General features: G+C 39.9%; 5 protein-coding genes, 1 long non-coding RNA gene and 2 other non-coding genes across 24 annotated transcripts; 3 read left to right on the top strand and 5 right to left on the bottom strand.

Annotated features, from left to right (window-relative positions):
* The first annotated feature begins 122,132 nt into the window (after positions 1-122,132).
* Positions 122,133-231,167, top strand: LNX1 (ligand of numb-protein X 1). Of its 3 annotated transcripts, none has more exons than XM_089525230.1 (11): positions 122,133-122,193; positions 147,084-147,580; positions 183,635-183,876; positions 185,622-185,777; positions 191,643-191,845; positions 195,353-195,724; positions 202,115-202,249; positions 210,913-211,093; positions 216,206-216,437; positions 226,256-226,414; positions 229,715-231,167. In XM_089525230.1, exons 2-11 carry the CDS (start codon positions 147,171-147,173, stop codon positions 229,848-229,850), a joined length of 2,226 nt encoding a protein of 741 aa, XP_089381356.1. In that variant the 5' UTR covers positions 122,133-122,193; positions 147,084-147,170; the 3' UTR covers positions 229,851-231,167. The 3 variants fall into 3 exon arrangements, with proteins under 3 accessions (XP_089381356.1, XP_089381357.1, XP_089381359.1); XM_089525231.1 differs by lacking the exon at positions 122,133-122,193 and adding an exon at positions 139,099-139,159; XM_089525233.1 differs by lacking the exons at positions 122,133-122,193; positions 147,084-147,580 and adding an exon at positions 150,881-151,367.
* FIP1L1 (factor interacting with PAPOLA and CPSF1) lies at positions 229,711-279,706 on the bottom strand. Of its 8 annotated transcripts, XM_089525234.1 has the most exons (19): positions 277,527-277,663; positions 275,826-275,865; positions 273,799-273,859; positions 271,233-271,336; positions 270,502-270,563; positions 269,276-269,383; positions 267,571-267,701; positions 267,212-267,280; positions 264,039-264,148; positions 259,835-259,942; positions 254,961-255,054; positions 252,038-252,194; positions 247,581-247,607; positions 247,124-247,178; positions 243,849-243,904; positions 238,500-238,713; positions 232,691-232,828; positions 231,314-231,464; positions 229,711-229,796 (listed from the first exon to the last, which is right to left on the bottom strand). In XM_089525234.1, exons 1-18 carry the CDS (start codon positions 277,606-277,608, stop codon positions 231,314-231,316), a joined length of 1,767 nt encoding a protein of 588 aa, XP_089381360.1. In that variant the 5' UTR covers positions 277,609-277,663; the 3' UTR covers positions 229,711-229,796. The 8 variants fall into 8 exon arrangements, with proteins under 8 accessions (XP_089381360.1, XP_089381363.1, XP_089381367.1 ...); XM_089525237.1 differs by lacking the exons at positions 229,711-229,796; positions 277,527-277,663 and adding an exon at positions 279,623-279,706 and having other exon boundaries at positions 231,143-231,464; XM_089525241.1 differs by lacking the exon at positions 229,711-229,796 and having other exon boundaries at positions 231,143-231,464; positions 277,527-277,703.
* A 4,815-nt stretch (positions 279,707-284,521) lies between these two features.
* Positions 284,522-437,170, top strand: SCFD2 (sec1 family domain containing 2). 4 transcript variants are annotated; one of them, XR_016281295.1, is made up of 10 exons: positions 284,522-286,071; positions 288,492-288,660; positions 307,458-307,585; positions 319,462-319,637; positions 340,718-340,967; positions 412,140-412,285; positions 417,036-417,170; positions 430,407-430,526; positions 433,783-436,855; positions 437,092-437,170. XR_016281295.1 is itself a non-coding variant. In XM_089525227.1 (9 exons), exons 1-9 carry the CDS (start codon positions 285,225-285,227, stop codon positions 433,873-433,875), a joined length of 2,064 nt encoding a protein of 687 aa, XP_089381353.1. In that variant the 5' UTR covers positions 284,522-285,224; the 3' UTR covers positions 433,876-436,904. The 4 variants fall into 4 exon arrangements, 2 of the variants coding, with proteins under 2 accessions (XP_089381353.1, XP_089381354.1); XR_016281296.1 differs by lacking the exon at positions 430,407-430,526; XM_089525227.1 differs by lacking the exon at positions 437,092-437,170 and having other exon boundaries at positions 433,783-436,904.
* RASL11B (RAS like family 11 member B) lies at positions 437,122-443,828 on the bottom strand. The gene is made up of 4 exons (XM_089525229.1): positions 443,502-443,828; positions 441,575-441,631; positions 439,833-439,909; positions 437,122-438,877 (listed from the first exon to the last, which is right to left on the bottom strand). The coding sequence occupies exons 1-4, from the start codon at positions 443,761-443,763 to the stop codon at positions 438,410-438,412; spliced, it is 864 nt and encodes a 287-aa protein (XP_089381355.1). The 5' UTR covers positions 443,764-443,828; the 3' UTR covers positions 437,122-438,409.
* Positions 443,829-504,785: 60,957 nt separating this feature from the next.
* On the bottom strand, positions 504,786-512,108 carry LOC149312723 (uncharacterized). Of its 5 annotated transcripts, none has more exons than XR_016281292.1 (3): positions 512,051-512,108; positions 509,984-510,062; positions 504,786-506,699 (listed from the first exon to the last, which is right to left on the bottom strand). It is a non-coding gene; the product is annotated as an uncharacterized LOC149312723 (long non-coding RNA). The 5 variants fall into 5 exon arrangements; XR_016281290.1 differs by lacking the exon at positions 512,051-512,108 and adding an exon at positions 511,350-512,040; XR_016281294.1 differs by lacking the exon at positions 512,051-512,108 and adding an exon at positions 511,350-512,040 and having other exon boundaries at positions 509,984-510,057.
* On the bottom strand, positions 509,186-509,303 carry LOC149312725 (small nucleolar RNA SNORA26). Its single transcript, XR_016281554.1, has one exon. It is a non-coding gene; the product is annotated as a small nucleolar RNA SNORA26 (small nucleolar RNA).
* On the bottom strand, positions 511,067-511,189 carry LOC149312724 (small nucleolar RNA SNORA26). Its single transcript, XR_016281555.1, has one exon. It is a non-coding gene; the product is annotated as a small nucleolar RNA SNORA26 (small nucleolar RNA).
* A 14,179-nt stretch (positions 512,109-526,287) lies between the features above and the next one.
* On the top strand, positions 526,288-558,428 carry USP46 (ubiquitin specific peptidase 46). Its single transcript, XM_089525226.1, has 9 exons — positions 526,288-526,654; positions 545,050-545,130; positions 547,131-547,344; positions 548,783-549,012; positions 551,194-551,270; positions 554,997-555,080; positions 555,681-555,878; positions 556,417-556,495; positions 558,012-558,428. The coding sequence occupies exons 1-9, from the start codon at positions 526,619-526,621 to the stop codon at positions 558,111-558,113; spliced, it is 1,101 nt and encodes a 366-aa protein (XP_089381352.1). The 5' UTR covers positions 526,288-526,618; the 3' UTR covers positions 558,114-558,428.
* The last annotated feature ends 18,288 nt before the right edge of the window (positions 558,429-576,716 follow it).

The following is a 576,716-nucleotide window of genomic DNA, read 5'->3' as shown; positions in this document are numbered from 1 at the left end:
GCAGTTCTTAAGAGTCTCTGCAAATTCTATCAGAACCTATTCCTCCATAATGTCAGGTGCAGCTATGTTGGATGTATTTCTTATTAATTATATTATTGTATCTTTTCATCCATGTCCTTAGTGTACTGTATGTCTCCTCTATCCTTTTAGATTATTTTACCATATTATATTGGGAAGACCATCTGAAGTGTGCCTATTGTGTGCAATTTCTTAGCTGCTGCATAAATTCTTATTTTTACAGATGTCCCAGAAGAGCCAACAATAACACAAGAATTTAAGCCATTTTGCATGTCATAGCTCATCTATCAGAGATTGTGAGGGGGAAAAGATCACAATGTGCACTCACTGCTCAGCTCCAGACTGTTTCCATCACTTGCCAGTTTCCTCGCCTTCTGCCAAGCTGGACACACATAGGCTTAAACCCTCTTATTTATTCTAACCAGAACAGACCCTGGGTGCCTAGTTCTGACCTTAGAGTGAACAACTCACAGTGGAGGCTAATGCACTGGGCAGCCCAGTTGGATGCCTGTCTTGAGAGCTGCTTTGACACAGAATACAATAGATTCTGGATCTTCCCAGAAGATTCAGAGCAGCAGATAACTTATTTTAAACTGTTAAGTGCCAGATGCTGTTTGGACTACTGACACTAGAACAGAAGTTTGGACTGTGCATTGTTCAAACAGGACGACACCAGTACCTGTGTGTGTTTGGCCCATGCAGACAAGGCCATAGCTACTTTTCATACTCTTCCTTCTACCCTACTATTGTGTATAGAATCCCTTCAGCAACTAGACATGGAAGGGTCCACTTTGCATCATGTGAATGTAATTTTCCCATAAATTGGAGCTGCATGTTATGTCCATGTTAGATTATAATTAGGGGTTGTTTTGTGTGTGTGTGTGTGTGTTTTAATCAGTGTTTGTTTCCTACCCCCACCCCTGAAAATGCATGTTTATGTCATGCAAATTATGACTCAACTGTTGCTTGGCCGACTGCAGAGTCTTGTTTTTATTTAGTCTAAATAAACGTAGGATTTTTTTAGCCCAAAGCTTCAACCTACAAACCATTTTTGAAACAGTACTCCTTTGTTTAATGGGGCTGGGAAAAGAATATTTTGCAATTAAAGCTTTTCATATTTTCTTGAATTTTTTCCTGAATTTTAAAAACAGTTCTAGGGGAAAGAAAATTAAACCCACACAGATCCACACACAAGTCTAGCCCACACACTGTATGATTGTCCCACAGTACTTACAAGATGGATAATCATGTGCAGCAAGATTGTATAGCATCAATAAAAAAGGGGCATGCACTGGAGTACCAATTTCTCAAACAATTGGTACTATCAAAACTGATACGAAAACCTAAGGAGGTTATCACACTGCCCTTTTTTGTCCTTCCCTCCTGACCTAGGCACAGTATGAAAACTTTTAAGCACGGATTTTATTGCACACCTCTATGCCCAGGCCAGAGGCATCTCATACCTGATCATGGCATCCTGTACCCAATCTGGACTTCTTCCCTACTTTGCAAAGAACTGGACAATCCCATTCTTTCAAAAAGTGCCAGAGAAGTCCAGATTAGGTATGGGATTCCATGCTCAGGTATGGGTGCCTCTGGCTTGCATGCACAGAGGCGTGCTATAAAATCTATGCTTAAAAGTTTGCATCCCGTGCCTAGGTTGGGAGGGGAGGACAGAAAAGGGCAGTGTGATAATCTCATATGTTTATGGGGGAACTTGTTTAGTCTGAGGACACATAGGGGAGTCTCTTCATACTACCAGTAGTTGTATCAGTACCATGTTTCTGCTCCAAAACTAAACAGCCCTTTAAACAAAACCTCTGGCATTCGGTACAAAAGAGTGCAGCAGTCAGATTCTCTAAAAAACAGATAACCCAGATGATCTCACAGTTCTTTAACAAATCAATCTAAATGCTGAAGGTCAAATAAAAATCCATTACAAGCTGACCATAGGATCATGGAAGTCAATGTAATTCTTCTCCCACAGGGCAGGATATAGACAATCAGATGCCAGGTCCCTTTAGGTCAAGCGCATGGCTTTGCACATCCATTATTCACTCTGTATAGGGCAACCACTTGTAAACATGGGGGCAGAGGATGACATTTAGTGAAATTACTCTAAAATGGGAAGCAATCTTGAAATGAATGTAAAACCAAGAAACCAGGAAGCAATAGCCCTCCCTTAAAAATAATCTCAGAACATATTTGCTTGCATCTTACTTGAATAAATAAATAAACAGCACTAGTGTGTGTGTGTGTGTGTGTGTTGGGCTCTTTGCCAGTTAAAGAATTTGTATTTGATTAAATACTTACCATTTATCCAGTTAAATGATTAACTGGTTATATAGATTTGGATACTAGGTCAAACCACAATTTGAGTGCACTTTTTGAGGTATTTGAAATATGAAAACTTTCCATTTGATATGCAAATAAATCTACTAATATTTTCTAAGAAAGAAAGGCCAGCTATGAAATTTTCTGTTTCTGCATATCACCTTGCAGTGGAGACAAGATGATGCCATTGCACTAAGGATCATAAAATCATTTTTAGAAGCTAGAACCCAAAGTCTTGAAATTTTATTTTGCTTTCATTGATCAAAACTGGTTCCTAGCAATTAATCATTAGTGCTTCAATGGAATAATTTATAGGCTGGACTTTGCAAGTCTACTGAGAATACACTATAAATGCTCCTTTGGGTGACCTGCATTTTTCTATGCTGAAATATGTTGTGTTGATTTTATATATAGACTATAACATATAGCTGGGATTTCTCAGAAGAGCCATGGGGAATTAAGCACCTGAATCCTTCAGATTTTTACAAAGCTCCATCGGTATGTACATTAAATAGCATTACTTTTTAAGACCATTTTGGCCACTTCCTGATAAGACGTGATCTCCCCCCTGTTCCTTTTCAGACAGTATGGATATGAAACCACAATTGTGCAATGAAATACATTCCTTTTTTGTAAAACTATGCTAGAGTACACCAACAGTGATTCTTTATGGTCAGCGAATGGACCAAATCAACAAGCTGGAATCATTGCCTTTTTAGGTCAGATTTTACTTGACCAGGTTGCTGAAAATTAAGCAGCCAATGGCTCCTATAGAAGTCAGTGGAATAATCATATATTTTGGTGGCAATATGTGGAATTCAAAAAGTACACTCTTACCCACAAATATAGAACAATGGGCTCTTCACATTTGCTGCGGTTAAGAGTTCAGGACCCCCATGAAAGTGGAAAAACTGTAAATAAAAAAAAAACATTTTTTTTTACCAGAGAGAACATCTCTCTAGGAAGCTTTAGATTCGCCAGTGCTAGTTCTGGCAGATGCTGGCTATAGTGTTGCCATGAAGGAACTAGAGATTCCTAGAGAGAACATATTCATCAAATCTGTGAATAATAAAACCCCCAAAAATCCAAGCTGCAAATGTGGAGGGTCAACCATACTTGGAAGTAGTGCTCAGTAGCTTATCCTTAGTGTTGTATTCTTGCAGCCAGACTTTTTGAAAGAAGCTCTACTAGTGGGACTTACTTCCAAAAGTGCAATACTGTACTCGGTAATGAACTAAAATTCTATGGATCTTTACTGAAGATCAAATTACATTGAATCCAGCTATCCTGAATTTGGGAATAAAAATGGATAAAACCAGACTTAAATTTTGGCTACAATCCAGCCAAAACTGAGCAAGTGTTCAGTTTCCCTGTTATCCTCATGGGTGTTTCATAAATAAATATCCTCAATATACACATACTGAACTACACCCCATTGTTTGAATTTTAAACTTATTGCATTAAGGAAATATTTTTCTTGGAACACCCCTAAATTTGTTTCTAAGATTTTTGTGCCTAAAATATCCTTGCTAATGCAGAGGCAATATTTTCATTGAAAGTTTATGGCAGTGAGTGAAATCTTCCTCTTAAAATGTTATTAACAACATAACTCCAAGCCTAGCAGGGGTGCTTCAATTAGAAAACAGAATTTGGGAAAACTATTACTATATCAATTCACTCAGCACAATGTGTGAATCACAAAGGCAAAAGTGGCCCACCAACTGCCAGGAAGGATGGCCTGCCAGTCACCTGACTATGCCCTGACTGTGATGTTCCAGACAAGCTTCAGATGTCATATCACTGTGATCCTGTCACTGAGTTATTGAGTTTGATGAACCACAAGCCATTCAAGGATGTCCCCAGTTTTCACTGATCTGTAATGCAATCTTTCCCAAAATCAGGTTTCCCAGTGCCCATCATTCCCAACCACTGGCCATGTGAATACTGGGAGATTCTTAAAGTCCAGGAAATATATTTTAAATTCCATTAGCAAAACAAAAGCTACTGCCTTTGAGATTCAGTTTATCTCGAATCCTTTGTGAAGATACAAGCTGCTTTGTGAGAAGGCTAGAAGGAGCCTGCCTGCTTGCCTGCCTGAATACCCCTCTGTACCATCTGAACTGAGGACAACAACCACAACTCAGGCATATAACTAACATTGTCATTTCCCCCCTTTTTTCTGTATGATTTTTTTTATACCTTGCCTGATGAAAGAGCCAGTGGAGTTTCGAAAACTTGCAATGTGTATATTGTGCATTTTGGCCGATCCAATAAAGGTATCACTGGGGCTGTACAAACAACAGCCGGACTGGGGCTGCGGCAAACGCATGCCATGGCCCCAATCCAGTCTTTCCAGGGCGTGAAAAGGAGCCACAAAAAGCAAATCCTTTTTGCACCCTGGAAAGGGTGTGATAGCTGCGGCGTCACAACTATACAACACTCCCTTTGGGGCTGCGTCGTATAACCCATGCTTTCACCAAATAACTCAGGGCAGATTGCATGTGGTTTCCAGGTGGTTTCCACTTATGCATTTCATGGGGCCAAGTTTCCTTAGTTTTATCAAGAGAACTTTGAGCATCTTCAAATCTCTTCACCGGGATATCATCACAGTTTCAGAGGGAAAACCCTTTTGCTTTGTGAGAATATTGGATATTGATGGGAAGCCCTGCTTACACAGCTGCAAGTAGCAGAAAGAGAGCACAACTTGGCAGGCTACCCTTTGCTCTTTGGAACCGAAAAAAGTTTACAACCTAGCCAAAATTGACTGTGGGTTGCCTGTGCCACAGACTGACCTCCCGAAGACCCACCTCAGAGCCTTGTATTTACTCTAACTAAATCTGTGACCCCAGGTTTTATCCCTCTTTGGTTTTGACTTGAAATCTGCTGGGAATTGTTGGCCATGTCTGCCTCACAAATCTTTTTTAGCAGCAATATGGGCTCCAAAGACTGTAACAGCTCAGTTGATTTGTTGCTGACTTCCACATCTGGCTACTAATTCTATTTAGTACAGCTCAACACATACATATACACTTCTGTTATCATTTCTACATGTTTTAATCCTTTCAAATTTAAATGCAAGCACTTCTAATCGTAAATATTTTTCCATATTATTGGCAGTATAGGGAGGTATTCCCCCCCCCCCCCCAGGTGATATCCAATGTGTTTCAAACGTTCAACATTCTGAAATGATTCATTTCAGACTTTGTCATTTCTGGTAATATTCTTAGATTAGTAGGGAATATATGTGTGTGTATATATATAATGCCCTTAAAGATATTCAAAATAAAAGTTTAAATAATTGAAATAAGCATTCTTCCAAAGTGGGACCTGCAACAGCACGCATTGTGGAGATCTCTGGTTTAGGGTTTCCATTCCATTTCCCCTTCTTGATGGTTTTCTGCTTCCAACTCTACTCACTCCAGTTTCTTCAGAGGGGGTTTGCCATTACCCTCCTCTGAGGCTGAGAGAATGTGCCTTGCCCAAGGTCACCTAATGGGTTTTTATGCTCGAGGGAGGAATCGAACCCTGATCACCAGAGTCGTAGTCCATTATTCAAACCACTACACCATGCTAGTAGCTCTCCCTTCTTGAGTGTGGATACTGCCTTTTTTCCCAATGCAAATATCCACATTCCCACCTGAACTTCAGAAATAGCTGGAATCACTAAAATGCAGGCATGCTACTATGGTTTTTAAAAACCTGTCACACTTCTGGGTCATTTAAGAAGAATCAGTTTCTTGTGAAACAACTCAGGTAATAAATGTGCTCTGGGTGTATTTAGAAAAGGGAATTTCTTACCAACTATCATGATGCACTGATGTTTCAAAAGCTAAAGGCACAACAACAACAACAACCTTTATTTCTGAGGATGAATACTTGAGGATGAATACTTAATGTACTGAGGAATTTCTTGAGGATGAATACTTAATGTACTGAGGAATGGAGACTGTATAAGGCCTGCAGTGACGCTTATAGTAGACTCTGGTTAACAGCATAATGTGTAGGTATAATGTATAAAATATGTGTATTTAAGGATATGTGGCATGAGTTATATGCATGTACATTCATATAATCAACTCTCTGCCATTTGAAATGGTTTGCAGGTCATACAAATCACATTTGCACAAAGCCTACCTCACATTTTTATACTGTAAGCACCAAGAAACAGATTCACTCATTATACTGCTCTGAAGAAATCAAATGTTGGGAATCTTTGGCCCTCCAGATATTTTGAACTACAACTCCCATAATGTCTGAAGTTTCTGAGATTTGCTCCAAAACATCAGGAGGGTCAACATTTCTCCAACCCTTCTGTAAACAAAATGAGTTTTTAAATGGCATCTAGATGTACCCCCTCTTTCCCTCTCAACATCTAAAGTGAGACTCAGTTATCAGACAAAACACAACTACAGGCACATCTGAGAAGATGATCTGAGTAAAGACTATTCTTCCAGGGCAAAGGGAAGCATATTTTCTTCATTATCTTCAAGCAGGCACCGCTGTAGCGATATTGATAAAGCATAATATCATTTCAATTTAGCCAGTTTTTAATTGATTCAGTGGTAATCAACCAAACTACCTTTAATGAGGTGACAGCCCTAATTTAAGTAGATAGAGTCTAAATCTGGTGTTGTTCTACCAAGACAAATTTAAGCTTAAGAAAACTGGCTGATGTGAAAACCTTATACTCAATAGGATTGTGTTTCATTTGTAAGTCCAAAAACAGACGCAGCCAGTTAAATTGATTAAGGTCTGCCAGGGGGGTGGGAATTCTCTTAACACATCCAGCCAGAGTTCCCCGAGGGCTCATCAGCTGCCTTAGAACAATCCTGTTTGCCTTCTCTTCTTGAGTATGTAATATACTTACTAAACCATTTGTCTTTCCTTTGTTTCTTAATGATTATTTCAAAATTGGCTTGGGCAGATTGGGATCTAAGTTATACTAATTTAATATATCAACACAGCTTTAAGCAGAGTATTTCCTAGAAGAAGGAAGAGGAGGAGAAGGAACCAGCCCTCAACCTTACATCCCCTCCTTCTCACTGGAAAGAAAAGCCATTGGGCTGCAGCACGATGAGACAACAACACAACAAACATATAGTGAACTAGGGGTAGTTGTGTGGCTTAAAAGGTTGCTAGAAAATACTTTGCCTCCTAAAGGACACTTTTGCCTTCTCTCTAAGAAACTGGTGGACATTCAAGACAGTCTTTCTAGTGGCAACAAGAGAACTGATAATTCTTCCTTGTGCCTGAAAGTTTTTTAAAAGTACCATTAAGATGAATTATGTTGCAGGAAGGAGGATGGAAGTCGGAGGAAGGTCTGCATAATCCAGTGAGTCAATGCATCATGCAGGGGAATTGTGCCTTTCCAGCACTGAAGACTTCAGACAAAGCTAAAAGGAAGTAAACGATTTTTGAAGGAGATACTGTTGAAGCTAAGGAATTGGTTGAGAAAAGTTCTGAAATCATTGTTTCCAACTTTGACTCTTTATAGAATAATTCCACAATAAAGTCCTGCACTGGCATTTCATAGAACTTCTTTGTTATATTGTTGTTGGCTTTTAAAAATATTTTGAATTTAAATTGTGAGTTGCTTGCAATATGTACTGTATTTTGTGGTGTATAAGACTACTTTTTAACCCAGGAAAATCTCAAAAGTGGGGGGTTGTCTTATACGTTGGGTGCCATCTTAGAGGGCAGGTGCTGAAACTTCCGAGCCGGACTGGAGAATCTGCAGTTGCCACATATGTAATTGAAGGGCGGAGCAAGATGCAGGTGTCCAGGATGCCCAGGGTATGGAAAAAAGAGCCGCGTTTGCAATACCGCTCTTGGAGACAGGGAAGGCTGGGCAGGCAGGGAGAGCTGACCAATTCAAGCAGGATTTGTATACAACAAGTTTTCCTGCTAAGTACCTGCATGTCATAAGCATTTGAATTAAAATTACCATATTGAAATCAAATCTGATGTTTTTTAAATTTTTATTTGGTCTGCGTTGGAAGAGGGGTAGTCTTATACGGTGAGTATATCCCAAATTCTATATTTTAACTGGAAAAGTTGGGGGTCGTCTTATACGCCCAGTCGTCTTATACGCCGGAAAATACGGTATTTAGGTTTGGCCCCATAAAACCCAGAAGGAGGTACACTAGCTGAGGCTTCAAGGATCTGGAGCCCAACATATGCTGCTCAAAAGTATAGCAAGAAACCTCAGAGGCTTCTCTGACATTTCTGGCTATAATATAAATAAATTAAAAAAAGAACAAAATGGATGGAAATTCACAATAGAAATTTCATTATGAGGAATTTACCATTTTGTCTCCTCCTTAATATATAAATGAAAAGTCTATTATTCTATTATCTTATTCAGGAGGGAAAGGACCCAATTTTAATCCCTTCTCCAGCTCTCATTCTGTCTTTCTGAACTAGTAAGAACAGCACACTTGTTTAGGCTTTCCTCACCCACTGTGCTAAACCATCATTCATAGGCATAGTTAATGATTGGTGTCCCTGGGAATTGTAGTCCAACAACATCTGGGCATTCAAGGTTGGGGACCACTGTTCTAGTTCTGTTCTAGTTCAGTTGTTGCAAACATACAAGAGGGCCACAAAGTCCCTTACTTTGTGGCCCTCTTGTATGTCTACAAGCAGTGATTCAGTCCTCTACATGGCAAGAGTGTTCACCACATATTTACACCCCAGTAGTTGCAAGGGTATGGTGTGAAATCAAATGAAAGAGTTGGAAACATACATGGGCATATGAGGGGACCCTGATTAGTTTATGTTTTCTGGCACACAGCTACGACTTTGTGACTACGATCTGACACCCCAAGTCACGATCCAAGTAGTCCTATTCTAAGACACAGCTTCTCTAAATCATTCACTGAGACAAACAGTGCCAATGATCAAATCAGCTATAATTCTTAAATATTACTCATATAAATGATGGGCAAACATTGCAATGGGTGAGCAGCTAACTCTCATGAGCTCCTTCTTTCCCTACCATGAGTAGTTGCAAGCGGCCATTTGCAGAATTAACTTTTAGTCAGAGAACCCAGAATGAAAAAAGGTGAAGAAGTAGGAGCAAGCTATGAAGAAGAAACAAAAGGGGATGGTTGCAGCAGTGTGTGAAGGTCACCCCATCCAACAAATAAACTCTGTTATAAACTCTGTTATAAAGGCCAAGATTAAAGTGACAAGTGTGTTTCCTACTCATTCATTTCTAGGGCTTCAAGCCTTCCTCTGTTCCTATCAAAGCCAATAAATACATCTGTAATAAATTCCACAGGAGTGCTTCATTCCCACTACCTTTTAAATTGGATCATGAATTGGTTTGAACCGGTTCAAAGGGCCCTGGTTTCCACTTACATCCGAATTGCTGAAGCGATTCTGAGAGGGAAGCCATGCACTATTCCCATTGAACCTGTGTCTTCTTGACATTGATTTTTCTGCTTCTTTTTTTTATAAATCGAATCTGTGCAAGTGAGAACCACATGCGGATTGGAATCAATTTAAACATCCCATTTGGCCAAGTGGAACTGAATCATTTTTAATCAATTCATTCATGAATGGGAACTACAAGTGGATTATTTTAGAGGGAAAAATATGATCAGGGCAAATGTAGTGGGAACCATGCTTCGCTGTCAAATCAATCCATCGATTTGAATCGCACACTGATTTATTTGTAAGTGGGAATGGGGTTAGTCTGTTATAGCATATACAAAAAGAGGGCCTTGTGACACCTTAATGACTAACAGATTTATTTTGACTAAATTCTTCTGGACTGCAACCCACTTCATCATCACTTGATGAAGGAGATGCAGGTCCATGAAGAACATGTTCCTCTATAAATCTTTTGATTATCAAGATATAACAATCCTTTTTCTTTCCCGCCCCCTGCAATTGTGACAATTTTGTGTCTTCTTATATTTAGTGTGTAAAAACACCAATAAAATTTTAATAAAAACACCATGGTCTTTTTTAAAAAATGTGCATCTTGATTTTTTCCCTACGTTTTACTCAGAGAGGCTTAAATATCCTTAGAGGCTCTGTCTGACAAGAGATTCTTACTTCTGAAATATCTTTTGCATGCTTTTCATTTGGAATGAAATTCAGTCAACAATGACTAGAGAGTGTAGGGTTTTGTTTTTTTCAGGCCAATGCTAAGCCTAAACACTTCCATGGAAATTCTGTGGGATTCACTTTTATTTATTTAATTCACTGCCTCAGCGTTGATTGACCATGCAAAATCATGCAGATCATAACACTGACCTGTGTGTTAAAATGAAAGTAATGGTGTGTCACCCTGACAAGGAGCAAGCCCACCTTGAGAGCACTGACACAGCAGCCACCCCACTAATTCACTCCTGGACAAGGGAAGATGTGGTTTATATTAGTGACCTGCAGAGGGTTCGTGCCCTCTGTTCCATGGAATGGCATTGTGATTAATGGTTTATTTACATCACTGACATGCAGGCTGTCAGAAGCCTTCATCAGCCTTTGATGTAAAACACGCTAAAAGGCTCTCAGTCATCCTTATCAGCTTCACAGGAGAAGAACAGCAAGGAAAAGATGGGTTGCTTTGGTTAACATACTGGCACTGACACTCTTGTCTCCTTAAAATGTTGTGTAAAAAAGCTATCCAGAAACATACTTATTCCTAATTTCAGTGGTAAAAATGTATGGTTGAAAGGTCTTTCACTATAGTTGTACGATTGGAAACGGATGTTATGTTGATGCCTTTGGAACTGGATCCTGAGATCTTTGCATTAAAGCAATCCTGGAGTACAGAAGATCCCCCAGTCTCCTGTTCCCATGGACCATCTCAGAAATGCTCTTTTGCTGAGGCCCCAAACAGGATGAACCACAGGACCAAGGCCTGTATCCAGGAATATCTCCTTAGGCACATTTTTGGATACTGATGGCTCTTAGAATTTCCTTCAAATTCTGGCATGTGGCTTCTACTCCTTGCCAGTTCCAGAAACAGGCATGTTCCAACATTGCTAGAGTGGGAGTCATGGAACTAGAGCTATCTCTCTGGGTTCGGAACTTTTCCAGGGAGAACAATCCAAGATCCTTTGTCTTTCTGCAACAGTATTTGAGTCTTCAGTAGGTGTCCTCAGAGCAATGGTGAAGCAATGTTTAGTTTAAAGTGTTTTAAATATGGTGTTAGCCACTTTGAGTCCCATTATAGGAGAAAGGTGGGATAAAGATGAATGAATGAATGAATGAACACTCTTTTGACCTGAATCATATGTTCCTCACTGCTCTTTGCCTGCCCATCACTGGACTCATCTGTTTCAGGTATTGTACCCCTAAATACCCTAAAGACACCAGGTCCTGTCTGATCATGGAAGCTAAGCAGGCTCAGCACTTGGATGGAAGACCACTAATGAATATCTGAGGAAGGAACTGGCAAAACCACCTCTGAGTATTCCTTGCCTAAGAAAACCCTATGAACTTAATGAGGTCGCTATAAATTGATAGGCAACTTGAAGGCAGGCACAGAGAGAGAGAGAGAGAGAGAGAGAGAGAGAGAGAGAGAGAGAGAGAGAGAAAGGTATTGTCTCCAGTTTTACCAACTGTAAGGCTGCAACAACAGGCCTTCAGTGGCTTTATCCTGCAGCAGAATGTGATCAGAAAGGGAACAGAAGAGAATCTTGCTTGGAATCAGTTATTAAATGAGACTTAAAAGAAAAATCCAAGGTTTGCATACAGCCATGCCTCAGTAGTTAGTATTACATGTTCTGAAATCATACTTTATATAAATAAAGGTTAATAATAATAATAATAATAATAATAATAATAATAATAATACTCTGGGGGAAAGTGTTTTTAAAATACCACCACTCTTTTTCTACTGGTCCTGTTCTGATGCATATGTGAGGGCTGAGGAAGTTTGCAGAAAGACAGGGTACAGGGACCGTTTCACAGACTACAGACAGACAGGCAGAGTTGGGCCCGCTGAACTGGAAAGTATGTGTGCACTGAGAAGAAGCAGGAAGGGTGAAGGCAAAGGCCTGGTTAGATTAGATTCTTGCTATATATGATTGTGGTTGTACTGGGAGACACCTGGGTTTTAACTCTGTGAAGAACCAAAGAGGATGGGAAGGGAATGCTGAATGAATGTTGCTGCACAGAGATAGACTTCATTCCATTTAGGAAAAGTTTTCATAGAACATGAGGATTGAGGTGAGATTTGATGGAAAAAACGTATGTCTCCATGCCTGCAGGTCATAAGGACAGCAAAGCAGAGAGGTGGCCGAAGCATTGGATGCACAAGAAGATTTTAGAATGCTTGAGGTTAGCAGAAAATTAATACACAGCACAATCCTACATATATCTACTCAGAAGTTAAGCCACTGAATTCTGGGGGATTTACCTCTAGGTAGGACAGAGGATTGAGATCTGATTGAGAAATCCCCCCTGGACTTCTCTGTGTCCCACCAGTGAGGTCAATATATTGTGTTGGGGCATGGGAGAGGGTCTTCTCAGCGATGGCATCCCAACTGTAGTATGTTCCCCTTCCCCTTAGAGGACTGATTGGCAGCAGTACTCATTTCTTTTAGGTACCAAATCAAAGCTTGGCTGTTCATCAAGTCCTTTGAGCCTCATCCCAAATTATTTATTTATTTACATTATTTTTATTGTTTTAACTGGTTCACTTGTTTTAATGTTATTGGTAACCTGGCTTGAGATTATAAACACACACACACACACACACACACACAGGGTGGGGTTTAAATAAATAAATACATACATGGATTGCCGTCATGCTCTCTTTTAAGATAATCTCTTCTGCTCTTTTAAAACAGTTACTGTTCAAATAAATCAAAGTTACTAAGGCTAAGAAACAGTTCAAAAAAAACTCTCCTGCAGTGGATTAAAAAAAAAGATTTGGGCCTAATTTTGTATTAAGGCTGTTCAAAAAGTAATTACTAGAAGAAATTCCCATCTCTGCAACCAAACGTTTAATGAAATAATCAGATTGGGTTAAATTTCCAAGTGTAAAATTCTAAATGCTTAGGGTTGGTTAATGTTTCAGTCTGAGGTTCAGCTTCAGTGGTTATTCTCAGGAACATAAAAATGCCTTTCATGAGTCAGACTGATGGCCCACAGAGCTTACAAGCTTCATCCAGATGCAGCTGAGGAGACACACAGAAGCAGCCAAAGCAACAAGGGGGAGTTGCATCCCTTTTGAAAAGGTGGACTGAAGGGTTGCACAAAGCACACAACAGGATTGAGATGAATCAGTGTGTCTCCTATGCAGATATAGCTGAAAACCACAAAGAAGTGTATGTGTAGTATTGGAGGACAGATTTCCCTCCTCTTTCCACCAACAGATGAGGAAATGTAGTGTGGAGAGTGAGTCATGTTCTGCAATGTCTGTTGCTGTATGTGGTTTCTGAATGATCTCCCTTGGAGAGCAAAGGTTGGGGTATAGCTTAAAAAATAAACATCTTTCCCAAATGATCCAATGGTTAAGTGCAGTGATTTCTCTATCGAGATTCAAACATTCATGGTCATAGTGTGATGAGTGCAGCAGCAAATGGTGGTGTATGCATGTGTCCTACCTAGACTATCCTTTATGTGTTCTGACTTCAACTGACCTTCCTTCCAATTGTAGACTAGGGAGTTTATCAGACAAGGGAAATTGGAAGTATAATCCAATGGCAATCTGAACGCAATCATGGGGTTTAACATTATTGCGTGATAACCCACTACACGCAAATTCGGGCAATGGGAAGTCAGTTTGAACACAATCATGGGGTTTCACGTTATTGCATGATAGACTGCCACATGCAAATTCGGACAATGGCATGCTATTTTCGGGCAATGGGCAGCCAGTTTGAACGCAATGCGCATTCACGTAAATGCACTAAACTAGCAACTTTAAGTGAATGCGTTCTGGCCCCATTTGATAAACTCCTGAGACATTTAGGTCTGATGATCTCCCCTTTTTCCTCTCCAGAGTTGGAACCTCTCTTATTAGAAGGAAGCTTGTTAGAAGTTAGAAGGAAACTTCTATCCTAGAAGTTGTGGGTCAAGGAAGGTTCCCTACATTTTTTCCTTAGTTAGACTATACTATGGATTCTACACTATATTTCCTACAGTGAATAGTTGCTTTTGTATTTTGGCATACAAAAAAATGTAGTTAAGCTCAGAGAGATCAGATTTCGAGCTTCTCTAAAACACAAAACATAAACATAAACATATGCATTGACAATAACTGAGAGAAAGAAGTTGGTAGATTAGATTTACAAAATCTCTTTGGATGCTGATCCAGACTGACATGACCATATATTTGAATTCTAGAGGGAGGGAGGGATGCATATTACATGCATACACACTCTCATTATCTGGTGTGAAAGTTCTCTGCAGCAAACATAATAATAATAATAATAATAATAATAATAATAATAATAATTTGTTTTATTTATATACCGCTATTCCAAAGATCATAGCGGTGAACAGCAAGTAAGCTAATTAGCAGGTAAGCTAATTTGCCCCCAACAGTCTGGGTACTCATTTTAGTGACCTCGGAAGGATGCAAGCCTGAGTCGAGCTTGGGCCCTTTTGCTGGTCTTGAACTCACAACCTTGTGGTTTTGAGTGAATGGCTGCAGTACAGGCATTTAACCACTGAGCCACCAGGGCTCCATAATACCTTTACATTATTTCAGTGTAAAAAAAAGTGTGTCCATTCCCTTCAATAGAACACCTCATTTACAGAGTACTGCATTAGGTTGATTTGTCCACTTACACACCACCACAATGAGAGGAAGAAATATCACCAAAAATAATGAATATGCTAATTTTATAAATGCATATTTGGAAATAATATCTATAATTCAAACAGAAATATAGTCCTCTCAGCATAGTGGAGGATACTCTAGCTGGATGACCTATGTATCTGCCCAATCCACTATCCATGCGATGTCAAGGCTCCTGGTCTCCCACCTAATGGTTCTTGATCTTGAGCCATACTTGGACTTCACAGAGGTCTATTTTCTGTAAAACGTGAAGGATCTGCAGCCACCCTATCATTTCATCCTGTGAAGAGTTCCCATTTGTTCTAATGAGGCTGATGCAGGAAATGTCCCACTGGATCATGCGTAAATATTTTAATTTGCAGCAGCTGGTCTTGCATTCCTTCTAAAATGGATTTTCCCTCCTTTCCAAGTACTGGAACTGACTAATCCTCCATTTCCTGGCTTGAGGTGGAATTCTGTTGTGACTAGTCCCCAAAATGGTTCATTATGCTTCAGGTCACTTATGAAACCGGCAACCTTTTGTTGCAACTGCTTTGCTAGATGTTTTTGTTGGGTTGACATTTCCCCCTTTTAGTTGAGAATAGCTGCTCTGACTATTTGTTGCTTTCATCAAACAACAGTTATTCAATTCTGATTTTTCTTAAAGAGTTTTGTAATATGAAAGATGGCTAAGATATTCTCAACCTCATTCCAGACCCCACTCCAATCCACACTTTCCAGTTAATCCTCACACTCAAACAGTCTTCACCAACCTGACACCTTCCAAATGTGTTGGACTGGAACTGCCACTATGCCCACTCATAGCAGCCATTCTAGGGAAGAATGATGGGGAATGTGGTCCAACACATACAGAAAGGTACCAGGTTGAGGAAGACTGTACTAGAACTTAGAATTACTCATTTAAACTGGTTGGCAATACTGTAGATTCAGAGTGGACAAAATGGGAAGCACTTCTTCACATAGCACAAGTGCCAATCATTCGTGGTCAGGTGGAGTAATACATTCGCTTCCAGGCGCAATACAAGGTGTTGGTAATTACCTATAAAGCCCTAAATGGCTTGGGCCCAGGTTACTTGGAGGACCGCCTCTCCCCATATAATCCGCCCCGCACACTCAGGTCAGCCGGGAAGAATTTGCTGAGGGTGCCAACTGCAAGATATGCGTCGACCTTGCAAAGGGCCTTTTCCATCTCGGCCCCACAAAACTGGAACACCCTTCCCGATGAGCTCCGCTCCATCACCTCCCTGGATCTCTTTAAAAAGAGACTCAAGACCTTCTTGTTCTGTCAAGCTTTCCCCCATGTGCCTTGATATGTGTGGTTTCCCTCATGATATGTATCTTGTACCATTGATTATCAACTCAGCTGGCTTTGATATGGTTTTTATGGTTTTAAATTGCGATTGAATTTTTATTGTCAAGTTTTAATGTTATGTATAGATTGTGTTGTTATTTTTGATTATTCTATTTTGTATTCTTTGTTGTGCACCGCTTTGATCAGTTTTGGAAAAGCGGTATATATAAATAAATATTATTATTATTATTATTATTATTATTATTATTATTTTGAAATGGACATTAATTCAGGAAGCCCAACTATGTGCATATATACAGTACATGATGTGAAAGTTTGGCGTTAGTGTTAGTTAATTTGTAAACTTGGTGCCTGAACAGATGAAAATAAAGCTGCTTCGGGTCACTTTGGAGGTATGCTGTTTAAATGATGCATGCGTTCTAAGTGGCTGGAAGCCATGCCAAAGCCATGCTCCAGTCCTAAGGACTGGAGTGCAGCTTTGGCACAGCTTCTGGCTTCTTAAGATGTGTGTATCATTTAAACAGTATACCTCCAAAGTGACCTGAAGCAGCTTTATTTTGGCCTGTCTGTTCAGGCCCATAGTTTCATAAATTGTATATTATATTCACTTTTGAATAAAAGCTTGTTTTTGTTTTGTTTTGTTTTTTAAAAAGGGGGTAACTCACTAAGAGAAGAGGTGGTGATGATTACTAGCTCACATATTCTTTTTAAAAAGAGATTTTGGGACCAGCTCTAGAGAGGGCTAAGTTTGCCATTTTCTTTGGCCATAAGATTGGTAAAGGCCTTACAGCCCCAAGCTTGACTTCCTTTCTTATTTTGCATAAACCTCAAAATATCAGAGGGAATGTGTTTAGTTTGCATGCCCTGTGTCCTGCAGCTAATGGTGGTCCATGAGCCTCCAATATTCTTTTCCTTTTCCTTTCCATTTTATTACACACAACACATTGCCACTCTGACTCCAGACTTCCAATCCAAACAGAGTCCCCAGACTGAGATATGTCACAAAAAATCTTCTTTGCTTGTTCTTGGCTCACAAGGATGCCTCTAGTGCTAGGTTTAAGGAGGGGTGTTTAGCATTATCAGAAAGAGAGCACCAGTGCCTCTTCAAACTCCAGATCGCATGGGGTACAGATGTGGCAGTCAATGTGGAGTCATAGTGCTAACCCAGTATTTGTGTTAATGTGAAAGGGCCCCAGCACATTTGATCTGTCCCTGTGAATGGAAACAAAATTCTCACCCATTCCCACTCGTGACACATTCAGCAAGTCAGCAGGCTGTGATTCACACTACAGGATGCTCCTTTCAATCAGACATCCCTATGTTTGCATAAGAACTGGCTAATATGCAGAGAATAAACCTTTATAGTGAGTGTCAGTGTGGTGTAGTGGTTTGAGCACTGGACTATGACTGTGGAGACCAGGGTTCAAATCCCCATCCAGCCATGGAAACCTACTGGGTGGCCTTGCAGAAGACACTTTTAGCCTCAGAGGAAGACTCTCTTAACAAATTCTGCTAAGAAAACCTTGTGATAGGTTCACCATAACTCAGTAATGACTCAGAGGTACACAACAACACCTTTCTAGTATAGGCCAAGTCAAGTGCTAGAAACTCACCTATACTTCTGGCTGCTGCTTCTAAAATCTTCTTACTCCTGAATCTGTGACCACAAGCTATCTCCCAAAATGTGTATTTATTTAAAGGACTTTGATCTTCTGGAAAGTGTTGAAATTTGGCAGTGTTTATTGGTGAATGGGAGAGCTGATGGATGTCTGAAAAGTGTCTGCCACATGTCTTCTGTATCTCAGGCAAATGGATAAACATCCATTGCTTTCTTTAAAAAGAAGACTATGCAGGAGCAATTCGCATGAGGGCCCCTACATGGATCAAAAGGTCTTTCCCCTTCACTGATAATCTCCCAGCCTTAAAGAGCAATAAATGTTCTGATTCAGTTAACAGCACATGCTCCATTTTCAGCCTAAATTCACACACACACACACACACACTTCTATATTCTGTTATTGTATCAAGTTATACGCAATATATATATAAAAAGAAACAGTTCTGTATTCTCTCATAATGTCAATGTTTTATTTGCTTCCCTGCCTCCGCCAATACTTGCTATGGAATCCTGGGATTTGTGGTTTGGGGAGGGGAACTCAAATAATCACATTAACACAAATAATTTTCTAATACAGTAGTTCTCAAACTTTGGTCCTCTAGATCTTTTGAACTGCAGCTTCTGGAAGCCACAGCCAGCTTGGCAAGTCAGGGTTTTTAGGAACTGGAGTCCAAAACATCTGGAGGACCAAAAATTGAGTCTACTCCCTGAACTACAGCATTAAGTTGTCTGGCAAAGAATTATTATTGTCTCCCAGAACTACAAATCCTAGGAGTCCATAGGATGGGATCAAAGTGCTCTAAATATAGTGTGGAAACATTCATGTTCTCTAGTTCAGGTACCTATCAGGCACTGCTCTGCCTTGCAGAGTTTGTTTGTTGTTGTGTGCCTTCAAGTCATTTCTGACGTATGGCAACCTAAGGCAAACGTATCATGGGGTTTTCTTGGCAAGATTTGTTCAGAAGAGGCTTGCCACTGTCTTGTTAATCCATCATTAAATATATTTACATCCCACATTTTCTTCAGTGAGCTCATGACAATGTACACAGCTGTTCTCCTCATCCCTTTATCTTCTCAGCAACTCTTTCAGGGAAGTCAAACTGAATTTTATGATTATTTGAACCCCAATCTCTCAAATCTCAGCCCAGTACTGTAACCATTACACTGCAGTGGCTGTCTTTAGCTCTCCCTTGACTTTTATAATAATATAGCATGAGGTTTTCTGAAGCTTATTGGTTTGAGCTGCACTCTTCTTGACTGTTTATTTATTTTCCAAGAGCCTATATAGTCATTATATTACATTAATTGGAATACCCTCTGTTTTATGTGTAGCTTACGTATGTTCTAGTAAGGGTAGCTCACATGTTCATCACTTGCTCATTGCTCATATTTAATATATTGCATGATATTTTATTGCATTATGGTTTTTTATTTTTGCATTTTAAAAATTGTCACTCTAATATTGTATCATTGTATTTTCCCTTTTTATTGTTGTCTCCCCCTCCCCTGCCAGTTTGCATGGGCTTGATCTAAAAAGATGTTTTAAAATATTTAAATGATTAACTGATGATGACTTCGAAAGGAAAGGTTGAAAAGGAAAAAGAAAAAGCAATCTAGTAGCACCTTTAACACTAACTGATATAATTTCTTCAGACGTAGGTTGAAACAGACAAAAGCTTATGATAAAAATAAATCATAAAATTAGTCTTAAATTCCTTCTTCCACATTTTCCTTTTATATTGAAACAGACTAATATGACTAGCTCTTTGAAAATATCAAGCAGTCTATGTATGTTAATAAATGAATACACACATGAACTCTCACACTAAGTTTTCAATCACATTCCCTCAAACACAATACTTCTCAGGTTTTACATATTTGGCTCTCTGTCATTCAAAGGTGAAAAATCAAACAACAGTAAAACATGAACTTCAAAATGACCTCTTGCCATTTTTTCTTGGCTTCTGTTGATATTTGGCTTTTTCTTCTTTTTTGCAATAAACATAATGGCCACAGCTTGAAAAAGTTACTTTAAATTCCAGAACTCCTCCCCAGCCAATATGGTTGGATGGTGGATTGCAGGAGCGCCAAAAAAAAGTAACTTTCCCGAGCTCATCTATTTCCAGATGTGCAATACAGCTTGGCCACTTCTCTCTCTCTCAAAGTTCATTGCTCACAGCAGCCAGGAACACTCACTCAGAACATATGGGAAAAGGCACCACATGTCTGACCTTCTGCTAAGAGAAAGGAGTCCTTGAAGATCTCTGCAGTGTATATTTTACATAGAAACCAGTGCTAAGTATACAAACTGAAACCACATTGTTTGGCTGGGCTCAGGGTGGCTGTAACCCATGACAGTCCAGAAGACAGAGCAAATAAATAAATAAATAAATAAATAAATAAATAAATAAATAAATAAATGACAGCCAAGAGGGAAATGCCACATATCTTTTGCATAGCAGTTTTTAATTAATTGTCAGAAGCCAGATCTTTTCCAGAAAGCCAAAAGAGCGGGAGGAAGTGGGAAGGGGAATTTCTCTAGCAAAATATTTCAAAATACATACTCATTCTTTCTCAATCAGTTCTAGTGACATGCCATGTTTTTAGCCCTTCCGATTGTCATTTTAATACACACACACACCCCTAAAATTTACACTGAGAAGACTGGAAGCCCCAAAATAACAATGCAAGAAAAAAAACACTATACAACAGGTTTTTGAGGGGGATTTAAGTTCTACTACTCTTCTTGCAGGGTTGAAAGTGGAGGGTTGAAAAGGCAGGGAGAATTGCATGAGCTGGTCTACTTGACACTGTCATTCATTGAATCAGTTGTCATATATAAGAGCAATCAAGTTGACACTGTTAATGCCCATCTCATAAAGCTTGTCGCCATCATATGCAACAATGGTGGATGTAGCACTGGTGAAGTACTAGCAGCCAAGTCTACCATGTGAGAAGAATATAGGATAGGGTGAGTTATGGTTGAAGCGAAAGGGGCATACTGTGGACAGCATTATTTCTGGCCCAGTGTTTGCCCAGTAACTTCAGCAAAAGTTTAAGAAGATGCTGAGGCACACTACAATGAGGGGAAAACCACAACACCCTGTGAGAAACTCAGATTGTGATGTACTAAGAGGCTAATTCTCATATGGAAAATGTAGTGCATTTTCCAAATGCAGCAAGATTAAGACTATTATTAACCACAAGCAACCAAGGAGGCTGCAGATGTTGCTGGATTTGAGCTTTCCAGAATCCTTCATTATTCGCCAGGCTGACTGGGGCGTCTGGGATCTGAAGTTCTACAACATCTGGAGCCTCCCTCCCTCCCAGTTGAGAACTACTAACCACAGAGATAATATGGAGTAATAAATGAATGATTTCTTCACATACAGCACCAAAGTATGTGTGTATGAGTGTATTGCAGCCTGGGTCCCTGGCTGTATACAGGCATGCAGGTGCTATAAAGATTCATATTTGTGACATAGGATTTTATCACACGAGCCTCGGTCTCACCTCAATCTTACTGCAATCACATTATTGAAAGAGAACAAAAACACATCTGTTTTGGGGATATTATTATTATACCTCTTTTCAATACTGTGACAGGGTTTTCTGTGCCATCGACGGCCCCTGTGAGCTCTCTTTCTTATTCCCCCTTAACTCTGCCTCCCTGCCCTATGCCCCACCTAATATACATTTCTTTTTTATTATTATTTGTATTTGTAATGCAATTCTGTCTGCCAAAGTAAAAATAAGAGTTTCTCCTTGTGAAAAAAGTGTCATTTCTTCTTTTGTATGGAGGTGGGTGGGTGAAGAAGCAGGATACATTGGAAACTGTAATTCAGGGAGGTGGACTACACTTCTCTAGCAGAGAATTTAAACTACCTGACCACAGATCCCAACGTTCCATAGGATGGGGTCATGAAAGTTGATGTGGTATCAAACTGCCTATCACTGTGAGATATAGATGCATCTCTGCTCTGGCAAAATCCCCTGTATTGGGTTGACCATTTGAAATGACATGGAAGAAACATCCCATTAGCAACTGCAGCCTTACGAGTCCCAGATGTTCAACAAGCATGGGACAAGCTCACCAACAAGGAGGTTGGTTTCAGAATCATGAGACCTGAAACTAAATATGCTTACTCTCTGTTGGTTTTTGGTTTTCTGAGGCTTCAGTCATATACCGCAAACATGGTTTTACATCACCAAAGTTAGTCAGTGCAGATTATACAAGTCTGATGCAGACTGTATGTGTGGATGTTTAAAAACCCTCTCAGTACGTAACAGAACACCATAGTATTGTCTTCCCAAGTCATTATTTGCATCAGCACTGAGCAACCCCATGAATTTCACAGGGTTTTCTCAGGCAAGGAACACTCAGAGGATGTTTTGCTAGTTCCTTCCTCTGAAATATAGCCTTCAGCACCTGGTATTTGTTTGCAGTCTTCCCTCCAAATACTAACCAGAGCTGACCTGGCTTAGCTTCCAAGATGAGATGGGATCTTGTGCCTTTAGGGCGTCTATGGTATTTAGGCTGCCAGCACCATAGCTGGGTAATTTAGCTGATAATTTTAGAATTTGGAATAGACAGTATTACAAGGCACCTCCTCTGTAGGTAGAAAGAAGTGTAACCTTTTAATTATTCTAGAATGTGATACATGGGAAGGGGATTGCGTATTCTGCTGAGAAGGGCCCTGGACTTTTGCCTTGAAAGTCCTGCCCTGATGGCACCACTCACCTGCCCAGTGTGAGAAGTTGAGGCCACTGTGTTGTTTTTGTCTCTTAAGCAATAAACAATGTTTCTGAAGGTGTATCACTATATCTATATCTATATGCAAGTTGTATGTAAATCTGTTTCTTCTTTTACCTGGGGTGGGAATGCATAAGCAGCCACTCTAGAAGAGACTAAACCAGGGAATGTGCTGTGCCAGTAAACCCACATGGTGCCTGGTGGGGTCATGAATCCACCTCAGATTATAGTCCAAACCTTGAAGGAGCTATCCAAGGTGATGAAACTATTGGGGATAGGGTTCAGTCCATTGAATACTTCAATTCAAGTTTAGCCTAAAGTTCCATTAAACTTTAGCCTAAAAGTTTAGACTTCAGTGGCTCATTCTGAAATCGGGCTAGAGCTTGAACCAATCTTCTAAATGTAAAAGGTTAGGTTACAGTAGGATATTGCTCTCATTTTGTTGTCCCTTCCTTCCTTCCTTCCTTCCTTCCTTCCTTCCTTCCTTCCTTCCTTCCTTTTTTTTAAATTTATTTTTTAGATTTATAAATGTAAGGCTGTTGTTAGTGGAAGCAACAAGTACAGAATCAAACTGTGAAGGTCCAGTGGATTTCCTGTACATGATTGATCTGGTCATGGTGACACATGCCCTGGTTACATCCTATTAGGATTACTGTAAAGACCTCTACATGGGGCTGGCTATAGAGAGTATTTAGAAACTTCAATTGGTACAGAGGGCTGCAACTAGAGTGAGGAGTGGGATGGGTTACAGAGATTGTACAACTCAGCTGCTCCAACCATTCCACTGGTTGCCACTCTGCTCCCAAGTAGTGGTATCACTTGGTGGTGGTAGTGGTGGTGCGGACCACACCGGGTGACTCCCTGGAGGTGAGTGTTACCTAGTGGGGTAGTACACCCTGAAGGGAGCAGTTAGATGCCTTCCGGATCCTGCATAGCCATGGCCATGTGGGACTCGGAAGGCGGGGGCTGATGAGAGGGCTGAGTGCACCCCCACCTTGCTGCCATGGTGCCATTCTACATGCCATGGCAGCAGGGTGGAGGGAGTGGCCTTTGGGCCCCAGCCCCAGAGGTCCTGCCCCAGAAGCCATGCCTCTCCACACTGGGTGACACCTCAGGCAGGGACGCCACTGCTGGTTATGCAATATAAAACCTTACACTGTTAGAGATCCAGGCTGACAGACCATATTTGAGCCTGCTGGCCCCTGAGATTCACAAGAGGTGCCCTTCTCTCAATCCCACTGTCTTCACAGGTACAATGGTGGGAACACAAGAGAGGGCCTTTTCAATGATTTCCTATACACTTTGAAACTTGTTTCCTTGTGTAGGCTAGAATGGCCCTCTCCTTGCTGTCCTCCCATCAGCATCTGAATACTTTTTGTTTGTTTGTTTAGAATTGAAGGATTTTAACAGAGTTGTAAGTGCTGTATTGTTTTAAATTATATTATGTCACTTTTTAGAGTATAAATTTTGATATAGTTAATTAATAGTTTAATTTGATTTTCATTTTAATTCTTTGTAATTTTTAATTGTAATTTTTAAAAAATGTATAAGCCATCTTGAGTCCCAGTCTTGGAAAAAGTCTGGATGATGAGGATGAGGATATCAGAAATTTCAGTTTGATGAAACAGTGGAAGTAGACAGTTCAGTAACAAAGTTACAAAACAGATACACAAATGAGATCACTATTGGACAGTAGGTAAGAACTACTGGCATTTGTGGAGCAGTCTGGGAACTATGTGGCCTTCCAGATGCTGTTGCATTGCAGGTTATAGCAGTCTTTAGCAGCCTAGCCAAAGCTGAAGAAAGCTGGGATTTGCAGGCCAACAACATGGGGGGCACCCAATTCCCACTGATGCTACGGAGAGACTGCCACTGATACAGGGAACAGAAAAAGAGCAAAGCACATGCAGTGCTAAGTTTTTATTTCCCTGAACGGCATCTTATGAAACATTTGGGCAGCTGAAATATTTGCTCTTAAAGAATCTTTCAACAGTTGTCAATTGGAGGGAAACCTGTTTTCTGTAGGAAACTGGGTCCTTAAATAAGTATTGAAATAAAAAATTAGTGGGTGCGTCCACACTGTAGAAATAATGTAGTTTGACACCACTTTAACTGCCATGCCTCCATCCTACAGAATCCTGGGATTTGTAGTTTTGTGAGGCACCAGCACTCTTTGGCAGAGGAGGTTAAAACCTTGTTAAATTACAAGTCCCAGGTTTCATAGGATGGAGCTATAGCAGTTAAAGTGGTGTCAAAGTGCATTATTTCTACTGGGTAGTTTGTTAAGTTGGCTAATGCTAAAACTACTATTGATGTTTCCAGATGAAGCTTTCGTTGTATTACAGTAAATACATAGATTTGGGGGAAATTTCATTTTAAGTTTGTCTCTAGTCTCATTGCATTTCCCATCATAACTTCCTGCAATTTTCATCCATTCATTCATGCCACATTTTAACATGTTACAATAGGAGTTTTTAGGAGGCAAGAGGTAACACTATCAAAAGTGCATACCAAATTATGCGCCCCCCCTCGCTATTTTACTACAGCTCCCTTCTCTTGTTTCCTAAAGTCTATGAAGCCATAAATAAAAAATTTGGACATTTCTCCAAAAGAGAATGAATAGCAGAGCTGGCTCTATTTTTATATTGGAAGGGGGTGCGGGTGGGTTTCTTCATAATAAATTTGATTGCTTTCTTCTAAGCTCTGTTACAATTCTGGTTCAAGGTTGCCACTTAACCTTCTGGGTATTTATATATTCTTCTTCAAAAATGCTTTGACTGTGGAAAAAAGGACTCACAGAAAGCCGTTTATGGCATCATGTGGTTCCTTTTCTAACAATGTGTAACTCAAATGTGTCAAACACTGAAACATTTGTGACCCCGTTTTAATCTGATCTCTTCATTGTCGTGCAAAGTTTTGAACTGGAAAAATTTAAAAAGTAGGAGGGAAATTGGACATTGCCAACCATTAACTGAATCCACATTTTTATGCAAATGGAAAGAACATTCATAATAAAATCCACCCATCTCAAATCCAGAGTAGCACAATCCCAGAATTAGTCTAATATGATATTTCTGAACATGAACCTTAGCTCCACGCAGCAGAATCCTACCTGGCCAAGGGCCAGGCAAACTGACAGGAGAATAGCTGGAGCTGTACTGAATTCAATCCCTTCCTAGTTAAGAAAATTACTTAGGACTATTCTTGCCTTGGCCTAACTCTGTCGCAAAATTATAGCTGTGCTCCTGGGTTGGAGGTGGTTTGCAGTGGGCACAATGTGGCTTTTCCGTCACCCTTAAGCACCCAATTCACCAGTTCAGAGCAAGCATAGCAGTCTGGCCAGCAGAGACTTCCATTGGTAAGTCTACAAGGTTAGCTGAGAGAAATACATTTCTGCCAGCTAACCTTGTAGACTTACCAATTAACCTTGTAGACTTACCAAATACATTTCTGCCAGCAGGTGGGCATTTACTTCAGGTAAGATTGCACTGTTAACTGTGTAGATGTAACAGAGCCAAAATATCTTAAAGGCAAATACCTTAAAGATCCCGTCTGATTTTGGAAGCTAAGCAGTCTCAGCCCTGGTTATTACTTGGATGAGAGATTGCCAACAAATGCCAGGAGAAAATGCAAAGAACATTCATAATAAAATCCACCTACCAGAAATACAGAATAGTATATATAGAAATATAGTATGCTATATTTCAGAGTAAGGAACTGGCAAAACCACCTCTGAGTATTCCTTGCCTAAGAAAACCCTATGAAATTCATGGGATTGTCGTAAGCCGACAGGCAATCTGAATGCGCGCGCGCGCACACACACACACAAGTCCTGCAGTCCTGTTGCTGAGCTATAAGCAGACGTGAAGATAACAGGCGGTCTGGCATCTTGCAGCATTATCTCAGAGGGCTTTTAAAAACAAATGTTTTTTGCATTTGTACTTCCACTTCCACCTATAACTGAGCAGAACATTCAGCAGGACTATTTAGTCATTATGAAAATGGGCTACATTCCAAATTGCACAGTAAATTCAACACACACATACACACGCAGCTGCAGTTGGTTGGAATGCCTGGTCAGTGTCTAGCTCGCTTTGTAGAGTCTGTATGTGGCGTCTTCACTGCAGTGTGTGATAACAAGATAACCACAAGAGCTGAGGTCACTCACATCTGCCTTTTGGACTGTCAAATACTGTGATTGATGAAACAAGAGAATTTATAATGGTGAATGGTAAGAAGCAGCCACATTAGGTCCTAGTTGCCCTGTTCTATTCATTTTTCAAATACTCTTGTCCAGATTCAGTATGGTATCCATACTGATTGTGGAGAACTCTTGAAGTCATTAACATTTCACTGGAATAAGCAGGTAGTGATTACTATTTGAGCATCACTGTACATGGCTAGGTTCACAGGACCTATGGAAATGCTGCAACATTTTGTAGTAAACTAAAGGTATACCTCAGTTAACAAAGTCAAAATGTGCTCTGGGCATTATTTATATGAAATAAAAGTTGGTACCAGAGCCATAAATAACATGGAAATAACAGGGATGGGTTCCCACACTGCAAAAAAGAAGAGCAGTTCAACATGTCTCAGCAAACCTTTCATTCAAAACTAACACTATGAACATTGGAAATGAAACAACCAGGTCAACATAAGTAAACAAAAACGTTTTGAACCTTGTAGAAAATACTTTAAGACTTCTTCCAAAATCGAGGGATAACTTTTTCTCAATATTCTTATGATTTCTATCTGGGTGGACACATTTATACATTTATGTGTTTTTAATATGCTGGGGGTAATTTTATCTGCTCGCTCTCTCTATCTCTCTCTCTCTCTCTCTCTGTTCACATATGTGCAGTAAGGGATTCCAGAGGCAGATACTATTTATCTTGCCTATTTTAGGCAAGCACACATAGCTATAGTAGGATCAGCTAGAATCCCACTCTTTCCCAGCTTAAGCTTTGTCCACTGCATTTACTGGAGACATGTTTCTGCAACCCAACACTGAAGGACTGTCTGTCTCCCAGTGTCAATGTTGGCATTTTCTTTTAACCTTCTAGGGGAGGAAGAAAAGGGGACTGAGTGGAGAACAAGTCCTCACAAAAAGGAACTTTACTATCATAAGCTTTATTACCTGAGATAATGCAATTTGTCTTTCTACATCTCCCTGCATGTTTAATATATTACTCCAGTAATGTATGAAAGTACATTGATTTGGGCCCAATAAGAAAAAGCCATAGCATTTTCCCTCCCCTTTGCTCACTTCTTTGTGCTCCCAACTGTTTCTTATGGCAAGCCATTCTTTCTGGAAGCTTAAAAGTACTATATCCTATGCCTATGGACCTTCCAAAAGCATACTTGAAAAACTAGGCATAACAATTTTGGGATGAATAATCACAGTCAACACCACATAGCTCCGTGTTAAAGCCAAGTCAAATTTGTCTAGGTACAGACATTTTGGGATGTAATAACAAACAGCTTCATTTATATACCGCTTCATACTGAACTAGCAGTGTCTAAGCCAGTTTACATTGGACATAAGCCAGGAACTGAAACAGTACAGCCCTCAAGTTGTTGCTGCTGAACTGCAACTCTCAGCAGCCCTATCCATCCAATGGGAACGAGTGCTGGAAGTTGCAGTCCAGCATCTGAAAGACTACATGATTGAAACTTCTGACAAATGGCATGATCAGCAAAGAGTGGAAAAATTGTCTGGTTACTCAAGTAAAGCAATTAGAACATACTGAGATTTTATGAGACTGCAAGGCTATCACCTGGCCACAGCTAACCCATTAGTAGAAAACATCTGAGGAACTAGGCTCAAGTCTGCGAAAGCTCATGCTACCAACTTCTATCTTTCAGTTAGACTGAAAGGTACTGCAAGATCCTTTTGCACACCATTAGAAGAAAGGTGACTGCTGATGGCTCTTGTGACTTCTTATGTAATGCAGGTCTCAAGAGGTGCTCCATCAATGCAACCCTGATTTGAAAACCTTGGTAACTTTAAACCTACCATGGATCCATTTAAGGCCAACCAAAGGCATATGGGTGCCTGAGACAAGACAGTGTTCTTCTCTCTGTTCCATGCACAGAAGCTGAGCAGCCTGGCAGTTGAATCTTACTTCAGCACTGGCAACTGGGTAGAGTCCTCTGACACCAGGCCACTTTAAGGGGTGACAGACAGACTTTGAGGCATACAGAACTCTGAGAGAGGTGAATGGTAGGAAGCTACTGATGAGGAACAGCTGGAAGTCTACCATGACTGCTCCCAGTATTTGCTCCCTGGGGTATTTTTCTCTCTCACTTAATGGTAAGGCCAGGCCTAGATTCATGTCTTGACATAATTCCTTTCTTTCCTGCATAGCAAAGTACAGGCACAGAAGACCTAATTTACATAAGGGGGAAAAGTAAGTACAGTAGCAGCAGCCTGCTTACACGGTAGTGATTTTTACTCTTAAAGCACACAATAAAAAATTATTCTGTGTTGAAATAAGATATCTTTAAAGTGGATATCCTATTCCACCACTCCCATGTATTTATGTTAGGCCAGTGCACACAGAGGAGGCTTTCAAAAAGGCAAAAAGCCATATTTCTTAGTAAAGAGGAAATAATAGCTTTGTATTCACTGTCTCGTTTATTATAAACAAAAAGATACAGAGGACATAGAAGAGGCGCAGATATGATTCTGCAGCATCTTAGCCTTCTCTAAAATGGTGGTGAAAATGTTCTCTTGGAGTACCTAGAGTAGCTCCCATAAATATTTGACTTATACTGATACCACTAATAAATCTGTTTGGAATGCTGCTGTACTGTTTATACAGAAGAGAGTGATGGGACTTTGCTTGTCCAAATAGTTTTAAGGAAAAGGGTTCCTGCTTTTAGCACCTTACATAAATATTTGCAGTACCTTTATACATTCAACATAATCTTGACTGTGTTTAAAAAGATATTTACGACTTCCTAAAATCTCCATACCCAAATGTTCTCTCCATTATTTCCTTGAGGTTACAGAGCAATTTGAATGATGATTGGGACACCTCTTTTGATGCCTCTGTGGTCCTGTGCGTGCTACCGTCATTTGATTTCCTGTCATTTCAACTTCACTTGAATTGAAACTAAGCAGGCACATCCATCTGATGGATGAATATAAAACATATTCCACATAGGAATCTCAGTGTTTTACCCAAGATGAGCAAGTCATAGAACAAATGGTATGCATGTGGTCATTCTAGGAGTTGTTGCTGTAAAATCCCACGAAGAGAGTACACCAATAAAAAGTTGATTTGATGTCCATCTTTTGAGATGGATGGAAACTCCATATCCCCTGTGGTAGGGCTATATAGAGCCTTGGTACAGCACATAAATTGATTGCAGATGGTTTCAGACTAAATCCCACAGTCTCCAGACAGATCTGGCAAAGACTGTGGTCTGAAACCTTGGAGGCTGCTGACCTTGCCCTCCAGATGTTGGACTTCAATTCCTAGAAGCCCCCCTCCCAGCATTACCAATTGTCAGAGATTTGGGAAGTTGAGCCTGAAAACATTTAGAGGTTGTATCCGCCAACATTTCACAGATGAAAACTAAGGCGCATTACAGGGCGCCCAAGAAGGGCGCTCTGCCACCGCCACCGTTTGCTACGTCCGGGAACCACAGCGGCCAAACCACGCGGTTCCCAGGCGCAGCAAGAAAGAAGAGCTGAAATGGCGCTTCTTTCTGCGACCTGGAAGTGGCGCCGCGAGGCGCTAGTCGCGCACTCATGGCGTCACTACCGCTGTGCAATGTCCGGATGCTATGTGTCTGCGATGTCAAAATGGAGGCCCCCGTGTGGACGGGCACCGCCATTTTGTACAGACTCCGTCCGTATTGGGGTTGAGGGGCGTCCGGAAGGGACGCCCCTTCTCAACCCTAACATGCCCCTTCCTAACCCTAGCACGCCCTTTGGCACATCTGTAAAGCGCCCAAGACACCTGTGGCCAAGCAACATTAAGGCCAATATGGCAGAAGTTATTAGTGGGGAACACAAAAGCTAGGAGAGGCTGCAGCAGTTTGCTTTTGCCTAAATCTACATGCAAGGTGCTGCTCCCTCCTGTTCTCTCACCCTGCTGAGTTGAGAACAAAGTAATTTTGCATTTTCAACTAAATTTGCATTAATTGAAATAAGCTGAGGATGAAAGATGAAAATGAGAGGAGGTGAGAGAAACTGGGACATTTTTAAAGCAGCTGAAAAAGTGGAGTGGCAGAGGATTAACTGGGACTGTTCTTGCTAAATTGGCTCAGTTGGTTCTTGAAAAAGTATAGCAATAGCAGCTTCATTTATATACTTCTTCATACCACACTAAGCTGTCTCTAAGCGATTTACAACTGTAAGCTAATTGCCCCCAACAAGCTGGGTACTCATTTTAGCAACCTTGGAAGGATGGCAGGCTGAGGTGTTGCTGAACCCCTGGCTAGGATTGAACTCACAACCTTGTGGTTTGTGAGTGACTGTAGTACTGGTGTTTAATCACTGCGCCACCAGGGCTCAATAATAATAATAATAATAATAATAATAATAATAATAATAATAGTTTATTTTTACCCCGCTTTTCCAATGTGATCAAAGCGGCATACAGAATATCAATAAAATACATTACAATCCATAAAACACAGTATTAAAAAGAACAATACTCAGCCAGCTGAGTGGGGGAATCCAAAAACATTACAAGAGTCGTGCCAGGTGGAGGGCGAAAACCATATGATCAACAGTCATGGGGGGAAAGCTTGGGAAAAGAAGAAGGTCTTAAGATTCTTCTTAAAAAGATCCAAAGAAGTGGTGGAGTGGAGCTCATCAGGGAGATTGTTCCATATTCTTGGGGCCAAGATGGAGAAGGCCCGCTGTGAGGTCCTCGCATAACGTGCATTTGCGACCTCCAGCAAATTTTTCTCTGCCAACTTGAGTGTGTGGGGCAGATTATATGGGGAGAGGCGGTCCTCCAAGTACCCTGGGCCCAAGCCATTTAGGGCTTTATAGGTAATAACCAACACCTTGTATTGAGCCCGGAAGCAAACAGGCAACCAATGAAGTTCTTTCAAGATAGGTGTTATATGGTCTGACCTAGAACCTCCAGCGACCAATCTAGCTGCCATATTTTGCACTAATTGAAGCTTCCGGGTTTGGTACAAGGATTGCCCCATGTAGAGCACATTGCAGAAGTCCAATCGAGAGGTTACCAGAGCATGTACTACAGTTTCAAGGTCCCTCCGGTCCAGATAGGGGCGCAGTTGGAGTATCAGCTGAAGTTGATAACAAGCGCTCCTGACCATCGCATCCACCTGAGATGACAGGTGGAGTGACGAGTCCAAGAGCACACCCAAACTGCGAACTGAGTCCTTTAAGGGGAGCGTGACCCCATTCATGACAGGGTGGCAAATCTCACTACCCAGACCTGGGGAACCTATCACCAGTACTTCCGTTTTCTCTGGATTCAGACTGAGTTTGTTTTCCCTCATCCAGCCCATTACCGACTCCAAGCAGGCATCCAGAGGAGAGATGCCATCCCTAGTCACTGCATCGGTCGGAGACACAGAGAAGTAGATCTGGGTGTCATCAGCGTACTGATAACACCGCACCCCGTGTCTCCGGATGATCTCTCCCAGCAGTTTCATGTAAATGTTAAATAGCATGGGGGACAGAATAGCTCCTTGAGGGACACCAGATGTAAGCCCCCTCTTATCGGAGCACACGGCCCACAGCTGCAACTTCTGGAGTCTGCCCGAGAGGTAGGAATGGAACCACTGGAGCGCAGTGCCCCCGATACCCAACTCCCTCAGGCATTCCAGAAGGATACCATGGTCAATGGTATCGAAAGCCGCTGAGATGTCCAAAAGCACTAACAGGGACACGCTTCCCCTATCCATGCTCAGACGGAGATCATCGACTAAGGCGACTATGGCAGTCTCAACTCCATAGCCCGCCTGGAAGCTGGTTTGAAATGGGTCTAGAAAATCCATTTCATCCAAAATCTCTTGGAGTTGGAAGGCAACCGCCCTCTCGATCACCTTACCCAAAAAAGGCAGCAGCGAGACTGGCCGATAGTTATTATAAATCAGGGGGTCTAAGGAGGGTTTTTTAAGCAGAGGTTTTACAACTGCTAATTTCAATTGTGATGGAAATTGTCCCTCTCTTAGAGATGTATTGATTATGCGGTGCAGCATAGATGTCACCGCCGTCCCCCCCTGAGCTGCCAGCCATGAGGGGCAGGAATTGAGAGAGCATGTTGTCTTCCTGACACTTCCAAGAATCTTGTCCACATCCTCGGTACTCACAAACTCGAAATGATCCAGTTTAATGGAGTCCACGGAAGCTCCGGACACCTCTCTTATAGGATCTGAAAAAACACTGGCGTCAAGATCAGCCCTTATCCGAGAGATTTTATCCGTGAAGAAATTGTTAAATTTGTCACAGCAGGCTTTGGATAGTCCTATGCTCTCACTTGAATATATGCATTGCTAAGCCACACCCACCAAAGCCATGCACTCAAATCACTCAGTGGATCCTGAAGTCAACCCTTTGATGTGGAGCATGTTTGCTACAACCATGTTCAGCTGAACATCATTACAGAGAACACATTATTGGAAATCCAGCCTTATCAGTATGAGAGGTCTGTAACCATGTTCAACCAAGTATAGTTACAAAGCCCTCTAGAGCAGCAGATCTCAACCTGTGGGTCGTGACCTCTTTGGGGGTCGAACAACCCTTTCACAGGGGACACCTAAGACCATAGGAAAATATATATTTACATCAGAAAACACAAATAGTATTATGGCTGTGGATCACAACAACATGATGGTGGTGTATTAAAGGGTCGTGGCATTAGGAAGGTTGAACACCACTGCTCTAGAGGTTTCATCTTGTCCAGAGGTTTTGCATTTCTTTTCTCATTCTTCTCCCAGATCCATCATACACTCCCTTCCTTTTCTTCCCCTGGGATAAGACTTGAGACTTCATGACTGCAGCCTTTGCAAGAGGAGAGAGAGGAAGAAAATCAAAGGAAGTTGGCAGGACAAGGTGGATACAAAGTACTCTACCTTTGCTATCAATGTTTCAATTTATATTGCTTCATATTAAAAAAAATCTGAAATTTATGGACTATTTTACCATTTGGGAGTTCTGAATCTTGATCTCTTTAGTATCACTGCTTCCTTTACTTTTGCTAGCACTTCTGAGTTTCAGTCACTACTAAGTGTCACATGTATTTGTACAGCATCCACACGTAACTGTCAATGGAGGAATGTGTACAAATTTCATGCAGAATTTTGTTCACATTGATGAAGAAGAGATAATTAATAAATGCCAAATGTGGTGGACAAGATGAAGAAGACAACTGGCTTTGCAACCAAAGTCCCAGAGGCCTGTGGCTGGCAAGAACTGGAAGCAGAACACTGGCTTAGATGAAACCTAGGTCAGATCTTACAGGGTTCACTTTTATTTTCCTCCATGTCTGGTACAAGAACAAGCATCTGAACCCAAATGCCCAGCTTTCAGCAAAAAATGTGTTTCAGATGGATGTGTTTCTGTTCCCACCTTAGAGCCGCTTCTTGTGCAGCATATTTTCTACAGGAACATGATTCCTATAAAGCAGGTGTGATTAAAGTGTGGCCATGGGATCCCACAAAAATGATTTTGTGGCCCACGGCACCTCCAGAATCATTTTCTGGCCAAAAAAAAGAGGGTGACCTGTTGCTCCTGGAAGATTCCAGGTCCAATAATTTAGTTTTTAAGGAACCTGGGTTATTTCATAGGCATTCACTCGGTGCAGTTTGGAGGGGTGTGTGTGTGTGCGTGTGTGTGTGCAAACCCCCCACTTGACCCAGTGTTTTTGACACCAGGTGAACTAGCGAGGTCCTGGGGTATAAAAGTCACCCCTGGACCTACGACAGTTGCTTCCTCTTGTCATAATGGGAATAATACATTGTGTAAGGCTTTTGTGTGTGTGAGAGAGTGTGTATGCTAAGTTTATGGACTGGGCAGGTGCAGAGCACCAACTTGTTAACTTTGACCGTCCAGATCTTTCAGATTTTAACTCAAAAAGTCCCAGCTAGCATGAGTCTCATGGATTCTGGCCTAAAATTTCTGCAGGGACAAAAGTTGAGAACCGCTGATGTCCGTCCCTTACACTAGTGTGAAAGTTAAAGCTATTAGTAAGTGGGCTCCAAATTCATAGCCTTATTCTCAGGAGGCAAATATAAAACAGTTATTATTCCTCCTCCTTCTCATCTTTACCTCACTGAAAGCAACAGGAGCAGTACAGTGGGCCCTTGGTAGCTGGGGTTTGAGTCCAGGCTCCCACTGATACCAAAATCTGTGGATGTTTAAGTCCCATTATATACAACAGCTCACTGAAATGGTATTTCTTGTGATTGTTATGTGCCTTCAAATCATTTCTGATTTATGGTGACTCCGTCTTGTATCACAGGGTTTTCTGGGGATGTGTACTGGAGAGTATGTGATTCATCCAAAGTGCCCCAGTGAGTTCCTTATATAACATTGTGAAATTAAGGTAAAAACATTTTTATTTCAATATTTTCAAACCGTAGATAGCTAAATCTGTGGATGAAGAAACCATGGACACAGAGGGCTGACTGCAATATTCCTGTACACCTTTTCCCTCAGCAATTATCCTTTGAAACTCAGAAAATTCTACCCCCTCCCAAAACTGACCTATTTTTGCCTAGCCCCATCCACCATGATTTCACTCCCCCAAATCTTCAAATTGTTCATGGTGATGCTCAATTTGATATACAGTACACCAATATAAGAAGTTGTGTGATCAGAGCTTAGAAAAGTTTTGTTTGGGCTACAGCTCCCAGAATCCTCCAGATGGGTCCAAATCAGCCATACTGACTTCAGCATTCTAGGAAATGGAGGATCAAGAATAACTTTTCCAAGCTCTGGCCAGCCTTATACCATATTATACCATAGGCAGAGAGGACTTGTTGTAGGCTCACTATCAGAACCTTTGATTAGGGATACTAAGAACTGGATCTGAGGGCAGCTCCCAGAGAGAGAAATGGATTGACTGATAGTCTCAGAAGACCTTAAATGCAAACTAGGGTCTACAACTTCCTGGATAGTCAGCTATACTGCCTGGATAGTCAGCGATGGGACATTATTAAGCAAAATCAATACAGCCCTGAATACATCTCTTTACATACTATCCCTCACACATCTTTATGTACTATCTTTTATATAGTTGAGATATATTTGAAGGATGACTGCAAAATGCTGTCTTATTCATAGGGTATGATTTCTAACGGCACTGTTGACACCTGTTTGGAAATATTGGAAATAGCCTATTTCTGTGAAACCAAGCAATGGATGAGTGGTCTACTAGAATAGGCTGTGAGGCAGAACACAAGTAGATGAATAAGGTAAGCATTTAAGAAACCTGTTTCTTGGGAAATACAAAGTGGCTGATTTTGCTCTTTGTATTTTCAGTAATACTGTCTTAAATATTTTTTAATGTATTAAGTATTTTTTGTTTGTTTCTCCCTGCTCTTCTTTTTCTTGTCCCCCTTTCCTTCATTTTCTTTATCTTGATCAAGTTCACTCCCATTTCAAAGGGGAGAGGTGAGGAAATAGAGTAGTTTCAGGTAGACAGACAGATTGATACTTATTTTTGTACTGCTGGAAAAGATGGTAGAATTGGAGGTGGGATTTGTTCAGTTTATTCTACTTGCTAAACCCAAAATGATGTACTGTAGGGGTGGGACTCAGGTGGACTTTCAGATATTGCTGAAGTGCAACTCCCAGCAGCTCCAGCAAGCATAGCTAATGGTGGGGGATGCTGAGAGGTGTAATACAACATAATTTCCAAGGGCCACATTATTCTCACCTCTGATGCAGTGGGTAAAGGGTTGAGCCAAATTAAAATACTCACAGAGAGTCAGTGTAGTGTAGTGTAGTGGTTTGAGTGTCAGAATAGGACTCCGGAACATCAAGGTTTAAATACCTGTTCAGCCATGGACACCTTCTTTTCTCTTTTGGGAGTCTTGTTTTTTAATTTTCTGGGAATTATTAGTGGAGCAGGGGAATGCATTTTGGACATGCTCAGAGGCACTCTAAATTTTTAAAAAATTCCTGCAGTGTTCCATATGGAATTCAGCTAAATGTTCAAAACTGAGACATTGTTCTTAGCTGTTGTTAAGCAGTGCTTTGACCTGTATTGTCAGCTCTAACATTACACAGCTGGAATCAAGCTAAACTGTGATTCTCATGAGGTAGTCTCTTATCTTATTTCTGTCTGCACCAATAATAGAACTTCTATTCCTTAAAACCTATCAAACCCTCTGAGAGAAAATGAAAGTAGAAGAGAGAAGGGGGAATGAGAAGAAGGAGCCTTCGTGAGACCTTATGCATTTGTGTTGACTGGATCTTCCAGCAGGAACATCTTTTCTTTTTTAAAATAGCATCTCATCTGGATACAGACTACATCTTGTCCACCTGATTGATGATTTCCTGAATCTTATGTTGCAAAGCAATCTGGGGAGCAGTGGTTCCTCTGGAGACACAGCCAAAATGTTTCATTATTCTTATATGGGGTGATGTAAGAATCTTTCTCTGAAACTGCAGTCTGTTGCCCAGTGGGTTAACGTTTTTATGGCTGTTTTTCTTAGATCATTTTTCCACAGTCTGTGCATCACAAGTTATCCAGGTGCAGAGATTTCTTTCTGTTGTTGCTGTGGTTGTCCCTCTGGACAAATGGTCTTGTTAGAACTGTTTACCCACTGGGGATGCTATTGACTGAATCTTTTGTATATAGTGCAGCCTCTCCCCTATGGAGACGGCACCACAGAGAAGAAACCGTAGGCTAAACAAGCATTCATTTCCATTGTTAATTTGGCGGATTTCCATGGTCGCATCTGTTCTCCTCTGCACTTTATGGCCATGATACAGTTTCAAGCCCACATGTATGATAGTGATCTGGATGAACTCATTCTATCAGGCTTTCATCTAGGACAAACTGTAGAGCTCATCGAACTCCCCTGCGTGACCCAACACTTAGAAATGCGTCACTGGCTTGCAGCTATATTTGAATACATCTTTTAAAATAATAATGTGAATCTTTTTTAAACCAGTAAATCAGAGGTGGGAATCATGTAGCCCTCCAGATGTTGCTGGACTGCAGCATCTCACAGCCACAGCCAGCATGAGGGATGCTGGGAGCTGTAGTTTAATAACATTTGGAGGGCCATATAATTCCCATCCCTCCAGGAGATCAGATGCTTTGGGCTGCCAACTCCCAGAAGCCTCTGACAGCACAGGCAATAGGAAACAATTATGGGATCTGGAGTTTAAAACCGCTGGAGAATCAGTAGTTCTTCACTCTGCAATAGATTTTGGTGAACTGGCCTATATAGGCCTGCTTTTCAGAATATCTGCCAGCACCCAATGTAAAATTTCAGGACACGTTTCACATTTCCATATTGGAATATAATTCATGATCCTTTTCTTCTACATAGATCTATTCTTGGTTCTCCAGGTATTTTCTACTTCAACTCCCAGAAGCCCAGCTAGCTTGACCAAGAGTCAGAAGTTCTGGGAGCTGAAGTCCCAGATATCTGGAGCTGAAAACGTTTAGAAATGTCTGATTTCTAAGTCATAGAGTGGCCCAATTTTTATTGGTTAGTGAGAACCAGAATAGGCCTATGGACTGAAGGGCCAACACATTTCCTGGACATGTCCTGTAAGTGGAGAACAGTAAGGCAATTGACATTTGGAGGACAGCCATGTGGAGGAGACATCATATAGGTAAAGGCCGCCCAGTATTTGTAGGGCCCCCGTCCTACATTTCCAGGACCTGACCTAAATTTCCAGGAAACATCCCACCTTGCCACAATAGAGTATAATCCATTATTGTGTTCCTCTCCATAGATCTTTCCTTGGTTCTCCAGGTGTTTTCAACTCACAGTAGCCCCTGCTAACTTGGCCAAGAGTCAGTAGTTCTGGGAGTTGAAGTCCCAAACATCTGGAGGTCCAAAGTTTGGGAATGGCTGACTTCTAAGTCTTAGAGTGCCCCAACTCTTATTGCTTAGTTGGAACCAGAATGGGGCTATGGACTCAGAGGCCAACACATTTCCTGGACATATCCTACTTTGGCAGGACATACAGTATCATAGAATTGTTGGACCTATCCTACATTGCCAGGACATGGCCTACATTTTCATGTCATAATCTAGATTTCCAGGAAATATCCCAGATTTATACAGCAGAGTAGAATGAATCACTGCTTTTCAGCATTGTTCTTTGGAGGACTAAATTTCTAGGGATGCATAGGGACAGTCCTATGGAAGACAATCCTGGTTTGTAGGAAAATCAATAGTAGGTCAATCTAGATTTGTAGATTGTGGAGGACACATCCTACAGGTGGAGGCCACCCTAAATTTGTACCGCTCCCATCCCAAATTACCAGGACCCCACCAACTTTCCAGGACACCTCCCACATTGTCATAGTAGAATATAATTCTTCATTGTTTTTCCGGGTTTTAAATCCCGTTTCTGCATGTGATTTGGGCACTTTGCTTCCTGTGTAATAAACTCCCTAGCCTTCTTCTGATTTCTTCACTATAGAAATTGTCCTTTACCTATCTTCTTTCTGTGTTTGAGATGGAAGGTTATCTTGAGGTCACATCATCTACAGTCAGGAAATGGAATTAAGATTAATGTGGATATTCCTGTAAGAATCCTCTTTCCATTTCCATATCACTGGGACTGGTGTGTATGATGAGCAAAAACAGAGTCATCACAAGCTTTATAGATTTTATGTCTCTTTACAAATAAATTGTCTTGTGGGGAAACATTTTGCTATTCCAGAAACATTCATATTCAAGCAGTGGGGGAAAGATATTTTAAAATTGAATTTGACACAACCTTTGCTAACCAGACCTCTGTTAACAAGATCTTTGGTGTAAGCTGAGTTGACATTATTTGTTTAAATAGAATAAAAATCTGTCTGCAAGTGATTATAGACCTGCAAGGCGAGAAAGGATGTATTAGTTTTGATTGCTACAAATAATAATCCAAATCGCAGTAATTTGAAGATCAGTAAGACAAAGGTCTTTATTAAATTATTGTGCAGCTGGTTTATATTGTGCATTTGGCCAAGTTTCTTGATGGGCCTCTTTCACTTTATAATCTGTTTTCCTGTTTGTGAGTCACATTGTAGCAAGAAAGTAAAAAAGCTCTCTCAGTCAGGCATTAGTAAAATTTCTAGAAACTTGAAATGGGGTTGAGGAAGTGAGAAAGTTACTTGGTATTTTAGGTTTAATGGCTTTTCTAATTATGTCACATTCAAGGTATTTTGTGTTTAAGGGTTAAATATGTAGTATCAGTTAATTCAAAACACAGTTCATCTGTCTTGGTTGCTTCTTTTTGTATGAACAATGAAGAGCAGATTTCAAGTTTGAAACCATTTATATAATGCATTTTCAATCATCCTCGAGGCAATTTACAATAAAGCCATACTGGATAAATTGTAAAAATTGTTTCCTTATTAAAATGCCCTAACATGAGAGCCATCATGATAGTGCTTTGAGCATTGGACTACAACTCTGGACATCAGAGTTCAATTCACCACTTGGCCATGGAAAGCCACTGGTGACCTGAAGCAGGTCACACACTCTCAGCCCCAGAAAACCCCATGATGAGGTCACCATAAGTCAGAAACAACTTGAAGACACACAACAACAACAACAACAACAACAACATTTGTTCAGTGTATGTGGTTAAACATTATGGAATTCTCTATTTAATATGTCAGAAGCATTCAATCATGTTTGAAGAATTAGAGTATGGGATGGGATGGCCACAGAGGCCCTTTCACACTATACCATTACATCCCTATGATTCCACCTTAAATGCTATAACAACATCTGATGGAATTCTGGGGCTTGTAGTTTGATGAGGTACTAGACCTCTATGGCTGAGAATTCCAAATTACCCTCCATGAACAATTCTCCATCCACAATCCTGTTGACCAGCATAACTATGCAATTGTAGGTGGCAATAGCAGTGTGAATGACAGTGGGAATAAAATGGCTCTGTGTACTTTAGTATGTTTCCAAGCTCTGGGGTGGAGTGCCATCTTGTCCTTTGCCTCAGGCAGCAAAATAACTTGGGCTAGCTAGGTTTGCTTGCTAGGTAAAGCAATATGACCGAGGGAAAGGAGAATGTTTGAAAAGAACCATAAGCAGACTGGACTGTTATGAATATGTTATGAACTGTTATGTTCCTTTGGGTTATTCACAAGTACTTACTCACTGTAAACAAAGAACATTGTCAGGGCTTAAAAGTCAAAGCAATCAACCTTCTCTACAGTATCTTAGGTAGGGTGTGCAAAGCATGTTATTGTGGCACATGAAACATGCAGTCACATGTTTCCCCAGAACTTGGAAAAGTTACTTTACTTGACTGCAACCCCCTAAATACTCTTCTCATCAGCATGGCCAGATTCTGGGGATGTGGTCCAATTTTCCTGAAGAGGGTCAGCAACCCTTTCTGTAGTGTCAGAGCCAACAATAAGAAGTCTCTAGCATAGCTAAATGACAGAAGAGTATGATTCACTCTTGTGACCAATATTGTCACAACCCTAGTTTTTCAGTTCCCGCAGAAGTTTTATTTTTGACTAGACTGCTGGATCATGAAGTAAAAGCAAGACTAATATTTTGAAAGGTTCTGCCTTGCAAGTCAAAACATGGTACTTCTCAAGGTGTCTTTAATTATAAGCCCTGATGCTGGAGATTGTGGACATTTCACACTAGATAGGACTGTCAACAGAAAAGAGGTATATGCCTGCAGAAAATGCCTGAGGGTATTTCCCTTTTGGCCTGAAGCTGTCAATCTTTTTCTCCAAGGCTAGGCTTAGTAACACCTGTAAGGCCGACAGGGATGAAATTAAGCATCATATGGGAGAACCAGCTGGTCTCTAGCCAGGCTGCTACGCAGATGGCACCCCGACCTTTACAGTCAATGTGTATATATATTTCAGCCAATCAGTTAAGCAAAAGGTTTGAAATTTATCCTTAGGTTCTCCGATTTCCCCCCCTCCTGCTGTTTGTTCAGAAGGCTCACACATATTGTAACAATTTACTGTGTTAAAGGGGGGGGGGGAGATAAGGCTTGATTGTAAGGGTAGAGGCCAATGCTGAATGATGCTAAACTGGAACATTTGTTGATCACAATTGTACGTGTCCTTCACTAACCAGAACTAGAAAGATGAGAGTTTGTGTTGGGAATCGGGATTTCCTCTGGACTAAAGCAAGAGGAGGTTTGGCTCAAGATTTTTTTGCTGCTGTCAGAAAAGGAATCTTCCATTTTAGGCAGAGAAACTAGTGGGACTTGCAGTTGAATCTTGAATTTCAACACTGGCACTGTGCTAACATTCTGCACCATACATGAGGACAGCAGTCTAGTTTAGAGAGAGCAAGATGAGCTGTGTAGCACACATAGCTCTGTCCTCCCAGGGAAGAAATGGTTGGGGGCTTAGGAGAAATGGTGGCTTCCATAACAATGGAGTAGTGAATTCATTCTGGATTTTAATCCTAACTTGAGAGGAGCAATCCAAAATGCTGATCACTAACCCTAAAACAGGTATAGCTCCTTAAATATCTCCTTCAAACTTCAGAGCAAAGTCCAGTGTGGATTCACCATCTCATTGACATGGAATCTGCCAGCCCACCCTTCTGGATGTGTTGTCTAAAATTATTGTGCCTAATGGTAGGTCCAGCCCTGGACAAGATAATTTCAGCTTTCCAGAAAGGGAGAACAGCTTTTCATCTTTTCAGTATCTGTAAAACTGGTCAAGACTTTCTCCTGTTTTTTAATGACTATAGTATGCCTGAATACAGAGATGTAAAGTGAAGTACCCTGTAACACTTCAGAAGACATTTGGGCACAATCTTCAGGTTATCCATGAGAGAAAGGTGTACTGAAGCAAAAAAGTGAAAGGTTGACCATAAGGACAAAGTCAGACAGAACCATGCTAGAGCCTGCATGGTGTAGTGGTTTGAGTGCTGGTCTAGGATTTTGGGGACAAGAATTTAAATCCCAATTTGGCCATAGAAACCTACTACGTGACCTTGGACAAATCACACTTTCTCAGCCTCAGAGGAAGGCAAAGGCAAATCACCTTTGAAGAAATCTTACCAAGAAAATAAGTCGAGAACGACTTGGAGGCACACAAGAGCAACAACACAAGAAAAAGTATTCTAAATCATGCAAAGTATTTAAGCTTTTTGGAATCTCAAGAGAAAGCAGATTAAACATCATCAGAGCATTGACTAATTGACACTACTAGTAACAATAACAGTAACAATCTCAAATGTAAGGGAAAAGTTCAACATGAATAATTTTTCCTTGGTGCTTGGTAGTTTACTTAGTAATTTTCATTATGGTTTAAAGACTGCTGTTTCATGATTAGCTAATTTATCTCCAGTATTCTCTTATGATTTCCTGTACGTTTTTGCATGCTTTTCATAGGAAAATTTTCCAAAACAGCAGCAAATGGTAAGGTTTTGTTTTGGTGCAAATTGCTAAGATTGAATGCTGGACATCTGGAGATAGACCTGCTGTCTTCAGTTCACAATGCCTCCATTCTTGAACCCAACAATGGACAAGATTCTCATTCAGTTTCTTATCCTAGTATCTCATCATCTTCTGCAAGGCGTTCTGAAATGGCCTTCTCAGAAAACAGTGTTTCCTTTACATGGTCAGCCATGAAGTGATATTGCTTAAGCAAGAAAGTTCAAAGCAGAGACATCAACTGATATTCACTGTGTATAACCTCTGCTTATTCCAGAAACTCAACCTACACTTCCCCTAACATTTCATATTAAAAACCTCACCAGCCATTCCTGACAACTGCAGAAAAGAAACTGGGATTGTCAGCCTGCTAATTTGGTGCAAATTAATCCCACTGACCATACTGGTCCTTCTGGATTACAGAGGAGATGCTAGTGGTTTGATGTTCTTCAACTCACATTGATTGTTCTGTAGCCCATATGGAAGGACAAAAACTGTGAGATTTCTCAGTTCATCAAGGCACACCAGGTGGAAAATGCAGTCCCCAAAGACTTGCATAACAGCTATGTCCAGACAAATTTCCTATAAAGGCAATAGGCCAATGAATATTTTACTTTACTTTAGATACTTTACTTTAAATTTCACTTTAGCGTCACTTTAATTGAGGCTGATCTAGTGCAATATGAAAATACTTCATGCTCAATAAGTGCAGCAGACCTCTTTGTCCTGATCCTAGCAATAACTCAACAAGTTTTCAGAGTGAATCCCAAGACTTCATTTAGCCTTGTTTAGAAACCCATCTGTGTAAATGAAAGGAGAACTCTAATGCTTTCTACAGAAGCAGTCAAACTTGGCCAAATTTATACAGCAGAATTGAGCCATATACGATAGGACAGACATGGGCAAGACATTGAATGTGAAAATTATCTTTTAGATCAATAGCTACTAATGTTTCATGGATTTCTATGATCTCTGAGATAATCATCAAAGTTTGGACATAACATGTTACAAACAATGATGTTACCAGCAGTGCATTACATTTTATGGTAACAAGGCCATAACAGTGACCTTGTCTGCATTGTAAAATTAATACTAACATCAACATGAACATTTACATATTATTTCAAAATGTGTCACAAGGCTTCTATGTTTTAAAGTTTTTTTAAAGGAAATGTTAATAAGCAGTTAACTAAATGCAGTGATGTAGACTTGACTCAATTGACTCAGACTCAAGTTGGACTCAAGTTGGTATAGTGACTCGACTTGGATTAAATGATGCACTGATTCGACTTGACTCATGACTTGTATATTTTAGTGACCAACTTGCTAGTATCATTCACTTTAAGCAGCAGACAAGACCTGCTCCCAGAATTCAGGATACGTTTCCCAGTGGGGAAACACTAAATGCATTAGGCAACAGGTTTGAGGCAGAAAGTTCTTTCTTTTCAAAATCTTTAGAAGCCTTCTCTAAACCCTGCCTCAAGCCCATTTCCTAATAGGATACACATTCCACCTCCTGTTTTTGGTTAAAGTTGGCTCCTAAAGTTGACTTGAAAGTATCTTGCAAGGACCTGAGACTTGACTTGAGACTTGAAGGTAGAGACTTGAGACTTGGAGTAAAAGACACTGCCAACATGTTATTGCTAGAACTGTGTAATAATAAAGTTGGCTTGTACAGTCTGCCCTCGCCATATGCAGGGGATCCATTTTGCCCTCCCCCTGCGTAAGGCAAATTGATTTCAATGGTGGCGCGCTCCCACTCCATTGTGTCGCTTGCCGCTTGTCATCCACGGAAGCTTAAATCCATGTATGGTGAGGGTGCGTCTGGTGAAGGCGCACTGTAATAAATTTAAAATGTCATGACTAAGCTTAGTATTTTAGTTATTTTCAGTGGCCTAAATCCAACTGCTAGTCCCAATTGCAACAGCCATTGCATCAAAGGCTGAACAGTAGGTCAACACTTACATGAATACCATTCCTTCAATGGATCTACTTTAGTTGGGACATACAATTGCATTTAGATCACTGTTTGCAAGTGGGTTATTCCAGGTCTCAGGAAACTAGCTCTTGAACATTAAAGATAGGGGTGTTAAAATCATGCTATATTTCCCAGTGCTTGTGTATTTATGCTTAATCTAGCCATGAAAACCAAGGGAACTTTCAAGTGCTGGACATTATTGCATTATTCTACTACAGTTTACAGTGAAATCCTATGCATTTCTACTCAGACCTGAATGTAATGAGATTTACTCCTGAGTAAATGTGTTTAGACATTGCAGCCTTTACTTTTTAAGTAAAGCAAAGGGTCAACATCTCTCTACTAAGTTCCCAAAAATCTGAAAAGTTTTTAGAAACACCAACCAGCATCCTGTTGGGCAGCTGCAAATAGTTTAGGGGCTACATAGGGACCATGAATGTCTCCCAAGCTCCACTTACCAGTAAGCAGACACTGGGATTGATGGGGGTCCATTTCCCTGTCAATCAAGAAGTGGCTATCTGATGTTTCCCCATAGATCCCAGCAGATGCTTCTCAGTAAGTGAGATGGGCAAAATCCACTATGTAGCAGCACAGTTACAGTGCTACATAGTCCATAATTGTCATGCAGGCTTCAGTCAAACAGTTCCAATGAAGTGCTTACTGGAATGGAGAATCTCTGGCTTCAGTATGACCATTAGTTGGACATTATGGGATTTCTAGTCCAACAGCATCCAGAGGGGCCTCATTCTCAAAGATCTACCACACAGAAATACATGACTGAAGAGCCACATAAAGCATCTTTCACACCTCTCAACTTTTCTTAATTGCCACATCTGCTGAAGCTCTTCTCAGTGTGGCCATTGTTTGAAGCTGGCTCTTCAAACATTTGGGAAGCAGGGAAGAGCCTTGAACACAACTTTAAGCAGCTGTTTGCAGAATAAGGATATGATTACTACTTTTCAAGCAGCAATTTTTGCTCAGGTATAGATACCGAGGTAATAGGCTGTGCCAGATTTCTTACCTCTCTCTTCAAAGTATAATCACAAGCATCTGTCCCTTCTTTCATTCAGGAATAAATGGTCCAACTGGCAAAGTTACAGACATGTTGGATATACAGGGAAATAGGTTGGCTACAGAGCCAAGGAGTACTCTGTACTTCTTTGTATGAATCAAGAAGACAAAGCCAGATACCTTAATATAAAATGCATGTTTCCTAAAATGGAGAAAGCATATCTGAAGCATATGGTAACATGTGGCCTAACCTTAAGAATGCTGCAGTACATCTATACAACTTACTTGGAGTGGCCCTTTGTTTGAAAGGGAGACTGTAGTTCTGCTTACACAGAATATCATATAGGAAGAACTCAATGAAAATATGGTGCATTTATCAGAACATCTATACAGAGCCTACAAATATATTAAGATATCTGGGGATATAAGTGGATCTTTGATTATATCCTACTGCTGCCTACAGCAAACATGGGGGTTTCCACCCTTTATATAAGGGATTCACCTTCTATCCCACCACTCCATACAAGTTTTCAACTCAAGCAATCACACCAATGCCATTCTTATGAGGATTTATATTACCTTTATCCCTGACAGAATACCACCTTTCCACCTTCAATGCAGCCATCACAGACACCTTGTCTGAATCCAGTCTTAGAATGATAACAACTCCGGAGGCCAAAAGTGTATAAAAAACAAAGAAGTTAAAACATAAAATAGCAAATTATTTATATATACATTTTGAAACACCATACTCTCTCCTCTCAATTGAAATAAGACCCTTAACAATTACACAACTCTCAAACCTCTTTCTCTTACTCCAACCCTTCTCAAACACATTTCTCCCTGCACTTTCCTCAAGCTCCAAGTTCTGCTGATCCACATAGACCATTCACCAACTGCCTTGTGCAAATCTCCTCAAACATCCCACCTATCAGTATCCATTCTCTCCCCCTTCCCAAACAGCTACTATACTTACTTCATACTCACACAAGAAATCCAACAACATTTTTACATACAAACCCATGACATCATATGCGCACCTACACCTTCCTTCTTCAGAGAGGTGGATGTTGCAAGGAGAAGCATGTTGGGGTTGGCAGACAACCACTAGAAATTATTTGCCACTATGGCCAAGTCAACAGGAGGGGAGGTTGGAAGCTATTTGGCTAGTTTAGAGTCACCCACAAGTGAGAAAAGTCAATATTCCCAGTCACACACACCCCACTTGCTGAAGAGGAAAAAGATGAAAACCTCTTTCTCCTCTCAAGGGTACTTATTGTGTCTGTGCCCCTTCTTTAATTTCTGAACCACAACTAGACATGGTCTGAAGTTCTCAAGGTTAGTCCAAGAAATACTGCTGCATAGGAAAGATGGTACCACTTTCCCACTTGATGCACAGAACTGAGCAGACTAGTATTTCAGCACTGGCAATGGGATGGCATCCTCCATTAGAGTTGATGCAGTGTGGTAGTTAAGGGGTCCAAGTTGTGTATGTGTGTGTGGTATGTACAGTTCCCTCTTCAGAGGAGAACAGCTGGAGAATTCATAAGGAAGAACAGCTGGGAAGCTGTCACCTCTGTTCTCCCAACGCCTGCTGTACAAGCCACACCATAACTATAGGTCTGGCCCTGCTATGTGAAAGCAAAAGAAAACTGGGAGAGAAGGAGTGAGAAACTAGAGAACATGTCTGGAGGAGCAGGATTTCCCCTGTCATTGGTACATTGCCTCCTTCCCCATCAGTTACTACATTTTGCATTAAAAAACCCCATCACTTTTCACCTTGAAATAGGCTATGCAAGCAGACATCCAAATGGCTGTGACTGACCCTAAGCCAAGCATAGTACAATTCAAAGCTCACTGAAACATCATGACCGCCCTAAAACAAAGTACAGTGAAATCCTCTGCATTGCCATTCCTTCAAAAATACGTTCTCTCTCAGCTCCAGATTTCTCTCCCACTTCATGAAATTGCCAAAGTACTTTGGGCTAGATTGGAAAACACACATTATGTATTCTATCACAATGGCGATTGGCTGGCAAGAACAGATTGTATGCGGTAGTTGTTTTGTGACTTGGACATCTGGTAACACAGCTTCAGGTAGAAGGCTGTGCCAAGTTTCTTCTTACATCTCCACAGTCTCATCCTTTTACAGAGAGCCTAATCAGAAACATCTGTCTTCCCTTTCATTCAGAAATAAATGGTCCAACTGGCAAAGCAGCAGCAGAGAGGTAACAAAAAGATCAACGGAGAAAAATAGGCTGGGGGTTACGGAGCCAGGAGGTGCTTCAGGCATCAGTAAATTTGTCAAGAAGACAAAGCACTTACCATTTATTTACTAGCAACAAGTATAAACATTTTGCTATATGAGCGTGTACCTCAACAGGAATCATGGCTGTTTGTATTGCACCCCTGTGATACAGCACATAAAAGTTAACTTCCTATTTGCACGCAGTGCTTACCACATTGAATGTTTAGGGATAACCATGGACTGCTCAAATTCCTTCATATGACTGAATACAAGCAATATGACTGTTTGGAGAAAGGCTACCATGGTCTGGGATGGGGAATAAGTACATATGGTAATGATCATGGGGAAAGGGGGCAGCCGCAATCAGGGGAAATGGCCAGCGTCTCCTGTGTACTATGCTAGTCTTCCTCCATATGGATATATCCATACTGCATAAGTAAAGTAGTTTGGCACCCTTGATTCACACACACATCTATTAGGACCATTTTGTAATTTTTTTAAATATGAAACTAACATACTTCATACTATCATATCAGAACTGTGCCTTCTTACTACCTTCTTACTAGGACATCTTTTCATACTAGATACAGTTCAGGTAACTTGGAAATTAGGTTTGTAGTAGCATTTCAAACACAATGCTTGGAAAAGCTACTTTTTAAACTATAACTCCCAGCCATCCTGGCCACTGGTTGGGGGATTTCCAGTCTAGACCACCTCCATTTACCTGCCTTCCCCCCCCCTCCAATTCTTTTTCTCCTCTTTTCTCCACCCTCCTTTCTATCCTATTTGAACCATGCTATAAACTTCCTACAAATCTCCTGCCTAGTTTAACTGTTATTTTATACTATTGTTTTAATGTCCTTCTGGTTTAATCTCCTTTTAGTATTACTGCATTTTTATACTGGGGGGGGGGGGGGGGGGAATAGGGTTTTTTTTTTTTAGTATTTTTAACTGTATCTTGTTTTATTGTTGTAATCCACTTGGATTCCAAGTGATTAAGCAGATTATTATTATTATTATTATTATTATTATTATTCTAAGAATTGTAGCCAAGAAAGTACCTTCCTCAAGCTCTGCTTAAAAGCAAGTGCTCTGATTTAATTGGTTCCTTAAGTGCAGTGGTCTTCCATTATTTTGAGAGCTGTATGCACTCTGATTGTCAAGAGGTTTGCTTAAGAATCTGATCTTGGAATGTAAATTGTTAGGAATGTAGTCTTCAGTGCCAGCAGAGGTTTGATAAGCAATATGTTCTAGGCAGTGGCTTTCATGATGCTGCCAATGCATTGTTGGCTTTTAACTGCAAAACTAATGTATCATACAGAACATAGGAGCCTAAACAATTTGTAGAAGCAAGACTTTGCACTGATCTGCCTCTCCTTCCAACCTGCCAGGAGTTCAAACAAATTAACATGCAGATATATTAAATTCATAGTTAAAACAAAATTTCAGCAAAATCTAAACCTAGAATACCACCTGATTGTGAACCCTTGAAATATCTGACAAAATGACTTTTTAAAAAAAGTTGCAACATTAAAAAAAATCTCAAAATGTTCAAATTATGAAATGGTCTTCCTTACAAAAATAATAATTCCACAGTTCCTGTAGCACCACCACCTTCACTCAAAATATCCAGATGGTTGCAAAACAAGAACATCCTGGCACCATTAGAACATGCATTTTTTGAACTTCTTAATGTAGAACTGATTTATCATCTTACATCCAATAAAATTATTTAGATGCATTTATATCTTGATCTCTTTAAGGTGGATTGTTGTCATGGCATTCTCAACATGATGTGTAAACAGACACCTGCCCATCTACATATCTGAAAGAAAGCAAACATTCATCAGCATTTAGATTTGGCTTTCTATCAAGTTTCAACTGGGTGATTTAAAAAAACAAGTGTGTGATTGGAGATTGCCAAAGAAATGAACATCAGAGGATGTAACACAGGTACAGAATGAGCAGCTTTTGCTTTGTTAAATCAAATCCATGCCAGCCAAAATTATATACTAGGTTTCTTCAGTTTACAATTAGAGAAATTTAAGTATATGCTTAAGAGAACAATTCTATGCATACCCTTTTGGGATTAAGTCCCAATGAGTTCATTTGTGGAAGTATGCATCGGACAGAGTTATATGGGAAAAAAGCTTATGGATGTCTACTCAGACGTAAGCCTCATTGAAGACAGTGGGACTTACTTCCAAGTAAACATGCATGAGCACTCACCATTCAATATGTACTTTAACTTTTCCAGAGTAAATAAAGAAGAAAGAGTGACCTTGGATGACATCTCTAGTGAAAAGATATTTCCAAGAGAGCCCTATACAAAAGTGTCTCTCAGGGGGATCAGCAATTTTTTCTTCTAATCTGCCAGGAACTGGAATTATATATGTGCTCATTGGCTATAACATATTTTTCTTTCTTGGAAATTCACTGCAAGCTGACAGCCTATGGCTTGCAGACCAGTTCAGGCACCACCACAGTCAGTAACATGGTTTTACAATATGTAGGTTCAAGCAGGAATTCAGTCACTGAATTATATTTAACATATAAAAAGGAGGCAATTTTGGTTTGCATTTGGGTGGGTATTAAATAGCATTATACTTAACATGAAGTGATATATTTGCATTAATTAAACAGATCAATAGATGCATATCTGATGAATTGATAGATAATAATATACAGTACTAGGGCAAATGGTTCTCAGTGATATCCAGTATCTTAAAGAAAAAAATAGAGTCTGTAAACTGCTCAAGTAATATTGGTGTGCTTTGGGCTATTAGATTTTGAGGGAAACATAAAATCCCTGCGGATCTTTTGGGTTAAACATCTTGTCCAAATTTTAGAATTCAAAACGTTGCTGTTTCTGCTTCCTTCTGCTCCTCCTCCTCCTCCACAATCCACATAGTTTTAGGAAACTATGAATCATGAGCCATTAAAGTGTGATGACAGAGTGTTAAAAAGTGTGTAAAATGTTCAGAAACTCTAGGTGGCTAATAAACATCCCTAGATTTAGTATATTTTCAATTTTACCCATTCACAAGTATAGTGTTCTGAGAGTTCCAGTTCTGAACAGAGATTGGAAAAACTTACCTTTTAGACAATATGTCCTAGAATTCCCCAACCAGTATGGAAAATTCTGAGAGTTGTAACACTCCCCCACCCCATGTTTCCAAGCTCTGGTTCAAATTTAACACTCCTGGTTGACAAATCTAGTGTGCAGATTGGAAGTGTCATTTTTCTTTGCCTTCTGTGTGTCCTTACTTTCTTGGTTTGCTATCATTCCACTTAAAGTGTTATGTCCAAATCAAAGGTGGGTTACAGACCGCCCGTTTGGGGAGGCCTGAACCCGCCCCTTTCCCTGGTATATCAGGGCCTCAGCTGCCAGATCGGCAGCCTCCGAGGCCCTGATCCGCCGCTTTGCAGGCTGCAGGGAAGTGGCAAAAGGCCGCTTCCCCACAGCCTGGAAAGGGGTGTCCTTGGGGCTTCAAGCCCCAAGGACACCCTGCGACGGTGGGGAGGAGGCTGTGCCCAGCGGTGGGGAGGAGGCTGCGCCCAGTGACGCAAAGCAGGAAGGAGTTCTGAAACGGAGCTCCTTCCGGGGTCGCGCAAAGGGCATCATAGGTGCCGTGGCGTGGCCCCAATACGTCACAACCGCGCCACCTCATTTGTAGGTGGCGCGGTCGTGATGTATTGATGGCGGCGGCCATGTGGAACGGAAGCACCGCCCCTTCCTAACCCTAGTATGCGCTCCGCGTGTACTATATGGCCCGTTTGTAACGGGCCAAAGCAACTTATGATTACAGTTTTACTCAGATCGCGAGAAATCATGGTTTGCAAGCCCACTTCAAACTGACATGGATCCTGGAAGGAAAAAAAAGAGATAAATTGTGATCCTGAGAGCAACTGCACTCCGGTTTAATGCACCATTTCATTCCATTTAAAAGGTTCCTTTTCCTGAAAACTTGTAAAAGTTTTTTGTCTAAATAGCCCACTAAATAATCATAATTGTCTCACAACTAGATTATTATTGCCTTTGCTGACCTCATCTGTATAAGGAGAAAATATATGAAATATGAGTCATATCCTCTCTTTTTTTGGCAGAGCTCATTTGCAGTCTACATTTAAATGCTTGTTTCTATTTATGCAATACATTTTAGCCACCTTTTTGGCTAGTAATGCATTCTTTTCTAATCAGCTTTTGTAAAGATAATTAGATCTTTTATTACAACATCTGATATCTTCTTCTTGGCTAACTGGTCTGTAGAGTTTCCTTCTCCCAGAGAGCCAGTTTTAAATGGTTCCAAGGGGAAAAGGTTTTCCTCTCCTAGCTCCTCTGGATTTTTGTTGTTCTGCTAGTGGGGATCCACCACTGGTTCGTACCCTGTCTCAGGAAATGTAAATAATGATATTGATAAGGAAAACTTGGTATGAAAATTGGTGAACTGGTGCTGAGAATATATTTTGATCTAACATAAACATACAGTACAAATTTCTATTTAGAGTGGTGAAAAATGTAGAGAACTGAAATATGACTAAAATTAAACCTTTTCTTACTAATCTTAGTGGAAATTTTAAATGATGCTGACTTATAGATGATGAATATTATTAGCATGTTATAATTTCAGCTGAGATCCTGTGCTGGTGAGATGTAGCATAAATGTACACCCATGGAGTTATGCCCCAGTTGCACTCATCACCTTCTTGCCAAACTGCAGTACTGCACAATCAAAACTGCATTGCACATTGATGTGTGATACACAAAGCACAGCCATGTGTAACCATGCACAAGTGCAACATGTAATGTCCAAGAGGTCCAATGGCACTCCATGTGCAACTTTACTTTTGCAACCTACAACTGAATGCAGGTGTTATGCATCAGCCAAAAGAATACAACTGCATGTGTAAGTTCATTCATGCAAACGTAAACAGGATGCCACATTTCATGTTATAAATTCATTATTTATTTTTTTTAGATTGTAAGCCTGAGGGCAGGGAAATGTCTAATTAACAAATTGTAAGCTGCTTTGCTAGCCTTGGCTGAAAATAAATATAAATTATTATTATTATTATTATTATTATTATTATTATTAATTTCATTTTTATGTTGCCTTTCTCCCAGAATGCGACCCAAGGTAGCCTCCAAAAAGTCTCCAAAGAGAATAAGTTAAAATGCCTTAATAGAAATTTAAATGCAATTAAAATTTCTCCCATTATATAATACATTATTTACAAGCCATACAAAAGAAAAACAAAACACAGATCTCCATAAAAACCTCCCCTTCTTACTTGTTAAAAGCCTGCTTAAATGTCTTTGCCTGCCACTGAAAGGAAAGCAGGGAGAAGACCAGCCTAGCCTTCCACAGAAGAAAGTTCAGATGGTGGGAGCAGCCACTGAGAAGGCTCTCCCCCCCTTTTTTTGTGATGGTGGCTGGATCAAGAGAAAGGCTTTCCTTGAAGATCTTAGAACTCTGGCAGGTTTGTATGGGGAGATTGTTTAAGACTATCAGAGGCATTTTCTTTCCGGTTAGTATTTCCCAGAAACTAACAAAAGTTCCGTTTACAAATATTGTATAGCAGCTCCTCATTACAATCAAGAATCTTCTTGAAAAGGGTACTTCCCTGAAAGGTCAAAATAAAAGAGTATAAATTAAATTCTCTTAATAAAAAGTTTCAGAAAATTCAGGTAGTCACAGATCTATCAGGCTGTATTTCCTAGAATGGGGTGGGCAATGCTATTTGGAGATGGTAGACATTTGGAAGCTGCCAGGTGGGACTCACTGTGACAAATTGGCACACCCACAACTCTCCCCTTTTGCATTGTTAGACTTGCTTTTTCCATTATCAAGATCCAATCTTGATCTCCAAAGATGCCTTGATCTTCCAGACAGCAAGGCTCCTGATCGATACTCAGTGCACAGCTGCTTCATTAGGTGGAGCAGGACAAGGAACATTGTCCTCTGTGCATCCGTTATTTTTCAAACTGGTTTTGTGTGACCCAGATCATAATCTATCGCAGCTGCAGAACATGGTTTGGAGACAGAGTTCATGACTGGGTGGGGTCACTTGGTAGCTGGCCAAGAGGCTTGAATACAAGTGGGTGGATGCAATAATATTTACACTTAGAGCAACCCTTTAAAAATGTACTACATTTGCCTAATTCCCTCAGGTTCAAATGGAAAATACAAATGGTTCCCATTGCCAAGAGCTTCTCACTCTACTTTTTCAGTTACTCCTTCCTGTCAAACATTTCTGCTGCAGCCGAAAAAAATTCCATCGCAGTTATTCATGTTGAGCTGTAACAGACAGGAAAACATCCTACTGATTTCAGATGGGTCACTTAAGGAACTGTTGCACAACATGACTATGGGGGAGGGAGAAAGGACACGGCCTTTACTGGTAATAGACCAAAGATATCAAGATGCCAAAGAAGTGTTCAGTTTGTCTTCTGAAACCACTGGCTATTATCCGTGATTTAGTAATCTTTGAAGTGCTGAGGGTGATGAAGCATCTGCATGAGGTAAGTTCAGCTTAAGACCTTTTGCTGCCTGAAGATAAGGTAATGCCTCTTCCCCGTTCAGAAGTTGGCAAGATGTCTATTAGTATCAGATTTCAAAATTGTCAAAACTTGGATAGTGTCCCCCATCGCACCTGAGGCAACACACTAGTTCAATAGGTTCAGAACAGGCTGTTGAAATACACAGTTCTGTCCTCCAGGAGAACTTGCTGAAGAAGTCCATCAGGAACAGCAGTTGCTTCTCCCTAACACTTGCTGCTCTGAGGCAATGGCATACCCCTGTCTAGTAGTAGGACCAGCTCTGAGCTTACCTGTCTTCCTGACAGAAGGTTTTCTAAGTCATTCAAAGGAGCCTCTTACTGCTATCAAGGATTACCTACTGCAATCTAAAAAGTTCTTGCCTGTTATTGACTGAACTGGTCACATCCAAAAAGAGAGACAGCCAAAAAAAAAGTCCTAAGAAAGGATTGGAGCAGTAAAACAAAGCAGAAAAGGAGTTTATCACACTGGGGCTAATTTCAGCATTAAAGAGAGATTAAAGTGCATTTAAAGCAAATAAAGCAAAAATGGTGAATAATTGCACAGATGATAATCACACACAGTTGCACAAATAAAGTGATATTGGAAATGCATTGTTGCTGAAATCCCAAAAGTAAAAAGATGTATGCTAATGCTTCTTTGTGACTACTTTAATGGTGGGTTTTGTGCGATGTCATGTGAAATCATTTCACGTAATTATGTGATTTTTCCGGGATATTCACGGGATAAACTCCCAATTTCCTTCATGTGATAAACGCCAAAGAAAGGCTAGATGAGGAGTTAATAAAAGGGAGAAAAATGGATTGCGGAGAGATGCACTGTGATTCGGCAAAGCAGATGTGATACTCCCTGGCCCCATTTAGTCTCCATCAGGGGGACAATGAAAGTCTCACTGTGGCCAGGAAATACAAAAATTGCATTTCCAGTTTTGGCTGGGGCTTCCTTGTCAGTAGGATGTGGAATCTGTGCTTAATTGTAGTATGGAAATAACTAAGGTAAAGAGGGCCGCTCCAAGGTGTTTAACTCTGTTCCCAAATTAGGGTTTCCTTTTAAAGTTTGAACAAAAACCCAAAGCAATGTACTTCCCCTAACTTTGACTCTTCAATATGCTAGAAATCTTGTCAGGGTCAAAAAAAAACCCCACAACTAATTCAATATATATTTTTAAAATCCAAGTGCATGAGAATTAATAGAATTTGGTATCAGTTGAAACTTTGTACAATATTGCATTCCAGATCTCAAGCTATTCTTACAATTCCATTGGCATGAAGTTCTTGAAGACTGACACCACTACTGACTGATGAAAGAAGCTAGATGCTCATTATGGGTACTTCATGGAGGAGGTATGGATCTATCTGTACCTTACCATAAATAGTCATCTCTGAGTCATATACTGAAGTGTTTTGTCTGTCCATGACCCTGATCAGCTGCTCCTATCACTATGAAAATACATGAATGAACAAGAGAAACAAAGCAATCAGATGTTATCATTGTTTAGCTTTTAAAAATTCTTCTATGGTTTTTAAAAAATAATAATATGCTGTTTGCCATTTTAAAGTAGGACACACATGAATATGTTCCCCATATTAATCTATAAAAGCCATAGTTCAAAGATTAAAATAAATATAAAGACTCAGTTCTTATATTTAAAGTCAGCAGATCTCTTAATGCATGGAATAGATGCTTCAAACTTGGCACCATTTATTTTTTTAAAAATGAATTCATCTTTTTAATCACATCATTAGAAAAAAAATAAGACTATGAATTTCGGTCTAGTATTTCAAGACAGTTGATCATCCAGGAAACAGATTTTTGTATTTTTTTTTCTGGAATAAGAAAGTGTGGTTAGCCACATGTTAGAAGATTGCAGCCACCATTGAATTTAGCAAGGACTGTTGGAAGTTCTGATCCAACAACATCTGAAAAGCCACATCTTCTCCACCAAAGTTTTATTACCAAAAGCATATTCATGCAATATGGGGCAGTATTCTTCAAAAATGACAATTTCAGTTATTAAATGCGTGGTTGGTATCCTGTCAGTGACTTAAGCAGGCATTAAGTCCAACTTACATGCATGTACATCTGTTTTGGGTTATTGCAAAGGTCTGAATTCTTGGTTGACTTCATACAATGACCAAACTTTCACTCATCCCACCTTTTAGCTGCTGCATCCCTGCTCCCAAAATAATTTCCTGGCTGATGGAGAAAGACAAAGCAACCAGAATCTACAACAACATGGCATCCTCCAGGCCTCCAAGGGGTCCTCTAGAGGTCCCAGAGGATGACATCAGTACTGCAAATCCAACTATAGGGACATTGCTGGATGCTTCTCTGCTGCTCTCCCCAGCCAGTAAATTCATGCTGTGAGGAAGACTACAGTAGCTAAAAGGTAGATTTGCAGGGTTTGAGGAGACATTGTTTGTAGTTCTGCATGTGCAGTTTTTTACAATCCATCTCCTAATCCAGGATCCTGGCTGTATATTAGCTACTAAATTTATATCAAGTTTTTGTTTGTTGCTCTGTAACTTCAAGTCATCTCTGACATTCATTACATATATATAAAGACTTTCTGTCCACTCTACCCAAGCTGAAAATGGAAATAATGCATTTATTTAATAGAAAAACAGTCACATAAAACAAAGAGCAAAACAACATAAAGGAGAATATTACAGCATGCTTCCTATTTAACAGCAAATGAACTTGCAGTGTTCTTCATATTTCTTCATATATGCCGGTAAAGTATCTTACCATGGATAGTTTCCTTGACAGAGGTATATTTCTGGAAATTAGCACACTCTTTTTAAAGCGTCTTATCCCCGATGGGGTAGAGGCACATTTAAATTTACAAACGCGTTTTATCATATTCACTGTGACTGGTTGAATTCAGCCCCTATACAGCCTGGATGCTAGCCAGGCTTATTCTGCAGCTTTTCAAAAATGGGATTTTCCCATTCTTGAAAAGCCACAGAATAAGTCCAGCTGGCATCAAGGCTGTATAGGGGCTGCATTCAACCAGTCACAGTGAATATGATAAAGCCTTTTGTCTAGCAAAGGATCCAAAATTTAATTTAAATCACCACCAATAATCAGGGTCAACAAGGTTACTAAAACAATTATGAAACATTTCTGGTAAATCACTAATAGCCCCATAAGTATTAATCAAAATGATTAGCAAAAATGATAGACGTATGGCTGTGTCCTTCAACTATGGCTCCTCCCTCTGGTATCTCCCCTCTCTCCATTTCCCTGCCTTTATTCAGATTGATTTATGGTTCTCTAACTATAGAGACAGATACTTGTGGTAGAATAATTGCAGACTGTGGTACATTTAAACACTCTGATACCTGTTTGTTCATTGCTAGCAGTAACAATAGCCCCATATCTACTAGCCCAATTTTGACACTGCAGTCTGGCAGTATGGCAATAAAATGCTCAGGGCATGGGAAATGAGTGATATGAAGGTGTCATGGGTGAGAAAGGCCATAGCCTGCATACTGTGAGCATAGGTTGGACAAAGGGTTGCTCCATGCCCAGTGATCTGCCACAGGAGGAACTGATTCCATCAGCCTGAACTGTAGTCTTTTCACACTATACAGCTATAGGACTATGATTACATTTTACCTGCCATGGCTGCTTCCTGTGTAACCATGCAGTTTGGTGACACCAGAATTCTCTGGCTGAGAATTCTGAATGCTACTCCCTAAACTGCAGATCCCAGGATTCCATAGGATGGAACCATGTTAAAGTGAAATCATAGCAATAGCAAATACATTTCTATATCGCTTATCAGTGCACTTAAGCATTCCTGAAGTAGTTTACAATGTGTAAGCTAATCGCCCCCAACAAGATGGGCACTCATTTTAGCGATGTTGGAAGGATGCCAGGCTGTCGAGCCTGAGCCCTTGGCTGGTATTGAACTCACAACCTTGCGAGTGAGTAGCTGCAGTACAGGCATTTAACCATTGCACCACCAGAGCTCCCAAGAGAAGCCCTGGTGGCTCAGTGGTTAAATGCCTGTACTGCAGCTACTCACACACAAACTGCAAGGTTGCGAGTTCAATCCTTCCGAGGTTGCTAAAATGAGTACTCAGATTGTTGGGGGCAATTAGCTTACATTTTGTAAACTGCTTAGGGAGTGCTTAAGTGCACTGATAAGCGGTATAGAAATATACTTGCTATTGCTACTGCTATAAATCATAGTGCTATAATTAGGCCCATGATCATGTGAATATGATTTTTGAACTAAGGATTTCAAGCAGTCCTGAAGGTATTTCCCCACCAGTGCATTAAGGTTTTGTTTGTTTGTTTGTTTTTTAAAAAAAAGCAAAGACCTGAAATATTTCCTGAAAGCGTAGTTTAGTCTTGATTTGGGGAGGTAATGAAGTGTTCTGCATTTTTATCATGTTGTGGTGGATTGCAGAAAAACCATCCCCCAAGATGGATTTGCTTGTAAGATATGTGTGTGAAATTTTAAAACCATTTGTATGTCTCATTATTCTTATTGCTGTCCTGTTACTGGAAGGCCTTGCCATAGGTGTAGCATAATGCAATATTCTTCCTAAACTGGGAAGGTATCTGCTCTTATGAATGCCCACCACTACCTAGACAGCTGGGTAAATCTAAACCTATCAAGGAGAGTGACATAAGCCAACCAACCCTTCAGGTCTATATACTGCCCCACATTCATTGTCACCATTCCCTCTTCTGGATGGCCTGATTGGCCATTCCTTCCAGGATGCATCCCAGCAGGACTAAACATGTTGCTCTTTTTTCCCATCATTATTGCTTCCAGAGCTTTGAAATTCTGGGATTTCTGGCTGGGTTTCTGGGAGCATTCATCTAAAAAAAAATTACTTTTCCAAATTCTTCAACTCATCTCTCCTTTATATCAGGCCTGGAGCCTGGATAAAGTTATACCATCGATAGGGCATGAACATCAATTGTATGTTGTTGTTGTCGTCGTCATTGTTGTGTGCCTTCAAGTCATTTCTGATTTATGATGACCATAAGGACATAGGTTATTGTTTTTTTGACAAGTTTCTTCCGAGAAGAGAGAGTTTGCCATTGCCATCAATCCTCTGAGGCTGAGAGGGTGATTTGCCTAAGGTCACCCCAGTGGGTTTCTATGGCCAAGCCAAGATTTACACCCTGGTCTCCAAAGTCATAGTCCAACACTCAAACCATTATACCATGTTGGCTCTCTACGAATTGTATAGATATGTCATAAATGAGCCTACCCTCCAAATGTCCTGATTAGACAACAAGTCTGAATTGATCCTCTGTTTAGCACTTTTAAAATATCTCACTTTCTTTCTTTCTCCCTTTACCTTCAGCATGCTTCCATTGGTGCAAATTTAGGAGATTATCGCACTCTAAAAAAAGTGACTTACCCCTGCCAGGATACAGTCACGTTATGGGTTGCTATTGGAAATTATAGCACTCAAAAACGTCGCCACTGCCTCTGGGCAATTGCATCGTGAATCCCAGCCACTCCTAGCCTGTTGCTTTTCAAAGACGGCCAGCTCCCATTTTGGCAAAGCAGTGGGCTAAGAGCGGCTGGGACCCAGGATGTAATCACCTGGTGGCAAAGGCAGCATTTTTTAGTGTGATCATTCCCAATAGCAACCTGTAACATGATTGTATCCCTGCAGGGGTAAGTCCCTTTTTTTAGAGTGTGATAATCTCCTAAATTCAAAATGCAAAAATACTTTGCATTCATTTCTCTCAGAGAGAGGAGATAACAGGGTGTAGAATATTGCCCTTACTGGTAGGCTCAGGCAAAAGCAAACTGCTATGGCCTCTCTCATAGCTTGTGTCTTCATCCTCATTAATAACTTTTGCTATCTTGGCCACATTCTGATATTATTTGGCCAGAGGTGTCCCAGTTTGAACCTATGAAATGTTAGAGGGTATATTAATGTGCTCCTTTACCATGTCGCCCACATGTAGTCCATTCTGGTCTCTCCTCTGATGCTGTATCTGATGCTGTTGCAGAATTAATGCAGTTTGGCACCACTTTAAATGCCATGGCTCAATGCTATGGAATCCTAAGATTTGTAGCTTGTCATAGTACCAGGTATCTCTGAGAAGGCCAAGTATTTTTGCAAAACTACAAATCCCAGAATTCCATAGCATTCAGCCATGACAGTTAAAGTAGTTTCAAACTGCATTATTTCCGCAGTGCAGATTTGCCCTGAGTCAACTATCCTCCAGCATAAATTTGCAGAGCAGTGGCAACACACAGTGGTATGTTCTGCCACTGTCTCAAAAGTCTCCCAACTGTGTATCTGTCACGCAGAAGTAGGTCTGGTGTTCTGCTCAGGTAACAGGGTTTTCACCCAAATTTATAGCTCTTGAATTGACAAATTTTAAGGATAGGATTGTATCCTTAATCCCAATTTACACCTTTGTCTTTTTGTTCGGTTAAATGTTAAAGGGCTGTGTCTGTGTTTTTGAACCTTTCTTATTTTTGTACATCCAGCACTACTCTTCCTTTTTTTCCTTTCCTTTTCCTGTTCTCACATGTGTATTTTACTTAGCAACCCAACTCCCTGTGAAAATTCACTCACTAGAAAATTCTCCTTGTTCACCATAAAAATATTTTAAAAAAGAAAGAAAGAAAGAAAGAAAGAAAGAAAGAAAGAAAGTCCCCTCTGGCTGTTAGAAATGTTTGCCCATGCATAATTGGAGCACAAACGACTTTTTAATGACCTGTTTTGCTACCCATGTGCTAGGTCAGCTGAATTTTTGTTCTCTTCTCCCCCTCCTATACTTGTACATGTCTTACTGAGTTAAGAGTCCACATTCTAATAGTGATGTTGAAATAAAAAGCAACTCTGTAGATACAGTAGCTGCAAGATACAGAGCTTTAGTTAAGCTTGCTAAAACCAAGGAAATTTGATTTCCAATAGTAAGCTTTAAGTGCTGTAACTCCAATCTATGGAATCCCAGAATTTGTAGTTTTGCAAGGTCTTTAGTCTTCTCTGCTAAAGTGCTGGTGCCTCACAAAACTACAAATCCCAGGATTCTGTAGGATGGAGCCATAGCAGTTAAAAGTGGTTTTAAACTACATTATTCTTACAGTGTAGATGCACATACAGCCACAATTATGTTTCTAGAAGTGAAAGAAGTCTAGCTGATGAATTGGCCAGCTCAGAACACATTCTTCTTGGTTCCTTTGTGGCCATACACAAAAAGAAACTTTTCACAGCTAAGCCTATTTATTATTTCAAAGCTGTCACACACAATACTTTTGTGAATCCAAATTAATTCTGAGAAAATTATGAAATCACTAATAATAATACTAATACTGATGACAACAACAATAATATTGATTTCTTACCTGCCTCTCCCCATGGATGGAGGCAGGGACTAACAGACCAACAAATATACATCAGTTAAGAACACAACATCAGTTAATCATAGAATCATAGGATCATAGAGTTGGAAGAGACCACAAGGGCCATCCAGTCCAACCCCCTGCCATGCAGGAAATCCAAATCAAAGCATCCCCAACAGATGGCCATCCAGCCTCTGCTTAAAGACCTCCAAGGAAGGAGACTCCATGCATCAATTAAAAGTTAAAACATGCATCAATTAAAAGAACAAACAAGACACATACATATTTAAACAATTTACATTTAAAATTTGTTTTAAATTTATAATTTTAAAAATCCCCTGGATAGGCCTGTCAGCAGAGGTGATGCAACAACAGCAATGATCAAAGACCATTTTTGGGTCACAAAGGTGCAAAGAGGAAGAGATTAGGTAGTTTTGCTCATGGCTTGGAAATGTTACCTTTTAAAGGCTACAATTTCCAGAATCTTCCTGCTAGCCTAGCTACCATGAAAGTACCTTTTCTAAGCTATTACTTTGTATGAGCACCACAGCTTTGAATGAATGAACATAGTTACTGGCCTACCCTTATGGATATCTGGGGTATGAGCATGTGTACTTACTTAGAAGAAATGCTCTAAATGCAATAGAGTGTATTGTTGCCACATCAAGACTATCCCAGGCCCTGAGACTTCAGCATCATGGTGATGTTACAATGCTAATTATGGGCCCTTACAGACAGGCCAAAATAAAGCTGCTTTGGGTAACTTTGGAGGTATGCTGTTCAAATGATGCATGTGTCGTAAGAGGCCAGAAGCTGTGCCAAAGCTGTGGTCCAGTGCTTAGGACTGGAGTGTGGGTTTGGCATGGCTTCTGGCCTCTTAGGACACATGCAACATTTAAACAGCATACTTCCAAAGTGAAAATGTGGCTGGTGCTTAAAGTATCATGCATAATATAGGGCCCGTACAAACAGGCCAAAATAAAGCTGCTTCGGATCACTTAAGTGTTCTGGTGCCAACAGTCTGGATGACATGCGGCCAGTTCAGCACCCTTAAAACATTTTTCAGATCTTCCTGGAAGCATGTTTTGGAATTTATTGACAGGTCTTCCCCATTAATTAAAAGGGATGTCCTAAAAGCAAAGCAGCAATGAAATGGTGACAATGTCATGCAATAAGTATTACCAAAGGAGCTATTCTCTAGCTTTAATAGCAGATTCTCTAATATTCTCTAGCTTTAATAGCAGATTTAAAGTCTCATATGATAAACTATCACGTATGTATTTACAGAAGCAGTGACATGAAAATAGAAGTACAGTGCCTTGGCTGAAAAGGAAGTTTCTTTCTCCATCTCATTCAGTGTATCACTTTAATGATACAAGCAGAGCCTGGAAAGTTACTTTTTATAGTTGGTTTCATTACTTTTTTAAAAAAATATTCAATGCTACAAGTCACTGCCCTGTGATACAAAACACTTCACTCCCATCAACCACACTAACTTAGCACCCACAATAGAGCATGTTCACACAGTTACAGTTACAGTTCTAACACCATGCAGTTACACTGTTGATACTAGGAAATCAATTAATTACATCCAGTTATTTTTAACAAGCTACTTTCAAGGTTTGATGTCTTTCATGCCCTCTCTTTCTGTGAAAATAACTGGGGAAGTCAAAGAGAATACTCAATATCCACATCACCTCAAACTATAATTCCAATTTTAAAAAGGTACAATGCAGGGATGTTAATTTTTGGCACTTCAGATATTATTGGACTTCAACTCTCATAGCCCCTTACTATCAGCCATGCTTGCTGAGTCTTCTGGGACTTGAAGTGCAAAAGATTAAGAAAGCCAGTGGGTCTCTAACACTACTATAACCCTTGCCCTTACGCTGATATATATTTTAAATATAAATGGATAGACTCATTATTCTGAAAGAAACCCATTCCCCAAAAATTCTTGATTGAATATGCCTTTTATTACTTGTCACCAAGGAGCTCTATAAACAGAATTTTGCAAAAATTTAGCCATTCCAAATTGCTAATACAGGAAAATATGGGAATATTTTATTTAATCAATCTGTTTCCCAGTGGCAGCAAGTTCAATTCATCCCATCTAAGGCTGGCTTTTTTTCCTACTGGAAACTACAATGGAGTCACATAGTTGAGATGTGATTTTTTTTATTTCCAGAGGCACACGCGAGGAATCAAGAAAGGGGGCAGAAAGAAAGGATGAAGTTTGCCTTTAATAGTGGAAAGAGGAAATTTTGGCAGAAGCTCCTTGTCAGGAAGAGGTGAGAAAGGCTGCATCTGCTGAAATTCCCTTTCACCACAGTGCTAAATATATAGAAATCCTGTCCTCTTTTTCTTTTCTTTTTAAAATGTGGGTACCCTCAAGGGAACAGGAAGAAGCAATCTGCTTATGCTGACTCAGTGCTTTGGTATCCATCAAGCTGAGTTCCTTTGCCTTCTCTGGATCAATCTTGGCATCCCACACATAAGACAGCTGCAACCACACTACATAGTTGTCCCCACAGAGTGCATCTTATTACTGAATCTCAGCATTATAACTAGACATGATAGTAACTTGGCCCATGTTCTAGGTCACAGATTGCAGAGAATTAGGTAAAAAGTTGGAGATGGGGGAGGGCAGTTGCATGCAGACAAGGCAAGGGAAGGCATTAAATGAGGCATTGAAATGTATGCTTCTCCAGGTGTTGTTGGACTATCATTGCCATCATTCCTAGCCAATGCAGCCAACATTTAGAGAAATGCACATTCCCCATCCCTCCATTAACTCCTTTTCCCACTCGTTCTGTCTTTCTTCCCCCAGCCATCCCAAACTGCCTCTTCCCTGCTGCAACAAAAAAACCATAACCACTTTTCTCATGTAAATTCTGGTCTTGGAGCTGATCAAGGAAAAAAACAGATAGAAGTAAGATGGCCAGGAGAGCTGAAAGGTAAAATAAGGCTCCATTTATTTCTTATGCAGAAGAGGCCATTTTAGCAGGTGCTGCTTCTCAGGCAAGGAGCACTCACTGAAATTCCTTTCTACACCATCGTTAAAAAGACAGGAGCCCTCTCCCTTATTTCACCTAGCAACCCAAGAGTACACATTCTGGCACAGTCTCATTTACAACCCTTCTTAATATGAAATCATATCCCCCCCAGTATGGCAACCTAAGTTATTTTTCCACCACTACCGATTATACCAGAGTTTGGCAATGTTGCTGTTTTAAATTACAGAACTCTTTCATGCCACACAGTTATAGCACTATAGCACAGTGACAATGTGGCAGTTAAAGTGGATCCATAATGCTATAACTAATACTATGGATCAACTTTAACTGTCATGGGAGATTATCAGACGGAGGGGAAAAGCCTGGAGTAAAAGGCATACTCCCGGTAAAGTCACGCGATCGTGCTGAAGATTTTCAGACACACCACGCTTATCCAGGATTTAACCCATGAAGATCCAGGAAAGATCCAGCAACAAACCATTCACAGGGAAGTCCCATGAATGGTTTGTTGCTGGAGCATTCCTGAATCTTCATGGGTTAAGTCTTGGATAAGTGCAACGTCATCTGAAAATCTTCAGCGCAACTGCATGACTTTGCCAGGAATATGCTTTTTTCTTTCCTGATTTTCCTCCTGTCTGGTAATCTCCATTGTTTCAGCCTATGGTATTTTAGGATTCGTAGTTTGGAGAAGAGTATTATGGAATCTGAGCCAGCCACCTCTAACTACAAACCCCAAGATTACTTAGGATGCAGTTAAGATAGTATTATAGTACTATAGTTGTATAATGTGAAAGGACCACCCAGAATATCTTACATAACTGGGTTTTTGTTTTGTTTTGTTTGTTTTTGGCCAAGCTTGGGGTTAGATCATCTGTGCATTTCCTTTCCAAAACTTCTAACACATAGCATGGAAATCCAAAAAGGTAATGTCAAGAATTCATAAAGACGGTGATGAATGTGTAACCATCTTAGTTATATAGCTATGTAGTGTCTTCTATACCAGCCTTTTGCTGTCCCCACTTACTGGGCAGCAGCTGCAACAGGGGTCTGTTCATTTGTTGATTTGGAAGCAGCTAACTTATGTTGTCAACAGCTCTCATCAGCAATCTCCTGTGCAACAGCCCAAGGCAGGTTCCTTGTTGCAATTTCCCCTTGTACCGGAGACTGTTCATGCGAGGGTTGGGTGGGAAAATCAGTCATCTGCTTCCTGATTCACCGGGGAATAAACACCTATGGATTACAGCTGCTGCTGCCCAGTAAGTGGGAATTGGGAGACTTTCGTGCTCCATATATATCCTAAACTGGGGAACATGTGGGGATTATAAATGTAAACCAGTCAAGAATGTGTGACTTTACATTATGGATTCATAACTGCCTTATTGAATTCTGACCCATCTTGCCAAGTGGTGGGTTATACACATTGTGAATATCATTTCTGAAAAGCCCTATAAGCAAACAAACAAGTTTATTGAATAGCCCGAGGGCTGTTTCAAAATACTCAAAATGTAGTAATACAAGCAATGTCACACACAAACACACACACACACACACACACACATAAAATGTTAATATAGTGCACTAAGTGCAATAAACCACAATATAATATATATACGTATGAATAACCTAAACATGCACAGCACAAAAGCCCTATACATTCCTGATAGAATATCTATTCTTGTTTCAACATTGTGCAAATTTGGTTTAATTTGCCTTATTTGCACCCCCTTTACTTTCCTGTGAAGCTGAGAGAAACATTTAAAACAGATTTAAGGGGAACAGGAAACATCAGGTAAACCACACATCTTACTTATTATCACTTCAGGAGAGAGCGAGTGCATGAAAAGTAGGTCAGGGCTCATGTTTCCTCAGTAGATGTGCAGAAAAGGAAATTTTAGAAAGCCTCCGCTTTTTGTCCTCGCCATTGCATGGCTGATCGCACCTTGCCAAAATTCAGTGTCTTTTTCTATTCACCTGTTATAGGCACAAAGAAGAGAAAGGTCTTATTCATTGCCTCTGATCCTTTTATCTGGGAAATTACAGTTCAACTACTCTGATCTTTTGCTTGTTTAGGACAGAGGCTTTCTTGCAGAAAGGTAACTTTGGCAAGACTGGAAGTCAAATTTAGAGCACCCAGACCTTCCATGGGCCAAACCAGGCCTAGACGTTTTAAAAAAATCAAACCCAAAAGCAAAGCAGCATCAACACTTGTTGGAAGTGATTAGTGGGAGATGGAAGCCTAAATAATGCCTGTTCTTTGTTTTCATCTCTCTCTATCTTTCTTTGCTCTATGTGTTCAAGCTTTTTGCTTCCTTACATGTTGAATAAAGCAAAAGGCATCACCCTTTTTCAAGAAGTTAGTTACTCTGAGCTCCAATTCAATATGGCTAGTAGCTTACCCCATGCTTGATAGCTAGCCTTTTCAGGGCTCTTGTAACAGGTCTACTTCTCTTATTTGTCTTCTTTGCTATCCCAAGATGGATTTCCTGAAATAAACATTATTTTCTTTCTTTATTTTACCTTACAAGAGTACCCTGACCAATTACTCCTATTTCTACCACTATCTCATATTGCACTTTGCTTAATAAAGATATCTAATATTCCTACATCCAGATATCTATTCCCATTCTTTATTTTTAACATTTGAAAGTTGGGTCCCTGTAACCCACCCAAAGCAAAAAACACTGTTCCAGGAGGCCTCCAGGAAGAAGGAGGGCAATTTGAAGTGGATTTTTTTTTTTTTACCATAATGGGGTCAATTGTTGCATGAACTTCAGCTAACTCAGTCTGGCAGAGACAATCTCAATTAAGACTTTATCACATGAAGCCTGTAACCTGTCATTATCATGTTAGTCTAGGAAATGCAAACATACAGAGTTGGGACAGTCATTATCCACACTTCTTCCCAATTGCCATGGTGCTGTTTCTGTCCTAGTCTCAGCCTTTCTCATGCTGCCCTTCATAAACTGCCTTATCTATGCCCTTACCAGCATGCCTTCCCATTTGTTTTTATTTTATTTTTAGCACAACTATGTCATATGGCAATCAATTAAGTAAGAAAAGAAAAGAAAGAAAAGAAAGGAGGGTGGGAGGAAGAGATAGCTCAATTGAGAATAGGGGGGTGGGGAGAGGAGGGGAGGAGCAGAATCACACCTACTTGCACCAGATGACACATACATCAACACAGGAAAAGCAGTGCAACTGGGAAGCATTGCTGGGTTTTGCCAATCAATGAGAAGGAGTTTTCTGGCAGGAGATGGACTACAGATCAGCTACTGGACAGACCCAGTGTCATGTGATAAGGTACAGCCACAGACACTACTATCCTACACTAATTTCAAGAATGTGACTTGCCCAAGGTCACCCAGTGTGTTTCCATGGCTGAGCAGAGATCTGAACCCTGGTTTCCAGAGGTGTAATCCAATGCTCAAACATCATGCTGGCTCTCGCCCTTCCCAGTAGGCTCAGCCAAAGCAAATTGCTGCAGTGGCTCCTAGCTTGTCTCTTCTTCCACATTAATAACTTTCTCCATCTTGACCACATTCTGATGTTACTTGGCTACATATGTCCTGGTTTTAATCTGTGAAATGTTGGATGTATGTGGATGTTTGCTGGCCTGCATGCAGCACACAGTTTGCACTTTGTCCTTCCCTGTTGTAATAACTGTGATAGATGGGTAGTAAATAGAGTACAGGTGGGCATCAGACCTCACCTCCAAATGTGGCACAACTTTTTCAGAGCCAAGGTGAGTCTGACTTCATTAAAACATAAATGATGGGGGAGAGTAAAGTGAGACACTTTTCCATCCAAAACCAGATGATATGTTCCAATATTTTCTGCAGTTGAAGACAAATCAACTAAAAGAAAATACAATTCATCAAAAGCCTTGTGTGTTACATTATAACTCATACATTAAAAAAATCCACAAGTACATGGAACCAGAGCTTGGAAAAATTACCATACTTTTTTGGACTGCAACCCCAGAATCCTTCAGCTAGCATGGTCAGATAAATTTCCCAGGCTCTGCCAGCAACCTAAGATAAAGCAGCCAGGTAGTCATATAATACCCCCCCCCCCGGGTTATGCGCTAAAATCCTTCTGTATTAGAACAGGGGTTGTTGCTAAAATGTCTGTAAGATGCTATGGACAAGACATGGGCTTAGGCTATATCTTTGCTGTGTTAAATTATGCACCTTATACTGTTGTGCTTGGCTTGGAGATCAGTATCATTACTGTGAGCACTTTTTAAAAAAAGGTTCAGAGCAATCTAAGGCATCACCTTTCTAGAGTAAGATCCCTAGAACTCAGTGGCACTTACTTCCAGTAAGTGGATATATGATTCTCACATCTTTATCCCACACGAAGGGCTGTTCGACAGTGGAACAAACTCCCTCAGAGTGTAGTGGAGTCTCCTTCCTTAGAGGTTTTCAAACAGAGGCTGGATGGCCATCTGTCAGTGGGGATGCTTTGATGGAGAGTTCCTGCATGGCAGGATGGGGTTGGACTGGATGGCCATTGCGGTCTCTTCCAACTCTATGATTCTATGATTCTATGAGCTCCATTTAACTATTTATTACATTTATTTAGTTAATATCCCATTTCTCTCACAATATGGAACCCAAAGCAGCTTACAATATGAGTTAAGACAAAACAGATAAAACAATATATAGCACAAAACATGATTATTGTTGTTGTTTTTTTAAAAAAAACATTAACAATCTCTCATATCTTCATCCCACCTGTTTAGCAGCTTGAAAAGCACCAAGAGAGTAATAATACAAAAATGTAGTTGAAATACAAAAGATGAAAACCAACGTTCTCCATTTAGAATTGGTAGACTGTTTTATTGGAAAGCATATGATATATTCTTGACTGGGCAAGATCTGATTAAACCATTTATTGTAATGACCGATTAATTGATGGATTGATGGACTGACCAATTAATTAATACAGGTCTTTCATAAACACATGTTCCTTGGGTGGTTCATAATAAAAAAAAAACCTCATAAGATTAAAATATAGTCAATATATAACAATGGAAATACAACACATCAAAAATATTTCTAGCAGAAGAAAAATAAAACCAATTAGCGATGCAGCTTGTTATTGGTCTTAAAAAGCAAGTTGTTTTAAAAAGTCTTTTAGAACTAAAAAAAACTTTTCACCTAATGCCACAAAGACCATAAAGGATGCATACAGCGAATCTCTTTGAAACTAAATTAAAAGTGATGTAAAAGAATTTTCTCGGAGCTGAGATTGACAACAAAAGTATCTGTTTCTCACATCCCAAGCTTCACTGCAAGGCATGAATCTTGCCACCTTGGAAGTCTGCAAGGCTTGAGCATGATGCCTTTTGGAAAAATAATAATTTAATAGATTTCTTGTTTACAACCATAGGTCCTCCAAATATAAATCAGGAATGGGAGTCATATGGCCCTCCAGATGCTGTTTTACTGCACATCTCAGCAGTCCTATCCAGCACACCAGCAGTCCAACTGTATTCTTTGTTGGGTGCCATGCATAAAATCCTTCTTCCCCTTGCTGTCTCCAGCATCAAGGTAATTTAACCATATGTTGAAAGAGGCTGGAATGAAACTGAGAAGCTTTTGGAGGTATTCAGATTATATGGAGTATTTGTCCTTTCAACATTCATTCTGTTGTTTAGATGCTTCTGGTGCTGGCATGAGGAGAAGAGGAACCACAAATGGGAACAATGCCCCCTTAATTTGCATCCTGATCTGCATTTTAGGCAGTGGGAATGCCACCATAATATGGGGTCCCTATCTCATGTTGGGCTGTGTCCCCCCTTGTGAAAAAGTGGGCGATGCAACCTATGAACAGAATCCTCCTAAATAAATAAATGCTTCGACTGTTGCTACAATCTCCTGTGTAAGGTTGATCCTTCTGTTGCCTACATCCCCTCTCCATGAGTCATTCAATACAGATGAGAGAAATATACAAACCTCAGTAGCTAAAACCTATTGGAGAACTGTAACATATTTCTGAGGTCTAAATATAAACCTGCAAACTTCAAACTAACAGGTTCACCCTGTTCTGCTATTTGTAATTCTCAAAGTGAGCATTTAGGTACTGCAGTATTTTAATATCCCATCAGCATAATCTGCTTTTAAAGTTCTCTGGATCTGAAGAAGAGTGAGTTCTTTTGCATTGGTGGTATCTGCTTTCTACATTCTAAACAGATTGATGAAATGAATCAATTCTCAGCTAACACAAGAAATTCATATTGGACATCCTGCCCCAGGAACTCTTTCTATTTTCTATTACTATTGTATTAATTTTACTAGCAGCTGCAGCAATGCCAAAATAGCCCTCCTTCACCCCATTGAACTTTGATGTCAGTTTAATATTAAAAGGGAAGTCTGGTCATGTAGCCACTGAGGGCACGCCAATGTGAGGACAATAGCCTGGAAGTGCTAGTTCACTGAGGAGCTGTACAGACCACCCCCAAGGGATGGCCTGTAGCTGTCCCTTTTAGAATGTCACTATTTTGTGGTTTTGGGGTGTTACTGTACTTTGCTTTATGGCCAACAAGAGCCGGTGTGGTGTAGTGGTTTGAGTGTTGGACTACGATTCTGGAGACCAGGGTTCAATTCCCTCTCAGCTATATGACCTTGGGCAAGTCATACTCTCTCAGCCTCAGGGGAAGGCAATAGCAAACCCTACTGAAGAAACTTGCCAAGAAAACCCAGTGCCAGAAACAACTCTTAAAGATACCTCCCTGAAAAAAAATCACACTCTCTCAGCCTCCAACAACAACAGTGGCAAACCTCTGCTGATGAAACTTGCCAAGAAAAGCCAGGGAGAGTGTGCCACAAATGACTTCAAGGCACAAAGCACCCACCCCCGCCCAAGTCTTGAACAAGGAGGAGAAGGGAATGGCGTCCCCCGGGACCATGCCGTATGTGAGGGTTGGGGTTCTCTCAGAACTGCCACATACTGCCCCTCCTTGTCTCAGATTGGTTTTCCATGGAAGAACTGGGCTGCAGCAAGGAGCTGGGCTGGCTGCATGAGCCTCCCTGACCCTCCTTCCTTTGACAGCTGCATGCCCAGCAACAGGCCTTGGTGTTTCACAGACAGGATGTATGCCATGCGTTTGCCAATTTGAGGCTAGACTCTGGCTTTTAAAGTGTTACCTTAAGCCTTCTATTGAATACAATTTTGAGTGCCATCTTTGGACCCTTGCATTTTGGGTAATGCTAGAAAACTAGCATTATGTCACTGATGGCCAACAAGCAGTATTAAGCAAAAAAAGAAAGTGCCCATGTTCTACAAAATGCAAACCTCAGGTTGCTTAGGAGGACACAGCTGTAGTAGTTAAAATGGAAATACAGTGGGCCATTGTTATATGCTGGGATTTGGTTCCAGGACCCCCTGTGGATAACAAAATCTGTGGATGCTCAGGTCCCATTAAATACAATAGAAAAGGAAAATGGTGTCTCTTATGTAAAATGGAAAATCAAGGCTTGCTATTTAAAATTTATACTTTTTTTAATATTTTCAAAAAAACCCAAAAACCTATGGATGCTTGAATCCATGAATAAAAAAATCCGTGGATAAGGAGGGCCGACTGTATAGTGCTATAATTCTATATTGGGTAAGGAATCAAGTGAATCAAGTACTACACTGAAGGTACAGATGAGTAACCACCATCCAAGAATGTGCAATTTCCTCTGCAGTGGCTACCTGCAGTTACACATATGTCAACTGAATGTGTGTGTTAACTGTCTAATTAAAAATTAATACCTGTAAGCCACTCTGATAGCCTTTAGGGCTGAAGGGCAGAGTATAAATACCATAAATAATTAATAACAACAACAACAACAACAACAACAACAACAACACAAAAAATAAAACTGCATGCCTAAGGGAACTTTAGACGTAAATAAAACATCAGCAGGATGCCAGTCCTTGATCTATAGATTGCTTTTTGATCTATATCTACAGATTTTGAATGTATAGAATTCGTGAATGGCAAGTTCTAGCGCTCTTCTTTGTGCTTAAACATGACTACCTGGATGAAGCTCATTTCCATACAACTCTGTACTGGAGGGCTCATTGCAAGTGATTGTGTGCAAGAGGAAAATGGTCAGAGAGAAGTGTTACACTATGTATAAACCAATTGGATTTAATGTTGTTTAGAACTAGATGCAGTGTTCATGGGGATGGGGATTTTCTAAACTGCTGTTCTTTTAATGAAATGGACAGTCAAGCGCTTGCATCCTTAAGAGTCAAGTAAATCTCACAATCTTGTTTCAGCCTTTCTTTGGGGACTCTTAAACCTAGTGATTACTTTTTATTTTAGTGTGATTGATGGGGTAGGAAGAATTATATTTATAGCATAAATGAAATAATCTCACTTGATGTCTGGATGGGATTTACATTTCTACAGTGGTTAAGTACAGCGTTTATACAGCAACACTGTTATCTCATCCTTTTTATTGTGACAGCAAGGCAAGTAAAGCTTGAGCAGTTCAATATCCCATTTTATTTGTTTGAGAATTATGTATAAACAGAATATAAAGTGTCCCAAATGATTTGTCTTATGGACAACATTTTGTACTTTTATAAAAGCATCACACATAAGTCATTTGTGGTCTCCCTGTGATCATTTTTTTAATATTGTGGCATGTGGTAGCGTACGTGAGAACAGTAAATCTCCAAGTCCACTTCAAGGGTAGACTCCTTTCCTAGGCTACAGGATCTTGGCGAGGCAGTTCTAGAGCCCTACCCTATTCCAAAAGGGTGGCAAAGTGTACACCAAAATTATTATAATGTCCCCCTGCTGTCTGCCAAGTGAAAGCCTATTTACTGACACCACCCATAACAAATTGTCCAAGTCGCCCAGATACAGCGTGGGCCAGGTTAAAAGAAACCAGGTAAGGGGGAGAAAATTCCTACCTGGCTCTGAAGCAACCAGCCAGGCTGAGATTGCACTGGGTGGGACGGTCGGCCATGAACTGCACTGAGTGGGATAGTGTGCTGGACCTAGAACGGAGTATGTAGAGAGGTGGTTAGACCATTTATCGCCTCTAGCTCTCCTCCCCCCCAACAACAGCTTCCTAGACATATTATGCCCTATGCAAAGGTCTCTGGTCTCCATCCCTGGAGGCCATCAATGATGGCACCTCCACCACAGCAGCATGTACTGCATGGGTCCAGGACTTCATTCATTCATACATATAAGAATCATGACATTTGAAGAGAAACATAATTTCAATTGACAAAGTGAGACATGTCATATTTATGGCAAGGGTCCATTGAGGTTGATCCACTGCCAAAACAGCTTCTGTCAGTAAACCTGGGAGAAGGTAATTTCAACTTCCCCTGTGAATCCTCAAAAGCAGGGGGCTGGGAAAAGTTACCATAATGCACAGAGGTCTGCAGAGCAGAGGAAAGGAAAGAAAACTGTAGTAGTCTCACCTACACTCCCATGGTCTTGCATACATGAAGAGTCAGGAGATGACCAAAGTCTTGGGAATTCACACCAAGCTACTGAGCTGTTGGCAAACTCTTTGATTCAAATACCCATGCCTAATTTTTCTTAAGGATGTTTTTATATGCACACTTATTTCGGAATAAACCTACACTGAATGTAGGTTTTGTCAAATAACAATGCATGGGATTGGGCTATTTGTTTGTTCTTTATTCTGTATTGTAATTAATTGCCTTTTCAGAGAGCTTCCAATGAAGTGATATGGTAACCTTCAAAATATGTGAATCATGTTCAGGGTACCTAGTCTAGTCACTAAGGCAATATGTTCATCCTGCTGTGGAAATGCTAATTGGGACTGCATGAGTCATGTGAGAATAATGCTGCAATAACCTCAATTTAAATGTTAACAATTTAACTGGCAATTTACATTTTAAGGTTCCTAATGACCAAGAAGCCACCTGCATGCAAAGGGAGAGATCTTTGTTTCTGCTTTTTGGTCAGTGAACACTCATTAAGAAATGACCTGCTCCCAGTTTCTATGACACCCCTGAGGCTATTTCAAAGAAATCATGCTATAAAATGCAGAGTTGTTCTGAAAAACTGCCTAGGGATAGAAAAGTTGCATTTCTCTGGGGAGCTCATGAATGGCCTGCATTGAGTTTAGTGTTAAACAGTGTGTTTAGTGTTTACTATGCTTTTCCATTAGTTATGGTACTGCCTTTTCTTCTTCTCTTGATGTTCAGATTTAGCTTTTCATAGTGTTGCTTCCATAGCTTTCTCTCTCCTGCCTGCTTTTTAATGAATGGAAATAAGCAAATAGTTAGCTATTTGAGGCTATTGTGGAGAAACCTACTGGGAGATAATGGACTAGTCACACTCTCTCAGTTTCAGAGGAAGACAATTGGCAAATATTCTCAGAATAATAAATCTTGCCCCCCCCCCCAAAAAAAAACCCACTGTAGGATAGGGTCACCATACATTGGAGTTGACTGGAAGACACATAACAACAGTAACAACAATGCAGAGATCATGCACTTCTAAAATTTCAGCCTCCAGGTGGAGAGAACAGCATTTTTGAATTCTTACCCAGTTTTGTTTATGAAAATACACAATTCTCCTTAACCTGTTTTAACAAGAAAATTACACCATTTCCATCTTTCCTTGCAATATTCGACAATTGGGTTCCATTCTTGTTCCATCTTTTCTGGAGATTTTCCATTTACCGCATTGGATAATTTATCAATTTCAGTCATGTCTAGGAGCTTTAACAGCCATTCATCTGCTGCTGAAATATGCTCTGTTTTCCACTTTTGCACAATAAGCATTCTTGCTGCAGAAACCATGTATATGATTTTTCTCCAATATTTTCTTGCAGGTGCATACATTATTTTATTCATCATATTGAAATTTCCAGTATCCTTTCCAATTTTATATTCAACAATGTTTGAATGTTAGAATGAACGCTTTTCCAGAACTTCCTTATATGTGGGCAATTCCACCATACATGGTACCAAGTTCCAATGATTCAAACACCGGTTTTCAGAGTCATAGTCCAATGCTCAAACCTCTACACCACATTGGCTCTCTTCTTTTATACCCTGCCTTTTTCTCAGACTGGAATGCAAGGACTCAATTTAGAAGATATCAAACCAGTCATCATGAATTAAAAGGAATAACAAAGATGACAAGGTATTGGGCCTGTGGTGGATCTTTAGTGACTGCCAATGTGAAACTTTGGCATCTTTGCTGACGATTAAGACCTTATGAGGGGAAAACATCATATCTAGGGATGCCAGTGAAATCAACCACAAAATTGGCTGGTACTAAATTTTTCCTGGTATGAAAGGGTGGCATCTTTGCAATTCCAGACTGTCTTGTCTCAGTGGGACTTGTATGGAAGAAAAAACCCTTGGAAAGAGCATTCTGAGGACAAAAAAGTGGATGAGAACTCCTGACTTACTAAAATACATGCAGGGCACATTATTTTTGATCTGTCCAATACTAATCATATCTAATAAGATACAGACAATAGAAGCTATAACAGGCTCAAAAAGAAAGTGAAAATTTAATATTGTTGGAACGCTTGGAAGCATATGCTGAAAATATGAGCTGATCTGTCATGCATCAAAATGTGCAAAAACTGTGTAAAGGTAGGATCTGTTTTATTTCTCTCTAAATATGCCTTGCATAAATTCATTCAAGTGATGATACTGATGTAAAAAATGGAAAGGGAGGAATCTGTTCCCACTTCTAATCAATATGTTACAAAGGGTTCTACACATATAAAGCGACTGCTTCTCCTCACTGCTATTTCTCTGGGATATATTTAGCTAATTATTCCATTTCTTATCTTCCAGGTATGACTTAGCTGGAGACTACAGATGGAATAAATATTTCAGGGGAGGAGAGATTAAATGGTGAAAAAACTGGACTGATGAGAATTTTTGCAGTTTGGGACTTATTCTGCACAAAAATTGTGCATAGTTGTTTTGTGCAGAAAACAGTATTTTCTGTGCAGAAATATTATTTCCTGTGCAGAAAAAGCTGTTTCTTAAGCAGAAAATGTAATCTGGGATTTATTCAGTGCAGAATTTGCACATGATTTATTTGCAATGAAAATATATTTTTTTCTGTGTAGTAAACAACCTTTTCTATGCAGAAAATATCTGTGTAGGAATACTATTTTCTGTGCAAGAAATGCTGTTTCCTACCCAGAAAATGATTAATTCTGTGCAAAACAACAATATGTGAATTTTGCACAGAATAAGTCCCACACTGGAAACAAGCTTCAAAAACTGCATGGTTTTAGAAGACTTTATTGAAGCTGGAAGAAAAATGCTAGAAGTACTTGTTACTTTCTTGAGGAAGAAAATAAGTGATGAATTATATCCCTACTGGAGACATATTGAACCTTTGCTCTATCACATTGGCTGGCTCTCATGGAGATAAAAGGACCTGAGAAAAGATTTATGAAAGAAGTCCTAAATAGTCTGTGCTTAAGAGTGGCAGACAGGATTTTTCCTATCACAATAGAATTGCCTGAAACTACCCAGGGATCTAGGACATTTATTTATCAAAACATATTTCTCTCACCCTTTTTATAGTATTTCAGGGCAGCACACAACTAAAACACTCCCAGATTCAAACCATAAATAATTATTAAAAGAGAAAAGCATATTAAATAAAACAACACTTAAAACCACTTTAAAGGCTACAACATTTGAAAGCCATATACAGGTCAAGTCTCCTTTATCCAAAATGCTTGGGACCAAAAGCATTTTCGATTTTGGAATTTTTTCAGATTTTGGAATATTTGCACGCACACAATGATATATCTTGGAGATGGGACCCAGGTCTAAACATGAAATTTATTTAGTTTCATATATACCTTATTCACATAGCTGAAGGTAATTTTATATACAATATTTTAAATAATTTTGTGCATGAAACAAAGTTTGTGTACATAGAACCATCAGAAAGCATATGTGTCACTGTCTCATCCACTCATGTGCACAATTTTGGATTTTGGAATATTTTGGAATTTGGCATTCCAGATAAGGGAGGCTCAGCCTGTACACATGCACTTTGATATAAATTAGTTCCCAATGGTATTAATAAAGAGCCATGTTTTAGCTTGGTGCTAGAAAGAAAGCAATATTGGTGCCGGTCAGAAATCCAAAGGGAGAACATTCCACAATCAGGGTGCCAAAACTGTGAAGGCCTTCCCCCATATCCTACTACTATGTATTGCTCCATTGATGGTCCACAGACACATGGGCTTGTTGATTATCTGGACAGGAGGTTTTGTATGTTTGTCAGCATTTCTAGGTTAAAATAAGGCAAAGTTATCACATTAAAGTTACAGGCTATCAGCCCTTTCACCATTTTTGATGGCTATTTACCTCGCCTTCTCCTGGTCACCTCTCCCACATATCGCAGAGGCACTATTTACCATAATTCCCTCCTCATCCATTCAGCCTTTGGAGTGAGCAGAGTTATTTTTAAGTTCCTCGCCATCATTTTCCTTTGCTTTATTCTTTATATCCATTGATACATGCCCCTATATTTTACCCTCAACTTATCCATGGTTCATATCAAAATCAACAAATCTGGCCCTCAAACCTGCCCTCAGTTTATATGTGAGGTCAATTTAGAGTTGAATATATAGTACAAGCCTCAGTTGAGACTTGAAAAACTGCTCAAAATCTGACCATCCAATTCTAAATTCTACCAATGATGTGTGTTTGTGTGCGTGCATGCATGCACACAATCTGAATCCTATCTGTTTTTCTTTGACACAACCATGGGAATTATTGATTGATTGATACATTTTATATCCCACATCACCAATGGAAATGCTCTAATGGAAACCATGGCAAAAAATATATGCTTTTATTACCTCTATTATTTTGAAGCACATACACATAATACTGTTAGGCTATTAGGCTTCCTATCCAAATCAGACAGATGTTCTTCATTTATGTCTCTTGAAGCAATTGTACAGTTTTGCGTGCTATTTTATTACAACCAACATTTACATATGGGCCTTTTCTCCCCTCTTGACTGCCAAAGAGGGAAAACTGTCTTAACAATATCCTTCACCCTTAGAGCATATTTCTCTATCAAATCTGTCCTTATGAAGCATCTTGTTTTGAAACATTTGTGTTGTGCTAATTACAGTAAATAGGCCCTGAAGTGGAAAACTTGAATGATTTTTAATTGTTGAGCTGTTTTTCATGACTCCCCACTTAAATGCATCCACATTAAGTAAAAATTTCCTTTCCGCTTTTACTTTTTCACTTCACCTCTTTGTCTAGAATGCATACTTTTTTGAAGACAGTCTCCCTCCGTGCTTCTGTTGATTATGCTGGTACTAGTTTCTGTAAAAACAGAATTAATTAAAAGAAATTAGTTATTTATTATTAGTAGTAGTAGTAGTGGTTTATTATTATTTCACTATTGAAAATTCAACTAATTATAGTATCTAGTTGTTCATGGCATATGTTCATAATCTGAAAAGGAGCCAGTTACAAACAACCTATACCTTTCAAGATATAAAATACTTTCATCCCTTAATCTCAAAGGTACCGGATTCCTTACATCTTTTTTTGCCAAAACAGGGTAACTTGACTATGTCTTCCAAGCTATGTAAAGTCCGGATGGACCCTAGCTAGCAGGATGAGAGAAGTAATGTTTCTGTTCTCCACCCCTTAACTCACCCAGGTTTTTCTTTCCTTTAACAAATTCCTACTAGCCAAAGAGAAGCTGGCAGAGATTATTGACAGATTTAAGTGAATTGAATGGGAGCCAAGAGAGCTTTAGATCCTTTGAATCCACAGACATTCCTAAATCCTCTTCGAGTCTCTTTTTCTTTCTCTCCACAGTGAAAATTGGAACTTGTAGCACCTTGAAGACTAAGGCGGGATACAGATGGGCAGGGGAAGACGTCTTGGAGGTGTATTCTGCTGAATACGGAGCCTCCAGACCACCCGCCCTGGGGGCGTGGCTCAGGTGATGGGGCTTCCACATGGGGGGGCAGTGAAGACGCCTCACCTGGGGCTGTTTCTGACCCGCAGTTTCCATACCGCCGCCTTGGAGGACGCTGCAAAGAGAGAGGCAGCTTCTGCACGGGTGGCCAAAAACGGGGCTTTTTCTTTTCTTTTGCTGGCTGGCGGATGCGCAGCTGCGCAGCTGCGGCGCTCAGCAGCAGCGGCAGAAAGCTTATGTGCACATTTAAAGCGCCCAAGCCCCTTTAAAACTTTTTCCCCCGCCCTGCCCAAGAACAATAGTGGTCTCCTGCCAGCTGGTGATCAGCTGGTGTTGGCATCCTTGTCCGCTTGCACGTTGGTAGTGTCACCAGCATCATGGATGCCTCCTCTCCTTTGGTCCCCGTGCTCTTGCTGAATCTGCAATGCACAGCCACAGCTGTCGCCGCTGCCACCGCTGTCCCCCTGCCATCCCCCATCACCTCCCTTGTACATATGTAAATATTTAAAGTTTTAGGGGTTTTTTATTGTTAGGTGAAACTGGCGCAGGAATGTGTGTAGGGGTTCACTTTAAATTCCAAACTTTCCCCAATTCTAGCAGCGCATGCGTACATGTTGCTCTAGGGTTAGGTTTAGGGTTAGGGTTACGAACATTAAAATAGAGTGCAGCTGTGCTGCAGCTTCCACATCTGCATGGCATCTGACGCTCTAATTAGAGCCTCGGTGCAAACTGCGCATGTTCCAGGACCCCGACTCATTATGCGACGCAGCTGACTCGGAGCTTTTAAATGGGCAACTTAAATTAGCAGCGTAACAATTCTGGCGTACCGGTGCAGCAGCTTACAGACGGAGCTGCGCAGCTGCGCAGCATACAGAAAAGAAGCAGGGAAAAGCAGCACCTTTTTAATGCCGCTTCTTCCTGCTTGGGGCGTGCTTGGCGGCGTGTTCATGGCGGCATTCAGGTAAGGGCCGTCTGAAGGCTATACCTTCATGACGTCATGAGCACACCCCTTTTTGCCCGTCTGTATCCTGCCCAACTCTGCGAAAGATGTTTTAGCACAAGCTTTATAGACTTGATCTACTTCCTCAGATGCATGGAGTGAACTGATGTCCATAAAGAACCTTTATAATCAGAATGCATGAATAGCCATTGAAACAAACAAACAAACAAACAAAAACTTGTGGATATGGTGATGAGGTGACATGTTCAGTTGTAACTATGATTGGTGAGAGACAAAGGGAGGAGGAAAGATATTGCCTAAGGCCAGGGTGGCTAGATGACCATATGATTGGTGGAGGGAATTTTTGAATGTGTGTATTCAGGCTGGGAACCAGAAAGGAGAGAAGTTAAAACACATCACATTTCAAAACTTCCTGCACCATCAGGGACATAGTGGGGGGGGGGGTCTGGACCCCCCCTCCATTAGATACAATGAATGGTGTGTGCCGCCACACCGCCACGCTCAAGCCCCAATATAATGGTGGCACTTAGTCTAGACCCCTCCCCTTCCCAAAATCCTGGCTACATCCCTGCCACCATCCATAAGGCCATCTACCCAACCTTGGCCTTAGGCAATATCTTTCCTTCTGCCTGTGTCCTCCAACTATCAGTCTTAAAAACTGAACTTATCACCTCATCACCATACTAATAAGATTTGAATTTCTATGGCTAGTCATACATTCTGACTATAAAGTTCATTCCTGGGCACTTCAAGTATCTGGGGCAGCAAGCCAAGTCTAAGAAAGTTTATGCTATTACATCCTATGCAGAGTTAGGCTCAAGATCCCTTTGCCTAATGATATTCCAGACTAACATGACTATAGTCTCTGAATTGTACCTCTATAGGTTAAGATGTTTCTGTGAGGGTTGGATCTCCTCCAGTGATATTTATTTCTATGTAGACATGTGTTTTATTGATCTCCTCCAAAATATTTCAGTTTAAAGACTTTTGGCTAGTGGCAACATTTAGAAAATACCTGTGCACGCGAGTGAGCGCATACACACACATCACATGGCACATTCTTTAGGGTGTTATTTTTAGTAAGAATCTATAACTGGCTTTATTGACTAGTTTCATTAAACCAATGCAGGCTTTTTAGACTGAATGTATAACTTCATGAAGAATGGAACTCATGATATTTTTGGATCAGTATTTGTCATCTTTTATTTCGATCCTTCTCCCTTTAATTCCATCTCCAATTTTAAATACTCCAATCCATTTTATAGAAAATTAAGTTTTAATTGGGAAATCACTAGCCAATATGATATCATCTCCAGCATTATTCTGTGGTGGCCACTGCCCTGAAATTTAAATAGTAAGCTCCTGAAATCTATGGCATGCGCTAGAAGCCAGTGGCAAATTACTGATGCATCTGTTCAGTTAGATTGCTGTTGTTGCAAAACATCATCTGATGTGTGCTGCTACAAGGTTTTCTGCCTTAAAAGAATATGGGTGAATAGGTATTTGAGAAATTGCAGTTATTGCTTCTAGTTTTGAGTGATGTTCCATCAAGCTGCTCCTAAAATCTATCCATCAGTCCATCAACAGCCCAAACAGTTTCTGAATCAGTAGCCTAACACTAGGTGCAAACAGTTGCAAAGAATTTTAAAACAAATATTCCATTTGTATATTTCAAGATCATTTGTATATTTCAAAACAAAGAGAAAATAGAAATAGTAAAATAATTCTCATACTTGGGATCAAACACTGATAGGAATGAGACTGCAGCCAGCAAATCAAAAGAAGATTAAGAAAAGGGGATGAAAGAACTAGAAAAGATTCTAAAATGCAAAAGTACACAATGAAGCACAACATTTAGGATCTTACAAGCTATTGTATTCTCTATTATCATGTATGGATGTGAGAGCTGAACAGTTAAGAAAGAAGATAGGCAGAAAATCAATTCATTCAAGATATGGTGTTGGAGAAGAGCACTGAGGATTCCACGGACAGCCAAAAGGACAAACAAATGGGTCCTAGAGCAGATTAAGCAGAAAATGTCCATGGAAACCAAAATGACAAAACTGAGGCTGTTGTACTTTGGTCACATCATGAGAAGGTACGATTCATTGGAAAAAACAATAATGCTAGGAAAGGTGAAGGGAAGCAGAAAGAGGGAAAGGCTGTATGCTAGATGGGTGAACTGTATTAAGGAGGTCATGCATTAGGGTTTACAGGAATGAAGCAGTGCAGTGGAGGACAGAGGGTCTTGGAGATGTCTCATCTACAGGGTTGCCATGGGTCAAAAAACAACAAAATTTAAAAATACTTTAAAAGGGCCATGAAAGCCCAGCCAAGGTCTTTCTCTCCTATAAATAATAAATGTAATGCTACTGCTTTCAAGCACTTTCTGATGTATTTTGTTTTAATGTTTACTCCTGCTAGTAGATTTCAAACAGCTAAGAGCATTTTTATGGGCCCATAAATTTTTGGAGAGAACACACACAAGAAAATTATGCTATATGCTTTAATTTTCTTGCTAAATTCATAAAAGTCTTCATTCCTAGCAAAGCCACATCAGTAGTTAACATGCAAGAAATCATCACCGTCAGATGGAAGTTTATTGCTCACTTGTAGTTCAGAGCAATGAGTGGTTTAAAAAAAAACATTTTTGATTTCCATATTTAAGGCTGTTGCTTCCCAAAGCTCTAGAGCTAGGGAGACTATATTAGACATGGATTTATGGGTCTAGTAATTAAAGAGGAAAAATGATTTTGTTTGTTATGATTATAGCAGACTTCTAACTTAGGATGTTTCCATTGATTCAGTGGGTCTTCTCCAATTGGGCCTACTTATGGTATTTAGGCCAAAAAGTCAACCAATGTTAACTTGGAACATCTTTTATTTCCTGAATTAAAGGCTGACCCCATTTATGCCATCCTTTCCATCTTTTTCAAAAACAACAACAGTATTTACTTCAATTTTGACCTCTTTTTTTTTGTATACTTGTGTGTGTTGTTTGCAAGTTAATGTGTGTATGGATATATCTCTGTGTGTTGTATGGTGATTATGTGTATGTTAAAAAGGGGTGTTTTAGCAAGTCTATATGTGTTTTATGTAGTCTGGCGGGGGTGTTAAAAACCAAAAACGTTCAATTGGTCAAACTACAAAGCCCAGAATTCCATAGGATCAAGCCATGTTAGTTAAAGCAGTGACAAACTGTATTTTTTCTGAAATGTAGATGAGCACTGATGAGATGAGAAGCAGCCTAAAGGGACAACACTTCCTCAGTTATAAAGAGGACAGTACCAGCATTTCTCCCTTATTGTGGCTGTGAGAAGGAATTACTAGTTTAATCTATTTCAAAGCTTTCTAGACTGTTCTTCATCATAACAGACTTCAAAGCAGTATATAGCAATAAAAATACAAGAGAAAGAAGGAGAAGTAAAACAGAATTGTACATATATTTTGTTGAGGTGTTACACTGGCATAACTCATTGTCCAAGTTTATGTATCCACTACACAAGCAGTTCCCCAGCAGTGCAATGGCTTGCGTCTCTTCCTGTTGATGCTTGTACACCTTTGCTCCCCACCAGGGACGTAGCCAAGGGGGGGTTCTTGGGGTCCGGACCCCCCCTCCCATTAGAAAAATGAATGGTGCGTGCTGCTGTGTCGCTGCGCCCAAGCCCCATTATAATGGTGGCACTTAGTATGGACCCCCCCCTTCCTAAAATTCTGGCTACGTCCCTGTCCCCACCATGAAATATGTCCTCAATCCTTATCCCATTCCCAAGCATTTACACCTGAGGAATATTAAGTACCAAGAGTGCTGAATAAGATTTAGGTCATGCTACAAGTGTGCTACAAGATCCTGTCTGATCTTGGAAGCTAAGCAGGGTCATTTTAGTTAGTACCTGGATGGGAGATTGCTAATGAATACCAGGTGCTGTAGGCTGTATTACAGAGGAAGATACTGGCAAAACTACCTCTGAGTATCCTTTACCTATGAAGGTACATACACACACATACACATCAAAATAAACCAGAAGTTAAAATATAAACACAGACATATCTCAGGTAACAAAGCCTCTGACAGTGAAGCCCTTTTTTACAAAGGTTTTTTATGCACACCCAGACCTACTTTTCCTCTTCCTCTGCTATCTAGCTGGGTGTTTTGTTGTTGTTGTTGTTGTTTTATTTTGTTTTGTTTGGAGCAACAGCATTGGGAGTTTGGTGAAGAAGAGCTAGAGGAATGTTCACTTTTAGTGACAGGTGCAAGAGATTGTCTGCAGCAAACAATGAAATAAAGCTTGAGCTGGGAAAGAACAGAATTCTGCCCTGTCCAATCCTACTGTGTGCTTGGCTACAACAAGCAAGGTAAACTGCAGCTGTCTCCAGAAACCTATCAAGCATGAACTAGAATCTAGAAGTATGGCCATGAAAATTGACCTTATGAAAAGAAGAGGCTGGTGGAAGAGAAAGTTATCTCAGTATGCATTGTGAAGCTTTCATGAGGTATCTAGAGTATTCAAAATACTTTTGTTTACTTAAGCAGGGCTCATCTGACCTGTTTGTTTCATCTCACATATGCATATTGTTAGCTTTGGATGAAAGGTTTGCTGAAAAGTTTTGAACTGTAAGGACGTATCCCTATTCTTTCCCTGAAATTTCTGCCTCTGGTACCAAATTTTCTGTTAAAGAAATAATGCCCAGAAACACATCTACTTTGTTAAGTGACATACACCTGTATATGAAATGCAAAAATTTAACCTTGCATCAGAGTCTTTGGTTTAACTCAGTACCTTTTTTTTCTTTTGGTATTACTATAGCAAGGGCTGGATTTCTAGATAGTATATTGGCAACCTCAGATCGTTTTGCTATTTCACTAATAAGTGCTGACAAAGACGTAATTGGTCAAAATGAATCCAGATACAGCAGCATTACTATTAATGTATCAATGCAATGTAGTGATTGTTTGTATTTTAGCTTTTGCCACCATTTCCCCCAAATAAATAAAGAGAAAGTGAGTTGTGGTGTGTGTTTGTATATGTATTTCTGATTATATTTACTCGTTCCTTGTTTTTCTTGTATTGTTATATTGAGAGAATCACAGTAGTTTGAACTGTTTTTGTTTCTGAAAAGTGCAATAGAATAAAAATGATACATCATCCTTCAGACGGCAGAAAACCAGGAGACAATGAAACCATACATCTACAGTCAGCAAAGAAAACATACATAAAATACGTGGCAATTAAGAAGAACCTGGCACCAAAAGAACTGTAACACCAACACATTCTTTTATGAGAGTGTTTCAGAGTTTGGGTGCCACCACATAAAAGACTCTGCTGACAAAACATACACCACGAGTTGATGGTCCTTAGAAAAGGGCCTCATTCAAAGATCTCAGTATAATAGTATATAAATGTTCTGGTAGAAGATTCCATACTGGAGGGATGAGGGTTCAGAGAATGGGTAGAATTGTTGAAAATGTAGAAGATTTTGGGTGGCTGAGAGTGGTAGAACTGGGAAAGGTAAAGTCACTATGTGAGACCCAGTGTGGTATAGTGGTTTCACCATTGGATTACAAACCTGGAGATAAGGGTTTGATTCCTCACTCAGCCATGGAAACCGACTGGATGACACACTCTCAGCCTCAGAAAACTCCATTATACGGTTGCCATAAGTTGGAAACAACTTGAAGGCACACAGCGAAAAACAACAACAAGGCTGTGGGAATATAACAGGAAAAACAGCTAAAGTTATAAATGGGTGGAACAGGGGAGGAGAGAGACTTGCACACTTCTGCCATGGAGGGGAATTTTCAGGTTAATAATCCAATCAGATAAGGAGTAAAGAGGGAATAGGAGAATGAACAACTGTGAATGCCTGGAAGTATGGCAATTGGAAAGCTTAACAAGACAAGATGGATAAAGGGATAATTTATCCTTTATGGAGAAATATAAAATTTGAAATCCAAGGTCTTAAATTTTACAGCAGAACGCATGCTGTTGCATAGCTTCTTGAATTTCTTCTGGTCACTTCACGAGAAGCACTGCTGAAGGACATAAGAGGAAGTTTCAGCCATCTGTCTTCCACTGGAGAAATAATCACTGTGACCTAGGAAGTCCAAGGACTTAGGGGAATAAAGAGCCAACACTAAAAGACTCCTGATGGGCTCAGGCTGTTGACAGCTCTTGATAACATAGTAAGGAAAATGTCATTATGCTGGAACATCCTAATGACTTTTACAGTCAAATCCCAAGCAACCTTGAAATTTTATCCAAACAATACTGAAGTGTAACTACAGCAGCTTTTCGGGAATGCTGTAAATAAGATGACTATAATACTGGACTGAAATGCAGTACTGTCAGAGACTGGAGATGTGGGGCTTGAAATAAAATTTCAGGAACCATGTTTTCTTCAGTTCCTAACAAGGTCTTATTGTCATCAGATTAGAGATTTTCTTTGTTTTGAACTGCAAAGAGCACCGTCAAGAAGCTAGGGCTGTGCCTACCATCTGGCAGCATGAGGGGGCCCATTCCCTCCAACATTTCACAGATGAAGAAGGGGAGATGTGTGGCCAAGTATGGTGAAAATAGCAAGAGTTATTAATGAGGAAGATTACACCAGGGAGAGAGATGCAGCCGTTTGCTTCGCCAAAGCCTACTGGTAAGGTTAAGATTCTATCTCTTCCTCTCTTCTCCATATTGTTTGTTGAATGCAAACCGCTTTTGCACTTTGGACCAGGTTTGCAGCAACAGAAGTAAGTTTAAGACAAAGGGAGAAAGTGGGAGGAGGAGAGAGGAACTAAGACGTTTTAAAGTAGCTGGAAAAGTGGAAGAAGCAAAGGATCAATCAGGACTGCCAAATTACAACTATTGGAGTGTATGACAGCCACATAGCAGACGTCATAAAAAGGCTGTATAGTTTTACATTTATTATTGGTCAGTCTTTGCTACCACCAGAAGGAACAAACACTTGTGGTCTGTCTCATATAATAATTTAATAATTTGTTTTATTTATATACCGCTATTCCAAAGATCATAGCGGTGAACAGCAAGTAAGCTAATTTGCCCCCAACAGTCTGGGTACTCATTTTAGCGACCTCGGAAGGATGCAAGCCTGAGTCGAGCTTGGGCCCTTTTGCTGGTCTTAAACTCGCAACCTTGTGGTTTTGAGTGAATGGCTGCAGTACAGGCATTTAACCACTGCGCCACCAGGGCTCCCTGAATATGCCCAGAAAGGCTGAGCAGCCTTGACACCTATTAGCTTGACTTGATTTGACTTGAGGTGTACAGTTTATTTCTCTGCTTCAGGCAGTAAAGTAACATGTGCCAGGCCTGCAGGCATTTTTTTTTCTTTCTGAGCAGTGGCAAGAAGAGAAGGAAAGTTCAACTTCTCTTCCTTATGCCATCTTATACTTCTGAGTGGGGTTGCCAGTTCAAAATCATCCTAGGCCCTGAGATTTTGAGGCCAGAACCTGGAATGTAGAGATGGCCTCCAGTTATGTCATTGAGCATTATGCATTAAATACTAACCAAAGTTACCCATAGTTTGTCGTTCAGATATACACATGCCATATTTTCCTGTTTAGAAATTAATTTAAAAAGGCTGTTACCAGATCATGTTGAAATGAGGAGTTTTGCTTTCTCATTTAGGTTGCATCCACACTGCAGAAATAATCCGGTTCGACACCACTTTAACTACATGGCTCAGTGTTATGGAATTCTGTAAATTGTAGTTTTCTGAGCCATTGAACTTTCTCTGTCAGAGAGCTGCAGTGCCACAACAAACTACAAATCCCAGATTTCCACACCACTGAGCAATGGTAGCTACAATGGTGTCAAACTGAATTATTTCTGCAGTGTGGGTGCAGCCTTACTTTTGGGGACAGGATAAAGAACACTGTCTGATATTTGCTTATAGAAATGTATTTCATACCTTTACCTCTCTCGATTTGGCAGGAACAGCCTGTCATCCCACTTTTTCACCTGCTTTTAAAATGTCCCAGTTCCTCCCTCTTCTTCCCACTTTCCCAGTTTATCCTCAACTTACTTCAATCATTGCAAAATGAGTTCAAGTGGTGAACTAGTTTGTACTCCATTAACTCAGCAGGGGAGAGAAGAAAGGTGGGATCTTGCTCTTCCCTGCAGGATTAGGCCAAAGCAAACTGCTGCAGCCTCTCCTAACTTGTGTGTTCTTCCTCATTAATTATTTTTGTCACTTTGACTGCACTCTGATGTTGCTTGACCACACATGTCCTGGTTTACATCTGTGAAATGTTGCAAGCTACAATATTTTCCTTCATTGTGCTCTGGCTGTGTATTTCCAAATAAACCAGTATTACAAATGTAGACAGATCTTGTAGCACCTTTGAAACTGACTAGGGAAGATGCTGCTGCTCAGCGGAAGATGACCCTTCCATTGAGCAGCAGCATCTTTCCTGGTTAGTCTCAAAGATCTTTCTACATGCTGATTCTACAGACTAGCACAACTGTATCTTTGAATTCTACCAATATTACAAAGTCAGTATACAATGTCAGTATTACAAAGACACCAAAAACTCTCATCCAAGTTAAGCAAAATCATAGCATCTAACCTGGAGAGCTTCTCACCGCTAGCTGAGAAATGCAGAATGTGTCACCATATGACAGTATTCTTCCTGTTTTTCTTAGGAGCTTGGCCTTTGGGGCATTTGATATAAAAAGAAGCATATTCCTCTGAAAGGGCCCAATGTGTAAAGCCTGGCATGTCAACTGCCTCTGCATTTAGTCATGTATTTTAATTAGCTTGGCAAACTTTGCGATATCCAGAATTCCACTAAGTCATTCTTTAGGATGATTCACTTCAGTCAGCACTTGCAAAATATAAATGGAAAAGAAAACATGAGACACTCAAATGGCATGGCATCTTGAAGAAAGCAGAGGAAAACAAATAAACAGGAAACTATTATTTATATAAGTGTTTGATCTTTCTAGGCACACACAGGCCATGCCATCTAAGAGAGCAAGCCTCAGGCCTTTATTAGACAGATTTTTCATGAGTAACAGATCTGGTTCTTGAACTGACTCACCATGAAGCCTTTCGCAAATCATACCTTTTGTGACTGCTTGTCCAGTCCATGAAAGCATGTGTCCTCATCTTCAGTAATACAGAGTGAAATAAGATATAACAGACAAGTTGATGAGAAGTATCTGCACATTGCACAGTCTGAGCACTGTGATCCTACTTGAATTGCTATGGAATCCTGTGATTTGTAGTTTGGTAAGGTAATTCTCTTTCAGCGAATTCTAATGAGCAGTTCGGGGATTGGACTATAGGCCAGGATTGTTGTGAGGATTACAGAGTTAATACAAAATATTTTGTTGGGGATTAGTATAAGGATACGTACTTCCAAAGTTAATCAGACAAGTACTCATAATTATCTTTCCAGTCATACTTTGCAGATTTATATCCCACCTTTCACTCAGGGCAGTACGGAAGGTAATTTACAAAAAGTTAAAACAAAGTACACTAAACTCTTAATAATACAGACTTTGAAAAGCCAATTAAATAAAAAAATCTATTTAAAACTGTTAAAACCATTTAAATACATTTAAATCATAGCAGAAAAATTAAAAGCTCAGCACATGCCATTAAAAGACCACTCTGTCACAATGAGTTAAGAGCCAAAGGCTTACCTAATTGGAAAAGCCTTTTCCAATTAGGTAAACCTTTGCCTTCCAGTGGAAAGAGAGCAGAGAGGGGGGCAGTTGAACTTCTCATGAGTGGGAGTTACACAGCTCAGGAGCAGCCACTGAGAAGGCTCTCTGTCTTCCATATCTTCAGCAAATGTGCTCTGTGATAGTGATGGAACTGAGAGAAAGCCAGCCTTTCCCAGAGACCATCACACTCAGACAGACTCGTAAAGGGAGATACAGGAAGCTCTCCTTGGCTGTATCCACACTGCAGAAAAAAAATCCAGTTTGATACCACTTTAACTGCCATGGCTCAATGCTATGGAATCTGGGGAATTGTAGTTTGTTGTGGCACCAGAACTCTCTGACAGAGAAGGCTAAATGTCTCACAGAACTACAGTTCCTAGAATTCCATAGCATTGAGCCATGGCAATTAAATTGGTGTCAAACTGGATTAATTCTTCAGTGCGGATGTAACCTTTGGCTCAATGTCTATTTGGTATCAAGCATACCTCTTTTAACTTCCCCAGGAATTTGAATCATGTTTAAAAACAACAACAACAATGTTTTAGCACAGTCACCTTTATTCTCTGCTTTGATTTTATTTCAGATGTTTTTGAGTTTAATCTAATTGTACTTTAATTAATGCTTCATTTTATCTAGTGGCATCCTTAGTGCTTTGCTCTTGCTCTTTTGCTTGTTACTGTAGATCCAGAAAACCTTTTTTTTTAAAAAAAAAATTAGGTTGGCTTATAAATAACCACTGGCATGTTGTTGGGGCTTTACATCTTCATAAACGGACTTATGTCTGTGGGAATTAGAATTTGGCGGTTGCATAATGTCTGTATCTAGTAGAGAGATGCTGTTACATTACTATGTAGCAGAGCCAGCAAAATGCCCAATGTGCAGTAGTGTAAAATGTGCGTCAGTGCACATTTATTCATTTATTTCATTTTTATGCTGCCATTCTTCAAAAAAGAGATCCAAGGAAGCCCGAAAGATAAAAACACTTTAAAACCAATTTAAAAACAATGTTCATCTTGTACCGATGTGCGTTATGCATTGCACACTGGTGTGGATTGTACATTTGTGTGGATTGCATATTGGGCACTCTTGCCAGTGTGTGTCTTGTTGTGTGTCTTCAAGTTGTTTCCTACTTATGCCAACTCTATCACAGGGTTTTCTTGGCAAGATTTGTTCAGAGGTTTGCCATTGCCTTTTTCTGTCACTTGCCCAAGGTGGGTTTCATGGCCAAGCAGGAAATAAACTCCTGGTCTCCAGTGTTGTAGTCTAGCACTTAAACCACTACACCACATTGGCTCTTACATTTATAAGGCTTAAATAAACTTACTGGGTAAGCCTGGCCCAGTCACGCTCTCCTCCAGTCACACCTACCTCACAGGCTTGTTGTGAGGATACAGTTGAAAACAAGAACTCATTGAAGAAAAAGTGAAATAATGTAATAAATAAATATTATTTTATCTGTCTGTTGTGTTTGGAGTAGAAAAAGCCTTAATATCAAAAGAGTGCAAGGGAAAGATGTCTAAGAGTTACAACAGTGAAAAGCCAACATAGCCTGACATGCTGAAAACAACATGGAAAAACCACATTCTGACCTCTTCCAAATATGTCACAAAATCTGGATGGTGTCGTCTGAAAGTCTGAGACAAAATCTTGTTTTGGCATGTGTGACTGCATCTTAAACCATTTGAGTTAATTGATTTTATTCCCACTGCTACAACCAAGCTTGCCTGTTCTGAATTACTTTACAGTTATTATCCAGGGTTTCACATATGGACTGAAAATAAGAAAATGAACTCTTTGCCTCATGCTTTTTCTCATTATTTCAAGCTGCATCATAAAATAAGTATATTTCAGACCTGGAATTCCACACTCCAATCTGCATTGGATATAATATAAACATACAAAATGCTTAGAATATATTATGCACAGTTACATTGCGCATTAGGGCTGTGCAAAGGTTTACACCTATGTCAGTGTAGAACTCAATTTTGCAATTTGGCTGCTGCCTCAGTTTGACCCAGATCAACTTGGACCTGATCTGGAGCCCAAATATGAACTAAATTTCAGAAATTCAGCCCTTCTCTTGACATGCCCTGGGAAACTAAAGCCACATTGCCACGCTGTGGGAACAGACTGCCTGTTTTTCTCTTGCTTATTTTTGATATCCAGATCTCCAATTTTGGATTGTACTGTTTCACTCTGGAAGTGAACTGAGTGAATTTGATCCACTCTGCACCTAATACAAACTGGGCCACACTCGCCCAATTTGGTTCAGGATTTGGCTGAATCAATTGCAGAACCTGATTATGAGAAACATCCATGCATTTGATAAATGTGGGCTTTAGACTGCAAAAGCCAGTCTCTAAGATTTCACCAATGGCGTAACTACTGTATTTGACACATGGTGTGTATAATTTTCAATATGTCCCCTCCTCATGCACTGAGCAAGGTCTGCACTTATATTTGGCCATGGTGTTGTTGTTTTTCTCTGGAGGCTCCAGAATATTTTTACGAAAGCAAGAAGACCCTCAGTTTTACATCAGAATGTAAAAATCCATTTCCTGCAAAGTATGACTGGAAAGATCATTATGAACACTTGTCTGATAACTTTGGAAGTGCATATTCTTATACTAATCCCCAACAAAATATTTTGTATTAACTCTGCAATCCTCACAACAATCCTGGCCTGTACATGGTAAGCCAGCATCATGCCTGAATTCGAAAATGAGTGGTAGAGGTGTGGTCATGTGATGCTTGAAGTGATAGCTTACTTAAGGTCACCTTACACTCAAATGTGAATTATGGAATTTCCAGGTTGAACACAACATGTTACTCCCAGTCTGTTGACAGGCAACAATTTTTTTCATACAGTCTAAAAGGTCAGTTATACAATGGCGTGGTGTACATGCTCATTTGTTTTGTCTCACTGTGATCTCTGCTTAGAGACATTTTGCAAAGTTTTAAATAAATATGCCACTGCAAAAATTTGCCAGACCTGTGCAACTCAAGATAATAATGGGGTAACACCTTTGGATTTCTCCCTGGCCTTGTTGGGAGTTATTTCGGTTGCAGAGCTCCATTTTCTACCTTGTTGAGTAACATTCTCCTTGTTTCCTGACTTCTTTCTATATTTCCTTTCACTCCACAGGAGAATTCAGAAGCCACCTTCCCACCTATCCTGCAGAACACATGGGCCTGTTACAGACTGCCAAAATAAAGCTGCTTCGGGTCTCTTTGGAGGTATGCTATTTAAATGATGCATGGGTCCTAAGAGTCCGCAGGTCGCGCCAAAGCCACACTCCATTCCTAAGCACTGGAGTGCAGCTTTGGTGCAGCTTCCGGATTCGTAGGGTGCATGCATCATTTAAACAGCATACCTCCAAAGAGTCCCGAAGCAGCTTTATTTTGGCAGTCTGTAACAGGCCTTAGTCTTCTATCCCTACTAACAACAAAACCAAGTACAAAACCAAACCCTATTGTAATTAGCCTCCTGCAAGGTATGTCTTATGCTGCCTTCCCTTGGAATTGTAATCACACAAAATATCTTCTAGGCTCTGAGTAATATGCCCAGTGGCCCCAACATGTGTTCTTGGAGTTCACAACTCACGCTGGGATTTTACCAAGGACTGATTACAGGAACCACAAGCTCATATCTTGATGTAGCCTCTGCAGTTAGCGTGAACATGGTGACTCAAAGAAAGCTCTTCCCAAAGGTCTCAGGAAAGTTCTGAGCCTGCTGGCAGCTATCAGCAGCTTCTATCACACAACGGTTCCAAAAGGTAATCGTCTGAGCACTGCCATTTGTTTGAATTCAAACTTCACCAACTTCTTTCACCAGCATAACATCTATAGAATATTTACGGGATTTTGCTATTTATGATTTTGTGGCAGCATATGAATTGGCAATTGCCCCATCCTAATTCTTTGAATCTTAGGATCAAAGCATTCATCTCTTTATCTGTAGGTACCTAGATTGAATGGGTCTGTTGATCACATAGATTTGCCATCTATCAAAGATGGGATGGAGATGCTCATGCTTCTAGAAAACAGGTTTTTGTAGTTGTTTTTTAAGCCAGCACTAAGTTGGGTCATTGAGTTCTGCACTATCCCACACGCATTGGAATGATGATGATCCAGTTCAAGTTCTGGAGTTGAAACTTCCTCTTTTGGGTGTAGGCACAAAAATAAAGTCCCGAGACTTCCTTTTCCCCCTTGATCTTTCTTATATGGGTGTTAACATAACTAAAAATGTGTTTCTTAAAAAATGTAGAGATATGTTGAGTCAAACCAAAATAACTTGATTTCTGTCAGGGGTGTTGAGTATCTCTTCCCAGTTACCAGGAAAGGTGAATTAAGAAAATATGCCCAACCCAAATCCCCACCTTCTATAATTGCCTATATTTTGTTTTTCAGTTTCTCTCAGTTTTCATCAGAGCTGATCATATAATGCTGTTGCCAATCTTCTGATTGACACTGTGGAATTACCAGAGGCATCTTGTGACATCCTTATGTCAAATGAGAGGCTGTTTTGCAAAGCTCTTTTTGCTTATCATAGCAAATCACTTCATTACATTTTGATTAGGTTTCCCAGTCATTAACACTCTAGCATTGTGTACCAAAATACATCTGGATTGCAAAAAGAGTTTCGAACAACAAAATTGTTGTGTATCATAAAAACCCAGATAAACTCATACCTTGTGTGAAAACTCTTATCATAGGTGGCTTTCAGCAGCAATAGGCAAAAGGTAAATCTGGATCTGTTGGTAGATCTTTCAGAGTGATTTGCATATTATATATGAAAAACAAACTCTTCCAATTCTTGGTACCAGCAACAAACCATTTCTGTCTCTTCTCCCTAATTCATAGGGTGGAAATGAAGAACACTTGGAGTAAGCAAAAAGGACATTTGCAGGCAACTGTAGGGATAGGCAGCTGGTGTAGCACTGGAAGCCACTATTCAGATTGGCCAAGTGCTTGAGCCATGTACTTTGGTTATGGTTCTAAGGGTTTTTCTTTAGTTAAAAATACTTAAAATTAGGAATACGCACACACAAGTATACCTTGGATAATGAAGTAAATTTGTTTCTGGGCTCTGTTTCTTTAACAGAAAATTTAGTATCAGAGGCAGAAATAAAATGGAAATGTTAAAGTTAGACTCTTAACCAGAATCAATTAATAAAATAACAGTTCAACATTCTTCTGCAATTTTTTTTAAATTTAAAACTAACAAGGTGTAGGTGACAAATGAAACAACCAGGCCAGGTAAACCTGGCATAAGACCACTTGAAAACTTTGTCCAAATACATTCAGGGATTCTTTTATATTTTTTTAATTTTCTACTAGCGTCCACTTTTCTTATGATTTCTATCTTGGTGTCAAACTTATTGAACTATTTTTTAACATGTATTTTTTAACATTGTTTGTCCAGTTCTCCTTCACCATCTTCCCAATGCTGATGCTGCTAAAAAAAAAATTCCAGAAGAAAAGTGGAGCTGGGAAGGCATAAAAACACTCTACCAAGCATGTAACTATCAAAAAAAGAGACAAGATTAGTCTCACATGACTTGTTTTTGAGAAACCCATGTTGACTTTTAATGATCATGACATTCCTTTCTAAACACTTATAGTGTTTTGTGATGTCCTGCCAGGACTATTTGAATCTCCCCCTACATTTCCTTTCATATTGGTTCAGGCCATAGAATATTTTAGTGTAGGAAAATTCATTGTATTAGTTGTGGGAGGAGCTGTAGGATCCCCTGCATTTTTCCAGGTTTGGTTTGCCCTTTCCCAGCATGCTCTGATTTAGCTAGAGGCTTTTTAGTTTGGAGCAGTCTTTGCTGTGAGCTGACAGAGAGCTGTCTTTTGGTGGCAAACAGGCCCAGGCAGCCGGAAAGGGCATTTCTTACACGTTAGCCGAATCAGTTACCAGGTACAAGTTAGCCAATTCAGTTACCAAGAATGTTAGCCATTTTAGTTACCAGGATCAAGTTAGCCAAATTAGTTACCAGCATCAAAGAAGACAAAGAGACCAGGAGCTGAAAGACCCTGCACCAGCTCCATTGAGAGAGGAGATCAAACCAAGATGACACCCTGAAGATTGCTGAGAGTCTGTAAAGTATCTTTGATTTCAAATTATCTAGAGCTGGGGAGGAGAAAACTCTTTATTTTTGTTCTTTAAATTAAACTTCCCCCTTTTTGAACTTTACATTCAGCACACCCAAACCTGCCACCACCTTTAGTTGGGTATGTCTTCACATGTTTAATGATCATTCTATTCTATGATTGTTCCTGGGATTGATGTCAGGCTACCTAGGTGGTAACTGTTTCGGTCCTCTTTCCCCCCTTTTTTTGAAAATGGGAGAAACATTTGTCCTCTTCCAGTCTGCTGGGACTTCTCCAGTTCTCCAGGAATTATCAAAGATTATTGCTTCTGCCAGTTCTTTTAATGCTCTTGGATGAAGTTAATCTGATTCTAAAGACTTCATTTAGAATAGCCAAGTATTCCTGTACTACCTCTTTACATATTCTGTACTTTATTTTCCCTACTTCATCATCTGATTCATTTGCCCCAGGTTGAGGACCGTTTTTCCTTTTGGAAGAAGACTGAAGCAAAGAAGGTGTTCAGTAGTTCTTCCTTTTCATGACCCCCTGTTAGCATTTTCCCATCATCTCTATATAGTGGCCCCACCATTTCCTTGTTCTTTCTTTTGCTATGGACATAACCAAAAAAGTCCTTTTTATTATTTTAACCTCACTAGCAAGCCTGAGCTCATTCTGTGATTTAACTTTTCTGATTTTCTTCCTATAGGTGCTGGCTATTTGTTTTAATTCCTCATTGGTGATTCCACCACCTTTCCTATTTTTTGCACATGTTTTGTGAAAGTTCTTTAGATATCAATCTTGATTTCTTTTGTCACCTCCTATTTTTTGTCTTTGTTGGAACTGTTTGAAATTGTGCCTTCAGTATCTCATGTTGAATAATCTCCTATTCATCATAAACTCCTTTCTTCTTTAGTATTTCTGACCAAGGTATCACACCCAGTTTACCGAAATCAGCTTTCATAAAGTCATGAATGTATGTCTGATTATGGCTTCCCCTTTCCACTTTAATAAACTCCAGGTGAACATGATCATTCCCACCTAAAGATCCCTCCATTTCCACCCCATTAACCAGGTCATCACTGTTGGTTAGAACTGGATCTAAACTTGCCAGTTCCCTTGTTGCCTCTTCCACCTTCTAGAAAATGAAATTGGATGCAAAGTAAGTGAGGAGTTTATTGGCCATTACATTTTTGGCAGAATTTGAGTTCCAACACATAATAGGATAGTTGAAACATAAGCCTGAGGGCAGGGAACCGTCCAATTAAAAAGATTGTATGTACAGCGCTGTGTAAATTTACAGTGCTTTATAAATAAAGGTTAATAATAATAATAATAATAAACCTCCCATTACTACAGCTATCCTTTCTGCGTGTTTGGTCATATGTTCCAGGAAGGATCATCAAAGTTCTCAGTTTGGCTTGGGGTTCTGCAGGTGATCTCCACAATGACACCCCTGTTGTTCCTCTCCCTCTTATTTTTTTATCCAGATGCTCAGATCCATGTCTTAAAACCTGGCTTCCAGAATTTAAGTTATGGATCTCTCCACAGGGTAAACATTCTTGACATAGAATGCTGCTTCTCTTCTCCTGTTTGGTCTGTTTCTTTGAAACAGTCCCTCCATTATCACATTCCAATCGTGAGACCCATCCCACCAGTGATGACTATTATATCATATTTGCTGTGCTTTGCTTTGCGATGCTAAGAGTTCAGGTGCATCTTGTTTATTTCTGATGCTCTGTGCATTAGTGTAGAGACATCTAAGATCATTCCCCTAGATGCTTAATTAAGTTTTGTTTTGCGCCCACTGTAAGGTTGTTGTACTATTCATCCTTTAGGTTATTATTTCCTGCACCTGATGAACTCATGCCCTCAAGAATACTGTCTCCCTCCATCACATAACTCAGTTTAAAACCCTCATGATCAGATTTGTGAGACTCTTAGTAAAACATTCCTACCAACTACGGTGAGGTGCAACCTATCACTTGCCAGAGGTCCATCTTCATGAAATTGCAGACCATGGTCCAAGAAGGCAAATTGTTCTCAGTGATACCAACTCTAGAGCCAGTGCTTTAGTAGATCTAGATAAATTTAATCCAAATCCAAGTTACTCATAAGTAACATTCCAAGAACAGTATACAGCTGGCCCATTATTATAATATATCTGCCAACATTTCACAGATGAAAACCAGAATGTACATGGCCACACAACCACAGAATGAAGTCAAAATGATAACATTATTAGTGCAAAAGAATAAACAAACTAGGAGAGGATGCAGCAGTTTCATTTTGCCAGAGCCTACTGGAAAAGACAAGATTCTGTCATTTCATGTCCTGTTAAATGCAAACCAGTTTTGCACTCTGAACTCATCTTGCAATAACTGACATAAGGGGAAGAGAAAGGGGGAAAGTGGGATGAGGAGAGAGAAACTCAGACATTTTAAAGCAGCTGAAAAAATTAGAACTGTCCCTGCCAAATCATGATAGTTGGAAGGCATGCTATGATGCATTTAGGATGAAAGGAGGACTGTAGCATGTGTTCTGTGAAGCAGATGAGATATTAAAATTCATTTGTTTCTCTAGCTCAATATCATTTGTGTTGATTAGAAACAGTACTCCAGGGTTTCAAGCAGGAGGCCTTCCCAAAACTTCCTAGAGACAGGACCAACCCTACCATTAGGCAAAACAGTTAACTCAGGCTGCAGAATCGTGGCAGAATCACCACTCCTGTCCTCGTGAATTCTGGCTGTTCTTCTCTGTTGGAAACAAAGCCGAGTACGCTGCACATTATATCCTAAGTCCTCCATACTAATCTGCTACTTTAGTTATGATAGAGAAGTAAGTATCAATTGCCACTCTAGTTGGCTTTTGTATTTGAAAGTGGGTGCCATCTTGTCCTTTGCCTCAAGTATCAACAATTTTTAGTTTGGCTCTGTGTCCAAATGCTGGGACTGAGCTTGGATATTGGTGAATGTGATGTTTGTACTGTACTACCAAGCTACACCCCTTTAAAAAAAAACAGTATGCATCAGGAGTTAACACTGACCTATGCTGCAGCCTTGATCATTCATTTATGCATGCATACATTTCCCTAAGCCCTAGCAGTTTCAGGCCCTCTTCACATACCCTGGAAAAGAGAAAGCTGTCTTGTATTTAGACTTGTTGGTTTACCTAGCTTAGTACTTAAATTGTACTGATTATGGTGATTTACCCAAGTTCTCTCAAGCAGATGGCTTCTCCAGACCTACTATCCAACATCTTTTTCACTAGAAAGGGCCTGGGGCACTTCCTACATGCAAAATCCTTCAACCAGATGGTAAATGAAACAAAGCCAAAATAGAATAAAATAAAATCCTGACACAGCAGTGCTCTCTTTTTTTAAGAGAGATGTCATTATCAGAGAGACTTTGTGTATTTTTAAGCCTTATTTTTGTGCATTTCTGTAAAAGTGCAACATTTCAAATTGCAATCAATGTCTTGTTGCGTGGACTATTAAAATATAGTAGCATTTGATGGGTTGTGCACATCTTTTTGACTAGTCTTTTTGTGCTGAATGTCTGTCTATGTGCTCAGCTATAGAAGGGGAAAAACATGATCGTTCTGCAGAGACATTTTGTGCTAATGGTGGAAAACACAACTACAAGGCACTTTCTGTTTAGCTCTCATGCTGGAAGCAAACTCTTATCAGGGGGTTGACTTGGGGTCTACTCAACACGCTTTCATGCTGAGAAGGCCTATCTCCACAAAATCTCATCATGAGCATTTTTTCACATCCCTATCATACAATGAAGTCCCATGAATATTAGCAAGCACACTAGTATTTTGCAACTAAGCTTCTATTCCATAACTGCTTTCATTTTAGTTTAGGCTGCTGTCAAAACATGAGAAACCTGAGGAAACTGCTTTATGATTTATTTGTTTGTGTATTTATTTAGCCCCACTGTCTCACATCCATAGCAATGTCCACTAATACTGTGGGTTTTAGGTGTTTTTAATCTCAAAAAGATGTTTTACTTGCTTGTAATTGGTAAAAAGACTGTGGTATAATTCTTCAGACTGCCACATAAAAGAAAACACATTCCTTCTCCCATACAAACAACTAAAGAATTACGAAGAAATGTCAGACATTTCCTTGTTTTCACATTTGCAGTATTATGTGGGAGCAAACTGGTTTAACTAAAGATTCTGCAGACTGGGCACTGTGAGAAGGTGTACTTGAAATGTTATTTTTGGGATGTTCCCACAAAACGAAAATGAGAAAATCAAGTTTGTTTAATCTTTTATATAGTTTTATTTTCATTAGTGTTTCAACATCGTTTTGCTCATAAAGGGATCTCAAATTGTTGGGTTTTGTAAAAAAATTCAGATCCACATCTTGTTGGAGTTTAAGATACGCAAATCCCTTTTTGATCACTCTGATTCTTCCAGTGATGTAATGGCACCAGGGATCAAAGGGTGAAAGTGTCAGGATGTTCTGATCAACAGGAATGATAATGTAATCTGCCAGCTTCTCAAGCTTCCTTGGTTTCCCTGAATTTGCGTGCCCACATCACAGTAGCTAGTGTTTTAGTGTGTGTTCAATAGATCGTTCTAACATCAGTATATTATTATGATCTAGCTTGCTAATGTGTGCAAGTCAAGACAAACCTATCACAGGGTTTTCTTGGCAATATTTGTCCAGTGCCTTTACTTTCCTCTGATGAGGAGAGAGTACTACTTGCCCAGGGTCACCCAGTGGGTTTCCATGGGCCAACAGGTCTTCAAATCCTGGTCTCCAATGCTCAAACCACTTCACCATGCTGGTTCTTTTGTATTATCTAGCTAGAGAGATGAAAACTCTCTACATTTTAATATTTTCCTTGGAGGCGTGGCTACGACGTCTCTCATCATTATAAACACATCTCTCCATAAATTGCATATCCAAGAATTCCAAAGGAGTGTAGAGTAAAACCCTGAGCAGATGCACCCCCTAATGATATGGAAGCCACTAGCCATCACTGGTCACCTGAGAAATAACATGTCATGCCTCTAATGAAGCCAACCAGAGCTTATGCCACAACAAAACTAAATTCCCATGGCCACAGGAATGAATCCACAAGATCTCCCCCTTGGAGATGTTCAGCAACGTTTGATGAAGCATCAAACTTGGAGGGGGAGAGCTGATACTGATTTTCATTCCTGACCCCTCTCAGCCACTGTGAAACTTTCTGTAGTGGCCTCTCCCACAGCTAAATCTGTGAACTCAGAGTAAGGCAAAAAGAAAAAAGAAAAGAAAGAAATTTTAATGTGGCATTGGATGGGGCAAAAGAGGATTCATGTGACACACTATACATATTATAGCACTGGTTAACATCCCAGCCTCATGAGGGTGCTCTTTATTACATCTTCTTTCTGGTTCTTACTTTCCAAGAATCATTCACTCATCTTGGCTTTAGACAACATCCTTCCTCCTGCCTGGTCCCCCCCAACAAACATAGTTAAAACTGAACTTGTCGCATCATGTCTACCCTCACCAAGTTTTACATTTCTGCTTATATAGGTCTCTCCCTGCACTTTCCACACACACACACACACACACACGCATCTGAGGAAGTAGACTGAAGCTTACAAAAGCTCATGCTACCAACTTCTCTCTTTCAGTTAAGACTCCAAGAAGTTGCTACAAAGTCCCTTTGCATACTGATCTTCCAGATTAACACATCTTTGTGAATTACTTCAGCTCACTGAATTCAGTTGGAGCTTCTGGATAGATATGCATAGTTTTGTGCTAGTCTTTGTACTGAACAACCAGTCTGTAGAAATGAAAAAAGAAAAGAAAACTATGTTCTTTTTAAGATGGCACTTTGGAAATAGGTGTGTTGTTCTTTTGGTCTGCAAAATAACAATCTCTCCATAAGTCACTTTTTAAAAAAGAACTGCTCTGGTTGCTTTTTTTTTTTAACTTGCTCCCTTAGGGATAACCATTATGTTTCTGCTGTTAAAGAAGGATGCTTTTTGTCTAAATGGTCACCTCTAGCACTGAACAAACAAGGAGAATCAATAGCCTCTTTCATGCATTTTATCTCTTAAGGACCAAGGCAACCTCTTACAACTTTTCCTATTGCTGTCTTTTCTACTGCCTGTCTTCATAACATGACAAATGATTCTTTACTATACATAACTAGTCTTGTCACAACAGATGAAATCTCTACCCAGAATGGTCTTTGCAGAAATGTCACTAGAGGCAATGGCTATTTTTTTTGCAGGGGGGGGGAGAGAACCCACTTTTTGGTGGTAGTGGTGGTGGAATCTTTCAAACCAAGATTTTGAAACACGAATTCTGTAACAATTCCATATGCATTTAAAAGCAGCAGAGACCACAGTATGCTGGCACTGCAAATTCTTTCCTCAAAGGAAGTGTATTTGCCAGGGGCCAGTTCTTACCAAGCCACTGACTGTTTACGAGGCTGAGATATACTTCAGAATGTCCTCTAAAAGCTACTGCATTAGTGTAATCCAGAATAATCTCCTTACCTAGTGGAACAGCCAGGTTTGACAGAGTATTGCAGTGCATGCTTGAACTGGAAGATAGGAAGGGGGGCTCATATTGTACTCAGTGGTGTGGAAAATACACTCTGGACATACTCAGAGATATTTGGACAGCCTAAAGCCGAAATAGCAGAAGCAACAACAGAAGAAGTGGTAACGGTCATAGCTCCCCATCTTAATGTAAGAGATTATACCTAGAACTATGAGCCAGTTTCATTTGTCCTTGTCTCATTTATCCTTGACAAGTTAAGACTGATTTATGAGAATGTAATTCAGATTACATTAGAAGGCAGTTATGGTGTACTATTAGTATTTATGGCAAAAACTGAGGTTTATAACCATAGTGTTAGTTTATTTAAAGGACCGTATCCCTGTACGAGCCTACCTGTGTTTTGAAATCTTCTGGGAAGGCAGTTTTGTCTGTCCCACCACCCTCACAGGTACATCTGGTGGGAAGACAGGAGACAGCCTTCTTGGTGGCTGCTCTCAGCCTCTGCAACTCCAGATTAGAGTGGTACTGTCCTTGCTATCTTTCCACAGGCAAGTGAAGACCCTTTTCTTTCAGCTGGGCTTTGAGGCCTGAGTGTTCAGGAAGAAAGGGCCTTTCATGTGCTGTGTTGTTTATATTACTTGTTCTTCTTTCTAATGGTTTCTTTTAAACTGATTTTAATTTGATTATATTTTTAAAATAAATATATACAAAGCTGTATCTGTTTTAAATTTTGTAAGCCACCTTACAACTGGGAAAAAGATAGAATGATGACAATATAAACATCTTAACCATCCAATCAATACGTTTAACTGTGCCATCAGTAAATATCATTCACACAATAGTCACTTTCTGTGATGATTTCACCATTAACTCAGTGAATAAGATTACTGTGGGCCCCTGGTATCCACTGAGGTTTGGCTCCAGGACCCTTTGTGGATACCAAAATCCAGCATTTCACAGATGAAAACTAGGACATGTGTGGCCAAGCAACACCAGAGTGTAGACAAGATGGCAAAAACAAGAAAACACAAACTAGGAGAGGCTGCAGCAGTATGCTTTTGCCAGGGCCTCCTGGGAAGAGCAAAATTCCGTCCCTCCTTTTCTCTTCTGCTGAATTAACTTTGAACTCACTGTGAATCAGTGGAAGTAAGCTAGAGATAAAGTGGGAGAACTGGAGAAGAAGAGAGAAATTGGAACATTTTAAAAGTAACTGGAAAAGTGTGATGACAGAGGATTAGTCAGGACTGTTCCTGCCAAAATGGGGCAATTGGAAGGTATGTGCTACACTTCCCACCCAGCTTGTAGATCCAGGTCTAAATCAAATCCCTAATCCCAAGAAGAATGGACCCAAGGATTTAAATAAGCATGGACATGCCAAGTTCCGACTTATTCATTGAGTCTACTTTCACAAATGGAGCAATTGGATTTAAGTCCAGTTCTTATTTCCATTTGGTAAATTACTAATGTATTTCCTAAGCAGTCCAATATATTTAAAACTCTTTTTATTTTAGCTAATTTAAGCAATATTCAAAAACATTTTAAGCTTATGGTATATTGTTATTGTCCATCTGTTTGGGTATAGATTTTTGGTGCTTTTAATTTGAACATTTTGTATCAAATAGGGCATTTGATGTCTCTCCAAAAGCTTTTCTTCATTGTATTTTACTTGAGATTTAAACATCATATTACTTTGGCACCAGTCTCAGGCATTGGACCCTTCATTTCCCCCTCTTTTTCTTGGTGTTTAGCTGTAGTTTTATTATATTTTGATTTAGGAGTCATATGGAAAACAGAGAGCATTTAATTAGTCTCATTGCTTTACCATTGATGTATTTTGGATGAGCTCCGAAAAACTGAGACCCCCACCCTCAAGCCATGCACAGGGTTTCCCCAATTTTCCCATGTTAAGTACATCCACATGTACATCTAAAGATCTTTGTGAGTACCAATCACAAGAGTGTATCCTTACATTTAATCCAAAGAAGTGTCATATTATGTTTCAGTCTTGCATGTTTCATGTGATCAGACAGAGCATTGGAATGGTGCCATCCTCCATGGCTATTGTAGCCTGTGGTTCTTTAAACGTTGGCTGCTTTCTTTATTCATACACCCCAATCTCCTTCCCAGTTAGGGAACCTTGGGTACCACCCCTTAATTCAAATATGATGCCAAGATGAGAAAAGTTATTTTCCCTTTCCTCTCTATAAGGAATACTATAAACAAATACTGTACTGTACATTTCCCCTTAACAGTACCTCTCCTCCACTGCTGAGGCCACTATCATGCCTTCCTCTGATTTTCTTCTGGAAGTTGACTGAAATCAATCTCCTATATTTACAGATTTGTTTTTGTTTAAAGCACTTTTGATTACATGGTGTTGTTGATAATTTAATGACAACGCAGGGCATCTCCAGTTAATTGTTCCAATGGCAATGCAATTTAGTGAAACAAAGATGAAAGGAAAAAAACAAAAGGTGGGGGGACTCAGCCTGATTGGGAATAGTAAGGGGAAGAGGAGGTTGACCCCATGTGACTGCTCAATTTTGGAACTGCCATGGGAGGAACTTGTCACATCTGAGCATTAATGGCAAAGCAGCTCAATTGGGAATTTATTGATGGGTTTTCCCTGCAAATGAAAAGGGTGTGCTTTGTCCACTCATTGAAGACACAGCAGTGATGAGCTGGAGAAGACATTGTGGAATAAGTATGATATTTTCTGTGTACAAGTTGAACAGGTAGGATGATAGAATTGCCTGAGCCTTTGGCCAGTTAGGTGTCATTCTGTTTCTCCATATTCTATTCTAACAGTAACTTAGGACCCTTGTCCTAAGTACAGATTTCTCAGCATGACTGTCAAATGTAGTCCCATGGCTTTAAGAGCGTTTTATAGCCTTTCATAATCTATGGTGTCAAAGGCTTTGCTATAATCTATAAAGTGCATGCTGATTTTCTTATGGAATTCCTTAGTGGAACTCCATCGTATGTTTCCAGTGAGGTCCCTGGTGCCTCTTCCTTTTCTGAACTCCGCTTGCACCTCTGGGCTTTCTCTCCCCATATATGATTGGAGTCTGTGTTGCATAATTTTGAGCATAATTTTGCTTGCATGAGAAATTATAGTAGCTGCAGTCTTGTGTGTCTCCTGTTTTGTGGATTGGGATGTATATTAATCATTTCCAGTCACTTTTTTCCATATTTGTTGGGATATTTTAGTTATCACTAGAGTTGATTCTGTCTCTGTGGACTGTAGCAATTCTGTTGGAATATCTTCTGTTCCTGGTGACTTTTTCTTCCCCTTATTGCAGCTCCTACCTTCCTCTCTATGATTTGGGATTTATCTTCATATGGTTCTTCATTCCATGCATCATTCATTTTTTCTTCTTTTTTATACAGCTCTTCTATGTATTGCTTCCATTATCTTTTTTTTCTCTTGATCTTGTAAAATGTTCCCCTTCTGATCATAGAGCATCCCTGCCCTTGGTCTGAACTTTCTTTTGAGCTCCCTGATCTTGAGGAAGAGGTCACACATTCTTCTTTTTCTGTTGTTGTCTTCTATTTCTCTGCATTGGTCATTATAATAGTGTTCTATATCCTTGTGCACTAGTCATTGTACTCTTAAATTTATGCTTCTGATTTTGTTCTCATCTCCCTTTTCTTTTGTTTCTATTCTTTCCTTTACTGCTTGAAGCATTTCCTCTGTTATCCACTGTGTCTTCTCTTTATTTTTGGCCATTGTTAGTGTCTTTCTGCATTCTTCCTTGACTATGTGATGAAGCAGTCAGGTAGCTAAGAGTGGCCTCTGGCCACTCCAGCCATAATTAGGCCACAATTGGTCTGGGACGGCAGCAACCACACAGCCTGCTCTTAAAGCAGGCCATCACCACAGTCCCAAACACACTGCCAGCAGACTTGCCACTCCTTTTTCCAGTGGCTTTGGACCACCTTTGGCATTCATTGAGCTGCTTCTGGCTGCTTCAGGGGTGTAGGTCATCTGAATGACACACTCCGAAGTGGCCAGAAGCCTCTCCTTTTGGCCTGTTTTGGGCCTATGTCCTTGGCTTCTGACCATAGGTGATCTGGTTTCCAGTTGATTATGATTAATAGCGCATTTCTATTTCTTACATTATACGTAAACTCTATTGGTTTATTGTTTAGATCATATGTTCATTTAGGTCACTCACCCATAGTATTGCTATGTTTATGTGTTCCATTTCAATTTTTTTTATTTCTAACTTTCCATAGGCCATGCTTCTCATGTTCCCCTTCCTATAATAATTGATGCTTCAAACAATGTTTGCATTGTTGAACATCTCTGCTGCTTGTCTTCTCATCTTTTGAAGTTTTCTGTGCTCTTGATCATCTATCTATTGTGATTTCCCACTGTTATTCCTCCCTATCTCTCAGTTTGTGATTTAGTCCTATCTTTTGTTTCTGTTAGTGCTATCTCATCACAGTTTAGGGATATATAACTATGCCTGGATCCAATTCTATATACAATTGCATTGATATAGTGACTGAGGGAGAACATCCAAACCACCTATTTGGGGGTTCTCTTTTCTAATTCTTTGCACAGCTGTTTTTCATTTCAGTAGTGCAATATGGAGATAATAATAGCCTACTTTACAAGATTTCAGAACAATTACTGAGACTATGTACATGAAATGCTTTGAATGTTTAAAATGTTCTATATAAATACTGAGTGCTAAATTCTTTTAGGTCCTTCCAAGCTGGGGTTCTGAACAGAATTCATCTATTAGGACTAGACTCTCAGTTTTAGTACTCTAGGAAATAACATGAGGAGAAAGAAGAGTATATTTCCAAAAATGTCAGAGTTCTAGTACACATAGGTTATGATCTTGGTATTTGGGTGGCCCAAGGAAATACTTGTGGATGGATGTATGCATTTACTTTTGAGATTTATATCTCCATCACTTGGCTTCAAATGTATTCTCGGAGATGCACAGAGAATGGAGGAAAAGTGTTTTGTTTATAGATGCTCTTTATTATATATTGATAAAAACCACTTACAGAACATTTGAGATAAAACTGGGAAAGTATACATTAACTATGCTTAGGACATTTTAAGCTAAAATGTTGTTCATACATATTATACATTTCTCTCATTTGCATGCTGCTGTGTTTTAAGATATTTTTTCTTGAGTTATTTTTCTGAGTTATTTTTTGTTTACAGTTGACATTCTCTCCCTCATTCCCCTTCTCTTGTTTTTCTTAACTGTATCCTGTTGTAATAGTCCCTTTGGAAGGTCTTTTATAGAGTATTTTTACACAGATTTTGAAAACTTCCTTCCTGGCCCTTGCATCCTCTCTTCAGATGTCAACATTAGAGATAATGCTCTTTTGCTAAACTTCAGTGGGAGATGAGGGGAGAAGCATGGGATTTTACAGCTTCCACACATTTCAAAGCCAACTTGCTTTATCTGTGGTGTATATAAAACCTTGTAAGTGTCACAGACAATACCTTACTGTTAGAACACTAAACTGATATTTTCAGATCCATTTTCTCAACTGAAAGCTGGACAATTTTTTTCAATGAGTTCTGAGAATACAACCAACAAGATTTAAATGACAATGTAGAATGTATATCCCTTCAAACCTAATTGCATTTGCTGTGAAGTCAGTTGTGTAAACACTTGATTTTCACCAATTTCTACTGAGTCTTCTTTATTATCATTCAGGACTTATAATCAAAGACACATGAAACGGGCCTTGGTAATATTGCAAGGGCAGCCCTTGGTGGTGTAACTTAGTATGAAACCTTAGGTGTCCACCACAGTTGCACAGAGTAACTCAAATTAAAAAAACACCAAGTCTAACAAATGGGGAAATATATATTCACACACTTGCCAAGACATTGCTCTTGCCCTGAGATTTCTCCCTCTGAGGACTGGAGAAGACAATCCAGGTTTAATGACAGCCCTAATCACTAGATTAGATCTAGTTACTAATATATACTTCTAAGATGAAAAACTGCTGATTTGTCCAGAGATTCTGGGAGTGAATTGGCTTATCCTTGCTCAGACCACACAGAAATCATTGCAGTTTGCTGCAGTTTATTCCTATTTAACAAGGTCATTTGTACTGTTTATTTGGACACTTTGCAACTAACTTCCTGTGGCCTGGATCTAAGGAATTTTTTCAGGTGTCCCAGTAGGCTTGGGTTTACGACTTTGTTTTTAAAGACAACCCTCTCCATATCAGAGATTGTTTTTAAAAGTTACCTTTCCTTTAAAATCGATCTTCTGAGTGGCACCAATTTGGGGGGGAGAGATGCTACTTAAAAATATTAAACCCATTGGACTCTTAGACTTGTGTGCCTGCATTGTTCTTTGGCTTGCAGCCAGTTTGTCAAAACATCACTGCATACATGGATGAGTTTTGGTTAAGTAGTTCTCAACACTGAACTTTGAAGAGAGAAAGTTCACTTTCACTCAGAAGATCAGTTTTAAAGGAAAGGTGACTTTTAAAAACAGTTTCTGATATGGAGAGGGTTGTAATTGTCATTGAACTGATTATGTAACCTGCTTCCTTTTTCTCATTTACCTAATTAATATTCTGGGAACAAATATTAATCCCTTAACATGCAAATGTTTTCACATAACAAGTAAATAGAAACAGGGTTTTTTTACACCTCATCTTTCTAACTTGCAACAGGCAAAACTGATACAAAATTTATTTCATAATATGGATGCAGTTTTATTCATTAAATCAGGGCCTGGACTGCTTACATTCCATTCAGTTGATCACAACTCTGCATCCAGGTAGACTGATAACTTGCTTGCTATGCTATAGTGCAGTGATGCCGAACCTTTTAGAGACCGAGTGCCGAAACTCAAAGGTGTTCCCACACCAGAATTTCCTTCTGGGGGCATTACTTCAGCCTTCTTGGGGTGGGATTTCTGGGGGCAGGATTTTCCCTGAGATAGGTGAAGGCCTGGGAGGGCAGGGGGAAGAGGGGGAATAGGCGCACTCCAGAGAAGCAGCTAAAGGCACTGGAGAGTGGGAGAAGAGGAGGAACAGACATGTGCCTGTTCCTACTCTTCCCTCACCCTCCTGTCTCTCTGAGTGCCCTCAGAAAAGGTTTCACGTGCCAGGGAGGGCATGTGTGCCATAGGTTCACCACCATCGCTATAGTGATTCACTTTGTGGCACAGATCAAAAATTGCCAATATCAAAAGTTAGAGTAAAGCTAAAGATGAACATTAAACCAGCCATTATACCAAAGTATAACCTGAAGAATATCCCCATAGAATGAGAAGCTAATGTAAATAATAGATTTCCACTATTAAGCATAAGAAATATGAAAGTGCATGGTACAGTATTCTCTGTCTTTTCTTAGAGGTGTAACATAATATTCCCTTCTCAAAAATGGAGCTTAGAGAGATACTGTTATCCTACAATCAGAGTGGCCCACTTGTGGCTCTCCAGGTGTTGTTGAATTGCAGCTCCTATCATCCCCCCCATAGGCTGTATTCATTAGGCTTTGCGAGAACTGCAGTGCAACAACAATAGCAGGCCCACAACTTCATGCCCCTTGCTTTAAACACTGAACAATCAGGGGGGAAAAAACATTAGCAAATGTTCAGTTTCAACCCAAATTATTTATTGGGCTGAAAATAAAGCATAGGAGATTGTGCTGAAAAGAAATTGCTTTCATTGGTTCAGTTCTCCTTTGATGGGTTGTTATTTTCTCCCCCTTCTTCCTCAGCTACCTCATAGAGTTTGAAAACCATCAGTACTCCAGCTGTGTGATTATATTTTATCATATGTGAATCTCTTACTGGTATTTGTGGATTAGCCTAGCTAATCTTCAGAAATACTCTCCCTTTTCAAGTGCTCTGTTCATATTTAATATGTTGGAGTTTTTCTTACAGAAGAGCAGACCACTTGGAGGCTGATATCTCTGTGTCTTAATTCATATCCATCTCATTCTTATGCTCTAGTTATAATTGGCTAAATGGCCTTGGAACCAGGCTTGGATGGATGCCATAAATTCTTACCCTAGGCCTTCAGTTTGCCTCCCTGGAAGGACAAATTTGGCCTATATCTGAGAAGAATGTAGCTGATTGCAGAGAACTCACTATATTTTGATCAGTCACAATCTGAAACATATTTAGGACTGTTATTGTTGTGTGCCTTCAAGTCCTATCCGACTTACATAACCCAAAGGCAAATCTACCCTCGGATTTTCTTGGCAAGATGTGTTCAGAGGGAGTTTGCCATTGTCTGGCTCTGAGGCTGAAAGAGTGCAAATTGCCTACGCCCAACAAGTGGGTTTCCTTGGACAAGGGGGATTTGAATTCTGGTCTCTAGAGTCATCACCCAATGCTCAAACCACTATACCACACTGGCTCTCATATCTAGGTAGCTACAGATAAAGAGGTCCACTAGTTTGCTGAGGATTCTATCCAGCAAGGTACTCAACACAGTGGCTCATCCAACACTGTTTCACTGCATAAAAATCACATATTGGCTGCAGTTTCAATGCGTGTACTACAGAAGTGCACAGATGTACAGCTGAGTAAAGCATGCAAAAGGCTCATGTTGCAGGTTTCTCCGAGGGAGATAAAGCACCAAGTCCTGGCTTGACTTTAGACTATGCAGGAGCTAAGTATGGTACCCTCCTATCTTGCAAGAATATAATTGCATATTTCACATGGGAGTTTTCCTCTTAGAAAGCACCCAATTTTAACTTACCACATGAAGAAGCACTGGTTCAGATGGTAACTTGTAATATTAGGTGTGGTATAGACACATCCCTCTGCATATCTGGAAGCTGGCCTTATCTATGGATTTCTGCTTATGCCTTCCAGTTGTTTCTGACTCATGGTGACCCTAAGGCCAACCTATCATGGGGGTTTCTTGGCAAGTTTCTTCAGAAGGGGGTTGCCATTGCCATTCTCTGATGCTGAAAGAGTGTCACTTGCCCAAAGTTGTCCAGTGGGTTTCTATGGTCAAGCCAGTATTTGAACCCTGTTCTCCAGAGTCAGTGCTCAAAACCACTATGCTGGCTCCTATCTATGGATGGCCCTACTAAAAGGCAAAGCAAGGCAACTATCTCAGCCAGCAGATGCTGTGAGGCAATAATCATAGAATCATAGAATCGTAGAGTTGGAAGAGACCACTAGGGCCATCCAGTCCAACCCCCTGCCATGCAGGGAATCCAAATCAAAGCATCCCCGACAGATGGCCATCCAGTCTCTGTTTAAAGACCTCCAAGGAAGGAGACTCTATCACCTTCTGAGGAAGTGCATTCCACTGTCGAACATCCCTTACTGTCAGGAAGTTCCTCCTAATGTTCAGGTGGAATCTCTTTTCCTGTAGCTTGCATCCATTGTTCCGGGTCCTGTTCTCTGGAGCAGCAGAAAACAAGCTTGCTCCCTCTTCAATATGACATCCTTTCAAATATTTAAACAGGGCTATCATATCACCTCTTAACCTTCTTTTCTCCAGGCTAAACATCCCCAGCTCCCTAAGTCGTTCCTCATAGGGCATGGTTTCTAGACCCTTCAGTATTTTTGTCGCCCTCCTTTGGACGCGCTCCAGTTTCTCAATGTCCTTTCTGAATTGTGGCGCCCAGAACTGGACACAATATTCTAGGTGGGGCCTGACCAAAGCAGAATACAGTGGCACTATTACTTCTCTTGATCTAGGCAGCCCCCAAGCTGTTTCAATCACCCAAGGCCTCTGCTGGAGGACAAAGCTATTAATGTCACTCTGCCTTAGGTACTGAAGTATGATTCACCTACTTGTCCAGTCGGTTTCTGTTTGTAGAAAGAATGGGGGGGCACTGTCTTGTTCTATGATACTGGCAGCAAAGGGTCTTGGGCTGTGAAACTCACTGCTTTGGTAGAAGAAACAAAGAGGGGAGCCCAACACAGGAGGCATTCCAAACTAACAATCCTGCCTGCTCCAACCCTCTGATACAACTGGGTACAGGTGTATTTCAGTAGATGTGTCCCTGGGCTTTACTGCATTAACACAAAATGTGGTACTGGAAAGAGAAATAACATGGAAAGTACAAGGATATGTTGCTACACTGCAAAAGAGAAGAGCAGTTTCAGCAAAAAAAAATTTCAAAACTTACATTATGCCCATGTGAAATGAAACAACCAGATCAGGCAAGCCTTGCATAAGTAAACAATTTTTTAAAAAATATATATTCTAGAGACCACTGTTCTTTTAATACTTCCACTTTTTTTATGATTTCCATTTTGGTGGCAAAATTTATAGGCCTATGTTTTTTCAACATGCCTGGGTAGCTGGTGAGGCAGGTTAATTTCCCCCTTTTTTACTGTTTTGTTCTTCACACATGCTCAGGAAAGGGCCTGTTGTACATAAGCACACACAGCTTACGCACACATACATACACACAGTAGGATCACCTTTAGTAGAATCCATTTTCCCCCCAGGTCACATTTTATTGTATTGTTTGCTGGAGACAGGTTGTGGCAGCCCAGCAATGACAGTCTGTCTTTCTCCAGCCTTCTTTCATCCTCCTCCCAATGTTAATGCTGCAAAAAAAAAATCTTCTACCTGGGGGTTGTTCCCACTTAAGATTTGAAACGATTTAAAATACAACGTTTTTAATAAAATCGATTCAAAATAACACTGTTCTTATCCCGCTATCCGAATCGCTTTGTTCATCGTTCCCATCTGGTTATTTAAATCGAAGTTTTTACCTGCAAGCGTTCCTACTTGGCATGAAATCGGTGTTTAAATAAAGCGATTCTTCTCCTCCATACCTTATTTGGAGCTGTCAATCAATAGTACATCAGAATGATGTAACGTTAATCCGGAATATTTGGAAGCGATTTATCTTTTGGCATCGTTTCCATTTCATTGACTATTTGTGAATTTAGCAAATTTAGGAAAGCGAATTTAGGAAACCCAAGCTCTTTCCAGAGGAACTATGGGATAGGTTTTGCATGACAGCATCCCCTCTTGATGTCTCCCAAAAGACAGCCAGGGAGAATCCCTTCAGAGAGCCCAGAGATCAATGAAGGAGGCTTCTGGCAAAGCGAATTTAAGAAACCCAAGCTCTTTCCAAAGGAACTATGGGATAGGTTTTCCATGACAGCATCCCCTCTTCATGTCTCCCAAAAGACAGCCAGGGAGAATCCCTTCAGAGAGCCCAGAGATCAATGGGGGAGGCTTCTGGCAAAGCGAATTTAAGAAACCCAAGCTCTTTCCAGAGGAACTATGGGATAGGTTTTGCATGACAGCATCCCCTCTTCATGTCTCCCAAGACAGCCAGGGAGAATCCCTTCAGAGAGCCCAGAGATCAATGAAGGAGGCTGCTGGAAAAGCAGGGAGGGAGCACTCTTCCCAAAGATTCTCTTTCCAGGGTTGGAGGAGAAGGCAGATTCCATTTGAGAAAGGGAGGGAGAAAGGCTCTATCCCCCTCCCCCCCCATTGATCAGAGCCCTTCCTTGCCTGGGCGAGATCAGATGCCTCCTCGCGAGGAGCCTTCCCTTCCCTGTCTGGGCGAGATCAGAGCCCAAGCGGGCAGGGAATGCCTCTTGGAGAGGAGCCTTCCCTTCCTGCCTCTCCTCCGTTAGAAATGGGCTCTCCCCACACAGAGGGGAGGTTGCAATCCACCTCTTATTGAAAGACCACAGCGGACAAAGGGGTGAGGGAAGCAAAAATGGCCACAGCCACGACGGATGGGGACAGAAAGGGCAACTCCCCCAAGGCCAGCCCCATCGCAGTCTGCTCCTCCCATCCATCTAACACGATTCAAAGGCTGTCGTTCCTATTTAAATACTCCGGTTCCTAACTCGAATCAAGGGAAAAACGTAGGTCGGACCCTAGTGTTTTTTTAACACGCGTTAAATGAGGAAAATTCGATTTAAATTTTTATCCCGCTCTACGATTCGATTTGTAGGGGGGACGATTGCGGGTTGCTCTAGAACCGTTCTAGGTTTAAATCGGATCCTAATAGGAACGCCACTCCTTGGATTCGATTCAGAACGCGGGGTTTCACCTAGTGGGAACAACCCCCTAGACAGAAGACAAGAAAGGGTAGGCTGGGGAGTCTTGCAAAACGACTTTGTAAAAAGGAGCTTCTTTGTCAGAGGCTGTTTAACTGACGTATGCCTGTACTTTAGAGACTGCATCCACAATACAAAAATAATCCAGTTTGACACCAGTTCAGCTGCCATGTGTCAATACTACAGAATTTTGGGAATTATAGTTCTGTGAGAAATTTAGCCTTCTCTGTTAAGAGAGCAAACTACAGTTCTCCAGATTCCATAGCATTGAGCCAGGGCAGTTAAAGTAGTGTCACACTGGATTATTTCTGCAGTGAGGATTCAGTCTGAGAATATCAGCGGCAACACAAAAACCTGCAATCCTCTATCTGCATTAGAACCCTTTGGAATTATGCCTTTCCTGGAGTTGGAGGAGGATTTCAATTCTAGGCTCCATCAATAGAAGTATAGTGTCTAGATTGAGGGAAGTAATAGTATCACTCTATTCTGCTTTGGTCAGACCTCACCTAGAATACAATGTCCAGATCTGGGCATCACAATTCAAAAAGGATGTTGACAAGCTGGAGTGTGTCCAGAGGAGTTCTCACACATATATTGTGTGGAGAGTGTCCAAAGGAGTTCTCACACATATATTGGAAGTTAGGACTGATAGATGTTTATATGAGTTTTACTGGCTTTAATGGAACACATAATGACCCTCTCTATGTAAGATAATGATCCTACGCAAATAATTACATTATTGGTATGCTATCTATGAATTTCCCTCACCACTAATGGACATTGTTATTTTGTGTTCCATTAAAGCCAGTACAACTCATACATACATACAGCCATCAGCCATAAACTCCAATATATGTGTAAGAACCATATCATCTAGCCTTGCTGAGTCACCAGAATCCAAACTTCTCTTCCTACTGTGGCCAATTTGATGCCTGTGGGAGTAGTATTCATAGTCTTATTGAGCTGTATTTACCCTAAAGGCACCAGATCCCATCTGATTTTTGAAGCTAAGCAGGATCAGCCCTGGTTACTAGATCTGCTACAGTGACACATGCCTTGGTTACATCCTGTTTGGACTACTGTAATACACTTTACATGGGGCTGCCTTTGGAAACTGTTTGGAAACTCCAGCAGGTTCAAAATACCACAGCTAGAATGCTGACTGAGGCCAGTTATAAGGAGCATATAACTTCCTCGTTGAAACAGCTCCACTGACTACCGGTTCATTTCTAGGCATAATTCAAAGTACTGGTCATGACCTATAAGCCCTGTATGACTTAGGTGAAGACTATTTGAGAGACCGGATCTGCCCATACCAACCTGCTAGTGTCTAAGATCTTCAGGAGAAGGCTTTCTTTCTATCACAGCCTTGTTTGGTGAGGACACGAGAGAGCCTTTTCAGTGGCTGCTCCCACCTTCTGGAATAGCCCTCCATGGGAGGCTAGGCTGGCCCCTCCTTTTGCCAGTAGGCAAAAATGTTTTTTTTTTTCAGGCAGACATTTTAAAATTAGTGACAGGGTGACTTTTATATGGTGTGTGTGTTTTAGTCATGTTTTTCACTTTTGTATGTTTTTATGTTAATTTTATACTGTTTTAACTAGATTATTTTAATTGATTTTAATATTTTGTTTCCTCCATCCTTATCCCATTCCCAAGCATTTACATCTGACGGATGTTATCTGCCAGTGGCACTGAATAAGACTTAGGTCATGCTACAAATAAAGGCACCAGATCCTGTCTGATCTTGGAAGCTAAGCAGGACCAGTCCTGGTTAGTACTTGGATGGGAGACTGTCAGTAAAAACCGGGTGCTGTAGGCTGTATTTCAGAGGAAGGAAATGGCAAAACCACCTCTGAGTATTCCTTGCCTAAGAATACCCAGTGAAATTTCGGGGCTGCCAAAAGTTAACAGGTGTATGCATGTGCGCACGCGCGCACACACACACAGAGTCTTATCAACAATAATTGAGCACATGACTATGAGCATAAAACCAGAATGGCTTATGTGTTTATCTTAGTGTAATTCATTATTTGAGCATATGTACACATTATCTAAGTTTAAAAAAATGCCAGACCTTCATATATGCCATGCTTCTGTCTATACACAGAGAGAGATGCACACATCTTGCCACATGAGAAATTATGCCATATGTGCCCAGATGCAATTATAGCATTAATTAGCAAAATTAGTGGTTAAGCTCTCAGGAGGGCATGACACTGTACAGCTAAGCTTTCTAACAATTCTGTGTTAAACAGTAATAGAGACTCCCACAACACTTAAAAATGAACAAATGCATTATGGTCTAATATTTAATGGGCCAGCATTATAAAATGCAGGAAGTGGCCACCTAAGTTGTTAGGGATATGCCCTAGGACTAGGAAAAAAGGAAGTTGCTGTTGATGCTGTTGCAAGCTGAGGCTAAAAGGCCAAATTATTAAAGAGCATTTGGTATGTCAGTAGCTCACTGGTATACAGAATCTGACAACATTAATAGAAAAGAAAATCCAGTCAGCATGGGTGTGACTCAGTTCTGTAGCAACCGGTGATGAAAAGACATTGTAAGATCAGTCATAGACATCAGTAATAAACACCCAAAAAGGGACAATTACTTTGTGTAGTAAGGAAGTCACTCCCAGGACTTGCTGAGTCCAAGTTCCACACCATGTGGAATTAATTGTACTTTCCATAGTACTGTTACACACCCTCTGCTCTCTCTTATGTTGCTCGACCTTTTGGCCTGACATTGCAAAAAATCTTCTCCTCCACTTCCCTGAATCCAATGAAGTGTGTGTGTATGTACAGAGAGAGATAAAAAGAGACTTGCCTATCTAGGTGACTGCTGCATGCATTGAGTTTTTATATAGTCTTTAATGCACCACAAGTTTTGTTGTTATTTTTCCTAACCCAGCTGTTCTCTCTAGAATTTGTCAAACAGGGCTTCCTTTGCCTTAGAAAGGCACTGTGCTTCTCTTTCAGGTAGCTGTGGCGATCAGTAAGGTCACTGCAATTATTGTTTTGCTTGTGACTCATATAGTTGGTGGACCAGTTTTTCTTCCAGAGCAAGCAGTCTTTCAGAACAAAAGAGAGATTTTTGTTTCAGTGAGGTGCCAGTTGTGTGACACTTGCTTAAAAGTTGTTCTACTTTGTAGATTCTCTTCACATTCACCTTTGGCACCTGTCTGGAACAGATCTGTTATTCTCCATGTTGATTCAGATTGCATGTTGACACCTAGTCTTTTAGGCTGCTAGCTAAGCTCTTGCTTGCTAATAGTCAGGGATGATTAACTAATCTTTCTTTAGCAGGAGCAACTTTCTGAAGCTGTTTTCTTGAATAATTTGCAAACTGAGGAGTTATTCAGATGGTGAAAATAATACCGGTAGAATGTGGGTTGACTCTTTGGAGTTTATTGCACACAGCCATTTTTGCCCAATCTGGACACAGGCCAGGATCGGGCTGGAATGGGGGAAAATGAGTGTTATCGCACATGAAATTGCTGATGTGCTGCTGGCTGACCATCACCCCTCCCTGAGCTGGCTGATTTTGAAGAACTGAAAGCTTCCATACTACCAAAATCAGTGGGATAAGCGTGGCTCAGGGCGGGTAGTGATCAGCTGGCAGCGCAGCAGTAATTTCATGTATGATAACACCCATTTTTCCCTGTCGCAGCCCGATCTCATCCCATGTCCAGGTCGGGCAAAAACTGTGTGTGTGATAATCTTATTTGTTGTTCACAGGCATTGGGGGGGGGGGGGGGGTTGGCAAAAAAAAAAGCCACTTAACCTGGGTATTTTATCAAGTTTTTCTAAAAGATTCACATTGTCAGCTGTGTGAATAACTGACACGGACAGACCTGGGATGAACTGGAATAAAGCTGCATGTCTTGAACATGCTCCACTCCAAATACATTTGCATCATCGACTCCATGTTCATTTGAGTGCTGCTGCCACATTTGAGCAACCGAACTTGCAGAGATCCACATAGTTGCTGTTCCATAGTGTAAACAACAAAACTGGAATGCATTAGTGAGATTATTCAGATAGTCATGCTTAAAAAAAATGTCTGAATAGGGCCAGAGATGCAAAGCCAGCCAATGTTCTGCCAGCAAGTGAGTGTGACACAAAAAGTATGTACAGGCATGCCTTACATTACAAAACCTCTAACAGTGAAGCTGTTTTTACAATGTCTTTTTACACCCACCAGTCCCTGTTTTGCTTCCCAATCCTCTGCTTAGCTGAAAGTTTGTTGTTGTTGTTGTTGTTGTTGTTGTTTTTAACAACACTGACATTTGGAGGACAGTAGGAGAGCAGGAAAAACATAGACTTTTTGGTGTTGGATTGCAGCAGTGTGTCTGTAGTAAACAATTCAATAGAACATGAGCTGGGGGAAAATTCTGTATCAGCCTAAAACAGGCAAGGTATACTGTCCCCAAAATATCATACAGTGAACAGCAAAACAGAGTGGGAAAAGGGAAAGCAGATAAGCCTGCCTCACTAGCTACCCCCAGCATGTTAAAAAACAAAAAACAAAACATAGATATGTGTGGCCACAAAAATGGAAATCATATGAAAAGTGGATGACTTTTGGAAGAAGTTTTCAAGTGGTCTCATGCAAAGCTTACTCAACCTGGTTGTTTCATTTCATATGTGTTAGTTTTTAATAAGAATTTTACTGAAGCATGTTGAACTACTCTTCTTCTTATTGTAGTACAGGAACCTAACCTTATCCTTTCCATTTTATTTCTGATACCAAATTTTCATCTTGTTAGTTTTGGGTATAATGTTTGCTGAGACATGATGAACTTCTTTCTCTCTGTTTGTGCGTAATGACCTGCCTCTCATATTTCCATGTTATTTCTGACTTCCAGTACCAAATTTTCTGTAAAAAGAAAGTGCCCAGGAACACATATTTTGAATTTGGACACCGCTGTCATTTGGGCCGACTGATAAACCACAGCTAATAACTTAATAAACAAGACATGGAAACTTATTGGACCCATTTTTCCCCTTTATGGGCACGGGAGGGGCTGCTTGGGGCTGCACGAGTCTGAGAAAAAGATGCATTTTACCGCACCTCAAAGTGTCCTCAAAATAGCCTGATTTTGATGCCTGGCACCAAGCCGTTCCCATTCAGGACTGAGGCGCGTCCTTTCCTTCTTCAGAGAGGGTTTGTCATTGCCATCATCTGAAGCTGAGAGTGTGTGACTTGCCTAAGGTCATCCAGTGGGTTTTTATGCTCAAGCAAGGAATCTCCAGAGTCATAGCCCAATGTTCAAACCACTACACCATGCAAGCTCCATTCTACTCTCTTCACTGGAAAAGCTTTACAAAGTTACTTCTGGGGGCTACTGTCTCCAGAATCCCACATCTCTGCGGCCTGAAAAGGGGTGTCCTTGGGGCTTCATGCCCCAAGGACACCCCAACAGCGGCGGGGAGAGAGAGAAAGAGGCTGAGACGGTGTGACTTGTCCAAAGTTATCCAGTATGTTTCGACGACTTTGCAGGGATTCAAGCCCTGGTCTTCCAGAGTCCTAGGCCAGCATTCAAACCATTACATCTATAGCAAGTTCTTGTTTTAAACATGGGGGAGAGACAGGCCTTGCTCTTTAAAATCTAACGTATCTTCAGGATCACATAGTAAAGACAGATAAAAAATAAGATGGAAGATATGAGTGCTGATCAAAAGGAATAGTAATGGATACTATACACAGAAAATAATTATGTAAGAAAAAGAAGGAATTTAAGATATAATACATAAACTAAAGGATGACTGGCAGAATGGTATTCTGGCATTTGATACTAAAATGGGTAGAAAGGAATTGTTTGAAGGAAGAGTATAATGAAAAACTGTGTTAATGATACACAGTTATCACAAATAAAAGGAATGACTGTAACATAAAAAAGGGGGAATGTGACACACAAGGTTTCAAATACAGACGAAAAAGATATAATCTAGCTCAACTTTGAAGAACATACCAACAAGAATATATTATGGATTGCAATGGTGAGGGGCAGGGGGAGGGAATTATAAATATTGTAAAATACTTAATGATTGAGTGATACAGGATGACAACCCTTGTGGGGTTTGCATTTTACAAAATATAATTATTATTTAAAAAGGGAAAGCTTTCTCCCAGGCATGGCATGGCTTTTATCTGAACACTGTACACAGTCAAGAACAGACAGCATACTTGCCTGGGAGATACCTGGCTGTCGGGTGCGGCTGCTTTAAATCACTCAGGTGTTTGCAGCAAAGTTTGTCTTTCCAGCCACGTGTGATGTCATGTATTTCCTTGTGTGGACCAGCCAATTAAAGTTTTCTTTCTGCAGGTATGAGATTTGGAGTTCAACCGCCCTGTTGTCAGGCTGAACATCTGTTAAAGAAGACTCATTTCTTTTAATTTGCCCCCCTTCATAGCACCGGATGACCCTGTAAAAGAATGAATTTAAGATCTAGCAGCTTACACTGATAACAAAGGTGAGTTTAGCTGTTTTGTTCCACCTTTCATTTCCCCCTCCCTAGTTTCAGGCTAGTAGCAAGAAGTTAATCTTAACCTGAGAGGAATGGCAGCAAACAAGTGTTCGTATGTTTTTAGAAAGAGCAGGATAATGGACTAGCTTTTATAGTTTTGAAGGGAAACTGTGGTCTAGCTGGAGCAAACTTTGATTACTTCATACATTTGCACTTAGGTCTCTCACTGTGCATTTTAGTGTGGGGAAAGCGTGCACTAGGCTGTTTCCAATATTTGATTCAAAGATTTATTATGGGTGGAATCCTATGTTCACTGGCTGGAAACCAGTCCTGTGGACTTCATAGTGACATCCTTCCAAGTAAAAATGCAAAGGTTCATACACATTATGAAGATGGCAGCTTTGCCCTGATTGTGCTGCACAAGTGAAAAGTGAGTGATTTAAAACTTGCCCTTGAAACACAGGTGGGATAACAGAGACAGTTTCTGTACGGATTAGTTTATATCCTCATTTTTTTCTAAATGCTAATTAAGCAGCATTTTTCAGAACACTGGTTCTAATTGCTTTGTTTTCTGTTGGCTGGCATAAATTATAGAGTGAGACCTCATCAATACCTTTAACACAAAATTCCTTGCTGTAAAATCCCCCACACACACACACACAATCTGCTACCTCTCATTATTGCAAATCTGTTGATAAAACAAGAACAAGGCTTGACCTGTGATAAGCAGTTCACATTTCTTTGCACAGGATTTGCCTTGATTGTATAGATCTTGTGTTCAGTACACACACACACACTTTACAACAATGCTATGAGTATTTTTCCCAGTAGTCAGTCCCACTGGATTTAATGAGGTTTAAGATGTTTAAGATTGCACCCTGAGGCTATTTGCTCATTGGTTTGAGTGCTTGGTCACACAGTTTTATGCCATGCAGTGGCTGAAATCAGTTCTTTAACTCGTAGCTGCAAAAGGAATGGAACAATCTGTATAACTTCTGACCCAGAAAGTTGGATGAATCTCACCGTCACATCATACACTCCAACTGTTCTGATTTGACAGGGGCAGTTCCAATTAATCTTCTGTTGTCCTGGTTTTCCAGCTGCTTTTGAAATGTCCCAGTTTCTCTCTCTTCTTCCCACTTTCCCCCTTTGTCCTCAGTTTACTTCAGTTGTTTGCAAACTGAGTTCAAACTGAAAAGGTAGTGTGTATTCAGTTAACTTAGCAGAAGAGTGAGGAGGAGAGGCAGAATCTTGCTCAAGCAAGAGCAAATTGTTGCAGCCTTTCCCAGGATGTGTGTTCCTCCTCAATCATTTTTGCCGTCTTGACCACATTCTTGATACTGCTTAGCGATCCATGTCCTGGTTTTCATCCGTTAAATATTGGAGGATATGCCATATAGAATACCCAGCAAGGGTGACATTTTAGCACCAGTTTTGATGATTTCCTGGGATTGCAAGGACTGTGTGGAGATGGTGTCAAGCACTTTACAAGCATCAGTACATGGCCAGGGGATTGGTTTTGTTTGCTGGGTCATGAGATGTGCAGTAAACTAGATCTGAAATGACAAGGCTTCATGATGGAATTGTCTAAAACATTTGTAGACATCATAGTCTGTTGGACATCTTGTATAAAAAGGAGTCTTTTTTTCTTGGCATGTGAATTAGGGCAGTTGTTTTATTTACCTTTGCTTGTGACCAGTACATTACTAATTTGATATGTAGAATTCAAATAGCTGTGTTAGTCCAGATCAGTATGCAAAGGGATCTTGTAACACGTTTGAAACTAAATAGGAGAAAGAAGTTAACAGCAAAAGCTTTTGTAAACTGATATATGAAGACAGAATTTCATATACTCCAACTGTCCAGATTTAGGAGGGACAATTATAATTAATTCTTTATAATCCCACTTTTTCATCTGCTAGTTTCTTTTTTTCCCCTCCCACTTTCTCCCTTCATCCCAGTTTACTTCAGTTGGTGCAAACTGAGTTCAAAGGGCAAAAGTAGTTTTTACTTGCTTGGGGCAGAGGAGAGGTGGAGGCAGAGAACTGCCATTCCCATTAGGCTTAGGCAGTGGCATCACTAGGGTTGAGTGCAGTAACTCATGGTGTCCTCAGTAAAAAATGTTTTACTAATGTTACTCATAAATCATAATTCCTATATATCACTGAACACAAACAATTAGTAAAATTAAAATTATACCTTTAAATTACAATACCATATGTACCACCCAAATGTATTTACATGTACATAATTTCATGTGGTAAAAGTTAAAATTTGGGAAGAGGTGATTTTTTTCAAACGAAAATTTTAAAATATTTTTTAAAATTTAAAATTCAAATTTTTTTAAACCCAGAGGCCTCCTTTCTCCTCCCAATGAGCCTTCTTCCAGTCACACTATTTCTTCTGCTGAGCTCCAGCATAAACCTCTTTGGTGTCAGTTATGTCCATAATGTATAGAAGAGTTAAGAATGTGATCTTTTAATTATTCAGTATTTTATTGATCCACCAGAAGTTTCTCAGATTTTTCTTTTCTTTTCTTTTCTTTTCTTTTTTGGTTAACTTTCCAAAAGTATAAGTAGGAGTGAAGATGCATGTCTATGAGATATTGTTCTCTTGTGTGTAAAACTATTTTACGATCCCTTGTGCCAGCTCATTTTATTCCTAGGTCTTCTATTGTTCACTCTTCCCCTATCATTGGTACTTTATTTTTTGGAGAACATTTCTGGATTTAATGCATCTAGGCGTTAACTGCTACAGAGCTTTATGAGTTATATAGCACTGAGTTGAGAAAAGGAATGTTCCTGGCTTTAAAAATTGTGTGTTTATCAAGAAAGAAAATGAATATACTATGTGAGAACTCTCCAATACTCCCCACAGAATAATATTTTCTTTTTGTGAGAAATTCAAATAAAATGCACAGACAGGATAAAAGATTAGATTCATTATATTGGGTTGGAAAATGTATTATTGAGCAGAACATAAAATCACATAATAAATCAAAAGAATTTGTCTAGACAAGAAATAAAATTTAAAAAAGCTTCCAAAACTATGCATGGTGTCCAAACTATCAATTCTGATGGCTGGCCTTTTGACCCTTGCTTAGGCATGACTCTTATCATTTTAAATAAGTCCAATTTGAGCCAAGTTCCCCAAAGTGAGACATTCACTCCATTAATAAACTGGATATTGCAAGCTAAAGTGCAGCTTTGGATGCAAAAGAGAACTGAAGCAGTGCTGGTATAAGATTTCAGTATTTCTATAAAGATATAAGGTCATAAAGATGATGGAAAACAGCTGTTTATCAAGACCTTTAAGAGAAGGATGGGAACTGGTGCAAAAACAGATCTAGGAAAGTGTTTTCAAATCGTAAGGAGATTCCAGAAAAGAAATGTCTTTTGCTGGAAGGCTATGGAACAGATTGATAACAAATATTTTAATTGTCCTCAGTCTATTCCATGCATATCCAAATGCAAAATATGTGTGAACCTCCACAAATGGGAGAAGAAGCATTTGGAAGACAAACGATAAAGTTTATTTAAGCTTGTTAACTATCTTAAGCTATCCGCCAGCCCCATTTTAAAAACATATAACATGAATTACATGAAAACAGCATTTTCTCACCAGAAAATATTATTGCAAAGAAAAATTATTTTCTAGGCAGAAATTGCTGTGTTCTGCTCAACAAATGTGTGAACTTTGCATGGACTAATTCCCCAATTCCAATTTTTTTCTGCACGGAAGACAAAATATTTCTTTTTTCTGAGCAAGCAAAAAACAAAACAAAAAACAAACATACAAATTTTGCACAGAACATGTCAAAAACTGCACATAGGGCCAGAATAGATGGCCCTAGAGGAACGGATTGATGCCGCCCCTCTGCTTGCCAGATTGGGGCCGCAGCAACCATATGCTGCAGCCCCAATCCGGCGTTTTTCCAGCCCAAAAAGAAGCAGTAAAATGCTGCTCCTTTTTGGGGTAGAAAAGGGGAGGCTTTTCCACTACTGCACCAGCTTTTTGGTGCTCTTGTGGTGTGCTGCATATAAACATCATGCTGCCGGACCACCGCAATGCTACCTGCTGTGTGGTCAGGCAGGTGGTGTGATGCCAGCTTGGGGTCAGTATCGAAGTGTGCATCATCTAAACGCCACATCACCACACCGCCCCCGAGCCGGAGTATTGTGCTGGGCTGTTTTTCCTGAAAGTCTTCAAAAACTACACTTTTTAAAGACTTTTTTGCAGTGGGAAGAAAATCAGTACAATTCCTTGTGGTTCTTTTACAAACTAAATAAGAATTATATCCCTATATTCCGTAAAGCAAAAATGAGATCTTAGAATTGCGACTGAAAAGGATACAGCAAACAAAAATTTCTTCGTTGTCTCTACTGCCTCTGAAGAGGGAACTCAAAATTATATGAATTCACAGCACAATGTAGTGGGGGGATTTAATATTTCCCTTCCCTGAGGGGATCCTAGGCAGTGTTTTCTATCTATTATTTTTGTGGGGGGTATCCCTACTGGTGCAAAGAGGTGAATATCTCTTCAAAGCATTTTGCTTTCTGGTGAGGAATTTGCCTCAGGATTGCAGCAGGGAAGGGTTAAATTCTACCCTAGTGTGCAGTTTTTGAAAAACCTGAATTTCTGATGAAAAAACAGGTTTAGGAAGCTTGCAGTGCTTGGGCCAAATACAGAGTTTGATTGCACATACATATTCACATTTTACGATGGTCCTACTCAGACTTAATAGGGTGTGTGTGTGTGTGTGTGTGTGTAAGAGGGTCAGAGTCAAGCCTGCTCTGTTCAGTTGTGAAGTCTGAAAGGCATTTCTATTCGTATTTGCTTGAAATGAAATAGAAGTCCACATACAACTGAGAACCCTACTTTTTAATGGTTGTGGTTTCTCGAAAAGTTCCGGTTGCTTTCAAGCAAACATCTTGCCTCCAAGAGCACATGACTGCACTCAACACTGGGAGGTTGGAGACTTTAGAAAGTAAAGCAAAAGGACACTGAGACTGGAGGAAGTGAATTACACAGCTCTGTTGCTAGATATATTAATTTATCTGCTATATCATGGCTTTCTTTGGAAGCATGTGAGAGATACAGAGAGGACACAGCAGAAAAACAAAAACAATTGTGTGTGTGAAAGAGAGAGGGGGAGAACACAGCAGAGGAGAAAAACAAAAACAATTGAAGATTTGGGATTGGGGAACAATTATAGAAGAATCCGAAGAGCCAGCACTGTCATGTGATCATATGGCCAGCATGATGGCACAGAACGCTGTTTACCTTCCCACCAGGATTATCCGCTTGCATTTACATGCTTTTGAACTGCTAGGTTGGCAGGAGCTGGGATTAATGATGGGAGCTCACCCCATCATGTGGCACCCGGGCCTCGAACTGCAACCTGCCAATCTTGCAATCAACAAAATCAGCATCTTAGCCACCTGAGCCAGCACTTGGACAATTAAATAGAAAGTTTCTTTACATATACTTCACATATACATCCAACTTCCTTATCTCTGTCTGTCTGTCTGTCTGTCTGTCTGTCTCTCCTCACATACTTCTGCTATCCACCCAATTCTTGCTTCAATAGGTCAGGGTTTAGTTGAATTATTACCATTTTTCTTAGGTGACAAGGAGGAGGAGATGAGTTTTTAGGGCTTGGCCACAGAAGACCAACAAGACCAGGCAGTCTAAGTTGATGCTTTATCTTGTTTTCTTTATCAGGTATATCAGTCCCTGAACATCTCTGATTCCCTCCTGAACCTTTGGCGGGGTACAAACCGCCGCTTTGCGGCGGTCTGCCGCCGCCGCCGGTAGATCCGTGGGGGAGCCGGAGCCTTCAGACGGCACGGCTCCTGCGCGGACCGAAAAAGAAGCTCCAAAATGGAGCTTCTTTTTCAGTCGCGTTTGTGACGTAGCGAGGCGCCAGGGGCGCACTCGCTACGTCATAAAGGCTGTGACACGTACGGACGCTCAGCGTCCGATACGTAAAGATGGCGGTGCCCATGTGGAAGGGGCGCCGCCATCTTGTACGTATAGGATACGTACTAGGGTTAGGGGGGTGCGGAAGCACCGCCCCTTCCTAACCCTAGTACGTATCCTATAAGTACTAAATGGCGGTATGTATCCCGCCTTTGCTGGATACATTTCATATGTATCATCTGGAACACGGGCAAGCAATAACATTAATAAGTACAAAAATCATTTTATTTCATTAACACTGAAGTACAAGGTTAAGAGATGTAAACCAAAAAGTCTTAAGGTAAAGATAGATTTTAGATACCTGATTTTTAAAAGTGATTTCTAACTCCAGTTCTTGGGAAATCTTTGGCCATTCAGATGTTTTAGACTACAGTTTGTAATCCTTTACCACAGATTGTGCTAGCTAGGACTTCTGAGAGTTGAAGTCCAAAGTATCTGGAGAGCCAAAATATTGAAAAATATAGTTGTATTAGGGGCTATACAGACTGAATCAGGGCCGCGGCAACCTTAGCCACAGCCCTGAACCGACCTTTGGAGGGTGCAAAAAGGAGCCGCAAATAGCAGCTTCTTTTTGTGCCCTCCAAAGGGCGCTGTATGGCACCCCTTCAGCACTGTGTCAACTGGATGCAGCGTCATGATGCTGCATTCTATCTGGAGTGGCATGCAGCATCATTGGCGCCCTGGGGTAGAGTCAGGGCATGCATCATCAGGACACTGTGCCCTGACTCCACCCACAGGCCAGCCTTTCGGGCCGGTCTGTATAGGGCCTTAGTTACATTTATGTCTTTCCTTTCCTCCAGTGCACTTAAGACAGTGTACATGACTCTTTTCCTTCCCAGTTAATTTTTTCCACTTTATCCTTCCATGCTGAGGCAAAGTGACTCACCAAAATCACCTGGCCGGATTCTGTGGTTCAGTAGGAAATTTCATGTGGATCTCCCAAGTCCCAGTATTAATGTTGTGGCCACTGCATCACAATGGCTTTTGATACCTGAGAACCTCAAAAATGTTATGTAAATAAACTGTGCAATAAGTGTGGATTGGTCTCATTGTTTAAATAGTCTTCCCCATGCCACTTCAGAACATTTATCAGCAGTAGCTGACTGTGATGTGGAAAGGAAGCTTTTTACATAATAGAACTGATCCATCTAATAGGTTGCACTCCATGAGTTTTTGTCATACAGAGGCCATTTCAAATGAAATGTGTCATTCCAGTATAATCATTTAGGTTTCAGAATCAGATTTCTATATTCTCTGAGCTTTCCGGCATTTTGTTGTGTTGTTATTGTGTTCCTGCAAATCATTTCTGACTTATGGTGTCCCTAAGGTGAACCTATCATGGAGTTTTCTTGGAAAGATTTCTTCAGAGTTTGCCATTACCTCTGAAGCTGAGACCATGTAACTTGGCTAAGGAATACTCCTGCAATTATCAGGTCACCCAGCATTCCCCCATTATCTTCTTATTACAAAGGCCACACATCCTTTTGAAAGAGAAAATGTAGGCCTGGCTAGATAAGTAAACAAAGCAAATTATACCCAACATTGATTGCAATATAAATTAAATATAGCTCAGTCTAACCAAACTTTTGCCTTTCCTTTCCACCAAGATTTTTGCTTACCCTAGTAGTCTAGAACTTTGTCATTTTGAATTACAGCTGCAGTGTGTGTTGGGGAGGGATGCAAAATAAAAATTTCCATAACCAGCTGGTGCCATCAACATCTTGTATGTCCTACCACATGATCTATGTGATAGCATATTTAAGAGTATGAGGACAATTTTGCCATCTTGGCATTGCATTTATTCATCAGTTTATTGTAGGTGATCACATTTTTATTCTGTCTACTTTTCTAAAAGTGCTCAAAACAGCTAACAAGCATCTGTAGAAATAAAACCATTAAAACCATCATAATAGTCCTCAAAACTATTTAGGAGTTCTGACTGAAATGATACATCTTCACTTTGTTATTCAAAGAAAGATGGGGAACTGGAGGGGGAGAGTGGCAGTCCTCACCAGGTATGTCAGTGTTACTTTAAATGTTGAAGAAATTAGCTTTGGAAGAGGCTGGGTGAGCTTTATTTAGATCATTGGCACCTGTGCATACTGGTAATAACTGTGAACTCCAGATTTGGGTGAATTTAGAGGGTTTTATTTAGAAAAGTGCAGAGTGTCATTATATACACACAAATTAACAAAGATACAGCATGCAGAACTAACTGAAATGGAAATATAGGCAAGGTACAGACCGCTGAAAAACGGCAACCTTCCGGCGCCTGTTTTTCCTACAGAGGGAAGCCGCAGCCACTAAACCAGCTTCCCTCCGGCAGAAAAAGAACCCATGAAAAGCAAGGGTGGCACAACCAGTGCGCCGCTGGCGCACTCATTACGTAAGTGCCGTGTGGACGCTGTGCAGCGCTTATATAACAATGGCAGCACCCATGTATACATGGCGCCACCATTATTACGCTGCCGCCACATGCTAGGGTTGCGGGACGTGTAGGTTCACCACCCCGGGGCAACCCTAGCATGTGACGAGGGCGTCACTGAGGGCCTGTATGTACTGGGCCATAGAAACTGGATAGTGGAGCTTGAGGCTTTTTAAATAGAAAGGTGATATTTACCTGTACAAAGAGTAAAATGCAGAAAGTGGGAATGACTCAGACTGAGGTCTGAGGGTGACACAGAACATACACGGAGTGCAGCCTGGGACAACTGTGTGCGTACTGTGTGTGCAGAGGCTATATTTATACCTGAAAACTAGTCTCCAGGAATGCTCTATCTTGTAATGTAACAAAGCCTTTATGTTCTTACCCAGGAATCAACAATGGTATTCTGGACTGGTTGATGGCTTTAACTTTAGGGTGACAAAAACAGTGATTGAATCAGGACAACCCCAGGGTGAATGGACACAGAGATTGGCAGGAAGTACACTGGGATAGGCAGAGAGAATGAGCTTATTACTTCAGTGCATTGAGACCTCCTTTGTCTCTTGATGCAAGAGGAAATGCAGAGGACTTGGGGAAAGGAAGGAGCAATTAGTACAGCCATTTAGCCTTGGTTGTATTATTACCTGGATTGTCCACATGCCCTTGAGTCATCACTCCTTTTCTCCTGAGAACCTCACCTAATGTTAAAAAAAGATCATTGTGACCTCTTGAGAATACACTGGTTCCAGATATGAAATATGAAAATATGGAGACCCCAAATACAGTGTGGGGTATTCAGGGAGTGCTAACAATACCCTTCCTAAAAGTAGGGAAATCAGTAAATGATTGCAACACTGAGAGGCAACAGAAGAGAGTGACCAGAGCAATCCTTTCCTCAGTGCACATAAAGTGGATATCAGCAGATTAAGATATTAATACCCAATATACTTATTAAATACAATTAATAATCTTAATATATATGACAATTTTACAAAATCTGGCTTGCTGAAAGCCAGCTGAGACATCAAGGTTAGATGAACCTTGCATGGTTCAAGTACAGAAGACAAAGTTTTTCTAGTGGCTAAAAGATGAAAGAAGGGATTGTAGCTCAGTGGTAGATTGCTTGTTTCGTATGCAGAAGGTTTCAGTTTTAGTTTCCAGGTGGGCTACAAAAGACCTCTGTCTAAAAACTGGAAGAGCTGCTTCCAGTTACTGGAGATAATAAGGAACTAGATGAATACATGGTATGACTTACTGTAGGCAAACTTCCTTTGATCTTGGATTTGTCTTAAATAGGTCTCATTTCTGTTGTAGACTCATCTAGAATATGTGGTTATGGATAAATCATCCAGATGCACTACATACCTACTGACTACTAAGGTCAGTTCATGTGTGAGAGCATGAGGCTTTTTTAAATATCTAAATACTTGGAAGCCCATAGATTAAAGGAGTCACACAAGCCTACCACATAATTAAGATGTGACATGCTAAATGTTATAGAGTTAATGCACTTAGTTAACAATCACATGTACAAAATTATGTAACTGAGTTATTGAATAATATCTCATTATTGTGCTGTGCTTACAACGTCCTACAGCTTCTTTGTTGATAACGAATCTAATAGCTCCTCACTTAACTTGTTGGATGAGAGTCCGCCTTACCACTAAGTATTAACTGCAGGAAAATGCTTAGAAAGTGAACTGTGATTCCTGTCCTTGTACTGCCCTGGGGATACTCTGTTTGAAGGTGGCAGATGGATTTCTGAAATAAAATAAGCTACCTTAAATACTCAAGTCGATAACTATAAATCAATCTCATGTATAAATTGAGGGGAGATTTTGGGGCATAAATTATGGATTTTCATGTAAACCATGTATAAGTCAAGGGTAAAACTTAGAGGTATGTAATATAGGGTGTAAAAGATGAAGGAAAGGAAAATGATGCCAAAACACACTGTTATTTTCCCACCCAGCCAGTCAAAAAGGCCAGAAGCAGCACAGCCATGGAGAGAATAGAGGGGGTTCGTGCTTCTTGTAGGTCCTCCTAGGATAAACTAGCCTCTTGCCTTTTGCCACTCTGCTCAGAGAAGGGGATGGTTTTTTGGCAAAAAGTGCACACGTTGGTGAATTGGCTCAGGTTTTTTTGGGTTGATTTTTTTACTAAATTTTCTAGACCTATACATGAGTATATACAGTAATCCACATACTTGTAGAATAAATGCTCTTTCAAACAAGTAGGAAAACATACATTCAGGTGCACACTTACATAGGAGTAAGTATAACTTGTTTTTGATCAGGCTATTCAAATCAGCATGATATAGTGGTTTGAGTGTAGGATTAGGATGCCAAGACAGTATAGTTTGAATCCCTGCTCAGCTGTAGGTAAGGGTTGACCTTGGCCAAGTCACACTCTTTCCAGCCTAAGAGGAAGGCAATGGCAAGCTTCCAAACAAAGCTTGCTAAGAAAACTCTGGGACAGGTTCCCCTTCAGGTTGCCTAAAGTTGGAAGCAACTTGAAAATACACAACAGCAAACACAAGTAACAGCTTCTGAAATGTATTAAACCTTCTGAATATAAGAAACAGCACTATATCTCTTCAGTACCAATCATTTAATAAAACTACGTAGCACAGAAGTAATATCCAACATTTCAAAAAAATTAAACTTAATTTAATATACCCGAGATTGTCCAGCTTCTGTCCTAAACTAAAAGATGGCATGGCTTGCTAGCACTGTGGTCTTCTGAGTCTGCCTCAAAATTTGTGATGTAAATTACACTGAGAGCCTAAATACTATTAAGGAATCAGATCCTGTCTGATATTGCAAACTAAGCAGGGCTAGTCCTGTTTAGTACTTGAATGGAAGACCTCCAATGAATATCAGGTGCTGTATTTCAGAGGAATGAGCTGGCAAAATCACCTCTGAGTATTTCTTGACTAACAAAACCCTATGAAATTCATGGGGTCATCATAAGTTGACAGGTGACTGGAAAGGGCATGCATGCACACACACACACACCACCCTTCGTGAATGACCACCAGTAAGTGTGGGAAGAATGAGGCCACTTGTATTTCATGTGTCCTTACTCTGTCTTTTCCCTTTTGGACATGTTGGCCTGTTACAGACTGCCAAAATAAAGCTGCTTCGGGTCTCTTTGGAGGTATGCTGTTTAAATGATGCATGCATCCTAAGAATCCGGAAGCTGCACCAAAGCTGCACTCCAGTGCTTAGGAATGGAGTGTGGCTTTGGCGCGACCTCCAGACTCTTAGGACCCATGCATCATTTAAATAGCATACCTCCAAAGAGACCCGAAGCAGCTTTATTTTGGCAGTCTGTAACAGGCCAAAGTGTGTATCCACAGTACACATTTATCACAGTGATGCTGTTTTAACTGGCTCTTCCCAACAGAATCATGGCCTTTGAGTCTCTGAAACGTTTTTGTTAGAAACCTGTAAGGCACTCCCTTAAACTATAGAGTGCTATAGCTCCCTAGCAGGGAAGTCTAAGGTGCAAAAAGCCATCCCCCATGCTATCCAACCTCAGCCGTCATGGGGGGCAGCAGGTATGTTTTGGCAAGCTGGAGGCATCACCAGACTATGAGGCTTAGCCAAGTAGCTGCATCATTTGAGCCTAGAATGATGTCTCATGATGGTATCAGCCATTGTTTGACTTAAGAGTGAGATCTCAAAGCTGAGATTACAGTGGTACAGCTGACTAGAGCAGAGAACCGATGTAGTCTGGCCTCAATCTGGAATCATTTTTTTTAGACATCTAGGGCACCTCTAGGAAATTAATTAATTTTCTCCAAGTTATTAATTCCAACCAGGGTGAACCAGGGCAGGCTGATCAATCAGGCATTGACTCAGCTTCAGTTGTTAGGCTCTTAACACGCATGCATGCACACATGTGCGTGTATACATATACATAGTCTAGTATTGACACTGCCATATAAGATGGGATGTTAACACCCTCCCCCTGACCCTCAAAGCATAGTGGTTTGTTTTTTTTCTAGCTGTCCTACTCAAAATAACTGAAAGGTTACAATTATCAATTAAATGAAGATGAAGATAAAACTACTTTGGGTTTTTTGTTTTGTTTTGTTTTTTTGCTTTTTTACCAAATAATTTTTTCAAACAAACAAAACAAAACAAGCAACATTTTCATGTGTACTTATTTTGTATCTAGAACAGCGCTCTAGATGTCATTGGACTACAGATCCAACCGTTCCTCACCACTGCCTATACTGGCCAGGACTTCTGGGACTTACAGTCCAACAAGATCTAGAGTGCTGCATGATTCCCACTTCTGATCTAGAAAGTGGCTCTAATGTTTGAACAGTGATTCTGTCACTTATGATGAATCTTTCCAGCTGACATTACTGTTCTTTTAAATTTTAAATTAAAAAAGTGTAAAGATAGAGTGATGTAGAATTACTGTTGGTGGGAATCTTGAGTTGACTGCATACATAGCTGTTAAGTCATGACAGCAGACCTTGCTTCAAAAGAGCCAATGCTATTATTGTGCCCTATTTGTGAGATAACCTGTTTTTATGACTAAGGTTTTTTGTTCTTTAACTTTTTATTACGGCAGTTATTGTGTGCTATAATCTTACCTCAGTCTGGTAAGCATATTAGTAGTGTACAAATACAGAAGCTCTCTGCTCTAGAAAGAAAGAATACCCACCATGTTGTTGACCTATCAGTTGTGGTCCCTCAAGGATGAAGTTCAGGAGCTTTGTCAGCCTGAAGCAGGGGAGAGCATGAGCAGTTCTTTATTATAAAACAAGCAGGTTTATAAAAGGGAACAGGTAAGATACTGTAAGATATATAATTTTGTAACTATGCAAACAAAATGTGAGTAACCCATCATAAAAACATGTGGGATGGATAAAACTATTGAGGAAACTGAAGTTCACTGTGGAGACAAATACATGCATGTTTGAAAAGTAAAGACAGAAGAAAGTTCAGTTTACCCCACAAACAAAAATTGCAAGCTGGCCTCTATTCTTAAGGACATCTGTATTCTGTTGGCTTTGCCAAACTGCTGGAGTTTTTTTTTCTTCCAAGACTTTAAAAAAAAACTGGATTTGATTCAATGGGAAGTAACAAAAATAACTTGTAGAACACAATGAACTTAGTTTAAAGAAAGGATGTTCCTGATTTTCATGCCTGTCAACAGATTTTGCTGTACAGGCTTGGAAATTTAGTACGGCATTTGGTTGCTTACATAGTTTGGCTTCCACTTTAAATCTTGCATGGAACCATAAAAGTATCAGGCTCCCAGAGGGGCATTTGTGGAGGCCTCTGCAGTCAGGGGAAGGATCTCTCTCTCTCTTCCTCCTCCTGGTCCTCATCTGGATTTAAATTCCTGATTTTGTTCCCTGTTCCCCCACCTAACTTGTGCTTCTTTCCTTACCTTGCACCACTCTTTTTAAATATATCCAGTGCTACATTTGATCTTAGCCAAAAGGCTGAGAAGCTGGGCTACCTCTCTTTTCAAAAGTTTGCCCTTGTGGTTCACAGAAGGTTGAAAAATATGTCACACATTTTATTATCTTCCGTTATTTATAGCTAAAGTTGCAAACAGCTGATCTCTCTTTTATTAAGTCATCAACCAGGCATCGGATAAGTTTTATGTTAATGCTCTCTTAGAGGATAGATGTTCTGTTTTTAAGATTTGCAATCTTTTAATGTAAAAAAGTAACAACAAACAAAGAATAGGCAAGCTTGTGGAGAACAGGTTAGGGAAGTGAGACCATCAGCACTCTCATAACGAAAACCTTATTTTTAAAAAACAAAACTGCTATTTGTTAAAAAAAAAAATGCCAGAAGGAAATGGTGCCCTGCAACTCTTTTATCTAAACTTACTCACTGAAAGAGTCAAGGCAAGTACAAGATCAATAGAGGACAGATGTTCTAATGTCACCCTGTTGGCTTCCAAGTTCCTGTCTTTAGTAATTAAGATTAGAGAGAAAGAACCGTCTAAAATTGGCCAAAGTATCTAAAAAGTTTTTATTGAGTGTCAATTTCATTGTTTTTATGAAATATCAAATTGCATCCCCTCTAATACTGTATAAATTTTTTGTCAGTTTGTTTGTATTGATTGGCTTATGGAGTAATAATAAATATTGTATTACATATTCAGTTTTCTACATTTTCTATCCTAAATTACTGTGAAAATCATGGGAAATCTTCTTCTGGTATTTTTGTTTGTTTGTTCCTAATTTGACTAAATTATGGTCTTGCTTCTCCTGCTCTTATTCTTCTGTTTGAGATGTTGAAATGAATAATTCTGAGTGATTTTTCGCTTTTCAGAAAACACATGGTCCAGGGGAATGCTCCTGGTTAGCCAACCAGCTATATTTTTAAACAACAATAACAACAACTAATTACTAAGATGTTAACTTACAGTTCTGGGAAGTGTTGTTAGCTATCAAAGATTCACTTTTAGTGTGTTATCTTCAAAGAATTTTAGAAAATGATAAAGGCAATTTTGTGTATTAACTAGGCATGTCTGGATAATATAAATAGCTGAGCTCTAAATTCAGATGTTTTCTGTTAGCCACCAATGATAAATGGATGAAAGAAATATGGTCTGTATTTCAAAAAATATAGTAACCCTTTCTAGAAATGACTGGAGCAGATCATTTCTCGAAGAGTTAAAACCAGTGAACTGAGTAAAGATAAAAACTGCAGAGCAGGAGCAAAGACTAACTTGCAGTGCTTGGAATAAAAGATCTTGGCAGAAAAAAAGTAGCATGTCTTCACCCAGCCCATGGATAAACCGTGGAAACAGGATATAGGCAAGGCCTCCAGCTTTGGTAGATTTGAAAGGGAGCTAGTTAAATTCATGGAGGAGATCATCAATGATGCATATGATGAATATGTATTCCTTCAATTTCCAGAGCACTACTCCTTTATGTATCAATTGCTGGGGTTCTTGAAAAGGAGAAGGTAACTGCACTCATATCCTGCTTGTGGGCTTCCAATTGATTACACTCTGTATAAACATAATGCTGGTCTATACCAGATCTTAGGAAGGTTCCTTTTGGGTAGGGCACTTTTGGGTATCCCCAGCTATGTTGGGAGGGGAATTCTGGATGTTTTAGTTCAAAAACAAATTTTTCCATGTTCTACTCTAGATAGCTGTTTGGTCTTATGCATCATGCTTCTTCTTATGTTCTTAATATATATGCAAAATGTACTGCTCATGCAATGTATAATTTTTACTCCAAGCATTGCAGATTTATTTTTTTCCAATTGTTTGATTGATGGGCTCCCAGTTCTACATCTATATATTGGAACAGATCTCTAATTACATCTTCTCAAGCAAACAGTAGTCACAGTGGTCTGTCCAGTCCCCAGTGTTCATTTTTTAGGTATATTCTCACTGTTAATCATAGTGGAAAACTTATATCTATAATAATTTAGTTTAGGCTCATACTGCTTATGTATGTTCATGACAAGGGAGTTTATTGTACACATTTTCCAGGGGTCGGGCTGGAACGGAGAGAAATGGGTTTTGTAATTGTAATAATTATTTGGTTGCTTGGGATTTTGGTTTCATTGCTTCTTATTGTTCATTTGCTTTTTTGTTATTATTATGTATTAATATTGTTTTGAAAGCTTTTTTTAAAAAACACTTGAGTTTGGGTTGTAGAATTATATAGTCTCAATGAGATCAGTGGGAAGTGTAAGATTATGTTTGTGTTTATTTGGAACTGTCCTAATGTTTTCAGTACTAGCTGCAAATGCACTCATAGTATTCATCCTGCAACTATTGCTCTTCTTGTGCAGTAGGTTATTTCTAGATACAGTGAATATTTCAAAACCACAGAGTATGTCTTGCAGCTGAATAAGGGTATGAACCATTTACTTTTTTGACTATCTGCTCTAGAATTTCCTGCACAGTGTGGGCGTACTGGCTTGGGGATTCTGGGAGCAGTAATCCAAGAAAGTAACTTTTCTGAGCGCTGGCTTCTTAGATTCAGACTATGACACATGATGGCTTTCCAAGCCTTCTGTGTACAAAGGGATCATTATTAATCACCACAGGGTTATGGTGAGAGATCAATACGAACGTGTCATTTCATGTTTAATACATGATCAGTCTGCCAGTAAAAGGCTGTACATTCAGAGGAACAGCTTAAGTGGCAGTCAGGCAGTTAGCATTCTATAGCCCTACATATTTGCATAATAAGATTTATTACACAGAGTGCGGTTGCATTTATGAGGGCAATTAGGAGTAGCACATATTTCAAGGAGTAGTTCAGGAGAGTTTGGGCACCTGACTTGGTTTACACCACATGACTGCCTCCTGATGTGTAGGAGAGAAGCATGCTAGTGAAGCAGTTAACTGCTGTCTCTTGGTGTCTCAGGAACTGAACCTTTTGCCTGTGGATAGGTGAAGGAAATATATGTCAAAGGCTAACTTTGCTGGATTACCCAAGACCTCAGAAAACTTGAATAGTATTCTTTGAGGAAGGGGAAATACTTTGGAGTCACTGAGCCTTTTCAACATGTGAAATGTCACAAACCATCACTATGCAGTGCACCTAGATCCAAGGTAAGTTTGTCCATGTATGAAATATAGAATATAGTTCCAGTCTAGAATGCATAGCCCTGGTAGCTGAATTGAATATGCAACATGCCTTTGCCTTTATTTATTTATTTATTTATTTATTAGATTTATATCCTGCCTTCCTCCCAAAATGGGATTCAAGGCAGATTGCCATCCAGCTAAGATTTTATACATGGAGGCCTCCTTCCAAATTCTTCCATGCATATATTAAGTTTAACTGCTTTGGAGTGGGTGCATTTCCATGTATATGACAATGGCTGAAATAAACAAAATGTAGAGAGGTGTATTATATAAAATTAGAGCAGTGGCATTTGGAGGCAGTAGATGCTTCAGTTTTCAACAGCTGCATTTTGTTTTTGTTTTTCAGTTCCTCCCCCATGTTGTCTGTAACTGTGACAAGTTTTTGTAGTACAAAAAAAAAGTATTTGCTCTGTGTGTGTGTGTGTTTGAAGAAATTCCAAATCTCCTTTCTTTTCCTTTCCTTTTTCTTTTTTGTAGCCGGCTTGTATCGACTGTAGACTAGTTGATGAGGTGTGTCACACCTTTTAAAATGTTTTGCAAAGTTCATAATGTTTATGTGGAAAGTGGGTTTTTCAGGCTATGAGGCTGTGTTCTAGAAGAGTTTATTCCTGATGTTTCGCCAGAGGCTATGGCTGGCATCTTTATGTGGAAACTCGTACTGTATTCTTTTTTAACTGAGAAGACAGAAGGTGATTTTTTTCCATGTGAGAGCTGATGGCATAGAGATGCATCGAGTGTTGCAGTGAGTGCAATAGAACTGGATAATAGATGGTACTGCTTTCTGCACTGGCAACTGCTTGCTCCCATGTCACTGGGTTGGTGAATCTGCTCTTGGATTTAGACTGAAATTTGAAAGAGGTATCCCAGGTTTTGAGGCTATTTTGGAGGGAGTTCATATATTCCAGCTAGGTCAGAAGCTTGGATAGTGCCTTTAAAGCATTGATTAAAACATGGAATAGATTCACTGTCCCACTAACATTAAAGCTATCAGCTGCTACACACTTTATATTACAAATTTTCACCAGAAGTTGTCTAGTGTATCTTTTCCTGGAAGAGTCATTCCACAGGATAGGCATCATTATATTTAACAAGGTAATATTGCAAATATGCCAATTCTGATGATCGTAAGGTTGGATGGTTGGCGGTTTGAGGCCCAATTGCCACAAGATGGAGTGAATTCCCGTCACTAGCAGTTCGAAAACATGTGAAAGTGCAAATAGATGAATAGTTTGGTGGGAAGGTAACAGCATTCCATGCAGTCATGCTGGCCATATGACCACTGGAGTTGTCTTTGATAATGCTGGCTCCCTCAGCTTAGGCACAGATATGAGCACTGCCCCCTATAGTCAACTACGATTTGACATTCATGTCAAAGGGAAACCTTTACCTTTAATATTGCAAAACTACTTAGCTTTATTTTATATTTTTGTAAACATCTAATGAATAATGACATGCTGTAATCTCAGGGTGAGAATCATGTTGTTTCCCCAGATATTTCTGAATGGCAGCTCCCAGCATTGGCTAGGCTGACTAGGGCTGCTGAGACATGCAGTTAAACATCATCTGGAGGTTTGCATAATTCCCATCTCTGCTGTAATCATTTGGACACTTAAATTAGAGTATGCCGTGTCTCAGCTTCTATACAACCCTTCTTAGAATTAGATATGTAATACATTTGAGCTGCTATTATGTCTATTCTTACCTGGCAGTATGTCTCTTTGTACATTTAAAGTGACACACATGTAAGACAGCATAAGGTTTCCCAAAGCCGACTTCAATTTCACTGGATCCACTGATGCAAGAGATGAAAGTCTGTTGTTATCTGTAGAATCATTGATCCTAAAACAACTACCCACAAGTCTAAAATCACAAATCATCAGAAATCAGAGGAGACAAAAGAATCTTGCAGTTGTGGGTCTAATCACATTGTTGCAAAATTTTGAGTTAAAAAAGGCACAGGTGTGAAAGAGGAAAAAGAAGAGGTGGAGGCTGTGGATAGCACAGGGTTTGTTGAAAACAGATAACATAAAACAAGGACTACATTGTTAATTGATAATGCAGAAAGAAGTGTTTCAATAACATTACTGATACCATTGTAATCCCGTTAAAGAAATTGTGCAAACACAGTGCAAAAGTACCCATGTGCAATAATCTCCTTAAACATTAGGATGTCTTGAATTTTCCTTAAGTGCCTGCTGATTTCACCAGAATGTGTTCCTGGAATCATTATTTCTGCTATTGTTTTGTACTTGAACTATCAATGTTATTAAGGAGTTGGGGAGAAGGAATATGCTTTGACCTATGTGCTTTTATTGAACTGGGTGACTTCAGTCTGATACAAGAAAGCCCCAGACTCCTATCCTGTATGTGGAAAGCTAGCATGTCAGGAAGAAAGAAGCTTAAACTTTTATTCCACAAAATGCTAGCTATCCAGGTGGAGGGACTCCCCCCCACACACACACACACACTTATATGGGGAAGCCTTTATCACATACTATTTTTTAAGTGTATGTGAGAGCATGGAGGGGGAGAGAAAGGCAGAAATCCAGATGACAAGAAGGGAGCATCTGCAGGAGAGGGACAAGGTATTAGGCCTGCATCTACAGTGCACAAATAATCCAGTTTGACACCACTTTTAACTGCCAGGTCTCAATACTATGGGATTTTGAGAACTGTACTTTTGTGAGACATTTGGCTTTCTTGGTGCAACAGCAAATTACAATTCCCAGAATTCCGTAGCATTGAGCTATGGCAGTTAAAGTGTTGTGAAAGTGGATTATTTCTACAATGAGGATGCAGTCCAGGGGATGCATACATTTACAGCCTTATATGCAGAACCCAAAGACTTAAATGCATATTACATGCAAAGTGAGTCAATCAATGTGCATTTATTTATAACTGTGGGACTCTGTTTAGAGTCCAGAAAAATGCAAGCTGTGTATAAATGGAGATCCACTTATAGGCAGCTTTTAAAATGTTACAATTACAAAAACATTATACAGTAAATGAAAACCAAGAATTTATTAAGCATAACAGCAACTTAGATCATCTCCACAAGAGAGAATATGTTTAATTCTCCCAATGACAGAGGTAAAAAGTGCCATCTTCTAACAGTTTAGAAGATCCAGTGAGAGGAAATCAACAGTTTGGACACGTGTGAACCCTGTTCCTATGATAGAAACACATAGATTATATATATAAGAGCTCAGATAATAAGCAATGACGTTTTCAGTCCTATATACATTACATATACATTACACTTATACATTGTTCTATAAGTGACAGCTCTCCTTTTATTCCACTCTGTTAGTCTGAAAAAAAATAGCCTGTACTGTACAGTAAGTCCCACTCCAGGCCTAACTGTAGAGTTGTAGATTGCCCCCAGGTGTGTATGTGGTATCCCTGTGTGTTGTGCTGAACGTACCCTGAAATTCAACATAGTGTGCTACAGAGTGCATGTTATGACATGCAATGTCAGAGTTGGTCTAATAAACCTCAAGGCAATTTGTGCAAGTCATTCTTCTTGCCAGATTCTGCTTCAGGAGCAAACAGCTTGTGGCAGGCAAGTGCCCTAAATTTCAGAATCACATATTTGTGTCATCTTTTGATTGTAGTATGAGGGCTTCATCCACAAGGTCTAATGGAGCTTCTTTCTCTTTCCCTTGAACTGAAACAGGCAATGAAGCTCTGCCAACTCCATCATCCCATCCCATGTCACTCCATCCAAGAGCTGGATATGCCATGCAACTACCACCAGTACTTCCCCATTCTGGGGGCAATTTCACACTACACAGTTGTGGTGGTATATTTCACCATAACTTCAGTGGCTAAATTCTGTGAAATCCTGAGGTCAGTAGTTTTGAGTGGGACTATAGCAATCTAGCAAAGAATTCTGAATGCCCAAACTGCAAATCCCAGGATTCCATGGGATGTTGCCACAGCAGTAAAGGTAAAAATCATACAGCTATAACGATAAAAGATTCCCTGTTATGTCAGCTGTCAATTACTGGGAAATGCCAATAGCAGTATATCATGTTTTATCAGGTGTGGTAGGATAACCAGGACTCACTCTGTGTTAGAAAAGGGGGCTGCACTAACATTTGTTCATAGAACAATTTCTTTAAACTGGGCTCTTTGCCAAAACACACACAGCCATGCAAAACATCCATCCAATCCCTGGGTGTACTGCGACTTAATGGTATGTGTTTGTAGTGGATCTTTTCAATTTATTTTATTACAACAGCAAAATGTGGTCCAAAAGAAGCAATGTATCTCTCTCGGTCTGTTTTTATTTTGAATTTAACTGTATCAGTGCAGTGTAAAACAGAACACTGTATTCCAGCTCAGCCTGATTTCAACTGGATAAACTACTCTGTAATACAAAGAGAGAGGCAAAGGAATAACATTTTAGTCTGATGGTTTGAATTTTGTTCACACCCCAGGCATTGACTTACTGGGTGACTTTCTGATTAACTATAAACTTGGCATGTCAGTCATCCTTCCCCCCCCCCCCCTTCTTTTTTGAAAAATAGTAGCAGTGTTTTAAGTGCCTATAATAAAGGCTGATTTTGGACATTATTTTGGAATCCTCTGAAGCTTCAGGTATTAGTTCTGCCATTTGTTTGGAATTGTTTGTCGCTGTAGGCTATGGTCATATAACCCTTTCCTGGGAATAAGCACCATTGGAACTAACCACTGAGTAGACTCTTTCCTTGCCTCAGGCCAGGAGCATCACTAGTGGTGTGGGGTGTCTGGCCACACTAGATTACACGCTAATAGGGGGGGGGTCACACCATTGACCCCCAAACATCTGCCTTTTGGCAGAAATTGGATGTGGCATTCACCTGCATCCTTTTAAAATGATAGAGTTCAGTGGAAGATATGAGCTGAGTGAGGCAAGGACTAGTGGGAGGAGAAAGGAGAGGCCTCAGGTTTTTTTTTTTAAATTAATTAAAAATATTTTTTTAAAAAAATATTCTTTTTAAATTTTGTTTAAAAAATAATATCTTACCAAATTTTCAGGTTAACCACATGAAACTAGGTACATGTAAATACATTTAGTGTGTGTGTATGATATTGTAATTTAAAGGTATAATTTTAATTTTGCTAATTGTTTATGTCACAAATATTGCCGTTACATTCAGTGACACATGGGAATTATGATTTATGAGTGTGGTGTGGTATGGGGGAAGGTCAATTGGGCGGGGGGGGGGCGATACCAGATGATGCCAACCCTAGTGAATCCACTGTCTTGGGCCTCTTTGTTTAAAATTTGCAACCCTAGTCTTCTTTTTCTAAGCACTCTTTCTTGGTCAGTCTACCAAGAAAACAAAGCTGAGAAGTGCAAGGGCAAATTATTTAATACAAATGCTTAGGCTGCTACCCCAAATATGCATTCTACAATATCATACCCACTGAATTCACTGGGACTTGCTTTTGTGCAAAAAAATACTAATCTGATGTTATATATTGATGCAAGCTTTTCCTCTTCTTTTTATTTTTGATTCCAACAAGCTTTAAATAATCTGTATGCTGCTAAAACCACTACAGAGTGATGACAGAATAAAGAAACAGCACACAGCAGCTACTTCCATTATAAACATAGGCTGCGGTTAACATAAATATTACATTTTGACCCTAATCCCTGCCGCCTTTGGCACAAATGGTATATGAAGAGAGAATCCCCCCCCCCCCCCCCCAGTTTAATGAAATTGTCATGTAATCTTTATAGTACTCCTTCATAATTCTGGGGGCTTTTTTATATGTAATCCTGGAGGCTTGAAAAACAGTGTTCCTCTACAGAATGGAGTCCATGGTGAAGCAGGCAGCTGAATGACGCTTTCAGTGAGAAAGGGAAAGATACTGTGGGATTCTGTGAGTTTTGTGGAGAAATGAACCTTGAATTATCTCTAGGCACATCTAAAGGCTTTAGGCAGGGAGATCACTTTTCACATCGTCAGAGAAAAAGTTTACTGTACTAGAAATTGTAGAAGCTGCTGCAATAGTATTCAGAAAGGTATAACTTAAATGAGATTTGAACTAGCTCTTTGCCACCCTGGTGAATCCTTCTTAGAGTCAAAGGATAAACTGCCTTGGAAACATTTTTAAAGCTATTGCTTTAAAAATCTCTCTGCTTTAGAGATTCCTCAGGCATGAACCTCATGCCAATTCTAGAAATGTGTGGAGTGGGTTATGTGGAAGAAGGTTTTCCCGCAAGTAGTCAGGACCCAAGTCATGAAGGGCTTTAAAGGTTAAAACCAAAACCTTGTATCTTGCCCAGAAACTAATAGGCAGCCAGTGGAGAGATTTTAGGACCGGTGTAACGTGGGCCATTCTAGGTGTGCCTGTAATCAGCCTGGCTGCCATATTTTGATGCAGTCGTTAAATGAAGGGAACCACCTTCAAGTCTCAGTTTAGCCATGAAACATGCTAAATTACTTCCTCTTTTCATTCTTAGTGTAATTTACCTTGCAGGGTTGTTGTGAATATGAAATGTGAACTAATAACAGTAACAATAACATGGTACCCTTACAGTGTACATGGGCAGGAGGATCTCTGAAGCTGAAAAAAGTGTGTCTATGACAGCTTAGTATATTGACCATACTATAATAGCAGTTCTCATGGTAGCCAGCCAGTATATTCCCCAACATAGCCTAGCTGTTCTTGTTAAACATTGACTTAGAAAATAGGTGAGAGAAGGGAGAAGGTCATTCTTACATCCATGAGAAATGCTCATGATAAAATTGTAATTCTAAGGATATAGGCCAGTGATGGTGAACCTTTTACAGACCGAGTGCCTAAACTGCAACTCAGACCCCACTTATTTATTGTAAAGTGCCACGTCCCTCTGGCTTTCTAGTAAGAAACTCTGACAAACTCTGTGCTAGGGCTACAGCGTGTGTGCCCACAGAGAGGGCTCTGAGTGCCACCTCTGGCACGCGTGCCATAGGTTCACCATCACTGATATAGGCTATTAATGCATGCGTAGCAGTTGAGGATCTGCATCTCATTACATAATCTGTGACTCCACTGTGTGATCTACTGAGAGAGAAGTTAACGCCTTTCAGTTAGGCTGGTTTCCTGCCAAAAAGAATGTACCATTTGAATGTATTTTCATCTGGATTTGGAAAATGTTTAGTCCGAAAAAAATCAGTTGGCAGTAGGGGAGATAGCTTGAATGGCATTATCTCTTTGAAGTTTTTTGCACAGCTAAAAACCCGTCTTACCTTTCCCGTTTTGAATCCTCTTCCGGGATGCAGCTGGGTATTATTGCTTGCATTTTGCCACCACTTCCCTCCTAAAACCCGCCTAAAACCCGCCTCCCAGCTGCACTCAGCCAGCCAATTTGCATTGCCAATTTCCGGGGAATTCCCCGGAATCCGAGGAATTTAATTAATTTAGTTCCAGGGATTTTGACTGAATATTCCAGTAAATATTGGGGAATTCCAGGGATTTTGGATTTTGGTAAAACATTCCAGGGAATATCTTCGAGGCTTGTTGATAACACTGGCCGGGAAGCTCCCAACTTTGCAAATTGGCCAGCTGAGCACAGTTGCAAACTGGGATTTAGGCAGGTTTTAGGCCGGAGGCAGCATTGACAGCAAAATGCGAGAGATAATACTCAGTTGTATCCCAGATGATGATTCAAACTGGGAAAGGTGTGCTGGGTTTTTTAGCTGTGCAAAAAACTCCTTTCTCTTCTGTTGCTGATCCATTTTTTAATTAGCCTTGTAATTTGGATCTTTATCTTGAGTTCTTGTTAAACTTGCAATATGTCTATTGGCCTGTATAGTAAACTTTGATTGATCCTTGTGTGCCATAATCAATCATAATTACAGTTGTTGCTTCAATACTATTTCATTTGATTTGTTCTAATGCCTCTCTACAGATCGGAAGAACTACAGAAACGGCAGACAGTATTTTGGACTGTGACTGAAATTTGAATAGAAATCAACATTTCTTTGCCCTTTGTGTGATGCAACAGTATCCAGCTATGAATCAAAAAGATCCATTAGAAGAAGCTGAAGGAAGCTCTGTTCCCTTATGCTTGGTCTGTGGCCAGCCACATCTACCAGAAGAGAACCATGTGTACAGCTACACTGAAGATGTGGATGATGATCTCATTTGCCACATTTGTTTGCAACCTTTGCTTGAACCACTGGACACTCCTTGTGGGCACACCTATTGCACAGTTTGCCTTACAGATTTCTTAGTGGAACAAGACTTCTGCCCCATGGACCGTAAAACTCTGATACTACAGACCTGCAGAAAATCCAGCCTACTGGTGAATAAACTCCTGGATAAGCTCTTGGTTAGCTGTCCTTTCACAGAATTCTGCTCAGATGTTGTGCAGCGCTCTAACCTTGAACAGCATTTTCAAAATGGGTAAGACCTTTTATATGTCTTTTCCATAAAAGCCGAGAATTTCCTCAGGGCCAGCAAAATTCGGTATTTTTATTACTCTGTTCTATAGTAAATAAGTCGTCTGTTACATCTTGTGTGTTCTGAGTGGGTGATGGGCCTCCTACTTAAGCAGTATTAGCACTCTAATAGTCTCTTAACATGGTTGATGCTGCTGGGGTTTTCTGGAAATTGAGGTCTAAAACATCTGAAGGACCAAAGGTAAACATTTTCCTGTAAACATTACAGGAAAAATACAGTCAATCAAGCATGAAAACAAAAGGCCTTATCTTGTAGCATATGGTGTGTCCCTGTCATAATACTCCTTGCTGATAGTTCTAAGTGAAGTATCCATGTGAGGAACAGGTTCCACATGGATGAAACCTGTTTCTCACCAGATAGGTGGCATCAAGCAAAGTTATAAATGTGCAGGGTTGCACTGTAAAATAAAGTGATTAATAAGAAGCAACCGACACTGGATACTGGTCTACCAATGAACAACTGCCAATAAATTGCTAATGTTAAAATGTTTACATTCAAACAGTCATTTTGAACTTTCCAATAAGAAAGTTAGAAAACAATAATAATAGCCAGAGTTTTTTTTTAAAAAAATCAATTTAAAAAAACATGAGTGTTTTTTTAAAGTCATAAGGATTAAACTATAGTTTAAACCAGCCAAACCTGGTAATTTGTACTCAATTTCTGTGGCTCAGGTTGTCTAATCTGTGAAATTATGTTTACTTATCTGTCTAGTTGGCTGAACCGGTCTCAGGATAAATTTAAGGTTTATGCAGCACTTTGAAGGAATTTCTAATGCAGCAAGTACAAGCTAATTTGTTGTGTGCCTAGGGCTTAAATGCATCTTTTGGCTTTTCTCAGATACATAAGTTGACCTCATGTAGCATTGTGTAACTGGTTTAACAGCTACAACAATTTTCTGTCTCCTACCCTGTCTCAATACGCCAAAAGCCTTTTATTGCTGGTTTAGAGAGCAGACCCACGACAACATACAGATTGGTCTCAATATCATTCACCTTTTCTTGCCCAAGGCCTTTTAGCCAACCCCTTTGCAAACCAATTGTAAATTTTGCCAGTACCTTTTTTGCAACGTTGCATCTGCTATGCTGAAATCATTGGAAGAACTCAAGTTTCACCCTGAGGTTATGGGACTTGTTTGAGTAATACTTCCCTGTAATCCAGGTGTGCTGATCACAGCTAATACTTCTTTCCTGCTCTAACTTGCAATGCTGGGGGCGGAGTTGATTTTTAGTATATTTATTTTCATTGGATTTTTTAAAAAAAATATTGTGAGTTGCTTTTGAGAAATTAATCCCAGCCAATTGAAATCAGCCAATAAATAAAATAAACCAATGGCATGCAGAAGCAACTACACAAGGTGGACTTGCTGTTTGACTTCTGGGTTTGGCAGCTATCATTTCAGAGATGGGTGTCTTGTTTCAGCACTTCAGTCCTTCCTGTCCAACCATGTGAAAGATCCAACCATTAGGTACATCAAAAATGTTTAAATAGGTCAGGCAGACCTATCCAACCCAACACTGGCCAGACTGAGACCAGCTTCACTTTAACATCATACCAAATTATCTGAATCCATTTATTAGCATGTTTTCGTCTCCTGCACTCCACTGGTCACATTGTAGACTTTCTACATGGCTGAGGTCTGTGACAATGAAAAGCAGGGATGAAAATAATGATAAAAAAATAATTCCTCAAAATGCTGAAAAACATGTTTTTCAAGGGTTGGGAAAATTCAAAAAGAAGAATTTTGAACTAATGAGAATTCAAAGTTCACCATTTATTTTGGGCAAAATTGACATGTGGTATTTTTGTGCAGAAAACAGGTTTTCTCTACACAGGAAATAACATTTTCTGTGCAGAAAATCGTGTCTCCTGTGCAAAAAAATATGCTGTTTCCTATGCTAAAATATCATATGTGAATGTTGCACATCATAAATTTTGAACTGTGAATGGTCTTTGAAAACTTGAAAGTTTTGAAGACTTTTTCACAGCAAGAAGAACACTGCTAAAATTACTCATTGTGTCCTTGAAGAAGACTGCTAGTCAAAAATAATATTCCTAGAAGATTATCACATGCGGCTTTAAAACTTCAATTATAATTGTAAGATGGTGGCTTAATAGCAATACTTATCACACAACATCACCTCCGACCCATAGCCGATGTGTCTGCAATACATGGTTAGGGTGTCCCTTTTCATTGATGGGGGGAAAGCCATCATAAGCTACCAACTGCATGGCAGTCCCAGTATGTCTCACATGCGAAACCTCATTGCCACTGCGGTTGCGATATTGGCAGTCATGTGGTGTCACAGTCTCCTCCTATCCCTGTCTGGAAGAGAGCATAATGGAGGAAGCAGCCCCAGTTGCATGATATAATAATATATATAATAATAATATATAATAATAGCTATTGACAAACCTGTATGTTTACATATTCTTTGAGATTGTGGCAAGAGCAGGACTTGTGTGATAATGTCTCTAATGTCAGGCAGCTGGGTAGAGTACTCAGGAGTATTCCAGTGAAACCTACATGACTGTTCCAGGGAAACCAACAGAGTTCCTTATGATACTTCCCATATTCCCAGTTGGCTGTTCATTTGGGAATTCTAGTCTTTTACAGGTAAGAGGAACAATAGAGAAATCATGGTTTCTGGACATCTAGATCTGGACAGAGAAGCACTGGAGCCCCAAGTTTGATTTTCTTTTCCAGAACAAGCCACATAGTTATGTTTCCTTTTCCAAGAAGGGGAAATAAGGAAGAATCATGGCAGAGATAGTCTTGCCAAACCTTCACTTGACAAGAAGTCAGGCTTTTGAATATTGTTTGCTATTAAAACAGCAGCCTGCTTGTTTAACGGATTACTAAATGAATCCAAGCACAGTATCACAAAGTGTATCTCTAATAGCATGTATTATAATTTTAAATCTGCCTGTGTTAGCTTGTTTGCCTGGATGGATGTGCCTGCTTCCAGTTTGCCAAAAATCCAATCTAGATCTGATAACCAGCAGCCTGACTGATTCATAGATTCCCACTCCCTCCATCTGCTTGAATCCGTGATTAGATGGCATCACAACTGAGGGCAGTCGACGTTTGAGATATACGTACATTACACTGCCTGCGTAGTTTCCCCCTTTTTTGCCACATCCAGTTCCTTTCCTATTCCCTTTCTCTTATACAGCTCAGCTCATAACCCATCTGCCTCTCTGGCCAGTGATGTAAATGTACCAGCTGCTTCTGAAGAACCACTCTGAAGAGTGCAGGAGGAGGCAGATCTTTTTTCCCGTGTGCCTGGGTGGGTTTTTTGCAGCAGTAACTCACCCACACCAACCATGCTCTGTCTGCTCTCTCTTAAACCTTCATATCTAACCTCCATCTGAGAATCAGAACAAGTAATCCTCTTACAGGTCAATAATTTTTTTTCCAGCACAGCTTCATTTAAGGGATTTGCATTAATTCATAACGTGCTTTCTTGATTGCACTGAAATGGGAAGGCTTGTTTGAAAAAGAAAGGGGTGCTGATATTGGTTGATGTTTATAAAGCTTGAAGTTCTGTGTCCCACCACAGAGAAACAGTGACAGAGAGGGAAAAAAGGGCAAAGAGGAATCCTGGCAGCAGTTTTAAAATCTTGCACTTGAAAAAAAAATGAAAGCTCTCCTGTTGTTGGTCCTACCTTGGCTAAGTCCTGCAAACTACATAGACAGTGTGGGGAATCTGCATTTCCTGTACTCAGAGCTGTGAGTACTCACAGTTGTGATGTTGTGGTGATGTCTCTGTGTCGTGTCTCTGTGTTGTCTTTTTAAAAGAAAATAAGGTGGTGTTGGAAACTACTTCATTGATTCTCTTTGATACATGTCTGTGGATGGATAAACTGATAGATAACTGTGCAAAGCGACAAGCTTGGTGATAGCCCCATGCCTTGTCTCAGAGGCTTGGAACAAGAATGCCTCTTTGTATTTTCCTTTTCTTCAGGGTGCTGGAAACAGCTGAGACAAGCCAGGTACTCTTCCTTCTCTGCTTTCCTTTGCTGAGCTCACAACTGGGATTGGGATCTTTTCCTTTAGAATAGATTCAAGCAGATGAATAGAATGCCCTCTACATAAATGGGTTTCTAGTCGGCACACACACACAGTTGCTTTTCACAATGCATAATTTGTGTAGGAGCATGAAAATATACCTCATATTTATCAACAATCCAGAGGTTCCCGGTAACACTGTTTTATCTGAAAAAGAATCAAGGGACCATCATCTCAGCTGGTGTGTATGTGTATAACCACAGATATGACTGCTGTTTTCCACTGTTTAAAATAAATATATTATTTTAATAGTAATGCTTGTAAATGATTCTCAGTGAGTTAGCTTGTAAATGTCATGATGAACAGAATGCCGATGATGCTTACCAGGGTTTTTGAGTGGCAGTGCATAATCTGTCAAATGTGCTCCGAAGAGAAATGATTAGTGAAGTATGTATGGAACAATACATTACACAAATTTACTCAATGTGTGCACAGTTCATATTTAAAATGGACTAAATTATTGTAATGTGCTTTCAAAGTAGGTGTTCAAGTAATGCTCATTCTATGTTATGTGTATCTGCTGATTTGCCTAGAATGTTGTTACTGAAATGAGTAGTATTTTGAGAAAACAATATATGGCAGCTATTAATATTTTAATCACCTCTTTAAAAATGAGAATCCAATGCTGGGCTTCTCCGAGGCTGATGTAGTCATTTTCAAAAAGAAACTGATTTGAAATGTGTGATGGAAAGATGATGATATTAGCTAAAGAGGATAATTAGGAAGACAGCAGTTAATTCTAAGCAGCAAGATTAAACCAGACCAGATGAACTTTCATCATAAAGACAATGGCATCTGGGACATCCAGTTTCCAGGAAAACAAACTGATTAGATTAATCAGAGCATATGCACAGAAAACTCCTCCTTGTTGCTGTTTCCTAGGGAATTCTGATTCATTTCTGTCACACACAGAGGGAGCTACTATGTACAGTAGCTATTCCATTTCATTTTTTTTTTACTCTCTAACCTACAAACTCTTAACTACAGTTTGATTGCTATTCTTGTTGACACGCTGTTTACCCAATTGGTTTGCTGTTGGATGTGATTTGCCAGTTATCAGCAATGCACAAATCTGTTTAGTGGTATGTATGCTACTCTTCTGGGGTGGAGAAAGGAGAAGGAAGCAAGAACAAAACATCACACAGAACTGCATGTGAATTGGGTCAGAGCAATAAAATTAGGGTATGAAATCAGCACATGTGCACTCCACAGCCATTGCTCTTGTTGAAAAGGAGTCAGTACATCAAAGCTAGAATAGGATACTTTCTTCTTCATGTGGGTTTGGTGCTTCTGCATGCTACCTGATATGGCATAATGGGGCTCAATGACATAAATCCAGAGTGCTGTTTGATGGGGGGGGGGGGGCTCCACAATGTTTATTTTTTCTTTGAAGTGTTTTTTTTTAATTATTCTTGCCTTGCCTTGGACTTTGGCTGGGCCATATATAGAATTAGGGAATCTTAATTATAAGTAACCATAAGGGCCATCTAGACCAACCCCCTGGCATGCAGAAATAAACAACTAAAGCATGCTTGAAAGATGTCCATCCAACCTCTGTTTAAAGACTTCCCTCTGAGGTTTTTATGTACCACCCTCTAAGGCAATCCATTCCACTAAGGATCAGCTATTTCAATTTTTTTAAAAAAAACATTCGTCCTAATGTTTAGGTGGAATCTCTGGTAATTTGAATCTCTTGTCTCATATTTTAGTAACAGCATAAAACAAGCTTTTTTACATAACATCTATTCAGATATTTAAATATAGCAATTATGTCATTTCTTAGTCAATTCTTCTCCAGACTAAACATACCCAGCTCCCAGAGTTTGCAGAGCTTTAATCATCTTGATAAGTTCCAACTTGTTGACATCCTCCTTGAACTGTGGTGACCAGAACTGGATACAGTATTCTAGCATTTTGATTCTGATCAAAACATAATAGATGGCACTACTACTTCCCTCAGTCTAGTCATTGTGATCCTGTTGATACAACCTAGAATTGAATTTGCTTTTTTTTTTTTTTTTGGCTGCTGCATCACACTGTTGACTCATGAGTAGCTTGTAGTCTACTAAAACCCTAGATTCTTTTCATATATAGTACTTTCAACCAAGTATTGTCTATCCTAGATTTGTGCATTTCATTTTCCTACCTTGGTTTAGTACTTTATGTTTATCCTGGCTGAAAATTATTTTGTTAGTTTTCACCTAACTCCAATTTGTCAAGGTCATTTTAATTCTGTTCCTGCCATCAGTAATATGAGACAATCAATTCATCATACTAATCTTAGATATTTGGAACAGTCAGAATTTAGAGATATGCCTGCCTAGTGGGCACTCTCCATATACTAATGTAGACAGCTTTTCCCAATTTGCAAACAGAGGACCTTGGCACTGGAAATGCCAAGGACTGAACTTGGCAACTTCAGTACAGGTTGAGTCTGCCTTATCTGGAATTCTGAATTCCGAAATATTCCAAAAGTCAAAAGTTTTTTCATGAGTGGTTGACACAGTGACACATTTGCTTTCTGATAGTTCATTGTTCCCAAACTTTGTTTCATGCACGAAATTATTTTAAAATATTTTATAAAATTACCTTCAGGCTATGTGTATATGAAACATAAATGAAATTTGTGCTTAGAATTGGGTACCTTCTCCAGGATAGCTCATTATATACATATAAGTCTATTCAGGTATTCCAAAATCCTATATATATATATATATACACACACACACCCAAAATCCAAAGCATTTCTGGTCCCAAACATTTCAGATAAGAACGATGCAACCTGTATGCAAATCAACACTCAACTCCTAATGGAGGTTCCCTCCCCTTCCCTTCTGTGTTATGTTTTTCCATAATCAAGGACCAAGCCTATGTAACAAAGGCAGGTTCTCGGGTTTAGCCTGATGAGTACTTCTTTTAATGAAACCCTGCCTGAACATTGCTTAACATTTCTGAATGTCAGTCACTAATTATATTGTGCATTTGTAGAAATTCCAGGGTTCGCCCAAGACTTTTTGCTACATCAGTGGTATCTCCTGTGTGGGCCAAAGGTGCAATACAGGATCTCTTCAAATGTCTTAAGGGGCTGGTATGGTAAATCCAACTCTGGGGAATACTGCAGTGATACCATCCAGTGAGCAAATACGGTTTTAAGCAAAAGGGACGGTATATGAAAAAAATTGCTCAGGAGCAGTAGACAGGACCCAGTAGCAGGCTGGACATTGTGCAGGAACTAGTAGAGGTGAGTGGGTGGTGGTCTACCAGGTTTCAAGAGAGTTATTCTCTTTCCACAAACAAGGCCTAATAGGTGCCAAAACAGACTTCAAAGGAAGTTATGAAGAATGTGTTGCTTGCATTTATATCTTGCTTTTCTCCATCTCGGCATCGACAGGGAAAGTGTGACCTTGTTGTTGCACTTGGACATCTCAGAGGCCTTTGATACCATTGACCATGGTATCCTTCTAGAACACCTGAGGGAGTTAGGCATCGGGGGCACTGCTTTGCAGTGGCTCAGGTCCTACCTCTCAGGAAGATTCCAGATGGTATCGCTTGGGGTCAGTTATTCATCCAAGAGAGAGCTCAAATCGGGCATCCCTCAAGGTGCAACTCTGTCCCCGATGCTGTTTAACATTTACATGAAGCCGTTGGGAGAGATCATCCGGAGACAGTGGGTGCAGTGTTATCAGTATGCTGATGACACCCAAATCCATTTCTCTATGTCTCCGACTGCTGCAGTGACTAAGGATGGCATCTCTCCTCTGGACTCCTATCTTAGGTTGGTAATGAGCTGGATGAGGGAAAACAAACTCAAGTTGAATCCAGAGAAAACGGAGGTGCTTGCGATAGGTACCCCAAATCCAGGGACGGAGGTTTGTCAACCAGTCCTGGATGGGGTCACACTTCCCCTAAAGGACAAAGTTCACAGTTTGGGAGTACTCCTGCATCCATCTCTACAGTTGTCATCTCAAGTAGATGCAATGGCCAGGAGTGCTTGGTACCAACTTTGGTTGATATGCCAACTGTGTCCTTACCTGGACAAAAAGGGCCTTGAAGCAGTGGTACATGCACTGGTAATCTCTCATTTGGATTTCTGTAATGTGCTCTACATGGGGCTACCTTTGTATCAAGTTTTGAAGCTTCAATTGGTTCAAAATGTGGCAGCCAGACTGGTCACTGGAACACCGAGGTCGGGCCATATAACACCTGTGTTGAAATCACTTCACTGGCTGCTGATTAGCTTCCAGGCACAGTACAAAGCCTTTAAAGCCCTACATGGCTTGGGCCTGAGTTACTTGAAGGAACGCCTCTCCCTCCACAATCCACCCCACACTCTGACTATCAGGGAAGAATTTATTAGAACACCATAAGTCCAGGCTAACAACAACTTCTCATAGATCATTTATGTCCGCAGCCTCCAAATTATGGAATAGCTTATTGGAAGAGATCCGTCTCATTACCACCTTAGATGGCTTTAAGAAGGCTCTTAAGACGAATCTCTTCCGGCGAACTTACCCACCTGACCTCTTATAGGAGATTTTAAGATAAAACGCTCTACTGTGGTTATAACGATAAGTTTTTGGATGTTCTGCTTGTTCAGATGATGTTTTAATTTAAAATTATATTGTTAGTGTTTTATTATCTGTATTTTTATATTTGTATTTTACTATTTTATTGATATAATCCCACATCCATCTGCAGGGAGAGGCAGGAAATTTAAATAAAATTTATTATTATTATTATTATTATTATTATTATTTATTTTCTACGAAAAACCAAAACCAAAACAAAATATGTGTACACCTCAGTTAATGAAGCAGATGTATTCCTGGGTTTTCCTTCTTCAAGAGAAACTTTGGTATAAGAGGCAGAAATAACATGAAAAGAATAGGGATAGTTTTCTACACCACAGACAGAAGAAGAGCAGTTCAGCATGTTTCAGCAAACATTTTCTTCAAAACTAATGATGGGCACACGGGAAATGAAACAACTAGGTCAGGTTAACATTGTATAAACAAGAACATTTTGAATCTTCTAGAGGCAACTTGAAAGCAAAATGCATCTTGGGGTGATTCTTTTCTTTTAACAGCTTCCACTTCTCTTATGATATCCATTTTAGTGGTGAAACTTACAGACCTGTGTTTTGCCAACATGCCTGGATAGCTGGTGAGGTAGGCTAATTTGCTTTTCCCTTTTCTTTTTATTTTGTTCTTCTCACATGCTCCGAAAGTAGTTCTGCAGGCAGCGGTTTACCTTGCTTGTTGTACATAAGCACACAGGTACAGTCAGATCACCTAGAGAAGAATCCCATTCTTTCCCTGATCAAATTGTATTGCAATGTTTACTACAGACATGCTGCTGCAGCCCAGCACTGAAACTTTTTTTCTTCAGTCCCCCTTCACCATCCTCCCAAAGCAATACTGCAAAAAAAAAAAAAAAAAAAAAAAAAAAAAAAATCCAGCTAGACAGGAGTCAAGCAAAAGGGATCTGGGCTAGGCTCTCGTAAATAAGGCTTTGTAAAAGGGAGCTTCTTTTTATGGGCTTTGTTAACAGATATCCCTGTGCTCAGTGTGGCTAATAGTAATGAAATTCATATTTGAAAAGGTGATGTTCTTTCTGGTTTTGACTAGAATTTGGGTGCTAAAGTAACTTACTTTATGTCTTCTCCTGTATGCATTCAGCAGAGTAAACTGTCAATTTCTGTCCTTAATAGATCAAGCAGTCTTGGAGGCTTGTAGACTGGGTTACTTGGTAGTATCTGACCTTTCACTTCTTAATTTGGAGTCTGGTAACTTTTTCCCCAGAGATGTTTTTGGGCAAATCCCACAGAGCTTCTGTATCTAGACAAGGAATGGGTAACATATGATCTTGCAGATACTATTAACACTGCAACTCTCATAAGTCCTAACCGTCATATCAATATATAGAGCACCACAAATTGTCCACTCCTGATCTAGAATATTCTGAGGCTGTGAAGTCTCCTGGCAGATGATTCTGGTTTGAAGTAATGATGGGAGGGATTACTATAGGACGGAATGAGGCAGAGTCATACCAACCGTTAGCTTCATTGTTGCTAAACAAACTATTGTGCCCTCCCATTTTCAGTCATGAATGTTTGTAATTTAAAATGTCATCAGTGGGATTGAGAGAACATTTCTGAGTAACCACATCTAACTTGGAAGAAACTAGGTATAAATAACTAGGGACCTTATCACACACACTTTTGCCCCCAATCTGGCCATGGGGAGGGGATGTGTGTGGCTGACTGAAAACTACGTGATTTTGCTCCATCAGAAAGCTTCCGCCTTTCAAAATTCACTTGCCAGAACCCTGATTGGGGACAGCTTAGCACTGGGCAATGGCATGGGGCCACCTTGAGGATAGTATGGCATGCGATAAAATGCGTTTTCACTGGGCCACGTGCATCCCCTGCCTGTGCCCAAATCGGGAGCAAAAGTGTTTGTGATAAGGACCTAGATCACTTGCAGTTCATTCCATGGTAAAGTTAAATGTATTCCCCTTTGGCAAGGTTGTGTCTGACTATAAGAGTCAGTGCTCATCTCCATTACGAAGCCGAAGAGCCAGCGCTGTCAAAGACAACTCTGTGATCATGTGGCCACCATGACTGCACAGAATGCTGTTACCTTCCCACCAAAGTAGTACTTATTTATTTACTTGCACTTTTACATGCTTGGAAGGATTGAATTACATTACAGTTGTAACATAAAAAGAGATCATAGAATTAGAGTTGGAAAAGACCACAAGGGCCATCCAGTCCAACCCTCTGCCATGCAGGAACTCTCAATAGGCATATTGTTGCTGTCATCCTCCTCTCTTCCTCCCACTGAAATACTGTGAGACAGAGGGTCTGGCCAAGTCTTCTCTATCCTTCTGGATAGAGAACTGCCAGAAGTATATTTGCTGATCAGTTCAGATATTAGGTAAACAATTGTGAATCCCAATTTCAGGAGAAAGGCAGGATACAACAACAACAACAACTACTCATAATAATATTAACAACAACAGTTATGTAGCTGCTATCCAGTTCAGTCATGTGCTGTGGTCTACAAGGTAAGGGGCTCAGGTATTGAGTTTTTCGATTTTGCTTGCTTGTGCAGTCTCAACAGAAGCATCATGAGCCAAAAATGAAGAGGGCTGTTTGTGTGCACATTTAGCAATGGCATGTGAAGAGGAGTCAATGTGATTTCTTAAAAGGCAGGGAGGGTGGTTCTGGGATTCATGTGTATTGCAACTTGCAGCTAAAATTAGAATTGGTTTGGTAATATGTGGCCTTACTGTTGTATTGTTATCCCACCCTTTGTTGAGGAATAGAGAGTAATGTATTTGATCCTCGCAGCATCTGCAGGGTGTGCTAGGTTGTGGCACAAGGTCACCCAATGAGGTTCATGGTTGAACAGATCTCCTAGTGCAAGCCTAATATTCAATCCAGTATATCTCGCCCTAGTTTTCATTGCCAAATTGATCCATTGCATAGCTGTAGTCCAAACTAATATATCATAAGGATCATCCTCTTTGACATTTCTGACACCTTCTCTAATAATATTGTTTGTGTTATATGAGGGTTCATCTTATATTGTCTTCTCCCACCTCCCACTAGAGAACTTTCCTACAATGTGCTGTCACAAATCTCTGTTGCTGTCATAGATTATAAACAAGGATGAATGGTGTAACTAATGCAATTTAAATGAAAGTACTAACATATTTTACCCTTCAGTGCATTTGAAAAGCTCTCGTATATTTCCTGGGCAGAATTTGGATCCAGATGATGTCATGTTGCATGTATCATTTGCTCTTGGCTTCTTTATGACAGTTTTCAGAAATTGTAACATCAGGCAAAGTCAATTGGGGACAGGATTTCTGTAGCAAACCATCAGAACTGAATTGGCTGCTAAAGTTAAGCTACAAGTAACAGGTAATACTGCTGTTAAGGCTGACGCAAAGGTCCTACCTCATGAATAAGCAATGCCTCAGTCATGGTTGAGTCATGGTTGAGTTTTGTGTAAACTGTGTGAAGAAAACTGCATTACATGCTTTCTCTTATATAATATGCCAAAGTTAAGTAAGAGACACCAAAGTGGGAGGTATCATCCTATCTGCTCTATAATGCCATGGCTAGCATTTGTGACTTGGAGCAGGGAAATCTGGGTTCATTTCTTTGCTCAACTATGAAGCTTGCCTTCTTGCAGCCTCTGTGACATTACAAGCGGAGTGTGAAAGAATTTGTTTTCAGACTACAACTCTCTCCACCCATGCTGACAGGGGGATTCTGGGAGTTGCAGGTCTCTTTCTCACTATACAATAATAGCACTTCGACACCTCTTTAAGTGACATGGCTGCATTCTGTGGAATCCTGGGATTTGCAGTTTGGTGAAAGTTCGGTGGCCAAGAATTTTAGATACCTCATGAAACTGGAAAACCCCAGGTTTCCATAAGATGAAGCCATGGCAATTATGAAGTGGTATCATTGGACTGTGAGCCTGGAGACCAGGGTTTGATTCTCCACTCGGCCATGAAACCCACTGGGTGACCTTGGGCATGTCACATGCTCTCAGCCTTGGGAGAAATCAATGGCAAACCTCCTGTGAATTAATCTTGTCAATAAAAACCCACAATAGGTTCACTCCCTCAGGATCGCCATAAGTCAGAAACTACTAGAAGGCACACAACAGCAATCAAAATGCTACAATTGTGTAGGATGAAAAAGACTATTGTTTACAAATTAATTTTTCTGGACTCTGGTTTTTTGAGGCTAGAATAAAGTAGTCTTGGCTATCTTACTCAGGTCTTGCTGGAAAAGGGATACAATACAGACTTGCTAAATAATTTGCATTAGGCTATGAAAGTGGTTTTAGAAATATACTGAAAAGGAGAATGTAGAGAAGGTGGGTTGTGCTCATGGTGACCATTCCAGGAACCTATTCATTATAAGCATGTATTAAAATCAAGACCCAGTGAATAGCCATCTGAGAGCAATTCTTCGTAGCCATTTCCCTCTGATAGAGGAAACACTACATAGCCTGCCTTGTGGCTATGAATCAGAAGCATGGGGTGAATACTGACAATAAAAGCCTTTCCAGAATGAAACTGAGTGACTGCAGTGCATCAGGAGGCCTAGTTCACCCAGCCCTGCTATATCACAATTAACCTAGTTGGGCTGAGTTTTGGCAGTATGACAAGAGACAATCATGGATCATGAACTGTTTATCAGATAGAGCTGATTAAAAGATGCTAATACTGGAAATAATTTCCTTTGCTTTCTCTCCATATGCTTTTCCCAAACTGATCTATAATAGACAAAAAGAGAAGTCTATTCTCAAATGACCCTTGTAAGCCTGTCTCTATGATCCTGAAGCACACTCTGTGGAGAGAGAGAGAGAGTGTGTGTGTGTGTGTGTGTGTGTGTGTGTGTGTGTGTGTGATTATTAAACATCCTTGACCTTTGTGCTGAATCTGCCTCAAAGCTTCTAGGAACAGAGCAGCTGGTGAGTGTTTAGTGACCTTCTCCCTCAGCCATTCTGTCTTTTGGGGCTTCAGATTTATTTTGCCCATCTTGGCATGCAGCTGAATACTCAAAGTATCCCCTGTAGGCTGAGTGTATACACACACACACACACACACACACACACAGGAGGCTGAGAGGAGAGATCAGAGTCATAACACTGCTGATGGCAAAAGTTTTTAAGGATCACAGTGAGCTCTGTACCATCATTCTTAACACAAGGGAAAAAACACATTTCAAGGTGTTGCCGTTGTCATTGGTTAGTCCTTTGGCACCCTTGTTGTCAGCCTTATCTTACACTATAACCAGTATGTGTTATCTGTCTCTGTGCCACCAATGGCAATGTGAATGGATTGCCCTAGGGTAACAATTTCATTTCAGTGACTGTTTCGTTTACTTCAATGTTTATAAGAATTGACCCCAATCACAAATGTCTCCGTGTTTGGAAGAGAAAGAGCTTTAAATGTCAAATGTGGGAGAAACCAAAATGGACAGATTTGTGGGAGCACAATCTCAACTGTAATACAAAAGGGAGGTAGCAGTGCTTAGGAGTTATATTGTGGACTACTGGCTGTGGGATTCTGGGATTTGTAGTTCAAAAGTGAACTTTTCCAAACTCTGGTCCTAATTGTCTGTAAAGGGAGGGTATAGCAGGTTTAGGGTGAGCTGGGGGAAAAGGAGGCTTAGTAGGCACTGGTACAATCCTTTGTATTGCGACAAGTTACTCACACTGAGGCAAGAATACTCAGAGTATTCAAACTCATATAGTAGTCAAACCGCTGAGCCAGCTAGGTGATGCCAGGTGGAAGGCTGCCATGCTTCCTTCTAGGCTTTTTCAACACCTTGGAAGAACAGTTTTGGCGTGCTTCAAAATTAAGCTTTTATCACGACATCTTCCAGTCTTGTTTGTGAAATTCTTTTGGACAGGGATTTCCAGATGACAGTGGCCAGTATTTTATATCAGCTACCTTGTTTAGGACTTTACCACATGAGGCTAAAAAGCAGAATTTTAACAGAATAAACATGTCTCTGGCCAGTACTTACCACATTACATCATATCCGTCCTGCTGCTGCCTTGCATTCCATTTGTTACTGTAGTGCACCTTTTCACTGATGGGCAAAACATACCAATAGTCTCTAAGCCTCACTGCTACTCCATTACTGCCTTTGTGCAATAGGTCCCTTCTGCTGCAGTTCTGTTTCTCAGGCAGTGACTGATGTGTTGTGACTAGTTGTGATTCTGCTCCTCTCCCCTTCCCCGTTGTGGTGATCACTGCCACCAGCTCCTTCCCGAAACCAGCTGTTTGTATGCACATTCACCTAGTAGCTGGTTTTCAGGCAGCTGGGATGGCTTAACCTCCACTTTCTCCCAAATAATAATAATAATAATAATAATAATAATAATAATAGGGTTTTATTTATATCCCACCCCTCCAGAAAGGATCTAGGCAGGTTACAATAAAATACAACACATAACACATACATAACTAAAAATTACATAATCCCCTTATCCCCCTATCTTAAAACTAAATGATAACACTGTAAATGACAACACTATGAAATACAGTTAAAGTTAAATAAAATAGACCTAATTGAAGTGAGACATCTTGGGGCAGTCAAGGGCAATCCATATCAGTACAGCAGGAAGGTAATTTAAGGAAGGCCTGCTGGAAGACATCCATCTTGACCGCCTTTTTAAAGGCATCAAAAGTGGTGATATGTTGGATCTCCTCCGGCAAGCTATTCCATAATTTAGGAGGGGCAGAAAAAAAGATTACCCTCTGGGTAACCGCAGCCAAGCTGGTCTTCTTTGGCTGTAGTAAGTTCTTCCCAAAGGACCTGAGTGTGTGGGGTGGCTTGTATGAAAGAAGGCTTTCCTGCAAGTATGCTGGGCCCTAGCCATGGAGGGTTTAAAGGTTATTACCAACACCTTGTATTGTGCCCGAAAATTAATAGGCAGCCAATGCAGAGATTTTAGGATAGGTGTTATGTGGTCACCTCTAGATTTTCCAGAATCATGTGCTATCCCACATCTTTCTGCCATTATATAGTTAAGTAGTAGGTCTGGCATTTGCCCCTTCTGGGTCCAAAAGTGTTTGGAGAGACCCTTCATTATTTTTAAGCATTTAGTTTTAATTTCTGAGAAGAGTACTTACTGTACTTCCATGGGGACAGGCACACGATTGCCCACTGTCTTCATGATGTGTCAATTGACACATGAATACTACTTTTATAACAAATGGATATATATATATATATATATATATATATTCAACTTGAATGTTATGCAGAGCAAATTTCAGCTATTTTTTCAATACCTTAAGCGTTTGAAAATACACTTCTAAACTTGAATCCTATTGGTTGGTTCTGACTGGAGTATACCTATTGACTTACTTGGTAACTGATGAATCAAGATGCAGGTAAAAAGCCCATTGCTTCAGTGGGTCTACTCAAGTTGAGATAAGAAATAGGAGTCCTGTGTCTCCTGTTTTGAGGGATAACATTGCTCTGTGATTGATTGTGTGTGTGTGTGTGAGAGAGAGAGAGAGAGAAAGAAGGAGAGAGAGGGGCCAATTCCTGCTTCCTACCCAATTTGGGATGGAATATGGGATAGATTAAGACAGATGTCTAATCAATTTGAACTCTTAGATCAGTCAGAGAACTGTAAAACTCCTCTTTGGCAAAAATCTGTTTATTTTGGACTAGCCATGTGACAAAGTTCATGACGCTCTGGCTCATCAGGAAGTACCCTAACAATTTTGATCCTCCCTTGAGTCAATGAGGCATAGGCATATGTCTACAATGCTGCCATACTTAGAGGAAACAATTAGTGCAATGACTTTGACCATTCCATATAAATGGATAATGTCTAAATTATCTTTGTCTGCAAACACTTTTTAAACCTCTACCATATTATCAGTTAAACTAATCAGGAAACAGTTATATTTTTGCTAGAAGATAAACATTTGCTATCCTTGTTCAAGATGTAAGTATACATCTTTCAATATAGAGAATTTCCTTACTCAAACCCCAAGAAACAGACGTGTTAATATGAAGGATCATCAGGTCTACTCCCTTTTGTTTCAGTTCTCATAACCCTGTAAGATTCTCTTGTTATGGCAAATTAGAATTACAAGAGAAGATGTCAGCGGAAAGAAAATAATGTCTTTTCATGTATATTTTTCATGTGCTTGCAGAGCTTTTGGATCTTCCCTTTGCATTGGACATAAGAGACTCTGTGCAGTATTCAAGGAATGTGATGTTCATTTATCTCTTTCTGGGACCAAAATTTATTTTTGTATTAGCCTTAATGCAGTACACAAGGAAAACATTAAGCTGGCTTCTACTTTTTCTTGGACAGTGCTTGAAGCAAGATGAATAATGTGCAAGTTATTTTGACAACTGATCCAAAACACCAGAGAAGACAAGTTTGTTGACACGTTGTTGGTGCGGTTTGAGATTAAGCAGGAAACTTTACAAATGATGTATCATATCACAGCCATAAATGCTAACTTTATTATATTTGTTTTTAACAGAATGAGCAAGAGACTATAAGCTTATGCACCTTCAAACTACACTCGTCCCTCCACATTTGCTGGGGTTAGGGGAACAGGACCCCCATGAATGTGAGAAAACCGCAAATAACAAAAAATACTATGTTTTTACCTGAGAAAACACCTCTATAGGAATCTCTAGGTCCTCCAGTGCAACTCTGTGTTCAACATCTGTCAGACACTAACCATAGAATTGTGCTGGAGGAGTTACAGATGCCTAGTGGAGTGTTCTCTCTAGGAGTCTCTAGGTCCTTCAGTGCGACTTTTGGTTAAATCTGATCATAGAGTTGCACTGGAGGACCTACATATTCCTAGAGAGAACATATTAATAAAATCCGTGAATAATCAAATCTGCAAAAGTCACTTTGCTTTTCAAAGTGTTCCATGTAAAAGTTTGCATTCACAGGGCTCAGAGAGCTTCCCATGGCCACAATCTACTTCCAGTAGGACAATGGATTCTACGAGCAAATATTAATATTGTTGTTGTTGTTGTTGTTAGCTGCCCTCAAGTCGACTTAACTCATGATGACCCTGTAGATGAGACATCTCCAAGACTCCCTATCCTCAACCTTTTCAATCGGGCTGTAGGGTCAGGCCTGTGTCCTCCCTGATTGTGTCTATCCACCTAGCATGTGCTCTTTCTCTTTCTGCTGCCTTCCACTTTGCCTAGCATCATTGTCTTCTCTAATGATTCATTTTTCCTCATGATGTGGCAAAAGTAAGACAACCTCAATTTAGTTATCTTGGCTTCCAGAGAGAGCTCATATTTGATATGTTCTAGAAGGTGTTTGTTTGTCTTTTTGGCCATCTACAGTATCCTCAAGATTCTTCTCCAGCACATCTCAGATGAATTGATTTTCTTTCTGTTGCCTTTTTTTTTACTGTGCATCTCTCACATCTGTACACTGTGAAATTAAAAGGTGAAAAGCACATATTTTTGTGTTCTTGGAAACATGGGAGCAGTATGTTTTTTGAGAGATGATTAAATAGGTTTGATAGGCAATATGCAATATGATATGTGCAAAACCTTATACCACAGTGAGAAAAGCATAATGTTTGAAGAGAACTTTAGCATAATAAACTGGCCACTTTCCCTTGTATAGAAAAGAGATTGTTTGAGTAATGTGCAGACAGTCTTTACATGGTGGAAAAGTAGATAAGTAAACATCCCCCAATCAATGCCCACAGTGCTACAGTTCAGTAAAGTTGGACCTTCATATCTGCAGGGGATTTGTTCCAACACACACACACACCTTACAGGTATGAAAAATCAAGTCCCATTGTCCCTAATGGTGGCACGATGTGTATGTGGCTGTATGCATGCGCCACCATTTGGGACAATGGGGCTTGCTGTCTGCAGATGCTCAAATCACAGATGACAAGCCCACAGATAGTGAGGTCTGACTGTAAATTTCTTCATTCTCACACAAAAGTGGCCATGAATAAAATTGTCATATGCATAAGCCACTGCATGGAACTTGTGCATCATATTAAGCCTTTTGCTTTCTCAGTAGAATGGGAGAATGAATTTGAAGAGACAGACTAATTAAATTTAACGTGTCAGAACATTTGCATATAATTCAGACATCGGGTCTAGCACATCTAGCAGTTTTGTTTGTTCAACAAATATGATGGAAAATATTCTTCGTAAAGATTGCAGAAATAGAATACAGGACTTCCAGAGACATTTTGCTTCCCTAAGTGCTAGACTGTACAATCCAAGGCTGATAAACCAGAATCCTCTGTGGCATCAGAAGAGATGGAACACATCCCCCACAGAGAATGTTATTTTATTTATTCTTTTAAAATGCTAGAGCTCCACCTGACCCTTTGAGTTGTTTACATGGGCTAACTATGTATTAGAGCAGATTTTGTATCTGAATTTTGACTATATTTATTAGTAGCAACTTTAGTTTTTTATATGTTTGTGCATCACTCATTCCCTTTAGATGTCCTCAAGTGCAGCTGTTTCTAGCAGCTGTAGGACTGAAGGAACGTGGCTATATGTCCTGGCCATGTCAAGTGCACATAAAGCTGGTGTCTTAACTTTAGTTTTCACACCTGGGAGGTTCTCTTCCACCAGTTGCTTTCAAATACAAGAAGCCAAGAGTCTAGCTCAGACTTTCCCCTCAAATGAGAAGATTTGTCCTTTGATATTGTATTATACTTAGAAGGCTCATCTTTTCCACTTTATATAACCAATGTGTATAGTTTGGAAGATTGCTTGGTCTAATTATTTGGAAGATTGCTTGGTCTCTAAAGAGATATAACCATACCACCATTGCCAGTAAGACTTTTTCTCTTCCAGTTTCCTTTTCCCAGATGAGCTTAAATTGCAGCACATTCTTGTTTTATCCAGCCAAATCATGAGGATAATAAGACTGGACAGTAATGGTTGCTATATTTCTCAATGTGTGCATGTGCATTCGTGTGTGTACTGTGTCTCCAGTGGTCCAAGCATCTCTATTTTTTAGTCACTTACCATCACAGTTTTTTTTAATTGGAATAAGCCAGAAGAGGCTATCATTAAACAGAATAAAACAAAGGCCTGTTACAGACAGGCCAAAATAAAGCTGCTTCGAGTCACTTTGGAGATATGGTATTTCAATGATGCATGCATCCTAAGAGTCCAAAAGCCGCACCAAATCTGCACTCTAGTCCTTAGAACTGGCGCGTGGCTTTGGTGTGGCTTTTGGACTCTTAGGACGCATGCATCATTGAAATACCATACCTCCAAAGTGACTCGAAGCAGCTTTATTTTGGCCTGTCTGTAACAGGCCAAAGAGTGAGTATGACCAGTGGTGCCTAGTGGCTTCCATGTAAGTGGAGAGATAAATCCATTCTGGCTTTTAGTTTGACTTTTAAAGAAGCTGTCCAAGATGCTGTAGTTATTTTGTGGCATACCTGGGATAGCTTCTTTACAATTCAGACTAAAATATAGAATGGAGTTGCTATCCAGGCGACTTGGAAGCCACAAAGTTATGTATAAAGCAGAAGGGGGCAACCTTTGATGGCTTTAGCAGCCAACTTTGCTTCCCAGGAAGCACTCCCCAGATTGCAGTATTTTTGCCTTTCTTCTAGAGCAGTACTGACTGATTGATTGATTGATTGATTGATTATTTATTTATTTATTGCCCTTTCCCCAAAACTGGGATTCAGGGAGGCTCACAACTTTAAAAAAAAACCAGTACGATTTAAAACATAGACAAATAGTGCATTAAAACATAATTAAATTATTACACTATTAAAACAAGTTACATATTAAAAGAATAAAACACAGTTAAAGATAAAAATGTTAAAAAATAGTTCAAAACAATACGGACGCCTGTCTAAACAGGTAAGTCTTATGACAGGGCCAGTCTGGCCTCCTTGGGCAGGGAGTTCCACAGTCTAGGGACCAGCCATGGAAAAGGCCCTCTCTTGTGTCCCCATCAACCATGCTTGTGATGGTGGTGGGGCAGAGAGAAGGGCTTCCCCTGAGGATCTCAGAGCCTGGGCCGGTTCATACAGTGAGATATGGTCTGCCAAATAGCCTGGACCTGAGCCATATAGGGCTTTATAGGTCATGACCATCACTTCAAATTGTGGTTGGAAGTTCAATATGCAGTTTTTTGGGGAAAGAAACAGTCCTCCTCCCCCACATACACACATTTTCAAAGCCAAGCCCAGTACCTTACTCTAGAGAAGAATTATGACTCCTGGAGGCCTTTGGGAACAGCAATGCTCATTTCTGGTGGTGGGGATAGAGAGTCCAGAACAAAACCCAGACTCACAAAAACAGTCTCAGGAGCTTCCTGAAGCTTATGGAACACATCATTTCCACCTCTGATGTAAAGTTTCATTGGTTATATGGAGGAGGCAGGCCAGATGAGTGCAGAACCTTGCACACCTGATGCTGTTCAGTCATAATCTTTGAAAGGGTATTTCCAAGTACTTCCTATTACTTTCACACTGAGCACCAGACCAGATTTGAAAGATGCTGTCCTCGTTAAAGAAATACTTCATGTCTTCATCATTTTGAACCATGAAACCATAATTTTATTTTGCAGGGAGAGGAAGGGCCAGCTATTAATTCCCACACCAAGCTTGTTTATCCTGGCTGCTAAGAGCAAATGAAAATGGGGTATTTAGTTGTTGTTGTTGTTGTTGTTGTTTTGAAAGATTTAGCCAGTGGCTGATTATCACTTGAAATCAGCATGCTGCTCACCTATCAAACCTTACAAACAGTTCTTGGAATAACTTTTTATTTGGCAAGAGATCATCTGAAAATTGGAAATGAAATTATAGAAGGAGGTCTACATTGTTACATTATTAGAGAGTGATGAACCATAATTTAAACCAGACGCATACTCCAGGAATGCATCCCCCCCTCCCCTGCCAAGGAAACAGTGTCCTATCACTCCTCTGTCATCAGGTTTCATCCCTTACATTCTGCCCACATCTTCATCAGAATCATTAGTGCATCAGATAACTCTTTGAAATAGTGGCAATGTCTCTTGGTGGTCTTTTGGTTTGCAGTAAATGATAGTATATTGTTACCCAGAATTTCTCTTCCTGCACTTCATACCTCTTCAGCAGTTTCAGCTGCTCAGTAAATACATCGTGACAAGCAATTAAAAAACCATTGCTGGGCTTATTCTCTCTCTGCCATGTAATGCCACTGAGCACCAGGGGAGGTTTTTAAACAACAATGAGAATTACTGCTTAATGGGAAAAGCCTGAATTGTGTGTGTCTGCCACAGAAGAACAGGATAACAAAAATAATATTTGGCATGCACACAGGGTTTTACCATTTCAGAGTAATATGCAAAACAAACAAACAAACAAACAAACAAAAACAATTATGCTTCATACCTCCTCTTTTATTCAAGTAACTGTGGAAGTAATATTTGTCTAATTTTTTGAAGGTGAAATAACACATGACTGAAAGCAAAACAAAATTTCTCTTCTGTTACCTTTGACGGCTACCTTGCAGATTTGCTCACAAATGAGTCATTAAGCTTTGGGCACATCCATCAACTTTAAATGATTTAACTGTCATTGGATTTCCCAATAATGCTGGGAACTGCAGTGCTTTGAAAGAGTAACTAGGATTTCTAGTAGGAGGATCTTCAGTTCCTACAACATTCTTCTTTGGGAAACCACTGTCTTTAAAGAAGTATAAAACTTGTAGTAATGGGTAGTGTTGATAAGGCCATGGAGACTCCCTTCCTATGGCCCATCTACTTTTTCTAACCCCACATGCTAGTGGCTAATGTGAAGAGGAATTTCTGGTTGTTATCTCTGATCACTGATTGGAATAACAGCTGGAAATTCCCTTAGTGTGTCACCTGTCTACCCATCTGGAGTGACATGCTAAATGTTCTTCCCATCCCGTATCTCTTGCAGAGATTGAAGGTGTGGATGACTGAAATTGTAAAGAAGGAATATTTCTCCTGCCACTGTCCCAGATGGGGCAACTTTATTATGTGTTAAGTTTCCACATCTGGTGAAGGTTGATGTGCAGTGAGGTTTGGCCCAGTTCAAGAGCCAGCTTGACATGATTATAGTTGTCTCCCTTCTCCCAGCAATTCTCCTTGGCCTTCTGAGCAATAATATTTGGAAGGAAGGAAAGACAGATCCTTCTGTCTTTCTGTAATGCCTTTGCCCTTCTTCCTTAATGGCTTATTTTGTTTTTATTGTATTCTAATTAGTATTATTTTAGAGATATTTTAATCATGTAATGTTGTTGTTTTAGATTGTATTCTGTTTGGCAGGTTTTTATTCTCTTTTTCTTTTTTGTCCCTTACTATGTAAAGTGCTGTGCAAACTTTACAGCACTCTATAAATAAATGTTAATAATAATAATAATAATAATAATAATAATTAAAAAATGAAAATTGGGAAAAAATTAAGGATGTTTCAGGAAAAACCAAAAAAGCAGTTCAGAAAATGTTAGAATAAGATCTAAGAATAAGAAGTTGACAAACAGAAAACTCGAATAACAAGATAGAATTAAATGGAATGGCAAATAATGTACTATATAAAATTATGGAAGGTATACATAGAGAATAAGTGTCTTTATTGCTTTAATGTTGGGAAATGAGACAACTTGCTACTTATGTTGTAGAAGCATGGCTGTCCATCTTGAAGAGTACTTTAAAGCAAGCCAATAACTTGCCGGGAAGAATATTTCAAACTTTAAATTGTGCACTTGCTAAAGTAAGTATTCAAATCAACTTCCCTAGGAGAGAAAAAAATAAGCCAGCATTTTAGAAGTTTACAGCCATGAGGGCTAGAGACTTACTTTTTCAAAATGGATAGCTAGGTTTTTGTGGGTAAAGCCATTCATAGGCACATTACGGACCTCCCAAAATGGGTGGTCTCGTGCCGCTGCCAGTTGCTGCGTCCGGGAACTGCAGCAGCCAAACTGCGCAGTTCCCGGGCGCAGCAACAAACAAGCGCCGAAATGGCGCTTCTTCCTGGGCCCCGGAAGAGGTGCCGCAAAGCACAAGGCGCGCACTCACGGTGCCACTTCCAGTGCGCGACGTCCGGACGCTGCACGTCCATGACGTCAAAATGGCGGTGCCCATCTGTATAGGGTGCCGCCATTTTTACGCACTCATTACACGCGAGGGGCAAGGCGCATCAGGAAGCACCGCCCCTCGCACGTAATGACGGCGCATCAAGGGGCCCGTCTGTAATGCGCCATAGTTCTCCTTTCTCAGATACTACAAAGAATAGCATTTCCTAGTGTAGATGTAAGAACATTATATTTAAAAGCTGGTCATTTGGTGAGGATTAACTTAACACTCTGTATTAACAGGCTGTTAGAGCTATACTTACAGAACACAAACTGAGTTGGTTTTAAGTATGCCTGCACTCATTGTTTCCACATATCCAGTGCTTGATGCAATATGATATGCAGAGCACAGGAGTGAAAATCATAACAAAAACTACTCTCGGTTACTGGCAATTATGACCTTGGAATGCACTCATATAGTATTTCTAACTCATTGGGGACTTGGACCTGGGCTGATCCTACCTTTAGAGCATCAGGCAATCATTTGAAGCAGAAGAACTTGGGGGAGTAGTCAGCTGCAGTGAAGCTGGGGGGGGGGGGGGTTAAATGTGAAGCCTGTACACTACAGACAGGTGCCACTGTTTGGATGATCAGCTTAATAAGTTGAGAGAGGCATAAATCTTTGGCCATGTATCTCATCTCATATTGTCATTCCCTTCCCCCCCCCCCCCCGGCCTGTCTTAGCGCACTATTAAAAGTCCAGGAATCTTCAATTAGTTTTACAGTTTTAATCATATTGGAAGATAGGCAAAGTTTTTATAGACAGTTTAACTTGGTTTAATATCATGTCTTGATCCAAACTTAGTAAATATAATTTCTCTGTGTGAATGAAATAGGGAACAGTAGTTGGTTGAAGACTTCTGAGTTTAATTGCAGCATACCAGGAAGAGTCTTTATACACAGGGACAAGGTTTGCCCATTTCTAGGCTAACTAAACTAAGTTACAATTGTCCAAACACAGGCACTGAGTTATGATAGACTCGGATGAAAGATAATGTGGAAAGTGATTTCAAAAAGTATTCAGCTTCAGAAACAACAAAACTATACCCCTTTTATAGATGGTGTTGCTATACCCTTGACATTTCTTCGATGAAGATTAAATCATCTCATAAAATTAAACTTCTAATCATTAACATATGGCCCTAAAATGTTACATGAAATCCATACACTTCTTCAGACAGTTTCCAAATAAAAATGCTAAGTAGTATAATCAATGGCAGGCAAAATTTCTCTGATATATTAAGTAGATTATATATTGATTTATAGGATAAATCAGTATGTCTAGTGTTCCTGACATTTATTTATGTACTTAACTATAGCCTACACCATTCTATAAACTCAAGGAGAGTTACAAAAACAAAATGAAGAGGGGAAAAACACTACCAAACTTGTTAAACTTTTGGAAATTTCCTACCCTTTTCCAACCTGGGGTCTTGCTCCAAAGTCTAACTGAACTAATACCTCATAATGCTTTCAAAAAGTGCCCAGGTTTGGATTTGATGGACTCTCACAATAGATGAGCAGTTACTTAGGAACACTGTTCACCTTGTGTATCCAATGTTCTGTGCAAGTGAAGTTTCTAACATGTATAAGGCATTCTGAGCCTTGTCCCTAAACATCTGGATATATTTTGTTGGTAAACATGCCAGCTAGAACACCAGTATGAGTTTGCTAGCACTGCACATTTTTGAGAAGAATTCTATATAAGATTGATTTAATTGCTTCTTTAGGGTGGGCCTTGGACTTCCAAGCAGAGACCATCTGGTGCTGCATCATTTAATAAACTCCTCTGTTCAATCTATGAACAAACTCTATTTATGAATCCTTAAGTGTTAATTTACCCCTACACCATCAGTCTTAGCCATTTGTGAGGGATGGTGGAAGTTAAAGACCTAAATCCTCTTGTTAGTCCGAAATAAAATAAGCTTAATATGGACATGAAGAGCTTGGAGAGATTTCATCCACAGGGTCTCCATGAGTCAGGGACAATTCAACAACTGAATCTATGAGATTTCCCTGATTTCTAGGCTGACTCACCAAGAAACAATTCAGTGAATCAAGTCTAGTTAGGACTAACCAATAAGATTCGAGCTATTGTCCAGCAACAGCATCTCAAGCCATTATAGATCATGTTTAGTTCTATAACCATGCTCTGTAGTATGATTCAAGATGCCATACTTGATAACGTTGATACGGTGAGGGTATATCCTCAATGTAAGAAAGACACTAAACTCTTGTATGGTCCATATTTAAGGGGATTGGGCTGTGAAACAGGGGTGGGGGGGGGGGTTTGACAGAAAAGTCTAGAGACAAAACCAAAAAGAAGACAAGAGATGATTATTCCAATATAATTGAAGGTATGGCTTTGAACACACTTTAGGATTCCCACTTCCAAGTTAAGTGGCTTGGACCTTTTTTTAGGCTCCAAACTCACTTAGGTGAGGAACAGAAAAAGTGTTGGTTAAAAGAAGAAAGGAAAAAAGATACAAAGGAAAAAAGGGAAATTTCTATTCTCTTCACCAAGGAAACCCTGATGTGGTAGGGTTGTAGACAGATCCTGTCTTTCATTCTTGTTCTAAATAGTCCTTTGCAAGTAACTAAAGGTCAAATTGTGAATTTAACAGGTCAAGAGAATCACTGTCTGCCTTTCTTTTCTTTCACTTTTTTAATTAGAAATCTTTATTTGCAGTATTTCCTCTCCATCCATCTAGCATCCTTCGCACCAGAAACTGGGCAACTGATTTACATCTTTACACTTTGCTGGCCTATTAATGACAGAATTTGAAGTGCTTCTTTAGATAAAGTGGGTTATTTAGTGCTAGTGCCTATTGGGACATGCTGTCTGTTGAAATGTCCATACCTAAGAGAGCCAGTGGGGGATTAAAGTCTGAGGCATTGAGGTCACAAAGGTCAGAGGTAAATGTCACTAAATCTAGACTTCTGGGAGTCTATTAACACCATGTTCCATCAAATACAGAGGTGTAAAGACAGTGTTCAATTGTTTGCAGTGATCTGCCTGGGGGTTTCTCACAGCATCTTCAAGTAACTGGAGTGAGTAGGCCAATGTAATCTTGAATCTAATTTCTACAAGATGTTCTGAATCAAGCCAATACATTTTCTAATAATGTCTTGCTTCCACTCAGCATTGCTGCCCTAGCATGTCATCAACATAACATTCATTAATTGGTATTATTTTGAGATGTATGCTAAAACCCAAAGCTTTTAGAACTGCTGCATGCTAAAAACCCCTCTGAAGAAACTTGCCAAGAAAATCCCATGATAGTTTTGCCTTAGTGTCGCCATAAGTCAGAAATGACTTGAAGGCACACAATAACAACAAATTGTGAAAAGGCAATGGAAATACAGAAATAAAGAGGATACTGCACAGGTATGTAGAGTTGGCCACTTGTATTCTGAGTATTGCTTTTAATATTTCCAAACAACAGTGCTAGAAAGGCACAGCCTCCAGTGGCACTACCTTTCCATGGTGGTGGAATTGTATGCTACTGTGAGGCAAGAAGAGGCTATGTTGATGGCAACAGTGCCACTGTTATCATCTTCCATGTCTGACAAGCTTTTCCGAGGAACCAGACTAAATGTGCTAAACAGCTACTGGGGAACAGCAGCACTTGTGAGGAGGGGTGATACTGACAGGATCTCTCAGAGACAACGGCATTGGCACCATTGCAAACACTTGTTAGTCCTGTGTTTACCCCAATCAAATCCCTCAGTGGAAATTTAACCCTGCTGAAGTTCACATTACTATTTGTATGAATTTAAAATCGTTCTCTGGTGTTTTTTTTAACTGTCAGTCAAATAATGCGCATCTATATCATACTGTTTGGCCAACCCCCCCCCCCCCGGGTCAGCCTTGGAGGATGGCAATGGTATGTTCCTTAGAACAACTGTTAACAACCTTTAACACTCTCTCAGCAATATATTAATATAATCTCTCAGCAATACAATATGTGTGCGAGAGCTTTAGTTTGCACCAGCTTGCGAGCAGAGTCTGCTGTGGTTTTAATTTTTTGGGAAGGGGGGAAAAATCCCTAACGCACAAGCAAGCAAATCATGCGCACCTTTGTCATACTGATGACGAATGTATTTAAAGGTGCAGTCTACTGTGGCCATGCAATAACAAATATCATAATGGCATAAGCTGTCATATGGCATAAACTGTCAATTTAAAAAAAAAAATACACTGTTTAATGATGTTCCCAGAAGAACCCCATCCCTGGTTTTGGGGAGCTCTGGGAATCAGACATTGGTACAGATAAGGGGACTAAATCACTGGCAGAAGAGAGGAAAAAAGCCAGGCTGTGCTTTAAAGACACCACTTTCCAAAGTGCGAGAAGTCTGAATCCACTGCATTTCTGGGGTTGCTTTTTTCACTCCGGCAACCAAGTGCCATGAGGTAAAAACAATGGTGCTTGGCTGGCAGGGAGAAAATAAAGGGGTGGGCATGATCCACCCCCTACACATCAACCCCTCCCTCCTGGATGTCACAGATGGGATCAGGAGCAAGTTCCCATTGGCACCACCCCAATAAACCCCGATGTTTTGGAAATGAAACAAGGAAAAACTCAATCTTGGAAAAACTGTGTTAAGCTGGATTTGCACTTTCCCCTCCTTGAATTCAGGGCAAGTGTGAATGAACCCCTTTTAAACCGGTTTGCAAACCGGCTTATAACATACTGTGAACTATGTTGTGAAATGACATAGTGCCAGAAGATGGCACCTAGTGAGCTACTGGGATACAGAGAGGACAACTCCAAATAATGCTGTGGCTAATGACACAACTGAACTCTTCAAGCAGTATATAGATGAAAAGCAAAAGTAAAAGATGACAATCATAGAGTCAAAACCTGAATGCAACTGTTCAATGACTTGTGTGCAAGGATAAGGAGAACTACTATAATAATCAGTTCAGAGAAAAAGGAGATGACAACAAGGAAGTGACTCCCACAGGACTTATTTTACCTTTCTTAAGCCCTGTGTTAAATCTTCTTGCTGATTATGTGTATATGTATCACATATAGAATGCATATCCCTATTGCTGCTGTTATTGTTGTGTGCCTTCAAGTAGACTCTGATATATTGGCCCTATTGTAGGATTTTTTGGCAAGATTTTTTCAGAGAAGATTTGCCTTTGCCTTTCTCTAAGGCTGAACAAGTGTGATTTGACTAAGACCATCCAGTGGGTGCCATTGTCATGCATGCTTCACAACTGCAATACACATTACTGTATGCACAACTTCACTTCTACTACTGTATTTGTTGTGGTATAGCAGATCATTTGTCCCACATGTGTAGTGTGATGTATGCATGCATGTGTCATTAACAATGCTGGATTATAACAGAAACCTGTAAAACATCCTTCCTCTTCTCCCAGTACCTTACACTGTTGCTTGAAATATGTTGTCTGAAAAAGAAGTACTTCACATTCAGCTTACATTGCTGGCTGGATATGTAAGTTGGATCACACCCTATATGCAGAGCCTTGGTGGAAGTGTGGACCTAGTTGCACAAAATCTCTTAATTTGCAGTTAAATCATTTAGATTTAAGGTTTGACTTTTTCACCCATGAAATGTTTCAGTTCTCCACCCCACCCCTGGGATTGTAGAATAACACCAATTCATGCCCAAACAAGCAATAGCCTTCAAACTGTATTTGAATTGTACTGGCAATGTATTGTGAAAGAGCCATTTATTTGTTGAGAATGTATTCCAGCTTCCTCTTTGTTATAGTTCATAATAATTATAGTAATATTATCCCCTCAAGTCAAACAGGCACACCCTATTTTATTTTATTTTATTTTATTTTATTTCAGTCCTCTCTGAAGTAAAGATGGCTGTGACCTAGTATACCAGCAGACTTATAAAAATAACCAATTGGTCTATGGGATGGCCCTGTCTTTAGGCAGAATGGCTAGTTGTCTTGGGGAGCAGATTTGAGGTGTAATGAATGGGCCAGGAGTTTGTGGGCTATTTTGCTGCATGACATGTCAAAACAACTTCCTTGGATGGTCTCATAGTGCTGTAACTGTGTAATCTGAAAAAGCCTCTGATTTGAATATGGCTGCCTTTAATTCCAGCCTGGAGCTAGAAACAGAATTATTGAGTATTGTTATCAACTGATGGTGTCAGGTGTTGAGGACATCTACCAATTTCAAACCCACATGCTTTTACATTGTTAATGTGTTCTAGATGTCTCTGTGCATATAATACATTATAATAGTAAAACATCTTATCTCTTATCAGTTCATTTTGGTTGACAAAACTATTGCTGTCTTTCATTGCTGTAGCAGAAAAGTAAATAACTGGAACGCATGGGTATATATTTCATATTGTGTTGCTAATCTCAAAAAGGCAAATAAAAATGAACAGATTTTGGTGTTATGGGCTCATCTTGATTATACTGTATATTCCTGCAATTAGTAATTTTACTTGAACGTATAATTATGTCTGTACATTGTGATTGGACTATATCCAATAATTACTCAACTAGCTTCTGCTCTTCTGTCTGCTTCTTTCTTTTGTGTAGCTGCTAAGAACATGTCTGGTCTCATCATCTTTAGGATTAGGTCTGGTCAAATGTTAGTCAGTGTTAGGTCTATACAACTGAATCCATGGTGTGGATTTTTGTTGTCCTTACAGGGATTACGGTGGTTACCAATTTCTTTCAAAGCACAGTTCAGAGTGCTGGTGATGTACTTTAAAGCCCTAGATGTCTTAGGTCCATGATATTTCTCCCTGTACCAGATTTCTCTGTGTCCCAAAATAGCTGTCCTCTATGGGTTGACTATGATTGACACTCAGTTGACCAGGACAGGTAAAGGGGGTTTCTCTGCAGCTGCACCTAAACTAAACAAATAATACTTTGTCCCAAGGCCTTTGTCTCAAGGTGTAGATTTCCCTCTGTCTGATTGGCTTTCCTTGTGGACATGGCTATATCATCTCCCATTTTTTACAGAGCTAGTTGTCATGGGGCACACTGAATGTCATACACAATGAATTCTTGTGTGATATATTTGGAGTTCTGTGCCACTCTAGATTTAAAACCAGTTGAAGAACTGAATCCCAGTAAGTAGTGTTGCTTCTCCATGTGGAAATATCTAATATTACAAAATATTATCAGAAGGGCCCTTCTTTGCATCTTACAAGAGGGGGAAATAATGAAGTGGCAGGACATGAGAGAGGGCCTTCTCAGCTGTGGCTCCCTTGTTGTGGACTGCCCTCCCCTTGGAGTTCCAACTGGTGCCAATGTTGCTTTCTTTCTGGCACCAAGCAAAAACATGCTTTTTTAAAATTCAAAGTCTTTGGGTGTTAAATTGTTATACTTTTTAAAGAGTTTGTAACTGTTGCTATGTTTAATCTGTTTTTATCTTGTTTAAATGGTGGCATATCTTCCAACTGTCCTGATTTGCTAGTGTTTTAATGAAATAAATAAATAGCTAAATAATATGACAGTGACAGGCCCTTCTAGGGATATCCAGCAGAAGGACTGGGACAGGGCTTTCATACCATTAGGCGTCCCCATTGTTCCTAAAGATAGCAGGCACTTTACAAGTGGGCTAGCCCCTCAAAGCAAAGGGAGAAATGGCTGTAGAAACACAGAAATACAATTTAGACGAGGGATTACACAGCAGAAGTCACTCCTCCCTGGCATTCCACTATATTGCGTTCTGTACAAACAACTTTGGCTTGTTAAAAGCTACCCAGTTAACATATTTTCTTCCCAGAAGGCATTTTTATGAAAGTCATCAGGCTAGCCTTAGTCATGAGGAAAAGAGAACAGCAATGGAAAGTAGGGCAACTCCATTAGAGATTGATTAAAAAGCAGCATTCGTTACAAGTAACAACATGTCTTGAACCACTGCAGTGGCAGAGCAGGGTTCAGCCTGGAGTTAAGTATCAGGCATTTTCCTCATACTCAAAACTGGCCCGGTTTTATGGTTAGTTTGTGAGTCTTATTAAATTAATCTTTAATGCTCCTTGCAGTGTGGCAGTCTGGCATTTCTTGGAGTGTGAAAATTGTGTATGTGCATGCTTACATTGCGTATGAAGAAGCCATTTCATCATACAGGACTCATTGCTACCTTGTTATATAAATTACTTTTTGTTGTAGATTTTGTTGCTCTTTGCAGCTTTGTGTATTTTGTTAAATGGGAAGTAACAAATAAGTAATGGATTAGTTCATCTTATGCAACAATAAGCAGAAGTAATGACTACAGTTGAACAAACTTTGTTTTAATTCAAAATTGAATCATAGCACTATCCTATTGCAGTGCTTTCCAAAGCTTTGCTTTTTGTAGAAATTGTAAAATTGGTGGCATAGGAATAAATATAATGACATGCAGAAGTTATCTGTCACTGCGGAGTGGCAGGTTCCTAGACCATCACCGTACTACTACAAATGCCATCGTATTGATTCTTTTTAAGAGGAACCTTCCTAGTCTGCCATGTTATTATTTGGATTTTTTAAAAAATAATAAAATGAGAATTTGTCACCACATAATTTAAAGCTGATGGCTTTAAAAATAGGGTTTTTTTTTTTAAACTAAAAAGGAAAGGATACTACAGTATGGAGTAGTGTAATTGGGCCTTTTTGCCGCTGCTTCCATAATCTACCGTATTTTCCGGCGTATAAGGCGACTGGGCGTATAAGACGACCCACAACTTTTCCAGTTAAAATAAAGAGTTTGGGATATACTCGCCGTATAAGACAACCCCTCTTCCAAAGCACACCAAATAAAAATTTTAAAAACATCAGATTTGATTTCAATATGGTAGTAATTTTAATTCAAATGGTTATGACATGCAGGTACTTAGCAGGAAACCTTGTTGTATACAAAGCCTACTTGGACTGATCATCTTCCCCTGCCTGCCCAGCCCTACCTGTCTCCGAGACTATCAGAGCGGTAGCTGCTTTCATACAATCACCACATACAGTGGGGATGTGCCCGTGGCCGTTATTGAGCTCCCCCCACCATATGCGGCGACCGCAGATTCTCCAGTCTGCCCTATAAGATGACACCCGGTGTATAAGACGACCCCCAACTTTTGAGAAGATTTTCCTGGGTTAAAAAGTAGTCTTATATGCCAGAAAATACAGTATTTATCTTTGAGCGGCATAACTTTCAATTGTCCCAATTAGGCAAAGACAATCTCAATTAATCCTCTATCATTCCACTTTTTCAGATAGTTTTAAAATGTGCATATTTTCTCTCTCCCTCCCACTTTCTCCCTTTGTTCTCAGCTTACATCAAGTGCTGCAAACTGAGTTGAAAATGCAAAAGTTATTTACACTCAGTCAACTCATAGGGGAGAGAGGAGAGGAAGGAGCAGAATCTTGTCCTTCACAGTACACTCAGACAAATGCTAACTGCTCATTATTATTATTATTATTAACCTTTATTTATATAGCACTGTAAATTTATTTTTATTAAATTTATTTAATACATTTATTAATAACTTTCCATTGTGATTAATCTTTGATTGTGCTTTGCTATATGTGTCCCAGTTGTCATTTAGGAAACGTTGGAGAGTATGGAGTGGTCATATGGGGTGCTCAGAGGCTATGGGTCCCTGAATGCCAACCCTAACTGCACCATTGCCACAGGCATAGTTGCCCTTTGGAGGTGCCAGGCTAAGAACTTTGTATTTCAGACTTGTCGGGTTTTTTTACTGCCAGTTTTAATTTTTTTTAATCCTTTATTTTACTGTGGTGTGCTTATTGTTTTAACTTTTACTATGTAAACCATCCTGCAGTATGTTTATATTAAGGGCAGCATACACATTGAATAGATTAATGAGGAGTACACTGTAATTATATTTCTGGGACCCAGTGCAGCTCAGGCAGCAGGCAAAGTGGAATTCCAGGGTAAGAAGCTAAATTCACAGCAAATATCCCCGATTTTGGTACAATCAGTAGTATATTTTAGGAGCGTTTGCTGGAATTGCATGCTTTTTATTGATCAAAACTGAATGTAAACATGTCTTAAAGGATTATGTATGTGATCTGAAACACTATTTTGGTTTGTCTTACTTTGATTAACTCTTTGGTAATCTGGGCCCAATTCAAACAACCCATGGTTTGAAATACACACACACACACACACACACACACACAGAAAACAAACCTTGATTTTCCCATTTTATATAAGGGAAACCATTTTACTGTGCCACTGTGTGTAATGGGACTTGAGCATCCATAGATTCTGGTATTTTTGGTCATGGAACCAAACCCCAGTGGATACCAAGGCTCACTGCCATATGGAATTAGGTGAATATGGAAATGTTTGTATCTCCTTACATGAACCTGACAAAGTCTTAAAATCCTTGGTAGAAGGTTATTTTTGGCCCCATCACTTTTGGCCTGAAAGTTTTGGTGAGGGCACAGGAGAGAGCCTTCTCAGTGACTGCTCCCAGCCTGTTCAAATCCTTTCTATGGGAGACTAGGCTTGCCTTATTTCTGTTCTCCTTTTACTGGAAGACAAAGATCTTTTTATTCAAAGAGGATTTTAATGATTTAATTGGTGGCAGGGAGCCTTTTTGGGGTTTTGTGTGCATTGAGAGTTTTTTTAAACTTTATTATGTTTTTTAAAACAATTTTATATTTTTTCAAAATTAATTGTATTTTATTGTGATGTTTGTCTAATTGATTTTAGACTTCTCATTATCAAGGTTTTAAAAAAGCTAATCTTGTTTCTAGCCTTTGCAAGCCACCTTGGGTCTCATGTAGGGTGGCACATAAATTAAATTAACAATGTTTGCAGACAAGAAGCACTGAGAGAAAAGAAACATGCTGACGTTGCTCCCATAGTCCCAATTCTAATCCAGAGTATACAACATGTAAATCAAAGGTAAAGAAAAATCCAGGTTATTTTTAAAACATGAGATAAAAATAGTGTTACTATTATTATCCTGAGTTACAACACTCTGGCAACAAAAATACCTGGGACTGCTCCAGGAGGGAATGAACATTGCATGCCACATGATAGAATTAGGCCTGAAAGTTGTATTTTTAGCCCCATGTTGACTAAAGGACCTTATCACACTACAGGAATCCCACTCAGAAACTGGATTTAAAGTAGATTTAAAGTAGAAAAAACCACAAATGTGGGAGGTTTTTCACATGACGTTTCTGCAAACCAGAAATAAAGCAAACGTAAAGGGGACAAAAATAACACCTTTTTTACTTTCAAGAAATTCTGAAAATAAAAAGGTGTCGTTTTTTGCCCCCTTTACATTTGATTTATTTTTGCGTTATTTCTGGTTTGCAGAAACTTTGTGTGAAAAACTCCCTGCATTTGCGAGTTTTTTCTACTTTAAATCTATTTTAAATCCCATTTCTGAGCTAATGTGATAAGGTCCTAGATATGGTAAAAAAAAAACAGGAGGTATGAAGATTAGTGTCTGCATAGATTGGGGGGGGGGTGCTATATGGAAGGGGCCTTTGTTTGAAGACCTAAACCTGTGACTGTCTGAAGCATTCCAGCTCTGCTAAACAAACTGGTGGGGCAACAAGCGAGTCCTATGTCAGATTGCTTCTAGGAAAGCTGCTTGCAAAGGTGGTGGGAATCCTGAATCTGGAAGGCAGCTGCAACACCGCTCGTGAAGCAACAACTGCTCTGACAGGCTCCAGCCCCCTATATATGTGTGGCTTTTTCTTTCCCCAAACATAAGCTGATGCAAACAAGCTTTTGTGCCTCACACTGCCCTCTTTCAGTAGACAAAGACAAAGACCTGATTATAGACTCCAGCCCTTTGTTTTTATCAGTCACCTGCTATGCTTGTGTCTCTGTTTCCTACATAGTGGAACTCCAGCTACAAACAAGCATGTGTTACTACAATGGGTTTCCTCTCCCAAAGTAGGCTTTTCACGTGAATTAATAATTTAATCCATCATTATTGGTTGTTGTCTTCCCTTCCCCTCTCTTGTTTAGTTCTGAGAAAAACATGACATGCCTGGCATCTTTTCATAGTGTTCACTGCCTAGAAGAATTCCTCCTTTAATCAAATGACTCAGTGTTAAACGCTGGACCTCTTACTGTTACTTAGTTTATGAAGAGAGAGTAATTTGTTCATAGAATTAAAGGTGGTAAGCTAGAGTCATCATTGCATTTGTTGGTTTGTATACCCTTCCATTTCCCCCCACCCTCCCTGGTCCATGTTTTGTCTCCAGTCGATGTTTTTATTTCAGATTCTGACACTCTGTTACCTGTCTTCCATTCTTTTTTGCAAAGATCTGAACAGTTTCCACAATGGGACCTGTTTTTTCTTCCTTCCTTAGGTGTAAAGGAGCATCTCATTATGGCCTTACCAAGGAGCGAAAGCGGCGTTCACAGGATGGCTCTCCCGATTTGAACGCTGCCTTGACCGTGGCTGCTTTTGGACCAGAGCTTTCTGCTGCCTCTACTATAGCCTTAATGACCGATGAGCCAGGCCTAATTAATCCAGCCTTCAGCACCACCTCAGAAGACAGCCAGCCAGGAGCCACTTCTGCAGATCTTAACAGAAGCAGCCAAACTAGAAGTAAGATCTCAAAAAGCAAAAACCCCTTCAAATTATACAGACCTCTTTTCAAACCAAGGATGTATCCACATACTGCAATTATAGCAGTTTAATATTATTTTAACTATATTGGCTCTATTATATGGAAACATGGGATTTGTAGCATTCTGAGCAACTTAAAATTATCTGCCAGATAGTTGTATAGTTCAGGAAGAGGAATCGTTGTGTTCCTTCAAGTCAATTCTGACCTGTAGCGACCCGAAGGTAAACCTATGATGGGGTTTTCTTTGCAGGAGTTGTGTGTGGGTGTGCCTTCAGTGATGTTTCAGATATCTTGGCCTCAAATCATTTGAGGTGGTGTTTCAGATATCTTGGCCCCAAATCATTTGCGGCTTTGTAGGTCAATACTAGAACCATGAATTGAGCTCAGAAGCAAATTGGAAGCTAGTGTAGTTCTTCCAGGGCCCATGTTATATGGCAAAATGCACACCTGACATCAGTCTAGCTGCCGTATTTTGTGCTTGCTGCAGCTTCTGAACCCTTTTCATGTTAGACCCAGATTATTTTATTTATTCAAGCTCAGTGACCATTTCCCACCACACACCACTTCATAACACTATCCAGTGCTCTATGTGGAATCTGATCTCACATTTCTTGTGAGATTTACTGATACCACATTATGTCTTTGAACAGAATGGAATGGGAATTACTGTTGTAGGGGATAAAATGCCAAAAAGTTTAGAAGCAAACATAAGTTGTTCAGAAAATATAGTTACTAGTTCAGCAAAATGTTCTACCCCTTTAGCATTTTCATACAAAGGTCTAAAAATCAGATTAGCTTTTAGTAGCAAGAGTAGTGGTAGCAGCAGCATGTACTGTCTGAAGGATAATAGTGTAGAGATGCATTACACCTTACTATCACTATTTTGAAACAAAAGTGTGAAGGTTCATTTTGATGAAATGGGGGAAGGAATAAAAGCTTCTTTCAAGGGGCCATCTATTATTTCAGTACACTTCTCCTGGAGAGGGGGTAATCCAGAGTTTTGAGTTATGACATTAAAATTAAGACAGATGTTAAAGTCACTCACACTCCTAATTAATTATATTGGTCAGAATGACTTTCGACATCAGTTTCAAATATTATTTTCAGAAATTTTGTATGTATGTATGTATGAGTGTAAATATTTATAAGAACTCAAAATGGCTTGGAATAAAATCAGCTTTTAAAAAAAATGCACAAGTTTAAAAGATTTTAAATTATCATATATTCAGGCCTGCAACTACATTTAGGACAAATATAGGCCATATATAATGATGGCTATATAATATTAGCAGGGTACATGAGAGGCTATATATAATACTGAAGTAAAAGCTAAAGTACAAAGATCTTATTACAGCAACATCTTTAGCTGTTCTCAGAATAAGTAGGTTTTTTGGGGTTGTGTGTGTGTGTATGTATATGTCTCTGATTCATCTGTTGACTTAAGATGACCCCATGAATTTCACAGAGTTTTCTTATGTAAGGAATACTCTGAGGTGTTTTTGCCAGTCTCTTCCTTTGAAATATAGCCTACTGCACCAGGTACCCGTTGGTCTCCCAAATACTAGCTGGGGCTGACCCTGCTTAGTTTCCAAGATCACATGAGATCTGGTGCCTTTAGGGCATTTAGTAGTGCAGCTAAAAATGTAATGTTATTTCTCTTCCTCTCTTTTTGGTCACCAAAATCTAATGTTACCTCTTTTCCCCTCTTTTTATTCGGCTGCAGCTCGACATTTTGAACGTTCCACTATAAGAAGCAGATCTTTTAAAAAGATAAACAGAGCTTTCAGTGTTCTTCGAAGGACAAAAAGTGGCAGTGCTGTTGCTAACCACTCTGAACGGGAACGAGAGAATGTTGAAAATGTAATCGCCTCAGAAGAAGGTAATAATTTTTAAAGGCTTCTTTACTTAGACCACAGTTTCTTTAGAAATTAAAAACAAATCTTACAATTTTCACACTTTTAGATAATTGATTAGCTTTGACCTATAAAAAAAATAGACCAAAACAAAAGGCATGTTTTGAAGAAAACTGTATGGGAAACTTAAACAAGTTCATTATTAAAATGTTAGTGCTGTCCCTCCTTCACAGTGCTGTCTGTTGGGATGTTCTTCTTGTGCCTAGGTTCACAGAAATTAATACAGCTTTGCTAAGAAAACCTTCTAGTAGATTGTGCCCTCTTAGTCAAGCCACTTTGTCTTCTGCTTATTGTATAATAGACCCTAATGTTAGGCAAGGTGAGTGTGTGGCACCATTTACTAGTCTGCTTCAAGCACCAAAATATCTTGAGTATTTGTGGGTTTCCCCCCATGGATAGAAGAAAAATAGAAGGCCACAAAAATTCAGAGAAATGGACAGCTTTCTACAGACACAGAGCACTTAAACTGTTTTCCATGTATGTATGTTTATTTGTGAGAACTACTTATAGCCTGAACCTGATGTTTACGTCACAACTATATGACAAGATCATGGCCTGATATTTATGTATACACATTGAGCAATGAAAGAGTGTTGTTCTACTGTGTGTCTGGCCAGGATGGAGTGTAGACCTTCAGTGGAACTGACCAACTTGAACAACTATTGAATGGAAAATAACAGCTAAAGGCTGAAGCCAATTTGACAAATGGACAGAGCAACGATGGGCAAAGTTCAGCCCCTAGGGTATTTTTGTGGCCCCCAGGGCATCTTTGGAAACAATATATTTATGTCACAACTTTTTAGGCACCTTGACTCTGGAAACTAGGGTTCAATTCCCCATTCTGCATGACCTTGGGTGGGTCACACACTCTCAGTTCCAGAAAACCCTGTTATAGGCTCACCTTATAGTTGCCATAAGTTGGAAAGGACTTGAAGACCCAACAACAACACCAGATCCCATTGATCTTGGAAGTTAAGCAGGGTTTGCTCTGGTTAATACTTGGATGGTAGGCCCATGTGCTGTAAGCTATATTTCAGAGGAAGGAACTGGCAAAACCACTGCTGAGTATTCCTTGCCTAAGAAAACTCTGTGAAATTCATGAGGCTGCCATAAGTCGACAGGTCACTTATAGACATACACATACATCTTTAGTTGCAGGAACTACTCATCTCTTTCTCCTTAGAACTTGAACCTAATGCTTACATTTTATTAATGTTTTTATTTAAAGTATTTATACCCTGCTCTTCAGCCACAAAGGCTCTGCAATGACTGGGGCCTCCAGGGATTATCACAGGCTCTCAAAGTGGCTCACAATTATTACTATTTTTAATTAGATGGTTCATAGCATAGCAACTATATGAGAAGATCATGGGCTGATATTAATGTAAACACATTGAGAAATAATGAGTTGTATATTTTGATAACAATCTTCCACTATTCCAGGCACTTTGAGGCTTTGTTCAGGTGTATGTAAAGCAGAACTCAGGGGAATTATCTTGCATGAAGAACAAATGTCACATCAAAATGGGGCCTCATTTCATCTCCAGTGCAGGCAAAGACTGTGGATTTACAGTGATAACTCCTGGAGAGTTTGGCATTTGAAGAAAACAACTTTTAAGCAATGCTCAAATGCCTGTTGGCTTTCAGCTGCTACCATCTAGTTTCTAGAATTGTCTGCCTCTATCAAATTTGGTATTCATTTAATCTCATCAAGGTTCAAGAGCTGGCTGTTTCTAAAATTATATTTCCTATTTCATGCTTCCACTGAGTTCAGCTGCAGTTCAGATGGTTTAACTGCCAATATTATTTTAGCTTTCCTTTTGGTAGCTGTCAGCTTAGCTTCATTTTAAGTCTAGACGTATGTCTTCTGACAATAAACATTTAGTCACTGATGTGATTTTAAAAGATCCAGGTTTGTTCCTTCATCATGGTCTATACAGAAAGACAAAAGGGAAGTGCCACCAGGAAATAAGTAACCATTCTGGTTTTCTTAAATCACTTCAAATGTAAGAGTTCTGTGCATTACAGCAGCTTCCAGTAAGACATGGGAGGTATTAGAATCTTCATTTTACTGATAAACAATCAATGCATTTTAGGAATATGTTGTTGGCCCCATACAGACAGGCCAAAATAAAGCTGCTTTGGATCACTTTTGAGGTATACTGTTTCAATGATGCATGCGTACTAAGAGTCTGGAAGCTGCTCCAAAGCTGCGCTCTAGTCCTTAGGACTGGATCATGGCTTTGACGCAGCTTCCGGACATTTAAACAGCATACCTCCAAAGTGTCCTGAAGCAGCTTTATTTTGGCCTGTCTGTATAGGGCCATAATCTACCTTCATGATCTTTGGTCTCTTTTGGTTCAAAACCCTTCCTCCTTTACACTGTGGTTAATAGCTTGTATCCTTGATAAGACAAGGTAAGATGGTCCATTAGTGACAAATATTGGTAGATGTTTACTACAAAGAGTATTCTTATTCTTTGAGTAGCAGCCATGTATTTGTGCTATCATGCACTTCAGCAACATGCCAAAACAGTATTATCACTATATTACCCTGTTTCTTCTTCAAGAGCAAAGTACATAGCTTTTCGTCTTGTACTCATATTAACCTCACAACAACCATGTGAGGTAGTTAAGCTGAGAGACCCAGGCTACAGCTTAAATATCGCTTATCTGAAATGCTTAAGACCAGAACTGTTCCGTATTTTGGATTTTGGGGGATTTTGTAATACCTCTATTTGAACATATATAATAAAACATAATTAGGCTGGAGAGATACTGAGGATCTGTGAAATGGTGGGAGATGTGGATTCCCACCATTACACAGATCCTCGAGTCTCTCTCCAGCCTTGCAAATATAGTACAGGTATGTATTGTGCTGCTGGTGTTGTAGCTCAAAAGGTTTGGGCTTTTGAAATATTTCAAAATTCCAGATAAGGGCTACTCAACCTCTACTATTTTGAAAGCCAGTGTGAGTCCTGCCTAAAGCAGCCCCATTGGAATGAAGGTCTTGTTAGTCACAACTTACTTAAACCACATTGATTTCAGTAGCTCAGCTTAAGGTAGGATAAATAACAGGTTTAGCCCAATGTCAATTTTGAATGTGACAGAGTATACTCAGAATAAGAAATGCCAAACAGCAAAAGCATGAGTATTAAAGATGATCACTGCAGTCACCTATTAGTCATATACTTGCTATGATTTTCTAGAATTTCTGGCATAATTAGGTTTGGTGGAAAGACTGTATTTCTATGAAAAATGTATGTCATAGCAAAGGTTATTAATGACCCTTTCACCTTAAAACAAACAATTACTGGCTGAGAATTGTAGGTTCGTGTCAATAAGACTTAACAGGATGACTGATACAGTCGAAGAAGGTACGTGAAGTATAAGAAGCAAGGATATAACAAGCCAGATAGTTTATGCTACAGATTGGTCAAAATCTGAACCAGACAAGGCTGTGGAGGCAATCTGTGTTCTTAGCTAGAGTCTGCAGCCCAAATATGGCAAAACAGGCTTAATGGAGCAGACAGATGACTTGGTGATAAACAGAGCATAATAAATAGCTAGATAACGAAAGAAATCTGGTAGGATTGTTTAAGACAAGTCATTGATTTAGTTTGCCTCCACAAAGCAGAAAGAGAAACAGTGAAACTGGGGATGTGATTAGGGATCTGGTTAAACAGGATCTTACTCAAATTAATAAGACACTTTCATACAAGTCCATTTAAGCAAATCCTCTATCCCCAATATTTGAGAGGGGAGAATCATCTACTGGAGAAGATTTTTTAAAAAGTTACCAAACCCCAAACCCCAGAATCCTCTTCCCTAAAGAATATGCAAATAGATACATTGATTTTCTGGCACTGTAGTTTAAAATCGATGGGCAAATACACAAGCAAACCATCTTCCACATGTGCAAGGGACAAAAAAAATTCAATTTAGGTACGAATTTAGCACAAGCTTGGGTAAAGGTTCTGGACTAGCATTTTTTAATTTATGTTTCTGTTTTTGCTAATCCAGCATTCCTGGACATCTCCCCTTCCCCAGTTAAGAGAATAAGTATGTCAAGTGTTAGGATCATGTAATTATCACATTACATGAGAAAACCAATATTCATTCTTGGGAAAAATGATTGAAATTGCTGGAAATTTGCACAGAAAAGTCCTTTTGGTTGTCTCCCCCACCCCCACAAGTCTTAACTGGCAAAATAACATAAGAGCAGAGGTCTCACATAAGAGCAGAGATCTCACAGGGGCAGAATCAAGTAGATGGAGGAATGCACAATCTCCCTTTTTTGCTGCAGCCTCCCCAGAAAAGCTGTAATGGAGTGTCTGTGTTTGATGGTAGAGTAAGCCCTTGGCTGTGTGCATTGTGCTACTTTTAAGCCACTGTATGCTAAAGTGAATGGATTATTGTTATTTACCATTGTAAATGTATCGGTGCATTTCAATTAAATGTCTGTACCAATAATAAGAAAGTAAGCAATAATAACTACTCAGGAAACAAAGTACCAGGTACTTCTGCACCCAGATGATTATTTAGTATTGATAGATCCAATGTCTTCCACACCATTCGACATGTACAAATCATACTCAGAATACAGTTGCAAGTAGCTAATAAAGAGTGTTGGAGACTGGAAGACAAGATTGTTCTGAATGACATTTAGTATGTAGTTTGCTCATGGCTTTAGATAAAAAAAATGAGTGTGCTTGATCTGGTCAGTCTTATCAGCATATTTTTGCATAGAAATGTCTAAATTGTTTAATGTTGATAATAGTTTGTGCTGAACTAGGAATGGAAGCATATTCTGGACAAACTTTGTTTTTGATAAAGAACTTTGAAAACTTGTTAAATAACTCTGGATTGTTTCCAGTCAATTTTAGACAATTTCAGTCAGTACTGGTCATGCAAGCTGATTAATTCTGGGAATTGTGGTCAGAAAGGTAACTCCTGTGTTTTAATGTTAAGAATGGATTCAAATATTTAGGCCACCAACAGGTGGCATCTTTGGGCAGCTGTCAGGGCCTCTCACAGCGGGCATATTTCTGTATCCTATTACATTTTTTCCTGCTCCCACAACCATGCAACTGTGTTTAAAATCCTATGTCTTTAATGTCACTCTATTGATGCATCTGAGGAAATGGATTGATATCCACGAAAGCTCATGCTAAATTAAAAATCAGTACATCTCCTCTTCCCCCTCCCTATCCATTTTTTTCTTATTATAGGCCCGGTCCAATTAAGCCTTGGAAATTGTAGTAAGTGGACTTCTGGCAGGGAAAATGCAATCAGATAGTTTTCAAAGTGTGATAGCTGAGTCAGACTTCTCCTGAATGTACAGATCTCAGAACAGTTGAAATTTTGTACAACAGTCCAAAGCAGAAGGATCTTGGAAATTCTAGTCAAAAATGTAATTTTTCCAAGATGTATAATGTGGTTACAAGTCTAGATCCCAGAGATATAACGCTATTTAAGGCACTCTGCTTAATTTTTCATTTAAATGTGTGCCTATGCTGGTTACTGAAGTGCTGTATACAAAGTAATCATTTGTTTGTTAGAGGAAATTGTTTTATGTGAAAAAGAGATGTGTCAGGAGAAAGAAGTAGTTATAAAAAGGTGAAAATTAGTATGCATTATTTTGATTACTTTTTAAAAATTAATCCTTCCAGAACAATGTACTAAGATGAATGTGATCTTTTACCCTTTTTAATATATAGCCAATCGTTTAAAAACATAATTGGATCTTAGTGAAAAATCCTGAAATGCTTTGCAGTTAGATTTTTTTTTAATCTGCATTCCAAATAAATGTTTTTGCTGTGTTTGTTTCAGTCTTCCCAAGGTTGTATCATCTTATCCCAGATGGTGAAATTACCAGCATTAAGATCAACCGTAGTGATCCCAATGAAAGCCTTGCCATTAGGATTGTGGGAGGCAGTGAAACACCATTGGTTCACATAATAATACAGCACATCTATCAAGATGGCATCATCGCCAGAGATGGAAGATTACTGCCGGGGGACATGATACTGAAGGTACACTCTTTTCAGAGGAGGATACAAATGTAAAGAGACTGTAATAATATAAGTAGAGGCATAGCTTTTTAAAACAGTTTCTCATTTGGTTGGAGGGGATGGCAAATAACATTCTGAGGGTACATAGAAGAAATTGAAATGATGGAAATGATATAAAGAAAAAAAAGGAGTAAGTGATGGAAAATGATTTTTTTAAAAAGGTGGGAGATGACAGCATATTCTTTTTCTTGCCCACTCATGTGTGAGGATTCATTTAGAGCTTAAACAGATAAGGTTTGTTTCATTGGTCTGAAACACACTGGAGAAATAATCCACTTTGAGAACACTTTTACTACCTTAGCTTAATGCTAGGGAATTCTCTGAACCATAGTTTTGTGAAACATTTACCCTTCTTTTTTGTGGGTTTTTCAGGCTGTGTGGCTATGTTCTAGAAGAGTTCACCAGGGAACCGTCAGGAAGAAACTCTTCTAGAACATGGGCACATACCCCAAAAAATCCACAAAAAACTATGGATGCCGGCCATGAAATCATTCGACTTCACATTTAGCCTTCTCTGTCAGAGAGATCTGGTGCCACAATAAACTACAATCCCCAGGAGCCAGGACAGTTAAAGCAGTCTCAAACTGGATTATTTATGCACTGTGTTTTGAACCATTAGCTATTATCTAATTAAGCCTAAATATTTGGATTAAAGATGCTTCCCCACATACACTCACATGTACCTTGCCATGGACTCAATAGGCCTAAATTCAATTCCTCATATTTCCACACATTTAATAACAGGTGGGTGGAGGTCCTACAGAATGGAGGTTTGTGGAACACGTAGACAAGAGATGGACAGGTCACAGCCCTTGCTACAAGATAAAATCAGGCCTTCCTCCTTTGTATCTAAGATTGTATTTTGCTTTTTCTCTGATTCAGTAAATTAGAGATGAATAAAATCACCTAAAGTAGAGAGAGCTGCATAGGGACACAGTAATACTAGAGTGGGGTTTGTTCAACCATACAACATTGGCCACTGCTTTCTGATTACTGTAACTAAATCCGACTGGTCATCCTTGCTCAGTCACACATTCCAGATATGTTTCTAGGCCTAGCCATCCTAGCCAGTCAACTTGCTCTAAGTGACACAATAGATTAACAACTCAAGAGTTGCTGCAGATTCTCTTCCTTGATGGAAACAATGTTTGTGCGAGAGAGCTGTCATGATGTAGGGGAGACCAGAGTTCAAATCTCCCCTCAGCCATGGAAACCTACTGTGTGACCTTGGGCAAGTTACATTCTCTCATCCTCAGTGAAAGGCAAAGGCAAAGCCTCCTCTGAACAAAACCTGTTAAGAAAACCCTGTGATAGGTTTACCTTAGGGTCACCATAAGCTTGAAATGACTTGAAAGCACACAAGAACAATAACTACAACAATAGTGTGTGTATGCATATGTATGTTCAACTTGCCTGTCAACAGTAGGCTAAAACAATGAATTCTGCAAGATTTTCTTAGCCAAGGAATACTCAGAGAAGGTTTGCCATTGCCTTCCTCTGAAATATAGCCTCTAGTACCTGGTATTCCTTGGTGGTCTCCCATCGAAGTACAAACCAGGCCTGGTCCTGCCTTGCTTCCAAAATCAGACAGGATCTGGTACCTTCAGGGTATTTAAGCCTTTCTGAGGGAAATGTTACTGTTCATATAATCAGAGAGCATTTCCTAGATTCTAAGCTAAAGGTAAGGTTTGAGTGCAGTGTAAAGAGAAAAAGAGACATTTTCCAGCACAGGAAACTACCATCATATTTAATCATAGTTTGTTGTTGTTGTTTTTTGAGCCTTTAAGTCATTTCCAATTTCTGTTGACCCTAAGGCTATCATGGGTTTTTCTTTGCAAGATGTGTTAAGAGAAGGTTTGCCTTTGCCTTCCTCTGAGGCTGAGATAGTGTGACATGCCTGAGGTCACCCAGTGAGTTTCCATGGCTTTATGGAGATCTGAACCCTAGTCTCCAGAGTTATAGTCCAACAGCCAAACCACTACACCACAAAGGTGCTCTCATCATAGCTAGGGGTCCCTAATTTGGTAGGTCCCACATGTGCACTTTGATTTTGTTTGTTTACTTCTAGATATAACAGTGGGTCCTTGGGGAAGGGTTGCTTGGTTGGTTGGTTCCAGGATTGCCCCTCGTGGAGACCCAAATCCATGGATGCTTAAGTCCCATTAAATACAATGGCATAATAAAATGGTATCCTTTTCATAAAATGGCAAACTTAAAGTTTGCTTTTTGGAATTTATATATGTTTAAATATTTGCAAGCTATGGATAATTGAATCCTTAGATAAATGATCCATGGATACAGGGGCTGAGTATATAACCCTTGGAACCCCATCTTCCATTTGTCTTGTCGATTGCATCTCTGCACAAGGGCTCCCCATATATCTAGTGATAGGGATCTGATTTGGTTGTTGGTCAAAGGGATAAGTCAGGGAAGAATTTGTTTGGGGGCCCAATTCTACTATTGACTGTGAAGGGATGCTGTAAAAGAGTAGGAATATTCTGCTGTGTATTGTCCGCTGAATCACCTACCACCAATAAAGTTTATGCTATATAAGTAATATGTGTCAGTGTCTGGCACCGAAAGAACCCGTGAAGAGATTTGGAATTACGTACAGTTCCAGTTCCCTACTCTGCACCTTGCATTGCAGAATGGTGAATTTAGCTCTTCCTCTAAGTGTATAGCAAAAAAAGAAGAGTTATTCTTCTTTGAAGGGGCTGGAGAATGAGTGCCTCTTCCACAGTTTAGTTCAACTGCTGCACTGTAAAACTTAATTTCTAAGAGATAATTTTGCATCAGAGTAATGGCTGGAAGTATTATCTGATACAGAATGAACTGTTCCAGCAAAACAATACAAAAATACAGAAAGAACCCAAATAAAACATTGGTATAAAATGTTTAATTAGAAGCCATTTCGAATATACATGATTCCTCAAAAAAATTAAAATTTGGATCATCTGCAACTAAATATCCCTCTATCAGTTGCATCAGTTTTTCTGTCTAAATATCAAGTGAAAATATGGCCTATGATCAGTGAATTGATTCCATTCCATTTAGGAGGCTGAGGATGTAGAAACTGCATGTTCCGATTTTAATCAAAGTAGCTTAGTGTTGACAGATAAGAAATGCAAAAGAAAAAAGTGGTGAAGGTTCACATGAAACTGAGCTTGAAACCAGTGGACTCAATCTAAAATAGACAAGGGGATATTGGAGCCTGAAGAACAGATACAATAAAAATGAAAAATAGCTATTGTGTCTGGAGATAATCAGCAAGAGACGAAGAAAACAGTACAGTGTGTGCTGTCCTGGGGGAGGGTATATTATATAATGAAAACTTGGCTTCTTCTGATGCAGGCCAGTGCTGCATGTCACTTTAGCAGGAAGCCATCTGTGTAAATAGGTCTCCTGTCTGCAGTGCCAGTTCCAATTAGATGGCCTTTTACCTTCCTGATGTATGGTTCTGTCTCCCAGGTGAATGGCATCGACATCAGAAATGTGCCACACAACTATGCCTTGTCTGTCCTGAAGCAGCCCTGTCAGATCCTCCGCCTCACTGTCCTCAGAGAGCAGAGGTACCGATGCCGAAACAGTCAGCTTTCTTTCGAACTTCCCTGCAATAGGGATGACAGCTTTCATGTTATTCTGAACAAAAGCAGCCCCGACGAGCAGCTGGGGATCAAGCTGGTCCGCAGGGCCAATGAAACTGGGGTCTTTGTCTTCAACCTGTTGGAAGGTGGCCTTGCTGCCCGGGATGGACAGCTCCAAGAGAATGACAGAGTTCTGGCAATTAATGGGCATGATCTACGATATGGAGGTCCAGAAAGTGCAGCCCATCTGATACAGGTTTGTTGCCACAGCTTCCTTCCAGGTTTTAAGTGTATCTGATAAAAGGTGATGAGATACCATTGGGGTGGAAGTGCTTTATACACATATTAGCAAGGGGAAAATCTGTTCTGTTGCCAAGTTAGCTGTGTTTCCTGATTTCACACTATTTGTCAAAGCTCCTGGGAAAGTGCAAATGGTTTCTGGCAGAATCAAAGCAACCACCCCTGAAGTGTCTTCAGAGTATTATAAATAATACTTTGTTAGACTGGGAGCTAAACTTCATGGTATGTTAAATACACCATGTGTGGCTTAGGACTGCACTGTTTTTTACTCACAAGGAAATGTCTACAGTCCTAATCTGAATCTGGGCCCTTAAACCTCAACTGTAGACATTCTTTTCCATTCTCTCCCCTGAATGGGGGCTGTAAAAAAGAGGGGCAGGGAGCCTCCATTAGTGCCAAATGAGTTTTTTAAACCCTGTTTATGCCCCTGCATTACACTGTGGGGGGAAATTCTGCACACAAAAACGATTTAATCATACATTTTTGCATGCTTTTGGCCACATGTGTTTTTATCTGCAAATCTTTTCATTTTATAAGTGGACTTGATTTCATAAGTAACCTTCATTTTATAAGTATCTCTGGAGGGAAGGGTGAGGTATAGCTAAAGGAATGGGATGTGAATGTAATGTGCATTGCTAAGTAGGGCATGAACATCTAAACAAGGAGCTTTGCAAATTTGAAGCACAAAGCTGCTTTATGCCAAGTCTGACTATTAGTCCATTTTGACTAGGAATGGACAACAATTGAGTGTTAGAGGGCTGCATTGGTCACCTGGGAGAACTTGGAGGGCCACACCTCTGGTTCAAAAAAGGTCTCTTTTTGGCCTAAAACACCCCAGAAATTGTATCACCCAGGGCAGCTTGAGGCCTACAAAGTTCAGCTTGGGGTGTGCATGTAGTCAGTAGGCCACACTTTCCCCACCTCTGATTTGTCTATTCTGGCAGTGCTTCTCCAGGATTTCTGCCAGAGGTTTACCCTATTTATTTATTTTTACTATTGCATACTTTACATCAGAGATGCCAGGAGAGGAACCAATCTGGGTACAAAACCCAACTCTTACCCAAAGTTTGGAAAAGTTATTTTGTGGGGGGACTAAACTACAAAATTACAAACAATACCTTTCAAACAACAGTTAACAGCCATGTTGGTTTTGGAGGGATAGTCCAAAAATTAACATTTCCATGTTTACTTCTTTCTCATGAACTGCAACTGTTTTCAATTCAGTTAATCTCATCCACACTTTGGAACGCAGAATTGTGCTGTAGACCTAAATGCACCCTTGTTGTTTGTTGTTGTTATGTGTTTCAAAGTGACCTATCTTAGGTTTCTCTTGGCAACATTTCTTCAAAGGAGGTTTGCCATTGCCTTCTAAGGCTGAGAGAGTGGGACTTGCCCAAGGTCACCCAATGGGTTTCCATGGCTGAGCAGAGATTCAAACCCTGGCTTCCCAGAGTCATAGTCTGACACTTAAACCACTATGCCACACTGGCTCAAATACAACCTACTACATATGTAAGTTCCACTGAAATCATTGAGGTTAGTCTGGAGCCATTAATCATTTTAAATGGTGCTTTGTTGACTTTCTGCCTCTACCATTCTTGTTGAATAAGTGCTTCAAAAGATTAACTTCTGGTTTTTAACAATTGTTTCCACCGTATGATAATCTCTTTGAAGCTTGACCTGAATACATGTTAATTAAGATTCCAGCCTTGATGTACACAATTGGTTCTTCAGTAAAAATGACAGAAGCAGGCAGACAATGTTCTTTGGTGTGCACTGAATCAGTGTGGTTTGAGTATTGGATGAGGACGCTGGGAAACCAGGATCCAAATCCCCACTCGGCCATGAAAACCCACTGGGTGGCCTTGGGCAAGTCATACCAATTCTATTTTATATTATTACCTATTGTTTTATACGTATTGTGTAGATTATACGCCATTGGCAGGTTTTATTTTTATTGATTTGATCATTTGTATGTACAGCGTTGTGTACATTTACAGTGTTATAGAAATAAACTATAATAATAATAATAATAATAATAATAATACTCTCTCAGCCTCAGGGTGTGGCAATGCAAACCCCTTCTGAAGAAATCTTGCCAAGTAAATATTAAAATTCACCTTAGCCCTGCCACAGGTTGCAGACAGTTTGAAGGCACTCAAGAACAACAACAATAACAATAGGGATGTGCAAATACCCAAGTCTCCATGGTGAACCCACAATTGTTTATTGAGATCTTCTCATAGCCTTGTAACCAAGACAGTGTTAAGCCTTGAGCATATTCTCTAGATAGTCCATTGAGGGAGAGTGCATTACCTCACCTGGAAGCTTCCACAAGAGACAATTCACCTTTTAAAAAGATTGCAACCTTTCCCCCTGCACTGGTTAAATTCTGACCACTTCCAGATTATTATTATTTTTAGGGGTGCTAATTTTGGCAGTCCATGCAGCCCCCAGAGGGTCTGAAGGATAGAAAATTGATTTCCAGGTCTTCTGCAATTGCATATGTCTGCTTTATCCATTAAACCTGTTAAAGTAGCCATTAAAATAGCCTTCATGGCCTAACAAATTTGTCTGCCCATTCCTTCCTTGTCATTCTTTGTGCAGGTTCCTCATGAAGTATAGGATACATATTCTGTTAGGAAACAAGTTCAGAATATTCTCCCAGTGGGTGATATTCAGAATAATTGCTTATCACAGATGGGTGCCCACTTAATAAACTGATCTTCAAAAAGAGGGTGTATGCATAAAACTTGCATACTATGCAGATAAACATTTGAAAATAATTTAAAATAAAAACCTAATACCTCTCACAATAGAGGGGGAGACTGAGGCCAGATAACCTCTAAAACTGAGCCAGTTCTAACCTTGATAACCTAGTTAAAGGCCCCTCTTCTGTTGGTTAATGATCTTTAAACAAGATTTGGATTCAAGAGTTCTGCAAACAGAAGACACCTCCTCATGGATGACTGTCCTTTTATAGACTTTCAAATAAAGGACTATCAGCAATAAAGTGGAAATCTGGCCATCCTAGTCACAGTGATTGTAGAGAGCACGTTTCATGCTTTCTGTACAAATGCATATGATGAACTTGACACCATTCTCTCAAATGTTTAATAATGCAAAGGAAACCTTTATTTCATTTCCAAGAGAGCACATAATTTATATAGATATTTGAAACACACATATCTTTCGGGATTTAAACAACATGACCAACTGGGAACTTACTTCCAAGATTTGACCTTCATGATCATGAATCTTATTAGCCATGCTTAATACTTGAATTTCTTGCCATTGTTACCTCATTGCCATTATTATATATGTGCTCTTCCTTTATTTTCCCCCATGCAGTTCCAGGAGGAGACAGATGTAATGAATTGTGTCATATATATGTCTATGTGTATGTGTATTGTTGCTATCAGTTGAAGAAACTAGATGAGTAACAGTCAATTAAATCAACCAAACAACTGATAACATGATAATATAATTGTAGGTTATAATGAAGTCATACTACTACCAGTTGAAGAAACTAGATGAGCTACAGTCAGCTTATCACTTAATCAACTAATTATATCAGCATATAATTGCAAATCTGAGTCAGTGTAGTGGTTTGTGTTGGACTGGACTCAAAGAGACCAGGGTTTGAATCCCCACTTAGCCATGAAAACCCACTGAGTGGTCTTGAACAAGTCACATTTTCTTAGTTTCAGAGGAAGGCAAATCCCCAATCCCACTGACAAATCTTACCAAGAAAATACCATGATATTCTCATCATAAATTGGGGGAAAAAACTTGCAGGCAGACAAATAATAATTGCAAATGAATAAAGCATTCATTACAAAGGGAAAAATTCTTTCTTGTGTTTTCAGACAATTGCAGATGGATAAAGCGTCCATTGCTTTATCACAAGAGGATAGACAAAATAGCTTTCACTTGCTTCCTGTCTCCATCTGAAATACAGTAGTCCACCCTTATCTGCAGTTTTGCTTTCTATGATTTCAGTTACCTGTTGTCAGCCATGGTCCAAAAATATTATGTAGTCACCCCCTTTGTGTTCACTGGTTTCAGTTAAATGTGGTCAATTGCTGTCCAAAAATATTACTGGTATAGTGTTTGGTACTGTCTATGATTTCAAGCATCCACTAGGGTTGTGCAATGTATCCCCAGTAGGTAACGTGTGTGTGTGTGTGTGGGGGGGGAGAGACTACAGTAATTAGTCAATGAAATGTTATTAGCTAAATATTAGAACCTGTGAGGTTTAGTCAGTACAAACTTGATATTGTTGTAGATTACTAGTGTTCAAGTTTGTCCTTTTGCTATGGAGTTGCTGCAAACCAACTGAAATTAGTAATGACTAAGGCTAATTGAAAGCATATGAAGTTTGCATTAATCATGATTGACATATTCCATTGATTTGAGGAGTACTGAGTCATGAGCTACAGCTAAAATGGGACCTCTTTTTCATCAGCAGTATAGTTTCTCAGAAAGTTAATCATACTAATCTTATGACCTTATGACTTAAGACAGAGAAGGAAAGAAATGTCACTGGATTTGAATTGTTTCAGTGAAAATAGCAAAAATGCTCAGATAGTGCTTGATAAGAAAAGACACAGAAAGATGTTTTAGTCAATATGGGAAATTATGTAAATTAGATAAATTTTGAAAAATAAATGCATGAATTGTGCATATTTCAATGCAAGAAGATAACTGTCTTTCAACCTAATACACAACAAAGCTGAGAAGAAAATGTGGGTAGGATTCAGAGACTGAGAGTTTTTCACATCCCTAACTTAAACATAAATAATGTCCTCTGGATTTGAGCCATTTCTTTTACCTGAAAATGGGAGTCATAACCACTTATCCTTTTCTCAAGTTAAACTGTGAGAATCTTCTGAACTCAAATGACATGGGAAGAAAAAATCACGAGATTTCAAATAAACACTTTATTTGAACTCCTGGGATTACTACTTCTGCCCCATCATTAATCACATTTACAACTTTCCTGTAAATAACCAGTTTGGAGATAAACCACGGAGAGGCAGATCAACCTTTAAATGACCCTATCATATGTTTTGTATAGAACAGACTTGTATATTAACTAGTCTTAGTATCACTGGATGCTTTCATATCACACCTACGGCTTGAATCTAAAACCTTTTCAGACTACCCCTTACCTGTTAAAGCAACTGTGTGATTTAAAGTACAGATGCTTATATTCCTGTATGATAGGTTGTCATTTAAAATAAAAACAAAAAAAGAATATTAGGGTTCTTTTAGAAAAGACAATATTGTGAAATGTATATAGTTGCCTTTATAATGTATAAACATGTACACTTATACATTACTTATATATAGGGTTGCCAGTTCAGAATCTGAGCTTAATTGACCACAACTTGAGATCTAGGGATGGCCCCAGATGGATGTCATTAACTGATATGCATTAAATACCAACCACAGTTGCTCACAGGTTGTCATTCAAGCACACACACACACACAGAGAAAAAGAGTTTCCCTGCTTTTTTCAGTTAGTGATCAGAGATAGTGGAATTTACCTTCAAGATAATCCCAGCAGTTGGGGTTTGATGAGGATCAGGGCCCATGGAAAGGTAGGGACCTGCCTGGAGATGTTCACAAATAACAGAACAATACACATGCAAATCACTCCTGCCTTTCCAGATCGCACAATATATATACCCAAGTCCTTCCCAGGCAAGCATTCTGTGAAGATGCCAGCCACAGATGCTGGCAAAACGTCAGAAAGAAACTCTTCTAGAACATGGCCACATAGCCCAAAAAACCCACATTCACAAACTGTTTTGGACATAGTCAACATCCCTATGGAGATCGTTTCTGGGAAGATACATGTAACTATTTTACCCTAGACAAATATTTCACACACACAAAATAATCTAGAAATGCAACATCTCAGTTTCACCTTCTCTGTTGTATTGAGCAGGGCCTGCAGTTGTTACATATAGCAATATGGTTATGGTGGCCATATGGAAAAGAGGACAGGTGTCCTGCACTTTTGATAATTGAGTCTCTGCGATTTCCCCCAATTTTTCAAAACTAGAAGTGAACTTCCATCCATTTTGGGTAGGGGGACATTTTTGGCAGTTCCTGGATCCTGCCTGAGGCAGAAAATTGCCATCCTGACCGGCTTGCAGTTGTTTACTCCTGATATATATACATGCCAAGCATTTAGGCTGTCACAGGATATAGAATAATTAATAATAATAAAATAATAATTAATAAATATGACTCAATTCTTATTCTCCTAATTCTGGGAAAGATGGTTTTGCCACTGATTAACAAGCATGGTTTTTATCTTTGCCCTGCTTTACAGGCCAGCGAGAAGCGGGTTCATTTCACAGTGTCTCGGCAAACCAGGCCACAGACCCCTGATATCTTGCAGGAGGCTGGATGGGATTACAGCGGAAGCCATCCACCCTTTCCTGGTCTGAGGAACAATCCTAACAAGGTGAGGCCTAGTACTGTTTCCTCCACTCATTATGGTTTCCTCTGTGAATGGAAAAGAAGGGGGGCAGTGATCTGGTGCATTGACTAATGTGTTAATGTTTAAGCATCATATCTGGAGAGTATCACCAAAAGGCGCACCATTTAACTGCTGCAGTGTAAACACAGAAACTGTGGCCCTCTTTGTTTATATACATTGGGAAGTGCTGCTGTCTTGTGAATAGGTGATGGAAAAGAACTCACAGGAAGTATGGTGGGAAGAATGTGAAGAGAAGAAAACTACAGAACAAATGGGTGTTGTAGGGGTTGTTCCCACTTAAGATTTGAAATGATTTAAAATACAACGTTTTTAATAAAATCGATTCAAAATAACACTGTTCTTATCCCGCTATCCGAATCGCTTTGTTCATCGTTCCCATCTGGTTATTTAAATCGAAGTTTTTATCTGCAAGCGTTCCTACTTGGCATGAAATCGGTGTTTAAATAAAGCGATTCTTCTCCTCCATACCTTATTTGGAGCTGTCAATCAATAGTACGTCAGAATGACGTAACGTTAATCCGGAATATTTGGAAGCGATTTATCTTTTGGCATCGTTTCCATTTCATTGACTGTTTGTGAATTTAGCGAATTTAGGAAAGCGAATTTAGGAAACCCAAGCTCTTTCCAGAGGAACTATGGGATAGGTTTTGCATGACAGCATCCCCTCTTCATGTCTCCCAAAAGACAGCCAGGGAGAATCCCTTCAGAGAGCCCAGAGATCAATGAAGGAGGCTTCTGGCAAAGCGAATTTAAGAAACCCAAGCTCTTTCCAGAGGAACTATGGAATAGGTTTTCCATGACAGCATCCCCTCTTCATGTCTCCCAAATGACAGCCAGGGAGAATCCCTTCAGAGAGCCCAGAGATCAATGGGGGAGGCTTCTGGAAAAGTGAATTTAAGAAACCCAAGCTCTTTCCAGAGGAACTATGGGATAGGTTTTGCATGACAGCATCCCCTCTTCATGTCTCCCAAAAGACAGCCAGGGAGAATCCCTTCAGAGAGCACAGAGATCAATGGGAGAGGCTTCTGGCAAAGCGAAGTTCTTTCCAGAGGAACTATGGGATAGGTTTTCCATGACAGCATCCCCTCTTCATGTCTCCCAAAAGACAGCCAGGGAGAATCCCTTCAGAGAGCACAGAGATCAATGGGAGAGGCTTCTGGCAAAACGAAGCTCTTTCCAGAGGAACTATGGGATAGGTTTTGGAGGGCAGCATCCTGTCTCCCAAGACAGCCAGGGAGAATCCCTTCAGAGAGCACAGAGATCAATGGGAGAGGCTTCTGGCAAAGCGAAGCTCTTTCCAGAGGAACTATGGGAGAATCCCTTCAGAGAGCCCAGAGATCAATGAAGGAGGCTGCTGGAAAAGCAGGGAGGGAGCACTCTTCCCAAAGATTCTCTTTCCAGGGTTGGAGGAGAAGGCAGATTCCATTTGAGAAAGGGAGAGAGAAAGGCTCTATCCCCCCCCCCCCATTGATTAGAGCCCTTCCCTGCCTGGGCGAGATCAGATGTCTCCTCGCGAGGAGCCATCCCTTCCCTGCCTCTCCTCCGTTAGAAATGGGCTCTCCCCACACAGAGGGGAGGTTGCAATCCACCGGGGGAAGCCTTGAGCAGCCGGGACTTCAGGTGTTTAAAGCGCTGAAGAGATTAAGCGCCTGTAAACCATTAAATAAAACAATAAAAATAATCCTTATCTCTTATTGAAAGACCACAGCGGACAAAGGGGTGAGGGAAGCAAAAATGGCGACAGCCAGACGGATGGGGACAGAAAGGGCAACTCCCCCAAGGACAGCCCCATCGCACTCCGCTCCTCCCATTCATCTAACGCAATTTCAAAGGCTGTCGTTCCTATTTAAATGCTCCGGTTCCTAAATTGAATCAATGGAAAAATGTAGGTCGGACCCTAGTGTTTTTTTAACACGCGTTAAATGAGGAAAACTCGATTCAAAATTTTATTCCGCTCTACAATTCGATTTGTAGTGGGGACAATTGCGGGTTGCTCTAGAACCGTTCTAGGTTTAAATCGGATCCTAATAGGAACGCCACTCCTTGGATTCGATTCAGAACGCGGGGTTTCACCTAGTGAGAACAACTCCGTAGACAGGCACATCCAGTATTCTATATTCCTAACCATACTCCCCAGCAAAATGTAATGCACTTTAATAATAATAATAATAATAATAATACAAAAAATAATAAGAAGCTTATCTGCACTTTCTCCATCTGGCAGAAAACATGAATGCAAGGCTATTGCTCGGATTGGCTTCAGAGATTCCTGCCATCTGGTAGAAGATTAATAGAATATTATCCTGTCAGTCGGTTGAGGTTAATAGTTATCAAGAGAGGGATGTGAAGGTAGTGCTTTGACAGGCTGCCAGTTTCTTGCATCTTTGGAAGCAAAGTATGTATGTATGAGGGCTGCCAGTTTCTTGCATCTTTGAGAGCATCCAAAGGAGACCGATGCTCTGATTTACTAAACCCATCAAAAGAAAGCATGAGGGACTATAATTCTTCAGCAGGGTTTTATTCTTTTTGCTCTCTGTAAATTATGTCATTGGCTGAAGGACAATAAAGGCAAGCCACAGAAGACAGCAATCTCCACTCAAGCTATTTTCCTGCCTGAGGCAAAGTAGCAAATGGTGCCCCCCCCCCCCCCACTTCATCTAGTCATCTGCATGTGTGTATGCACCTTCAACTTGCCTGTCTTATGGCAACTCCATGAATTTCATAGGTGGGTTGCCAGTTCATTCCTCTGAAATACAACGTACAGCACCTATTCGTTAGTGGGCTCCCATCCAAGTACTAATCAGGGCTGAGCCTATTTAGCTTCCAAGATCAGACAGGTTGTGGTGCCTTTAGGGTATTTAGGCAAGGTACCTGTATTAAGGCATGTAGGGCCAAAAGCCAGCCATATTGTTTTGAGTGGGAGGCAGAAATTTCCTCATATACGCATACAAATAGATACATACCTCTAACATACAAGTAGAGAAAAGTAAATAATAAATAAATTACTGTCCTTTTATGACACCTCAACTGTCACTCTGCCTCATGGTAGGGCTAGCTATGTAAGGCAGCAGCGCATGAGAAACAGACATTGGCATCTTAACCAAACCCTAAAAGCAAGGCGACAGATATGGGAGCATAACAGACCTGATGGAAATAATGTTCTGTGATTTTTTTCTTGTTCCTTTGATCAAGATGACAAAACTGAGGTTGTTGTACTTTGGCCACATCATGAGATGGCATGACATTGGAAAAACAATAATGCTAGGAAAGGTGGAGGGAAGTAGAAAAAGAAGAAGGCCACGTGCTAGATCGATGGACTCTATTAGGGAGGTCACAAGCATGAATTTGCCAGAACAAAGCAGAGTAGTGGAGGTCAGGGGCTCTTGGAGATGTCTCATCCACAGGGTCACCATGGGTTGAGATCGACTTGAGGGCAGTTAACAACAACAACAAAACCTATGGAGACAAGCCCTTTAGTGCTCTTTTCTTCTAATAAAAGTTCAGACCTGATTTGCTCTAAGGCCCATTCATTTGTAGGTTTTTTAGCAGTCCATAGAACTCTTCTACAGCAATACAGTTCAAATGAGTGGATTTTCTTCCTTTTAACTTTTTTCACTGTCCAACATTTGCACCCATATATAGAAACCGGAGGAGTGGAATACATGCTGAACAGAATGAATAGGTTATAATCTAGCCTCTCAATTTAAATTATTTTAAAAATAAATTTCTCCTTCATCTTCTCATCTTCTTCAAATAAAAACCTCCAAGAACAGATAAACTAATAATCATGTCCAAACAACAGCATAAAAGAGACAAAAAATGACCACTACCCCCTATACAGTCCACCAGTTTAAAATATTGTATCTTGCATTTCAAAAGCTTGGGCAACTGAAAAGGTTTTCACTGGCACTTAAATTACTTCCAACCTAGTGACAGAATACCTGTGCTAGGAAGTGCCCCCCCCAAAATGGGCACTGTAATGGAGAAGGCACTATTATTTATTACTTTTGCCTATGTCACATTAAACACATTTTGTGGTGTGAATTGCTCAGAGATGCGTGGACAAGTCTTTTGAGTTTAGGAGTTTTGTGCAGGTACATGGAATAGCTTTTGTTCATTTATTTGCTCCATATGCCAGCACTGTTATCTCATTGGCCAAAGAATGACAAGCTGATAGCTTGTGCTCATGCCCTTTTGATCCCACCAGTTCAGGTCCCAACATCTGTGGAACATCAGCTCATCCCTTTCATTTGCCTTCTTCTCGAGTTTGCCAGAAAGGAAGTCCTCATGCTCTGCACAATACCTGGTTCCTTCCCAGTGTCCTTGAGTTCATCTCTTTGTGTGTCAGATGTTTTGGGCCATGTAGACATCTGATCCTACAGCTCCCATAAACCCCACTCACCAAGCACAGTGGGTAAGGCACTTTGAGAGTTGTAGCCCAGAACACATGGAAAGCCAAAGGGAGCCACTCCTCCTTAAACAGTGTTCATCTAAAGTGAACCCAGAAGGGCTGATAGTTTATTTAAAAATCTAACTTTGACAATTTGCAAGGGAGGCAGTCTAATGTCTGTAATTATGTTAACTTCTCCTAGTACATCATATTCTGTGTTCATACTGCTGTGCATCAAAGGCCTAGGATGGCCTGACCACATTTCTAGATTAACTGATACTGATAGTGAAGTAAATTAAGCAGTGTATTTCTCACACCATTTATTTTCTGTTGATCTAAGGAAGGCTCATTTAGATTTCCTCTGATATAAGGAGCGGGTGCCCCATTTGCCTACAGCTGGAACTACTCAAGGAAATCACTATACTTAAGGACAAAGATTTTCCTTATAGTCATGCAGAACATTTCAGCCCTGGCCCATACCCATTCTAAGATGTGAGATTCCCGATTGTTTTGTGCCTGACATTAAAATTTCATCCTCTATAAAGAATATTGTAAATCTGATCCTCAGTCAAGATATAATTTTTATTTAACTTTATTTGGTCTAGGGAAGATTTCTGTTTTCTACCTCAAAATATCAGAAACTCACAGAATTGTATCTAATATATTTGTGTCATTGTGATAGGTGTAAAAAAACTGCACATGAAAATCTATATATTCTATGGACACATTTTAAAATTTGTTTCTAGGATAATTTGGTCTAAATGTCCCCATCCCCTCTCGTTATTTTTTCTTCGAGAGCCAACTTCTTCTTGGACATTTCTAGGACGCAGATGTAAATGTGGGGGTGAGATTGCTTTCAAGTTTCTAATATCCAGTGCCAAGAATAAGATGCAGCCTTAACATCATTTGTTGTTATAAAATGGTTCAGCCGTCCCTTTTGGCGAAGAAAACCCGTGACATCCTGCCTTCATGTGGAAAGAGGCTGGCTCTGAAGCCTGTGCCAATTGTAAATAGTGAGTTGTCCAGCTCCAAATGTCAGGGGGAAGTTGTGAGGCACTCTGACAAAAGCAACCAGAGACATTAATAATGGAATTTTGAAAAGTGTTTTGCATACTTAGGATGGTAATACACTCCTATATTGTGTGTGAAACAAGAGAATATGAGATCTTCATTCTTATATGTTCTTATACGAAACCATTGTGCCTTGAGCATGTGTTTATGTTTCCCAAATCACTTCCATCAGTGGGTTTTTAAAAACTGTTTCTAAATATCAGATGTAACTCTCCCTTCTGCACTTTTGCACAAACTGTTGCTATTTTGTTATTCCTCAGCAGGAGGGTGTCCTAAATTTGGATCCAGCCAGTTATTAGTATTTAACAGTGTCTAATTTAATTTTGTCTAGGGACCGCTAGGATCCCTGGTCTGAATGTAAGGGAGAAGAGTTTGTTCAATTTTGTTGGGTAGATCTGAAGTGCGTCAGCTTCCCTCCCTGGCTCTTTTAAGTAAGATTAATGCCAGGGCTCCGTCTGAAAATAAGACTCCCTCAGAATTTGTTTTAGGGAAAACTGGTGAGATCAGAACAAAATGGAACAGACCAAGAATTTAGGATATATGTGGTCTTCAGTGCCAGTTTAAGACATACAATATGTCCCTTACCTATCAGAGATAGGGAGCAGCCCTATAGCTGAATATATTGTGTCTTGCCATGTAACCAGAATTTCAGTGTGAGAGGAGAGGGAATAGAAGGTTATATAGTGAGATTCGGAAAGTAGCTCAAGAAATTGATCTGAAACTCAGAATATTAAGAGCAGGAAGTTTGAGGATTCTACATGCCATTTCCCCCCTTTTTAATTAATAACAGCAAGGTTCAGCAAATTAACATGTATTAAATTTTGAAGGGTGATCATCAGCAACTTGACATATACTATTTGAGGTGTGTTTTTCTCTTTCTCTAGATCATAGGCTTTGTTGTGATTAAACTTCATTGGGGCATTTCTCTTTTTGTCCAGCATCTTTTGGGAAGTGGTTTGTTATGTTCAGTTAGGGGGCAAAGTGTATTTTGTACAGAGCATACCAAACCTTGAGCACAACACAATTTTGAAAAGGGTGAGCCCTGAGGGCTCAAGAGAACTGGTTGTATGGGGCTGGCCTATGAGTTAGGACATCTGCAATGCTGGCACACCTCTTTTGGACTGTTCTGGTTGCTGCTTAGATTGGCAAATCTCAACAAGCGTTAGCTGATGTTTATCAGATTCAGCTAACTGCTTTCTGTTCTTTTTGGATAGGCATTGGTTGATCCATTGTATTCTCCTCCATTCTTCCATTGGTTCAGACGTATTTTGGTTTTGGATAATACATTTTTAATAAAGCTGTAGCCATGCTGAAGCTCATAAATTATTTTCCCTGGCACACTCTTTTGACTTATGTGTCAGTGGCCAGAATGGAAGTGAGTGTGGCAAGTCAGCAGAGAATTCAGGGAATGACTGAGTCAAAGTGGAGTGAGAATTAAGTCAAGTTGGAGATGTAAGCTGCAGCATTAATTCTAAGCAGATAATTTATTTATGTGGTTGTTTTTATGTTGGTAGGGAAGACATGTTATTAGCTGCACCATTACCCAAATGTTATGACTTTAGAACCACAAGGGAAGGAGTATTGAACTGTGCCATGTGTAAACTGTGCTAGCCACTTTTTGGCATGACAGCTTCAGTGGCATACATCTCATCATTCTACACCAGTAAATAGATAAATCTGAGATTTAGATCCACTCTTCCATTGAGTGATCCGTTCTCAAGGTAGTGCTGAGGCTGGAACTTCATTTAAGGAACTAAGCCATATCCGTATTACCTAAATAACATGTCTGTTGAGGCCATTACCCTTAACAGCTGCAATTTCCTGGCCTTTTGGAGACTTGAGTGAACAAGGAAAGCCCTTAACACAACATTTGAAACTGAAAAGGGTTTGGTTAATTGAGTATGTAAATACATTATCATCCAGCCTTCAAAGGCTAGGCCATTTGCCCCTGTTATTGAAGGACATAAAACACTGTAGCTGAAGGAACAGCTTCATCCTTCAGGTAATTAAAATGGTGCATGCAGCTGTGGCCATTGCCTGTGAGACAACCATCGGGACACTGAGTAAATTGGCTGTAAATATTTATTTTACAGTAAATGTTAAAAAGGGACAAGCTGTTATATTTTTCCCTCCCAGTAGAGCCCACAAGGTAATGTCACAACCATGGAGGGTAAATACTGTTTTAGAAAATAACACACTGAAGTACTGTCATTGATAAATATTGCTTTTTTTCTGGTTGATTTGGTTATCTCTAATAAAGCCACATAAGCACAGGATGATGTTTACTCGAGAAAAGCTTTCATTTCCTTTCATCCCTGTTCGCTCCTCACTCTGTCTTCTTGTCCCTTATTCCACAAGTGTCCTTGGTTTTCTAATAAACTAAATAAGGAGTCATTCTTAGAAATAGTTTAAGAGAAATATATGAGGAGATGCTTTTGGTTGTGACCTAGGAAGCAATTAGCTATCTCCATATCCATATAATGAAATATAGAGGGGATCACAATTTATTTCTGATCATCACTTTTAAATCTTAATGAAGTCTACATTGTTTTCTTCATAAAAGGGTTTATGTATAAACACATCCTCCATTAGCTGAAACATTACTGAAGTATGAGACAGAGGAAGCATATCATTTTCATGCATACTAACAAAATCAAAAGCTGCCTTGACATATGCACTAGACATTTCCTTTCAAAAATGAATACTTGCCAGTGAGAAAAATCACTTATCACAAAAAATGGAAATAAGAGTCTCTTTTTCTTTCTTTCTTTTTCACAATAAAGTAACATTAATTCAACTAAGGGAGTAAGGGAGGAGGGAGGGAGGAAGGGCTGCCTCTCATTTATAAAGAGAGATTTACTCAAAATGCAATATAATCAAGTATTCTGAGGGAAACACAATTCTTCTAGAAGCAAACTCTTCCATTCATAGATGGAGGGAGAGTCTTGTTTAAAATATCTAGCACTTTGAGATTCCATCAATCTAGATTTCAGGAAAAATGCAATAATGAACTTCAGTTCTGCTTGGGGAGGAACTACAGTTAATCTGGGAACATGCCAGAATTAATTAGAAAACCCATATATGAGTTGTGAAAAGATGACTTTAATTGAATTGTCAAAAGGTTCTGCTCAAGCGCTAAGCTTGTTTCTACTCTCTTCCCTCACAGGCTGCTCTCCATGCTGTCACTTGTCATGAAAAGGTGGTTGTTGTCCGTAAAGATCATACAGAGTCCCTGGGCATGACTGTAGCAGGTGGTGCCTCATCCCACCGAGAATGGGATTTACCCATCTATGTAATAAGTGTTGAACCTGGTGGAGTCATCAGCAAGGATGGCAGAATCAAAACAGGTGAGAACACTTATGGAATTCAATGCATATTCTCAGTTGCCAATCAAAAGCATGGGTTATTTAAATAATCTTTTTTAAATGTTCTGGATCTGCAGGAATGCTGTAATCTTCTGGTTTAAAGCAAGGGTGGGATGCGGGTCTTATGACCCTCTAGATATTTCTGCCTTCAATCTCTGTCATTCCTAATCAACATCAGCAAAGTAAAGCATTATGGGAGTTGTCATTCAAAACATCTGGAGGGTGAAAGCTCCCTCAGTGTCCTTTAGAAGATAGTGTTGCAAAGATTGGGTTGGATCCAGCAAGTGTTTGTCATGAACAGAAGGACTCTGTTAATTAAAAATGTCTGTAGCTGATTTGGGGTCTGTCTGCCAGTCTGCACATGTCACTTCATTGCATTCCACCAGCCTATGTGCAGCATTGTTAGGAAGTTTGAAGTCAGAAAAGTATGTTTCTATAAATCCAGTGCTAAACAGGGATCCAACCCAAACTCTTTGATTTCCATAAAACAAAGTGGTTTATTTGTCTTTAGTTATATTCCACCTTTCCTAAGGCTGCATGTCCTTTCATCCTTAGTCAACATAGCCAATAGTCAGGGATCGTGTGAATTGTAAATCCATTAACATTTTGGGGGAACAGATACTGTTCCCATCTGCTGTCACTCATGACATGAGTAAATTGAGACACGGTGACATGTTGAAGGTCAGTCAGTGAGTTTCTTGGTAGAGTGAGGATTTTAATCCAGATTTCCTCAGTCTAACATGAGTAAGCAGTATGTGGTCTTCCAGATGTCATTGGACTGCAATTTCCATTTACTCTAGCCAGCAGAGGGATGATAGGAGATACACTCCAATGACGTCTGGAGGGTCACACATTGACTGTCCCTGCTGCAGCCACTATACCATGCTAGGTTTACCCCCATCCCATGACTGCTGTCAATATTTGCTAATCTAATGTTTTTATAACCACAGATTAATATAACAACATAAGGTGTTATAAAGCTTTTAACTAATTATTTTTGAGCAACACGTTTCTGGCTTCAGTCCTATATTTTCAGCAGAGCTTGGCCAATGTATTCTGGGAGTTGTGATTTAAAAATAAAACAAATCAAAAGTATGAAATACAGTACAGCATAATAAACAATTACAAACAAAGTTGAAGCTAAAGATGCCATGAGCCACATTTGTGGAAAAAAGTATAGTCTGGGCCATAACAGTTCAGAGAAATCCAAAGGACCAGGGGCATCACTTGGGAGGTGCAGAAAGTTCAGACCACACCAGGTGACATCCAAAGACGTGTGTGACACCATTGCTCCCCAGACATCTGGCTTTTGGTAGAAGCAGACTGTTGTGTTCACCTGTGTCCCTTTAAAATGCTGGAGCTCAGTAGAAGAGATAGTGTGAGTGGGATGACGCTCAGTGAGAGGAGAAAGGAGATGCCCTGGGGTGCTTTTTTAAAACATATATATATATATATATATATATATATATAATTTTAATTTTTTATTTACAAACATCACATCTTACTAAATTTTCACTTTTAACTACATGTAGATATGTACCTGTAAATACGTTTAGGCTATGGGTATGAGTCAAATTCAACCTAGACAATGAAGAAATAGAAGCAGTAAAAGACTTCTTATACCTAGGATTAAACATTGATATAAACAGGGACTGCAGTCAGGAAATAAGAAGAAGATTCTGAATGGGGAGAGTGGCTATGAAAGAATTAGAAAATATTCTCAAATGCAAAGATATACAACAAGTCAGAATCATACAAGCCATTGTTTTCCCTACTACTATGTATGGATGTGAGAGCTGGACAATTAAAAAAGATAGAATGAAAACCAATTCATCTGAGATGTGGTGCTGAAGGAGAGTGCTGAGGATACCCTAGACAGCTAAAAAGATAAACAAGTGAATCATAGAGCAGATCAAGCCAGATATCTCCCTGGAAGCCAAGATGACAAACACTGAGGCTTTCATACTTTGGCCACATCATGAGAAGGCATGACTCATTGGGGGGAAAAAACCAAGAATGCTAGGAAAGGTTGAAGGAAGCAAAAAGAGAGGAAGGTCACATGCTACATGGATGGGCTCTATTAGGAAGGTCGTGACTATGGGTTTGCTGGAACTAATGTATATACTCAACTATTAGTCAACCTCATGTATAAGTTAAGGATAGGTTCTGGGGGCAAAATTATGGATTTTGATATGACCCATGGATAAATCGAGGTGCATGTAAGAAAGGATCTAAAGGATGAAGCAAAGGAAAACAATGCCAAAGTATTTACAAAATTCCAGCAGGCATAACTGTTTCTGCTCACACTGAAGACTGGATAGATAAGAGAGTAGAGGAGGGCCAGTGCTTCTAGGACAGATTACACTCTTGCCTTTCACCAGGGGATGGTTCCTATTTTTAATAAGAGTACAGTACTTACATTGGCCCATGGATAAGTCAACACAGGTGTTTTGGGTCAATTTTTTGACTAAAATTTCTAGACTTATACATGAGTATATACAGTGAGCAGAGCAGTGGAGGACAGGGAGTCTTGGAAATGTCTCATCCACAGAGTCACCATGGGTCGAGATCGACTCAGGGCAGTTAACAACAAAAAATGGATATGATACTGTCCTTTAAAAGTATAATTTTAATGTTGCTAGTTGTTTATGTCAGAACTATTGCAATTACATTCAGTGATATACGGGAATTATAATTTACAAGTAACATCAGTACAGAAAACATTACTAAGGATTCTGTGTGGTGTGGTATGAGAGGAGGTCAATGTGGGGGTGACACTATGAATTACTACACTGGATAACACCAACCTTAGAGATGTCATTGCAGGGGACCTCTATCCAAAATATTGTAAAATGCCACTATAGCTTGAAAATAGAATTATTTATTGAATGAAAGTGTTACATTCCCAGTCATTTGTCAGTGTCATGGCTCAGTGTTTTGGGCCTCTTCTAAAGAAAGCCTAATGACCACTCTTTGTATTCAAATATTCAAGTTATATTTTAGCCCCTCACAGATTACATCAGATTTTAGCTTTAAATCATAATTGAACACTGCTGATTTGGTTTATAGGCAATGCTAAACTGGCCATTTTAAGGAAATGATTTCTGATTTTAAGAAAATGATTTATGATTTCTGAAATCATTACTTCTGTTAAGGAGATGGTCAAAGAACTGTTTTATGGCACATAATAATTTAATGTGGTTGTTTGGAAGACATTATAAAATTATTCAAAGAGTTAATAAGCAAATATGTTCATTACTGTAAAAATTCTGCAGAATCCTGATTCTGACTCATATCCTGGCATTACTAACATAGCAAACGGTGACTGATGTGCCTTAGAGGAAATTGATTTTTCTCTGAATTACTGGAATAAGTATTATGAAAAATTATTTTCATGGCATCAGGAATGTTCTCTATGCATAAGAAGCACTGAGTCTACCTAGATTCATGTGAACAGTTGATCCATATTGATCTCCTTACACTTCCATCCTTCTATAGCAGGCCCAAACCCTGGTTCACAGCATTTTTCTGAAAGGAAATCTCCTTTCCCTACTGGATGAAAAAAAAGGGGGGAAGGCTGGAAAAAATGGAGCAAGTAGTGTAATGATTAGAATTTCAAACTAGATCTGGGATGACCCAAGTTAAGTCTCCAGTGAAGTGTGTAACTAATTGGGTAACTTTGGTCCAGTCACTATGTCTAAGCTTAACCAAGTGGCTCTCAGCTTTTTGTTCCCCAGATGTTTTGGGATTCATCTCCTAGAATCTCTTACCATTGGTCATGCTGTCTATACCTGAAGGGCAATGCAAGTTTCCTAAGGCTTCAGCCTTTAAGGCAACAGAATATTTAAACATCAAACATATCAAAACCAAGCCTGTTAGGGTCTAGCTTTAAATAAGTAGAGTAGCAGAAACATGTCTAAGAAATGAGACTCACTTAAAAAACAACACAAGTAGCTTGCGGTTTAAACAAACGTTTACTAATGGCTTTAATCTATATATAGATAGAGACTATATCCTAATCTAGGTTAGAAATACAGATATAGCTGTATTCATCTATAGAATAAGTATGTAGAGAGATCTTCTAGCACCTTTGAGACTAACTGAAAGAAAGAAGTTGGCAGCATGAGCTTTTATAGACTATAGTCTACTTCCTCAGTTGCATTTAGTGGAGTGGAAGCTTCTTTCTTTCAGTTGATCTCAAAGTTGCTACCCTTCATACCCATGGGGTGGTGACCTTGAGTGAGTCATAGAAGATTATCGCACCGGGGTTAAAACGTTCCCCGGTGCGTTCTAACGTGCATGCACAGGGGCGCGCACGGAGTGTGATGGGAACCCGATGGGGCCCAGAACGCTATTTTACCACACAGCAGAATTCTGCCGTCACCGTCGGGCGTTCTCATTGAGTTCCAGGGGACGCCATTTCTGGAGACGCTTTGAAACAGTTCCCAGAAATGGCATCCCCTGGAACTCAATGGGAACACAATGGGAACGCCCGGCGGCAATGGCGGCGTTCCGCTGTGCGGTAAAGTAGCATTCTCGGCTCCATCGGGTTCCCATCACGCTCCATGCACACCCCCATGCGTGCACATTAGAACGCACCGGGAAACGTTTTAACCCCGGTGTGATAATCTTCATACACTCAAAGGCCCAGAAAACTCCATCATAGGTTGACCTAAGGGACACCATAAGTCAGAAGCAACTTGAAGGCACATAAACGACTTCCAACTAACACCTTATGTTTTCTAATGGATTTGGTAGTAGAACATTATATTAAAATGTAATATGAACATATAGGATTCGTTATATCTTACAACCTGTTTTCCATAGTAACTGGTGGCTTCTGTCTAAGTGAGGACGTGAATCTGCTTTGGATTTTAATCCAGACTTTAAGGATGCTATCTTCTTAACCCTATTCTACAAACGGAACTTGCACCTTAAAATTTGGAATCAGATTGTGGCTGCTTGAGACTGTTTTTGTCAGGAGGCAGAAGAATATCTCACATATCAAGGTGCCAGTTGGACATTCCTAGGCTTAGCAGTACTGCTTTGAAAGAACAACTGTGTTCTATTTTTCTTTTTCTGCTCCCTCCCCAGGAGACATTCTGCTCAATGTGAATGGAATTGATTTGACAGGTGTCAGCCGTGGGGAGGCTGTAGCCCTTTTGAAAAACATTTCCTCCTCGGTTGTCCTCAGAGCACTAGAACTGAACGAGTGCAAGGCCTCCCTGGATGGGAGTGAGGGTTCGTGCTGTGATGCCAGTATGAACACACCCAATGGTGGCAGCGAATGGTCCCCTTCCTGGGCCATGTGGCTAGAGCTACCCCGGTAAGTCTAAGGAGCCCCTGAAAAGGGGAGTGGAAGGGACGGTAGGTGGGGGTTGACCAGCTCTTTCTCCTTGCTTGATGTGTTGCACTGATACCTTAATTGAATCCAAACTTTATCCAAGAACTTTCTTTCAAGCACCTCCACTTTCCTCAGCCCAGTTGTAATCAGACATTTCACTCCCTGCCCCACCTCCCAAATTCTATATATAATATGACATTTGGGTCTGCTTTTAAGACAGCAAAATCTCCTGAACAGGGTCAATTTGGGACAAGATGCCTGGCCACAAAAGATGCAAGGGAGAACCAACATGGAAGCAAAGCTTTTGGAACTCAGGTCTGGGTTCCTGGACCACCCTGCATCCTATCAGAATGACCCTTGCCAAATGAACACACAGGAACACTCTTTTAGCAATAGGCTATTTTAAATTGTTTGATTTTGCCCAGATGTTTGAGAGCTGTGTGCACATACGAAGGGAGGTTGGAGTTGGTGAAATTGTCCAAACTTCCCCCTCACCCTCACCCTGCTGTGAAAAAGAAAATGTTCCTCTCTAATGGGCCGGAAGCAGCTGTGTTGTAACTTTTAGTAAAAATAACAAAAACCGCAGAGTGCGTAGTCTGTCACCCACTCACACAGTGCGTTTTAATGCCTCCCTGGGACATAAATCTGGCCTCATTGCAACATTCATCTGAACCTGAATTTTTAAAATGAGATCCTGCCAGGATGAAACTGAATTAAATCCACCTTCAGGCTAAAACCCAGCCACCCATAAATAAGGAAGACTCACTGTCCCAAAAGGGCCTTGAGACTCTCTTGAAAAGCTTTCCACACTCGCCTTTCATTTTATCTAGTCTCTGTTTATTCAAATACTTTAGAATCTGAAATTTAGATAATATGAAGTTGAGCCACATTGGTTGGTGTGTATGTGTGTTCTCTCTCTGTCTCTCTTGTGTCTCTCTCTTTCCCTCCCCACCCTCTCTCTCACAAAGTACATTATCAAAAATATTAGTCAGGCTTTTCAGTCCAAGTTTTGGGACTGAATTCAAATTAATCCTATTAGAGATGCCTCAAAAAGGAGCCAGATACATAATCAAATTTTCATTTTCTTGAAAGAAATTTTGTCTGTCGCCCCTAAACAAATCGTCTGCAAAGTGGTGCATGTGTGTCTGGCCTTGGTGGGCCAAATGCACCCATTTTTTGAAAACCCTGCCTTCCACACTGAAAGAAAATGAACATAAAAGTGATCAGTTGTGTCCCCTAAGCCTGTGGGATGCAAAATAGATCACTCAAAAGTTATTGTGTGTGTGTGTGTATGTGTGTGTTCTGGTCCTGTTCTATTACAGTCATTATTGCCCCCCTACAAATAGCATTTCATTCTCTTTCATTAAAAAAATAATAATATACAGACTGTCTAATTCACAATCAAAGTAATAGACATTTAGTGGAAGAAAAAAGAATTAAAGAGAAACAGAAAATCTGTTCTAGTCTCTTTCATTTAGTTAAAGGTTGGCTTAGTTCTAAAACAGGCCAGGCTATCAGAAATAGCCTTTAAATTGCCAGTTGCCTCTCCTGGACGCTTGGGATATTAGTCGTCATTTTTATGCTGGGTATTTGGGGTGGGTATCACCAGAGCTGGACAGTGAAGAAGGCAAATAAGAGGAAAATCAACTCTCTTGAGATGTTGTGATGGGGAAGAGTGCTGAGGATAACCGTGGACAGCCAAAAAGACAAATGGGTTCTTCAGCAGAAAAAACCAGAAATTTCCTTGGAAACCAAGATTATCAAATTAAGACTATCGTACCTTGGCCACATCATAAGAAGGCATGAATCATTAGAAAAGACAATAATTTTAGAAAAGGTGGAGGATTTCAAGTATCAAACCTTGATTTTCCCATTTTATATAAGGGACACCATTTTGATATGCCATTGTATTTAATGGGACTTGAGCATCCACAGATTTTGTTATTCATGGGAGTTCCTAGAACCAAACCCCAGCGGATAATAAGGGCTCACTGTACAAAGAGAGAAAAACTTCAGGCCAGATGGATAGACTCAGTTAGGGAGATCACAGGCATGAATTTACAATATTTAAGAAGATCAGTGGAGGACAGGGAGTATTGGAGATTTCTCATCCACAGGGACATCATGACTTGGGGACGACTCAAGGGCAGTTAACAACAACATTAGGATCCTTGAGCCGGATTTTGCCCAACCCCATTTAAGGGTTCACATTCAATTTGGATGGCTATAAAATGAATTGGAGAGATTAGCGGAAGCTTCGGCTGTCAATGACTGCTTGATTCCTTCTGTGTGCTTCTGAATACCTGTTTGTTGGTAAAGATGCTATAATTGTGGGGCACAGCTGTCATAAGCATCTGGCCAGCCACTGTGGAAACAGAATGAAGTTCCCTTGTTTAAAAGTGTTTCAATAATTTTTAAATGAATGAACTTCAAAGGCTGATTCTAATGTGATGCAGTTGAACAACGATTCATAAAACAGTTCAGCTGCATCTCTTATAAGATGATGCAAGGGTGTTTTAATCACACCACAGCTGAGATTCTGCATAAATCTCTGCAGGTGGAGTTAGGTACTTATTGTGCTACACAATACATGTGTTGAATAGCAGTGTTGTACACCTGAATAGATATTTGAATGCACAACCAGATGCACATCTCGTAAACATGCCCATCATGTGCGTGCACACACACACACACCTACATGCACAATTGCCTTCGGTGCACAGCTCCACTTATATAACTTTGAATTGGACGTGGACATTGTGCGTGGGACAGAAAACACTTATGGAAGCAAATTTGCTAATACAAGCAAGAGGATTCTGGCCAGTAGATATGTTGATCTATGCAAAGAAACTTGAGTTACCACCAAAGCTTGTGTTACCACATAACCGGCCACTTATGAGGTAATTATCACCTTTTGTCCTTCCATTTCCCTCTTGAGTCCTCTCATTAGAGTCCTTCCCTCTGATCCCACTAGATATAATCCTTCTCTCCCTCCCTCTCTCCCTCCCATCCCCACCATACACACACACAAACACAATATCCAAGAACTGAAAGCAGAATCTCATGCATGTGATAAAGTGGGTTGTAATCTGCACAGCAGGAGTGTTGAGTTTGTGGTCCTCCAACTGTTGGACAGCATTTCCCATCAGCCATAGCCTACACAGCCAGTAGTGATGGATGATAAGAGTTGCACTCCAGCAACATCTGGAGAACTTCAAGGTGCCCACCCCACCATAAAAACTCATGCCAAAATTAAATTTGTTATCTTTAGGACTTTTGGTTTTTTAGCTGCAGCAGATTCACAGAGTTCATCTCCACAAAGATTTCTATCACACACACCTCTAAATGTGTATCTGCTGCCTGTTGGTAAAAGATGTGTTGTAAAAATCCTATGATTGTTAGATTTTGTAGAAAAAACAGCAGCCAATTTATTGAGGTTTCTTTCAAAAAGAAATGCAGAGGAAAGGGTCTGATCTCTTGAAGCCATCATCAAATTATCCTGGGGTTCCTTCTCCCTGTTCCAAATGTAGGCCTACGCTCCTGTCCTTCCCTCTCCTTGTGGACTCTTTGACCAAAGTAAAATTACCCACCATGTCAGCAGGTCTGAAACAGGAAATTCATTGTAATCATATCTCCAGCTGCAGCACCACTGACAGAAAAGGGCCACAGTGTATACATGAACACCAAAGGGAATTAGTATGCTGAACTGGTATCTTAGACTTCGTAAATTCAGATTTTGGCGAGGATGGGGAGGAAAGTCTTAAACCTGATTAGAACTGATAGGAACAGAGGTGTATTTCTTATTAGTATTTGTTTATTTGTCCAGGCACCAAGGAATCAGAATATGGATTTAATTGCATAACAGCATAAGCAATCAGATATGTTAATCTCACCTAGTGAGTTCGACTAACTTTCTTTATACCCAGGGTTTGTTTTGCTCTGCTTTGTTTTGTTCTCTGGATTTTGCATAACACATCTGGAAGCCCTTTAGCAGTCGCTTCACCAAAACTTGCATCTTAATAATACACATTAACTCATTTCCCCCTTGTCTGAGAATGTAACCTTTCAGGACCAGAGTTCCCATTTGGTGCTGGTCAGGACAACTGCTCCCCAGATCTGAAAGAGCAGTGATGGATCTCAAGCATCTCTCCTCCCCACTTGCCCCAGTGTTCCTGAAACTGGAAAACTGTCTTGGGAAAACGGATCCTAATTGGTCTCCTCAAGCAGGAAATCTTTGACAAATATGTGTGATCATGTTCTTGAAATAAATTAACCAAAATAGTATGGAAACTCTTAAATACAGCAATAAATCAATGCAAAAATACTGAGAGCTGGGTGTGTGTGGAAGAGTGAGGGAAAGAGTGAATGCGACAGAGGAGCATAAGTTAAAAGATGTGAGTGAGGGAGAGTAGCAAGCGGGGAAAGACAGGAGGCAGTTGAAAGAAGGGAAGAAAGAACAAAGGGACATTACTAATATATTTATTTGTATCCCTGCTTTTTCCCAAAATTGGGAAAATTTTAGAAAAGCATCACTCAAAGTGATAAATCTCTTCTCTATCCTTCTCCTTCTCCTAACCTTTGCTTTATACAGTTTCTAGAATAAAAAGCATCAAATGTTTTGAGGTGGAATGGGAAGTAGGATTGTTACTGGAACCTTAAGCAGTTTAAGTGAGTAAGGGGTAGGATTGCCAAATACTTTTCTTTACAACCATTGCTTTATGTGGCAGTATTCTCACAGTGATGCCTGAAGCGAAGGATCCCACAATACAACCATATTTCACAGTTAAATTCTACTATATTTGCTCTTTTCCTGCATAAGTGTGTGTGTGTGTAGGCATACAACTTCAAGTTGTATGTCTACTTACGACAACTCCATTAATTTCATAGAATTTTCTTAGACAAGAAATATGCAGAGGTGGTTTGCCAATTCTTTCCTCTGAAAAAGAGTTTACATTTACAAATACCTACCCTCCTTTTCTTCTCAAAAGCTATTTCCCCCCATCTGTCTTTTCCCTCCCATCATCTTATATTCTACTTCCCAACTTCCCAAGGTAAAAATAAAAATCCTTAGTTCTGGTAGACAAATGTTAGCAAGTCTGTTTCATAATAGCACTTATTTTACCCACACGAAAAGGAAGACAAGCAGTCCTACTAGAGCGTTTAAACAATGAGTCACCAGAGTCCAGTTTAGAAATCCCATCTAAATAAATGGCTGTTCTTTCATCCTGAAGCCATGCAAACATGTAACTTCATGCTTTTCTGAAGCTTAAAAGTCCAATTTATGGCTTCTTCTTGCACATACTGTGACAAGTGGAGTGGATAGTCATGCCCTCTGTTTGGCAGTGAATCATTCTTAAACTTTCAGAGTACATGAGGCATTTTGGGAAAGACAATGCTTCTAGTACAAGTGTTTGGCACCAATAGCTGTCATGCAAAACCATAATAAGCCCTAATTGTTACTCTGTTTTGACATAGTTTTGAAAGTACACTGGTAGTCACCATGTGGCTTCAGCTTTCCATTAAGGCCAAGGGTAGCCCCCAGTCCAATTAACTCTAAGCTCAAAAGGTTTTAAATCACCCATATGCTCAAGACCATGCTGTGAAGTTCATTAAAGACAATGAAGCTTGTAATTAGAGACAAGGCAAACTAATTCAGGCTCATATAATTGAACTGAATTTGAATTTGGAATATAGCCAGTTTTATTTGGAGCCTAATTCAAGACCCATTGGACCTTGCCCATGATACAACTGCTTCTGATCCTAACTAGCAGGCACCAGGGAGTGGGAAGACCTCTCTCTCTCCTGTCTTGCCTTGCTGTTGCTGATACTGAATTAAAAGCCTAGTGAAGAAGAATCTTAAGGACTTGAGGTCTTGCCAAGATTCCTAATACTAAGTGAAATACAGTTGGTCCTCCACATTGCGGCTTTGACTTTTGCAGATTTGATTACTTGCGGTTTTGATTAATATGTTCTCTCTAGGAATCTCTAACTCTTAAGTCCTCCAGTGCAATTCTGCTCGACGTTGACCATAGATTTTTGCTGGAAAATCTCAATATTCCTAGAGAAAACACTTCTCTGGGCATTTGTAGATCCTCCACATGATTCTATGATCAACTTCTGGCAGATGTTGAGCATAGAGTTGCACTGGAGGACCTGGAGATTTCCAGAAAGATGTTCTCTTAGGTAAAAAGAATAGTGTTTTGTTTTGTTTTTTGCGGTTTCCCCCCATTCACGGAGGTCCGTGCAAATGTGGAGGGACCACTGTAATGTGATATTGACAACCACGAGACAGAAGAGACCTTTTTGATTGGTACATCATTTATGTTGCTCACTGTGAGTTTCACTAGCTCACTTTAGTCTACCACAGTGGTTCCCAAACTTCCTAATGCTGCGACCCTTTGATACAGTTCCTCACGTTGTGGTGACCCCCCGACCATAAAATTGGTTCCTAAGACCATCAAAAATATGTGTTTTCTGATGGTCTTAGGTGACCCTGTGAAAGGGTCATTCGACCCTCAAAGGGGTCACGACCCACAGGCTGGTCTGCCATATCCTGTTAATTAGATATATATCCGACTCTCTCCCATGGATCCAGGCCAGTTTACAAGCTAAGTAATTGAATCATTTGAGGGATAAAGAGAATTAGATGAAACAAAGGCAACATTTTATAATATTTTTTAAAGAAAAACTGCACAGTCCCAGTTGACATCTTGAATATTAGTTCATCCCTAGGAGGGCATCCCAGAATGATAAGATATGTTAACTCTCCTTCTCCAAGGATTGAGAAATATATCAGCCGAAGGAAGGAGGGGAGGGAGAGAGATCCAGTTTGCAATCCTTCTCATCAGCAGAAGTCACTGAGCGTGGTCCCTCCCTCAAATCAAGGAAGGGAGAGAAAAATGTGGGAGTGTGGCAGTGGATGTATCAGGAGAGAGAGTGGATCCATAGCCTTTCCTGGCCCCTGCCCAGTCATGTCCATAAACAGCCCCGGATCTATGCCAGCTTTAAAGTTGGCACAGATAAATTCCCTCCCACTGATTTCAGTCTGAGGGGATTTGTAGAGAAGGCTGCTTCTCCTTCACTTCCACCCTGACAGCAAAGATGTAATGGGAACATCCAGTGTTGGAAATGTTGCCACTCTGCAGCTACCTATAGTATTGCTGTGCTGAGCATACACAATTCTGATCTGCAATTAAAAACAACAACAACAAATCAGCTCCACCTCAACTTTTGAGATAGCTTCTGTTTGTAGGCAGTTAACCTGGGCTACCATTTGCTTTTTATGAGGAGCCAAGAAAAGTAGTACTGAGCATAAATCCCTGCCTGCTTTCCCTGTAATCACAGTTTGGTCAAGCCACCCACCTTCATCACATGGATGTCAAATTACAAACTGGATTTCTGGGTGCAATTACTCCAACCAGAAGGAATTGCTGTCTTAACCTCCTGTGCTCCTTAAATACGCAGACACACATTCTGTAAAACAGCTGTCTCCTTGGATGTCTTTGATCAAACGTTTCATTTGTGTTTTACCCCTTATCATAGAATGCTAAGTGCAGCTTACCAAAGGACAAATCAAGATAATATTTTAGAAAATACAGCAATCAGGACAGTAAGATTTAGAAAACAACTGTACTTCTAAGTGCTCAAGCTACGTTTGTTGACATACTGTGAAATTCCACATCATCTCAATTGTAGCAACACAGGCAATTGCCTCATATGACTGATGTGCTGGTTCATCTAGTGCAGGAATGGACAAGGGACTGCATTGCCCCTTCCAGGGAACGTTGGAGGACCATGCCTCCATCCATACTCCAGTCCCAAAATTAATTTCAGAAATTGCCCCCAATGCTCTTGGGGCCATGAAGAGCAATTTATTCACATTTACCCTCTGTGGAACATTGTAATATCCTCCAGCTATCCCAGTTTGGTAGAGTCAGGTCCAATGAATCCTATGTTACCCTACTTTTTCAGCTGCCTTTAAAATGTCAATTTCTCTTTCCTTCTCCCATTTTCTTCCATTGTCCTTCCCTTCCTCCAGATGCTGAGTTCAAAGCGTGAAAGCAGTTTGCACTAAATTCATTCTCTCCTTCTTGGATATATTGTCCCCCTCCTCCAGACCATTTTGGGTAAAAAAAATAGCCCCTACTTTGATACACTTTCCCCATTTCTGAACAAGTGGCTAGATAATATTTTTTTAACATATGGAGGGGCTGGTGCAACCCACAGAGGGTTATAGAAATGCAACATTGGCTCTAGATCCTGTGAAATTACCCAGCCATGATCTAGCATTGCATAGGAAACATGCAGTCCTCTGGTTAAATGCTATGTATTAGTATTAGGAACTCCCTCCCCCCCATTTATTTATTTTTAAATTAAGAATGAATGTTGTAAAATGGTGCTGATACAGTCTGCCTGACTGACTCTAGACGCTTATCAATAGCTATTTGCAATAGCAAAATTTGACCATCACCATGGTAAGCACTGTTAAATCCTGTGGTGAGTTTACATCTATATGAAAAATGGTATTCAGAATGCTACAAGCTTGAGGCAGATGGCAAAGCAATAGAGCTGGCCTCGTGTGGAAGGGCCAGGAGGCACCTGCTTTTGCCATTAGAACCAGCTAACATTTGCACACACAACACACCCTGTATCTTGCCAGCAGGTGAATATTTGTAGTTCCCAAGGGCCTCATCTAAGAACTACTATAAAAACCCTGTTGAAATAGAGCAAAAACATGTTCCCTTAATTCTTTATAAAACAGAGAGACCTGTTTATTTTTAAATTACCTTTCTCATTTAAATCCCTATCTATGTGTGATACCAGTAGTGGAGATACTAGAAATGTGCTTGCACCATTGTTATAAAATTAAAGTCTGAATGACTGAGAAATAGTTGAAAACACACTGCAAAAATAATTCAGTTTGAGACCACTTTAACTGCCCTGGCTCAATGCTCAGGAATTCTGAGAAATGTAATTTTTGTGAAACATTTAGCCTTCTCTGTCAGAGAGCTCTGGTGCCAGACCAGACTACAACTCCCAGGATTCCCTAGCACTCAGCCAGGGCAGTTAAAGCAGTCTCAAACTGGATTATTTCTTCAGTGTGTTTTGGATTAATGTTTATTGGACTAACTGTATGGAAGTAACGTTGTACCACCGGTTTCCAAATGGCAAAGAGCCCTTATTAGGAAAAAGTGTTCTGTGAAATACTAGTATCACTGCTGTGGGATTATAAACAACATTATTGTTTTAGGACTGTAATCTGAATTATTATTTTTAAATAGTCACATTTAAAATCTGAACTATCCAATTTAGATTCATTTGCTATGACAGCTTTTGGGAAATCTGTGAAGTGCAAATTTTGGCAACATGATTTCAGTAAGAATTACCATTCTGGTTAAAATATAATTTCAACAGATCACCCTTATTCAATTTTCAGATAATCTTATAACCACAGCTACTAAACAACATTCTAGGCACACAGGAACTTTTGTTTCTATATTTTCTTCTCTGCACTTATACAAATGGAACTCCCACTTTATTTATTGCACTTATCTCACCTTTCTCCCAAAATGGGATCCAAGTTGGCTTACAAAGTCTTTTACAGAGTTTAATCCCATTTGTGCAACATTTGTAAATCTGTGGAAACACTGCACCCACCAGAAACTGACAGTTTGAATATACAATATAGATCAAGAGTATACAACAGGTTAATTTTGCAGGCTGATGCAGCTAAGAAAATAGTGTGACGTGATTCTGAGTTAATTGTACAACTGATAAACTGAACGATTTCCCTTCCTCAGGTATTTGTACAGTTGCAAAGAAATTGTATTACGAAGAAATACAGCAGGAAGTCTTGGCTTCAGTATTGTGGGAGGTTATGAAGAAAACAGTGGGAACAGGCCATTTTTTATCAAATCAATTGTTGCAGGGACACCAGCATATAATGATGGAAGAATAAGGTAATGACATTTCATGGCTTGTACATTTATCCTTTGCATCCAACACAGAAAGATGCCTTAATATTGATCCATCAAGTGGGCTATTTTCTCCATGATTTTGGATAATAATCTCTTCTAGTCATAACTTGAATTCTATGGGTATGAACCTGGAACAATTTTTCACACAAAGTATGTGTTGGTGTAATTTGCTTTATGCTTTGGAAGGCAACCAAATTTCTTTGGTCAATATTGGCTTGGCTGAACTGAACACCTGAGCTCAGAATGCCCCAATGACATGTACTTTGTATGTAGAGAAGATGGCCTTCCAACTAGTATAGTAGAATGCTCAAATATGAGTGGGATGAAGTCCCCCCCCCCACCAAATGGTGAATATGTGCTTTCATGGACACATTGTCAGTTCATGAGAACTACATGCCCCTGAAACAATCACTAGAATGCCCAATCTGACTTCTTGTAGTTCTAGCCAATTTATGGTATGTGTAAGATCATCTGGTTTTCACCTGCCCTAGGCTAGGTTTGGTCTGCAGTGGTGTCAGTCATATGGGCTGGTGTCTTTCATTACATGAACACATCTCCCTGTGGAGACTTCTCTTTGAATTGGCTTCAGATGTGGGTAATCTTATCGTGTACTTTGTTGGTGATGTACGACTGGTGAGGGAGAAGGAAACACTTAAGTGGTCTCGAAAGGATGCAGTGCCCAAGGTAACAGTATACAGTAAAAATGAAAAGTTCTTGAAGATGTGCCAGGCATAAGATGTCCGATTGTAGTGAAGACACCACAGCAGTGATGGTCTCTGATGGCTTCAAGTCTATCTAGTAAGAGACACACACTGGCTTCATGTTAATGACAGCACCAAACTGTTCAATCTGTCAAGACAGAATAAGGTAGCTCTTCCCAAGACTGACCTGAAAATCTTAGAGTCCCTTTTCCCGTTGGGAGGGAATAGAGCAGGTAATCAAATAGTTGGTAGCCACGCAAGTGCAACAACTTTTCCACACTTTAAAGCATCTTGTCTTCCGTGTGGGTATGGCAGACATGCTGATCCTGAGGGTGTGGCAGAGCTAACAGCAGCAGCCTGTTGTGAAATAAGGGCCCTCAGCCATGTAGCAAACTCCAGATGGAGCAACTGTTTCCCCTCCCCTCAATGACAAGCTGAGTACTAGCTGTCACCCCTAGATACTCTGCCACCTCTTTTCTGGGATTATATTTCAGGCCAGGTATCCTGGGATGCGGTGCCTCAGCAGCGAAAACGCTGATTGTTAACTGCAAGATTGGCAGGTCGGTAATTCAAGAATGTGCCACGTGATGGGATGAGCTCCCGTCACTAGTCCTAGCTTTTGCCAACCTAGCAGTTCAAAAGCATGTAAATAGGTACCACTTTGTTAGGAAGGTAACAGCATTTTGTGCAGTCATGCTGGTCTTTGACAACACTGGCTCTTAGTAATGGAGATGAGCACTGTCTCCTACATTCGGACACGACTAGACAACCTTGTCAAAAGGGAAACCTTTACATTTACGATTTATCAACAGTGCAAGGAAGCAGCAACATAAAGGGATCTACCTGATTCGTTGCTGATTCTGTTACAGACTAGCTTAGCTTTGCTGGGGTGCAGAGAGACTGGAGAAGAGAGTCAGCCTGGGATGAACGAGACATCCTCAGTCAAACATGCCTCCATGGGTGGAAGAAAAGGTTAGGGTTGCTCCAGGAAGGTCTATACCATTCATGCCTATCAGTGCAAATATGAAAAATAACCCATGTAAGTTGTATTCCCTCCTTCACTGCTAGGGAAAATGGGTTTTACCTTTTAAATCCTAACAAATTACTATCAAGCTGAGGAGTACCTATCTCACTACACAGTTGTCAATTTGGTACAATCTAGAGAAGCTCTCCTGTTAGAACTAAAGCTAGATTGACAGGCATATGAGAAGGGGAAGACACTGTTGTTCTGGAACCATGGAATACACTTTTTTAGAAATACAACAGGCCTGCTTTTGTTGCTTTGAAGACGTAAAATGTATTTTAAAATTTGGTCTTCTATATGCTTTAGTTATCAGCATTTATGCCAGTGTAAATCACTAAAAGGATTCTGCCTACAGTTATTTTTGTGTGTGTAATGGATGAATTCCAAACAGCGCATATACACAGTTGTACACGTATATGGACATGATCACATAAAACATTTTACAGCATGGTGAATATTATATCTCCAACCCAGTCACTCCACTCCACAATCTTTTATTATTCTAGCTGGTTATAGATTTTGAACTCCAATTGTATACTTCTAATCCTTCTGCTGAAACAAGAATTTCCAATTACCTCTGCAAGGGGACCACTTACAACTGTAACCAAGATCAGACTTACTGGTTTCCCCTTCTAGTAAAGGGCTTGCAGACAGCTGTGTTGCAGTAGCCCTGATTACACTTTTAACAGCTAAACCAGGAAGCAGCATATTTATCTTAGTTTGCCTTCAGAATGCTGAAGCAAGGGAGGAAGCAAAAAGTTAGGTTCCAGTTTTAAACCAGTGCATAAAACTTGTCACAGAACCTATACCTGAGACACACAGCAAAATCCTAAATATTTAGAATTCCTGGGTAAAGAAAAAAATTACAACTTGAGAATTCGGAGTCTAAATAAAAAAATCAGATGGCTTGCAAATTATGGCTAAATTCCATTATGGAATTTCCTTAATAAATATTTGAGAACTCTGTAATAGAAGTCTTTTAATTTTTGCACATCAAACTGATATTAATAAGAAATTAGAAAAATTACATGGGTACATTTTCTACAAAGATTACACCAGAGGCATGTCCGATACATGGTCTGGTTCTTAAAACAGGTATTGCAAACATAACTGTGGCCTGTTACAGACTGCCAAAATAAAGCTGCTTCGGGTCTCTTTGGGGGTATGCTATTTAAATGATGCATGCATCCTAAGAATCTGGAAGCTGCACCAAAAGCTGCCCTCCAGTGCTTAGGAATGGAGTGTGGCTTTGGTGCAACCTCCGGACTCTTAGGACCCATGCATCATTTAAATACCGTACCTCCAAAGAGACACAAAGCAGCTTTATTTTGGCAGTCTGTAACAGGCCTGTCACATTAATGAATTTCCTATTTGTTCCTAAAGGTTTTTTTTTTTTTTTAAACTTAAAATATGAAGGAACTACAGAATGGTTTATTCTGGATTCTGTAGGACAATACTGAAGATAAACAAGAGAAATGTTTTGCTTTGTTTTATGGAAAATTCCTGTCTTGAAGTTGTTGAACCACCAGTAACATATATATTCTTTTATTCTTCCAGGTGTGGTGACATCCTTCTTGCAGTTAATGGCAGAAACATCTCAGGAATGGTGCATGCCTGTTTGGCAAGGATGCTAAAAGAACTAAAGGGGAAAATTACTCTTACCATTGTATCCTGGCCTGGTACTTTTTTATGAAGATGCATTTCAACTGGAGAACAAGAAATCACTTCACACAAAATCTGCCACCTAATAAGGATGTCCGTTTACTTCACTTTCTGTTCAGCCATTTGCTTGTTAAAGAAAAAGGTGTGAAGTATAAATGTGCATAACACAAACAGAATGCTTATGAAAAAGAATAATCTTTGGTGTGTTAGAGAAAAACATGCACTTTTTAAATATGGAAATCTACTGAGATTTTAAGTCAGGGTACACATGCTGCTCTTTGTCTCATGTTTGTATTTTTATATTCTATCAAAGCAGGAGCAGTAGTATGTTCCACCTAGTATTTGTTTGTTTTTTAAAAAGGAAACAACTTTAATACCCAATCTGAAGTTGTCCCTCAAAACTCTTGAATAACTATTATAATACTTTTCAAGCTATAATGTTGACAGCACTTATTCACAACATAGAAAGAAGTTTGATGATTATATGAAATCCCCTTTTTGTGGTCAGTATGAAGCAAGTATTTCTTAAATATCTTGTTTCCTAGTGTGTAAAAACTGTGAATGAAATTTCATTTCTACTGTCAAAATATTGTAACTGTAATTTGTAATGCCAGGTTATTTTCATTAAAAAAGCACAAAAATACATATTTCTCCCACGTGCTTCTAACTAATGGCAGGATCTATTTCATAACAGTTCTGCCTACTTTACTCAGTTTTACTCATCTTTTTCTTTGTTGGGGCAGTTGGGGCAGTTGTGAACTAGCATGCTAATGTCAGGAAGCCTGAGCTGTAGTGAACTGCAGGTGGAGGCAGAAAAAGGAAGATAAATACTACAAGGCTAGATGCCTTCCACAGATCCGTGTAAGCAGAGAAACGTAACAGACACCCACCCACCCACACAGGCAACTACAGCACCACATGCCCCAAATTTATAAACCCAAATGTACAGAAAGAAGGAAACAGGCTTAGAGATTATATAAGTTTTGTTTTTGTTCCGCTCAATGAGAAACTACATGAAAAGTATATATCTGAAGAACCAAACAAAATGCTGGTCCTATTTCTTCCACAATCTAGATTTTCTCAGTCTGTATGTCAATCACATGGAATTCCTCCAGTTTGTGGTGTAATCAGTTTCCTTATTATTTAGAAAGATTCTGCACACTGCACACTGATGAAGCCTGAGTAAACTGTGCGTAGGATCTCAACCAAGCACAGCCTCCATGTATACTTTTCACGCTATACAATATTCCATGTATGAATATAGTCTGTTCTCCACATGTACTTTTACATTTCTAGATGTATAAACAAGACAAAATAATGTGCTTTAACATGAAAAATTCACTCTTTTTTATTTTCAAAAATCCAAATTAAACTTATGTTTTCGTACTAACAGAACAAGATTAAGAGCAATGTTTTTAAGACCCAGAAAAATAATTAGATTTAGAGCAATCTATTTCTGGCACTAATATAAGCAAGTAGGCAAAGATCACATGCCTATTCTGCTGGGGCAGCTTCAGTGTTTTCCTGTTCGGGGGCAGGTTCACCACCACCTGTTTCTTTTCCTTCTTTGCTCTTTTTTGATTTTTTATGTTTGTGCCTCCTGTGGCTGTCTCCCTCTTCACTGTCGTGGCGACGCCTGCTGTTACTAAGAGAAAGCAAAAAACAACCACAAAAAGCTATTAAAATTGCATCAAATCTAGTGCCAGCCTGCTATTTCTCAAACTTCTGATGTCACAAAGCTAATTATTTAGAACATGAGCAGTGTCATCACACAAATTAAAACCAGGAGACTGAAGAAAAACACTGTATTAAATTTCATTACGATTCCATCTGTTAATATTTACTTTAGCACAGGGATTCATAGCTTCTTTAGCACCTAGGACTGGTCTCAAAATATGTACCATCATGACATCAAATTAATTTATACAAAGATGAAATAGAGTTATTCTAACAAAGAAAGCTGATATTCTTAACAAAATTCTATCCTGATTTATGGTAAAGGGCAGCCATTAAATAGATTTACTGAGTGCTTTTCAAACTTTTCAGCACAGATGGCTATTTCTTTTTTTACCATATTTATTTGTTCCAAGAGCCAAATAGCTGTCTTGGTTGCTCTACAATGATCAAGAGGAACCAGTAATATAATTATGGTTTCTAGTTTACATTTTCACATGGGACTCACCAATTCAGTTGGTTGAGCCAGTGTTAAAGACTGGCATTTTCAGGCAGCTGCTTAGGCCGTGATATCTTAGGAGAACCCACCAACTGTAGAAGAGTAGCTGCTGCAACTATTAGCAGGACAGACCTCTTCCTCTACCTGTCACTATCTATCTAAGATGGCAGCAAAATCACCCAGCATCTAAAATGGACAGGAAGAAGCCACAGCCATACATACTCAGTGTGTCCTTCTAGCAGCATGGATGACTGGGCCCTGCTCCTTGAAGCAGTCTGCTCTGCTTACTCTGCTTAGATAAGTGAGCATGGGGGCAGCTGTGAAGAGGAAGAAGCTATGACACCTGCTCACCCTCCTACATCTGCTTATTCTCTTCCTCAGAGCAGCACTATAGGTACAATTTCAACAACCAAAGAGAGGTTATCACTGCTCCTCAACTGCCTGCCAGAGGTTTTCATTAACTTTCAGAGGATCAATTAAAAATTTTAACTGGTGGAAAAATCCATTTCAGTTTGCCTTTGATTAAAACTCTGTTTATAAATTGATGATATGAAGAAAGGGCTAATGCTCTGTTACCCTACCCTGTGTTCAGTTGTTAAATACCAGCAACTCAGAAGACGTACATGGAAAGCCAATATTACTCCGAATACTTCAATTAAACCTCGTCTGCCCCATAAACATAAAATCAACAAGCCAACCTTCGTGATGACTTGTGTCTTGTCTCTTCCTTTTCTCGATGTCTCCTTTCTCGGTGCCGCTCTTCTTTCTCTCTGCTTGTTCTATGCCGCTCATAGCCTCTATCTGCATATTCTCTGTACCTATATCGCTCTTCATCACTGACCAAAACAAAATCAAACACTTCCAGTAAGCAAGCAAATGGAAAAGCACCCGTAACCACCCCTGGTCTCTTCCATACATATTAAAAATATTGTGAGATGGTCAGAGGCAGAACCCTATGACTTTCTACATCTATGAAAATATAATTCTGAAGGATTACTCCTTAAGTTCTACTTCAGTGGGAATATGTAATATAAGATATCACTGTTTGCAGTCACAACAATGGGTAACATCTTCAGTCACAAGAAACAAATCAGAACAACATTAGAATTAGAGTTCAATAAAAGGAATACTATGGTGTTGTCATTAATGGTTATACAACTGAAGAGTAGGTCAAGCAACTCTTGTGTGTTTGTATGTGCCTTCAATTGCCACATGCAACTTACGACAGCCACATGAATTTCATAGGGTTTTCTTAGGCAAGAAATAATTCAGAGGTGGTCTAGCCAGTTCCTTCCACTGAAACAAAGTCTACAGCACCTAATATTTGTTGGTGGTCTCTCATCCAAGTACTAACCAGGGCTGACCCTGGGATCTGATGCTTTTAGGGTATTTAGGCTCTGAAACAGTTTTTGTAAGCAGAAAACATTTATGGACCTCCTTGAAAATGTCTGGGACCTGGAGTATAAAACATATTGGTAAACTATTAATGTACCTCAGAAAAATAAAGGGAAGACAATAAACATGATCTCTAAGTAAAATATAAGGCAAGAAAAGCTGCTCATAACTTACGGGGCAAAAACTAGCCCATCAACTTACAATTACTTTTGCAATAATAACTCAAAATGTTACATGTATGATTAATAGAAAAACATTGGTATTATGGATTCTCTGCCCAATATTTATGTTTATGGTGTGAACTGAACAGAGAGGGGGCCTTCCTACACATCAGAATTCCAATGGCATAAAATTCTGTCTTGCATGGAGACTTTACAAATCAATATATAAAGCCTACCCCAGACACTCACATTATATATGCAGGTACAATGGGCAGGACTTCATTATGTGTATTGTTGCAGAAAGATGGGTGTGCTTAGTGCAGCCCAGTTAGCAAGTTGAAGTTATAAGTTTTTAGTAATGTGAGAGGAGCTACAGATGCATCACTGGTAAGGGTTAAACCACCAACAGAAAACCCATGGCTTTCCAGCTGTTGAAATGCAGTTCCCTTTATCACTGATCAATGGACATGCAGGCTGTATGGAGTAGGAGGGGTGTTGGTGTTTTAAATCTTCTGGCAGCCCACAGTACTCTATTTCTGGTTCAAACCAATGACCTGCATATTGGCTATAAGGGATGCATTCTGTTTCTGCTCTTTGGCAAACTTTCAAAGAGCAACTTCATCTTGCACATGAGCATGAAAACCACTGTAGCTAAGGTTTAGACTCCTAACCTGCCTGTTATTTCATTTTAAGGAAAAGGCTGATTCCTCTGTCATGTAGAAAAATACTTTTGAAAGTCCAGTTTGAAAAGTAGATGGCCATGTTATGCAAACAGTTTCTTTTAAAGGACAAGGTAAATACACTGTGGTCATAAACTTGTTCCACATTTTTTCACATCTTTGCCTTTATTTCTATACCAAGCAGACTGTAGGCTACTATTACATTTTCTGTGCACGTACAGTCTATAGAACTAGATATAAAAATCTACAGGTTTGCAGGACAAATATAGAAAAGTATGCTATTAAGCCACGAATATGCCATGCTGTAGATGTGGGACTACAACAACCATAAATCCTTACCATGCGCTGTGCTGGCTAAGATTGCTGTCACTTACAGTACAACTATCTCTGGGAGGGCAACACATTCCCAAAAATCTTGCGTTAAACCTCAAAGAAACCACCATACTACAGTATACCTCCTATATTTCATAGGCAAAATCACTTCCCAGGGACGTGTTTACAGACTTCTAGCATGTGCACTCATTAGTTCCCAAACTAACTAGAATAGTAAGAATCTCATCCATAGTTTTTCTGAGGGAAACCATTTCTAAAGAGCATGCATAGTTATAGTCCTTGCAGAAAATTTCTTCTACAGATAACTTGTAAAGCTTGTTCTTACTCTGCCAAGTGTTAAATTATTTTAATATTTTATATGAAAGGAAGGGATAAGCCAATTACAAATCACTCTTAAGTTACATGAGACCAGGCTGGCCAACTAGCTAGTTTAATTTGAACTAAAAATGGTTCTGAGCGATTGCAATGAAGTACAGAAACCAATTTAGTGCATATGATGGCAAATCCATGTTAGGGCATTAGGATGTCCGTGGCTCTAAAAAGCACAGAAAATACAAATCCCACTGGCTACTTTGAAATATGGCATCATTTTGAGGACTGCATTAGAAATGTGAAAAACAGATGCTACATTTCATGCTTTAGACTTTAACCATGAATGTTAACTCTGCAAAAGCAAACAGTCTCTTGGTATCCCGTTGTTATGGTACCCACAAAGGAGTCTTTGCATGAAGTTGCATTTTTTAAAACTTGATTGATCAAAAATGTGTTTTCATAAGCCACTGGACAATTATTAAAACTAAAACGATTAAATGGTGAAACAATATTTGTTCTAGAATGTCATGTCTGAATAATATGTAATTCACGAACTCCCACTTTCTATGTTACTCTCCTAATCAAGTTTTTATTAGGCTAAGGACCTCCTGGTTTCTCACACAGCCATGTGGCAGCAGCTTTACTGCAGATGTCAAATAATTCAGTCACATAGCCCTCTTTCCTCCCCCACCCTCACTGATAAGTCTGGCAGCAACACAGAGACTTTTTTAGGCCTGGAAATCATTAAGGATCATTTCAAGCACCCTTGAATGACCAGACTTTTTCTGGCCTTCAATCAAGCTCCCTAAGAAACAGATGTTAAATTGATCCTAACATCTAAGACACTGACCCTACAATTTGTAACACAAAACATACACTAACTATAGAATATCACCACAAAAAACTGTGTATGTACAAAAATAAGAACTATACTACCTTAATGCCTAAATTTAACTCCATGCTACAATTATGCTTGTAAAGCTATTAACACCCACCCACCCTCCAACATGGTTAACCAAGGTAACAGTGACTTTGTTATGACCTTCCTGAACTACAAAAAGAAAATACAGTATTTAAACTCTTTTTAACAGTTAATGAATAGAACATGTTGAAGCTGGAGTTTGAAAGAAAATGATTACCAGCAGTGTTAAGATATTTGCAAGTTAGAAACACACATCAGTCTCTGAGAAAAATAAATAGAAAGCTTATCTGCATATGCAAGGGGGAATGTTAAAATTTAACACAAGAAAGCATTCCTAAGTCCTGCTTAACAGGATAAAGACTGGAATGTGAATCTACTAGCAAGCATTTAACAACAAGCAGAACTCTTACTATAGTTTTTTGTGGGTTTTTCGGGCTATGTGGCCATGTTCTAGAAGAGTTTCTTAGTCCGAAAACCCCCAAAAACTATGGATGCTGGCCATGAAAGCCTTCGACTTCACATTAGAACTCTTACTCCTTATCCCTACACAGGAAAACCAACGGCATGTTTGAAAACTCACCCTGGAAGATAATGTCTAAAGTCTAGACCAGTGGTCTCCAAACTTTTTTGGGCCACCGCCCCCTTCCTTTTGGGCAGTAACCCTAGCGCCCCATATGTATATTTTTTGATATTAGGTCTACTATTCTCTGTGTAGTCATGCTGGTCACAGAACCATGGAATTATCTCTGACAATACTGGCTCTCTCGGCTTAGTAATGGAGATAAGTACTGTCTCCAAAGAAGGGCAAGATTAGACAATCGTGTCAAGGGAAAACCTTTACTTTTACCTCTTCTACTGCAAATTCAAAACAACCAATCTTGGTTGCTGCTCCTTTCGCACGCAGTCACCTTGGGAACAGCAACCAAAGAAGCTTCTTGCTTATGCCAGGCAAGAGGCTTCTTGGTTGCTGTTTAGACTGGCTGCTCAATTGCTGCTCCCTTTGCACCATGTCATTGTGGGAGCAGCAACTGAGAAGCCTCTCACTCATGCTAGCCTTGCAGCAAAGGCCAGTGAGGACAAGAGGCCTAATGATCAGGCAGCTACTCAGTTGCTGCTCCCAGGGTGACTAGGTGCAAGGGAGAACCTTCTCCCTAGAGAAGAGGAACTCTCAAGCACAGATTCTCTTTCCACAGAGACATGTCTTCCCCACACATCTTCAAGTGTCCACTCTCCCACAAAAAAATTGTTTCTTCTGCTACGTCTTCTCTCAGCCTGTCTGATGAAAGAAAGCAGGAGCAGCAGTGCAACTCCAACCTGCTAGCCAAGTCCTAGCACAGCTCACAAAGCTTAAGAAGGGCCCCAAATTTGAAAGCTCCTTTTTGCCACCACTTCTCCACCATCACCATGTGCTGTAACTCTCTGTTCCAGTCTGTCCCAAAATGGTGCTGCTCTGAGCCACTCAAGTGATGCCCTGTGTGCAAGCCTTCCATAAGTTTTCCAACTGCCACTACTAGCTCAAGACACTGGTAAGGGAGTGAACTCACATGACCAGGCAAAGAGAGGTAGACACTTCCAAATAAAATGATCAGCAAGGCTATGTGGTGATTTTTCTGGGGACCCTGAAAAAAGGTTTAATGTAATCCTCATCCCCACCATGGTCCTAAAGACCACTGATTCCCCTTGTCTTTCCTGCACACCAAAACTTTGACTGAAGGTCCCTGCCGCCCCGTTTTCCCTTCACCTACTGCCCCCTTTTTACCTCGCCACCCCTCTGGATCCTTCCACCATCCCCGGGAGGGCGTACTGCCCACTTTGGGAATCGTTGGTCTACAAGATTTTGTGAAAAGACTTTGCAAGGAAACAGTAAAGAACACTGCATACACACACCTCAATAAATAATTGCTCCACACTGCACTACATACTCCTATTGAAGCTACGGAATTGCAATTATGGCTCAACAAGCAGCACTGGTTAAATCCAGACAATGGAGGATAACCAGTAAAAAAAATTTCCCAGACACACAGATGCAGCAACACAACCCTCTAGATCATGCTCAGGCACTAAATGAGTAGCCAACCACTACAGTTCAACATGTACCAAAGTGAGAGTCTTTCACTATGACATTGACTTAACAAACTAGCAGAAGCTAAGCTCCATTATGAATTATAACATAAATATGGCTTTCTGTTTCACTTTAACTTAAATAGTAAATGTAGTGCCTTAATGGAGCAAAAACTAAATAACTTTAATAACAACATGAGGGTAAATACAGATATAATCACCATTTTATTCTGAAATCGTTTTTTTAAAAAGACAAACTTTAAAAACTACTTACTCTCAAACAAATTATAACACAAAAGCAGTACGAATTACAACTATTTTAGACTGGGCAGGGCCTCAAGCCCACCAGGCCCATCTATGCATATTTTGAAAAGCAACTAGCATGGAACAATCTCTTCCTGTCAATTAACAAAGAAAACCATTATCTTAGCAGAAGTTGCCTGTAGTATGTTTTAGACATACTATTTACTTTTGCATTTTTGAATTGCTGTTGAAAAAACTGTTTATGCCTCCAACAAAAGAAAAAAAAGGACCCAACCCTGTCTCTTAAGAATATTCAGCTGAAGGACAAGTCTTAAGTGTGCTTCTAGTACAGGTACTGGACAAACACAGTGCAGCATTAGAATTAGCCCTTCATACTCACCTGTTGAACACACTAGGAGTTGGGCTGTGATCACGCTCTCGCTCCCTTTCGCGAGTACGCTCTCGTTCCCTGTCACGATCACGGTCCCTTTCTCGATCTCGATCTCTCTCCCTTTCTCGATCTTTATCTCTTCTTGAGTAATAATCCCACTGTTTGCTTGTATCCATGAGACTTGACCATGATGGGGCAGAACCTGTAAGGTGCGGAAAGGTGACTAAAGAAAAAAATGCTAGCATTAGAAAGCAAAAAAGCTAGAAACATTTGAAAAGTGTAGCTTGAATCACACTTGAAATAAATGAAATCCCATTTTACAAGATCTGTGGAAACCTAAAGCGCAACGTGAATAATGCTTGGTACTTTGTCTGTACATTACTTTCCAGTTGTTAAGTCTGAAGTTAGTTTCAAGTAAATCAGGTAGTCTAAATAATGAAATTTCAAGAATCAAATATTTATTTAGCAGTATTTCTACTGACAGTGATAAATACAAATGTATTAACAAAACAATCAGTTGCAGTTCATTATTTTATATTTCATTTACAAGATGAATTCTTATACTAGTTTTTGCTTGTAGTTTTAATCTTTTAAAAACGATCTCTATTTCTTTAAATACTGTTATTCCAGAAACTAAGGCCCCATTCACACTACACCAGTCTGGAAACAGGTTTAAAGTGGGGGGAGCATTCATACTTGTGACAAATGTCTCCGATGCAATTTGTGGGAGGGGCACAAAACCCACTTAAACTGGTGCTTTTCAATCTTAGGCATTTACAGTTTCTTTTCAAAAGCACCTGTTTCTTTGAGGGAGCTGCCAATGGGAACACGCTACTAATCCCATTCGGAGCATCCTCCTTGGTCCTCCCTCCTCTTCCTCTCCCTTGCTGCTGCTGCATCCTCCAACACCCTCATTCATCCTCGTTCCTCTTCCTCCTTCTATCATTCTATGATTCCCCTGATGCTGCTGCGTCTTCCAATGTACTCTTTCGTCCTCCCTCCTCTTCCTCCTCCCTCTTCTTCCTGTCCACTGCTGCTGCCACATTTTCCAACATCCTTCTTTGTCCTCCTAAGTCGAACCTGAGCCCCTGGCAAGTATTCAACTCACAGCATTATGGTTTGTGAGTGAGTGGCTGCAGTACAGCCATTTAACCATTGTGCCATCAGATAAGGAGCTACAGCTTGCCAGCCCATCTTCCCAGGGATATAAATTTCTGAATATCAGAAATTTATAATTTTCAGTCTGCAATCCTTATACCACCGAAAGCCTTGTTCATCTACTGGAGTACTGCAGACGTTCACAACAGCCGACACTGTAAGGGACAAGGAGGGGAGCAAGTATAAAGTATACTATAAGTAGAGTGTTTAAAAGGGTGGAGCAGAGAAGAAAGAAAAACAACAACACAAAAATGGTGTAAAAACAACAGATCAAAAAGACAAATGGGTGGGGGGGGAGACTGTTCCTGTTCTCCAGTCATAATCCATCATTCAAACCACTACACCACACTGGCTTTTACAAAGGACTAAATCCAATAAACCTGAAAAGGAGAGTACTGTAGTGCAACATCTTATCATGGGACTGACAACATGTTTCTATCCTTCTGAAAGAAGAACTAGATTATGCCATAAATATAAGACAACAGTGATGTATTCAAGCTTTTTACTCCAAGTCCCAAGTCAAATTTCAAGTCTTTACCATCAAGTCTCAAGTCCTTGTAAAATATAGTACTTTCAAGTCAAATCTCATGTTGAGTCTCAAGTCTGGGAGCCAACATTTAACAGAAAAAATAAGTCTGAGAGCCAACATTTAACAGAAAAAATGAGGTGGCGTGTGTTTCTCACAGGGGAACAGCAAATGCATTGAGGCAGGGGTTCAGGTTTGTTCTGAAGCCTGCCTCCACTGCCATAAGAGATGTCTCTTCTAAAGCTTCCACCTCAGTTCCCTTGCCTGATGCATTTGCTATTCCCACAGTACAATCGACCCTCCATATCCACAGATTCAACCATCTATGACTTGAGAATATTAATACACACGCACACACACACACACACACCAGAAAGGAAATCTTACAGATTTTTGTATCTACAGGGAGTCCTGAAACCAAATCCCAGAAGATACCAAGGCCCCACTGTATTAATTGCACTTCTATGATTCTAAAATAGCTCCCTCTCTTCTGCCCTCACTTCTCCATATCTTCAATCTCTCTCTCTCTACAGGCTCCTTCCCTTCAGACTTTAAACATGCTCTCATTTCCCCAATTCTGAAAAAACCTTCTCTTGACCCCTTCTCTCTGTCTAGCTATTGTCTGATTTCTCTTCTTCCCTTTCTTTCTAAGGTTTTGGAATGGGTTGTTTATTCTTGCTGTCTTGAGTTTCTTGAAGCCAACTCCATTCTCGATCTCTTTCAGTCTGGTTTCCGCCCACGGCATTCTACAGAGACAGCTCTCACTAAGATCTCAAATGACCTTTTACGGGCCAAAGCTAATGGCCTTTACTCTGTTCTCATCCTTCTTGATTTGTCTGCAGCCTTTGACACCGTTGATCACTGTCTCCTAATTGACATACTCTCTGACCTTGGGTTCTCAGACTCTGTTCTTGACTGGTTTAGATCTTACTTGTCTGGCAGATCTTTTGCAGTGGTCAAAGGCGGTCAGACTTCATCTCCTGTTCCCTTATCTGTTGGAGTGCCCCAGAGCTCTGTTCTGGGTCCCCTTCTGTTTTCTCTCTACACACTGTCCTTAGGTAAACTCATTAGCTCTTTTGGTTTTTCCTACCATCTGTATGCCGATGACACTCAGTTGTATCTTTCCACCCCTGACCTTTCTCCAAGGCTTGAACAGCAAGTTTCGTCTTGTCTCACAGCTGTCTCGCAGTGGATGCGCCATCAGCGTTTGAAGCTCAACATGTCCAAGATGGAGCTTCTTGTCTTTCCTCCTAAGTCCACCCTTCAACACTCCTTTTCTGTCTCTGTGGACAACATTTCTATTCAACCAGTCCAGCAAGCCCGCAGTCTTGGTTTTATCTTTGATTCTTCTCTGTCGTGCATCTCTCAGATCCAGACCACAGCCAAGGCTTGTAGATTCTTTTTGTACAATATTGCCAAAATCCGACCATATCTTTCCACCTCTACTGCCAAGATTCTGGTCCATGCCCTAGTGGTCTCACGACTTGATTACTGTAACGTCCTCCTGGCTGAGCTTCCTCTTTCTCACCTCCATCCTTTAATTTCTGTCCAGCATTCAGCTGCTCACATTATCACATCCGCCCACCGCTCTGACCACATCTCTCCTGTGTTGGCATCCCTTCACTGGCTCCCTCTCCCTTTCCACATTCAGTACAAGTTCCTGCTGCCGACATTTAAAGCCCTGCATGGGCTGGCCCCTCCTTACTTATCAGACCTTATTTATCCTCACCTTCCCACTAGGGCCCTCCGTTCTGGTAGTCAAGGTCTGCTGTCCCAGACCAGGATTTCCTCTGCCCCATCTCAGATTCACCCCTTTTCACTCGCTGCCCCTCACTCCTGGAACCTTCTTCCCCCGCGAGCAAGAGCCATCACTTCTTTAACCAGCTTCAAAACGGAGTTGAAGACCATCTTGTTCAGAGAAGCTTTCCCAGGCACTGCATAATTGTCACTTGCTATTTGATATTCTTTTGTTGCCTGTTTTATTGAATCAATTCCTGTATTGCTATGTATTTTATATGTATTATCCTACTAGAGAGGCAGGCTAGCTCCATCAGGCCTCCCTGGAAGAAGATTAACCATCCATTAAGAAGCCAAGCCCGCCCTCCAGTCCATCTGCCTTGGTCCAGGCCTTGGAGGTAGAGAAGAACTGCTGGCCCTCATCCCCTTCCCCACCACCACACCCTTCTCCTTTTGTATCATGTCTTTTTAGATTGTAAGCCTGAGGGCAGGGAACTGTCTAATTATAAAGATTGTATGTACAGTGCTGTGTAAATTTACAGCGCTTTATAAATAAAGGTTAATAATAATAATAATAATAATAAATAGTGGCTGTAATACTGGATTGCAGTTAATATTAATATCTTCTGTTCTCTGTAAACAACTAATAAACAAATGTGTGATTAGGAGAGTTTGCAAGTGTCCCTATTTAAAACCAACCAATACAAAAGGGAAGGGTCCCAACTACAACTTTATATGAGTTCTCATTTAAACCCATCTCCAGCAAGAACATAATAGCAAAAACTGTTGGTAGGGAAACCATTTTTACGTTCACATTGTTTGAACAACACCTCAAAAGAAAATCTGTGGTATGCACATCTGAAACAGCACTCGCAACGTGATTTAAAATGTCAATTTTATGCTTTCTTCACAAATATCCTTTTGAATAATTTCTGTGGATGACCTATTCTGAATCAATGACATCCATATGTACACTTCCAGTGGGATTGTTACAGAAACTTCTGCACTGAAAGAAAGCAAAATATTGCAACCAGCCCCTGTGTGTGCCTCATATTACAATCAAGATAGCAAGGAGAACTACATCACTTTCTAGTAGACTCACTGAACAACACTCACAGATTTTGGAGAAAGCCTTTCCAGACTGCTTTTAATTGAAGAAAGACTGAACATAATGTGTTGTTTGAGGACAGAAAGAACAAATAAGGAAGACCTCCTGAAACAGGCAAGACTGGGAAGACAGAATACTTGTGCTCACACATATTAATCAAGACATCTGCTTCCTATTAATAGAGTCATTTTGATCATCATCTGCTTTTTGTTATGTGAAGCAAAACTCTGGTTTGTTCATTCACAACCACATACCCACCCATTTTACTGTAGACTCACTCTTGCTGTTTGGACACCACACCCCCAGCATACTTTTAATCTTTTTATGAGATGGAGAAAGGACAAAATGGGCACTAAGCTAAGGTAACACAAGTATACACCAATTGAAAAGGAATGCTGCCAGTAAAAAACAAATTTAAGACAAAGGTCTCCACATTTGGAATTAATCGTTGCTTGTCCGCTTCTGAAGGACAAATAAAAAGCAGACTAAAATATGTTTGGTTGAGTATACTTTTTTTCTTTCCCTCCCAATTACTACAAAACTTAACTACAAAATTCAACTGAAAAAAAGGGAAGGTAGAATCAAACTGCATTTCAAATTGTTTTTGTGCACCATGGTCCATGAACTATTTATTTGCTTACCAGAAAGCTGCCAACAATTTATTTTCGAACAATGAGTAACTCTTACACAGTACTTTTCCTGGACAAGAAAACAACACTTCATATTAAAACAAAAGTTTGTTGCAGTCAAAGACCAGCAATGTAAGCATAGAAAAACTATACCTATAAGACCAAAGCAAATTATTCAATAGTGATCTGAAGACACTTACCACCACCATATGGAAATGCACGAGCTGAGCGGCTATCATAACCAGAGGAATGTCCACTGTTGGAAGAAAAAAATCAGGTCTTCATATTACGAAATCCAACTTTTTTACATCCCTTTAAGTTTGGTTGTTGAAACAGGTATTTGTTACAGATCAGTCACTCCCATGATATGTTAAATCAACATGTGATACTCACTGTTAAATGGTCTAAGACATGTTAGGCTCTAAGTAAAGTTATGATATTTTCCAAGTGACATTTTGGAGTGATAGTAATCTTTATCTGCTCCCTTGTACATGCTGCGTTTTCTGATCTGGTACAATAAAGGAGGGCAATTTTATCACCTGGATCACCTTGCTACACAAGGGTTTAAACAGCTTTATTCAGCAATCTCTCTAACCCCAGACTACTGGAATATATACATATAAGGGAAAGAATGGGATCTGACTACCACAGCACAGTACCATTACCATTCCTGGAGCTGCAACATGGTGAGATTTCAGCTTCTTCTTCAGGGAGTAGGCTCTCTGCCTGACAGACAGTCTTAATTATCAAAGATTATACAAAAGTAGGAAAGGTTCTTCCCCAAAGATTTTCAATGTAAGGCTGCAGGGACAGCAATGGGGCTGTGTGGGAGACAGAGGACAAATGGACTATTTCTAGTGCCCTTTTCATGCTGTGGTAATTGAGAAGGAGGGAGGGTGCAAATATACAAATGATTCATGAACAAGGTAAATCTGGCTTACTTCAAGATAGATAAAAATGCTTATTTCACTGTTCTTAATTTCTCTGCAACACTTGTGGGGAATAAACCAGCTTTGTAAATTGCTTATTTTGCTAACTAGTGATGGCAAGTAATGAGTAGCTATGCCTGCACAGGAGACTACATGGGCTATTTTGCTCCATAGTGCCTTTAAATCAGAAGTTAGAATCACATGGTCTTCAAGGGTTACAACTCCCACTATTGGATAACAACACCTGGAGGTCCACAAGATGACCACCTCTGCTTTAAACCATCTTGTTTAAAACATATCGGTCTAATAACAATTAAATTCACACATATTTATTTGCCACAACAAAGTGAATTAATCTGATTTAGACTGTGATTGTGAAGAACAATAAGGAGAAAAGTCAGGACAGGCAGCATGTTCATGCATGGTATCTGATGGCTTCCAGTTCAAGCAGGAGTAATTCAACTAACAAAAAAGCCTTTTGTGCAGATGTGTACTGTGACACCTGAACAGAGTGACCCGACTTGTTCCCTTTCCTAAAAGCCAGAGAAATAACACATGGTATATTTTGGGTTATTTTACCCCCTTGTCAGAAGATGAGACAAAGCAAATTGTCACATTTTGGATTTAATACAGCACATAGTATCTCTGAGAAGAGGAATGGCAGGAATCCTGGACATGAACACTTCTGCTAGGTGAATATATGCTGTGTCTAACTTCTAGCCTATTAATCCTTGTATATTTCTAACCCTACCTCCTCTTTCACTTAAAATGGTAAAATACAGCTAGAAAAACAGCTGGTCACTATCTTTTCTAGCACTTCTGCCCATCAATCAAATAACAATTTCACTGCTAGGATGGAAAGAAAACACACAGTTATCTAGTTTGACCACCTCTGTGCTCTCCCAACACCTTCTTTTACTCCATCCAGTTCTGCAACTTCTCTCTCCTAGCCCATGCAATGGCAAGAATAAGCTTTCTTCTCAACTTCTAGTCAGAGATTATTGGTATGGGCAAAGCAGGAGATACAACTACAGTAGGTCTATAGTTTTTTGTGTGTGTTTTTGGGGTTATGTGGCCATGTTCTGGAAGAATTCAATCCTGAGCATGGCCACATATCCTGAAAAACCCGCAAAAAACTATGGATGCCAGCCGTGAAAGCCTTCGACTTCACAAGTAGGTCTGTTTACAGACCCAATTTTGCTCCAAGTTCAAAGAAGTGATCATCTTGCCTGAGATGTAAGAAAGTTATACTTACTTGATACACTCATCTTTCCTTTTCTGCCCATTGGCATGTATGGGATGCAATACATCAGAAATGCAGTGAAGAGATATACAGCTTTCCTCATATACATAAATGGCTAGGAAACGTAAACACCCAGAAGGAGTGTTCTAGGTCACAAATACTGTTCTTTTAGATGTCACTTTGGTACAACTTGGTTAAGGAAGGAAGGAATATTCATTCTTTTGAAAAATGTTTGAAAAAATGTTTTTCAAGTGTTGAAAAACCTTGATGAGAAGAATCATGGACTCGCGAAGAATCTTGGCAGTTCAAGATTTATTCTATACAAAATTTGCATGTGATTGTTTTGTGCAGAAAACAGCATTTTCTGCATAGAAAATTGCTGTTTTCTGCACAAAACAACCACATGCAAACTTTACACAAAATAAGTCTCAAATTGCAAATAGTCTTTGAAAGCTGTATAGTTTTCAGACTTTCTCACAACAGGAAGAACATTATTGAAATTATTTGTTTGCTATGTTTAAGAAGATACTTTTTAGAATTTCATCACAAGCCTAGGGGTGAAACAGATCACCCCTTTGTGCCGCTGTCTGGGCAGCTTCAAAGCTTGGCATTTTGACGCCGCACACTCTGAAACTGCCCAGAACCCAGCTTCTAACTGCCCAGCTGCCCTCATGTGGGCCGGCTTCCAGGTGACTTGGAGGCATAGCAGTTATACACTGCTAGCCCACAACATGCCGGGAAGCCACTGCAGGGCCGGGGAAGAGCCGCTACAGGTGGTTTTTCCAGTTGAAAAATGAGCAGTTCGAAACTGCTCCTTTTTTGGCTGGCACCACAGCTGATTGGGGCTGCTGCATGCAGCTGCCATGGCCCCAATCTTTCTTTGGGTGAAGCGGCGTCATACCGCCCCACCTGAGCCTTCTTTTTTGGCCCCTAGCAAATTTCTCTTTTACTGCATATAACATCTGAAGAAGTCTTTTAGAAGAGAAGGAGACACTGTGTCAAGAAGTTGGTTTAGATCATCATTGCAAATTAGTTGGTAGAAGGTACAAGGAGAAACTCTAGTATACATGTGAAAGCTGAGATATGTATCTGAAAAAGTTGTCAAGAACACTTTCTGAAGCCATAGGAGTTTCTTTCTTTCCTTTTATTTTTACTATTAAATATAGTGAATTCAGAGATGATAGACAATTGCAATTTTAAAAAGATGAGAGGCTTAAAACAACTAGAAGTAAGATTTTAAGAGGAGCAAAATAACTGATGTACATTTATGTACTATTAGATTATTTTACAAACAAGAATTTACCTTTCTATTGTTGGTATGAGAGAAGGCGGTGGTCCTCCAGGTGGGGGAGGAAAGCCTGAAATTAAGAAATCAATAAGTTGGTTTAGATCAACATTGCAATTTAATTTCCAAAGACAATACATGCATAAGTGTATTCTGTGTCCAAAGTAATAGCCAAGCCTAGGCAACAACGAATCCCAAGTGTGACATACTGTGCTCAAAAATCAGACTATTCCTGCAACACATCAATTCAATTCTCAGAGTTAATATATTTATGTGATGGCATTCTTGAATTACTTATAGTACCTTTACATATGGGCAGTAAAATACCACTCTGAATATTAATGATTTTCCCCAAGAAACCTGAGTGTGTTGTTCTTGAAAAAGATGTAAGTGTCAGACTGTCCCTTAAACCAAAAAAGGAAATAACATTATGTTTCATATTACTTCAAAATACTTTTAGAACAAATAAATATACCTGGAGGTGGCACAGTTATTGGTATACCTAAAAATAAAAAAGATGCATAATCACTTCAGTAATGGGCTTATATTGTTACTTTCATCTCCACATTTTCAGAATAGGCTTCATGGCACACATGCCAATAACATATTTTAAAACAGTCAATAAGAGCTGGCAGTAAACCAATTTTGGCTAGTATTACTCCACAGTGACTTTGATTCAGTGATGTTTTAATGGAAGCACAAGCAGCAGGAATTCATGCCAACCACAATTTGGCATTTGTATCCACAAATCCTTGAAAATTGGGGGTGGGGGGGGTCACAGCATGCACCCAAGATGATGTGTATGCACCTGAAAAGATTCTCTGGAGTGGATTCACAGCTTAAAAATTATGATAAATTTGGAATCTTCATACCAAATATTGTTTTCAAAAATTCACTTATTTTCACTGAACTACAATTCTTCATCTGAAACATAAAACTAAACACACTGTCGAAAAATAACTCTATAAATTAAATGCAGTGACATATAAAACAATACGCAATTCAAAGAACACCAAAAATTAGTTCCCATTTTTTCTGTACATGTCTTTTGATATGCATGCACAATCCAATGCAAAAACCCACCTGTGCCTTTATATCCTCAATGTTAACATACAAGACAGCAAATTAAAAAATGTAAAATGACAGGTTAATGTTAACTGGGTCATACAGATATATATACAAAAATCACTTAACAGACAGCAATAATAACCTTCAGATTTTGTAATAAAGATGCATGACATATAATATTAACTCTGACCACTGCACAAAAATCAATTTCAGTCATTAGATATGAATTAAAAAGAGAGAACTACAGTCTAGTCCAGTCAGAAAAGGCTGCAGGTAGGTTATATAGAGACACACTTTTGTTCTTCACAAGCTACAAATGTACACAAAACAAGAGACAACACGTAATAATCAATTATAAAGAGTATAATTCCAAATGCAGGCTTGCAAACATTTACTAAGTTTTGTTGGAAAATATATTAGCAAACTGACACAAAATTAAGAAGTATATTAGAAAAGAGTGTCAAGAAAAAAAACAAGTTTTTAAAGTACTTCGGCAACATGCCAGTGTGTGTATAAAAACAACATGTTAAATAGCAACATTCAAAAGAAGAATGAAGCAGTCATCCTCCCTTGAAATATGGAAACAACATGAATACTGAACATTACTAACTAGAAACTTTACAAAGACATTCAGTCACAGTGTCAATAATCTGAAATGCTTTTATATTTCTAACTTTTTAGCAGTTGCAACTTACAGAGTACCGTATTCCTTTATAAGTGTGATTTAGTCATTCTATCATGCAGACACACAGCATGAAAAACCTTGAAGAGCTGTCATTTTATCCACTTTGCTTTTCAAATGTTGTCTCTTGTTCTCTCTTTATATTTTATTTGTAGCTATGAAGGACAGCTCACCTCCAATATGATCCAGTATTATTACTTTTCTAAAAACTAAAATCCAATTGTTAGTTCCAACAAGATCAGAACCATTGAACATCCAGGATTTACTTAAGTGTTGATTGATCATTTAGCAATTGACTCAATTGTTCTATATACATGGGCCTAACAGTTGGATTTAGTCCTCTGAAAGCATTCAACTGGGTCCCTCTCTTTTTTCTAAATGTATCAAGTGTTGTCAGCTATGATGAATAACATGATGGGTTGTCTCTTCTTTTACTTATGAAAATGGGGATGACAGTATTAGACCACATTTATACAGTGGACCTTTAGTACCTGCAAAGATTTGTCTCCAGGATTCCCTGTGGATACCAAAATCCATGGGTACTCACATCCCATTATATACAATAGGGCAATAAAATGGTGCCCCTTATATAAAATGGCAAAATCAAATTTTATTTTTGGGGGCTTTTTTGGGGGGGGGGTAGTATTTTCAAGCCATTCATGATTGAATCCAGGAATACTGAGAGCCAACTGTAATTACAGCCTATCAACTGTCACACGTCGTGAAGTAAAGGTGTTAATATTGTCATACTGGAGTGACAACACAAGTATATTCAGCCAGTTTCCCAAGTCACTATAGAAGATTCAATAAAATTTAATCCATAATTCCTGAAACATTTAAGACTTGCCATATTTCTAACAGCCAGCTACACTGAGTTATTGCAGTAGCAATCATACAGATTTCTAGGATTATGTTTCCAAACAATGACGCTTCTTTTTGTCTCAAAAGGTATTTGCATCGCAAGCAGTTAAGTGAACACAGTAGAAGAGACCAGGACTTCAAAGCAAGATCCTTTTTCAAAGGATCTTCTGAAGGATGTTTTATATTTGAATGCTTAAAACTTTTTGGCCAGTAGTTCCAGTTAATATTAGGTAACGAGAAACTAACAAGAAACTTCCCCCTATTCTAAATCAAGGACGAATGAGAAGAATCTATTTTTGTAAAACCTTTGAAGATAGAATGCTGGCAGCAGCACAATTAAAACAAGCCCGAAGGAGCCAAAGCCACTGCTCTTAATGGTTATTTCCAAATGCACTGAAAATACAAGAGATAGCAAAGGAAATATACTGGACAGGCTCATGTCATAAACCTGTGTAAATGTTACCATTCTTCTTTTGCTTTCACCAATGTGTTTGACTGAATTATAACACATGCACATTTCATTTAACTTTGAACTTCAACAGATGAAAGCTTCTGTGAAAACTTAACCATATGTTTTTAACAATACCTCTCACTAAAGTGGCTTGGGATAGTGGAAGGAAGCTGTGGAACTGTGCCATCATCCCCTTCCATTATGGAATAGTTCTACTCAACATAATGGAGAGGCAGTTTCTTCTCTCAAGACTTGGAATGAGTGTGTGGAGCAGTTTTTAGTAAAACCAATTAAAGCAGAAATTCTTAACCAGGGATTCCTAGTGGCTCCATGCAGGGGCCCCTTCAAGGGCTCAAGAACTGGGTGCAAAAAAACAGTAATTATTTTTTCTTTTGTGTCCTTCCTGTTATTTACATTTTTATTTTCATCATGAACTTTATGGGAATATCTTTTCAGGCATCCATTGTTATGTTTCATTCCTGACTAGTCTATGTGAAAGAAATCATTGCTAAGGCAGGAAAACAAATTGTATGCAAAATTTTGCGTGTACTTCTATGTCTGTTTTTTGGGACTGGGGATCCACAGCTTTCATCAAATTCTCAAAGGGGCCTATGACACCAAAGAGATTTAGAACCCCTGAATTAAACAAACAGACTGCTTTAATGTGTTTTTTGTACAAGCCCACCAAACAGCAGAGTGCAACAGCCTCATAACGGTGCAGCCAAGGGACTTGCCACCTAGGCAAGCTACAAAGCCAAGGTGAGAAGTGATATTTGTTGGACCATTTTCTCTGAACTGAAGCTTTTAGTTGTTGGATTGGGGTGGGCAAAGTTTAGCACAAATCTCTCTGGGGTGCCTTCAGGTCCTCTACAATCCCAAGACTGTTCGTTTCTTCTTGCCCAAAAAAAGGTCTCCTGTACGAGCAATTCAATTAAAAATACCATTTTTTTTCAAATTCAGAAGTGGACTTCTAGCCACTTCTAATTGTGTTTCTTGTTTCTTTTGACTGTCCATGTGGTACACACAGAGGATTAAGGGAACAGAAATCAGCCTCCAAGAGTCACTGAAATTCCCCCCTCACCTTTTAAATTAGGCTAGTTTTTAATCTTGTTTCCTAAATGAATTAACACACTTACCTTATGATTACTTAATAGACTTATTTCTATTCAAAGCATTGAATTGAGAGCTCTCAACTACCCCTGATACAAGCTAGCTTTAGAAGTTTATGAAAATGCAACTGCACAGACACAAAATGACCCATTTGAGTAATAGGCTGCATCTGCACTGCAGAAATAATGCACTCTGACACTGCATTAACTTCATGGCTCAATGCTTTGGAACCCTGGGACCTGTAGTTTGTTGCCACACCAGAGCTCTCTGACAGAGAAGGCTAAATATCTCACAGAATTATAAATCCCAGAATCCCACATCACTGAGCCATGGCAGACAAAGTGGTCTCAAACTGCATGATTTCTGTAGTGCAGATGCAGCCACAGAGAACATGAGGAAGAATTAGCTTTTTGTTTTTAAAGTAGAATCAAATTAGGAGCGATGAAATTAACTACTTATAAAACATATATTTTGTTTTTGCTGCTCTGTCACACACCAGTAGGAAAGTTATATCACATAGGGATATGCAGGCCTTCTCCGCAGTGGTGCCCAATTTATGTATGGTCTTCCCCCTTTGGAGGCTCAGTTGGCATCAACTCTGGTTTCTTTTAGGCAGCAAATTAAAATATAGCTTTTTATTCAAACCTTTGAGAATTAATGTAGTAATTTACAGAATATCAAAAATGCAATTTCATGTTGGGACAAAACCACTAAAATAAAATCACCACAAAAGTAAGGTATTATTCCCCCCATTTTTTACCTGGCGGAGGAATCAGAGGGGGAGCAGTACTGACAGATGGTGGTGGTGGAAGAAAAGGAGGTGGTGGAAGATGAGTAGGAGGAGCTCCTGGAGGAAAAAATGGAGGGGGCTTGGAAAAATTGCTGTCCACATCAGTATTGGAGCGTTCAGAAAGAACCTACAAAACAGAACCAGTGATAATTGTGTGTTTTAGAAAAGTAAGAATAATGCATTTTCCCTTATGAAATAAAAAGTAAAGGCTTTTTAAACCTAAGAAATGTAAACATTTATCTTCTAACATTAAATGTTAAAGCATAATTTCTTGGCCTAATTTAAGCGAAGTACATCAGTATAACATGACACCAATGATTATGTGCTTATTTGTGACACTTTGCTTGTTGTCAATAATAAGTAGTGTCCAAGTGTAGATTTTGTTTTTCTGTCAATGACTAGCATGATTAGAAAATTCATACCCACTTCTATTTCTAAGAACTTTTCCTTAGCCTTATTTAGTCCCCCGGACAAGCAGTTCTCTTCCTAGGCAAGAGGGAGGGTTAACTGTTTTTTGAGACGTAGCCTACTGGTAATACTCTCTATGTTATCTGTGTGGAGCTTGGCTGCCTTTTCAAACCCTGAAGATACTTTCGAAGCGCCACTGGCTTCTTCATCAGGCAAGACGTTACATACCAAACAGGAGAAAAAATAGAGATGTTAGTAAGATGCCTGCATTTTGTTGTTTCCTTAGTTAAGATGGTATGGGGAGGGTATCTTTAGCAGGCTGGCCCCTCCTCCTCTAGCCTTGCAACGATTGGGCAAAGTCCAGGAAATTTAAAATCAACTTGTCAAATTTAAAGGGAGGCAGAAAATTCAAGGTTTTTTTAAAAAAATATAAGAGGGGGAAAGGAAAGAAGGAGCTGTAAGATGTGGTGAGAACTGGAGCTGCAAACAATAAAGCACAGCAGAAAAAATATCCTATTTGAGCAGTAGGCAGGAAAAAGATTGACCTTCTAGGGCTGACCCTTCCCACATGGGGATACTGAAAGGTCTTTTGTTTTCCCTGCCAACCTGGAGTGAATGGGAGGCGCACAACCCAAGCTGTTCTGCACCTTACCTGTTGGGAAATGTGGCAGCATCTTTAAAACTAACTAGTTCTTCAGGAAGGGCTTTATATCCTCAAAACCTCATGTGAAAATAAAAAGCGCTTACCATAGACATGTGACAATAGGTCGACCTCATGTATAAAATCAAGGATAGGTTTCAGGGCGAAAATTATGGATGTTGATATGACCCATGGGTAAGTCAAAGGTAAAATTCAGGGGCATGTAACAGTGGATATAAAGGATGCAGCAAAGGAAAATGATGCCAAAGAACTTACAAAATTCCTGCAGGCATAACTGTTTGTTCTCATCCTAAAGGATGGATGGATGAGGAATAGTGGCTGTGCGATTGTGTGGGTGATTAGGTGCAGGGCAGGGTTAAGAAAAGGCACACATTTCAAAAAGGATGTAAAGGCAAAGCAAAAAAAAAATGGTGGCTAAATTACCAATTATAATAACTTTAACTTTAATGTGATAACTGTCTAGTGTTTTTAACTGAGAAAAGCTGACAAACATACACAAATGTCTTATTCAAATCTTCAAGCCTGATTCTTCTCAGAACTTTTTTGAGGGGAAACACCAAAGAACTGCCACCGCTGCTGTTTTCCCACACAGGCATTCAAAAAAGTCAGAAATGGAGAGAGTAGAGGGGGTTGGTACTCCTTTTCGTGGCTCCTGGTATGGATTAAACTCTCGCCTTTCACTACTCTATTAAGAAAAGGGGATGGCTCCTTTTTAAAAAAAAAAAATAGTTAAAATACAGTATGGTCTGTCCTCCACATCCATGGGGGTTAGAGGTGCAAGACCCTTGCGAAAGTAGGAAAATCATGAATATGTGGGAGAAAGAGGGAGGGGCATGCCCATGTGCTCCTCTCCCCCTCCTGCTTTTGCCCCGTGAGGAAGGCTGGCCAAAACACGGAGGAAGGCAGGAGGGGCACGCATGCATGCTCCTCTCCCCTCATGCTTTGGTCAGCTGAGGCAAGCAGGCCAAAGCACAGAGGGGGGAGAGGCATGAGCACACCCTTCCCAGCTGCTCCTTCCCTCCTGGGCTTTTTTTCCTGAGGAGAAATGCCTGGGATGGAGGAGCAGGAGGAGCACACATGCATTCTTCCCGGCCATGCTGCAGACAAACTCGTGAATAATCAAATCCATGAATGTTAAACCTGTGGAAGTGGAGGGCCTACTGTACTTACATTAGCCCATGGATTGGTCAACCCAGGTTTTATTGGCCAATGTTCTGAATAACATTTCTAGACTTATACATGAGTATATATAGTAGTATTAAAGGTGCTGCCACACTTCTTTTCTTTTTTCTCTTCCCCTTTCTTCCTTCTTTTTATGCTGGAAGAGACTAACATGGCTAGTTAAAGAGCGTATACTTGCTCAAACAGTAGAGCCTACGAATAAAATTGGAAAGTTCCCTCCTCACAAAAAATAAATAAATCACCAGTTGTTATGGTCATGTGCTTTGTTATTAAATCTAGTTTCAGAATGGAAACTGCAGACTCAATGAATCACTGTTAGGTGTGTATATAATGAATGGCACTTAGCAAGACATACTGGGCTGAAAAAAAGCAATGTTTGGTCTCCATTTCTTAAACTCTAAAGTCTGACTGTAATTCAGAGATGTGCCTACTGATATACACAAAACATACAGGTTCCTGATCTGTCAGGGAGCAGAAACACAGAGAAACATAACTGCATGCATATAAGCAGAAATGAAAATTAAATTTTAGCTGGAGCCCTAGGTTATAAAAAAAAAGTGTAACTGAAACCAAATTCTAAATATAACCTTATGCTAAGGTCAAAATGAATACTACTAAGCATGTAAAAAGGAAACATGAAACCTGTATGTTGCTGTCTTCATTGGCACGCCGTCTTCCTTCTACTCGACTGATTGTGATAGTCTGTCCAATTACATCTATAGTGCCAGAAAGCCTTCTGAAAAAGAAATATGTGTATTTCTGAGAAAAACAGTATACATTGGTGCTTTACACATGAACAGGAAAATAATAAGGAAGAATACTCAGAAAAATATTTTTCAATACAATACATTTAAGTATTAATGGGATTCAGAATGATTTTAATTAGGAAAAATAAAGGAAAAGGTAACAAAATTTTCCTCCAAGAGATATGTCAAACATTCTGAACTTTGGTTTTAAACATAAGTTGCCAACCTTGCAGTTCAAAAGCATGCAAATGCAAGTAGATAAATAGGTGGGAAGATAAATAGCATTTTGTGCAATCATGCTGGCCACATGATCACAGAGTAGTTTCTGACAACACTGGCTCTTCGGTTTAGCACCACCCCTTATGGTCAGACATGACTTGACAACCTTGTCAACAGGGAATACTTTTACCTTGACCCTTTTACCATATGTAAAATGTCTTCAGCTGAGAATATTAATAATATGGGGGGGGGGGGAGTGTTTAAGACCTATTCAGATCTATGATGTATTTGAGATTTTATTGAAAAGCAAAACTTGAAATGGAGGTGGTGGAGGTGGAAGTGAAAAAACCAAACCTGCTAATATTAAGTAATGAAGAAAGAACAAAGAGAATAAAAGGGTAGTTTCATATACCACCATCCCACTTTGAATGCAACAAAACTCCTTTGATTTCAAAAGCTAAGTAGGCTTAGCCTTGATTAACACCTCAATAGGAGACCACCAGATTATACTACCATCTCGAGGTAAGGTTATGGAAGAATCCTGCCTCTTACCCCACAGTCAGTCAGAGTTTAAAATACTAATCTACATGGACCAAAGGTTTTTGTTAGTTTATGGCAGCTTCCTATGTACTGATGAAACTGTTTACCCATTCTACATATAATGTATTACCATAAGCTTAACAACTAACACTGTTAAGTACCTAATTCTACTGGTGTTCCACTGGAAGAAATGGTACAGACTATATTACTGCACTACACTCTTATAGCACTGCTATTCCATTTTAACTGCTCTGGCTGCCTGCTGCATTCTGGGATTTGCAGTTTAGAATCCTTAGTCAGAGAGCTTTTAGGCCTCACTGAACTACAAGCCTCAGAATGCAACAGGAGGCAGCCAGAGTAGTAAAAGTGGGATAGCAGCACTATAAGAGTGTAGTGTGGTAATATGGAAAGAGCTGAGAGAGTCACACATTCTTTGCAGCCAGTGGAGTGCCATAAGTCACACTATCACTGCTCCCAATGTGTCTCTGAAAAGATTCAGTTTTAACTGCTGTTTACACATACTCTCATACTAGGATGCAACAAAGTTGTGCTTCATATAAAGACAGGACAAGAAGCTGAGAAGAACCATTTTTAAACGGGCAGTTATATTTCAACTGGAAATGATTTTGATGCACTGAGAGCAGAAGGCTTTCCAAATCTGTTGAAAGAAACTCCCTGAGGGAACACACAGGAGGAAAACAAACTCATGACCTTATTTGTTGGGTAGCTTCTAAACAAATGCTTACAGTTCACATCCCATGAGCTAAAGGAAGCATAGTTGAAGACACAACTCAAAATACAAAGTCCTTAAAATTTTCAACACAATTTCAAGTAAGCATGCAACAGACAAGCTAAAAGTAGCAGAAGAACACAATCATGTAAAAAAAAAAAAGGTAACCATTTTAGATGAGGGGACATCTTTATCAACTGTAAACCCTACTCTGCAGAGCAAAAAATAAGGACAGAATTGCAGCAGGCATTGCAGTGGCAGGGGGAGGCAGGTCAAGGAGGCTGATCTGGGAAGGCCTGCCGAAAGAGATCCATCTTGATTGCCTTTTTAAAGGCTTCCAAGGTGGTAAGATGACAGATCTTGTCCGGCAGGTCATTCCAGAGCCTGGGAGCGGCAGATGAAAAGCTCCTAGTCTTCTTAGGTTGTAGCAGATTCTTCCCAGAGGACCGAAGTGTGCAGAGTGCATTATATGGAAGGAGGCGCTTCTGCATGTAGTCTGGACCCAAGCCATGTAGGGCTTTAAAAGTTAAAACCAACATCTTGTATCTTGCCCGGAGAATATTCAAGCCTATAGCCACAACCACACCATTGCTGATTTTCCACAAATGTCATTCTATGTCAAGCTGGAAAAAAGCCAACATCTATATAGTGATGATTATAATTCAGGAATCCACAATTTAACTCATCATGCTAATTATAGTAGCTGATCTTCTCACGTCTGGCAAACACAACCCAGGTCTAGCATTGCTCCTGACCTGGGAAACTAGTTAAATTCCAGGGGATCAAACTGTGTATGGGCTTGGTAGGCAACACCTACCGTATGTACTCGACTTTAAGTTGACCTCGTATATAAGTCGAGGACAGGTTCTGGGGCCAAAATTACAGATTTTGATATGACCTGTGGAAAGGTTGAGGGTTAAAGCTTAGGGGCATGTAATGAAGGATGTAAAGGATGAAGCAAAGGAAAAAAATATCAAAGAAGGCTGGACAGATGAGAGTAGAAGGGGGTCAAGTGCTTCCAGGGCAGATTAAACTCTTGCCTTTCACCAGGGGATGGGTGTGTGTGTGTGTGTGTGTGTGTGTGTATGTATATAGCAATAGCAAGTACAATTCTATACCGCTTATCGGTGGACTTAAGCACTCCCTAAGCGGTTTACAAAGTGTAAGCTAATTGGCCCAACAATCTGGGTACTCATTTTAGCGACCTTGGAAGGATGCAAGCCTGAGTCAAGCTTGAGCCATTTCGTTGGTATTGAACTCACAACCTTATGGTTTGTGAGTGAGTGGCTACAGTACAGGCATTTAACCACTGTGTCACCAGGGCTCATATACTGTGTGTGTGTGGGTGTGGGTGTGGGGGGGGGGGTTAAGGTAAGGTGCTTACATAAACCCGTGGATAAGTCAACTCAGTTTTTTTGGCTTAATTTTTAAAACTAAATTTCTAGACTTATACTTCAGTACAGTACATACAGGATTTCTAAAAGGGATATAGTACAGTGCGCCCTCCCCTTATGCAGGGATCTGTTCTGGATCCCTTCGCGTAAGGAGAAATCAGCTATACTGAAGCCCCATAGGAAGTAATGGGGCTCATGCTTGTGTGGCGTGCGCCCCATTAGTTCTTCTGGGGCATGCAACGAGCTCTTCTGGCGCAGCTTTCAGCATATGCTGAATTTCTAACCAAACTAACCAAATTAAAGGAGAAGAATAAACCTACTTAGAGATGTCAATTCTTCAGATGTTGTGAAACTGCGGAGGTGAGGGAATTGCTCCCGCCCCCCTCATTTTGTGGCAGAATTTCTTTTTTGAAATTTTAAATAAATTTAGCCATGACAACTAAAAATCACTATTTTACTTCAGGAACATAAAATGCATTATGTATAACTTGGTTCTGAAATGTTGTTCTAGATGAGATTCTATGTATACCACAGACCACAAATAATGGGTCTGAGAGCAAATCAAGCCTGAACTAAAGGCCAAAATGATTAAACTGAGGCTATCATATTTTAGACACATAATGAAACAATGTGAGCTATCGAAAAAAAAAATACTGCCTAGTAAAATGGAAAGCTGAAGGAAAACATGAAGACTGAAAAACAGATAGACTAACTCAACAAAGGAAGCCAGGGCCCTCAAATTGCAAGAATGTGCGTGGCCCTGAGCAGAGCATTCTTAAGAGGGCATTACTTCATAGGGCTGCTCTAAGACAAAATTGATTAGATGGCAAATGGTTAAGTTTGAGGTACTAAAATACAGTTTATTTGGAAATTACAAATTGAACTCACTTCATAAAATGTTATTTTCTGTTGCAAAGAGAGCTACATTTGCAACAAAAAATCCTGAACTGTAAGGAATACCTGAAATATAAGGAGCCTCTTTGGTTCTGCCAATTATGAGAAGCAGGCAAAACAAAAACAAACACCAACACAAACACATAAACCATAAACCTTAGTTAAATAAAGCACTTTGTCTCCATTAGTCCTCCAAAATGCCAAAAAACATGAAGCACTCACTTTCTCAGAAAAACTGAGAAAAGGAAACAAAGATCAAGAATTGTTATGATGTGAGACAGCGTATAGCCTTCCTTTCGCAGCACACTACAGTGGACCCTTGTTATACGCTGGGGTTTGGTTCCAAGATCTCCTGTGTATAACAAAATCTGTGTATGCTCAAGTCCCATTACATATAATGACATAGCAAAATGGTGTCCCTTATAAAAAATGGAAAATCAAGGTAAATTTATACTTTTTTGGAACATTTTCAAACCATGTATGTTTAAATCCGTGTATAAAAAATCCGTGTATAAGAAGGGCCGACTGTACATATTTCTTTTAAAATAACATGAGATAAGTAAATATAAGGTCATCTTGTAATAAATATTTTATTAATCACATGAAAAGAGAATATTCCAAATCCAAGTATGCTGTAAAAATCTTTTTTAAAATGGGGGAGGAAATCCTTTTCTCCAGGATTTTCATTTTCCTCCCAGGAGTTCACATAACTAAACATACTTGACCTTGTTAAAATTAATTAATATTTTTATACTGCATTTAAAGTATGCTTCATTTATACATATGCCCCACTTCCAGGTAAAGTTATTAATTTGAACTGTATTTATGCTTAAAAAAGAGATGGGGTGTGTGTCACAAATTGGAGTACCATATTTGCGTTAGTTAAGAATGCTATTCTTTATTATAGCCTCGTGTAAGTATACCCAGCTGATGAAGAAAAAAAAAGAGAAATATCATAATTCAAAAAGGTTTAAGTCCATTAAAACTTCTTACCTTAACTCAGGCGACTCAGCCCTCCCATATCGCTCCTGCCACTTCCCGATGCCTGAACTGGCTTTTCTGGCTGCAGTGCTCGTCTGCGACTGAGAAGAGGCGCTGTTTCTGGTGAGATAAATTTTCTAGGTCTTTCTTTTCTTATGTTTCTATCCTTCCCTATTCTTGAGATTCTTTTCTTCCCCCTTAGATTTGCCCTACCCATCACATCTTAGGATACTAACTGATAGCATCAGTTCTACTGAGACTAAACACAGTATCAATATATTTACAATATAAACATATTCAATATCCTTTAGCAATCTCATTTTAATTTCATTTTAATCTATTTATAAGTATCTTGACTCTATGGACTAAATATACAGAACTGTTTGAGATGTAATCCTAAATACAGTCCGACCCCCATATCCATGGGGGATATGATTCCAGACTTACTGCAGATAGCAAGAACCATGAGTAATGGTGAACACTATATTTCTGCTAGAGGGTGACCACAGAACTGATCACTGAAGGAACCCCAGATGGCTAGAGGGATCTTTTGCCCCCAGATATAAGTGAAAACGTGGTTACCGATCCCACAGATACTGAGGTCAGACTGCATCTATATTTTATGTAACAATGTTCATCTAAACACTTCTGCTTGTGAACTGGGCAATAAAACTAACAGCAAACTTTGTATTCTTTCAAAAAAGAATGGAGAAACCAACAGAGGAGTATTACAACACAAACACTAAAATATTTCTGTGTAAGCACGTTTACCAACTGTTTCTTAGGGGTGAAACTGACAGCCTAAAAGGACCATGATGGGACCACCTTTTTTCCCGGTTCTTCAAGATTGCGGCAGCCATAGTGTGGCTTCTGGCTGCATTCGGGGGTGTCTAAACACCATATCTCCCAACACAGTCCGACGGCGGCCCTTTTGGCCTGTCTGTTTGAGCCATAAGTAAGGAGTCTAGCCATCATTTATAAAGAGATTTTACCTTTAAAGGTTTAGTCAAAATCATACTTGACTACAACAATGTAAGTTTTTTTCAGCCTAGTTATTCTGAATGGCAGCTATACAGTCTGAGACAGTATGCATAAAAATATTAATGAAGCAAGCAAGAATATACTATATAAATATATTTCAAAGGTTTATTCCTTTATCTCTTAAATCATTTCATAGAAAGACAGAAGTGATTAAAGAGTGGAGTTATTACTGGTGACTCTATAACTCGTTTAAATACACTGTACACTGTACAAGCACACAACAGTGCAACCTCACTTAAACAGATATTCCCTATTACTTCCATAAGATACATCTCCAGCCATTTCTTGTGAAAAGTCATGGTATATCTTTTCCTTGTCTCTACAAATACTGATCCTAAAGAAATTGACAACATGTGTAAAGCACAGTGGGACCTCAATATTCGCAGACTTGCCAACTGTGGATTTAAGTTTTTTCTTAGTAATAAAAATTAAACGTAAGAGTTTTTTAACAAGTAAATCAAATGAAAAAAACACAACTAGCATTTCATTGTAAATTATCTGCACTTAACTATTTTAAAACTGCTTTTTGAAAGGAAAAACCACTGTTACCCCCACCTCAGGAACCTGACAATTTTTCACAAGTGTACACGTTATCTCTGAATCAAATCCTTCCAATGGGCACTGTTGGCTTCAGATTTATGAGGGCTCACAGAATCATAGAGTAAGAAGAAGCTGCAAGACCCATCTCATCCAATCCGCTATCATGGAGGCATACACAACTGATACACTCTTAAAAGATGCCCACTCAACTTCTATTTAAAGACCTACAAAGAAGCAGAGTGCATCCCACCCACTGCCAATCAGTTTATTTCACTGTCAAACAGTTCTTATAGTAAGGACGTTCTTCCTAATATTTAGGTAGAATTCATTTTCTTCTAACTTCTCTTGTAACATGAAAGCATTGGTTCATGTTCAAAAACCTTACTGAAATCAAGATATGCTATATCCACAGTGCTCCCTTGATCTATCAAGCTTTTAACTATCAAAAAAGACAAGATTAGTTTGATATGGCTGGTTTTTGAGAAATCAATGCTAGCTCTTAGTAATCACTGCACTCCTTTCTAAGTGTGTATATACTGACTATTTAATTATCTCTTCTAGAACCTTCCCTGCTACTAATGTCCAGATGACTGGTTGGTAGTTGCTAGGTCCTCTTTTTTCCCTTTTCTGAAGACAAGGACAGCATTTGCCCTCCTACTATTTGCCTGAAAGTCTACTGTCTTTAGTCCAAATATTTCATGACAGCATAATTTGTAGAGCCAGTTGTTCACCTCCAATATTGTTCTCCCACTTCCTGGGACAGGTCCTTCAACAGGAAGGAGGGATAAAACAACAACCTGTGCCAAAGATTCTTTAGCTTGCTCCCCAGTCCCTGGGGAGGAACTTCCTGACAGTAAGGGCTGCTCAACAGTGGAACACACTCCTTCAAAGTTTATTGGAGACTCCTTCCTTAGAGGTCTTTAAAGAGAGGCTGGATGGCCATATGTCAGGGATGCTTTGATTGAGATTTCCTGCATGGCAGAGGGTTGGACTGGATGGCCCTTGTAGTCTCTTACAACTCTACGATTCTATGATTCTATGTTAGTAGGACCCAGCAAAGTGGTGGGGCCTGAGCAAGTGACCGACCAAGCATTGGTGCCAACTATTGCCGCTACTGGTGCTTATCATTTAATACTGTTTTGGACACAAAAAAACTAACTTGTTTCTGAAGTTTCAAGCAAAATTTTCAAATATATGTGATGCAACCAGTGCCCTAAATATATACTACCACAAACCCATCCAATTCAACTACAATATATAATTAATTTAAAAACAAACAAACAAACGAAAAGAAAGGTTATACTGGTAGACAAGATTTCTTACACAGAGCTGTATCTGCTGCCTATCCGTTCAAGTAATAGTATGAAATACACTGTTTACAAGTTAGCATTCAAACACTAGAAAATGTATACAGTCAGCCCTTTGTATCCACAAGGGTTCTGTTTCAGATCCCACCCAAGGATACAAAACATAGCTGAACATCATGTCCTATTACGCTCTGTGCATGCGCTGCCATTGAGGATAATGGGGCAGGGCCAACCATGGATGCTCTTATCCATGAATGGCTAGCCTGTTGATATGGAGGGCCAACTGTACATAATAGGGGAATATAAATAATCTTCTGCTTTAGCCAACACATGCAAATGAAATCATGTTGCTTCCCCTTCTGAACATATTTAAATTACCTATCTTCAGTAATATGTTGAATCAGGCGCTTAATGATTCTGTCATGTTCCTCCCTTCTCCATCTGACTACTAACTTCCTAGGTTTTTGTAAAACCATGCTTCAGCACTAATTCTCAATGAGCAAACTTTGGAAACTGGGATCAAAACTTGGTTTAATCTTAGTCTGAGAGAACTGTGCAAATCATAGCTTCCTGGTTCTGATGCTACAGCAAACAATGGTTTGCCAAATATTAGGAAATTACTCATCCACTGAAACATTTGCTCATATACAGTCCTGGCATAAGCAACAACCCACTTTGGCAAGTTGGGTGTCCCAGTAAAATATGTCCCTCTGTTTTTGGTTTTTGACTATAGCATTTATTTATTTACATAATTTATTTTGGTGGATACAAGTCACAGTGACCTAACACATCACCTTCAGGCTTGGGGAACCCTAAACAGTAACACTGTAACAACACTTTAATTTAAAAAGCCAATTTCAAGGCCCATTATTTGCATTTGGTTTGTTTCAAATAAACATCCATTAAGATCATCTACAGTTTGTTAGCTTAATGACAACATGGGGTTAATAAAAACAGATGTGAAAGCTTCTGATCTCTTCTACGTGCCTGAACAAGAAAGGAAAAAGGAAATACAAAAGTCTAAGACTCATGGCAGCCTTATTTGTGCCTAACTAGTTCAGATGCATTAAACTCAATCTTATAAATGTCCATATTACTTTCACTGACTATTTAAAACTGTGATAAACTGTCTTTCATTTTTTCAGGTAGCATTATTTTATATACATCTGCACTTCAGTTATGTCTAGCTTTCCAGTCTGAATCGTAGAAAAGGCAGCATGAGAGGAAGGTGGCAAGCTTTTATGCAGCTCAATTTTTATAAAGGGTGCTGGCGACACAGTGTCCTTTTCTTCTGTACAGCAGTATGAAAATATGAAAGTCCAACTGACCTGTTTGATGGGATTCCTGTCTTGAATAAGGGTGGGGGAGATGTAAAGTCAGGTTTGGTTGGTGGAAGTGATATTTCTTTCTCCATGTTTCCAGTTCTGCCCTGCTGCACCTTCAGAATAAATTTTTTTCATTAGCATTCTCTCATCTACACTAAAGGGTAATTCCCAAGAAAATATAGGGGGGAGGGGGAGAAAGAAAGATGAAACCTACAATTTCTAAAGGAGTATGACTATTCATCTTACACAGGAATATTGTTCCCTGGTTCCAAAGTTCATGACATCAAATAATCCACTAGGTGTACCCAGCACAAGAACACACAGTAGCTCTCTGAATCCCCAAAAAAGGTTCTATTATGCTGCAGCCAACATAAAATTTTCAACAATCCATAATTTTTCAGTGTGGAAGATGAACCAAAACTAAAAATGATTATACAGTGAACTTTTAAAGAGTTCTAACAATCAGGAAAGAACAAGTCATATCGTTTCTACTTTTGAAAAGCTTCATTGTGTCATCAAAGACAAAGTGGAACTGCCATAATAGTCATTATTAAATCTGACCATCACCTTTTGAGATTATGGCCGGTACAGAGAGACAAGAAGGGGCAGTGAGATGCCACCCCTTTCTGCCCCAGAACAGTGCTGCAGCAAACTGACGCAGTGGCACCAATCTAGCCTCCACAGAGCACAAAAAGGAACCGTTTCATCCAGCTCCTTTTTGTGCCTGAAAAGAGGTGCCACAGCCACTGCTGGGGGGGGGCTTGATGATGCCCCTTTGGCACAGCACTGTTTGGGCGCTGCGTCAAAGGGATGTCATCATAGTGTGCACCGTCTGAAAGGCTGCGTGCCAAGATGGTGCCAGGGCAGCACAGGAAGGGCTCTGAGCGTAGGGACGCTCAGCCCTCACCCCGCCTGCAGGATGGCGCTTTTTGCCTGTCTGTACCAGGCCTATGATGGTAGTCAGCCACATGAGAGAGGCCATAAAACGTCATAGTTAAGCAAAGATGGAAAAATCCTGATGTTTTCATGAAATTGTCTTGTATGCTCAATCATGAACATTTTTTTTAAAAAAAATCAGCTTTTCATTTGTTAAGAAAATTCCTCCTCGTGTGAAACAAAGGAATAGCTTACTGTTCTTAGATAAACCAGTGGTAAAACCCTTCATATAACAGACAAGGTTACATTTAGCAAATTTCCTGAGGCAAGAAAAAGTACCACCAAGGTAATGATACTGGGGGAACACTCCCAATGCTGTACAACTACTTACAATTGTTTACACTGCCGATTAAGGCAGGAAGAGGCAGAACTCAGTGGTATATATGCTCAGAATAAGACTTTCACAGTTAAAGTATGTGTAGTCTTCACAATCTCACCAGTTAACGCTGATGACAAACAACACTTGTCTAGATAATTGCATCATGGAATTGGTTCAGGGATCCCTCATATCTGTTCATATACATTTTAGTGGTCAGGGTTCTGGACTGGAATACAGGGAAATAATTTTCTGAATTATGGAATTTATTAGGTGGCCTTGAGCAAGGCACCATTGCTCAGAATGACTTTAAGGTTTAAATGCAATACTGAGCCCGATAGAAGTGTATGATTTTAAAAAAACATATTACAGGGAATGAATTAGGAGAACCAAACTTCAAATTATCATCATCATTACATCAGTTTAGTCTACATTTTGCTTCAAATAGTTCTCATGTATCCAATACATTAGAAAGGTTAGCTGATGGCTTCCTATCCAAAATTTCTGCATCTACAAGTGTTTATTATGCACAATTAACATAGAGGCTATACACTGATTGAGTCACTACATTTACATCTCTCCATAAGCTTAATTATAGAAGACTAATATAGCATCATTCACTACAAAAGGGAGAAAGAAAAAAATTAAGCCAATTCATATAACAGTGTATGATTCAAAGTAAACCAATAAGTCCCCTGACCCTGACGAAAAAAAAGTTCATAATGTTTTAAGTTTCACTAGAAGTCCTGCCTACTGGAGTGATGAGGAAGAACAACCCACTTCCGGATGCTTTCCTTCCATCACTGGAAAAGCAATGAACTTCTATGTATCTTTCATGCTAAGTTTTACCACACCGCTCTTGCATCTGTTTTAAAAAGAAAAGGACTAAGAATAAGGAAGGGAATTCATGTCTGGTTGGCAAGGCAGGAGAATAAAAAACTGGACAGGAGGGGATGGAGTTTCAATGGTCACAATGGAAAGAACTCAAAACCCCGCCTTATCAGATGGTGTGGAATAACCCACAAGTGAGTGGATTATTTCTCCATGCCATTTTGGGAATATACTGATTCCTCAGCAAGTCTCTACCCATCTTCTTTCACTATATAAATAAGAGCATATATTCCCTTGATGCAAAGCTTTTACTTGGGCCAATGCCAATGATGCTCATATCTTACGGGTGCCCTTCATCCACCATGAAGCAAGTGATTCTTCCCCTTCCCTCAGTTCTCCATATACCAGAGATGAGAAGATTCTTTCAGTTCATGCAAGGAAAGAATTAAACATTATCATTGTCCTTTGGCATTCCTGCTTCTAATACCTCTAAGGCCCACTAGAAAGTCAAAGTTCATGTTTCCCTGACCTTCTAAATGCTTCTATTCCTCTGTCCCTCATGCATATCAAAGATGAAAGGTCACCAACAATCAGAGATGGCTGTCCAACCATGGCCATGATCTGTGGCTGCTTTGTCCTTGCATGTCAATTTTATGATGCAAATGAGGGAACAGATTGTTCCAGCCATCAGACAAATGCCTAGAAAGAAGGTGAACTTTCAAGTATATAAAAATCAGCCATTCATGATTTAGGTCAGATAAAGAAAATATTCTGATGTATTTTGTTACTTGAATTCTACACAGAAAAAAAGATACACTGAACATCAACATTTTTGTGAAGTTGTAATTCATCTTAAAGATGCAGCATACAAGAACATAAACAACTGCCAGAGCAATCATTAGTACATTAGGCCATCAAGTCACAGGCTTTTAGCAGCAAAGGTAAAACACAAAATTCTGCATGCACAAAATGTGAAGAATACATTTTAAAAACTTGGAAAAATAACTATGCCCACTTGTGTTTACACTGAAATCTTGGAAGTGGTATGGCAAACAGTAATTAGAGTGACTAAGGAAAGTTTACCAACATTCACCTTAAAAAGATTGTATGTGCCATCTGGAATCTCTGTCCCTGGTGTTACTTCGATAGCAATGTCTTCGGCCTAAGTTAAATAACACATTGCCCATTAAAACACCACATTATGGACTGATGGGCTACAGTACAACTAACAACAGGTTACAAGCTGATTGTAGCTTGGTGGTTCCACACTATTAACACAAAGTCCAACAAAGAAATGGAGCGCAGTTGCTGGATGACAGGAATAGGAAGGAAGGGTATGAACTTTTGAACCACACAAAGGCTTCTAACACTCACTTTGGATACAACACCACACTTCAACTTTAGAAGGAAATATACTTCTGTAATCTGGTAACCAGTGATTCTATTCATTACCGTAATTTTATTTGTAGTTGAGGTAACAGGTAAAATTTCAAGTCCCATTCGTATCCTCTTTTGTTTTTCACAGTATGCTTTCCAGGTGTCTTCATTAAATCCATAATTGAAATAATCTGAGAGATCAGCACCTTAAGAGGGGGAACCAAACATTCTACAAGTTAAATGCAACTGAGATAGGAGAAGGGAAAAGAATCCAGTCCACCACCAAGTTTCCTAGCTGTTGATTTTAGAAGTGAAAAACAGCTGACGAACTATTCTAAAAAGAATAGGACATTCTACTGCTTTAGTTCCTATAGCCACTAGTAACAATTAGGTGGTCATGTTCAAAGGGAAAAACCACTTGGCCAAGAACTACCTGTTAAACAAAAATAGCAATAAACCAGAATTTTTTCCAATAGTAAATCAAAAAGGACTTTTAACATCTTTGGGTGTTGTACTTTTTATTTAATTATTTTTAAACATCATTAATTCAACTATGTTTTAATAATATGATTTCAGTGGGGTTAAGCAGACGGGTAGCAAGAAGCAGCCCCGGCCCCTCCAGCCACGATCAGCCCAGGACCACACAGCCTGGATTAAATTCACTCTTGGAAAGAGTAGACACAGCCTTGCCATAGCCTCAGGTCACTTTGGGGGCTTGCATCATCTAAACGCCATGCCCCCAAAGTGGCCGGAAGCTGCTTTATTTGGCCCATCTGTTTTGGGCCTTTGTTTCAGTATTGTAACATATGGCCAGAATTCAGAATCACATGGTTGCCTAAACTAAGAGTTATGCATCCATAAATTATCTGTATCCATTGTCCATACATAGTCACAATCATGGCACTAACACACTTATCTTAACTGTCCCCCCGCCCTTTTTACTGGACATTAGCCACACTAAGAGAACGAGGTCTCTTTTGCTGGTGATCAGGGTACAACTAGATGAAGTTGTGACAATCAGAAGAAGGACCCTTCTCACACTTTTATATTGTTAACTTGCTGACTGGCAAGAGAAGAGTAGAAATATCACCCATTTGCATCCAAATGTCATCAATTTGCTAGGAGGACAGAGCTCCTTCCACAAGTGCAGCTGAAGCCCAGTATGGTAGATTTGGGTAGTTTGAGTGAGTCACTACTTAGTTATACATATAATTAAGTTGCATATATGTAACTAATTACACGTAACTAGTTGTGCACGCTAAATTAGCCCACGTAGAATTCTGGCCAGTATTTTAATATGCCATTAAAAACCCAACAACTTTTAAATATCAATTTTAATCCTGATACATACTATAATTCTTTCTATACAGATATACTTGTGCTATTTTATTTGCTGTTTTTGTGTGCCATTTTTAATACCACTTTTGGGACACTAGCAGGATATTGTGATTGTGTGTGTGTGTGTGTGTGTGTGTGTGTGTGTGTGTAATCAAAGCTGTTCGGAAGTTAATCAGCTGTTGGGAGAATTGTAAAAAGTGTAGCGGCATATTGTCAAAGCAAAATCAAACTATCTCATTAATATTTAACCTTCATTTATTTATGGGGACTAGTGATACAGCTTCTCAACCATATGTTTGTGTTCATATTATTCTCTGCAGTAGTGAACATTGCACCAGTCAAATAATGGCTTGATTTCTCATTTACTACAAAGAAAGGCTACATTTCTGATTAACTATTCAATTTTCAACTGTGATATAAAATTCAGTGCAAAACGCCTTACCTGGTTTTCTCCAAGGTTTATCCTCAAAGGAATCCAAATCAACTTCTAATAGTGGAACACCATTAATGCTTCCTGGTGCATCAAGATCAACACCTTTGACTTTTGCTCCTAACAAGAAGTGATAATATATTAATAATATATTGATTTTGCGTGTATCCAAGAAGTCATATTATTAAGAATTCCAAAGTTAAGCCCTCGGTATCCACAGGGATCCATTCCAGACTGCCCCCCTCCACAGATACCAAAATCTGCAGATGCTCAAGTCCCATTTTCCCTAATGGTGGCGTGGCCACGTGACTGCCCCATTAGGGACATCTGCACTGAACTCCTCCCTCCACCTTCCCTCTTCCTTCCTCCCTAGCTTTCTCTCTCCCGCCTTCCCTACATCTCTCCCTCTTCCTTCCTTCCTCTCCCTCCAAGGCATCTGCCCCAAGCTTGGCTTCAGGGGTGGTTCAGAGGCAGAGGCTGGAGCACTGTTCTCCAGAAGGAGCCGAGGCTGGGTCTTGGGGACCCCTCCCCCACACCCAAACCCAACACCTGGGACAGAACCTCAAGGCTCCGAGACCCAAGCCCCGGCCCCAGCTTCCTCTGGGTGACAGAGCTCCAGCCTCTGCCTCTGAGCTACCCACTGTTAGGATGTTCAGGCCCTTCTCTGCTGGGAAAGGAAGAGGAGGGATTTCAGTGCAGTTGACCCCAATGGCAGCGTGGCTGTGTGCACGTGCTGCTACTGGTGACAACGCAGGCTTGCCAGCTGCAGATGCTTAAATCCTCAGATGGCAAGTCTGTGGATACTGAGGTCCCACTGTGTAAGAAACAATGAACTATCCAGCTACCACAAAGAAAAAAGAAAAACATTAAGAGTAACATGAAGTAACTTGCATATAATTTAAAAAACGTTTAATATTAAACATTAGATTGCTGAACTGGATCAGTGGAGATCTCAGATATGACTTTCAGCAGGGCACTAGCTGCACCTCTCAAAATAGCTTATTTGTTGCAAGACTCATTCCTGTGAGGATAGTATTACAATTTGCCTTGTACTCTTATAAGACTCAAATGGATAAAATAAGCATTTTCAGCATCAGAAATAAAAAATAAATCATGGGTAAACATATGATCATTTTTCCAATTCTTTCTCTGTTGCACTGCCATGAATGGGATATTCAGTACAAACTGCTGCATGTTTTGTTTTGTTTTTTGTTCATGGGACCACAGAAGATGCTTACCAGAAGATCCATAAGATCGTCCTCCTGCCTTAATATTGAGATTCACAGGTGCTGCTCCATATCTAAAAATTAACATTCATACATTAAATGGAGAAAAAGACATCGACTTCAATTTCTTGCTACTATTTCATGCTTCTTGTGCATATAGGAAATAAAATCTAAAGTCTTAAAAATGGCATTATGTATTTCAAAATAAGAAAACACAGCATTTGAGGAACCCAATGGCATCAGAGTACCTGCTCAAAACTACTTTAACAATGATTACTGGTTGAGATATTACATTTGAAAGCTTTATTGTGTGTGTAATTATCTGAATTTTTAAAAACTATTAACTTGGAAAAATGTGATATCTACAAAGAAGATTCCATTTGGCATTGTGTATGTCTCCTCTTATAACAGGTTGATAAAAAGGCAAACATAAGTGGTTAGTCCCTTCCCAATGTTGGGTCCCCATGTTCTGGTGGACAGCATCCCTGTTCACCAATCCAACTGGCAGGGATGATAGTAGTTTGACATAACCTGAGGCCAGAGGATGGGAAAGTCTGGAGTCCATTTGTCTAGATACACCTGTACAGATAACCAGAAAGATGAAAATAGAGAAATTGGATCCACTACCTCACAACTCACTTCCAACACACATTTTTCTTTGCCTGAAAGCAATTACCTCAACACTAGTTGAATCATTACCACTGTACTTTGAAACTCAAATGTTTCACCAGCATGCAACTTACCCATATTGTGGAGCTCCTGTTTTTATATCTCCTATAGTGACCTGCACATCATCCTCATCATCATCACTATCACTGTCACTATCATCTTCAGCCTCTGTCACTTTCTACAAAGCAAAGATAATTATTAGGAATTGAATGGAATAATGTGACTACCAAGATCAAATCAATATTCACTGGCAAGATCAAATTTGAGGGGAAAAGCTATTTTTTATAATTTTATGTTATGCTTTTAATATTTTGCTTAGCATATATAGCTCTTAAGACAATTAAAATATAAAAATTTAAGCAGAATTAATTGTTTGAGATAAAACATAAGTATTTAAAAAACAAAGAAAAAACATACATGTTTTTGACCATGCCAGGTTTTCTATATAATGCATACATATCAAGGGTGGGAATTAACTCTCAGCATTCCTTACCACTGAGGCTAGGATTGTTGGGAAATGTAGTCCAACAATATCTTGAAGGTCAAATTATTCTTCTCATTGACACAGAGTCTGTATGAACCATATTGTTATACCACTTAAGTCAATTGGGACTTTGTCACAGACTTACGTTATGTATGGAAAGAAACCTTAATTGTACAATAACCTCACTTCTTACATTAGCACTATATATCGCTTATGTTACCTTATCTTATCTTAAAATTTTATTCGGTCATTGACCAGCAATATAGTACAGAATGCAATTGCAGCAATACAAAAACAGAATGTAATTGTATGTTACCTACTTTAAGTAAATACATAAAGAGTGAAGGGGTAGGGGTAGCCTTGCTCCTTTCCATTATCACTTTTCACTTGTGTAAAGTGACAATCTGAACAAGAGGGCTTCTTCTTTATGTATGAGGATGCATTCCCTTCATCTCATATCAATGTAGAGAAACAGAGATGTTACAAAACTAGTAAACAGCATAAAGAATTGGGGCAAGGGGGGGAAGGAGACACAAATCTCAAGATATGATCATAATATCTGATGAATAAATTAGAGGGAATCAACAAAATTTGCTACAGAAATTCCACTAGAAAGTTTCTAACCATGTAGTTTATAAAATCATTACACAAGTTATTTATATGAAATCACTAACTGAAACGATTCCTAGTTTCAATTTTAATCTTTTCCTTTGTTTTAATTAGGTATAATAGTTCACAGAATAGGTATGGTACAATCACAAAGCACAAAAGAACCTCAAACTATATTTATTTATTAAAAGTATTTATCACTTATCTTGGCTTTCTTCACAAGGCAATTCAAAACAAATAAAAAATTATTTAGTAACATGAAAACACCTCTACAATGAAACTTTCAAAAACCAATATGCATTAAGAACAGATTAAAACAATCCCTAAAACAATCCCAAAAGTCAATCCTAAAACTGATTTTTAAGGACCAAAGTTCACACAGAACAATACACAGCAGACTTTTTTTGTGGGGCAGAGACAATTTTAGGAGAGACTCATCTGAACACAGTATGGGTACAGAAAAGTAGTTCTTTGCCCCGTACAAAACCATGTCCCTGTTTTAAACTGCATCCTAACACATTGTTTTCCCCATTTTAAGCATTTTAAACACGAATGTGTAGAACTTGATGCAGAGGGGAGAAAAGCAACAGAGAAAGAAATGTAAATGGACCAGAAACATATCGCTCAAGCAGATAAATGGCTTGGAGCCGCTCCAGTCACAAGCAAACATTGATCAGCATGGGACTGCAGCAACCAGATGCTATGGCCCTGAGACTGGCTGCTGCCACATTCTGGAACATATCATGGGCAAGGAGCATTTTTTCTCTGCTCCTTTTGCGGCTGGGTTTAGGCCGTGTCAGCTGGCCTCAGAGAGGCTTCCAGCCAATCTGGGGGCTTGTGTCATCTGTACACCATGCCCCGGATGGGCCCGAAGCCAGCACTTTTTGCCTGTCTGTTTTGGGCCAAAGTTGCTGAGGGGGAAGTACATGTTACATTTGAGCACACCTGTTCCCCATTCTAACCTGATCTCTTATCTTACTGCAGTTCTTCAAAACAAACAGGTATAGGTGTTGTGTTATATACATTGCTATGTAATCTGCAGTTTTACATTTTCAGGTTTGGTTTTGTTGGTTTTTTAAAATTATACAACATTCTGTAGCATAACACAAATCAGACAGTGAAACCAAATTTATACAACTGGGTGAGACCAAACTAAAATGTTTTTTTCTCTTCCTAAATTTATCACTAATTATTATTTTAAATCTATTATGATATTATCTCTATTTGTTTTAAAATGATGTATGAATCAGTTATGAATTGAATGTCAGAAACATTCTTCTCTTTGAAATTGAGAACCATAGTAGAAAGGAGAAAAATGGAGCAGGAAAGGGCAGCTGCCTGAGTCTATAGGCTTTGAAGGCTAAATGCAATTTCACAAAACAGTCTTTAAAGATCATTTATCATCTTGCTTAACTGAACACAGACACTAAAGATTATCAACTGTGAAGAGGGACACTGACTAAAGTCCATTAGTTATCACAAAAATTTTGCTGAAAACCGAAGAATATGAAATCATTTTGTGAAATGTTTGTTTTTATTACTATTACCATTTTCACTACACCATTCTCAGCGGCTGTTTCTTCGTCATTTCCAGAAGGGGGTTGAGCACTTAAAAAAAAAATTAAATCATTACTGGGTGCTGTCTGTTTCACATACAAGTCTAGACATTTTAATAAAAACCTTGACCCAAAAAGGCTGGGTCAACTTATCAACAAGTCAATGTAAATACTGTATTTTAACTCTTCCCCATCTCTGACTAGAATGGTGAAAGATAAGAGCTTAGTCCATCCTGGGAACACCTAAAAGAAGCACCAACCATCTCTACTCTTTCCACAATGGTGCCACTTCTGGTGATTTTGAATGCTTGAGTGAGAAAATGGCAGTGGTGGCACCTCTTTGATGCTTCCCTATAAAGGACTGGAGAGTGGAACTGGGATTAGAAGGATCTGAATAAGACATTCCTGTATGAAGAAAGTAAGCCTTGTCCTTTACATCCTTTGTTACATGCCCCTAAGCTTTTCCTCGACTTATCCACAAGTCACATCAAAATCTAGTATTTTGCCCCCAAAATCTGCCCTCCACTTATAGATGAGGTCAACATATAGTCGAGTATACATGGTAAACTGGATTAAATTAAAACTGCATATGTCTTATGTATAAATTATTGCATTTTTGTTGGACAAAAAGATCATCTCAGCAGAACTACCCTTTATGGAAACTAAGGGGGTGTGTACAGACCGGCACTTTATGCCAGCCTGAACCCGAACTAGGGCTAGATAGAGCTGAGTGTTCACACGCTCCCAACCCTACCGTGCACCTGTCCAGACTGTGCATGCCATGATGATGCCTCCTGCGCGCAGCACCCAAATGGCACTGGCCGGAACAGGCATCATGATGGCGCACGAGCACACCAATGACACCACTTCCAGGAAGCTGCTCAGAGCAGCTTCTTTTGGAATGTAGATTGGTGCCGCAGCACGCGGCTGCTGCGGCACCAATTCAGGGCATACAGGGGCGGCGTTTAGCTGCCCGTCTGTATAGCCTCCTAAGACAATAACTGAGTAATCAAATAGAATTGTGGCACAATTATTCCATTTTGGCTTCTGAGAGGCAATGAAAATTACATGTTGTGTTACATTTTTACAATTCAGCTTTCAGGAGAAAAGTGATCTGGATCATTAATTACTAGAGCTTCCCTTTATTTATCACAGAAATGTGTCACTCACTAGTGTATAGCCTGCTATTCATAACTGACTAAATGTTGGAAAATACTTTATACATTTTAATTGTAATACAAGTGAATTATTCTTACAATTAAAAAAAATACTGTATATGCTAGCTAGATCCCTAGGAGCACCAAAACGTTTTAACCAGTCAAACATTATTTAGTCCACTTAATCCCTAGAAGACCATCCCATAAACAGATCCTATCATCACAAATGAAAAAAAATTATCAAACTTTTAAACAGCTTCTATAAAAGAGCCACCATGCTTGTTCATATTTCTAATGCTTTCTTATTTAGATGCATTTTAAAATGCAACCAGGTACACCTCCTAAAACAACAAGCTTGGAAAGATCAATATGACTGCAATTTGGGCACAGTAACCCACTCTAAAGGCATGAGATGCCATCTGATCCTAGATGCCAAGCAGCGTCAGATCACCAACAAATACCAGGTGCTATAGGGTGTATTTCAGATGAAGGGACTGGCAGAACCATCTCTTGAGTATTTCTTGCCTAAGAAAATCTTATGAAATTCAGGGGGTCACCGTAAGTCAACAAGTGACTCAAAGGCCCATACACACAGCCTTGTGAAAAGCTCTGCTGGAGAAAAGTTCTCCTGGAGTATGTATTCAAATAGATGCCAAATAAAGGTCATATGTATGTACTCAGCAAAAGCAAAGCTACCTTAGGTTTTTTATCAATTAGGTGAGACATTCAGCTATAAACATTACATCTGTTCCATATCAAGATAACACTTCAAAGTTATAAATGGAAACTTAGTACAATAATTTGCTATCAACACATTTCACAGTCAATGGTACAAAGACTGGCAAGTGACAGAATACCAACCTGGCAGGTGTTTCCTCTGACCTCTCCTCTTCATTCTCATCTATTAAAAACAACAATATCATCTCAAAATTATGGCATTTGAGGGAATCCTTCATAAACATATAGGCTTGTGTTTTGTACAAAACAAATACATTCTCTCATTTTCAGGTCTATTTTTCAAACTACGATAATGTGCCACATTAGGGGAGCTTGGGATAACTACTGTTTTTATTGGCCCTGCTCCCATAACTGTAACACAGATGTTATGCAAGAGTGCAGGAAAACTTACAGCGCTTTATAAATAAATCTCACAAGTCAGCATAGTTGCCAAAAGGTATATACTCCAAATATGGAAAGCCAAAACCCAGTGTTGGTATTTCAGTGAACCCCAAAGTTATTATCCTTTATGAATTTGCATATGCAGGTAGTACCTGTAACAGCATCAACATTTTTGGACACTGGGAGATTATATACTAATCTATTACGCCTAATTCCATTCCTCAAATGTTGTCCAACTTTGGTGAACCTATAGTCTTATTCCACTCGGATCAATGTCTATACCATGTTCCCTTTGTATCTTAACTACTAGCCCAATTTCCAACATGCTCACATTAAATTTGTGTTTGTAACACAAACATACGAATGAAGTATTAAAAGAAAACCTTGGGGTAACTCTCAGTCATGCAGAGGACCAGAACAGTTGGCCCCACTAATGCACATTTGTAGTCTGTTTCAGCAAGGAGGATTAACTATAGAGAAGTCACTACTGGTTCAAAGACCTTGGCAGACAAACAGGAAGGATAGCAATATGGCGGCTCAAAGTACAAAGGCAGACACAGATGTGGGAGGAAGAGGAAATTAAGAGTGGGTTGCATCCCCACTGCAGAAATAATCTGCTTTCACACCACTTTAACTGCCATGGCTCCATGCTATGGAATCCTGGGAATCGTAGTTTGTTGTGGCACAAGAATCTGGCTTGATGTCTCTTTAACTGCCATGGCTCCATGCTATGGAATCCTGGGAATCGTAGTTTGTTGTGGCACAAGAATCTGGCTTGATGTCTCTTTAACTGCCATGGTTCAGTGCTATGGAATCCCAAGGATCTTAGTTTGTTCTGGCACCAGGATCTGGCTTGACACCACTTTAACTGCCATGGCTCCATGCGCTGGCATCCTGGGATTTGTAGTTTATTGTGGCACCAGGGCTCTCTCTCTCTCTCTCTCTCTCTCTCTCTCTGCCAGAGAAGGCTAAACGTCTCACAAAAACCACAGTTCCCGGAAGCCCCTAGCATTGAGCCGGGGCAGTTAAAGCGATCTCAAACTGGATTATTTCTGCAGTGTGTGTGTGTCCCAGAGGCCCTGGGATTGACCCATTATTTCCCCAAACACCAGGCTTTGAAATGATCACTCTATCTCTCTCTTGGCTATGGAATCCTGGGAGTTGGAGTTTGTTGTGCTCCGCTCTGGGCCCCACAACAAACTCCACCTCCCAGGATTCCATAGCCAAGAGACAGACAAACCGGGTTATCTCACCAGCGCGGATACCCGTGGCAGCACCAACCCCCGAGGCCTTGGCCGCGGCCTAAGCCAGCATCACCCCGAGGCCTGAGGCCTAGTCACCCCCAGCGCCCTCCTCCAGGCCTGGCTTGGGCCCCGAGGGCTCCGAGGGAGAGGCCTGTGCCGGCGCAGAGGAGGAGGAGGAGGTCGTGAGGGAGCCCCGTACCGCCATAGAGCCACTCTTCCTCCTCATCCCCGGCCCCGCTCAGGCCCGACGACAGCCGCTCCACCTCGCCGCCCGCCGACATGGCTGCTTTTTCCCCCCGCCTCCTCCTCGGAGGCCCAGCCCAAACCAGAAGAAGAAGCGCCTCCTGCGACACGGACGGGGGCCAATTTCCCCCGCCTCCAAGGCGAGGAGGAGGAGGACTCAGCCCTGCCTCTCTGTCTCTCTCTCCGCCCCTGCTGCCAGCCGAAGAAGCAGCCCGCCTCCTTCCTTCCTTCCTGCCCTCAGTGGAGGAAGCCAGAGGAGACGCTTAGGCCGCGTCCACATTATTTCTTTCGCAGGGAAATAACCCGCGTTGACACCGCTTTAACTGCCAGGGCTCAGGCCTAAGGAACGTTGGCAAATGTGTAGCTTAAGTACATTGTGGGAAATATATATCAGTCCAAAACACACTGCCACTTTGAGGCCGCTTTAACTGCCCTGGCTCAGTGCTCTTAGGGAATCCTGGGAATCGTAGTTTATTGTGGCCACCAGAGCTCTCTCTCTCAGACAGAGAAGGCTAAAGGTCTCCCAAAACTAGCATTCCCAGAATTCCCTAGCACTGAGCCAAGGCCTCAAACTGGGTTATTCCTGCAGTGTGTTTCGCACCGCAGTTTGCCAGGGCTCAAAACGTTTCAAGGCCTTGTTGTGTTTGGGGAAACAGAGCAACCTGGTGGGGCACATTTCTGTTCGCATCCATAATGTAGAAATCATTTGGTTTGACACGGCTTTAACTGCCAGCAAAGCTCTGGTGCCACAACAACAAGCTACAAACCCTAGGATTCCACAGCATTGAGCCAGGGCATTTAAAGTGGTGTCAAACTGGGTTATTCCTGCAGTGTGGACGCAGCCCTAGTCTCCTCATCCCTTGGCCCTGTGGTAATTGGAAGTGTTGGCCAAAGCAAATCCCAAATTCAGTGGGGCTTATTCGCTAGTCACATCTCAAATTCACAAAACAAAATGTAAGCCAGGGACTCTACCACCATCATTTTCTCTTTGCTTTCCCCTCCATGATTTTTAACACCTGTGTCTGATAAAGAGGTCAGTAGAGCTCCTACATCCTGTATTTTGTGCATTTGGGTTACAGTGTTTTGTGGATTTTGGATAGTACACTGGGCCCTTGGTATTCACTGGGGTTTGGTTTCAGGACCCACAGTGGATATCAACATCTATAGATGCTCAAGTCCCATTGAATACAATGGCGTAGTAAAATGGTGTCCCTTACATAAGATGGCAAAATGAATGGGTTTTTTTTGGGGGGGGGGGGGGAATGTATATATTTTTATGTCCAGGTAGGGATTTGAACCTTGGTCACCAAAGTCATAGTCAACACTCAAACCACTACACCACACTGGCTTTCACTAGGCAGGACTAGAATTCAAAGTTACAGCCACATTAGTCTCTAAAATCAGTATGTAAAGAGAATTTGTAGCACCTTTGAGACTAACTGAATACAGGTTTGTCCCTGGCTTTCCACTCCTCCAAATGTATCTGAGGAAAAAGACTGAAGTCTGCCACAGTTCGTGCTGCCAACTTCTTTATTTCAGTTAGTCTCAAAGGTGCTACAAAATATCTTTACATAGTTTACTAGATACTCTTTACTAGTTAAATGAACAAGCAAGAAAAAATATCAAGATTTTATTCATTTGTTTCCTCTACCACACAATGCTTGCCTCATTTCAGTGAAGCCAATGACCATGGAAGAGTCTCAAGTCAAACCCAACTTGGGTATGAAACAAAATACATTTTAAACCATTCTTCCCCACCCCAAGATATGGGGGAAATGAGTGTTTGGGACTCATATATGAATATGAGCATGAGCCATGGATTTACTAGACCAAAACATTTTTCAAAGTGCAAAGCCCATCTTCGACTCACTAGTAGATTGTAATGGATGGGGCACTTAAATGCGACATTATACTCATCAACAGCCCTTTGATACAGCGCAGTGGAAGCCTACAAGTTATCTGACTCTATTTTCCTTCCACTTATATACTCTGCAGACATCCACTCTTAACTGTAACACCTCCCCACCTTGCCATTTCCTTTAAAATATTTACCTTCACAACCGCCCATAATGAAAGTGCCTTTCTTGTACTGCTATCTTCTGGTCCTTAATTCCTCAAGGTCTTCAGTTTCACACACTGCTTAGTGAAGTTAGAGCAGAAAGGAAAAGTCACTTTTTTTTCATAAATTAAACTTGCAAAGTAAGTGGTGCTAAAATTCAACCTTGTTTAGAAGTCACACCCTTGATTTTTCAAGGCTTCCAGGTGCTTGTGTGCTGCTTGTGATGAAAGCATTCTGCATATACTTACATTCTCTTTATTATCACTTCCCATATTAATGTTCCAAGGCTGAACAATGACAATAAACATAGATGAGTCTTGTCAAGTGGTTCTTGGTTCACATAGATCTACCTGTTGTACCACTTTTGTTTTTGCTCAGTCCTGAGGAATTTTCTCAGTCTTTCTATATGTTTCTTTCCAGGCCTTTTAAACAGTGACAGAAGGTCAGGCACTTGGTCTAAGGCGAGAGTTGTTCAGACAGGGGTTTGCCTTTTCCTTCCTGAGTCTGAGTATGCCTTGCCCAAGCTCACCCAGTGGGTTCTTATATAGTGGGCAGAGGGGGGGGGGGGTTTGAACCCTGGTCTTCAGTCATAGTCCAATGCTCAAATCACTACACCTTGCTTACCCCAGAATAAACATGCATAATTAGACTATCACCCAGTGCTTTAGACAGTATTTGCCAATATAGAGCCAGTGTGGTTTGAGTGTTGGACTGCAATTCTGAAGATCAGGGTAAGATTCCCTGCTTGACCATGGAAACCAACTAGGAGACCTTGGGTGGATCTCAAACAGTCAGCCACAGAAAACTCCATGATAGGTTCACATTAGGGTCCCCAGCATAAGCCCATAATGATTTGAAGGCACCTAACAGCAACAACAACTTGCCAATATAATCTGCTTTGGTGGAGGGAAAATGTATTTGGAGAAAACAAAAACTATGAAGATAACGGATGACAATAGATGGCAATATTTTAAAAACAAATTCCTGAAGTACAGTAAGATTCTAATCAAGAACACAGTGTTTAGCCTCTGTGTTCTAAACTAATCATTAAAACTGGGACAAATTCAAAGGAAATATATTTATAGAATCACAGAACTACAAATTTATAAGCAGATTAATAACACATTTATTATACTTATGTACCTTATACTTGTCTAATCAAAGATGAAGGACATTGAGTGCCATTTAGTCTAGGTAGGTCTTTATACTTACTTATCTGAGAGTAAAGTTCAGTTTCCTAAGCAGGACTTAACTTTTGCTTTGCTAAATATGCTGAAAGGTAATATAATAGCAAATAATAATTATCAGTATTATGGCAACCCATGAATTTTATAAGGTTTTCTTAGGCAGATAAGGTATTTTGCCATCTCCCAGTTTTTAGGGGGTTTCTTGACAAGATTTGTTTTGTGGGGTCTAGCCTTTGCTTTCCTCTGAGGCTGAGAGAGTGGAACTCATCCTAGGTCACTCAGTGGGTTTCCTGATCTCCAAAGTCATAGTCCAGTGCTCAAACCACTACACCACTCTCAGAGCACTGTGTACAACACTGTAAAAACTACAAATTGGAAATTAATACATTAAGTTTGGAAAAAAGATGGCTTTTGGTGGTGGTAGTTTTCTGTCATAAACATTAATGTTTTCCTGAAAGATGTATAGGGTCTTCTTAGATTCAATATAAAGTCTAATACATATTTATGAATATTATCTTAAGATTTCTGTTCAGACGTGTTAAGGTTGCTTCAGGCAAAAGTTGAGTCTGGGTTTTTTGTATACAAAACATATGCAGATATGAGGAATGCATGCATATTATTGCACTTTTCCTTTTGAAATACACAGACTATCGTCATAAAGGATTTACTCACTGCTTTTTATTTAGTATTTTAAAGAAGTGGAAATATGAATAAACATTTAATATTTTATCTGATATATTTAATGAACATGTGTATTTTTATTCCAGTTTGTACAAAATTACAACCACCCACCTCAATATGAAAAAACCTCTCAGATGTAGGTTATTAGATTGCAATAGGCTGTCCCATTCATTTGGCCTCCCTTATCTTGTTGTTACACAAGGACGTTCTAGAGCTGTCTTTTCAAGCCTAATGGGCCATACTGGCTAGGTATGATGGGAACTGCAGTTCATAGAACTCATAGAGTTGGAAGAGACCACAGGGTTCATCCAGTCCAGTCCCCTGCCATGCACGAAGACACAGATGGCCATCCAACCTCTTTAGAAATCTTCAAAGAAGGAGACTCCATCACTCTCTGAGGCAGCATGTTCCACTGTCAAACAGCTCTTATCATCAGGAGGTTCTTTCTAATGTCTAGATGGAATATCTAGAGAGCACCTGGTTGGGAAACTGTGCTGGAGATCAGCTGATGTGTGGAAAGGGGTTTCTAATAAGACTCACTGTGTGGTTTCCTAATATCCGTGGTTTGGCCAGGTATTGTGTTCAGATGTAATGAGAGATTTCACTCTTAGAATATATTGTGTCCCTTGGCTAGAATCCATAGATTAATTTACATTAGTGATTTGGAACAATAGCCACATTTCCTCATTCTGTTATTTCAACTTTTTCTTGCAGCACATTGCAGTTTGGATTGTCCAAACTGATATGAAGGGGTGGAGAAGAACTACCGGTATCTAACAATGTTGAACCCTTTCATAGTTTGCTGAAGTTAATTGTTTGTAACACTACCAGTCATTTAAAGGTTCCCGTGCTCATTTGAATTTTGACTGACTTTCATTTGTTCCGCTGAATTCTACCAGTAGTTTGTATCATCCCTTTCTTTTTAAAACTCTATGCTTCCAAATGCATTTATTGCATAACCATTTTAAACAACTTACATCCTATAATCCTATACCTACCTACCTGGGAGAAAGCAGGATAGAATTCAGCGGGGCTTATCCCTGAGCACTGAGCACTTATTGGTTTGCACCATAAGATTTCCAGGATGTGATATTCAAGAATAACGAAAAAGGCTTAAAGGTTGAGTCTCCCTTAGGTGGATATACAAAATCTGAAATAGTCCAAAACCCCAAATTACGCACATGGGTGGCTAAGTTAGTGACTTCTGATGGTCCAGTGTAAATAAACTTTGATTCATGCAGAAAATTATTTTAAAATACTGTGTATAAAATTACCTTCAGACTATGTGTATAAAGTGTATACTGTATTAATGAATTTCAAGTTTAGAGACTTGGGTCCCATCTCCAAGATATCTCATACATATATGCAAATATTCCAAAATCCTAACAACTCTGAAATCCAAAACACTTCTATTCCAAGGATTTCAGGTAACAGATACTTAACCTGTATTATACCTGAGAAGAAAGTAATTGTTTGGGGATTATTCTACTAGTCGGCAACTACTTATATGATTTCTACTGTGCACAGTGCAAAGTCTACAAATGATTTATGTACCAACGTACATGTGCCCTCAGTTTGCCTCATAGCAACCCCATGAGCCAGTGTGGTGTAGTGGTTTGAGCAGTGGGCTGACTCTGGAGACCAAGGTCCAAATTCCAGCTCAGCCATGTAAATCCTTTGGGTGACCCTGGACAAGACACCCTTTTTCAGCCTCAGGAAAAGGCAATGGCACCCCCCCCCCAAAGAAACTTGCCAAGAAAACCCCTTAGGGTCGCCATAAGTTGGAAATGACCTGAAGGCACACAACAACAAACAACTTTAGGAAAGGGATAATACTCATAGAGATGGTTCTGCCAGTTCCTTCCTCTGAAATATACTGGGCAGTACCTGCTACTCATTGGCAGTGCCCTATGCAAGTACTGACCAGGACTGACCCTGCTTAGCCTCAAAGGTCAGATCAGATCTGGTGCCTTTAGGGTATGTAGGCATTATGTACCAATGGTTGTTTGCTGTTGTCTGCCTTCAAAGTCGTTTCTGAGTTACGGTGACCCTATGGGTTCCCTGGCAGATTTTGTCCAGAGGGTTTTTTGTCAGGGCAACCAGATGTCCTCCTTTCCCATTTCAACCTGTCCAGGAGGAATTTCAAGATGTCCTCCAATCTGAGCAATGAATGTGAAGTATGAACTTATCTTTTTGTGTTTTGAGCTTTTATTTGGTAACACCCACCATCCCAAAGTGACTTGTCCTCCTTTACGGCTACGATGTCTGGTCACCCTGGTTTTTGCCCCTTGCCTCTCTCTGAGGCTGAGAGAGTGTGACTTGTTCAAGGGTTCCCATGTTTGAGCGGGGATTCGAACCCTGCTCTGCAGAGCTGTCCTCCAATGCTCAAACCAGGCTGATGCTTTTTTGTGCCTAAGGCGACCCTATCGTGGGGTTTTCTTGGCACCATTTGTTCAGAGGGGGGGGGCTGCCATTGCTTTGCCCTGAGGCTGAGAGAGTGTGACTTACACTACTCGTTAAAAAAGGGGAAATACCATGCCTGAAAAACTGGACCAGGACTGAAAATGGCGCCAGAAGAGGGCAAAGGCTCAAAGCAGAGGAGAAGGAGGGAGGGAGGAGGAGGGGGGCCTGTCCCCTGGGAACCAAACAGTCGAATGTGAGCAACAAAGAGCTGACGCTTGCTTGCGGCTTCTGGTTGCCTCCATCAACCAATCAGCGCTGGGAAACGACGTCACTTTCCCGCGCCAGCTGGAGGCGTGAGTGAGCTAGGGCTGGTGATGCTGTCAAGCTGCCGCCTTCCTTCCTTCCTGGGCGCGTGCGTTGTGTATGTGGCTTTTAAGTTCCTTCTTTCCCGGCCCTCTCCGTGTCTGCTGAAGAGCTGCTGTGTGTGGACCGGGCCCCTTCTCTCTCTCTCTCTCTCACACACAAAAACAGGGGCTCCCTTCAGCGAGAATAAAAAGGCTCCCTCCTAGTACTGTGCCCATCCTCCTCCACTCATCTTCCTCCCCGTTGAAGAAGGCGAGGAGACACTGGGCTGCTCTTGTTTCTTTTCTTATTCCTTCCTTTCCTCCTCCGCCTCTTCTTCCTCTTCCTTCTTTCCTTTCTCCTTCTCTTCTTCCTCCTCTCCTTCTTTCTCTTCTTCCTCTCCCTCCTTATTCCTTCTTCTCCTTCCTCTTCCTTTTCCTCCTCCTCCACCTTCTCTTCTTCCTCTTCCTCCTTCTTTCTTCTCCTCCTGCTCTTTCTCCGCTTCTTCCACCTCCTCCTTTTCTTCTTCCTCTTCCCCTTCTTCCTTCTCCTCTCCGTCTTCTTCCTCCTCCACCACCTCCTCTTCTTCCTTCTCCTCCTCTTCTTCTTCCTCTTTCCTCTTCTTCCTCTTTCTCCTTATTCATTTTCCTCTCCTTCCTCCCCCTCCTGCTCCTCTTCCTCCTTTCCTTCCTCTTCCTTTTCCTCCTCCTCCTCCACCACTTTTTCTTCTTCCTCCTCTTGTTACTCTTCCTCTTGCACTTCCTCTTTCTCCTTATTAATTCTCCTCTCCCCTCCTCCTCCTCTTCCTCCTTTCCTTCCTCTTCCTTTTCCTCCTCCTCCGCCACCACCTTTTCTTCTTCCTCCTCTTGTTACTCTTCCTCTTGCACTTCCTTCTTCCTCTTCTTCCTCTCCCTCCTTATTCCTTCTCCTCTCCCTCCTTCTTCCCCCGCCTCCTCCTTTTCTTCCTCCTCTTCCTTCTCGGATGTCTGCATCCTCCTCCTCCTCCTCCCCTGCAGGGATGTTGTCTTTCTGCCAGCACGCCTGGGAGCAGGTCTTTGCCAAGGTGAAGCGGGCGGTGGTGTTCATGGACTCCCCTTGCGCCGAGAGCCTCCACTGGGCCTGGGGAGGAGCAGGGAAGCTCTTCCAAGCCGGGGCTCTCAATGTCAAGGAGTTTTCCAGCTTTGAGTCTGGGCGGCCTGAGCAACCCAAGGCGGTTTTTGTGGTGAGCACCTTGTTGAAAGGCAGGACGGTGGACATCATCCACGACATTGTGAGTCTCAGCCACTTCCAGTACTGTGTGGTTTTCACAGCTGTCAGCCACACGGTGCACTTGCAGGCCCATGGCGCTTTCAGTGGCGCTGAGGCTGAAGGCTGCAGCCAGGTGGTCTTTGAGCAGTTTGAAGAGAAGCTCTGCCAATGGATGGGCAACATGAACTACACCGCAGAGGTGCAGGAAGCGGCTTTATTTTTGGCACCCATTGGGCCTCACCTCTTTGTGACTCCTGCCTTTTCCTCCCTTTTCCCCCTAATGGCTGAAGATTTGTCACGGATCAATAGTACTAGACCAGAAAAGAAAAAATTTGCTAGCTTGACTGATGTTGACCTCTCATCCCTGTCTTCAGAGCTGCAACTTGAGATCAGGTCACTGGTGTCCAATTTAAACAACTTATTTGAGGCCCTCAGTGTCCGGGAGGAATGTTTTGCGGTTGGAGCACTGAGCAGGATCATTGCAGGGGATCTGGCAAATTACCCCCAGGCTAAGACCAGAAAGAAAATGGCACAAAATAGAGCTTCTGTCATTTTTCTGGACAGGTCTTTAGATTTGACAGGTAAGAACTGTGATAATTTGCTGTTGGATATTATTCTCAGATGATAGAAAATACACAGTGTTGTAAGTGACTGCCTCCTGTGAGGTGCCATACTTGCAGATCTCTCTAAATGGAATCATTTCTGAAAAGCAAGAGTCAACACAATTTCTTCTTCTCTTCCTCCACTTCTGAGTTGGGAATAGCAACTCAAAGTTGGGAGTAGTTACAGACTCAGAGCTAAACCCTGGTCATGCTATTGGAAAAGAGAGATCCAAAGATCTCATTAGAATAAAAGCTCACGTATTCTAGCCTTGCTGAGTGCTTGGATGGTGGTTGCCTTGTTGTGTGCTTTGGAACTGAACTGCTGTTATAGTGGATGCTTCAGGGCTGAAGTTACTGTTTCTGCAATTAAAGCCATTTTGCCCCCAGAATGTGGACAAAGTTTTAATCTGCACTGCAGAAATAACACAGTTTGACACTGCTTTTTCTTTTTCTTTTAAAGGCCTCTCATTTTCTTTTTCAATTCTGGCCATTTTAATTTTCTGCTTTATGTTCCAAATCTCCACACTCTCAGGAGATTCAGATAATGAGGGTCCAAAACACACTGCAGAAATAATCCAGTTCGAGACCACTTTAACTGCCCTGGTTCAATGCTAGGGAATTCTGGGAAGTGTCATTTTGTGAGACATTTAGCCAGAGAGCTCTGGTGCCACAATAAACTACAACTTCCAGGATTCCCTAGTACTGAGCAAGGGCACTTAAAGCAGTCTCAAAGTGGATTATTTCTGCAGTGTGTTTGGTACCGAGGTGTCCACACTAGCCATCACCTCTTCACCAACCACCTTTGGTACTGAAGGCGGTCGGACTTTCTTTGGAGGCATTATTCCAGTATTTGCTTACCAATAACCAAGACTTTTATCTCAGGAAATACTCTTAAATGTTTCTTTAGCAGAAGGTTCCTCAGGTAGTATTTGTTTCTTGATGCTCAACCAGTGATTTCTTACTTTACTCCAATGTTTTACCTCAGAAATCACTTTTTAAAGAAATTTTCCTTCAGTCTGCTCTTTCTCTGGTACTTTTTCCAGATGGAGGGTTTACACCCAATCTCACTCCATTTATTGAACCTTTCCCTCCCCTCAATCCCCTATAATTACCTCAAGCAAATTACATCAGGGATTGATATTAACACTTTGCTCCAGCCTGGTCACTTCCCGAGTAATCTCTTACAAATTAGCTTTAACAGAGATTATTCCTCTGACTCTTACACGTTATTATCACTTAACTTTTATACTTTTAAGTTCAGTCACACTCTTTAGGTTGCTGGTAACTCGAACTCAAAACTCTTCTCGCACCAATGTTCAAGCACACTCTTAAGCCCACCTCCAGCCATCAGATTTCACAGTTCATGGTGCTGCCACCAAATTATGTGACAAACTTCTCCTTCACCAAAACTCTCTTATCTGAGTGGGCAGCTCTAGCAGGTATTGTACAACCTACAGCTGTCCAAATATGTAAAGCTTCAGACCACTTTTATTTATAATCTATGGGTTTACTTTATTTCTTAGTAGCGTGGAAAATAATCCCAGGTTCATATAAGCTTGAATAAAAGAACAATACAATTTTATTTAAATGTTGGTGGTCAGTGTTTCATTTGTTACAAGATTATGTTCACATGTTCTTGTTACACTTTGTTTTAACTTTACAAATCTATTAAACAACAAGTACAGTGGGCCCTTATTATACGCTGGGGTTTGGTTCCAAGATCCCCCGTGTATAACAAAATCTGTGCATGCTCCAGTCCCATTAAATATAATGACATAGCAAAATGGTGTCCCTTATAAAAAATGGAAAATCAAGGTTTGATATTTGAAATTTATGCTTTTTTGGAACATTTTCAAACCGTGGATGCTTGAATCTGTGTATAAAAAATCAGTGTATAAGAAGGGCCAACTGTATTCCCTTTTACGACCCTCACACAGTTCTTATGTACCTTATTTCTATATTAGCCCTCAGGCTATCTATCCCTGAAACTCCCTCACTCTGAGCTTGGTCTTAGAGCCAAGTCCTTTCCTTCCAAACTTTAGCCCTCACAGTCCCTAACTTCTGGACTCTCACAAAACCACACCCTCACTGCCTGAAACCAAAACTCAGTGGCATTTGTAGCAGCAGGGCTTGGGAGGAGCACAGAACAGAGCCAGGACATTCCTTTTTAAGATTCTTATTCTTAGTGGTAGTAGTAAGCAGCAACATTTCTTGGCTTTGGTGTTATTAGTAGTAGTAAGATGGAGGTTTTGTTTTTTGTTTTTTAAAAAAGGCTGTAAAATGAATTTTCTTTATAATTTTGATGTTGATCAAATATTCTTTTTAACTATCCTCTTATCTAATAGTATTGGTTTTGAATAATAATCTCTGCCCTTCATTGGATCATTTTCCTTTTTCAGGAACAGTTGGTCATCATGGTGACAACTTAGCAGAGAAGATTCTCTCTGTGCTTACTAAACTTCAGGGTCATAGGAATGATGTAATGGTCAGCATGCTGGAACTCACAAACCTTCGGACTGATGATGCAAATTGCAACATTATAGCACCAGGCTGCCTGGCCCAACCAAAGTAAGACAGTTTTCAGATCTATATGAGTGAGGTGGGTAGAGGAGTATTTTCTATATGACATATTGTCTTTGAATTCTGCGCCATGACTCTCAGGCATGAGAAATGTGTCCTTGGAAGCAGATTTGGTATGCATATCTCTTTCCTATGTAAAACTAAAAGTGAAGACTGAATGCACACTAATGTAATTTCTTCATTCGTCTGAGACTTGATGTTTATTGCTGTCCAATCAGAGACAGATCACTCAATCTGAAGATCTTAACAAGAATATGTTTGATGAGCATAGGTCATACTCATGTCAGAAGACACTGCATTCTATCTGATGTGCTTCATGGTAGTGAAGATTAAGATTTATTTATTGGCAGCATTTTTATACCATCTTTTAACAATAAATTTTTGCAGCACTGATTTTGCAAGACTATGTATGTTAATACGTACCTTACTTTCATTTTTTATAAATTTTGTTTTCAAATCATCATCACTAGGGTCTGCAATGGTGGCTACTTTGCAATGACATTTGCTTTTACTGATTTACTCATTAACCCAAAGTGAAAGATACAAACACTGTATATCCTTACTGGGAGATGCAGATTCACACATAAGAGGATTTGATAGGCAGCAATTACATCTTGTGTATATAATATAGCATGCAAGTTCACCCTGGAGTAAAGGAATAACAGCACTGAGGATCCAAGCCAAGATACTAAGTAGGACAGGAGAGAACTGATTCTGTCTTGCATGTGGCCAGTGGACTGGGCTACACTTCCACAAATCACAGGCTTCGATTGTGTGTCCTCATTAATGAGGGCATTTCACCAAACCAGAGGGAGCCCATAAAAGATTTTCTTTACAATGTTTGTTGCTCTGTCCACCCACTCTGTGGACATGGTAGGTTCAGCATACAATCAGGGTATTATGGATTTATTTAATAATATTCATGCTTCCCCCCCCCCCCATCACTGTGAATCAAGGTAGGTGACAAAGGTTAAAATGGATACAGCTTAAAGTACATATTGTACAATTAATCAATCCATAAAATTAAAAGTATGCAATTAAAAAAGAAAAAACAACAACAAATATAGACGGTAGAACTCATTAATAAAGACCCTTTCCACATAAGTAGTCAGTCCTTTTACCAAATAACGGAAATGTGTCAACTGCCTATGGAAGAATAACAAGGTGGATGCTGGTCGAGTTTCTCCTGGAAAGAGGTTCCAAAGCCTAGGAGTTAATGCTGAGAAGGGCCTCTCCCATGGTCCCCCCGGATATACCTGTGAAGATAGTGGAGACAAGAGAAGGATTTCCCCAGAATATCTCAAAGCACAGGCAGCCTTATAGGTAGAGATACAGTGTTTCCAACAGTTGTACCTAAACCACGTGTATTTATATACACATAGAACAGTTCATTAATGGTCTGGTTACATGCAGTACAAAACAAGCAGTGAAAAGGAGAAGAGAAGAATGGTTCCTTCTTGATAAAATGGGAGCAAGATGCTTTAGTACCATTGGCTTGTATGTTCTTTTCTGGGGTTACCTGTTGGTGGATCTTATTTGTTGTGTAGTCTGTGGTTGAGGGGCAGGTCAGATCCTGAACTCTTCTAGCGAGTGCAAACAGTGCACCCCTTGTTGGTCTCCAGGCTGGCAGATCTTGGAGTCCTAGATTTATTTTCAGGATAGTCCTGTATATTAATCCTTGTGTCACATAGTGTGATGTTTTAAGTCCCAATAGTAATTTAGGTTTTCATACCATCTACATTACAGTATAGCTAGGATGTTTGTGCTGTAACTAGCTACAAAAGCATATGTCTTATATCCAGGGCATCCCTGATCTAGCTACTGACATCTCCTGTGACTGAAACTAGGCAGGGTCATCAACACAGGAAGCTGGACCAAAATTATCATAGGCTAACAGAAAAATCAAGAAACTCAGCTTCAGTATCTGTTTCTAGCCATTTGCCCTGTTTGTTTCAGACACAATTGTAGTTCTTCAGCCTTGAATGATGCAGAATAGGATACATGCCTTGTCCTGAAATATGGAATACAATAGGTATGAATTTTTTTTAAAAAAAAGTACTATTGATTTCAACAGAGGAAATGTGTAGGGGAGAGAAACTGGGACATTTTAAATGTGACACAAGGAGGAGTAATACATAGAGGTAATGGAGGATTACTGTTTATGCTCATAGCATCATAGAATCATAGAGTTGGAAGAGACCTCAAGGTCCCCTGCCATGCAGGAATACCAAATAAAAGCACCTCCAAAAGCACCCATGTATAAGATGACCTCATGTGTAAGTCAAGGGCAGGTTTTAGGGATAGAAATGTGGGTTCTGATATGATAAGTTGTGGGTAACATTTAGGGATATGTCAAAAAGGATGTAAAAGATGAAGCAAAGGAATATATGGTGACATTAGCAGTGATTACAGCCTTTAACATTAATGTGATAACTTTGCTTTGATTATAAGGCAGAAAAACTGACAAATATACACAAATGTTATATCCAAATCCTTAAAAGCTTAATTCTTCATCACTGGAATAACTGAATAAACAGTGGAACTGTTCTTCATTAACATTATTGGCATAAACTTTGTCTGCACTATTGAAATTTATTGAATAATTATCTGATGCTGATTCATCTTTGTCTTCATAGTTGTCATCATTTTCAGTGCCATCCATGGCATTGCTAATGCTGCATTTCAGGAATGACTTTTTCACCCTTTCTGGTGGAATTGAATGCCAAGCATCTTTTACCCATTGACTACCAAATCAACAACTGGTTTCATCAGATTCCCTCCTTTCATTAACACATCCGTTGTTGCCACATATAGTCAGTCCAAACATCCAGTGTCTGCAGCATTGATGTTAGGCTACCTGGAATCACTTGTAATGTAGCCATCGTTTTCTTTGCTTTGTCCTTGACACCCTGAAAGACATATGAATAATAAAGAAATAATATTTTTTTTATTTCTATCCCGCTTTTTGCCAGGCAATCAAAGCAGCGTACAACAGGTTAAAATACATCCATATATACATAATGCCCCCCCCCCCTTAAAACAAGATTAAACAATGTAAGATTAAAAACTACATATTAAAACCGACTAAGCTAAATAAAAATCATCATGGGCAGAGTTCACTGGATGGGAAGTCCTATATGCACGATCATATCCCAATAGTGACAGGTGTGATCTTAGCCATCTGCGTGGTCACCTAACCCACTCATCATATAGTCACCATTTAGCACTCTTATTCATCCAACCTTTAGGGTGAAAACAAACAGTTATGCCTGCCACAGTTTTTAAGTTTTTGGCATTGGTGTTTTTTTTAATCTTTTAAATTTTTCTTTTAATTTTTTTCTTATCACTGGGTGCAGCTTTGTGCCATCTGCCAGACAAGATTTTGAAATGGGTTGTTTCATGACATTTTCACAAGTATGGTCTTTTCACCAATGCTTGCAACAGTTCAATTACCAGGCATTTCAAAAGTCATTGGGGTTTCATCCATATTACCAGTGCTAGCCATATCAATGTCATTCTTTCGTCTATGAAACAAAATAACCTTTTCATCTAATTCTGTAGGTAGTATTTGTGGGATTTTTGTTCACTGGGGAAGTTACAATCCAGAGTGGCTCAGGAACCATGGTGTATAACAGTGATTCCCAAAGTGGGCAGTATGCCCCCCTCCCCCACTGGGTGGTAGAAAGATCCAGGGGGGCAATGCAGGAAAAGGGAGCAGCAGGTGGGTCTTTAGTCAAAATACTGGCGTGCAAGAAAGACAAGGGAAACTTGAAATGCAGAAATTAAGAGAGAAAGAAAGGAAAGGATCAGTCATAGAAGGTGTGCTAGAAATTATCTCTAGTCATTGGCATAGGAAGTTGGACCAAAATTATCATAGGCTAGCAGAAAAGTCAACAAATTCAGCTGCAGTATCTATTTCTAGCTTGTAGTTGTCTAGCCTTGAATAATGCAGAATAGGATGCATGTCTTGTCCTGAAATAGACATTGGCAGCTGTGTGGGCTTTTAGTCCCAGAGTATGGCTTCATTTCGCTTTTCACCTGGTTTCACTTCTTGCATTGTCTAAAAGCTAGCCTTCAAAGTAGTTAGAAGCTGCTTTATTTGACCAGTGTGGATGATCCCATTGTCAGTTCTTTTCTATAGAGGCTCATTTTGAATTTCTTGCACACATACACATGGCTTGCGGAGTGAGGTGAGAATGAAAAAAAGTCACGACCCCAGTCATTTGTGGTGCTTCTGAGATTGTAGGTAAAACCTGGATGCCTCAAGCCAGGAAGAGTTTCCTAGGTTGTTTGTTGATGATGTACTCCCTCAACCACCCCAACTGGTGGCCCAATGTGCGGTGATCATTCTGGGTGGTTTTTAAGGATCTCCAGAGCAATCACACCAGATCAGGCCACCTGGTAGAGAGTTTCGAGAGAGCAGTTTGAGGAAAAGCAACGTAGCAAACTCCTTCCAGCTTGAGACTGTAGGATCTTTTTAGTAGTCCCGGCTTTATCCTTCCCTGAGCTAAGCAGGCCAGCTTCAATTCCCGTGAAGTCCACTGACCTGTGGATAAGATAAATCAGGTTTTTAAAGTTTTGGGTTTTTTTAACTAAAATTTATTGCCCTATAGTTGAGTGTATATGGTAATCAGGAATGTCCCTGCTAAATTGGGACAATTGGAGAGTATGTGGTTGAGACCCTGGAAATTATACTCAGTCACATCTGGAGAGCAACAGGCTGGGTAAAGGTTGAAGAAGGGATAATATAAGATTATAGAGTGGAATTTGAAAGGTGAAAGAAAACAAATGCACAGAGAAGGCAGATTCAGAAGACCAAAACCACAGAGATGGAAGTCTGAACATTATGTAGAGATTTAGAAATAATCAGCTAAATGCTTACTTACCCCAGTTAACTAAATTTGTAAAATGCGCCAACATAAATCTATTAATATTGGAATTGGTTTACAGTTTTGACAATGAGCTCTTGCATGGGCATTACTAGTGATGTAGTTATTAAAGGCCTGTTGCTGGAAATAGGACTTTTATTTTTCAAAAAGAGTTTCTTAAATAAAAGTGTGTGTGATAAATAGACCTTAAGTATTTAGGAGGTACCTTTATAAAATCAAGTGGTAGTTCAATTTTAGAAGTAATTTTTGTATTGGGGCAGTGGGAAAAGTTTGCTGTGAATGTGTTTCCAGTCAAAACATCTGGATTTAATTTGGAGTTACCTAACAGATTTAATGAATATTTATAGCTGGTATAATGATTTAAGGCAGAGATCTTTCTTTCACTCTATGGAAACAATGATGTTATTTGAAGATATAAATAAAAATTTAAATAGTTTTATGCCTGTTAAGTTGTTGGATTTTGAAGATGATTATTTGAGAAAATGCAAGATTAACTTTAAAAATTGTTTCAATAGTATTAGTCACATGCAGAATTTTCCATGAAGAAATGTTTGCTGCTATAATTTCTGATTCATTTCTGATACAAAAGTGTAAATCTTTTTCCTAAACAAACACACATCAGTTTATAGATTGTAAAATAAGTCTCTATGATTGTGCTTTGCCATGTATCACTCAGCACACTGACGCACCAATGCACTGTACAGGAGGTGCATCACACATCATATAGGCAGGTGTCTGGAATGGCATCTAGGCAGGAAGGGGGAGGTGATTTGGTTGCAGGTGCTGTGTTTGTGCGATGGTGTGCATGCATAGGATCAAGGGAGGTGACAAAAAACAAACCAACCATGCAGCATGGTTTGACACTGCATGGTGGGGAAAGCCCATGGGTGTTCAGCCCACCTTGGGAGTGGGACGTGCATACAGCAGGATTTTGAGCTGCTTTCAGAAAACTCAGGATTGAGCTTTCTGCCCGTCTGCTCCTGACCCATGTGTGTTCTTATGCACCTTATCAGCTTTCTTACATTATTTGTATTGTATATCCATGGCTTTAAATGTTGCATATACAAAAAAAGCCCCTGTGTGTGTGCCTGCCTTGATCCTGACCATTATTCTATTTGTATTTGTGAGTTCAGTACTTCACATTTCCTGTAGAGTAGGATAGGGGAATCTGTGGCCCTCCTGATGTTAATGAGATATTATTCCCATAATCATGGGATGCCCTAATGAAGCTGAAGTCTAAAAAAATTTGAAGGGTTACTGATTCCCTAGCACTGCCCTAGAGAACATGCAGAAGATTAAATAAAAAAATTCCCCCGTGGTATCCAGTGCAGCCAGTACTCAGGCCTGATCTGCTCAGTTTTAATATTGGAGTGTACTGTATGACTTCAGACCATAAGCACTTTCATTTTGAATCTTGTTCTGGCACTTCTGTTCTTAGCTGAGCCAACTTCAGTCTGCCAGAATATTATATATTGACTACATATGTATGTTTAGATGTTGCATTGCCAGCTTAACTCAAGAGTGCTCAAAGCTAACATGTTTCTTTAACAAACAAAAAACTTTTTTTTTTTTTTTTTACAAAAAGGGAGGCTTTTGAATAGATGGTTCCTGGCTAGCGAGTTAGATGATTTACCTATCCTATATGGGGTTATATTTACCTTACAAATACAGGTGCATAGTTAGCATGTTGCTTTTGGGTTTATCTCTTTCATTAGAGAATGCAGCAGCAAACGCCATCTGCTACCAGTGTCAGCTGCTATAGTAGTTAGGACCATGGTGGCACAGTGGCTAAATGCCTGTACTGCACCCATTCACTCGAAACCACAAGGTTGCGAGTTCAAGACCAGCAAAAGGGCCCAAGCTTGACTCAGGCTTGCATCCTTCCGAGGTCGCTAAAATGAGTACCCAGACTGTTGGGGGCAAATTAGCTTACTTGCTAATTAGCTTACTTGCTGTTCACTGCTATGATCTTTGGAATAACGGTATATAAATAAAACAAATTATTATTAAATTAATTATTCATATAGAGGGGTAGACAAAGATCCATGTTTTTGTGCCTTCACAATTAGACTACTGTAATATATTCTAACTGGGGCTACTCTTGGATTTAATTTGGAGCCTATGGGATAAAATATGGCAAGCAGGCTATTTTGTGGGGCTTTCTACTCTTGTATATTCTATGCTGAAAGATCAGCAGTGGTTGCCAGTTATATACTGAGGCATAGTCAGGGGTTATCTTGGCTTATAAGGCCAAAATGGGTCAGGACAGGTTATCTAAGGGGTGAAGCAGATGGACAAAATAAAACGGCTTCCAGCCACTTCGAAGGCAGGGTGTTTATATGATGGACACCTCGAAAGGGAGTGGTTAGTGAAACAAAGCCATGCTCTAGGGCTAAAAAAGAGAGCAAAATGAAGCCGGGATACTCTGTCTTAGCCTGGAAAATGCACATTTTCACATCTGCATATAAACAGCCCATTGCCAGGGCAGGCCTGCGGTAAAGCAAAAAAATGAAAGTGTGAGAACTCTAACGGATATAATTACAACATATACAAACCAGACAGTCCAGCCGGGGGGGGGGGGCATGGGGTGAAGGGGGCATATAGCGGGGAACTCCATGTTGGAATTCTTTTCTTGAGATTGGTTAGAAAACTCAGGGAAGTAGGAGAGATTGTGTAATCTTACTAGCAGAGCAAACACAGTGGAATATAAATGCGCAGGAAAAACTAGGTCCAATTTATCTCCCAGCCCCATGTGTCCCCAATTAAGACAAAGTGTCTTAGAGTGAAAATAATTTGTTTACTTACAAAATCATGTGTATGAAGAAATAAACAGGTCTAGCTTCATGTTGCAAAGAAGATGAGGTAGAAAGGTAGACTACATGTTGCTTAAGAAAGTTTCCTTTAGGATGCCAGGGAGCCATGCTACTCGGGACAAGAACAAAGGAGAGAGGAAGAATGGAATGGCGATTCTCTCAGGGCCAAAAGGTGAAGTGTGCTCTTAGTAAACAGGAAATGAGGAGGAAGGCTGTTAGCAAGCAATAAAACTACCATAGACATGCATCTACATTCTTAGAAGGTCTCAGCATGCGAAGTTGCTATATCCCAACATTCCATGATTGTGTTTTGCTAATGTACCACTCGCACACACCAATGCACCAATGGTTTTAAGATCAATTACTTTCATTAATTTTTCCCTATTTTAAGAAATCCTTCATATATCCCTATGTTATTAAACACCTAACCACAGATCTTGTAGCACCTTTGAGTCTAACTGAAAGAAAGAAGTTGGCAGCATGAAGTTTTGTAGACTTCAGTCTACATCCTCAGATGCTTTTGCTGGAGTGGAAGCTGGGACACACACATATCCTATATTGGATATGAGAATGGCTATGTCTTTGTCCACAAATGACCATAATTAAAACTGACTTGCTACTTCATTTCCATACAAAAGGGTTTTGAATTTGAACTGACATTCTCATATACCTATGGCATATATATGTCTGTCCCTGGCTTCCACTCCACCAAAAGCATCTGAGGACATAGACTGAAGTCTACGAAAGCTCATGCTGCCAACATCTTCTTTCAGTTAGTCTGAAAGGTGCTACAAGATTCCTCTACATACTGATTCTACAGACTAACATGGCTATATCTTTGAACATAACCACAGAGGTTTTGTTTTGCTTTTTTGCCAGAAGTGTATTGATTGTATTACTAGAATCTCACTTTATCCAATACAAGGCTTGCACAAAATATGAAACTGTTCCTGAAAAAGCAACACATTTACTCGGTGGATATTTTTCTAAGAGAGACTCACTATTCAAGCAAGTACATTGTAACAACATTGTTGTGCATGTGATTATATCCAGACTTTGCTACTCAGTTTACTTCTTACCTGCTTCATGTTCATTAGGGAGTATGCAGTGAGGCCTAATTCCAATTTCACAGTAGCTACAATACCACAGATACATTATTCTTCTGTCACTAATAGTTTAAACTTGTTTTGGTTTAACCATTGGATTTTATAAACAGGTTGAGTATCCCTTATCTGGAATTCTGAAATCTGAATACTCCAAAATCCATAATTTTCCACATATGGAGCTGAGATAGTGACAGATTTGCTTTCAGATGGTTTCATGCACAAAATTATTAAAATGATGTTTATAAAATTATGTTCAGGCTATGTGTATAATAACATCTATATATATATGAAAAATATATGAAACATAACTGAATTTCATATTTACACTTGGTATTATGTACAGTATATGCAAATATTCCAGAATCCAAAACAACCCAAAATCCAAAACATTTCTGGTCCCAAGCATTTCAGATGAGGGATTTTCAATCTGTAGTGCATATATATTTTACTCATACTGTTATGTATATTTTTTAACATCAATATATGGTGTAATTGTCTGTTGTCATAAAAATAATATAGGGAATGTTGGAAGAAATATTTAGCATTTCAATATGAAGTGTAGCTTTATATTATTGGAGTAGATTCTTGGGTGTACAAACAGATATGATAAATCTGGCTTATAGCCAGAGAAGAGAAGAGGAAAGGGGGAAGGGAGAGGATTATGTACTGAAAGAGAGATCTTTTCAAATCAGAAGTATGCAGAAGAAAGGGAATTCCATGCATACTGTGGTATCAGAGTTTCTGTTTCATTAAAAAATGAAAGAAAAATAATTAAAGACAGCCAAAAGGTATCTTCATGTCTTTTATTTAGATCTATGTCTGCTGCATATAGACATGAGCGTTTTGCATATATCAGGAAGCATCCCTTGAATAGCTAACTTCCACATCTGTGAAAATGGACTTGGCACTGATTATGCTCCCTGACTGTAGATTCAGCTGTCAGCATCTTGTTACTAACAGCTCTTTCATCAGCCTTTTTTCTTCTATTAAATAACGGTTTTGTTGTATTAAAACACAAACTAAATAGCTTGAAAAAATGTATTACATATATAGTCACCTATCAAAAGGTCTAGCAAAAAGGATCTGTAGGTTTTTTTTAAACAGAATAACTAGACTTGTACAGATTTCAAGGCTGAGATCCCAGATGACAAATAAGTCTTTAATGGATGTCTTTAATGACTTATTATTGGTCTTACAGGACACTCAAGTTCTAATTGGTCAGGAATAACTGCACTTGTGAATTTGGAAGATCATGTATTTATAACTTGGGCTCCCCACATTTGAAATTGTACTTAAGCTTGTACTCATAATATGACATTTCTTTGAAACTCAGACCACAAGCAGCACTTGCAAATAAAGAAGTGGAGTTTATTATGCATGCTGCTGCTGTCTTAGTACCTAATTGGAAGTTCCTAGGATTTTTGCTATTTTGACATACTATAGGGCTGGAAATATCCAATGTTTGATCATTGTTCTTAAGGCAAGATAGTATATGTGCTTACATTCTCTTTCTCCCCACTGATGAAGCTGCAGCTATGCTATACCATAACTAGATTGTTTGGAGGTTTTTCCCCACCAGTATTTAGAAAACATATTACCAGTTTAACCAGATGTGCATATGCAGACTTGCTAATTTTATGAGCCAGGAAGAGCAAGGATCTAAATATACATGATGAGATCTCACTTCTCCAAGATTCCTGACCAAATTCACCTGTTTGTTTTGTGTGTGTGTGTGAAGAACATTTAGGTCATTTAGAAAATCTAGTTGGGTGTCTAAGTGGAATGGTAAAATGACATCATTTTTAAAAATATTGCTATAGAGTTCCTTCGTTTGGCCTCTTCTAATCACATTTTCACTTTAATGCAGAATCTAGGTTCTACATCCGTGCTATTTTGAACCATAGAATCTTTGTTTCCTGCAAACCTTAGGGATGGTTGTCTAATGAATGTTTTTTGGTCATCATCTATAACACTTTTCTGGAATTATTTAATGTTAGGTATTAGATAAATGTTGGAGGAAATGTGCTGGATAAGGTAGTTTATTGAATCATCTTGTGATAAATTTGTGTCATTGCTAAAGAATAATGTTTAAAATATGTATTTAATGTACTTAGGCCAGTTTGATTCATACTAGATATGCTGTGTTACATACATTAGCTTTATGTATATTAGATCAGGAATGAATAATATATGGCTCATAGCGTAGGGTTGCCATAATTGTCCACTTTTACCAGGGACAAAATGTGGAACAAATTCAAGACCAAACTGTAGGACAACTGCAGGACAAAACTCAGCCCAAAATGTAGGACATTGAAGAAAAATGGTGGACCTTAAATGTCCTACATTTTGAGCTGAGTTTTGTCCTGCAGTTGCCCTACAGTTTGGTCTTGAATTTGTCCTACATTTTGTCCCTGGTAAAAGTGGACAATTATGGCAGCCCTACATAGGCCTTACATGTATCATAGATCTGTAACATTTTCTGTTGAATTTTAGTGGCACTGATCACAGTGGGGTACAGTAGACTCCAAAGCATTAGAGAGCCAGTGCAGACCCCAAAGAATTGCAAGGGAGCAGTGTAGCTTCTCAAGAGCATAAAATTGCCACTCCTGCAACATAGATAGTGATAGATGAGGAAGATGATGATTGGTCTTTGATTCTCTTTGTAGAGGATATAAACATGCAAGTCTTTTTTATTGGATTTTTAAAAAGTTTATTATAAAATCAAAGGCTGCATCTTCTTACTATCATTTTTTCTGGTAAGCAGCCCTTAATGCTTAAAATACACATGTAGCATGTTAGAATTTTGACAGTGGCAGGCATTTGGAACTGTGTTTTATTTTTGAGAACTTCTCACTTCATTTGCTTTAATTATCTCACATCTTTATCTGTAAAGTAATTTAGGAGACTTTAGAGGCCAATAAGGGGTTGTTTCTTTAATGCTTAAAACATTTGGTACTATTTTGGAATACTGTAATTAAAACAAGCCTGACAGGCATGCAATACAAGCCTCAGGCCAAAGCTAAGGAGTCATTTTAGGCAGAGAAGGATTGCACATCTGGGGTAGTTGACTGTATAACTACCATCTGGCTTGGCTTTTTTTCCCTTTGCCACTATGTAGGGAATAAAAATATCATAAGATATCACAAGAATGGTATAAATTGTACTTGTCGGTAAGCAAGCTGAAAATGTTGGTTGGGAGTTGCTGCCACCTACTGAAAGAGATTTATATCTGCTAAGATATTTGCTACCCATGTTACAGATTATGGCTTTTTAGTTAAATGTTGACCTTCCACTGGAAAATTGTGATTTGTCTTTGGGTTGTACCCAGGCGTTTTGTTGAAGAAGCAACAGTGCCACAAATTTTCCTTGTGACAATGATGTCCTGAAGTCTTGAAAAGAGGACAGATAGAGATAGGATGACACAGACATATTTTTTCAGAAATCCCTGGCTTGCACAAAGGGTCTTGGGTCTGAAAAAACCCTGAAGATCACTATTACTTATATTTCCTGGATTCTCTGGAAAGACAAGATCCTGTCGGGCATGTTCCTGGTGGTTCTAGATCGTGTAATAACAAAAATAGAACGTTTTTCCTTTGTAAACATTTTGCTTTCTAGACAGCTGGCTTATATCACACACATGCAGTGACTAAACCTATCAACTTATTCATTATCCCAGACACTGAAGTATGAAAACTTTATCTGGTATTCTAAATCCAGAGAACACTTTGTGATTGTGTGTCTGAATGTCTCATGTGTGGCAAGTTCCTCTTAGGTCAGTATTAAATAGATAATATTGTGTATGTTCTGTACTGCAAGCTTACACAATGTTGGCTTGCAGGAAATTCTTGCTGCGAGTTTTAAGATATGGGCTTGCTTTTGTGGGTTTGGCAAGTTAAAGCACTACTTTGAAAGTCGGTTGACCACAGCAAGCAGATCTGTGTGTGCATTTTATCTGATGTAACATCTCCAGCTGTACACTGTACATCCCGTCACACTTACGAAATTACAGGAAACACAGCTTTTGGAATGTTTTCCCATCATCTGTTAGGTGTAAATATGATAGCTCATCTTTTTTGTAACTAAGGCTTGTCCTGCTATATTCTCACTCTACTGTTTTAATAAAAGTTAACAAATGGAAAGGAAGTCCCCAGTTCCATTCTCCACCCTCATTATGGCTAATGTTCCATTGTGTGATTATGCCAAAGTGTGTGTGTGTGTTGGGGAGGAGCATTGGTATCCAGCTTGCAGTTGAGCAGGGAGATGTGAATAATCCTTGCCATTTTTTTCAGCTTTTGATACACTAAAAAGAAACTCACCTCTAGCGCAGCTGGAGAATTAAGCTCTTTGGGTGTGGGAGTGGATAGGGACAGAGGTATCAAAACCATCTGCTCACTTAGCACCAAAACAAGTCCCTATTGCCATTCTGAAGAAGAATACAGAGATTATTCCTGTAGTTGTGTTGGGCTTCTTCTCTTTCTCCAGTGAGTATGAGGAGAGAATGGTCCAGTGCAAAATACCACAGTTCCATCCCTTACAATCAGAATGCCTACCATTTTTGCTGTCATCTAGGAAGTCAAGACAGAACCCTAGTTTTTAGCTCCAGAAGAAAGAAAGGACAGCAAAGGGCTCTTTCACACTATGGACAAGTAGTTTAGTTGACACTTGTCCGGGACAAGGGAATGGTAGGATTTAGGTGGCCACAAATTTTGATTTGGTTACCAAGGCTACTCAGAATTTGTGGACCCCTGAGAATCCACAAATTTACAATTTATATTTTAAATGTCAGCAGTATTCCTAATGTTGTGAGTGAAAACATACACAGAGATGTGTGAATTTTGTAAATGTGAAACTGCCTGCCTGGGTATTTATTTAAGACATATTTTTCCTGACAAAAATGAATGTAGTGTGTAGTTTCTTTCATTCTTTCTTTAAATAACAAAACAGACTTTTGCTGTGGACTTTTAGCTTCAACTGAATAAAAACAATACTTCCCTCTGCCTTCTCTCAGACATGCAAGCCATTGTTGCCACTTGAAATTGGAAGAACTCCAAGAATGTTATAGCCTTGGGATATTCCCAGATGTTTTCAATTGAGAACCCACTGTCTCCACATACACCATGCCTCTGGAAACATATGTCTAAACCACTTTATCCATTTGTGAGCACGCGCATACACACATGCGCACATTGTTGTCTTAAGGAAGAAATTGAGGCCACTGGGTTTCTTAAGATCAACTCATGTTGTTAAGTTTCTGCATCTTAATTAGCATTCAATAACCATTGAAGCTTATTTCTAAAACTGTCAGTTTAAAATGTTATCAGTTTGTCATTATGGACAACTGATAATGTAACTTGTCTTCCTTTCAATTCATGCTCTTTTTTGCTATGCAAGAAAGAGTATTCTGGCTCAGTGCCACTCAAAGTGCCGGTCCCTGCATTGGTGCCAGTTCCAGAGCCATTGGCTGCTGGTTTCTGGATAGTTTTCAAGAAAGAAAGAAAGGAACAATTGTATCTAGTAGGCACAAATATGGTGCTAGTCCTTGGCATATTGGGTGAAATTAGTGCCAGTCCCTTCCAAACCAGATAGCCTGAAAAGCAAGCTGACTCTCTCTCTCTCTCTCTCTCTCTCTCTCTCTCTCTCTCTGTGACTCTCTCTGTATTATCCTCTAAACTGTAATGAACTATTATTTTTACTTTTCATGGAAGATGTTCCACCCTCTGAAATGAAGGCATTAGGTTGAGGGAGGCTGGCAAAGATTCTCTGTGACCAATGCTTAGTATTTTACTAATAGCCTTTCAAATTTGACGGGCAAAGGAGTTCTGTTCTTTTCCCCATCTTCACCCACTACCATGGGCTGAAGTGAAGAGGCTGTAAATTTATTAATGTTGTTTTTGTGTGCCTTCAAGTTGTTTCCAACTTATGGTGAAACTAAGGCTTTTACTCTTTCATGGGGTTTTCTTGCCAAGATTTGTTCAGAGGAGGTTAGCCGTTGCCTTCTTCTGAGGCTGAGAGCATGTGACATGCGTAAGGTCACCCAATGGGTTTACATATCTGAGTGGCGTTTTGAACCCTGGTCTCCAGACTCATAGTCCAGTGCTCAAACCAGTATACCACACTGGCTCTAAAGTTTGTTAATAATTGCTAACCAAATGCTTAGCATCATGATGAGCTAAATGTGTATGGAATAAAAGCCTATGTGTTTCTTTTCAAGAAGATACTTGATGGAAACCTGACTTGTCACAGATAGTGGGCAGGTTTTGTTCCCATTGAAGCCTTGTCTTCACAGAAATGAACCACAATCACTTGCCTTTATGGGCTTGTACTTTGGGTGTGTGGTTTGAACTGTCTTCTTGCCCTTGTTAACTACAGTAATTAAGATCCAAGTCCGAGAGCTGTATTCTGGTTTGTTTCTTAGTTACATTGGAGAGTAATGCAATCTTACACTTACATGTACTATCGAAGGGCTGTATTTTGGTGTTTTATTCTGTATTGTTTCAATTTTAGTATATGTGCTGCCAAAGCAAGCATTTGGTGTTTTATTCTAATGATCCTGCTAATTGGCTAGAAAGTAGATTTACAGTGAAACATCTGTGGCTATATAAACCCATGCCAAAGATAAACACAGATAATTTCCACTTTCAAAATGAAACTGCTTATGGGAGCCCAAAATCTCCCCTTCTTCAGATCAGTTTCCTACCTTACATTTAATTGTGTCATTAACATGGTTCAGTAGTTTGCATTCTGCTGCATTAAAATAGAGCTGCAATTTATTTTAAGATTAGGTATTTCATATTAGTTTCCAGGAGATTCCAGTTGACATTTATTGCAAACTAATGTACATAGTCACTTTGGAGGTATGCTGTTTAAATGATACACGCATCCTAAGAGGCCAGAAGCTGCGCCAAAGTCGTGCTCCCGTCCAAAGGACGGGAGCACGGCTTCTGGCCTCTTAGGACACATGCATCATTTAAACTGTATAACTCCAAAGTGACCCAAAGCAGCTTTATTTTGGCCTGTCTGTACAGGCTCATAGGGGCTCTCCAGACTGCCCCAAAAGGGTGGGCTGCAGGGACGCTGCAGCAGCCAAACTGTGCGACGTCCCTCTGGACCAAAAAGAACCCCAAAAAAAACGGGATTTTCTTGACGCACACGGGCAACGTCATCAGTGTGCCATTGGCACACTGTGGTGCATCAGTGATGCAAGCACGGCACCTGGAAGTGTGGATGCTGCGCCGCACTTGCATCATGGATGCATGCCCCGTGTGGGCAGGGCTGCGCAGTCATGGTGCCGCCGGCACAAGCTAGGATTCCAGAGCATGCGATTGCTGCATGCTCCAGAAACCTAGAATTGGCACCAGCACGCCGTTTCTTGTCTGTCTGTCTCGGGCGAAAGTATCTTTTATTCTGAAAAGATACACTGTTAATATCTTGGTCCCATTTACTAAAAAATGGATTTTTATATAGAGTCTCTTTTCTAGAGATTGCTTGAGAACTTTGCAACTTGGAAAACATTCTGAAACATGAAGGTACAGTCGGTCCTTCTTATACACAGATTTTTTATACACGGATTCAAGCATACACGGTTTGAAAATATTCCAAAAAAGTATAAATTTACCTTGATTTTCCATTTTTATAAGCGACACCATTTTGCTATGTCATTATATTTAATGGGACTTGAGCATACACGGATTTTGTTATACACGGGGGATCTTGGAACCAATCCCCAGCGTATAACAAGGGTCCACTGTACTTCCTTTGAGATCTAGGATGTCCTTTGTGAGGCCACAAAACCTTTCTTAAGCAGAGAACCCTCTCTCTCTGAAAAAGCTCCCATGCCGTTACATTCGGAAATTTTTTGATGCTGTTAGGTAAAACATGCCAGTTGCAGTCCCAATTACTGCCTGTTTCAAGAAAGTATTGTACAGTAATGGAAAAGTTTGTAATGCTATACTTTTTGGATAACAACAGTTTCCTTCCACAGCATTTCTTTTTCAGTTGCTTTTCAAATTACCCAGTTTCTCTCTTATCTTCCCACTTTCCCTTTTGTCCCCTTTGTCCTCAGCATCAACTGAGTTGCACTTTGCACTCAGTTAATTCAGAAGGGCAGAGAGGAGGTGGTAGAACCTTGCCCTTCCCTGTAAGATCAGGCAAAGCAAAATGGTGCAGTCTTTCCTAACTTGACTGTTCTTCATTAATAACTTTTGTCATCTCGATCATGCTCTGATGTTTCTTGGCCACATGTGTCCTGGTTTCCATCTGTGAAATACTGGAGGGAATGCAGGAGGGTATGAGTTAGCTGGGCCTAAAAATCTGTTATTCATTGGTCTGGTCTGATCTTGGAAGCCAAGTACGCTCAGCCCTGGTTGGGATGGGAGATTACCAATGAATAGCAGATGCTGTAGGCTGTATTTCAGAGGAAGGAACTTCCAAGCCACCTCTGCATATTTCACCATTAAGAAAACCTTATGAAATTCATGGCATTGCCGTAAGTCGACAAGTGATTTGAAGGCACGTACACACGCACTAGCTAGCTGATTCTGTGTATAGAAATAAATGTAAAGGCCTTTTTGTTCCTGTTCATTTTTATGATGTATTGTAAATGGTAACATCTTCATAAAACTTCCATTTCAGAAAATGCAAGTCTTCAAATATGCCAGTTTTCCATTTCTTTCTGCTTGGATTTTGGTAATGCTATTGTCAGCATATTTTCAAACAGTTCCCAGTAGTACCACAAAGTAAACTTACAACTCTGGGAAGAAATTGTTTTAAAAAACAATGAAAAGCACATGATCAAGGGGTATTTAGATTAGCATGATTCAGCAATAAACCTGCATCCTTGCTAAAAATATTATTGTGAGCATTTTATATTTTTATTTTGAAGTTAATAGCTCAGTGGAATCATGATGATTTATATTTAATTCTGAGACTAGCCTTCCTGTTACACTCCAGATGTGTCCGTCAACATGTCTGTGCTGGCTGGGATTATAGTAATAGTAGTAGTAATAATAATAATAATAATAATTATTATTATTATTATTATTTATATCCCACCTCTCCTTGTGGATCAAGGCGGGTAACAACAGAGTAAAATGCAATCATAAAATAAAAACAATTCCCAAATCCCCCCAATCCTCTACCCCTCCCCCTCTACAAATATACAATGCTAAAAACCATAAATAGTAGTTGAATTCTAATATATTTTGAGAACACCTGGTTGCAATAGACTGATATGCACAGTTGAGAGGGAGAGAAAATCTTGACAAAAATAGTATCAACTTGTTAATTTATTCTTCCTTGTCATTCTCCTATGTTAAGCAAACATGTTTGGGGAGTGTAGAGCACTTAATCCCCATTGATAAAAAGAGTTGCCTTGTTTGCATATGATCTCTTCATGGGTGGCACAATCTTATCCAGTATTTTTGGTTTGCCTTTGCAAGGACAGGTTATCCATGTACATAAAACTTCTCCCTATGCTGGACTTAAGCATGCTGATTTGACTGGAATCACTTCAACCTTTCCATCCTTTATTACATGCCCCTATGTTTTACCCTTGGCTTGTCCATGGGTGATAGCAAATTCTGTCATTTTGGACCTGCTCTCAACTAATGCACAAGATCAACTTATTGGCCCCATACAGACAGGCCAAAATAAAGCTGATTCGGCTCACTTTGGGGGTATGCTGTTTCAATGGTGTATGCATCCTAAGAATCCGGAAGCCACGCCAAAGCCACGATCCAGTCCTAAGGACTGGACCACAGCTTTGGCACAGCTTCCGGACTCTTAGGATGCATCCATCATTTAAACAGCATACTTCCAAAGTGAGCCGAATCAGCTTTATTTTGGCAGTCTGTATGGGGCCATAGTGAAGTATATACACTAAGCTATTCACATTGTACAAGTCACTAAGCTGAAGGAATCTTCTTTGATTTTTGCAGATGTTTCATGTAAACATTTGGTGCTTTTCTTTGTTTTTATAGTGATCCAGCTGCTAAAGCTCTGTGGGAGTCTTTAATGAATCTCAAACAGAAAGAAGCTGTGATGGAAGTGAGGAGACACCTAGTGGAAGCAGCAAGCAGAGAAAATTTGCCAATCAAGATGAGCATGGGTAAGCTTTCAAGAGTGCCTGTGTGACCTTGTTGTAATACAGAATATATCAACAACAGCCCCTCCTGATCTGTGTCTGGCCATTTATTGTTTAGATTATTCTCACAGGGTCTAAGATTAATCTTTCTGAAGTCATTTGGCTATTAATGAATCTGATATTGTTGACACTTGGGATGGGCCATGTCTCTGGAAGTTGGTGGTTTAAAATTTTATAATGGTTTCAAGCAGTTTCACTACTGAAGTTGGACCTGCAGACTGATAATGCAGATACATGTATAATGATGCTTCTTCTCTTTTGAGGTTTGAATGACTAACTTAAGGGGAGCTGGGATGCAGAGCCTTGTTCTGTGACTGAATGTAGATATTTCTATAAGAGCATATTGGATGTTACTTTGCTGTGTAGGAACTAGATATTCACATCCCTTCATAAACAACTGCTAAAGGCTTTTTAGCAAATTCATTGCCATGTCAAGATTTAAACTGAGAATATCCACACCTACAGTTTACCCTTCTAGCCACTATGCTAGAGCAGCTCTCATTCCACTGAACACTGTAAACCACTCATATTGGAATGGAGAAAGGGTGGAGATGGTGAGGCTTGTCTTCATACTGAACTGATGGTATTTCCAGACAAACTGTGTACTGTGATGTCCTCATGGCATGCACATAGGTAATACTGGTACCAGACAGATCTAGACAGCAGTGGGCCAAACTTTCTTACAGACTGTTGTTGTTAACTACCTATGAGTCAGTCTTGACCCATGGCGACCCTGCTGATGAGACATCTCCAAGACACCTTGTCCTCCATTGTTCTGCCCTCCTCCGGCAAACTCATACTCATGATTTCTTTAATAGAGTTCATCCATCTATCATGCAGTCTTCCTCTCTTTCTCCTGCCTTCCTATTATTGCTCAGTAGCATTGGTAAGGGCAAGATGTTTGCAATAATCCATCCTGCCAGCATCACTCAGCAAATCTGGCCTGTTCAGGTAAATGTGATGTGGTAACTAAATAATATGAATGGAGCAGTATTGCAGCTGCTTAAAAAGAAACTCCATTCTTTCTTAATTTTGGACTTGTAACACTGTAAAAGCACTTTAAAAAAAACATATTGGAGTTTGCACAACTCCAATAGTAGTGGTTAACTGGAAGTATATGTCCCTCAAAGTAGTCAGTAATTTTTCTGCTGCTTCTGAGAAGGCTGAACACAACTGTAGAGTAACAAACTTTCCAAGGGCATGTTTAGTGACTAGTATTGGCTTTAGGATGTTTAGTATGGGTCTGTTTTGTACCTCCTAAAAGTGATATCTTACTTTCCTCTCCATAGCTACTGTTTGTAAGAAAAAGATTATCATTCTTCAAGTAGTTAGGAAGGACAAAGGACTATTAGAAGGTAATTGTGATTTCAAACATCTTTTAAGCATCCAGCCACTCAAAACCTGAATTTGTATGTTAAGCCAGTGCATGACACAAGGCAGCTTTCTGAGTTCTTCCTTACTGCAGGTGTGGGAACAGAATGAAATTAGATAAGAGGTAGAACTTGTACAATGGATCAAGACCAAATAATTAGGAGGGGAGGAGATCCCGAATGCATTTTAGATATCTGCTAGTGATGGGAGGTAGAGGTGTGTATGAGTGTGTCCTGTCTTTTGTTGTGGAGAAGTAAAGCTCCGGATGTGGATGTTTTTTAAAAAGCAGGATTAATTCTAAGTGGCTTCTGCTGCTATTGAGAATTGTGACTTTGCAGGACAGCATGAACAAACTGAAATCAACAAGGATCCAAAACACACTGCAGAAATAATCCAGTTTGACACTGCTTTAACTGTCCTGGCTCAATGCTAGGGAATTCTGGGAACTGTAGAGACATTTAGCTTTCTCTGTCTGAGAGCTCTAGTGCCACAATAAACTATAATTCTCAAGATTCCCTATTACTGAACCAGAGCAATTAAAGTCATCTCAAGCTGGATTATTTCTGCAGTGTGTTTTGAACCAGAGTTGCTGGGGGAAAAATCCAGAGAATATTCTCCTAGGAATGGTGGTAGGATAAGTTGTATCCCAGCATCTCAATTAGATGTCTAGTATTTCAGACTATCATCAAGATGGGCATAACTTCAAAATAGACAATAGATATCATGTCCACAATATCTGTCCCAGTCTTTGGACTTTTCTGTTCCTTAACTTTTTCTTCTCCACCCCACTACATTTTTTTAACGTCACCTACTGTGATTAAGAGTTTTGGGGAACCTGAAATCTTTGCACATTTTTGTAGCATCTTGACTGGTGCCAATAAAAATACTGCCCTATTGTGATATTTGGGTTCTCTCCCCCCCCCCCCCCCCAATGTATATACTTTATTTTTTTAACTCTGTGAAACCTGGTTTAGACTTTTAAAACTAGTAGCTATATTTATCTCAATGTGTATATGCAAATATTTTACCCTTTAAAAGTAGCTGTGATTATTCAAAAGGCAGTCAGGCTTACTTTTAAGTGCAATCCTCTTACTTTCTCACTTGGTTTCGTCAGTTATAATATTTTAACACACTTGAGAATATTAATTCCCCAAAGAAAGTTCTATTCTGCATGCAGCTTCCCAAAACAAAGAAGTGTTGTTCCTTGAAGCAGAAGTGTTGCTGCTTCTTTTCCTAGTCTCACTTCCTTCTCAGCCTCATTGGTGATCAGATGTGTATCTCGGAATGCTTCTAAAAGTGATAGTCCATGATGCTTTTGTTTGAAGCTTTGCTATTAGCATATTATTTGGCAGCGAAAGCCACTTTGCTACAAATGTCGTTCTGTGGCTTCAGAAATGGCCTGCCTTGCTTGGCAGTTTTAACAGAGGACAGTAAATCTAAACTCAGGCTGAATCCCTTTATTATGTCCTTTTATTGGCATGTTGAATGATGAAAGCTGAAACACCAGGAGGATAACAGAAACTCTCTTCTGCTGCTCTAACCCTCCATTAATGGAAGAAAGCCTCCTTAGTTCTATCCTGGTAAACTATGCAGAATGCAACCTGAAAGACTGAAGCATCTCATTAGGGAGCACAAGGCAGACCTAGCCTGTGGTAACAATATACAGATACAGGAGGCTTTGTAAAAGAGGCTGGGATAAGGCTACTATAAATCCATTAAGTAGCCTGTAACTATCCGACCACAAAACCGAAAAAAAAAGGAAATGGCAGATTTTCTTTGGATAAGGTATGTCTAAACTTTGTCTAGGAACATCCAAGAAATAAGGAAAAGACAGAAATATGAACAGCTTTGGACATTATGAAATGGAGGAGGTGGGATGCACAGGGTACTTGTGCCTCCTGTTTCCCATGTTTTTGTAGTGCTTGAATTGAAGCTTAAATACCTACACATGCATAGCTTATAGTTTATTTAACAATTAGTATATGTGCTGTGGGCACAGTTATCAATAGTACTACATTCATTGTAAAGGGACTTTGAACTTTACAAAGAAGTACTGAGAAGTGTCTCCCCATCATCCCATAATAGCTGAAGTCCTCTGCAGATGAAATAAGTACAAAATAGATGTGGCTCACACAAAATCTTTGTTCTGGGAGTCTCCCCCCCCCCCCCCCCCCGCTATAGTCATTATAAATATTTTAATTTTTTTTTAATGTACTTCTGTATCACCTCCCAGCCAACAAGGACTCCTGAGGCGATGAACAAATAAAAACCAGTTAAAACAGTGCTAGGATTAAGAACATTTTAAAAACACATTAATATAGTTTTAAAAATTCCTAAAAGCAGTCTAAGAACAATCCTAGAATCCATTTTTGAAACAGTTAAAACAGCATCTTCAGACACTGGTTTCAAGCACTGTTTTGACTGCCTGTAGAAGCTTAAAAGAGATGGGGCCAGCCTAACTTCCTTTGGTGGGGAGTTCTATAGTCAAGAGGCTGCTATGATGATATTGATGTTTAAGGTTCTTGGTCAAAGTATGGATTCAATGTGGATGCACATAGTACAGGGATGATGGACTGCATTCTTTCCAGGATAGATTGTCCGGAGCAGCTTGCTAGAATGGTGCAAAGCTGAATCCTGTAATGGACAGTGACAGAACAAAAAAATAAATATACCACCTAGTAGTCTCTGCTAGCTGCTATGCCACTAGGATGGTGAATTTTCTTTAGCCTTTAATATGAACCTTAAAGGAGTGATCCAAAGTGCTGAACCCATCCCCCCAAATAGGTTCAACTCTCTGGATAGTTCCTTTAAAGTTCAGTCTAAAACCAGAGTGGATTCACTGTTTCAACTTATGTGGAAGCCTGCAGCTGGCACTAATCTACCCCTTTCCTCTCTGTCTGCTGCTTTTTTCTTCCATTATCTCTTCTTTACTATCTGGCAGGCTGCTGGAGAGGGGGTAGATCACTCTTAGAGAGTCCTGTGCATGTCTACTGAGAGGTAAGCCTCAGTGCAACAGCTTTCAAGTATTTAAGGCACAGCTCAGTTCTCTGCATTTACATTTAAATATCCTGCTCTCTAAATGTATTTTTTGAAATCTAAGAAAAGTAGCTGAAGTGTAGGTTTATAAATTTGAAAGCTTTTAAATTCCTCTAATCTCAAATAATATATCAAAGGTAAAAGATGGGCTTCTCTGCTTAACCCTAAAGAAAACTACTCCTGTCCCCACCTCAGACTGGGATGTAGCAACAGTCTCTTGCTGTGGATGAAGACAATACAACCTGCATATGTGACCCACATTGCATATTCATGTTTTTGTGGGTTGCTCTCAGATGATGGTCAGTATCTACTTGATGAGCCTTACTCTGCCTAACTTTGACACAGCTTCTAGCTGAATTAAAACATTGCTCCTATGAAGTTTCTAATCTTAATGTTCAGTTGTAAATGAAAAGCTGAAACTGATATGGGGTGCTTTGTTAGATTAGGAATCTGTGCTGACAAATTTGTGATAGTTGCCAGACTTGCATCATTTAGTGTTATCATTTCCCACTTCCCCTTAGAAACTGTTTTTAAAAATCCCTGGAAACACTGTTCTTGTTTTGTTTTGTTTTTTAAATCCAGTATGAAGACATTTACAAGCTTAATAAATTGGTAGTGTGTTGTGTTTGCATATTAAGTGGAGGCTGGCATGTGGCTGTAATATCATTTGGCTGACATTATTTCTTTCAACAAGGGAGCTGGTAGACAATGGCCCTTTTGTCTGTTCATGTGTGCCTTTTGGGATGATGCTGTGTCTCTAAATTCAAGCTTCTTGTTGGAAGCCCAAATATTTTAACTTCAATTCAGAGCCAAGTATTTTGACTTGTCTGGCTGTGGATGTGTTTATTTTAAAACTGAGTTAACTTAGACACAATTAAAGAGAAACAACTGTGTTGATCTTGGTAGAAGATTGCACGTACTGTACATTCAGTATTCAGTGATACTATAATTGCAAAAATACATTTTTGATCCATGTACCAAAGTACAAAGAGTTCTAATGTTTTAGTTATTCTGGTCATAAAATTCCCAATAACCACTTGTAATGGTAGTTTATAAGAGAGATCCTACTATCAGTTCTGGTTTCAGATGTCCATAAGTACACCTGTAATAAGTCATTAAGGTCCTGCCAATAGGCTACATGTGAATTCCAAAACTTTCTGAAGGTTTACAGTCAAGACACACAGTCAGAACATGATGGGACTTTTCTCTGGAATTCGACAATTTCAGAATGCAGATGGAGAAACTGTAATGTATACTCCCCTTATAGAAAAGTTATACCCATCTTTTCTCACACTGATGAAAGGGGATACTCTTCTTTTTCTCCTTCCCTCTTGAGAGGTTGGGAATATTCAGGGAAAAAAAACTTGAGCCATGTTTTAAGACATGAATTGGGAATCAGCCACCTTCGGGCCAAATGTAGCACATTTTCTCTCTGGACTCTTCTTCCAGACCCACCCATTTTTTTCTGCACATCTATTTCTATATGAGCTGAGCAATGTGACTGTGGAAGAACATGTGTGGGGAGGGTAAATTGAAGCTTTTCTCCCTGTAATCTTCCCCCATTCCAGTGGTCATCTGATCTGCTGAAGCAGCTAAAAACAAGGAAGAAGATCTCTTTCTCCTTCCATGGGCAGCTTTCTGTATTTTCATTCTGAGCAACTGGAGAAGGGAACGCTCTTCTCAAAGCTAAGCAGATAAGGCAAGTAAGCTGTCCATAGAGGAGGAGAGATCTCTTATTTTGCATGGAGCGCGAATTCTAATCCTTCCCTCTTGCTGTAATATGGTTGAATCTATATAACCTACCACAAACTCTGGTGTATCATGAGGTTTGGGAAATTAGCCTAACTGAATATGAGCTTCCTTAAACACATGAGGAATTGCCTCTTTTTTCAATATTGCTGAAGAATTGCCCTCTTGCCTTTCCCTTAATGAACAGCTGCTTGGGGTTCTGATTTTTTGGGACCAAGACATAGTGCTCATTCCCAATATTGTGATGACTTGGAGTGTTGTTTAATTTAATTTTAATACTTAATTATAAAACAGTGTGATCTAGATAGATATTTTTGATTCTACAAGGGGTCATGGTTTATATTTATTGCATCGGCCTGGATGATTCTATGACACAAAAATCTGGTCATGCCATGGTGAATGTCATAGTAAGAAACAATATAGGGAAATAAGCACAAGTATTTGTTGTTATTATTGTGGCATTTTGAAAAGTTGTTCTATTTCCACAGTCTCTCTGTGAAACCTGAGAGTTCTGAGAGGAACATAAGGAACTACTTAGTGTTGATTGTCAGCTGAAAGTTGGGGACTTATGCAGTTGAGCACCAACAAAACCTGGACTGAATTTAACATACTTGGCAGGACCTGTATCCTCAGGAAAGAGATCACTTATATAGTTCCTTGAAGTTTACTCCCCTATTAATTGGTCCCTGAGGAGATAATTAAGTAGATATAAGGTCTAGAATGAAAGACTACATCTTTTCAGACACCTTTAGCATTGCTGAACAATCCTTTTTGACACCTCATTCATCTGTAAGGTCTAGGGAAAAGAACCATGGTCTCCTTTGGGATTCTGAATTTTAAAGATATGACATTTTTAGCACTAATCAGTCTACCTTGGAGCATGATGTTTTCTTGTAATGACGTTTGTCCTACAGGAATGTCAGTGCTCCCGTGGAGTTTTAACTTAAGCCTGCTTCACATGAGATCTGTTTCACAGTGACCAGGTATAGTCTACATCGTATCAGGAATGCATGCCTTTTTCAAATACAAATTTGAAAATACACTTCGTCAAGACTACAAAGAGGACCAGGGGCCTGCTATTTTTAAAAAATAGTTCTTTGATGTAAAAAAGGAAGACTTAACTCATTTGAAACACGTGTGTGCTAGTTGCATCTGACTTAAGCCCTGTCATGTATTTGTTTAGGCAAATGGAGATACACATGAACTAGTGGGGACTTGAGTGCACCATGTAAACCTTACCCCTGGACACCCCCATGCACTCAGCAGCATAATTGACATTCATGAGTCAAAAGTGAAGGTCTGAAGAAGGCTTTGTAGCTGAATTTGTTTAAATGTGGTTACAGACTTCCAGTGATGACTGTTGTTGTTGTTGTTGTTGTTATATTTATTTATATCCCATTCTTTCTCCAGAACTGGGACTCAGAGCGCTTCACAACATCAAAAGAACAAGAAAATTAAAAACATATAAAAGTGATAAATTGTTACAATATTAAAATAATTGCTTATTAAAAGAATAAAAATACAGTTAAAAAGTTAAAATTGATTAAATCTCTTTAAATGATACAGCACTCCACGCTGGACCTTTAAAAAAAGGACATTTGATCCTGATAGGGCAAAGCTCCTTGTCTATGAGTTTCATACCCATGTCCAATGGAATAGGGTTACAAATTCTTCTTTACATCTTTGTTTTCAGTGCGTGAAGGCCTAACATTTTTCCAGATACTGGTGGTAGGGCTCACATGCTTGGTTACATCTTTGCCCTTACTCTTAGCTCTCTCTGTATTCAGGTGATGGTTTGAACAGGCCTCAATCTGTGTGCAATTTGTGCTTTGGAATCCATACCCAAATACAATGGATCTTGTAAATGATATATGAAAAGGACAGATTTGCACTCTGTCACACACATACAAAATGGCACATTATATTAATATTTATCTGTTGTTCACTGTCATTTTCTTCAGTCAGACAGTAAGTCCTTGCCCTTAGCAGTTCTTCAGGAGCACTAATTGGGCTTCTAGACCTTCAGGAGGACTAATTAGGCTTTTTGGCTTCACTGAGCCTACAGCCCGGTTACAAAATGAAGATAGTATTATTGGAAACTGTACCAGGAAAGGCTAGAAGTCAAATCTGTGAGGGGAAAAACCCACGCCATTATGATTCTCCCCAGTGAACACTAAGCATGACCGCACAGTGTACCACAAATGCCCTTTCCTTCTAACTACTTGTTTGTTTATTTCATGTCCTTCCTTTTTCTAGTACTGAAGGAGGCTATGGCTAACAACATTTAAATAAACCAGCTACAATCAAAATATATACAAATAAGAAGAAACATGAGCAGCCAATTAGTTAAAAGCCCTTGGACAGCAACGCAAGTGAAATGCCAAAGGCTTGTCTAAATAAAAAGGCGTTGGACAAGTGATAGGAAGTCATCCTTGACAAGGAGTTCCAGAGCCTGGGAGTGGCTGCCGAGGAGACTCTCTCTCATCTCCCCACCAAACATGTTTCTAATAGTGTAGGAATAAAAAAAAAGCTTCCCCCTCATACACAAATCTTAATGCCTAGCCAGGCGTATGTGAGACAATGGCCTGTTACAGATTGCCAAAATAAAGCTGCTTCAGGTCTCTTTGGAGGTATGCTATTTAAATGATGCATGGGTTCTAAGAGTCCGGAGGTCACGCCAAAGCCACACTCCATTCCTAAGCACTAGAGTGCAGCTTTGGTGCAGCTTCTGGATTCTTAGGATGCATGCATCATTTAAACAACATACCTCCAAAGAGACCCAAAGCAGCTTTATTTTGGCAGTCTGTAATAGGCCAATATGTTCTTTCAGACAGCTGGTCCAAAGTAGTACATGGATTTATAGGTCACCAGAACATTGAGTAGTATGTGGAAACACTAATGAGTGAAGCTGTTGTGTTACAGGAGTTGCATATTCTCTGTAATTTGCTCTTAATTAGCAGTCTGATCGTAGCAATCTGAACTAACTGAATACTTTTCAAAACTACCTCTACATACAACATGTAAAGTGTAGCCTAAAGAGGCAGTAACTAAAATATATGTTACTATGACCAAATCTCGCATCTCCAGGAACAAACACAGTTGGCACACTGGCTTCAGCTACAGTGTGCACGCACTGTATGCGGGCTCACCATACGCGGACTTGTGGTCACGTGGATGGCAACCCTAATATGGTGAATGGGATCTTCAGCATAGGTGGAATTTGCCTTATGCAAGGGGGGGGGGTCTGGAATGGATCCCCTGCATAAGGTGAGGGTGCACTATATACAAACACACATCTGGCCACCATTGAAAACTGGGCATTGGCATCAGAGCTGAATCTAGGAGTATACTCAAATTCTCAATTGGTTTGTGACCTGTCCATTACAGGTTGATTCCCTGTTCTGTGAGTTCAAACATGATTGACTGGAAAGCACCTTTTTCTTGTCTTTGGATTAAGTTCTGCCCTCATCCAGTCTCTTTCTAATATCAGATGCCGATTTAGAACTAGAACAGCTTCTTGGAATTAAATATAAAGCAGAAGTAGTGTCAAGTGTTATCAGTGTATTGGTGGCATTGAATACCAAAATTGTGAACAACTTCTCCTAGCAGATTCATTTTCTTGGAAGCTGTACTTGGCACTGGTCTAGCAGGTATAACCTTGCCCTGTGCTTGTCTAGGTATCATGAATACTTTTCCATTTTGTGCAGTCTGGGGATGTGAAAAGATGGAGCCCTAATGGACAACTTAGACTGGGAGTTCTCAACCTGTCCTCTAAGGAGCCCTTAGAGTTTCGTGTGCACTTCCCAGGTGCTCCATGGTCACTGTAGGAAAATGAAAGAAATAAAAATTGAATTGGGGTTCAAAGCTGTATTTGTAGGAGGGCCGCAGTATGGATATTGAAGTCCTCCAGCACTAATCCTCAGGCCACTCCACTAGTTCAGAAAGGCAGTTGATTAGGCAGTGGGAGTGGTAGATACACGGGTGGAATCACTTCTTCTGATACTCCACTTTCAGATACACACTTCCAAAATTGGAAAAAGTAGGATGGCACACATCCACCTCAGAAAAAACTGGGAGGAGAATCTTCCCCCATCTGATCTAACCAGGTCTCTGTATACAGCCAGCTTTGCATGTTCTTCCATTGTTTTGTTTTCCATATTTATTGATAGATTTTAGTTAGAACTAGAATACATTCTGTCACTGTAGAATGAAGCAGTTCTATCATTGTTCCTGGTGATTTATTTCTTCCAAGTGCTCAGAGTGTAGCTGTTTTATTGCTCTTCTTTAGCTTGATTCTGATTTTTTATATTAGCTATTTATAGACTTTACCACTATCTGCTCCTGGTTTTGTTTTTGCAGAGAGAATGGAAGTTCTCCATCTTCTGCTTCTAGTTATGTAGTCTATTTGATTTCTATATTGGTCATCAGGTGATGACTATGTATACAGTTGCCTTTTTGGTTGCTTGAAGAATGTGTCTGCAATGAACAAACTGTTGGCCTAGCAACTTTCAACCAGACATGCTTCCTACCTTGATCCTAGGCCAAATTTTCCTACAGTCTTTGATTTTGGTCTGTTTCCTTCTTTTGCATTCCAACTGTCTACGATTAACAAGAAATTCTGTTTTAGTGTGTGATCAATTTCCTCCTGGACTTCAGCATTCAATTGACCTAAAGATCACTTTAAGTCAGAAATTACTTGAAGGCACAACAACAAAGATATTTTATACTTTATCTACAAATAATGTTTTGAAGGGAAAGAGGAAGATCTGTACACTTATGGTAGTACTCTATGTGTGTGTTTATAAGATAAAAGATTTTAAGTAAATTGCTGTATATCATCACTGCTAAGGTTGAAGGGGGAAGAAAACAGTCAGCACAAAATATAAGGGATGACATTTTCAGATCACCATGTCAATGTACTTGACGCAGCATTAAAGGAAATAAAGCACGACCGGAAGTTCAAATGTTTAGTCTCAAAACACATGTTTTGCTTCTTAATCTTCTTAATCTTTTGTGGGCTCAATGTTGGCCCCTGTTGTCAACTTTTACCCATTCAAAAGTGTTGTCAGTTCGCTGTATGTATTTGGTTGACTTTTTAAGGGACTTGATGTTTCACACTAAATTTTCTTAAAATAACTTGCAGTTTGGATACAAAAGATCAAAGGAACTGTGATTAAAAGGAAAATAGTCCTCATGATATGGGGATGTTAGAAAAATGAAATAAAATACAAAATATGCTTTCTTTTTAGGGAACATGAGAACTTATACAGAACCCACTGATTCAAACGCTTTAAAAGATCCTATAGAGGATTTGTGAAATAACACTAATAATATTTTTTCCCACTTACAGGTCTTTGCATCCAACTCATGATATTGAAATGCTAACATTTATTGTTCTGTTTCTGAAAACTCAGTTTGAGACTGGAGAGGGGAAAAGTATCTTATAAGTTATTAAGTGTTGAGAGTGAATGGGTCGCAGAGACCAAAATTACAAACAAGAAGAGTTTGTAAGAAAGTGACAAAACAAGGCCATAATTATACAGAAGAAGGTATTTAACAAATGAAGAAACTTAGTGTTTGATCTTGCTTAAGTGCTGCTGCTCATGAGAATTTATTGCTTTTGTCTTTTGTATTCTATTGAAAAATGCCTATAATGTATACCAGTAATTATTTTTCTTTTACAGGTAGAGTCACCCCTGAACAACTGAGCTCATATATCCAGCTCTTTAAAAGAAATTTTGAAGCTCTTGAGAACCACTGTGGGCTTCTGCAAATTGCATTGGCTGTTGTACAAACACTAAAACATCCTCAGAGTGCTAAATGGGACAACTTCTTAGCTTTTGAAAGGCTACTTTTGCAGGTACAGTTTGATGTGAACTCTATTGCTTTTTTTTTTTAAGGTAGGAGTAGATAATTCCCAAGGCGCTTTCACTTTTCATCCTATGGTGTTACCTCCCTTCATCTTCTTTCAATACGCTCACAGTGGCTGCTGCCTGGTAGTCTATGATTGCAATTTTTTGTAGCATCTTTGCTACGTTGGACAAATCCATTTGAAATTAATCCATTTTGAAGCTTATTGAACTCAACAGCAGAGTTAAGCATATGCTTAAATCTTTTCTGCTGAAATCAACTGAAGTGGTAATTCCTATGTGAACCCATTTGAATGTAATGGTGTCTTCTTCCTTTATGCAGGCAGAGTCATAGTATTAAAAGTTGCCTAACTAGAAGATACCAATGGTGTAAAAGTATGTTTATACTATTTGCAATATTCTTTGAACAAAGATGAAAGTACAGGTTCAGCACTGCATGAAAAGTCTATTGAAAAAGCAATAGCAGCATGTTGCACTATATTAATCATGTGGAGAAAAGCAGAGAAAGGTCAGAATGTGAAAAACATTTTAAAATATATATTTGGATTGTCAGTTGTTACCAAGCTCTTTCCTAATTATCCATCTCTGGATTTATATCCATTGCCTTCTAGCCTTAAATAGGTTAAAAAATTAAGCCAAAGCAAACTTTCCTTCCCAACATTATAATTGTTTCCTGTATACACATTCATTTTCTCTGGTCAAACAACAATTATTCTGAATTGCCTGATCCATAAGGATCATGTCATTTTCTAAAGTGTGATACACAGCCTTATTTCATGCATGTGGGACAGTGGTTAGAGGGAGTTGAGCCTTAAGGACCCAGGGGGAAATATTATAAACTCAGAGGTCCTCTTTAATTTTCTGAAAATATATGTGAACTTGATGAGAGGACTAAGTAGCTATCCCAGAATTATCCATCTTGAGGAATCCTTCTCTAAATAACAACAGTTTTTATCTCAGCCCTTCTTTTGTTTTCTTTAGTTTATCACATATGTGCCTTGGTTTTTCTTTATAAAAAAACATAAAATAGGACATAGGTGGGGTGCTTATCCCATTTTGATATGGGCCAGGCTCAAACTGCTTAGCTTTAAAGATGGAACTACATCATGTCATTTTAGATCACTTATGGCTCTGGTCATTGCTCTGCTCTGCTCTGCTCTCTCCTCTTTATTTCTGTCATTATTTTTACCACTTTAAAACAATAACTTTATCTTGGTTTTAAAGACATTTTAAAGTGGTTTACAAAAATATATTTTTAATTTTTTTTAAAAAAACATTTAAACAAAGACAACAGGGTTGCATAAAAGTGGCTAAAACTAATTAAGGATTGCATAGTACTTTCTTGATAAGATGTCCCCCCCCCAAACACATACACACCTCTGTCTTACTTGGCTTGAGTTTTGCTCCCATACCCATACCCCTATTCAGCCCATATTAACTCACATGAATTAGATGGGAATGAGAAGTAGGGAAGTGTGTCCTCACCGTACTGATGACACATCATTCTGATGGCATCCTGAATGGCTTCATTGAGGGGTTTCATGTATCAGTCAAAAAACATGAGGAATGAATTAAAACTCTGTGGAATCCTGTGGCACAGTGCTATTTAAATTGCAGGTCCTTGGACTGGTGCCAATCAGAGTCCTCTCTGGTTGACAGAATTTCCAGGAACGAGAAAAAGAGTTATAAGCAATGGAAACAAATACGGTACTTGACTGTGGTACATTGGGGGGAAAATAATTTTTGGGCCTCCACATCAGGCAGCCTGAGAAGCACTGTTTGTTTGTATTTGCCTTCAAGTCATGTGCCAACCTGTGGTGACCCGATGCATTTATTGGGTTTTCTTAGGCAAGGAATACTCAGAGGTGCTTTTTCTAGTACCGTCCTCTGAACAGTGGCATTCCTGCACTGATCGACACCTGGTGCGGGGGGGGGGGGGGGACACTTCTTGGGGAGACTTCCAGTGGGATTTCTGGGGGTGGGGCATCCAGGGAAGGCGTGTATTCCCTCTCCCCAAGCTGGCTCAAGGATAGGACCGTGTGTGAGGGACAGAGCATGTGCTCATGGGAGGACTGGAGCATCACGTAGCCACAGATGATGAAGCGGTGCGCACAGGGAGTATGGAGTGATGCATGCACAGGGAGATGGAGCAGAACAGGGGAACGAAGTGGTACACACACCTGATAGAGCAGGGGGAGTGGTGCATGGGGGGAGACTAGATGTTACCTCTTCTTTTGGGGTGCCACCAGGTGCAGACCGCACCCCCCAGTGATGCGACTACCTCTGAAATGTAGCCTGCAGCACCTGTTATTTTCAGTTTTCCATCCAAGTACTAATCAGGGCTGACCCTGATTAGTTTTCAAGATCAGACAGATATGGTGTCTTTAGGGTATTTAAGCAGGCAGAACTATAGCACAAATTCCATAAAACAGAGTAATAATCTCTCTACCCCTCCTTCTGCAAGTGACTCAATGGGTCATTTGGGTAGGAACGGGGTGGGTGATTGAGGAATTAGGAGACATACCCCACGTTCTCCCCATGACAGAAGTCATTAAGACAGATGAGAAGATAGGTCTGGATTCAAAATAGATTGAAATGACTCCCATCATTTGTGCCATTCACAAATTCTTGGAGTGGTACAGCTGTGGCTACTTCAAATGAGGGTTTATGGCCATCTAATGGTTGGCATGGTGTTTTTGGTCCAGAAACCATGTTTTAGGAATACCAGCTTTTCACAGAAAAGGTTTAAACCTGCCAGCTTCTAATGATATAAATGATTCTTAGGCAATATGCAACATTTACACTGTTGATTGTAAAAGCTTTGTACAATTTTGATTTTGTTATTTGGCTTGTGCATACTAATAGAGACAGACATATAATTAAGTAGAATTAAGTAAAGTGCCACAGGATTATTGTTGTCAAAGGGTATTGTTGTAGAAGAAAATGTCTAGCTGCAGTATTTTTCCTCATATGACCATGGATGGCTGAATTTTCTCAGTGACTGCTATTGAATGGTTCTACTTTTCCTTGTGACATAGTTAACAGTGTCTCTCTGCATCCACTTTTTCACCTGCCCTCACATCTCAATGCCTTATGCTCAAGGCCAGTGATTTGAACAACAGCCTGATAAAACTTTATAATCTTGAATTAAATCTGCAAACCCAAGCAACCCAGCTGTACAATATGAACCAATATATCTTTGCCTTTGTTGAGTTATTGAAAATTTTGAGGATGTGTTTCATCTAGACACCAAACTATCTTTGTACTTCTAGATCTTACTGAGAATCAGAGAGTTTAGAAAATGTGAGTCAGCTTGTATGACAATTCTTTTATTCTTTCAGATAACTTTAATTTTCCATTTACCATTCCAGTTTACCTTCCAGAGTGGTAAAGCCTTTTAAATAGTTGACTAGTTGTAATGATTTGAGCTGGATTTCTGCATATAGCTATGGAACATGATTTCAGCACATAATTGAGATAATGGCTGTTGAAATAGTTGCCTGTACAGTCTTATGTCTTCCAGAGAAAGAAATATGTTTTGTCTAGATAATAAACTCTTGGAAGGTTAGAAACTTTTAAGGTGGTTTCAAAGAGAGAACCTAATTTGGATAAGTGGTTTTACTGAATACATTTAGTCATTTTAATAATTGGTATCACATTTTGAATTTACTATACTCACATTAAGTTGTGCATCATCATCTTATCAGTATGATCTGGTGAACATCTAATTAATTTTTCAAAGATATAGTTAGATTTTTGTGCTTGGAGGCATGCACTAATGCCCTTGAGTACTGCAGATCATATTTTGAAACAGCAGATCTTCCAGAGGAAACAAGAACATGGTTCACATAGTTTGGAGTTGCTGCCTTGCAATGGAGCTCATGTGTTTTTATGCCTCAGAATTGGTTGACATCATTATTCTTTAATAATAAGTTTTGATTGTCATCTTTGGATTTGTAAAACAATTTCAAATGTTCTCTCTTTGACCTGAATGGGAATTGGTTACACTAACTGTCCAATTCAAAATGCATTGGCTGAGATCCTAAGAGCTATTTGAGTCATGCACTGCAGCCTATAGATTCTGTGTAACTTTTGACATTGCTGACCTTCTGATGTATTACATACTGTTCGTTAAACTTCTAGTTTCAAAAGCAGTTTGTCTTGCTGGATGGAGATGTGAGTGGGATGATGCTATTTTAAAGAAAATACTGAAGTTCCCTTTGAGTAAACAGAAATAACTGTAATTTTTTTGGTTTGTTTGTGTTTTGTGCACTTTGGCCATATAATGGGGGCAAGTGTTGCATATCCTATAATCTATGTATTATTTCCTCCACCTCCACCCCCTCCTGTCCTTATGAACTGTAGATAAACACAATTTTAACAAAACAAAAACATCAGTGTTCTTGAAATTTATTGTGCCTTTCCTTTTCTTCAGAAAAAAACTGTCTCCCCCACTCCCCCTAACAAAATAAAATTAAAAAAAAACCACAGACACAATCTTGAGAATTGTGGATTTGTAGAGTTGGGTGTGTGTGTCCATGGATCATTTAATTTGGCACTCTGTTAGTGCAGGAATCACAGATGGCCACCCAGCCAACCAAGAAAGAGATAATACAGTATGCCCGGCAGGCACGCTTTGCACGAATTTCAGCTTATGCTGAAAGCTGCTTGCCATAAAAAGTAATGGCGCGCATGCCAATGGTGTACATGCCACGAGCCCCATTGTTTTAAATGGGGCTTGAGCATCTGCAGAATTTCCCTTATGCAGCGGACTCCAGAACGGATCCCCCACATAAGGGAAGGGCACCCTGTATCATCTTCTGAGCTAGTCCATTCCACTGCCAAACAGATATTACTATCAGGACTGTCTTCCTAGTGTTTGGTCATACTCTCCTTTCCTGTGTTTTGAATCCATTGGTTTCACAAGCTGAGAACAAGCTTTTTCCATTTTCTATGTCATAGCTTCACATACTTGAAGGTGACTATCATATCAACTCACAGGCCTGTTACAGACAGCCAAAATAAAGCTGCTTCGGGTCTCTTTGGAGGTATGCTGTTTAAATGATGCATGCACCCTAAGCATCCGGAAGCTGCACCAAAGCTGCACTCCAGTGCTTAGGGATGGAGTGCAGCTTTGGTGCAACCTCTGGACTCTTAGGACCCAGGCATCATTTAAAGAGCATACCTCCAAAGAGACTCGAAGCAGCTTTATTTTGGCAGTCTGTAACAGGCCTTTTATTTTTTTCAGGCCAAACATACTTCACTCCTTCAGCTATTCCTCAGACAGCTTGATTTCCACACCTTTTATTATCTTAGTTGCTCGCTCTGGACAGATTTTGGCTTGTCAATTTGATTCTAAACTACCTCTCCCAGTATGGTGTCATCTGCATAATGAACATCCGCTGTAATTTTCCATCCAGGTAATTTAAAAAGTTGTTTATCAGCACTAGGCCAGAGCAGAACCCTGTGATACCTTAAGTGTCACCTCTGTGCAAGATGATGAGGAGTCATTAATGAGCATTAATGAGCGTTTTGGATTCATTCTATCAAGTATCGACAAAACTACCTAACAATAGTGTCATCTTGCTTATTTGCAAGAATATTTTGGTGTGGCATGGTTGTTATAAAAAAAAACCTTACTGAAATCAAGGTATGCTGTATCCACAGATAAATTTATAAATTGAGATTATAAAATCTGCATGTTATTTTAGATACAGTTCATTTGGCCCTGGGAGAATTGAATTCACTTATAGTAGGAAGGTTTTCCATACCTCCGCTTCATCTATTTTAGGCTGCAGCCCCCAATTTCATAATTTATTATGTTTTCAAAAGACTGAACACTGTTTTCTTTTGGGAAGATAGAGGAAAAGTACAAGTTGTACTGTCTTCAGTTCCATCTTCTCTCTGTTATCAATCAGCACAGTGGTACATGATTACTTCTTCCCATTGTTCCCATTATATACCTTGTTGACTATGGTGAGGATCAGGTTGGGTTTTTTCCCCTGTAAGACAACATGGTCACCAAGGCAAGTCTGCCCTGTCTGCTAAAAAGCATCTCTCTTTAATTGGCTTGCAAATAATATCTTTCCAAAGTCCACTTTCTGCCTCCATTTGGTTTTTGCAAGCCTCTTCCAATAAGAATCTCTCTGCATCCAGCTCCTCAAACAGGAAGCACAGTTGTGATCAGTATAGGAAGAATACTAGTCACATAGGTCCAAAATCCAGTTTGAGATCACTTTAACTGCCCTGGTTCAGGGCTAGGGAATCCTGGGAATTGTAGCTTGTTGTGACACCAGAACACTCTGGCAGAGAAGGCTAAATGTCTCACACAACTACAGTTCCCAGAATTTCCTAGCACTGAGCCAGGGCAGTTAAAGCAGTCTCAAACTGGATTGTTTCTGCAGTGTGTTTTTGGACCATATTTGCCCTTGCTCCAAATAGGCTTCATTTTCCTCTTAAATGTTTTTAGACATAACCAGATCTGAGTAGCCACGTAATATTATGGTCTCTTCTTGTCTGGTACTTGATCACCAAGGATTTTCTAAGAAGGAAAAAAATGAATGACTGCTGGCTGTTTGTTGTGAACATCTTTTTAAAAGATTGGTTTAAGAGGGTTTTCATAGACTTTCCCCCTTTCTGAAATAAATACTTTTAGTGATTTTATTGGGTTAGGATTCGGTTGGCCCCAATTTGTTTAGTCTGTTTTCTTTGCAAATAATTGTCATTCTTCCATGGAAAGACTAGCAGCAAAACTTGAGTGTACCCTTCATTTCCCCACCCTAAACTTTTTATTAAGTTTTCTCCTGGAATCTGCTTACATTCAATTCTCAGGTATAGGCAACAGAATCTTACTTAGAGATACAGAATAGTAAAGTCCAAATTTAAAGCATGTTGTTAAAAATGGGAAGGGGGAACCTTGCTCCTGATTTAATAATAAACTTGAATTCCCTTTTGCAGTGTGACTTTTGACACAGTGAGAAGTCCAAAATGAAAACCAGAGAGGAGTGGAGGTCTTGACAGAAATGTGCCTTTAATTAGCCCCTGTAAAGGACCTTTTTATGGAAAAAAAATCAAGTTGAAAAGTTCACACACAGAACTTTATCTTTATTCTTGTAGCTTCTATTTGAAATCCTGGAATATTCAAACATACACTTCCATACAGTTAATGTTGGGGATGTCTATTAACAACTTCAAATGAACCAAACCACATTCCAGCTGAACGTCTCCAGTTTGGGTGGAAGATTTTCACAATTTTAACCAATCAGAAAAATAAACACATACAGATCTAATATACGTTTTGTCCAAAATGCCAAATAGTGGTAATGTGTACTTTGTAAGTATCTTTAAAAATGGGTTGATAATTTAGCAGCAACACACCTGCTTGTTAAGTAACTTTTTTTGCTACTTTTGGTTTGCGGGTACTGCTAAACATTGGCTGTTAAGAGCATGAAACATTGTATTTGTTCTAAATATACCTACTAGCTGTCCCTCTTGAACTGTGTGCTAAATGATGTTGATATCTAATGCTAAAAAGTCAAATATTCAATGTTTAGGTATTTTTAACTTTAAGCCATATGGCCAGGATATGGAGAACTACACATCTTTAATGGGGGGGAAAAAGATTTGAATGTATGTTTCTCAAACTTCACCCTCAATTTCTGTTCCTAACAAGGCAGTTTTGAACCTAAGGGATGTTTCAAAAATAGATTGAAATGAGGATCTGCTGTCTCAAGGAGAAGAACTGAAAAAATCCACTGGACAGCCATAAGGAATTGGGGTTGCTGAAAGTAGTTCTCTGGAACCTGATCTATATGCAAAAAACAAAAACAAAAACCTTCAAAGGGGCAGTATTCCTGAAAAGCTTGTCAGTATAGATGTAGAAGAACATGCCCTGCCCAAAGTATGTTACATCACTGTCACTTGTATTTCCTCTACTGTTAATGAGTTGGCCTCCAGGCATCCTCTTGAAAGGATACATGCTTACTGATTCAACTTAAATTTCAGTGTTCAGGAAATGAAGCAAGAGATATTAGAAGTGAATAGATGAATGTGATGAATTCTGTGACCAGCGTTTGGTCATAAGTCTCAGACTTAAGAAACGTGGCGAGGAAGATTTTGTTCCTTATTACTTTAAGATAATCTCTTCTGTATCTCTGTTATTTCCAGTGCTCATAAAGTTACTGTCTGCTTACTTTCTTTTTAAGTTGCTATATGAGTGGAATTTCTTATTGTAGTGAACTTGTGTAATGATGTAGTGAGAGAGATCCTTGTGCTTGACTGTACTTGGATTTTGATCTATCTTCACTGCAAAACAAAACCAATCCCCCCAAAAAATCTACTAGGGGAGGCACAAAAATGTCTACAAGACAACCCTTTTTATTTAATAATTATATGTATATGCCAGTTAACTCCAAAACAGCTTGGCAAAGTATGCATAGCTGTCTTTCTGACTTCATCTTCACAACAACTCTAAGAAATGGACCAAGGGGAGAGAAAGTGATATGATTTTTACATTTGGATACATGCCCAATTGTCCATGGTCTTCCTCAGTGTTAAAAACCAGCACTGAAACACTCTCTTACCACCTTGTATCAACTGACTAATAAAATGTGTCTGGATTAGATAATGATGGAATGTGTTAACAAATGGGTATACATTTTGTCTTTGTCAGTTCCCATTTCCTTGGAATCAGTAGAGTTATTGGAAAGGATGTTGAAACAAAAACCCACCAAACAGTGATACCTTTATTGGCCAACTGAAATGCACAATATACTTGTTGCAAGCTTCACTGGCTTCTTCATCAGGCAAGATGTTACACACCAAATAGGAGAAAAATTGGGAGATGTTAGTAAGATGCTTGCATTTCCCCCCCCCCCCCTTCTTAATTAAGATAGCATGTGGAAGGTATCTTTAGCAGGCTGGACCCTCCGCCTCTGGCCATGTGCCAATAGGGAGATTTTCAAAATCCAGGAGATTTAAAGTCTATTTGCATATCAACAAGGACTCCTCTTTTTCAATTCAATATGTCTCCATTCCTGTGAGGCCACAGGCTGCTCTGTAGGCAGAGGACAATGGATCCCTTAAGGGACATTTTGGTAAGTATAGAGACAAAACATGCTAATCCAGTCAAAATTGGAGAAGAAAAACATTGTTTTACCTTCTTAGAAGGTCCCAGTCCACTGGCTCACTCTTTATGGTTCTTCTGTTGCAGCGACATGGTATCTCACAATCCAGAAAACATGCAGGGGTAGCTGTGTTGGCCATTTTATGGGAGTCAAAAACAGACAAACAAAGCAATAACAGCTCCCCCCAACCCCCCCCCCCACTGTTATTTGTTAGTAGCCAGGGCCTACATTACAATTTACTTTTAGGAAAATGCTGTTTCAGTTTGCATTTTCCCATTGGTGTTATGATGTTTATTGAACAGAGTTTGTGTATTTTTTTTAGATTGAAATGGGAATTTGTGTCTGCATCTAATGCCCAGAACTGTGATCAGAGCAAGAATCAGATCCTTGATGTCCCCGTACCTTCCCATCCCAGTAAAATTTATCTGTTTACTTAATTATTATTGTATTCCTGTGATGTTCTTTTAGCCTGTGTCTATATTTACTAAACATTAATGGGTTTAGGTTTGCGGTTTCATTTTGTAATCTTTATCCATTCCCCTTTCTCATTCATAAGCTTCAGCGAATCTGAGACTGGGGAAAAGATCCCAAGAGCCAATTAGCCCTACAGAAATTAAGAAGACTAAGCATTACTGTTTGTGCTAGAACATATGCCCTTTGTCCATTATAGAGATTCATCAGAAGACTGATTCTAGTGTCAAGACCTGGCAACGAGAGTTTGGGGTTTGTTTGGGGATATATATTTTTTTGCACTTTCCCAAAGGGGATGAAAAGCATTTGAGATGGTGCTTCTAACCAAAGCCAGTGCGTTTCCTTGCTTAACACTTTTGCCAAGGATTATCCAGCAACAGAAAGCTCCATTATATGAAAGAAAAGTGGTGGACTTGTAAACATTTGTTTGCGCAAAATCTTGACAGCATCTCTCCGTTTCTTCAAAGGAAATATTTTATTTCAGCAATCGAGTGTATATTACCTTTATGCTTTGATTTATTTTATTTTTTAAACAAATCCTTCATTCTAACCCCCCACCCATTGTGTTTCTGAAGCAGTGGGAAGAACGTATATTTGTTATTGATTTCTGCATTGTGCCTAAAGCATGTTTCTTTAAAAGGGACCCAGAAAAAAGAATAAAATTTTGCTGCAGTTCAGCATTATTTTTGTTGTGTTTGAAAAATTGTTATGACAAGACTGAAATATAATACAGAGGTTTCTCAATCTTTCCTACTTCTAGCATCTTGGGGTTTTTTGTCAAATGAACAACTTAGTGCAATACTGCCATCTACTGTTATTTTTGTTGGGGAAGCAGAATGTTCACTCAGGATATTGTATTTGTTTGCAGACTTTAACATCCCACGCAGCCACTTCACTGAGAAAGTAAATGAGAGAGAGTGCATGTATAATTGGAAAAGTTTAAAAGGAAAAGCTTGTGATTCTGATCTCAACCATGCCAATCTTAACCTATCTTGCATTGCATGGACACACTTGTGTGAAGCACAAGTATGTGTAGCTAATTGCTTTGAGGTTGTCTTTGTTTGATAATTAGTGTTGAAACAATAAGGAGCAGAATCTTAAGCGGTTCAAAGAATTGCAGTTTAGACTGTTTTCTCCTGTAGTGGCTTTGTGTTTTGAAGAGTAAGCACAAATCCTTTTGCTTGCACAAAATCAGTTTAATGCTGTGTTTGTTGGCTTGCTCCCAAGTCAAATAAAGCCATCTTTGCAAAATCGTCTGTCTTCTTTCTACCAAGACAAAAGGCTTAGTCTTCCTTAAGGATTTAAAAGTCAGTTTTGTAAGTCTGTTTGTGTTTGTGTGTTTGGTCCCTCATGTTTTGCAACCGCAGCCCCAATAGTAAATTCTCTTTACTACGATTTGGGATTGTGTTTTGTTCTTAACAGCCATTGGTGGCATTCATGTTGGCAGTGCACCTTTTCTGTAATGGCAAATCAAATCAAACCCCACTTATCACATGAATCATTGTTAAAGTCAGCAGTAATCCACTGTGTAAAATCTACTCGTAAAAGCTGGAAGGAGGGAGTGGGGACTCAAACCTGGAACACATTAAATTAGTTCCACTATGTCCAGGGCAAGGCTCAGCATTGCTTGCTTAAGCAGGCAAAACGGAAACAGGCAGTTTATAACAAGCAGTCTGGTTTGAGAACAGTGGGGTTCATTTGAAAAAGATTTATATCCCTCACTTACATAAACATTACAAATGCAGGCTGCAAGGAGGGAGGCAAATCTTTATCAAAATCTTCCTTAAGAACTTTTTCATTGTGAATAAAATGGACAGCATGTGCTCTTGTTTGAAGAATCGCCAGTATTTGCACAATAATCTTTTTCAGGGCTCTTGGCTAATTAAAACACATTTTTTTCCACAGTGATCGCAGACCACCTACCATTAATTTTATTTTTTGTTGCTGAAATGAATGACAGAAGCAGGAGCATAGGGGACAGACCAAAAATGATTGGTGCATTGAAATTTCATTTACAGTTTTAAAGAGGCACCAACTGTGCTCAGATTTATAGCTACTTGCATTCTCAGTTATTAAAGAAAGCATGGCAAATTTGTTGGTTCTGTGATGACAACAAAACAACAGCACCTGAACAAACTTATAATATGTATAGTGTTATATAAGTTGAGAGTAAGAACTCTGAGCCCTGAAGTCTTGAATTCAAATGTCTCTTTCTCACTAGGATGGATCAGATACTGGAAAAAGTTGCTTTAGGGGACTAGGATTTCCAGAATTCCTGATCATCATGGTGATTCTAGGAGCTCTCTCTGTGAGTGAGTGAGTGAGTGAGTGAGTGAGTGAGTGAGTGTGTTTTCAAGTCACCTGTCGACTTATGGCAACCTCATGAATTTCATAGAGTTTTCTTAAGCAGAGATTCTTACAAAAGGAATTTTCAGAGCTGGTTCTGCCAGTTCCTTCCTCTAGTTTATTCCATAAAAATTACCTGTCTAAACTCTGGGATAGACATAAACAAGCCCCCTTCTTTTAGCACTAGCCTCCTATCTTCAGTGTAGAGATAATATTCCTTACTTTAGCACATGTTTGTAAGGACTACGGTGGGAATGTCTGTGAGCATTCAGAAAGCACTATAGTGGGCCCTTGGTATTGGCTGGGGTTTGGTTCCAGGAGCCCCCATGGATACCAAAATCTGTGGATGTTCAAATCCCATTCCATAAAATGGATAGTAAAATGGAGATAACTGTATAAAAATAGCAATATCAAGATTTTCTTTTTGGAATTTATATATTTTAAAAAATATTTTCAACTCATGGAGGCTTGAATCCATGGATAAAAAATCCGTGGATATGTAGGGCCGGCTATATATTGATGCTCCCTTATTTTGTTCAATTTATCAAAAGCTGGTGCACTAACCAGGCACTGAATATTTTTTTAATATCAAAACTATCTTCTGCTTTATACATTATGTAAAATTTATTTCTAAAAGCATCCACTGTACTTGATTTCTGTGGAAACCTTGGGTGGTCAAAAGAGATGTGGATGAAAATCTTCCAAACAGAGCCCTGAAACCAGTATCTGTGGTTAGCACTTATATAATATTGTTATCACCATTAATACCCTACCTTCCCACTATGTGGATTTGCTTTGTCTTCCCCTGCAGACCAACAGTTTTAATTGACAAGTTGACGTAGGAAGCACTCTCTGTTTAAACTGTTCTTTGCAGCTGGGTGAGTGGCAGCAGGATAGACTGATTGAGGTTGCTCCTTTAGTAGTTGAACCTGGTGGCAATTATAATTATTGGAAACCTAAGCCATGTCACTGGTAGGACGGGATGTTTTTGTATGTGGTAAAATCTATACAAGCACACTTACCTTGCAATAGAAAAAAGCATCTGTTAACATGCATTCTACAACATCAAATATTATAACATTGTTGTAGTTCTTTATAGATAATATCTTTATCCATGGTGTTTGCCAATAGCATGAACAATTCATGTCATTTGACATGAGTTAGTTTGATTTGCCTTTTAAAAAGTTTCTCAATGAGTTATATATGCTGGACTTTAGTGGTATTTATTTTCTTTTTTTCTTGGCTTAATTTATATCTCATCTTTCAAATTAAGGCAGCAGAAAATGCAGTAAGATACATACTGGATCACTGAAAATAAACAATGTTTAGACAATTTCAAAGAGGATAGTTGTATTAGTCTGTTGTCTCATTACATTAGTTCAGAGAGAGCAGCTGATTTGTTGCAAAAACAAAGTTATCTTGTGGCACCTTAAAGACTAATTTTATTATGGTTTAAAGTGCTTTGTTTTAACATCCTATTCCTGTTGGTCCACCACCAAACCAATAAATTATAGCAAAATAGCTGTAAATATGTGTTTACCTCTAAATAGGTGCAAATACAGTATTACCTAGTACTAAAGTGTGTATGTGTGCCTGTGCCTGTGTGTGCCCACACTTGTGTTTGTTTGGAAAGGTTTGGCATCTGGCAATTACAGGTATTTAATTTGTTACTATGGAAGGGTCATTTGTGTTTAAGCCTTCTATTTATGGCATAATAAAATCAATAGAAGAATCTGACAGGTTCCACTGAGAAAAAACCAGAACAATCAAGAGGCTGAAAGTTTAATGAAGGCAGGAAATTGCCACTCAAAAAGGGAGGAATTCTCAGGAGGGTGGGAGTGACTGGGAGCCAAGGAAAGAGATTGCAAAGACTTTTTGTAGCACCATTTTCTGTAAAAGAGCTGGGAAAATAAGTATTAAACATGTCAGTAGCACAACCTAATCTTACAGCGATCTTGCTGTCTACTTCACTGATGGGTTTTGGAAAATGAAAGAAATGTATACTGTTATCCCTGTGGAATAAATCAGTTTAACTTAAGCAGGGACTAGGAAATGTAACTGCACATTGGTGGCAAAATGTTGGGTTTTTTCCCACTTTTGCTTAGGAAACTTTCTATTCTCTAGTTGTAAAGATATAGTACAGGTTGAGTCTCCCTTATCCAGAATTCCGAAATCCTAAATATTCCAAAACCAAAACTTTTTCCATGGGTGGCTGAGATAGTGACACCTTTGCTTTGTGATCGTTCAGTGTGCACAAACTCTGGGCTGAAACAGATGGCCCAAAAATGCCGGATTGGGGCCATTGTGGACCCACATGCCATGCCGCCACAGCAGCCCCACACCATGCCCCCAACCTGGCATTTTCCCGGTGCAAAAAGAAGCGGCAGAAAGAAATTACGAACCTCACCAACAAGTTGGGACTTTTTGTAAAATATTTGTTTTCCATAAAAAATGTGGGTTTGTGCAAAAGAACATCTCCTCAATAACCAAGGGTGTTATACAAAAAACAGTGGGGGTTTTACAGATACATGTTTTGCACCAAAACCTACGAGTTTCTACTTCTTCTTTTTCTTCTTCTTCTTTTGCAAATTTTTTTTTCCTAAAATACAATAATTTTAAAATGAATAGAAATGTTCATAATCTTACCCAGAAGGCTGAAAACTGCTTCAATTCTTTTTCTTGTACACAAGCACAGTTCACATCTCTACTTTGCATATATCAGCAGTAGGCAAGCAGATTACCTAAATTGTTTTTAATTTTAGAAATAGACAGAAAGGGTTCTGTGAAGAGCTAAGGAAGAACAGTGTTCTTATCTGATATGAGGTGGCTCTCTGTTTCTGGATAAGATCCTAAAGTGTAACATTATATCATTGAATACCAAACACACAAATATCCATGCCATTATATTCCTGATTTCTGTGTATGGCCATGAAAGCCGATGGGAAGAAAATTCTATTCAAGTGAAAATAACAGATAAGAAAAAAAAACCAACTCATTTGAAATGTGGTGCTGGAGGACAATTCTGCAGATACCATGGACTGCCAAAAAGGCAAATCAATCCAAAGTACCATAAGAGGATGTCAAGTCTGAATTCTCCCTAGTAGCCAAAATGACTAAGCTGAATCTGTTGTACTTTGACATATCATGAGAAGACAAAATGACCTTAACAGATTAGGGAGCTTGGCCAGAACTAACAAAATGCATTTCAGCAGGGAGAAATGCAAGGTAATACACTTAGGCAGAAAAAGTGAAATGCACAGATATAGGATTATATAGGATGATAGCTGGCTTGACAAACAGTACATGTGAAATGGATCTAGAAATCTTAGTAGGCCACAAGCTAAATATAAGTCAACAGTGTGTTGCAGCAGTGTAGTATCTAGATTGAGGAAAATAGTAATGCCACTCTATTCTGCTTTGGTCAGACCTCACCTTAAATACTATATCCAGTTCTGGCCAACACAATTCAAGAAAGATATTAACAAGCTAGAATGTCTCTAGAGAAGGGTAACAAAAATGGTGAAAGGTCAGGAAAACATACCTTTGAATAGTGTTTTAGAGAGCTGGGTATGTTTAGCCTGGAGAAGAGAAGGTTAAGAGATGGCATGATAGCCATATTTAAATATTTGAATATGTCACATTGAAGATGCAGCAAGCTTTTTTTTTACTGCTCCAGAGACTAAGACACGAAGCAATGGATTCAGGTTACAGAAAAGGAGATTCCACCTAAATACTAGGGGAAAAAATCCTGACAGAGCTTTCATCAGTGGAATATGCTGCTTTGGAGAGTTTTGGGGTCTCCTTTCGAGGTTTTTAAATAGAGGCTGGATGGTCATCTGTTGATAGTGCTTAGGTTGTGTATTCCAGCATGGCAGGGGGCTAGACTGGATGACCCTTGTGGTCTCTTCCAACTCTATGATTCTCTGATTCATTAGATAAGACAATAATGGTAAAGTAGAAGACAGTAGGAAAAGGAGAATGACTGATTTACAGGTAAGCCATGGCCCTTTAGTCTGCAAAACCTGAGCAGGGCTGTTGGTAACAAGGTGACTTAGAAGTCTCTCATTCATAGGGTCTCCACAAATCAAAAATCAACTTGACGGTAGTTATAAGTATGGGGCGCTAGGGTCCACGTACTGAACACGTATTACTGGACAGTCCAACAGCTTCAAGTTCTGTAGTAATGCTAACACCAGAATTTCACAGGACCCACCACATTAAAGTATGAGCTGTTAAATCAGCTTTCCTACCAGAAAGAAAGAAAGAAAACAAAAGGAAAACATGAACACATTTTTTTTACCATACAATGGTTCACATGGCATAGCCTCTGTGTGTGTGTGTGTGTTTGTTTTGTTTTGTTTTGTTTGCCCTTCAGTTGAGCTGTTTAGTAGTGTAAGGCTCTAAAGTTAAAAGTTGTGAGTGTTTTCCTCCTCTCAGTTCTGCATGGAAACATATTATTTTGTAAATTAATACTGTTACCTTACTTTGGAAAATATGTATTACTTCCCTTATGTCCTCCCATCTGCCAAAACATAGCCAGTGACATCACTGCTTCTCATTTAGGGTCAGCACATTATTCTGTAGCTCCAGTTTAACAGAAAACAGGCCAGTAAATAGAGAAGCACAAGGGGGAAATCTTCATACTAATAATAATAATATGGGAAGACAACATGGCAGAAAGTTGTCGTGGTGAGATCCACCTTGAACAGTGTGACTGTTTTTACGAAGGCTGTGGGAGGCTCAGAAGTGACCTTTTAAAAATTATTTTTACTGGCCCCCTTGATGATAGACAAACAAGGTTAACCTGAGGCCTACATAACCAGCAGGAAATTTGGGTCACAGATAGTTACATTTTAAAAAGGTTACTTTTAAAGGGCCGTTCAATCAGTTTAATTGATTGATGTGTAACAACACTGAGAACTCCTAAATCATTAGGAGCGGTGGCTAGTTAATGACAAAGTGCTAGAGGGTTTTGTAGAGACAAATGTCCTAATTCTCTGTGGTGTTTGTCTTCTCTCTCAAGGAATTGGCTAATTCCCTGTTTTCATTTGTGCTACAGCTCAGCTAGCTTGTTTATATAAAACATTCCTGTTTAGACATGACAGATTTTTTTTTGGTGAATGTATTTGAGTGAAAGGGCCAGAGTTAGAGTCCAGAGCTTACATGAAAACAGTTCCAGTTTCAATATGTGTCATCTCCAGAGAGTCACTGCCAACTGGTACAGGCAATGTTAAATGGCCTAATGGTTTGACTAAGTATGAAGTTCCTTCCTATGTGCAGACTGTATCAATTGCTGTTGTAGTTGTATGCCTTCTGACTTATGGAGACCCTAAAGTGACCCTATCATGGGATTTTCTTGGCAAGTTTCTTCACAGGAGGTTTGCCATTAGCATTCTCTGAGGCTGAGAGAATATGACCATCTATATTTTTCTGTGTAATTATGAGCCTCTCTTTCTGTTCAAAAGGTGCGGATTTCAAGGAGCATCAATGTTTATGCTCATAAACTAACACTAAATATTTATTTTCTTACTTATTATAACACTAGCTATTTATTTACTTATTTAATAAACTCCCCTTTCATTAGTTATTCCAAGGGTGACTAGCACCTTAAACAGAAATGTACTTGTTTGTTATAAAATAAAGTTAAATGCATTATAAAAGAAATGTAAATTTTAAAGCAGAAATGAGACATGAAACAGATAAGAAAAAGATGAAAAACACAAACAGCCATTAAAAATAATTAAGCACAGCCATTGAAATGACTTCCAAAAGCCTCTCCTTTTGACCACTCTGTGTAATACTATTAAAGGGATGGGGAGGAACTTCACTTGGGAAAAATTTCAGAGCCTAGATACATCCATGAAGTTGTCGTCCCCCTTTCCTAGTTAGGCTTGTTTCTGGGGTATTTGGGACACACAGGATGCACTGACCTGTGATGATGATATCAATGAGCAAACAGATTCATACAGGAGAGGATTATCCTTCAGATATCATGACCCCAAACAATAAAGCACTTCAAATACCAGCAGCAGCATGTTGAAACAAATTGGAAGGTAGTATAAGTTTTTTTCAGTCAGGTAACCACATGCTCCCAGTATGTGGACCCCATGAACAACCTGGACAAAGCATTCTGTCCTAATTTGCAATTTCTGAACACTCTTCAAAGGCAGGCCTGTGGGGAACATCTTGCATATGTCACCCTGGAAGTGCCTGCCATTTCAAGGAACAGACTGTATTCCTGATTCAAATCTATTTTTCTTTTTGGAAAGCTCAAAGCTGCTTATAGAGGATTCCTGTGATTTTTCCACTGATCCAGAATGTCAAGGCTTCAACAATACTATCACACATGATATTCCTAGGACACATCTGGCACCTACTGTGTGTCCAGGGACAGTTTTCCACCCTTACAACTCTCTGGGGACTGCATGGACAGTCAAAAATCCAAACCAACAAGAAACCCCAGAAAAGGCAGAAGTTAGTTTCTAGTTTTGGTGGAAAGGATGTATGGCATACAGTGCAGATGGCCCTTGCAACCTATTGAAAAGATAATTGCCACTCCTAGAAGCTTCAAAGAGAAGCTTTCACCTTTGTGCCAAACAAAGGGCAGTCTGAGGAGTTTGGACTCATTGCAGACTCTAAAGAAGTAGGGGAACACTTGGCCACATGTGACCTTTGACTTCTCTTGTGGAAGACCACCTTCCTCGTGGCGATGATGTCAGCTTGAAGGACAGGAGAGCTCTTTGCCCTACATGCCGATCCTCCATACCATAAATTCCATCGAGACAAGGTGGTATTAAGATTGGATATCTCCTTTCTCCCAAAAGTAGTCTCCACCTGCCACCTAAACCAGGACATCATGCTGCCTGGCTTCATTCACCTCTGATTTTGAGAAACCTCTACGTTCTCTCAACATCCGAAGAACCCTTGCATGCTATGTGGATAGAAACTTGAATTCAAGAAAGCCCACCAGGCTTTTTGTCTGTTACTTGACATCAACATTGGGCCTACCTGTTTCCTGCCAATGTCCCTTGAAATGATTGACTTCCATCATTCGCTTGGCATGTGAACTTGCCAAGAAAGACACACACACACCCAGTAACTGTGAGAACCCATTCTACTAGGGCAGTAGCTGCTTCTTCAGCCTTTCTGGTTGGTGTACCACTGGATAAAAGGTGTGCTATGCAGCTGCATGGTCTCAACCTTTGACATTTGTCTCCCATTATAGACTGGATGCTCAGTCCAGGACTGATGCATCCTTAGAAAGCAGTTTTGTTGTCCACCCTGAAGTGACACCTTTCATGACACCTATCTTAGTGGTAACGTTTCTACCTGTACTTGTTGGCTGTTAATAATGTTCCTTTTTTCCTTCCAAACATACCTTGTGGTATGGCATCAAACTCCCACTTCCAGGGCTGAGTAGCTTGTTAGTCACCCATTTGTGTGATTCACAGAGACCACAAAGAAGAAGGACAGGTTGCTTACCTGCAAGTGTGGTGTTTTGTTTTGTTTTTTGAGTCATCATCTGTTAATTTACACAAACCCATCCTCCCCTCCTAGTGTGTCATGACCTTTGCTCCTTGGAATGCTGCTATGAGGATTCTTTGGAACTGAAGTAAATGAGTGGGAATGGAGGATATATATGGGGTGGGCAGAGCTACTGTCAAAAATTAAGGCCAAGCTATACCAGAATGTTGTTAATATGCTCTGCACATGTGCAGTGACACCCATTTGTATTAATTCATAGATTCATGAATCCACACTCAAAGAAACACACTTACAGGTAAGCAACCTGTCCTTCTTGAATGTGGTGCTCAAAACTGGACACAGTGTTCCAGATGAGATCTGGCTGAAATAAACTAGAATGGTGCTACTACTATTGTTTGAAAGCCAAAGAATAAGTTGTGCAAAAGTAATCCAAATGAATGGCAAATTTTGACAACCTTTGCCTGCACATAAAATACAGCTCTGACCATTATATAACTCTTTTATATTAGCCTGAGTATACTTTTGAACTGAAAGACCTGTTTGGGTTTCTCCAGTGAATAACATTTTACTTTTTCTTTGAAAATGTTGGGGTGTTGCTTTAGATATAAGGGACTAAACGCCTTTAAAAGCTGTTTTAGGCATAGGCCTCTTCAGCCCCAGGATTGGGGACTTGGTTACAGAGCTCTAGCCATTCCTGAGTACTCTTCGATGTCAATAAATAGATGCTGCTCTTAAAAGTGAAAGTGCTTAGAGTTCAAACCTGGGCCACGTTTTACAGCTGTGACTGGCGCTCTTCCTCTGTATTTTTAACCAACAGCCAAAAAGATTCAGGTGCAAGGGCTGAGGCAGTGGTTGTAACGCAATCTCTTTTTCCCTCTGGAATCTTTGGTATGCCATTAAAAAGTTCTTGAGCACACTCTTTTTCACTCTCTAAATATCTTTAAATATAAAATTAATGTAAAACAAAACAAATAAACTGGAAGCTGGTACTTGCCACATTTTAAAAAAAATCATTTCCCCCCTGTTAATTGTCATAACTTTTAGATCCAAATACAGGCTTCAAGTTAAAAGGACATTAGTGTTGAAATAGTCCCAGCATCTCAGGACAGACTCAGACAGTCCTTTCCCCAGTCTCTAAACTGTTTTACAGAGGTAGCAGAGACGTTTAAGGAGGCAGTGGTACTCATTTTAAACTCACACATAGTGGAACCAAAAAATTTTAAGGCTTATTTTCTGGCAGATCTGAATTTTTCCAAATGTGATAAAAGAAGTATTGAACATGGTCACCATTTCAAAAATGTTTGATGCTTGATTACAGTCCAGTTTGGCCACACAAAATTAAGTAATTAGGTTTCAGATTGATTAGTTCTATATTTTCTTCAGCTTCTATCCCTGAAATCACTATGAAACACTGGCTTATGTTAGAATGGGATATCAATTTTCAAGACTAACACAGTGTCTGGAATAGACAAGTGACATTATAATGGAATTAACTTACAAAATGGATTGGAAGAACGATTGTAAAGAAACTGAAGCAGTATCATATATAAATATGCATTCTTAAGTCCCTAAAATTAATTCTTAATTTTTCTTGGTAAAACATATTTTTTCTCACACTGGTTTTCTCTACTTCTTATTTTCAGAGTATTGGGGAGTCAACATTACCTAGTGTCCTGAACCAATTGCTACCTATCATCAAGTCTCATAATAATAGGACAGATAATGATTATACTCCTGAAGATCTCCTTGTGTTGTTGGTTTATATTTACTCCATCGTTGGAGAAATTAAAACTGGAAAAGAGTTGGATAAAGCTGAAGGAGAAGTAAAAGAAGTCCTTGTCCAATCTATTTGTAATGAACCTGAGCTATCTGCCTTACTGCAGAAAATAACAGGTAAGTGTATATTTCTTGAACCCCTTGCAGAGAATATAAATTATCTTTCACCAGGGGACCCCCGGAGTTGTCTGCACTGGCCAAATAAAGTGGCTACAAATCAGTTTGAAGCCATGCAATTTAGATGACATACGAGGTGAAACTGGGATGAATTCGACACAAAGCCATGCTAAAAAAATGGAGCAAAAAGACATCCAGATGCTCCTACTTAATGCAAAAAATGCACACCATTGCACTGGCATATAAACAGCATGATGTGCATGTGGGAATCTGATCTGAATTATGTGCCTGTGGGAATCTGAACATCTAAACTGTTCTCTTTGGCACTGCCAAATAGAAACTATGACCTGAAACAGATGGGTATAAAAAGCTGACTTCCATGTGGCCCAAACTCAGCCCCAAAAGGAGCAGAAGTTTTCTGCTCTTTGCCTCTGTCCATTTGGTACCGTGGCAGGGGCTGGCATTGGGAGCATGGCGTTTGGTTGCCGTGATCCTGCAGCATCGGGGCAGGAGTGGCCTCTAGCTGCTGCTCCTTCTTGCCCATCCGTTCCACCCCAGTGTCTAAAATGAAGATAGAACACAGTAATGAAATATTGCGTATGTTAACTGATAAAAAAGGAATCAGCATAAAATTCTGCAAGTATGTTTTGTTATTCTTGAAATGACTTGTGTGAGACAAAGTGGCAAAGGTCTATAGATGTCATTTGCTCATGCTTCACATGAAAGATCAGCCCTACATAGTAACATACCAGAAACAGAATAATGGTAGGTAGGTGTTATAAAATAATTCCACCCTTCCCCGAACCTTTGGATATGTTGAAGTGCAACTCTACAGCACTCCAGCACATCTGGAAAAAACAGAGGAAACACAGGGCTTGTATAACGCATTTGACGGTATTTGAGGAAATGTGGGTTCCATTTTACTCACAGGCTTTAAACTTGCATAGTTTACCTGCAGGCTCATATTGTAACTTCAGTTAAATTTCCATAAATGCTTTCCATTTCTATTAAGCATTCAGTTGTATCATGCATGATGAAATAATGAATACATTAGAGTACAACTTAGTCTCATCTTTGATGTACTGATTGTTCAAAGCTTATTATCTGATAATGTTATTGAAATAAATCTTTGGAGAAATTTGCATGTTGCCCAAGAGTCAATGCCAAAATCAACATTTTGTATCAAAATAGATTTTGCTTGTATATTTCAAGATACTTTAATTTAGAATTAAATTCTAAATTTGTTTTGCTTGCCACATGTTCTAATCATCTAAAATTTAGATGATTAGAGAGCATGTGACAAATAACACAAGCCACTCTTCAATTTTTCCATAGTATAAAAACTTGATTGTAACAATCTTTAAATCCTGCCAGACATAGAATAGTACCGTATCCAATATAGCTGTTTGTATGAGAGATACAAAATAAACAACTGCCGTAGAACATAATACAGATGTTATTTAATAGCATGAACTCATGGCAGAAAAATGTCTAGTGTACATGAGAACAAAAGCAAAGCCATCCTGTATCACTTTTCTGGCACATTTAATAAAAATACTGTTCTCTCTATTGAACTAGAGACTTCAGAGAAAATGTGAGCAATCACTTTCTTCTTGTAGTTCATTTCTACACATCAGATGTTTATGGATACTAATCAGTTTAGTTAATAATCATAAACAACTACATCAGTTACAAACATCCATGGTAGCATATTGAACTGGTTTGTGTCTGCATGCACACACACGTAAGTAACATGATTCCTTAGGATTTCTTTAAAATGACAGATTTCCTAATTGCATACCAGGATATTGCTACACATTATTTTCCTTTTTTATTTAAACATTTATAAGCCACCTTTGGGGAACCTAGAAACACAGAAAGCTGCATTATACTGCATTGTCCATATAGTCTGATATTATAAACTCTTAACTGGCTGCAGATCTCTAGGGTTTTAGGAAGGATTCTTTGTCCTACCTGGAGATCCTTGGTATTCCCTTCTGGTCTCTTGTCTAAGTAGTAACTAGGCCCAACTGTGCTTAGCCAAGATCTAAGGAGATTTAAGCCCAAGACTTTGAAGGACTCTCAAAGGGTTTCAGGAATCACAAAGTTAGGGTTCAGGGCCTGTATGTGACCAGGAGACCACATTTTCCCTGCTCCTGATGTACACAATTATATCTGTTTGAATTCTAATTGCATTATAAATCAAGGTAAGCTGGCGAGTCTTTAGGACCTGTTTAATATCTTGTAATGATGAGTCTAGCAGCCATCAATGGGGACAGAGTTCCACAGGTGAAGACCACTGATCAGAAGTCCCTGTCACTCATGTCAGCCATTCTGATTGCTCTTACAGGTGGGTCCCCAAATAGGTCTGATTTCAGACTGTAGGTAGATTGCCATGGGTGAAAGTGTAAGAGGATTGCATCTCTATGTTGAATTTCCCTATTTCAGTCCATTCCACTAATTTATCTTACTCTTTTCCTGACCTTATTACTACATGCATTTCCCCACCCCTGCAAGCAACAGCCGGTGATGAGAAATGAGTTGGAACAATGTGTACCATAATGAGACATAGATATATTGAACCAAATGTGTTTTTAGTGAATGTTTAGTTCTGACCTCACATCTGTTTATGGGGAGGGGGCAGTACCTTGGACATACTGTTGGCAAATGCATTCTATCTTTCCATAGCTGAATGCAGCTGGAAGTGTCTCAACTGGCAACACTGAAAAAGCAATATGGTTCAACATTGTATTAAATCTTCAGTAATGCCACACAAAACACATTAGGATAAAGACATAGATGTAGTTACCTAATGAAGGAATAATTTAACATATGGAAACTGTTGTGTTTGAGTCTTGAAAATGCAAAATCTTGGATGGATATAGACTTGTTTACCCCTGTCCAGCTAGAGGCATATGTTCTAGGTCGATCCTCACACAGGATTGCACTTGCTGTTTATGATGTTCCAAAGCCCCATGAAGCAGCTGAGGCAGTGCTCATGTGGGCCTCTTCTGATAGGTTAGAGTAGCTCCAAGGCTGGCTGGTATATTTTGGTGTTTAAGGGCCCGAGCAGACAGGCCAAAATAAAGCTGCTTTGGGTCACTTTGGCTGTATGCTGTTTAAATACTGCATGAGTCCTAAGAGGCTGGAAGCCGTGCCAAAACCAAGCTCCAGTCCTAAGGACTAGAGTACAGCTTTGGCACAGCTTCTGGCCTCTTAAGATGTGTATGTCATTTAAACAGCATACCTCCAAAGTGACCCAAAGCAGCTTTATTTTGGCCTGTAGGTTCAGGCCCTAAGTCACTGAATCATACTACTTCAGCAATGGCTTTGAGGCAATATTCTGTACCACACCTAATACAGGAGATTAGTGTAGGGAGCCGAGGAAAGTTGGATTGCATGCACAACTCTGTTCTCTAACAGAGGAGAAGAGGTGAACAGTTTATGAGGAATAGCCAGGAAATTTTTGCTGCTTTCTCTCCCAACCCAGCATTGCCAACTCTTCTTTATGGTAGGATCAGTTCTAAACCATTCTGATTATCTGTTGCAGAAATGGAACAAGGGTCATTTCAGTTATTCCAAATGAATGATTTGGCCATATTCTGGGTGATCTGACAGGAACAAGGATGTAGCTATGGGGAGGAGGGAATGAGGGCACTGCATCACCACATAAAAATTCTGTCACCCATGAAATTTTCCTTCAGTTCCCAAATTTCTAGCATTTCAGCAATGTAAAACTCCAGTTGTGCATTTAGAAATACAGTCCAGGCATCCATAGAAAAGGGGCAGGCACAGTTACCAAGGGAATACAAACACATGACATACAAGAGTTGTAGGTGTGAACAGTTTTTATATTCTCGCCTTCTGCAATCCTGGAAATTTGAAGACTGAATGAACATTTAATAGGGTAGGCAGAATTCTTATTTGGATGGGAAATGCCCTTATTCCCAACCCCAACCCCCCCCCCCATGGCTACATCCCTGTGCTGGGACAGTAGAGTTTATCACAGCACCCCTATTCTTGCCACCATCATATTAATGAAATAAAGTGCATACATATCACTTTGGGAGCATTTCCTATTGCACATCCCTTCATTAGCACTGTCATCTTTAACCCTGTCTCCCTGCCCTAACCTCTATCCAGCATACCTTTTGTTTCTGTCTGTGCGTGTGTTTGGTTTTTTTAATGCAGTTCCAGAGGTAGGCACATGCAAACAAACAAACAAACAAACAAAGGAAAATAAAAAAGAAAAGAAAAGAATGGAAAGGAAAGGAAAGGAAATGGAAAAACCTAGCGGTTCTGGAATAACAAAGGAGAGCAGGGACAGGGGAGATGAGGGAATTCTGACACAATGTGAGTGTGCATTCCTGGAGGACTACACATCTGAGGACTAACCCTATACCAGCACTATTGGGAACTTATTGATGGGTTTTTCCATCAATGGCAAGGTGCAGGCTAACCATGCTTTCAGGACAAGGCAGTGATGAGAAGAATTCAGTGTCATGCAATAGGTGTCAACAAAGCCACTATGATCAAACTTTTTTGGCAGTTTCAAAGCCACATGTGATAAAAGTCCTACATCTCCATGCCAGTTACTGGATTGGTTTGGAAAGTATCAGAAATTGGATGCTTAATTGCTTATTGTTTGCATTTATATGGTTCAGCTGGGTAACTTTTTATATGAAATGTGCCCTAATAAGCTATGCTTATACACTTCCGTTAATTTGAGTGGCTATGTTCTAAAATAAAGGGACAGGAGGACAAATATCTTCATATATTGGCATCACTTAAAAATATTACGTGCAATATAAGATATAGTTGTTTGTTTATAGTAAGCTAGTCCAGTACAATGGAGAGCTGAATGTCTGGGTTTTCTCATGGTTTTAATTGGTAACATTTATATTCTTCATCAACTTTTCCAGCAAAAATCAAGAGCAAAAGTTTCAGCCAGTCATTGTTGTAAACTGTAAAGGGAAACAGCATTTTTTCAGTTAAAAGATTTTCTTTGGCAGCTACAAAAGAAAACAGGAACTTTAAAACTAGTGCCTGAAATTTGTAACTTACATTCATTTTGAAACACCTGTCCACAACTGAACACAATTGTAAAACAATGTGAAAATGTTAATTTAAATCCACTTTATCCCCATCAACTGCAGCTGTGGGGAACTCTGGAACATAGGGCCATAATTGAGGAGAGAATATGCCAGAGGTCCTAGAATTACCATATATACTCAACTATAAGTTGACCTCATGTATAAGTTGAGAGCAGGTTTGGGGGCCAAAATTATGATATGACCTGTGGATAGGTAGGAGCATGTAACAAAGGATCTAAAGGATGAGGCAAAGGAAAACGATGTCAAAGAAGTTACAAAATTCCAGTAGGCATAACTTTTTGTGATCACACTAATGGCTGAATGAATGAGATAGTGGGGAGGGAGGTCAGTGCTTCCAGGACAAATTACACTCTTGCCTTTCACCAGGGAATGGTTCCTTAAAAAAAAGTTAAAGTACAGTATTTACATTGACTCATGGATGAGTCAGTTCGGGTTTTGTGGGGGTAATTTTTTTGACTAAAATTTCTACTTATACATGAGCCACTTATGCTTTCCCTAAGCCATCTTTACAGCCCCCAAGGTATACTTGAAAAACATGCCGCCAAGATTCAGCAATAAATTGCTAGATTTCAGCAGAAGTGACAGCTGGGAAGAGGGGGGACATTAAAAGTAAGCATTTAGCTTGTTTTAAATTATTTGTAGTCAGGATTAGCTGGTTTAAACCATCGTTTAAACTGAATAACTTTTATTTTAAAATCGATTATTCATAAGTCTGGCTATTATGACAGTTTTCCAGCCCTCTTGTTGGAACAACTACAGTGACTGAATTTAAACAATTTAAGGTTAACAGTTTATTGGCAATTGTTCATTTGTTCATTGTTAGACCAATATCCAGTGTCAGTGGCTTCTTTTTAATCACTTCATTTTATAGGGCAAGAAAGGCCACTCAGAAACAAAGCCTTCAGTTAACAAATTCAATGAAAACAATTTCTTTTAAAAGATCACTTTTTAAAGAACAATAATTATTTAAGCTAGTGGACAAAACATCTGAACTGCATTTTGCTACTGAGGGCTGAAACAGACAGCCCATATAGCCCCACTTGGGGCTGGCTTGCGGGAGTATGCACAAGCCCCCCCCCCCAAGCCAGACAGAAGACGGCCTGGCGGTTACACGCCCGCCAGCTTCTCTCTCGCTTGGGGAGAGCGGATCTTATCCAATCCTTTTTGGGGCAGAATCTGGCTGGATTGGGGCCGGACATCTGTTTGCCCTGGCCACAATCCAGCCTAAAAAGGGTGGCTCTAAGCCGCCCCTTTTGGGCTGTCTGTATCCCCCAATAATTTTCTGATTTAGTTCTATATTAGTATAGTCCTACACATTAATGCAACCCCTCACCCCATAAAAACTGGTTTAAACAAACAAAAGTTGGGAACATGGTTTTTTAAAACCTGTTTCCCCACCAATCTTGCTTGTAGTTGCTGTCATATGTCAGTGACAAACAGGGAGAACCTCATTTAAAGCAAGCAAATGTGGAATTTTAGTGGCAAACCATTACAATGATTGGTACCCCCTCCCTACCACCTGGTCCAAGTGGGCTTTAAACTTGATGATTTTTATGAAGATGTTTATAATGTGAAGTTATCTGTCTCTCTCTTTTTCCTTGAACATGAGACATATGCCTTCACATTTGCAGGCCCCTGAATTCCTGCCAATGTAACAAGTCAGCCAACTGGAGCAGGAAACTGATACGTTGCAATATGCATTAACTATTTATGTTGCTTAAAGTACAGCAACACAATAAAATTTAGAGGTCATCTGAACACCACGTTTAAGTAAACTTTATAATTGGCAAATAAACTGTTCTTAAAATTAATCCACATTCTTTTCAGAGATGCTTGTACAAACATCTGATGGTTAATCCTACCCCATCTACTTCCCTTCCCCCAAATACAAATCGCTTCTTTGGAAAGAATCCATGGTTTGGCTGAAAGCAATTTGCACATATTTAAAACATGAGTATTCTCTTCTACTGGCTTATTTTGTCAGACTGGGTATATGCTCTTCAGAAATAGGGAAATGTTGCAATAATACTTGGCAAAGATTTTGAGATGGGCTGGTGCTCTTACCTAGCATGAAATATATTGTTTGTTGTACTTTCCCATTTTGAACAACTAGTTAACATGCTCATTGTAGACCTTAATAGTAAGTTATTCTTGATCTCTTAGTACCTCTTGCTGAGAATGTTAAAACAGTACATTAGTAAAGTGAGCTTCTGTACTTTGGTTGTCTTCTGTTTGGTGTAATATACGTATTTGAAGAGCAGATGATCGGGGGAGAAAATAATATATATGCATACTGAAGGCCTAAGTGATTGTTTTCTGAAACAATCAATTACAGATTGTTCCAAGTTTCTAGATTCTAAGACATAATATGAATTTGAGTCACATCCTTCCCCCAGCTATGGGCCAGTTTTTCTCCTGGAAGTGGTTATACTGGGCATGATTTAGATCTTCTTAATTTTGATGTGTTCTAGATTTTTAAAAACCAACACTTAGGTACAGGTTTTCATACAGGTTTTCACAAAGAAACAATAAAGTGAACTGTAGATTTTTGTTGTTGAGAGCATATGTACTGAGACTTAAAAACCACAAGGGCTTGACTATTACTATGCTCGTGTGTGTGTGTGTGTGTGTGTGTGTGTATTTACTGTCTTATGATTGAAGAATAGTTTTTATTGGTGAATCCCATTGATGCCTTGGTTTTTCAGTGATGCCAAATTCTGTATGGCCTCTATTGTTTATGGTTTCATAATTTACAACCAGACCAGAGGCCTGGTTTCGTTAGTTATTCTAGGCTTGATAAAACAATGAAAACTGGGAAGTTATGAACCAGGTTCAGTGTGAAGATCATGCTTTCTATTTTGTCAGAATTACATAGGACTTTGCCTGCATGTCAGTTAACAATTTAGAAAAATCAGCCAGGCTTTCTTGCTTTGAATGAATAATAACCCATTTCCCAGTATCACAGATATCCAGAGCACCTAGCTTTAGCTGAATCAGAAATATCTCCAAAATAAGTAAAGCTGGGTTTTCTTTTTAGCATATTCTATAACTAAAGATGTGCGTGCCTCTCCCTACCACAGCTTTAAAACTGTGAAATCTTAACATTTGAAACTAAGGGGTCCTTAATGTGTACATCTCATTATTTTGTTTTAAAATGGATTGATTAATTTTAGTTAATTAAATTCTGCCTGTAGATTATAATACTGTTTTAACCACTAGTCAACAGACTTCCCTAACCTATCTTAATAACTAGAGAAGAATGGAGCCAGGCCTGGGAGACTGATCTTCTACAGAGCCCGTAGACAGATTCACATTGTGTTTTACTCTGCAGGGCCCCCAAACTCCACAAACAGTGGAGGACAGAGGGAGGGGAAGGAGAAAGCCTTGCTAGGTGGGACAGTACATGTGTAGAGGAAAGTGAGCTTAAGTAAAGCTTGAACAACTATCAGAGTGGAGGGAGAGAGAAAAAGACTTGTTGTTGTTAGCTGCCCTCGAGTTGACCTCGACTCATGGCGATCCTGTGGTTGAGACATCTCCAAGAATCTCTATCTTCCACTTCCTTGCCCAGGTCCTATAAGCCCCAAGTCTATCCATCTAGTCTGTGGTCTTCCTCTCTTTCTTCTACCTTTCCTAGCATTGTTTTTTCTACTGATCCATGCCTTCTCATTATGTAGCCACAGGACAATGACCTCAGCTTGGATCCTCTTGGCTTCTAAGGATCGCTCAGGTCTGATCTGTTCAAGGGCTTATCTGTTTGTCTTCTTGGCTATCCATGTTATCTTAAGAATTCTTCTCCAGCATCACATCTGGAATTAGTTGATTTTCTTTCTATCTGCTTCCTTCACTGTCCAACTCTCACATCCATACATTGTAGTTGGGAATACAATGGCCTGAATGACACTGACTTTAGTGCTCAGTTGCATGTCTTTGTTCTTCAGTATTTTTCTAGTTCTTTCATAGGTGCTCTACCCATTCCTAGTATACTTCTTATTTCTTGACTGCAGTCTCCATTCTGGTCAATATTTGATCCTAGATATGGGAATTCTTTAACTATTTCAATTTCCTCATTGTCTAGATTGAATTTGTATATTTCTTCTAGAGAGAAAGAAATAAGAATGGGGGAAGGGAGATGAGTACAAACACACAAGCAATGTGGGGGAGTGGGTGATGAAAGAGTTTCCAAGCCTTGTGAAGATTCTGCAATTGCTAGTAAATAATATGAGTACAAAGACTATGCCCAACAAATTAATGCCTGAATAAGTACGAGCTTCCATCCATCCCATCTCATCTTGTTAATGTATTATCTGTAATTATTTCTGTGTTGTCATGATAAAAGTATCTCATTTTCTTGGTTACTAGGAAATCTACCAACCTTGGCCAGATGGATGTTTTGAATGTTTCAAGTACTGTATATACTCATGTGTACATCTAGAAATTTTAGTCAAAAAATTGACCCAAAAACCCTGAGTCGACCTATTCACAGGTCAATAGTCTAAATACTGTACGTTAACACTTATTTTTTAAAAAGGAATCATCCCCTGTGAAAGGCAAAAACATAATCTGTCCTGGAATCGCTTTATTATTTCATCCAAGCAAAAATAGTTATGCCTGCTAGAATTTTGTAAGTTCTTTGGCATTGCTTTCCTTTGCATCATCTTTTGTTACACGCCCCTAGATTTTATCTTTGACTTTTCCGTGGATCATATCAAAATCTATCATTCTGACCATTTTTCACACTAAGCTCTATACAAAATAGACTTAAACAACATTTTAAAAAAGTGCCAGAGTTTGCTGATTGTGGACCCCAATGTGCATTAAAGTGTTTGGACTGTCACATTGAATCTAAATATCAACTTTGGTCAAATTAGTTAAAGTTTCACAAATGACTTTTAGAATGACTCATAGACTAGAACCTCTGGATGTATTTTACCTTGAAAACTCTTATTATGAGACAATCCAAAATGAAGCAAGAGTTAGTGCTAGAAGATAGGACCCCTGGGGTCAGAAGGAGCTTATTCAGCTACTAGGGCATTACAAAGAATGTATGCTTATGAAAGCTGGACAGGAAGATCAGCTATTTGAAATGAGGTGCTGGAAGAAAGTTCTACATGCACCATCAAAAAGAGATATGTGTCTGACAGCAAATAAAGTGTGAAATCTTACCTGAAGCAAACATTGTTAAATTGAGGTTATCCTAATTTGGATACATAATGACATGGCATGACTCATTTAAAAAGATGATAATGCTAGGCAAAGTGGAAAACAGGAAGAAAGGGGGGAAACCACATTACAGATGGATTGATTGAATAAAGGAAGCTGCAGCCCTGAGTTTTCAAGACCTGAACAGGGCTATTGATGACCAAGACACCTGGAGATCTCTTATGTGGTTGCCATAAGTTGAAGCCAACTTGATGGCAGATAGCAATGAAATATGTGATTGCTCCTCCTCATTAAGCTTAGCAAGTGTGTTTAAACTTTTTTTAGTGAAGGGGCATTAGCTTTTATTTCTGATATTTTGTTTCTAAGCTTTTTCTCTGGTCTTTGATTTTGAAATTTGCATAAAAACCAAAGGTGCTGTCAAGGAGCAGAATGAAATTATCCATAGCCTCTAGCCTTTATATGTACATATCAGTTGTCCACAGGCTTATTAAACACAGTAAATTTTAATATATATATTACAATGGAAACACTGACCATTATTAAGAAGAGATGGTTGTTCTACTTTGAACAATCTGGATGCACAATGTTTGCAGCACTGTTTTAAGGAGGTGCTTTTGAATATGTATCTGATAGTGCTTTAAAAAATGAAGAAGATAGATCCATCCTCACTGCAGTCATAATTATTTGCCTATTTATTGTCTCATGGCTTGGGTAAAATATGTTGAAAATATGTTTCAAGGGTAATTTTCAAAATCATATTTTTGAAAAAAGAATGTTTTAACTGGGTCTAAAATACAAATCAACCAAGTAATATGCAAGGTAACTATAGAGTTTTGTAGTTTCACAACAAAGAATGTTAGCACAAATATTTCAGTAAACAAGATGAAATTGTTGAGTAAGATTTCCAGTTATTCTTAGTTTGGATTTGAATAGTGCTTGTATATCTCAAAGAAAATTCAAACCAATACCAGTGTTGGTCTGTAGAATAGTATGTAGACAGATCTTGTAGCACCTTTGAAACTAACTGAAAGAAAGAAGTTGGCAGCATGAGCTTTCACAGATTACAGTCTACTTACTCAGATGCATTTAGTGGAGTGGAAACCAGGGACAGACATATATGCCACTGGTATGTGAGAATGTCAATTCAAATTCAAAATCCTTTATGTATGGAAATGAAGGTTATCAAAGAGGAAAGTTAAGCTGAAGGATCTGTTATTTGCTCATGAATGTCTGCATTACACGGAAAGGCTATTGATCAAACTAAAGCAAATGCGTAAACTACAAATGTACTGCTTGCTTGTCAGACCAGTTTATCAAAGAAGATGGATGCAGGGGCATACATTTATTAGAAGACTGGATCCAATTATTTTCTGGATTTCTGCATGGTATTTCAGAGTTTGCTCCAGCTATGTCTCATCATGGAAAAGTAAAATCCAAACCTAGTTGCCTTCCCTGTAACATTTTAATTTACAGAAGCATTACTCATCTGACATGATAGTATTTATTGAAAATTTACACCCCAGTGGATAGTTGGACAATTATAATAAACTATGGACAATTTAAAATGGTACAGATTTTTACGAAGCCTGCTCATTGTTAATTGCTTCAATTGCCTACTTGTTAATTATTCTGTTACCCTGGCTCATTGGAGATACAGTGCACAATCTTCTATCTTCAGCTATATTTAGGTGATATGCTCTCCTTCCATAGACTCACAATCCTTATGATATTTTAAGCCATGATAAGAACACTGGGAATAATATGCTCTCACCAGACTTGTGGCTTCTTTTTGAGCCTTGAAAATTCTATATGCATTTGAGATGGGGAGAAAGAGATTCAGCTTCCTTAAATCTTACCATTCTGTACACGATCTTATTGCAAACCATATTTTTAGCAGTACTGACATGCTTCATGTTAGCCATTTTTAAAACTTCTGGGAAAATGTTGATTAACATATGTATTTATAGCATGGTAACAATATTTGGAACAAGATACCTGTTTAACTGGATTTATTATGTGAGAGATACATTTCTCTTTCTTAAAAGGCCGAGGAATGCAAATATACTTGAATTTTAAAAAATGTTTTGAGAAAATAACTCCAGCAGTTTCTTTTAAGTTGCCACTGAGGTCTAAGCTAGAGACCTTTTTAGCTTGAGTGAGAGAGCTTGTTAAAGGCAATCCAGATGAGCTTCTCCAGTTATAAACCACTGCTGTCTATTCTAATAAAGATTTGGCCTTTGTGTTAAAAAATATACCTGGGCTAGAGTCCAGAGTACTCTTTCAGGTATGTCTAAGGGTTTATATATGCTCAGCGCAATTTACTTGCTTTGAATAGTTGCTTTTGAAGCTGTATCACAGACTTCTTTGAAACTCCCATCAGGGCTGTATCTGCATTGTGGAATGAATGCAGTTTGACAGCACTTTAACTGCCGTGGCTCCATGCTATGGAATTTTGGGGTCTGTAGGTTTGTGAGTTATTAGCTTTCTTTGTCAGAGAACTCTGGTGCAACAACAAACTACAGATCCCAGGATTCCATAGCTTGGAGCCATGGCAGTTAAAGTGCTGCCAACCTGTATTATTTTTGCAGTGCAGATGCAGCCCAAGATTTTAAAAAATGGACTGTCAGTAGAAGTTGGCCTCCGATGAGAAAACATCAGAAATCCTGCTGGACCCATTGAGATAGTTGTATGGTTTATTAGATTATTGGCTCAGGAGTGGGGGGGAGAAATCTTTAGCTTCTAGTGCTTCATTTATGTTAAATGTGTCCCAAATAATAGACTGTGGGAGCCATGTTTCCTGGTTGCCTATGATAACTTTTTAGGAAATGTATGCATCTGGGCCTAAGGAGGTTATAATTCAAGGTAAATAACAAGAACGAACTAGATATTCCTTTGGAATTTCCCTTTAATTAAAAGGTGTGGCCCCTCCACTCATCATTTGAAGGATTTTCAGGCAGCAGTTCTGTGAAGAGAGCCTGAGATTGTTATCTGGACAACAGTTTTCCTCGCAGTGTCATTACCTAAATTTAACAAATATAACTCCAACTTAAATCCTTTACAAAACACATGTCTCCATGCCTCAAGTTGCATGCTGTATGATATGTGTTGTGTAAGCAGATGTGTGGCCCCACCACTCACCATTTGAAGAATTTTCAGACAGCAGTTCTGTGAAGAGAGCCTGAGGATGTTATCTGGACAACAGTTTTCCTTGCAGTGTCAATACCTAAATTTAACAAATATGACTCCACCTTAAATCCTTTACAAAAGTGCACTCAGGGTCAAAACCTCCAGCAGTTCTGTTTATCTGAATCAATCAAAGGTAATAAATATTGTTACTGTTTTATTACTGGAAGCAAAATCTGTTAGGGAAACAGCATAAAAGCTGTTGCTTCTTTTTGAAATGTAGTACAATTAGTTTCATGAGCCAGTGTGCTATAGTGGTTTGAGTGTTGGACTAGACCTCTGGGAGGCCTGGGTTTGAATCCCCTCTTGATCATGGAAATCCACATGGGTGACCTTGAGGTCTTTGAACCTCAGAGGAAGACAATGGTAAAGCCCCTCTAAACAAATCTTAGCAAGAAATCTCTGTGATAGATTCACCTTAAGATCACATAAGTGGGAATCAACTTGAAACTGAACAACAACAACAACACATTTCTATTTATTGCAATATGAGAGTTATTTAATTGATCTTTAAAACAAAAAATGCACTATAACTTTAAACATTTGGAAATGTCAACATCTTAAATCTTGTGGTGAGGGACAGAGAAGTATCTCAAGAAGTAACTAACACTGCCCAGGTGACCTGTGACAGAAACCAGAGATGGAAATTATGGACAGAGTGGAATCCTTTGAACTGCCTGATTGTGAAATATGGCCTCTTCATCATTGTCAAATCATCACCCTTAATCAGCTACTTTTCACTAATATCTCATAATCAGTAGTTTCAGATTTTTATCTTAATTCAATGATTATTTAGAAGTGACTGTGGTATAAAGTTAGTCCTAGTCTGTTACAGCAGTATTCTTAAAGAAAGCAAGTTCTATTAATCTGGGTAGAAATGTTTTTGCAATTTGGAAATTGGGAATGTGCTATCAGAACTAAATTTCAAGTTCAGGGGTTAGATCTAAGGTAAAGGGGAAAAGATGTAGGATGGAGAACAGTCTTGAGGTGCACTCCTCGAGTGATAGTACTGTGAATTAATGTTAAAATATGAGTCAAGACTCATTAGCAATATATAATTCTGTATATTATGTGTGCATATGACAGTTTACCTGCAGAAGTTTCATCAGGTTTTTCCATTTGCTCATAATAACCATGGGCTAAAAAAAAAAGTAGTGGTAAGAATGATATTTATGATTAATACAGTTTCCAAAAGAGTTCAGATTAAGGTTCTATGGAAGTAGGTTGCATATAAAATAGTATTATCTGAATTTATGCATTAAGCAGTGTTAAGACTGTATCAAGTATTTCTGAATTTTGAATCTTATCGGATGACTTTTCTGAAATATTTGCACAAATCCAAAACGTAATAATCTTTTTAAAAGAAATTTTCTGAATAAACCATGCTTTTAATATATCAAACATAATTTTATGCCATATGATGTGTTCCTAAGTAATAAAATGTCTTTCAAGGTTTAAGTGGATAATACTTCATTTCCCCAACTTTGCATTTTTTGGAATCAAACCTCAAAATACCAGCCCCTCCCCATGGTTTCAAAATTTCTGGATATTCTACATCTATAGGGAATGCCCTAAGGCTATGACATTAGGTTGCGTCTAAATTTGTCCTAGGGTGCATATAGCACTGTAGAAATAATGCAGTTTGACACCACTTTAAGTGCTATAGCTCCATCCTATGGAATCCTGGGATTTATAGTTTTAAAATGTCTTTAGGCTTCTGTAGCAAAGCATGCTGGTGCCTCATAAAACTACAAATCCCAGGATTCTGTAAGAATGAGCCATGGTAGTTAAAGTGGTGTCAAACAGCATTATTTCTACAGTGTAGATGCACTCATATTGTGGCACTTTTTTTGCTAGTGTAGTGGGGTTATCTGCTCCTTTCTTTCCTCCCTCATATGGCACCTAATATCTGCTTTAGATAGTTTTCCAGCACTCCAGAGCAGATTTAAAAGCATGCCAGGGTTGGAGTGGGAGTAGCATTGCTCCATTCCTGGGTCTGCTAATGGAACTGTTTCTGGGAGTGAAATTATCCTCTTGGATCCAGCCTATTAAATCTGCCTTCCTGCCTTTTGAAGAATAGATGCTTTGTATCCAGAAAGCTCTAAATGCATTTTGTGACTACTTTAATTCCAATTAAAGAGTTTCAGCAGGGCTAAGAAAGATCTTCTGTGAATCAGAAGATATTTTGCTGGTCTAGATGGTTCAATGAAATCTAGCGTGGTTTAGTGATTTGGGAACATTGGACTATGATTCTGGAGACCAGGGTTCAAATCCCTACTCAACCATAAAACCCCCCAGGGTTATCTTGGGCAAGTAACACTCTCAGCTTGAGAAGAAAGCAAAGGCAAATCCCCTCTGAACAAATTTTGCCACAAAAATGCCATGATAGCTTCACCTTAGGATCTCCATAAGTTGGAAATGAAGGCACACAACAACCAGATGATCTAATATCATTATAGAAGCTGAGGCAACCTTGCATAAATTCGACCTTACAGAATTTATTATTTTGTATTGCTCTGACATAAATGCCAATATGGACTTGGATGCTGAAAGTGCTGGGTTCAAATCAAGCTCATCTACATAAACACATAGAACCAAAGCCAAAAGGGAAGGGAAGGGAAGAGGATAAGGTTTTCAAAACAAAATGAGAGATTCCAAAACTTTCAAAAGAAAACTTGTTGTCTGACTTCCAATCATTTCCAACTTATGGTGACTCTAAGATGAACGTATCACTGGATTTTCTTGCGAATATTTGTTCAGGGTGGCTTGCTTTTGCCTCCTTTTGAGGCTGAGAGAGTGTGATTTTTCTAAGGTCACCCAATGAGTTTCCATGGCAAAGTAGGGATTCAAATCCTGGTATCCAGAGTCATAGTCCAACACTCAAGCCACAACATCACACTGGCAAATCAGAAATCCTGAGTGATGCATCACAAGTGTGTTTTCTAAAATCTTGTAAAGAAAGTAATAAATAATGTAACTGACAACCGGTAAAATATTTCACCACTGGATGACAGGAAAAAGAAGGGCGGGAAGGAGGAGGGGAATCAAGGGTTATCTACTTGGGTCAGCCCTTGTTGTATAAATAGAATCCAGATTTCAGATATTCAAGTTTGATGTATTATTTCAAATGTAGGATTAGTAATACATGTCAAATAGATGAATGTTAAAGGTTTTGCAAATATTTTTGTACATTAGTTTTTCCACCCTCAGATGGTTGAGGTACAGCCTGTCTGTTGTGTTCAGTTGCTTTAAAGACTCGTTGAAATACCCGTTGAGTATTGAGCAGCCCATAAAGCTCTAATATCAGATGACATGGATCCTAAGAACCAAAGCAAAGGAGAGTTTATAGAAGTATACCTTTTGTCATTATATCTCTCTATACCCTATGAAAAAAACTCCCAGGGCATAAGAATTTCCCTGAATGGAATTCTCCTGTGAATACATCCTATCCTATTCTATCCTGAATGATTCAGGAAAGTCTGATCAAGAAAGAGCTTTTTAGGAAGCTCAAGGAGCAGATGGAAATTCCATGCTTTGTTGTATTTCTTTCTACTCTGAAATGAAGCTTTAGTAATGCATTTGAAGCTTACACTCAGTATTTGCTACAGATATAGATGTAGTTTTCAACATTCTTTTGGGCAGGAGTGTTTTGACTTACCAGGGGACAACACCATTTCAAATCGAGTAGTGGACTTCCATTAGCAGAACACCAGAACTGAGCAGAACTGGGAGGGGGAAATCCCACTCACCACTTGAGCTTCCTTTATCTCTATGAAACCATGAGGGGTGGGGAAAGGAAACTCTCTGGCACCATTTTTGGGTGTCACAGAGGTGTGCTTGAGAAGTTCCACTGTGGTCACCAGTTAAATTGTATTTTGCTCTAGGTTGTTGTCTTATACAAAGTTGACAGTAATTATTCTGATTCATTGAAACTTGCTTCTGAGTTAAATACACATACACTTGAATTGTTCATCTTGTTTGATTAATTGTATATTTAATTCTTTTGGTGAAAATTTCAGAATGCTCAACAGTTAAGTGAGAACTTTTCACTCCATCTTTCCTTTGTGAATATCAGGTTACAGTTTTATTTCTTTGTCCTCCAACAACATTAGGAGAAGGAATGTTGGATCTTTGTGAGTATGGATTATTTTGAATGTATGTGCATATACATTTTAACAAGTCCATAATAGCATTTCCATGGCTTTCTGTCAAAATGGGGTGTCAAAGTAAATCTGGAAAAATAATTGAGATATGTACATCCATGAGCATGTTATAACTTAGCTTTTGTCAGCAAGGTTGCCTGGGTGGGAGGTTTATTGTATTGTAGAGTCCTTATCTAAAATAAATGTTCTGAACATTGTCTCTGCTAAAAGTCTCATTTTTGTGAAATAGAGATAATGAACAATGACAGGAATGTCTAGGCTTCCTTCATATTTTCACTAAGACTGCCATAAAAATGTCTCCTCATAAGAGACAATGGCAGATGACAAGGACTAAATAATATATTTTCCACTGTAAGAGATTTTTTTTCAGAGCGATGGAAAATGAAACATGCTGATATGGTCTTTGTTTCTTTGAAATTCATATTATAATCTTCCATTTTATTATTTCTGTAGTTTTAATTTGTTTATTATTTTGCTGTGATTTTATTGTTTTAATTAACTGTATTTAAATGGAAGGGTAGGGTATAAAATTGACATTAAAATACTGGTTTTATAAACAACCTGGCAAGATTACTATTTTATTCTTTATAGTTATAATAAGATAACTGAGCAACTTAAGGAGGAAGTGCTATTTATAACTTCTGTATAGGGCATCCTATACAGAACGTATACAGGTTGTGCTTTATAGATTACAGTAAAGCCTTTGACTCCATAGACTATGAGAAGTTATGGAATGCTCTCAGAGAAATGGGAGTGCCGTTACACTTGATTATTCTTGTGAGAAACCTGTTTTCAGGACAAGAGGCTACTGTTAGAATAGAATATGGAGAAAAAGAGTCGTTCCCAATCAGCAAAGGGATCAAACAAAGGTGAATTCTGTCACCAGCTTGTATGCACAAAACATCATACACAGAGCAGGGTGGGAGGAAGGAATATCAATAATCTAAAATATGCAGATGACACTATACTGCTAGAAGAAAACAACAAAAACTTGGAACACTTAGTAAAGAAGATTAAACTTCATTTTTAGTCCCCTCCTGACCAGCTGTCTTCCTCTTTGCTTAGGCCCTTCTGCCCATCCTCACCCCCTTTTAGGTCTCTGACTATTCCAGCTGTGAGCATCATGCAGCTGACTTAATCACTGTCGGAAGCTTCCCTACCACCATAAAATCTGTTAGTGTTCACTACAGCTTAGAAGTAAATGAATATTCTATCATAGTCATCCATCCAAACATCTCTGTAGTTATTTTTGATTTCTCCTTAATAACTCATGTGTTTTAAAAAATGAAAGCTGCAAATTTGTCATAACCTGCTTTCACTAGTTCCTATTGCTGGTGCATACATTTGAGGAATCACATTCTTTCTTTGGCCCTAATGTTAGGACTTAAAACTACAGAAACAGAAATATTTGCATTTCAGAAAATATTTGCATTCTAGGGAAAAAAATCACATTTCCAATGCAACAATCAGAGAAATTTCCCAGTAAGTGTATCCCAGTTCATCACTGTTACCTCCTCCTCTTCCTCTTCTTTGTCTGCTGTTTTATATATATAGCGAGAGGCATATTTTTGATTGTGAGGATCAACTAAGTTCAGATCAATCTATGATGGTGAATGAGGTCAGTCTGTAATGGATGTGCCTTTTTCCTGCCCCCACACTCAAATTTCAGCAGTCTGTTTCAGTGACACCTCAGCATGTGACAGTTATTAGAGCACCAAACTGTGTGAGATACTTGTGGGCCCATTGGGCCCAGCAATCGTGTGTTTGACAAATGGCCAGGGTTCAGAGTCTTTCCATGAATAATGACTTTGCTTTGTCAGTTGTTTTGGCCTCTGCTGTACAGTTATATGTTTCCAGAACAGATGGAGCAGCTCTCATCTGCCATTCTCTGTCTTTTGAACTTCCTGTTCAGTAGTATGGTTCTCATCAGCACAGATTCTGCAGAGAGCACCTACTTTTATATGCTGAAATGTCTTGAACATTGTTGTTGTTGTTTTTACTTTGCCAGAAGCAAAAGAATGGAATATTTCTTTAACAGGACCCAAATGTTTAAAAGGTATTATTGTTGAAGTTTGTAACCACGATATGAGATTTTAATTGCAGGCAATTAAAGACTGGGTAAACTAGGCTTTGATTTTGCTGCTCACAGTTTTGTTTTTTATTTGTTGAATTGCTGTGAAATTGTTTAGTGATGATTGTGCATCGGGACAATAACAAAGAACTGGCTGGGGGACGCTCTGTGGTCACATCAGGCTTCTGTGTTAAATTAGCTAGCAACCACTCTTTCACCTACATCTACATGAAAAATAAGCCAAACCACAATTTTGATTCCATTAGTCAGTAGTAAGGTGCTTGGGCTGGAAATACAATACACCTAGGATGGAAGTCCAGAAAACATAGGCAAGCAAGATCCTATTCATGGTGCTAGGCACATGAAGTGGCATCACAATAAAAAGCTGTACTTCTTTTTTTGATTGCTGATCAAGTGGCTTCTGTTATTCATGCAGATGGCTCTCATGAAGTTCTGTGGAATAGCATACCATGCCTTGAATCCCCAAGAGCAAAATGTATCGTTAAAGTTCATATTTTCCTCCTCCCACATTACAGTTAGAGCCTGCTTATGGCTCTTTGATAATCCCTTTATGCAGTAGACAAATAACATTAAACAGGCCTCCTTAACTTGGACCTCAAAATTGTAGTCTTCTGAGTCCCCCCCACCAAGAAAAATTAGCCTATGTGGGAAGCTTCTGAAGTTCAAGAGTGCCTCCTCTTAAAGAGAGGGGAAGTATCTGCTTTGAGGCCTTTGCTAAGTAAAATTCTACATTGGCACTGGAAACTGAGCAAGGAGCTTGATAAAAAGTATAAATTTAAAAACTGCTATGCCGGAGGGGCATAAAACAGAGTGCTCATTATTCAGGACAGGCAGATAAACAATCAATGAATGAAAAATTAGTTTAAAAAATAACTTGTTAGTATGAATTGATACACTTTTCCTTTTTTACACTAAACAGAAATATTTCAATTTTTTTCTCAACATTAATATTTATTCAGTTTAATAAACATAATACAGTATGTGATGGGGCAAGGAAAGTGCATGAATCATAAACAATGTGCTTTAAAGGACTGTATTTTTTAAATGACAAAAGCATCAAATATTACAGAATAATATCTAGGTTCCTTACATGATTTTCTGGTATATATTGGTGCCATTCAAACTGCTATACTGCATTACTTTGTGTTTTCAGTGCACCTTTACAAATAATTTTCACCTCTCAGAATTCATTTGCCTTGGAAATAAATAATAAATAAATAAATAAATAACTTTATTTATATACCGCCCTTCGAAACATCAGGGCGGTTAACAGCAATATTCAATACAATTTATAAAAACAATACCATTAAAACAGTAATAAAAGAACTTGTGCCAGATCACAAACAACTGACAGAGGGGGGCAAGAGGACTCTCAGGGCAAAGAATCAGGGGTAAGCCTGCTTGAAAAAGAATGTTTTTAGCCCCTTCTTAAATTGGGCCAGGGAGGTTGCTGAACGGAGCTCGATGGGCAGCAAGTTCCAGAGGGTGGGGGCCGAGATGGAAAAGGCCCTTCTAGTGGTGTTAACCAATCTAGCCTCCGGAACTCTTAACAAATACTGCCCAGTGGATCTGAGTGTGCGGGGCGGATTGTACGGAGAGAGGCGGTCCTTTAAGTACCCTGGGCCCAAGCCATATAGGGCTTTATAGGTTATGACCAACACCTTGTATTGCGCCCGGAAGCGAATAGGCAGCCAATGTAGGTCTTTTAAGACCGGTGTTATATGACTGGTCCTAGATGTATTAGTGACCAGTCTTGCTGCCATATTCTGCACTAATTGCAGCTTCCGGGTATGGTACAAGGGTTGCCCCATGTAGAGCGCATTGCAGAAATCCAACCGAGAGGTTACCAGAGCGTGTACCACTGTTTCTCGGTCCCCCTGGCTCAGGTAGGGACGCAGCTGGCGTATCTGCCGAAGCTGATAACAGGTGCTCCTGACCGTCGCGTCCACCTGAGATGTAAGGTGGAGCGATGAGTCGAGGAGCACCCCCAGACTGCGTACAGCGTCCCTCACGGGAAGCGTGATCCCATTCAGGACAGGTGGAACCACCGCCATCCCTGGGCCAGGAGAACCTATCACAAGTACTTCCGTTTTCTCTGGATTCAAGCTGAGTCTGTTTTCCCTCATCCAGCCCATTACCGACTCCAGACAGGCCACGAGAGGAGAGATGCCATCCCTGGTCACTGCATCAGTCGGAAACATAGAGAAAATTATTTGGGTGTCATCAGCGTACTGATAACCCCGCGCCCCATGTCTCCGGATGATCTCTCCCAGCGGTTTCATGTAAACCTTACCCAAAAATGGCAACAGCGATACAGGCCGATAATTATTATGCATCAGGGGGTCAAGGGAGGGCTTTTTTAATAAAGGTCTTACAGTGGCCAATTTTAAATTCGAAGAAAATTGCCCATCCCTGAAAGATGTATTAATAATCCGGTGTAACATTGAAGTTACCACCGGTCCCCCCTGAGCCGCCAGCCATGAGGGACAGGGATCGAGAGAGCAGGTCGTCTTCCTAACACTCCTAAGGATCCTGTCCACATCCTCGGTACTTACAGACTCAAAGTGATCCAGTTTAACCAAGTCCACGGAAGCTCTGGACACCTCTACTCGTTGCTACTTTTTACTTGACGTATAGTTGTCAAAACCTTTCTTATTCTCTGTCATGTTTTGATTATGATCAGGTACAAATGCACATAGGGGCTTTATCCTATTAGTTACTCCTAACGAGAGGAGAATCACTAAATCAATTCTTGACCAATGAGTCAACATGTTGGTAAATGCTATTGATTCAATGACTCTGCCCACAGGATTCAAGCCATATATTGATAGTTGAGGGCCAGTATACTGTAGTGGTTTGAGTGTTGGACTATGACTCTGGAGATCAGGGTTCAGCTCAAGATATTTAGAAGCTGTGTACAGATGAAGGAATGTCTGTTTACATCCCTTGGTTGCAGGGTGCAGGTTTACAATGTATTCCATTATGTCTGCTTAAGTGTGTAAGCCTTCATCAGTGGCAGATTATTGCCCTTATACCTCTTTGCTATCAAAGAGTTTATAAATATCAATATGAAAATAAAACTGCTCCAGTTATGACTGTAGTGAAGAGCAGCATTTTAACCCTCATTTGAGCTGGAGTGGCAGATGCTGCTAATTTGCGTATGAGTGTCTGTGATCTTTCCCACAGTGTAAAATTAGCCAATTGCTTGTCTGGTGAATCAGTCGAGCCCTTTGTTCACTGTGAAGAAGTGAATACACTAGCTTTTTTAACTCAGGCCCAGGCTTCTCCTATTGCTGGGTTTCCCCCAAAGATCTTTAGAGATGAATCTGCTCGTGAAATAAAGCCACTTTTTATGCTTTTTTTGGTACACACACAGTATTTGCCAAAGAAGTATCTGTGAACTTACACTGAGACCACATCACCCTACTTCCCCGATTTCCTGTTCTGAATAGCAAAACTAATGATAAACTGTGGTACAGCTCAAGGTAGGAAGAATTCTTTGCCAGAACCTATTTATCACTTCACTGGCTTTGTACCATTAACATCCGTCTGAAGTTAAACGAGAGGGTTAGAAGAAGAGTTTTCTCTTCTCTCTTTCTTCAGCCCTGCCAGCAATAGTGTCTTGTTTAAAGATTAAAATAGATGCTCAGTGTTAAGCCACTAGATTTTCCCATCTATCTAATTACATGGTGGAGGGGCTATCTAAGTTTGTCTCAGGTGCTTGCTGCTGTTCTGTTAAAACTAACATCAGTCTGTCTTTTGGAAAGGGGAGAAATGGCTTTTAGCCAATTAATTTGGAATTTAAATAAACACATCTTGCTGGCAGTTTCTAAGTGGTTTCCACAAGATCTCCTCATGTTAATATAAAATTGCATGCATAAAATGAATGCAATTTTATATTAACATTGCTTGGCATTTTCATATCTGTTTTGTACTCTGCTTCCGCTCTGTCTGGGAAGAGAAGTAAAACTGAATGCATTACAATGATAATGTGGATGTACTTGATTACAGAGCTTAAGTCAAAGAAGTTTTATAGTCTGCACCAAACACATATCATTTGCAAATAATATAGTAGTACTTCTCTTTTTTTAAATATTTAAATAAGATTGAGCAATGTATGACTATTATGTTTTCTTCAAATCAAAATATGACAGAAATATACCAATACATGCATGTTTTTTATTCCATTTTATAGAATAAATATGACAATTATTGTATGCATATTCAGAGAAAGTTATGCATACATACCTCAGTTAGCAAAACCCCTGATAGTAAAGCTCTTTTCCTTAGAGTCTTTTTAAGGCCACCCAGCTCTCTTTTCTTTCTCATCCACAGTCCAGCTGGAAACTTTTTACCAGCATCAACATTGCTGAATGAGGACTGGAGAAATACTGAGCTTTTAAAGTATTCTACTCTAGCTTGCCCTACACTGAAGAATTAATGCAGTTTGAAACCATTTTAACTGCCATGACTCAGTGCTTTAGAATTCTGGGATTTGTAGTTTTGTGAAATATTTAGCCTTTTCTGTCAGAGGACAGTGATTTCACAACAAACTATATATCCCAGGATTCCACAAAATGGAGCTGTGACGGTTAAAGCAGTATCAAACTGGATTACTTCTGTAGTATGACTGCAAACTCAGCATAGCTGTGTGCCTGCCAAAAACTAGAATCCTTCTGGAATCCCATACTGAGCATGAACAGAAAAACAGAGAAAAAATGGGAGAACAGATCAGCTTGCTATACTAGCTATAACATAGCTACCAGCAATGTTTTGGGTTTTTTTAAACCATAGAACTATAAGTTTGACCATAATGGAAATCATAAGAAAAATGGAGGTTGGTGAAACAAAAAGTCACCACAGAACCATTTTAGAAGGATCCTCCAGGTGTTCTCTAGAAGGCTTGGAATATTTTTATTTACGTATGCAAGGCTTACTTGACCTAGTTGGTTCACTTCATGCTTGCATGTTGTTAGTTTTGAAAATAAAAGAAAAATGGGGTGCTGAAACATGTTGAATTGCTCTTCTTTTTTGTGGTGTAGGAACATGTTCCTATTCTTTCTACATTACTTCTGCCTCTGGTACCAAATTTTTTGTTGAATAAGTAATACTCGGGGGCGAATCTACTTTGTTAACTGAGGTATATCTTTATTGTATTTTTATACAATGAAGGAGGATACATACACATTAGAGCATGGTACTTTTATTGTCAACTAAGTCATAATCCCTTCAGTTGCAGCACAGTTAAGGAAACAGTTGTAATGATGGAATCACAATTATCGTTTTCCTGTTCTACTATCTTCAAAATTAGTGTGCAGATCGAGCATATGATTTTGAGTTAAGGGTAAATTATCATGCTCTCCACAAGCACTTTTATATGAAATAGGTTCCTCGTTTGCACTGTTCCACACTAGACTGGTAAGGATTTCTGTCTATATAACAAGAGAAAACAAAAGAATTAGTGCAGTAGAGAATTCTGTATAATATTAGAGAATTCTAAGTACCCCACAAAAATAAAAATACCAGAATTCTGTAGTATGAAGCCATGACAAAGCAGTATCAAAATACTGTAATTGTATAGTGTGGATACGCTCTTAAGTCTCACTTCCAGTTGAGACTGTTAGTGGATTATTCTGCTGACTAGATTGTCAGATATTTTACCTGTTACAGATGGGGTTGTATGCTTCCTGAAGATACAGATTTGTAACTTGGGACGTCTAAATATATTACTCTCCCTGAAACATGGATTGGTGGCATGGAGTGTTTTCAACTGGCTTCAGCTGGTGGCCCAAGTACTTCCCTATCTGACAGGGATAGCCTGCCGTCAAGGAACTATTCTATGGTGTTGCCAGGGATGTGACTAGGGGGTGTGGACCACACTGGGTGACACCTGGGGGGGGTGTCACCCGGTGCACTGGTGGGAAGGGATGCCAAAGTTCCAGGTGGCTGGTAGCTTTCCTGGCTGAACAGGAAATGGGGTCTTCTCCTACCCAGCCAGCAGCTCCCTTAGACCTGAAAACGCTGTGGGGCGGCAGCGGTGTGCTGAAGTTCCAGGTCTGTCAGCTTTGCTGGCTAGGTGGGAAAGGGAATCTCCTCCTCCTCTTACCCAGCCAGCACCACTGCAACTACAGCTACCACCTCTAGCTCTTCATTGGTGGCAATAGCCTAATGGCTTGGCTAAGTAGTGCACAGGCAGGAAGGAGGGGAGAGGAGTCTCCCTGTACTGCCTGGTGGAGTCACCAGGCTACTCTTGGATGGTGGCACTACCCTGGCAGCTCAGCCAGGTAAACAGAGGCAAGTGAAGACCTGGCTTGCCACCCTTGTTGCTTCTGCTGATAGCCCATCTCTTTGGCAGGCTGTAGCACCCTGAAAAGATGAACATTAGCAGCAGAAACAGCAGAACCGTGGACTTGACCTGCTATTCTTGCCACCACTACTGATACACCTCTCTTTTGCAGGCTGCAATCCCCAAAGAGACGAGCAGTTTCAGTTCATGATTAATATTTTGCTGGGGTGGAGTGTTAAAAAAATGGTCTGTACCTGGTGTCAAATATGCCAGGTATGCCACTGGGTGTTCCCAGTATTGCTGCAATGAGTTTATGGGACTGCATTTCAAAACTGTTGGGAAAATGCAGCTAGTGCAGAATTAAACAACCAGCCTGATGGCAGAGGCCAGAATTTTTTTAGTGTTAACATCTGTTCTGGCCTGGTTGCACAGGCCCAATTCCAAACTTCTGGTTTTAATCTATAAAGCTTTATATGGCCAAGGACCCCAATTATTAATGAAATGCATCTCTCATCTTTTAACATGTTCATTCAGCCTACTGAGAAGCACTCCAGAGTAAGTTTTTGATGTCTCAAAAGGGCTGTAGGAGGAGGAAGAAGAGATTTCACTGGCATTGGATACTGAAGCACACCGTTGGATTTTGGCCACTATTTTCGTTGCTCACTCTTTCAATTTCTGTATCCTTCAAACTGTAAAACATTGTTGAGTCTTTCTTAGAAAAAGACATCCGATAGAAGATGGTGGTGGTAATGCAGCACTGTGAAGTGGCTTAACTCTGCTGAGAAATCCAAGTTGATGAGAGGCATTTTGAAACAAGGGCCCATTAAATTATATTGTTTATTTGATAAGAACAATGTAGAGAAGAAATATCTCAGTTACTGGGGTGGGGGCATAGGGGATAGGGCTAACTGAGGGCTAATGACTGGCAAACATTTAACGCAATGGACCATTCATTGCTTCCTGCAACTGGCCTACCTCAAATCTGTTTTAGAGAATCTGATTCCTAATGGAAGCAGTCAGCCCCGGGGACAGGGTGTCCATATGTATGTACACACGGTCACAAGATCAGAATAGAATAATCTGTCTTATTCTCTTATACTGAAAAAACCAGACTTACAAAACTCACATGCCAGTGCTTCATGGAGGACATGTGAGCTTATATAGCACTTCCTGCTCTGTCTCTCCTCCTTCAGAAGATTGCCTGCAGGGACAGCCATGCCTTCCTAATTTCTCCTCCAGTGGCATCACTAGCAGGGGTGCAGGGGTATGGCCTGCACTGGCTGACACCCTAGAAAAGGGGTGACACCCAGTCAGGCCGTCTTGCCACTGGGGGGAAGGGGTGAGCACACCTGGCCCTGATTCCCTATGTGTCCAAGAAAGCAGCCAAGAATGCTGATAGAGAAAATGCTCACAGAGACTGGTGCAGTTTTAAGGCAAAGCAAAGTCCATGCAAACAAAATAAGATGAAAGCAAAGCTCAGTAGTACAAACCAAGAGTCCAGCCAGAAAATAGTCAAGGAGTCTGAGATCTAGTATTCCAACGAATCAGATTAACAAGGTAGTCCAAAGGTCAAGGGTTCCAGATAGTCAAGATGAGAAAGCAGTCTGAGCGTCAAGAGTTCAGAATCAGACAACCGTGCTTGCGCCAGCAAACTCAGATCATCTCTGACAACTGGCTTGATGTTCTTCACTTGTTTATATTACCAGCTCTCATGAGCTCACCTGTTTGTTGATTAATTGGCATTTTTCATAAAGCCTCCTCAAACATGGGAGGCACGCCCTTTCAGCTCTTTACTGGCTGAAGGTAGGTATGCTCTCTTCATCCTCTTCCATGCCTGAGAGCTCTGCTGCTGGGAGACTTGGTTGCGGAGCCTCCTTGGAGGCCACAGACTCTGCTTGAGCTGGCAGGGCAGAGCTAGGGCCCAGCTCAGCTTCAGTCTCAGTCTCAAACTGGGACTCTAAATCCTGCCGCAAGGAAGAAGAAAGACAAGTGTGCCTGTCCTGATTCCCTGCAGCAGCAGCAGTTTCCTCATGAGGAGGCTGCTTCCACCACAAGGAAGGAGAAGGCTGAGCTCACTCAGTCCCGATTCTCTGTGGCAGCAGTGCTTTCCTCATGAGGAGGCTGATTCCACTGTGAGGAGGAAGAAGACAGAGCGTGCTCAGCCCTGATTCCCTATGGTAGCAGCTGTCTCCTCCTGTGCAGGCCACCACTGCGAGTAGGAAGAAGGAGTGAGCACAGTCTTTTAGCAATGCCCCCAGTAGCCCTGCCCCCCCCCCCCCACTGGATGACACCAGGGGGCAGGACACCAGTGATCTCCTCCATAACTATATGACACAAATGGGCAGGCATTTGAGTATCAGGTCTCAGTGCATTTCATGATAGCTACTGCAGAGCTTAACTGATGTCTTGCTGATTAAATTTTTAAAGAATAGAAAAAAGACCACCTCTTACTCAGAATCCTCTTCTCAAAGCATCTGGATTACCAGAATTTTACCAGACTTGCAAGGAATATCACACCATTACAGACACAGGCAGAAATACCAGGTTGTCCAGTGTGATGTAGGACACCTGGCCACTCTAGATCCAGGGAGCCCTGGCCTGTTCACAAATAGGGAAATGGAGGTAAAATTGTAGAACATGCTTGGAGTTGTTTATGGTAACTAATTTTACTGTCTCTATATGGCATAACCAGAACATGTCGTTTTTCATTGAGCCAATTAGAAGAAATATTAAAATAGAATAAGCAATATTCTGAATAAAATCACTGAATTGGAAGAGACAACAAGGACCATCCAATTCAATCCCCTGCCATGAAGGAAGACATAGTCAAAGCATTCTAGACAGATAGCCATCCAGCCTCTATTTAAAAACCTCCTAAGAAGGAGACTCCACCACTCTCCGAGGGAGTGTGTTCCACTGTCAAACAGCTCTTACCATCAGAAAGTTCTTCCTAATGTTCAGATAGAGTCTCTTTTCCTGTAACCTGAATCCATTGCCCTATGTCCTAGTATCTGGAGAAGCAAAAAACAAGCATGCTCCATCCTCAATATAACATCTCATCAAATATTTAAACATGGCTATCATGTCATCTATTAATCATTTCTTCTGCAGGCTAAACATATGCAGTTCCATAGGCCTTTCCTCATAGGGGTTTCCAGACCTTTCACCATTTTGGTTGCCTTCTTCTGGACATGTTCCAGCTTGTCAACATCCCAGTAGGGAGATGCTGGACCATTTTCTCCTGTAGTACAAAGATGAAAATTTAGCCAAACACATAGAATGATTTGCTACTTATAGCAACATGAAGAGGAGTTAGGTTGCCAATAACCAACAAATTTAGAAGTAATAATGATTGGAACAAAATGGAACAATAAATTAGTGTTCAAATACCATTTAAATCTGAAATAAACAACATCTGAGTAATATCTAGATTTTGAATATACTCGGGCTAGTTATTTTAGATTGGGTTGATTAACTTGGTGCGCTGCAGATGTTGGGACAGCAGTTCCCAGCAAACTTAATTGGTATAGTAAATAGGTTAATGGAAATTGCAATCTAACATCTGGTCTTCAGGTTGCCCACCCTAATTTTAGATCTTGGGCCAGTGCCTCAAAAGTTTGGATTTTCAAATCTGTGATAAATAACTATTTATTTGAAAATACAGTTGTATGAAGAACAACCAAATCCCATGCACATTTCTTCAAAAATAAAGACCGACGATGTACGTGCTTTCCTAAAAGCTCTATTAAACTCAGTGAGGTTTACATTTGAATGGCTATATACTGAATTGATCTTTTAATGTATTTTATAGGAAGGTTGATCAGTTTCTATTTGTAGGTAATTTTGTCTACTACAAATAATGTTTACATTGACCATTTTATGAACCTGCCAGATATATTTAATAAACCTCTTAACAGTGATTCTTTGTTTTGTACCAATCTTTTCATTTCTATAGGCATGTATAAACATTTATAAAATTATCACGAGGACATTATCTGTTCCCATTTTTTTTCTTGAGTACTAGTAACTGCCCTTGAGGTTACTAAGTTGTTTTAACAATTTAACAAATAGCTGGATTGGTCCAGATTGGTTTAATTAGCAAGATTTCCCGCAGTGATTCATTGTTTTATTTCACCTGATGGTAGCTTTGCTGTAAGCTAAAAACACAGACCTACTGTGCTATAACTACACAGTAGTTTCTCTTTTTTTGGTTTATGAAAACAAAAAGATTATTTTTGTATTTGTACTTGAGGAACATCAAAAGGTGTTGGTCTTTCCTTTGATGTGAGTGGTTTTAAATGAAGAAATTATGGTATTAAAAGCCTCTCATCATAAAAGAAATATTAGCCAGTTTTAGTAACCCAGTTTTCATTATTTGCTGTGGTTGTATCATACCTTTCTCCTTTTCCTTCTTTATTTGTACAAATGAGACTCAACAAATACAGTAGCACAGAAGCCAATGAAAAACATATGTGCTTACTCCTGAGTTCAGCTTTTTCTTCTTTTTTTGCAGAGCATTTCATTTAAGGCAGTAGTCCTATACATACTTACCCAGAAGTAGTGGGATGAATAGTTGAATGCATTAGAAAATAGAAGGACAGAAAAGGATTGTACTGTGTTATCAATATACAACAATATTTTTCATATTTATAGTATTATTTTTATAGCTCATCTTTTCCCCAAAACTGGGACTCAAGTGGCTTACAAAATAAAAAGAAATACAAATAAATAAAAACACATTCTCAGACTTACTCTTATGAGTTGGTCACAATTCTTCAGACAGCCTAGTGTCCTTGGTCAAATAGGGCTTTATAGGTCATAAGCAGCACCTTGAATTGTTCTCAAAAACAGAATAGCATCTAGTAGAGTACTGTCAATGCCAGTACTGTAAGTACTGTATTTTAACTCTTATTTTAATAATGGAATCATCCTCTGTTGAAAGGCACTGGAAGTCCTGGAAGGACTGACCTGTCTCTACTCTGTCATCCATCCAACCTTTAGTGTGAGCATAAACAGTGATGCCTGCTGGAATTTTGTAAGTTCTTTGACATCATTTTCCTTTGCTCTGTCCTTTAGATCATTTGTTGCAGGCCCATAAATTTCACCCTTGTCTTACCCACGGGTCATTTCAAAATCCATAATTTTGGCCCTAAAACCTGCCAGCAACTTATGCATGATGTTCACTTGTAGTAGAATATATATGGTAGATGTTGCAATAAGGAAGTCCTGTAACAAAGGTGCCTTCTTGTGTCATTGGTGTTTTTCTCTTCTTGTTCTCTCTTTGTTATTATTCTTCTCTAGTATTTTATACTGAACTCCTGCTTTCGGATTGTGGAAGTATTGGTTCTACAAGCTTTTTTTAACCCCAGGTGGGGAGGAATTATAGTAAGGATATTCTGTGAATTTGCCAGACTACAAAGTCTATAGTTAGAAGCTTGAAATACAATTCTTTTGCCATTTGTAGTTCCTTTTAGTTAAGTAGCAGAGTAAGACATGTGCTAGAGAGATTGTCAAAGAAAGTTGTGGTTCTTTTCATGGTGGTCTCTTTTCTACTAAGCATTCATTATCCTGTTTATAGTCAGACCAAACAGAAAGGTATACTCTAATGAACAGAACGTTAAGTAGCCACAGATAATAGACTGTTCTTTGGAGTAACCAAAAATAAATGGCCTTGCATTTCACCCTGCCAGTGTAGTTAATACTTTGGTCCCTGTAAGTAGTGTTTTCCTTCTTTCAAAGCTTTTATAATTTGGCTGGCTAGGTCTCTTTCTGTGGGTGGTGACGTTTTTAATGGACCTGCACATTTCTTTTGTGGCTTCCTGGCAACTTGGGTGTGTCTTCAGTTTTTGCTCCTTGAAGGTTGTCTTATATCTGTAAAATCATATATAGTGCTTTTTAATAAAACATTGGTAATCATTATTTGATCATTCAGGTTAAAGCCATTGTCCTTGTATATTTTATGGAGATCTGGTTGGATGATGTATCTGAACTAGTCCTTGACAGTTGTCTCCAGATGGTTACTCTGTTGCAGCAGTAATTTTCAGATGTACCACAGTGTCATCAATCTGCCGAAAATGTCTGGATAATGTCAAACATGTGACATAGTCTAAGATTTCTGGTTAGTTCACATAAAATATGCCTTAAAATGTGCCTAGAACACTCTGACATTCATCAGCATTATGGATTTCATGGGAATATTGAGTAAGATGCCCTTCACCAGAAGTGTAGCCTCCATAACTGATCTCACTGAACTACTTTAGAGAAGCTTCCCAGAGCTTCTAGAACATAGATTGAAAATACAACTAAGGCTCAAAACAGACGGCCCAAATAAAGCAGCTTCTGGCTGCTTTGGAGGTGTGGCATTAACATGACACATGCCCCCAAAGCAGCCGGAAGCTTCACAGGGGCTGCGCCAAGGTGGCAAGAGCCGGCCCAAAGACAAGCAGATTAAATCTGCTCCTGCTGACCACATGTTTGGGACCACAGCCGTGGCCCTCTGGCAAGCAAGGCTGGAGAATGTCTGGCCTGCTGGATATTGTTGGCCCTTAGTCTTTGTCATTCCTTAACATTCACCATGCTGGCTGGAGCTGAAGGGATACAATAACATTTGGAGGTCTACAAATTCCTCATTCCTGAACTGTGTATGACAATGATGTACAAAAGAATATGGACTTTCTTTCTTTTTCTTTTTTTTAAATCTTTATTAGTTTTTTTAAAACTAAGGACTTTCCACAATTATCAAGAACTTAATCCAAAAGAGCACAAAATGTTTGGAACTAAAGTCTTGTGTTAGTCCAGCTGCATTAGAATATCCAGTCTATTAGCTTCTAACTGAGCTAGAATTGTTATCTGTGGCTTCACTGAGGTTGTCCAGAGTTATTGGTCAATGTGCCTGCCAAAACTATCTTTTTAATACAGTTTTTTAAACTTTCTAGCTCTGTGATACCATGAATCAAGCCTAAATAGCATTTGTGGGAAGAGGGCATATGTTTATTTTCTTTTGTCCTGGCTGTTCAGGTGCTTCACTAACTGAAGGACTTTCCAGATATCATTATCCTATTTGGAGCATTATCTCCTACAGTACAGATCCTTGCCATCCTATGTTCTTGATGATTCCAAGGAGAATTAGAAGTGTCTTATGAAATAGACTCCAGACCAGGGATGTGGTGGTTTTTTATTATTAGTAGTATTTCATTCTCAGAAGGGAGAATGAGAAAAAAAAACCCCAATAATTTTTCTTCCTGCTGTGCAGTTGTTGAAAACATTCTTGGGATGAAGAAAATCTTCCTTCCACATACTCACCATTACTCTGCCTCCCCCCACAAGACAACCAGGAAGGGCAGGTGAAATGTTGAGGATGACCATCTGGATATGTTCTGATAGTTGGTATGCAATGACAGCAGCATTCTCTGGGGTGTTTGCAGGTGCTCAGAGGAAGCCTGTGTAACCAAATGACAGTTTTGGCTGTCGCCTGTCCTCCCCCCAGCTGCTTCATTGCCATATCTGGAGGGAAGGCAGTTTGTGAGCTTGGAGAGTGGTCAGAAATAGACTGGGTCTATTTGAAGACTTGGGTAGGGGGAGGATCAAAACACAGTCTTCAGCCTCCTTGGCGTTTACTTATACTTGAGAAGCCTCTTTCTGTGTGTCCCCCACCCCAAGTCATTGAATATTCTTTTCATTGCTCCTCCAAACTCATGGGCAGAAAGTATTGGAGCTAAGAACTTTAAACACCAGAATTGGGACATATAATTAAGAAAAATCCAGCAAATGTTAATGCCACACCTACTAGCTTTGCCAAACTGACAAATCAAGATTATTATCTGCATTATTTGTTTCCATTGCTGAGTGGGTACTTGAAAAATTTGAGATAGTAAGTGAGTGAATTTGTTCAGAAATTCACACAGCATTTGTAAGCATCAGATATGGGGGTAGTGATGCTTATTTTCATTACAGATATAAATATGAGACAATTTTGATGACATTTCATGATCATTTAGGAAGTGAAGGTTAGTGCTAAGCAGATGATTTTTCTCCCCTTTGAAACAGAAAATGTCCATTTGATTTCTTATTCACATTTTTGTGTTTCCATTGCTTAGCTGTTCACATCCATATTGGTACAGTTTGTTTTTTAAAAAGAAGGATTTTGGGATCAGGCAAACTAATTGCTGTCCAGATGGAAGAGCGTCACAAGCAGTATCCTCATGATAGCCAAAACATGTTGAAGCAAACACAGAGCCTGCTGCAAAATATATCTTGTGGCTGCAAAGACTTTAAACTTGGGTTTTAAAGCCAATATGTTTGAACCGGAATATTGCCACCCAAGGGCATTGCTTGATCCAACCATATCATATGCTCCTTTTCCCAAGCTTATGCAATTTGGCCTTTTTCTCTGGCAGAAGAACTCCATTCTGTGGGTTCATGAAAGGATTATCCTATTTTAAGCATAATGTAAAGGAATGTACTGAAACCTAATCTTTCCTTGTCCTAGCTAAGGGTCATCATAGTATAGAAAAATCTGGGCCTCAGCAAGATGATATAGTGTTTTGTGTACTATACAATGGCATAGTGAAATGGTGTCCCTTTTATAAAATGAAAATCAAGGTTTCCTATTTGGAATTTATACTTTTTTGGAATATTTTTAAGCTGTGGATGCTTGAATCCATGGATCAAAAAATCCATGGATAAGGAGTGTTTGTCTGTGTGTGTGTGTGTACATTAGAAACATTAACTTAATTTTTATTTCTTTCCCCTCATGTATGTCATACTCCACATTTTTAGGATAGGAAGCTGAATGAGATACAGTTAGCCCTTCTTATCCACGAATTTTTTATCCACGGCTTCAAGCATCCATGGTTTGAAAATGTTAAAAAAAAGTATAAATTCTAAATATCAAACCTTGATTTTCCATTTTATATATGGGACACCATTTTGCTATGTCATTATATTTAATGGGACTTGAGCATCCACAGATTTTGTTATCCACGGGGGATCCTGGAACCAAACCCTAGCGTATAACAAGGGTCTACTGTAATACGTTTTTATTCAAATGGATCAAAATCAACCATTTTTATTGTTTAAAACAGCTCAATAAGAGAAAGAGTTTCAATGGAAACAAAAAATCTTGTAAAGAATGAAACATGGGTTTGTATTATAAATAAGCGTATCTGGAAATAGAGTATATAATTTTTACAATACACTTTACAATCATATTGGTTCACACACATACATCTAAACTAGTCACACTCCATCTGTATCTTTTATTCATATTAAATGTAGAAAAACCCGAATCTTCCAAAAGGCATCAACTAGTAAAGAAATAATTGACCAACAACATCTGCCAAGATCCACTAGAGTCCTCCACAGATCTCAGCAGATAATGTTCTCAGTCTGCATTTGACAATAAAAATATAAGAATATAGCTGCATACTCCTCCAGTCCCCTCCACTCTCAATGGAATGAATATGGAGGACTGTCACAGTGGGGGAGGGGGCTTGAACATTACAGAGGGAGGGAAAGATTACCGAACACAATAATAACATCAAATGCATAACAACATCAAATAAATATGCATTTGTGTAGGTCACTAGTGGTACAAGTCATTGTGTCTGAAGGTGTTATTTGTTGTTTCATTTCTGTGGAATAACAGTGCTAGATGTGTATTTGTGTATGCACCTTCAAGTCTCCTGTCACTTTATTGCAGCCCCAAGAATTTCATAGCATTTTCTTAGACAAGGAATTCTCAAATGTGGTTTTGCCAGTTCCTTCCTCTGAAATATAGCCTAGAGCAGCTGTATTCGTTGGTGGTCTCCCAACCAAGTACTAATAGTATCACCTATTTATTAAAAACATAATCAAATTTAATTATTATGAAGTTATGCTTTGATTTCTAGTTCTTGTTCAGTACATTCAGTTTAACTAAATTCATTTTACCAATAGGGCCTACATAAGAGGAGGCCTGTGTAATTTCAAGCCTCCCTTTACCTCTTTCCAAGAAGCGCTGCCCAATTAATTTTGTGAGCAAATTCCCCTGTCGTCTTTTATGTAGCTACCTTAAATCTTTCTAATGTACGCCAGTTACAAAGACTACAGATGTCTTTCTTTGTTTCATATTGCAGCATTCTGTGTTGTGTTATACAGCTCTGTCTTGTTTTCCCAAGACTGCTCACACATTGAATATCCAATCTGTAATTTGTTCCTTATGGGTTTTGTAGGTGTCAAAGAAAGTTGTGCAAGGCAGTAACATGTTTAGGAATAGAAGCATAGCTGCCATCTTTTCAAATATTTATGTTGCATTAAATTGTTATGATGGTTGTTGTGGTATATGTCTGTATTAGAGAGGCAGAGGATGAATAAATGAGAGTGGTGTTTTTGTTTTAATTGCAGGAACCCCTTTCCGTGGTTGCAATGCATTTTGGTCAGTTTTGTGTAGTGACATACTTTGGCCTAAATCCAATTGCTAATCTCACCAAGAGGACACCCATTGAATCAATTTACACTTCTATTTACAGAAGTACTGACTTATCATTCATCTGTTGATTTCAGAGAGTTAGGTCTACTCTATTTGGAACTAAAAGTTGGATTGAAACTGTTGTATTCTTGTTCTTTCAGACAAAATTCTCAGTAAGTCTCAAGAGTCCATATCAGGAGTGGTTCAGATTCTCTTTCCAGCAATAGACTGAAAAATCCATAATGGTGAATAGGAATTCTTCAAATTTTCATAAGCACTTTAATGTTCTTTTCAGAGAATAGCAAACAGAATTTATTCAAAATTAAACTAGAGCCGCAGTTGTATGAGCAACTGAGCAAGTCTTTTAAAGATTCTCCACTGCAAGTTGATTGTGTTGAATAGGGTTTACCAGCTTGACAAACCACTATGCCACACTGGCTGTCTCTCACACACAACTCATAATTATTGTAGTTTATTTATTTGTATTTTATCTTAATTACATTGAATTGTTATGGCTAATAGCTTTTAGCAGTAAACAAACTCAACTCAAACTCCATAATTAAAATTTAAAAGCCTGCCTAAATAAAACTGCTTTTACTTGCCAATGGAAAGAGAGCAGGGAGGAGGCCAGCTGGACCTTCTGTGGAAGGAAGTTCCACAGCCTGGGAGGCAAGAGCAGCACTGAGAAGGCTGTCTCTCAATTACTCATCAATCACACCTGCGAAGGTGGTGGGACTGATAGAAAGTTCTCTCCTACATATCTTCAGACATGTACTGGTTTTAAAAGTCAAAACCAGGAAAACCAATTATATTGGTTCTCTAGTCCCTCTGCCATTTCTTCCAGGTCCCTTCTTTGTCATGGATCATAATGTCCACTAACTCATAGTACAATGTAGGTGACATCTTTTTATGAGTGCATGGATACTATATCTGTTGATAACAAGGTTTACTGGGGAACAGTTTGGAAGAGAGATGGGTGGATAGCAAAGTTTCTTAAGAGACTCATTCTAAGTACAGTGCACCCGCACACTACGTGGGTGTACTATGCGCGGCTTTCAGCTTACGCAGCAAAAGCAAAAATGATGTACGCGCACAGCTGCACCACAAACACAAACTCCATTATATCCAGGACTTTTTGTCTTTCACGGGGGGGGGGGGGGGAGTCTGGAACGGATCCTCCATGTAAGGTAAGGGCCGACTGTATTTTAATTGCAAAAAGTAGAAGAAATCAATGTGGTTTATAATCCCAAATAAATGCTCAAGATGGAGGTATGTGAACCACAAAATCAGCTTAGCAGAAACCTAAAGCTACACATTGCTCCAGAAAAAACACATAAAATACACATGCCTAGATTTTTGCTAAATAGATTTGCTTTGGAAATTGCCATAAAAATCTTGGCAGCTATTCCACACACTTATAGTAGCTGACACTTCATGGAATGATAAAACTATTTCATTTGGCAATAAAATTGTTTTCTGTAAATGGAACACTGAAGGCCTCCAGTGAAAAGAAATGACACACTGTGAGTGTGAAGTAAAAACCCAAATTTAGTTTGGGAAAGAAGCAAAAATTAGTTGTGAACAACTGCACAATTGTGCTTGAACACTAGTTTAGAAAACAAAAACAGCCCATTCTGATTTGAATATATGTAAACTAGTGCTGGCAAATAGAATATGTGAAGGCATTGCAAAGAAAATGCTTGCTTAAACTTTTAGCTATTGTGGAAAGAAGGAGCGTTTTTAAATAATATTGTTTAAAAGTAATGTCTATTTCAAAATAATTTATCTCCCTCAATTTTCTGCAAAGATGCTTTCTGTGGCATAGGACACTCTATTCCTATTCAAAATGTTGCTTCATTTAAAACACTAATTTGTGTTGTCCTGCAAAGAATTCAGCATAACCTACTAGCCCTCAAATATGCTGGCTACTTCTCCTAACCTCACACTTGCCAGTATTAATCATCTGTAACCTAAAAGTGGGGACAGGAGGAAAAGATTTGTTAGATTTCTCTCAGTGGATGCCAGGAGGTGAACATCACTTGTCATAGGCTACCATCTCAATGGCTATTTAACAAGCCTATACTGCCACTCCGAAAAAATATTTTGCTGGTGGAACAACCATGAATAGAGAAAGGCTAGTCTAGCTAGATATTTTAATGGCCCTATCATGGTTCTTCCGCAACTTCTAACTCAAAAAAGGAAGGAGATATATATATACACACACACACACACACACACACAAGGTTTTCTCTCAAGTATGCCATGTATAAGTATAAATGTGGTGGCACACTGCCTCTTCTTATTGGATACATCATCACACTGTGAAATAAGGAAAGATGGAAAGTTATCAGGAATGGACCACAATGTATTGTTGTTTGAGTTTGATGCTAGAGAGAGCAACCACTCACCTTAAACTTAGCTCTTTTCATTTTATGATTACTTCAGGGGTACGAAGCCTGTGGCTCCCCCAGATGTTACTTGATCCAGCTCCCATCAGCTCTAACCAGCGTGTAATGATCGAACATAGGGTGTTATACTCTAAAAATATCTGGAAGGCCACAGGTTGCCCACACCCAGATTTCTTTATTTGACTAGCTTTAACTAACAAATCTTTCTCTTTTGAGTCAGACTACATGTGATGATTCAAGGGTTTAAACTCAGATTGTCAAAAATCACAGATGAGACAGGTTGATGATGGACGGTTGCCAGTTCATTTGATTGTGTTTTTAAACTCTCCTTTCAAGGGATAGAAGTGTCTTTGGGTGTACATCCTAAGCTCTAAACTCTTTTTAAAAAAATAATGAAGGGAAATCACAGGACACTGTGGACACTATTAAAAAGGAACAAAGATACTGATTCCATGTCCTGTTGGTGGTGCATAGTGAAGTTCTGCCCTTTTATCTTGTAAATTGTCATTCCTGTGCTGTAAATATAGTTATATATAGTCTGGGAGGGTTTATGCTTGAAACTGTGGTATTTTAGGCATTTGTCTCTTTACCAAGCTGATAAAGCACTCCTAAAGTTCAGGGAGACCTTCACAATCCTTCTGTGTATGCCACAAAATGATGGACTTCAGTCATTCTGAGTTACTAAGCTCACTGTCTACAGTCCATAAATGCTGTCCCTAAATTGTAATGAGGCAACTGACCAATACAAGAGTGATAGAGCTGACCAGTAAGAGAGTGAATAGTGCCTCCTTCCACGAGGAGGTTTGTGGTAAAATGGTATGCTTTGTATGAAGAGACAGTTCTAACAGCTTATAGCAAGAATCTGTGTTCAGTCTTACTCCTCTAAGTTTCCCTACTATGTGTTACACTTGTCCCTTCCTTTTCGTGGACATGGAGTCTGCAGTCTCACTCTTCACAGGAGGGACAAGCGGGGAGGGATAAAATGGTGGTGCGCCATTGTGCACAGCCCCACAAGTGTGTGCCATTATTTTCAATGGGACTCAAATATTTGCAAGTCGCCATTTTTGCAGGGATGTCCAGAATGGATCCCCTGTTAATTGGGAGGGGACTACTGTATTCTCTTGTAGTGTCTTCCTTTGAGGCATTGAGAGTGTTTGCCTGACTGAGCACAGCCAAAGAACGGAGTCTTGGTTTGCAACAAATTGTACCATTACGATATATTAAAATAGGCCTTTCACATGTTTTCAAGTTAATTTTTATGTATACAGCTGGTCTACATATGACACTTAATTTATTGTAAACATTAAAAAGCAAACCCTTTCATGAACATGTTCTTCATATAGTTGCTGTTAGGGCTGTAAAATTTCTCTCTTTATTCCCCAGAAAATATATTTACTCCAAAATACTCCCATGTGTAATACTACACTCCTATACGCAGTTACCTGGAAGTAAACCCCCCCCCCCCCTTAGACTAAGAGAGATTTGTCTGAGTAAATCTCCAAAGGGCTGCACAAGTACTGTCACTGTTCAAATGGGATACTAATATTAATCTCATTTAGAAGTCTTTTCTCCGGGAAGAATCTTTAAAATATTTTTGATTGAACACATAAATTTTAATTCACATAATAACATATAATACAAAAAATCCACACAAAATCAAACTAACCCTCTCAACATATAATACAAAATAGTCTCACAAAATAATTCCTACTTATATGAGCTCCCCCACCCATCTGAAAACCTTTAACTAGAACTATATTAAACTTTCATTGGAAAGAACCTTGAAGTGCTTATGGAAATCTTTATACAAAGCAGTATGTCTACTGAAATGATTTCTGTATTCTCAGCCTTATTATTATATTGAAGAACTTTATTCCATAAGAACTATTTGACTTGTGAAACTTTAAAAATATGTTTTATGCTTCTGCGAAAAACATTCAGCTCAGGTTTATAACCTGATACACAAATCTGAGGGGACAGGCACTAGAAGTACAAAGAGACACTTTAGCAATGCAACTTCATAGCCATGTCTGATGTGTCTCCATCCTTGCCCTTTTGCTGTCCTGGTCTAGAATGCATTTATTTCCTGGTACTGTGATACATATTTCATTTTATCTTAAATCTTCAAATTTAGAAGTACATCTTACTATTTAGATAAGGCTGGAAGAGGGCAGAAAATGATTAACAATTTAAATATGATAAGGATAAAACAGTTGGTGGTACATTGATGGTTTTCATATACCAATCTTTTAAATAAGATTTCATCAAAACACTGAAGGACTAAATTGAAGGCTGAAAAGTGATGAAACACTATAGAAGACTATAACTGAAAAGACTATAACTGACATGGAAAAAATGAAAAACAAGTGTGAAAAAGTATGGTAGAACTGAGACTGGGTGAGATGTACCAAGTACTGGGGAATGGCAAAGATTTTGCATTGATTACCCATAGAAAACAAAATAAAATCTCCCACATGTCAGGGTTGAATGAGCCAAGGAAAATTAAAAAGCTAGAGTCAAATATGGGCCAAGAAATCTCAGGGGTAGAAAGGACAGCTCTTGAAAAACCCTCAGAGAGGTCAATGGCAGAGGCCAAATTTCTAGGAGCAAAGCCAAGGAGGAAGGAACAAGACAGGATTACTGGTCACAGATTCCCCAGGCACATGTTTTTCACTGGAGTTGTTTGTTTTTATTGAACTTTAGACGTGTGTTTTGCTGCTGCTAGGAGTCATACATTGTGAATTGTTTGTTCTGCTACTCTCTAAGTAAATTTGAAAGGAAAGTAGACGTTCATGGGTAGAATACATGGAGCTACTCACATGTGCTTTTATACCACTTTTGTGCCAGTTTAAACTTTTAAGGTGCATTTAAAGTGCTGTTTTATTCAACAATATTTAGAGGTATTCAGTTTTTCTACAATAACCTCTTTATCTCCCCTGTTTGTGCTTTGACTTTTACCTATGAAGTTGGAGCTATTAGGTATAAGAAGTAGTTTAAATAATGTGATGGCAACATGAAGAATATAAAATTGCTTTCCAAAAAAAAAAAAAAAATCTGAAATGGCATGAAAAGAAGGTGATCCTATTTTCCAAAAGCATTGATTAACCCACTTTATAGGTGCACAACAGGCATTTTAGAGTTTAACCAAAAATTACAGAATGTATTTCTTAGTTTTATATTTATAGTTAAGTACTCTCCTCTTGGTTTCAGATTTGAACATCCATTAATACTAGGATGAACAATTCCTGGCCCTTCCAATATTGTTGGACTGCAACTCCAATCAAGTATAGCCAGTGCTAAGGAACCTGTAGTCCAACAATATCTAGAGATCCATAATTGGCTGACCCTGCTTTAATATGACTATTGAATTACAAATGAGGCAAATCTCTGTACTGTATGTCATCTGAAACTAAAAGATGATACATCATCTTTCTGTATCAAAAATCTGTCACCTAACAGACTGAAGTAGCAGGGATAAGACTAAGCTAGAATCCATATTACATCACAGATATCTATTGCTTGGTTTTTTATAATGTGGAAAGCATTTTGGGCCTTGGAAGGGTAAAGGATGGATGAACACTCAGTAATGTGATGTCCTCAGTCTAAAGTGATACAGGCCAGAGTCTTAATGGAGTTTATCTCTATTAAGAACAAGGTCTCTGCTCTTCTCTCTTGTATGTCACAAATACCCTCATTTATTGTCTCACATGTAAGTGAATGGTTAATGTTCCTACTGAAGGGAGGAAGCAAAATGAATAAGGAGCACTGATGTGTTTAGATCAGAATCTACCCTCTGTTTCAACACAGTGACTCGGGGATGAAACAAATGGTGGGTAAGGAGTTGGGGCCGTGGCAATCGCACGCCATGCCCCCAACCCATCCTTTTCTCGGTGCTCTGGGGAAAGGGTGCCTTTGCCGTCACAGAAGCATTTTTTCAGCATTTCTTCAGCGCAGCATGTGTAAACGCTGTGCTGCCAAAACACCGTGGATCCGCCATACATGCAGTTGGCTGTGCAGTTTCCCGGCAGACTGGGGAGGTGTTGCTGTCTAAACACCACGCTCCCAGTCCACTGGGAAGCCGGCTCTTTTTGACTGTCTGTTTCATCCCTCAGTCTCAGCACAGTGGTAGAACATTTGGGTTTGTCTGTAAATGCTCCTAGATTCAGTTCTGCTACCTGAGAGAACTTGGAGAGCCAGTGCAATACTGAGTTAGATGAAAGGGCTTTACCAACTGTAAAGTTGCTTCCTACTGGCAGAACATCCATAGGGCATGTTCAGATTATGACTGTGTGAATGTCTCAGAGAAGGTTACAGCATGCTACAAGGATTCTTGAGAGTTATATACCTTTCCATTGTGATGTCAGATATTTTTCTAATTTAATATAATAACTACAGTCCATAGTCCTGTGGCATTCCTGTAAACACGAGGCTGTTTCACACTCCTATGTACATTCCTACTATGTGTCAAAATGCATCCTTAACACAACTCTGATCAATTTACATAGGCCGGTTACAGACCGGCACTTGGGACGTCCGCAGGACGTCCCATTTTAAAAAAGGGGCGTCTCTTCTAGACGCCCCTGGCTCTAATACGGACTCTGTCTGTACAATATGGCGCCGGCCGTTCCACACGGCCGGCGCCATCTTTACGTATCGGATGCTGTGCGTCCAAACGTGTCGCGGTGCTAATGACGTTGCGAGTGCGCCAGCAGCGCCTCGCAACGTCATTAGGGTGCCGCAGAAAGAAGCTCCATTTTGGAGCTTCTTTTTTGCTCTGCAAGGGAGCCGCGCGGTGTGACTGTCTTACGGAGCAAACGGCGGCGGCTGCAGACCGCCTCAAAGCGGCGGTCTATAACCCGCCATAGAGTTTTTCGATCAAAGTTAGTACAATGTCCAGACCTATTGATGATATTTTTTTTGTTTGCATATTACTACACATAGCTTTTTGTAATTGTATAGCTAGGATAAAAGGAGAGGATGGAGATATTGATGGCCATTCTAGGTACATCTTTTTCAGCTGCTTCTTCAGTAAGCAAAATGTTCCCTATTTGCCTAGAAAAGCAGTTCAGTCAATGGCTTTTTTTTTCCTGTTGCTAACTATTTTGTGAACAATGCTATAGGGCTCTTTTTCAGAGCAGCCAACAGAAAGGTTTTCATTTGACAATACTGTTTTATGAGGTGAGCTTGACATCCCCCTGTATAAACAGACCTGGCATTGACCATATGCATGAAATTTGAGATCTCACAGCAACAGTTCTTGACCCATATACAAGCAGACATTCTCAGAGCTCTTGCTTTAATTGAGTTTTATTCCAGACTTGGATATCAACTGCCAAGGAATTTAGCTCCCAGAGTCACTGTTAGCATACAGTAGTAACACAATAGTATTTGCTGATACTTTTTTTTTAATGCACCAGTGCTCAAAATTAGAAATAACCTTGTCAAGCATGTTTAAAAAATATACTGTGACGAAGACAGTATTTGACTGGTTTGTATTTTATTTTGGAGCCAATATGATTTGCTCTGTTCTTCTGATTAAAATCTCTTACTCTGAGAAATATACATTATTACATAATTCCCCAAATGGGGTGGGACCATTGTTTTAAACCCAAAACGTTATGTTTGGTTCTGTAACCCTAATCACCCCCAATATGCTCCCACTAGTGTTTATACTCCATTGACTACATAGCATATCTAGTTTTGTGGAAGAAGTGAAATAAGACACATGCTTAGATAGTGTCAACATCAACATCTGTAGTTTGGGGCATAGTCCTATGTACACCATCTTTACTAATCCGGTCCAGTTAATCTGGACAGAAGGAAGTTCCATTGTGCTTAATGGGTTTAGGGTCAGGTAAACTAGATATGTTGGAATCCCACTGTATATAAACAGGCGTATATTCTCCACTCTCATTTTGTATAATGGGGCCATAAGGAAGTTACATTTCAGAAATTATGTCTTGATTGGGAACAAAGTTCAATGGGGACATTGTGGGGTATTTTATCTAATGAGCAATGTCTTCTGGTTACTTTTTAGAGAAATTTTGAATAAAACTTCGTAATGTTTATTCCATTGTTGTATTAATCCTAATGTTTTTTTTTCAAGAAAAAGTATTGGGTAATGTAATTCTCTACTGTTTAACACATAGCAGTGAGTAAAAAACAAAATGCTTCCTTTTTTTAACACTTTAATGAGTAGAAGGAACACAACACTTTTAAAAAGGAACTTTTCAACATCTGGTTCCTGCTAGGGACATATGAAATTGCTAGACGTCCTCAGCAGTACTCTATGTAATACAGTGGGTCCTCGCCTTACGCGGGGATCCGTTCCAGATCCCTCCGCGTAAGGCGAATTCCGCCTATGCTCAAGCCCCATTGGAAACAATGGGGCTCGTGCGCGGCGGTGCGGCAGTGCGCAGGGCACAATGGGCGCGTGCACCCATTCAATTGAATAGGATGCACCGCCCCTTCCGCGCCCGCGTGCGCCCCGCGGCTTGAGCGCTTATGCTCAAGCCACGGTAAAGCGCGCCCACGTATGACACGGGCGCGCTGTATAGGGATTCTAAACATGTATTCCCATCAGAATTTGTTCAGGGAGGAGAGGTCTGTATGAAAATAATGAATTCCTGGTGGCACAGTCGTTAAATGCCTGTACTGTAGCCACTCACTCACAAACCACAAGGTTGTGAGTTCAGTACCAACCAGGGGCTCTGGTTCAACTTAGCCTGGCATCCTTCCGTGGCTTGCTAAAATGAGAAACCAGCTTGTTGGGGGCAATTAGCTTACACTTTGTAAACCACTTAGCACATCGGTAAGCGGTACAGAAATGTACTTGCTGTTGCTATAATGGATGGTTGAATCCATCAGGAATTTGTGTTTGACTTGAAGAAACAGTTATGTTTCCACTTTATTATAAATAAACTCATATCTGTGCAATACAGAAACTAGTGTTATCCCTTCCCTTCCTCTGATGGTGTGAATTTGTTTGTATATACAAAAACCTCTGAAATAACTAAAGGTCAATATGTTGGAAATGTGGAAGAATTGGCCAGAATATTAAATACATGTTGAATGAATTTTTCAGTAGCCCTTGCTTTTATTTAAGTTGCCTGTTGGGAAAATTTGTTCTGAAGATTTGTTGCTGTTTTGTGCAAGTCACCTCCCACTTCCAGTAACATTATTATAGGGTTTTCTTTGCAAGATTGATCAAGAGGGGGTTTGCCATCCTCTAAGGCTGAGAGAGCATAACATGTCCAGCAATGGGTCACTGTGGCTGAACGGGCATTTCATTCTTGGACCCCCTTAATCCACCACCCAAACTACAGCACTGTGTGGCTGTCTATTCTGAAAGTTAGCCTCCCTTTAAATTTTGTGTGTCAAGGCATAGTCTGCTACCTGGAAATGGGGTTCTTTTCAATTAGAAATTATTAATTCTATGCTGCTTGGTTAAATTAATTACTACAATGTGTTTTGAATTAATGTACTAGATAAAGTCTAAAAGTTTATTATAAACTGATAAAACATTATTGTTTTGGATCCTGTCCTGGGAATCATGTGTTGTTGTTTGCTGCATTTCCTCTCATCCCACCTGTGTTTTTCTCCCATCCTTTGTATCACATGGTGAGAATTTGCTTTGTTATTTCATTCAGATTTTATTTGGTTTTCCTAATCTTCAGTAATTTAGACTCTATGTTACTTTTTTAAAATAACAACAAAAGCAACAACTTTTCTCTTGGTGTCAAAAAAATGAAAGACAAGAAACATTTCCAACAGCTACCAAAATTGATTTTTAAATGAAGGACTCCCAGCCTGCATAGTTATGTTAGTTCATGTTTTATATAATGCATTGTCCTTTAACCTTTCTTTACTTTTACCCTGGGATCCTGGCAAACAAGTGTTTAAACAGCATTGTCCCAGTTCTATAATGTGTTCCATCTGTTGCCTTGGCATTATTATCCAAAAGGTGTCACTTTGTTCCTATGTGTAATAGTTCACAGAGCCAAGACTGGAGGCCTTGCAAAAAAGCAGGCTATCCATTTCATCTCTTGGCAAAGTTTATTTTATTTTAACAAAACAAGATTGCACTGATTTATGGGAAAGGGTGGTGCTTGTATATATTATAAATAACAGGGGTCTCACTCTCCCCCTACTTAAGGAATACATTATTATAATACAAAACAGTTTTATAACTTTCATCCCCAAAAGAGAAATGTGTAAAGGTATCAGACCAGCTACTATTAGAAACAGAATGTTGGATTAGATAGTCTTTGGTCCTTGATATAACAAAAGCAATTCTTATGTTCCTACAAGCAGGACAACTTCAGATTTTGAGAGATACTGTTCCGGATTCATGATCCAGCTATCAAGAAGCTTAAATACTTTCTTCTGAGAAGTGTTCCATTGGCTGACTGTAGTAACGTGCATGAATAAATAATGTGGGCAGCAGCAAAAATTGAAGCTCAGAAAACTTACTTTTTGAATTGCAACACCCAGAATTTGCTGCCTGGTTGTTGTGATGGTGGTTGTTGTTATTTCTCTTCCACCTTTCTGTGGATCAAGTCAGCAAACAAGGACAAAGTAAACCCATACCAATTAAAAGAGCTTATAAAACCAATATATATTAAAACAATCCATACATGATGTGACATTTGTAATTTAAAAATAATCTATTATTATTATTATTATTATTATTAGAGTTATAGTCCCCAAAAGTAACTTTTGAAGCTCTGATTAAAAACAGACTAATTTATCTCGGAATGGAAGAAGAATGTGCTGTTTGGCACAGGAAGGAAAACAAAAGGAAATGCAGTAAGAGAAATTCCAATCAAATAATTTTAGAGTAAATACTGACCTATTCATTTCTCCTAGGCCACTTAGGTAGACAAAATAAAATGCAATGGCAAAACATAAAATAAAGAATACTCAAACTAACAGTCAAATAGTATTGACCATAAGAAAAGATTATGAGCCATGAATAGTGCAGTAATTATACCCTTGCAAAAATGTGGGAGAGTACAACAACATATTTCTGATATGTAGAAGATAGTTACCAGGTGAATACACTGATGGAGGGTACTTCATACCTGGCTCGCAGCAACAGAAAAAGCCTTGTTCTTCGTAGCCACTTATCACACTTCTAAAAGCTCCTTTGTAGAGACTAGCCATGGCAGTAAAGCACTAGATACCTTTCAAGTATTTAGGTCATCATGCAGTGATCCCTAAATTCAGAATTCAACTTGCCATGTCTGTAGCAGTTTGTCTCCAAATGGATAGAGGATAACCATAAATTCCAGAAATGCAACATGTACTGACGATGTAATGTGTAAAACCAAGCAGGGTTCCGTCTCCACAGGTAGAGGGAACTTGAGCAAACCCAGTAATTCCAGCTTTTTAACCAGAGAGTGATTTTGGAGTTTATCAAACGGGAGGAATTTCTCGTAAATTCGAATGAAAAGAAAGTGGGGCCAGAACGCATTCACTTAAAGTCGCTAGTTTAGCGCAATTACGTGAATGCACACTGCGTTCGAACTGGCTTCCCCTTGCCCAAAAATAGCTTGCCATTGCCCGAAATTGCATGTGGTAGTCTATCATGCAATAACGTTAAACCCCATGATTGCGTTCAAATTGCCATTGGATTATACTTCCAATTTCCCTTGTCTGATAAACTCTGGTCTACCTCAATGGATGTAAAAAACTGCTTTACTCGGGGTCAAACTGGTGGTCCTGTCCAACAGTATTGTCTACACCAGGGGTAGGCAACCTGCGGCCCGCGGGCCAGATGCGGCCCGGCGAGGCCTTGGGACCGGCCCCAGCCCGGTCCTGCCGCCGATTGCCACCGGGGCCTTTGAGGGGCAATTGTCTATAGAAGCCTCAGAAACATGCATTTATATTAACATTTTTTAAAAAATCAGCAAATTTTTTCACGTGTCCTCCATTTTTTTAAAAAAAGTGTCTTCCATTTGAAAATTTTGTCCTACATTTGTCCTGGTTTATTTATATATTTAATTTTTTTAAAAAAATAATTTAATTATTTACTTTTTGCCTTCGGCCCCCCGGTTGTCTGAGGGACAGCAACCCGGCCCCCGGCTCAAAAAGATTGCCTACCCCTGGTCTACACTGACTAGTTATCTCTTATTCTTTTCCAGCCTTATCTGGAGATGCCAGGAATTGACTTTCGGTATTTAACTCACAATACATGTGCTAGACCAGTTCTGTAATTACTAATAATAGCATGTGTGACTAGTTGTGGCTTTCGTGATCCAAGTAGTTAGTTACATTGGTTTGAGGGGGTGGAATGGGTTTGTTTTTAAGGATGGTAAGACAACTACTCTTAGCAAGGCTTAATTCTTTTCATAATAAAATAGGTTCAGTCACTCTCATTTTACCTGTTCACGTACTGCTGTTAAGAGCTGCAAGATAAATAAAAAATAGCCTCTTGGTTCTGTTCATATTTTTACATGTTAATTAATTACATTACCACCACCCACTTATCAATAAAAATGAGCCAGCCTGGTGATATGAATGTTGGACTAAGACTCTGGGAGAACTGGGAAATCTAGGTTTGAATCTGAGCGGCCATGGAAACCTACTGAGTGGCCTTGGACAAGTCATATTCTTTCAACCTAAAAGGAAGGAAACAACAAAACTCATTTAAATAAATCTTCCCAAAAAATCATAGGATAGGGTCACCATATGTTGGAGTGAAGGTATGTAACAACACACTGGGTTGAACAAAGACAATGGCTTCCTACCACACTACTACATATTATAAGAGTGGAGGCGCTTAGCTAGTTTAATATATCTCTTTTCTGGTTCCCAGCCTACATACACCACATTCCAAAACTCCCCACCACCGCCACCACCATTTCATATGGACACCCACCTACCCTGACCATTGGCAGCATCTTTCCTCCTGCCTTTGTCCCTCACAACCACTGTTAAAGCTGAACATATCACTTCATCACCGTACCCACATGTTTTGCATTTCCATCGGTATTCATACAGTCCAATTGTAAAAGTCCTTCCTGGGCATCATTTCACTCCATGCATCTGAGGACGTAGACAAAGGCGGGGTACATACCGCCACTTTGCGCCGCTCTGCCGCCGCCGCCAGTAGGTCCGCGGGGGAGCCGGAGCCTTCACACGGCCCGACTCCCGCGCGGACCGAAAAAGAAGCTCCAAAATGGGGGGCGCGCTCGCTACGTCACAAGCGGCGCGACACGTCTGGACGCTGTGCGTCCAGTACGTCAAGATGGCGGCGCCCATGTGGAAGGGGCGCCGCCATCTTGTACGTATTCTATACGTACTAGGGTTAGGGGGGTGCGGAAGCACCGCCCCTTCCTAACCCTAGTACGTATAGAAGACGTACTAAATGGCGGTATGTATCCCGCCAAAGTCTACAAAAGTGTATGATGCAATTTCTACATAGTCTCAAAGGTGCTACAAGATCCACTTACAACAACACATTAATTAGTGCTGATGCAAATTCTTAAAAAAAATGGTCTTGTTATAAAATAGGTGCACATTAGTTTCTGTTTTGTTATCTCTATAGAAGATTTTACCTTTTCTCTAAGTATTTTTGTCACCCTTTAGGAAATACATAATCAGGATGGGAGCTGCTCGTTCCCATTGAACTGCAATAGTTTTCTTTTAAAAGGTCTGCCATAATATGTGTGCAACCAGTTAGACCTATGTCCTTTCCACCTGCCATTAAACCTGGTAGGTGGAGATTTCATAGCAATGACCGATGCTTTTTTATTCATGGCCATGTGATGGTAGATCTTTAGAAATACAGCAGCACTGTGGGATGAATTCACCAAGCAATAGTTTTAGTACCAAAAAAACAAGCGAGCAATTGCAGAGAGTTTGGAGGCTGCATCCTCTATGTTTTCAGCTGCACTGGGCCTCTCTGGGTGGCTCTTATACCTTTAAAAAGTAAGAAATAAAAAGTCTATTCTTGCCCTCCCACACACACACACACAAATAGTGAGTGAAATATTGTTAAAATAAACCGTAGAGCTTCCTGAAGGGTTCTCAGTTAGAATTGGCCATTTTAAGTTTGACTATTTTTGCAGTGATTGGGGTTGCTAGAGGCTGTTCTGAGGAGTTTATCCCAATCTAATGCTATAATATCTGTTGCCAATAGTCAAATGAAAAGCAGCATATTACATATCATCCAGATAATTCTCTTTTAGTCATATTCTTGTAAAATTGCCAAGACCTAGGTATATAATGGACATATAGTCATCTCCACCTCTGTTTGATTTTTGTCATACAGTGTACTGCTGTTGAACTAACAGCTGATTTGTAGTAAGCATTAACAACAGGGCATATGTTGAAAACTTACCAGACTCATCATATACCTAATACCAGCAGTTTGAAGTTTTGATTGACCTTGTTCTAGGGTGCTCAAATCCCTCTATAGCAGGAGGAATGCAGCAGTGGAATTGTGTTTTTGTCCTTGTCCAGTTATCTATGAACAGCTGCCAAGTATCTGAACTACCGTTAACTAAGCATCTCCATTCCAGAAGGACTAATTATTCTTCATATTCTTAGATAAAGCCTCATATATTATGGTGAAACCTACGCAGTGTACTAAATGAAGATTCATTCTGTGAGATACTTTCAAATCATCTTGTTTTATCTATAAGCATAGAGTGCCTTCTTGTGGCCAGAGTTACTTGATACTACTGGAAACCATTCCAGTATTTCTTTTTATTCCTTTTTCTGTTGTTGAAAACATTTCTGCCACATCAGTACAAAAGCTTATTGTTTCATCTTACAGTAATATTATTTCAAGTAAGTACTTTTCAAAAGGGTGAAAGCTCTGTGTACCAAAACATTTTACAGTTCTGTTTTCTCTTACTATATTCTTTTAAGGGAAACTTAAAATTCTAAAGTAGCATTGCTATTTCTTGGACAGAGAAGGATGACAAATTTGCTTAAATGAAATTGCAATTCACATATATGATTGCTGTTCCAGCTGGTGACGACCACTTATTATGAACTTTCCCTGGCTCATAATAAGACTAACTGATTGTTATCTTGGCTAGAGACTAATGGCCAACCAGCCAATGACATTTCCAGCTTATTAAACTATTAGATGACTCTGGAATAAATCCAGTTGTTACTCCCACTGAAGTGTGTAAGTCTCCACTTATTTCATTCTTATAGAAAAGAACAAAGAATTTCAGAACTTTTCTCCTAACTGGGAGATATTACAAGAATGTTTGCACATTTGTGATGATTTCCCCTTTTTTTTTGTTTGTTGCAAAAATCAGTTTTTAAAAAAACCAAAAAGTAATGTTTTTGAGTCAAAAGTGTTTTGACACAAAAAGGTAAAAATGCACTGTTTTCAGATCCAAAATATTTGGGGGCAAACAACTTTTTAAAAAGATAAAACTTGCAACCGATTGATGGGGTGTGTCAACATATCAGCACCCTTTTCTCATGGAGGATGATAAGCTTTGTAAGTATTCTTTAGACTTCAAGTCCTAGCTACAGTAGAGTCTCTTACTGTATATGAAGATCTGTGGAAGCCCCATTAATTCAATAGGATTTAACAAATGGATTTAGCTCTCTGAGTTTTGCACCTTTTAAATAGCATTTACATTTTTATATTGCTTCATACTGAACGAAATAGTCTCTAAGCAGTTTACAATGTGTAAGCTAATTGTCCCCTGCAAACTGGATACTCATTTTAGCAACCTGTGAAAGGAAATAAGCCTGAGTCAACCCTGGAGCCAAACTCACAAACTTGTGGCTGCAGTACTGGCTGCAGTGCTGGTATTTAACCACCGTTCCATCAGGGCTCCTCTGTCTCTAGACCATAAAGATTAAAATCTGCCTCCAATGTAACTTTAGGCATAATATGGTGAGTAGAGCTTGAAAAAGTTCCTTTTTGACTACCTGTACCCAGAATCTATGTACTGGCTAGGGAATTCTTGGAGCTGTAGTTTAGTTTAAAGAAAGAAAGAAGCTTTTCCACATTCTAATGATCAACTTGGAATGGCTATGAGACTACATTGAGAACTTGGAGTGGCTATGAGACATAGTTACATAGACAACAGAGTGTCTATAAGAGTATATGATTATGAACTCTCGGGGGGGGGGTGCTGTGAGACAGGAGGGGCCAAGTGAAAGTGGCTGTAAGAGAAATATTACTGTTGTGTCATGTGTCTGAGGATAAAGCAAGATTTGTAACATCTGACATAACACAGAAAGTTGATAGTCAATGTTCTGTGAAACTCCATTTTATCCAGCCCTTAATCTTTAAGGTTTAAAGGTAGATAATGTAAATGAGGGGCGGGGGCAAAGAAATCTCAGTGGCCATGCTGGCTGGTGGATCTGGGAATTATAGTTCAGAAAGTATCTTTGCCAAAGTTTAGTACCTAATACATGTGATTAAGATTTCGGACCATGAACTTTTCTATTTCTGTTTGTTTTCCACCATGAGCAGTTTTAAACACATCAGGTTATGAATGTGAACAATTAAATAGACCAAGGCGGGATACAGACCACCCAAAAAGGGCGGTCTCTCGCCACCTTGGTTTGCTCCATCGCGGAACAAAAAGAACCCACAAAAAGCGGGTTCTTCTTGTGGCGCCTTTGTGACGCCACAAGGCACCAATGATGTACTTGTGGCATCACAAAGGCACCGGGACATGCAGGCGCTATGCATCCGTTGTGTCAAAATGGTGGCACCCGTGTGTACAGGGCGCTGCCATTTTGACGCCTCCGTCTCGTGCTAGGGGAGAGGCTGGTATGGATGCTACGTCCTTGGCCAACCCCTAGCACATGGCGCAAAGGCCCATTTAAATCGAGCCCAAGTTTGTTTTGACTGCAACTTAATTGAGGGGCTTTATATAAAATTAGGCACATGTATAATCAGAGCTTTGATCTTGACAGTGAGATGCTTTCTAATTCACATATGACCATGCATATGCACAAATGTTCACTGTTCTCAGCCTGGTTGTATTGTACTCAAAACAAGCCAGTCTTTATGGGGACACTGACTGAATGGCACAGTTTTACTTAATACTGTAAGATTACGTTAGTGGCCAATATTCAGTGATTGGCAGAAATGGCCTGCTATTACAATAATATAATAATAACATCCTGCTTCAGAATGCATTTTCAGTAAGCCAAACAATAAAAATAACCTTTTAAGGTAGGACAGTGTTGCTATTGACATATTGTAGATGGGATACAGTAGTTTACCTAAGTGCCAATACAGACGACCTTAAAGGGCAGCTTGATGCTGCCCCTTTGATCACCGGATTGGGGCCACAACAACCACACAATATGCCTCCGATCAGACATTTTTCTGGCCCAAAAAGAAGTGGCAAAATGCTGTTCCTTTTTAGGGTGAAAAAAAAAGCCACCCTTTCTGCAGCAGTGGCTCTTCTGTGCTCCTGTGGTGTGCACCATCTGAATGCTGCAACACCAGAGTGCTGCAATGCTGCCTGCCATCTGGGTAGGTGGGCAATGTGACACCAGCTTGGAGGTGGCATTTGGGCGGGTGTCATTTAAACACCACACCCCATGCCACCCCAAAGCCAGCACTTACTGTCAGTCTGTTTCAGCCCTCAGGCTATCTAGTGCTTTTATAATTGAAACTGAGTTTTATTTCCACAAACCACATGCTCTTCTACTACTCCAGTTTTAATAGTTTTTTCAGGAATACAGGACTGGACAAAGCACTCCCTTTCCCAGTTACTTAGTTACTTTGGAGCTAACTGTATGTGGGATGCTGTAATGAAAGCCAGAGTATCTATCAATACAGAGTAATCCATGGCCCATTCTGATAATGAGGAACTTGAACTGTCAACACCGCTATTTGTAACTAGAAGTACCACATAGAGATGCTGTGGAGCATAAGGAAAATTATGATAAAATGAAAGAAGGAGGTCTCTTCTGAGTCAAAAGTGCATTGTTTCTGTTTTATTCCGCATATAATTTTTAGGGTTTTTTTCCCCGTCAAGTCTGTTTTGTTGAAAAATAAATCTTTCAGAGCTACAGTAAATTTCAAGTGTGGTGTTGTGGAATGAGGCTTCTATTTGAAAATAGGTTTCTACATATTTGCAGCTTCCTTCATACTCCCAGTATCAGTTCAAGTGTGTTGGAGTCTGTTCAGGTCTATGAAGGCCTCTTCCTGTCATAAATAAGATTACTTTCATTTCACTTGTGGAGTGTGTTATTCCTCAGAGTAATGAATTTCCTCTGTGCCTTAGAGCACATAAACATGGTTTTCATTAGGATTCTCTTGGAGGGGTGGTGGTGAAAAACGCTCAGGCAAAATTAATAAGAAGACGATTAACTCCACAAGTGCAGATGTGTTTTTACTGTACAGCTGAAATAGGCTTGTGGTGTACACACTGTTTCATGTATGCAGACTAAACACAAAGCAAAATGAAATAATCCATGACAGAAATCTAGGTTTTGTTTGGAACAAAAAGTTAGGAAAATTCAGTGGAATGTGTGACATAAAAAATCGTCTTAACTGACCAATAGAAAAAAGAGCCACAGGTTTTTTATTTCATATGGGGCAGAGTTCTTCCTGACTGCATTTTAGTTGTGGACTGCCATGTATAAGCCAAATGGGTTGTAAGTGGAACATAGAGAGGAAAGCTTCTTCCCCTGGGCTTTTTGCCTACACTGGGAATTAAAGAGCCATTTCTCTATGTTTGAATGGGCTGCTATGATGAATAAGGAAGACTAGGCCCCTGGTCCTGTGATGCTATCTAGAAAGGAAGCTTCCGAGGTCTATATTGAACTGCTGGTCTGTCAGTTGCCTATCCCTTGTGTAAAATACCTTGTATAAAATCATATATAGGGTCACATCAAGTTAAGGAGGCTTGAACTCGATTGCAAATGGATACACAATCACATAGCTAGATGTCTCACTTTGAAATCAAAATCTGGTAATTTTGGCCTGCTCTGTTTTCCATATTCATGTTTATGGTGGAGTTACAAGAGTAACTATTCTAACCAACAAAAAGTGGTCTTGCCCAAATTTTCCCATTTGTCTGCATAGTCTCCAGGAGAAGTTTTCTTCATTTGCTGCTATTAAATAAATCATTTACTTCTCTGATTGTCTCCATCATTAGTTAATCCCCAGTAATTCAACCAGGAAAATGCTGCCAGTTCTACCTGAGAGATGATTTTAACCTGATGCTGACCTCATGAATGTTGTTTTATTTTGCAGCATAAGGGTGGCATTCCCATTGGCGTAAAAGAGCATATGGCTTTTATTAAAAGTTATAATGAAAACATTTGTTTTAAGGATCGTCTCTTAGTTATGGGATAAAGGCTATTGGGTTGAAAACTCAACAACAGAGGAAGAGACATGTTAAATTTGCCTTCCCTTTTCACTCTCAGCTTTGGGGCAAGAAAGTGTTGTTGCAATGTGTAAAATTTTAAAATTTGCTGTAGTTGTTCCATAGCATACTGTTCTCTAATCAGACCCCTCTAGACTGTAAATCACGATGGCTGTGTCACTGTTTTGATTGGAAGCATAAGCTGTACCATTGCAAATCTCTAAGGAAGGCTAACCTCTGCAGCTGCAGAAAGCTGGAACTGTTTGCCACTATTATTAAAGGGACGTGAGGGAGGGGGTAGGTAAAGATGTAGTGAAATTCATAAGGTGCACAGAGATTTAGTATGAAGGTTTTATTACAAGATGGCCTCCAATGATATTGAAATGGTAATATAAATGGAATGATTCTCTTCGTCAAAACAGCAAACATGACATAATAGAACCCTTTCCCTCCCCCCTTGCTTTTATCTTGGGAAAACTGCAATGTAAGGAATCAGATATTAGTTTTAAACATTAAATATCTTTGTCTGGAATAAAAAAGACACTCTCTTAGAGGAGCTTTGTTTTCATTCTTCCCTCCAGGGAAGCCTTATAGATCGAGTTTTCATTGTTACATAGATTCTGGCTTTGTTCACTGCCATATGGTCTATCAAATTTGACTTACAGGACAATCCTAGGCATGACTGTTCAGGAGTAAGTCTCACTGAGTTTATAGATACTTAATCCCATTTTTTGTAAAATTAATTATGTGAAGTAGTTTATTAGGATTGCAACTTTAGCCCTTGAGTTTGAAATATATGTATTAAGGGTCCCTCTACACTGTTGAAATAATGTAGTTTGACACTACTTTAACTGCCATGGTTCCACCCTACAGAATCCTAGGATTTTTAGTTTTGTGAAGCACCAGCATTCTATGGCAGAGAAGGCTAAAGACCTTGTAAAACTACAAATCCCAGGATTCCATAGGATGGAGTTACAGCACTTAAAAGTTGTGTCAAACTGCATTATTTCTACAGTGTAAATGTAGCCTAAAAACTCAATCCTGTGCCTGTCAATCAGATGTAAGACCCATTCAGTTCAAGGGAACTGACTCCTAGATCAATGTGTGCAGGACTGCAACTTTAATCTGCTGTGAATAGTATACTTTGGGGCTTTCCTGTAGGCTGTCAAGAAAGACCCTACCTAGGAAAAGCAAACAAAAGAACAAAGGAGGAAAAATGAGGGTTGAAAATATTGGCAGGAAGTATGCCTAGTAACTGGCAGTATTAGTTAAAGCATAATTTAAGAAAATGGGTGGGAAATGTGTTGCTAGTTGTCTGGCTCCACAACTTTGGGTTGCCTTGGCTATTATAAAAAGGTATGGAGTTCATAGTGATTATAGAATATGCAGACTTTAAGGCCTCTGGGAACTGGTGGCACTGGGAGTGCCTAAAAGTGATTTGTTTTGCTTTTAGGCCCATGTGGTTCAAATTTGTTGAGTGGAATTGAATCCTTGCAGATTCTACTACTAACATTGGCAAGGAATCATCTTACCGTAAATGTCCTCAGGAGTCTTTGGAAAGGACAGAAAAATTAATTGGAGATTATATACCTATGGGATCAGGCATACTGCACAGCAGAGACTCAACAAGAACAAAGCTGCACCATCACTAGTGCAGACAAACTACTCAAACGGACTATTTCCATGGATAAAATGTATCATTATGGTTACTTTTTAAAAACTACATAGATGTACCTTTAGATCAGACTGTGGCTCCATGAATACAGCCCTTCCCTGGATCAGAATCTAGTGAGAAATTATGACTCTTGCCCATTGGATCTAGTTGACAGAGGGGGCAAACTGGAAAACACTGGCATATATTCATTGCTGCCGTGAGATTTTCACAGACATTTACAAATGCATGCATATTCCATAAGCAAAGTTTCTAACAACTGGGACTCTGTGGGAACCTTTGGCTTCTCTTCCTTTTTCCTGTCACTAAAGAACAAACTATTCACTGGTTTCATAGTAGTAGAAAATTCTGAAATAAATTTTCAGGAACATTCACATTGTAACATTACCTTAATCATGCAGATTAGTAAAGAGGACAAAATGTTTCACGTTACATAACTTATTGGAAAGAAATATATTTAGGATAACATTTTCTTTTTGTTTAATTTATACAAACTTTACCAATGTGAATCTTTGGTTTTGCTCATTGCATACCAAAACAACAAAACTTAACTTGAAACAGTAGAGGGTGCTATTCTTATTATGAAGGCGAAAAAAATCATTTCAGCACTTTGAAGATTCACAGGGCATTTCTGGAGTTGTCTAGCTTTAAATGATGCTTCCAATTGGAGCTTTGCAGTTTCAGTTCTAATACAGGTTGAGTCTCCCTTAACTGAAATGCTTGTGAGCAGAGGTGATTTGGATTAAGGAGTTTTTCAGATTTTGGAATATTTGTATATACATAATGAGATATCTTGGAGATGGGGCCCAAGTCTAAACATGAAATTTATGTTTTGTATATACATAGCCTGAAGGTAATTTTATACACAATATTTTAATGATTTTTGTCTATGAAACAAAGTTTGTGTACACTGAACCATCAGAAAGCAAAAGTGTCACTATTTCAGCCACTCATCTGGAAAATTTTGCATTTGGAATATTTTGGATTTTGGAGGGAGGCTCATCCTGCATGACAGTTTTATCCAGAATGTAAGATATTGATCTAAAATGTTTTTTCTATTCAACTTTATTGGGTTCAGTCAAGGCAGCTGATGCCAGAATTATCAACGGGAGAACATTATTGGCATAGATATTTGCTTATTCACACTTTTAAATTCTGTATGGAACCATATTTCCATGAGGATGAACAAGCAACATGTTTGGCTTCTCCCTTGTTCAGAATGTGGGCCAGGAGAGGACTGGCTTGCTAAGTAAGCTTCTGAGAGATACTTTGGAAAATATTAATCACTACAGCTGCATTTGGTGCATTCTGCATCCAATGTTAGAGCCATTCTTTCAAGAAAAGCAGACCTGCCCTTTGTATACATCGCCCGTCACTACTACTGATTGGATGGTTCTCTAAGCAACAGTGCCTCATGCTCCTTGATGAAATCATCAAAAAACTATGCAACCCATGGAGTCACCATAAGTTGACTTGAAGGCCCATACACACATAGAGATATAGCAGCTGGAAGAACAATATATGTACTGACTACACTTTAAGAATCATACAGCAGAGGGCAGTGGAGCAATGCTTGAATTTCCAAAAAATTATATAAATCTTTGGGGGACAGATTACTGTGAGAATGTGCTGGGACACTTTCCACTAGTAAATGATAGAGGATTTTAAAAATCCATTTTATCTCCCCCACCCCACCCGTTTAATAGATTATAAGGAATTCATTCAGTAGTAAATAAAACCCTAAGAATTCCATAGTTTATGTGGCCACCTGAGTTCTGTTTCTAATGGTTACTAAGAGAATCTTGGTTTCTTTGGCACAGCAGTAACAGATGTTTAAATTTAGACTTGTAAATGCCCCCAGGTCTACGAATATACCCTGTAGTCAACCATGAATAATAAAACTTATTTTAAAAGGATACCTGAGCAAACATCTGCACTTCCACATCTTCAGCCCCAGCTTTAATATGAGCAAATAATTGCTGACCTGAACCTTATAACTTGCTTTAAATGCCAGGATTCAGATGAAGTATATTTGAAAAATCATGGTTTTAAACTGAGCATCTAAAATATAGGACAGCCAGCATGATATAGGGATTTTAGTATTAGACTAGGACTTTGGGAGACCAGGATTTGAATTTCCACTCAGCCATGGAAACCCACTGGATGACCTAGAACAAATCACATTCTCGCAGTCTCAGAGGAAAGCAATGGCAACCCCCTTTGAACAACTATATCCTAGAATATTTTGTGATAGGCTCACTTTTGCCATATGTTGGAAATAATTTGAAGGCACACAATAACTTCTGAGTATGTGCAAAGACTCTTTGCTTCTCCAATTAGTAGGCATACCTTTTCCTTATATATCTGGGATTATGGAGAGTGTCCCCACTTTAACAGATATAGCTTTAAGGCAGCCTGAGATTCTCAGCAAATGTTTTTAAATGAATTGCTGATTCCACTCATGCTATTGTAGAATTATTATTAATAATTCATGCCTATCTTTTCTTTACCCCCAAACTAAATCTCACAGTAGCATGTGTTTGTATGTGCCTTCACATTGCCTGTCAATTTACAGCAATTCCATGAACTTCATATGGTTTTCTTAAGATATGGGAGGAAAGGAGTAAGAAAGGGGAAGGGGAAAAAAGAAATGTGGCAACACCTTTGAGACTAACTGGTTTTTATTTTTGCATGGGTTTTCCTGGATACAATCTTCCCCCCTTTTTGGATACAGTGCCAAGTGGTAGGCAAGGAATACTCAGAGGTGGTTTTACCAATTCCCTTGATGATTTTATAATCCAGACACTCTTATAGAGGAAGGTACTATCTTCAGATAGCCCTGACTCGAACCATATAAGAATGTAAAATGTTCACATAATACCTGCCCTATCTATACTATTTTTCCTAGTTCTTAGCCAAATTTAAATAGAAATATAATGGGAGCAGCCTCCTACAACCTGGAACCATCCAATATAAACAGAGGTGCTTTCACATAACACATTCCTGGTTAAGGCATAATAACATTTTCTTGAAAAAATTCATGACCTCTAAAGGAAGCAACTAAGAAAACCAAAACATGTGCTTGTAACTCACCAGGTGGGGTTAACAGTGGTAGTATAAGTATTGCTTCTGGGAAAACTGAATTTGTGTCCATTGTAGCTGCAGGTGAAACAAAGATAGCACCATGTTCCAGGTGCTGGATTGTTTGTCTTCCTTTGAAACCCACATTTTTCCTGGCCCCTGATACGGAGCCTGGTTAACTGATAGGGGGCTGGGCTTAGGAGCAAGTGGAGGATTCACTGAGATTTTCTCTGGTCCCATAAGACCATTACAAAACACAGAGCAGTTGAATGAGTATATTCACATCTCTGTAACATCTTCAGTGATTCACCAGATAGAGGAGTTTTGTTTGTATGCATGTTTATGCAATAATTGTATGGGAGATAGCAATAAATACAATTACATGTTGGGCTGCATTGTAAATATTGCAATTTTCTCTGTCCATTTCAAGCTTGTTGAAGTTTGTCAAACTTCAACAAACATATCAAAGTTGAAGTATCATGTGAAGTAAACATGCACCAAATTTTTCACAAGATTATAAAAAGAATGGATCTTTAACACCACTTGATTGTCAGGATTGAAGGACCCAGTTCCCAGTAACCAAGACAACATCATAGTGTAGTAGAAACAAGATTTATTCTGGATATCAAGACTGAAAGTTCCCTGTCCCGGGTTCAGTGTCAGAATTGAACATTTTTCCCTCGGACCATCACAAATACATTCCCATCCTCCAGCCCCCTTTCCAACCCCAATCACTCCCCTTTGATCCAGGTGAAAAGATCCTTCATGTTTTCCTCCTTCCCCTCCTGTGTTGTTTAATCTCCCTTCAGGAAGAAGATCATCCCTGTTTCACAGCTCAGATCCATAGCAGGAAGATTGGGGTCAAAAAACTACAACTCCTTTCCGCTGCTGGCCATCTGCCCCTCACGTTTGTTTCCCAGGCTTCGATTTAACATAATTGATATCTACATCTCAATAGCCAACATACAGTGGACCCTTCCCTTACATGGGGGATCTGTTCTGGACACACACACACCCCCACGTAAGGGGAAAAGCTTGTATGCTAGTGCCCCATTGAAAATAATGGGGCATGCACCATTGTTTTTTCCCCCTGCGCAGCTTCCACGTAGGCCGGAAGCCATGTATGGCTCACCCAGGTATGGTACGGGCTCACTGTACTGTACAACATTAAATCACCATATCACCATGCCCTCATAACTTTATCCACTAATATCATCATGCCAACATGACAGAACCATGCATATGGATTCTGACACTGATGATGGAAAGAGACAATATATTTATGAACTGTTAACTTGCATGTGTAGCTAGGTATTCTTGATCTAACAAAATATTTGTACTTGTTTGCAGTCCTGTTTTATAAGAAGTTAATCCATAGTTTCCTGATTCAGCCTTCAAAGGGAAATTGTGCTTTAACTAGGTATGTAGAAGGAGAAAGGACAACACCTGACTTTGTGGTTTTTTCTTGCCCAACAAACCATGGTTTATTACACTAGGAATGTTGCATCTAACTGGGATCTTAAGTGCAACAAGAAGCAGCATCTAATGATGCACTAGCATTTGAAAATAAGATATTTGCTAATCTTCTATATTTCAGGAGGGAGTTATTCTGGGATGTTTCCTACGTAGGGAACTCCTAACTTGACCTGCCTCTAAGTAAAAAGCCCTAAATCTAAACAGCTATTGTCCATGTTTATGAGAATGGGGATTCATAAGAGACACTAAAGAAACCCAGGAAAATAGGGAAGGGGGGTATATAAAGTTTTAAAGGCAATGAATTGAATTTGATTTGAATTGAACTTTAAATTGATCTTATAAGCAAATTGTTAACCTGTGTATTTTTTAAAATCCTACAAAACCTAAAAAGAAGAAATTGATCAAGATGAGGACTTTATAAAATGGGTAGTATCAGAACCACTTGCTTATCTTCGATTGTTTTGGTAATTTTATGTAAAACTTAAAAGGGTCAACATTTAATAAATTTAGGGCTTTCAAGCAGAATGTGTAGGCTAGCATTAAGAAAAGTGCTTCATACATTTGTAGTGAACTCTCAAACAACCTACTGGTCTACTTCAAGAAGCAAAAGGTTCCTAGAAACAGTTCCAGTGTTTTCTGGATGCCTTCTTAGAAATGCTTTTGATTGTTTCACCTTAATTGGTCCATATGGCTCAGATTGCCTAGCAATGGAGCAATTACTGTTTCTCTGTTTATGTGCATACTTAATTTTCCATGGCAGTGCTCAGTCTGTGGCATGTCTAAATTGTGGTAATCACAAGAATCAAGTACATCAGAAAATGGGAAGTGTATTTAATTTTCACCTTGGCCTAACAGCATATAAACTGATTTTCTGTGTCAGTCCAAGGTTCATTTTGTCCAGATAGTCATACCCTATGGTGCCCAGCTTCTGCTAAAATTTAAATAGCATGAATTGTTTTGGAAACACCCACATTCTAGGCATTAACACAAAACACATCCCTACCCAGTTGGATTATAATCCAGTTTAGATAAAGGATAAACATAAAAGTAAAACATTCCAATATTCCATTATCATTTAAAATATTAAAAAGAGGGGGAAGCACACAATGTGATAAATAATGGGCCTAAACAGATAGGCCAAAATAAAGCTACTTCGAGTCACTTTGGATTTATACTGTTTAAATGATGCATGCATCCTAAGAGACCAGAAGCTGCGCCAAAGCCAGCTCCAGTCCTAAGGACTGGAGTGCAGCTTTGGTGCAGTTTCTGGCCTCTTAAGATGTGTGTGCCATTTAAATAGCATACCTCCAAAGTGACCCGAAGCAGCTTTATTTTGGCCTGTCTGTTCAGGCCCAATGATAAATTAGAAGAAGGCAAAGAACAAAGAGAAGGCTAAGGCAAATCAGAGATGAAAAATAAGCAGAAGTCAGATGATAAATAAACTTGGGCTGCATCTATACTGCAAAAATAATCCAGGTTCACGACGTTTTAACTGGCATGGCTCAATGCTGTTGCCACAACAAACTACAAACTCCAGGATTCTGTAGGAAGATGCCATGGCAGTTAAAGTGGTGTCTGCAGTGCAGATGCAGCCTTGGATATGAGTATCAGAATCTTAAATTGAAGGGGAAAACTGACTAAGGGAGAGAAATCAAAAGCAGAAAAGCTTCACATTTACATGCTGATAGTGGCTGGAATCTTAAGAATTTATTAGAATTCTTCAGTCAGGAAGTCAGGATAGGAAAATAAAGTGTGGGTGGGGACTCTTTTTTTTTTTTTTTTTTTTTTTGCAATATTTAACAATATTGCAATATTTAACAATTAGGGCATACTTGATGACAATATCTGGGGCAAAATAGACACCAAAAATGAAAACGAGAAAAAGAAGCTAGGGAAAAGAGATGTGAAAGAAAGATAATGAATTCTCTCTTTAAAAAATTTACCCTCTCTCTCCCTAGTTTTGATTTTACCTTTTTATTCTTTTTTTTCCAAAAAAAGATGAATTCCTTCTAATCCTCTTGGTTATTCTAATTGCCCTTTTCATCTCTAGTACCCTTTAAAACACACACACACACACATGATGGCTAGCCAGTACTCAAATTTTCTCTGCATTTCAATAAAATGGCTTCATATTTTGCCCCTTTTCAAATCAGAATAGAATTTGCCTCCACCCCCCACCATCCCAGGGCTACAGCATACTAAATTTGCCAAAATCCATTTGTGATGAATGTGCCATATGTGTGAACCAGCCCACAATACATTGTAGGTTAAAGGTATATTGTGGATTTTTAATATATTAATCTGAGACAAAAGCTTTCCTGTGAATATACTATAATAAATACAGTACCTGTACTTGGAGACTACTAGAATATTGTCTTTCTGATCTTCTCACCCTTCCTTGAAATATGATGTGAAATAAAATGTTCCAAGCCCCCCGTTTGCCTTATTTGAGTAGTGGAGTATTGCCTTGACCCCATTGAAAATTCCAATGTTTTGAGGGTTAGATTTAGCATTTACCTCTTGTTGAGTAGGGCAATTCTTCTCAACATTTAGTTCCCCAAATGTTTTAGACTTCTTCTCTCAGAATTCCCAGCTGGAATGGTCAATGGTAATAAATTCTGGAAGTCCCAGACACTGGAAGATCAGTGTTTGAGAACTACTTCTATAAAACATTATCTGGTTATAGTACACAGAGGTTGAAAACACACTGCAGAAATAGTAAAATTTGAGACCGCTTTAGAATCATAGAATTCTAGAGTGGTCTCAAACTGTATTATTTCTGCATTTAACTGCTGTGGCTCAATGCATTTAACTGTCATGGCCCAATGCTAGGAAATTCTGGGAAATGTAGTTTTGTGAGATATTTATCATTCTCTGTCAGTGAGCTCTGGTGCCAACAATAAACTACAATTTCCAGGATTCCCTAGCACTAAGAAAGGGTAGTTAAAGCAGTCTCAAACTGAATTATTTCTGCAGTGTGTTTTGGACCATAGATATAGACACTGAAGATTTCAGTGTCCCTCCAATGGAATACATTTCAGTTTCCCCTGAATGCAACCTGCCCTCCTCACAACCAGAGCATGTTACTTCTGCTTCACTGCATTGTGATTTGCAAAAAAAAGGGGCGTGAAACATTTCTTGTCCCAATACTTTACACTGGTAGGGACAAAAAAATACCCCAGTGGTGAAAATTAATAGATTTGTAGGGCTGTTTTAGTCCCAGCAGTTTCTTTGTTTACGGATGGAAACTGGACGTGTCAGTTGGCTCAGATCTGGAAGGGAATTGTTCAAAATGGTTTAACTTACAGTACGTTGTAAGTCTAGTATTGTATGGATTCTGCATCAAAATGTGACTCCTGTGGGCTAAAATGTCTAATCCTAGTGCATGAGGGTTGGTATATGTAATAATGTACAAACTAGATTATACCATAGAAGACTTAAGGGTACAATCCCTTACTCTCTTGTCTGAGAAAAAGACCCCACAGATTTCAGTGGGTCTTACCTTTGTGTAAATTTCCCTTGTACATTTGGCTTGTTTCTCTGTTCACCTTCTTTTAGAATAATTTCCAGAACTTTTAAAGCAGATACTTTCAACCACAATGGCTAGAACAGTTTTAAGAGGCAGTAAAAATCTGAACTCTCTGGATTCCAGTACATAAATATTACTCAATGTGCATGCAGAGTATATGCTTGATGTTGCCTACACCTGCTGTAGCCAACTAGAATACCACTTATAGTCAAGGAATATGAAGGCATGGTATGACTCAAGTTGTCAAGCTGTTGTTCATCCAAGTTCAAGACAGTACATATTTCAGAAGACAAGTTGTTTATGTGGTATTGACTCTTGCCTCTCTTTTCTTCTGAATTTCAACAAAAGGTAGTTGAAAAGATACTTTGCATTCCTGCTATTCACTCTGAATTATGTTCTGTAAAAAAATCTTGTCCATGCACCAGAGAAGGCAGCTAGAGTTTTCTTTGCATGACTGGACAGGCAAGCTAATGGTAAACAGCTTTCTGTTTAGCTGTGCAAGTGTCTGCAGATACTTTAGTCAAGAACAACTTGATGGTGGTCCATGGACTGATGCCAGTCCACAAGCCATCAGCTGCTGGTCCTTGGTGAGTTTCCAGGGAGGAAAAGGAACAAACAGAGCCAATGCGTGCAAATATAGTCTCAGTCACTGTTTCTGGGAGGGAGGGGGGATTGGCAGTCTTCCAAATTAAAAAACACTCCTTTAAAACTCTGATCCTCCTCTACACATATGTATGGATTTTTTTTAACAATTACAACTCATATTAATACACAGCAGTTTTAAAACAAGGAGACTGACACTGTCAAGGCTCTGAACTATCTTGTGAAAAGTCATGTTAAAAACAGCTTGATTCTCAGATCCTAGGTGAGGCAGTGAGTTGAGGGCTTTGAAAATATTTTGTGTATAAAAATGTCAAGATATCTATTGTAAAGTCTGAGGAATTTTTTTTAAAAGACTTCATCTGCTGCTAGGCACCAGGTGCACTTTTCCTGGAAGGGCATTCCACAACCAAGGTGCTGTCATTGAAAAGGGCCTTTTTGTTTGCCAATACTAATTTGCCAAACGCCAGAATGGGATTCTAGATTGCTTTTTGATGATCCACTTCCATGTTTACCCTTGCCTGGTGGTGGTGAGACGTGGAGCGTGGAAGTAGATTTTTCAAAAAACAATCCAGCAACCTTATCTCAGCTTCAGGCACACAACCTGCCCACCAGGGCAGAGAAGGAAGGGGAAAGATCAGGCTGTTGAAAAGGGCGTTCAGCTGCCTACAAACAACAGAGCAGCCAGCTTTGAAAGGCAACTGGCACTGCTGCTCCACCCTCTCCAAGTGCAACACAGTTGTGTGAATGTATACACAGCAGCATCAGGCATGGGGAGGGTGGAGCACCAGCAGTCACAGCTGCCAGCCACCTCCTGAAGCTGGCTGCTGTGTGCCCAGTGGTGATCACTCATTCACTCTTCCTCCCAGAGTGTGAGGCTGCTGTGTGAATGTGCTCACAACAGCATCAAGCTTCAGGAAAGGGAAGGAGCAGGGATTGTGGTGCCAACTGGCTCCTAAATCTGGCTGTTTTGTGCACAGTGGTGATCACTCATCCCCCTTGTCACCCAAAGCATGGGGTTGCTGTGCAAATGTGCACATAGCAGGACTGAGCTTCAGAAGCAAGAAGGAACAATGTTCATGATGCCAACTGCCTGTCAAAGCCGGCTACTGTGTGCACAGTGGTAATCACTCATCCTTCCCTTCTTCCCAAAACATGGACCTGCTGTGTAAATGGCACACAGCAGCATTGAGCTTCAGAAGGGGGAGAGGTACAGCAGTTGTGGCCACCAACCACCTCCCAGTGCTGACTACTGTGTGCACATTGACACAGCAGTCACCTTCAGGAGCCAGTTGGCATGAGTAGCGACCATTCATCCCTCCCTTCCTCCCAAAGTGTGGGGCTGCTATGTGAATGTGCATACAGCTGCCCCAAGCTTCAGGAGAGGACCAGCACTGCATAGCCTGGCCACCAGGCATATATTCTTCGTGCTCCCCTCTCTCTGAGAAGCTCCTCAGCTATCCACTTTGTAATCCTCCAGGGAACCTTGCCCACACCTCCACTATATTCATATTTTTCTCACTTTCACAGGGGTCCTGCATCCCAAGCCCTGCAAATATGGAGGGCCAACTATAATTCAGGACTGTTCTTAAACGGGTAAAACTTGTTTACAAACTCTGGTTCAAAGTAGCTGCAGGCTCCAGCAAAGCGGTTTTGTCAGGTGGCTTTTTCTATCTTGACAAATAATTCAGAAGAACTAGGCAGTCTGAACATTTTACTATCTTTTAATGAAAATGTGTTGAGTGTTAGGAACAAGTTGGCACTATAAATGACAAAATGCTCCATGCACATATGTACAGAGCCGGGGGGTGGGTGGGGGTGAGAATGCTATTTTTATATGTCCTCCTCCTCTCAAGATGTCAGTGTAAACATTTAGATAGCTGGTATAGTGGAGGGAAGAGGGTGGAAAGAAAGGAGGAGAGGTTGCCAGCTCTTTAACATTTTTAAAATAATATCTTTGCATTGTGAAAAGTGCTTCCATAAAATCTTACATCTGGAATGGGCCAAGCTCCTGGGATACAGGAATATACCACTAAAACACCCCTGAAAAATACCCATCCAACCTCTGTTTAAAGAAATCAAAAGATGAAGAGTCCACTCTCTTTAAAGGCAGATTCTTCCACACTTGTAGTAGGGAAATGTTGTGTAGGAGAGCATAACTGTTTGATCTTGGAAGCTAAGCAAAGTCAGGCCTGGTTAGTACTAGTACAGGGAACTTCCAAGAAATAGAGTACTGTGGACCACACTTGAGAGGAAGGCAATGGCAAACCATTTCAGAGTATTCCTTGCCTAAGAACTCTGTGAAATGTATGAGGTCACCATAAATTGACAGGGAACTTGAAGGTGCATACAAAAAAGGGACCGCAGGTAGAAGAGAAATTGCCCCTTTCCTGGTTCAGGTGACAGAACTGTTTCTGTAAGTGGAACAACACAGTTGTATACTGGCTCTGTATATTCAGGATTGCAGTGTTGAGCATTTTATTGGAACATTCTGCCTGCTTAATAAAACATTTTCGTATTTATATTTACAGGTGTTATTTATTTTCTCCATCTTAAACACTAATTTTGTGGAGCAGCAAGTATCAGTATTGGGCTATGGAGTAGTTACTGTGTGAAATTACTATGGTGGTTAGTGATCTGAAACTGAAATCATCATCTTGGATTGATCCTAGTCTGTTTTGGTTTGTCAGTTTGAACAAACGTCCCTCTCCTGAGCTGGATTATATTGGTAAATAAGAAGGGAAATGTGATGAGCCTGAAGTTCATGCAGGCTTAATTTCAAAGTTTCTTTTCAGATAGTATGGGAGTTTTTTGGTGCCTTTTAATCAAGTAAATTATCAGTGTGATTCGTAACATCTGTACAAATGTGAATATATATTTCTACTAAAAAGATTCTACTGAGCATCACTCTGAGTGCAGAGTGTTCTTCAAATGAGATTATCATATGTGTACATAGGGAAATGCTCATCCTTTTAAGAAAAAAATCATGATATTCTAATATTAGCTTTCTATCATCCTTATTTCTTTTTTGATGAGCCATTTGTTATGAACTGGTATTTTTCCTGGCCTCTGATTTCATATTAAGCACTGTGCCTTTTGTGTGTGGATGCAAAACCTTTGAAAGGACTGAGTGGTTTTATGTGGTGGTCTTTCAAATGCCTGACCAATTCCTAATAATTATATTTAAAGGAAGGATCAGTATGTACTATGCCTGACAATTATTGATACGTTCAAGCTAAAATAGAGAACTGGACAGTGAACTATTGATATGAGTTCAGTTTGGCTACTGACCTTGTTGGAACATTTTTTCACCCTTAGACGTGCTCCAGTTTAACCAAATTGGTATCCGATCTTCTGGCTGCTTCTGTCTCTTCTACCTTATAAGGCAAGAATCTCATTTTGCCTGTGGGTTTATACCTGTAGTCAAGGCATGATAGCATCATGTGAACAACTCTCTGTTCATGGAATACAGTGGGACCTCAGTATCTGCGGACTTCCCATCTGAAGATTTGAGTATTCACAAACGTCAAGCCCACGCTGTCCCCAATGGCGACACATGCACGTGGCTGCGCCGCAAATAGGGATGGCTCCTGTTGTCCCTAATGTTGGCACACACCGCCACTGGGAACAATGGGGGCTGTCCCTAATGGCTATAAAAGTGTAGTGTGATAATATGTCTTGTCACAGTGAATGCCACAGTTGAAGTGAGCACTGTGTGGTTCTTCCTTTTGTGTCTCCTGAATAGTCCCATCATATGGTCCCAGTGGATGACCCAAAGTTCAGGTATTATGAGAAAGGGAGAAAAAGCTTGCTCATACCTACTTTCTCCATCCGATACATTATATACTTTGATCATGCCTCCTTCCTTGCCTTGTTTTCTAAAATAAGCAGCCTCTAAATCTGTTGCCTTTCCTCTTAAAGGACTTTCACCAGCTCTTTTCTACATTTCCCCCCATATCAACACTATACAGAGGATCCTTGGTATCCACTGGGGTTTGGTTCTAGGACCTCTTATACATAACCAAAATCCCATTATATACAATGGTGTGGTAAAATGGTGTCCCTTATATAAAATGGCAAACTGCTTTATGGAGTTTATAATTTTGGAATATTTTCAAGCAGTGGATTGTTGAATCCATGGATAAAGAATCTGTGGATAAGGAGGGGCAAGTGTACTTTTTTAAGGTTTAGTAGGCAGAACTATACACAGTATTCAAATGTGGTTGTATTATGTATTTGTCTCACTGCTGTATACTATTGGCAGTTTCATTTTAAATCCTGTTTGCAATCATGCCAAACATGGAATTCACTTTTTTTAAAAGCAGGGTACACATTGCATTGAAATTTTCATTGAATTGTGAGAAAGCTAAAGTAGTGGTTTTTGTTTCAAAATTCTCTTCAGAAGGTGAAGAAACAGTGTGAGATTTTAATAGACTTTGTCACAGAACAAGATTTATAACTACTTGTTTTAAGTTCAAAATAGTGGTTTTCTTTCTTAGCAAAGACCACCATCTGGAGGACAAAGAACTCTAAGAATATATAAATTAGCCATGCTACCCTAAGTTATTAAGTAGTTTTCTTCCAGTCATTTTCTCTTCCTCCTCCTCTCTTACACAGCAAATGTGTCTCTGTGTTATTTTCAGGCTGCGAATCTTCCCTTGACCTGACATTTCAGAAGGCCATGTTTGCTGTGAACGACATCTTTAAAGTCCTCAGGGATGTTACAAGAGCTCGAACACACATGAAACAGTTTAATTCTGTGCATATCCCAGGAAGCCATACCCAACAGGCAAGTCAATATGAGTTTTTCTTATCAGTGTACTGCATGTTACTAAATCACATTTAGTCACAGATTTTATAGTGTTCTAATGTAAATATATTCTGTTTGTCTGTATAGATGGGGTGATACAGTAAGCCTTGCCTTCAAGTACTTTCAGACATTCTTAAAAATAATTGGTTAATATGAAGTGTGCTGAATAATGGCAGCTATGAGTTTGTCATCCATCTAACATTGCTTCCAGGCTACCCCTCCATCTCAGCACAGGGGGGGGGGGGGGGAGATTGCTAGAAAGAAGGGCCATTTACAATTATTTGCTATTTGACGTTTTAATTTTTTTTAATTTGTTGTCTGTTTTATTGAACCCTTTCCTGTATTGTTATGTATTATTTATATGTATTATGCTACTATTTCTTAGATTGTACGCCATGGGCAGGTTTACTCTTATCTATTTTATTGTTTGCATGTACAGCGCTGTGGAAATCTACAACGCTATATAAATAAAGCATAATAATAATCAAATACTCTTTGATGACAGTACCATTGCCATTTGCCTTATAGAGTCGGCCCTTTTTATACACGGATTTAAGCATCCATGGTTTGAAAATGTTCAAAAAAAAGTATAAATTTCAAATATCAAACCTTGATTTTCCATTTTTTATAAGGGACATCATTTTGCTATATCATTATATTTAATGGGACTTGAGCATCCATGGATTTTGTTATAAATGGGGGATCGTGGAACCAAACCCCAGCATATAACAAAGGTCCACTGTATCTTATATGTTACCAGCAAATATGGATGTTCCTTCTACACTGGGGATGCAAGAAGTGGGGGGAGGAATAATTATGTATACCAAATTTGGTGTATACCACAGAAAGAATGTACAATTAATGTCTATTGTATCATATTTTTTTGGGAGGGGGTCTTATAAAATGTAAAAAAAAAGTATGATTTGGATGGCATGTTTTCATTTTCTTTGTAACAGCATAGAAATATATTTGACATCATAAATTACTGGACATAGAGGGAAAGCATTTAAAGGCTATGATTGCTTTAGAAAATAATTTTCTCAAAATTGTTGTGTTTGAGTGCTTAGGTGCTCATTTATTTTACTTTCTTTTTAAAAAATCTATGGTAAGTGGCACTTCCATTTATCATTTCCACAGCATGACTTCTCCATGTGTTTTCTTAGAAAACTGAAGAGAGGCATTCCTGGAATAGTGCCATAATGAAATATTGCTTTCCACAAATGGAACACGTTAATTAATTTTTGTAGATTGTCATACTTACTATTGAAATGGTTGTCATTCACTGTTTATTGCCTATAGTAATTGTACCGATGAAATAAATTTTATCATCTAAATGAGTTAGAGTTTTCACATAAAGCAGTGCTTCTTTTTTAAAATGTTTGTTAATCTTCAATACAAACAAACGAAGAACAAGATAATGAATATATGAAAAAGTAAAAAAAGAAAAAAGAAAAATAGAAGATAACAAAAACCAAGAAGAAGAAAAAGACTGTGCATATAGTCTATGTGCATAACCAGCTGTATGCTACATTATATAAAGTAAGCTAAAATTGAAACATACAAAAACACTGATCTCATATAACAGTAAACACAACCTAACTAAACATTAACTAAAACACAAAAGAACTCTCACCCCCTCAACACTAATTTTAATGGGTGGGATGAAAATGACAAGTACATTATTCTCCAGTTACATATCAGACTAAACTAAACTTACTAGAATTAACCACAGATTTTTACATCATTAGATTTATTATTGTTCAAAACATCCATAAATGGTTTCCCACCTTTCAGAAACTCTTCAACTGACTTAGGGCCAAAAGAGATGGCCCACTAAAGCCGGCTTCTAGCTGGCTTGGGGAGGTGGCATTCAGACATGTCATACCCACAAGTCACCCGGAAGCCATGCCAGCAATTACCCATCGGCCAGCTTCTGGGTGACTTGGGGGTGTGGTGTTTAGATGCCATTCACCCCAGAGCCAGTGAAAAGAGGCAGCTTTTTTCCACCCCAAATAGGAGCAGATCTTTTTTGCTCCTATATGAGACAGAAGCTGGCTGAATTGGGGCTGGCATCTGTTTGCCACAGACATGATTCAGCCTGAATGGGGCGGCTCCAAGCCGCCCCGATCAGGACCTTCTGTTTCGGCCCTTAATCTCTTTAAAGTTCACATTAACTTTATTTTGGACAAGTTCACATTATTTTGGACAAACTCTGCAACCTTAGCAGTTCATTCTTCCATGTCAGTGTTTCAGTCTGTTTCCATGTTTGGGCAAGCAGTGTTCTTGCAGCTGTTAACATATATTGAAGAAGTAGTCCATATTTACTATCCAATTCTCTGTCAGTAATGCTCAGCAAAAACATTTCTGGTGAAACTGCAGAATCTATCTTTAATTTATTTTTTAAATTAATATGTAAATCTTATACCAATAATCTTTTGCCTTCTTACAAGTCCAGCACATATTAAAAAAGATTATTTATTGTCTTGACAACCCCGACATTGGTTTGAAGTATTGGCAGACATTTTTGATAACTTATCTGGAATTAAATGCTATCTGTACATTATCTTGTACATATTTTCTAATAAATTACTACACAAAGATTTTTTTCTGTCTTTAGTTTTCCTATACATCCATTTGTACATTATGCCCAGCATTTTGGGCCCACCTTATCATATTATCTTTTATAGGTTCATCTTCTGTCTTTAATTACAAAAGTCATTTGTATTCTTTTTAAATTACATGATTACCATCCTTATACAGTTCTAGGTAAAAATCATTTTCTCCAATCTATATTTCTATATTTCTTTTATCTTGTTTAAATCTTTCCTTAAGCTGAAGATAAGGAAACCAATTAAGTTCTTTCACTTTGTTAAGGAGCCTGTCCCTTGATTTAACCCCCAAGTGTCATATTAAAAGTACAAAACATCATAATAAGACAAAAAATTCTGATTTATAATCCATTCTTTCCTTTAAAAATAAGGTTATTGTAGAGAGGTGGCTAATATTATCTCAGGAAAAAAAATCTTTGCTTGTATTTATACCAAACTAGGAAAAGAGCCTTTCTGAGACAATCACTTTTAAATCCAGCATACCAAAGATAACAACACCACGCAAATCTTAACTCATAACTCTCAAGTTCCAAAGCTCTTTCATTTCTAAATAAAATCAATTATTTCAACAACCCAAAATAACAGGCCTCATAATAAAATTTGATATTAGGAAATCCCAGACCACCCCTTTCTTTAGCATCATACAATGTTTTAAATTTTATTCTGGGTTTCTTTGCCTGCCAGAAAAATCTGGAAATATCTCTCTGCCATTGCACAAATGATATTCTATTTGTTATTATGGGGATCATTTGAAAGTAAAATAGAAATCTTGGCAAGGTATTTGCTTTTATTACTGCAGTCCTCCCCATAAGGGATAAATTTAAGTTTCCCCATTGTTCTAAATCATTTTTAATTTATTTCCAATTATTTTCATAGTTATTTTGAAATAATACACATAGAATCATAAGAGTTTGAAGACACCACAAGGGCCATCCAGTCCAACCTCCTGCTATGCAGGAAAACACAATCATAGCTCTCCTGATAGATGGCCATCCAGCCTCTATTTAAAAACCTCCAAAGAAGGAGACCCCACTACACTCCAAGGCAGCATATTCCACTGTCCTCTCAGTGTCAGGAAGTTCTTCCTTATATCTTTTCTTCTAGTTTGAATCCATTACTCTGTGTTCTATTCTCTGGAGCAGCAAAAAACAAGCTTTCTCCATCTTAAATATGACATCCTTTCAAATATTTCAACATGGCTATCATGCTACCTCTTAACCTTTTCTTTCCAAGTTAAACACACCCAGCTTTCTAAGCTGCTCCTTATAGGGCATGATTTCCAGATCAGTCACAATTTTGGTCACCCTCCTCTGGACATGTTCCAGCTTTTCAATATGCCTCTTGAATTTTGGTGCCCAGAACTGTACACAGTATTCCAGGTAAGGTCTGACCAAAGCAGAATAGAGTGTCACTATTACATGCCTAGATCCATTGGTCTCAGTTAATGCTAAAACTGCTCACTTATGTTTGTCAAAATCCTGTAGGCCTCAAAATTATCATCTGATGATATTATATTTGCTGTCATTACCACAATGAGGCACTTATCCATCAGTGATAGATCCGTGCCTCCAAAGTCATGATGACTCTAAAGTTGTGCAAGGCTGGGAGCAGATCATTGATGGCCTTTGATGGTAATTGATGGCAAAGCCAGAAAGAGTGACAGAACCAAGAACTTCCCATGTGCAGTTTTCTATGCAATTCTCTTCTACTTCCTTTGGAATTTTCAAATTATATTAAAATTTCACTCAACTTGAAATAGAGGGGTTTATAATTTTAGACTTCAATATCTGCATTTTTGTACAGTAGGTGTGAATGCACAAACTGATATTTGTACAATCCAGTTTTAAGTAGTAAATAGCCAAATCATTTTCAGGTGTAGGCAACAAGATAAAACAGAATTAGCTTGCTTCAAGTAGAGGCACAGTATTGAAACTCTTTTGTATGTTTTTTCCCTCCCTCTCTTCCCTTTTGTGTGTTCACTATCTCCTTCAGTCAACAAGAACTATTTGTCCTTTTAATTTTAATAATTATCATTATGGCTATAAAAATATCCCATGCAGAGAATTCTACAAGTATATTCTGCCCTCTTAACTTATTTTCAGTGTATTCCTTTTTTGCAGGCCTCTTATAAACCATTGTTGAAGCAAGTGGTGGAAGAAGTATATAATCCTGATCGGCCTGACCCTGTTGATATTGAACATATGTCTTCAGGACTCACAGATCTTCTGAAGACAGGATTTAGTATGTTTATGAAGGTAAAGTTACTCTCCAAATATTAATAATTATACATATAAAAATAGAGGGCCTTTGGTAAGAAGAAGCCAGTCCGTAGAATATACAGTGTGCCCGCATCATACACGCTGTGGGCATGAGAATGGATCCCCCGCGTAAAGTAAGGGCACACTGTATTTCTCTCACAGGGAATGTTCTGTGTTCATAGGTAAAACAGCAAAAAGATTTATTGATAATATGTGTAACATAGCAGTTTTGCCTTATACTGACAGAGGAAGTGGGGCAGTTTCCTTGTGGAGCAGCCCTCACATCCATTTGTTGTTAACTGCCCTCGAGTAGATCTCAGCTCATGGCGACCCTATGGATGAGACATCTCCAAGACCCTCTTTCCTCCACTGCTCTGCTTAATTCATTTGAGATATGGTGCTGGAGAAAAGTTCTGCAGATATCACGGATGATTAAAAAGACAAACAAATAGGCGCAAGAGCAAATCAAATCTCAATTTTTCCTAGAAGCCAAGATGACTAAATTGAGGCTGTTGTACTTTGGCCACATCGTGAGAAGACACGACTCACTAGAAAAGGTGATAATGCTTGGAAAGATAGAGGGCAGTAGAAAGAGAGGAAAACCACACACCAGATGGATAGACTTAATCAAAGAGGTAAAAGGTAAAGGTATTCCCCTTTGACAAGGATGTCAAGTCATGTCCGACTGGGGTGGTTCTGTTATTCTGTTACTAAGCCAAAAAGTCAGCATAGTCAAAGACCATTCTGTAAGTCGTGTGGTCAGCATGACTGCACAGAGAGTTGTTACCTTCCCACCAAAGTGGTACCTGTTTATCTACTAGTATTTGCATGCTTTCAAATTGCTAGGTTGGCAGAAGCTGAGACTAGTGATGGGAGCTCAGCCCATCATACATCACTTGGGCCTTGAGCTACCAACCTGCCAATCATGCAGTCAATAGAATCAGTGTTCCCAAGTCTGCAGGAACTGAGCAGTCTGTTGAGGACAGGGAGTCTTGGAGATGCCTCATTCACAGGGTTGCCACAGGTCAGAATTGACTCATTAACAACAACTGTTACAATAATTTGCAGATGTAAGAGGAGATGTGTTGCAAGTGGCAGATGGGACTAGAGCAGTGGTTCCCAACCTTCCTGATGCCGCGACCCTTTAATACAGTTCCTCATGTTGTGGTGACCCAAACCCATGAAATTATTTTCATTGCTACTTCATAACTGTAATTAAATAGGTGTTTTCCAATGGTCTTAGGCGACCCCCATGAAAGGGTCATTTGACCCCCAAAGGGGTCCCGACCCACAGGTTGGGAACCACTGGACTAGAGGGTGATTTTTCCTGCAAAGACCTCTCATCATTCTGGTTCTTATTTCATGAACAAACATGCACCCACAAAGCTGTTATTTTCAAAAAGTTCTATGAAATAATATTGATGGGTTAAATATTATTTTACACTTAAAAGCAGGAGAAAACATTTCCCAAACAGCAAAAAATTGCTATTTTAAAAAATCTGCAGACATGTTATAGGGGAATTAGAGAGTGTTCATTAATACAAATAAGCCCACCCTGCTAAAGGCAGGTAGGGAAGAGGCAGAGTACCTTGTCCATCCATTCCCCACCATCCCATTACATTTCTGTGCTTAGTTTGGTGGCACCAGCTTCTCACACCCTTCTGGGTACAGAGAACAGCCGCTTCCTCTCTCAGCTTATAGTTTCTGTTCTGAACAGGGGGAAAGCCAGAGGGATGCACCCCTTTTCCTCCAGCCCCACTCACTTGTTTGCATGGAATTCTAACCAGGCACATGCAGAAATATAATGCTCTCTATGACATCAGCTGGGTAACTGGAAGCCACCCTGAATGCACAGTGATAACAAAAGAAGTAGGGTATAAGTACAAATATTATTTATTATTTGCGGATTTACTGTATCTCCTGTTTGTGATAATTTGTAACAGTTCTCTGATTATTTAGAGATGAAGGAAATAGCTTATTAAACTATTTTAATTTTCAAGTCTTAATAACACTAAAACTTTCCTGACTTAGGAGCCAAATTTCTCAATGTAGTTGCATATTAGAGGAAAACATTTTGCTGTGCCCACACATAATTCGACTTACCACAGATGGAGGCTGTCTGTCTCTCTTTCTGACTGTCTCTCGTGTTTATACTCCACTCTACAGCTGGAAAGGCTCGGAAAGAGTTTATATGTTAATTATAAATAAACAAGACATTCCTTTCCCTCAGACTTACTGATCTAAAAAGACATAGTACAAAAGCCAAAGGAATGGGCAAGGAAAAACAAGAAAACTTAAGTGCAGATTCTTTGTTATGAAGTTCCTTAAAAGACAATTGACTACACAAATGCTTTCGAACTGCTAGGTTGGTAGAAGCTGGGACTAGTGCATTTGAAGATGGAAACTTTCTTTTCAGGGATCACTGCAATTCATGAAGGACTTCTGCAGAGGATCTCAGAGCCCGGGCCAGTTCATACTGGGAGATATATGGTCTGATGTATAGCATAGACCCAAGCCATATAGGGCTTTATAAGACATAACCAGCACTTTGAAACAAACTGGCAGCCAATGGAGCTGTTTCAACAGGGACGTTGTGTGGTCTCTGTAACCTGCCCCAGTTAACAGCCTGGCTGCAGCTCTTTGAACCAGCAGATGTTTCCGAACACTTGGAAGCCTCCAAGTCCACATGTAAGTCCAGGAGTACCCCCAAACTGCAAACTTGTGTCTACAGAGGGAGTGTGACCCCATCTAACACAGGCTGTATCCCCATTCCCTGATCTGCCTTCCAACTGACCAGGAGCACCTCCATCTTGTCTGGATTAAGTTTCAACTTGTTTGCCCTCATCCAGTCCATTTCTGGGGTCATTCCCACTTGTAGTTTGAAGCGAATCCTGATTCGCTCTCGCTGCCTTTTGCAATTCGATTCCAAAAGGATCCTCATTCTCACCTCTATGAAATCGGTTCTATTTGTGACTCGGTTGTTGTTCCCACTAGTTGCCCAGTTTCAAAAGACATGTCAATTATTGTGACATAGGCAGCCCAGACTTACAAGCCTTGGGGGTGGGGGCTGAAATGTAGAGCATGTCCTGGAAAAGGAGGACCCACGGGCTCAATCCAAGCATGGCAGGGAGGGGGACCCCCAGGGATCCTCTCCGGACCCGTGCCATGCTTGGCTTGCTGGATCCAAGCATGGCAAGGGGCAAGGGGGACCCCAGGGGTCCTCTCCGGGCCTGTGCCATGCTTGGATGTAGATCAAAAGGTCGATCTTTTGGCTGAATAAGACCAACTTGCTAAGTAAATGTTGAAGTAATCTTTGTAGCAAGCCTACAATAATACCTCTGCATTCATGATGGTTTCTGTTAGCACAGAATTTTGAGAACTAAAATCATAGTGAATATGGGAGGGGAAGGACAAGAAGGAGCAAGTCACACTCTCTCAGCTGAAGGGGGAGGAGGCGGAGGAGACAGAGAAGGGCCCAGGAGCTCTCTGGCCAGGCTCCCCGGTGAGGCTGTCGAAGGTGGGTTGGGGCTGGGGGCCTGGAGGGGGCAGGGGCTGGAGCAAGGGGGAGGAAGAAGGAGGCAGGAGGATGGCAATGGAGCAATGTCAGGGGTGGGGAAATGGAGGCCAGACTGGGGAACAAGGCAGGAAGATGAAGATGGGTTTTTGGTTTTTGTTTTACATTAAATTGAATGCATAATCAGTTGATTGCTTTAGCAACTACATGCCTTTTCAAGTAGTTGCAAAAGCTATCAATTGAATATGTGTTCAATTTAATTTTGTTAAAAAAGTACAACAGCAGATTGAGAGTGGGGAAATGGTGGATCTGTCAAAAACTGAGGAGGGATGGTAAACACCCTTCTGCCATCCCCCCCCCCCCCCAGAATGAATCGATTCTGATCTGTCGTTCCCACATATGGAACTTGCTTCAGAATCGATTTTTCTCAAAAGAACTTTTTTGAAGTACTCTTTGAAAACACTGGGTTTTTTGCCTTTGCCTCACTTCATCATGACAGGATTCGATCACATCGTGACAGAAACCGGTTTCAAATGGGAACTAAGGGTCTTTTACAGCTAATGACACTTCGCTGTATTTCATAGTAGGAATGAGCCCATTGATGACAGACACTAGTTTAGGACCAGGACAGCCTCCTTGGATTTGGTTGGAAAGGAGTAGTAAAGTTGAGCGGCATCTGCATATTGATGACACTGCACTCTCAGGTCATAAAAAAGTTCCCAGTCCCTGTTTGTAATCCCTTCCAAATGTAATCTCTTCAAAAACAAGTTGACACCATTTACCCAGAGAGACAAACCACTCGCTAGGCATTCCTTCATCTTGTCTGCTCTGGGTTGAGCTTCAGTTCATCAGAAATCATCCAGCAAACTCTCATGGCCATGCTCTGATTTAGCACTTCCACTACCTCACCTATGGCTGATTTAAAAGAGACATAGAACTATCTGTCATCTTCATATAATTGCCACTACATTCTAAATCAGGGGTAGGCAACCTGCGGCCCGGCGAGGCCTTGGGACCGGCCCCAGCCTGGTCCTGCCGCCGATTGCCGCCAGGGCCTTTGGCCTCTCGCACAAGGGAGCATGGTGGGGCAATTGTCTATAGAAGCCTCAGAAACATGCATTTATCTTAACATTTTTTAAAAAATCAGCAAATTTTTTCGCGTGTTCTCCATTTTCTTAAAAAAGTGTCCTCCATTTGAAAATTTTGTCCTACATTTGTCCCAGTTTATTTATTTATTTATTTATTTATTTATTTAAAAAAAATTATTTAATTATTTATTTTTTGGCTTCGGCCCCCCAGTTGTCTGAGGGACAGCAACCCGGCCCCCGGCTCAAAAAGGTTGCCTACCCCTGTTCTAAATCTTCTGATTACCTCACTCAGTGTTTTCATGTTAAAAAGCATGTAACATAAGGTGGAGCCTTATAGGGCCTCAAGATAGGTTCAAGCAAAAATCCCCCAGCATCACCTATAGGAGATAGCCATCCACATATGAGCAAAATCACCACAAAGCTATATCAGCACACTTGAATCAGAAAACCTTTTCATAAGGATACTTTGGTTAATAGTTTCAAAAGGCACTGAAAGCTCCAGGAGAAACAGAAGGTCATCCCATAGGCCAACCAAAGCCAGGCCTTACCAGTTGAAATAGATCTAGAATGGGGTGATATTCATGCAGCCCTTCAGATGTTGTTGGACTACAATTTCCAGCACCCCTAGGCAGTAGAGCCACTGATGATGTATGCTGGGTGTTGCATCTGGAGGACCACTTGATTCTTCCTCCTGATCTAGAACATCAGTTTCATTCAAGTGTGACTGGGTATTAGCCACTGCCCATACCAGGAAGATGATATTGACCACCAGCCTATATTAATTCTGATCTCTTGTGTCCATGATTTTTCACCATGGAAGTGGTCTCACTGCCACTTCCTTTACAGACACTAAACCCATTTCCTCTCATAAAGGAGAGATTTATAACCTCCTGGACCCCAGCCAATCATCTTCTCCCTGGTACATTTAGTAAGTAATATGGAGTCAGAGCCAAGCAAATAGACATTTGGATGAACTCTACTGATTATCTTATTGACCTTATTCATATAGTTGAACCACAAAATCATCAAACATAATCCGGCAATATGGTACCCTAGACACTTTTCCAGACTAATTGGCATGAACTGTGTGATCTGTGAAAGAAAAGAGCAATTGTGTCCTCAGAATGTTCTTTGAGCTCATCCCAGCATGCTGCCAACATTTCTTTCAGATTTCCCACTGTGATAGAACCACAGAGTTTCTGAACCACTCAGAAAAGCTCACCTGGATAATACTGAGAAAGTGCAGTGGTACTGGACAAAAATACATTCTTTGCTTTCATTACTTCCACAAAGTAAGATCTGGAGTGGTCAATGGGCACTATTAGAGGGGAAACTGTTCTGACCTTCCCAGAATTATCTAGAATCTAGTAGCTTCTGGGGTAGATCATCCTAATTGGTCCTACAGAAAAGAATTGTGTATGGTTCATGTTCCTTTGCTTCTTATGCTGCTGAATCAGGACCACCAGTCTCTCATTCTCTCTCTCTGTAGTCTGGCATGAAGGGACATCAAGGAAAAATGGGAAAGGAAACAGTTGTCATTATTTTATCTCCTTTCCTGCCACCACAGTCACTATCAGTGCCAGCCATCTTTGGTCAAGAGATTAATGTGAAATGAAAGCTCAGCACAGAACACAGATAGAATTGCTCACTAGCTGCTGATGTAGATCAAAAGGTCAATCTTTTGGCTGACTAAGACCAACTTGCTATGTAAATGTTGAGGCAACATTAGTAACAAGCCTACAGTAATACCTCTGCATTCATGAAGATTTCTGCTAGCACAGAATTTTGAGAACTAAAATCATAGTGAATATTTTGTGTGTGTTGCCTTGGAATATTCAGAGATGGTTTTACCATTTTTTTCCTCTGAAATTCAATGTATCCTTGATATCCTCCGGGGTTTGGGTCCAGGACCTGCTGTGGATATCAAAATCCACAGCTGCTCAAATCCTATTATATACAATGGCTTAGTAAAAGTGTGTCCTTTATATAAAATGGCACAAATTAAGGTTTGTTTTTTAAACTTTTTTTTTAAAAAATCAAGCCATGGATACAGAGGGCCAACTGTAAAGTCTACAGTACCTGGTATTCATTGTTGGTACAACTATTTCAACAAGGGCTGACCCTGCTTAATTTCCAAGACCAGATTTGATCTGGTGCCTTGTAGTTAATCTTAATTATGGTTAATGGAAGCAAACCAACTTCATAAACTATGGTTTGAAACTGCTTTTTTAAAAATTATTCTTGACTTTTTCTCTGGCATCTGATTGGTGAAAACATTGTGCTGAGCTATGTCTGACTTAGTTCACTCTGAGCAGATGGAGCTACTGCTGTAGCATATTTCACAGCAGTAGGGGATCCTCTGTCCACTAAAATTCTTCATCTCAGATAGTTTTTCAGGTAATTTAAATTATGAAATTAATTTCAGTAACTAACGGAATTGTTAAATGAAGGGATTCAATACCACAAGATGTGGTGATGACAATTGACCATTATATCTCTGAATGAAGGATTGGTTTATGACAGCTATATCAGCAGAACCTCTGAGTAAATACTCAGCACTGTTGGATGGTGGGAAGCAGCAAAAGATGGAAATTCGAGTCCAGTGGTATTTGAAGAATGGCTGTTCCAAACATAATTTTGGACTGGGTAAATTTTGGTAATATCTAACAAGATTATTCCCTTCAGCACAGAAATTTCATACCACATTACAATTTGCACCTGTACTTTCCACCCAGCACTAATTTTTAATTTTTTTTATTGTATTTTTGTTGCCCTTCCTTGAAGAACCTCAAGATGGCACATATTGTCATTGCATATATACAGTCACTTTACCACCCAAAATACCCTTGGGAGATTATGCTGGAAATACAGAATCAGGGAGCCCAGCACACTGTGCTTTGCATGCTGAGGCATTACATTTCTTATAAAACACACATGGTCAAAGAAATTGGCACGATGTGCACAACAAGAGAGATGGAAATTCCTCTGAGTAGCCAATCTCATTAGACAGAAAATTCTATTGCAACCTCAGCTATGATAATAGGTTTATAAAAGCTTGCCATCAAGAATTCCAATTTAGTCTTTCAGCATGGAACTTTGCTGTAATGAGCCACATGGCATGAATATCTTCAAAACAGAAAACCATGTGTAGTTGCATGGATTATACCCAAAACAACAATCATACCCCATGTCCTTACACCATTAATTCATATAGATATTGTTACAACCTCCCCACAGGTCCAAAAAATCCCATATTGTAAAACCAAAAAGTTCCAAAATGCTGTTTTGTGACAGTTTCAATTGAAAACTTGCATATCTAACCTGACTGCATTTTAATACGCATTTCTGAAATTGATAGTTTGACTCTTAGATCTTCCGAAAGGTATTCATAATTTTATGTGTATATATAAAAATGTTACAAGCTTGCTTTCCTTTTGGTTAAGGAAGGTATATCTTTGAGATAATTCTATAGCAGTATGATCATAACAATATATCTTATTCATTTAAATACTGTGTATTATAGAATCACCGTCTAACCATGAATATTAACATTGTTTTATAAAGCAATCCTTAGACTGCAACCCCTGTACCCACTTACTTGCAAGTAAGTCCCATTGAACTCAGTGAAATCTACTACGGAGTAATTATGCACAGGACTGTGCTATTATTCACCATATAATGCTGTAAACAAAAGGCATTTGGACATTAATATATATTTTTTCCTACATGCGAGAATGGATAACCTCAAAGTATTCCACCCTGCTAGGCAAGATCACATGAGATTTTGCACATTCTTTAACAATTCTTTGCCCTTTAGGACTTGTGAAAAAAATTATGGAAAAACCTTGATGTCTGTACAAAATAAATCCTACATTTTCTACAGAAAACAGTGCAGTTGGTATAGAGTAGACTATTGTGGTTTTTTTTTAATATATATATATATATATATATATATATATATATATATATACATACACAAAAGTGTTGAGCTTTTTGTATTTTTTATTATTCCCCCTCCTCCCCAAAAAAGTCCCAAATTATGAAAAATCTCAAAGTAGTGGTCTGTATTCTCAATGGAGTATCTCACTGTGAAGATACTGTTTCTAATAGAAGATGAGAATATTTCTGAGCTTACTTTACATCCTTGGTTCATGGTAATTGAGAAGTTCAGAACTTCATGCAGTGTTGAAATAACGTGACCATTGTTGTTATAGAGTAGGACATTTGCACAAAAAAGTACTTTGATGGGGCTAGTAGAAGTAGAATAAAGTCTCCTTCCACCATATGTTGCCTGATGACAAAAGTTAATTAGATTGACGACTTAAACCCAACTGATTTCCATAGTTCCTATGCAGATATACTTCCATTAACAAATCAGATGTGTTCCCAGGTATTACTTCTCTAACAGCTGGTAAAACAGGCTAATCTACTCTCCACTTTTCTTTCCATTGTACTGTTCCCAAATGGTCAGCAAGGGATTCTAGAGGCAGCTACTGTTTGCTTAGTGTGTTGTAGGCAGGCACACACAACTACAGTGTCCTAGGGTAGGATCCTATTTTTTCATAACTTAAGCTTTATTGCATTGTTTACTCTAGACATAATGACGCAACCTGGCATCAAAATTCTGGGTTTCACCAATCCTTTGCTATCCTCCCAATGTTAATGTTGCTCCAGCTAGACAGAGGAAAAGAAAAAACTGGGGGCTGGGAGGGTGTCAAAAATTTTTGTGAAAAGACACATTTTTGTCAGAGTCTTTGTTAACTGTGCTGTGTCTGTGATTATGTTTGGATCCAGCACATTCCCACAGAAGCTGATCAACCCCACCAGCCTTTTGTCAAGAAGGTAACAGTCAAGGCCTCATTTAGCCCAAGAAGGTCTGGTTGTTGATCCATAGAAGAAGATACTTTAACACTAGTTCTTAGCTGCCAGTATTTGTGTTTATAATCAATGTAGGTATTTATTCTTATGCTCATATCAACTGCCTATATAAATAACTGAAAAGTACAGTGGTTAATGTTGCTGTACTGTTCATCAATTCTGGAGTCTTATTTGATCTACTTTTCAATGTGGCTGCTGAGACCTTTGGTGAACCCTGCACGTTTATTTGTAATGCAGCAAGAACTTGGTTTTGCTGGGACAAACAATGCTGTCATTCCACATGTTGTTTTGGAGTAGAAGTGGAACAGAAGGCAGGAAGAAGACAACTGATTTCCTTTGGAATCTTGTTATACTGGGAAAATAGAAAGCATTGTGTACCAGACAGAAGGACAAGTCTGAACATTGAATCCGTCATCATTTGAGGCATATCTCTATATTTCAGATCACATTTGTTTTGTGTTGTTCTCATAGTTTTGTCTCTCTCTTTCTTGAAGAGTTTGGAGTAATGTGCAGCCCAAGTCTACGCAGTCTTGTTTAAGCCCATTGAAATCACTGGACTTTGGTATGTTTAAATCAGTAAGGAGATGTGCAGCCCAGCAAGAAAAGCCGGTCTGGGGACGGAGTTGGGGTGTAGTGTCCATATGACACATGCCCCGGCTCTGCCCACAAGCCGGCATGATACCACGTGCCACACCACACAGCATGCAGCATCAATGGTATCAAAGGCCGCTGAGAGGTCCAAGAACACCAACAGGGTCACATTTCCTGTCGATGCCCAGATGGAGATCATTGACCAAGGCGATCAAGGCAGTCTCCACTCCGTATCCTGACCTGAAGCCATATCCTGACCTGAAACAATACAATTGTAGGAAAAAAATGTTACCTGTAAATACCCCCAGAATAAAACATTGAAAATTCTAACATGAATCTCCACTAAACTGGGATCTTGGACAATTTTGTCTTTCAGCATGAGCTATTTCAAGGGTTTGTTAAGAATGTAAATTAAGGCAAGGATAGATTTTAGTTTGGTTTGAGCCTTTAGAATAGATGAGAAGGAAACATATAATTTAATATAATATAACATATGTCAATTAATACACTGTATTTTTCTTTTTAAAGTAATAAAATTTAATTTAAAAAAAGAAAGAAAAGGAAACTGCTAAACCAGTGAGTAAAAGCACAATGAATGTTTTGCCAATAAATATAAATAAAAAAGACAGTGTTGGGGGGGGGGGGGGGAGAAAAAGAGAGACTCGGAGAGAGAGGAAGGAAGAGCATCACCTACACACTATCTGTCTGCTCCCCCCTTCTCTGTTGGTGGCCATTATCTGATTGCCAATTAACCATGCAAATTTTAAACTCTCTCTGAGTTCAAGAGCTCTGCACCTGGATAGACCACTTGACTGAGATGTCTATCTTAAGGAAAACAACTTCATTGTGAGGCAAAAAGAGCTCCTACTAATCTTTCTTCTTCTTAAGAAGATTTTTTTTTTAAAAAAAGCATATTAGGACTGTGACACAGTCTAGACTTAAAGCTCAATGGTCTGAATGAAGATGACTGCAATAGAGAACAAAATATGGAGTTTGTATCAGATAACCAAAGCTAAGAAGGTTAAATTAACCTATGGATTTGTTTGGTTTGATATTTAAATTTAATGAAGGTATACCATTTGATTTAAATTGAAAAGATACAGAAAGAGTGAAATAAGCTATACACTAATCAAATTACATCTCTCTTTTCCTCTACAACATGCTTGCCCAGGTAAAAATATCTTATTTTGCTACAGGGAAGATCATGCCCAACCATTTGTGCAAGATTTCCAAGTAGAAATTTAGAGCAGCAGATAGGCTGTTGACTGCCTTCATCACACATCATGTGCAGTCTGACTGGGTTACTGTGATCCTGAGCATGATGCTACTTCTTTTTGTGGTAACAAAATAGACCAGTCTTGAAGAAGATACTCAGCCTTGTATTTGGGAAGGTCTCTCTGGAAAACCAAATGGACTCAACCCAATCACAGAGCTTTTACTAATATTAGTGGGACAAATGCATACAAAAAATCCCATTACAAGATTTTTTTTTCCCCTCACTGTGTGGTGTTTAGAAGTTTCTCTTTCACTCTTCTACCCATTCTCTCTTCCTTCTTCTTCAGTCAGCTCCCCATTCTTAACATTTTTATTAAAGGAAGTAGATCCACCCTACTCATATATTACATGGTTTAGGGTCAAAGGCATAAATATTGTCAAGATGCTGTTTTTGTTGTTGTTGAAGAGAAGAGTGGCCTCTACTAATTGATATCCCTCCAGACCATCTTAAGTGACAACAACAAAAATAAATCTTGACAAAATATAGGACAGTGACTCTAATATAGTCATTCTTTTCGTCCTCCTATACAATTTTATCACATTTAAAGAAGAAGGCAGTAGAGGTTTGAACATTTGCATGATGTATATTGTGCATTTTTGGTTGGTCCAAGGAAGGTATCGCTGTTTTGTGGGTTTTGGATGTAATTGTAATTGGCTATTGATAAAGGTAACAGACCATTTAGTCTGCAAAAATGTGTTAAATAGTTGCCATGTAATTGACAAAAACTGTGCTATAGTAATGGCATCAAAATAGTTTTTTTTTTTGTTAATTATTGCAATTTTAATCCATGATCACAACTCAGTGCACATTTTTGATATCCTTAAGCCCAACTGAAGTAAGTGCCCTTAAGTGCATTTAAATATGCACTGAATTATAGCCAGAGACTTTTATAGCACTTTGTCATGTTCACATCAAGAGTGTGCTTAGAGGCTGCAGTTCCCTCTTTCCAAACAAGGTGTCAATAGTGAAAGAGTATGACTTAGCCAAGAGCATCCCAGTTCTGAGCTAATTGTCCAGATCCAGTTCCGACACATTTTGGTTCTTTGTTCATATTCTTTGGACATAATGTTTTACGGTTCTAGTTCTGTGCCTTATTCAGTACAATCTGACAATATGTCAAAACATGAGAGGAGAAATGCAGAGACTTAAGGGGCTTGCAAGCTTACGTTTAAAAAAATATGAAATGTCAAACTTGCCAGTAATAGCACAGAGCAACAACAACACTGTCAGACCTTCTAAACATTTCTTTTTTATATATCTTTATTTTAAAAACTGCTAAGATAAAAGAACAAATAAATGTTATTTTATGGGACTCTTAATAACTTCATGCAGAAGCTTCATACGTATTGCATAAGAGCAAGAAAGAAAGATTTTAAAGAGCAGGCAAGCAATATTTTAATTGGCATTAGAAAGACATGTAGGCATTCACTTTTTAAAGTGTTTCTGCACTTGGAGAAAGAAGAATGGCTGTTATTTTTCTTTTAGCTTCCTGGTTATCAGCCTAGAGATGTCTTAGGAGGCTTCCATGTGGATGCCTTGTTATTGCCAAGTAATAATGGCCTAACCAAATGCCCAGCCGTCTCAAAGTTAATCATGATAATCATAAGTAGATCATAAGTAGATAGAAGCAGGAAATGGAATTCACCTTGCAGCCATGAGCAACATAGAATTGCATGTAGGCAAGTGAATGGGTTGGTGGAGGAAGAACTCTGCATAGATGATAAAAACCAGACAAGCTACTAAGAAGGGGAAGTCTAATCCATCCATCCTTTATCTGCTAGGCCCCAGCAGACTATTTAAAAAAAAGTGTGTGTGTGTTTAGGAATATTTGACGGATTATTTCACAAGGCTGCATAAACAACTTTTTAAAAATGTTCTTTTCATAGGTGAGTCGCCCTCACCCTGCTGATCATTCACTGGTGATCATCTTCATGGTTGGTGGAGTGACAGTGTCTGAAGTCAAAATGGTAAAGGACCTTACAACAGCACAGAAGCCTGGAGTACAGGTATAGGACTCTTAAGAATGCTGACAGTTTCTTAGGAATAATAAGAACATACCTGCATTTTGATATCATCCTGCCACATTCAGTGAAGATGTGATGCTGAACTCTTGTTGGTCACAAAGACTTGATTAGGGACTTAAATAAAATAGAACACTTTGCAGATGAGCAGAAAAATAGGTGAGGAATTGGTGCAATTTTCCTAGGAAAATAAGAGAAGGAAACTAGATGAAAGCAAGTTACTTAGGAAAGTAGGTGAAATGGTTTAAACAGTCTGTGACAAGGTGTGCTGTCCTACTATATTGCTGATTGTATATTGAGGACCCAGGGATATAAGAAAGATGCAGGCCAAGCAGGAACTGGTGATAGTGGATAGAACTACGATGAAGAATATGGGGACATACCTGCATTTTTGATATCATCCTGCCACATTCAGTGAAGATGTGATGCTGAACTCCTTTGAAACGAACAGATTCTAAGAGTTAATCACTATGAAAAGATGATAGGTTGCCAGTTTCCTATTATAATCTCCCAACCAATTTTAAATCATGATGCCATTGGGACAGAATATTGTCATGGAAGTTCAGGGTACTTCTCAACAGAAAAAGCAGTAGGGGTCCACAAATGAAGAAATGATTATTTATTACATTTTGGAGACGGTGAATTAATTCACATTAGCATCTAACATTTAGAGGAGAAGTAAGCCCAGAGTCCTAAAACAGTGGTTCTAAATTTGAATCCCCAGATGTTTTTGGACTACAAGATCTCTGACTGTTGGCCATGTTGGCTAGAGTTTTTGTAAGTTGGCATTCAACAACATCTGGGAACCACTGGTTTTAATTTAACTTGATTTTACTACTGCTTTTGAATATCTGAGGTCTTGCTCTTCAGCCTTCACGAAGTAGAGATCTGAATGAGAGTGTCAATTTTTCTGTATGCACAGTAAGAGTTACCATGAACATCTGTAAAACTGGGCAAAAACTTTAGGGTGTACTCATGGTTGTAGCCAGTGGCTACAACTTTAAAACATTTTACAAACACAAAGAAATGCCAAAGGATACGTAACTCTTTCTCAGAACCAGTGCCATCAGTAGCTGACTAATTTATCTTCATCTGCTACTAGGAGAGGACATTTACAATGGTTTTCCTCAAGGCTTCATCACTTCAGGCTGAATTCTTACATATTCTAACCCTGAGTACATAAATAATATATTTGTGCTTTACAAATGGAATGCAAACATTTGCTGTTATAAATCATACAGGTCACATGTTTGATTAGTGAAAATACTGAAGTGGGAGGGGGTGGGCAAGTACTGCTGAGCCCCTATGGAGCTGGAGAGTATGCCTTCTCTGTGTTAATGGCATTCTTGAGTTAAGAGGTCATTTAATCATTCCTGTGTCTTAAATACCTTCTCTCGCAACACATTTTCATCTGATAACATGTCTTTTTGCATTTAACTTCTCAATTATCTTCTTAGCGTAGTGAATCAAATTCCTTGTGGTCTCAGGCAGACCTTGAATTTGCAGTACACTGATGGACAAGTTAATCCAGACTCCAAATGTATTACTGTGACTTGAAAGATAAGCAAAGTCTTAATGATCAAGGAGAGTGAAAACTATGTAGCCAGGCTTTGGGCTTACTATCTGAGAGGGATTGAAGTTTGACAAGGAGTGACATGGGATCTGGTGTTGCTTTGCTTAGGCTTGACCCCACCAGCAACTGGTCACCCTGTGAGACAAAGAATTCAAAATGTATTCAGTGGCTTTTACTAGCACTCACTCACTTTGTAAAGCTGTTACATTTAGAGCTGAGAGAGTTTTAAAGTGGAGGGAAGGTGAGTCTGGAGTGTGGATAGAGAGAGAACACGTTTCTTTCCTACATAAAGTTTCTGGGATTGACCTGGATTTCTTTGGGTCTTTGAATATTGACCACCTGCTGGAGATTATGTTTTCTAAGAGCCTGGCATTCTTAGAAGGTGTTTATCCAAAACTTCTATCAGTCACTTATAAATATTAGGTAAGATAAAAACACAGATATCGGCATACCTGTTCATTCAAGCAACACCCTAATGTTCCTTTTAAATAGGGGTTGGATTAGAACCTTAAAACACTAAAGTATTTTCAACAACAGACAATGGGTTGCTCAGCAGATGCTAGCACTTCTCAGTACTTACTTGGCATGCAAGTAAATGACAAATAAAGATGAGAACAATGTGTAGTTCACGTGACATGACATTAGCAAATAAAGAGATAATGCTGTTTATATAAACAAAGCTTATTTGGAATATTGTTGAATACCTAGAAATATATGAGAGAAGCACAAGGCTATCTTGTAAAAATGACCATGATTATTGTAAGTAGTTCTAGCTAGAAGGAAAGAATAATAAGAGAAATAAATGAAAAAAAATACATTAGGCTTGCCTTAAGGCTGTGTGTAAGTACACTCTTACCTGAGAGTAAGAACAGATAAAATCAATGAGACTTAATGTCTTAATAGTCATAACAAGATTTACAGTAAGCCCTCCTTATCCATGGATTTTTTTATCCATGGATTCAATCATCCACGGATTGAAAATATTCACCTAATGCATCCCCAACAACAACAACAACAACACACACACACACAAAGATCAAAACTTTCTCACAACAGTCCTTTTCATTTCATAATACCTTCCTAGGATATTTTAGCCCAGGAGAAGCTTTTTTTTCCTAACAGGAAGTTAGAAAAAATTATCTCCTCTTCATATCGAATTTCAAGGAAGATCTGGAGCCTAACATGGTCCATGTGTGTGTGCAAAAATGTAATGTTCCATACCCCCTAGAAGGCATTTGGGGACAAAAAACTGGGGGGGGGGGAATTCACTTCTGGGGGCCAGAAAAAAGGACCATGGAGGGCCAAATTTTGCCCACCCCTGGTCTAGAAGAACAGCAAGGAATCCATGGCTTTCCAGGTGCTGATAAGCTACAGCATCTACTATCTCTCATCATTGCCAAACTGGCAACAGTCTATGCATTGTGGAGATATATGATTCAGGTTAGAAATGGGGTATACTGCTGATTATTGTAGTGCTTCCAGTAGTAGTAGGCTTACTTGTAATTATATGCTGAGCACATAACAGCTTTAGCTAAGCTCTACTTGCCCAAAGAAACACAACTCCTTTGTCATTAAGTGTATCTGACACTTTGCAGTCTCTGTTGGGGACAGAGAGAGGGAATTAGTTTCTCTAAAATATATGTATGTAATTTCTCTTTTCTCAAACAGGTAATTGTGCTCTCCACAACTCTCCTGACACCGCTTAACAGTCTGGAGTTGCTGTTTGCCACAGACCGTCTCCAGCCAGACATTGGTATATGATGAATAGAGAATTTGTCAATTAAGATGACACCTCTTCCCCCATGACAGACACAAACCTGAAGAAAAAATCAAACTTGTTCCCTTCTGTCCCTTTAGATTTTCTTTAAAAAGTGAAAGGCTCTGAAATTACCCACGACCTTGATTTTGACATTAGAAAAATTGATTTGATAGCTGTCTGGAAAGAAGAGTAGCTACATGAGAAGAGCACTTGCACATCCATTCATTTCTTCAGTGACATCAAGCTGACATTCAGTTCCTCTCTTTGCAGTAATGTTGCATTGAGCTGAAATTCTTTCTTTCTAGCTAGTTGACATGGGTTGCTCTTTCTGGCACCTGTAGGGGGTAAACACCACTGCCTATGACAGTTACTTATGAACACTGTAGAACAATTGCAGAAAGCTACAGGAGCTTCCTCTTTTATACTGTAGTGAGCTTTTTCTTCAGCTTCTTTTCTAGTCTTCTACATATTTTCTAGTTGGCTTGTGATTGAAGAGGCCATCAGGACAAAATGCCAAGTTACTCAACCATCAAATAGAAAATGTAGTCTTAAATACATATGTCCCTGATGGTGCATGTGCCTTAATATCTTCATATTATTCAAGGTATGTTGCTTCAAATATTCGGTAAATTTTCTAGTGGTAACCCAATCCCAGCCAACAGGCATAAAATGAAAAGTACTGTCAATTGTTTTCTAACAGTTCTCCATCTCCCATTGATCCCACATGAAGTCACCCTCTCAGCTGGTGCTCTATAGGTGGTAAACCATCTACATGGAAGATGAAGGTGTGGCCTTTGATAGCTAACTAGGCATTACAAAACCATCCCAGTGTGGTTGATTAGATAGCCAGGTAGCAAACTGAAGATTTGAGATTTTTTTAGAAGTACCAGAAATGAACACCATCAGGAGCTGGTCATCTAGGCCCCTAGTTCAGTAGAATCAAGTGATAAAGCTATTCTTGGATGTTAGAATTTCAGAACAAATACTTCACACATCTTCCCTTTACTTAGAAAATGCATGTCAGAAAGAGGGTTCTGCCATGCCTTCCTGATGTGCTGGTCTTCTGTCCAAAGGGAGTCATCCTATCCTGGTCCATTATATATTTTGGTCTTAGAGCTTTCCTCATCCAGAGTTCAGGACAGTCACAGTTTGCTGTTCAACCCTATCTCCAGTTGCCAGAGGCCCTTAGAGCCTACTAAATATTTTAGAATGAAAGATATTCATGATCGCAGCCACAATTGGAATATTCCCAGGCTGCCCAAGTGTTTAGCAGATGGAACATAAATTTCTCTTTACTTTGTATTTCTTGGAACCAAAACAAACTGCAGAAATAATCCAGTTTGAGACTGCTTTAATTGCCCTGGCTGAGTACTAGGGAATCCTGGGAATTGTAGTTTGTTGTGGCACCAGAGCTCTCTGACAGAGAAGGCTAAATGTCTCACAAACCTACAGTTCCCAGAATTCCTTACCATTGAGCCAGGACAGTTAAAGTGGTCTCAGAGTGAATTATTTCTGCAGTGTGTTTTGGACCTTTCCTTCCTATTATATAAGGAGGAGGTAATAATTACAGAAGATTTAATGCCAAGGGTATGGCTTGACTTTTTCTTAGTTTCCAAATAACAGTGGCAGAACAGCTTAAGTTTAGAAAACATGTCATATAGCAGCCTAAGAAGCTGGCATATGGCATATATTTTATTCCTGAACTGCATATTTGGTTTTACTTCAATCAGGTAATGATATTTTTGCTGAATTGTTTTGATGTTGTAGAATACAGCTAGACACTTGCCTTTATAAGTATAACCCATTCCAGCAGCTTTATTTTGACAAGATGTTACAAAGAAAAGTTTAGGTCTTCTCCAGTCTAACGGATACAGATTGTCTCTTTTTAAACGTATTTTTCATTTTGTAGTCTTTGGGGAGATGATCTAAATTTTTCTGCACTCTGACACCTTGGCTAACGGAAAAGAACAAAGGCCTGCTTTTCAACCATTACTTAGAGAAAGAGACACACTGTTGTCCGTTTATTTATGGTAATAATAATTGGATGCATTGGTATAATAGACCAATGACAAATAAGACCAAGTCAATGTGTAAAGCTATTTTTCTGAACTGCTTAGGAAGGACAGGCAAAAACTGGCAGTTTCCATGGTTACTATTGCATTCCTTTCACACAATGTTAATAGAGTCTGTCTTGAAATTTTTTAAAGCATGAAAGCAGGCATAGTACAGAAACCATGCCTATCAGTTCTGTCTTCTTGTCAGATGCCTGGTAGGTTTCCTTCCATGAACCAATCTTCTGTCACAAGTTGGCTGTGTTCATTGTTGCCAGCAGTTTGCTGGGGAGGTTTTGAAGTTGGACTGTGTAGATAGATGAATTCCATCCTCCTTGAATGGATACACCTATACACTGTTCATGATTGCTGTGTCATGGAGACAGCCAGCACTTAACCTGAAGGCTGGGGGTGAAACTCAAACCGTAAGTGCTGATTCACAAAAACAATGATACATTACATGTCACCAAGAGACTATGCTATGTTCAACTCATGCAGCCATCACTTGCGAGCTTAAATTAATAATCCTCAAAGGACTAGAAATACAGATTTATATCCTAGTTGTATGCTTTAGCTAAGAGCTGTCCCACCTTAGCATAGCAAAGAGAACCTTCCACTTCATGGGAGGTATCCCTCCTGTGTTTAATAAGAACAACCCCAGGATGTTCTAGTATAAGAATGAGCAAAGTGTATTCTCCAGATATTGGTCTGCACTCCCAGCATTCTTTACCATTGTTATGCTGGCTAAGGCTCACAGATGTTGCAGTCCAGCAACATCTGGAGAGCCGTTTTTCTTTTAGAATGGAACAAGTAGAACAGACTCTCTTCACAAAATAGCACCAGTAAGCAATATTGAGAAGGGGGTGACTTAGCACAGTTACATCTTTGAAGAGAAAGTAAGGACTGATAATCTGTACTTGTGCTATCACAGGCCTGTTACAGACTGCCAAAATAAAGCTGCTTCGGGTCTCTTTGGAGGTATGCTGTTTAAATGATGCATGGGTCCTATGAGTCCGGAGGTCGTGCCAAAGCCACACTCCATTCCTAAGCACTGGAGTGCAGCTTTGGTGCAGCTTCCGGATTCTTAGGATGCATGCATCATTTAAACAGCATACCTCCAAAGAGACCCGAAGCAGCTTTATTTTGGCAGTCTGTAACAGGCCACAGTTAGTGACACTACACCCCTCTTGTATGTTCCATGATTTAACAAATGTCTTTAAATTCTATTGTAACTTTAGGTCGTTTCTATGCCTTTCAGGCACCGTGGGTCTTACCATCACCATCCCATTTTCATAAACTTGAGGTAGTTGCAGATGAAAACACAATAATCATATGAGAAAACATTGTTTAATTATGAAACAAAATTTAAAAGTTGTGTTCTGTGTAAGTTGCTATCAGTAAAAAAAAATAAGTTACAGGTTAAAGAAAGAGCATGGTGTTCTTTTTCTCTTTTGTAAAGTGCACTGGGGGAATAGGGGTCAGGCTTGTAGTCCTCAACCCAAATCCTGCTGGCTCTATGTGACAAGCCTGATGTTTCAGCTTTTATACAACTAACATAACTGTAAGTGACAGACTTATGCATCAGTGGAATGTTCCTCATGCACTAGCTGAAGATATGGCTCAACCAAGAAAAAACAGCTTCACAGACAACAGCAAAAGAAAAAAAAGAAAATGAAATTGTACTAGATTGAAAGTAATGGAAGTTGTATCTATGGTCAGAGTGCTTCAGTGGCATCTTACAGTAATTGTAATCAATACAACAACAACAACATTTGAAGATGAACCTGGAAGTAAATTCAGCATGACAGCAGATGACCTGTCTTTGAACCCTGATTAAGACACTAGTGTCTTAGACTGTGAGAGTAAATGTCAAGTGTAAACATTTACACCAAACTGGCTTTTTTTTTTGGTATAAAATGCCTCATTATATGGTCAAAAGTACAGTCACTTAGTAATGCCCAGTAGTTTTTACATATGGGTTTTGTTATGCTGAATCAGTGAGAGAACTGCCTCTAAGCCACAGGTGATTTAAGGCTGCAAAGAGCACTACAAAAGAAACTAACCTTCATTCAACACCAAAAATATTTGTAACAGATGTAAACACAAGTGGCTCCCCATTAGAAAGGTACCATTCAGAATACTGTCCTGTCGTCCATTGCAGTTGAAGTGACAGGATAGTATAGATATCAACATGGTGCAAGCTCCACTACAGAACATGAAAGTATTGTCAGTTTGTTCAGTCAACATTCAATGTTCAGCATGAACGCACACCGTCAACTGCTTCTTTAAGACATTGCTCAAACTTCAATGTCGTTCCTCCACTACACAATGTTTTATGTCCACAGCTGTTCAAACAACATCTGAACCCTCTTTGCTGTCTCTTGCCCTTCTTCGGATGCAGTAATGCCAGCAATTAATGTTCCAGAGCTGAAACTCTATGATTATGTCCTGGGAAATAAAAACCCCTCCCATGTAATTTGAGCTGTCAGACAGAGGTGACAGTCCTCACTTTGGCAGATAAGGCTTGCTTAAACCTTCTCTTCAGATCCTGCATGTTGGGCGACTTTGGTCTTGGAATGAGGGAGCTTCTCCTCTTCTCCGGTGTGCTGGTGGTTTGGTGCTTACAGACATCTTTGCACAGGCTATGAAATGCATTGAATACTTCTTTATAGTTCTCACTAACAGACACTTCATAGAAAGTACAGCCCAGCATGCTAGCCAGCTGAAGTCCATGTTGGGGTTCAACCTCTTTAATATGGAGGAGGTCTGCTTTGTTGGCTACAACCACCACAGGCACTTTGTTTCCTGGATGCAAGTGTCGTATGTGCTGGTGGAAGTGACTGAGTAGCTCGTAACTCTTATAGTCTGTGATTGAAAAAACGATCACAATTGCATCTGCCCAGCGAATGCATCTGTTCAGCTGCTCATTACGCTCCAGGCTGTGTCCATGGACCTGAAATAAGAGTGCAACAATGGAAACATTATTTGGTTGCAAAGGAAAAACTGAAAGCAATCATGTTTCAGGTTACAACCTCTAGTATGTTACAGCATGAGATAATATTGGTATTGCATGCTTTCCTGAAATGTAGTTCTTCATCCTCCTTCATAAAGTTGTTCACCCAGTTCCTCAAAAGAAAAAACCCTACACTAGATTATTCAGAAGTTTTCCACATATTCAGGTGGAAAATTGACCCATATTGAACTGTATACATAGAGGAAAGACTTTGTCGTGCCACAGAATGGGAAATTAACTGGCTAGACAGCAAGTCGGGAGCGGAGCGGGGAAAGAACAACGGTATGAGCTGGAAACACTGAAGTTGGAGATTTGCCCAGTTCAAAAAGGCAAAATCTGACCTTACTCATGTCTATACATTCAAACTTTCCACAGTATAAGATCAACTCCTAACAAATTTTAATGAGCGCAGCTGCTGGTACTGTGACTTTTTGTTTCTCTTGTGTATGTTTATGAAACTAAAGCTGATTAGGCCATAGCAATAAAATTTCTTCCCAGATTTCCCGTGCACTTTGCTAGCATAATAAAAATTGAGTGCTCCTTACTTTTCCAATGAACCATTGTTAACACATTAACAACCTTTCCATTTAAGAAAAGCAGTCTTCCCCAACAAGATGGCTGTGTCCAAGTGGACAAAAGTTCAGTTGAAATTGTAGGTTGTTTTCTTTTACTGTCAGGGGACTGTATACAGACCGTTTGTCAAGCACTGACTGTTTACAATCCTGCTTACTAGCTACAAAAGCCTATTCAGTGTAGCTAGAAAAACTCCAGTATCCAAAGCTGGGGCTGCTCTGAGTGAACAGACCAAACACTGGGTTTGTTGAAAGGTACCAAAACTGAGGCTTCTTTTTAAATGGTGACGGACATTAACAAGTAAGCAGAAGAACCAACTCACCTGGACTCCAGGAGTGTCTTGGACTTGAATTGCAAACAGCTCTCCATCAATTTCAATCTGCCTGCTGTACAAATTGCCTAGAAATAAAAATGCATTTGATCACACTTGAGTTCACAGACATGACTGCAGTGTGCTTTATAAATAAGAAATCATCAACATATACATTTTGGGGAGGCAGAGGTATGTGTTGTATGTTGAGGAAGGGGTCACACTGTCATCCCTTGGGAGTGCATTACATAAATTGCATTTCCACCACCAGAAAGACAACTGCCAGCACAACCTGAGTGAACGATTAGGACTGGCAAGCTGAATGACTGTTTTGTGGAGGAATGCCTCAAAGCAGCAAGATATGAAGAGAATAGACACACATACCATAGATACTTACTGATACATACAACTGGATTAATAGTACTGTTAGCTGACATTGACAGGAGGTTTTTTTTTTGGGGGGGGGGTCTGTGTTTAGTTGTACATTTTACCAAGTCACAGGTAAAAATAATGGCAAGATCATGGACAGTCAGGCACATACAACATAGTTCAAGAGCTAACAATGTGCTTACTTTCTGTCCCACTGGAATCAAGTGCTTCACTTTGGCTAGAGCATGCCCACCCTTTTTATTAACAGTGCAGGATTTTGTACAGTGATAAAACACCTTTCCTTTTAAATCAGAGTGCTGTAAAAGTTCTCTAACTGGCATTATTCTTTTCTATGTCATGCACAAGTCTTCTGCCTACGGGGAATGGGGGAGTATTACCATATTATGCTAGAAATAGAAAAGCTTGCATAACTGATTCTGAATTAATTACCTTCTGTCTTCCTGTTAACATTAACTGCTTCATACTGATACCAATGCTTCTCACTGTAAATAGAGTACATTTACAGTGTGGGCACATGGATTCAGAGCATATGAACCAATATCTGCAGGCTTGCCTTTGTACAGAACAGGCGACTAAATGCCATTGAATACATGCACCAAGTAAGAAGATGCACCTTTAGTTATAGGCAGAATATTAATAATAATAATAATAATAGGGATTGTTGTTATTATTATTATTATTATTATTATTATTATTATTATTCCCTATGGACAGTGAACACTTTGGCCTTAAATTTAAAGTTACTTACATAACTAACATGACTGCAGATAAAGGTAAGGTGAAACTAGGGCTGCATCCGCACTGCAGAAATAATCCAGTTTAACACCACTTTAACTGTCATGGCTCCATGCTATGGAATTCTGGGAACGGTAGCTTGTTGTGGCCCCAGAGCGGATTATTTCTGCAGTGTGGGTGCAGCCTAGGTTAAACTAATTTAATGCTACAGCCTTTAACCTAGAATTTATTTCATTCTACAGATGTGCATCTGGCAGAACAGGGAATAAGGGAAACACTGAGGTGTTGAAGCATGAGAGGGATTTGACACCCTGTTTGTTTTTAAAAAATGTCACAAGAGCTTTTCTTTGAAGAGGACATTAATGCCAAGTAAGCCTGTGCATAAATTCTCTTTGTCCTCTAAATAACATGATGAATGCCCCCCTAATGGTGTGTGTAGCCAGACGGACCGTGGGGGTTTCAATATTTCAAAGCAATTCAAGGGAAGCTCTCTTGAATGGACTAGCTTTCAGGGAATGAGACACCAAAGGCTCATTGAATAGTATTGGTAGTATTGTAGTATTTGTAGTCCAGATACATCCCACTGCAACACCTTGAATAAAACAGAGCAGAAAGGTGTCCTTCCTTACCTGCATTGCGCTCATAGTCCCCAATGAATCGTTTTGTGAGAAATCGCACCACCAGGGCTGGAATGAATGCAGAAGAATGCAGGTTAGAGAGAAAGGGAAGGGAGAACTTTGAGCTTAGCATCTGAGGGCAACTCCAGTTTCCATCCATCTGCCCACAACCCAAAAGCAGAACATCTTAGTAAGAAGAGCTTCGACGGACAGGTCAAGTTAGGGAAAGGCATCCTTTTTTCTTTTACATGCTATCCACAATATTTATGCAATGGGATTTCGTAGCACCTTCAAGACTAAGATGTAGCCATATTAAGTCTGTAGAATCAGTATGTAGACTGAAGCCTATGAAAGCTCATGCTGCCAACTTCTTTCTTTCAGTTAGTCACAAAGGTGCTACAAGATCTCGCTATGAGATCCCATTGCATATTGATATTCCAAATTAACATGGCTAGGTCTCTCTGTTCCCAATAATGGCATCCAATATAAAAAAAAATCTTGGGTACTGGACTCCAGAGGATTTAAGGCTTCAATCTAATCCTGAGTGCATTTACTCAGAAGTAAATCTCCCAAATGCCACACACACACACACATACCAAAGGACGGAACCATCCAAACGCAAAGGTGTCACTGTCTCAGCCACCCATTATAATATATATATATATGGGTGACTGACATAGTAACACCTTTGCTTTTGGATGCTTCCGTATACCCAAACTTTGTTTCATCTACAAAATCATTAAAAAATACTGTATAAAAATGCCTTCAGGCTATGTGTATAAGGTGTACATGAAACGTACATGAATTTTGTGTTTGGACTCAGGGCCCCCATCTGCAAGATCTCTCATTATGGACATATATGCAGATCCAAGTTTTCCAAAATCCAATAAATCAGTAAATAAATAAAAATCTTGACATTCAAACCATTTCTGGTCCCTTTGGATGAGGGTGATTTGACCTGTGTATATGCCCAATGTGGCGCAGTGGTCTGAGTGCTGGACTATGACTATGGAGAGCAGGTCTTGTAGTGCCTCTGAGACTCGCGGAAAGAAAGAAGTTGGCAGCTGGAGCCATACTAGCCTCAAAGGGGCTATAAGATCTCTCTGTGTACTGATTCTACAGACTAACACTTCAGTCTACTTCTTGAGATGCATTAGACTGAAGCCTAAGAAAGCTCATACTGCCAACTTCTTTCTTTCAATGAGTCTCAAAGGTGCTACAAGATCTCTCCATGTTATGAGAGGGATTTGACACCCCAATTTTGCTGAAGCCAGAATTCTACAGACTAACACTTCAGTCTACTTCCTCAGATGCATTAGACTGAAGTCTAGGAAAGCTCATGCTGCCAACGTCTTTTGGTCTCAAAGGTCCTACAAAGATCTCTCTACAGACCAACAGGGCTATATCTTTGAGTACTACCACTATGGAGAGCAGGGCTTGAATCCCAGCTAAGCCACGAAAAACTCCACTTGGGTGACACACTCTCAGCCTCACAGCAAGAGCAAACCTCCTCTCTGAACACATCTGGCCATGAAAACCCCTGTGACCAGTTTCACCTCATCGGTCCCACACAACTTGAAGGCAGATACACCACACACACAAAAAGACCCATGCCCTACCTGGCAGCAAGTCAAACATCCCTTGCAGGTGGGGACCTGAGTCCAAACACAATATTGACTTATCTTTCATATACATCTTATATACATAGCCTGAAGGCATTTTCATAGTGCATGCATCTGCTGTCCGCATTGGGGAGATAACGCGGTTTGATACCGCTTTAAGTGCCCTGGCTCAAGGTGGTGGAATTCTGGGCGCTGTAGTTGGTTGTGGCACCTCAGTGTCCAGAATTCCACCACCTTGAGCCAGGGCACTTGAAGCGGCATCAAACCGGTTTATCTCCCCAATGCGGACGCAGCTCTGAATGTGAATGGGTCCTTACCGGTCTTCCCGACCCCGCTGGCCCCGACGACTGCGATCTTGATGAGCCTGGCTCGCCCTCCTCCTCCTCCTCCTTCTCCTGCTCCTTGGCTGGGGTCCTCTGCGATGGTGCCCATGCTCTGGATCAAGCGCATCGCAGCTGCAGAGGAAGGGAGCAGAGATGGAGCCACAGCCAGCACACAGAGAGAGATGGAGAGAGAGAGAGACAGAGAGAGGGATCTGGGGCTGCAAAGGCTCAGGAGGGGCTTTTCTTCTGCAGGCATCTCTCCCTTCTCCTCCTCCTCCTGGTCCCCTCAAGGCTCCACCCCGATGGAGAGACCAATGGGGAGATACACTGGCCATGGATGGCTGGACGCTGGGCTGGGCGTCAGAGCGCAGAGAGGAGGAGGAGGAGGAGGAGGAGGAGGGAAAGGTCACTGGAGCAATTCATCAGCCTCACCATCCTCCTCCTCCTCCTCCAAGGGGAGAAGCCATCATCATCATCATCATCCATGGGGAGAGGTTGGTAATAATAATAATGATAGTGATCATGATAATGACCCTCCTCCATAAGGAGAAGTAGATCATCATCATCATCCATAAGGAGATGTGGGTAGTAATAATAATAATAATAGTAATAATCCTCCATGGGAAGAGGTGGATCACCATCATCATCATCCATAAGGAGATATGGGTAGTAATAATAATAATAATCCTCCATGGGGAGAGGTACATCATCATCATCATCACCATCATCATTATCATCCATAAGGAGAGATTTATACCCAAGATTGCACTCTGAATCACACATGCCTGTTTCATTGCCAGAGGGGTAGCTGTATTATTCTGCAGAAAAACAACAACAAAGAACCAGGTGACACTTTACAAAGTAGCACAGCTTATTATGGCAGAAGCTTGCATGGATCTAGGCATCTCTGGCCAGGTTTTATAAAACCTATGCCATCATTAATATAATATTAATTATAAAAAGGGGTGGCCAACTTCCATAAATTGGAGCTGGGTTGCCTTCTCCCCCCAAAACATAGCAGGCTGTTGGATGCAGCCACTGGGCTATAAGCAGCAAAACAGCACAACACAACTGTGTGTCAAGATGTGTGGTTCTGCTTTAAAACAGGGCACTTGCTTCCTGTGTGCCTTGTTCCAAAGAAAATCGTGTTTTATTGTACTGCTGCTGCAGTGGGGAATGTTGAGGTGCACTACTAATGCCAGATTTAATAATAATAATAATAATAATAATAATAATAATAGGATTTATTTATATGCCGCCCAATCACTGGGAATCCAGGCAGCTTACAACAGAGGGGATAATAGACAGTTCCCTGCCCTCAGGCTTACAATCTAAAAGACACGACACAAAAGGAGAAAGGAATGGTGAGGGGGGGGATCAGGTCCAGCAGTCTTCTCTCCCTCTGAGGCCTGGACCAAGGCAGATGGACCGGAGGGAGGGCTCTTTTTCTTCTTAAGATTTACCAACAGAGTTGTGAATTTGGTGGTTCAGGCCATGAACGGAGAGCTGCATGTGGCCTTAGGGGGCACATGCTGCCCATCCCTGGCTATTAAAGGATCACAAGACTCTTTGTTGTTACACCAGTTTTATATGAAAATCTTATACTTAGGATGTCATCCCTGTCAAGAAAGTAGTCATTATGAATCATGGTCCAAAAGGGAATGTATACATTTAAATCTTTCATTTTGGCTGTGTGATGAAAGCCACAAGAGCCGGTGTGGTGTAGTGGTTTGAGTCTTGGACTACAACCTTGGGAACCAGGGTTTGATTCCTCACTCAGTCATGGAAAACCATTGGGTGACCTTAAATGAATTATACATTCTCAGTCCCAGAAAACCCTGGGATAGGTTTACCTTAGGGTCACCATAAACTGGAAACAACCTGATGGCACACAACAACAACAACAACAACAATGAATTACACTCTTTAGATAGTGTATATGAATGTCTATCCATAGAAATCAGTGGGCTGATGGTGGCTGTTTTGAGCACACTGTACCTTTGCACTGGATTCCCCTAGGTCAGTGGATCTATCTCAGGACTGGTCTGTGGTAAAAACTGGTCTCACTGAGCCATTTCTTGTATAGTGGTTAGAACGTTGCCCTGGGATGTGGGAGATGCACGTTCAACTCCCCATTGGGCCATGCTATTTGCTGCCTGACCTTGAGTCAGTCCCTCTTTTTCAGACTAACCTACTTCACAGATTCTGTACGATAAAAGTGAGGAAGAGAGCCATAATACTTGTATCTGTCTGAACAGCAGTGACTGAGAGACAATAAACCCATATAAAATCCAGTTCTTGATCCAGAGCAGTTCAGATCTGTTAAAGGCTAGTCTGTCTCAATCTGACATTGATTGCAACATGGATATTGCATTTGCAATATTAGCTTTAGCTTTCATTATGGGCTTCCCAGTGGCATTTAGTTGTCCTGTGTTGGAAACAGGAGACTAAAATACATGGACCTAGTGTCTGATCCAGCATGGCTACCTGATGCTATGCAATGTTTGTAGGAGAGCTAAACCACTATGGATTGAATTCAATTTTAACCATACTTAAGTAGATCCACTGAATTCAATGGACCAGTCCTAACTAACCAAATTCCATTGATTTCAGCATTGTGGGGAAGTTACACTTTGGTCTACAATACCAGGAATTCCACAGCCAGCATGACTAACCTTGCTGGGGATTCTGGTAAGTATAGTCCAAGGGGTTATCTCTCCCAAGATTTGGATTTCAGTGGTCTACCATACTTTAAAGTATGACTAAGTCTGGATCTATATGTGGTCATTGCACTCCTTTCTGTCAGCTTGTTTTACTCTCACATCATTTGTAAGACCCCATGTGTGTTTGGATAACAGTCTTGTTGTTTTTTATGCAGGGCTGCCTGAGCCTTCAAAAAGATTAGCAGGAGATCAAAGTGACAGTGTGGTTATTCAGAATCGCATCTCCCATCTATTGCTAGTGCTTTGCTGTTGAACTTTGATCATACATTTCGGCAGGCAAGCCATGTGAAGGGACCACGAGGATGTGCAGATGTGTTGGTCCTTCTAGTGTCTCACTGCTTCTCTTGGACTCCTCTGACAACCTGTGTAATTCTTTATAAATAAACACCGGTAACAAAGTCTGAGGCTGCAGCAGCCAGACCACGTGCATGCATCTCAATTCTCTTTGCGTAGGCTGCTGTGGATCAGTTAAATGTAGAGTGAAGACCTCAGAGTGACTCCCATGTTTGCTGAAAGCTGCCTCATTCAAACAATTTCAGAACAAAAGAAGGAAGGGAGCCAAGAGTGTGTGTGGGGGGGGGGGGGAGAGATTAAATACAACGGGAAAACAAGTTTGCTTTGTACTGGAGAACATCAGCTGGCTGGCAGGGCACAAACGTATTGTGCAAGATAGGATCTTCCTTATGAGAAGGGGGAAGAGAGGGGTTGGGAGCCATGCAAAGTAGACACACATAAAAAGCCAGTTAGCTTCTAGAGCAGTCCTAATAGCAGACTTTTTTCTTTTCTTTTTTCTTTCCACAAAAGAGGCCGACTAATGTTCTGCAGTTACATTAAGATTTTTATCGTTCTTTCAAGCTCTGTGGTTCCTCCTCTTTCCAATTTTCCTTCTTATGTAACGCACACATGCTGGGCCAAGGAGTGGCAAAACAGTTGGTTTATTTTTTTGTTTTCCTGACTACTCAGAGCAGCCCATGTGCCCATCTTATTTATTTAAACTTCTATGCTGTCTTATCTTAGCAAGACCATGCTGCACATGTTTAAAAATCAGAATTCTTGAAAAACATACCTTCAGAGTACGTGGAAAGTCCCAAAGCACTATAAGGACTGCCAGAATTGGCTTTTTAAAAATTGAATTTATCTCACTCATCATCAACTTGCTCAGCATTACTGACAAAGCACATGCGCACACGCCCCAGTTTTATATTCCTCATTCTCCTATAGAAGAGAGATTAGGCTCATAGATAATGACTGGTTCAAGTTTCTAGCCTGAAATAATGAAGGGAGTGGTGGGTTAGTTGTGGTAGGAAAACACTTGCTTTAGCCACTCGAGAACAAACCCTTATCATCTTACCCAACACCATCTGTTGTTCTGAGAAGACCTCTGCAAGCTGGCATTGATGTCCCATTTGACCTGGCATCTCACATAGGATCAAGACCAGAGGAACAATGGAGGGAGTTGAGCCTAGAGAAAAGAAGACCTCGGGTGACAGGATATCTGTCTTCAAATATCTGAGGGGCTGTCAGCTGGAGGATGGTATGAGCTTGCTTTCTGCTGTTCCTAAGGGTAGGGCTTAAACCAGTGGATTCAAATTACAAGAAAGAAGATCCCACCTAAATGTTAGAAAAAACTTCCTGATAGTAAGAACTGTTAAACAATGGAATAAACTCCCTTGGAAGCTTTGGAGTCTCATGCATGAGAGGTTGTTTTTTTAAAAAGCAGTTGATGCCCACCCTTCAGGGATAATTTAGCAGTGGGTTCCTCCCCTGAAAGTGGTATACTAGATGGCCCTTGGGATCCCCTCCAACTCTATTACAGTTGGCCCTTCACATATGTGGCTTTGACTTTTGCAGATTTGATTATTTGCAGTTTTGATTAATATGTTCTCTCTAGAAGTTTCTATGTCCTCCAGCATAATGCTGCTGGTAGTTGACCATATGGTTGTTCTGAAGAATCTAGACGTTTCTAGAGAAAACATTTCTCTAGGCATTTGTAGCCCCTCCAGCATGTTTCTATGATCAACTTCTGGCAGATGTTGACCACAGAGTTGCACTGGAGGACCTGTAGATTCCGAGAAAGGTGTTCTCTTAGGAGCCATTCAGACTACCTTTTGTACCAAATTGTAACCCGGATTAAATTTGGAAGTTCCCATTGGCACCAGTTTTAACACATCACAATCAGGGTCTTGCACACCAGATCAAGGGCAAATCTCCCTTAGAGCGGATTTTCCGAAAGTGGATTATTTCCTGTTTCTTTTTGGAAAACCTATTTCTTCCCCGCTGCTGGCAAATGTGAACTTGGCCCTGGTCAAGATTGGGTCAAGTTAGGTCAGAGGGTGGGCAGTGGGCGGAACATGCCTCCCCTCTTGCAGGCAGCTTGCTCTCACTCTCTCTTTCTCTCTCTCTCTCTCTCTCTTGGTAATTTTTATTTTTGACAGACTATGCGAATGCTTGTGCTGCTGGATGATACATATTGATAGAATGTGTATGCTTGTGCTACATTTCCCTTTCGTTTGCTTGCTGCTGGCATGACACGTCACTTTGCAAGTGGCATTTTTTAAAAATTATTTTTCTGTGTGTGTGAGACAGAATATGTAAATACTTGTGCTACATATGTTTCCCTTTCAATTTGGCAAATTGATACAATGTGTGAATGCTTGTGCTACATATGTGTGAGAAAAGGAGGGAAAGCAAGAGGATGCAAAGGAAGAGAGAAGGAGATGGTATTTTGGGATGGGAAAAGGAAAGAAAGCCAGAGGATGCAAAGGAAGAGAGAAGGAAAGATTGCATTTTGGGATGGGAAATGGAGGGAAAGCAAGAGGATGCAAAGGAAGAGAGAAGGAGATGGTATTTTGGGATGGGAAAAGGAAAGAAAGCCAGAGGATGCAAAGGAAGAGAGAAGAAAAGATTGCATTTTGGGATGGGAAATGGAGGGAAAGCAAGAGGATGCAAAGGAGGAGAGATTTCATTCTGGGATGGGAAACGGAGGGAAAGCAGAGGATGCCAAGGGGAGGGAATCTGAAACGACCTGAAGGCACAACACATGCACATACACACACAAGTTGACAGAATATGCAAATGCTGCTGCCAGTTTTTTTGTAAAACAGGAGGGGAGAAAGCACCCATTCCATTGGCCAGTGGTTGTAGGACACTTTGTATTAAAACTTTCCCCAGTATTTAATACATGTATTTCAGTTAGATTCTTTTTTGATGAACCTTTGATGAAAGTAGAAGTTAATTTGACTGACCACAAGGAAGCTCCATTTTAAAGCGGTACTGCAAATGTCAACTTCAGAGGGGCAAATTGCATCGATCAAGGTAAAGGGTAGTGGGAACTTCTTTCCGGGGAGATTCGGTACCGGCTCAGTGAATCTGGATCAGATCTACCCAGGGCAAATGAGCTAGTGGGAATGGGGACTTAGGTAAAAAGAATAGGTTTTTTTTAAATATAAAAAATTGTGGCTTTTCCACAGTCACAGAGGTCCTGCACTCCTAATCCAATCTAATGTAGAGGGACCACTGTATTCTATCATTGGGTGGTTGCCTAGCCCATGCATCACCTCCTGAACCTGTTTCTTTCTCTGGCTGTCTCTTCACCTGTCCTCGCCAAGCAAATAACAAAATGCAGGTTTCTCCTCTAATGCTTGGGAAGTGGTGTGGGTTGGGACTAGATAAACTGGCAAAACAATGAGCTGGGATAACAGTGGTGAAGAGAAGGTGGGTTCATTCCTGTGGGGGCAAGTGTTGCCCGCAACCTAGAATGAGCACTAAAATCTGTTGGAGGTAGGAACTGTATGGTGTGGTATGGAAGGAGGTCAATGAAGGAGGCAACACCACGAGTTACTGTGCCAGCTGACACCAACTCTGATGATGTCACTGACGGGCACAGCTGCTGGGCAAACAGAAGAGATAATTGAATCCTTTTCTTACTTGACCAGCAGCCACACGAGATCCCAAATGGCTGTCTGGAGGCTGCAGCACCACTACCTCAGCAGCAGCCATTGCTGGTGGGGGGCGGTACCTTCCATCTGATGTCTGGCACAGCTGCTCCCCTCAAGCACCCATGCCAGATCTCAAATAACCATATGGAGACCATGGTATTGCCCCTGTTTAGGGTCTTGCACAGCATGGAGCCAAGCGAGACTCTAAATGACTGCCCAGAGGCCGCAGCACCAGCTCCCAGCAGTGGTTTTACCAGGCAGTGGCTGGCTGGTGGGGGGGGGGGGGAGGTGAACAAGACATCAGGAGGGGGCAGAGCAGTCCACTGCTCCCCTGTACCAGGTGACATCAACCACAGTGATGCCACTGTTGACCAGTATACCCTAAATGCGTCAGATCCCATCTGATCTTAGAAGCTAAGCAAGGTCAGCCCTAGTTAGTGCTTAGATAGGAGATTGCCAACAAATATCAGGCTCTGTAGACTATATTTCAGAGGAAAGAACTGGCAAGACCACCTCTATCCTTGCCTAAGAAAACCTTGTAAAATTCAGGGGGTCACTATAAGTTAACAGGTGACTTGAAGGCACATACACAGCCTACAATGGTTCAATAACCATTTTTGGTGGTAATGTCTCATTCTACTTTGCTGTGTGAATGGGAGCACAGTGGGCACAGTGTAGATGGGATCTCATTGCTTCTCCCTTGGTTTAGTACCCAAACAGGTTCAGCACCTTGGAGACCGCCTTCAAAGATTGTTTGCAAGTCTTCAGTGGATTCACTGCCCAACTGACATGGAGGCCACCAGCCACCACAGCTAATCCCAGCCTAATGACCAGAAAAGGAACCTGTGTTGTGTATAAACAGGGGCTCAAAGCTGTCAAACAATAAGATGAAATCAGCAGGGAAGGCTGGCCCAGATATGTTGCTATATGCTGTGGAACGTCCAAGTGCATCCTATCCTCACAAAGTCAAGGTGAATGTGACTGTGTGTCTTGCTTTCCTAAGAGCAATGTTCTGCTTGAAGAGTTGCACAATTTAAGAATAAGAGGGGTCCTTGAAGTTAGAATCAAACAACATTTGATAATGAACCCATGTCACCCGAATAACCCATCCACAGACAAGGGAGTAAGTAGCAAGGCAGACACTTTCAGAAGCAGAAATATGATGTTTTTCTGGGATGTTTTGTTTTTTCTAACACTTGACACTTAGTCTCACTGGCTACCCATAAGTAGAATGCAAAAGTGAGGAAACCATTCCAATGCAGAGATGTATTAGGAATTGGGCAGAACATACATTTGGCAAAATGCAATCCAGATGGCTCAAAGAAGCAAGCCATTCCAGAGCACACACTACTACTGGAATGAAAACTAATAAAATTCTCCAAGGCGATAAATCCATGTGAGTTCCTTCCAGGCTTCACAGATTTTTCTCCCAAAGTGGTACAACAGACATTTACTAAACAACATGCCTTCTTTGTATTGGCAGATTTAGTTATGAAAGCAGGTTGTCAATCATTCTTCTTCTAGCCTCCTTGTTTCTCCTCATAATCTGTCTGATCCTTTGTGCTTTAAAACACAACTGCCAACTGCAGTAATGTTTGTACAATTTGTTTTTAAGCTAAGGCCAGCTCAGTTACTTCAGCATTAGATAAGGTTTTTAAATTATTTGTATTCAACTTATACTGCTTTATTCCCCCATTATGAACTTTCCCCAAACAAAGTCATATGAGCTGGAATGCAGATACATGACAACAACAACAGCTTTTGAAATCTGAAGGTACATTTTGGACTCTGTGCCGACAATAGAAAGCCGCAAATAACAATATATTCTTCATTCTTTGAATGTGTGCCCAGAGAACTATTATTTGCATAATTGCCTATATATAATTCAAATCAAAATCATCCTGTTTTACAAACAAAAAATGAAAAAAGTGGCTCAATTACTGCACACAACATACCAGTATCAAGCCAGTGTGCTGCACATGATTGTATTCAGAAATTATAAATTCAATATGAATGTTGAGAGTACATTGTGTCAAAAGTGTTAGTATTCTATAATACGTTCTGCAATTATGATGCAATGGTCCATTGTAGAGAGGGTTTTTTTGGGAGGGGGGGAAATAGGGTAAAAACATGGGTCACATAGTCTCTTAACAGCTTGAAAAGAAACCCTCTTTTTTCCTATATAAAGAACAGAGCATGTCCAAAAATAGAAGTAACACTTAAAAGAATCTTTCTTCTGGAGGAACTGAGAATTCCAAGCACCAAAACCAAAAATGTTGGAATGCAGGGTCATCTCTGCAAAGTGTACGGTGTGAAAGCCCATTTCATCTGGAATGTAAATCTAGGCATTCTCAAACACAACCTAAGGCTGCAATCGGCTTCACACTTACCTATCAGTAAATCCCATTGAACTTAATGAGTCCTAGTCCTTAGTAGTTATGGACTGGATTTCATTAGCATTGCGTCAAATTATACTCTCCTGTTTTGCTAGTTTTGCTCTCTCCACACTTCTTGTAGTGGTTTTATCTTTTTTTATTTTGCCAAGAATTCACAGATTTGTGCTGCACTGACAGAAACAGAATAGAACGCTAATCATTAATATGCAGGCCTTTCAAGTCGAGAGAGAAACAAGCTGGCTTAGTTACATTTGAATGTAGATATAAAGGAAACAGTTGAGTTGGCACTTTTCACCATGCGGTTTTGCAGCCTGAATTCTACGCATGTGCATTTCTCACTCTGCAAATGCCTGTGGCAGCTTTGTTTTTAACAAATTTCAAGACACCACAAAATGAACTACAAAGTTTAATGAATTAAGGGACTGCCATTTTGTGGATGGCAAAATCCAAGTAATGACTGACATCATTCACCCAAGACTTTCAAGGATGCTTAATCCAAGGAGGAGCAAAATGTGGAGTTCTTGCATATTGCTAAGCTAATACTGTCAGACTGTTGAACCAAAGGAGACACGGTGGTTTCAAGCAGGAGGGTATATTTTTCTTGGCAAGTTATTTTTTAAAAGTAGTTAGTAACTGTATGTTTTCCCAAAAGGAATATTTTCTTGTTTCTCAGAAGTAACCAAATAGTTGCCTTTCAAGACCAAAACACACTGCAGAAATAATCCAGTTTGAGGCTGTTTTAACTGTCCCTGCTCAATGCTAGGGAATTCTGGCAACTGTAGTTTTGTGAGACATTTAGCCTTCTCTGTCAGAGAGCTCTGGTGCCACAATAAACTACATTTCCCAGGATTCACTAGCATTGAGTCAGGGCAGTTAAAGCAGTCTCAAACTGGATTATTTCTGCAGTGTTTTGGACCCTGGATACTTTTTTAAAGATGCTACAACCCACTGGTCTGTAACTGGGATCCTGGGATTTATGACACCAGAACTCACCAAACTACAAATCCCAGGCATCCATAACATTGAGCCATGGTGTCAAACTGTGTTAATTCTGAAATGTAGATGCAGCCTCAAGTAGTCTCAGAGGTCCTGCAAGAAAGACCCCTTTGCCTTCTAATGGATTTAAGATGACTTTGGCAAATGTATGCATTCCACTCTAGAATCAGAGCAGGGAGCAATCTAAAATTAAAACATTAAACAACATTATCAAGGTACACAACATTATCAGGATAGAATCTGACTTGCTACATGCAGTGAGTTCCTGGATGAAGGGCAGCAGATCTATAATCTGAGGAATGAATATCTGACACTTCTAGTATTCGTAGGTTAGAGCTGAATGAAATCAAGATGTTTCCTCCAGTAATGACAAATTCTTAAATGAGACCATACAGTCTTGCCTTTCACAGGACTTTCCTTTCCTTTCAGTGAAGGGAGCAGCATCCTACACTTAGAAGAGTGTGCATATTCTGCTGCCTCCATCATTGGGATGAATAAAGATATTCGTTAGTACAGGTTAGAAGTACACTAGGGACCATTTTGGGACAGTGCTGAACCATGTCACTAGCACACCTCTGCTTCCCTTTAGATCAGTGGTTTATAATCTGTTGTTGGATTTCAACTCTTAGAAGCCCAGCAAGCACGTATAACAGTCAGGGATTATGGGAATTGTAAAGCAACACCATCTGGGGACCTTAGATCAGGAATTTCCTGCCTTAGATTCTTGTAAGGGGAATCTGGGAATTTAGGAATAATCTTGGAAATTATTATACGATTCCAAAATGATTGCAAAAGTACCAGCATCCATGTCCCAGACCAAAACTATCATTTGAAATTTGGAGCCATAGTAAATACTATAGAAAGCTGCTTCGTATTGCCTGGCAGTGGTTCCCCCACAGTTTCAAATGGGGTCCCTTTTAACTTGGGTCCTGCCTTTTCTCATGACTGAGGACCCTGGGTTTCCACCACTCTTGTTGGGCTCCCATTGCTATCACTCTCAGCCACTTTGGCTGAAAGTGAGGAATCATGGGTGTTGGAGTCTTACAAAATCTTGAAGGATGCAAATTCACCATCCCTGCTTCAAGTTAGGATACCAAAGATTGACCCTGACACCTTTTGCATACAAAGAATGTGTTCTCCCACTGAGCTACAGCCCTTTCCTTTCTCAGTGAACCATCTTGAACAATGCTTGGGTAATAGGGACTATTTCTGGCAGGCATAAGATTTATATGATTTTTGTCCTCTGATGTATATAATTTGAATTAATAGGAAAACTGGATTTGTTTAATGAATTTAAAAATAAATACATCCTGATATTTGTCATTGTGCTGTGAGATATACATCATCTTTTTCCCTATATCAGAGTGGTGAAGCTTCTAAGGCAAGAGCAGGCAATCTATGACTCACCAGAAGTTACTGGAATATAACTCCCATCAGTCTTGGCCAGCATAACCATGGGTGAGGGATGGTAGAAGTTGCAATACAGCAACATCCAGATATACAGTATACAAGTTGCACACCTTTGATCAAGGATCACTGTGTTCACTTTATGTTTCCAAAAACGGTTTAGGTTTCCAAATTATTGCTTATAGCTGAGGAACGTAGTGATTCCATCAGTTCTCTCTTCATAGTCTACCCATCTCCTTCACTGACAAATGACAGGACTTTGTATAAAGCAGAAAGAATTTGAGACTTACACAGTTCTAGACAGTAATGTATTTCAAATGGATTTAAATATGTTTTCATTAAGGTGGCTATTTTAATCCACTAGCCTGAATAATCAGTTAGTGTCCTGCTATGATTCCAAGTGAGCTGCAACTTTAAAGTACTGGAATTCACTGCTATTAAATGTGCAGGAAGTTGAAAATCTTATGAGCTTATGTGGCAGGAATGTGTATGATATCAAGGAATTCTAATTATAATGTTCACAAATGTGTTAGCAAGTAATATGTTGTCCATTTTCCACACCTCAACTGTGTAAGCTAAGCATTTAGGCCTAACTTCAGCTGTAAGCCAACTAGAGTGGACCTGTGGGTAGGGTTGCCATAATTCTGGACCTCCAAACTTGGACAAATGTAGGACAAAAGTAGGACAAAATTTTCAAATGTAGGACACATTTTTTAAAATGGAGGACACACAAAAAATTGATGATTTTTTTAAAAATGTTAATATAAATGCATGTTTCTTAGGCATGATCAAAATGGAGGACATTTTGGCATTGTTCCTAGACAGATGGCAGAAACGTACTTCCCTTTCTGGCCAACCTTCCTTCCCCATTCCAAACAGCACATTTGGGCATTGAAGAGGAGGAAGAGTGGAAAAGGCAGAGGAGGAGGAAGAGGAGAAGAAGAAGAGGAGGAGGAAGAAGGGGAGGAAGAGGAGGAGGAGAAGAAGAGATGGAGAAGAAGAGGAGGAGGAAGAAGATGAAGAAGAGGAGGAAAAGGAGGAAGAAGGAAGAGGAAGAAGGGGAGGAAGAGGAGGAGGAGGAAGAGGAGGAGAGGAGAAAGAAGAAGAGGAGGAAAAAGATGAAGAAGAAGGGGAGGAAGAGGAGGAGGAAGAAGGGGAGGAAGAAAAGGAGGCAGAAGAAGAGGAGGAGGAGAAAGAGGAAAGGCTCTTTCCCCTGCCTGGCTGCCTCGGTCGCCAACGGAGGAAGCCAGGCAAGGGAATGGGGCCTCGCTGAAGCCAAGCCCCAAACCCCTGCCTGGCTGCCTCCATCACCGTTTTGGCCCCCCCCCGGGATTCCCCCCCCCCAGAGACGGAGGCAGCCAGGCAGAGGTTTGGGGCTTGGCTTCAGCCGTCCTCCAAGCCCCAGCCAAGCCTGGAGGACTCCGCGATCGCGGAGGAGCCCCCAGGGCATGGCTAGGGCTTGGAAGACGGCCGTCCTCCAAGCCCCAGCCAAGCCTGGAGGACTCCGCGATCGCGGAGGAGCCCCCAGGACATGGCGAGGGCTTGGAAGACAGCCATCCTCCAAGCCCCAGCCAAGCCTGCAGGACTCGCTGGGGGGGAGGGAGTCCCGGGGGGGACAAACTGGGGCGGGACCGTGCGGACCCGCCCCAAATCGGGAAAGTCCCGCCCCCAGGCGGGATATGGGAACCCTACCTGTGGGATCAATGGGGACTTGGTAAATTAACCTGTATAAATTCCAGTAGATTTTACAACTGAATTTAAGTTCTACTTCTTCAACATTCTTCTTGCTGAATTATCTTGCTGAAGTATGTTTATGCATGAAAGTAAAGGGTAGATCAGTGGAGAAAAATATAGCTCATTCCATATTTCTTAGATAATGAACCTCGATTCCAGCTGATTCACTGCCTTTAGAGTCAACCAGTTTCTTCCTGGAAGGTATCTTAAATGGCTGAGACATCATATTACTGATAATTGGATTTCAAAATGGCTACAGTCAAAAATATTTGCATTAATATTGCACCATGCATAAAACATGAGGAAGCAGTTAGGAGTACTTTTTTTTTTTTTTTGCTTTCATCTGAATGGCAGCTGCTCTTTCAGGGGCTGAACTTTCAGGGAAAACAGTATGCAGGCATTGTGTTCTCTACTCTTCTACATGAACAAGGAAGGGGTCCAAGTTACAGTTTGTTCTTCTTTGTGTTTTTAGGCCAATTGAAGCACACATTGTCCAAAACAGGATAGGGAAAGATCCTAAACCTTAAAGACAAAATGAATCCACTAACATATTATGATGCAATAAAATAACAGGGGATGCTAACTTTCAAATGCAATTACAGTATTGTTACACTGTTGTTCGGAAATCAGGAATTGCTCAAAAATGCTGGTGGAATTTTCCAAAGCAAAAATCGTAATAATTTGTCTGGTTGTTTGATACTATGTTCCGATGCCAAATGAGGAAGTGCTGTTTTGAGTTATATATTAAGCAAGAAAGGTTTATTTTTACATCTGGTAAATTCACAGCCAAATCACATCTGATGTCTTGGGAAGTTTCCTCACTTTGGAACAGACTGTTCTTTAGCCGCCAGAAAATTTCAGATGAAGAAATACAGTATATTTATCTATCATCTCTTGTTTTCTAGGGAAAACATGGGGAGGAAACCCCCAACTGTCCACCTCAAAATGTGACATCATTTTTTTTTTTTTGTGTTGTTGTAATTTTGGGTTGGTATCGAATTGCATTTGGAAAGACTAACCCTAAAATTGCTGGTGAGTTTTTAACGGACTTTACAGTTTAGGGTAGTCATGGGATTACGATTCTAGAGATCAGGACTCAATTTTCCGCTTGGGCATGAAAACCATTGAGTGATCTTAGGTGAGTCACACCTAGCCCCAGAAAATGCAGCGATAGGTTCACCTTGTTGTTGTTGACTATCTTTAAGTCAAAGTGGACTCTTGGTGATCCTGTGAATGAGACACCTCCAAAGCCCCATTTTCTCAATCTCTCTGCTCAGGTCCTAAAGGTTCATGCCAGTGATCTCTATGATCAAGTCTAGCCATCTGACATGCAGCCTTCATCTCTTTCTATTGCCATATATCTCTCCTTTGATTATTTTCTTTTCTAATGTGTCATGCTTTCTCATGTGTGGCCAAAGTACAACAGCCTCCATTTGGTCATCTTGCTTGGTGGGGACAAGCAGGGAAGCACCAATATTACCTGAGGGAACAGCCAACTTGTTCAGAGTAAGCACCAGCTGCTTTGTGGAGGCATAGCCTGCAGCTTCTATATTAAGAGCAGAAGCCCAAGGCAGCAGCCAAAGGGTAGTGCCCATTCGGTGCCTGGGTGGTGTTTTATGGTAGCTGCAAGGCTCAAAGTACTAAATGATGGGAGTGGCTGGTTGAGAGTTTAAGTTACGTCTTGTGCCACGTTGTATTGTATTCTTCTTGTTGTATTGTATTGTTGTATGTTGGAATCCCATTTGTACATTATAAAATGTTTTATGTGACTGGATGTATACATGTAAATAATATTTATAATACTAGTAAACCAGGTGTCAGTGAAAGTGGCAGCTGTAAGTCTGGGTAGTGCACAGCCTGGAACCATCTAGTTGGCTATAAGGCATCACCTCAGTGAGAGTAAGGTTATGCTGGACTAGTTGTATTAACCCAGTATTTACAAACTGAGAACCATTGCCTAGTGGTTTTTAGATCTGTGTTAATGTGTTTTAATTTTATAGTTTGTAATTATTGACTTTAAAGTATAATGTTGTATAAAGTATAATATTGACTTTAAAGTATAATGCATAATGGAAATGGAGCAGCAATTCATGTTGTCCCGGGCAGAGGGAGATATGCCAATGGTAGGGTGAAATGCTGTTACAGATGTTACAGCTATTTTAGGCTGCATCAATAGAAGTATAGTGTCTAGATCAAGAGAAGTAATAGTGCCACTGTATTCTGCTTTGGTCAGGCCCCACCTAGAATATTGTGTCCAGTTCTGGGCGCCACAATTCAGAAAGGAGATTGAGAAACTGGAGTGTGTCCAAAGGAGGGCGACAAAAATGGTGAAGGGTCTGGAAACCATGCCCTATGAGGAACGACTTAGGGAGCTGGGGATGTTTAGCCTGGAGAAAAGAAGGTTAAGAGGTGATATGATAGCCCTGTTTAAATATTTGAAAGGATGTCATATTGAGGAGGGAGCAAGCTTGTTTTCTGCTGCTCCAGAGAACAGGACCCGGAACAATGGATGCAAGCTACAGGAAAAGAGATTCCACCTGAACATTAGGAGGAACTTCCTGACAGTAAGGGCTGTTCGACAGTGGAATGCACTCCCTCGGAGGGTGATAGAGTCTCCTTCCTTGGAGGTCTTTAAACAGAGGCTGGATGGCCATCTGTCAGGGATGCTTTGATTTGGATTTCCTGCATGGCAGGGGGTTGGACTGGATGGCCCTAGTGGTCTCTTCCAACTCTACGATTCTATGATTCTATGATTCTATGATTCTATGAAGGACAGAAAGATACTTAACATCTGTCTTACCTTCCAGTCACCCTGTCATCCTTAGGAGCCTGGAGAGTGAGCCAAGCCACCCACAAAACCTCACCTTGGTCCTTTGTAATGCCAGGTCAGTTAAAAAGAAATTTCATATAATTGATGCTGTCCTTAAGGATGAGGAAGCTGGCATGTTTCATAGAAACTTGGCTGGGAGATGATAGTGGCTCAACATGGGCACAGACTCTCCTGGTCAGTTGCCCATATTTTCTGGCATATAAGACGACTGGGTGTATAAGACAACCCCCAACTTTTCCAGTGACAATATAGAGTTTAGGATATACTTTCCGTATAAGACTACCCGTCTTCCAACGCACACCAAATAAAAAAATTTTAAAATGAGATTTGATTTCAATATGGTAATTTTAATTCAAATGCTTATGACATGCAGGTACTTAGCAGGAAAGCTTGTTGTATACAAAGCCTGTTTGGATTGCTCAGCTCTCCCTGCCTGCCCAGCCCTCCCTGTCTCCAAGACTAACAGAGTGGTAGCACAAACACAGCTCTTTTTTCCATACCCCGGGGGTCCTGGATGCCTGCAGCTTGCTCCAACCTTCACTTACACTTTCCCGGTGAGGCGCCCCCTCACCTTGTCATTGGGACCATGTTAAGTCACTTCTTTCCACAAATCCTGGTGAGTGGATTTTCTTCTAACATTCTTGTACAGCGCTGCTCTTGCTGCTTTCATATAATTGCCGCATATGGGGGGGGATGCGGATGCGGCTGTTTTTTAGCTCCCCCCATCATATGCGGCAACCACAGATTCTCCAGTCCGGCTCAGAAGTTTCATCACCCGCCCTATAAGACAACATCTGGCATATAAGACGACCCCTGACTTTTGAGAAGATTTTCCTGGGTTAAAAAGTAGTCTTATATGCCAGAAAATACAGTACTGTGTTAGTGAGCAGGTGAGAGAAAGGTGAGGGGGGGAACTGTGATCTACAAAAACCGAAATTAGCCCCAATGTGATAAACTTCATAGGGTTTTCTTAGCAAGATTTTTTCAGAGGAGTTTTGCCATTGCTTTCCTTTCAGGATTAGAAAGTGTGAATTGCTCAAGTGGGGATTTGAACCCTAACTTCCAAGCATCCTAATCCAACACTCAGACCACTACACTATGGTGGCTCGCAACTCACCAGATCTATACACTAGCAAATTCAATGAACAATTAAATATTTGTATTTATTTAAAGAAACATGAAAAAGACACAAATCATTTTTTCTCTTTGAAAAATTTGGTATTCTTCTTGACCTTTTCTTGAACCGTTATGCTGTAGTTTTAAAAAAGTTTATGTACTTTATCACACCAGATGGTCATAAAAACCTACTCTTGACAAATTCATCACACATGCCCTGTGAAAGATTGTGCAATCACGTTTTGAATCTCTGATTGCTCAGTGGAATTTAAAATGGTACTCTTTCACTGGGTTTGGCATTGCATGAGTCTCTCCATCCCTTGACCTATGAAGCCAAGTTTAAATCATGATCCTTTGCTACCAAAAGATCCAGTCTTCTTTTTTTTCTTCCTTGAGTCAGTGAAATGGGGAGGATGGCACATGGAAAGACACCAAACATGGCAGGTGAGCTGTGAGTGGCGTGATAGACCACACACTTTGCTAGAATTTGGGAAGGTTACTTTTATTGATGACAATCTCCTGAATACCCCAAGGAAGCATGGGTGCCATGATGGCTACAGAATTTTTGGGTGTTTTTTTTCTTTTTAAATAATTTTCCTAACTTCTGTATTTGCCTTAATGAATCTATCCTTCTAGCCATCACTGGCTTGTTTTTGAAGATCCCTTATAATTTCTTTACAAATCACTAAAAGCTGAATTATTTCTAGAAATATGAGCCTGCTACGTTAATCCTAAATTACTCCCTCGAACAGTCAGCAGTGTTATGATTTTTCTGAATAGGAGAGCCATTGGAATATTTTAAGGGGTACATTCCGAATCAGAGTTAACATTCCAGGAAGGCCTTCTTATAGTTTCCAAATGGCCTTTGTTTGCCTGCCAAGTTTGGCTGCCTTGTACTGTTCTGCAGCCCTCTGGGAAGAAAGACCAGACATAACTGGAATCCCTTGGAGGGGCAGAACTAATGGATGGATTTCAGAGCTAAAAAAACATTCAGGAAGAGAGGGAGCACAAATAAAGGTAGTTCTAAAGCAGAACATTTCAAATTGTTTTGGCAGGCAAAGGGAACATGGAAAAATGTCTTGGAGTTGCATGTTGGGCGTTTTCAAGAATTGACATTTATTTTCTCGGCAGCCCACAATGAGATTAGTAAGATGCAATGAGAAGTTCAAAACAATTTTGATGATCATGATGATGATATGAAAACAGATTGGACTGTTATACATATCCCCAGCCTGTTACTTTCCAGATGTGTTGGACTACTACCACCACCATTCCAGTCAGTGGGGATGATGGGGTTGATGGTCCAATATATTTAGAGGGTATCACGTTGGGAAAGCTACAATTATTATGTATGTTGGCGCGCAAATCCTCAGTGCATGACCAAATAAGACTGGAAAATATAAATAGGGCTCTATTCCAGATGAAGCTAGAAACCATGTTAAAATTAATGGAGCAGATTCATTTCAACTGATGTCTCATTTAGTTCAAAAGGAATCCTTCACAATATGCTTTAACTAAATTTGCTACTATGGACTAGAATTATTACCAGGCAATTAATTTTTCTTCTGCTACATTTGATGCCCAGTCATACATTTGCTTTGTATGACTTCATTCATTCCACAGTATACCACTCACTTTGTTTGTCTATAAGAAGCTTTCAGATCCAGACTGATTGTCAGAGGTCCAGTTTATTCAATACATAATTTCAAACAAGAATGCAGACCTTTTGTGCTGTAGTCTTTGAGCTGATCACAGGTGATAGAAAAACTCTGCATATCCTAAGTGATTTGCAATACATCCCTTTCACAGGCAGATCCTCTCTATTATCATATACATAGCTCTTGCATATAACCAGTTTTGATCTGTGATGTGTTCACAGGGTCACTTTTCTGAACAGCTGCTTCATTAAGTTGACTCATTAAAATCCATTAAGATGTTCTGCCTTGGTTTCACTTTTCCAGCTTAACTCTCTACTACTAGCACTAAAAGGGATTTGAAAACAAACAGTGATACTGAAATGCTGAAGAAGATAAATGGAGATCATGTTCAGTTCTTTTATCAACATATGAAGATCCCAAGCAGCTTTAAGGGAGATCACTGTATAAGGTGGGATGAACACATTTGACGGGTCCAGAAGCCGACTTTTTCTTTCTTAGGTACTACAGAAAGTCACACCAGTCCTTGCGACGCAGTCTAGAAGTGACTGGAAATCCACATCCAGTTTCCTTAAATCTTCCTGAAGGCTTCTAGAAACACAATTCCCACCCCAACCCCTTTTACTGAAAAATATGTAAGATGGAGTTTCTGAGAACTCTGGAGGATACCGCCTGAGTCCCAGCCTGGGAGAAAAGAGGGATATGAATAAAGTGATGTGATTGTGATGTAAATAAAGTCATTGTTTAGTGGATGATTTTCCCCCATTGACTAAAGCATGGCTTGCTCATATTTCACATATATGCTTTCTTAGTGGGAAATGCATGCATTGTTTGTGTGTTTACTTCCCCATCAAAACACACTGCAAGCCTTGGAAACATACAGATATCCAAAGCAGAGTTCTACACTCTGTTCTACACTCAGAACATCCGGGAAGAATCTGTTGGTAATACCATCCTCCAAATACGTTTCCACATCCCAGATGGCCTTTTCAATGGCAGCCCCGCGGATCTGGAATAGTCTTCCTGAGGAGCTCCGTCTTGTGACCCCCTTGGATACATTTAAAAAGAAATTAAAAACCTTTCTCTTTTGTCAAGCTTTCTCCCCTGAAGAATAAAGATATTTACACTGGTTGTTTGATCCTCTGCCTTACTCTGGATATGTTTGTTATATGATATGAGTGTGTTCTAATAGAGATTGTATTTTTGTACTGTTTTATATTTTATAATAGTTCTGTAATGGTTTTATAATCTGTAACCCCACTTCGATCCAATGGGAGAGGTGGGGAAACATAAATAAAATGTATTATTATTATTATTATTATTATTATTATTATTATTATTATTGCCAATCTTGAGAAGTATAATATGGGTGTTTCCATACAGAAATACAAACCTAACAACTTCCCGCATTTGCAGTTTTTTTTTCTAATTTAATTCCATTTTAAATCCCATTTCTGTTCTAATGTGATAAGGTCTTACTGTTGTTGTGTGCCTTAAAGTCATTTCTCACTTATGGTGACCCTAAGATGAATGTATCACAGGTTTTTCTTGGCAAGATTTGTTCAGAGGAGGCTTGCCACTATCTTCCATTGAAGCCATGTGATAACTACTTAAAAGCAGAGTTAGGAAAATGTCGATTAGATAATCTATTTCCATTATTTCTTTCTTTCTTCATGAGTATAGATATATAACAAACATGATCAGAATATGAAGATGGCTAAAAAAATGCCATATATCAGTTGGCTCAATTTTATGTTTGCTTTCCATAACTCACAAATGTTTTAATTTTTAAACAGTTACGAGTTTACAGACTAAGCAAATATTGGTCTGAAGTCATCACAAGAAACAAAACCTGAGCAAAGGAGCAGAAATATATGATTATCATTTGTTTAAATGACAGATTGCAAACAACATGCTATGCAGGGTTTTCATCAGTCATTTTAAGAAGACTGTTTGTGGATCTAGAGAACAGTTTGCAAGTGTTACCAGAAGAGCGAGCCTGTCAAGCAAAACAGAAGGGATGTTAAACCCTGTCTAATCCCTCATTAATGCATGTTGCTGGGTTGTTGGTAATCTGAATCTTTATGGTTGACAGCTACCAGGAAATCAAGTGCAAACCGGGGGAGAGAGGATGGGCTGACACCATCACAATAGCAAAGACTTTTCACCTTTAGCCAGTTACTTTAGTTTGACCTCAGTCACCCAATAACATTGGAGCTATATATTTTAAAATAACTTAAAGTTGTTTGATGGATTGGGCACTTTCACCAAACATGTGGTCGCATTGCAAAATGAGAATTGTTGTGGTTGTGTGCCTTCAAGGCACTTCTGATTTATGGCAACCCTAAGGTGAGCCTATCATGGGGTTTTCCTGCCATTATTTGTTCAGAGGAGGTTTGTTTCCCCTGAGGCTGAGACAGTGTGACTTGCCCAAGGTCACTCAGTGTGTTTCCATGGCTGATCTGGCAACTGAACTCTGATCTCCAGAGTGATAGACCAACACTCAAACCACTAACTCACACTGGCTCTTGGGCCTTATTAAATCATCTCCAACACAATTTTTTTAAATTGATTGTTTTAAGTAGTGCAGTGTTTGGAGCATTGGACTATGACTCTGGAGACCCGGTTTCAAATCCCAGCTTTGCTATGTAAACACACTGTGTGATCTTGGACAAATCACACTGTCTCAGCCTCAGGGGAAGGCAATGGCAAGCCTCCTCTGAACAAATCATGCCAGGAAAACTCCATGATATGCTCACCTTAGGGTTGCCATAGGTTAGCAATGTTAATTTTGTTTTCAATAGGAGAATAACTTTCTTCAGGACACAGTACAAAGCCTAGCTGTATGAATAAGAAAAAGGTAATATATTCCAAGCTGAAGAAGTTCATATTCTGAGTAATGTAAATATTAATTTTGGTGATTCACTACTTATAAGTTCAAGATAACGTAACAGATATCCTTAGCCAAGCTGTGGCATTAACATTCAAAATTCTTCAGAATTCAAAGGAAAGAATAAGTAATTAGTTAATTGCAACCTGCAGTATTGTGTGTGTGTGTGTGTGTGTGTGTGTGTGTGTGTATGCGGGCATGTGTTCAGTTTGCTTCAGCAGGAAATATGTTGAGTGGGTTGAAAACGTTAGTGTGTGATAGATGTGAAGACAGGTGTGGGTGGCTGTGAATGTTAAGATTTTCTTAGCTTGAGTTTTGCAGAAACCGTTGTGCCTGCATTTCCCCCTTTATGTAAATCTCAGTGTGGATAGTTGAGTGGCAATGGGCTATCTACTTGTCACCACCTGCGAAGAGAGTGTCCTTCGGCTTCATTCATAAAATAAGTTTTTAAACACAGGTTGATAAAGATGAAGAGCTTCCTCCCATCTGGTTTATACCTCTCTATCAAGCTACACTGGAGCCAGAGAGGCTGTCTCATTTTTGGCAAAAATATGTTTAACAGAGTGCCACCTTGCAGCCCCTAGATGCTAATGCCCTGAAAATACCAACACCAACATGGTCCAAATTACTGTTAGTTGTCCCATCCCATGCTCAGTTTGTACGACAAGCAGTGTTCAAGCTTATGAATACCTTGTTATCATACTTTTGTGTTAAAACCTTAGATATTGATATTTCAATTTAGAGAGAAATGCCTGAATCTTACTGTTAATCCCAAACAGTATGGGATTTACCTGCATGTTCTTTCACCACTCAGCAATTGATTCAATGCATCTTCTCTATCTGGGACTGATCAATAGGATTCCACACTGGTATTCCTATGCTTCCAAAGTGGGACTATTATTACTGGACATTTTAGAGGTGTGAGTTTAATTGTCTTCATGTGTTGCCCCCACTCAGGGACGTAGCTAGGATTTTAGGAAGGGGGGGGGGGGTCCAGACTAAGTGCCACCATTATAATGGGGCTTGGGTGTGGCGGCACAGCAGCACACACCATTTTTCTAATGGAAGGAGGGGTCCGGACCCCAAGAACCCTCCCCCCTTGGCTACATCCCTGCCCCACTTGCACAGGAAATTTGCAATCACTAGTGGCAGTAGAATTGAAGACAAAGACGGGAGAGATTGCAAAATATCAAGACCTACAAACTGAGACCCGGTGCTTCTGGAAAATAAAAATAACTGTAGTCCTACTGGCAATAGGTGCTCTGGGAAAATTCCAAATGGTCTGAAAATACATCTGAATTAAATCACCACAATAGTAAATACAAAAGGTGACATTGTTGAAACATGCCACATTATCCAACGATATCTCACCAATTTCAAAACCTTGGATAAAATCCAAATCATTGATTCATTGACGGCCCAAAGCTCCAGTTGCTTGCACTTGACAGATTGTGAAACTGATAATTGAGCACTAGTAGCTATTACTTCTAATACGATTTGCTTTGTGGATATTTTGATGGGTAAGTCCCTCGGGAAAAAAAAATCTCTCTCATGCCTGTTTCCTCCCCTCCCATCATCACCTAGGCCTAAAATTCATTAGTCTGTGTTTTAACAAGAGAGGCTTTGTATGGTGGGTTTTTCTTTAATTCCCCTCGAATTCCCAAGTTCCATTCCAAGTCCTGCAGCAGCTAATCATGACTGTGGTCACTGATAAGGAGCAGTAAATTGTTCAGGTCCTGAGAGAGTCTGATAGGTACATTCCAGTAACCCACCCCCCTTGCATTCTACACATTATTGCTCACAGATGGGAGCTGTCAGCCTCCGTCAGCCTTGTGTGCACACTGAGCCAGTCACATCCGCATTCCTCGAATTTATGATGGCCAAGGCTTCACCTTCTAGGGTCCTCCAATCAATTTCATGTCATATCGCTTCAGTCTCACCCTACCCTAAAATACTTTTGCCCCCAGACAGGCTTTTGAGTTAGGAGAGGCCTAGCTCTTGAGTGATTACAATATAAATATTTTAATAGGGTGAGGGTAGGGGCGAGGGAGACCTATTGTGGCTTAAAACTGTCCCATTAATGCGCTGAAATTGATAGGCAAGAGCTAATGGAATATGTGAGGGTTTTCAAGTTTATTTAACTTTTGGGGCACAGAAAAGTGGATGCATATGCACTGACGTAGCACTTCAGCCTTTGGCTAGCAATATCTCACGAGACTGCTATGCAGTCAAGACTGATATTACCGGACATTCCCAAAGCAAGAGGACACATGGTGGTGGCAGTCCATATTTTAAAACTCAGGTCAAATTAAGTGCCAGTATAGCATCACAGTGGGCAGCAGGGTAACTGGGGGCGGGGGTATCTACAGAAGGGGGCAAAATGAGGACATTGCTTCTTCAATAAGGATTCTGCACACACTCCAAGGAATTTCCCTTCATTCCCTTCCATCCAAACTACTAGCATTGCAATAAATTAAAACTTCAGTTGGGCATTTAGAACTACTGTACTGTTAAGACATCCAAAGAAAAGGGGCAGGCAAAGTTGCCAAGGGAATGCAAACACAGCAAATATAAGAAGAGCTCTAGGTGTGAGTGGTGTTCAGTGTCTCACTCTCTGCAATGCTAGACATTTGGGGATTGAAGGAACATTTAACTGAGAGGCAAAATTGGGGGGAATGCCCTCATTTTGCCTTCCTCCAAAACTACAAGCCTGCAGGCAAGAACCAACAGGCAAGTAGGGAGTGAAGCCATCAGATGGGAGGAAGTCTGTGTAGAAGGGCAACAGAGGTAGACAGTAGTAGAGCAAGGGTTCAAAAGCCCAATTTATTTATTAGTGGTTCTTGGTGGTAGCCAAAAGCCTGAGAAATTTCAATTTTTCTTTTCCTCCAATAGGTTCAAGTCTCTCTCTATTTTATTCTCATGACAACCCTAAGTGGTAGCACAGGCTGAAAGAGTGCAACCCACCCAGGTTCACCTATTAGATCTCATAGCTCAGGATGACACATAAACTGCATACAAACAAGTGCATATCTTCTCTATCATAATCTGTTTTAGTCAATGATCTTATATTCTCTTGAAGAATGAATAAGGCTGCAAGACTCAAATCTTAGCCCTTTCAGATTAGACCTCTATGACTCACAACCCAGTTTCTCACATGCAGCTCACCAGTAATTTTCAGGGGCTTGCCAGGCACATGGCATTCACTTTGTCTTTTGTATTCTGAAGGTGTCTGTAGTGAAGTTAGTTTTAAGTTACTTTTGTATTGGGAGGGCAGCCTTCTGAAACAACAAGAAGAAAAAACACAATAGAACTTTAAAACAAGATATGGATCATGTGTCTTGTTTTCTTTTCTGATTGCCCTCCTAGAACTTGAACATCATGATGCGTGCTCTCCTTAAGAAGGGGTTGCCTTCACTGGAGCAAATTCTCTGGCACAGTGCTAGTGGAAGACTATCTAGGGTACAGTCCTAGTGGATTCAGAAGGGAAGTCATCCCACCACCACCCCTGAAAATTGCCCACCTTTGCTTTGAACTTTCTTATGAATAAATCTTACTAAACACAAATGAGACTTATTTCTGAGTAAACATACAGTGGATCTCCCTGTTAAACCAATCTTCTTCACGTTTATTCAGAAGTTATGTCCACATCAGGGCCTAAATATCCTAAAAGTACCAGATCCTGTCTGATGTTGGAAGCTACAGTAATCAGGATCAGCCCTAGTAAGTACTTGGTTGGGAGACCACTAATGAATACCAAGTGTTGTAGGCTATATTTCAGAGGAAGGAACTGATAAAACCACCTCTGAGTATTCCTTGCCTAATAAAACCCTATGATGTTCAGGGAGTCATCATAATGTGACAGGGAATGTTAAGACACATCTACACACACAATTTCCACATTGTGAAGTCAAAGGCTTCCATGGCCAGCATCCATAGTTTTTGTGGGTTTTTTGGGCTATGTGAAGATGCCAGCCACAGATGGTGGTGAAACGTCAGGAAGAAACTCTTCTAGAACATGGCCACATAGCCCAAAAACCCCACAAAAAACTAATTTCCACACTGATAGTGAGGCTTTCCTCAGAGCAAGTAGACACAGCCTTAACACACTCTTAACTTAAACCATCTTGTAATCGATTAAGAAAATTCCTTGTCATGGCTGCCTTACCCTACTGAGCAGTCCTCTGAGTAAGTGGAAGAAGAATGTGAAAAGAACCACATGTTCCTTCATTAGAATGTGCTGGCCTTATGGGCTTCCAAATGTGAGGCAATTTCCCAGGTGTTTGTTAGCCTTTGAACTATTATGGCTCCTGGGATGTGAAACAGGCAAAAGACAGAAGAGGATCACACTGTTCCTATTTGGCATTATGTGTTTGGAGGCTACAGTGTCTGTGGCTGCTAAGCCATGTCACATCAAGAACCTCCAAAGCCATTTTTGAGGTCTTTGCCTGTGGGAACATTAACTTGGGGTTATGCAACTTTGGGTTACATAACTCTGGGTTACATAACTTGGGAAAGAGTTTTTTAAAAAAAAATGAGAGAGAGAGAGAGAGAGGTCATACTTTCTGTTATTTTGCTCCATCTCTCAAGTATCACAAAGTAAATTATTAAGACATCCTTCTAAAACTCAAGAGGAGAATGACTAGGAATCCAGCTGCCATTGCTGATGTTACAAGCTTTTGCACAAATAATTCTATTGGCCTTACATCTAACTATGCATATGATTGCACTCTGCATCTAGGGTGACGGTTGTGAGGCCCTCCAGATTTTATTATTATTATTATTATTATTATTATTATTATTATTATCCTGCCTCTCCCAAAAGGATCGAGGTGGGTTACAACACAAAAATACACCATAAAATACAAAATATATACATTCTTAAAATGTACGTAATCCCCTTATTCCCCTATTTAAAAGTAGAAACACAATTATAAAATGCAGATTAAAATCAATTAAAACAGACATAATTGAGCGAGACCTCTAGGGCAGTCAATGGGCAATCCATATCCAATCCAGATGCAATTACCACCACAACCAGTGCTGAGAGTACAATAATGTATGGAGGGCTGCATGGCTTGTACTGCAGCTCTGCATGAATGATCCACATGGAACTGACCTTTACTCTGTGTTTTTTGGTGGGAAGAATACCAGTAGAGTTCTTTTTCCAACTGCAACAACAATGGGGATGAAAGGGAGTGCTACCTTTAGAAGAAGTGGGGTGGTTATCTCAGGCAACAAATGGCAGAAGGTGATAGAAGCATGTTAAAAAGGTAGAGATCCATGTCATGTGGCTTCTGCACTGCTTCCTGACAGGCCTGCTGCTGTCAGTGAGGGGTTTACAGCCGTAGCTGGCTATGTTCCAATAGCCAGATGCAAACTGATTACATTATCTGCTAGAGGACTTTGGCAGATCCCAGTGGGAACATAGCCAGTTGCTTCTGTGATTCCACTTTCATTCCCCACCAGGGATGGAACGACCATGGGAAAGGGTCCAGCAGGTGTCTGGTCCAAGAGTAGCAAATGATTTGCCATCGGAGAAGTTCCATGTGCAAACTTACTATGCTACATTGAGCCATGCAAGTTTACAGCCACAGCAGGGACGTAGCTAGGATTTTAGGAAGGGGGGGGGGGGGTCCAGACTAAGTGCCACCATTATAATGGGGCTTGAGTGCGGCGGCGCAGCAGCACACACCATTCATTTTTCTAATGGAAGGGGGGTCCGGACCCCAAGAACCTCCCCCCCCCCCCTTGGCTACGTCCCTGGCCACAGTCTCAGCATCAGTGTGGGTGAAACATTCAGGCTGAGCTCCTGCATCAGGAGACATATCATAAAGTTCCATTCAAGTGTCTTCCTTCTTGTAGGACTCACCCTCCTCCTGCAGTCCCCATAAACAACCATTTCAGGTCAGTAGAACACAGGAGCAACCAGCAAAGCAGCTGACTATGTGGTTATAACCAGATGCACAATGATGAAAGCATGATCCAGAACCTCTGGAAGACCACCAGAAAGTCTGAGAAGACAGAACTCCTGTCTTCATTGTTCTGCATTTTGTTATAGTTCTCCAATGCCCTCTGCTCTTCCCCAGCCATTACATGACCATGGAATGAGAGGAGCACAGAAGGAAGATGATGTTTTGGTCATTGCATAAAGTGGAAATGAATTCCTCCCTCCATAATGACTAAAAAAGTTTAAAAGTTCACTAATGGGATGCCAGCTTTAACTGCAAATGCAATTAGTTTTTATATGAGGAATGGAAAAGGTGGTTGCCATATTTTGCCTCAGGCAGCACAGTCTCTTATATCTGCCCTAATGTATGTGCTTTAGAGCTAGTTGTACAGACCGTAAGAGTGCCAAATCTCTGGCAGAAAGAAAAAGGTGGTAATCAATAGGTTAACAAGATTTCATAATATTGCTGCCAAGGTGCTACAGTTCTTTCAGAATAAAAAAAATCAGTTGATAAGAGTTTCATAATTTAGCTAGGAAAAGCATGTCTACTGTGACTGTGAAACAAGCCACTAAAATAAATCCTACAAGAGTTTGCTATGTATTTTGAAAACAGAGACAGGATTCCCACTCATTGGTTCAAATAAATCAACTCTTGCCTTTTTTACTTATTTCATGCAAGATATTTTTCCACTGCCCCCACCCATGCAAAGTGCATATTTTAAAGACTTCTTGGCTTCTGTTAATTCAAAAACTAAACACCAGAACAGCTCTGTTACTGCAACAATGAAATCTAACTAATTAATTATTTTCATCACAATTCAATGAACTGGATATTTGCTAAAATTCAAAACACATGAGCACAGGGAGGAAGACAGATATTTAGTTGCCATAAATGCAGAAGTATTACGTATTACAGATATGGGACACAATTGAGCAGGACCCTTCCGGCAAATGAACAGGTAATAGACAAGTGTGTGATGGTACAACCAGAGATGCCGGAAGTAGTCAAATGCAAGAACAATATTTATGCCACAACAGAACTTTGGGTAAGCTAATCACAATTTTCATTGGCTTCTGGCTATGAACAGAGATGTTGATATATGGCTCCAAATGAGCTACAACTTCTGGTGACCCTCTCATGAAGTTTTCTTGGCAAAATTTATTCAGAGCATGTTTGCTATTGCCTTCCTTTAAGGCTGAGAGAGTATGATTTACCCCAGGTCACCCAGTGGGTTTCTATTGCTAAGCAAGAGAATCAAACTCCAGAGTCCTATTCCAACATTCTAGACTCCTATTCTAGAGTTCTATTCCAACATTCAAACCACTACAGTATATTGGCTGTCTAGAGTGGGTTGCACCCTTTAAAAAGAGCTACATCATCTACTAAAACTTCCCAGTATTGGGTTCACCCTGTGCTTTTCAAGTCCACAAAGAAGCAGGAGACAACGGATGGTCATATATGTCCAACAGAGCTGAAGCAGACAATGTAAACCAATCTTTCCCAACCTTCTACTCTCCAGATGTGTTCAACTATAGTTCCTATAGTCTTGCAGCCAACCATGCACATCATTTTGATGGGTAAATAATCAGTTTTGCCAATCAGTGTTTCCAGAGCTAAGGTAACTTTCACCATTTTGAACATAGTAAAATGTAAAGGATATTATCATCTGAGTTCTGTTCTTGCTACAGTCTCAAAAACATAAACATACCAGTTTGAGAGCTGCCATTATCGCATGTTTTCACAATAGCATGACGGGGCTGTTTCAGCCATCACGCTCTCTAATGCATTCCCCCTTAACCCAGCCTTCCTGCCTTTCACAGCTCCTTTTTGCAGCGGATCATTGCTGCGGCCGTGCAGTTGCTGCAGCAACAATCTGGAAGAGAAAGGGACAGCCTCTGGCCGCCCCTTTCTTCTAATTTGTACCGGGCCTATATTTCAGAGGAAGGAACTGGCAAAACCACCTCTGAGCATTCTTTGCCTAAGAAAACCCTATGAATTAATGGTGTCGCCATAAGTCAACAAGAGACTTGAAGGCACATAAACATACACACACATATACACATTTGATGCGCAAAATTTGGTCTGAGAGAGCCAGCATGGTATAGTGCTTGGAGAGTTGGACTATGACTCTGAAGAGCAGGGTTCGAAACCTATTGGATGACCTTGGACAAGTCACAGCCTCAGAGGATGGCAATGGCAAACCCTCTCTGAAGAAAACCCTGTGATAGGTTCACCTTGGGATCACCATAAGTCAAAATGACTAGAAGGCACACAATAACAACAACAACTTAGTCAGAAGACAATCTAAACGTTAGCGTCATTTCTAAAAAAAAACCCAAAACAACCAACCCCAATTTGTGATGGTTAAAACATCCAGATTTCTTCAAGAGTATAGATTAGACCTTGAAGCTTTATTTAGCTTCTCTTGAGCATTTGCTGTCAAGAGAATATTCACATTGACAGCATGCAAATGGCTTCTGTACTGAGGTTGAGTCATCCCATACTGTCATTTAGAACAGATGGTTTATATAACAATCATGAATGGCAGGCTAACAATAGCAGTGAACCAAACCAAAGACTGGTTGTGGGGATGCAACTGCCAAGTGTGAAAAAAGTATGATTTGTAAACAAGTATGAGCTCAGTAGAACTGATGCTTGTAGAGCTCCTCTTCTTTATGTCATGACTGTTAGAACAGAGCACCAAACACCAACAAAGGGTGTAGCAACCAATGTCCACCTTGGCGTCTCTATTTTCCCCCAGGTCTGTATCTGAACCCTGTTGTCAGACTAATGACGCAAATTATGTATTAGGTAGCCGGCATGGTGTTGTGGTTTGACTGCTGGACTATGACTCTGGAAATCAAGGTTCAAGTCCCTGCTCAGTCATGGAAACCCATTGAGTTGAAGGAACACAACAACAAGAAAGTACATTGTGGTGAATTGTGTGTGCATTCTAATTGCTGGATATTGGTTCTCACCCTTGTACTTTATCACATCTGCATGCAGAAACCTGCTTCCTCAAAAGACTGAGTAACCAGGGGGTCATTCCCACTTGTAGGTTGAATCGAATCTTGATTCACTCTCGCTGCCTTTTGGAATTCAGTTCCAAAAGAACCCTTCTTCTCACTATGAATGTTTTTTTTCCTTTACCTCTATGAAATCGCTTCTTTTTGTGGCTCTGTTGTCATTCCCACTAGCTGCCTCGCTTCAAAAGACACGTCACTCATTGTGATATAAGCAGCCCAGACCTACAAGCCTGTGCCGGGGGGGGGGGGGCTGAAATGGAGGGCATGTTCTGGAGAAGGAGGATGCACGGGCAAAGGTGGGTTTCTCCTGACATCCCTGCCTCCCTTCCACCATGGGGTACCGGTGGGTTTCCTCCCCACCACTCCTGCCGTCTTCGGGCAAGCCAGTTGGGCTCCTCCATGCCTCTCCCTCGTCTCCTTTCTCCTCCTCAGGGGTGCCAGTCAGCTGACCGGCTGTAGCACCCTGTTTCAGGGTGGCAGCCATAGGAGTGGAGCTCCCCCTACACAGCCACTTGGCCCGGCCCAACTCCGGGCTATTGCTGCTTCCCTTATCCAGGGCGCTTGTCCATGGAGGCATCGAGGCTGCATGAGAGAACCAGGAGGAGAGGAAGGCAAGGGATGGGGGGCAGTGATGAAGAGGAAGAGGAGGAGGAGCCAAGGAAGGGTGAGAGTCCTGAGTAAAAGGAAGATGAGGAAGATGAGAGGAAGGCAAGTCAAATTGGTGTTCGGTTTGTTTGTTTTTTAAAAAATAAATTTGTTACAAAATTGATAGAATGATTTGGTTACCTGCCTTTGCCAGTAATTGCCAAATCAAACTATCAATTTATTGATTAACCTTTATTTAAAAAACAAAACAAAAAGGCAGCATGGTGTGTGTGTGACATTTCCCACCCTCTCCGCCATTCCTCCCTCCCCTCCAGAAAGAATCTGTTCCAATCTGTAGTTGCCACTTGCTGAACACTCTTCGGAATCGATTCTTTCCAAAAGAACCACTTTGAAAGTAGTGTCAGGAAAGATTGGGGTTTTTTCATTTGCCCTGCTTTATCACAATTGAAATTGATCAAATTAGGTTCAGGATTGATTTCAAGTGGGAACTAGGGTCATATAGCCCAAATGGTGCTTCAGGTTAAATCGTAGTGGGAATGACCCCCAGATTGGATAAATTAGGCTCAAGCTTTATTGTGGCCTTCAACTCATTTCGGACATATGGTAGCACTAAGGTAAATCTATCATTGGGTTTTCTTGGCAAGATTTGTTCAGATGAGGTTTCCTTTTGCCTTCTTCTGAGGCTGAGAGAATGTGATTTGCCCAAGAGCACTGAGTGGATTTCCATGACCAAGTGGGGAATCTATCCCTTGTCTCCCAGAGTCCTAATCCAGCACGCTGGCTACCAGGCTCAAACTATAATTTGTTATAACACATAGCTGCCATCAACCCACATATTGTCCTTGTATGTCTTTCTACAACAACAGTTGTTAGTAAAACCAGGCAAATGAAAGGGTTTCACCATGCTCAGTATTCCTCCATCTCTTTCTTTGCACTAGCTGCCATTGATAAGGACAAGAGAAAACAAAGACCACAACAATATGTCATTGTGCACCTTTATTTCAGCTAAACATTATTGGGGAAATTGAAAGAGGAAATATTAGATGGGCAAAATTTGGAATTTATTTATTTATTTATTTATTTTGAAGAACAAATCCCATAATTCTTCAACCAGCATACTGGGATTTGTACTTTAAAATTAATGTTTCCAGGCTGTGGGCTCAGAGCAAACATATGTTTAACTTTTCCAAGTGCTGGTTAAGAGATTATTTTAAAGAGGAGATAGTATGGTAGAGCAGAAAGCCACCAGACACTTCCCCACAGTCTGAAATAGTACAACCAAGGTATAGTTTATCACCTTGATGTGAGGTTTTTCACACTATACGAGTATAGCATGGTAATTCTAATTTAACTGGAATGAGAACATCTTATAGGATGCTAGGCTCTGCAGTCTGATGAGGCTCTAGAGTCCTCTGGCTGAGAATTTTAAATTTCACCTTTTAAACGACAAAACTCAGGATTCCATAGGATGTAGCCATGACAGTTAAAATGAGATCATAGCGCTCTAATTTTATAGTGTGAAAGAGCCCATAAACTAAGCGATTCAGGCCCTGACCAGAAATGAAGCCAAGAGAAACAACCAGTTTCAGGCAGCAGCACCACAGCTAGGCAGGGAGAAAGGCAGGAACTAATACCAAAATGGTTTTTTAAAGTGTTGGCTCTTGTAGAAAAGGAAACCATCATTTGGGCTCCACCTCAAGGAGCAGAAAATGGGGTGGCTATTCCATTCTATAAACTGGATGTCACTCTTTTCTAGTGGTACAGTGGGATCATTGTGCTATGCTACAAGCTTCATATTGACATCCACATTCCTCAGGTACAATGGGACTAAGGAACTGAAGCTGACCTTTTCTTCCTTTTCTTTAAGATTCTTCCAGGTGCAGAGATGATTGTGTGTGTGAATAGCCCTCTTCTTCCCTAATATGATAGCTCTGGTTATAGCTACTGAGGAAGCAAAGAAATTATTGCATTCTGCTGATCCAGCCGTCTCCAAAGATAACTGTGACTGCTGATAGGAACTGGAATTGTTTTTCAAATTCAGATTGTGTCTCCTTGTCAGTCCTCATTATGTTACAAGGAAACCATTGTTGAACAAACTGTAAAAGAAACAAAATGTTAGCAATCATAAGGCAAAAAATTTTTTTGATCCCCCCCCCCCCCCCTCAGAAACCCTGATTCTTGCATTTCTTCTGTTATATGGGACAGGCAGCAAACTGGGTTTACCTAGCTCCAAAATGTTCAAAACATTGCAGCAACATTCTCATTTTACCTATAGGTTAACTACACTTGTATAGGTAGCTCTGACCAGAATATTCTTGGATTGCACTACTGTTTTACCAGAGGACTGATGAATTACCAGAGGTTACACTATATGTATTCTCCCCCCCCCCCCCAAGCTTGCATAAAGAGATACTCAGTATCTCCTCATGCAATAGTTTTTATTTCCAGGTTGCAGAAAGCTGCCAGATATTCCTCATATGGTCACTGACTGTCTGGAGGTGCTCTCTCACGCCACTGCTCTCCTGGACCTCCAATGGCTGGCAGAATTTAGTGCTCCATCCCCATCAAACTGGACCTCAATCAATAGCTAGGATCCATTCAGATTTACTTGGGGGGAAAATCCCATCCAATTTGTTGAGGCTTACATATCTAAAGTAAATTGCATGAGTTCTCCAAACAGAGCATGTAATAAATATTATTGTGCTAAATTAATTTGCTTGAAATGTGCAGACCTTATGAGGATTATGCTGATCTCCAGGCATCAGCAGCTGGTATCACTGGGCTGCCCGGAGCTTCAGCACATGCATGAACATCAGGGTCTCACCATTTTAAGCATCACTCTGGAACACTGTGGGAAACTGAAATGGTGACCATGCAGTTTTAATTTTCCAGTATCTTTGAATCATCATATGCCAGAGATATTATAAGTATTGAAATGGTGGATGATTCACATCTGTCCATGAAATCTGCAGAGCTGCTGCCTCCAACAGTAGGTAGGATACTTCAAGGCAGGATGGAGGGGGTCCACTCATGTTGGCACTGGATCTGGTGAAGCCTTTTTGGTAGCCCACACAGAGTCATGGAAAACTCTTAGAAAATAATATGCTAATGTGCCAACTGTGCTCATTATAGGAGATGCCTGATATGACCACAGTGTCACATGTCTTAGTTTTATCCATTTGAATGTGCTTAATATAGATAGGGCTGCATTTAAGAAGTGTTCATAAAGTTCAAAGATCTGCAACCAGAGTATTGGGCAGTGCTGAATACAAGAAGCAGGCAGTCCGCTTAATAAAACATCTCCATTGGATACCATTCTGTTTCTGGGCACAAATCAACTACATGGATTGGTTCCAGTCTATCTGAAGGACTGTATTTTCCCATATAAGCCTGCCCAAGCCCTGAGAGCTTTGGGAGAGGCTCTTCTTTGTGCCCTGCCATCCTCACAATTGGTGGGGACACACAAGAGGACCTTCTTGGTGGCTGTTTCATAACTCCGGATCTCTCTTCCTAGAGAGATGGCTGGCTCTCCCCATATTGTCCTCCCCTTGGCAAGCAAAGACCTTTTTATTCCAACAGGTTTTCTGGAACTGATTGCTTTTAAGAAAGCATTTTCATTCTATATTGCACTGTTTTTATATTTTTAATAGCTATTATAAATTGCTTTAAAAGTTAAAGGTATTTTTAATTACATTTTAATGAATATCTTTGAATGTTTATACTTATATTATGTTTCCTTTAATTTCATAAATAGCTTGAATTCTAGTTCAGGGGAAAGGATAGGAAATATATATATATATATATATATATATATATATATATGTGTGTGTGTGTGTGTGTGTGTGTGTGTGTGGTACTGACAACATATGTGCTGTATCTGTCACCAAAGAATTTAAATAAGTTTGTAAAATGTCAGAAAAACCTTTAAAGCCAAGATTTCAGCATAAGGAGTTGTACATATTAAAAGAACTCTCTGTTTAACCTTTAATGTAAAAGTAGATTTAATTGAGAAAAGCAGGTTAAAATAACAACCTCCATTGAATTAAAAATGACCTATTTTTAGCGATGCACTGAATTTTCATGAGATTTGATACGTACTGTGAAAGCAGACATTTTAGGGGGAGGGAAAGGCATGAAAATGTTTTCAGAAACTCATCTGTTCCTTCCATTCTTCTACTTAGATTTTAATACCTATTTCTAGTCCATTTCCCAGATCTCCTGCTGTTTCTGCATGGTTATGATTATGATCATAGAATCATAGAGTTGGAAGAGACCACAAGGGCCATCCAGTCCAACCCCCTGCCATGCAGGAAATCCAAATCAAAGCATCCCCGACAGAAATCAATGTTCATACTTTGAGAGTCTTCCTGCTCCCCTTGAACATTGGAGAAGAGGATCCAGTCTCTGGTAACCCTAATGTCAACAAATTTGACCACTGAAAAGTGGGAGAATGGGCATCCAAAAGAAATACTTTAATAATTTTTAATATTATATAAACCTTAAATATAATTTGTGCCTTAAATATGGTACCTGAAATCCATGGCAGCGCAGGTGGATATTCCAGGTGCATCCCTTCCTGGAGTCAGGGGACCTTGAAACAGTAGTACATGGACATCTCAGCGGCTTTCGATACCATAGACCATGGTATCCTTCTGGGGCGCCTAGCGGAGGTGGGAATCGGGGGCACTGCGCTCCAGTGGTTCCGGTCCTACCTCTCTGGGAGGTCCCAGATGGTGCAGCTGGGAGACGTATGCTCCGACGAGAGGCCCCTTAAAACCGGGGTCCCTCAAGGGGCCATTCTGTCTCCCATGCTATTTAACATTTACATGAAACCGCTGGGAGAGGTCATCCGGAGACATGGGGCGCGGGGTTATCAGTACGCTGATGACACCCAAATTATTTTCTCTATGTCTCCGACTGATGCAGTGACTGGGGATGGTGTCTCTCCTCTTGTGGCCTGTCTGGAGTCAGTAATGGGCTGGATGAGGGAAAACCGACTCAAGCTGAATCCAGAGAAAACGGAGGTACTAGTGATAGGTTCCCCTGGTCCAGGAATGGTGGTGGTTCCACCTGTCCTGAACGGGGTCACGCTCCCTGTGAAGGACTCCGTGCGCAGTCTGGGGGTGCTTCTGGATTCGTCGCTTCACCTGACTGCTCAGGTGAGTGCGACGGTCAGGAGCACATGTTATCAGCTTCGGCTGATTCGCCAGCTGCACCCATACCTGGCCCAGAGGGACCTTGAAACGATCGTACATGCTCTGGTAACCTCAAGATTGGATTTTTGCAATGTACTCTACATGGGGCAACCCTTATACCAAACTCGGAAGCTACAATTGGTGCAGAATATGGCAGCCCGGCTGGTCACTGGTGCTCCCAGGACCAGCCATATAACACCGATTTTAAAAGATCTTCACTGGCTGCCTATTCGCTTCCGAGCTCAATATAAGGCGTTGGTAATTACCTATAAAGCCCTAAATGGCTTGGGTCCAGGATACCTGAAGGACCGCCTCTCCCCATATATTCCGTCCCGCACCCTCAGAACATCTGGGCAGCAACTCCTGAAGGTGCCAGGGGCTAGGCTTTCTTCCGTCACTAAGCGGACGTTTTCCATCGCCGCCCCGGCCCTCTGGAATACGCTGCCCGCTGAGCTCCGCTCGACTACCTCCCTGGCCCAATTTAAGAAGGATTTAAAGACCTTCTTATTTCATCAAGCATTCCCCCCATGAACATCTTTTTAGGGCCTCCCTCCTCTTCCGTGGCCATGAGGAAGGGCTAATTGGGGTTTTATCCTTTTTATTGTTTTTATTGTTTCTTTGATGCACTGTTTGCGCGCGATTTGTTGATTTATGTATTTTTCACTGTTGTAAACCGCCCTGATCTATGGAAGGTTGCGGTATATAAATAAAACTTTTATTATTATTATTATTATTACATGCACTGGTAACCTCTCGCTTGGACTTCTGCAATGCACTTTACTTGGGGCTACCTCTGTGCCAAGTTCGGAAACTTCAGAACAAAACATGGCAGCAAGACTAATCACAGGTACTTCCCGGAACGATCATATAACACCTGTTCTGAACTCCCTTCATTGGCTGCCAACCAGTTTCTGGGCAAGGTACAAAGTGTTGGTGATTACCTTTAAAGCCCTACATGGCTTGCGTCCAGAATACTTAAGGGAACGTCGTCTTCCATACTGTCCGTCCCACACATTGAGGTCCTCAAGTAAGCCAAAAAAAGCTACGCTAACGTCTGTCACTCAAAGGGCCTTCTCTACTGCTGTGCCGAAGTTGTGGAATGACCTGCCAGAAGACATCCGCCGTATCTCCACTCTTATACACTTCAAAAAGGCTCTTAAGACGGATCTCTTCCTGCAGGCCTTACCAACCTAGCTAATAAATTCTAGCTTCCTCCATTGTGTATGTTTACGAATATGATCTCAATTTTGTGATGTATGTCTCTCTGCCCACCAAATTGTTTTTAATTTTAAACTAAAGCTGTATAGCATTTTATTGTTTTTAAACTTTTATTGTTTAATTGTAGTTTTAATATTGGGAAGGTTGGGAAGGGATCAATTAGTATTTTATTTTATTTTTATGCATTTTTCTGTTATAACCTGCCTGGATTCCTAGTGATTGGGCGGGCTATAAATAAAGTATTATTATTATTATTATTATTATTATTATTATTATTATTATTATTATTATCAAGATCAGAAGCCGGCAAAGCAAGATTGGGCAGTTGGCTGGGTCCACTATAAGTTGCCATATTGGGTTCTATTCATCACAGGACCTTGTTGTGTCATAATGGCTGTCACCTGGCTGGGCCCTACTCCATATGAGGCATAGTCATTCTGTAAATGGTCTCTTCCCCATATTTTTCTTAGTAAAATATTTTTGCCTCATACCTCCATATCGTTGGAGTTGCATTTGGGAGCTTTTCTGAGCTCCCAACTTCAGGTGCCCATCCAGCCATCACTGCTGCCCCATTTCTCTTGTACTGCAGTGGCAGCACCATTGTGCTCTATCACTTACAGCAAATCTGGCTGCATATGCACAGCAGAAATAATGCAATTTGACAGCACATTAACCACTATGGCTCATTCCTATGAAATTGTGGAAACTCTAATTTTGTGAGCCTTCTCTGTCAGAGAGCTTTGGTGCCACAACAAACTACAATTCCCAGAATTCCATAGCATTGAGCAATGACAGTTAAAGAGGTGTCAAACTGGATTATTTGTGCAGTGTAGATTCATCCCAGAGAGATGAAGCTGAAGGTGACTCATCCCATATTATGAGGAGATTTTCCCATGGTGGCTTTTGTCTGCTATGCTTAGACTTAATTTTCCATCCCATTTTGTATTCTTAGAGTAGCTCTGCATTGAGGCCACATCCAAACATATTTTACCTTCCCAGTGGCTACTAGAAAGCCCTTAAACATGTTAGTGATCAGCACACTGAAGTAATAAGGTTTAAACTCAATCCCCTATATGCACTGGTTCATACATCACTCTTAGCATACCACCTGGTATGTGTGACACTGGCAGGACTAACCGAAATTTACTTTTCTGCATGAAGTAAAATGCAAGATAGCACCCACTCACCCCATTCTACATACAGAAACAAACTGGACTGACAGTTCACTCTTACTTTGAGATTAGCAATAGGACAAGGTCATTCATCTCTTAAGATGGATCAGGGGAGTGTGGCCCTTGGATCACATACTTCCCACAAGCTCTTTTTACATACCCAAAGATCCCAACCTTCCAATGGCTTCTTCCTCTCCACTTTTTCAAGTTAAAAAAAATTCCTGGATAAAGCATAAGAAAGGATAACCACTATTCCTGCGGGCCTCCAATATCAGCAGAAGCAAATCCTTTCAGCCTCTCACCCATCCACCAAATATGTTGCCAAATCCCCAAGAGTCATTACCAGAAGTCACTTCTGGATACAATTTCCATCTGATTTCTGCCAAAAATATTGCAGTACAGCCTGAGACAGGGAGGCAACCATTGTTCCTTCGTTGAGTCCCATCACAGTTGCTCATCTTCACCCCAGGGGAAGGGACAAAATGTGGAACAAATTCAAGACCAAACTGTAGGACAACAGCAGGACAAAACTCAGCCCAAAATGTAGGACATTTAAGAAAAAGGGAGGGCCTTAAATTTCCTAGATTTAGGGCTGAGTTTTGTCCTGCAATTGTCCTACAGTTTGGTCTCGAATTTGTCCTACATTTTGTCCCTGGTAAAAGTGGACAATTATAGCAACCCGTATATCGTATACAGGACGAACCATGTGGCACTAGCTCAAACAACTCTGTCTTCCAACAGTGGAGAATGATCAACTGACTCAGAAAAGGCTTAGTTACTACTAATGCTGCCCCCCAGGATCTGCCCCCTGGGGTACTAATCTCATTTGGTTTAATGCTGCCCCCAAATTATGGAACCGCTTGCCAGAGGAGATCTGATATATGACCAGTCTTGAACTCTTTAAAAAGGTGATCAAGATGTATCTCTTCTGGCAGGCCTTTCCAGATTAACATCCTAATAATTTTTCTATTAATTCCATCAAGCATCCACTACTGTCCGGAGCTGCCTCTGCCTTGTTTTTACAATTGTTTAACAGACACAACTGGAACAGTACATGTGGGAAAGGAAAGAAGACCAGACATTTTTGCATGGGGAGAAATTGCCAGCCTAAACAACATTTTTTTTCTCAGTCAATGTGCTTGTGATCCCAGAGGAAACACTTCTGTATCTGTGCAGCCTGGTCTCCTTCACAACTTCTTGAGTTTGGGGGCCCACATACTTTCTATTTTTCTCCTGTCAAAACCATGTGAGGAGATGAGATGCTCTGTTTTTAATTCTTTCGAAAAGTAGGCCATTTAGGCTTCAGCCCTTGGTGGCTTTCAAAATAACTTTCATTCCTCACACTGTTATTTTTTTTTGGGGGGGGGGGATAGAAAGCTCTTCTTGCGACACATATGAAACTGTAAATCTGCCTTGTTTACATAATTTATGCCGGCTGCAGCATTTATAGTTTCTTGGTCAGGGTTTTGACTATATTTTTTATTATTATTAATCTTTCAGCTAGGAGTATGCACCAGGCTGCTTAGTCTCTGTGGGCCACCATTACCTCCGCCCATTGACTGTGTGGGCTCATTTCAGAAACCAGAAAAACAAACCAAAATTAACATATCTCTCCGTAAGCAGATTTGGCAGCATGGATGTTCACCAGAAACATAATTGGAAGCAGCGGGATCTTGCTCTAGCACAATTTGGGGCTGTCAGCACCTAATGGGAGTCCAGGGCCAGGTGTCAGAACACAGAAAATAAACCTTCCTGATGCTCACATGAAAAAGAGGAAGCTGGATGCTGTTCAGGTGGACTTGCAGGCACTTGGGCAAAACAATAATTATGAGCTCTTCGCATTTCTTTTCAGCTCTCAGTGCTTTTTAAAAGAATTTTTAAAATTGCTTTTTAAAAGCAACTGGTTCCTAATTTTGGTCATCATTTTAAAAAGTAATTCATTGCCATAACTTTTTGCCCCAACATAATTCAGGTATATTTTTCTTTGACATCTTATAAGCTTCTAGTAAGTATATCCCTAATTTAGGATTGCATACTATGCATTTTGGGCAAAATCTTGTTTAATGGTTGTATAGGGTTAATATATGCCCTAGCAATTTCTCATGGAAGGGAAGCATCCCAAACACAAGTATGATCCCAAAAGCACAATTGTGCAATCTTCTACAAGTGGTAGGAATTGTTTGTGCCATTGTGTTTGGAATGCCATGAGGATGCAGTGTAACAGGAATTTTGCCAATATTCTGAAGGCAGCATCTGACCTTGGAAGATGAAAAGGATCAGGCTTGATAAGTACTTGGATAGAGACTGCTAAGTAATACCAGGTGCCATAGGCTGCATCGCTCTCAGGACTGTCATATCAACAGTCACATGGTGTCAGTGTCTCTCCCCCCCCCTCTCCTCCTGGTCCCCCCCCCCTGCACTATTTCCAATTTCTTCTCTTTTTAAAAAAATTAATCAGATCACAACAGCAGAGCTCCAGAGTTGTGTAAAACAGTAAAAATAAGTAAAAAATAAAAATACAATTAAAAAACCCTGGAAGGCATGCTGGGTAGGGCATAGGGTAGAGAGGCACGGTTAAGGAGGAGTCAGGAAGCAAACATGATGGCAGCAGTCACGCAACTGAGAAGATGTGCAGTAATGTGGTTTTACAAACAGGTATAATTCCATTTACATTGACAAGCCTGACTGCGGTGAAAACAGGGCTCATGTGGTTAAGCAATAAGATTTAGCTTCCACTACCACTGGCTTCAGTATGTGAAATAGAAAGCAGGTATCATACATTCTTTGCCTCAGGTAGCAAATATTTTTGTTTGGCCAGAGACCCATGGCAGTTTCCACCATAGGCTATTTCAATTCTGAGTTAAGCCACATACCCAAATTAAGCCATTTCAGTTCTGAGTTAAGCCACATGAACACATGACTGAGAGATGTGGCTATGCTGTACAGCCCTTCTCTTGACGTTGCACATGTGATGTTGTTCCACAAGGCATTCACACATTGAGCACTGCTCCACATCAGTTGCGTGGAGACCCACAACTATATGTGGAGAGCAAGGGTTGCCAGTAGATGTGTTGCCGTGGGGGAGACGAATTCAACCTCAGTTTTATGGCCATGCTTCCCATAGTTGGTCCCAGTTGAAAAGGAGCCGTCCAAGAGCCAGCAGAAGTTTGGTTCCAGGAGAGGACCTGTATAGTCCAGAGCAGCTTTGGGAAAAGTGACCATAGAATTGAGTGTGGATTCACTGCCCTGTAGCAATGGATCCACCAATGCTCCTGATGCACTGGCCTCTTCCTGAATGGAAACCTTCACTCTCAGGGTTCTACAGCAACAACAAGTTTAATGATTAGACAGCTGACCATATCAATGGTCAGGGTTCTGGGTCATCTCCACAACCTATGTGTGTGCAGATTCTTCTAGATGTTACTGAGAAATGGAGACCCATATGCATTTTTTAAGGGAAAAAACATCAGAAATGGCAAACAATTTCTATGTCGCACAGCATCCCTTTATTTCTCAATGTGCTAATGAATTGTCACTGTGAAACTCTGAATCAGTCAAACACACTTTCAAAAGACAGCTTTTCACATAACATAATACTTATTGCTCTTGAAACAAATAACCATTGTTTTATGTGTTGCATATATATAATACTTTTCTTTACACATACTTCATTCTATATTGTTTTTTAAAAGTGGAATTTTTTTTTTAGAAAAATGACCTTAGTACTGTTTGTACATTTTCAGGAAGGAGGAAAAACATCCTGTATGCAACATGATGAGAGAAGCTAGCTGGACTAGCTCTACTCCTAGTGTTCCGATTAAGAACTGTATCACATCCAGTTTTTTTCTCACCACAATTATGTTAGGAAACCAAACAAAACCATATTGGTTTGAAAACATTCAGTATGACACCTCTTCAATCACATGAGTGTGCTCCTTTGGCAATCCATAGTCCCTTCCACACTAGCTGTGTAACCCTGCATTCCATGCCTTTCCATGTATACATGCCTTTGCCAAAGGTTGTTTTTACTCCATAGCCTTTAGGGTTTTTTATTTTTATTTTTGCTCTAATTATGCAACCGGAGGAAAAATAACAATGTTTTAAAAATGAATAGCACAGATTAAAAACAACTTCAGCCTCCTTGGGAATAGTGAGAGGGAGGCAGGAGAGTAGGAGAATCATGCTCACTCATGCCATGTGACTGCTGTCAATTGCTACTATCGGAAGGGACCTATTGCACCAGGGGGACTAATGGCATGGGAGTGATATTAGGAACCTATTGACAGGTTTTCCCCATCATTGAAAAGGTGTGCTTCATAAACAAAAGAAATGCAAAGCAGCAACTGAATAGGCATGTCATTGTGTGCTAAGTACTGGCCAAACATGCTAATAACTTGCTTAAATTTCAAGTTACAGTGGACCCTTGTTAACCACTGGGGTTTGGTTCCAGGATGCCCCGTGAATAACAAAATCTGTTTATGCTCAAGTCCCATTAAATACAATGGCATAGCAAAATGGTGTCCCTTATATAAAATGGAAAAAAATCAATGTTTGATACTTGAAATTTATACGTTTTTTGAATATTTTTAAACCGTGGATGCGTGAATATGTGTATAAAAAATCTGTGGATAAGGAGGGCCAACTATACTACCTCACATACTGTAATAAAGTCCTAATAAATAACACCTAAATAGGGCTATAGATTTCCACTTCCTGCAGGAAACTTATACACTGATTACACCAGGGGCATGGATTCTATGGTGCAACTAGTCTAGGATTGCACCAGTGTATTGCAGACAGGAAGGAAATGGGAATAACAGCAATAAAGGAAGGCATAAGACAAATAAAATTTTGTGTTAGCACTTCAGCCAGTGTGGACAGGCCTGGGCATGTGGCGGCTGGGGGGAGGGCACTGAATCTCTTCCCTTTCCCTTCAGTTGCATGTTTGTGTGTGTGTGTGTGTGTGGATTCATGGTGTGACCAGGCATGCACATAGTTCCTGATTTTTATTTCCTTATTTTTACGCTTAATATACGTTATCCTTTCTCTACAATGGAATTGTGCTTGTTGTCATGCAAATGGATTTTGGATCAAGGCAGTTTAAACACAGGAATTAAGCATTAGAATTGAGCAATCACAGAACCACTGAGACTGGCTGCATTGGTTTATGAATCACAGTCTTTAAATCCTCTTTAGAAGACGTCCAAATTTGTCCCACAAAATCTTTCAACCAGAATTACTCTCCCTTGTGTTTATTGCTAAGTCTCCTTGTGTTTTTAAACAATCCAGACAAATAATGCTTTTAATATTTACTTTTTGACTATCAGCATGGCTTTTTAAAATATAATAACTAGCATTGTGGCTAGTTTCAGGGATATGTAATGCTTTCTTTTTTATTCAGAAGAGGTGTCAAATGGAGAATGCCCAAGAATAAATAATACATTTCCTCTGTTGTGTATTTCTGTATGACAAACATGTACATACAAGGCAATGAATTCACTGTTACTTCTTTCTTACAAAGGAAGGGAAGGCTATACAAAAAGTAAGGGTTGATTATTTATTTAGTCAGGGACATGGGGAACTTGCTGCAGAAGCACCACTCTCATTTCAAGAAATACTTCTGGTTTTCACATTAATTCCATTATTTCATTGGTGGCAACTAATTTATCACATTTTAATACAATCTGGGGTACTAATTGTTTTAGATTTGCCATTTAATCCAGCTCATCACTAATTGTCCCATGATTGGATAAAATGTGGTTCTGCAAATCCCATCAATCATAGTCAGCATAGCCCATTGTGAAGAATGCTGGGAATGTCAGTCAAACAGCATCTGGAGGGCCACACTTTGTTGTTGTGTGCCTTCAAGTTATTTCCAAATTATGGTAGCCGTAAGGTGAACCTGTTATGGGGGTTTCTCAACAAGATTTGTTCAGACCAGGTTTGTCATTGCCTTCCTCTGAGGCTGAGAGACTGTGACTTGCCCAAGGTCAGCCAGTAGGCTTCCAAAGCCAAACACAGACTTGAACCATAATCTCCCAGAGTCTTAGTTGAATTCATGACTGCTCTTCCACACTTTGCTTGCACCTATCTTATATGCCGTATTTCCTAGTATAGAAACGTGTTCTTTCTTTCTTGCTCTTTCACCCGAAAGAGAATTGCTCACAGGTTTTGCTTGAGAACTGAAAGAATGTGATGTAAGAATTGTGTTTTCTTGGTTACATGCCCCAGAAGACAGGATCAGGATTTAGAATGACCTTAAAGAGATAAATAGTTGGGGCTAAACTAACAACATGAATTTCTGCAGGGATGAATGTCAGGTGCTATGTTTAGGCAGGAAAAATGAAATGTGCAAGTATAGGATGAGTGAAATCTAGCTTGACAGCAGTACATGTTAAAAGGATCTTGGCTAGGGGGTCTTAACAGATTACAAACTAAAAATAAGACAACACTCGTTTTGTTTTGTGGATTTTCGTTGTTATTGTAATGAGCCAACACTGTGATGCAGCAAACTAAAAGCCAATGCAAGTCTAGGATGCATCAACACGAGTATAGTGTCCAGATTAAGAGAAGTTAACAATATGTTCATCTTTGGTCAGGCCTCATCTTGAAAACTGTGTCTCTTTTCTCTGTACCACAATTCAGAAAGGATATTGATAAGCTGTAACCAGTTTTGGCCAGAGGAAGGTGATGAAGATTATCTAGGTCTGGGAAACCAAGCCTTATGAGGAATGGGAGGTGACATGATTTCATTTCTAAATATCTGAAGGGATGTCATACAGAAGACAGAATGAATTTGTTTTCTGCCATTCCAGAAAATAGAACACAAATTGAAGGACTGACACCATAAGAAAAAAGATTCCACCCAAACATTAGAAAGAATTTACTGAAAGTAAGACCTGTTCAGGAGTGGAATAGACTACCTTAGATAGACTCTCCTTCTTTCAGAGTGCTTTAGTTTTGTATTCCTGCATGGCAGGGGCTTTAATTAAATGGTCTTTGAAGTCCCTTATGGTTCTAAGGGCCAATGACACACTGACAGGGCCAGGTCTAATACAGAAGAAATGAGGCAACTGCCTCAAGTAATGGATTCCAGACACAGAAGAGGCAGTGGTAGCAGTCAGGTGGTGTAAGCAAAAGCAACGTGTCAGAGGTGCTGTCTTCAAGTGTGGTAGAAGAAACTATCTTCTTGCAGGTATTGAAGGAACATTCAACCCAGTGTTGTTGTTTGCACCTCAGGCAGCAAATGCCTTGGCTTGCCCTGGATACTATCCTGAGTAGGCTTCCTTCTGCCCCCAGGGTAGGAAATATGACTGTATTTTTGCCTCCAGCATAAATGGTTACGCCATCAAACTTACTGTGTGGATGCAACAATTTGGTGATGAGAAGGAAAGAAAGACTAGAGCAGTGATGCAGACTTGAGTCAACTGACTCGGACTCAAGTTGCTTCAGTGACTCAACTCAGCAATAAATGATGTACTGACTTGACTTGAGACATATATTTTTAGCAGCTGACTTCATCCAGAAACAGCAAATGTGTTCAGCGATGGACTTGAGGCAAGGGTTGAGGTTTACTCAGCAGCCTGTCCCTGCTGCATATTGGAGGAGACTTCTAAAGCTTTTGAAAAGGATCCTTCCACCTCAGGCCCATTGCCTAACACACTTGCTGTTACCCTCTGAGATGTATTTCTCCCTAACTTTGTGCATGTCTTCTTGATTTTTTAGTTATTGAAATCCACCACCACCATCTGCTTTTTCTTTAAAGTTGGCTCCCAGACTTGAGACTTGCCTTGAAAGTACATTGCAAGGACTTGAGGCTTGCAGGTACAGACTTGAGACTTGATTTGAGACTTGGGGTAAAAGACTTGAATATACCATGGACTAGAGTAATCAGACATGTAGAATGAAACACAATAGCCTGCCTTCTCTGTTGATGAAATCTGTTCTGTTGCATGCTCTTGTAGTTTGGACCTGTCCTAAAGCACGAGAAGAAAGATAACTTTTTGTACTAGAACTTCTAGATGCTTGCCAGCTAGGAAGAAGCATTTTCATACCCACTCCATTTTTCCAGTCTTTCCTTTTATTGAATTTCTAGCTCAATGAGTTTAATACATGATTTACATGCTCAATTTATTCATGACACAGAAGACAACAAATTTGCATGCATGAGTCTGTAAATCTGTTTTTATTCATGGTGCAATAAAAACCAATTGTGTCCTTTAAAAAACATATTAGCTTTTAAGAATAGCTGAAGTGTACTAATGCTTTGAGACTGAGCTGTGTTTTGGTCTTGGGCTGAGCTGTACAGAGAACATTACAGCTTGGAATGTAAAGGCTAGTCCATTTGCAGAAAAGCTGGCTTTTCTAGCATGACATGAGGGATCCAAAAATGTCAATTTGAAGTTTTAAAATTGCAAGTGTTTTTAGTGTTGCTTGTTGGGCCCAATCCCATTCAGTTATTTATGTTTAAATCTGGCATGATATGAAGCTAATTTGAAAAAGAGTGTGTCCAGCTTCATTCTGTTCCATCACCCTGTACTCTCAGTTTACACTTCCTTATTGCTTTGTGTGACTGTGGGTGTCTTTTGTGGAGCCATCTATGTGTTGCCCACTTTTCACTAGAATCCAGAGACATGTAGATTTAAAACATAGGTTATTAGTTTTCCAAGATGTTTACTTGTAATGTAAGACAAGTACTGAACAGTCAGGTGTGTGCAGCGGGACAGAAGCAATTGTATTTGGGCAGAAAAGGAGCACAAAGCAAACAGGCAGGGAAAGTGCCTTGCTAACCCCATACCATTAGGAAACATACTGAAGAGATGCAGACTTAAATCCTCACTCATTCATGAAGCTCCCTAAGTGAGTGTGGACCAGTTAATATCTTTCAGTCCAATCTGCTTTCATAGGTATTTTGAGGATAAATGGGATAGGAACATGTATGCCACCTTGACTGCCAGCCTGGTGTAGTGGTTTGAGTTTTGGACTATGACTCTGGCAACCAGGGTTCACTTCCCACTTAGCCATGAGACCCACTGGGTGACCTTTGGCAATTCACATGCTCTCAGCCTCAGGGAAAGTCAATAGCAAAGGTCCTCTGAACAAATCTTACCAAGAAAACCCTATGACAGGTTCATTTTAGGGCAGTGAGGGCGAACCTTTTAAACACCAAGTATCCAAACTCAAAGGTGTTCCTGCACCGGGTGTTACTCATGCCAGGGGTAGGACTTCCATAGGGGAACAGGACTTCCAAGGTCAGGATTTCCCCAGAAGCAGCAGAATGCCCGGGAGAACAGGGGGAAAAGGAAGAATAGGCACACACCTGTTCCTCCTCTTCCCTCCAGAGACAGCTAAAGGCATGATAGGTTGGGGGAAGAGGAGGAACTAGTGTGCCCTCTTGCCTCTCAGTGTGCCCTCAGAAATTGCTTTGCATGCCAGAAAGGGCATGCGTGCTATAGGTTCGGCAGCATGGCCTTAGAGTCTCCATAAGTCAGAAATGACTTGGAGGCACACAAAAACAACAACAAATGCCACCTTGAGTAACTTCATAGTTGGTGGGATATAAATCTAATTAAGATCCCTGACACTTCAGAGTGACATTCACTTCCTAGTTGAAATAATACGAAAGTTGGAAATTTCATCCAGACATACAACTTAACATGATTTTCAAGTTTCATTCTTGATTTGTTGCAGTTAGCAGGTGTGGAACAGCATCCTATCAATGGTTTTCAATGATACAACCACTGTTTTGGCATTTCACAAGGAGGTATCCAGTACCTCCCCTTACAATGTATTTTTCCCAGGTCTGCACGAGTAGCAAGAGGCCTTCAATCCACCTGTCTCCAGCCACCATTAACTGGCCACAGGGATTTGCCAGGTACCATCTGGTTGCTTTTGCCTCGAGGGTGGAGAGGGAGAAACAATCTCCCCACCTCTAAAGCACTGATGGAATCACACTGGGGGATATTTGTTCGCCATCAGCTGGCCTCCATCAGTCTTGTTGCATAGCTGGATTGTGGACAATGGAAGTTGTAGTTCAACACACTTGAAGGGCATTAGGTTGGAGAAGGCTGGTTTGAATGATTCCCATCTCAGTAATCCCTCATTTATTTCTGATGTTCCTTGCAAGGTTTATTATAGGTGTCTGATAAATTCTGGGTTGCTGAGTCATGATATGACTGGATCTAACCCCAAGCATGGAGAAGTTACTTTTTTGGTTTACAACTCCCAGAATCCCCAAAGCAGCATGCCAACCATATAATTTCAGTTTTGACAAAGCTGAAAAGATTCTTCATTCTGTGCATGGCTCAGCTATACTAAAATACTTATACAGTTACCTATTGGAGACATAGACAGGATGGATCGATAGATAGATAGATAGATAGATAGATAGATAGATAGATAGATAGATAGATAGGTAGGTAGGTAGGTAGGTAGGTAGATAGATAGATAGATACACACACATACATCTTTATATAGCACAGCCACATGATGAACATTTGTAATACAGAATTCAGAGGGGAGAGAGAGAGAGAGCACCTGCTGTTTTCTACTTAACTTGTGAGAATTATGCATGGAAACTCTGATGTTGTAATGCTGGAACATGTAGTTCAAGGCCTAGTTTGTCATATATCAAACTGGCTAAACCCTATTGTTTTTCTGCATTCCTTTCAGAATGTTTATATCTATCTAGTGTTGTTGAAATCGTGTGTCTGCTGCTCAGATTTTAACAGTGATACCATTTATTATGCATGATTTATAAGCAGCTCAGACCACAATACAGGGCACTTCCTTATTGTTAGCTTCAAAACAATCCTGTGAGGTGGGTTAAGATGAAAGATAATGCCTGGCCCAGCTCACCAAGTGACCTCAGCAGGTCTGCTCTGTGTGTTTGTATGTGCAAGTCCAATGTCTTACAAGATCCAATTTGTATCCTGTGTGCTGTGTTCAACTATAATGTGGTGAGTTGTCTTGGTACGTGTTTCAGGTGGAAATCATCTGTTACCATCTGTTTTCCACAGCTTCTCCACAGGTTTCTATTGTTGGTATCTGTGCACTGACAGTGCCACATGCATATACTCTATTGTACTTCCCTCTGGAAATTGTAGGTCAAACAGTTAACTGTCAGCAATAGATGAAATGTTCCTTCCAGACTTCAGTAACAGTTCTGGGCATGTGCTTTATATCTCATGTAGTATCACAGCAAACCATGAGAGTTTCCTCAGATATTAACAGGCAAATGTTAAAGAACATCTGTGTATGTGCCTACACTGGCCATGTACATGTGCAAAATCTTATTTTACACTGCCTGCTGCTGATCTGTACTTTGCTGTTGCTGTGTGCCTACAAGTCATTTCTGACTTATGACGACCCTAAGGCAAACCTATTATGGGGTTTTCTTGGCAAGCTTTGTTCAAAGGAGGTTTGCCATTGCATTCCCTGAGGCTGAGAGCATGTGACTTGTCCAGGGTCACTCAGTGGGTTTCATGGCCAAGCTGGCAATTGAACCCTGGTCTCCAGAATCACAGTCCAAAACTCAAACCACTATGCCACACTGGATCTCTGTACTACATCCATGCATTACAAGGTGGGTAAATTCATATTTCAAGCCACTGACATTACTGCTGTGCTCTGCTAACTAACCAATTAGATTGTGTATTTGAATTCAGTTAGCCTTCAACCATTTTTTTAACCTGTGAGAGTCATAGAGCTCGGAAAATTTATTTTTTGGACAACTGTTTGTGGAATCTCCTAGCCAAAACAACAACAGCATTCCTTTCCACCAAGTGGTGGAACATCAAACTTATACCTTTCTTTGCCAATCAAAATGCACAATATACCTATTGCAAGCTTTTGAAGCTTCACTGGCTTCTTCATCAGGCAAGTTGTTACAAACCAAGCAGGAGGGGAAAAATAAAGATGTTAGTCCAAGGCACCAGTGAAGCTTCAAAAATTTGCAACATGTATATTGTGCAGCCTTGGACTAACATCTTCATTTTTTTTCCTCCTGTTTGGTTTGCAAAACTTGCCTGATGAAGAAGCCAGTGAAACTTTGAAAGCTTGCAACATGTATACTGTGCATTTTTTGGTTGGCCAAGAAGGGTATCACCATTCGGTGGATTTTTATTTGAATTTGCTGAATGGCCAACACAGCTACCCCCTGAATGTTATATAGAGATAGCAAAACATAACACTATAAATATATATATAAAAAAGAAACTGTCTGAAATTCTGAGGTATCAAAGGTGTAAAAGGGCTTCTCTAGAGCCCCTAAACTAACACAGCATTGTAGAAGCCACATGCTGCTGGTCATGTCTCCTGACAGATGTCTGAAAGAGGCTGCAGGCACATGGCTGTACAACCGGCTTCCTTCATAAGGCCGGTTTACTGTTTACTGTATATTTGTCTGCATGTCATACTCTTGTTATTAAACTTCTTGCTGTGAAATATAGGAAATCTTCTTTTTATACACCTTTAAACTGCAATTTGTTTAACCCATTATCTTTCAACATCTTAATTCATTGTTTACAGCTAGGATGGTTCTTCACAATCATTAGACAGTTGTTACTGGATCTCATCACTGTTCTTTTCTTGTGTGTTTTCCCCCCATTATTTCTTTTCTCACTTTGTTGTTCCATGACTGGATGTTTTAAACTTTTTCAAATGAAGTTGTTCACTTACCTTAGGAGGACCAGTGTGAAGCTAAAAACTAAGCCCAAAAAATATGTAATAACTCAATGCTACATAAAAGGTGGACTTTCAGCATATAGACCATTGTTTACCACTAGGAGGAGATTCCCATGTACATTATTTTCCTTCACAGGTTGAGTCTCTTTTATTTGAAATGTTTGGGACCCGTAGTGTTTTGGATTTTGGGTGTTTTTTTTAAAAAAAATTGGAACATTTGCATATGCATAATGCTGTATCTTAGAGATGGGACCCAAGGTTTACCATGAAATTTATTTATGTTTCATATAGACCTTACAAACATAGCCTGAAAGTAATTTTATCACAATTTAAAAAAATAATTTTGTGCCTGAAACAAAGTTTGTGCATACTTACCCATCAGAAAGCAAAGGTGTCACTATCTCAAACCCGCATCCTCCAAGTGTAGACAATTTTGGACTTTGGAATATTTTGGATTTTAGAATTCCAGATAAATGATACTCAACCTGTTTTGCCCTGTGGAGTTTAATAATTTTTGTACTATATACCATTTAATCTAGTTTCTTGTTTAGAAAGAAAAACACTGCTGCATTTCCAATTCTTCGCCAGACCATTAATCAGTTTTATACCTGAGTGAGGAACTCGTCATAAATATGTCTATACGTCTTCAAACAACCAAGTATCATAACGTTCAGCTCTCATTAGAGAATTCTGGCTTATATAAACTGGGAAGCACTTGGTTGTTTTTTTAAATGTAGCAGCACACAATGTACTGTTTTATATGCTGTCATTTAAATTAGGCCATCCTTTAAGAATGAGGTTATAGTTGAATTCACATCTGGAATTTATAGCCATGGGCTTGGCATGAGCCCCACAGCCCACTTCTTAAATCCACCGATAAGACCCCATGGCTACAAAGTTCTTGAAATAAGTGACATGCTTTGCTGTTGTGCCATAGTTTCACTGAAATGCCAAATGTCTCACAGGGAGGGAATTTTTAATTTGTTTTTAAACCATCATGAGCCTGACATATGAAATATATTAAGAAAAGGAGAGGAAAGCCTTGGAGGCCATTTGTTTAAAATGTTTAAAACCTGTCCATACAGATCATTATGACTAATCCTCCCAAAGACAATAATCTTTTGTTTTATTTTATTTATGTTGTACAAATCAAAGGCACTTTGTTAATTTTAGGCAGGCATTCTCTGTACCTGGAGTCAGGAACCAGACTTCATTTATTCAGCAGATAACTTTACAGCTAGGGTTGCCTTTTTCAAGCCGTTCAAAACCAGGCATCTAATTTACATACAACAACTATTATAATTATACATATTATTTATTTGCATTCCAATTATGCAGATTTAGCATATTATTAGTTGCAATATTTTTATCACCATCTTTTAGTCTTTGTTCCATTTTTAAAATATTAATTACTCTTCTGAGAGAGCTACTATAGAGTAATATTTGTAGTGCTGGACATGGAACATAGAGGATCAATTTCAAATCTCTGTTTGGTTATAGAATTTATCATAACACTGTGTCATCACTGCTGTAAGGGAAACTTATTCCCTTTTCTACTTGGGTTCAAATATGGCGGCATCAGTGAAATGAAGAAAGAAGTTTATTCAATGACATAGTGCCTTCATTCTCAATTATCTGACCCTGAACCATACATATGCCTTAGCATTTATAGCAGTTTTGGAAAATCTATCTAGTAATGGTTTATAATCCATATATCAAATCATCAGAGGATAATATAAATATATTAGCCAATTATGAAACAGCAGCATTAAATCATAATGGAAAATTACCAACCAAGGATGAGATAAAAACACATCATATGGAACATTTACTTTACTTTTAACATTGTTATTGTTATTAGTAGATAAGACCAGCTAGTTAAATATGATACTGGTCAAAATTTTCTACAGAGCTTAGTCTGCTTTTCCTTGCGATTCCTAAGAGCTTAATAGCTCTACAGATTCCATTTTCCCCCATAATTTAGAATATATTTTCTTGAATATGGCTCCATCTTGTTTAGGCCTTATGGACACCTTCTAGCTTTCCCCGGTTACTACCTCTCAGCAAATCTACCTTAAAGAGTTGTTGTGAGGCTACATAGTGGGACCGGGAAGTAACCATATACATTCTGGTGTTTGGGAAGATGGTGGTTGTAAAGGTAATCGTAATGATGTGAATCAGTGGTCCTCAAACTGAGCTCTTTAAAGGGCACAGTTTTAGGGCCCACTGATGTGAATGTTGATGTTGTTGATTATGACAACATCATTTTGTTAGGTACAGGCACTTCTTCTGTAGTCTCATCAATCATATTGTTATTCTAATTATTGCCACTAGTTTTTTTACAATGGCAAAAACATACAGATCCATGAAAATACCATAAGAAGCTCCTAAGATTAACAGCCATCTGATTTATCAGGAAAATGCTGAGGGAAGTAAGAACAAACGTACAATTCATACTCCTTTCCCTTGTACTTTGCCTCACCTTGTGCGTATTTCTCTTGATCCTTCCACCCTCCACCTACACATCTTGCCTTCTACTGTATTTTCTCCTTTCCTCATACCTTTACAATGCTTCCTCCCTTACTCTGTGCTGCACCTTTTCTCTCTTCCTAGCTTTACCTTGTACCTGAACCTTCACTTCCTTCCTCCTGCTTGCTTCACTTCACACTTCTTCCTGTCTACTTCCTAAAAAGCTTTAAACTAAGCTCAGGTGAGCAGGCAGGAGAAGGTATTAGTGAAGTTTGTGGAGGATGAAGCCCTTCAAATCAATATTTGCACAATCAAAGGAAGAAACATATAAATTAATTTACAGATGGTATCCAAAACCAATGAAAATATCACAAAATTTTCACCATAACTCAGAGAAACATTGGAGAGGTTGTCATTTAATCAGCAACTATTTTCATATGTAGTGGGATTGTGAGAAAGTCTCTACGCTTTGGAAAAGTCTTCCAAGAAACAGTTAATATTACTAATCAAAAGGTTCACCGTATTGCTAGCTTGACACTGATCCAAATGCTAACTTGTCGCACAAAGATCTTAGTACATTTTTATTGTGTTTGCACACTCTGTATATCCCATGCTGTATTTCAGGGTCCCCATATTTCATATCTAACATCTGGAAACAGCATGTTTTTGAGAGAATTGATAACCTTTCAGTGTTCAGATCGATAAACACTAGGTCAGGCTCCCAGAAGTAAAAGAGTGTGATCTGAAGCATGTGCACATCCAGGTAATGGGGAAATCAAATCTAAATGGGTATATCAGTTGCTCCTTCCTTCCCTCAAGTCATTTGCATTTCTTCTTGCACCTTGAAACAAATAAATTTATTGCACAGCTGTCCATGGCATGGGAATGGAATGGAGCGGAAGGGTACAGAACAGGGGGAGAAAGTGTCTTACCGCACGGGAGAACGCCGCAGATGTCACCGGAAGTCCCCAATCTGTTCTCCATCTGTCCCACAGCAGCCGATTTTCAAGAACTGTTCAGAATCGTTGTTCGTTTGGGAATCATGTGCTCCCCAAGATAATAATGGACTGAAAGTCCAGCAGCCTTAACCAAACATAGCCTGTTCTGGAGAATGTGGGGAAGTGTACTCCAACTGTATTTGAAAAGCAACACTTTGTCCTCAGCTCTATAACTAGAAATACAAGAAGAGGTACAGACAAAAAAAAAAAAAAAAAGCAACATGATAAAATCAACATCACATCTCTTTGTGTTTCTTACTGCACCTAATAAAAGGAAACCAAATTTCTGTAAAGTTGTCTGTGTCTCCATTCAGGTATTTAACTTTATAGGTTAGGGCTTTTTTCCCCCCCCAATACAGCAAGATCCCAAAACTTAGCATACAATTTGTTAATATTTAAATCATCAGCTGTTTTCCAGACACAAGCTATTAATTGCCGAGCTGCTATTACTGAAAGAAAGGTGGGGGTCTCCCTTATTAATAACGTTTGCCATCCCAACCACACTCCAATGTTGATTGGTACGCATAGCTTGGTTTTCATCTGTGAAATGTTGGAGAGTATGAAAACAAAATAGAGGAGCCACCTCTGAATCACCCGGAAATTAATGTTGCTGCTACTTTCTTCCTTAGAACACTCTTGATATTGAAGACCTCTTTATTTTTGAGTGTAGACTAAGATCCATATTGTTTCATATTTATAAGCAAGTCAGTGTAGTTGACTATCCCCAGAGATATGCACACAGACGTGGGAAGAATAAGAATATCAGAGAGAAATGATTTGATACCAAGAGACCATGCTATTTGGATGTCAATCCGAAGAGCCACGCACTTTTATTTTTCCCTCTGCCATACCTAGTGAATGAATGTCTAGTGGGATTTTGCCATTATTTTTCTGAGCCACAGAAGACTCCCATGACATATCAGAAATGGCTCTTGAAACTTAATTCTGAGAAGCAGTTCTTGCAAAAGAGGCTGCTCTTTAAGAAGTGCAAATTCTTCTTGAATACACCCAATTTTTGCAATGCATTGGCATACTGGTCCTCAAATCAAAGAAGAATAGAAATAGCATCGCAAGACTTGAGCTAAGTACAACAGTAACTGCCTTTTTTAGAATAAATGTGGATAGTCAGTACATTTGTAATTAGTAGAAGTGTGTCAGGCTAACTTCTTGCAGAATTCCTTTGAGAAATTCATGCAGAGCACTCTACAAAATCTAATTTTAATTCTTTCTTTAAAGGCTTAAGAATTAGCAGTTTACTGAAACTGTTCCAAAGGTTCTTGCCATAGTGGATATTTGCCAGCTAACAAGACAGCAAGCATGAAAAGCATGAAACCATAGTATGGTTTTCACAAGACTTTGAAAGCATTTTTTAATTAAATATCGTGCTTGTCTGATGAGCAACATAGCTATTTCCCTTTTCTAGGCAATGATGCAAGGCATTCTGAAGCTTTTTTTCCTCAGCAAGAATGCAACAAATATGTTCCCCAGTACTCAATTATATGCAAACTGGGTTTTTTTTCCCAAGCAATCCAAGTGGTAAATCTCATCTTGAGGTAATAAAAGCATGGATAACTAATTTCAGGGTCTGGCAGAGAGATTCAGTGCCGCTCTACCATTATGTCTACAACTGCTTAAAAATGTTCAAATTACAAATGGCAACTTCCATTTTCTCCAACTCCCTTTACTACTCAAAGTACATCAGTACTGAGTCATATAAATATTAAAATCTGAACTGAAAACAAAATGAGTAGAATCAAAGAGACTCAACAAAAAGAAAGTTATGCCAAGTATTCTGTATTATTTAAGCCAACTTTTTGATTTTCATACTTCTCCTAGAGAAGAATTGCCATCTTTAGAACAGATCATGGTTTGGATGACAACTAATATTAAGAGATGAGAAGGCAAGCAAACAATGAGTGAAAAGCAATATACAAATGATGTGATATCCTTTGAATCCAACAGCCTGGAATTATACATAGACAATTGCATACATAGACATTTGTGTTCTGAGGCAAAAATTATGCGGCTAGGACCTAAGACAATGTTATAAATAAGCAAATGTCCAAGGACATTGCTTTGAACAGTTACGTGAACCCTGGTGAATACAAATTGAAATGTACAAAACAAGTAGAATTCTAAAACCTATGCAAAGACTTTCAAGATTATTAGATGATTGGCAATACACAAAGCTGCATACAAGCATTAATGGATAAACAAATGGATATATTGGGAATTCATTTGGAAAATATATTCCATAGACTTGTTAAAAAATGGCCTGCCTTCTTCTTTGGATGTGTTTATAGATTAGATTTTATAGACTTAAGAGCTGTATCCTAACAAATGTTTATGACCTGGTTCTCCTCTCACTTTCTGGAATTGGTTACATTGTAGGAGCTACAATTCTTTTCGAGGGAAGCTGCTTGGTTTGAATATATCAGAAAAGTGCGACTGTCAAAAATATTAAGCTCAGGTCTTTTGTTGTTATTTGCCACCAAGCTAAAATTGACTTATAGTGATGCTATGAATGATAGACCTCCAAGAACTCAGCTGCTCTGCTCAGGTCTTGCAGACTCAGTCAAGGCTGTGATTTCCTTGATCAAAGCAAACTCCCTGTATTACTGCTTTTCACTTTACCAGTGTCTGTCTTCAACTGGATGTGGTGCTGGAGTTGAGCGCTGAAGATACTGTGGACAGCCAAAAAGACAAACAAATGGCTTTTTGAACAGATCAAGCCTGAAATCTTCCTGGAAGCCAAGATGTTCAAGTTGAGACTGCTGCACTTTGGCCACATCATGAGAAGGCATGGCTCATTAGAAAAGACAATAATTCTAGGAAAGGTAGACGGCAAGAGAAAGAGAGGAAGACTGCACACCAAATGGATAGATTCAATTAGAGAGGTCACAAGTCCGAATTTGCAGGATCTAAGTAGAGTAGTGGAAGACAGGGGGTCTTGGAGATGTTTCATCCACAGGGTCATCATTCGACGGGTTTGACTTGATCAGTTAACAACAACAACCTTTATCTAGAACAGAGATGTATGTGTTGGCCACATAGCAAAGTACAAGAATCTCCAAAATCCACGAAACAGTGATACCTTTATTCAGACAACCAAAATGTGCAAAACACGTGACACAAGCTTTTGAAGCTCCACTTGCTTCTTCATCAGGCAAAGATGTTAAGAATTGTTACCCAAACTGCTAAGTTACTGAAGTGGAACCCACAAAATAATATATATTAAAGGAATTTTAATAGCTCAAATAAAAATATATCTTGGCTGGGGAATGTTCAACCTGGGATCTGACCCCTGTGTATATCAGTTCCAAACTCAGTTTTATTGGTAGAATAATACACACACACACACACACAAGAACTAACAAAACAAAGATGGGACAAGGTAGAGAGATGTAGGTTTTGCTGATGGAAATGCTATACTGACCCTTAAGATTAGCTCCAATCCAGGGGGATCTAGAACAGACATGACTCAACAGATGCTGCAGCAAATGGAATCACTGGCTTATTGAGGAATCTAGTAGAAGTTGGGCAGAGGTTCTGTCCTGCTCCAAACTAGATCAAATTGCTAGTGCAAAAGCACCCACATTCATATTCAAAGGCAGTATTCTTGGGATGAATGGATTACCATATTGCTAAAGGGTTTTCCCAGGGGGAAAAATGATTGGGGTATGCAATAATAACTAGACAATTAGTATAAATGTTCTCACATGAAAAGAGTTTCATTCCCGGAAGGAAACTCCCTTTGTCTATGACATGCAAGCAATCTCCCAGTCTAGCTCACCTTCACCTTTCCATAGTCTAAGGATTATGCTGATTCCAACCTTGAGAGATCCCATCATGGCTTGTGTGTGGGCTTCTCCCAGGCTGGGCTATCTGGTTCAACCTAGCATAGCTGGTTTCCTGTGATGGGGAGCCCCTGTTTGGCCTACCTGCCTGACACATCCTTTTGATATTAAATTAATATCATAATCACAAAGAGGTGATGGAGGGCTGGTTCTCCTTGGATCCCTTTCGGAAACTAGGATTTGGAATAACAGGGAGAATTTGAAATTTCCAAATTATACTGCTTAATATACTGCCTATTTATCTGCAATTTTCTTTATGTGTTCTCCAGACAGAAACACTTCCCACACAAATTACCTTGATAATGTCTGCTCCTCACAAGCTTTAGAAAAAGCATTTCTTTCTACAAAGTTTTAGGTACATGTCAAGTTAACATTGTGCCTTACATCAGCTACACCTACCATATTGAATTAGCTCCCACCTCATCTCCTACATCTTTGGCTTACATTCTGAAACTGAAAGCAATTACTTTATGTTTCTGCTCAATTATACACGCAACACAAATACCCAAAATTAAGCTCTGGTTTCTATCTAGGGGTATCAACAGCCTAAAAGCACCAGATCCTATCTGATCCTAGAAGCTAAGCAGAGTTAGCCCTGGTTGGTACTTGGATGGGAGACCACTGACAAACAAAAGGTGTGGCAGGCTATATTTCAGAGGAAGGAAGGAAGTGGCAATGCCATCTCTGAGTACTCCTATGAAAACTGCATGAAATTTATTATGTCACCATAAGTTGACAGGCATCTTGAAGGTGTACATGCACACATATTTTTCTCACTGAGCATATTTACTCAGCTACCCTCTCTTCCCCACCAAGCAGAGTGTGGCACATCAAGGCTGAGTATATATTCTGTGTAAAATTGGGGGTTAGTAATGATTCACATGGAACTACCATGCAATGATTCACATGAAACCACCCAAACTAACAAGTGCTTCTTCTTTGAAAAGTCACATGTAATAGGTACCAGCACCCACCAGACTGGTCAGGATCAGGTCTTTCCTTTGTGTTATGCCACTGACAGTAAGCACTACATACTCTGCATGAGCAACAAGGGGGCAGAACTCAGTGCATGCAGATGCATGTGAGATTGCCACTCTTAGTAGTAATCTGTTGTCTAATCTGCACTGCAGAAATAATACCATTTGACACCACTTAAAGTGCCATGGCCAATACTAAGAAATTTTGGGATGTGTAGTTTGCACAGAGGCAGCTAAATAGCTCACGAAATGCCACCATTCAAAAGCAGTGAGTCATGGCAGTTAAAATTGTGTCAAGCTGCATTAAATTATGCAGTGTAGATTAGACTCATGTCACACAATTAAGTCAGATGCATGGAGACCATTTCTCGCGCAATGCATCCCTCCTTAAGAGTCTTTCTAAAACTGGGCTTCATTTCTGTATATACCAGCTCTCCTATTGGGAGTTGCTTTTGCACTGTGTTAAAGCAAACCTGTTTCTGCCAGGCACACCACAGCTGGAAACCTTGGGGCAGAAATGTTCCCCAGGGACAATTCTCTTTCAACAGTATCAAGAGTATAAGATGTCTGCAACACCATCAATAGCACACACACACCCCATCACAGTCATTATGGGCTTTGGAGCATGTTGCAATTGCATTAATAATTCATCCTTGTCCAGTTAAAATATAGGACAGTACCATATGGCATCACATATGCATGCTGCAGACAGAAGACAGAACATCAAAGAGCTGCCATTTCCGCAAATGTATTGCCATATGTAGGCAAAGCAAGCTAGGCAACCAGATTTGGGATGAGGTGTGATCAGCTTGTCAATAACTTCCAAGTTCTATTTATGTTTTTCATCAGATAGAAGACAGCAGAATCTGCTTAAAATTCCAACATTTTTGATGTGGGGAGAAGGGGGCATTGGTCCGAAAAAAATGTGGGGTCCAAATTACAAAACTGGGATTGTCCATTCTTTCTTGTGCCATGCTAGTTTCTGACTCAATCTGCCCCTCACCAAGATATACTTGTTGACATCCTGAATGGAAAATTAGAATACAAAAAATACACCAACCCCAGTACTGCTTATACCTTTGCCAGTTTTTTAAAAAGCATACAAGGAAGGAAAACTACCTACCATTGAAGTGTACACAGAAGGCACCATTCCAAATCAGTGCCTCCACTCAGCAAAACAACCAAGGTATAAATTGGTCCAGCCACTGGAAGATGGGGTTGTGTGCTTGAAACAATTCTCCCCTTTCCCTAATCTGCTGAAGTGGAAGCTATTGGTTCCCCATTCCTAAGGTGCAAATGGGACCAAAAATGTGTTCCCTCAAATAAATTGACCCCTGTGGGGTGCATGTGGCCCACTTTTCTCATGCCTTCCCTAGATACTATGAGGCAAGATATGCAGGTCTCTAACTGAAGGATTACAAATTTTAGTCAAACACAAACTAGTTTCTTTGTTCACAATTTTTATTTCAATAAATGGAAACTGATAACAGAATGGTTGAACCAAGGCTGCAACAGACTTTTAGTACAGGTTGAGACTCCCTTATCTGAATTGCTTGGGACCATAAGTGTTTTGGATTTTGGAGTTTTTCAGATTCTGGAATATTTGCATATACATAATGAAATGTTGGAGATGTGACCCAAGTCTAAACATGAAATTCATTTGTTTTGTATGCACCTTATACATATAGCCAGAAGGTAATCTTACACACAGTATTTAATAATTTGTTCATAAAACAAATTTTGAGTACATTGAACCACCAGAAAACAAAGTATCACTATCTCAGCTACCTACATGGACAGTTTTAGATTTCAGAATATTTTGGATTACTGAGGATAAGGGAGGCTCAACCTGTATTTTTTGCTTGTGTTCCAACATCACCTTCTATTTTGTACAAAAAAAAAAAAAAAGTTGATCCATCAAGTTCAAACCATGTTTACATCTCATATAAAGCCCAACTACCTTAATCCTTATGCTTAAGAGTGGCTTTTGATGAAAGTTATTTTGGACAAATTACTTCATTGCTCAAAATTCCAATGAAATCTAAAAAGCAGTTACCATAGAAACATATTGTAGTTAAGTAGTCCAAACCCATGTTCTGTACACTGAGAGTATTTAACTTTCAGAACAGTAAGTGAATGAGGGCAACAGTTAGACATTACCCTTGCTTGATCCCAACAATCAACTACTGTTATTATAGGGAAGGGTCTAAGGTAGGTCTAGGGATTGTTGTTCTTTACTGTACAGAGAAAAATGATTCAAAGTGAATTTCACAAAGCATCCTTATGTTTGTGCATGACCAACAAGTACAGACTCTTAGCTAGAAATGTAACTTTTCAGAAATTCTTCTACAGTGTCCCCCCCCCCCCAAATCTATCTGTCTGTCCATGATATTAAAATACAGAATGACCTTGGTCATTATATAACAATACATTTTAAAATTTTTATATTTTCTTAACTTCTATCTAGAGGAAGCTTGCCACAGCCTCCCTCTCAGATCACCCAGGGGGTTTCCACGGCTAAGCAGGGATTTGCGCCCTGGTCACTTCTGTCCCCCACTCAAACCATTACTGCACACCGGCTCTCCAAGCAGAGACTCCCACTGCTGTTTTGCAACATGATTTGTCTCCATATGTCAAAGCTATTGCTATCTGTTTTTTCTGCCTTTCTGGATCCATCACTATAAATTTTTAAAAGTGCAAGTTTTGCCTGATGAAAGCATACTGTCCTGTTCAACTGAACTAACTGGCTGAGAATTTTCAGGTTCTGCTGTTAATCCTGAAAAAGCATTGTTGTTGAGGATGGTGTCCCAGATACTTTGTATACTTTAAGATCTCTAACTGTAGATGTTTTTGAAAAGCTATCTGTCCACCCATTGCTTCTTTCCTCACACAAAGTTCACTGCAGTTTGTCACAAATTTTTAGTATGAAACAAGCTTGCTCATAGAATAGCTTCTTGTCACAATGTATTTCCACAGTACAATGGCATTCCAGAATTAGATATTTCTCTGGCAAGAGCTTGCTTACTTCATCCCTCTGATCTTCAGATATCATGTGTTGAAGAGTCTTTTGCACAATTTGTTAATGTTATAGACATGGCAGAAAGAGAACCTCCTGACTGAGAACACCGTGAGTTGCTACCTGGACTAACATTATCATAGCATCCCCAATATAAATCCATTATGCATTTTTTAGTCTGTACAGGACACGTTGTATATACATGGATATGTTTAGTCATTTTTGTAGCATCTGGAAATACATATTTCTTATAACGGTATTTCCAAACAATATTTCTTTTATCAGAAAAACTTGTATTGTGCAAATGCTTCCATATTCTAGAAGTTGGTAGCTTCATTTTGCTGTGGGGGAAAAAAAAGAAAATTAATTTAGAAGCTATCCTGCACATAAACATTCCAGGGCTGTGCAGAGCACCCCTAAGGGGCAGCTGCCTCCCTCTGTGCTGGATCAGGGCCATGGCAACCGCACTCTGCAGCCCTGACCTGAACTTTCAAAGATGCAATAGCTGCAGCACTGTGGCTTTAAGATGCTCCTTTGGCGCTGCATCATGTAAACACAGTGCCAGAGGAGTGCCATGACACTGTGTGCCACGAGCAGTGGCAGGCAGCAACATGCCACCATGAAGCAGAGTCAGAGCATGCATTGTATGGACACCATGCCCCAACTCCACCCCCAGGCCAGCCTTAATGACCGGTCTGCACAGGCCCTAAGCTTAAAGTATGGTACATATCTAATAGTGGAGAAGTCAGGCATTCCTTCCCTGAGAGTTAACTCCAAATTAACCTTCTGACCCTGAAATACTCCCTAAGGCGGTGATGCTTAACTTTGCCAGAAAAGCTAAACATGGTAGATATCCATCATGATTTACAAATAGCTTGGGGAGGATGGACCAGATAGTTCTTGCAATTGAGAATTGCATTGCACTCCTATACTTGGCACATGCTTAGGTGGGGAAACCCTGTAACTCCTTTTAGGGATAGGAATTCACTGTGGCTGAACTTCCAGCATCAAAATCCACTTTTGCAGAAAGAGCACATAGTGCAAACATTGTCATTTTCAATCATTTTTGCTAGCTCGCACACCAAAGGAGACATCTGGTTAACTGATATACACACATTAAGGGTGGTTCGCATGTGCATATGTCTCTTTGGAAGGGGGCAGAGGGCTTTTCTCTGCCATTTGTACACTGTTCACAGCATCCTCCTATAGCTATTAAGTTCTGCTGCTTACTGATAGCATGGGAGACAATTAAGACAATGTAGGTGCAGCTGCTCTAGGTTCCTAGGGGAAAGAAAATAAGGGTGCACTCCATTTGTCAGCACATGCTTCTCTACCAAGCCAAGACCAACTATTGCTTCATCGGAATTAGCTCCTTCCCCTCTCTACCTGTAAGAAGTGGTAGCAGCGGCCTTCCCAGGGCATATAACAGCTGCCAGGATGAGAGGAATAAACATAGCACTGTGGGCAGAACATTATACTCCACCTAAAGCTGTAGGATCTCAGGCCAAGTTGTAAATGTTTTCCAAGTATGACACTTGCCTTAATATTATGAAATTGTCAACCCTACATAAACATAGATTGTGGTTTAATCCAAGTGGTAGTTCTAAAGTAGAACAGACCCATTTACAGTACTCAGTGGGATGCACACAAGTGTTGAACAACTGATTCAAGCAATTTACTGTAGACCAGTGGCCCCCAAACTGTGCCGTTTAAGAGATTTTGGACTTCAGCTCCCACAACCCTCAGCCATGTTGTCCAATAGTCTGGGATTCTATGAGCTGAAGTACAAAACCCCTTAAAGATAACAGTTTGGGGACCACTGGTTTAGACTAACAACTAGATGCAAGCCTTATTTCTGTAACTGTCATAGGTTCATACTATCTTCACTCTCACAACCCCGATAAAATAACTTGTTGCCTAACAAATTCTTGCTGAATTCTGTCATATAGTGCAAGTCACTCCACAGCTATATTCCTAGGGATCTTACTGGTAAGTACCACCATCCACACTCTGAAGCAATTCCAAGACTTAATAGTAATGATGAATAGGTACTGAGATGTCTGCCCTTCTTAACTTGGCAATGAACTCTTTCCCTGCTACACCTGCAATTTCTACTGAATCATTCTACTGAATCACCTGCAATTTCTAGTGAATCACTTGTAGTCTATTCATTTGCAGCTATTCATACAACTTATCAAGGTTTTTTATTTTTCAGGCAAGTTATGTCGGTGACCCCTTTCAAAGCTGTTGATAAACATCCAAGTATCCAAAACAAAAACAAAACAAAACAGAAAACAAGCTCATCTTCTATTCCACTGGTAAATTGACTCAGACGGGTTATAGACCACCACTTTGAGGCGGTCTGCCGCCGCCGCAGTTTGCTCCGTAAGGGAGCCGTCGCAGCCAAACCGCGCGGCTCCGTTACGGAGCAAAAAAGAAGCTCCAAAATGGAGCTTCTTCTTGCGGCGCCCTAATGACATCGCGAGGCGCCAGGGGCGCATTCGCGACGTCATTAGCGCCGCAACATGTTTGGACGCACAGCGTCCGATACGTAAAGATGGCGGCGCCCGTATGAACAGGGCGCCGCCATCTTGTACGTATTCTATATGTACTAGGGTTAGGGGGGTGCGGAAGCACCGCCCCTTCCTAACCCTAGTACGTATAGAATACTTACTAAATGGCGGTCTGTAACCCGCCTCAGACTTGTTTCAAAGGCCAAATTACATTATGAACTACCAAAATCTGGCGTCTTAAATGACACTGACATCAGCAATAGCAATTCTAGATAAATATTGTCATGTTACATTGTAGACATCAAATATACAGTGTTTGTTCCTCCTGACAGGATCCAGAGGTAAGTGTTGTCCTCACCTCTGGGTTTAAAAGAGAATTACTTTACCCCTCTGTGTTGGCCACTTAAAACACCGCCAGCTTTAAGAGGGCAAAGCTGAAAGGGGAAAGACTACAATGATGTTCCATCCATATACAACATTCTTAAATCTACCAGGGATGCTCAAGTGTAGCCCACATGCAGACACTAGGGCTTATTTGTATCTTTAACTCCCTCTAGAAGATATGGAGGGGGGGGGGCATTTTGCCATGGTTTGGCATCATTTTAGGCCCAGGAGAAGCTGTTTTTAACACAGAAGTGAACAGGAATCTGGAAGTATTATTTTCTGTTGTTAAAAAAAAGGCCTCTCCTAGGCCTAAAATGTTGAAAATGGGGCCATAGAGAGCTTTCATATCACCTTAGGTACAATGAAAGCAATTCTTACACTCATGTTTGCTTCAGTAAATGTTAGAGGCCTGAAACTTGGTGAAAACATAGATTTTAAAGGAGCTAACAAAAAAGTAGTGATACCAGAGGGAATCATGAGCCCAAGTCCTGATGGCATGGGAATATGGGTAAGGTCATTTGGAAAAGTAGACATTTGATTGGTAACACTGGAAGAGTTACAGGAAGGGATGTAAGAATAAACATGGGTGAAAAATTATAGTGGGCAAAGGATATGGAGCTTGTGGCAGGTGCAAAGTAAGACTTGGTCAATATAAAATGATCATCAGCCAGGGACAGCATGGTATACTGGACTAGGACTGGGATGAAAGGATATCACTTTTTTCTTACCTTCTAATAAAGAGGATACCCATTTAACCGGTCCATTCAACTGCAGAGTATTGTGTGGAAGGCTATGCTAGGAGCTGAACTTTAGAAAACAAAAAGAGGAAATTACACACACTAACAATTTAGTGGCAGAATTTACCAATACTGCCATACGGAACACACATACTGACAGGCAATAAATTCCCAAGTGTTATGGATTCAGCCTTTCCAAAAGCTAAATTGTAGCTAGTTTGTTGTAGTATGTGTCACTCTGAAGAATAAATGGTTGCAACATAATATTGACTTTTTACATGGCAGCAAATGCAATACAGCTCTTTAAAGAATTACCAAAGGAAAAGAGAATTATCCCAACAATGGGAATTTAGCAAGAAGGGGAGAGGAAGGGCATGCCAGTTGATGATCAACAATCAACTTTTTGAAGTCAAATTTTAAAAGCATGCTCTCATTTCAAGATATAGAGATCAGTTTGCAAGCTTATGGTCAAATACCATATAAAGGCTACGCTGAACATTTTTCTGCTCAGAAAACATGTGCCATAAATAAAACTAAGAAACATCAAATTAGCAAGTCCAGCACCACAGCATGCTCTTATGATCTTCAACATACTTCTCTACTGACCTCATGATGAAGCCTGTTCGTTTATACCACAACAAATGGCATTCATAAATTAGACACCTATTCCTTGATGTGTTTAACCCCTTTGCACCATCAGGGCAGATAAACTTTGGTGTAATAGTAGAAGGTTGCCAGCCATATTTTTGATTCGGTTCCTTCTCCTTTAAAGCAGCCGCAGGACCAACTGAAGCTTTCCACAGCTTTTAAGTGGGAGAACTGTTGAATTTTTATCCCATCATGCAATTGTGCAAAGACACAAGAGCAATGCTGTTAAGCAACTGAGCAGAGATGAGTAACAAAGGGTCTACTATAGGACTGCAACCCCTAACCACTCAAGCTAATAATGGGAATGACAGCAGCTGAAGTACAACATATGGATTAGATGTTACTCTGAATTGCAGGCAGCAATCCAGAACCACAACCAGTACTGGATCCACACTTGCACAATAAAACACACAATTATCAAAGTGGAAATATCACTCACGACAGGATCCAAAAGCAGAGAGTATCTGCCCTGCCCTGGGTTTCAGTGAGAAGAATGCTATGCCCCTCCATGTTGCCCATTCCAAAGCACAGGGCGCTTTAGATGCGCAAAGGGATGGGAGTCAGAAAGGCAGCAGAAATAACCCAGATTGGCACCACTTATAACTGCCACAACTCTGTTAGCATTATATATGACTCAGAGAAATGGAGAAAAAGAGGGAAATGATTTGATGAACTATTGCATTATCCATTGTAGTCTACTGTAACTCACCTCAATCCTTCTGGAGGCTGGATATAAATGAAACTTTCGCTGAGAAAGTATTGAGAAAAGAAGATGGAAGATTACCTCCAGGATAGGAACTGAGATTATGGATGGAATATAAGGGTGAAAATGGGGAAGGGGAGCACTGAGGAGGAATATAAAAGATATTCAGATAAATTGTAACAGAATGTAGAATATATATATATATATATATATGGAATTATGTATTAAATAAAATTCATTGTACAAACTTTTAGTTTCAATAAAAATTATTAATGGGAATGACAGTTTGCTGTGGCACCAAAGCACTCTGACAGGGAACACTGAACTATCTCTGCAAACTAAAAATCCCACAATTCCACAGCACTGAGCCAGGGCAGTTAAGGTGGTGTCAAAGAGGATTTATTCTGCAGTGTAGATGCAGCCGGAGAAAACCAGAAGGTGCGGGCTCTGCTTCCTAAGCAAAAGGGGGTGGATCAACCCCTTTTCTCCTTCCCAGGCAAACTGCAAAGACCCCTCTCTTTGCCTCCCACCATCGCCTTATTTTGTACCTGTCTGAGGCTGCATCCACACTGCAGAAATAATCCGGTTTGATGTCAATCCGGATTATTTCTACAGTGCAGATGCAATCTGGGTTCTTCCACCCCAAACTTTCCTCCAGGAGAGTCCAAAACACCCCTAAGAGGAAGAAACCACACAACCCACCTTACCATGCAAGCACCCAAAAAGAAAGAACGCACGCCTGCAGTGAGTTTATATAGTGCCCAGTGGATCCCGCGAGACCAGATCCCTCTGCGCGCGCGCTCTGTGGTCAACAATGGTCCCTGGGAAAAAGGGCGGGGTTAGAACGTTGGGTTCCTCCAATCATATTGTGCCACTGTTGCAGCTGGGGAGTTCATTGGTTAGAGAGAAGAGGCTGAGCCAAGTGGAATGGGCTTCTTGGGCAAAGAGGGTGGGATCCCTTTGCTTCGCTGTTTGCAGAGCTAGATCATATTATTATTATTATTATTATTATTATTATTATATTACTGTATTTTATGTTATTATTTTCCTCCCATACTTTTGGTGGTTCTTTTTTATGGGCTGCATTTGGAGGGTGGCTCTTTTTTTAAATCATTTTTATTATTAGGATTATTAATCATAATCATATATTTTAATTAATTACAATATTTTAAATTAATTTAAATAATTATTAATGATTTTTAAATAAAAAGAGCCACCCTCTAAATGCAGCCCATAAAAAAGAATCGTCCAAAGTGTGGGGGGAAATAATAACATATTATTATTATTATTATTATTATTATTATGCTTTTATTTATATAGCACTGTAGATTTACACAGCACTGTACATACAATCAATAAAATAGATAAATAGATAAAAAGCCTGCCTGTGGCATACATTCTACAAAATAATAAAATAATACATATTAATACAAAGGGGAAAATAAAAACATCAAATAATAATCATGCAATGCCTGGGAACGCTTCCCTTGCAGCCTTTTTGATTTATTCTTGCTTTATTATTATTATCCTTCTGCTCCAGGTGGAAAGAAAAAAAGGCTGTGGGGGAAGGGAGAGCCTTATAACAACCCTGACTGCTGCATCCGCACTGCAGAAATAATCCACTTTGACACCTGCTTTAACAGCTCCATGTTATGGAATGCTGAGATCTGTGGCTGGTTGTGGCACCAGAGCTCTCTGGCAGAGAAGAGAAGGCTGAATGGTGCACAAAACTACAGTTCCCAGAATCCCCTAGCATTGAAACATGGTAGTTAAAGTGGTCTCAAACTGGATTATTTCTGCAGTGTGGATGCAGCTGATATCTACTCCGCTGTTGAGATCTCCCTTGTTGTGTGCCTTCTGGTCATTTCTGACTTATGGCGACCCTATCGCAGGCTTTTTTTGGCAGTGTTTGTTCAGAGTTGCCTTCCTCTGAGGCTGAGAGAGTGTGACTTGCCCAAGGTCACTCAGTGGGTTTTTTTTTTTTCTTGTGGTTGTGGCCCTTCAAGTTGTGTTCAATGTATGACAACCCTATGTGCTTTCTTGGCAACTTTCTTCAGAGGGGTTTGGCCATTATCAACCTCTAAGGCTGAGAGAATGTGACTTGCCAATGGTCACCCACTGGGTTTCCTACTCTTCTATTCATATCTCTCATGCATTGGTGTTTACAGCCGCTCTGTATTATAAAAGCTCTTTCTGATACCTTAAAAGCAATTTATTTGATTGTGCTGATGGGGATGCTGGGAGCTGTAATGCAATCCCTCCCAGTTATGCTAAGTAACCCATCTATTGGTCTTTAAGGTGCCACGAGACTGACTGCAACACTAGCCCTGCTCCCGTGTCTGGAAATTGCTACTTATGTTTTCCTGTTTCCTCATCTGGCCAGGAGGCTTTTAACCAGAGAGATCAGGAGAGACTTCTCCCACAACACTGTAGCAAGCTGCTTTGCCACAGGTTGCAGTTTTCTCTTTGAGGTTATAGTTGCAATTGATTCTACTCTTGCTTCATTCTGGCTTATTTTTGTGGGTATGAAGTGAGAGAGAAATAAAACCAACTTTGGCTGCAACTGCATTGCAGAAATAATGCAGTTTGACACTGCTTTAATGGCCCTGGCTCCATGCTATGGAATCCTGGGATTTGTAGCTCCCTGAGAGAGAAGGCTAAATAGCTCATAAAACTACAGACCCCAGAATTCCATAACTTTGAGCCATGGCAGTTAAAGTGATGTCGAACTGCATTATTTTTGCACTGCAGATGCAGCCTTTGCTGCAACTTTTGATGATTACTGGTGGGACCTGAATGCCAAAGGCTTTATCTTGCCAGTGCTATTTGTGACTTTTCTTACAAGTAGTCTAGATGAGAGACCAATGAATATCAAGGTGCTGCAGGCTATATTTCAGAGGATGGAACTGGCGAAACTACCTCTGAGTATTCCTTGCATAAGAAAACCCAATTAAAGTCATGGGATCACAGGCAGATACACACACAGAATCTGGACTGGCAATATGGTCCATCAGAAAAGAAGAGGGACTTGATTGTTACGTGCTTGCAAATTGTCTCCAGCTTATAGCAACCTTATCCTAAGCTTTTTTAGGCATGATTTATTAAAGGAGGTTTACCATTGCCTTCCGCTTAGGATGAGACTTACCCAAGGTTAGCCAATGTGTTTTCCATGGCTAAGTTGAGATTCAAATCCTGTTTTCTCAGTGTTGTCCTCCAGCTCTTAAACCACTATACTGGTTCACGCCATATTTGGGTAACATTTCAATTATCGTCATCCAGAATGCCACAAATAGTGTAAGCTTTTGAATTCTCTAGAATCCTTTTTCTCGGGCTAGGTAGCACAATGAAGTAGAGGATGGAGCCAGAAAATGAACGGTCCTCAAATCAGCCAGATGTTGTTTCCATAAAATCAGTGGTAAGAAACATTCCTGAAAGATAGGCAGTTTAATATTTCACAAGTTTTAACTAGCATCCTGTTTCTGCTACCTTTTGGGATTGTATAAAAGGATGAGTTGTCATGACCTCAACAGGGTGCATTGAACAGTTTGGCTTTGTGAATCACAGTCATGCTCTAATCACTACCACCATAATATATGCAATGTACTTTGAAATACTGAAGCAGTATATGTGCCAAGTGTCATGAATAAACCACTCTACAAACTAAAGGTATTGTAACTACAATCTTGATGTGGGAAGCTTGAGTGGCTGCTAATGCTGTTAGCCCACCTGACACCCCCCCCCCACTCTGTATATAAGGTTTCATACTTTAATATCTAGAGCCAGACATGTTTTAAAAAATCGTGATGACCTATGAAACATTAGGAAGTTTCCCATGGGAAAGGCACATTGACCCAAAGACATGTGGAAGATCAAGTTAATAGCAAAATAGAGAATAGATGGGTTTGCTGATCACTCTGACCTGCCCCCAGGCCCCCTGCAAATCTTCTTGCATTGGGTACAAATGTGGTCCCATTGCACTAAGGTGAATAAGACAGTACAGTGGGCCCTCCACATTCTTCGGGCTTAGGGATTCAGGACCCCTGTGAAAGTGGGAAAAATCCATATATATCCTGAGAGAACATCTCTCTGGGAATGTCTGGGTCCTCCAGGGCAATTCTGTGGTCAACATCTGCCAGACATGGACCATGGCACCTATAAATACCTACAGTTGACCTACAAATGCCTAGAAAAGTGTTCTCTTTAGCAGGGACGTAGCCAGGATTTTAGGAAGGGGGGGGTCCAGACTAAGTGCCACCATTATAATGGGGCTTGGGCGCGGCGGCGCAGCAGCACACACCATTCATTTTTCTAATGGAAGGGGGGGGGTCCAGACCCCAAGAATCCCCCCTTGGCTACGTCCCTGTCTTTAGCAATCTGTAGGTCCTTCAGTGCAACTTTTGACAGAAGTTAAGAGAGTCACACTGGAGGACCAAGAGATTCCTAGAGAGAACATATAAATCAAATCTGTGAATAATCAAATCCACAAAAGTCAAAGGTGCAAATGTGAAGGGCTGTCTGTATCTCCTACCTAACCCCAGCTAGCTTCCAAATCCATCCATCATGGAGTTGTCCTAACTCCAATCAACGTTTTGTTACTCTGAAGTTTAAGCCATCAATTGTTCCGGAATCCCACTGTCAATTCCCTGGGAAGACCATCAGGTCTTTATCACACTACCAGATGGCACCAAGTACCTCTCAAGGCTAGAAAATCAGATATAAATGTCAGTCCTAGATCTAGCCTCATATGTACACAGAAGGTTTCTTTCAATTACTGTGTCTCCCTCAGACACCATCTGAGTCATTCCTTGCTTCCTGTGGATTCCTCTGCAGGACTAGTAAATATCACCCTCTCTACAACCCTAAGCCTCCACTATTCAATTTCCATACTTCTGTTTCAGTAAGGCTTAGACTGAATTGTTACTGTGTGTTTGTGTGTTCTCTTGCATATTCCTAAATAAAACCACCTTTATTCATTAACTGGGACTCATTGTGCAGTTAGTACTGATACACACATGTGAAAACAATCCTCGAAGTTACCCAGCCTCTCACAGCCTCCCTGCTGAGCTAATAAATTCCACACCAACTTTCAGGTAACAATGCACAGATTTATTAGTAGCTACAAATATGAGTTTTATCACATTATGCTGAAAATAGCTCATCGTTTGTTTCCAACACACATGCTGTCACAACAACCCACTATTTGACTTCTGCAATGCATGTGCCCTACAATTATCATTTTTGGGGAAGGTGATTGAGAGGGCGGTTGCGATCCAGCTTCAGGCGGTCTTGGATGAAACGGATTATCTGGACCCATTTCAAACTGGCTTCCGGGCGGGTCACGGGGTTGAGACGGCCATGGTCGCCTTGGTCGATGATCTCCGTCTGGGCATTGACAGGGGAAGCGTGTCCCTGTTGGTGCTCTTGGACATCTCAGCGGCTTTCGATACCATAGACCATGGTATCCTTCTGGGCCGCCTGGCTGAGGTGGGAATCGGGGGCACTGCGCTCCAGTGGTTCCGCTCCTACCTCTCTGGGAGGTCCCAGATGGTGCAGCTGGGGGACGTGTGCTCCAGCGAGCGAGCCCTTAAAACTGGGGTTCCTCAAGGAGCCATTCTGTCCCCCATGCTATTTAACATTTACATGAAACCGCTGGGAGAGATCATCCGGAGACATGGGGCGCGGTGTTATCAGTACGCTGATGACACCCAAATCATTTTCTCTATGTCTCCGACTGATGCTGTGACCGGGGATGGCGTCTCTCCTCTCGTGGCTTGTCTGGAGGCGGTAATGGGCTGGATGAGGGAAAACCGACTCAAGCTTAATCCAGAGAAAACGGAGGTACTAGTGATAGGTTCCCCTGGCCCAGGAATGGCGGTGGTTCCACCTGTCCTGAATGGGGTCACGCTCCCTGTGAAGGACTCCGTGCGCAGTCTGGGGGTGCTTCTTGACTCCTCCCTTCACCTGACGGCTCAGGTGAATGCGACGGTCAAGAGCACCTGCTATCAGCTCCGGCTGATTCGCCAGCTGCGCCCATACCTGGCTCAGAGGGACCTTGAAACTGTTGTACATGCTCTGGTAACTTCGAGACTGGATTTCTGTAATGTACTCTACATGGGGCAACCCTTATACCAAACTCGGAAGCTGCAATTGGTGCAGAACATGGCAGCGCGACTGGTCACTGGTGCTCCCAGGACCAGCCATATAACACCTGTGCTTAAAGATCTCCATTGGCTGCCCATTCGCTTCCGAGCGCAATATAAGGCGTTGGTTATTACCTATAAAGCCCTAAATGGCTTGGGCCCAGGATTCCTGAAGGACTGCCTCTCCCCGTACATTCCGCCTCGCACCCTCAGAACATCTGGGCAGCAACTCCTGAAGGTGCCTGGGGCTAGGTTGGCTGTTACTGCCAGAAGATCCTTTTCCACAGCTGTCCCAGCCCTCTGGAATACGCTGCCCATGGAGCTCCGCTCATCTCCCACCCTGGCCCAATTTAGGAAGGGCTTAAAAACCTTCCTATTCAATCAGGCATTCCCCGACTAAACATCCTGTGGGCCTCCCTCCTCTCTCGTGGCCGTGAGGATGGGCTAAGGGGTTTTTATTGTTTTTAAGGATTGTATTGCTAATTGTATGCTTTTAACTTTGTATTTTGTTTGCGCTTCGGTGCACTTTGTTAGCCGCCCTGATCGTTCGGAAGGGCGGGGTATAAATAAAAATTTTATTATTTATTTATTATCAAATCCTGGAGGGGAAGGCGTACACACAGATGCAATATGTACATTATAAAAACAGAAGCACCATTTTGCATTTCATTTATCAAGCTTACATAAAAGAATCGAAGTTATTTTTGGTTCTTTCAGACCATTTTCAAATAGTTATTATGCATTCTAATCTGAATGAGGGAGAGGGTGTAGGCACTGGGGATTTAGTGGTCTCCTTAATATTTGCTTTATTTGCAGCCAAGTATAGCCAAGTAATTGCTATTCCATAAACTACAGGTGGTGTATGTGTTTAATCTCAGCTATAATAATCATCTATATTTAGTCCCCCCATCTAAAAAACACAGAGCCAGTTTGGTGTAGTGGTTTGAGCATTGGACTAGGACACTGGAAGACCAGAGTTCAAATCCCTGCTCAGCTATACAAACCCACTGGATGATCTTGGCCAAGTCATACTTTGAGTCTCAGAGGAAAGCAAATGTACCCACCCCTGAACAAATCTTGCTATGAAAACTCCATAAGTTTGCTTTAGGATTGCCATAAATAAGAAATTACTTGAAGGCACACAACAACAACAACAACAACAACAACAACAACAGGAAGGAGAAACATCAGTTGATTGTTATTGATATCACCAAATGCTCATCATCATCATTTTATTCATTTATATCCTACTTTCCCTCAATATTGGGACTAAAGGAGGCTTATAGAATACTAAAACCAGAGCAGATTAGAAACATACCAAAAACATGAGTTGGAATATATGAAATTAAAAAGCAAATAACCATCCTATAGAATTAAAATAATTTTAAAATGCTGTAAAATACAGCATATATATAAACACACCATTAAAAGCCTGATTCCTGAAAGCGTATTGGGATAGGAATGTTTTCACTTGCTGACAGAAGGAAAGTAAGGCGGCATGGTTCTTCCACCTCACGATGCATCTACACTGTTGAAATAATGCACTTTGATGGCACTTTAAGTACTGTAGCTCCATTCTATGGAATCCTGGGATCTGCAATTATACAAGGCCTTTAGCTTTCTCTGCCAAGGAGTGCTGATGCCTCACAAAACTACAAATCCCAGGATTCTGTAAGATGAAGCCATGGCAATTAAAGTGGGGTCAAACTGCATTATTTCTGCAGTGTAGATGCACCCTAGAGTCCATGTAGCATAGTGGTTTGAGTGTTGGACTATGGCTCTGGAGATCAGGGTTTGATTCCCAGCTCAGCCATGAAGCTCACCTTGGGCACGTCATATGCTCTCAGCCTCAGAGGAGGGCAATAGCAAATGTCCCCTGGACTAATCTTGCCAAGAAAATCCCCTTAGGGTTGCCATAAGTTAAAAAAAATGACTTGAAGGCACACAACAACAAAAGATGCATCCTTGGTGGGGTGAGGATAGTCTGTGGAGAAATTATTTAGTTTGAAAAATGTAAAATAATTTTAGCTAAGGTAGTTATTGGTAGGGTCTGTTGGCCTTTACCATACCTGCACTTCTTCTGGTAACATCTAGGTTGATAGGCCAATGATGTGTTGTTGTTGTTGTCATGTTTGACTTATGGTGACCCTAAGGCGGACCTAGCACAGGGTTTTCTTGCCAAGTTTCTTCAGAGAGGAAATGCCATTGCCTATCTCTGAGGCTGAGAGCATGTGACTTACCCAAGGTCACCCTGTGGGTTTCATGGCTGAGCTGGGAATCAAACTCTGGCCCTGAGTCATAGTTCAACACTGAAGCTACTATGCCACGCTAGCTCTCAGACCAATGATACGCAAGCTAAAACGAAAACGTGGTGGCTTTTCTTTTGACCTTTCAATAAATTATGTCAGTACAATTGTGTTATAAATAGTTCTCTTTGTCTTGCCACAGAAAGGAAACAGAGGACTGCTTCTTTGCCACAGTGGGATACAATGGAAACAGTTGTTTAGTGTTCTTATATCCCAGTATTGAAATCTGGCATTTCTTGCTTTCCCAGACTTTTTTTCTCTCAGCTGTTAAAAAAAGAAAAAGAAAAGGTGTGCCATAAATCTGCCAACCTTGTTTCTATGGTTACTTGTTTTCCACAGGAGTCTTATGGCATCTTACAAGACTAACAAACTTATGAGGGCCTAGATTTTTCTTTTAGAGAGCATCTGTCTATCTATCTTCTATCTATCTATCTATCTATCTATCTATCTACTATCTATCATCTCATGGGAAGGCAATGGGGAACCTCCTCTGAACAAATCTTGCTAAGAAAACCTCTTGATAGGATTGTTTTAGAGTTGCCAAAAGTCAGAAATGACTTGAAGGCATACAACAAACACACACACATATATTGTTTCATTTCAGACAGATTTTTAAAAATTCAGCTCATTCAATAAGCGATACTATGAGGAGAATCTCATCAATCCAGAGAGAAAAACTATTCAACCAGGATTGCCAAGACACAACGCCCACCATTCATGGTGAGAAAGGTCTTATCAATAGTACTTTTTCTTCACTATTTTACAGACTTTTCCCTATATCTGTCTATCTCAAGGGAAGGCAATGAGAAACCGCCTCTGAACAAATCTTGCTAAGATCTTTCTCACCACGAATAGGCCTGATGTAGGAAACAGGCTAATTCACAAAACCATACCTTAAAAGTATGGCTTTATTCTTGATCCCCGTATTCAAGTGATGGGCTTAGCACCTGGAAGTTGGACAAGACAAGACCTTATTTCTGACAGATACTCCAGCAGGATTTGAATAGCAGCTATAGCCTTATTGATAGGTTATCATCCATGCGTAGGGAATGAAATATGTCCTTTTCCTGTACAATTTCAGACACTCCTGCATACTCGTCATTCCACATCAGTTTGTGATTTTGCAAGAGAACGCATGTGTTTTTGAAGCAAGAAGAAGTGATATGAAGTTTTCAGTTGATGGTGTTGAGTCTATTATGGCACACTCCTATATGCAAATCAATGTTTGATAACAGCAGTTAGAAAATGATGAATATGCATGTAAATAAAATGATGAATATCCATGTGTGCAATGGACCATTAAGACAGACACTGAATGATACTGAATAATGTGTTTCTGTGTGCAAAGAAAAACTCTCCAGAATGACAATAATCTCTTGTACCAAAAACATCAGAAAGTCCTGTGGCACTGTTGACTTTATGTGCTCGCACAGACTCTAATTCACATCATGGACTTTGTGTTGGATTTTTTAAAATCAAAGCCAGAATTCATAAAATGTGGCCATGGTGACTGGGGATATTATGGAAGTTAATTGCCCAAACCTGTTACCCTTCCAAGCTCTGATAAAGATTGATATCCAGCCCCAAGCCCTACTGGACCAGTTTGAAGTTTGAATGAGCCTTGGACAAAATGTCATCTCTTGGCTCTCTTTTACAGATCAGAGGACTCACCTGAGGTTATTTGGCAGCAGCGGTGGTGGTGTTGTTGTTCTGAAAGTGACTGGGATCACAAATGTAATTTTCCACAAAGCTTTGGAAAGCCTAACATTGTTGTGATGCCTCCCTCACACCAGTCAGCTAGGTCTGTGACAGCTGTCAATTCCTCACAATGCTTTGTGTGCTGGGGTCTTGAAAGCTGCCCTAGAATACCAAGTGCTGATGACAGGCTGGGGGAATGGGTTGTAGGCAATGTCCTCTTTTAAAAAATGGGGGAAATGATGCCAAGTATGTAATGGACAATGTCACACTACACGGTTATAGTGCTATTATTCCACTGTTACAACTGCCTCCTGTGGAATCTTGGTATTAGCAGGGTTTTTTTGTGGTTAACTAACTGTTTTCAAGTTGACTTAAACCTATGTTAGCCCTATGAATGAAAGACCTCCAAGTCACCCTATCCTTAACCACCATGCTCAGCTGTTGCAGATTCATGGGTCCCCTGATTGAATCTATCCATCTGGAATGTGGCCTTCCTATTTTCTTATTGCCCTCAACTTTACCAAGCATCATAGTCTTTGTGAAGTTGAAGGCTTTCATGGCCGGCATCCATAGTTTTTTGTGGGTTTTTCGGGCTATGTGGCCATGTTCTAGAAAAGTTTATTCCTGATGTTTTGCCAGTATCTCTGACTGGCAAGTTCTCTGAAGATGCCAGCCACAAATGCCGGTGAAATGTCAAGAATAAACTCTTCTAGAGCATGGCCACGTAGCCTGAAAAGCCCACAAAAAATATAGTCTTTTCTAGTGAGTCGTTTCTTCTCATGATAAAGCCAAAATATGACAACCTCAGTTTAGAAATCTATGCTACTAGGAAGAGCTTGGGCATGATTTACTCTAGGACTCATTTATTATTATTATTATTATTATTATTATTATTATTTTGGCAGTCCATGGTATTAACAGCTCAAATGTATTGATTCTTTTCACTATCAGCTTTCTTCACTGTCCAGCTTTCATAACCATACATAAAAATGGGAAATATGATGGCATGGACAATCCTAAATTTAGTATTTAATTATACATCTTTACACTTCAGAATCTTGTTTAGTTGCTTCATAGCTGTCCTTCTAAATCCAAGTTTTCTGATTTCTTGATTGCATTCTCTGCTTGGATTGAGATTGAGCCGAAGTATGGAAAATCTTGAACTACAGTTGGCCCTTCTTATACATGGATTTTTTATACACGGATTCAAGCATCCACGGTTTGAAAATGTTCAAAAAAAGTATAAATTTCAAATATCAAACCTTGATTTTCTACTTTTTATAAGGGACACAATTGTGCTATGTCATTACATTTAATGGGACTTGAGCATACACTGATTTTGTTATCCACGGGGGATCTTGGAACCAAACCTCAGCGTATAACAGGGGTCCACTGTATTTCAATCTCTTCATCATCTACTTTAAAATTACGTAGATTGTGTGTAATCATAGTTTTTATTTTCTTGACAGTTGTAAACCTGTCCTTGTGCTTTCTGGAGATTATTATCTCCAATAATCTTTCCATATCGCTGATATTTTCTGCTATATTATGCTGTCACCTATGTATCTTAGATTGGTGGTGTTCCTTCCTCCAGTTTTCATACCTCTCTCCTCTGAGTCCAAGCCTGCTTTTCGTATGATGTTCTTGGCATACAAATTAAATAGATAGAGAAGGCTAAATGTCTGACCCTTTGCCAATTAGAAAGCATTCAGTTTCTCTGTATTCTGTGCTAACAGTAGCCTATTGTCTTGAGTACAGATTATGCACCAGGACTATCAAATGTTGTGGCAATGAACCATAGTTTCTCATGATCTGTACAACCAAATGTTTTGCTATAGTCTATAAAGGACAGTCTGATCTTTAGTACGTTCCATTATCCAGCATATGTTTGCTATATGATCACTAGTCCCTCTTTCTTTCCTGAACCTCACTTGAACATCTGGCAATTCTCGCTCCATTTATGGTAAGAGTCTTTATTTTAGAATTTTAAGCCCCAACTTGCTTGCATGAGAAATTAATATAATGGTCCTGTGATTACTGCAGTTCCTGGTGTCTCTTTTCTTGGGAGTTGGAATATATACTGAGTGTTTCCAGTCTGTGGGCCATTGTTTTGTTTTCCAAATTTGTTGACCTCTTTTAGTTAGAATTGGAATAGATTCGGTCTCTGTTGCTTGGAGCAGCTGTACAGCTCTCATTTCACTTTTTAAAATTTGAGGGTTGTCTTCATATGGTTTGTCTTTAATTAAATTGGTCATCGGTTTGTCCCTTTTAAATAGTTTTGTCTGTGTATTGTTTCAATTATCTTTTTAATTTCTTCCTGGTCATGTCATATGTTCCGCTGCTTCCTGCTCTTCCTGCTTAAAGTTCTCTTGGTTTCTTGGATCTTGCTGAAGAAGTTTCTTGTCCCCACCCCCCACCCCTTTTTTTTATTATTAGCTTCTGTTTCATTGCATTGATTATTATAGTAGGTTGTCCTTCTACAATTTAGGGAGGGCATTTAGAATTGCCAGTCTCACTCACAGAATTCTATAGGAGGTGGCCATAGGCGTTAAAGTAGAATTATAGGGCTGTAACAGTGTAGAGTGATATTGGTCCAAAACACACTGCAGAAATAATCCAGTTTGAGACTGCTTTAACTGCCCTGGCTCAGTGCTATGTAATTCTGGGAACTGTAGTTTTTTGAGACATTTAGCCTTCTCTGTCAGAGAGCTCTGGTGCCCCAACAAACTACAAATCCCAGAATTCCACAGCCTTGAGTCAGGGCAGTTAAAACAGTCTCAAAATGGATTATTTCTGCAGTGTGTTCACCTGGCTTGATGTAGTCTCTCTGGAAGCACCACAGACACACAATTATCTGGAAGCCCTTCTTTATAATTCATGCTGTGTTTAACTTTCTATATTTATTCTGCACTGGGGCAGGGAAATCACTGTGCACCTTGGAACATGGTGGCTTGTATGTCAGTGAGATGGTGACTCAGCTTCAGATGTTAGGTCTGAATTGAAAGAATCCACCAAGGGGATGAATCCTATCCTCCCCTGACATTTTCAGCATTCTGGACATCTCCATTAAAGTTCTGAGTAAAAGCCGGAGTGGATTGACCACTCCACCAACCGCTGCTACTGCTTGGACTCGTGGCTAATGGAAAGGTGGAGCCAGTGTGGTGTAGTGAGCGTTAGATGGGGATTCTGGGAGACCAGGGTTCAAACCCTCATTCTGCCAAGGAATCCCATTGGATAATCTTCAAAGGAGATTATCACACTAGGACCAATTCCATGACAATCACACTATTGGAAGATAACGGAAGCATAGTGCTATTGTGATGTATAGTTCTGCACAGTCACCCAGTTGCACTATAACAACAAAGTAAAAATGAAACAAAAACACAGTTGCATTCCACATACAAAGGCTGATCACATTGCTGCATCATTAGTACATTGTGACTGGATGTTTTGCGCATGCTTCTTCATCGCACTATTGTGCATGTCTGAACATTTCTGTATATATCATTCAAATAAAATAAAGACAGAAATCTACTCTGAAAATAATCCTGTGCAGTCTGGGAAAAGCTTCCTGATAGTGATGGCCATAGGAGTGATAGTGACCCCCAAAAGTGTGAATGCATTCCTATTAGCTTCCTCACCTTCACAACAGTACAAACCATTCATGGAGTTTCCCCATTAATAAGAAGTTACGGGACGATTCCAGGTTATTCACAAGAGAAGAACTGGATGAGTGTGATGTTGTGTGAAAATCTTTGTGTAATTGTGCTATAATGCCCCATGTGATAATCTCCAAAAACAAGCTCTGTTAGCCTGTAAAATCAGGATGCAAAGGGATCTAGTAGCACCTTTGAGACTAACTAGAAAGTGGATAAAAGGTGCTACAAGATCTCTCTATATTATTATTCAATAACAACAACAACAACAACAATACCAAATGCATCTGAGGAAGCAGAGCAAAGTCCAGGAAAGCTCATGCTGCCAACTTCTTTCTTTCAGTGAGTCTCAAAGGGGCTCCAAGATCCCAGTGGATAACCTGGGACAAATCACTCGCTCTATTATTGGGTTTTATGGTAAGTTCTGTTCAGAGAGGGGTTTGCCTTTGCCTTCATCTGAGACTGAGGGTGCATCTACACTGCAGAAACAATGCAGTGGCACACCGCTTTAACTGCCTTGGCACAATGCTATGGAATCCTGGGGTTTGTAGTTTGTAGAGCACTAGAGCTCTCTGACAGAGAAAGCTAAATATCTCACCAAACTCCAGATTCCAGAATACCATGACATTGAACCATAGCAGATGCCAAACTTGCATTCTTGGAGATGTGCAGATGCCCCCTCAACCTTCTGGTGCCACAACAAACTCCACTTCCCAGAATTTCATCTCATGGAAAGCGGGACCAACGCAGATTATTTCTGCAGTGCGGCTGCATGGCAAATGTTGCTATTATTATTAAGCTGTATTTATATAGCATTGTAAATTTACACAGTGCAGTACATACAATCAATGAAAATAGATAAAACAAATAAAATAAGCCTGCCTATGGTGCACATTCTATGAAAATAATCTAAATATAATCCATATTAGTCCATGTTAACATTCAATAAAGGTCTTCTCTTTCCTAAAAGGGGGACTAGCCCAGGCTGACTGGACTAGGAGTGACCACTCTGGGGGTGGGTGCATGGGGGACCCCTCCCTCTTCGTCCTAGCCTCCTCATTGGCTGCTGGGGTGCCTCCCTCCCCAAAAAGGGCCAAGTGATTGGTTCCCAGCCACGCCACTCTTGGGGCTTGACCTTCCCTGTCAAAGTTGCTGCTGGGCGATGGAGAGAAGGAGGGAAGGGGCAGCAGAGGCAGAGGAAGAAGAGGAGGAAGAGGAGGAAGAGGGGCACTGGGACTAGTCTCCCTGGCATCCCACCTGCCAAGGCAGAGAGGAAGAGGAGGAGGAAGAAGAGGAGGAGGAGAGGCCAGGGAAGGGGAGCCCTCCATACACAGAGACGTATCCACTCCCCCCAAGAAGACTCAGGCTCCCTCTCCTGCTCTCCTTCTCCCAGCCCCAGCCCCAGCCCCAGCATGACCGCCTGGGTTTTCACCTGGTAAAGATGGCGGTTTGGGATCGCTGCAACCTTTAGACTCATGACTGTCAGAAACATCGCTTCCATTTGTAATATGGTGAGTCCCGGGAGGGCATTGGGCCTCAGGGGGAGGAGGAAGGAGGGAGGGAGGAAGAGAAGCAGGAAGAAGGGAAGGAGGAAGAGTAGCAAGAGGAGGGAGAGGAAGAAGAGGAGAAGGAAGGGGAGAGGAAGAAGAGGAGGGAGAGGGAGGAAGAAGAGAAAGAGGCGGAGGAGGAAAAGTAGCAGGAGGAGGGAGAGGAAGAGAGGGAAGAAGGTGAAGGAAGAGGAGGGAGAGGGGAGGAAAAGGAAGAAGGAGAGAAGGGGGAGGGGAAAGAAGAGGAGGAGACTGACCTGGGAAGAGGCCTGGACGGGGGGTCAGGGCCCCTAGCTGCTTATGGCCCTAAAGAGGGGGAAGGAAGAGGAGAAGGAAGAAGGGAGGAAGAGGAGGAGGGGGAAGGAAGAGGAGGAGGAAGAAGGGAGAGGAGGGGAGGAAGAGGAGGAAGAAGAGAAGGAGGAGGGGGAAGGAAGAGGAGGAGATTGACCTGGGAAGGGGCTTGAAGTGGGGGAGGTCAGGGTCCCTACTAGCTGCTTGTGGGGGGTGTCCTGTCTGCCATGGACAGGAGTCTGGGGCTGGGGCCCTGGAGGGAGGGCCAGGGGATGGCGCTGGGCCTTTGCTGGGAGGCTGCGGAGCCAGAAAGAGTTAAAGCGGTGCCAAACCGGGTTATTTCTCCAGTGTGGATGCAGTCTTGGAGTGTCTCCCCAGCCTCAAGCCCATGATAGGGAGGGTGGTGGCCACAAGCCTCACTTGGAAGACACACAACAACAAAATCCACACTGCAGAAATGCAACACTTTTTGGGGGGGAGAGGGGCCAATTTTATTGCATTACAATCCAGGAATTGTACAAAATGCAACACAACCGTTTGACTCCACTTTAAGTGCAATGGTTCTGTCCTACAGTGCAATTCTATGGTCAATGTCTGACGTTGACCAGAGTTGCACTGGAGGACCCAGAGATTCATAGAGAGGTGTCCTCTCAGGTAAAAACATGGCGTTTTTGTTATTTGCAGTTTCCCCACATTCACGGGGGTCCTGTGCCTCTAACCCTAACGCATATGGAGGGACAAGTGTAGTTTGTTGAAACTACAGTTCTTTCAAGTTCAGAGGGTACGGTCACATATTGCCCACTTGGTTGTCAGGCAGACAGTTTTGTTCAAGTTTATTCTTTCAGTGATATTTGCCAAGAATTGTTGCTCCATTAAAGATGTGGTTTCCATCCTGGTCCCATACTTTTTATCCAAATGTGTCAATATTCTGAGCCCCAACCATTGGGTTCCTTCCCCTCCTGCTTGCTTAAAGTTAGGGTTCTGAACTTGACAGCCGGGTGACAAAAAGCCTGATTCGTCTTAAGTGTGGAGACACTGAATTACTGCTTGGAGCATATGAGACCAGTTGTAGCTGTTCAGAGGCCTACAAACCTTAGCATGGTGGCTTGGAATGCTCAAAGCGAAACACGAAGCAATGGTAGGATCTGATGTGGGCTTGGCTACCTCTGTGTGCAGGCAGCTTGGATCTTGGTTAACAGGATGAAGGAGGTAGTGTGGTGGAGTGGTTTGAGTATTGAACCAGATCTCTGGGAGATGAGGGTTCAAACCCTCGCTCAGCCATGGGAAACCCCTGGGTGAGCTTGTGCAAGGAATATAATCTCTACCTAAAAAGTCCCAATTTTGCAGGGATAGGGGGATATAGATGATGATGATGATGATGATGATGATGATGATGATGATGGCAAACCTCGTCTGAAGAAATCCTGTCAAGAAAACCCTGCGAGAGGGTCACCATAAGTCAGAACTGTCTTGAAGGCACATAACAACAACAGGGTGCCTTTATGCAAAGGGATCTTGTAGCATGTTTGAGACTAAGGAGATTATCAGATGGGGGGAAAAGCTGGGGGGGGGGGGAAAGCCGGGTGGAAAAGGCATACTCCCAGCATAATCGCACAATTGTGCTGAAGATTTTCTGACACATCACGCTAACCCAGGACTTATCCTGTGAAGATCCAGGAATGCTCCAGCAACAAACCACTTATGGGGAAGTCCCAGAATGGTTTGTTGTTGGAGCATTCCTGGATCTTCATGGAATAAGTCATGGATGAGCGTGATGTCGTCGAAAAATCTTAAGCGCGATCACGCAATGATGCTGGGAGTATGCCTTTTACTCCTGTCTTTTCCTCCCATCTGATAATCTTCTAACTGAAAAGAAGAAGTTGGTAGAATGAGCTTGCATGGGAGTTTATCACACAGGATGGATCCTGTGCAGAAACTGAATTTAAACCAGAAAAAAAAACCCACAAACGCAGGTAGATTTTCAGACAACATCGGGGGTTAACCCGAACAGAAAGTGGACAGAAGTCGCAAAAGCAGGTTGATTTTCACACGACGTTAATGAGCATTAACGTGACATTAACCCAAACAGAAAGTAGACAAAACCCACTCCTTTTTACTTTTGAAAAATCCCGAAAGTAAAAAGGAGTGGGCTTTGTTGACTTACCATTCGGATTAATGTCATGCTATTGCTTATTACACTCGATGTCATATGAAAATCAACCTGCTTTTGTGGGTTTTGTGCACAAGCTTTTGCAGGTTTTTTCTAGATTTTTAAATCCCGTTTCTGCATGAGATCTATCCCTTGTGATAAACTCCCTAGACTTGAACCTCTCATGCTACCACCTTTCTTTCACTTGGTCTCAAAGGTGCTACAAGATCCTTTTGTATATTGATTTTCCAGACTAATATGGCTATGTCTTTGATTTCTACCACCAAGGTGTCTTTAACCTCATTTGGCCTACAGCCCCAGCCAATATGACCAGTACCCATGGATGATGAAAGCTGCAGTCTAAACATCTGGAAAGCACCTGTTTGAGCAAAGTGGGCCAACTTCTCTGCTATGCTGTCACAGTCCATCAGTAGCTACAAAGGGACAATAATAAAATAAAAACTTGATGGCACACCAAAGCCTTTTTAAGACACTGGTAGGCTCAAGGCAGAACATTCACTGAGACTCCTTCAGTGTGGTGTAGTGGCTAGAGTGCTGGACCGAGGGTACATCTGTACTGTACAAATAATGCAGTTTGAAGCCACTGTAACTGCCATGGCTGTATCCTATAGAATCCTGGGATTCGTAGTTTTATAAGACACCAGCACATTTTGGTAGAGAAGACAAAAGATCTTGTAAAACTACAAGTCCCAAGATTCCATAGGATGGAGCTACAATACTCAAAGTGGTGTTGAACTACATTATTTCGACAGTGTAGGTGACTTTGGGTCAGTCTTACCTTCTTCACAAAGTTATGAGGACAATATGAGGAAGGAAACAAGTATTTGCTAATAATAATAATAATAATAATAAATAGCTATCTCAGTATGGTTGGGCTAGGTTGCTACTATTAGCCTGTGACTCTACCTGTTTTGCACCTGTTGTTGTGACAAAAAGCAACCACAACCAGTAGAGTCTGTGTTGTGATTTTTTTCATGCCTGCATTACATTATGGAGCTAAATTAGCAGGATTATTAAATCTATGTTAGTGAGATTCAAAAAATAAGTTGGCATCATCAGTGTGGCAATTGTAATGTTTTCAGGTGGGAACCCCCCTCCAAATGAAACCCAGTACAATTGCCCCTGTTATACAGAATACTGGTCTTGTAGTTGGAATCTAGGCACTGTGAAAAAGATCAATAACCAGTGGCTGTAAAACTGTAATTCTTATGTTCATTGAAGTCAGTGGGGCTTCAGCAGCGTCAACAATCTGAAGATTATCACAACTCCACAATGGACTAAATTCATTTGTTTTGAAAAAACTCAGCTGGCATGTTTATCTGTTTATGGTCTCCAATTTCAAATGACTCCCCTCTGAAAATGCAAGATTCAAAATGGCTTTTATTATCTAGTTTAGATTTTTATGTAGTCATTGCTACTACACTATTTTCACTGCAGAAAGGGCACCACCAGTTAAGCCATAAATTGGCCTTTGTTTCTGTTCCTTAACATTTGAATCTGATCCAAATGTGGCAGAAACATGTGTTCTGGGGCTCCAGCTTTGAATTCACTTAGCTGCTTTTATTTAGCAAATTTACTTATCCAGGACGAGTGCACATTTCCCTATTAATTGCAATTGTGCAAATCACAGCTACTTCTGACTATAATGACTCCTTCCAGATTCTGTGAATTATACACTGAATAAGTAACATTTCCAAGCTCCTATGAAAAGCAACAACCGTACTTTCCTATTTAACCATACTTAACAACAGCAACAACATAGTTTCCCAAAATAGCACTTTCCCCATTTTTTCAGAATCTTTTCATGCTCAGCAAAGTATAACTGAGAGCCAGTGTGGTGGAATGGTTTGAGTATTGGACTATGACTCTGGAGAGCAGGGTTTGAATCCCGGCTCGGCCATGTGAACCCACTGGGTGACCTTGGGCAAGTCACACTCTCTCAGCCTCATAGGATGGCAATGACAACCTCTCTCTGAACATACCTTTCCAAGAAACCCATGATAGGTTTGCCTTAGGGTCACCATAACTTGGAAACAAAGGCACACAAGAACAACAGCAACAACAAGGTATAACTACCTGAAACAACAGGTCCTTGTGACACTTTAGAGGCTAAGGCTACACACTTATTTAACAATTGGTCAAATCGAATTCAATATACACCTCTGAATGGACAGATGTGGGATTGCACCGCTGTACATGTACTGCATGTCAGAATGATAACCCCATGTAAACATGATGCCTATGGAAATATAGTGTGATATATGGTAACAATGATTCCTGGTGTTTAAGAGGCAAAACAGTCTCTTTTCTTTTCTTTTCTTTCCTTCAAGGCTCCAAGAAGCAAAGAGACATTTCTCGCTTTTTGCCAGAATGTGGAAGCATTCGTTTCTGAACTCTCAGAATTTGCTTTTAATACTGTCATTTTAAAAATCTCATCTGTACCCCCCCTTTTGGAATTCTAGCTGGATTTCAGAGAAAATTCTGTCATCAGCCACTTCTCACTTTTAATTATAGCTGCTACCAATAAAAAACGCAATAAGTTAAGAAAGAAAGAAAGAAAGAAAGAAAGAAAGAAAGAAAGAGGAACTGTGAGGAAGAATTATACTTTTCTTATCTGTGTACTTTTTGTCTTTTTATTATCTTTGAGTTCCCTATGAAGATATAATGTAACTGACTTTACTATGTCCAATAACATCCAAACAATTATACCTTTATTGGGCCAACTAAAATGCACAATTACATGTTGCAAGTTTTTGAAGTCACACTGGCTTTTTCATCAATATTGGACTTATTGGCATGGTTTATCTCTGCACTACCTAAAGTTTTCCTGATGCAAAACATCAAGATGTCTTGAGAAATTCAGTGTTCTCTACTTACATAGGAGCCTGTGGCTTCACAGAGAAAGGAGACATGCTGGATTCCAAGGAAACGTCTTCTTCGAATTGCAAACGGAATTAAATTTCCTTGACTGAAAATCTCCCAGTGCCCACATGGCCAAAGGAGGAGGTGCCAGCCTGCAGATAGCCCTCCCTACCATCTGAACTAAGACCAGAAACAGAAAATGCAGGCCTATGACTGACATCCTCAATTTTTTTTCTCCTGTTTGCCTGATGAAGAAGCCAGTGTGACTTTGAAAGCTTGCAACACGTAATTGTGCATTTTGGTTGGTCCAATAAAGGTATTGTTTGGATGTTATGAGATTTGCTATATGGCTACCCCTAGATGAACTTTACTATGTGTCAAGTTTAGCTTTGCTTGTCTTCATTGGACCTAATATGATTAGGTCAGAAGACTACCTTTGCAATTGATAGTTGTGGCTACTTTGATTATGGCTCCTGTGGAAGGGAAGCTTCAGCATGACAATTTGCAAAATGGTTAGGGGGAAGAATCTGCATTTGGTATGATTGGTCAGGTTGGGAATCAACAAATAAGATTAGCAGACAGTAAGTCCATCAGAAGAAGGAAGGTTTTTAAACCAGAGGGAAATTTGCAGAAAAATCTATATTCTGGTACAGGTAACTATGTATGTGTGTCTTCGAGTCACATGTCAGCTTATAGTGACCCCATGAACTTCATAGGATTTTCCTAAACAATGAATACTCAGATATGGTTTTACTATTTTCTTTATCTGAAATATAGTGTATAGCATTTGGGATTTGCAGTCTCCCATCCAAGTACTAACCAGGACTGACCCTGCTTGGCTTCCAAAATCACATGGGATCTGGTAGCTTTAGGGTATTTGGAAACAGAAAGCTGTGCTGTGAGGTTGCTGGTGAAGCTTGATGCAGGCATCAGATGTTTTCAGGAAGAAGACTCTTGACTAGAGAGAACTCAATAAGAGCTCCAGTAATTTTGTAAGAGGCAACAGGAAGAGTTGGAGACAGAGGAAGACTGGTGTACATAGGGTTGCCATAATTGTCCACTTTTACCAGGGACAAAATGTGGAACAAATTCAAGACCAAACTGTAGGACAACTGCAGGACAAAACTCAGCCCAAAATGTAGGACATTGAAGAAAAATGGTGGACCTTAAATGTCCTACATTTTGAGCTGAGTTTTGTCCTGCAGTTGCCCTACAGTTTGGTCTTGAATTTGTCCTACATTTTGTCCCTGGTAAAAGTGGACAATTATGGCAGCCCTAGGTGTACAGCATATACTTCTGGTTGTGAGGGGCTGGCCATAGAATTTAGGGGAAATGGGACTGAGGGAAAAACTATGGAGGTATTATTTGACTGTGGAAGCCTCTTACAAATCTGGAGCAATAACCACATATATGTAATATAAGTATATTTGAGCCTTCTCAATCTATTTTTTTTTTTTTTTTTGAAAAGTGACACTTTATTTACTTAACAAAACATTGTAGTTTTGTGCAGCAATGTCTTTTCCATATCCATTCCACAGGAACGTGGCTATTAAGCTATGGCTTTACTTGAAATGACCAGCTTGTTTAGCTAGTTGGGCCACACACAGTCATTCAGCGTTGAGGACTTTCATAGCACGCGCTGTGACAAGCTCTGTGCTACAAGGTCTCTGAAAGCCAAACTGAATAAGCACATGAGACAAAAATACTACCTAATGGTACCCCCACCACTGTTGCAGATGAACAGGAGAAATTTCTTCTTTTGGGGCCGTAGGCAGCAATATGTAGAAACAATGGTTAAAACAGACTTTTCAAGGCATCTATACTTTTAAAGTGCAGATATATTTCACAGACAGCCCTTAAAATGATTATTTAACCATGACATTTTATTGAGAATTTATAGTGGACATTTATTGCTTTTACTGTCCTAAAGATAAGAAAATGTTTACACTCTGTCTTTTGTGAGAGAACTTCATTTTGACATGGCTTTTACTGGCAACTTGGTTGGTCAGCTTGCTACTGAGACATTAATGGGGTCTGTTTTGCTGTGTTCGGTGTTTACAACAAAATTTTTGATAGGGGCTGTATCTTCAGGTGGGTGGCAGCTGTAACAGATCAGCCACTTTGGATCTGTCCATGTGTGTATGATAATCTAAACAGCAAAGGGCTCTGAATCATAACAGAGGCTTTGCCTTTAGCCATCTCAGCTCCCCTGTCATTGCCTTAAGCTGGTCTGCCATTCCTTGTGTATGGGACTGGACAGCTGAGGGGCATAAGTGGGGATTCTCTGGCCAGATCTTTCATGTTGTTTACACTGCGGAAGAAGAGCTGCAAGACCCATGTCAGGGCTAGGCCTGTTATTAGACAAGGTGAGGTGGTTACCTCAGGCAGGAAACTTTGGTGTCAGGAAAGAACAGCAGAATAGTGAATCAGTTATTATTAGGCTTTCTTTGTTTTGGTTTTTACTGCTAAGGACAGAGAGGCATTTGTGGGATTTTCTCACTCATGTGCCATAAAAATGTGGCAGGTTTAGGCACTTGGTACCTTTTATTAGGTAGGTGTGGAGACCACCACTTGCTTCATCTGAGGCAGCAAAATGTCTTGAGCTGGCCCTGTGACCATTGTATGTTGTTCTTCAGCTTGGATGAAAGTGGCTGAGGCACATAATATTTGTGTGTGTGTGTGTGTGCATGCAGGGGGCCGCAGATTTGGTTGGGTCATTGGGATGAGAGGGAACCAGGAACCAGTTCTGCCTACTTTAGCATTTCCAAACTTTTCAATCAGTTTAATATTATATATATATATATATATATATATATATATATATATATTTTAATGATCACATCCTGAAAAACAAAGTTTTGAAACTATAGATAGAAAAGCGTTGAGAGCCAACATGGTGTAATTGTTGGACTGCAACTAGGGTTCAGTTCCATGAAACCCACTGAGTGACCTTGGGCAAGTCACATGCTCTCAGCCTCAGGGGAAGGTGATGGTAACCCCCTCTGAACAAATCTTTCCAAGAAAACCCCATGATAGGTTTGCCTTAGGGTCACTTTTGTTTGTTTTTTAATGATCTTTATTGAATATATACAAAATAAAATTGAGCTTACAACATAATTTGGCATAGCAAACACATTTTGTACTCTGATCATTGAAAGTTACTTTTGATGTGGACATGCACAGGCACATGAGTATAAATGGTGGATTATCAAATTCCCAACATATTTACACAGTGGATTGTGGCTTCTATGTCAATGGAATGGTAAATGTGCTCTGAATTTTAATCCAAAGGTTAAAGGAGCTGTCCGAGGTGCTGAAATCATTTTGGGAAAACAGTTGAATGCCTTGGAATAAATCCTTCAAAATCTGGACTACAGGCTGGAGTGCATTCACTGCCCCACAGATAGGGAAAACAAAAGCCTGCATACATCCCAGTATAAGTATGCATGATGGAGACCAGTGATGGCGAACCTATGGCACCTGTGCCAGAGGTGGCACTCAGAGCCCTCTCTGTGGGCACATGTACTGTCGCCCCACCACATATGGTGGCCTCATATGGTGGTGAATGAATGATGAGACAGAAGAACTTGAAGCCAAATTTTACCTCACTCCTGAACTTTTGATTGGTTTTAAGAAAGGTGTTGCCTCTAAGAACTTTATCACATGAGGTCTGAAAAGTGAAATTATTGCAGGATAGCAGTATTGTGACTATACTTTATCACATGGTGCTGTGCCTGTCCAGTAGCTGGTCTGTAGTCTGTCCATTGCTGGAACACACCTTGTCATTGATGGGCAAAACCCATCAATGGTTCCTAACCATGCTGCTTTTCCACTATTGATTCATGTATGATAAATTCCTCCCCAAGCAGTTCCAATATGCAGGTGGTCACCTGGCGCAAGTGGGTGTGAGTCTGCTCCTCTCTCCCTGTTAATTCCAAGTAGGTGTTCCCTCACCATTACTTCATTTCTTTTCTACTTAATAGATTGCCATGATTGTGTAATTATGCTAATAAAAATAAAGAAATATAAACCAAAAGACATGCTGGGAAGGGGATAAGGCATGGAGATGGACAGAGGCTGGGACAGAAGCAGCACCATAATGATTTGGAAGAGCTGTGTGATAATTACTGTCCCCAACCCAGTATGTTTGCATTTCCGAGACTAACACAATTGTGGCACCTTACAAGACTGATGTGGTAAAATCCTAAGTATCTCAGCATTTCCCTCTCCTTAGAATTTGCAATCTGGTGAGTATTCTGCTGGCTTACCTTACAGGGGCTATTGTAGGAACTATTGAGGTAAGGAACTATATCTAGGAAAAGCCAGTCACATTAATGTGCTCAGTGGAATTGGTGGGACATAAATTACATCATCCTTTTTTGAGGGGGATAGAGCCGGGAGTCTCAGTGATGACAAATATTGATTTTAAAAAGCCCCTAAACCAGCAACTAACAACACTGGTTTAAATATCTGTGTAGTAAATTATTAGTTCAAGCACTGACAAATGCTGGTGTTTTGTGCCTCTAAACTACAGCAATTTAAATGCTTCATTCATTTTTTAGTTGGGAGAATATTGCTCCAAGTTATTTTCATTATCTATTTCAATTATCTATCTTGTGCCACTGAGATAGATCTTTCTTTCTTTCTTTTAAACTGATTTGATACAATATGCTCCTATACCAGGGCAAGTATCAGGTATTGTGGAGGAATCATTAGGTTTCTATTGATTTTTGTTTTGTCTCATTTGCAAACATTTGTGTTATGTTATTAACTGAAATGAATACTGTAAATTAAAGATCAACACAGTGAAATTAACCAGATCTAATTTGGTAACTCAGATGAAGAGGAAGGATGTTATATTGATATTATTGGCTGTTTGAGTTTGCAGTTTTTTCCATAATGATTCTTTATGGTGGAGGACATTTGAACTAGACCTCAGATGGCAGAATTGACTGGAGAATGTTAGAATGGTTTTGGAGCGGGGGTTAACTAGAATATTAAAAATAAGACTGTTTCCATTTTTATTTATTCAGCAGGAAGGAATTCATCCTTATGATGAAGGAGGGGGGAATGCAGTATGTACAGCTTCTCCTTCATGTGCAGCAGTGCCATACATGAACTCAGAGCACCTGAATTTCTCCCTTCTTTTGCTGCTACTATTTCTCTTATATTAGAATTCCCTGTCAGGCTTAGGAGCCCCATCCTATATTGAAGTGGGAATTTACAGCCAAAAACGTAGGGCTAATCATGTAGCTAAGCAAGGGGCTGACTTTGCTGCCACTCTTTCTCCAGCCTCATTTAGCAATCCAGCTAGATGAATGCTATACAGTACAGACCCTGTATCTGCAGGGAATATGTTCCTGAACTTACCTTGGAAATGCAAAACCATGGATAATAGTGAGTCCTATTGAAATGAATGACTTCTGGTGGAAATTGACAGTAGAGTCACACTGGAGAACCTTGAGGTTCCTAGAGTCAACATTTCTCTAGGCATTCCTAGGTTCTCCAGTGCGACCCTATGATCTACTTTGGCCAGAAGAATACCATGGAATCATGCTGGAGGATGTAGAAAGTGCCAAGAGAGAATTTATTTTTGGAGATATGGGTAAGTGGAAATGTGGATACTGATCCCATGGATTTGGAGATCATACTGTAAATTGACAGGAAGGTCAACCATGTGTCTACTTTACAAAAGACAGTCCTCTACTTCTCTTGTTGCAAGCACTGGCTGCTCCACTGGCTACTCATCTGTTTCCAGGCACAATTCAAAGTATTGGTTGTGACCGATAACACCCTACAAGACTTAGGTCCAGATTCTCTGAAATCTCCTGTATCTCCTCCTATGAGTCGGTCCAAGTCTTATGCTGTTAGCAAAGAGGGCTTTCCCACTATCTCACCACACTTACTGATTCGTATGAGGAGAAACTTCACCCTACCTCCTTTTCTTTTTGACAGCAGCCAAAGACCCTATTTAAACAGGCCTTCAGCTTTTAACTGATTGGAGTAGAAGGGTGTACAATGGGTACACTATGTCTTAGTATGTAATATGTTTTTAAAGTGGTTTTAACTGTTGTAAATTAATATTTAATTGGATGGCTTGTTTAATGCTTTCAAAATCTTTGGACTACATTTTTTTTTCTATTTTGTCTTAAAATGTCAGGAGAAAAAAAGGGATAAAATAATAAATACATAAATAAAGGATTCACATACTCAAAAATTATCCAATGCAGACCCACTTTGAAAACTGAGACCATGAGAAGGGAGGACAGGTGCCCTGAAGTTGCCCATCAGATAGCAGAGTGTGCTGCCCTGAATGTCATCTGGCTACAGTTTTCCCCACCAAGACATATTGCAGATGTGCTCTATTTTTAATTTAACTTTTGTTATATTTCTAATTTGCACCTATGCATATAATTTAGCATTTGCAATTTGTGTGTAAATTTGTATCTTCTTAGGAGGTTGTGTTGTTGTTACTGTTGTTGTTGTTTTGCTTTTTCTCTTTCTTTGCTATGAGTTCTTTCTCCATGCCTTTGCTTATATGAAAAACATGTCTTGTGGTTGCTAGATTTGTGATTTCCCACTTCAAGGATTTGGTTCTTGTGACAGAGACTATGAATTGGACCAGTACATAGTCTATGTCATCTCTTTTCCCAGAGAGATGAGATGAGAGGATTCCTCTGTATCATTGGGCTTGTTCCATGTGGTACCAATTTTGAAATACTCATAAGCTTCTTTTGCAAAACTTCTAGGGGGCAAAGCTGACAAGGAAAGAATCTGGTGCAATTGTAGAAGGTATTTCAATAACTTCTAGTCTAGTCATAATTACTCCCTGGAGGCCCCCAAGCTTATAGGCTAAATGTCCATGAATACAGCTGTTGGGAACAACCATAGGAAAAAGGTTTTGTCTTCATCCACGGCATATGGGCTTCTCAGACTCTTGTGGCTGACCTCTCTGGGAAAAGGGATGGAGGACTAGATATTCATTGGTGATTGTGTGTTCCTGTGATTTGCTGTCATTTCCCAATTGTTACCAAAATCCTCTGCACTGTGTCTTTCCCCATTACTCATAATCTCACAGTTTAGCTTCAGTTGCTCTAAGTGCTTGCTGCAGTTCAGCTGCAAAGGTGTGTGTGTTTGTTGCTGCCATGTACGGTTGTGTCCTCCTGCTATAATCTATCCCCCCCCCCCACCTTACATCTCACCTCCCTGGATCTCAGAACAATAGCTAAAATAATGTTTGAATTGAATGCAAAACTTGAACATGTTATAATAGCTTCTGATAGTGTCACATGCATTATACCTACTCGGGATGTTGGTGTGTAATGCCACTTGTCAATCCCTGTGGTGAGAATCTGCAGGCTGAATAAATCTCCAAGTGAACATGATTCCATACTGTGTTACATTGCTGGGCGTTTTTACATATTTTTTAAACACTCTCAGAAAACTGTATGGTCCAGTGCTTTTATGCACATTTGGACAATCCCTAAAGCACAGCTATTGATTTTTAGCTCCAGGAACTCTATCACTTAAAGAATTCTGCAAGTAATTCAACTGCTTGGCTGGATGTACAAACACACTCACTGGTAACCATAGTTTGTTGTGGGCCCTTGTGGAATATCTATCCCCCTATCTCAATTTGGTTGCTTATACATACCTTTTGAATGGTGATGACAATTTTACTTTATGCTTTGACATGAGAAAATGTATGAATGGTTTTTGGAACATTAGCTGATGTGTTCATTTAGTCCCTATTGAAAGAATAGCTAGTCTCAAAAGTCTGCTTATTCTGTAGAATACATAAGCTACATCTTGATTTATTTTAGCTTACAAGATGAGCTTTCTGCTGTGGCAAGAGTGGTGGCTATAGAGAGGAAAAGAATTAAATCACTATAAATATCCTAGAAGCTTGGCAAAAGAGTGTTATTTTTAACTATTAGTATATAATTGCCAAATGATATTGCTTTTATATCCTTTTTGAACAATGACCAAAATGAGTGTGATCGGCTTGGAAACCCATCAATGGTATGTTCAGGATTCATGTTTGGTAGCTGATGCTATTGTTTCATTGAATGGTCATCAGTTGTACTGTCCAATGTCAGGACTGCATGGATTAAAATGTGATAAAATGAGATAAACTTTATTCTTATTAAAGAATAAAATGATTTCTTTAATATATATATAATAGTTGAAAAATATGATTGCCTTACTAATGTTCTTTTAAATTTTGCAGATTAGTTGGGGCAAAATCCTTCTGAATTCTATGTTAGTCTCTTCTGAGTAGACATGCTTACACTCATAATGTATTCTGAATCTCCCCAATCCGTACTGTCCACCCTTCTCTAGCATCTGGTAAAGTAAGCAGGAGGATCTAGAAGAGAGTAACACTTAAAGTGAGAGGCAGAATCATTGGGTCTAGAAAAGGTAATGCCCACAAAGGAGTATAGGAGTATAGAGAATGGATTATCAATATACACAACAGGAAAAGCATGCAGGTACTGCCTCTTTGTATACTTACCACATACAAAGGCCTGACCTAAACATGATGCGAGCTGTCTCCCTCTATGTGGACAGAGCTCCATGCAGCTCAACATCATTTTTATAACTGAAAAAATATGGGATTTTGTATCATGAGAAAAGCGCACAAACACAAAGCCTGGTATTTCACTCCTTTTGGGAAGAGAGGGGGACACAATTTGTAAGCAAACTGTAAAAGTTGGATGCACTTGTGATTCAGTTATGAACAATTATGAACAAAGGAAGGAGAGGGAGAGAGAGAGAGAGAGATTTAGTAGCCTGTTGTGGATTGGTAGAAGAAGAACAGAGACTCACATGTCTGTGTTGGGAGCAAAAGACGAGCAGAGCACACCATCAGGGAAACCAGAAAGATTTTTAAGATGAGAGAGCAGATTAACATTAGCAGAAAGGCTGTTATTAATTTTGCCTACTTGCAAGTACCTTTTAAAATAAAAAAATGAAAACACAGAATGCATTGCATTAAAACAACAGCTACAACAAAAGTAGAAACAACAACAAAAGTAGAAAGCAATTGGATTACCATGAAAGCTGTGGCAAAACAGTAAATGAAATATTATAAAATTGAGTAAATAAAAATAAAATTAATAAGCAAAGGGGAAAGATAGCTAAGATGCTATTAAGTGAATGTAAATATATGCCTATAGGACCTATTATATTCCTCCTTTCACTTTGTTTTGTTGTTATCTGCTCTCAAATCAATTTTGACTCATGGTGACCCTGTGGATGAGACACCTCCTAGAACCCCTATCTTCTAATTCTCTTAGTTCCTGCAAGCTTATGCCCATGTCCCCCCTGATAGAGTCCATCCATATGGCATGTAGTCTTCCTCTCCTTCTTCTACCCTCTGTTTTTCCCAGTGATCCATGCCTTCTCATTATATGGCCAAGGTATGTCAGCCTCAATTTAATCATATTGGCTTCCAAGGAAATTTCTGGCTTTATCTGTTCCAAGACCCAGCTGTTTGTCCTTTTGGCTGTCCACAGTATCCTCAGCACTCTTCTCCAGCATCACTTTTCAAATGAGTTGATTTTTCCTCTGCCTGTTTGCTTTACTGTCCAGCTGTTGCATCCGTACATGGTGATGGGGAATACAATAACTTGGATGATTCTAAATTTCATGCTCAGTTGTACAGCTTTACTCTTTTCTAGTTCTTTCATAAGTTTCCCTTCCCATTCATAATCTTCTTATTTCTTGACTGCATACATCATTCTGGTCTATATCCTAGGTATGGGAATTCAAATACACTACTTTGAATGGAAAATCTGTGGAGACATCAGGAATGCACGTGTATCAGTCTCAAAAGAAAATGCAAAACCATATATATCTACCAAGCCTAAGGTGTAGCAAATTAGGTGTCTGTTACAGAAATGAGGAGAGGAAATTATTATTTACATCTATTATCATTTAGTCATCCTTAAATATTAAGACTTACATACAAACACAAATGTACTAGTCATCCCTGCCATGTGTCTGGTGTAGCTTACTCTTAAGTAAGTGTACATAAGATAGATGGCATGCAGCTTTTGTTACTCTTGGAAGGGTTCAACAACAATAGCTGTCTTATGTAATGTCAAAGGCTTTCATGGCCGGCATCCATAGTTTTTTGTGGGTTTTTCGGGCTATGTGGCCATGTTCTAGAAGAGTTTATTCCTGACGTTTCGCCAGCATCTGTAGCTGGCATGCTATTAAGGGGAGGGGATAAAAGAAGCAAGAAGCCCATGAAAAAATTGAAACACAAAGAAGGAAACTATGGAAAGCAGAAGAAGAATAAACTATTAGGAGGTGTGAGTGGGAGGATGGATTTGCATGCACAAATATGGACAAATCTGCTAAACTGTATTCATTCATTCATGAGAGGAGAGAGAAGTACATTCCTGGAAGAAAATGAAAACATAAGAACACAAATAGAGACTGACAATGCAACTGTTAGCGAGGAAGCAGAATGACAGTGTTGGTAGCTGCAGGCCAAGGAAGCAGCCACTCAGAATGTTAAGAGATGCTCAAAGCTAGAAGAAAGGGAGCTGACCTACATCTTTGTATGTCACAAGCTAGCAAATGACAGAAATGAGACAGAAGGGGACTAAAGTCCTCAATCCAATGTGACATTGATACACATCACTAAACTTCATCTTTCTCCCTCTTTCCCCAGCGTCAATGCCAGCTCCAGGGAAGGGGTTCCTAGCCAGTTTTGGGGGGTATTCAATGGGTTGGAGTGGGAAAATCAATTTTTTTCACTCCACTTGCTTGGGATTTCACAGATGCACAGCTGAAGTTCCAGTCCAACATTCCAGCAATGGAAAATGGGCAATGAGGGCCTCCTTTGTTTTGTCAGGGCTGATGCCTGGCCTTCTTGATGTATGTAGTGCATCTTTAAAAAATCCCCCAGTGCATATGATACTCCCATGGCTACTAATGATGTAATCTGAAGTAGACATTCACAGGAGCCAAGTCCATGGAAAACAGGAGTCATCTACAATGGATCATTGTTGCATTGCATGCATTCCCATTGGCCCCTTTTCTTTCAGAAAGGCTCAGGTGGACTGGGAACTCAGATACTCTTGAAAAAAAATCAGTACAGCCCTTTGTTTTCAGTGGGAACCATGAGGCTGGAATATGAATAGCAAGTAAAGTGTTCTGGGAGGAAGATGAAACTTTTTAAAAAGCTTGCAGTGTTAATGCTAGCTGCCAACTGCAAGCAGGTTGGTTTACTTTTAAAGCCAGCAGGGTCTCTGCAATTTTCTTTTCTATTTCTCATGATGCAGCTGTTCCAGTTCTATAAAAAAAATTTTACCAAGAGAAAAAATCAAAACAGTTGCTATATAAACCCAGACTGGAGTAAAACATTTCTTCAGTTCTGCTCTCTTGAAAAGTGGGCATTCAGAAAGAATAAGGAAACATGAGATTTGACTGCAGAAATAAATAAAACCAGATAATATCAGAAAGCCCTATTGACTGTTTGCTTTTATACATTATTCTGTGTGGGAAACAGATGGTGACACTTTAATGAGGTATCGGGTAAGAGAGTTCCTTGGTGATCCATTTAGATGTCATACATCATAAGTAATGAATCTGTGCTTTTAGTTTAAAATCACCAAGATTTCCATGTGCTTCATGATATCTGGAAGGGTGGAGGATGAGGGCTAAGGAAGTAAAATGAGGCCTGGGAGACCTATCTAGTCCAGGGCTGCATTTACACTGCAGAATTAATGCAGTTTGACACCACTTTAACTGCTATAGCTCAGTGCTATGGAATGTTGGGATTTGGAGTTTTGTGAGATATTTAGCCTTCTCTATCAGAGAGCTCTGGTGCCACAACAAACTACAAATCCCAGGATTCCATAGGGTGGAGTCATGGCAGTTAAAGCAGTGTCAAACCGCATTAATTCTACAGTGTGATAACAGCCAAGGATTCTTGTTCCATGGTGGCCAACCAGTTGTCTTTGGGAAGCCCAGAAGCAACACAAATGTGTGACCTTCCACACTGGTCCCTCAGCAATCAGTCCTACTGCCTCTGATATTGACTAGTGACCCCTATAGCCTCATTCTTCATGAATCTGTTTAAGCTCAAACTGAAACAAAAGGTCGATAGCTCTCACTACAGTTTTTGTGGTAGCAAGTTCTACAGTTCATTTATGCACTGTGAGGAAGAAGTACTTCTTTGTATGTTCCTATTTTCCCATCAACTACAGTGGATGACTCTAAATTTATTACATTTTGTTTATAAAGCGCTGTAAATTTGCACAGCGCTGGACATAGAATGTATAAAATTGATAAGAATAATAAAACCTGCCAGTGGCGTACAATCTAAAAAATAACAAATGCGTATAACAGTAGATAGTAATACAAACTCTTGACATTGGGTCCACAAACCCATAAAAATAGTTCTACCACTATGAGAAGGTATTGAGGGACCATGAGACTGGTGGAGAAAAAAAGATGGGGCTGTGAGTAGTAAGGAAAATCTAAAGAGACCACTGATCCACTTTTAAGGGGGGCAGTTTGAATTTTCTTATACAATAGGCCCTTGTTATACACTGGGGTTTGGTTCCAAAAATCGATGGATGCTGAAGTCCCATTAAATGCAATGGCATAATGAAACGGTGTTCCTTATATAACATGGCAAAATCATGGTTTTCATTTCAGAATTTATATTTTTAAAAATACAGTCAGCCCTTCTTATACACGGATTTTTAATACACAAATTCAAGCATCCATGGTTTGAAAATGTTCCAAAAAGTATAAATTTCAAATATCAAACCTTGATTTTCCATTTTTTATTAGGGACACCATTTTGCTATGTCATTATATTTAATGGCACCTTGAGTATTCACGGATCTTGTTATCCACAGGGGATCTTGGAACCAAACCCCAGTGTATAACAAGGGTCCACTGTATTTTCAAGCCACCGATGCTTGAATCAATGTATAAAAAATCCATGTATATGGAGGCCTGGCTGTATTATATTTTAATGCAGAAAAAATAAATTCTTTTATCCTCACAGGGCACCAATGCCTCTGCTCTGGAAAAAGACATTGGACCAGAGCAATTTCCACTCAATGAACACTACTTTGGACTGGTCAATGTAAGTATAACTATTTTTTATTGTATTTGTTAGATGTATACCTCATTTTTTCCCTCTCCAATGGCACACATACTCTCTTTGCCCACATTTTATCCTCACAATAATTGCACAAATAGGCCAGGCTGAGAGAGAGGGAAGAAATATGTTTGAGATGTCAGCATCTGAAATCATATTTAGAGGTGCCAGGCCACAATCTAAAGAATATCCTAAATGATGAGGGAGCCACTGACAGAAGCATCCATTCTATTCCTGCTATAATCCTGTGGCGAGCATGGAAAAGTTACTTTTATGAACTTCAAAGAAACCCTTCTTTTGTCCCACTACTTTCATTGGTACAATTGGTGGCTGCAGAAGAAAGGTCTTCTTGGTGGCTGCTCCTAGACTTGGAAGGCCATAATGAGCCCCTCCTTGTGATCCTTCCATCAGCAACGACTTTTTTTTTATTCAGGCAGGCATTTAGAACTAAAGTTTTCTAAGGAAAGGGTTTCTAAGAGAGTGATGTGATGTTTTAAATTGTACTATTTTAATTGCTTTTTACCCTTTTAAAATGTATGTTTTAAATTGTTTTAACGTTGCTAATAGTTTAATTTATCTAATTAGTTTCAGTGTTGACATTTTCTATGTCTTTAACTATATTGTAATCATTTTCATTTGCCTTGAGTCCCAGTCTTGGTGGTAGGGAAACAGGGTAACAACAGTGCCACTGCCAGAGCCAGCACGGCCATTCTGAGAGCTACAGTCTAGAAAAATAGGCTCTGTTTCTAGTCATGTCACCAAGACACTGGCTGGAACAAACAAGATTCTTACTTGACCCAGGGCTTCTCTACACTGGTGGAAAACCCTTTACTCACCCTGTAGCAGCAGCACAGTTCCCAGTCCATAGAGACTCCAATAACGCCACAGTCACCCTGGTGAGATTGGAGCAACCTGGAAGAAAAGGGTGGGCCAACAACAGTCATGTGTCTTATAGTGCAGTGTATTTCCAGCTACATAGCCACGTCTTTGTTGCTGATTTGCATTTTCCAGGTGAATGCAGAATAAAAAGGAGTTCTTTTTTCTCTGGATTTTTGGAGAAAAGCTCCGCCTTGCCTGCAAATCCTGAGAAACCTCATATTCCCAAGTCACAGCCACTATGGGGTGACTACAAGGTTTCCTGAAGGTGTAGTCAAGTCCCCATAGTAGATAAAGAGAGCAGCAAGTCAAGGAGGATTGTAACTGGAGTAATTTAAGTATGGCTCTTTAGATAGTGTGAAACTGCAGCTTATAACCTCCCTATCCATTAACTATACTTGGTAGAGAGCAATAGGCAGTGCAGCTGCCCAGTCCTGAACCTATTGCACTTTGTAGTGATGGCTGAGACATTTAAATTTTTCATACATACACTCACCTCAGTTAAATACTGTAGACTTAGCCATTCAGTGGGTAAATTATCCCCTGTAGGCTCCCTTGTTAGGCATGACATTTGAACTGCTTTCAGATGTTCCTGTCCATATGTTGAGCTACTGAACTGACCAAACTGCCCACTGTTAAACCCTTGAGTTATACTAGTAGTAAATCAGCACCTAAAAAGATCCAACTCCCCAATTTTAAAAAAGGAGTGGGGATCTATAAGTGAAGCATGCTTTTATTGCAAGAGGCTCTTAAAAATTTAAGGTGGAGGACACCAGTAAAAAGCTTTCTAGATTACAGCCAAAGCAGTTTGATGAGTGTTTGAAAACTACTGGAACAGAAGCACCATTTTAAAATGTATGTTATGCTAAGCATCAGAATGGAGTTGGAAATGCCAGTTTAACATGTAATTTTTATTCCTACCTAAAGATTAATACTGTAGCTTCACATACTGATGTCTGACCTGATCTACATTTACTCAGAAACTATGCCTAGCAATCCATGGTGGTAATTTAACAAAGAGGAGAAAAATCCAGGGGCAAGATGAGTAGATTACTTGGATGTGCAGTAAAGAGTATCTCACTGCTGGCCTCCCTCTTTTGATTTTGCAGTTTGGGAACACCTGCTACTGTAACTCTGTCCTGCAAGCTCTATATTTTTGCCGGCCATTTCGGGAAAATGTTCTGGCATACAAGGCCCAGCAGAAAAAGAAGGAAAACCTCCTGACTTGTCTAGCGGATCTTTTCCATAGTATTGCTACCCAGAAGAAGAAAGTTGGGGTGATTCCGCCCAAAAAATTCATCTCACGGTTACGAAAGGAGAATGGTAAGTGCAGAACCAAGCATCCTTATCCTCTTTTCTGGATACTGTGGTGGACCACAATCCTTTCTGGCCACCAGCTGTTCTTGCTTCATTGCTCAAAGGGACAGCCAACCAGGAAGGTGTAGCAGCTTGGTCTGCAATACTTTCTCCTCCTCCACTGCCACCTCCCCCTCCCTCTTACTCTCTCATCCCCATGAAAGTTTCCTTCCTTACCCACATTTCTAGCATTGCAGAGACTGTGATATTGAAAACTGTTCATACTTAGAACCTTGGCTCTTCGTATCCACTGGGGTTTTGTTCCAAGATGCATCATGGATACCAAAATCTGTGGCTGTTCAAGTCCCATTAAGTATAATGGCATCATGGATACCAAAATCTGTGGCTGTTCAAGTCCCATTAAATATAATGGCATTGTAAAATGGTGCCCCTTATATAAAATGGCAAAATCAAACTTTGCTTTTTGGAATTTATATATTATTTAAATATTGTCAAGCTGTTGATAATTGAATCTGAGGATAAAGAATATGAGGATACGGAGGGAGGAGTTGATTTCCTGTGTTTGAATTCCCTTGGTAGCTTGGCCTGCCCCTTTTCTTTGGATGCTTAAGATGTATTTCTAAAAGCTCATCTGAAGTTTCTGCAATGCCAGAAATTTGGGGCTGCAGGAAAATTTCATTGAGGAGGCAGAAATCTTATGGGGGGTGGCAGCATCCTCATTTTGCTCCCTCTTCCCATAGCTGTACTCATGTCCTTGCTCTACCATACACTTCCACTAGGCTGCCCTGCTAAGCAGGCTGAGACAGAACTAACCACAACCTCTTCTTGGTCTCTTGTTTGCCTTCATTCTCTTCCTCTTTCTGGGTTGCATAGCTGGCTCTGTCCTTATCATTACATCTTCCTGAAAGGGAAAACACAGCTGAGCATTTTGACTTCTCCTAGAAACTATAACACACTCACATACATTACAGCCCTGTGCAACCTTTCTGATTCTAGGTGTTGGCTTTCCTGTCACTTCAGATCGTAGCCTAGTGCAGAGGACAGGACCCCAAACCACCCAGTGATGTTTATCACACTATACTCTTAAAGTGCTACTATTCCACTGACTCCTCTAGCTGCCTCCTGTTGCATTCTGGTATTGGCAGTTTTAAGGAGGGGTATTTAGAATTCTCAGGCAGAGAACTTCTCTGCCTGAGAATTCTAAATACCCCTCCTTAAAACTGCAAATCCCAGAATGCAACAGGAGGCAGCTAGAGGAGTCAAAGTGGAATAGTAGCACTTTAAGAGTATAGTGTGATAAACATCAAAGTCAAGGACTTTTCATTGATCCACATTACCACCAGCTAGTTTGGGGGAGAGTTGAGTGCTGGGGGGGGGGTGGAGCTGAGATGGCAAATCCTTGACTTCAGAAGCCAGGAAAACATTTACCCTTCTTCTTTGGCAGATCTCTTTGACAACTACATGCAGCAAGATGCCCATGAGTTTTTAAACTACTTACTCAACACAGTTGCTGACATTCTACAGGAGGAGAAGAAGCAGGAAAAGCAAAATGGCAGACTGAGAAATGGCAGTGTGAATGAAGCAGAAGAGAACAATAAGCAAGAACTCACCTGGGTGCATGAAATTTTTCAGGGAACACTGACTAATGAAACGAGATGCTTGAACTGTGAAACTGTAAGCACTGGGCTGGGTGATGTTATGTATGAATTCCCCCCATGAGTATTTAGAAGCTATTGGAAAGGGCTGGAGGGAACTGGTGATTACAATATTCTTGGACTCAAATTCCTATCAGCTCCTTCCAGCTAAGCCAGTGGTGATGTAGTTCATCAACATCTGGAGGACCATAGATTCCCCATTCCTGCTATAGACACTGATGGATTTAGATTTATGAAGTCATCTGGGAAACGCATATGTTTCTATGTAGTAAAGCAAATATTATCTTGTTCTAAGAATGTATTATGTTTTTGCATTGCTTGGTAAACATAACATGATTAAATTTTCCCCATCCATTGTAATCATCATAAAGAAGTACAAATTATCCTCCAGACTAGACACTTCACTTAAGAGAGATCACATACTTGTTAAGCTGGTGGTCCAATTTGAATTTGAAGGTACTGCAAAGATATATAATCACAGGCATGCATTCAATATGGTGGTTTTTTGCATGTGCGATAACTACATACACAGCTTGTTGCAAAATAAGCATTAGTTTAGTCACCCAAATTCTAGGAGTTGAATATATTTCTTTTCTGAATAAAATTGGAAGCACATTTCTTTTTTACATCCAATGTTTTACATTTAGCATGTATAGTCCAAGCTACATATTGCTTTGCTCTGTGTCTGGAACTCCTAGTGGATTTTTCAAAGGAGCTATGCAAAGGGTTGGAACTGAATTGCATTTCCATGTGGATGAGGACATCCTAATCTTTCCTTTATCCTCTGATGCTAATCCAGATTGTCACCCTTAATTCATTTCCTGTCATTCACTAACCATACATCATACTTATTTTTATGTATTTAAAATATTTTAAAAATACTTGTTAGGGCTGTACCCTCAGCAGCATACAGAAGAAAGTAGGAGACAAGGTATGATTGGAGAGAGTACAAATGTGTGAACTGCACATGTGAAGCTGATCTGTAAACATAAACTAAGCTATTGGTTAAAATTAGCTGTAAAGGAAATAAACTTCAAGCCAATTCTAAATGCCAGTCTAGATGGGGTGACATACAAATCTATTGAAAGGAGTTCTGTAAATCTGGAGCCAGCACCAAGAAGGCCCTAATCTTTGTGCATGCCACTGATATCAACTGCAAACATTCTAGAGTTAAAATAAATTTTGAGATACAGGCCGGATTGTATGTGTCTTGGATCATAGTACTGTAGTTGGGTAACTGCTGGATTAGGTGAAAGTATTTATTGTTAACAGCATAGCTTTAACTTTTTGATGAGGACAAACTTAGACTGTTATGGAACATATATAAGGCAAGAAGAATTGTGGACTGATGAGAGTCATTGCAGGTCAGGATTTATTATTTGCAAAATTCACATTTTCTGTACAGAAAATATATTCTTTCCTGCACAGAAATAATCTTCTTGACAGAAAATGCTGTTTCTTGCAGAGAAAATGCTTCCTCACCAAACAAAAAAGCCTCACAAAACTAATTGGAAATTTTGCACATTTTCTGGACAAGAAACAGAATTTTCCACACAGAAAATAATATTTCTATACAATAATATTATTTTCTGCATAGAAAATGCTCTTTTCTGTGAAGAAAATGAGAATTTTGCACAGAGTATGTCCAAAACTGCAAATAGTCTGTGCAGTTTTCAAAGACTTTTTCAGAGTGGAAAGAAAATTGTTAAAATTACTAGTTCTTTCCTTCAAGAATGAAAGCTAAGCTGTTACATTTGCATAGAAGACAGTCCACGATTAGTTGTTACATCTGCATAGGATCATAGATTGGAAACAATTGAAATGACATCTTTTTTTCTTTCAAGGCCTGGCCATTCACATACCAGACCATGTCCTTTTAATGTAAAATGTTTTTAGATATATATATATATAAATATTTTGTGAGTCACCTTCGATCCCTTTGGGGAGAAAGGCAGGGTAGAAATTAAATAGACAGATAGATTTCTTAAATTGTGTTTCTATAGCTGCTTGTCAAAGTGCTTTAATGTTTCCACAACATATGGCACAATCTTCTAGATTCTGATGTTTGGTGTTTTGACATTGTGCCGGCACGTTGGTAGTCATACCTCTGAGCATTTGTTTCTGGGCATGCAATCTTTAATCAGGTAATTGGCTGGGTAGTACTGTAAAATGCTATTGAATTTTCTGTTTTTATTTCCAGGTTAGTAGCAAAGATGAAGATTTTCTCGATCTTTCTGTTGATGTGGAACAGAACACATCAATTACTCACTGCTTAAGGTAAATTGAGTGTGCAGTAAAAAAAATGTTGAAACAGATAACAGCTCTTTCATCATTTTAGATCAGTGTATCATTTTAGATCAGTGGAATTTTATGATACAATAAATCAAATCAAGAATATAAACAGAGTGTTGGCTGAAAGAAGGGATATATAAATAATGGCACAATTGAATATTTTGTAAGAAACTGTAGCTTTTGAAACTTTCTGTTGTATACTCTAGGAAGTCCCACTGAAGGCAGTAGGGTTTATCACATGGGAGGAATTTCTCTTAATTTCGAATGAAAAGAAAATGGGGCCAGAACACATTCACATGAATTCGTTAGTTTAGTGAATTTACGTGAATTCGAATTGTGTTCAAACTGACTCCCCATTGCCCAAAAATAGCTTGCCATTGCCCGAATTTGCATGTGGTAGTCTATCACACAATTATGTGAAACCCCATGATTGCGTTCGGACTGACTTCCCATTGCCCGAAATTGCATGTGGTAGTCTATCACGCAATAACATCAAACCCCATGATTGCGTTCAGATTGCCATTGGATTATATTTACAATTTCCCTTGTCTGATAAACTCCTAAGAGTGCTATGGAGCAAATAGCTTGAAAATTGTATATGTGCATTAGCATGCATAACTGACATCCACTGGGAAAGCAATCAATCATCTGTCAAAGGATCTGCTGATGGACAATATGAAGCATTTGCCAAGTGTTAGAAACCTTATATGTCACACCAGTTAAATGTATAAGAAGTTTATAGTATCTGTGAAGTCTTACTGAATTAAACACAACTTTTAATTTATGCAGACTAACTAGTCCTTTGTTGACCTAAGAATAAATTTCACATGCCTTTCCAAATTAAGAACCTGCTTAAACTTTGTTATTACTTGAGACCAATCCCTAGATATAACTGGAAGTTTATTTTTATTTTTCCATGTGTACTTTGTTTCAATTCCTTGGGTAACTAACATCATAAGTCCCTCATAGGTCCCTCTTAGCAAGATCATAGGTCTTACTTGAGAGCTCACATGTTCTTCTGTGTTCCATTCTGATATGTTTGATCCACCCTATATGTTCATACTTGATCAAGCCTGCACAATGTGTGATCTATTAGTATGAAAGCAGCTGACCATATTCGACAATCCAGTGGAGAGCTTTGCTAACCTACTGGAGCTGGAAGAGGGGGTGGGATTTTAACTGGATACTTTATGTGGTTTAGTGAGCCATGTGATGGCCTGTGAGGTTGTGTGGAACTGCTGGTTATCTCTCAAACAAGCCAGGATATCATGGATAGTATGAACTGACACATTCATAGGAGGCAATGATCACACCACTACTGTTATGTGCACTGTTGGAACAGCTGTTGCAACTGCATTGTCCATACAGAGATACTGATTACTAGTGGCACCTCAACACAGTCCTAGTGTAGCTGCCTGAGCCCCATTCAGAAGAAAAGTGGAATATAAATCAAATAAATAAAATCAGAGTTACATGCCATTTGGCAGTTTTCCCAAAGACAGCTTGTGGTGCAGCAGATTGCATGAACTGGTCCTAAGAAGTAACTAGGAAGATCTGAATTCTATGGTAACTCAACAGGTAAAGGATAGTTAAATAGATGACATGTAGCTAGCAGTTAACATTTTCTCTCTTTCAGCCGAAACAGTTGGCTGCATAGAGGCAGCTTCACACCACCCCTTTGAATGTTGGGGTGGCAACTGCATGCCATAGCCCCAATCTGGCTTTTTTCCAATGCAAAAAGAAGCAGCAAAATGCTGCTCCATTTTGCACCGGAAATGGGTGGCTTTTCCGCTGCTGTCGCCACCGCTTTTCTGTACTCCTGTAGCATGCAGCTTTTAAACGCCACACCACTAGAGCACTGCAATGCTTCCCACCATGTGGTTGAGCAGGTGGCGGGCCGCTTGGCAGTGGCATCGGGGTATGTGGCATCTAAACGCCATGCCTCCACACCACCTCCAAGCTGGCATATTGTGCCAGTCTGTTTTGCCCCTTTGTTGATTAAGAGGAGTTCTTGGTGAAGGCAGAAACAGCATCATTTCTGCATTAGCCACTCACAATTAACAAAAAATGCACCCTTGTCAGCAAAGTCCCCAAATATTTTTAAAATTCTAATTTTCACTTTCAAGAACTGAAACACCTTTGTTTGATCTTGATTATATAAATGGTCTAGAGCTGGAAAGAGTAAAAAGAAAACAGGAGCTAATCAGAGCCAATAGCGCAATTAGTTTCTTTCCCCTTTAACATTACTTCTTGTACTCTTTCCTCTTAGTTATCTTTGGATAAAAAGGGCTTTTTCTATTTAAGCCTCCAACAACTGTTATTTTTCTTTTTTGTATCAAGGCTGGCATTGTAAGAAGAATGCATATAATAACACAATAAATTATGTATCTGTTATTTTTGTTTCCATGAGACATTCAAAAGGGCAATTGAGTCAGTCAATCATAAGTCTCATGGAACCTTTCCTTTTCTTTCCTTTGTTGTATTGACATTTCTCTCTGTATGTGTGTGTTCTTTTCAAGAAAAACATCTTCCACATGAATAAACAACACCTCTAACATATTTCTTTCTAAGGAAACAGCTTATACATGTTCCTGAGCCAGAAATGAGCAGTGTGGGAATATCCTTTTTGTTATTATTTAAATAAAAATGAAGTATTCTGGCATCTGTTAAACATATTATATGGATATATGTTGGCATCCATGAAAACCACACTTTAATGTAATCCAAAGAGTGAGTCTAGAATATGGATAAGCAGTGGTCCATGCCAGGCCAAATTTTTAGGAACACTGACCCCGCAGTTTTCAAACTAGAAGAACAGTGTATAGTAATAGTAATTCTTTATGTTGCTGTGTGTGTCCAAATTGACTTGAAGTATTCTAACATTCCTGATCACTTTTTATTAAATCTGACCGTTGATCCATTTCTAATCAAATATGGTAAATTGTTGATTTCCGTATAATTGTTTATTTTCCACAGCCATTCATACAAATCATACAAATCCTTCTCTTTCCATTTTCTTGCAAAAATTGTTCTAGCTGCAATTATCATATATAAAAAAGTACTTTTATCCATTAAAAAAGTATCCATTTTGTATCCAAAATGGTTTTATGTTGTTTTAACTTTTGTAATTATTCAGTTGTTTAGAATATTTTTTATTCTTTTAAATACATATTTTTAAAAAACTGATTTTATTGTCATTTGCCTAGAAATCTATGGTATAGTGTGAAATATAACTATTTTAATACAGGTTGAGTATCCCTTATCTGAAATGCTCCAAAATCCTAAACTTTTTCATGGGTGGCTGAGATAGTGACACCTTTGCTTTCTAATGGTTCAGTGTATACAAATTTTGTTTCATACATAAAACTATTAAAAATGTTGTGTCTAAAATTACCTTCAGGCTATGTGTATAAGGTGTATATGAAACATAAATTAATTTAATGTTTAAACTTGGGTCCTATCTCCAAGATAGCTCAATATGTATAAGCAAATATTTAAACATCCAAAATAAATCCAAAATCTGAAACACTTTTTATTCCAAGCATTTTGGGTAAGGGATACGTAAGGGATATATAATGATTGGTTAATGGCTTTAAGCTTGGATAAAGAAACACATGCTATAACTTACAAGCTATCCAATGTATTTGATTGTATTTGTGCGTTAGGGAAATATCAATGAATGCTAAAAACTGGTATCTCTATTGGTTTCAGAGACTTCAGCAACACAGAAACATTGTGTAGTGAACAGAAGTACTACTGTGAGACTTGCTGTAGCAAACAGGAGGCACAAAAAAGGTAAGTAAAGCCTAGCATGGCCAGTCAATGTACAGGATGGGCTGAGATCTAACAGCCAATAAAATAAAGAAAAATAACATATATCTCTCCAGCTTTCAGTTCTGGGAGTCAGGTGGGGTGCCTTCCAATTTATTAATCATATCAGGATAAAATATAAATTGAAAGCAATTATAATTTTCAAGTCTTTCTATATGAAGTATCAAAAATACCTAAAATAGCATGTATACCAGAGTCTATAATTCACAGTCCTGCACAGGCTACTCCATACATCTGTGCGGAAGACTATACACGGAGGGATAAACATAAAACCTCTCTCTCCTACAGCTGTAAAAATGGCTTTCCTACCTGTGTCAAATGTTCATAAATTTTGTAGGGACACATTTTTTGTTTCGGGTTAGCCACCTATTTAGAAATAGTATATCAGTTGTTGTTTTACTTTATACTGACTTATTTTGCCTGGTTGAGCAGGAGGAAAGCTTTGAAGACAGATAATTGTCTTCCTCACTCCCCCATGCACCGACACCATAGAATAAATACCTGCCAGTGTGGTATGAGTAGATAGTAGAGTTTTCATTCTGTCATGTTGTTTTGACTCCACAGGATGAGGGTCAAAAAGCTGCCAATGATCCTTGCATTACACCTGAAGAGATTTAAATACATGGAGCAGTTACACCGATATACCAAGCTTTCTTATCGTGTGGTATTTCCTCTGGAGCTACGTCTCTTTAACACATCTGGGGATGCCATCAACTTAGATCGCATGTATGACCTGGTAGCTGTGGTAGTTCACTGTGGCAGGTAATCATCATCCTCACATACACCAAGAAAGAGTTCCTGTATAAGAGAAGGATAATTACTATTGTATTCTTGGTAATCACTTGACAGGATAGTGAGATATAAATGGAATAAATAAATAAATTCTGGGGAATGAGTGCCTATCTATTTGTCTGAAACATTGGACCACCCTCCCCAAAATAAGGGAGTGGTTTCTACATATTTCAGGCACTCTCCAGGAATGCAGAAATGTGCAGTTTTGTAGATTAAAAGAGAAATGATTTCCTCCACAGCAGAGAGGCTTAAAAAGCTGGGCTTCATCCATATCTGGACCACCTTCGCTACAAGTGGAGATGGCAACTCATTCTTGCCCATGCTTCCTGGAATGTCCTCACAGGGACCATAAGACTGTAGCCTATGTTTTGTTATATTGGCCACAGTGGCTGGGGGAGTCTGGGGGTTGTAGTACAAAAGAGTATTTTTCCAAGCTTCAAATGAGACCTTTTACTTTAGTGATGTGCCTCTCATTATTTTTAATTGTTTCTTTTTCTCCTTTCCTTAGTGGACCCAATCGTGGACATTATATTACCATTGTAAAAAGTCATGGCTTTTGGCTTTTGTTCGATGATGATATTGTAGAGGTCAGTACACTGATGATCACTCTGTAGATTTTGAATTCATCGAATTGGCTCATTCATTTAATGTGGTGCATTATTGTCTTAATTTTGTTAATTTCTTGGAATGTTGGCCACTGCCACTGGGAAGAATTGAAGTCAATGGAAGTTATGCCAGGATTTCTTGCTTCTTAATCCTAAATTTAAGTATTCTCTATAGATGTTAGCTGTCTAATCTACACACAGGACGAAGAGGTATTATTGACATCAACACTAAAGGCTATAGATAGCTAATCATTTTTTTAAAGCTCCCTAATATTTGTAAAACTCCACACAAGTAGAAATAAACTCAACAGGGAAACAGCAGGGCTGGAATCTCTCTCCCTGACTCACTAGCTTTTTTGTTTGCAGGAAGGCTTTTATTTTTCACACAAACAAACAAAAAAATAAGTTCTACACATGGCATAAACAATTGCCTAGGATGAAAGAATTAAATTACTAATAGAACATCGTAATAAGGGGAAATATTGTAATAAATCTCCCCAAAACAGAAATCCTAGACTGGAAAAACAAAAATAAATAAAATAAATAACAACACTTCCTAGAACTCTCAGTGGCCTAAATTCTGTTTAGTCCTAATTAGAGTAGTAGTAGTTGTTGTTGTTGTTGTTTGCCTTCAAGTTGTTTTCATCTTATAGCAACCTGTGAGGTTTTCTTGACAAGGGGTTGCCATTGTGTACATGCCCAACATCACCCAATGGATTCCCATGGTTGAGGGGAAATTGAACCACGATCTCCCAAAACCCTAGTCCAACACTCAAACCACGAGACCCCACTGGCTCTTTTCTTATGTGATTAGATCCATTGAATCAATGTGACTTACCTATGTATTGACTCACCATTCAACAGTTGATTGAATGAGTCTATTCTAGTTGGGATTAACCAGCAGGATGCCAGCTGAGGGGTGGAGCAGAGAAGACAAGTAATTTAAAAAGCATTAGGACTGATTAGGCTTCTAGCCACCTGGACTTGATAAGGTGGTTTTTGCAAAAATATAGTGTCATCTAACTAACTGGTCTGTCTATTATCTCAATTAAGAAAGAACGGACAGCTCTTCTTTGATGGCCAAAGAAATATTAGCCAAGAATAAAGGGAGATATAGATGGACTAAAATTAAGCAGTATTACTTCTAAATCTCCAAACTGCACAATGCAAATAAAGTTTAAAGAGATGAAAAATGTGGCCCCCATTACGTTTATACTTTAGGATCCTCCTGGCACAAAGATCTCAACTGACCATAGCCTTTTCTGCTTTATAGCAGTGTCTGTTTATTGTCAGTTCATTGTCTCTTGGAGTTATCCACAACTAGCATTTGGAAGAAGTCTGTTAAACCATGTTGCCCTCTTCTCTAAATTTTTAACAGAACTTCTCTTGGGCAAATCATATTCACTTTGACAGTGCTACATTCATTTAATCAGATGTATGTTTTTAACCTTTTAACAACTCATTTCTATTATTCCCCTTCTCTTTCTCCTTCTTGCAGAAAATTGATGCACAAGCTATTGAAGAATTCTATGGTCTGACTTCGGATATATCAAAAAATTCAGAATCTGGCTATATTTTATTTTATCAATCAAGAGAGTGATGGGGAGGATTGACTTTTTTCCCACCCTAGAGGAGAAACTGACCAACACTGTTAACTGACTTCCATGTAGACCCATCCAATACAGTCCCATCTGATCTCACCTCTAAGATTGTTGACTGATATTCCCCATCTTCGACTGGAATATTCCCACCACCACATTTTTAGCCTGATTCTTATTTAACTGCAAGAACAGCAAATTTATACAGACTTATGTTCATCTGTTGAACCCTGCCGAACTGAGGTAGAACATTGTATAGATGTTTTCATCACCATTAAGGACCATTTGTTCATAGTACATAAAGAACCATTCCTTTAGTTTAGTGGTTTCCAAATTCTGTTCTGAGGGTCTTGGGATTCTTCAGATGCATTTCAGCAGTAATGGTGGAAATCCATCAGAGCCAGCCTCGAGGACTGGCAATGTCAGACAGCTGCTTGCATCTATACCCAAGCACGAGGCTCACTGCTTGCGCCCAGAATTGGCCCACTCTGTTCATTTTAATCTTTGCTGATATTGCTTGTTCATTTGTCTTCACCTGCAATGGCAAAACCAAGGACAAGGAGCAGCCTTCACAGGTCTTCTCCTCCCCTTCTAGCTAGTTGTGGATTGGGCCCAGAGAAAGGATGGGAGTCGATGTGTTAACAGTGCCATGAAGGTGAGCCTAGGGAGGCACCAAGCCCACTCCCAAATCTAAAGCCAACACTGACTTGCTTCCCCAAGCTCCTATTATCCCTGATTACTTGCCAGGCTGGCTGGGGGTGTTGGCAGTCTGGTTTGGGTAAGGTTGCTCTAAAAATAGTTTGCCCACAACTACTGAAATGTGCAATTGCATGGATTCCTGCCTGCATATATTCTGGGAAAAGCAGAATCCTAGCAAGTCTGCCCAGTACTCCATGCGAAATGAATGTGCACTAGGAAATGCACAGATACTGTGGAAGACAATGCTCAAACTTTCCTAGGCAGAGCATTTGATGGGGAAAGGGCTCTCTTATGGTAGAAAGTCTGAAAACTACTGCTTTCAATGTCTATTGAAATATAATCTCAGTTCATGATAAACGGAAAAGAGATATTTATATATTTCATAACTGTTGGAACTGAAGTTGGATTATGGATTATGTCACATGGTATTTTCCAGATAGAAAATTATTCTCTCTTGATCTTTTAAAGCTTCTGGTTATTAAAAAAAAGAAATCAAGCTGGCAACTTCAAGACACAGACTTACGCAAAGGGATTTCATTCCCATTTGAACCAAATTGTGCTGCATGTCCAGTCTTCCTGTTTATTGTGGGATGGCACCCAGGAACTGAGCTGGTCCTCTGGATTCCCACAGTTTCAAAAGCTTTAGGGGGATTTTGCACTGAAGGGGAAGCTGTTTCTCCATGTTACTTTCACTATGTAAGAAGTGACAGTAGCATTTTGAACCCAAAGAAATAACCCCAAATATTCTTGCTTTCTCAAGTTTGCCCCGTCTGAGTATCATGCATGAAAGTGCTTGTAGATGGTTGTGCAATCCTGTTCAGCAATAATGGCTATGATTCAAACTTCAGTAGTTCTCAAGCACACAAGCAGAGCTCCATGTGTACAGCAGTTCATTGTTTCTTGTCCTGTGATAGGAAATGTATCATCTGCACATTAAAGATTCTGCATGCACAATGGAGCCACTAGATTTAAGTGAGCATATGTCATGTTGCTCATTCCTGCAAAGCAAGAGGCTTTTGACAGGTTGCACTGACTGTACTGAAAGTTAAATGACATGGCATCAGCCAGTGTAAAACCATTTATTTTAATTTTTTGTGTTCTGCAATCATGTATACTCATTTCTCTTCAAAGCATTTTTTTACAGTCATGTATATTAAAAAGCCAGTTTCTGTCTCTGCCATGACTGAGATACTGCATACAAATAGAGGGGCAAATAGAAGATGGCTTCCAATAAGTTATATGACACAAAATAAATGAGCCGTGAATCAGCCAGACTGCTGTGGAAGGTATAAATAACTGGAGAAAGAGCTTCCTAGGGCAAGAGGCAGGATTAGCTTCCACCCCACTGATGTTCCTGGACTCATGTCTTTCATTTTTCTTCACTATGCAGTTGGAGGCTTGATCTGTAGTAGTTCCCATTAAATTCTATGGCACCAGTGAATGGGCTACAAATGGAGAAGAAATAAAGCCTGCTTCACATTATAAAGCCACCAAACTTAAGGTTTAGAAAATTATTCTCTCCTTATCCTACGTTCTTACCCCAACAATGCCCCAAATATATTCCTTACTTTATTCCCCATAAATGGCTGTCACTCATACCTAGGCAGTGATGGCTTCCATGGCTGTGAGATCAGTTAAACTGCCCAGCTTTTAGTTTGAATCTTAAAGGAACTATTCAGGGAGTGGAATCCTATCCCCATCTGATTATTTATTTATTTTTGTCTAACTTTTAAAGCAGCTGTCCAATGTGCTGAACCCTTTCCCCCAAAACAAGTTCATCACCTTAGATGGTTCCTTTCAAGTTCACACTAAAATGAAGATTAGATTCAGCACAATGACATTACTCCAACTGACACTGCACCAAGGGGGCAAAGTACTTGGCCATATGGACTGGGGAAGTCTGGCAGTAGTCATCTTAACAGTAATGTCTCCAAGCTATAATGGAAAGTAAATTGCTATACTTAAGAACACCTTTGGAATGGCAACCAAACATGCCCTCTGACTGCAACACTGGGTGCTTAGGTTTTCATTGTGCGGAACTATAATTAAGGAATTATGTGATACTGGGTATTCCAAAGAGCCTGATCTTCTCTTCAGCCTTCCTGCCTAGCATGGACTCAAACAGATGGAAGAGACTACAAAGGCCATCCAGTCCAGCCCCCTGCCATGCAGGGATATACCATTAAAGCACTCCCAACAGGTGGCCATCCAGCCTCTGTTTAAAAACCTCTGAATAAGGAAACTCCACTACACTCCAAAGCAATATATTCCTCTGTCAAACAGCTCTTACTGTCAGATGTTCTTCCTAATGTTTAGGTGAAATCTCTTTTCCTGTAGTTTGAATCCATTGCTCCATGTCCTAGTCTTTGGAGCAGCAGAAAACCAGCTTCCTCCATTCTCATTATGACATCTCTTCAAATATTTACACATGGCTAACATGTCAATTTTTAACCTTCTATCCCCAAGGCTAAATATATCCCTCCCCATGGTTTCCAGACCTTTCACCATTTTGGTCATCCTCCTCTGGATATGCTTCAGCTTGTCAATATCCCACTTGAATTGTGCTGTCCAGAACTAGACACAGTATTCCAGGTGGGGTCTGACCAAAGCAGAATACAGTGGTATTATTATCTCCCTCAATCTGTCTTATTTTAGAGGGACCCATGTTGACTTTTAGTGATCACAGCATTCCTTTCTAAGTGCTTACAGACTGCCTGTTCCATGATCTGCTCTAGAATCTTGGGTCATCTTTTTCCCCCGTTTTGAAAATAGGGAGAATATTTTCCCTCCTCCAGTTTGCTAGGACTTTTTGCCAGGAATTTTCAAAGATTATTGCCAGTGGTTCTGCGATTACCTCTCTTAGTACCCTTGAATGAAGTTCATCTGGCCCGGGAGACTTAAATTCATTTAGAGTAGCCAGGTATTCCTGTACCACCTCTTTACTTATTGTGTGCTTCATTTCCCCTTTCTAGGCATCGTGTTGATACAAATGGCTATTTATCTCTGTAGGACCAGGATAAGGGAAGTGTGTTGTGCAGGGCCCCATTATGTGGCTCCCCAAACCCCCCAAATTCCATTTTGTTTAGACAAGTCAGTGTTAAAAACACCCATACCATCACACAGCAAAAAATGTGGCAGTAAGCATCCCGTATCTTTGCCCTAAGCCCTCACAAAACATTTAAATCTGGCTGCTTCTCAAAAACAGAAGTGGCATGATGTCACTTCTGTGGACCTTTCACTCTACACAAATGTCACACTATGATTCTGTTTTACATGTTATAGTTCTTATGGAATCCTAGGATTTGCTTAGTGTGGGGCACTGAGAATGCTAAACCAGAGAGCACTATTGCCTCCCTAGACTGCTGCAGGATTTCATAAGATACAGCCATGATACTTGCAGTGGGATTGTGATGATATAATTGGGTAGAGTGGAAAACCCATGATGATACTAGAAACAGTGGTGAGGCACGTAGAGGTAAGGTTTTGGGAGCAGAAATAATGACCCCTGCTCCTACTCTGCAGTTGCCTGCCCCTACTATAGGGATAAACAATTCCCAGCATTGACTGGCATGCACACCGAGAAAAATTAATTTCAAGCTACTTGCATTTTGGGGCTACCTTGAGCATTATTGGTTACAATAAACACATACTAGCTAAATTACTCACTTCCTACACAGTCATCTTTACTTAAAGATGGAAGAAGGAGAGTTGGAGAATCTCTTGTTTCTCTTTATTACTGGCTTGAAAACAGCAGAATTGGACTGACAATAACATGCAGTACTTTTAGCATGCAGGTCATAGGCTGCCAACTTGGATTCAAGCGAAATCAAAAAGAAAAGCACAATCCATATAAATCCTCGTGAAATAAATAGGAGCTGGCTGGAAGTCTCTTTTCTCATGGATAGGGCCCTAGCTGAAAAATCCTAATCTCTGTTGATATGTGTCCAGAAGAAATTACAAGATCATAGCATTTATTTCTTTTAAAAAAACATACATATTCTAGGAACCAATCTCTTTCTAAAGAAGACTGGATTACATTACAGATGGGCTGCTTATTTCACCCTTATTTATCATTTTTCATTCTTGCTTGTTGGTTTTTCCTTTGAAGTTAAATCTCCCTAATGCACATGTGATATTTACATTTTCTGTTTTTAAAAAATAATGTTCATACAGTACAAGCTTTTGGAACAGTAAGAGTCTGTTGTATACTAAGGAATATAGCACTTTATGTGTGTGAGGAGCAAGACCAGTTTTATTTATTTTTATTTTTCAATTTTTTAAGGGTCATAAATTGGTCACGATTGTGGTGATTTATCTGGGTGTGAAAGGCAGTCCTCCCACCAGTAGGAAGTAAACTATACCAGTCCCTGAATTCATGTTCAGGTCTAGCATATTACATTATAGCAGTAATTTCCCCCATCTTCCCTAACTTGTCCATGGACACAAGGACTAGAAAAATACTTCTTTAAAATAAAATCAAAGCTTGATAATTTCATCACAAGATTTCAAATCCTATGCTTGCACAGTACTGTCACAAATGCAAGGACTATGAAAACAGTTTTGGTACTTGAAACAAACTCACAGGCTTTGGGGTCTTTCATTCTAAATAGTGGGTGATTTTAAAAAATGGAGCAAAAGTAAAGCTGTATACATTTTGTGCCAGGCTTGATTTGGTGAATCTTAATCTAAAACTTGTAGGTGCTACAAGCCTTAAGTTTTCCACCCACTGCCCAGTAGTTCTGAATTAAGCTACTTATTAAAGTGAAAGAGGGAAGGTTGAATTTTTATCAAGAAGGCCTTCTCAAATTATGCCCGTAGTCTATAAACTCACAGAAGTATGTATTCATACTGTTCAGTTGCTGACTCAGCTCTTCAGTACTTGCAGTTAAATATGTGAACTGGCTCAGGTTTGATTCAGACATAAGGGGCAACCGTGGTTTCCTTCTACATGAACAAACCACAATACGTCTTGTTTTCTCTGATCTCTTCCTTGGTCATGATCCCAAAGAAGAGATTGGAAGCATCTACTTTCACTTTTAAACAAACATAATTTCCTGTGATATCTAAACTCTGGAAACTATGCTTTGTTTAAACACCTGCCAGGAAACAAGCCAGAATCAGAAATGATAGTTTAATCCTGGTATGCTTGATCTGATGGGAGAGTAAAGAGATCAATAGTTTCTTGCAGGTTGATTTAAGGAGGAATACAGTTTGTTTGAAACTGAACATGAAAGCTTGTCCTCACCAGGGGTCCACAAAGGCTTGAAGGCTGATTAGGCCACCTGCTCCCTGCAGTGGAGCAGCCATGTGATAGGAGCCAAGGCAAAGGCTGGCTAGCTGGCTGGGACTGCACATTGCCATTCAATCCACTCTGACCACAAACTGGCAGAAAGAAGCAGGAAAAAAGTCTTCCTTTCCTCTTGGCACCTCTCTGGGAAGGTTTAATGGATGATGTAATTGTTAATGTTTCAGTGTCCAAGTTATTATTATTATTATTATTATTATTATTATTATTACAGTTTCAAATCCTGCGTTTAGTCTTGGAGGTCTGCAGCAACAAAAGATATTTTAAGGGGGTCTCTGGGATATAAAAGGTTAAGAACCACTGGTCTAGAGTATTAGTTTGACCTGTATTTTAGAAATTGAAATAAGAAATAAGAAGAGGAGGGAAGGGGAGGGGAAGAATGTGAACCCAAGATGAACCATGGCTCATTCATATAGTCAGCCTACTATTACATTTGGACCATACCTGTGTAGGTATTGCCCTAGAGAAGATAAAAGTTCTGTGCCTGTTGGTGATTTGTGTTCTTTCTCTCACACACACATACACACATGTGTTTTTAAAAGGCATTACTTAATGCTGCAGTCATCACGTGGTCAGCAAGTATGTTTGAAACAGCCTACAAACAAGTACACTCTTCCCTCCCTGTTTGTGGACTTGGGCTTTGCGATTTTGGTCCTTCGTGGATGGCAAGCGGACAGGGATAAAATGGGGTGTGTGCCCGGGAATGCACCCCCATTATAACCAATGGGGCTTGAATATCTGCAATATTTCCAATTCGCGGGGGAGGGGGGGGGTCTGGAACAGATCCCCTCTGAATCAGGAGGGACAAGTGTATTTCAGTGCACAAAAAGCTTTCCTTCTCTGGGATTGGAACAATGTGAGCTTGTCTAACCAATAATTGGAATTAACTGGACTCCTTCCTTTGTAGCCCTTTTAAGTCAACAGACACTGTACAATTAACTCCCATGGGGTTGGGATGTGATCCTTTTCGTGAATAAAGTCCTTTACTTGCTTTGCTATGTTGCACAGCATTTTGCTGAGATGTGGCCATGACTTTTCTGACAGGCTGGCTGCTCTGGCTGTGGTGAATAAATGCACTTTCGAGTCCAGTGTTAATCAGTGTAATACAAATGTTTTGTACATTGCAGAAGTTGCTGCCAAACCTATTTAGGATCTATGTTAAACCTTTTTTAAAAAATTAAAATAAAATAAAAAGTTAGCATTAATGTATAACTTGAATGGTTGAAGCAGATATTTGTATTTTTTTTGATTACTAGCTATTTTGAAACAAAACAAACCTGAAAATAAGAGTTTAGGGTATATTTGTGTTTTGCTTTAACAAAAATATTTTTGTGATAGGTACTGAAACCAGACGATAGAAGTAATATCTAAATATTATAATCTACAGTTCAGCATGTTTTTCCTTCCTGTATCTGATAGTTTGAGATGGATAATAAATAGAGACAATTATAATGTGCCTCTTGACAGTAAAATTGCTATGCTGGCTAGACTTCCCTTTTCAACTTTTCTTACAAAGCTGGGATATAGCCCACTCAAAGTAAGAACACTAGTCTACATTTACACATATAGCTTTGTCCTAAGTGGTTGGATGATGCTGGTCACAATACAAATATGCCAGTACTCTGTCTATCCATCCATAATGCAACACATTTTCTGCTTGATCCTATGAACCACACGTGGTGTACTTCCTCTACTGGTTGAATCACTGGAGCTGTATGCCTCTCCTACTCTAAACAGTTGGACACATTAAAAATCATGTTTTACGAAAGGACTTTAAAACAATTTATCTCTGAATGCCTTTCAGAGATGTAGCTTTATGTTTGGCCCACATTTCATTCTTTAGGTGGGCACATCTTTCCCTACCTGTTTTTGGTGGGCAATATGTACTCTTCTTTGCAGTTCTGCAAAATCATCTATACTCATTATTTATCCTTATGGTCTTCTTTATTGGGGATAAGGACCAAATTTAGATAACAAATCTAGATGATGCTCCACATTTTATTGGACTGGAACATCGACCCTAGTTAGTACAACCAAAGATGAACAGTACAGTCATATGAATTGCAGCCCAATAACATCTGAAACAGTACATTCCCCATTCCTCTTCTGCACATATCCTCAATATTTATAATAAACTACTGTGCTGAATTTTGACAGTGGATGCTGTTCTACTCCTGCTGTAGCTCAAATCATAAGTTTGCAAAATTGTTTGTCTATGGATTTTCATGACCCTATCCTTTGTAGTTGTATGAAGAGAAGGTTATAGTGTTTCCTTCAGTGCCGCAGATGACAAATGAAAATAGAATTCCATAGAGCCTGTTCTGAGCTGTGACCTTCACTTTGAATATACCAGTAACATTCAGGATTACATCATGGTTCTATCCTAATCAACAACATTTACAAATATTAAAGGCCACTCTAGGAGCACCTCTAAAAGGGCAAGGCTGCACCTGTAAACCATGGATGTGGTCAGCCAGATGTTTCATGATTTGCAAGCAATGTTAGTTGGGGCTAATGGGAAGTAGAATCAAAGAATATGTGAAAGGCTACAGGTTCTCTGTTCTGCTTTGAGAATAGTATCAGGCTGGCATTCTGTATTACAATTACGGATATATAACCTAGAATTTTGATGTGTGCCTTCAAGTAATTTCTGACTTACAGTGATGCTAAGACAAATCTATCATGGAGTTTTCTTGGCAACATTTGTTCAGACGGCATTTGCCTTTGCCTTCCTCTGTAGCCAAAAGAGAGTAACTTGCCCAAGGTCACCCAGTGGGATTCCATGGCTGAGTGGGGGCTCAATCCCTGCTCTCGTGTCATAGCCCTATGTGCAAATCACTACATCATGCTAGCTCGCTAACCTAGAGTTACATAACCATAACTGCTCTGTTTTCAGTTAGTCTACTCAATCATAATTGTGGCACTATTGCCACTATCCTAAATGCACATCAAGCCTACCTTAACAGCCAGCAGCTACATCAGTTGAAGGAGGTCTGTTCAGCCACTGATCAAGCTGCAAAGAGGCTGATGTACCTTCACAAAAATACTGACAACGATCTGAAAAGGGTGTAATAATGTTTGTGCCATATCCTCTAGTTGTATATGGGGAGGGGAGAGCTAGCTCCACTTTTCCTGTAATACTGGACAGGGAAAAATATTTTCTACCTGTGTAGCCCCATTCCATGCTGCTGGCCTGCAGCTCCTATTTTCCATAACCAATGGTCAGTGATCATGGGAGTTTCAGTCCAACAATTTCTGGTGAGCTACTTGTTCAGTGCCAGTGGGACAAACCATGTACTCGACAGTTTCTGTTATGCTGTTTTCTTCCACTTAGTAGTGTCTCCCCAGATTCCCTGTTAAACATCTACTGTATCCATGTGCGTATGCAGCACTTCAAGCATTTTACTGGCAGTGATCTGCTCAGAATTCCATAGCAACCCATTTGAAGTCACATTGCCTGACCTTGCTAGGGTGAGATGTCCATTAGTGAGAAGCTGATTTTGAACAAAATGGAAAGAGCTACCCAGCTGATTATGTCAGCATAATCAGTTAAAAGAGATGTTTGGTTCTTCTGAGAACTCTGGGGCAGATTATCTTTCTCAGTACTAGAAATATGTGGTAAGGAAAGAGGGAGAAAAATATCTTGAATTTTGTTCATTTGAAACTACAGTGGGCCCTTGGTATTCACTGGGGCTTAGTTCCAGGACCCCTATGGATACCAAAATCCATGGACGCTCAAGTAGCAAAAATCAAGGTTTGCTCTTTGGATTTTAAAAAAAAAAATCCAGCCATGGATGGGTGAATCCATCGATGAAGAATCCATGGATGGAGGGGTGACTGTATTAATAAATTTAAAAAAAATTAGTAAATCCACTAACTTTGTTGCAAGACATTTTGCAGATGCCAAAGGGTAGACTTTTATAATAACTCAACCAATACTTGTTACTTCATGGCTAGCCCACCATTATTATTATTATTATTATTATTATTATTATTATTAAGCTTTATTTATATAGCGCTGTAAATTTACACAGCACTGTACATACGATCTTTTAATTAGACAGTTCCCTGCCCTCAGGCTTACAATCTAAGAAGACATGACACAAAAGGAGAAGGGAATGGTTGTGGGGAAGGGGTCAGGTCCTGGAGTTCATCTTACCAAAGGACAAAGGGCCAACCCAATGGTATATTCCATCTGGTGGAAAATTTCTACCTATGAAGTAGTTTAAGAATTCCCTCTTGTCTCATCTTTATTCCACTTGCAATAGCCTTAGCCTTTCCCTTTCCCAATGACAGAGGAACCAATGACAGTGCAGTGCAGAAACAATCCAGTCTGAGACCGCTTTAACAGCCCTGACTCAATGCTAGGGAATTCTGAAAACTGTAGTTTTGTGAGATATTGAGCCTTTTCTGTCAGAGAGCTCTGATGCCACAATAAACTACAGTTCCCAGGATCTCCTAATACTGAGTCAGGGCAGTTAAAGCGGTCTCAAACTGGATTGGTTCTGCAGTGTGTTGCCACAACAACATCCTATGGGATCCTGGGGTTTGTAGTTTTGTGATGCACTGGAGCTCTCTGACTGAGAATTCTAAATGTCCCTCCCTGAACTATCAATCCCTGGCCATGACAGTTAATGTGGAATTAAAGTCCTGTAACTGGATAACATGAAATGGTCCTTTCACTTCCAGAACACCCCAGCCAGTAAAGCTAATAGTTATGCCAGCAAGATAATTTAGGGAGTGCTCACAGAAAAAGTAAAGTTTCCGGTTAGCAAATTGCAACAAGGAGCAGGCCCAGGAATAAACACCTTGCCAAGTGCCCTCTATCCTGCAAAATCCCTGGATTTGGGAGTGTTCTCCATGGCTATCTCTCAACATGGTCTATGTCTCATAGATGTCTTATGCAACTTTGAAATTTTGACATTCACTTTTGTAACATTTGCTACATTGTTTTTGTAAGGAATCTTTATTTTTGGATTCACCCCATTCAACTTTAAATATTTTCTTTCATTTCCAGTCAGCTACAGAATGGATCAAAAGCTACTCTGAGAAAGGCATTTGATGCTATAATAAGCTACAATGCCTCTTTCTTGCATCTGGATGCCAAGTTATTTGACCCAGTTTTCCTGGATTAGCAAAAATATGGGTGCAATCTAACATGCAGTTCATTGTACTCATATTCCAATGTTTTCATGTTTTAACTGATATGAATGTAAATATTAGTTAGAAGTTACCATGGTAAGTATGCATAGACTGATAGGATTATTGAGGGGGAGGGTTGTTAAAGACAATTATGGTGAGCAGCTCTAAAATTGTTGGGTGACTTTTCAGAGCTTGGGGAAGTTACTGTTTGATTCTGAGAGTCGTAGTCCACCAAAATTAACTTTTTCATGCTCTGGAGTCTTCTTTGTAGACAACATTTCCTTTCCTAAAAAACAGAAAAGATTTTCTGATATGCCTTTCAAAGTTGTAGCTTGCTTGCTTGCTTATTTTGATTGATTGGTTGCTTGCTATCCTATCTTAGGTTTTCACAACCTTCCCTGGTGCCTTCATATCACTAAACATACCCCCCTCAAAAGAAAAACAACAACACCATGGACAAGTCAACTCTCAGCCTCAGATGAAGGCAATGGGAAGCCACCTCTGAATAATCTCTGATAGGCTTGACGTAAGTCAGGAATGGCATCAACAACAACTTCTTTCTTGTAGCTGATAATTCATGCAGTTATCAAAAAGGTTAAAAAAAGTTCAGCTTGCAGGAACTTTGGGAGAGATTTGCTGGAGGAGAAAACCAAGACAATGTTTAAATCTTTTCATGCGTTTGAAAATGGTTGCATCTATTTATTTCTTAAGAATATATGCACATAAATGATACGCTGGCTCATATCTGTGGTCTACCTAATCCAAAATGATAGTCATAGATCAGGTGAACATGAGGGGTGATTTTCATGCCCTCTTGTTAAATTCCAGCTACTGAGAGTACAATGCTTCTTAAAAATAGTCATATGCTTGATATCCATTTGCTGATTCATGTGTGACTGTAAACAGTTGGGTTGAATACAATAACATCCCAAAGTTCTCAAAACCATGCATTAAGAGGAACAATTCAGAAAGCAGTTATATCCAACTTGGATAAGAGAAGGCAGAAGTGACATTGTTTTGTTGTTGTTGTGTGCCTTCAAGTCATTTCTGACTTACGGCAACTCCAAGGTGAATGTATCATGGGGTTTTCTTGGCAAGATTTGTTCAGAGAAGGTTTGCCATCTTTGAAGGCCTTTAAATAGAGGTTGGATGGGCATCTTTGAGGAGTGTTTTAGTTGTGTGTTCCTGCATGGCATGGGGTTGGTTTGGACACTATTTCTAGTCCCTTCCAGCTCTAAGAGTCTATGAGTCTGTGTCTTGAATACTACTGTTATTCCTATCTAGAAGTAGACTCCCTGAATCAGTGTGATTTACTATGTGTTGACTCACCATTCAACAATTGGTTCAATGGGTCTTCTTTAGGTAGGATTAATTAAAAGGAGCCAGGCTTTTGGCAGTTTTGGGCCCCAACAGACCAGCAGTACAGGACACATGCCCCGACTCCTCCCTGATGGCATCACAGTGCTCCCTTGGAAAGGCGTCCAGATGACACATGCCAAAAGGAGCACCGGAAAGTGCCGCTGCGGCACCAAAGGCACCTTTTCGCTAGTGCGAAAAGAAGTAGCTTTCTACAGCTTGTTTTTGCACCAGAGAATGGCTGGATTGGGGAGCGGCATATAGCTGCCACAGTCCTGATCCAGTAAGAAAAGGGGCAGTGGGAAGCTGCTCCTTTGGGGCCATCTCTTGAACCCCTTAGTCCACAACACCCATTATTTTTATGGGTTTTTTTAAAGCTGTGCTCCAAAAGCTTTATTTACAAAAAATCACTCACCACAATTCAAATATGTCTGCGTATAAATATTATCAGGAAAGAGAAGAACCTTCATTTAGAATTATGCCTTATCAGCTGTGTGGGATATGAAAATGTACTTAGAGATTCTAATGAACGTTTGTCTTTTTATGTCACCTTAACATAAAAAAAACATGCTAGAATGATTATGATTAGCATTAGTCCTCTGCCAAAATATTAATTTGACCTAGTTTGGAAATAAAATTTTAAAATTTTACTTTCAAGGTTATATTTTATTACTTCCTACGATGTGGCATGTCATCATTTGGCAGCTAATGATGCAGATACACAGTTAAAATGATCCTTAAGGTTAATGTGGAATGTATTAGACTTTTGAAACATAGTTTTTCCAAAGCAGATAGAAATAACTCAGGATTATACTGTATGTTAAATAGTACTATAAAAAGAAAAGATAATTGAGGCTTAATATATACGAGTATATTATGAGACTAAAAGCTCAAAAATGTAGGTTGTAATCTAATACACACTTCCCTGGAAATGTTTGAATTAAATAGGATTTGTTTCTCAGTCACTACATGTACTGTACTGTTAATTGCCAACCAGTGTTGTATAGTGGTTTGAGTGTTGGACTAGGGAGATTATCGCACTGTGTTCTGAGAACGTTCCTATCATCACGTGATGAGAACGTTCCTAGAACAGATATTACTGCATTAGTAAACTAGAACGTGATCAGAACGTGATCAGAACTGCATTTTACCGCACAGCGATTCCTGAAACCGTTCCGAGAACATATTCCACCAAGGCCGCCTCCGTCTCCTGATTGGCTGAAAGAATGACAGGCAGGGAAGCAGTGAAGCAGGCAGGCGAGCGACTGCAGTGAGGGAAGGGGTGTGTGTGTGAGAGAGAGGGGGGAAAGGAGGAGGGAGGGAAGGGAGGGAAGAAGGAGGGATCGGGAGGAAGGCAGGGAGAAAGAGAGATGAGGAGAGATGAGCCTTGCAAGTTACATCCCAAACCTCCTTTGCAAGGCTGGGAAGAAGGAGGAGCTCCATGCAGGTCTCTTCAAGCCGAAGGAAAGCAAGTTGCCAGGAAGGGGACTGGGCCAAGGGCAGAGCCCCGGCAGCCATAGCAGCTCTTTAAACCGGTTAGAAAAGAAGAGTCCTCTGCTGTCATCCCAATTCCCCATTTTGGCTGCTTGTCAGCCTTTTGCCTCCTGTGTGTGTGTGCATGTAATGTGTGCCTTCATAGAATCATAGAGTTGGAAGAGACCACAAGGGCCATCCAGTCCAACCCCATTCTGCCATGCAGGAAATCACAATCAAAGCATCCCCAACAGATGGCCATCCAGCCTCTGCTTAAAGACCTCCAAGGAAGGAGACTCCACTACACTCTGAGGAAAGAGTGTGTTCCACTGTCGAACACCCCTTACTCTCAGGAAGTTCCTCCTAATATTGAAGTGGGATCTCTTTTCCTGGAGCTTGCATCCATTGCTCCGGGTCCTAGTCTCTGGAGCAGCGGAAAACAAGCTTGCTCCCTCATCAATGTGACATCCCTTCAAATATTTAAACAGGGCTATCATATCACCTCTTAATCTTCTCTTCTCCAGGCTAAACATCCCCAGCTCCTTAAGTCGTTCCTTGTAGGGCATGGTTTCCAGACCTTTCACCATTTTAGTCGCCCTCCTTTGGACACGCTCCTTTTTGAATTGTGGTGCCCAGAACTGGACACAATATTCCAGGTGGGGCCTGTGAGCTTCCCTCCCCGCTTTAATTCTTGTCTGGCTCTTTGCTATGGAATTCTGGGAGTTGTTTGCTTGCTTTTGTGTGTTGCTCCAAACAGAGGAGCTTTTGTGGGTTCCTTCCTGGAGGGAAGGAGGAGAAGGTCCTGGGCATTCCTGCCATCCTTGCCTCCTGCAGGCTGCCAGCACAGGAGCCCCGCTGGACATGACACTAGAGGCCCCCCGCAGAAGCAGCCAGACCCTCTCCCTCTTGATCTCTGCTCTGGCCCCCCTGTTTCCCTCTCTCTTTCTCTCTCTTTCCCTTCTTTCCTCTTCTCTCACTTGTCCCAACTTTCCTCCCTTCCCTCCCTCCTTCTTTCCCCCCTCACACACACACCCCTTCCCTCACTGCAGTCGCTCGCCTGCCTGCCTCCCTCCCTGCCTGTCATTCTTTCAGCCAATCAGGAGACGGAGGAATGAGAGAACGGATTTGAGAACACATAAGAATATCGCACACACTTCTGTTGGAACGTTCTCATCCTGTTTCAGCTCTCTGGGAACACATTCATATCTGTACCCTCCTGGAACACATTTGGAACACATTTAAGCGTTCTGAGAACCCGATTGGAACACATACGTGCGGTATACTCAAATGCGTTCCGTTCTCATCACGTGATGAGAACGGTCTCAGAACGCAGTGCGATAATCTCCTAGGACTAGGACAGAGCCCTGGTGGCAGAGTGGTTAAATGCCTGTATTGCAGCCGCTCATGCATAAACCATAAGGTTATGAGTTAGGGGGCTCAGTCAACTCAGCCTGGCATCCTTCTGTAGGTTTCTAAAATGAGTACCCAGTTTGTTGAGGGCAATTAATTTGCACATTGCAAACCCCTTAGGGGATGCTTAAGTGTAGTGATAAGCAGTATAGAGATGTATTTGGTATTGCTATTGCTATCCTGTCTGGTGTGTAGACTGGCAGTTCTCAGTCACTACTTAGAGGTACTATTCTGGTTTAGAAGATATTAATTTTGACAGTGTTACAGCAAATCCTGAAAGAAATTAGGCTCAAATTCCACCATGATTCAGTGGGATTCTCCCATACACAATCTCCTGATCAATGAAAGAAGAGATTCTCCAATTCTCTGTTTTCAAAGAAGTAGCTGCGTTAGTCTCTTGCAGCATAAAAAGTAGGAAGAAAGGAGAAGACAAGAAAAATAAAAGGAAATGCAGCAGCACATGTAAGACTAACTGGTTTTTATTTTTTCATGAGCTCTTGTAGATATAAACCTACTTTTCGGGATGCAGTACTGAGTGGTATTAAGGTCTCAGGCAGTTTGGGGAGTGCGATAGAATGGAATAGGATCCAGAAAGATGCAGATCATGACCCTTATCATAAATTTAAAAAAAAAACTTGGTGAGGTATAGGGTCTTTGAGATTTTTACAGTGGCCAGTGAGTGTTGATATGTGAATGCAATAAAACTGCTTACCAAAAGTCAGTTTCCCAGGGTTTAAAACTCTTTGTGAGATAATTGTGCCATATGGGCTATAAGTGCAGCAGTGAGGACCCCTGTATTAATATGTTTATTGTCCTATTCGTCCTCTGTTAATGGATTGGAATTTGTGAATATAATTCAATTCAGCAGTTTCGCTTTCTAGTTTTCCTTTGTAATTTCCTTGTTCAAGGATCTTATTCACATTCTTTGGGAGTCCATGGGGTTTCTTTTCCAATGCAGTTAGCAACTGCATAGCTGCGATTTCTCTTGGGATTTCCTCAAGGAAGAAAGGATGTGAATTCTCACTTCCCTGGTCATGATCCTGATCAGGGAGTTCACCAACAGCTTTTGTAGTTTTAAAAAGGTAATCATGGTGTCAAAAGGAACATTGGAACAAGACTAATAAAAATAACAGTAGCAGGCAACATTTCTTTGATACTCTCTTTTAACATTTATGCTGGCCCTTGACCTGGTCCCTCAGCATTTTGCTTTATGGGTATATTTGTGGTTGTTCAACTCATAGCTCACATTTTGACAAATGCCATCTAAACCATCATCTTTTGGTGGCATTGATAATGAATCTAGATAAATACCAGTGCCCTTCTCCTCTGTTTCTGAGTTTCAAGAACATTTCAGAAACTGATACTTTGCCACTTCTTTAATTCACAGAAAATGTCCATGGTATTTTATGAAAGAGCTTGTATGGTGTAGCGGTCCAAGTGTTAGACTATGGTCAGTTTCACACAACACTATTATAGTTCTATTATTTCATTTTAACTGCTTTACAATGTAATGTAATATTTGATAAGACTCTGGGAGACCAAGATTTAAATCCCTTCTCAGCCATGAAAACCCTCTGAGTGATCATGGGCAAACCATAGTCTCTCAGCCTTAGTGGAAAGCAATGACAAACCTTCTATTAATATATCTTGCCAATAAAACCCTATAAGAGGATCACCCTAAGTCAGAGTTGACTTGAAGACACATAACAACAACAACAACAACAACAACAATATTTCTTGAATATATATTCTTGGATTTTTTTTCTATAACACCATATTCCATCTTAATGAAAGTGCCCTCCTTTTGTTTCAACACATGTATCATACTGGAGATACCATGAAACGGAGATGTACAGGAACATTTGGGGGGGGGGGGGGAATCTCTAAATTTATCAATGCATGACACCACCCATGAGTCTTCTGGATAAGAATCTTACTGAGAGTAACCTTAGTGACAGTTGCTATAGCATTTCTGAGAATTTCATTTCTGCTCATTCTTCAAAAGCCAGCGTTTGGACATCACCGTGGGAGGCTTGGAGCTCTACTAACACCAGATTTTATTGGCTTCTCTTCTCTGTTCTCAGTAGGGATTAATCTGTTATTACCATCTTCCTCACCTGCAGCATTTCTGGCAAAACAAGCTTTCATTCTTGCTCTAATACTATATCTTCTCTTTATCTATAGCACACAGTCCACCTCCTCCTTTCTATTCTCAGTCCACCATTTTCAGTCCTGAGGCATTTAGATAATTCTCATTTTCTCATACACTTTCTTACTCTCAAAAGTGTGATAGTCATATATAGTCTGACCTCTTACTACAATAAGCCCTCTAGAAACATTTCACAATTTATATGGGAATGAACCCAGGCATGCTTCTGAACACACAGTTACTGTATATATTCATGTATAAGTCTAGAAATTTAGGTTAAAAAATTCACCCCAAAAAACTGAGTTGATTTATCCATAGGTCAATGTAAGTACTGTACTTTAACTCTTATTTTTTTTAAAGGAACCATCCCCTAGGAAAAAAACCAAGAGTGTAATCTGTCTTGGAAGCACTGACTCTGCTCTACTGTCTCTTCCATCCAGCCTTTAGTATGAGCACAAACAGTTATGCTTGCTGGAATTTTGTTCATTGGCATTGTTTTCCTTTGCTTCATTCTTTACATCCTTTGTTACATACTCCTAGGTTTTACCCTCGACTTATCCATGGATCATATCAAAATTCATCATTTTGGCCCCAAAATCTGTCCTCAATTTATACATGAGGTTGACTTATAGTTGAGTGTATGGTAGTTAATAGTTAATAGGGAACAGCTTTCAATCTCTGGCTACTGACAAGACCACAAGTAAAATGTATATTTTTTGAAAACTGGGTCAAATTTGCACTTCAGGAAGGTGAACTATACAGTTATCTCTGTTCACATACCTTTAATAGCATATAACAGGGAATCTTCCTCTCTTTACTGTGCCTTTTCTAACTTATAGGTATCTATACTCAATTCACCCATGCAATACATTTCTGCAAGTAAAAAACAAAATAGAATTTGGATGCATTACTATTTTGGGCCACAACTCCCAGAATCCCACAGCAAACATTGCCAACTGTAATCTCAAAAGTCCCCCCCCCCCCCGCCATGTTCTGATTAAAAAGGTTTATATCACAGGTCATTTCTGGACTGTCCTATATAGACTATCGTGACCAGATTCAAGTTGAAAA

Source organism: Sceloporus occidentalis, unplaced genomic scaffold (assembly GCF_023333645.1).
Source record: "Sceloporus occidentalis isolate IW3139 unplaced genomic scaffold, rSceOcc1.0.p SCAF_5, whole genome shotgun sequence".
Taxonomy (NCBI): domain Eukaryota; kingdom Metazoa; phylum Chordata; class Lepidosauria; order Squamata; family Phrynosomatidae; genus Sceloporus; species Sceloporus occidentalis.
Note: the sequence above shows the minus strand (reverse complement) of the source record. Positions and strands in the feature narration are given on the sequence as shown.

Excerpts from the sequence above, each read along its gene's own strand:
- LNX1 (XM_089525230.1), top strand. The coding sequence starts at position 147,171 with ATGCAACAGTATCCAGCTATGAATCAAAAAGATCCATTAGAAGAAGCT. Across the intron at positions 191,846-195,352 it reads CGGGGGACATGATACTGAAG|GTGAATGGCATCGACATCAG; the intron begins GTACACTCTTTT and ends TCTGTCTCCCAG. Across the intron at positions 195,725-202,114 it reads GTGCAGCCCATCTGATACAG|GCCAGCGAGAAGCGGGTTCA; the intron begins GTTTGTTGCCAC and ends CCTGCTTTACAG.
- FIP1L1 (XM_089525241.1), bottom strand. The coding sequence starts at position 277,608 with ATGTCGGCGGGCGGCGAGGTGGAGCGGCTGTCGTCGGGCCTGAGCGGG. Across the intron at positions 247,608-252,037 it reads CCCTCTGATTCCTCCGCCAG|GTATACCAATAACTGTGCCA; the intron begins GTAAAAAATGGG and ends TTTTATTTTTAG. Across the intron at positions 243,905-247,123 it reads CTCATACCAACAATAGAAAG|TGGACATTCCTCTGGTTATG; the intron begins GTAAATTCTTGT and ends TTCTTCCAACAG.
- SCFD2 (XM_089525227.1), top strand. The coding sequence starts at position 285,225 with ATGTCTGCATCCTCCTCCTCCTCCTCCCCTGCAGGGATGTTGTCTTTC. Across the intron at positions 340,968-412,139 it reads CTTACTGCAGAAAATAACAG|GCTGCGAATCTTCCCTTGAC; the intron begins GTAAGTGTATAT and ends TGTTATTTTCAG. Across the intron at positions 417,171-430,406 it reads GATTTAGTATGTTTATGAAG|GTGAGTCGCCCTCACCCTGC; the intron begins GTAAAGTTACTC and ends TTCTTTTCATAG.
- RASL11B (XM_089525229.1), bottom strand. The coding sequence starts at position 443,763 with ATGCCTGCAGAAGAAAAGCCCCTCCTGAGCCTTTGCAGCCCCAGATCC. Across the intron at positions 441,632-443,501 it reads CAGCGGGGTCGGGAAGACCG|CCCTGGTGGTGCGATTTCTC; the intron begins GTAAGGACCCAT and ends CATTCATTCCAG. Across the intron at positions 438,878-439,832 it reads AAGACACTCCTGGAGTCCAG|GTCCATGGACACAGCCTGGA; the intron begins GTGAGTTGGTTC and ends CTCTTATTTCAG.
- USP46 (XM_089525226.1), top strand. The coding sequence starts at position 526,619 with ATGACTGTCAGAAACATCGCTTCCATTTGTAATATG. Across the intron at positions 526,655-545,049 it reads TCGCTTCCATTTGTAATATG|GGCACCAATGCCTCTGCTCT; the intron begins GTGAGTCCCGGG and ends TTATCCTCACAG. Across the intron at positions 551,271-554,996 it reads TCAATTACTCACTGCTTAAG|AGACTTCAGCAACACAGAAA; the intron begins GTAAATTGAGTG and ends TATTGGTTTCAG.